The sequence below is a fragment of the Molothrus aeneus genome, chromosome 2 (assembly GCF_037042795.1).
Source record: "Molothrus aeneus isolate 106 chromosome 2, BPBGC_Maene_1.0, whole genome shotgun sequence".
In the NCBI taxonomy this organism is placed as follows: domain Eukaryota; kingdom Metazoa; phylum Chordata; class Aves; order Passeriformes; family Icteridae; genus Molothrus; species Molothrus aeneus.
Window position 1 is genome coordinate 86,170,615 of NC_089647.1, and position 576,716 is coordinate 86,747,330.

General features: G+C 41.6%; 7 protein-coding genes across 9 annotated transcripts in view; 2 read left to right on the forward strand and 5 right to left on the reverse strand.

Moving 5' to 3' along the window:
• Window positions 1-8,696, reverse strand: part of REV1 (REV1 DNA directed polymerase) — a 55,607-nt gene extending 46,911 nt beyond the window's left edge. For both annotated transcript variants that reach the window (XM_066545232.1, XM_066545231.1), the window contains exon 1: window positions 8,429-8,696. The gene's annotated coding sequence lies outside the window, so the exon portion shown is untranslated. The remainder of the gene's footprint in view (window positions 1-8,428) is intronic.
• A 29,460-nt stretch (window positions 8,697-38,156) lies between these two features.
• AFF3 (ALF transcription elongation factor 3) lies at window positions 38,157-356,391 on the reverse strand. The gene is made up of 22 exons (XM_066571787.1): window positions 356,252-356,391; window positions 355,527-356,195; window positions 305,305-305,425; window positions 299,208-300,059; window positions 206,438-206,482; window positions 164,999-165,085; window positions 159,591-159,627; window positions 153,835-153,886; window positions 123,886-123,937; window positions 109,122-109,162; window positions 80,653-80,818; window positions 72,083-73,117; window positions 70,699-70,823; window positions 66,931-67,132; window positions 64,261-64,385; window positions 51,352-51,415; window positions 48,612-48,748; window positions 46,470-46,541; window positions 44,030-44,123; window positions 40,012-40,061; window positions 39,667-39,881; window positions 38,157-38,278 (listed from the first exon to the last, which is right to left on the reverse strand). Exons 1-22 carry the CDS (start codon window positions 356,389-356,391, stop codon window positions 38,157-38,159), a joined length of 4,503 nt encoding a protein of 1,500 aa, XP_066427884.1.
• A 57,502-nt stretch (window positions 356,392-413,893) lies between these two features.
• Window positions 413,894-447,859, reverse strand: LONRF2 (LON peptidase N-terminal domain and ring finger 2). The gene is made up of 12 exons (XM_066545235.1): window positions 447,100-447,859; window positions 433,291-433,409; window positions 429,974-430,096; window positions 428,895-429,056; window positions 428,211-428,436; window positions 426,133-426,229; window positions 425,662-425,776; window positions 424,318-424,439; window positions 423,343-423,501; window positions 420,240-420,402; window positions 418,135-418,284; window positions 413,894-417,789 (listed from the first exon to the last, which is right to left on the reverse strand). Exons 1-12 carry the CDS (start codon window positions 447,857-447,859, stop codon window positions 417,631-417,633), a joined length of 2,355 nt encoding a protein of 784 aa, XP_066401332.1. The 3' UTR covers window positions 413,894-417,630.
• A 21,143-nt stretch (window positions 447,860-469,002) lies between these two features.
• CHST10 (carbohydrate sulfotransferase 10) lies at window positions 469,003-487,673 on the reverse strand. The gene is made up of 6 exons (XM_066545236.1): window positions 487,550-487,673; window positions 482,646-482,785; window positions 479,789-479,886; window positions 476,866-477,100; window positions 474,556-474,661; window positions 469,003-472,665 (listed from the first exon to the last, which is right to left on the reverse strand). The coding sequence occupies exons 2-6, from the start codon at window positions 482,767-482,769 to the stop codon at window positions 472,128-472,130; spliced, it is 1,101 nt and encodes a 366-aa protein (XP_066401333.1). The 5' UTR covers window positions 482,770-482,785; window positions 487,550-487,673; the 3' UTR covers window positions 469,003-472,127.
• A 15,661-nt stretch (window positions 487,674-503,334) lies between these two features.
• NMS (neuromedin S) lies at window positions 503,335-510,098 on the forward strand. Of its 2 annotated transcripts, XM_066571581.1 has the most exons (8): window positions 503,335-503,550; window positions 503,665-503,720; window positions 504,129-504,179; window positions 505,288-505,347; window positions 507,975-508,010; window positions 508,417-508,458; window positions 509,440-509,470; window positions 509,945-510,098. In XM_066571581.1, exons 1-8 carry the CDS (start codon window positions 503,478-503,480, stop codon window positions 509,959-509,961), a joined length of 366 nt encoding a protein of 121 aa, XP_066427678.1. In that variant the 5' UTR covers window positions 503,335-503,477; the 3' UTR covers window positions 509,962-510,098. The 2 variants fall into 2 exon arrangements, with proteins under 2 accessions (XP_066427678.1, XP_066427679.1); XM_066571582.1 differs by lacking the exon at window positions 507,975-508,010 and having other exon boundaries at window positions 503,338-503,550.
• A 7,233-nt stretch (window positions 510,099-517,331) lies between these two features.
• On the reverse strand, window positions 517,332-517,748 carry LOC136571412 (histone H2A-like). Its single transcript, XM_066571788.1, has one exon. It carries the CDS (start codon window positions 517,746-517,748, stop codon window positions 517,332-517,334), a length of 417 nt encoding a protein of 138 aa, XP_066427885.1.
• A 3,290-nt stretch (window positions 517,749-521,038) lies between these two features.
• Window positions 521,039-528,187, forward strand: PDCL3 (phosducin like 3). The gene is made up of 6 exons (XM_066571583.1): window positions 521,039-521,133; window positions 522,494-522,623; window positions 524,314-524,404; window positions 525,058-525,201; window positions 526,039-526,247; window positions 527,786-528,187. Exons 1-6 carry the CDS (start codon window positions 521,128-521,130, stop codon window positions 527,926-527,928), a joined length of 723 nt encoding a protein of 240 aa, XP_066427680.1. The 5' UTR covers window positions 521,039-521,127; the 3' UTR covers window positions 527,929-528,187.
• Window positions 528,188-576,716: the final 48,529 nt, after the last annotated feature.

The following is a 576,716-nucleotide window of genomic DNA, read 5'->3' on the forward strand; positions in this document are numbered from 1 at the left end:
AGTGACTAACAAAAGCATCAGATAAAGCCAAAGTAGACAGGCAAAAAGAGAAGAATGGATGGGATCTTAAAATTATCTTAGCAATTTCTAGAAACCAACTTTTGGGTCATGACTGTAACTAATGGCAGTGTAAATGCAGATACAGAGTTCTAATGAGCTGGCTACTGATCACTAATTAGTGCTGCTTATGCTTTTTCCCCTGCAATAAACCAGAGGGATAGGCTACCTTACCTTTTCCACAGGGTAAGGGCTTTAAAAAAAGTTACAATCAAGCAGCTCCATATCTTATGCTACCTGTCCCCACAGGAGAAGCACTAACTACAAGCACCTGATGTTATAGGGCCAACCAGCAAGTTCTGTTTTGCACTTCAATCTTTGATGATATTTTAAATCAAGAGAAATGAAATTAGCTGAAGGATGCTTGAACCAATAGCTATCCCCAAAAACACCCAACACCACCTCCATGTCCTGTGATTAAAGATAAAAATGTAAATGAGAAAGGACAAACTTCAAAATCTTGGGCAATTTAAATATTAGAAAACAGTATGAGAAATTTAGAAATACCATTTGTCTAAAATATGAGCATCCATGGCATTTGCTAGAAAGGCAAAATACCATACAACTCACATAAAACATAGAAAAACTTCCAAGCCCTGCAGAAGAAACTCCTCATGAGCAGATAACTATTCTAAAATGGTGTTCTGTGCATACTTTCATTTGAGGTTGACAGCAAAGAAATGATACTCTGAGAACTTCCAGTTCAATCAGTCCCCGAGAAAGAGAACTCTTTGCTAAACTAACCCACCTTCCAAACTGACTACTTTTGCAACTCAAAATGGTCTCTGTTTCAGATCAGTTTTTCATGATCAGTACAATCATGGACTAAATACTTTACATACAAGTAACAACTAAGAAATAGAAATTTCTTTTGCTGGCTAAACATCACAATAATACAAAAAACAGCTGTACAGCAGATAACTGTAACAACTTTATACCAGAGCTGTACAAGACAAAAGTCTTTATATGTTGTTACAACTAACTTGGGAGTCTGGGACAGACAATTGTTTTACTTGTCACAACTTGAGGAAGCCTGAGCATGAGGTCCAGAAACCAGAATCACTGTACAATCCACACCAGCTTTGAACAATCTCTTTTCAAGATATCATTTTTGCTTTCATACATGGCATTTGAGATGGCTAATTCTTTGAAAAATAGGAAGGCAGATTTAACTTGAAACCAACTGTCAATTTCCCTCTAGGAATAACACTCAATAACACCTACAGTTCATTTATAGCTTGTCACAAGTAGTGGTTTAACCTGGTTTTTTCTTCTGCTTACAGAAGACTGGCCTTCAGTTTCAACATTTCTGCATTTTTTGGTTAAGTCATGACCTCCCCAACCCCCTCAGAGTTCTCCAGTGATGAACAGGTTTTCTTCACAAATGTTCCTTGCTGTATGTAACCAGGTAGCTCAATTCACTTTTTAGTTCAAGTATCACTTCTTTCACACAAGGGTTCTTAGTGCCACAAAACAATGATAAGATTCAGCAAACTTCACCAACTGGCTTCATCAGTTCTTTTCTGTGCTTAAGTTCTTTTGGGGCTTCAACCCCAAGAGGACTTGGCACATTCATAATCTTTATGCCAGCTTCTAAGTGCCTAGAATCCAGAATAAAAACCATTAAGTAAAATCAGAATAAGAAACATAGCTGGTGAAATTAGGACTCTAAATACCAACACAGAGAAGGGACTGTAAATCACCAAAAGGAAATGCTCTCTTGGACTTGAGTATCCAAAACAATAAACAAGATGAGCTTATGAGCTGCATAGTCTTCCCCCAATTGCCTCTGTTTAGCTATCTATAATATTTGAGAAGGGAGAATGATGTCTCTTTTTTCTTTGAAAATGAAGACTGGGATGTTAGTTTTCTACCTAATAATCAACAGAACTTGTTTAGAAGGTTTTTGGTTTGTACACTCAGTATGGCAATCCAGTCCCACAACTCCTGTCTTCCCCAAGCAGTCTATGCTAAGGCACAGGCCAGGAAGTCAGTAGGTAGCATAAGTAAACCCATGATCACTACTCCCAAATAATTAGAAGAGTTGCTATTGCTGAATGATTAAGGACTTTCTAAGACTTTCCAGGCACAACTGAAACATCCTTGCAAAGCTGAAGAAAAACTTAACAAGGCAGAAAAAGTGGGTAAGTGGAGGTATAATTATTCAAAAATAACTGCAAAATTTTCATGAGGTGATCAAAGCAAGGAATCTGTGGATGCTCTGAATTTATTAACATCAAATTCAAAGGAACTGTGCTTGTGAAAACCTGATATACATAACTACTTTCAACTTCCACAGACTTCAGCCCAGGAGATGGGTATCCTTCAGAAGAGACTACATCTTTTTGACTGAATTTAGCTATTTGTCTACACATGTGTGTATGGGTACCTGCATGGATGTGCACACACAACAAACTGATCTTTGCTGCTGACCAGCGTGAGTGCTGGCTACCCAGACTGACCACTCTGGCAGTAGTGAATGGAGTACAGAAACAAAGCCCAGTGCTCTGGGCCAGGGCTGTAACCAGTATAATGAGAGGGTACACGTGGTTTAAAAAGGCCAAGCTCAAGGTGCTGCACCCGGGGAGGGGCAACCCCTGGAATCAATACAGGCTCTGGAATGAGCAGATTGAGACCAGCCCTGAAGGACTTGGGGGTGCTGGTGGCTGAGAGGCTGGACATGACCCAGAAAGCCAATCATACCCTGGGCTGCATCCAAAGCAGCGTGGGCAGCAGGATGAGAGAGACCCTCATCCCTACTCCGCTCTGATGAGACCCCACCAGGGGTGCTGTGTCCAGATCTGGGGTCCCAGCACAGGAAGGACATGGACCTGTTGGAACAAGTCCAGATAAGAGGCACCAAGATGATCAGAGGGATGAAGCACCTCTGCTGTGAGGCTGAGTGAATTGACATCTTTCAGTCTGGAGAGGCTTCAGGGTGATGTAATTGTGGCCTACCAGTATGTGAAGGGAGAATACAAGAAAAATGGAGAGAGACTATTACAAGAACTTGTAGGGACAGAAGAAGAGGGAATGGCTTCAAACTGAGAGTAGGTTTAAATCACATATTAGGAAGAAATTCTCTCCTGTAAGGGTGGTCAGGCACCGGGACAAGTTGCCCACAGAAGCTGTGGATGCCCCATCCCTGGAAGTCTTCAAGACCAGGCTGGACGGAGCTCTAAGCAACCTGGCCTAGTGAAAGGTGTCCCTGCACATGACAGGGAGCTGGAGCCAGATGACCTTTAAGGTTCTTTGCAGCCCTGACTATTCCATGATGATGTTGGGGTTTTTTAGGAGACATGCCCAAGGCACTTGTGCTTTATGGTCAATCCAATGTTATCACTGAGCAAGTGTTGATCCTGCCAGGCTTTTCAGGGAAAACGAGAGAGAAGGCATCTACTTTGCAAATGGCAGATGATGTCAGATGCTAAGGAGGACTCTTTACTCGTGTATGGGCAGCAAAACTCTAAGAACTCAACAACTTCACCAGCAAAAGCATTGATAACTACAGATTCAGTATGGAAATAGGTAGGTTTTCTGTTCATAGCAGTGTTTGAATGACATTACTTAATTTCAACTGACATTGCACAGTCAAGTTCCCAAATGCTTTTCTGACATCGCCTTTGAAACTCTCAAAGCTGCAAGATCTTTTTTGAAGTAAAATCTTCACAACATAAGGCTTCTATACTTAGCCTTGAAGCTTCAACTTTCTACTCAAGTTTTCTACATCTTTCTTCAGTCTACAGATATTACTTTTTTTCATCAACTCAGACCAACAAGACTAGGAAGAATGAGATGAAACAAGCAAGTGGAGAGATCAAAAGAAATTGAAGTATTTTTTAATCCATAGCCTAGTTTATTTTAAGATTATCTGACAGTGGATACCAAGGATGCTAAAAGTCCAGATCTGTTCAATACATACATGGAATAAAAACATATTCTATTTTTTTAAGGTAACAAACTATAGAAGCTCAGAACACAAAGGGAAAGTATTTTAGTGTGTTTGTTTATTGTTAACAAAACAAACTTCTGATCTGACCCAACATATTATCAAGTTTCCTCCTAGATTCAGAGAAAAATAAGAAGGGCACGTTTCTGTATTTTCCAGGAAAAATACAGGGAAAAAACCAAAAATGCTCTAATTCTTCAAGATCCTTTAATTTAAACTCAAATCTGAATTGTGTTCTTGGCTTGTACTGGTTCTAAGTTGGTATTTTAAGCACCTTTGACATAAAACCAGCAATGTTACACTGCTGCTTAGTGGAGACAGATAAATACAAAATGGCTACAGAGCAAAAATGGCCCATCCCAAACAAGTGCTACAATTTTAAAACTTGGGTTAAAAATCAATATAGAAGTTACAGGACGGGGCAATGCTTAAAACTTCAAATCAGCCAGAAATTACAGTAAAAAGTCATTACAACCTTACCTCTCCCCTACTACTGGTTTATTAAGGAGGATTCTTGGAACTGCTTACCAAATAATGCAATTAGAGAATGAAAGTCAAGGAATTATGACTGAAAAGGCAGTATTAGAGCTGAGTGCTCTAATGTTTCCTGAAAACAACAAGTAGATCCAGAAATCAGGAACAGTATCCTTTCAATATAAATTATTTTAGTTCTTTACTTCAACTGGGAGTTGCATTGAATTTCACAGAATGGTAAAATACACTACTTGGGAAGCTGCACTAATCATTTACCTTACATGCCATGGGGTCAGGGGCTTTCCTGTTTGTAAAAATTAATAGCAATTCCATTACTTCCTTTAAAAAGCAACAGCTCCTAGGTTTCCAAGATGACCTCAGTGGAGCACAACCATTTGTTCATGATGCTAACTCATCATGCCCTGAACAAATACCTGATGTGAGCCAACCCAAAGAGGTGAAGTCATGAACATGGTGGACAGAACTTTATTTCACTTTGGATATTCACTGACAACTAGAACCTGACAAAACATACTATCAACAGTCCCCAGGATTCTGCCAAAATACACCATATGTCACCTTACCAGAAGATTGCCAGTCTCTGTGTTAATTTGGGAAAATCTTATAGTTCTTGACCCTACTATGCATAGCTTCTGAACTGCCTTCTTGCTTTGGCATTCCAACCAATCCACCTGCATTTGCAAGAATGACTCTGCAAGGTACCTGAGCAGTGTCTTCTCCTAAGAGAAACCGCCTTTCTCCTTTCCAGGGTTATTTACTTTCATAAATCAAGACACTGAAGAGATGTGCATTACTTGAGGCAAACCAAATAAGGAGGTTACAACCAAGAATTCCATTACACTGGGACTTGGGTAAAGTATTTATATATAGCTGGGAATGGAAAAGCAAAACTAAGAGAAGAGTTAACCACAGCATGGCTAAGCTTTACTTCTGCAAGTTACTGAATTTCAAGTCACCAGTTTCAGCACTACCAAATAGGTAGGATACCAGCTGGGAAACCTGAAACTTTGAGATAGGAAAGGAGTTGCTTTAGCCAAGAGCTAACACTGAAATTCAGGGACCACTGTCTGCCTAGGCATTTAAAGCAAGGAATATGGAATATACAATCCTTGCTATGGGTATACCTAACTAAAAGTATCTCCTAGGGGAATTTCATGGTCACAGATTCCGTAGCTACAGTAGCAGCAGTCCTTAAGTCAATTTTGAAATAAAAGCCACAGGAATGGAAGTTATCATTCCAGCCCAGAATTGAGGGCTGTTCTGCACACTCACCTCTCTTCTCATGAACACTGAGAAAGAAGCCTTTCCTAATTCTGACTTCTGTCTTACAAGCACCAGATATTCCATGTGAAATACAGAGTGAGGGGATCACAGACACAGCAGGCCCTCTTCCCTAAAAACATCTGTGTGTCCAATTAAATGCTGTCTGGTTTCCAAAACAGAGTAAAAAGCTGCTCTCGGGGCAGAGCACTACAGATACCTACCTATCTGCTAGACAAAGACACTTCCACAAGTATACTGCATCACACACATCTAAGAATTCCTCATGATTTTTAAGGTTTGCTCTCTTACTTCCAACTCTTTTTACAATTCCATGGCTATTCTCATTTCTACTTGTTTCCAATTTTTTCCTCATTTTGCTATGCTTAGGTAAACATGTGGCACTATCACCAAATTAATCTACATTATATTCTTGATGAAGGGTTTCAACATTTGGATATTTAGCTCCCTTGTTATATATACACCAGGCAAACCTCCTAAGAGCTGACAGAGATCTCAGTGATAATAATATACCCCTTTAATTATAAGAGAAAAAGGTTGAATTAAAAAAACCCCATTCTCTATGAAATAAACAATCACTAACAAATTAAATGGGGAAAGCACATGGCTGGGTCAGGCAAGTTATTTTTTTCCTGCTTGTCTTGTGTTATTAAAAAAAAGTCTGTGTAATCACATGATTTTTTTTCTACCTACTCAAAGTCATATTTAATTCTTACTCTTTTTTAAAAATCTCTCCAGTAAATGAAAGGGATGGTAGAAAGATTGAAAATTTGTCATAAAAATTCTTTCAAGAAGTCATGTGGGTCAAGGGATCAGAAACAACTAATGAAAATTGGCACTCTGTTACCGCACACTATCACTGCACCAGAACAGGCTGTACCAGAGTGTGTGTACTATTCAGAAAGATGGACTGGTCCTAGGTTTGAAGGGCTCATTACTAAATAATGTACTGAAAAAAACACATATTGTTTTGTACAACCATTTTACAATTGAGGCTTGAAATATACTAATGAATTTTTCCTATTAGCACTTTGCTGTTAAAAAAAAAATCTTTCTTCAAGTAGTTAAACATGAGTGAGTCACAAGGCAGGTGTCTGCACTGTGCCTCTACAAACACTGTCCTACCAGTGACCTCCAGTGTGACAGCTTGGGATTATTTACTAACAGGGATTTGGTGCATTATCCAGCAGAAGAAATGGGCTGAATGAAAGACCAATATGGTGGGAATGGGTAATAACTACAGGCTTGAGGCAAGATGGCAAGGAATTTGTCAGAGATTTGGATTTCTGTCTGATATTGGATTTCATTTGTGTTAAATGTCATAAACCTTAGTAAAACAGGACTATTCCGGAAACAAATTTTAGGTGTAACTTCTTGCAACTAATAGTAATTAGGTAACTGCTCTGGCCAGTTCTATTTGAGCAACAATTGCATCTAAATTAATAAAGAATTCAGATTATAAAATTAAAGTCCCCTGGTTTTGCCTCTTTGGATTATGGTGTCAAATTTGAGGTAGGACCTGGATTTTAGATCAAGATGCACAACAAACATCAACTCATCTTTTCATTAAGACAGTTATTAACACAAGCTGAGTACTCACAGCCCTGTCTTTCTGAAGACTGTGATCTTAATTTTAAAGCATCAGAAATAATGGAATATTACAGCACAAAAAACACAGAGTTTCTACTCAGAAAACCCAAACGTGCTGGTGATAGATACTATGTTCCTCTTCCTTCTTAAGGTTAACATGCCATTACAGCCCAGTTCGCATCAGGGGCTTTTAGCTCAGTATCACAGGTTAAGTCAATGGTAACTGTAGAGCAAAAAGCATCAAAATCAGAGGGGAAGGGGTCAAGATGTGAACACATCAGTCCCTCAGTGTTGGTAAGCACGGGCTTACTCATCAAGCACAGGTCCTCCCTCTTCCCCTCGGCACACCAGTTATACCCAGCACTATTGCTCAGCAAAAGCAACTTGTGACAAACACTACAGGAAACCGCAGACAAGATACACGCTGCTACAGCGCGGGGAGCGTTCCAGAGAGCACGGCCGCGCCAGGGCTCGGGCTTCCCCTCTCCTCCCCCTGTAGCCCATTTCCCTGCAGTGACCCCTCCGCGCTGGCACAACGCTGTGGCACAGCCTCGCTCTCCCCGCCTCTGCCTGGGGGACCCGTGTTGTGTCTGCAGCGCAGGCCCCATGTGACAGACACACAGACAAGACAGACAGACAGACGCACAGGTGCGGGGAGGGGCGGGTGACCCGGACACGCGCACACCTGGCGCGCCCCCGCGGCGCCTCGCGGGCGCGCACGGGCTCTGTCCCCGTGTCCCCCTCCGCCCTCCCGCGCGGGCAGCCCAGGCCCCCGCGCGCCGGTTACATAACGCCGCGCGCCGTTCCCCTTTGCCTTCCCTTCCCCCCGTTCCCGCGCCGGGAACAGAACGGGGAAGGCCCAGGCCGCGGGCCCAGGGAGGGGCTGGGAGGCAGGGCAGCGGCTGCGGGCCCCGCGTCTGCCTCCCGCCCCCCTCCCTTCCTGCCTGCCTTCCTTCTCCCCGTCCCCGAGCCACCCCCTGCACGTCCCTCCCGCCATGGGTCCGCCGCGCCGCGCCGTGCCGTGGGGGTGAGGGCGCCCGCTCCGCCACCACTCACCTTCTGCCGCGTCCCAGACACACATTCCCGGGAGCGCCGCCGCTGCCTCCTGCCCTGCCGGGCCGTGCGTGTGCGTGTGTGTGTGCGTGTTGTGTGTCTGTGGGGCTTCACATCGCGGCTCCCCCTCCGGCACGGACGGACGGACGAACGGAGGGACGCACGCAACCACCGCCTCCTGCCCGCCTTCTTCCTCCTCCTCCTCCTCCCTAGCGCCGGCCGCTCTCTCTCTCTCCCCCTCCCTCCTTCTCTCTCCCCGCACCTCGCTCGGTGTCCCCGGCACGGCCCCTCCTCCACCCCCACCCCTTCCCTTCCCTTCCCGCGAGCGCGTCACGGGAGAGTCTCGCGCCACCAACCCGCCGCCGCCGCGCGGTCAACAAACGGCGCGCGCCGGCCCGGGCAGGGCCCCTGGGCCGCGGCGCCCCCTAGCGGCCCGCCCGCAGGGAGACAGGCGCCCGGCGGCGGCGCACGTGACGGCGGGGAGGGGCGGGGCGGGGCGCGGCGCGAGACGTCGCGCGCCTCCCCAGGCGCGCGGACGGGCCGCGGCGGGCGCGGGGCGGTGGCGCCCCCTGGCGGCCCGACGGGCGCGCCGCAAGCACGGCGGGCGGGGACTCGGTACCGGGACGGGAGAGGAGGCCGCGCCGGAGAGTGCCGTGCCCAGCACAGCCCGGAGCCCCGCGCCCGGGGACCGCCCTGCAGCCAGGACGCGGGTGCAGAAGGCCCCAGTGCGGTTGTGGCGGTGCTTGCCCCCGCTGCGTCCACCTTCTGGCCGAGGAGGCGGGAGCCGGGTCACCGCCCGGCCCTGACCCTGAGCGGGCTGGGGCCTCCTGGACGAACTGGAGCTGATTCAGGTTCAGGCCTCGCCACCCTCGCTGTAGAAGGACTCGCCTCCACCGGGGAAGGGCCTGCTTCTTCCACTCGCAAGCTGGATAAAGGAATAACGCCCACTGGCTGTTCCCATATGAGTCTGCATTTTTAATTGCAGAAGCACGGAATCTTTTATATTGGCAAAGACTTCCAAGATTGTCAAGTCCAACCTTTAGCCAGTTACCACCTTGTCAACTGGATGTGCCACATCCAGTTATTTCTTGAACACCTCCAGGGATGGCGACTCCACCACCTCCCTGTGCAGCCCATTCCAATATTTAAAAACTCTTTCCATTAATAAATTCCCTCTGATGTCCAACCCAGACCTAAGCTGGCACAGCTTGTCCTGTCAGTAGTTGCCTGGGAGAAGAGAGTGAAGCCTCATCTGGTTACAACCTCCTTTCAGTACACTGGGGATACTCTGAAGTGTACCCATGGGGAGGCTGAGAAGAATGGAAGGCCAATTCTGGGGGAAAACATAGGGTATGTGGAGATTCTTGTATAGGAAAGCAGGTGTAATAGTGTATGGGAATGTCGGGGAAATAAGAGAGAAATACTTAGAAACACCAATCTAATTAATTGTGCTACTTGATGCAATTTACATAAAAATTACTATTGACTTCTTCTGATTCTGGTATATGGAATTTGTTATATAAATAGCAAATAGCCCCAGTCCTACAATTGTATCCACACAAACAGATCTGCTAGGAGTCCCCACTGATGCTAGGCAAAACTCCAATTTGATTATAACCACGCCAGTCAGATGGACTCAGACCCATAGGGATTTAGTTCCAGGGATGAAGCTGTCACTGTAAGACAAGGGCTTATGGGGAACCTTCTTTTCTCCATCTCTATAGCCAGTTGTCCTGTTCTGTGAAAAATGTTACAATTTCAAATATTTTTTCTTCTACTTTGCGTAATAACATCAAAAACTTAATGAATGTCCAGCCTTTCACCCGTATCTAGTTACACACTGCTCAAGATATCCATGCAGGATAAGGAAAACTCGAGTTCAGGTCTGTGTCTCTCAGCTAAGCATCAGCTATTTTAGCCAGAGTGTTTCCTGCATTTCACTTTGAGAAAAATTTATGGCTCAGCTCTTAGCACCTTCATGAGAAAAACCCAAATAATTGACTTTTGCTCAGTATTTTAATGAAACTTGTCTTCACAATATGGGTGTTTCCTGCCAGAGGGAAGCACTAACTAGAGTTTTGACCAGCTTTAAGTCAAATTTTGGACACATTGTGGCTGGTTGCTTTCAGTCTAATTTTTATCAGCAATTAGATTACCTAAAAAAAAAGGTTCTGAAAAATACTGTTCAGAAAATATATGTTATCTAGAATATATCCATTTCACTGGGCCAACATTTTCCAGTTTTGCCAGAAAATTAATCTACCAATCCCAGTCCTTGCCAGTCTAGAGTAAACTAACTGTTAAAAGTTTTGCATGACTGGATTTGTGCATTATTTTTTTTTTTTTACAGAGCTATTTCTCTAGGGGGCAGTTGTGGAGCAGAAAGGCAGAAAGACAAGTGGAATAGGGATTAATTTAAGTTAGCAAGAACAGCTTTAAAATGGTTAGTCAATGATTGTATTTTATTTTTAAATAGAAAGTGACATATAAGCAAATTATAAGAGGAACCAACAATTATTTAGAGAGGCATATGGAGACAGCTATTTTGTTTTGTGAAATATAGCTGGAGTAAGTTACCAGTGAAAAAACCTGAAACAGCCATTCTATACTTTCAGCAAAGAATAGATAGTTAGTTAAAATAGGCCAATATTAGTTTAGGAAGAAACAGAAAACAGAATTAATGTTAAAAAGAGGATAAAAATAGGTAAGTCTAGGAAAAGGGCCAAAAAATAACAGTAGTGAGTTATCTTCTAACACCCTCACGCTGTAACTCATCTTCACTAGTGAGCTCCTGAACTGACAGAGAAACATCTTAGGTTATAGTAGCCAGATTGGGAACTGGGTTTATTGCTTAGTCGTTGGTATTTACAGGGTGAAGCCTGGTTCAAGCCTGCTGACTTCAGTAAAAGCATTCTTGCTGTCTTTGTTGAGTTTGGAATCCAATCTGAGGGTGGGGAGAGAGGCACTAGGTGTTCAGTGGGACTGAGGTTTTAGCTGGTCATCTCAATGAGGTGTTATTGTTGAGCACCCCTTATTTATAAATCTCATTTTCTGAGTAAAACTTACAGAAAGCATGTCTGATGTCTGATGTAATTTCAGTACCTTCAGCACAAAGGCATTTCCAGGTGAAACTCAGGGTCATGCTACTTGCAGCCTAATATAGGAGGTGTTGCCAAGCAGTGACTATGGCTGCTATGGCATCTGAAGGCTTCTGTCATGACATCTCATATTGTCAGAGGGCACATAAAGCCACCAAGGGAAGATCCTTCCCCAAGCTGATATTTCTGTGTATTCTTTCTAGTCTCACGTGTTTCCCAGGGCGATGCTGGCCTGCCAACTACACACCAATGCAAGGGCCAACAGAGTGCCAATCTTCTCCCGTTCCACAGAGGAAGAAGAAAACTTGGCCTGTGCCATTGCCTGCTGTTTTGCTGGTCTGCAGGTAGTTATGTTTAAAGGGCAGAGCACTTCCAATTGCTTGGCTCTACCAGAACCAAGCTGCCACCTTCATCCATTTCCAGAGAGGGTCCATGAGGTGCAACTGACAACCAGCTGCTGCTCACTGCTTTACCATGGCACTCACCGGCCTGCAGCTGCTGTAAGCAGCAGTCGTGACAGACAAATAAACAATTGAGAATTGCAGCAGTGGACTTTTCCCTTGTCATATGGGAGAAAGGTCCTTACTTCTCACTCTGTAGTTCTTCTGGCTCCGGAGCTCTTGGAAGGATCACCTACGTCAAATTCACACTGGGTGTGTTCAACTCAAACTCAGGTTTGGTTCTCAGCCGCAAATTCGGAGATGATTTTTATTCGGGCAGCAGAGGGATGAGAAGAGGGGACACTGAATCCATCTCTGTCTCTGGACCCTTTCATACCAACAGGTTCAGCCTCGTAATTCATTCAGGTGTTTGTCTCCGCCCAAGGCACCGAGGGCTGTTTCATAGCGATGTCTCCTATCCCCAGCACAGCCAGCCCGGCTGCCCGCGAGTGGCTCAGGCCGTGGCCGTCACTGTGGTGCTGTTCTCGGCGCAAACACGTGTTACACACGGAACCCCTGCGGCAGCCAGCCGGGATCGGGGACTGGCACAGCCCCGGGCTGGGGGCGGCCCCGGGCAGCCGCGTCCCGGTGGCAGCGTGGCGGCGGGACACGGCGAGGCGGTGCTGCATTGCGGGCACGGCCCGGCCCGCCGGGCTCTCTGCCCTCGGGCCGCCCTCCGGAGAGCCCCGCTCACAGCCCCGCCGTCCTCCCGGCCCTCGGGAGCCGCCCTCCGGAGAGCCCCGCTCACAGCCCCGCCGTCCTCCCGGCCCTCGGGAGCCGCTCTCCGGAGGGCACCGCCGGCAGCCCCGCCGCCCTCCCGGCCCTCGGGAGCCGCCCTCCGGAGAGCCCCGCTCGCAGCCCCGCCGCCCTCCGGAGAGCCCCGCTCGCAGCCCCGCCGCCCTCCCGGCCCTCAGGAGCCGGCCGCGGAGCCGGAGGGAGGGGACGCATGCCCGTCTGTAGTTTCGCACGTCTCTCGCAGGGCCGAGGTGATTATTAACGACAGAGACACATTTCACAACTCCTGCAATGCTGTAGTAGCACAGCCTGCTGTAGTAATGGCCTAAATATTGACATGTAAAAGCTGCAGGATTATTGCAGTAGTTTCCTGACCGAGCACTATTGTTTCATGTTAACCAGTGAAAGTGCTGTTGTAAAATCTCATCTGCAGCGTTTGGTTGTAGCGTTATTACATATCACTACCTACACCTACTTTTTAATCATGATGCCTATTTTTGTTAGCTCCTAAACCACAATGCAGTCAGATATTTTGAAGTGGAATAAATGTTTTATTACAATTCTGATTAATTAGTTCTACTAAGCAGAGCTGCTCTCGCTCTTTCAAGAGTGAAAGAACCTAAGGAAGATTTCTAGCCAGGGATAGAAATCCCTGTTTCTCTGGTATGATTTTTAAACATAACAGAAAAAAAAACTCCAAACAAACAACAAAAACCTGTTAAACCTCTAGGATAATCTACACTTGCAAACAATCTGTGCCACCCCCCCTACCCTTTAAAAATTTTTCTCAGTATGTAACTAAGAACAGTCCTGAAAGGATAAAATAACATAAAATCAAACCTTGCAGAGAGCAGCAGTCTCCATTGGGGCCTGGCATTAGGGGAAGTGGCTGTGAGGCTCTTTGCACAGAAGGCATTCTCAAGGCAAGAATAAAGACCTAGGTGAAAAATTATGGGAAGCAAAGCAATTATGAAAAACAAACAAACCTGAAAAGGCTGTTGGAAAGAATCAGAGCCAACCCTAGCTTCAGGCATTTTGCTAATGATGGAGCAATATGGTTGTTGTGTTACTACTGCCAATCACAGGGCCAGTGGTTGAAAGGAAAGGTGTCACCAATATATATTTGTCTCATGTACTTCCTAAAACATGCTGGCATGTGGCTTTATTTTATGAACCTACTTTACCCCCCAGTAGTCATTTTGGAGGGGTGCACTAGTGTCCAGAATGGAGCAATGCATCAGGCCTATTTTACACAAAATGTTGATTTACTGAAGAGTCTAAAGACCTCTTGGTTCTATCTTCCTCTTGCTCATTACCATTGGTGAGTGCAAGACTCTTTGCTGGTGCAGATCCTGTGGGCACAGCTGAATGGTGAAGAATCCTCCCCCAGTCATACGTCAGGGCTGCATCTGCCCTTGCAACTGGGAAGAATACATAAATATAAGTTTTATTTTAGCTAATTTTGTGCTGAAGCAGTTTAGGACACTGCAGTAGAATTTATTTTAGATGAAAATTGCACATCTGCAAATATTTCTACATCATCTCAATAGTGTTCTGGTATCTCCATTTCAGCAGTTCCTTACATGCAAAATTCCTTGTGTGAATGGCAGAAATACGTGATTGGATTGCCACCTGCATATTAAGTAAGAGTCTACTGTGCATATATATATATATATATATATATATATAATGTGTGCCTTTATTCCATTTACCTTTTATTTTTGTAGTCTTCCTAGGCTAATACTCACTGATTGCAAGTTTTGCCTCTCTATTTTAAAGAGAAATTTTAAAGAGAATTTGAAGTGGAGACCTTGATCTTGTTTGCTGTGATTCTTACAGTTTCTTGATTGTTCCCAGCTGAGCTTGGACACAGACATTGTTACAGGGTTCTGCCTAAAGCAGTTACTTGCTACAACACAGGACAGTCTATTCAAAACAACAAAATCACTGTTAGGCAACTCGAAGAAACCTGAAACCAACAACAAAACCCTGGGTAGGCATATTGGATCACAATGACATAAAGAAGCCTAAAGCTGTGTCTCTCACCTAACTGCCCTGTTTCTCCATATTCAGACATGGATCTCTCCTGACAGTGACCCAGCTGATGGATTTCTTGCTGACTGCAGGACTTTGCAAGGCCCCTCGCTGACCTGTTTACGAGTTGCATAGGAGGAGAGTTCTTACCCTCTGAAGTCTCTTACTCTGTGAACTCTAGGTACTCTGTGTAGAAGGGGAAGGATTTTTCTCTTATGAGGCCAGTTACCTCCAGTTCTTTTCCCTTTTTCTGCTTGGAGCCAGTGTTTTCCTTCTCCTCAGAATTGTTTGAGATCTCAGTTATATGGAAGTCCATATATTTTACTTCCCACCAAGATTTTTTTTGTGGGTATTGTGATCAGAGATTTAATGGATGCCATTGACAACATTCCAAGAGGCTTAGAAATTCTCTTCTCTCTGCACAGAGGGCAAGGAATTATTGCTGGGGTTCTTTCTCTCTAAAGCCATAGGAGAGCTCAGCTTCTCTGTGGTAGAAATTAGGCAGTGTATTTGTTCTGTCTCTCAGGGTTCCTGAATAACAGTGAATACCAAACAAGTTACAGATTCTAATGCTACTTGCAGATAACAGGCAGAAAGGATCCTGAGGTACTTTGGAAGACAGAACTGTACTCTGGCATACTTTTCTTCATGTTACAGCTTGTGTTATTTTTAAGAATATAAGGATTGAAAAATAGTATTGGCATCAGCAAAGTGGATGTAGTGGATTTAGTGAATGCTGATACAGAAGGTGCAGTTTGAACCAGAAGTGAAGGATTGAATTAATTTCTCCTAATTTAGATACCCACAGCTGAGGAAGCTGGAATGTACCTGACTATACAGACTCTAGGGTGACTAGCTCATATGTAAATGGGCTTTGGAATGTTTGATATTAGCTAAGATGAATGTTAGTCACAAAAGTCAGTCTTTCATATTCTTCTCACTTCTCTGCCATGCATCACAGTCTTCTTAACACTTTATCCTTTGGCTGTTCTGAGGTACAGGGAAACTGACAGCTCGTGAGAAAACAGCCCCTTGAATGGATCAGGCCTGTGCTGGCTCTCAGCCCAGTGTGGAGTCCCAGGGAGAGTCAGAATTGCCACAACACTAAAGGAAGGGATAAACAAGTAGAATGTGGATAGTAGAATGGGAAAAAAGAAGACAGCATGTCAGCAAGGATGAAATGGCATGAGTGTTACGACCATGCTAGCAGTAAAAAGTAGTAGAAAAGGAAAAACATCTGAGCTGAGGCTAGAGGTACAAAAATATCTGGAGGATGTTTGTGAGGCAGAGGAGGAGACTGCTCAATACAGGTTTGGGGTTTTTTTTTTGGTTGGGGTGCATGTAGACAGAGGCCTCTGCAGTGGTTTTGGAGAGAATTTCAATTCCTTCATATTATGACATAGAGCAAATCATACTGTCATTGAGGAACATTGGAGTCCTTCCCTTTTTGCAAGATTCCTGTCCCATTTTCATTGTATGCAAACTTGCCAGAAGGGAAACCAAGACTGAGGCTCCAGGTGGGGTCTAAATGTTATGATAGAGAAGGTTTTGAGAAGTTCCAGTGAATTGAATAATCCTAGAGATGCATGGTCCAATCACACTCCTGAATTCCAGGCAGTTCTGTGAGGCTGTGTGCTGCACAAATGATACAGCTGTGATGTACAGGGACAGGTCTAAACCAGCTTGCAGCAGTTTTACTGTTTAAAAATGCTGAATATTGGCTGTCACTGTTCTCTCAGAATGCTTACTCTTCAGACTCATATGCAAGTCTCAGACTACGTGAAATTCAGCTTGGAGATTCATTCTTTTATTAGCAACCTAAGACTAAAAGGAAGACTATGAAAAATCTTTCCACTCATGACTGTGATGAATTCCTCTGATTTACATATTAATAAAGAATGCCATGAATTAGCAAAACTCCCTTTTCCTAGTGCACTGTTGTAGCAGAAAAGAGGATGTGAGTGTAGTAAGGAGTAAATGCTAATTTTTCCATGCTCGATTAGAGTTAAAAATTGTTTTCAAAAATGCCGAGCATCAAGAAGTCCAGCTGATTTTAAACATGAAAAATTTGGGATAAAAAGTACTATCTCCAATCACAGGCAAGGACAAGTTAGTTTGGCTGGTTATGCTGATTGCCTGCCCGAGAAAGGCATGGCACAAATTATTTCCTGTGACGTTCATAGCTTATTAAAGATTTATCTACATTTTGCAGTCCTAACTCAAATCACCATGTAAAAACACTATAAATGGGAGCAGCAAATGTTTGAAATCAAGCTCAGTCTTTCTGAACTTGAGATTCAGAAAATCAATGAACTGTAAAAAAAAAATAGATCATTTTACACATGGACCCTAAAACAGCTGCAAAATGGTAACCTTCTGAATGAGCCATTCTGTGGTCATTTTCCAAAGAAATAAATTGCTAGAAAATCTGCAAGCAGTGCACAGATTGTCTAGTTCTCTTACCTGAATGTAGCTTGGATAGGCAACTGCTGATGCATCAAGCATGTGCAATGCTTTCAAGGGAAGACCAAAAAAATAATCCCAAAGATTGCTCACTCTGGGTGATCCAAGACATTTTTTTTTCTTAAATGACAAACAAAACAAGGCAAAGGCAACAGACCAGCAAGTCAGGCTTCCTATTGCTGGGACAGAAAAGAGTTTCCCAGAGAATGCCGTGTGGCACATGCTTCAGCACAGCATAAGCCTGCCCATAAACCCTGTTTTAAAAGCATCAGTGCTGCACTATTCTGATTCTCAGAGCCTGGAAAAAAGTGTGTGTCTCCAGCTGACCCCTGATTCTTACACATACATCTGACCTTCCACACACTGGACATTTCCTGAGGTATTTCAGAACAACTTCATAAATTCATCATAGAATGGCCTGGGTTGGAAGGGACCTTAAAGATCATCTAGTGCAAACCCCCTTGCCATAGGGGGGAACATCTTCCACTAGACCACGTTGTTCAGCCCCTCATCTAACTCATCTTGAGGGCTTCCAGGAGTGAGACATCAACAGCTTCTCTGGACAACCTGTCCCAATGCCTCACCACCCCCACAGTAAGGAATTTATTCCTAGTATCTGATCTAAACCTACTCTCTTTCACTTTGAAGTTATTCCCCCTTGTTCTGTCACTACATTCCCCTGCAAATAGTCTCTGTCTATCTTTTTGTATTCTCTCTTCAGGTACCATAAGGTCACAATTGGGTCACCCACAATTAGGCCTTTGTGCTGGATTTTCAGAAATTGCTCTGTTGGGCTGAGAGGAAATTGATACTTTTGCCTTTAGGGCTGTGATGGTGCTGGTTTCTGTTTGAGTGAAATCTCATTTTGTTTCCATGTTCATCTTCCCTTTTCCCATTTCCCCATGTGCAGATGTGCACACACAAACAGGACACGGTGTGAGGAGATGTGGAATGTGCCTCTTCTTCCAGGACACATTATGGGAGCTGTGAGGTGAGCAGTGGAGTACCTGCTGTATCTTGGTGTGGGGACACCAGATGAGGTCTCTGAAAGCTGCATCCTGTCTTGGGATCCCTGGTGTAAGAGACTGCCTTGCACTGTCCTCCAGCACAGGGCCTGGGCTTAAAGCCATCCTTTATCTCAAGCAGGCTGAAGCATATGTGAACCTAATTTTTTCCAAAGGGAACCCTTCTTTTCTATATGAATGCAGCAAGTGGCAAATGCAGGCAGGATGCTCTGCCCTAGGTGTGAGAAGATCATGTGGTTTCCCATTTCTCTGCTACTGTGCCTCAGCTGAGCACTGTGTACAAGGAATCTCCACTGGCTGGATGGTAAAACTGGAAGCACAGAGAAGCAATAAGGAACAATGCAAGCGGATTCAAAAGGTATTTGGATCATTTAGTTGATGAGCCAGCAGATGGCAAATGCTGCTTGGTGTAGAAAATGAAAAGTAATTAGTCTGGGAACAAAGAGCAAATGTAGGGAATGGGTGTTACATTCAATACACTGATCAGAGAGAGAAAGGGGTTACTGTGTAAAAAAAAGCACATAGGAAACGTCACTTCAGTGCACAGCTGCAATAAAAAAGGCAAACAAGACACTAGACCGATGGAACAGTGAGCTATAATGCACCACCAAAGAGGCAATACAGTCCCCTGGAAAATGGTTATTAGGCCCCAGACTACTGCATGGAGCATGGGTCACTGTCTCAGGAAGGTTATGTTTGGAGAAAGGTGCATTATAAAGCAACTAAACTCTTTATGCTTTCAGTGATTTCAGTTCTGAGGCAAAGTTAAGAGTCTCATTCTGAGGGATCAAGGAGACCTTAAAGAGATTTAAAAATTACAGTAATGATCAGTACAGATACCAGAAAATAGTTGTAGTAATACAAGATTGTAAAAATTAAGGAAGTGGTGCTGAGCAGAGAGCAGAAACGTCACAAACTGCTGCACAAGAAAAGGACAGTTACCTTCTGACTCCATTGAGTTGGCTATGGTGAAATACAGCTTCAGGAACACATAACTCAGTTAAGTGAATGATGCACAATTGCAGTACATGGAGGTGTCCTGTGGAACAAGCAGGAGGACAAATAAAGACACAGATAAAAGTAGAAAAATCATTTAAGGGAAGAATCCCTCCCCAGGGTCTCAGGGTTTGTTTTTATTCGGATTTTGTTTGTGCAGATTCCTAAGCTGTATCTATCTGCCTGCTAATAGAGTGGACAACCTTTGCACACAAGCCAAACTGAATGTGGGTTCCCTCAAACCCCATTCAAAGAGGACAAAAGGGTAGGGGGAAGGTAAATGTTGCCCTGTCTTCCTTCAGGTCTAGTTAAGATAGAGATTGTTTGGTTTGTGGAAAGCTGGGAGATTGTTGTACTACTTGTGAAAAGCTGGGACAGCAACAGGCTGAATTTGAGGTCAACAGATAGTTTACCAGGCTAGGGAAGGAGGGAAAAACAGGAAGCAGGAATACCTGCAAAAGGGTATGTAAGCACTAAAACTGCAATTAAATAGGTTTCAGGTGACTATGCCTGTCTAGGAAACTATCTATGCCTAGAAAAATAGTGCATGGCTGGGCAGGGATTAGAGAGGCACTTGAAGTACATTTACTGATGTGTGCTGTGTAATACAGAACTGCTGTATGTGTGGTGTAAACACAGAAATGCCGCCACTGCTGCAGGAGTTGGATGGAGCCTGTATATCCTGCTGAGCCCTGAGGTCCTGAAGCTGGTAGACATGGTTTAGAGCACACTGATGAACTGCATGGACATTGACAGGAGGCCTGGGCTCTTCCATTTAGCACCATGGCCAGAGAAGACAGTATTTGGGGTATATTGTCAGGAAATTAGAGGTTCATTTGCACAAGCCTCCCAAGAGGGAGCTTGCTACTGGATTAAGCTCAGGTTCTGATCAAGTTTTACCTCTTCTGTAAGAGAGAATGCAAGACAGTGAAAAGGAGCTGACAAGACTGAGCTTGTCTCTGGGGTGAGGTGAGGGAGGTAGCAAATGCTGTCGCTCCATGTCTGCCAGGCTGCAGCTCCACAGTTGTAGCCACACTATGAAAAAGGAAATTGAGATAAAAACACCTTGTGCTGATTAACTGCAGGGGGTGCCATGGCTGTGAAAAAAGGAGGGTTTGAATTTGCTGACTTTATTGCAGCTACACAAAGCTATTCAGTGCCTCTAAAGTATATAGAATATTAATCCCGGTGTTTCTGGGTGTGGGGTGCCTGGCTTCGTCTAGCCCTCGCTGCCAGACCAAAGGTGGCAGCTGTGGTGTTTCACCTCAGAGATACCTTTGGCTGGCTGGATGCTGCAGCTGGGCACTCAGAACAAATCCAGGCAAAGCAGGAACTCAGTTTACCTCTGGTGGAAAAGGTTCAAGCGATGGTGAAGAGAAAAGAGCGGATTCTATCGTAGAGTCTTAATCCAGAATTTTATTTTAGGGTGGTAGACCTCTGAATGTGGTAACAGCTCACAATAGAACCCTAGGCCACATGGTCTCATGTCCTTTTAAGCCCGGGGACAGGGGGAGGGGAAGGGACAGGTGAGCCCCCAACCAGGTGGGAGGAGGGGAGGGCTCAAGGGATAAAGACACTTGGACAGGCCAATGAGCCTGGACCTGAGGGGCATCTTTTGAACTTCTGCCAACCACACAACGACCCTGCTGGAATGTTAAGATTTATGGACAGCTCTTAGGCAGTAGGGCAAAAGGGGGAGGGGGAAGGTTGGCACACCTGAGAGGCTGGGATAGGTAAAACAGGAAATCACACTGCAACACTAAAGCTTATGTGGAAGTGGGAAAATAGAAATTGTGTAGTTCATGCAGACTGATGTTCTGGCCTAAAGAGAACAGCATCAACTTCTTGCAAGGACGGAAGGACCTCCAAGAAAGATGTGGGATAATCTGCCCGTATAGAAACATAATTTTAATTCTCCTGTAGTCAGGTACTGGCTTAAATTGTGAAAGCCTGTCTTTTTACTTTTTCCAAAGTTTAGCATAATTGTTCTGACTGGATATTCCTGTGATCCATATAGCCATCCAATCCTTCTTTGAATCCTGCACAGTTCTTGACCTCAGTGCTTCCTGTGGTGATATCTTCCACTGTCCAATTACACATTATGTGAAAGAGACTTTCATTTGATCAGCTTTGAATGCATGAGGTCTTCATTTCATTGAATGTTCCTTTATTCTTGTGTTATGCAGCAAGTTAGAGAAAAATGTCAGATATTTCTTCTCTAGAGTATTTGGTATTTTATCTTACTGTGTGCCTTCCTATCTGCCTCTTTTCTGAGATAAACAAATCTCATTCCTTTCAATCTCTTCTGGTGATAGTCTCTGCCTCTACCTTTACACCCTCTGATCCCCAACTCGCTCATGCTCACGCTCATTCTCATTCTCATTCTCTGACCTCCATTTGTCTCTGCAGGATCTTCTCTGCTTGGGGAGGGGCATGGACAGTATGCCAGAGGAGAATTCAGTGCTGACTGAGTAGCTGAATATCTTGTTAGCTGTGTGGGTTGCAGCTGTACCCTGGTCAGATGTCTTGGTTGAGCTGTCTGTACTGTTTTTTAGGCATTTGGTACTGAGGTCAGCACCTCAGACCTTAATTACTTAATTAATGTAACCAGCTCCCGTCTGGCATCTCTAACATTCATGCTGTCTCATTTCATTTGGCAGATATCTTGCCACCCAGGAAGACTGCATTATCTGCTAACCTGACCTTATCTCCCCTTCCTAGACCCTTTTTTCTACCACTTCAAGAAGAAAGGTCTTACCCTTTATTGAAAAAGCCTTTTCAATACCTCCTTTTGCTATCTCTCTGGTTTTATGCCATCCTTAAGCTATTTATGACTTCCTTTTCATAAATTAGTAGATTTGACATGCATTGCCCACACTGTCCATGCTGTTTTCACAGTATGAGCTTTTCCATGTCAATCTACAAGATATCCTATTATTTCCTCTTAGTAGTCATTCAGAACATTCTAAAAGTCTAGTTTTCTGGTAATATGTCCCAGATGCAGTGAAGAGTACTAAGGCAGGGTCATCTGGAATTCCATGCTATGCCTGGAAGATGTACCTGGATGTGAAAGCACGAGCAGCACAATGAAGGTGGGGCTCTCCTTGATATTTAGCAGGAGGTGTATCCTTTCCAACCCACTCAGCCCAGGTTCGTACGTGCAGTTGTAGATCTATCAAAGCCAATTTGTGTCTTCCATGTCAAAAGAACCACAAATACTTCACCTTACACACGTTTGACTGTATGTGCTAAATGCTCTGGTATTGAGGCACTCATTTTCTGGCTCTGCTTTCTTGCTTGTGGGCATTGCTCCTTGGAAAGTCACAGATGATTCATGCAGCATTAGACAGTGACCTCCAGGGCTGTCAGGGGTGCCAGGCACTAAATTGCATCTCAGTTAAATAGATGATCTTCCTGTCCTGTTATGACAGTGCAGAAAGCTTTCTTAGAGTTCTGGAGTTGAAAGTGTCTCTCCTGTGCAGCTCTTGTGGTCCATAGTTTTTGTATGGGGGCCCTGTTTGCACAGTCCTGTCTTCTACAACTAAAGCTCCAAGCAGTCTGGAAGCAAAAAAAAATAAATTTGCTTTCAAGTGTTTCTTATTTTTTGAGCCTACTTCATACTACAGTGCTATTTTGATGTGTTAGCTAGATAAACCAAAGTGTCTTTCATATGAATATGTAATTTTGGAAATGAATAATTTTCACAGGTAGGAAGTTGTGAGTGAATTGGAAATTGACTGAGTGATGTTCAGAAGCAATCTGAAGAATATTGTCTGGGAAAATACCGCTGAGGGGGTTCAGTGCTGAGGTTGGGATACTTTGTGCTGAAATCCACTAAGTTTTAGTTTCTGCTGTCTTGCTCAAAAAGGAGCTGTAGTGGAATTAGAATCTGTCCAGGTTATTTTAGTGAGGGCAACTAAAATGGTGAAAAATTTGCAGCACTACTTAAAATTAGGAAGACACCGGTTAGTGCAATCTTCTTCATAAATAATTATGAAAATATTTAATAATACTTTCATAAATGCAATGAAATCCAAATGTCATCTCTTCATTATGAGCCAGTTGTGCCTGACCCACATGTTTTAAATTGGCACTGGTAAGGCAAATGAAAGGTGAATAGAACAGCTGAACTGAAGAAGCAAACGCAGTTGGGTCACTTCTGTTTCTTTAGTGTAAAATTTTCAGATAGCATGCATTATAAATCTATGATCAGAAGAGAATTTTGGATTGCTTTCAGCGTTCCAGCTGCCTTCTATCATCTCAAAGCACCTATTCGTGCTTTTGCAGGAGCTTTATGAAAGCATGTGAAGTGAGTATCAATTTACCCTTGTCTTATGCTTGGAAACAGGACAGCTTTATCCTCTTCTTTTGGTTTTCTCTGGATGATAATGATGATTTTTGTGAGCCTGATGTAAAGCACCCAATACAGAATAAATTGTCGTGTATACCTAATTTACACATTTAAGCTTAAATCCTCCACTCTTGCAGTGTTTTAACTCAAATAACTTCATACACAGCAAAGAATACCTTGTTTTGATTAGAAACTATTAGCTCAAGCTAGTTAGAGGACCTAAGCTTAGATATTTAAATCCCTCCCTAGTCAAAATTTATGTTCTGATGAAACAAGAACAAATTATGTCTGCCTCATCTAAACCTGTTTTTAAGCTTTTAGTCCATTCAGCATCATGGAGAGAGCTATAAAAACAATTCACTGAATCCAGACTGACCAGGTTGTCTTCACTTGCAGAAGCAGACACCCTGTTTATATTTTGTATCCTTGAAGTTCAATGAACTTTTATTAGCTTCCTCTTTTTTTTTTTTTTTTTTTCTGGTTCATCAGTGAGTTTAGAATGCCACTAAGTAATACTCTATTAATCACATTAAAGGACCATTGAGCCTAGTTAATTTTTTCTACTAGCTGCTGCCAGTGTTCGACATGCAAGAATGACATAAAGACAGATCACACTTGGTGTGGTGTAACAGGTCCCAGGCCCTTGGCAGAGGGTGTACTGTGGCTGCTGTTGGGACTGTGGAGCTTGTCTTGGGAGTGAGAGTTTCTGCTGATTTAATTTTCTGTGCTCATTTCTCAAACACCAGTATTACAAATAAGCACTTGATCCCAATGGGCAGCTTGAAGTAGGGTCTCATCCTGAGAGAGGGCTTGTTTATGTTAAGGCTTGCTTTCAGGTTGTAGCAAAACCCCTGGTGTATTAGCCTGCAAAGAAAACCCCATAACAAAAAACCAAAACCCCCAATCTGGAATTATGGCCTGGTTCACCCTTTTCCTAAGAGGTTTGCTTGTTATCCTGAGGAACACCTGTAGGAATGTACTTTTCTGAACCCAGCTGGATGGAAGGTCTTGTCTGGGGCTCTGCATCAGGTACTGATAATTTAGTAGGGACTGGAGATTATTGCCCTGCTTAGGCACTGCTATCTGCCTGGATTCAGGAGCTCTTCCCTCAAGTGAAGGTTCATCCAAGTCATCCAGATCCCAGGCACCTGAAACGATGTGTCTACTAACAATGCCTAAACTATTAAGTAGACATGGCTGCAAAAGCTTGGTTTTAGTACTTTTTGAGAAGCATGACAGCAGTGAGAGGGCTGGGGAATATCTCTCAGGGAAATCTTTTAAAGATGGGTATGCTTTCCGTAGTGGCTTTCCAAAATGGATGTACTCCTTGTGCTTAGTGTTCATTCTGCTTACCTGCAAGGATTTGTAAATCATGAGCAGTCCATAGCACTGTGTGGCTAATAAATTGTTTTTCTAGGGAGCAGGAAAAAAAGAAAAGGAAAAGAAAGATCTGTATCTATAGGACTGTGTTCCCCATTATTTTAAACTGCAAGTAGGCATATGTGCTCTCAAGTCATAGTTCTTGACATATGTAACCTTACCTTCTTACAGCTGATTTGTAACACTGGTGTTTGAAAAATGACTACAGAATATCAAATCAGTTCAAATTCACACTTGACAGGAGTTGCATAAATGGTCCTGGGAGACACTGTAACAGTACATCTCTACTGATTTATAATTCCTTATAGGATGGGAGATTTCGAGCTAATAATCCCTATCCAGGCAGTTGAGTGGCCTGGCTTTCATTTTAAGGGACATTGAGATGTGCTGCTGGTTCCTATTTTTAAATTAAAGAAAATTTAAGAATCATGTTATTGTGAATGTGAGCTTGACGCACATGTGAACGTATGACAACAGGGCCTGCATTTCAGCTGGACTTGTTGCAATTTTTCCTTTTGTGTTTTGTCTTGTGGGCTTGCATGTTCAGTGAACAAGATCACAGACTAATTTATTTCAGAATAGCAAATATTACTATCTTTGCATACATTCCTCAAATTATGAACAGAAACTCCCCTAAAATGCTAAGTTTCCCCTTGTTTTTCTCCTTTCAGAACACATATTCCATCTTCATGTTTTGAGGGGTTTTTTTTTGTTTGTTTGTTGCAGCAGCCTTCTGGCAGTGATCAGGTTCTTTTAATCTGTATGACTTTGCAGTTAGCTTTGATACCATTCAAAGTGAAACACTGGGGCAGAATTTTAAGAGTTGAAGAGCTGCAGTAAATTCTTCATTGCTCTGTGTCTTTAAATTAAGACTGGATTCCTTAATAAAAGGTTAGGCTTCTCTTCATCAAGTTATTAGCATTTCATAAAGAAATCCCTTGATGAAATGTTATGGCCTGTGTTTTCCTGGGAAGTAAGACTACATCATTGTAATGGGCCCTCCAGGTCTTTAGCTCAGGGGTGCCTAATCTCTTTCCTGACCTTGAATTACACGGAGAAGAGGAAGTTTAAGAGGAACAAGTCAGGAGGCAAAATTCTGCATATTCTGAATATTTTACAGGATTACGAGCCAAGTGCTGAGGTATTCAGTGGAAGGAGCAGTGCTAAAAAAAGGAGCTCCATTAACTGGGAGAGGTTAACTGGGAGAACCTGTATCTGCTGTGTAGGACTGAACCAGCACTGATGGGGAGATAGCAGTGGGCTCACTTTGAGCCTTGGTGGGCTTGGAATCACAGCTATGGGGAACTGTCCCTCTGCATGTGGTTCATCAGCTCCTCAGCTGCTGCAGGCAGTGCCTGGGGAAGTGATCTCCCAGTGCCTGGGCAGACCATTCCTGGCCTGTTTTCCTGTCCCTGCAGCAGCCTCCTGGCAGTGACCAGGAGCAGCAATGCCATGTGCCAGCCCATCATGAGTCACAGTCACTTCCTGAAATCCATTCTCTACCATCAGCACCAAAGCTCTCCATTTATGTGCTTCAGCTTGTGGTGATTACAGTCCATTGAACGCACAGGTTTGTGTATGGTGGTGACTCATCGAAGTGCAGAACATTGTTTGGTCATTTTTTCTGTGCTGCACCTGAGATGTTCCACCAGTACCTGCCCTGGCTGGCAGATGCTGCCTGGAAAAATATGTGTTCCCCAGTAAGAATTAGGAAAATGTCTAGCCCCTGACTCCACAGGTATTGATGGCGCAGAAAAGAACCACAAGACTCCACCACTTGCAAAACAGCCATGTTAAAAAAGCAGCATTTAAGTTTTGGCCCAAGTATGGAGTAAGTATTCCTGAGAAGTGGCAATCCTGTATGGGAAGAAGCCATAGGAATTGGGAAATAGTTGGTAAACACTGTGTGCGTGTGTGAGAACAGGAGAAGGCAGGCTGGAGAGTGACTTGTATTTCTTGTGGTTTTATTATAATAGTGGCTGTAAATTGTGAAGCGCTGCTCTGCAACTGCTGAAATCATGGCTGGCTTTGGCACTACTTACAGATGTTACTGCTCTTAAGGACAGGGGCTTGTTTCTTACATCTGCATAAAGAAAAGTACGGATTGGTGATGTGCTCATCCAGTGCCTCACTAAAATGTAGCAGTGATTGCTCTCCTTTTCCCTGAGAGCTGCCTCTTTTCACATATTTTTTTTTTTTCTGCCAAACCCCCCAGTTAAAACTGGTGTCCTGCTACTGAGATATGCTGTAATGAAGGAGCCTTTCCTCCTTCCTTGAATGAAGCTTTCATGAGTTCACCCCGAAGGAACTGTGGGTGAGGGTGTGTGACTTAGGCAGGAACACAGGTGACTGTGATGGGATTCAAAAGCTGTGACACAAAACCCGGCAATTGCTTCCCTTGGAAAAAGGCTTAAGAAAGAGACAGATGAGGCATAATTGAGACAGAAGGATGTTGATTTCATGGTTTATTGTCACATTAAAAAAGTAATATTACTGATGAATTAATATTTGCTTTTTAATATAAAAGTGCTTATTCTTACAAATCCTTAAGGCTCATTCTGTTACATTACAGTAGGATTTTTCACCATCCCAGAAACTGTGCTACATGAGTTTTACATGAACGGTGGACATAGCAAAATCTCCAAACAGTAAAACAAGTAATCAATAATTTCATTGCCTTTGTATGCATTATCCTGTTTAATTGTGTAACATAATTTAACATGAAAATAAACAAAAGCAACATTTTCTTTTCTTTTCTAGTTTGGCTTGGAACTGATCCCCAAAATATTTCTATTTATTTTGAGCAAATGGAACAAATACAATTGGTTTTAAATCCCAGTTTTTTACTCGTAGAGCAGAAGGGAAGGAGTGAGACAGAGGAGCATTACAGATGTAGCATTTACCCTATGTTTCTCACTAAAGAGGAAAGGACTGACTACAAAGCACAAGTACTGTTTATATGCCATATATTTATTTTTGTAATGTCCCTGTGTTGTACTTAGGTAAATCTCCCACTGAAGCCAATGTGAGTTTTGCCTGAGGGAGGAATAAGACCAAGGCTCTCACGGGGGACATTTTACATTAAGTATTTTATTATATTTTTGTCTCACAATGGAAGAATGAAATAGGTGAAAGTTACTAAAGCTCTTGTTTGTATTGATCACAAGTGGAATATGATTTCTGGCGTATACTATGATACACAGATAAGAGTATACCATATTTATTTGTAATCATAATCAGAGCTATATTAGTTGGATGGGCAGTGAATTTGCTATTTCTACTTAAATTTTAGATATTTCTTTATTGTAAAAACCTTTTTTTCAATAATTGGGTCAAAATGCAGCAACTAAAAAAATACCTAATGCAAAGATAAAAATAATTTAAAGTATTCTGGAGCAAGGGGGGAAATGCTAGCCAATCTAGTAAATAAGGCAGTTTAAAGCATTTGTGACTGCTACTGTGATATATGTACATACTTTACAGCATAAATTACTGTACAGAATACTCCGTTTATTAACCTGTGTAAACAATATTGCCTGCTGTATGGGGACATACTGTGGGGTTATGGTCAGCAGAAAGATAAACTGCTGTAGCAGGGTGGGGGAGGCCTCGGGTAGCACATCCTCAGAGAGCAACATGAGTGTTATTTTATGAGTTGCAAACAAAGCCATCTCCACTTGAGTAATTTTACAAAAAAATCCACTGACGTTTGTTGCTATAAACGAAATATGGAAATGAACCTCTGTGGTTTGTTACAAAAATAACTCTAGTCATAAACTGGTCTCTGCATACCTCACCTGGCCAGGGAACCTCACTCAGGAGCTTACCGTGTGAAAAGGGAGAAGGGGAAGAGTTGCAATGCGCCAGTACCTTGTCGTGTGCTGTCTGCACTGCTAGCCAACAGCTGATCCCACACTGAGATTGCCACACTGCCTTTTCAGCCACTGGTGCCACGTGCAGTATGGGAAATGGGGAGGGAACCCTGTGATTTTTTGTTGCAACTGGCAGGAGAAGTAATGACACGTGTAAGCCTCCTGTTATTTCACCCACCCTGTACTGCCTCCCCCACCCATTTGTTTCCCTCACCCATCCACCCTGTGGTTTACTTTTGAATTCTGCAAGGTGGCAACTCCAAGGAGAGTCTCTGTAGGATGCCCACTGCAACATGGCACTGGCCAGCAGACACCACTGCAGTCCAGGTTTCCATAAATAATATGCCCAGGAAGGCAGGGAGTTGCCAGAAGCAGTAAGTGTGTGCAGCCATGATTTGTTACTCTGGCTATTGTCTCCATCTGCCATGGTCAGCACAGAACAATGCCCCTGCACAGGAGGACCAGGGATCACTGCCCAGAGAGCAATTCTCACAGTGCCTGGCTCCTCTGCTTTGGCTCCTGCTCCTCCTGTTGCCATCCATGGAAAGAGACAATGGCACTGCAAGCCCACCTTGACCTGGCTGCTCTGGAGCTCCCAACACACCAGGGCTCTTTCTGTCTCCACCAACAGCAAGGGAAGCCAGCCCTAGGAGCTGCTGTGGCATTCACTGTTCTGCTGGCAGGCCATGAGCTTTGGGTGTCTCTGTGTGACCTACAGGCTGTTCATCATGGATGAAATTCCCATTTTCATATAATGAATTGAAAAATGCTGTTGAATTTCCATAAAAAAGAGTAATATTGGCCTCACTTAAACTCATAGCTAATCTCATCTCTTTAGTCATCTACAGAAAAAAATTCTCCATTTTTAAAGGAGGCCAGCTCTACTTCCAGGCAACATAGGGAAAAAGCGCCTGTAATTGTTTAGTAAACTGTAAAATGTATTTTCTTGATATTTCAGTAATCTTAATAGAAAAAGGTGCACATTCAGTTCTCAAGGATCTACTTTGGAATTAGGCCTAGTAAATTATAGAGTGCTCCAAGTCTGAAACATATGCTTGAAACATCTGAGAAATAAATGTGTTTACCACATGCCTATTTTCCTGCATATGTGCTCCCTCCCAACATGATCTCAGCTCCATCCTGACTCAGTGCATCCTGAGATATTCACCAATTTCATCAGGCATTCCTGTAAGCAACAGGTATGACCATAAACCTGGGGTGGGATTTATAGCACCTCTGTATCTGAGCTCATTACCTAACTCCCTTTTAGCCAGTGGAGGCAAACAAGAATTTCTAGGGTGAGATTAACGGTGCTTATTTTAGACCTTCAGTACAAGATGAGGTGATTTCCAACTTCTGTGTTTAAATCAGAATCCTTTTTCTCTCTCATTCCACCTTCTTTTCCTATTCAATCCCAGTGAATTGTTACAAGGCTGACTGTGTTTCCTCCATGGCCTAAGGAATGGCATTGTACAGGTGAGACCACCAGCTCCTGCTGGTTCTACTGCAGGGCCATGAAGTGGCAAAGCTCACTCAAGTGGATTGGTAGCACAGTCAGGCCAAGGCATTGGGCCAGGAGATGCTGCTGGCACCCCTCCATCTGCACTGCTCTTTCACAGAAGGTATCTGAGTCACCAGCACTAAGGGCTTTTGGTCCCCATATTACTGGTCCCTCCCACTTGCCTTTCCCTGCTGAGGAGATGTCAAAAACTGTGCTGACACAGCAGCACTCACTGTCCTTCCTCAAGAGAGAACTGAATTTTCTTGCTGGAAATAATGAGAGAAGGTGGATGCCAGTCCCACAGATGGGGTGGGAATGAGAAGAAAGCAGGAAGGTCCTGAACTGCTTGGAGAGCTCTGCATTGCCTTTCACCTTTTTCCTGTGACCAGTTTCTACTCTCCCTCGTCCTGCATGTCACAAGCCAGGAGATGGAGTTGAAGAAGAAAACGTCTAGAACTGCAGGAAGGAACCTCGACATCCAGAGGGACCTTGTGAGAGAGAGGACCCTCATGTGAACCCCATGAGGCCCATCAAGGATAATTTCATGGTCCTGTCCCTGTGTTTGTCCAAGCCCCAGTATCAATACAGATGAGGGATGCACTGATTGAGAGCAGTCCTGCTGAGAAGGACCTGGGGGTGCTGGTGGATGAGAGGCTGGACATGAGCCAGAAACATGTCCTTGCAACCCAGAAAGCTAAAAAAGCATGACCAGCTGGTGGAGGGAGGTGATTCTCCCCTCTACTCTGATGTTGTGAGACAGCACCTGGAGTGCAGTGTCCAGCTCTGGGGTTTCTGGTACAGGAAGGGCATGGACCTGATGGAGCCGGTCCAGGGGAGGCCATGAAGATGGTCAGAGGGATGGAGCACATCTCCTATGAAAGACAGGCTGTGAGAGCTGGGGTTCACCCTGGAGAAGAGAAGGTTCTGGGGAGATCTTACAGTGACTGTTGTCCTTTTGGACAAAAAGGGGATTTATAAGAAAGATGGAGAAAGACTTTACTAGGGCCTGTAGTAACAGGACAAGGGGAAACAGTTTTCAACTGAAAGAGAGTAAATTTAGATTGGACCTAAGGAAGAAATTCTTTACTCTGAGTGTGGTGAGAGATAGGAACAGGTTGCCCTGAGAAGCTGTGGATGCCCCATCCCTGGAAATGTTCAAGGCCAGACTAGATGAGGCTTTGAGCAACCTGGTCTAGTGAAAGGTGTCCCTGCCCACTGCAGTGGAGTTGGAACTAGATGATCTTCAAGGTCCCTTCCAACCTGAACCTTTCTATGATTCTATGATAAATCTAAACTGCAAAGGAAAATATAATTTTTTTAAATAGAGGTGTATTCCAAAATAGGAGTGAGAAAAAGAATAAGAAGGGCCTGTCCTTTGGTAAATGTTATCTATGTCTAGCTGGTTCCTTCAGGAAATGTTTTCTTTCAAGTCTGTTGACAGGGTAAGAATTCCACATATAAGAATGCCACATGGAGGAGAAAAGGATAACTACTTCTAAGAAAGAACTTGTTAGTGTTGACTGAATAACATGAACCACATTAGAAACATTTTGTTGAATTGACCAGTGTTCAGTCCTTGGTGAAGTGCTTTATTGATAACTTCTAGGGGTAATGTGTCAGAACAGAGCTGGAAGTCTGCCCTGGGGATACTGTCTAACAATGGTGTGATTTGGGAAGGTCACTCCCACATAGAGTGGGAGAACACTGTGCTCCCAACCAGTCTCTGACTTCCCACTTTGGTTACTGGTAATGGGCATCAAAATCAGATATATATTTCAGACATAATCAGACTTTTTTAAAAAAAAAGCATTTTAACAAATGCTTTGTTAAGCAACTAGTTCTCTGCAATGCACCATGCTAAAAGAAAATTTCCATTGATCTGAAGTTATGTGAAGCTGGATTTGGATTAATGAATTATTTGAACACTTGAGGCTGTTTTGAGGAACATACTTTGTACAAATTTCTTTTGCAGATATACAAAGTAACTGAAAGACATAAAAAGATTTTAAACTCTTAGGATGGCCATGCAGCACTTTGTTAATCTATGCTGTTTGTCCCATTATGTACTGTTGTGATTCTTGCTCTCTGCCAGGATCAAAGTCATAGATACTCTGGGAATGGCAATTTCACCTAGACTGTGACACCCCTTGGCTCTAAGCACAAGTTTTATACACTCTGGTGCTTGTACCAAGAGCTTATATAGTATTTAAGGATTTTGTGGGTCTTGTAGCTCTGGACTCAGGGGTGAAATTCATCCAGTGTACTTAGCAGTTTTTTCCATAGCTCTTCAACAGCACTTTCCTTCTGAGGATACAAAGTGATTTGCAAACATTAATTAATTCTCATAAAGCCCTATGAGGCAGATAAATGTTAAGTATCCCTGTGTTAGTACATATGAGAAACATGAGACCTGACTGCCTTATCATTCATGCTGTTCACTGTATTTGCTCCCAGAAATGACTAAGTGCCATGGGACAGAGGAAATCCCTTTTTCCACCACCCCCAGTTCTGTTGTTTTCCTTGGACCTTCTGGAATCCTCTGAGAGCAGCAGGGACAAGGCTGGGCTTCAAGCTGCAGTGTGTGAAATTCAAGCTACACAAATTGCAAAAGTGAAGGAGCTTTGGTGTATTTGTTGCTGGTTTTGGGGGCAAAAGCCAGGCCCTTTATGCAACCTGTGAGTTACTTGCTCCGTGTTCCACCACCCCATTGGAAAGGTAGCTTGGGCTGCCAAAGTATGAAACACCTCTGAAAGTCAAGCATACTTATGGGCTACCAAGAGCAACAGGACTAGACAGCAAGTGGAGGCAGAGGAATTACTTGAAGAAATAGCCCGAGCTGGATCTCACCCATCTCACTGAAGATAACCATAGCCTTTCGAAAGACCAATGGATGCTCTAAATCTTAGTGTTTTCCTCCCTGTAGCTTTAGTCAGCTTAGCACAAACAGGACCTAAAGTGACTTTCCCAGTTTGTTAATTAACCTTAAGAGCAATTTACAGCTTGGGGCCAGTGATGCTGGAAATGGAAGCTTGGCCTTTTTGAGGGCAAATGGCAGGTTTGTGAGAGATGGTAAAATAGCTAACTTTTCATGCTAACAATATTGGCTCAGAGACATAGTTCCACATTTTTTGAGACATACCAGACATAAGATCATCCAAATGCTTTTCTGAGTGCATTCTGACAAATTTATCTATGGTTACATGCCTTCCCAGGCCTTGGTGCACAGCACATAACCTAATGTAACAGTTCTAATTATGATACTGATCAGACCAACCAGGCATTTTTAAGACATGAAAACTAGACTAATTCTTTAGTTTCAAACACAGTGAGGTCAAATATGTGATGTAAATGATAAAAAAAGATAACAAAATGAGAGGCATGTTAGGTCTGTGCCAGGCAGACTTCTGTTGTTACCTTAACAAGTCTGTATACTTCAGGCATTGTTTGTATTTCTATTGTGCCAGAAGATTTTATTCTTTAGTTTGAGGATTCTTGCTGTATGGGGGAGGGAAATGTTGCCATTGCTGTGGACAAGAAACATTTCTTTCTGACATATTAAGCATTAAGAGGATTATGTAAAGACAAGGCATATTGCAGAAGGAGATGTTCTTAATATAGCTTTTACCATGAACCCACGACCTGCCAAGAATTTAGGAGAGTTAAAAAACCTATTGCTTTGACAATCTTTTAATTTTAAAAAAATCGTCTTGTAAAAAGATCAAGGAATTCATCCACTGTTATTTACATAAAATTCAAACTTTCTTGCTTAAAATCATGAATCATTTAATGTCACATCTATGGGATATCTAGGCAGATGCCATTAATCCAAGTCATTTTGAAAATTCCAATTTCATTTGGATTAAAACCTACAACTAAGTCGGTGAATAGCATATACTGTACATGCATTAAGGCTGGTGACTACTAAAGTCTCTTGGGTAGATAAACTAAGTACAGATTAGCCAGGTCTAAGTGTATGTTCTCATCTGGGGCAGAAAAGATATCCTGACATTTCAGATTTGAAACAGTAGCCATGAAAAATGTTAGAACATTTGTATTACAAAAGAGATACTATGGCACAGTCCCAAAGGTGCATTTCATATAAATTAATTAGCTACACAAATTATTTTGACAACAGCTACTGCACTTCTTAGGTGATATGGCTGCTCGGTGATGAGTACTTGATGATCAATGGTAGGCACTAGTAATATCCTTCATGCTGAGTGACTTTTATTACTATTTAGATTTACAGTATATACATATGTGTTTGTATCTACACTTAGGGCTTGATCCTCTTAACCTCGTTTACCAAAGGTCTTCAGTTCACTATAATCTCTTCCTTTGGAGCTCTGTTATTTGAACAAAAGAAATAGGCAAACAAGGGGTTTGGGTATCCTGCCACATGACAGGAAGGATTATGCCTGTCTTTTGACCACACTTGAACCTCTGCATATGCTTTGTTCTTACCTGACAGTCATGCCACCATGCCATACTATAAAGGTTTAAGGCCAAGGGCTCTGTATGATCTTGCTGCCTGTGAGAATCCTATAGGCTGTTCTGGATTTGTCAAGCCCACCTGCAATACACAGTTCCTTTGCATCCATTCCCATTGCTGTATGAGCTCTTACTGATTCAGGAGCCTCTGTTTGTAAGCAGACTTCTTCCTCCAGGCATAATCCTTCTGGATTTGTACAGAATGACTTCTAACTTTTCCAAAATTGAACCTGAATGTTGCTATGACTAAAGAAGCCTGCATGTTCCTGGACTTTCACAGCAGATTAAAATAAGTCAGTGTGTTTCATGGAACTGCAAAAAAGGATAGCCTCCTATGGTCCCATCCAAAACACACAGAGCATCTTTGACCCACAGTGTGATATGCCTAAGACTATTCAGGTTCTTCAAGTGGTGCATATGCTTAACTGGACCAGACCTGAAGTCACATGCACTTTTGCAGACCAGTCCCTAAGAAGATGAAATTAAGTATTTGTTGTCACCGTGCCACATTCAGACATCCAATCAGCAGCAACCCGAGCAAACAGCCTGCACAGAAGAGTATTCTAAATAACCTTGCTAAAACAGTTTAGCTGCGAGAAACCCTATGGAAAGAAGGTCAAACCCTTTAATCCACTCATCCTGTTGCACCACCAGAAATTAAGGCTCAGTGTGCTCATCAGACAACACAGATGACACCAGCACAAAAACTAAAAATCAGTAAGATTTCCATGGAAGCAATAGGTATTTTAGCTGAGATAACTCAATATGAGAGCAATGTACAGGAAAGGACAATCATCTACAGAGATGCTTAGTACTTGGAAATGTTACAACAAAACACCATTAATTCTTGCATTTCTTTGAAGTTTCTTGACATATTATATCCGTACAAAGAGTTCATCATGATTAAGAAAAATATCCCAATCTTAGTAAAATAAACATGCTTCAAAGTTCCATATTTGAAACTCAAATGCCACATGTGCAATAAAACTAAACTCCATTTAAGGCAAGTAATATGTGTTACTTCTAAAATTTCTCAACATTAAATATCAGAAAGGGCTCCCAAACCCCCAAACTTATCTGAAGATAAACATCATAGGCACCGTCAAAGAAAACAGAAGCTAATCTAGCTGGAGTTTCACTTTCCTGATCTGAGGAGAAATCCTGCAGTACCTGTGGATGGCATTGAAGCAGCTGACAGAATCCGTTGCTACTAGTCTAGCAAATCCTGACAGACTTCCTTCCACGGCTGGAGATCAGGCAAGTGATAAACAGAAAGGCACCGATCGAGTTCTCCGCGATACTTGAGACGAAACAAATTGTGTTCCTTCTGGGGTGGGTGACAGCCAGGGCTAAGGGTGACAGCAGGACTCAGAGGTCACGTATTTTGTCATTTAAAGGCAAGTACATGTTCTCTCCTAAAGCCAGCCACTTTATAACACTCAAGTCTGTACTATGAGGTGGCCACAGCCACAGGCATTCTCCTGGGGGGAAGTATCTGAGCACCGATGGGCACAAAATTGTTGGCCCAGGATGGCTTGGGGCTGAGCAGTTCCTTAGTGGCTGCTTCAGAGAACACAGTGATTGCTGAATCTGAGCAATAGCTGGAGTTATGGTGAGAAAAATACAGCTATGTGGGGCTCAGTGTGCTCATAAGCCCACTCTTTACCATGGGGTACATGAAGTCTGTGCTACCAAAGACATTTGACTGAGAAATTGTGCCATATTGTTTGGTATCTTTTCTTCAAAATGCAGCTCTTCAAAAATGGGGGAGGGAAAAATAAAGGCAGCAAGTACCAATTGATCAACCATTTGTATCAGTGGCTACTTCTACTTGTATCTTCTATTGAAAGTGTGTTTTGTACTCACAATTTCTTAATATGTAAGCAAATTAGATTAGAAAATAACAGTAAAAGGGTTCAACTAATGCCTCAGACAAGAGCAGTCAATTGAAAGTTACTGGAGCTGCTGATTTGAGTAAAGGCAGCAAATCTGATTGCAAAAGAAAACATTTCCAATACAGAAAAAAAACCTAAATATGTGAAAACCACTGAAAATGAACAAAAATGCACTGAGTGCAAGCACAGTTGATATGAACTGGCCTTGACCTCATCTGACCCAAATTAAACTCTAATTATTGTGGGATTAATTCTCTGGCATGAAAAACACAGCCTGTCAACAAGAACTGAAAACATCCCATAAATCAAGAAACGCTAAAGCCTAGTTGAGGATTATGCATGAAGAGTGAGAGGATTATGATAGGAAACAGTTCTTAGCCTGATGAGCAGCAAACTCAGCTTCCCAGATAAAGGAAATTGCATGTAATGCTCCCATACAGCCTGGAAGAAAATGTTGCAAGCTTCTGCTAGATGAAAAAGATAACAGTATATGAAAGCGAAATCTGCAGGATGAAGCCTTCCCATGCAAAGCCAACAACTGTTATAAATATCTGTCTGTGTGTGTGTGTGCAGCCGAAATTAACACATTTTCCTTCCTAAGTGGATTACTGTTTGCCATATTTTTTCCTTATCTATTTACTGTCAGTAACAGAATGCAATTTTGCACCATCTCTTTTAAGTTCTTCCTACCAGCATATCTGTTTTTAGGCCTTCCTTTTGCTTGATACTGTAGGTCGCACTGTTGGTGAGGAGCTGAATGAGACATAAAGTTATTTAAAAAGACAGGAGATAAAGAAATGCATGCAATTTGTTGAAACTTATTGCACATGAAGGAATGCTGTCTTTCTCCAACTTAATGTGGACTACACACCTCCTCTCTGTGCTCCAGTGGAGAAGTAACAGGGAGATGGCACAATTAATATGGAAACTTCTGTGACGTGTCCGTGCTCACAGTAAAAATTCTCCACGTCTATGATTTGCCCTCATTCATTCCAGTTCAGGAAAGCCCTTGTGTATGTGCTTAAGCTCTGCTGAAGTCATCAGGCTTTCAGTACAAGCTTAAAGTTAAGAATCTATTGTGAGCTTTCCTGAATAGGGATCTGTGCTTATTGCACTTGGTTCAATCAACCCATAAGATTTTGGTTTCTGAGTTTTTCAATACAAGAATAGAAAGGGTATGTTTGTGCATTAAGATCAGTTCTTTATAGTATTTCTAGTGTATGAAAATGTTTGGAGAGTGATACAGAACAATTCATTCTGAAGAGACATCATTGTATATTGTACCTCTGTGCACATACATGTCTACACTCAGAAGAATTTTGCTCAGTATTGAAGAAATATTCACCTTTGTTTGGATCAATGCTGTAGCTGACTATTTCTGTAGCACAGTGTCCAGAATAACTGAATTATCCATGAAAGGGATACTGTCCATGTGAATGGCACACAGTCATTATGACAAGTGAGCACTATTCCGCACCCAGTGAAGTCCTTGTTGAGTGTACTGGACTAAATGCTCCATACTGCTGTGCAAGGTGATAGGTCCCATCAATGCATCCAAGTCATTAAAAAAATCTGCAGGGAAAAAAAAAGTGCAGGGATTCAGCATCAGAAGAGTGAATCTTTATTTGCTACTTGTCACTCTTTAACAGATTTTATTCTCTTGCAAATTGAGTCAGGCTGAACATTGCATGGGAATGAAAGTTTAGTGCTGGGGAGATTAATTTTAAAGCCCCGTGGTTCATGATGTTACAGGCTGATGCACAACAATTTTCTTTTTAACGAACAAAGCAGTGAGTTCTTCAGCTTTGCTTTTCATTAATTTCCATTGAGTCTTGATAAAGCAAACAGACTCTGGGCAAGATTTATTCTGAGACTGAGGACAAGTAGATCAAAAAGTCCACACACAAGTGTCCAATGACACATTTGTGATATGCTAGATATTTAAGCTACCATGACAGAGAAATAGAGGCCTGTACAACATGGCCAACCCAGCTTAAAGAGTAATTTGGCTAACTAGCCAGTCAGGACTTAGAATCACAGAATGCTTTGGGTCGGAAGGGACCTTTAAAGATCAGCCAGTTCCACCCCTGTGCCATGGATAGGGACAATTCTGTTGTCTACTCAGAGGCATGTAGTGCTCATTTGAGATGCTCTCAGGGAGTTGATACGTACAGCCTGGACTGGCAGATCTAACAGAGGATGTGCAGGAGAGTTCTGGAGTGGCAGTTTAGGTAAGGATACCTCAGTGAATTGTATCCCTGTCTCCCTTTCAGGGTGTACTAAACAGCACTCTGAACTGCTGTTTGCATTGAACTAAGCTCCATCAACTGCAATGGGAGATGAGCCCCCCAACTCATATCTACATACCTTCACTTAGGTGACCTTGTTTTCACTTGGATCTTGCCCATGTCCCTGCCTTAAATACACAAATTAGCCTGAAGACTAAGGAATACTTCACCATCAAGTCAGATGCTGAGGCATTTGCTCATGGAAACCAGTTCACCTGAGAGAAGTCTGCTGCAGTCACCTTGTTCCAATCTGTGTCTGCTACGGATGGGGGAGGGCTAGGGGCTGTTCATTCCTTCTGCAGAAAGGAGGTGTGCTCCTGCTTTTTGACTTGGTCTGGCTAAACACATCCCATGCAGCTCCATGACTTTGGGGGCAGGAAGATGTCTTAGCTCCCACAAACCTTCCTCTCTAGAATGCACAGATGGCAGGAAGTGCTACTTACAGCCAAGTCTGTGACCTGTCTGTCACAAGTGCTGACTCAGCTCTTCTGAGCAAGGCAGCTATCAAAATTGCCTTTTTGGGCTGTTTTGGAACAAACTAGGAGCAGACTGAAAAAAGAAATAATATCTGCAGTCCTACTTTGCAGACAGGTTTCATATCAAAGTAGTTATTTTCCTGATCCAAATCATGTGACAGTCTTCTAGAATAGTCCACTGCCTTGCCTTGCTCACCTCTGTTTTCCTTGGCCAGGTTGTCAGCCATCTCCCAGTAGTCATAGCTGTGCAGGATGCTGTTGGTGATGCTGACGTGGTTGGCGGCCATCTGATGAATGCGCTGCGGGATGCTGATGATAGGAGATGGGGAAGGGGCCCCCGTGCTCCCCTGGGATCCTACAGAACTGACTGGAGAAGGGCTAGGGGACATAGGTGATGGAGTTCCTGTGCTCCTAGAAACCAGTGTTAATGAAGTTATTTAAAAAGTGTTGGGATTAAACACAAAACAGTATCAGAACATACCACAGATAAAAATTCACAGTTTCCAACTGCCAATCTGATATAAGATTCTGTGCAACTTACTTTCCACTGGCACCCCAAGGAGATGGGTTCTGGGCAGCTTTTGATGAATTCTGGAAAGGAAAGAGTAATTCACAATGCATACAATTTATATAAGACTACAAAATGAAAAGAAAGAAATGTAAAGAAAGTGATGGAATTGCATCTCATGAAGTAATAAACCCAGTCAGCCTAGTCTGATGTTATGATGAAGCAGTGCTACAGAACAGACTTGAAACAGCCTTTTCAACACCCTGGCATAGGGACTGATTAGAAAAACATTAGGTGAAATGGAAACTTTTCACAGAAATCCTGGGAATTCAGAAAAAAAAAAGTGCTGCGGGACTCTTTGTAAAGTTTAGGCTGGAATTTCTTGTGATGAAGAAAATCAGAAAGATTTCCTCCCACTCTCCTCCCTCTAATGACAAATGTCATTCCCCTAGGACTTGCAAGATTGTGCAAATCTGCTCAGCCTGGCATCCACAGGGATGTGAATCTGAGGATCTGCAGCTCAGGTGGGTGTTTTAACCACTAGGCTCAAAAATCTTGCTCATGATTGCTCCTTGTGGAGCTGTTCCCCTTGGTCCAAACATGGCAGCATTCACAAGGTCAGAGAGACTGCCCATGTAGATTAGATTGGTGGTTTTCATAGCTGAAGGATTCCCCAGAGAACCCCAGAAGGGGCCATTTGATCATTTATTGGGGTCCCTTGTATGCCTGGAATCACTAAGACTCTCTCTGGTATACTGTGCTTACGCTAAAGAATTTCATTGCTTGAGGAGAGACCCCGCTACCTTGTGCAAGCACTGTATTTACAAAACAGGAGAAATTCAGGTGCCAGCAGTAATGGAGACTGGATAAATTATTTTATAATTTAAAAATTATTTTAGTAGTTAAAATTCCAGGAGCTGGAGGGAATTCAGTCACTGGTTCCTTACCATTTGACCTGGGGAAAAACTCCACCCCTCCCAAGTGACTGATTTAGTGCTTGGGCTGTGAGAAAGAAGTCTAAGAAACCAAGCTTTTCTAGTCCATTTCATCCATGGTCTCACATTCAGCAATGGCCAGCCTGATTTTTCAGAGGAAAGTAACCTCCTTGTGCTCTCTCCTGAAGCTGAACCTTCAGCTGAAGTAACTGTGTGCTGGAGAACAGCCCTCTCTTCTTGATATCCATGTGGGACCAGACAAAGTCCTGCAGCTTGAGATCTGTTTATGGATACTGTTTTAAATGCAAGGCTGTAGTGGTTGTAAACTGCAGGAGTTACAGGCAGTACCAGCAGTACAAAACCTCTTGGTCTCTCAGGGCTTAGGGAGGAAAATGATAAACAGGGGGCTTCAGATGTTTATGGATTTCAAGGCCAGGAGTAATCCTGCAGTGCACACAATCTGCAATGTCTATTTTCCACCAATCATGGCACTTCTGAAAGAATCCAAATTACTTTTAAAATGTATCTTATTTTATTCCTTCTAAAAAGGACAAATAGCCATATAGAAATTCTTCGACACTATTTATCTTCCTTATTGTTCTTCTTGTCCTGTTCTATGTCTATTGTCTATAATTAGAAAAAAAATGGTGTTTCACAGTTTCAAGATTGAATCTTCCTAACTTCAGTGCTATCTTTTGGATTCTGTTGGTCCAGAGCCAGCAAAACTGCATGTAATCTGCAAATTATCAGCTCTGTTTCCATGTACACAATGATCTCTTAACCCATTCAGCACCAAACTGGACAATCCCCTAAGCCTCTCTTTAAAAAACTTTGTTTTCTCAGTTTTAATGTGTCTTCTGAACTGCCTCTTGGGTTTCTACATCTTTTATGTGCACCCCAATACTGGCTGTATTTTAGCAGTGATGATGCCACTGTTGTGTGTACCCTGTCATTCTTCCTGCATTTTGACACTGGGTCTTCTATGTCCCAGGTACGTGACATGAAAAATAAGCTTTGGAGTGTCCCACAAGGGGCTCTTCCTTCTGAGGGTTTTTTTTTCTTTTTTTTTTTCCTTTTTTCCTTTTGACAGGCAAAGCTCAGGTGTGAAAAGATAAAAAGGGAAAATTTCTCATTTACCATCTTAAATAGAACTAACCTGGGAATCCTCAGCATTTGATCCTGCTCCAGAATAGATTATTTTTTTTCCCATTCTTTTCTGATGTCTCTCAGAACTACTTGTTTTCATCTTTATACTGTAATGGAATCTGAGTGCCTGTTGTTTACAGAGTTGGAAGCAGGAAAATTTGAAAATTGGAGTCAAGGATACTTCCACTGTATATGTAACCAACCTTTGCCTTACTGTACAACTTCCCACACACCTTTTTTCTCATGTTTTAGGTATATTGCTTCAGGTTCCTCTCAGTTCTGCACCAGAAGGGTGGGGGTAAGGATTCTAAAGAGTATAATGTTGTAAGGGATCTCTTATACCACTTTCCCTACTGCAACCCATTCTCCTGGTTTCTTTACTCTCATATGTGCCTGGCCCCTGAATATCTGGGCCTTCTTTCTAATTCTCTGCTGCATTTTTTTTCTATAGTGGAAATAAATCACCTAAAGGAGATTTAAATAGTATTTTTTTCTTTTCTAAAAGAAAAGTATGTCCAATTTTCCCTGCAAATGTGTGATTAAAAATCCTTCTCTGACTGATAATATATGAGGAAGTTCTTAATGCAGTCAGCATTTCATATCACTTGGTTTTGAAAGCTTTTAGATACCAAATATGAAAGGAGTGGAGCACTGGCTTGTTTTCCACTGAAAATTATAGCAAATGGATGATTTTTTCCACTTTTGCTTTTAAAGGTGAGAATACTTTCTAATGTGAAGCTATGCTGTCATTGTGTCAGCAGGAGCTCTGCAAAGAAACAAACTCTTCTTGGCTACAGTAGAGGGTAAGTCCATTTTATGTTTGCTGTGAAACAGTCTCTGTCTGGTAGCAGGAGATATTTTACATGGTTGAGAGCTGTTCTTAATACAGCTATTCTCTGAACTGGTCAAGAAAAATAAAGTACATCAATAGGCACATATTTCTTACCCCTGAAATCAATTAATTGTTAGAGAAACATAACATGTTGAATTATATACTGCTAAATTTTTGAAGCAATTACATTGACTTCAATTTCCATTTGACAATAACAGATCTGTCAATTCCCTTCACTTTTTTCGTGTGTTCAGAATTTGGTCATAAACATTCGTGCCTGTATTTGAATTTTTTTATTAGCAAAATGTCAAAGGATGGATGTTTTTCATTTCAAGATTCTTCTGTCCACAAAAAAACCCCAACTGATGAGCCCTGTGTTCAAAGACTAATGCCTCTTCAGGTTCCACAAAGCAGTTTGTCTTAAAACAATTGTATGTTCATTCTTCTTCTTTTTTTTAAATTTAGGAAGATAAAGGCTAATTTTTGTATTTGTACATCACATGCTGGATGGGTTGACTGCAAGAAGTTTCACTTTGTCAGAAATGAAAAATGGAAGCAGTAACAGGTGAAGCAAAGCAGGAAGGGGAAGCCAAGGGTGCCATGTCAAGTACGTGGCAGGTGGTCTGTCTGCCCTCTGATGCTTCTGTACAACTCCTGCTGAACTCAGTGTGGGCTCTCTGACAGTTCCCTGGGTAAGATGTCCCACTGCACTGTCCTACCTACTGATGCTGCTGAGTAGAAGGCCTGCATCTGAGGCTGATCTAGATCAAAGTCTTCAGCTCGTGGGAAGTGTAATCCTGAAGGGGATTACACAAAATCTTACAGCAAAATCTGCAAAACCTATGCACAACAGAGCTGGATAGCACTAAACAATGGACCAAGAATAACCTGAAAATACCTGTTTGTTAGTACAACAAATTTATCATGTGTTGTGAAAGGTCACAGTGTGTATTTTTCAAAGAGGGACCCTTGTGAAGATAACTGAACTACCTAGAGCTCAGATGTTGCCATGAGAGTCTATGGTAAAACATCACTGACTTCACCGGGGAAAAACTAATCCCAGCACAGCTACTGCTCTAGTAAGATGCTGTATCTCCTGTAAAAACATTGATCTACAGACATGCCATAAAAAATGCACCTTGAAATACTCAATAAGCGCTTTTGAATACTTGACTGCGTGGTCTCTCTTGAGCCGGAACATCCTCCAGTACAGAAGGGCCAGGCAGCGGTAACTGGAATATAAGGGAGAGCATAAAGTACAGGGTGAACAGAAATCCCACTGAATATCTTAAATCCTCAAACTAATACAGAGTGGAAGGCTGACAGCACCTTGCTTACAGTTTTTATCACCATTTGTTGGCAGTACTTCACACTTTGCCATGAGCAGAGCTAGGTACTACAGCCAGGGAAGGTCATGCTGACAAATGCTACCAGTGAGGTACTAAACAAACCATACTCAGAAGGGTCTGGGCTCCCAGGCCTTCATTCTGGCTTCAAGTCTGCACACTTCATCAAAAGCCTGTCTCATGAAAAGAGGCATCCTGGAACTCAACATACACATTTGTTTTTTGTATTTTTACTTGCATAAACAGCTTTTTGAGATATCTTATCTTGGGACTTTATTGCGATACCCTGGATATACTGAACTTGACTTATAGTGGATGTATTCTGTATACACCCAGTGGTCTCTTCCAGCAGCTGGAGATGGCTGGTATAAAGACAAACCTGGGATCTGGCACAGATTTCAGTGGACAAGCTTCTCTGTAGGAAACCAGAACAGAGATTGTATTAGAGCCTGGAGGCTATTCCCAGGCCACTTGCCTGATTTGGTCCCCAAAGGAAATCAGCAGTGGGTTGAAAAACTCAGTGTACTGTACTGGTACTGTCTGCCCCTGTGCTCCTCTTTAGTCTGCAGAGTGCCACACACCTTTAAAGCTACCTAATTAAATGAGAGTAATGGCTATTGACTACAGTTATGTACCACAATAGTCAGTATTCAGGACACATACACTTCTCTTTGCTAGTGGCTTTAGGTGTACCTGTCTATTTTCTGAATTGAGAATCACCACCACCTCTTCCCAGCAAGGTTTTTGGATTGAAAAAGTCTGAAAACTAGGGCACGTGTGAAAGTGCCCCACAGTAACGCTGCTTTTGAAGCAAAAACCCTGTGTGATTTGCTTTTCCTTTGGCAGCAGAGGCCTCGTTTTTAAAAGCAGTATTTAGTGTAGCAGCCAATCCGGAGCACCAGAAGGTGCCTTGAGTGTGAACGTGCAGAGTGTTCCCCATCTCCCCGCGGCCAAGGGCTGCCCACACCTCAGCGAACACCTCGAATTCGGACACTGTCTCTGAATAACCCCATCCCAGGCAGGGCTGCTGGAGCAGCCCGGCTCTGTCCGGAGCGCGGCGGCGCAGTCCCGGCCGCGGCCGCTGGAGGGCAGTGTCTCCCCGGGAGAGGCGGGCCGGGAGCGGCGGGCTGGCAGCCACCAGCATCGCTCTCCCTCTGTCACCTTCACAGGTACAGCACATATGCAAATGGTGTCAGCTCATCTGCTGGCTGGCAGACGGTGAGTTAAGATTGCCATTCATCGCCCGGAGAAGGCTCCGTCTGCTTTCCCTCGCGCTGACCTTTCTCCTGCTGGAACAGATGCAGCGGCTCCCTGAATTTGGATGTGCCTCCGCACGCACCGAAGCGCTCCGGCAGTTCTCAGCAAGCCTTTGTAATGTGGCTTTATATGTCCTTTTTTAACCGTTCTTTAGTCATTTTCCCACCTAAGCATTTTTAAAGCAATCGCCACTAATGCATTCTGTGGGCCTCCCAATGGAACAGAAAACCAGTGACAGAGAAAGGGCATTAAAAAAAAAAATCTCTGAATATTTTGTTCCTTTTTATACAAATGATTAATTAGGACTCTTTCTTTATGGAGCTAAAGATGCATTTAATTTGGATTTTTAACAGATGGTTAATAGATGTTAAAAACACACTTGCTGATTGTAAATGTCCACTTACTGAGACTCAGTAACCATGTAATAGGTATTTTATGTATAAACTACAATGATATTAAATTAAAAATTGATTTTAATAACACTACACTATTTTCCTAGCAATCAGAAACTGTCCTATAGAATCTAAGGTGCTTACGTATATGTTTAGAAATCTCAATTTAATAGATAATCCAAGAGGCTTAATTATCCCCATCACCATATTGCCCTTCATATAATATAAATAAAATTTATGATTATTGAGCCTAAAATGTCAGCTGCAAAAGAACTTACCGAGCTGTTGGTACAAAAGTACATCACTCATAAATAACAACAAACCATCAGGCATTTAAAAATTAATTACACTGATGTACCATAGCCAACCTGTCACAATCAATAAATAAGTATGAATTGCTTATTTACAGAGACAGAATGCAGACTTGGTACAGTGATAGAAGGGCTGGACCTTCCCAGAGAAGAAAGGATTCTCTTAATTTCAATAGAGAACATAATTCTATCTGGCTGCATCCAGCATCTGATTTTCAAGGACTGGCTCACTGCAGAAAAGAAGCCTTTTGAGGAAAGCTTGTTCTACTAACCATAATGCTGCCAGCTGTTTGTCTTCTGGCGTGGCGTTGGGGCCTGAGTGGGTTTTTAGTCTCACTGCATACCTTAAGCAAGAAGAAAAAAGCCAACATGAGTTAACTGAGACAGCTTTGTATTACTGATCAGAGAGCTATGCTGGCCAATGTCGTTTGCTCTGACCCTTTATACATATTTGTTCAAGTTACCAGCCATACATGTGTTTTTCCTGGTTGTGTTTCAGAGCTGTTTTGTCATTAGCAGTGCATCCCTGCACTCTTTAAACAGCCGTGAACCCCCTTGATCATCCATCAGTCCAGAGGGGAGCCTAGCTGGTGAGGTGACACTGTCCTACCAAAATAACCTCTGCTGCTGCAGAGACCCAGTTACACAGAGTTCATGCAGAAAGGGCTTTGGAGCTTTTGAAGGCAGACAGCCTGCCTGGAAGCTGGTGCTGACCTCACCCTGCCAGTTCTGAGTGTGTCTACCCAGATTTGCTCCTCCGAGCACAGCATGGCAGAGGGGGAACATGTGGCTCAGAGCTATTTTTGCTCACATGACATTACATTCAAACTCTATAAATATTAAAGATCCACAGAGGTAGCACTGGTGTTTCAAGAGTGTATGTGCTATGCAAACACAAATTGGTTTCTGGAAATCTCAGCTTCCAGCTGAATACCTGAACAACAGACAAGGTTAGAACAACACACAGTGCTTCTGGGCTCACTTCCAGAAAAATACCTGTTCCCCGTAATTAGCTGCTTGTGATTTTTTCTTACCTTTGCTTTCAAACTCTAATTCTGGTATCTGTGCAAAGATTCAGTATGAACATTTTGCTTCTACTGGCATACCTAGCAAACCACTTATTTTTCTGAGTTGCAGCAATATCAACTACAATTCACATTACAACACGGCCACAGCTATACACATTATTGAAAGCTATGCATCTGCAAGCAAAATTCATTTCCAGAGTTAGGACCATATATTTACTACCATGAGAAAAGACAGGGCAGACAAAGAAAGAGCTTTCTGCCTTTTGGGAAAAAAAAAAAAAAGAAGGGAGGAATTACAGAGATGGGAAAAAAAAGGAAGGAAAAAATTGCAGAGATGGAATGTACAATGCTCTTACAGAAAAAAAGTACTTGATTTTGTTCAATAGCCTTCCAGTTAGAAAGCTGGCCTCAATCCACTGAAATGCATAAGAAGACAGCCCTAAGTGGAATAAAATGCCAGTGGAATTATTAACATGCGAGAAAATTGTCACATTAACACTAAGTCCAAAAGAATGCTTTTGTTTTAGAAGCTCTGACTCATTATGGATATGATTAAAAATGAAAATGTATTATTTCCTATGCGCTTAATCCTGACTGGATGGAACTGCATGGTTGACTGTCCTGAGGAATGATACCATGGTCACTGCCAGTGCAGATTTCTCCACTAGTGTGTGTCTGGGGTTCTCTCTTGCAGAGTCCCTCAGCTGCTGCAATGGTTCTGACCTCTGTTTTCTCTATCAATGACACTGCCAAAAATGTTAATTTTAAGTACCAGCTATAATGGAGAAAAGGACTTAAGAGACACACTTCAGAGGGACTGTGGATGGCACTGAATTCTAGACTGCCCTGTTTGGAGATCCATGAAGGTGACTAAAGGTAGGGGTAGCTCTGAGGTGAGCTGTGCTCCTGACTTTACTGGCTACATTAGGGCACACACATCAAATGGACTTTGAGTGTCCATTTTCTATCACTGTTCACATCTTCTTTCAGGTAATCTTTAAACAGCAATCTTACATGTGTTGCAATATTTTTCAAGTTACCACTCCATGAGAATGTTTTGTTATAGATTACTGGTTTCTTCCACTGAGTAGCTCAGGACTTACATCATGAAACTCTTGGAACTAATTGGCAACTCAAGTAATAGGAAAATCTCTGGGGTTTTTTGTTCATGTTTTTGTTTGTTTCTTTTATTTTTTTCTTTTTTTCATTCTTCACAGCTTCTTGATTTAATTTCCAAAGAAACCACAGATAAAACATATACATTACATATGAATAACCAGGCCCTTGTAAGGACTTCACTTTTACTACATGTACAAAGATAGGTGATAATGCACATGATCATGTTTGGACAGAGTAACCCCAGGGGTCATTGCCTTCCTTTCCTACCTGATGAGTTCAACTGTCTCTGAATACATGGTGTAAGGGGATTTAGATTCCATTGGGCCTTGTTCCATTGCATTTCCACACTCAATAAACGATAGTGCTGCTTCTGCATAATTCAGTGCCTTTCCAAACTTCTCCACCTAGAGAGAAAAAAATAAGGACACAGAGATGTAGTGTAATCATCAAGATGTCATTACATTTGATAGGATTTTCTCAACAAATATTGTAAACTTGACACAAGTTGATGTATCTTCAGGTGCACAATTTTTCCTGTGAGAAAGCTAATACCCATCAAACCCTGTGCATCAGTGAAAATCAAAAGATACAGAACATATAGCTAGAAAAAGTTTCTGAGATATTATTTGTTCCACACTCTTGCGCCCAAAGAAGGGTCAGCTGTGCCTAGGACATTCCCAACAGTGTTTGTTAAAGCTCTTCCAGTGCTGGAAATTCCACAAACTCATGCTGCCTTTTGTTCCAGCTTTCATTTTTCATTAAAAAGGGTTTCACACATCTTGGCAACTGTAGTTTTTTATCACTCAACAAAGAAAGGTAACAGATATCATAACTAAGAGAAGAGAATTAAATACTTTTACTACAAAGGCTCATCTCTGTTCTCCTGTCTTCTTTATCCCTACCATTTTCAGCATTGTTCTCCTCTTGTCAGAAATTTGCTTTCTATATCCTCCTCCTCTTTCAGGGACTGCTCTGCTCCCTCAGCATCTTCTGCCATCCTCCTTCCTTGCCCCGTTTCTTCTCCTATTTTTGGTACTTCTCTGTGTGTGTATTTGTGCACTAACCTGCATATACGTGCACGTCCTCAGTAACACTGCATATGCAAACATGCATCTAATGTTCATATGTGTACACTTACATGCCACTTATTTGCCCTCAGAATTTCATTTTTGAAGTGAAGAGAGAGATGAATCATACTAATACCTCTCTGTCCTGACTTCTTTCTCCTTCAGTCAGAACTCCTGCGGTACATAAAGCCCATTAATGGACTGGATGCATTTGGTTGAAATCTGATGCACACAGTGAAAGGTTAATGGACCTTATTCTTTTCCAAGGGATAAAGATTTTAAATAGTAACTTTGGAATGGCACACTAGCTTCAATCTATTTTAGGTTCTTATATGACTCCCACTGCGATCATACCAGAGAACTTCACAAACTTTTTATTATATTTCTCCCCCTGATGCTCTGGTGCGGGTGGAAGTGCTATTATCCCGATTTCACAGATGGGGGACTGAGGAACAGAGAGACTTAGAGTAATTTTCAAGCTGCTCACTGTGAATGCCTGTGTCAGGTAGTGCAGTGCCAAAGTAGGAGGTGTCGAGCCCAGCAAGGTGATTCAAAGTGCCTGGAGGCACTTTGGCAATATGGCATTTTCCCCAGGATGCCTACACAGCCAGGGAGGGAGAGGAAACACCTGCAAAGGGCTGTTTACAAGGGGTAAGTAAGGTGCTGTCCACTGTGTAGGGAAGCTGAATGTGGAGGATATTTCAACCACCTGATACTGACAGAAAGCTATTCAAACTGTGCCTTGGTGACTTTCATGCAGCAAACTTGTGGCACAGAAGAGAACAATGCTGGCAACTCCACTTTCTGGGAGTCTACCATAAAAACGTTTCTCTCCAGGCTAAGAATTTCCTTTGCATATTAAGTGATCCTTTTCATTCTGTTTAAAGCAACATACTAAAATGCACCATTTGTACTTCTCCACAATATTTTCTGATTTTAAGACTCACTTTAGAGTAATATGGAACTGAATAAACCACAGAAATTTGTGCTAATAAACTCAGGTAGAGTGTAAAACTCTGTGTTAGTGTTCTAAATTAAGGACCTGCTTCTGCTTCCTTGGCTTTTCTACATTCTGCACAGCTGAGGAAAACCTTTCTTCCTTCCTGACGGTATGACAGCAAAGTGTCTGTCTGACAGAGCAAGACAGGAAAGCAGCTACCCCCACCTGCAACACAGCCACCCTAATGCAGGGTCCCACTCCATATACTGCCATCCCAAAGACATCATGTTGTGCTGGCTTATCTGTGGCACTGGACAAACACAGCCTTGGAGAGAACTGAGGGACAGCTAAGCAGAGCTGTGCTGCAGCACTGCATATTTTGTTGCATCCATTTGTTTGGAAAGACAAGCATCTCTTCAGTGCTCCATATAACCTCAGATTCCCCTTTTTCTTTCTGGCTACATTTTTAGACAGGTCAAAGCCAGGGTGAAGAATCTGTTGCAACAGTACTTTGTGTGCTAGGTGTTCCTCTAGGGTTACACAAATTCTTTGTGTGCTTCTGATTATGTTGGGAAACATCTGCCATGAAACCAGGATTCTTTTGGCACTGAAAAGCCAAAGCTCTTAAAAAAAAAAGTGCAAATACCTCAGCTACCAGACCAAATTTGGAGTGAGATGCAATTGTAGGACCTAGCCAGCTAGTTAAACTGAGAAGATAGGTATGTGGATCCTTTACGCAGCCTCCATTACTATAGTTACTAATTAAAGCAAAGGGATAAATGGAAAGTTTTTATCCAGGCCTTTATCTCAGTAAGTCATTATTTGTTAAGTCATAGTTTATTGGGCTATGAACATTTGATTATATAAACATTTCTTAATTTAACAAGCCTAGCCATCCTTATAATAGATTTTATAATTACCCCAGGAATACTGCACTGATGAAGAAACTGCATTACAAAAATTATTTGGAGCAATGTAACTGGAAAGAAAATGTTCTCACCATTGCATCTGCTTTATGCTTCTTCCGTTTAGCTTCCTGCATAAAGTAATCTGCATTGCGTGGTCTACCAGGGGAAAATAAGAAGACATTTTATTATTTTCTGAAGTGCAGAATATTTTAAGGTTGTTTTTCCCTTATTTTAAACCTGATTTGCAAACATTTTTTATGAAGAAAATACACTTATCGTGTAACCATGCATCTTCTATTTTCAAATTGCTGCCTGTGGAGACAATAGCATTTATGGCTGTTCTCATTCTTTAGAAGTCAGTGATTCAAGTAAAGAAAGGCTAATAAAATGCATTTTTATGGATTATATAAACTGCTTCCCAAATTAGTGCAGTTCTGATCTGCAAAATGGATACAGGCATTAAACAGAACAAGATATTCTGTCTTCTCCTCTCCCTGGTGCTTGCTTACCTCTTTTTCTAGTCCTCTATGTACATTGTTATTTGCCTTGGCTTCTCCCTCCTCTCAAAACAAGTGTGTGTTTAATCTCTCCACTCTGAAAACACACACTGAACCTGCTTGCCTCCACAGCTACATCTCACTCTTGTCCCTCTTATCTGTAAGCATGCTGAGTACTGTTTACTTTTGCTTCCTAGAGTTCATCTCTGACTCAGTGCTGGGCCACCTGCTGCAATTCCACTGGCATTCCTCATGCCAATTTCCCCATTGATTTCTCCTCAAACAAATATGGGAGATTCCATCCCTTCCTTAACCTACCTGACCCACTGACTGCAGGGCACAAATTCAACTTCTGTTTCTGTCCTGAAATTCACAAGTGCGCTTGTAACCAGATTTATCCACTCTCATTCAAAATGGAGACAAACTGATGTCTCTGTGTCACCACATCAGTGAGCTCCTCATGGCTGAAGCTAATTTCTTCATCTCCTCCCACAAGCTCTCCCTATGGCACCTTTATAAGTCACTGTGGAGAACAGCCGTGTGCTGTGTCATTTCAGACCATAACCTTGCATCTTCAGTCGTTGCCTCTCATAAAAGTCTTCACATTTCCTGACCCTGCAGATTCTTCCTGTCTCATGTATGTGGGAGCTGACCTTCTTTCTCTACTTAGCTAAAATATGCCCTGGTTCTTCTCAGCTTATATTATGGTTACTACATCCTTGTCTCTCTCAGAGAGGGAAGTTTTGACTTGCAAAATAGTTTTCTTAATATTGATTAGAGTATCATTCCTTTGTCCTCATCTCAAGAAAATGAGATTTTCCCGAGTATTTGGAGTTTGAATTCTGATGTTTTTACTGCTCATGCTTTTAAGAGCTTGGTGTTGTAAACAATATGTTATTATTGCCACTCAGGAATCTGTTGTATGTTAACTCCAATAGGCAGCTCAGCTCCACTCACTCACGCACTCACGCACTCACTCACTCACTCACTCACTCACTCACTCACTCACTCACTCACTCACGCACTCACTCACTCACTCATGCACTCACTCACTCACTCACTCACTCACTCACTCACTCACTCACTCACTCACTCACGCACTCACTCATGCACTCACTTCCCTCCCGCGGGATGGGGGAGAGAATCAGGAGAGTAAAAGCGTGGAAGAGTAAAGTAAGAAAGCTTGCACATTTAGATAAAGACAGACTAACAGGTAAAGCAAAGTAGAAAAAGGAAATCATCCACTTCTTCCCATGGGCAGGCAGGTGTTTAGCCACTGCATGGAAAGCAGGGTTTCAATGTGATTAACAGTGACTTGGGCAGATAAATGCCACCACTCCAAATATTCACCCCTTCTTCCTTCTTCTCTCAGCTTTATATGCCAAGCATGACACCATGGTGTGGTCAGCAGGGGTCAGCTGTCCCAGCTGTGTCCCCTCCCAACTCCTTGTGCAACCCCAGCCTCCCTCTTGGAGGTGTGGGGTGAGAGGCAGAAAAGGCTTTGAGACTATCCCAGCCCAAAAAATTCATATTCCTAACTTTTTTCCCTTGAAATTGGGATTTCTGAGCACATGTATTTAACAAAATGTTTTGTGTAAGTCAGAGAAGCTGCAGATCTAAAAAGTGAAGTGGGATGGATGAGTAAAACATTTGTGCTCATAGCAGTAAGAACATGCTCAGATCTGAGGTAAGTGGGAGCATGAGGGAACCTCTTGACAGAAGAGGGGGGCTAAATAACCTCCTCAAGAACATAAGGCTATTTGAACAGTAGATTTACTCAGTCTGTTTCTTTCTATTTATATTCACACAGTTTTAAGGACATTTAATTGCATCAGAGGAAGTTAGTCAACCTTATTTTGAAGAGAAGAAAGGCTAAATATAACTAGATAGAAATGAAATTCAAAGTCTGGCAAATTTAGAATGATTTCTGTCCTAAAAACCTTGTAGATCTGAAAAGCAGTTCCTTTGTTCCAACTTTCTGTTAAATACTATTCTCCTGCAGAATGAAATTTCACCCCAGCTTACTCTACCAGTTAGGTCAGAAAGGGGACTAGACAGGTTTGTGTCCTAGTATCTCATAATCTACTGCCAATGCAAATACTATGCCCCAGAAGACATTCTTAATAAGAAGAACCATCTGAAACTGGTCTTGGTCAATTACAAAATATTGCACATTGAAACAGTCTTAGCTTGATGCAGAAAAATAGCTATGCTTTCAGAAACACTGAAAGAATTCTTAAAAAAATGTTAAGCTCTGTCTATCTTGTGCAATGACCTAGGGAAGATGGTTTACTATGAAGAGCAAAAAGCAAAGCCAAGTAGAACAAATCAACAAACCAAGTCTCATCTCTCTGAAATGATGAAAGTGATGAACTTTTACATGAGCCTGTCAAACTCAGGTCATTAAAATACATCCTCTCAAACATTCCCTCCTGTATATCACCCAGCACTCCATGCTTAATTTTCTTGTCTGAAGCATGGTAAGAGGCTGTAAAAACAAAGTGAGATAACACAATGTAATTATGGTTGACTTATTTATACGTTAATTGTAAAATGGTTTTCAACTTGCAGCAGGATTTATTCTCCTGAGTTATGATTAGCAATGAAGGTATTAGCAGGAGATCCTGAACCAAGGAGGCTTGCATTGAGGGCCCTGCTACAGGATGGTTAAGCATAACACAGAAACTGAAGCCATTGGTTTGTACCAAGCTGCTTGCAAAATCTAATATAAAAAAAGAAGTCATTAAAATGCCATTTTAAAGCAAAGCATAAATATATTCTCCATGTGAACATTTAGGTATTTCCATAGGAAAAATACAAGATTGATTTAAAAATCAGGGCATGCCTAGCAGAAATTAAGATGCATTGGGAAAAATTGGATAGGGTATCATTTTTATTAGCTTCCTAAACAGAACTTGCTCAGTAGTGTTAATAAACATGCCAAGTCAAATTCTGATGTCTTTATGCCACCTATGAAATACTATTCTTCAATTTATTGCTACATGTTAATGATGTTTCTATTCAGATAACTAACATGCATGTTAGGTGCAAATGGGAAGTTGAAATGTCAAATAGATTCAATGTATGTTTTTGTATCATTTTAGTAACAAAAAGGGGGGCTTAATTTAATTATTTACTGGGGTTTTTTAAAATATGAGTTAAAGGGGTTCCAAGTTCAGTTTTGTTTAGCTTCTCACTGCTCATGAACATAATCTCTCTTTTTGCATTCAGGATACTAGTTTAAATTATTATGTCATGAAGTAAAAAAAAAAAGAAAAACACCCTCTTTTATGGGCTTCTTGAAGATAAGAGGCTGCCTGAGCTCACGGACATATGCAGACACATGAGAAAACTGATGCATAAATTAATTATTCTGGATAGCTCTTTTGCATACTACATATTTTTTATCTATGAAGTTAGTCATATTCTAATTTTACAGATTCTGAAGTTACAGTGACCAAGAACCCATGCCTGCTACAAACATGAAGGTGCATGCAAACCTCCTCTGCAGCTTGACCTATTTACTTATGTTGGTGATAATCTCAGACTGGAGATTCCACAGGTAATCTCACTGGATGCTAATTTCAGATACTATATGTTACTGATGAGCGGAGGAAAAGTAAGTGTGTTTTCCCACTGATGAGATTCAGAAAGATCTGTGGCTAAAACCCTTTTCAGATCTTTGGTCTCAGCTTTGCAATCCCCCTGCAGATCACAGTCTTGCCACAGCCAGAGAAGCAAGAGAATAAAAAAAAATTCTGGTAACGAGCTACTGGTTGAACTGGAGTGCCTGTGAGTAGCAGAAGCAGCACTGGAGACTCTTTATGTTTACTGGTCATGAATGTAAACTGAAGTTGCAAGGAAACTTATTCAGTGACTTCTGGTTTTCAGACAATTGGGTCAGATTCTCCTCTTTAGTTACAACTGTATGAATCTATTGGCATCAGCACTTTCACTCCAGATTTACAAACAGAATTCAGACCTCTTGTTAAAAAAAAAAATTAAAGAAGTCTGACTTCAAATTAAGAGATAGAAACAAATGTTTTATCTCTATTAAACTGCACAAGAAAGTCTTTTGTTTCTGAATATCTGATTGTTGGTACTTTTAGAAATATAGTCCTCTTCAACAAAGCCAAAAAGGAGTTCTAATACACTGCTGTAATGCTTCTCATATATCTCTCTGAATGGCAAGAGAAAGAGCGTAAAGCATTAGAGCCAACTAAGTCAGACTGCTGGTGAATTCTCCCTGGGATCAAGTGTCATTATGTGAAACTGGCTGCTCTCGAGGAGAATTTACCCTACGCTGTTGATTGGGGAAAGCAATCAAGTACCGCTGGAACAATTTCAACGCATTCTCAGTCAACACTAGGCAGTCACCTAGGCACTGCAACAGAATCCAGCCTTTTACAGAACAACCCCCCCACGGCTAGATCTGATAGTACAAACAAGGCCAGGCTTCCTTTTCAGCAGTGGCATTCAAACCATTTATGACTTTGACAAGGGCAGCCTCAGTAGCATGGCTGTGGCTGAATCCAGGATGAAATTTATCAAACAATCCACTACTGTCCAGTATTTCTCTCTCTCGCCTTGGCACCACTTTCCCTGGGAGCTTGTTGAAAACCAGCAGGAAGGACAGCGTATCCATTGCTTGTTATGTTGCGTGGGATCCCAGCGTGAGGCGAGATGGCTGCGGGCATTGGAATTACTCCTCTGCCAGAAGCAGCCTTTCAGAATTTCCAGGCTGTTGAGCTCCTAAGAGTGGTGTCACCACTACCCAGGTGAATGCCTGTCTGTGTATGTTTCTCTCATCCTATTTAACTCCATGCCATTACAGGGCATCTCTGCCACCTTTGTCTTCTGTGCTCTCCTCTGAATTTAATTTACTCCAGTTTAGTGGATAATTGCAAAAGTGTAAACTCATGCAATAAAAAAATGGGAAGAGAATCAAACAAAGTGAATCAATAAAAGCCTTACTTTGTACAGTAATTTATCAGCATCTACTGCAAAATCTCCTTGGAACTCAGAACAGCCACTGCTATTTACAGAGTATGGTGTAGCTTAGACTCCAATATACAATTTTAATTATACTGCATTCAAAACCACATTTTTCACCTAATTTTTATATTTTATATGAACTAAATACTAAACCATAGCATTTTCTGCTTCATTTACATAATCTACCACTTGTACATTATTTCTTGCTGTTGTATGGTGCTTTATGAGGATACATTAAAAAAACCTAATAAAAGTTCAATTAAACATCATAAATGTAGCCAAGTGCATATTTTAATACCCTTCAGAGATAATACTGCTGAAGTGTTGTAAAAAAACAAGCTAGTGCTTCCTCAGTGTACAACAATTTCATATAGTAAAAGCAGCTTAAATCATCATTCTAAATAGAGGAGCAGTTTCACAACTTTAGTAACTAAACTATAAAAAAATGAATGTGTTGGAAAGGAGTAGAACAGCAAAATGAGCAACTTCAAAATATGATCATAGCTAGGGGCAAATCAGAAGAAATTAGCTAGCCAGGGTGAACCCATGAACAGTTTTGAAGCTGTGCCAGTATGCCCTGAACTTTCAGTCCAGGAGGAGAGAAAAATCCTGTAAGAGCAGGAAAACCACATAACATGAAAGGCAGGTGTACAGAGCCGATTTGCTGTCTTGTAACAGGATGTGTCAGGAGCTTGTTTGACACTCTGGGTCATAGATAAGGGTGTTCATCTTTGGGTGAATGACAGAGCTCAGCAGGTGTTACTATACAAAATAGTGCTCTCCCCTGATGTATCACAGCCTCCTCCCCATTCCACCACTTGAAATAAATGCTGTTTTATGGGACGTGGCACTGCTGTGTCTGAGGCATGGCATACATAGTGGCACACAGACTGGGGGAGAGCCCATGGCACTGCCAAAGTGGGTACCCAGCTCTATGGAAGTCTCACGGTCACTCTGGCAGACCCAGCAAGCCTGGAAGTTCAGCAGAGGAGCATGCAAGTGGAGAGGGCCAGGAGATAAATATTGAGCCATTTAAATGATAGTACTATAGGCATTTCAGAAAGATAGGAACAAAGGATCTGATTGGAGTTGGGCCAAAATGTGAGAGAAATTTACCCAATCACACAACTACACAACTACTATCTTGTTAGGTTTAGTCTAACAAGGTCAATAGCTTAGATAAGATGAATAGATGAATAGTACAGATACCTAGAGAGGGAGTTACTGTTGCAAAAAATAGCAGACAAAATTAAAGCCTGGCATCTAATGGAAATGAAATCAGAAGGATAAAAGTAAGTGGGGACTCCTATTTTGGCAAAAATGCAAAATCCCCCTGACTAACTATGTCAGTGTAGTGAAATACAGGAGAATATGAGAAAGAGTCAAAATCTACTACAAATTCCTGTGTATGACCCAGATTCATGACTTAAAGATTTCCATGTGAAATCAATATCTAGACTGAAACACATAAGGGCAAAGTGTACAAGTGAACAGAGAGGCATGAAACAGGTATTCATAACAGGGACTTGAATAAACTTTCCTGTTTTAAAAGTAGAGGTAGAAAACACTGTGTGCTTGCAGATAAACTACAATTTTGTCTCTTTTGATGTTAAATAGATGTTCTGAATGAAGCTAGTTACAGTTAGCCTTTATAATCAGTCCTACAGAGACAGGGAAGTACCACAGCAGTCCAGATCTATTTTGTTTTAAAATGCCACAGAATGACACCTTGAATTCTCAAGAAGCATCTGTAAAGCAAACGCCGAAAGACGTTTCTGGGAGAGGGTCCACCTGATGTTTCCAGCTCTGATGAGGGAGAAGACAAGGTGTGTGTATGTGAAGCCTGAGTCAGTGAATGGGGTGTCTACACTGAAAGAAGCAGGTGATCCTGAAACAAAGACCCTATCCAGGGATCCTGTCCTGTGGAGCCTGTCTAAGACACTTCAGTAATCACAGGATTTGAAAGAAATCAGAACCAGGCACTAAAGACCAGGAAGACATCTGATAAGGATTTTGGGAATTGATGTTCCTCATGTGTGTTATCGCAGCCCCTCTGAAGCTCCATGACTTGTTGCTGGTTCTCAAAATGAACAGGGTATTCACAGGGTAAAAATCAGTGTGAATGGTCTACCTGTGATTCTCTAAAGAGATTGTGACTATTGCCAGTGTGGTTTGTCATCACTGAAAGATGAAAATTCCTTTATATGTTGAAGGAATGATCAGGAATGCTCTAATGCATCCTTGAGGAATCAGCCTTTGCACCCTAGGGCAATTTCAGTCTAAAAGGGAAACTTCTGGGTAACTATATTGTTAAAAATGGACTTGAAGCACATTCTTCAAATGTATGTAAAGTTATTTTCCACTGCCACAAGGACAGCAAAGCTGTCTTGGGAATTAAACCTCAGATAGAGGCATTAGATTATCTTTTCCACATCCCATCCATGAATCCTGGCATTGAGTGTGATGAAAACCAACACCATTCTGTGATCCAGCACAAGCAGACAAACCCCCAGCTACACTGCAATGGACTTGTAGATATTAGTAGAGAAACAAAACCTAAGGAAAACAAGCTCTGACAAGAACTTGAGATGTGGTAGAACAACAAAATCAATGGGAAATTAGATGAGTCTTCCTCATATTCAGTGTGAGAGTTTGACTACTCCAAGAGCTGCAGGGTTTGGACTGTCTTCGTTATGCACTGCAGACATCTGCTCATGGCTCACCATGCAGAGGTGAAGAAAGACTGGGAGACACTGCTGGAAGAGATTGTTCTCTCCCATCTGTGAAACTCAGTTCTGCTTCTGGAACTTGGAGGAGTGTTTGCTGAACCTGATTAGAAGACCCTTGTCTTGCTTACTGTTATGATTTACAGTGGATTGAAAATATTTTCTAGTCAATCTGTAGAGTAAGAAAAAGCTACATTAATTGATACAAACAGATTCTCTCTCATGAGTAGCAAAATATTCAGAGACTATTTCAGACCTTAGTCTGTCAATAGAAGCATTCATTCCTTGGCTGTGCCTGTGCAAGTGAAATAAGGAGGGCAAGGATACCAGCTTTATCATTTAATCATCCATGCAGTGTAATTGCTAATGTTCTCCCTGGCATAGTTTTGAGCTCAGACAATGCCTGGGCACAGCTTGGTGACAGCACAGGCTAGGGACTGTTGTGAGGTGACAGTGAATGTGTTTTGTTTTGGGGAGTGAAGACAGTTTAATCATATAAACATAAGCCTGCTGAACCACTTGCTTACAGGAGCAGAGGAGGGACATGTATGTAGCTAAGTTCAAAAGAGGTCCACAGCTCTGGCTTTGGCAACAGGGACTAGTGGCTAAAAATCCTATACTCTGAAAATCTCCTGCTAGAGCTGATGAAGCATCAGTTTCCCACCAAAACAAGCCCTCATAAATGTCCCTTTAAAGGTGACCCGTGGTCTTGCAGAGAGCAGGCAGCTAAATTATCTAATCATGGGAGGCAGTGTCTGGCATGTCTAATGTTATTTTCTCATGGTCAGCATACATGTGAGAAATTCAGTGCCATAAGTAAGAAGGGAAGAAGAGGAAGACTGGGAGGGTCAGACCAAGTCTTGAAATCCCCTAAAGCCAAGAAACTTAGAGCAGTCCACAGCAGGCATATGAATTTGTGAAGAACATAGTGTCATAGGGGTTGGTCTGACTAGTTATTTTCTAGATTGCTGATGAGAAGAAAGAGGAGCCACTCCCTATTCCTGAACTGTGCTCCTCAGGATGTGTTCAGCACTACAAAAGTACCTCTAAATACTTCAGGAATCCTTAAGGCATTTTGAACAATTCAAGTAAGATCACTTCCAGATGTATGAGTCACAACCTAAGAGCACTTTTTCCTTTCCACTTTAAGGAGGAATAACAAGGAACAGAAGACTGAAAATGAGACATTTGGAGTTCAAGTCAAAACAAAGAGATGTGCCAGGAAGTTATTTTCATAAGCTCTATAGGTAACACCTTTACAGGTGAATATTTTCTGGGTATATGGTTTACTGTTTGGCAAACAAACACGGGAATTCTATCCCACTGCAGAATATGTCCCTTGGACAATGATGGGTGTCTGTAGCACCTAAACCCATAAAGGTGGAAGAGGCATTCAAGAAAATATGAACTTATAGAAAAATGCTGTAGAAAATGTATTATCTTGTTCCTATAATGCAAGAAAAAAAGAGAAATAAATGTAAGTGAAGAAAAAGCACACCCCAAGTTTGAAATTATAACTCAAAATTCAGGTAAAAAAATAATCCCAAGGAGCATGTTCTGATTTAGTTATAAGGAAAGAAGGGAAGCTGGGTACACTCTGCTACTTTTTTATACCACACAAGCAGTATTTTGAGGGTGCCCTTGGGCACCCACAGGATGTCTATGCCTAGCACTTAAAGGACAACAGACTTTGTTCCTAAATGCAGTCATTGGGAATTCTGTTATTCAGTGAAATTATAGGACTCAATATGGCTCAAAGCATTATTATGTAGCCTTGAAAATGTTCTCTTCATGGAGTCAGAAGTCACCAAAAATCCAGGAAATCTTACTAGAAATTACTACTGGATGCAGCATTGATGTCATTGAAGCATGTGACATGCTGGGTACCTCTAAGTATATTCAGATTCACCAGCAAACAATGGCAAACCAGAGGAAGGAGACTTTTGCCTGTCTTTTGAAGACTGTTAGCTATATTTACTGTTATACTGCAGTGTATGTGTATACAGCACTCTGCCAAGCAAGATATACTTTTTACTGACCTACTTGTGTTCCAATTTATTGCTAGTGACAGCTGTTGTCAATGATCTGGAGAAAATAAATTGAGAATACAGTAAAGAGACACTGACTGGTCAAAAAAATTAGTTGTTATTTTAAATCAAATATAAGGGATTTAGTCTCTTTAAAACTTTAGAGTCTGATTAAAATTAAGACTTTAAAGCCATGGCTGGATTACAGTAATTCAGAATTCATGGATTATGAGATGAAATACTTCATAGGCATCATTTAGGACAAATGCTGCCATTAGGATTACTACATAATTTAGACCTACTGTATTGCATTCCTTCAAATCCTCTGCTGTGGTGCTATACAAATTTGAAAGGCACTGGCTGCCATATTTAATTTGATCCTTCTAACATGTGAGTCAAATTTGTTGACATTTAACATTTGCAGCCAGTCTAATCTGCTACATTTCAGTGACTTCTCTGCACAGGAATTTCAGAATGAAGATCCAGTGTAGCTGGTATTCTGGTGGTGTATCCCGGATGACAGCTGTAGTACTTGACAAGCTCCTTCCTCTAGCTAGCCCAACTGGCATTTAACTGTTTCTGGCTTTTAAGGCCAAATTAGGACATATTTGCTTCTGTGTTTTATCTTTTTTGCCTTTTTAGACTTTGTTTTAGTGGTGTACAAGTTGCTTGGGGATATTCTACATGGAAGGCACTACACATGAACAGTTTAATTGTATCTCTCTCTGAAAAGATGAAGCAGTTTTATTGGAGATGCTTGCCAGAGGAATCACTTGTAACACTAATGGAGAAAGCTGGTGATAAAAGCCTCAGATGATAGAGATGGTGACCAAAGCAGATCTCCTACGACTATATCCTAGGGGAAAAACAAAACAAACCAACAAACTAGTCCCCCCCTCCTTTTTTTTTTTTTTTTTTTTGTTGGCAGCTTGAGGGAAAATCAGATGAAGACACAATAGTTTTGTTGTAACTGTTTCTATGCTCTTTTCTAATCCAGAGATGAGCACATCCTACAATTTTGACTTTTATCAGACACTCTGACACCTTTCTGCCTTGTATGTACATGTTTAAACTGCAGAAAAAAATTGAGCAGCTGCAAGTAAATTATAGATGACAGAGTATTTTAAGAGATACGAAGAGTTAGGTAGTACTTATAAACAGCTTCATGTTTCCTCAACAGAGATTGTTGAGTAAGTGTACCAAGAGAGTTAAAAACATGGCAGGAGGTGGAGAAAGAGGTGAATAAGGATGTATACACAGGAGAGTTTTCTCCAAAAGAGGCAGAAAAACTGATTACATTTATTCAGCTCACATCTGCTTATGACTGCCGTGAATATACACAAAAATTAATCTCACCAGCCCTCTTTTCTTGACATACAAACCAGTTACATCCTTTTGAAGTCCACAGGAATTATTTATACCTTATAGTAGGAAATATGGTTTCATTTTATGAGAGGCTGCTGTTTCTCTAGTTAACATTGAGACCATATAGTGTGAACAAGCATAACAACAACAGTAGTAATAATAATAATAATAATAATAATAATAATAATAATAATAATAATAATAATAATAATAAATTAAAAATCACAATTTTGGTAGAAAGCAGTTCCTAAGGAAACCAGGTTGTTTGTTATCCCAGGGTTTCCTTTGGTATAAAGGAGTTTGAGATGTCATGAGTGAAAGTCTGGATGTATGAAAAATATGTCAAGGTCACACAGCTCAGAGCTTCAGGCAGTTTGAGGCATACCTTGAACAGAACCTCTTCTACACTACCCAAAACCAAGTATCAGTATTTGCAGTCAAAAATAATCTGGGTTTTCTAGATACTAGGATTTCAACCTTCAGTTTCACCATTATATTCACTAAATAATACTATGTCCTAAATGACCTTGGGGACAAACCAGTTTTTTAATTTACCAAAAATAAAGACAGTTAGAAGCTTAGATTATTTTAAGAGGAGGAGAGCAAGGGATATGTGAAGAATGAAGTGGAAGTGGGGAGGGCCAGATATCCCTACAGAGATTCATGCTAACCATTGCTGCTTCCTGTTCCCCCTGCTTTTGTGATACCTTTAGCTGAGCAGAAGTAGCCACGACAGCAGCAGCTGCCAAGGCTCAGGGAGGCAGGGATGACTCCAGCCTCAGGCTTGCCCTGCTCACTGGCTTTGGTGTTGTGGGATTGGACCCCTGCCAGCTGCATTCTGCATCCTGGCTCTTGGCTCCCTGTCCTTTAGGGAACAGACACTCCTCACTGCTCCCTGATGCTCAGGGACTTTTGACAAGGGCTTTTGACAGGACAAGTGGAGGTGACTCAAAACTGAAAGATGGTAGGTTTAGATTAGCTGCTAGGAAGAAATTTTTTACTGTGAGGTGAAGCATGGGAACAGATTGCCCAGAGAAGTTGTGGAGTTACCCACACCTCTAAGTGTTCCAGGACAGGTTGAGTGAGGCTTTGAGCAACCTGGATTAGTGGGTGGCAGCCCTTCCCACAGAGTGGAAATTGCACTCAGGGATACCTTTAAACTCAAACCATTCTATGACTCCGTGATTCTATGCATTCTACTATTCTGTGGTTAGAAACTTAATTTATGATGAAAAAATTAAGGTTTTATATAGTATTTCTCATTAATTTCTCAATGTAGAGTAAGTATTACTGTAATACTGCAGGCAATGTCTCACTTCCTGTTAGACAAATTGTATTTTTCTCTCTTTAAATGCCATTGTTTTCTTTATTTTAAAGTCATATATACTCACATATCATCAAAGATAAGCTTTGTTCTTCTGCAGTCCCTGGGTGTGGTGGACAGAGGTGACCAAGGCTCTGTTTGGAACTGTGGCTTATTGCAGAGAACATTTTCTGAATTGATGTGAATTGCTTTCTAGACAACAAACAGTAGATAAGATATTTAGGAATTGGCTAATAACTTAAAAAAACCCAAGTAACACAAACCAGAGAGTCTTTGCTTTCTGTTGTAAATAGGAAATTAATTTTCCTGCTATTTCAGCAGGAGTATGTATAAGTGTCCTGACATTGATGACCACAAATTCACAGATATTGCTCAGAGCACTTTGTAAAGGGTTTGAGTTTCAATATGATATACAGCAGAAACTGAGTAAAATTTTTAATAGTAACTATCAAAATACTCTGAAACACAGCAAGTGAAATTATTAAAGAATAGATCTGTTGTCATTTAGAAGATTAAGTTATACCTCTGGCCTTCAGCTTCCAACCAAGCATTGTACCTTGCTTAGGAGAGCACAGCCCATGTTTGACTTGTTTCACACTACACTGGTGATGTGCTTGTGCTGGATGAATTTGTAGTCCAGGTTTCTTTGTGCTCCAGAGCTCCCCTGATCAGCTTGAAAGATCACTTCTCTGTGCTACAGTGGAAGCACATGTCTTTTGGCAGGGTCTCATGCAGTCCCTCAGCTGCAGCCCTGTTCTTCATGTGGCCTCCTGAGCACCTTCATCCCACCAAGTGACCTGCTGTGGGGGCTACTGTGCACTGGTATGGAGCAAAACAGGGGGCCCCAGGTGGTTTTAGGTTGATAACCACTGCCAAAAAATGCTGTTCCAATGTCAGGTGACAGGCAGAAAGGCACCAGGGACATGGGGATAAAAGCTCAAATGGATAAATGCCCACTGTGGGCAAGCTTTGCTTGCAGCTTTTCACAGATATTTGAAGGACCACTTGGGCCTGCCAGTTGGATGAAGGATGGGAAGATGGGATAAAACAAAGCTAAGTTTAACATTTATAGTTCATGAGCTCTCATCTTCTATATGGCACATCCAGATCAGCTCATCAGGCTAAAGTTTTCAGATGAATAACCAGATACATACGAATTTTATTGCAAAGGTTGTTAAGTGTTGACCAAATGGTGCATTGCTAGGCTATGCAGAAAATCTTAGTGAAATGCATTTGCTAAGGGTGTGGATCATAAAGCAATCACCTTTTACTTTTGATTTCCAGCACATTTGCCTGTGAAGGAATTTAAATTATTTTCAAGATACCCAGTGAAGAATCATAATTATAATTCTGAATGGGTTATAAACTTCTAAATTTATGTTTTGCAAGTTAAAATGTTTAAAACTTTACATTTAATTAATGAAAAATAAATTAATAACTATAATATGTTAAAGGACTTTTTACTGGAATATTTTATGTAATTGGTCTTTTTCAATTTACCAAAAACATCTGTGAGATATTCTTGGAAAACACAATTTATGGCAACCTGTTTTTGAAAATGTGTCCAAAATTAAGATTATATTTACTATTTCCTACTCTGTTCTCACAAAACCCCCAAAAACCCCAACAAAATCAAAGTGTAAACATGTATGCTTAGCAGATACAAGGGGGCCACTTATCCCCACAGCAAAAATTGCTGGAAGAGGCCACTGCTACAATTCAGGTAGCTTGTTTTTCTAGTTGCTTAGACACTAATACTTAGGCTTTTGAAGCCTCTTTTACATCAAATAGCAAACACAGCAAATAGATACAGAATAAAAAACATTATTAGCTTTTGTAGCAAGGAGAGGAGCATGGGCAGCAGAGTGCCTCCACAGCTTCTCTAGATGCTACCACAGTGAGCATCAAGATGATGGCATCCAAATTGCTTCTTCTAGGTATTTCACACAAAGCACAACAGTGTCATGGGGAGGAGGTGACAGTAGTCTGCCCTTGATCATCTACTCTCAGTGTCTGTAGGTTGGAGGGTAGGGTATGATTTTGAAAGATCAGATGAGAGAGAGATGGAAATTCCTCAATTAAAAGAGGTAATGGACTCTTCACTCCAGCATTCTAATCACAGAACTCATGCAGAAATGGAGGAAGCATCTACTCCTCTCTCTCTGTCCTCTGAATGCAGAGGCCACAATGCAGTGTTGTAGTACAGACTTATCTGGAAGAGTGCTCTGGGCACACTTGGTGTGAGCAAGACTCTCTGATAAGGATATGAATACAACTCTGATGGAACTGAGCTGTGAGGCTGGTGCTAAGATGTCACTGGTACAAGCAGAATCTGAAGAAGTTTGTTCTAAGACAGAAGAATTTGTCTGCAGGCACTCCCATGGTTAGGCAGTGGCTGAGTGAGCCCTTATACAGTAGGGACCTTATGCACCAGGAATGCAGGGGACTTGCATCATGCCCAAGCAATGCTCTGGAGGCCTAAAGCCATTCATCTTGGGCCATTTCACCTTCTGCTTATGTAGCCTTTGCTATTTGCTTGTGTTACAGACTGCCCTCTTTCCTTTCTTCTATGCCTTGCTAAACTCCAAACCAGAAAATCTGAACTTAGAAAATAACATTCATTTTTACAACTCTTTTTTTTTTTTGCATAACATTCTGCAAAAACTATCACAGACTGCAATACAAAGTGGAAAATATACTGCTAAGCTTTATATTGTGAACAACAGCATACACTTACATTGAAGTCCCCAGGATGTGGCTGTGACTGGATTTCACCCTTATGTTTTTTGCTGGAGGAGATTGAAGGTAATAGACTGCTGCCATTAGGTCTGGTGGAGGAAGTTAAATCATCGTTGGAATATTTGTGTTTTGATGCATCAGAGAGGGGAGAGACGGGTGACCGAAGCATTTTCTCATTTTTATTTATTGGTATTGCCAAGCTGGAAATGGAAATTACAGTAATGGAGTGTCACAAAGCTGGCTTTGAGAAAGGTAAATGTTTTATATATTACCAAAACTTTGAATTTAAAACCTGCTGGTAGGATAAAGTCTATTGGTATCTGGAAACGAGCTTACAGTATTGGGACCAAGAGTTCATTTACAAATTTGTATCATGTTTCTTCTCTTTCCCTTCAAGGCAAATTGTCATTCTGGAGTTAATATAAAGTCTGTATCAGAGTACTTGAAAAAAAATACAGAGATAAATGGCTACTTGCTCACCATTTCTTAAGGGATAGCTGGAGATGAAGATTAGGCTCTGAAGTGTAAGTTCAGGTTATGGAGCCCTATTTCACCATTACAGGTGACAATTTATAAGCCATGGCAATAAAACCATATGTGAACTAAAACAGGAAATGTGTTTAAAGATGACTGGCTTGTCTTTGTGCTCAGTGCCTAGCCTTTGGTAGCAGTGTTTATACTAATTTAATACAGATTTTGAAGACAAAATAAAATAGGCTGATAATGCAGACAAAAGGAAACATATGCAAACAGTAGACACAGAGAAATGGGAGCTGGTCTATCTTCTAAAGCAGAAAGCTGTAACAGACAGTATTTTCAGCTTTCATTTATTTGGGAGAAGTTTTGGATGGGAAGTCAGGAACCTTATAAATATGCCCAGAAATAAACTTCAGATGCATTAATTTGAAGAAAATATTTAGCTGAAAATCTTAAAACAACACACAAAAAAAATGCAAGTTATTTTAAGAAGATAGTTGGCATTAAGACTAAAACTGTGATTAAGGTCAGGAAGACAATTTTAACACTATACCTTTCCTTGTCACATTCCCCTTTATTCAGCCTATTACTTTTTATGGACAATTCTCAGTTCTTTATAGTTACTGTATCAGACAATATACACTTAATGGAATCACAAAAAAGAATACAGTAAAAACCATACTTCATTTCTGCACATAATTTCAGGGAACAGAGCTAATTAAATGTGCTCTTATCATACATTTGTCCATTTATCTGGCAAGTCTTTACAAAGTAGCTGTAAGAGAAGCCATGAATTGTAATTCAGAGCCTTTACTGTTTCAAATGGCATAGTACCTTTAAAACACCATGTCAACTGTTTTGCTTTAATGACCAATTGGTGTTTATGAAAGCAAGACTCCGAGTGTGAAAGATAGACAACTGTGCCCTTCTCCTCCTCCTAAGAAAAAGAACATCTTTGGCATTATGTTGAATGTGCAGGCTGATCCTGTAATTTCTTTTCCTCTTTTCAAACATAAACTCATGCCTTGGCTACCCATGTTTATACATCGCTGTCAAAGTGTGGGCCAAAGCATCCAAGGCAAGCCATGGCTCTTTGGAAGTATACCCAACCCTCAAAAGCTCAGCCCTGAACTTGTGAGGAGTAGCTGAAATTTCTACTTGTGCTGCACAAATGGCCTGAGCAGGGCCCACCTAAACTTAGTGTGAGCAGCAAATCTTATACTGAGAGGCCATGCAGAACAACTTGCAGCAGAGGACTGTCAGAGCTGTGATCTGCTGGGAATAGGCAGACTGTGGATCTGATATAGGTGCAAGAGATTTGGGGTATCTCTGAGCCTGCAGCCTTTCTTGTCAAACAGGATCTTACTTAGTCTGACTCTCAGCCTGTAATTCCACAATAGAAAATGCTTATGGCTGAAGGTGGTCTTGCTCCTCTCATTGCTACCAGCCCTCAGCTGTGCTGCCAAAACTGTCTGGGTGGCTTTACTGGGAGATGAATAATACTACTCTGTCAAAAAAACCCAAAATAAAAGAAGGAAAACACCAGAGAAAAAGAAAGATAAAATAGAAAAAGGGTAAGTAAAAGAGACAGGAGGAGAAAAAGAGAAAAGAAAAGAGAAAGGAAAAGAAAAAGAAGAAAAGGAAAAGGAAAAGGAAAAGGAAAAGGAAAAGGAAAAGGAAAAGGAAAAGGAAAAGGAAAAGGAAAAGGAAAAGGAAAAGGAAAGAAGAAAGAGTTTTGGTTTCAAACAAGTTTTTTGAGTATATTTACAGGAGAACCTCAGAGGCATGGTGTAACTGGAGAGGAGATGTGCCAGCATGAGCAGATGCTGGTTGCAAGAGGAGCAGGAGGTCCTGGTATCTGCCCTGCTGGTTTAGTTACAGCCTCAGTAGCCCTTCCTCAGCTGTGGAATATCAGCATTTGAAATCATGTCCTACACTGTGGCAAAAACCACAGAAACGTCTCGGAAGCAGAGCTAACCAGGAGGCAACTGTGGGAACTAGGAGGCAACTGTACATTTCAGAAGCTCTTTGTTCCTCTTAATACACAGTTGCTACTGGAAGAACTAAATATAATGTCGAGAAAATCACAAATTATTGTCTTGCTTCCAGGAGGCACAGAATTAACCCTGTGACACAGCAAGCTATGACAGCCATGCTAGTCTCTGAAAATTAATGCAACATAAAACATATGACACTGGGGTAACAGGAACAGCATGTCTGCATGCAACCACCCACAAGAAAGGAACTGTTCTGGGCATTGTTTTCACTTCATGAAACGTATGTGACATGTCAAGACAAAGAAATTGAATGCATATTTTTGAATAAACACTATATATATCAGTTTTCTTTGGGATTTTTTCCAGTATTAATGACAAGAATTACTCAATCTCATCAAAGATGTGTACAATAGAAAAGCCTACGACAATAAATACAAATATTTTCTTTCTTATTTTGTAGCAGTTTCAACCCAAGAAGTAGCCTGATACTACCAGAAAAATAATAATAATAATAAAAAAATACTGATAACCAGAATGTACCAAGCAGAATGCAGCTGAACTCTGAAACTGTGCATGTCTAAGTTTGACTGCTGGAAGCCCCCAGAGAAACTCAAGTGTGATTGCTCTGACATTGATAGGGCTCTGTGTTCATAAACCATGCCGGTAAATGCTAAATATTCATTTTTTGTTTCATGCCCTATATCCTTTGAAAATCTCACTTTTTAAAAAGTCTTAAATTCCTTGTCCTGGAATACTTACTAATTACACAGAATGGAATGCTTGTAATCTCAAAAATACTGATTCTCAAATATATTCTGGAGCTGAGTATTGCAGGCATTGTTATGAATATTTTTTTCAATCTTTCCACACAGCTGATACATAATTCTTTTTATACAGCCAAACTGAAAGCTTGCAACTTGTAAGTAAAGAAAACAAAGAAAGTCTAAGAAAGGGCTATAAGATGGTTGAATATGTGAATTGCTGCCTACAGCACAGTGTTAGGGAATATGTCTTGGAGAATCACACTGCTCTAACTAGAATTACTTGTTCTATGAGCCTCACACTTGAGCTCACAACTTCTTTGTGCAACAGGACGAAAATGTAAGTACATGAATGTGTCAGGAGCTACTAATTTCATCATTAAACCAGAAGAACAGAGATGCAGTGGTTAATTTTTCAACAATAAAATGCAATAATTAAAAAATAAAGGAAGGAAAGGAAAAAAATAACACCTGACAATAAACTGCAACTAGTTGTATGATTCAGTGGTAACTAAGAAGGAAAAATCTTACCTATTTTCATTCATATTGCAGTGATTTGCTGTTGTGATGCTTTGGGCAGAGGCAGCTAATCGTGAAGAAGTCTCTCGCTCTAAGTGGGTCTTCTTGATGTCTCTGCACTCTTCCTCATTCTCACACTGAGTGAAGAAAAAAGTAATAATTTTTTATGGTTTGGATTTACTACAGATCCAAAAATATTTCAACAAGTCAGGGATGGTATTTTCTGTCATTTTGTTACAAATGATGATACTTTCTTTGAGTATACAGCTAACATGGATCAGAGATGATCGATCCATGTCTTAAAAAACAAAATTTAAGAGGCAGCATGTAAAGAAAGGGGTACAATATAAAACTTGGTTTCCACTACTTTCCCACTTGAACCAGGGTTGCCACCTTTCAGATGCTAATAAAAGAAGGACAAAAAAATGAAGAAAGATAAAACAATAGGGAAGACCGTTTAGATAAATGGTCCTCAAAAAAATATACAGATCCATCTTCACGCATACAGTAGCTCAGAGGGCAACAGACGATTGGTTGCACAGCAAAACTGTTCAGAAATTGAGCAGATGGTGATTCCAGTTCAGAATTACTTTTGGGGTCAGACAAACAAGCCAGAAAGCCTGGTCAGACCAGAAAGCTTTGGCCATGGAGAGGAGGGGGCTTTCCCCTTGGCCCCAGAAAGTGAGTGGGAGAAGCATGGCAGAAGGGTGGATGTGAGCAGAGGGCTGCGCCCACCCAAGCACGGTGACAGTGCTGCTGAGGAGGGGGCAGCTAATGGACTGTGGTCCTACTCCTACACCCATAGCCCCAAGGGAAAATGGGGCCACCAGGGTGTGAGGGAGCCAGGATCCAGGATCCAGAACCAGTCAGGTCCCAGGTCTCTGCCAATGCATCCCTCGCAAAGCCAGGGATCCCTGCTGCCACTGAAGGGCTTGCCTCTTGCTGACAGTCAGAAGGGACAAAAGATGCTGCCTCTTCTTTTACCATACACGCAGTGATACTGTGTCGACTACAACAAGGCAGCAGACAGTTGTCCCTTCGCTGACCTGAGCAACATTTCCAAATGCTCAGGTTTTGAGAGAGGCCTCAGGAGAGAAAATTATGCTACTATAAAGGCAGTGCCTTCGCTAAGGCACGCAAAGGCACACACACAGCAGTCAACGCTGTCTCCAAGGAGCTGTGATCCCTCGAGGCAAGGAATTTCATCACCTTAGGGCTGGCATTTCCTCCGGGGTCTGGCCAGTCCCTACGTGGAAAGCAGGGACAAATCCCAGCTCTTAAAGGCCAGCCTGGAGAAGACGTTGCCATCGAGCACTGGACGTGGGTGCAAGTGGTGTTAGCCTCCCACTTGCTGGAGGCTCCCCTACCCCCTGTGATCGGTTCCCCAGCAGCTCACCTTGCGTTTCCTTCTAGATTTCGGTAAACCCTTCTCTGCGGGGGGTTCAGCACTACTACCCTGCGGGAAGCTGGCCGCCTGGTTTGCTCCGGCGCTCATGGCCAGCGGTTCTTCGGGCAAACGCTCTGGAATCCTGGACAAAAGAGCCAAGTCAATGTTGACCCACAGCGACTTTACCTCATCACTGTCTTTCAGAGGAGACAGGAGCTCATTCCTACCGAAAGGAACCAGGGTGTAAAACTGTTCCTCCAGCTCCTTTGCTATTTCACTACTAGTCCTGGCATTAATAGAGCCAAAGGCACTGCAGCCGCCGTGGGGTTTGCTGGCGGTGCCGCTCCCCGCGTCTTTGGCACCCCGCGGCTCAGGCCCGGCTGCCGCTGGCACCTTGGGCAGCGGGCGCTCCTCCCGCTCCGACTCAGAGCCTGAGTCGGAGGAGGATGATGAGGACGAAGACTCGGTCTCGATGAACTCCTTGGATTTGGGCGCCGTTTTGCTCGGCCCTCGGGCCCGACGCTTCTCACCAGCTGCAGCTGAGCGGGGCTCCCGGCGGTGCCCCGCTCTGCAGCCGCCGCCGCCGGGCCGGGCCCTGGGCGCCTCGCCAGCAGCGCCTTCAGGGAAGCCGTGGCTCCGAGGGGGCTCCTCTGCGCTGGGGCAGGGGGCGCCGTCTCCGGCGGAGTTCCTCTCGGCTCGCCGCGGTGCCTTCTTCCCTGCTGCCCGCCTCGGCGGCCCGCCGTCAGCAGCGAGGGGTGACTTCTGCCGGCTGCCCTTGCTGCCTGGCGCTTTGTTGGCGGTCCTGGGCCGCGGCCCGTCCCCGGCGGCGGCGGCGGCGGCGGCGCGGCTCTCCTCACTGCGATGCTCGGCCGGGCCCTCAGCCGGGGTCTTCTGTCCTTCCTGCCGCTCTGCCTTCACGCGGCCGTAGTAGGGATGGGCTTCCAGCGCCGGGCCATCGGGGTGGGTGAGGATGGGTGCTTTGTGAGGGGTAACTTTGTTCAGCCACTTGTCCAGCTGCCACTTGTTGGACGAGGGCGGCTCGGGCTGAAAGGGAAACAGACGGCAAAGAGCTTAGTGCCGAGGCCCTGCTGCCCCAACCCGGGATCCCTCTGGGACAGCGAAACGCCGCATCCCTCCGGGCACCACCGAGATTTTCCTTCGGTACAAGAGCCGCCCCAACCTATGGCAACCCCTCGGCACTGGCCCTGCATTTCAGGACAGGGCTCATGCCTTGCAGTCGGGGATGGTTTTGGTTTCAGAATGGGGTTTGGAGATGAGGAGAAGGGCTTCTGTGATGGATCATTTCCAAGGGCGATTCACAGCAGCAGTACTGCCATTACCTCTACTGGGTAATACTCCCAAGTTTCCAAACAGAAAAAAGTGCAATGACAATAGGAAGGGAGGAAAACAAGGCAGGGTACAGCTGAGGCTAGGGGAGAATAGCTATCAGGAAAGCTAGGGATGTGCAGTTAGTGTCCTGTGCCATTGCAGTAAATACAGAAAGCATTTAAGAAGCATACAAAGTGGCATGTGGTAGGGAGTTGGAGGGCTAACCAGGCGCTTCATGTAACCTGTCTTGTATTGACATTATAATCCACAAACATTTGTTATGTGGTGGTGCTGTCAAGGGTTCATTTTGTGAGTATTGTGTGGCTGTTAGTTTTTCTTTTAATGTCTGTCACAACACTATCAAGTTATAAGAGCACATTTAAAACATAATGGTGTTAGGACAGGGAAAAAGTCGGATAATCATGATTTCAAATGTAACCACAGCTGAGACAATGTTATTTCAGAACAATGTGTGACTGTTTTCTAGAGCTTGCAATCAGTAATTTGAATGTAATAAAATGAAGAGGAAAGGCAAAAACCCCAGAAAAAAACAGATGAAGGAGTAGACGGCTTGCCATAACCTAACCCCACAAAAGCCAAAGTGAAAAATTCCCTAATTTCCTCAGATGGAACCAATATTTGGTTCACTAGGCCATTGCATGTGAATAATCAAAAACTGTGTCATAAGTCGAACATGAAAACCATCAGTGCTCTGGAAGAAAGTTTGCTCAAGAGAGAATATCCACAGTCTCTAACTTAAAAGAGTATCTTACTTCTTATTTAAAGTAGATGCCTGAGGGCAACACAAGTTTCTTGTACAGCCAAGGGCGCCTTCAGAATCACCCACTGAGGATTGTATGCACTCTACAAGGAGCAAAGGCTCCTAAAATAAGCAAAAAAATAGACATTGGAATTCATATGATAAAAATATTCCTTCTAGCTAAAGTGTCTAATTTACTCATTACTGAGCTAACCCAGACCTATGGGAAGTTTGCAGGACTGGCTTACATTTATGTTTTTTAAAGCATACTCCCTAATATCTTACATGAAGAATTTCTTTCCTGAGCTGTAAATCTTGAAAATGGATGGTCAATATTTCTCTTGGATGAAGCTGTATTTTTACAGCTCTTAACTCTTTATCTAAAAATGAACAGCATTTTTTAAATTGCTGTTGAAAATACAGATAGATATGTTTGATGCCATTCACTGTGCACATACTGAATTTACTAGATATATAATGAAAGTTTCACTATACATGGAAGACTTTCCACTGTTCAGAAGTATTTCAGAAAAGGAGATACATCAGAAGCACATGGGGAAAAATACACCTCTGCCTGTAAGCATAGGTCAGAGTGAGTGCTGCTTGGAAGTTCAAAAAAACTTCCAAATTAATCTGTTACATCCCATTCTGCCTCTTTATATATCTTGTTATTCTTGAAAATGGTGGCTCACAGATTTCAAGGGATCACAGTAACCAGCAGGAAAAAGTGATTACATGCTGCAGCATCACAACCTGGCAGTGCAGGACTTTGCTAGAGTAGTATGTCTGCTATTTAGGCATAATACCTATGGTCCTACCAACCTATCCACCAACTATGAAGTTTATTAAAAAGGATCAACAGTGTTACCAGCTTTACTGGTTTTGTCAGGAGTTTCAGGTGCACTTTTGAGGTTTAGTTAAATAAAAATTCACATCCTTGTGGTTTCTGAAAAAAACCCCCAAGATCTGTCTGCTAAAAAAATCCTTTAAGATTCATCTGATAAAAGTAAAATGTCTGTAGTCTATCAGGTAAATTAAAAGAATCCAAACTTAAAAAATCAGAATTTTAAAACTTTTCTCACTAATTTTGGGCCCTGATACCATTTCTGAATATTTGAGATTCTCAGTGTACACGAGTGATGCCAGTTCATTTTTGCAAGTAATTTATTCAATTGATTGTTCTAACTGAAAATTACTGCACTTTGAGATCACATTAAAAAAAAAAAAAGAAGGCATCTTGCAAGAGAACAAATCATGACAGCCAAGAATAGATAGCAGGACCGCTGAAAAAAATGACTGGGAAAATTCACTTGAAAATTTTTGCCCATCCATTATACATGCCTAATTATAATTATTTGTGGGAGAAAAAGAAAATCCCTAATTTCCACTCCACACACCATTCCATGGAAGAAAAGTTGGTTTGTTGGATTGAAAGTTTTTCAGCAGCATGTAAGGATAGAAATACATACGAATATATATGCAGGGTATTCTGATACCAAAATACTCTCTGCCCATTGGTTTTAATGCATGGAAATATGCTGCCCCTAGGGCCTTTTAGAGAACTGGGCAGTTTTCAACTGGGGTAAAGCCAGTGCTGTCCAGATGGGCACTGGTAATAGGAATAACAGTCTGTTATCAGCTGATTTGCAATTAAATATAGGTTGGTCAGCTGATTTGCAATTAAATATAGGTTTGGCATGAAAACTTAAGCCAGGAAACTTCACAGAACTAGGATACTTTCAGGGATCAACATACCACAGACATACACATGTGCCAGGCATCATGAAGAAACAGGATGTGATACATTTCCTTAAATATTGTGGGTGGATTCATCTGTACAACATAGACACCTATATCTTAGCTAGTCAACAAGTTCCTTCTCCAGTCAGTGAACTACTCTTCTAGGGTGTGAAAAATTCCCTCTTGAAATAGACATATAAAATAGGCCAGATGAGCTGGGCCCTAAAAACGTCTTTTCCTCTCCACAGACTGTAAAGGGGAGGCTGAGGTGGTGAGCAGATGTAGGTATCCACAGAAGAAGTGTGCAATTTTAGGTGGGATGACTCCCACGCAGCATTTCTATATATCTCAGATCTCTTCAAGGCTGCAAGTGCAACCAGACGCATGAATGGCATGCATCCAAAAAGAAACTTGTCCAAATGTTATCCAGAAACACTTTCTAGGATAAAGGGCTGTTAAACAATGCCAGTGTAATGGGGTGACTCTATGCTTGTTACTACAAAGAGGGACCTAAGGCATGGCTAATATGTGGTAAACTAGAAGTATGACACCACTTTCACTGAGAGATATGAGAGCCCATAACATGTGCATGGACTTAGCCCACCATCCCTGCAAGCAACTCTGCCTATTGTAAATCCATGTACTAATTTACCCTTGTGGTAACTTGCTTGTGCTGCCCTGTTATCAAATACTTCACCCAGGGCAATGCCCATACAAATGTGGTGCTTTCTCATTATGTTTAAGGCACAGGCAGCAATGATGATGAAGAAGATGATGGTGATGATGATTATTATTACTATTGGATTATATTGCTACTATAATCACTGCTGATAGTGCTTTAACAAATTAGAACTGGGCATTCCCATGTGTTAGGCACAGCACACATATACTCTAAGAGGTGGTTCTTGGCACAAAGAGTTTTCTGGAGGGAAGGGAGAGTGTAGTTTGCAGTCTTTGTCAATAATAGTCCCCAGGACAGCCAAAACCCATGAATCCTATTTGCAAAGGTAACTACAGCATCTACACATGGTCTAATGGTAAAATTCCAATACTAGATTCCAATATTTCTTCCTCCTTAAAAAGGAGGAAGAAACTATGGTTGTGAACAGTTACAACAGCAAAATCTGTAATAGCCATTGCATCTGGTATGTGGGGCTGGTGAGGCTCAGAAAGGGGCATCTTTCTCTTCTGGGCTGGTTACTGTTGGTGAGGCCAGTGATCCTTTGTCCCGTGGGATAGCTTCTCTGCTTCCTTCCTGCCCATTCCCCACTCTTATCCTCCCTCATAGCAGGACTTCGTGGTTGTCTAACCAAAGACAGCTCTAGTAAAGGCCTGCAGGATAATTCAATGGAACAAAGAACAAATAAACCAAATTTTTAGCTTGGAAATGTAGCTTTTTCTGTATACTTGGCACCCAAATTTTTTTCAACCACCTGAAAAAGGATAAGATGTCATTGTTTTCCAGATTCACCATTTATGACATTAATTAAGGTCATCCCAAGAATTCATGACTTCAGCAAAGAAACAGGAGATAGAAGTCTCAGTTCCTTGTTCATAATTTTAGGTTTGCAGTCCACAAAGCTTTAACTACTCCCATTAATGTCTGAGGCACCTTAATTTGTCCACATCACTGAAACCAGTCTGAATGTTGTCTCCTGTTCTAGCTCAGCCATTATTCTTAGTTTACTGCAGACATAAAGTGAAGACAGCTGAGCTAGTCACTACTGGCTCTAAATAGTCAATGGAAAGAAACAGACACTTTTAGGGTGCAATTCATCTAATCTACTTTATATGTATGCTTTACAATGAGCTGCTTTTTCACTCTAGGCAGCTGCATTTAGACACCTGAGGACAACTTGAAAATCTCAAAATGAGATGAGGAAAAAATTACAGAAGACATGAAATAGCACTTGAATTGTTATATAACCTCAAGTGCAGAAGATACACTGTCCCAGAAATAAAATTCTTTGAGTATGTACATATAATGTTTCAGATTATTGGGGGGGGGATAATGGAGGCATTATAATGGTTTGCAGATTTCTACATTAAGTTCCTCCCAAACTTTAAATACAGAGTTTCTGCCCAGCATTGTGCTGGACTGCTCCAGTTCATTGAACCTGAACTGAAAGCACCAGTTAATGCTAAATCAAAAACCAAGATGTATTTACTTTTTTTTTTTGTCTTAGCCAAATAATTTTAAGACTAAATCTAGAATTGAGTCGACTACTTAAACTTAGGTGGACATGGCCTCCCTTTAGGGAGCTTCCAAAGACCTGTCTCTTTCCATTTACTGGGAAAGAAACTGGCATATATGTGACAGTGTTCACAGGGGTTCTTGGACAAGGGAAGACACGAGAATGTTGACTCCATGTTCAGAAGGCTTGATTTATTATTTTATATATATATTACATTATAACAATACTAAAAAGAAATAGAAGGAAAGGTTTCCTCAGAAGACTAGTTAAGAATAGAATGATAACAAAAGGCAGCTCCCTCAGACTCTGTCCGAGATAGCTTGGCCTTGATTGGCCATTAATTATAAACATCTAAGATGGGCCAATCAAAAATCCACCTGATGCATTCCACAGCAGCAGATAACTATTGTCTACATTTTGTTTCTGAGGCCTCAGCTTCTCAGAAGGGAAAAAATCCTAAGAAAGGATTTTTAGTGAAGAGATGTCTGCGACACATGTACTTTAGAAAGATGGCTTCACTGGGTGCATAAATGTAAGTTAAAGCATTTATGCAAAGCTGAAAGGACTTGCAGTCAGAGACATCACTTGAGCATGTTTGAACTGGTTCCATCAGTCATATGATAGCCCTGGGAAAGCATTTGCCCTTGGGGAAAACACAGGTATTCTACTTCCCTGGGACACCCATATCTGTGTGTGCTGTCTCCTAGATCCCTTCAAGGGATGAAAATTGCCTATGAAAATCACCGAAGCCATCGCATTTGTGAGTCATTTACATTTTTGTGTAGGCATGTTTCATACAGCATGTCCTAGAAGGCAAACCACACAACTATAATGCAAAGAGACAAGCAATCTGTTGGAGTGGGGCGGCTGTTTCGTGACAATGATCACTGACAGCTCAGGCTCTGTACAAAAGTAGTTCCACAGATCTCGAGAGGATATGAATAAAATGCTTAAGAGGAGGCACTTCCTCCATGTTTCCATGACTTAGTTCTCTGTTGGACTTTATGAAATCCAAGACCTGCCTCAGTCAATTAGCTTTGTGCATTCTCTGAGGAATTTCTGCTCTTGGGCCCAAGCAGCATGGGTATCTGCCTAAAAGGTAACCACTCCTCCCTTCCTGTGCTTCTCCTCCTTTCATCTCGTATTTCCTTCCCCTTTCTTTCTTCTCTTTGCCCCTTTTCTTCCACCTTTTGAGATCCCACAGGGAGAGGAGAGACCAAGAATGAGATCTTTGCACTAATTCCAGCAGGGAATTAAGTAGACAGAGAACAAGGTCTTAACAGGTCAGATAAGAAAGCTCAGAATGGGAAATAAAACATGGGGTACTGCAGGGAGAGCAACAAGAGAGACTGGAAAGAAGAGAAAGATGTAGGAAGTGGGCAAAGTAAGAGGAGAATTAGCTGGAAATGGGTCTGAAAGTGCTGTGAAGGAAAGACAGAAGATAAGTGTTAAACAAGGAATAAAAGTGACAGAACCTGAGAAAAATATATTAAGGATGTTTCTGTGAGTACTGCATTTTGCTCAATTGGAAATATGTCTCAAAAAAACCAAGGAGAATACGAGGAAAGGTTTGCTGTTTTTGCAGCATAGTTTGTTTTTCAGGGTGAGAGAATAGGTGAGACATAGTTTTGGGGGGAGGATTCTTGTGATTGGATGGTTTATGTGGAGTAGGAAAATACACAGACTGTATTTCATGTGTATTTACAATCCTGCCGCTAGATTTTGGAATATTTTTACATACATTAATGTGTGTGATGTGGCTGTGGAGTTCATAGTTTAATTCTAAACTTGTGTATTGACCAAAACATGTAAAAATGTCAATCCTGGTAGAAAAGCAGAGCAAAGAAAGCAGCTTTGTTGTGTCTGTTGAGCTTTCTGCAGAGGTGAAAGCAGAAGGTGTCACAGCACTGGCAGCTTAATTGTAGTTTGGCTAGGGCTTGTCTACATGTGGAAGTTTTCAGTGCTAGCTTTCCAGATGACTAGTTTGGGCTCAGTGTTTTGCACCATGAGTAATTCAGTTTAGTCCATTTTAGAGGTGAATTGAAAGAAATCACATAAAGGCAGCAGTAGCAGAAAATAATTCACTTAGAGAGTGAGGCAAGGGAAGTGCATGAGTGAACAACTGGTTTCTTTTAAAAATCTACTCTCAAACTGATTTTATAATAGCTTCCCCGTGTAGAGAAGCCTTTAGTTCCCTTGCAGTGCTGGGAGCCCACATCAAGACTTACACACTAAGCAAGCCATTGCTATGGAGGCAGAGTTGCATAAAACTTCAAGCAAGCTGTGAGCCTTGCAAGGTGCTCCACTCATCTCCAATTTGAGGAAAATCTAACAGGGTTATTTTTTTCTTTATTTTTGTTTCAAATGCTTTAATCTGCCCCAACATCCACTGCCACTTACATTTCACAGCATGCCAGGAGGAAGATCCTTGAGCCTTTCTCTCCCATTGTTTTTCCATGCATCTCCTCACAGCCTCCTTGTGTTGGTCTGGCTGGGAGAAGGTGTGAGTGTGTGTAGTAATGGAGTGCCACCCCAAATGATAGCGAAGCCCTTACCTCTGGGCTGCAGTAGTGCGAGGCCTTGCTGCCGTCGCTCTCGCTGGAGCTGCTTTCGCTCTCTGAGTCAGACTCGGAGCTGCTCTCGGATTCACTGGAGCTGCTGCTGCTCGAGCCCTTGCTGGAGAGTCCCGAGGCTCGGGCATTGGTCTGCGGCACCACCAGGCTGCCAGCCCAACACACAGCCCATGGGGTGTGGGACAGGGAGGGAAGAGAAGAAAACAGGAATATAAACATGAAACCCCCACATATAAGAACTATGCTGTTTTAGGGAGCATACTCTGTGAATGCCTGTGAGCTTGTCTCTGCTGCTAATAAAGAGTGAAGTAATTTCAATGTTACATTGCTATAACTGGGGGGAAAAGATGGGGTTACTCTCATATCCATTTAAATCCATAGCCTTTGCCATCTTTTTCATCTGGGGAAGAGTCAGGTTTTCACTTCACCTTGTGTCTTTTCCCATTCCACAGATATTTTAGGATATATTAAAAATACTTAGTGTTAAAAAAGCAGTATAGAAAGCAGTTTTATGCTGTCTAATGAACACTCAGCCCAGAGGTGAAAGCAGGAGACCAAAAAGGTGAACAATTAAGAAACAGAGTTGAACTCCACACTACCAGTCATAAGCAGTAATAGCAATAACCATAAAAATAACAATAATGATACATCTTCACTGGAGCTTCCAACCCCCATCTTCCATTTTGCACGCTTCTTTACCTGCCCATAAATGATGTGGTTACCTATATATACCATCTTGATATTGACAATTCAAGATCTAAGACTCAGTCTGCAAAAACTTGAAGAGCTCAGGCTTGTGTTTTGGCAAGTCAGCAATGCAGTGCTGTCAGCAGAGCTACTTGCCTTCTTTAAAGTTATGTTTGCATGCAAGTGTTTGTATTATCAGGCCTGACAGCAGAAGAAATGTGTATTTTCCTGAAATAGTTGACCATGCATATTAAAAATATCACAGTCATAAAGACTTGAGTGTGAAATATCATATTAAGTCATCCAGCTTATTCCCTAGGCAATGCAATATTGCTCCCTATAGCAGGGTGCATTTTCTAGTGAGTTGTCCAATTTGATTTTAAATGACTTGAATGCAGCTTTTACTTTTACCCCTGGGAAACTTCTCTGCAAACTAACCCAAATTCCACTGTCAGAAATTTCTTCCTACGTTCAACCAGAAGTTGCCCTTTTAGAATTTATAGTTGTTACTTATTATTTCATCGTATTACTAATAGTTACTATGATAAATTATCCTCCTCCCTTTTTACTCTCACATTTTTGCAGATTGTTTTCCTGTCCTTCTTCAGTCATCTTTCAGGCAAGGCCTTACACATTTACTTCTTCTGATCTTTCTTCATAAGTCATTATCTCCAGGGATATGGAATCATTTTTATGGCTCTTTTCTGAACTCATTCCAATTTGTCTATATCTCTCTGATAACAGGGTGCCCAAAACAGAGTGCAGCATTATAGATGGCTTCTCACTACAGCCCTGCAGTGAAGGGCTATTACCTTCCTGCTCCTTGATGCGTTGCTTCTGTAAACATATATCCGAGCTGTGAGGGAATGTATAGTCCATTAACATCCCTACCTCACTTTCAACACTGCTTTCTTCAGAATTCCTCTACTTATAGCTACATGATTATTTGCTACAGAGAGATTAGCTTGCTTTTTTCCTTCACACCAGATCTCATTTTCCTCTTTTACCTTGCAAGCTTCTAGCTCCTTTTGATTTATTTTGCTGCCCTCAGAGGTGTCTGCAGCAACTTCTAATTTAGTATCAAATGCAAACTTAATTAAATGGTTATCCACTTACTTTTCCAGATCATTAATGAAACACATGAAACACACTGGTACCCTGATAACCATCTCTTCCCAATTCCATTCACCATTGTTTATCATTACCCTTGTTTATGCTCCATCAGTCCAATATTGTGGCTAATGCAATGTGATCTTGGAGAAGCATTTTGTGAGAAATAATATCTAATAATTAATTACAGTTCTGCTATGTTGCACCTAATGAATTGTCCTTACATGATAATGGTGTTTTTCATTATGGAAAACTGATACCTGACACCTTGCACAAGCTACATACGACAGGCAATTCCTGAAGCTTTGACAAGGGGCCAGGCCATCAGAGAGGTGGTTTCAACTTCACAATTCCCCATGGCTGCACAATTTCTGGCCCTCTACCTGCCTCCCCTAACATATGCCAGCCTTTCCCCTCTGGACCACCTGTCTTGCACAAGCCAGCACATTGCCTTTACTTGCAGCATCCCCGCTGCCTTTTGCTAGGAGGTGGTACAGCTGTCCATGGCTTTCTTAGGTTTTTTTGCTTGGGGAATCCTGACACTGTTGGAGAGTTTTCTGCACTCTTCAAAGCACAGTGGGACCAGGCAGTGGAAAAAAAATCTCACCTTACTAATTAAAAGCAAGTAAAATAAACAGGAGAGGGAGGAGCTGACATCCATTTATATTTTTGATCTTTATTTCCATCCTTGTAACTACTACTGGGCAGTAGAGAGAGAGGTGGCAGTAAAAGCTCATGCTCTGTCAGGATGGCTTGGTGCTACATGCGTGGTCACAGTCTGCCAACTCCTGGGTGGCAGGAGGTCTGTCTTCATGCACAGGCATTAAATGTACCAGTTACAAGGAGTGCCTTTAAAAACTTGGTTTTTTCTCTAGCCATGTAGGTGCAGTAAAGACAAGATTTTCAGGCAGCCATTTGTGTAACTTCATTAAGGCACAGAGGTGACAGAAACAGTTGGGAAGCTTGTAAAAAATTTTCTTTCTTGGAGAAGGAAAATGGATATTTTGTAAACAGTTTCAGGACAATGCAGCTTTCCTGACTTGTACAGGTTGCCCAGTGAACTCCAGATTTAGGTTGCTCACTTATTTTAATAACTTGCAGTTAATCCCTTGCTTATAAAATAGTGAGAGCTATATACAAGCCATTATGAATAGGTTTTGTGGTTTTGATTTTTTTTCCTTAAGAAAATGTGGAAAAATCATGAAAAGTTAACTGCCTTTTCAGACAGCATAGCTTAGGGAATGCCTTTGACAGGGTCTGACTCTGATGGATTTCCAGTCCTCTCCACAACAGCATTGTGACTGAAAAATTCTTGAGCATCCCAAAACATCTGCACATTTATGTCCTGCCCTTAGTGACTGAGGTTTTAATTTGTAAACCATCATTTTTATTTGTCATTGACTGAAATATTCAAAAATTGCTGTATAGGGGATGAGGGGGAAAAAACCCATGGTAATATTTCTTTCCTGTTGTGACATGAAATGTTTTTCCAGGCTGCTGAATAGAAATTGTTACTACAGCCCTAGATATAAAATATAACTGTTGGATTCTTCACAAACATCTGGAAATCTATGTTTGCCATTCTAATGGTAGCCAATATACTACAAAATTAAACATTACAATATTTTCGCATTTATGCTAACACTGCTGAAGTCTCCTGTCCCCCTTTTACTTTTTCAATTTTGAAATATAGCATATTCTTATAAGGATCCTCATTATGTTATAGTGACCAGGGTAATAACAGTTACATCTGTCTTCATGCATTCTTATTAAAAAGCAACCTTTTTTTTAAATTGGTAACTTTTATTTTGGACTGCTCTTTCTGAAGTATGTAAGCAAGATCATGCAGTTAGACTGATCTACATTTTAATGACTGTGGCATATAACATTTGAGCATATTTTGCTACTGGTTTATGCCCCAGAATTAATTACCACATCATAGAATTTCTATTTTTATTTTAAGGAATTAAACGACAATTAAGTGAGACCCACTTTTCTTTAGAGCTCTTAATCATAACTTGCACTCTCTGACTTAAGAGAGAGAGTAAATACCTTGTAAATTTGCCAGAAGTTCAGCAATAAGACCATTTAAAAACCAACACACCATCTGAAGTTTCTGATCAGATATCTCCCATTACCCTGGCTACAGGGGCACCTAATTTCCATGCAAGTCTCCAACAACCTGTTTTCCTGCACTGTCTAGTAGACAACTGCCCTTCTTAAAAGAACTGCTAGGTTCCTTGTAGCCCCAATTTTTCTCTTATGTGCCAGTTCAGAAATCCAGTGATTTGGGGAGATTAATACTTCTTCCCCACTCAAACTGACTTGCGATCCAAGTTGAGAGGTGGAGCCATCGCAATCCCTGGACAAGGCCTAGAGGTCATTTGTGTGGGACCAGTTGTTAGCCCCATCAGGCTGCATGGCCATGGCCAGCCTTTGAATGGCACCAAGGTGGTTTGAACAGTTATGCAGAAAGGTGCTAGACCTGGCTGTTCAGTCAGTGGAGACAGATTCCCAAATGAGATTGCTTTGGTGGCCCTCATGAGACCTCTTCAGGTTAATCATGCTGGATCTGAGTCCCACTCTATGCTTCATATTAAGCTGCTGCTTACAGCTGCACTGCTTCCCATGATAATAAATCATGGCATTCAGCATTGGCCACAAGAATTTCCCAGGCTAGGCATATGCTGCATTGCAGGAATCCAGGCTCAAACACATGCAGCATGGATAAAGATACAAGTAAAACTGATGGAGTTCTTTCCCAAACTGCAAGTATTCAGTGACAATATATAGAAAAAAATCCCTCTGATGCTGAAGAATTTGTCATCCCAGTTCTTCACTGCGTTACAATATGAAGGTACTTTACACATGCATGAATGATTATCAAGAATGCAATGCAAGGGAGAATCAGGCCTTGGAGAAATTACTCAGCCAAAGGAACATATCAGTGAGCCTCTCAAATACTTTTCCAGCCACAACAAAGGCTATGCAAATGCTCATAGAATCATTAAGGTTGGAAAAGACCTCCAAGATCATCAAGACTAACCGTTGACCAAATACCACCAGGCCCACTAAACCATTTTACAAAGTGCCATGTCTATTCATTTTTTGAACACTTTAGGTATGGTGACTCTACTATTTCCCTTTACCACTCTTCCAGTGAAGAATTTTTTCCTAATATCCAACCTGAACATCTCTTGGCCCAACTTGAGGCCATTTCCTCTTGTCCTTCCTTGGTTGCGTGGAAAACAAGGCTGACACCCACCTCACCATAACCTCCTTTAAGGTAGTTGTAGAGAACAATAAGGTCTACCCTGAGCCTTCTTTTTCTTCAGTGTAAACAAGCCCAGTTTCCTCAGCTGCTCCTTGTGGGACTTAATGTCCCAGAACTTTCACAATCATTGTTGCCCTGCGCTGGACACGCTTCAGCACCTCAATGTCCTTCTTGTAGTGAGATGCTCAAAACTGAATACAGTACTTGAGGTGTGGCCTCAGCAGTGCTGAGCAGGGGGAAAATAGATCACATTTTAGAGTCCAGTTGGTCTGTGTAATTTCACTTTGCTAGAATTGTATCCAAAGCTTTCTTACCAAAAACGTCACTAAGACTATCAGACATTGTCTGCTGTATTTTTTTTTCTGTGTCTGGAGATAGGGCTCTATTTATTCAGTGTCATCTGCACAGCTGTGATCATCTAAACTATTTTTTCTTCTAAATATCATTCTGGTGTGCAACTGCTAAATGGTTGTGAATTCCCAGAGGAGAGAGAAATGCAATAACTAGTGAGAAGAGCTTATTTGAATAAACAAGAGACATTGTTAGGGATCGCATTGTCAACATTGAGAGGTAAGTGTGGAAAGAAAGGCTGTATGAATACTTAGACTATTTGGGATACCCAGAAAAAAGTCTATCACTGTTTAGAAATCAAGGCCAATTGTGGGAAAACAATACTTTGAAACAGACACCAGCCCCCTAGCTGGTATAAGCTGTCATAGCTCCATTAACTTCAATTAGGCTACAGTGATTTAAATCCAACACTAAATCTGACCAAGACTCTGAAACAGTATTTCAAATTTAGTGATGAAAACATATTCCATGGTTTAAAGGACATCTGTTGGCAGAGCCTCTATTTTGGTTTCAGATTAAAGTATCTGAAACATCACTTCCTTCTTCCCTCAGAGCCAACCTACTACCCATCGAAGGTCTTTTATGGAAAACTCTTTATCCCTTTATTGCAATAAGCAAATTGCACATGGTGCTTCCTCAAAGCACAGACGGAGAGCATTGTGCCAAGATCTGTATAAATATCTCTGCTGCCTGGCACTGAAGTTGCCTGGCACTGAAGATATTGCATGTCTCCCATGCACACAGTAGGGAATTCCTGTCTCAATAATTGTGAATGGATCACAGAAGCCATGAAAATGCCCACTTCTTGCTGCTGCCCCTGTGTATTTTTCAAATTCTCTTCCAGCAAAGACCTCTGAAGCATGGGAATTATAAGGACTTGAAGATCAGGCCATCCCAATATTGTAACAGAACATATGGGGATATCTTCTGAGGCAAATGTAGAATGCCAAGAAATAGCACCTTAAGGACAGCCCACAGAATGGAGGTGGACCTCATCCATTTGTTTCAGGACAAAATCATGCTGAGAAAAGAGAAATGATACCATAAACTCTAGAACATGCACAGACAACAGCCAGATACCACCATGGCTTCAAATACCAGTACAAAAGTCTCTGTGTACTTAACATTCAAAGATGACTACAATCACAAAGTCATAGAAAAGCTTGGGTTGGAAGGCACCTTAAAGATCACCCAGTTCCAACTCCCCTGATCTTTAGAATCTGTTCTAACCCAAGCCTTTCCATGCCTGTATGCTTCTGTGACAGAAAGGCTCTGCTCTAGTTTTAGGTCTGTTCCATTGTGCTTAAATGGCCAAATCAAACGACCCTTCCAGGGCTCCAGCCACCATCCCATACATGGGTGTGACTGAACTGCCCACCGTCAGTGTGTTAGGAGATGTCTTCTATTATTCTTTAAAAAGCCCTTGGATATCCTTTTTCTGAAGTCAGTATGGAAGAGACACAAATTTATGGTTTTGTGCCTTTGCTAACTATAAGCATTAAACCAATTAAATTTCTGAACCAGTTACCAATTGCAAAAACTTATCATTCACTAACAGGAGAAGACAGTGAGCCCTGCCACAGCTCGCTGTTTCAGCCTGAACGCAAAAAAATGAGGCTCAACACTTTCCTTTCTCCCTTTCTCCAGGTAAACGATTTCCCAGGAGTCTGTTAATATCTTTAGGAAACAGAGAAATGTTTTCATACCTCATTCCTGTAATGGATGAGGTATGAAATGGGAGTCATGATGAGTGAGAGTCCTGGAGGTTGTTCGGCTTGTCACAATATATAATACTTCTGTGAAAGCACTGCATTACCTTAGCTGCACCACCTTTGCACAGCTCAGCTAATAAAGCACAGCTGCCAAGAAGAGAGTTCATAGGCCCCCACTATATTTTAGCACTTTCCCTGGGAGCTTCTTAAATAGTTTGTGCTGACAAGACTACAAGTATCATCTGATAACACAAACTGAAGGAAAACCAGATCTCTCTGGAGAAAGTCAGGTGTGCACTGTGCAATTGCAGCTTGTCAAAATAGTCATCAAAGAAAAATTTATAGGAAAGGCTGTTTAAAAGAACAAGCTATGAAGCTCAGGCACATAAATATACAAAAACCCTGAAAAAATCCATTATGGCAAGGGGCATCTAATTAAGGTCTAGTTGATACTGGAGGCAGTCAAATCATAGCTCCCATTGTGAAGGAATATGGTAGAAAAGAGAAAGCCTCTAGAAAAAAACCCACTTTGAGTTAAAAAATCTCCTAAAATAAAATGCTATGTAACAATTAATGGTGCACCTCTGTATCAACTGGTCTATCAAGAGGAGCATGTGCTGGGGTATCTTAGATGAAAGGGTCCAGCAGACAGCAGCATTAATGTGGGGGTGAAGTGATTAGTCAGCAGGCTGACAGCTGTGCTGGGAGCCTGGTGCCAGATTCCAGCGTCTGCTTTCCGCTGCTGCCAAGTGTATGCTTGTCGCTCCAGAGAAATGGAGCATCAGCAGTGTTTTATTTGACCTGCTCACAAGAAAAATAAAGCAACTCTGACTTCCTTGGTGTGTTTGTCATTGATCTTGCATCAGCTGAATATGAGTGGAGAGAATCCCTGGTCCAGGCAAGTTAACTCTTTAGTAGAAGAGGACTGATAGGGTCTTTTTACCTTGGTAGATTAATTAGCCTCTTAATGTCTCAAAGTACAGGGACTTGAAGAAATGACTTTCATAGTCTGTATCTCCTATATTGTCCTTGGAACATGGCCTTGGACCAATGGCCTGGAGAATGATGAACAGCTTTGAGAATAGTCCATGAACAGCACCCTTCTGCATCCCCTGTCAAATCAGGAAGCAATCTCTATAGAGACTTTTTTGAGGGGAGGGAGGGTGGGCCAGAAATAAATTGGAACTGGATAAACTTGTTGAGAAGATTCAGTCATAGAACACTGCTTCTGATTTCCCCCTGAGACCAAGGACAATGGCTTTTGTGTGTTTTCTTTCATATGTGCCCCAGAACTTTTAATTTTTCTTTTTTTCACTATTTTGGCAATGTTAGGATCTTTCTGTTTGAGATCTCTCTATTGTCTGGTCAAGGCCAGTTTGTGCTCTCTAGAGATTCCTACCTCTCTTGATGGACTTAGAAAGAATGTAAGATCCTAGATTCCTACCTCTCTTGATGGACTCAGAAAGAATTTAAGATCCTAAGGATTGCTTAAACTGTGTGCTTTACAATGCCCAGCACCTTGTGCATTGTAATCTGTATGGGAAACCAGGGAGGTTTGGTTCAGATTCCTCTCCACAATCTTCTTTTCAGGGTTCAGTCACCTCTCTCCACTTGTCCTAAGGTGGGGTTGGTATCCAATATGAAGACTTATATCCACTCCCAACTCAGTACTCCACTATTTCATTAGACCACTATCAAAAGCCCTGTTAGATTCAATTACATCAGTATCAGGAACAATTATACCTCTCTCAGGAACAGATCCTCCACTAACATTTTGAAGGTGATTCCAGCAGTCTGGTTGGCTTCAACCCACCAAGAGACATGTTAGAAAAAAAAAAGATAATTAAGCACTGGAACCCATCATCAATGAAGATACGGAACATCTCCACTGGTAATAGTAATGGCAATTTCAATGCAATGGTAATTGCAGAAACTAGGCAAAGGAGCAATGCAATATATTCTGTAGAGTGGCTTTAACCTACCATTTTCAATATGTCTCATCAGGAGATTTTGATACAGTTTCACTGGATATTAGACTGGGTGTTGGTCTTTTTGCCCATTTATTTACTAAAATGTGAAGTGTAAATGTACTTCTATCCAAGAGAACAGCCATGTTTGCTTGTGAGTGACAGCTTCATCAAGCCTCAGAAGAAAACCACAGTAGTGCAGACTAGAAAATCCTCATCTGCACTGGCCTGCCGTCACCTTATTTCAGAATTACTGTTAATGCTGTGGCTGGCCATCAATACAAACAACCTTTCATAGTCTTTAGGCATAGTCACACCTCGCCTCAGCACAGAAATCATTTGCCTCAGTCAGCAGAGCCCTGGGTATGGTTCTGCCTTGCAGGACCTCTCACTAAGCTCTGAGAGTCCAAATACAGATGAACTTGTGCAGATAAAATTACTAACTACCATAATGGCTGTCCAAATGGGTGCAATAAATTTCAGCATGAGACAAACTCTCTCAGGTTTCACTGACTGTTAATGTTGCTGCTGCCAGCTTTAGTGTTACTCTTTGACTCAAGCCATATTCTGTTGTCTCCCAAAGGTCTTTTTGGCCCGTCAGCTCTAATCAATATGCTGCCTTGAGAAGAAGCTTGTTTTAAGTAGGTTTGCTCACCATAAAAAAACATAAAAAGAACATTTGACTTCTAGTCCTTGTCAGCATATATCACTCCCTATGCAGAACAGCATTTAGATGGTCTGTTATTTGAATCCAAGTGTCTCTTTTATATGTTTCAAGAAATGACAAATGCCTGAAAAAAATGCATAGTTGTTCTACAGAAGACATTAGGCAGGCTCAGGAATGGCAAGCAGAACAGCTAATAAAGCCCAGAATTGTAGCAGAGAGGATGTTAAAACTTAATTAGTTTGAGATTATTTGAAGACTTATAAAAGGTTCTTCTGTTCTCCTTTCTGTTGTAGGCACAGCCTGTTTTCCATCGTCATCCAAATATGCTTTGATATGTTTTTGGAAAGAGTGGCCCAGGATATGCTGTTCACCTATTATTGACATGTTAGCTGGAAATAAAGAATGTTTAAAATGAACTTTTAGCTGTTGAGTAAATAATCAACAGGCTTGTGATGCAGCCTTAGGTTTTGCAGCCTTAGGTGATGCAGCCTTAGGTTTTCAGGGGTCTGAGCCCCTGGCAAAAAAAACTTCTCCCATTCTGACCAGGCTCAGATTCTTGATCTCTTATTCTGGTTTAGTAATATCATACTTTACAGCTTGGATAAGAGTACCCAGAAGTGCTCCTGAAGAGCAGGAATGGTCTGTCTAGTGGGGGTGTCAGGATCTGACCCACTGTAACCCAGCAAACACAGTGTGCAGATAATTGATGAAGGATTTTGAAGAAGAGAGCAGTGTCTACGAGTAACCTTTGCTGTGCCTTCCTCAGGTATAATGTGATCTGTGAAAAACTATGAAGAAGTATGATATGCACAAATATATAAATATTACGAAGAGTGATATAAATTGCCCATTACAATTCAAAGGAAAAATTGAATGTGAATTGCATCTTTTTGTTAGATGTTATCAATGGAAAGTAAACTTGAGGTTTACTCATGCACACACAGATGATGAGGGGAGGCAGAAATAAATTTCAAAGTAAATATAATTTTATTTGCCTTATTAATCTACAATGTGGTACCAATGTGTCTGGACTCAGTGGTTCCCCAGCTGCAACCTCCTGCAGGATGTTATCAATCCTTTATTTCTGTGAAATGTGCTACCAACTACTACGAAAAACACTAGATCTATATGACATTTTAATTAAAAAAAAAAAATTGGTCTTATACCATGCTGTGTCCTGATGTAGTTAAACATATATCTTCCAATATACCTTTCAATCCATATCTCACATGTTTTGCTGTTCATTAACCACCATGCATCTTTTTAGGTTTCCTGTGAATTTACAATATCACTAAAGCTGTGGAGATGCCCTTGCCTATTCTTCAATGCATGTTTTGCTCTCCCTGCCTTTCCCAGTGGGGCAGAAAGGAAATGCACACTTGGCAGTGGGGAGAGGGCACAGGGACAGGGAGGAATATTGCCAGTTGGTGCTTCTTTCCCCTCCCAGTGCCACAACAAGCTGTTGCTGCCCTTTTCCTCTCTCTGCCCCCAGGCCAATAGTCCCTTTCTGGCATTAGTCTTACTGCAGTGTCTCAAACATGCCTCTGCCTGCCTGAGCTCCTGCATAGCCTAGGATGTGCTGTGTCAAGTGGTGAGCCTCTTCAGAGCAGGAATGTGTGTTCAGCAGTATGACCCAGCATGGAGACTGTTCAAGGTGTAGGAGTCAACATGTGTTGCTGCTGGGAGTTCAGTGCCCAGCTGTGAGGATATACATTCAGTGCTTCTTTAAAAGGGTATCACATCACCTGCCTGCAGCTGGGAAACAGCTGGGGGAAAGTTGGAGAGTCTGCACAAGAGCTTTGCTAAGATGAGACACAGACTTCCAGGAGAGTATGATTTTCCATAGTCATTGCAGCATGAAAGTAACTCTTGGGAATTTTTTTTTCACCACCCCAACACGACCCTGAGTGCAGCTAGGCAAGCTTCAGCTTGGGGAGAAAGATCAAGCGCTGGGTCTTTGCCATTATCTTAGGCACTAGGGGAGAAAGCTAGATGACTTTGTTGATAACTACTAGCTTGAAGACCCCAGCAGGCCTTCAGACAGTTTTATTAATCATAAAAGTCATTAAAAATGGCCAATTCCTCAGGGGCAAAGTAAAAACAAAACCTTGGAAGAATGAATCAGAGCAGGCATCTCCCATTCCTAAGAGCACTCTGTTCAACATTCTCTGCAGGAAACTGAAACAGAATATTTAGGACTGATACTCCCAAGCAATATAATCTAATGCTTTCTCAGGGAAGGGGCAAGCTTCCTTATGGATTTAGATTGCAACAAAGAAAAATATTGATGGACTTTGTGTACAGCTGGAAGGCAATGAACTCTCAGTCAGTTGACTCAGAGGTTTGCATGTCACATCCAGAATCAGCAAGACAGTTTTCCCTTTTGCCTTTGAACTTAGCCTTTCCTCTTCTACTTTTTTGCTTTCCCCTGGCCTCTCCCAGGATCCAGATCTGGGCTCTGCAGCACAGAAGAGATATGGAGACCAGCAAAATGCCATGAAGATGATTAAGGGATTAGAACATCTTTCACATGAGGAGACTGAGATGACTGAGAAGGATAAATACCTGACAGGAGGAAGTAAAGAAGACAGACCTAGGCTCTTTTCAGTGATACCCAGTGACAGGACAAGAAGCAAAGAACAAAAATCAAAACACAGGAAGTTCCATTTAAATATAACAATTTTTTTTTTTTCTGTGAGGGTGATCAAACTCTTGAACAGGTTACACAGAGGTTGTGGGGTCTCCATCCTCGGAGAAATTCAAGACCCTACTTTGGCCCTGAGCAACTGTTTTAGCTGATGCTGCTCTGAGCGGGGGTGGGACTGGATGATCCCCAGAGATGCCTTCCAGCCTCAGTCACTCTGTGACCCTGTTGGGACTAACTCAAGTATCACAAACTATGGTGCTAACTAATGTGATAATGTGATAATGTGGGCACTGAATGGTGCCTGAGTTCCATCTGGCCTTGAGTGTCCCCCTGTTTTGTGTTTAAAGCTCACTCAGATGATGAGTAAGTCACTGCCCCAACTTGACTGAAATGCAGACTTGGCCTCAGGCACCAAACCTACAGCTGAAACATGTCAGCTGCCTATCACATGTATCACATGCAGCTTCACTCTCTACTCCATCCTTTTGCAGGCTACTCCATACTTGTAGCAAATGAGCAAAATGGACTCAGGAGGTGTTTGTGAGGTTCATTTGCTGAATTTGGTGTATTTTACAGTAAGTGAAACATGCAACAGCAGTAGCCACAGGCTGGAAAACTTCCTTCTTCAAACATTTCTGGATCTGTTGCTGAACATGACCAGCAGTGTCTGAGGCAGCCCATCAGATTAAGTTTTATTTATTAAGCTGTACTTTACAGCACCTCTCTTCTATAAAACTGGGCTGTTAGGAGACTGCTTAACATTTTTTTGGGAGTATCTCTCCAGTGCAGTTGTCTAGCATCATTGCCCAGAGCAGCTGCTGACAATGCCAATGCACTGACAGCTACAAAATCCCTTCTTTCTGAAGGCAGGAGTAGAAAAGATCATCATGAAATAATGGACTAATGTGGCCATTCTATCTATGCTGCTCATAAATTACATTTTGAACCTGGCAATTGCAGGGTAATTAGGAGGAGAGTAGCTTTCCTGCAGGAACATATATTTCCTATTCTGCTTGCCTGACACACTCCAGTTTAATTTTTCCTTTGTTCACTCAGCTCAGAGAATGGCAATTATGAGAGGTGATAGCCCAGTGGCAATTTTTGAATCATGAAGAGACTTAGGACAGAAATGAGGGAAAAAAAGAACAGGTATCACTAGTAATTAAAATAATTTTGAATTAAAGGGACTATTTCAAAAATTGCCTTTGTCTTATACTTGTTACCACATAACCTAGTGTTATGAATTACTAATACAGTGAAATAACACTGCAGTGGAGAATGAGCTTAACAGGTTTCCTTAACATGTTACTTCAGCAGTGAGAGGTAAGTAATATTTGGGTAGACATTTTGAAATGGTAGGTGATGCCACAGCTCTGATCACTAACAGCCTTGCAATTTTTAAGCCCTCCTTCCCCTTTTGGCCATGACAGAGAGGCACAGGAAACAGGGCAGGAATTCCCATCTCGAGTAGCCAGAAGAAGATTTCACATTATTAAAACAGATGATTTCCTTCATCTAAAAGCCTCTGAGGAGCATAAATTACAAACAACATCAAAGCAAGTGAAAATTTTTAGAGCAGACTGTCAAAGGCTGCTGGGGTTTCCTTGGTAGGTTTTCATTTTTAAGGAGTCTCAGCAATTTGTTTCTTTCTCAAAACAATTCCATATGTCTATGGATTACTTATGGTTGTTGTGATTTTTGTTGTCAAGGGTTTTAAAGAAACAATATCACAATTATTTAACAGGGGAACTAAAGTTAGACAGACAGTGCCTGCAATAAGAAATTACCGAGATGATCTCATGGACTAAAACTTTGCAGACTTCTCTCTACTCTCCAGGGTTGGTCTAGATACAAAGAAAAGCAGTATAGACAACTGGAAAATAACTGTAAGTCTGATGCTGTATAAATACAGCAACTCATTATTCATGTTGCCATCACTGATTTTACAGGACGGCAGGATTTTGCCAGTGTTGCACAGGAGTAAGGTCTGCAAGATATGTTGGGCCAGACCTAAAGCAGAACTGAGAAAACTTTGTTTAATGATTATTGAAATTCATCTGATGAAAAGCACAAAGGCCAGCTGTGGTCTTAGATTAAAAGTCATCAGGGCAAGCTGTGAACTGATTCATATTAACTTCCTAATTTAGGGTAAAGAAGTGATTATTATTAGAAAGACATGGAGACACTGTGTGCTGATGAGGGTATTAGCTTGTCCTGAGGAGGTGGCACCTGCTGAGTGTAGGTTTTAAGTGCTTTCCCTGCAGGAAAAGGTCGTCATTGCTCGCTGGAACACACACCATGCAGGAGGCTGGTGTGTCACACCTCAGCCTGTTGTTCTGCCTGCAGGGCCATGGGTATATTCAGCAGTGATCCACAGCCAGACACCAGGCTGTATTGACCACATCCAGGAAAGCAGGCTCCATCTGTGCAGTGAAGTAAGCAGGAAAAAGGATGGATCTGTGAGAAGCGTTGCCACCTCTTGGGACCACCAAGCACGAGATGTCAGTTTTAAAGTCTGTCATTATCCTGGCCGAAGCCTCTGCCATGTTGTGCTGGCAGCCAGCAACCATGTGAAATAAAGATCCTTAGGAAGAAAGGATGAGGCTGAACACTTTCTTTTCTTTTAAGGGAAGGATCCTACTTTATTTCACATAGATGCATAGTTGTTTGGCCAAAAAAGGAAAAAAAGTTAAAAGGCGCATAATAATTGCTTGCCAGCCTAGCAGCAAATGCCAGATTCTTAGATCCATAATTTTCTGCTGGTGAATTATTCCAGAAGTTATTAATAGTCCTTACCTAGTAATTATGCAAGAAGTATTTTCATAAATGTTACATTAATAATTTAAAAGCTGCAAGAGCGTGTGATTTTCAGAGTGACCTCTGACTTGAGTTTGATGGCCAGGGGAGAATAAGAGCAGAAGAATAACCATACAGGATACCAGTATCTGAGACTGATACAGTTATCTGTAATAACTGATAACTGAGAAGGAAATTCTAAACTCTGCATTGCTGATGAGTTGGACTTCTGATGGCTGGACTTCTCTGGACTCAACCATAACAGCACCAGTCCTCATGCACCACTGGCAAGGACTGAAGAATACTGTACTTGATTGCCTTACTCAGTGCTTTGTTGACTTAAATATTTGTGAAGAGCTTGGTTGAAACGTGAACTGTTTTCTCTTCAGCTTTTCTTGATGCAAAACTAACTTAATGTAGTTCCAAATCATGTCAAGCTTATAATGTAAAGCTATTACCTTCTTCATTGGATGTGTCTGAAAACTCAGAACTCTGATTCATTGGTTCAGATCTTGATTGTGACCTTGATTTGATGACTGTGCTGTCCACCATTAATCAGTGTGTGGTGGTTCTGCTAATATGGTGGTGTGTTTTACATTTGTTTGCTTATTTTTAGTATACAGGGCTGGCTTATTAATTTCAATTGTAACATGAGTCATGTCAACTGAAGATGTATGTAATTTAAATAACATAATTCCCATGCATGTGGGCCTGCAACCAAATAAATAACTCTAACCCTGACAAGACCATATCAACATTAAAGCAAAGATATTAAAATATGTCTAAGTAAGAAATTAAACACAGAAAATCTCAGGGTTGCACTATTGCCTTTAACAAGCTTTTCAGCAGCTGCAAAGACAAACCTAGTGCAATTACTTCCTAACTAAGCAAACCCTTGTCATGTCTCAGCTTTGGACACATGTTGGTAATTTCAGAATCATCATGACCATGTGAATTGAGTGTTACTTCTGAAAAAAAAGAAGCGCATCTTTTGGGGGTAATTATTCTTTTCAGTACAAGTGCAGAAAGTGTATTTGAACCCCCCAAATATTCTTAGAAGCTAAGCCTTGAGTCAATCAGCCTATGACAGCCTATGACAACCTGTAAACAGTATCAGAAAATCTGTTCTTTCAGGTATGGTACAGCCTTAGTAAAAATTAGTGAAGAGTCTCTTAACAGAGGCTCATCTTTTCTCATTCCAGATTTTACCTTCCTTCCATGATGTCCCTTTTTATACTGGCCAGACTACCCACGTTGAACCTCTTTTTCATCCTTGCAATTGTTGATTAACCAGAGGAGTGACTGGCAGGTCCATACAGTCACAGAGTTTGGAATTACCGGTTCTTCCAGCTAACCGTCCAGTTCAGCAGATGAACACTGGTGCATGGTATCCCTGTGCAGCTTGACTCCAAAGCAGACAAGGAGTGCATTGTGACACTGGAGTATGTCTTCTCCATTGGGACAGTGGGAATTAATTTTCCATGTTCCCTCATTTAATCAGAGAGTGTTTTCATAGTTTGTTGTAATATATTTAAAAGGCTGGAGTGGTAAATGACGGACATATGAACAATTCAAACCAGATCCACAATTTACTGCTGCTCCACAGTGATACCAGATTTTGGTCATAAAAACAACCCTAATAATTTGGGTATGTCAACTGTGTCATAATTCCCAGTCTAACCAATCTGTGTGACCTTACAAAGGCAGAGGACAGCAATAGACAGTAGACAATGACAGAAATTTGTCATGGCTCTTGTTAAATAGCTAATGCTGCATTTTGACCAAATGGAAGAAAGTAATACAATACATTTCTTAGAAAATAATGTGGCATTGGCTCAGATTAGTGAATGACATCAAATGCTGAGGCACTCATCTGCTTCAACAGTGCCCTTTGCACACATAAAGAAAATGCATGGGGATAATTCAAGGCTCCAGAAGGGGGCAGATGCACTTGCAACACAATGGAAAAACTCGTGGATAATCAGGTGTCAACCTGCTACTTTTCATCAACATTTAAATCCTTTACAATTATTTGGGAAATATATATATACACATTTATATAATACTCATAAAACATCAACAATCTGAAGTTAAAATTTGGTTGCACTTGACAAGCACATAATATGCTAATATAGAAAATGGTGTAAAAAGAGACGTTGAAACAGAGGTACATCTGAACCAGTACATCTCTATCAATTATAGAGTGATAATCTCAAAGGAGTGTTTAGATTTTGCTGTCTTCTCAGACTCTTCTCTGGGTTTGCACAAATGACATTGCAGTTGTTGATTTCCTCTTCATCTTTAACAGAGAGAGGTGCTGTGCTGTGAGCCCCTCTAGCAGAAGGAGAAGTACGAAAGCTGAGGATGATCTGACAGCTGGAGAAGCCCAAAATTAGGTTCTTCTCAGAGCTTCACTTTTCAACACCATTATTTCAAAAATGTAGGCTACAGCTTTCATGTCAGAATAGCAGCACTCTTATTTTACTATACACTGGCACTCTTCCCACAAGTCCTGTGGGAGATGTTTGCACTAGGGGTCTTTGCGCCAAAAAGTTTCAAATTGGAAAAATGAGTGTGCCTCTTAGTAGGTTCAGCAGACTGGGCATCTGCCAGGCTTTTATAAAATTGCTCATTTTCTGAGTCTTAGCTCTTTCACAACTATTTTTTTTTTAATTAAGCACAGGACAAGCTCTATCTTATTAAGTGAAAACAAAAGAGTGAGAAGTTGGAAATTGCCAGGAAGCCTGGGAAAGACCGATATTCAGCTGCGATTTCATTCCATGTTTTCCTGTTGACCTCACAGGCTCTCAACACAAGAGCTCTGAGTACATTAAAGAAAGGCCACAGTCTCATTTGGTCCTGTGAACATTGGCAATATGTTATGGGGACAATATACAAGCTTGAAAGGGAAAAACCGCAGCAATGTCCTCATGCCCTGGAGGTTTTGTCTGGTGCAATGCTGTTTAACCAGAGCACTGTGAGGTTTTAAATGGCCATATGAGATTTATAGTAGGTCATGACCAGATCTCTTTTCAGGGCAAAGTTTGAAAAGTCCATTTGTCTCAAAATTTAAAAAAAAGAGTCTGGTAATTCTCCAAGGTTTTTCCTCTTCCTTCAGGCAACTATTTTTGCCTGGCCAGAGTTCCTAAACCTTTCCCAAGAGCCTTTTTAATGTGGGAATTATTGTCCTAGTGTTTGCTATCAAAGAAATAATGCTGAAGATACAAATATTTACAAACCCACTCTAACTCCACATGGTCAGTATCAAGCTTATTAAGTTGTAGAAAAAGGGATGTCACGACCTGAAAAGGAGTGGCTTCAGGAAGCCAGTATTTGAGGGCATTATTAGCAGGGCAGAGTGATGGTTACTGCAGGCAGTTGAGTGTAAAGTCTCAAGGTGCAGACAGAGCCCCCCTGTCCAGCTGATGGCGTGGCTGCCCCACCGTGGGCTGGCAGCCAAGGGCAGCCCTGGCTGGGTGGGTGGCAGTGCCAGCCCCCACCCTGCCTTGGGTGTCCGTGGGGCTGCAAACAAGGCAAGACAGGGCTGGTCCTCTCTACATCTGTTTCTCCACTGTCCCCCTCCAATGATGGGGGCCACATCAAGCTTTCAGCAGTGGCTGATGCCTGGGTACCCTGCACTGGTACTGAGGGCACTGCAGACCAGAGGGGCTCGGCTCCTGGGGCGGCTGGCAGAGGCTGGTAGGAGATGGGGGCTGCAGGGGAGGTTCCAGGCACCTCAGTGGGGTCACAGTGGTTTTGAGGAATGGGGAAAGGGCAACCTGAGCAAGAAACACAGCAAGGGTCCATGATGGGCAGACAGAGAAGCTCTGGGACAAGGTCGCCTTGGGAAACAACCAAAATCATGGAGATCTGAGGCCACATAGGGGAAGGTGCATGTGACAGAGGCTGCAAGTCTGGCTTTCCTCTTCTCCCTCTAAAGGCAACGTAGGAAGGAAGAAAAGGAAGATGGGAATGATGGGAATGGCAAGCAAAGTCCCTTAGGGCTGCTGGGAACCAGGGTCGAGCTGTTCCCTAAGCAGCACCTTCCCTGCCAGCAGGCATCACCTTCCTGGGTGTGAAACAATACAAACCTCCCTGGGTATGCACGACACCAGGGCTGCAGAAGATCCTGAAAAAAGCATACTAAAGTGTCTTAAAGGATCATTGCAAAGCAATAAATTTACTTGGCAGGTCTCTATGACTTTTTGAGGGGGGATTTATATCTGTTAAATCAGAATCACTGGATTATTCAACAACACTTCCCTGTTTTTTGTGGTTTTTTGGGTGTTTTTTTGGGTGATTTTTTTTTTGTGGGTTTTTTTTTTGTTTGTTTGGTTGGTTGGGTTTTTTTTGTTTGTTTTAAATTTTATTTGACAAACCGTTCATTTAGAGCAGTTATGTTTGATTGTGCCAGTAAGTAATTGGTGAGAGGTACTTGTGAATTATTTGGCTTCTAAATTTTCACAGAGAAGGGCCTATTCTCTTCTGTGTGAATGTGTGGGTGAGAGGCAGTTTCTCAGCCTGAAAAAGAGTTCTGTGCCTGAGTCAAGAATGAAAAAACCTTTTAAAATCTTGATAACAATCTAACACATTAGATACACTGCTATGCAAAGTAAATTTTGTAGGATATAACATCCCTGCCTTTGAAATAAACAACTTTCTTTTTGGCTAAAACGGTAGAAGATTGCAGACCATGTTAAAGATAGCATGTGTCATGTTTAAGTCATACATTGTGGAAAAATACCTAATTTAATTTTAGTAATTTCTATTTATTTCTGCCTTTCAAAATGAAAAAATTTGCAGGTTAGAAAAATGTAATATCTGAACTTAGACTTTTTACATCCAGTTTCAATCCAGGCCTAATTTTACTTCTCAGTTAAAAACACATTAGAGCAAACAGTCATAATATGATCTGGCCCCTCTCTGACTGCAAAAAGGGCAGCCTACTATAAATACAGTCCTTGAGAAAATGAAGGTCTTCCATTTGGAGAAGGAATTTGAAATTTCATGCCATTCCAGTTTGGAACAAAGCCCTCCAATTTTGAATTTACCCATGAAACAGAACCTCAAAAGAAAGCAATAATAATGAAAAATAAAGCAGAAAGTGTTTGGTCTGGTAATTTGTAAAGAAAATGTCACCAGACAGACTCCCTGGAAATGTTGAGTGAGCAAAAAAAAACCCAACCTTGTAACTTTAGAAAATGAGCCATTTGAGATTTTTGGATCTCAGTTTACATTTAAAAAGCTTCAATGGTTCCAGAGTCTGAATATTTTCCCTGCTCATCAGGTTGCCAGTGAGGGTGTTGGGGGAGCCAGTTGCGCCTTGCTGGACTGCTGCTGTACCTTCCCACCAGCATATGTGACATAGCTGTGGTAAAAAACTCTTCCACCATAAGAGCTTTGTTTAATTTCACAAAAGCTTCGGTTTTTCTTTGGGAGAAAACCCAGGCTGTTCAAAGAACACACATTTCCTTTCACTGAAATGTAAGAAACCTAGAACAGTATGAACCATTCCTCAGTGGTAGATTAAATCCAATACTTTTCCAAGAGAGAGGAAAGGATAAAAATTTTCCTGCAACTTACATCAAAATTGAGGCAGTCATGAAAAAACGGAGGAGACACCTGGATGGGACTGCATGGGGGAGCAAAGTATCTCAGATCACAACAATGTGACTCCTTGCAGGAGCATTTCAGGCCTGATCAGCCACAACTAATCCCCATGGAGAAATCACAGGGTACCTCATTCTTTGTACTAACTCATGCTATTTTTTTTTTGCCTGCAAAGAAACTGGACAGAGTTCTGTATCTGTGTAGTATCCTCTTCACCCCTCAGAGAACAAAGGGCCAGCCAAAGCACAGACTTCTTGCACAGTGTTGTCCCCACTGGGGCCCCATGAAGGCACTGTTCTCAGGAATCCCTTGCCCATCCTGAGCACAAGCATGTCTTTTTCATGGGATTGGCCTCCTGCAGAACTTGACTGTTCTCCCCTAAGCAAGCCAGTCTCTCCTTTCCTTTCTGCCTCCATTGTTGCCAGGGTCAGAACAAAAGCAAGGGCAAGGAGAAAAAGCTCTTGAATATAAAATTAAAAACTACAGAGGACAGAAGGCAGATAGCCTTACCAGTGACAAAGACAAACCCAGAAATGTAGCTGAGATTTCTAAACCATCTTTGCAGGAAGGCAGGAAAAACTGACTGGAGCAAGCATGTCATCATCCATGGAGCTGGTGCCAGAAAGCCCTGTTGTGCCTGGCTGATTACTGAACGATTAAAGCTTGAAGGGGGGATCTCCTTCCATCTGCTGCATGGACTGCTGCCTCACTCACAGGGAACTGAGATTTCTCCTTTGCATTGCTGCACCTGCTCTGGAGACTCCCCAAGCTACAGCTAGGATGCGACTCACAGGCACACAGGAGTCAAAAACCCCAAACTTGTGTCATGTAACTGGACCAGGCTGAGGTGTTGCTGCTTACTATGAATTTTCACCTTTTCTCAAAATGAGGTGGTACTGAAAGTGGTGATTTGTGTGAACAGAGCGGCTGCTGGTTTCCTTCTTTTGGTGCTGTGTAAACCTGAGCTCTCTTTCATCAGACAGCCAGGAAATAGATACAAATGTATTTATAACATTTCACTTTTTTCAGCCTAGCCCTAAAAATAGCACAACATGTTACTCCTAGTATAGGGCTCTCTGTTCTCTTATCCCACTGCTGAAGTAAGAAAGGCATAATGTTATCAGCTGTCCTCCCACCTGTTTGAAGAAAGCAAGTTTTAGCTACCAGAATTACTCTCAGGGTTAAAATCCCTTTTGTTTTACAACATGTTCATTGCCTACAGGGACTTTTATTTCCAGATGTTCAAACCTCACTGAAATATCGTAAGTAGTATCAATAATAAGGTAAACAGAATTTATTAACAAACTTTCTACCTATAGCTGTGCACTCCTGATATATCTAAGTGGTATTCAGAGCATCAATTCCACAAAACATTAGGTCAGAGCTCCTTTGATCCACATTTATGAAGATGGACAGACAGGTTAGACAAGATTATGCCTCCAAGGGTCATAAAAATGTAGAAGTTTCCCAACTGTGAACTGATTTTTCAGAGAAAATTATGTGCACAATTTAACTGGATGGCCATATATGCCTTCCAGGTTTTATATTGTTAATGTTTGTTTCCTCTTGGATTGTTGCTGTTCTAATACTCACACTTTTTATTTTTTGCCTCAGATACACACATTAAAAAAAACACTCTCACGCTTCTTGTCCTATTTGATTTATTCCAAAGAAATTAAATTACATTTTTATAAGCCTGTGTTACCACAAATGATAGCTGAAGATTTGCTGAAAAAAATTAATTCCTGATCTGTTGCTGTGAAGCGTCCTCGCTAGCACTGCACTGACTCCGTCTTTCAAAACCAGATGGAAGCAGTCCAACAGTATGATTAACTTCTTAGTCCCTGCAATTTCCTATTGCTCTACTTGCCCTAGATTTCAGGATTGACCTCCTGCTTCACTGCAAAATGCACAGTTGCTCAGTTTGATAAATCACACGAATACTTTTTTGATCACAGTTATCTACTATTTACTACATACCCAGCGAGGTTAATCATATGCTGAGGCACTTCATATGCTGCACACATACACACTCTTCTTCCCAATAGCACTTTGCATATTCTTCATGCTGCCAGCCAGCAATGGGACCTGTTTTCTACTTACTAATATATGAAAGACTACAGACCTACACCCTGCCTTTTTACCTTCCACATTCATGCTCTAATTATCCTCACACTGTTTCTTAAAAGACCAAGGAAGTCAAAGAAAATATGTGAGAAATTACCAGGCAGACTTTTTTCTGGCAGATAGATATTTTTCAAAATGCAGATGTTTCTGGGAACTAGAACTGACTGACTTCCCCCAGATATCTTTGGGGAGCAAATGCATGAGGTTGCTCATAGGGAGGTGGGAAATGTTTGGTTGTCATGATAGCAAAACACTATCACTTCCTTGAAGAGAAAAATACATCTTAACTTTTCTTTTGCTGTCTTTAAACATCAAATGAATTCCAGTATTCAGTAGGGCTCAATGTTGTTACAGTTCCCTGGGACAACTCTGCTCCACTTTCTCACACAACAACACCTCCACATCACATCTTTAGTGCCATGGTAGAACAATTCTAAATAAACACCAGCAATACTCAAGGTATGAGAAAAGATCCAGCACAAAAAGCTAAGTGCTACAGGTCTTGCTCACAAATTAAATAGAGGGAGTTTTACAGAGACACGTATTCCTTTTCACTCCAAGCTGTCTACGCAAGCTCCTCTTCTAAAGCCCCTTTTCACTAATTCACAACATTCTCCACTACTGCAAAAACTATCCTATATACAATATGTATCATTACTCTTCCACCTTCACATTCTGTAACTAGCAGGGCTGAGAAACTCCAGACCATTCCAAGGAGCAGCTGCCCTTTGCTGCCCTATACTGGGGCAGGGGCCAGGGAGGGTGCGAGTGTGAGACACCAGCGTCTCCAAACAGCCAAGCTTTCATGCAAGACATGAATGATAAATCCATATATTCCCTCTCAGAGGTATTCTCTTTTTCCTCCCAAAGATAACCCAGAAAGTTTAAGCAGTGTGCTTATGCTGAGAGCTGCACGCCTGGCTGTGGCAGCGAGCACTGTGTGCGTACGCTTTTCTCTGCCAACTATTGACTCCTGTGGAGCCTGTGATCTCAGTTCCGTCACTCTCTGCCGGGTCCCAGGTCAGCTGTCCCAAGCCAAGGCTTCCCCTGGGCTGATTGCACAATGCTGCCCCATGAAGCTTTCTGGCCAGCCAGCTAGCTGAGTCACTCACTAATACACTGAGCATGTAGCTTCTCGTGTGGAGAGCTCTCACGGTGTGAAAGGCGATGTTATCAAAAATATCATTCCAACACAAACATTAAGTGTGTGAGTGACACGAAGCACATGAGTGTTTTTGCTAGCTGTCACTGGACTCTTTACTTTAGGGTATCACAAGTTTAACTGCTTTGCATAATCACAGCTGAAGAAGATACCTGAGAACAAGAAAACTTTGCCTCTTTTCACAAAAAGTTTTAAGGCTGCTTGGACAGCTGCCTTGCCTGCCTTAAGTGATCTATTAAAAGATCTAAATTACCTCTTATTGTTGCTTTAATATTTCATAGGCAGTGCCTCCCCAGGCCTCCTAACACAAATAGCATATCTCAATGTGGCTTTGTCTGAAGAAGAGCTGTGCTACATTAGTCCAGATGTGCTGGACTAATCATCAATTCTGTGTCTGCTTACAATAACAGGGCAAGAGACTGGGTTGCCCAAGGTCAATCTTTCTGATTTTTCTTGCACCTGAGTGCTAAATGCATGCTTGCAGCCATGAGAGGAAGTGCAGCAGCACCTCTGCTTCCAAATGTCTCTCCCCACAGAGGCTGCACTGCTTCTCAGCTGCCCAAACCCTTCACTTCTCCAGTGGGGAAGGGGGAAAATTCATTTGCCCTTCAGGATCCTGCATGCTACAGGCCAGCTCCATTAGGGTAAACCAGCTCATGTCTGGTACAGCCCTCATTTTGGTGTCCTAACTGTGATCAGACATGGGCAGACGAGACATGGTTACATGGAACTGCAATATCCCTCCTGCCCAGACTGAAGGTCAAGACTGGCTGTGTAGCTCACCAGCCATCATGAATGGGGCTTGTCTCCCCTGGCAAATGGATGCTAGTGCTGAAATGCCTGCTCTGTCAGCAGCAAGAGGTGGTAGATCTAAAAGGTTTATCACAGCCCACGCTTAACAGTGCAGGTTTAGACGACACATTTGTGTCACCGAGGTGCTGAGGGCAAGCTATTGAGCTGGACTCTTTACAGGCCTTACCAGCCCCTGGGAAGGAAGGGCAGGGCTGCCAGCACAGCCATATGGCTGCTGAGATGACTGGGCTCAGCTCTGCCTGTACCTTACATGCCTGCGCTGAAGTTTGTATGGCAGAGCTGGTGGGTTTTGCCTGCCTCCTGCAGTACAAGCACACAGAAAGGAGAGCAGATCAGATCATGGCTGTGAAGTCAGCACATCTCCCAAGTACCACCCAAGCCCTTGGCAAAGGACCTGGCTTTCCCTTGTTACAACCAGAGAGGAAATTCAGCAGTGGTACATCACTTTCCTCTAAGTGTTCAAAACTCTTCAGCAGACCCACCTGGCCTACACTCCAGCACAGAGAATTAAAAACAGCCAGGGGAATAAAAGTGCCCTAGGACCACTGTAAATCTTTTCTTCATGGAAAATCTTATCTTGCACGTGAATATGAGCTGTGAGTAAATTTAATGTGTGGATTAAGTACTGTATGGTCTCCCTCATGGTGGGCTTTTCAGCCTTAAAAGAACAAAAGAATAATGAGTGTTGTGTTTGTGTAGGATTGCAAACAGCTGTAATTTACAGCTGGACGTTCTCCATTGCACATGTATCCAGCAAGCAAGTGCTTCTGGGTTAGTGGAACAGACTGCAAAAAAAAATTAGCTTTTAACTTCAGCCTTAAGGTCAGAGTTCTGGAACCATGGGAGTCAATAATAAAATCTATTTAGCTCAGTGGGATTAAGCAAGTTTAAGACCTGGCTTAACCACACTGCTTACTGTTAAATAACAGCAGAACACTCTGGATATTTTAGTTACAGGCATTTTTCTTCACTTCAAAGCTATTCAGGCAGTGGATATAGGAGACAATTGAAAATATGCCAGCTCTATACCATTAAGGTATATGAGTTAAGTTCTTGCTCATCTCTGTCCCAGAAAGTGAGTAATCTGTATAGTTTGACCACTTTACTGAAGAACACAATAAAACTAAAACCAAGCTGTGCTGAATAAACACCGAGGGCTTTTCATGAGAGAATGAGAAGCTAATGGGGCCAGTGCATCTTTGCTGACAAAACAGTCAGTGCATGTGCAGAGCAACCTGTCTTCTGGAAGCAGAAAAGCTGTTTCAGTCAAGCTTCTGGGTCACTAATCTTTGTGTTTGCACATAAATCTGCTGGGGGTTACTGTGTCATTCTGAAAACAAGACGGAGTGTGATACACTACAGAAATCAATGGCTAGATTTAAAAACTCTCTCTTTTACATTTGTTTAGGTTTTTTTTCCTCATCTTTTAGTTTAGCTGTTACCTTTTTAACAGCATCTGAAAACAGGAACTGCAAGAGGAACTTCTGGAGAGTATTTTTTTAAAAAAAGGGCAAAATTACTGAAAGCTTTATAGTAAGCTGCCATCTCTCTTGTTGCTGGGAAGTGCTGTTGTGTGGCTGGGAGCTCTGAGTTGCTACTGGGACACAACTAATGAGCAGCAGTATCACAGGCATCCTTGCTCTAGCCAAGAAGAGACAGAAACTGCTGCCACAGTGGGGGATTTTGGCCCCCTGCCCTCCCATTTGCTCGCTGCAGTGAGGTAGGTCATGGGTGGCAGGGAGGCAAACCCCCAGGGTGCATCCCCAACCATCCCAGCACCCCCTCCAGAAGGGGGAGGAGGGTACCCTGGCAGCCAAATTTCTGTAGAGCTGGTTGGAAAAGCTGTAGTCCCTGAGCATGTTTTTAGGGCCAGACAGGGAAATATTTGATCATAAATCCTAAATCTGAGCCATGATGGCTATTAATACTGAGGCCCTTCGGCTCTGTGGATGAAGGCAGCCTGCACCCAGCTACCCCACCACCTTTGATGAGGTAGGGAACATCTATCCATCACCAGCACTGTTCTTTCCAGGGAGAGAGAAATCAAACTGCGGGATTTGGGGTTTGTTAATTACCTCCAGGGCCACTCCTGCAGGAATGTTCCACATGCAGCCCAGGGGGGGAATGCTGTGAAAAAAATCCCCATGTTTCCTTTGGTCACGGTATTGTCCCCACCAAGTGCAAAATCTGCTTTGCCTCGGCAGTGAGCTTGCACACCTCCAGGGAGAGGGGCACAATGCTGACTCCAACCCCACTTTCTTTTTGCATTCATTCCAGTTACAGCAAATACTTCTGAGCCCTATAGCTGTGCCAGCAATTTCACCCACATCCCATACATTTTACTCTGAATTGTTTTGTTTAGAATTTTTTCCAGGGCAAAAAATTCTAAACAAAACAGTGTTTGTAAACTTGGGGAGGGAAGGTCAATAATTTTGGCGGTCTTACCCTCCAAGCAGAGAGAAATGTTATTCATCCATGCACAACATATAATTCAGCCTAAGTGACAGGCTCTGCTCTGGAGAAATCCTGGCCTGAGCTGGCTTCCAGAGTCAATTACCACTTATTCCCAGGGAGGCGGGGGGCTGGGGGCCAGACGGAGCAGAGGGGGCTGCCAACAAGACATGGGGAAATTTACTCTGTGTCAGCCTGCATGACACAGTACCTCATTTGTGGAAAAATGTAAATCTGCTAGTTCTTTTTCACAGGCACTAAAATGTACAGTGTCTCCTCCCCCTTCCCTACCCCCTTTCCCAAAACTGGAAAAGAAATCAGGACCGTCTTAGAAAGCTACCTTATATTTCAATTAATCCTCTTTCATAAAAGTCATTTAAGGTAAATACCTGTGCAGACCTACAGCCCAACTATAACATTTACTATGGCCCAAATCCTGAATTCCTCACTCAGGCAAGTTTCCCATTGAAGTTAATGGATTTTTTTGCTTGAAAAAGAGCTGAGTAAAACCTGAACACTAAGGATTTGGTCCCCTGCTTATCTGCCTGGAGCACTGCTGCAGTTCCAGAAGAAGTGAAAAAATTAATTGAATTCCTCCAAAATACCAATCTCTTAAAACTTAAGGGGTAAAAAAGGGCATTGTTTTTGTGCATAAAACATACAGAGAATCTCATCAAAGGAAGAGTAATTCCCAGGGAAAGGATTTGGAAAAAGTCAAAAGAGAACATCTCGGAATAAATGAAGTACTTATTGCTGAGAAATGAGCTCAGATATATCTCAGCAAACTCTAAAGCTCAGAATTTACTGCATCATTCATGCCTTCTCCAGTAAGTTTCTTATCTCTCGTTTGGTATCGCAACAAGGGATTCTGCATACTCTGTATGAAATACAACAAGACTGTGATTTTTGCAGTAATAAACTCTACACATGCATGACAAATCCAAGCATGCAAAATGTTTAACATCCCAGTTCACAGATACTTTGGGGACAAAATCCGATTATGAGTTATATGCCACAATAAATAGGGCTCAACGTTTCATAAAGCAATTTATAGTTCATAAAAATGACAAAATGTACCTGTCAGATAGAACGCGGAGAGCAGATCTCTGTGCTGCCTGCTGGAAGAAAGGGCAGAGATGTTTATTTTATATTCTGACTTGAAAATTACGAGCACAATCAACACTTTGAAAAATGCGTTGCACACATTTTTGTCACATGTCCAAAATGTTAAAGTACGAGCAAAGTAGCAGAGTCTATAGTCAAATGGACATTCCAGCCTAGTAAATGTAAGAACACTTTGTTTAAAATGCCAAAACCCAGAAGACTGTCAAAGCACCGCACGGTATTTGAGGTCTGAACTGCTCTATTTAGACAATTTTTTTCTGTAGGTCCCTGAAAATTCGCCAGGGCTCGGTTTTCTGCTTTCCCCTCTCCCTGCTTCTGCACTCCCACTCCTTCTCCTTTACCATTAGTCTCCTCCCATTCTTCCACAGAAACAAACATCACATATTTGGTTCCTCTGCGATGAATTATAAATTTTGCCAAGCTTGCCAGAACTGCTGCAGACTTTTCATGAACATTGCCATGTTAATCTGCTGGCAGCATTTGCCTACACAGAACAGGATTGACTTTTTGCTGGTTTGCTCTTCAGTTCTTGCCTAGTACAACTCTTTGGATGGGGTGGGGAAACATGGTTCTTGTGTTAAGCACCAGATCTGGGAATGGAAACAGTAGCCTCTCAAGTTTAATAGGACTACAAAGCCTATCCCTGAGCTAGTTTGTCACTTTACTAATATTATTTTTCCCCCTCCTTCAATCACTTCAAGTAGTGATTCATGGCTTTGGCACAGTAACCAGGTCCTAAGCAAAGATGAAATCCATAATGTTTTGAAAATCTGCCTTAAAGACTCCATTCCACTTGGACATGCCCAGTGTGTCCTATCCCCAGCTGCACCTGTCCAGGCTGTGCCTCACATGGCACAGAGCTAAGCAGTACAAACAGTCAAGGGGTAGGGAAATAAAAGTTTATTTTCTCATTGCAGTTACCAGTAAATACGTTTTGAAACTGCTCTTCCTGTCTTATCAGCCTGCGGGGGCCCGCATCCCTATTTCCAAACAAGTTAGATGACTTACAGGCATCCTGCTCAGTACCAGAGAGTATGGATGTAACCCTTCTGGCTTGGCAAAAATGCTGCTGACAGAATTGCAAATAACATCTTGAGAAAACCTGACTTGTGGCTGCAGTTACATTGTATTTCACAGAAAGATGTGAAATGATCCCTTGAATGGATGCCCGAAGATCTGACAAGAGTGGGAAGAGTTTCCACTTGATTCTGGAAGCAGGATTTCTTCTCTTGGGACTTTCTGGAATAACTTGTGCCTGCTGGGTTTCTGGGGAGATGTAGCTTGATGTGTATCACCCACCAGACTGGCAGAAGACACAGTGGCATGGCTCACACGAGGGTTTTTCCTCAGTGTTAACTTTCTGCAGTGGGCAGAGAACCTGTTGGAAGGGTTGGAAGGTCTCAGCAGCTCAGTGGGAGTTTTCTCATGGCATGAACATATTGTTTTTAGTGTTAGGAAAATAATATGGCAAGTCTAGTATTTTTCACTGTTTCCAGGAGGTTGTACTATTTCCATGCTCTTGTATACAAAACTATTCATGCCACTGGCTACAGTCTTTAAAGAGTGCAGTCACTCTCCAGTCCCATGGGCTGGCATCATTTTTCCTCTCTCCTCTGCAAGGGGTTTGTTAGGACAATGTCACACATTCTTGTAAGTTCAAATTCAGAGGATACCCAAACCTTAGGTTTTAGAATGACTTATAGCTTAAACTCTTTTTAAACACCCAGGGCCCACAGGAGTTCCTCTGCTCCCATGCCTAATTACTCCCACTAGCAGGAGGCTATGACCATTTTGAATTTCAAAATGCCCAGCTTCGATGCTGAGGCCTGCATTACATTGCATCTTTGTCTGCAAAACTCAGGAGCTTCTCTCACTATCTGAGCCATTTTCCATGGCCAAGTTGTGTAGACAGCATTCAGGTCACCTTTTCTTTTCCTCCCCATGTCAGCCAGGGCCAGTCTTTCCATCTCACACAGCCACTACCTGGCAGTGCTGTTCGAGACATGTCTCATGTTTCCCACTCTTGGCTCAGGTCACCACAGGTGCTCATGTGGTTGTGCAATACAACAGGTTAGAAAACTGATCCAGTCAAAAAATAACAATTTTCCTTCATTTTTTTGTTTTTTTTCTCCTCTGTTATTTCTAAGCTAGATCCCTTTTCTGAGCTGCTTCCCCAGGGAGAGGGTGTCACATCACAGGGTGCAGTGTGGGAATATGGACGGCACTGGGGGAGGAGTGGAGATCTTTGCTGCTGACATAAGATCATGTCCACCAGCAAGGTCACTTCCACCTGACATTGCTTCCACTCCCTTCTGGAGCTGAAGAGCACTCCTGGAGAAAGGTGCATGGTGGTTGTGGTAGGCAGAAGGCATTGAAGGAGACAGGCTGCTCTGCAGCCACAGGCCTCATGGATATTGAAGAGACTGCAAGAAAGCAAACATGACCTTTGAGGATGCTAAAAGCCCCCAATATGGGAAGTGGGATTCATAGCACTGTTGTATTTCCCTAAAATCCCTAATTTTGAGAGGAAGAAGTGCTGGATAATTTCTCTTCCAGGCTTGAGGAAAGTTGCCCTCAGGAGGGAGGAGAAGAGGTGCCTTGTCTTGATCCATTTGGTGCGCTGACCCAGGAGACACTGTGAGGAACTGCAGCCTCAAGTGCCAGTCTTCAGATTCCATCTTGATGCATTCAGTTGCTGAAAGCTTTGAAAAGGTGATCACTTCTGGATAAGAAAGTGGGTTCAGATGACAGTCAGGGACACAGAAAGAAATGTACAAGTGTTTCAGTGAGATCATTCTACTTTTTCAATTACTCTCTCATTTAAAGTCCTTTAATAAACATCCTTCTTCACTGAGGTGCAATGCAGATTGCATGGGGCACCTCAGTCTTCGTCTGGTGGTCACACATTCTCTAAATGAGACTATTGATTTCTTTCTTACACAGGCTGGAAATACAACTGTGTTGGACTGCATATTTGTGTGACCCCCTGAGCTGGTAATGGCCCCATTTCTAAATGATGGGAGAATAAGATCCAGTCACAAGTTTATTCTTCCTCCCTGGAGAAACAGATCTATTGCCTGCAATGAAAGGCAGCTAGCAACTATCCAGCAATTTTAATTCGAGCCTATATTGCTCCCCTCTCCTGGAGAGAGTGAACTGTTGTAATTAAAGGTAGTTAGCAGTTCCCTAGCAAGTATAAATACTTGCAGCCACTAATTACAGTCTGCTCTCCTGTTCCCCTCCTTGCCACAGGACTGGGCTGCTCAATTTAGGGGGAAATATCTGCCCTCACTTCTTGCTAACCGTTTGTGATCCCATTCAAACTCATTCAGGAATCCCCATGGAGGGTTATGACCCATAGTTTGAGGAACGCAAAGCTATAGAAACATTTTTTTGTGATTTATTATGTTTCTAAAATGCTGATATTATGTATTTAACAATGTAAGCAAAGGGGTGGTACTTAGTATCATATAATGCCTGCATGACTATTTTTTTAATAGCTACATTTTGATTGTGCTATTTAATTTGCATTTTATTTTACATCGTTAACAACTTTACTGAGGCCAACTCATCATCCATCAAGAAATCTGAGAATATGTTCTACAGTCTTTATTATTCCTGGAAGTAAGTTACTATGCTGGTTATAGAAATTTGGGATAAGAAATAATTTTGATATTGCTGACAGAATTTAAATATCTCCAAGACTTAGTACTAAAAAGTGCCTTATGGAAAGCTTAATATTCTCTTGATAAGTGGTAGAATGTGTTCACTATCAAGGAACATAATCTTTAATTTTCAGTTCTTGGAATCAGTGGGGTTACTAAATGGAGTAAGACTCTCCTCAATGTGAACAAGGATATTGGAGGCCAACTCACCACATAGTAACTTAAATGCTGAGTAGGAAGCAGGGAAGGGAAGAAACCAATCACTCAGGTCTCTCAGGTACTTGAGCTAGAGAAACCAGCCACAGTAAATGAGTATGAATTATGCTGTTTCACTACATCAAGAATTGCAAATTACAGGACAGTGGCTGGTTAGACTTTGATCCCCAGCTGAGTTGGTTCAGATACATTTAGGGCAGAGTTTCATTGATCTGTCTATAGTCTATCAATCATTCATGGAAGATTCTAGCTGCACCCCAAGACTACTGGGACAAAACAAGGTTTCAGCCAGCAGTAATCATGATCAGGTTCTCAGCCTCCAGAGATTTCATCTCCTTTCTCCATCCTTTATTGCAATGAGCCAGAGTTTGGGAACATATTTAGGTTTCAGTGTGTGTTAAATGAGCTACCAAAATTAGCTTGAAGTGTGACAAGTTGCAATCTGTTGTTGAAGGGAAATCAGAGAGGAAATTAAATACTTTTATTGTAATTGGTACTGAGAAGTGAGCTAGCTTATTGTAATTGGGACTGAGCAGTGAGCAGAACGGGTTGAATACAGCTATTGAGATGGAGATACAGGAGTGTTAAGAGTGTTCCCCAGAAATCCCTCTTTTTTTTAATTTGTTGCAAAAGGATTGCTTCATAAACTGCTGGGCTCACAGGCATTTTTGGATAAGAAACAAATGAAAACTACTGAAGTATGTTCTGCTGGGCTTGGAAGACTGTCTTGGAGGCACTGCGGGCTGACTGTAGATGCATTTTCCTATACGTCACCCACAGCAACCTTTGGCAAATAAAAGCCAATAAATTGGCTGTTGGCAGATTCAGGCATTTTGCTTTCCATCTTGCCTGTCCTGTGGATTAAGTGTTGTTTTTGTGAGAGAGCTCAGTTACAGTGATTGCATGGAGTTACACGAGCTACAGCAGAGATGTCCCTGAGATGGCACAGGTGTACACGTGGTGAGAATTTGAACCATTTCTTTGGGGACAGTGAAGCAACACATGCTGCCTGTGCATGAGTAAATTGCACAGCTTCCAGACCATCTTGTTTGTCTTCCTTGGGTGGTAGGTGCTGCCCTGGAGCTGTGCAGTGAACCATTTATGCTCTAAGTCAGCAGCTCTCATATTAGCAACCACCCAGAGTGCTGGATGTCACCCTGTATTGGACTGCACTTAATGAGCTGTAGACACACTTTTTCCAAGCCAGGGTTAAGGAAAGATGTCATTACTATATACCGCCATTTGGGAACCAAACCAGGAAAAACACTTTTATATCTGTCTTCTTTCACATTTCACTCTTCACATGTCTTCCATGTTGATTCTGTTTTCATTTCCAAAGATTTTGTTTGTTTTTAGCTTAAATGCAGTTTATTCTAAAGCCAGTGAAGCCAGGAAGAAATTTTTGTGAAGGGCACAAGCTGATTGCATGGCACAGTTTGGGTGATGGGACTCCACAGAGTGGGATTGTTTTTCTGCTTCAAACCTGGGTGCTGTAGTGGACCCAGAGAAAAACTTCTGGATAATTCTCTTATTGTGAACCACAAGCAGAGTTTTCCATCTTCCACACTAAGATGAATTTATAAACACCTTCTTGTGCTGGAAGTTAGACCTGTGCCTGTGAGAAAGAGCTGCCCTGCAGCCTCCCAGCTCCCCTCCCTCCCTGCCCAGGTGTTTTTAGGCTGCGATCCAGCCAGCAGCCCTGCTCTAGACAGGCTCAGCTCATCCTGTGGGTATCTTTCACTCCAAGCCATGTTCTCCCAATGTGTTAAGCATCTTTCTCCCATGTCTTGAAACCCTCTCCAGTTTTCAGTGTTCTCCTTGAAGAGTGCAGAGCTGCTCATCAGGGCTGAAAACAGAGGTGATGGGAACCTCCTGCACCCACAGACCTGCTCTGGTTAAATGCCCAGGAGTATCTTGTGGCCACGGGAAGTTGCTTGAGCAGATCAGGTCAGGCAATTTATTGTAAGTGATTCCTGACATGCCTTCTCTCACTGTATCATTCTGTACTTCCCACTGCTCCTAGGGGCTTTGCTTGAGGATTGCTTTCCAGTGTGGATTTCTGAGGGATTTAAAATCACTTGTAAACTGCAGCTTGAGTGTTTCTCTGTAAATTTGCAATATAAATGTATGAATGTGATTTTCACTGTCTGGTTCATATTTATTTAAGATTTACAGACTGTAAGACTTAAAAGGGTCTTCCTTTCTTCCCATTTTGGAGTTGGTTATCATCATCAGAGCCACATCTTTTAAGAAACTGTAAAACTCCTTCTGGATTTCATGATTTCTCTGAGGCCTTTCAACACCTCAGTATTAATTTTTCACCGTGGAGTTTTATTATTATATTCTTGGCATACATTGTTCTTTCTACTCTACTTTGCCCATTAATCCTTATTAATCTTCAGGGGCAACAGTCTAGTGACTTGAACATGGCACCTGGGAGTGAAAGACTCAAGTGTTAATCCTGAGTTTGCAGCTGACTTGCTGTGTGGCTTCAAACAAGCCACATCTCAGTCACAGTCTCCCTGTCAGTTCTATAGAGATAATAATTGTTGCTTAGCTCTACCTAAATACCTCTCAGGGGCATTGTATTAAGTAGTTAATACTTGTAAAGTGATGTGGATCTCCAAATTGCTGTATAATCAGCATGGGTATTAACTGTACAGAGAACTTTATAAATCTGTAAATGCTGAGTCTTCTGTCCTGCATCTGCTCAGATTTTTCCTGCAGTTTGGCCCCAAAAACCATGCAAGGTTTCAACACAGATGAGCTAACTTTAATCTTTTTCAGTGGAGATGAGCAGAAGAAAAACCCTTGTTATTTTACATTAATAAAATGGTTAATTTCCAATGCCAGTGTTAGGAAGGTCTCAGTCATTGCAAACAAAGCAGCAGTCACTTTGGAAAACCCATTCTGTCTCAACAGAAGTAGTCTCCTTGTCCAGGAAAAAGTAACTTGGTTGAAGTGCTGCTTGCACTTAGGCTATTGTGGACAAGAATTGTCAGTGTTGTGCCATGGGCTTTAAAAGATTTATTGGGAAGTCTGAAAGCTCAGAAATTAAAGTAGATTTTTTTTTTTTTTTGAGAAGTCCAAATATATGAAAATAGGGGAAAGACAAGCCTAAATTCCCCAAGTAGTGGTAATACTTCCCAGGGATGTGCTATGTCAATCAACTGTGATGCATTTGCTACTACCCAAGTATCTGCTTGGATTGTGCAAGGGAATAAAAAAGAAGACAGGAGTAACATCCTAGGCTGATTGAAACCAGTGGTTAAACTCTCACTGACTTCAGAGGAGGCAGTTTTCATCCTAGGTGCAGGAGAAATTGTAGCAATGGTTCCTCAGTCTCTTTTTCTTAAATGGTATTTGATGGATTGGCTTCTGAATCTTTTTACTTATTTCTCATCATGTTCTAATATAGCTTCTACTCCCTTTATAACGTCTTTCTCCCCACAATTTATTTTCTGCATTATTTTTTTCCCCTTAATCCCTTTCCCCTTTTGTGTTCATTTTGTTTTCTGACATGCTCTCAGCTGCCTCTCTATTTCTGTTGTCTCCCACCCCTGTACACCACATCTCCTTCACATAGGTCCTCATGCTGATGGTGATGCTGGCATCACCCCTGCCCAGGCTCAATGGCCAAGGGGAGAGAAATGAGCTTGACCTTCTGCCTTGCAGGGAGCAAGAGGCAGCTCCTGGGGAGGCTGTGAGACTGTGAGTGTGTGCATGCCTGAGTGTGTGCACACGTGTGAGAGAGGCACAGCCTTTAACAGCTGGGATGTTACGAACAGCACTGATTATTTGTGACTGCTGGTTGTTTAACCCTTCTCTTGCAGGCATGCTGGAATGCACTTGCCTGAAGGCAAACAGAGCTTGGTGGCCAGGCTTGAGCAGGACCAAGGCTCAGGCACAGTGTCTGGCTGCAGCAAGGGCTCTCTAGAGCAGGAGGTAAAGTGCACAGCCTGGAAAGCTTATGAGACAGGGACAAGCAAAATCCAGCCTGGAAATGTTGGATCTAATCCTTCCTCATGCTTCAAGTTAGCCAACACTGCTGAATTGATTGCAGCAGGATATGTTCCCACGCCAGTCAAAACAGATGTTCATACAGTAATTCTACTTCACAAGGGGAAAAAGTTTTAAGAAAATATTTCAAGAAGATGGGGTTAAGAATGTTACGTCAGATACAGAAAGAAGTCTTGGAAAAAAGTGATATGAGTGGAAAAGGGCAGGCTTTGGAGATTTACCAAGCTAAAACTTAGCTTAGTCACAGCATCCACATGAAGAGACAAGGAAGATGTCCTACACTTTAAATTTAATTTCCTGTCTATTTTGGAGTTTTGCTACTAAGGAGCATGCAGATCAAAGTGCCATGTTCAAATATCCCCAAATTTTGTGCATGTCCAAGATCCAAGCAGGTCTCCAACTTTTTTCACTGTCATTTATAGTGGTGGCATTCAAATTTAGAGCTTGATCCTGCTTGCCAGCCATAGAATCTGATTTTGTAAGATAGGCAGTGATGTGAGCCAAGTTGGCAGGACAAGACTGAGCTCTTATTTTGTTTCATCTGACAGTTTCAGTGAGGCAATCTTGGTCTTCTTGTCATGCCTTGTGGAAGTGCAAATTTAGATGTCACGGAGATTTTAAAATCAGAGCTGGCAAACCACAAAAAACCTTGGCTCAGCTGGCTTAAATCTTACTCTGGATTCTAGTTAAGTTGGATACCAAAAGAATTGCTTCTCTAATACACAGGAAATAATGGACTTACCCAAGATAAGTAAGGCTGTTACAGTGCCTATTCCTCCAGTCTAAAAACACACTCACATTATAGTGACAGGGGGCTGAACAGAGCATTTGGATTAAGTAAAAAAAACACATGAGGTTCCAGCCATTCCTTTACCCAATACTTAATTTTTTCCACTTTTGCTTATCTCTGATTTGTGTGGTTTTGGTTGCAGTCAGACTCGTGTGTAGCCAGACTTCATGAAATAAGTTTTCTGTGCTCAGTGGAGTGATAAACTTCTCATCAGAAAGATATTTTCTTCCAAGTTTGTCAAGGCTTTTTTTTTTTTTTTGAGAGAAATTCATTTGCAGAAATGATGCAGGCTCTGTGCTTTTTCTCTAGACCTGAGCATTCTCATCTCCTTTTTCACTCATTTTCCTTTCTGATCAAGGATCAAATATTGCCTGATGAAAAGGTGAATAAAAGGGAATACAACACTAAAATGACATAATGTGGTTAAAATATTTGGACATGGCATATGTGAACACAATTAGCACTGTCTAAAAATGGTTCTAACAATGAACAGGGCTATGCAGTGTTGTGTTGCAATTTGCCCAATGAAACTTTTCTCTCCAGATATTCCTGCCTTGGGGCTCTGCTCAGTTAATCTTTCACTTTGGAAAGTGCTCTCCTAACAGGTCTACAGAAAGAAAGCTTTGCTCCTTTATCAATTTGTTTCACAATTCATTACAGATGGCTTCAAATTAGCTGAAATATTACATTTCATATGCAGAAGTACTGTTTATAATGACTCTACTAAGAATCATTCCTTTGGGGAGAAGGTAGATATGTGACTGTTCATTTCAGGATGATTTTCTTCTTTTTGTTGATTGTCACTCCATATCCAGAAGTGAAAGGGAGAAGTTCCCACACCAATTGCCATTGAGCTCATAGAAGGGCTCAAAAGCACAGGGCTTTTGTCCTGTTGCAGTGTTGTGACAGATTTGGCTTGTCCTAAATGCCTGTGCTGCAGACAGTCCTACCAGAAGGATGCATTTCCAGCAACGTGCCCTGGTAACCCTCAACATGTACATGATGGGATTTTAGATGTCCCATGACAGCTAAAAGTGTAACCAAATCAGCATCAGTTTTTATGGCTTGATCATGACCAGGGTGATGCTGAAGCATGGACAAGTCCCCCAGGGCCAGCAGCCCACCCCAACTGTCCCTGGGCTGCCATGGGTGGAAGGCAACCCCAAGATGCCCAGGAAGGCACCAGGCTGGGTGGGCTTCCAGCACCCTATGGGGCTCCAGTGGCCAGCCAGATCAGGCTGACAAGACTTTTATTTTACTGTGCTAAAGCTATGAACTTTCTGAGGCTGCTCTTCCCCTGAGGTCTCCTGTGAAATGACAAGGCTTTCTGTTTGTCTTGGCTTGCCTGCGGAGGGGCTGGTTTCACTTACACTGCTCACACCCTGGAGGACCAGTCTGTCCTTGTTCTCTCTTGAGGATGGTGGCCACTTGCACGCAAATGCTGCCTGATCTCTTCCTTCAGTGCAGGACACATGAGCAAAATGAAGGAACTTGAGAGGATTGATTGTTGCCTCCCTGTGCACTCTGCAAGGGGGGCACCTTAAACCCCTGCGGTTACCTGCCGCCACAGGAGAGTAGTCATACTATTTTTTCTTTGAAAAGAAAAATCTTGTGTCTTCCCTCTCGAGATCAGCCAGGGCTAGAGTGCCGAGCCATGTCCCTGGGAGTGTGTTCTGATTGCTTCTTCAACTTCTGTTTATACAATTTTACAAAATTTTGGCAGGAATCAAGAGCACATACCAGGGTGTTGGCTTTTATGAATCTCGTGGGATGTGAAAGTCAAGCTGACTCGATGAACTTTGGTTACATATTCCAGACAAGCACAATGACTCTATTTATTCAGACTTGGCAGCCAGAATGCAGATTGACTCTGTGGGTAATAAATTTTCACAGCCACAAAACTTCAGTGGCAACCAACCTGATCCTGTGCAAAAAAAATGCATACGAGGAAGCAGACTTGGGTTGCAAAAATATGTTAGATTATTATTCCATGTATGCGTACCAGTCAGTTAATTTACTTCGCTATTGATTGACACGAATTGCACAAATGATGCCAGGGATCTTTTTCCCTTTAAAGGAATTATTTTCTATTACAAAATGTTCCTGTTGTAAAAGGACAAGTGAGGGGGGGAAAAGGAGAATTGTTCACATTACAATTGACAATCTCCTTTTAATATTTCACCCAAGACTGATTTAAGTTATCCAGTGACCTCCACGGAGAAGAGCAGGTTATTATAATGGGGACTGTTTCATGTGCTGTGCCACACTTCAAAGAGCCAAAAGGCAATAACCACTACAATTCAGTAGTCTGAACAATCTTAAGTACAATTTTGACATCTTCATGCTACAAAGCTTCAGATGCTTTCTGGGAGAGATGATGATGAAATTATTACTCTATGTGTTATAAATCAGAATGAATTGGCTCTTTAACTTGCAGATTTATGTTAACTACCTTGGTATCTGCTAATTGCATGCTCTTCAGATATTGATTGAGGATTAAAAAGTATATTTTCTTCAATCTGTGTGGTGTAAAATATGCCAACAGGAAATTTTCTCTCTGCATATTAGATCCTATGATCACTGCCTGTAAAATTGAAACGATCAGTTTAAATGGATAAACTATGCTCATTAAAGAGGAAAAATACATTTATGTAATTAAAATTACGAGACTAATATGTGTGGATAATATAATTACTGTGGGTGCACATGTACTGAGCTCAAACCCAGCCTCTTTGGCTTCTCCTGGGTCTGTGAATCTCAATACCTTAATTGCTGGTGTTGAGGGAAGGGCTGGGAATGCTTTGCCCACTGCAGTCTCAAAGCTTTTAATCATGCCTCTGTCTTGCATTTGGCCTCCCTCATCCATGGCTCACATTCCTTGGTTTGGTCACAGCACTCCAAACACCAGCCCTGGGAGCACAGAAACACCTGTCCCCCTTTGCACCACTTCAGAAACTTCCCATTCGCTGCTTGGCAATTTCAGACTTCAATGCAAAATCTCCTCCAAAGTTTTCAAAGTTTTTCCCCTGAACTTCCCCATTTAGAAATCAGCAAAATTAAAAGCTTCCCAGCTTATGTACAGCTCATCTTCAGCTCTTTGAGAAACTGGACTTCTTGAATGAGTTTGACAGCTCAAAGGTTAATTTATTACATGAGGAATATCTGGGAATCTCTCATGTACTGTTCCTATCCATTAATCTCTGATTTTTTTTTCTTTCCTGTTTCTGAGCTCAGGATATATGAGATTAAAGAGCCTCTGAGTTAGGAAGCAAAAGGAAACGAGTTCTGCTGACATTTAAACACAGGTCCATCTGAGCAGTTATTGGAAGAGAGAGTCTGTGTTACTCTTTTTTGTGTTTATTTCCTGCAAGGTGCATGGAAAGGCAGTGTTTTGTTTTTTCAGCAGGTAAATTTATTTAGGATTGTTCATTAAGCAAACCTGCAGGTCTCAGCTAAGGTTCTACCAAGCATTTCATACAGCAGGAGCCAGCCTGTGCCTCTGGGAGATTTTTGTCTGTAGAGCCAAGTTAGGAAAAAAATTGGGACTAGGAAAGGGGACCAAATAAATAAGTAATTTCCAAAGGCTGGTCATGCCAGGGCCTGTGATGATTAGAAGTGAGTCATGGGATCTCAGGCCTGCTCTTTGCCATGTGGGTGGTGAGCTCTCTCCTGGCTCTGCAGAGCTTGCTGGAGCACCGAGGTGACAGACCCAGCCTGTATCAGCTGCATCTTGGAGCCCTGGTGACTGAGCAGAGCCCTGGCACAGCACATGAACACACTGAAGATGTTAGTAATTACAAGTCATAGTGCTGAACCAGAGGTCCATGTATGCCTGCCAGATCAGCAGGACTTTTCCACAATCCCTTCTCTGCCTAAACCTACTTATATTCTTTATGCACAAGAAACACTTTCACATGTCCTTTTCTGATTGCTATGAAGCGAACCAGAATTTTTTCTCTCTGGCTCTCCCAGCCTGTTTCACTCTGACATGCATTACTCAGGATCCTGTCTCCCTGCCTGAAGGACATCTCTGCTGGCCAGCAGCTCCTGCCTCCCCTATCACCCAGCCCCTGGCTGCAACATCACGGCCCCTTGGTCTGCTTTTGTTACTTTTCAGACCTCCCTTCTGTCCCTCACTTTACTTTGTCCTATGCTGTCTGTGAGCTGTATTTTAAACTATCTAGACAAGCAGGAAGAGTAATTAAATGTGAAGTGTTTCAGGATGAAATATGTTAAACAAAAAGAAATTGAATAAATATGTAAATAACAGAATCTATGTGCTGCATCTTAACACCAAGAAGCTCTGCTCAAAATAGATTAAAAGGTTTTGATTTACCTGTTGTGTGGGCTATATTGTAAAATAGAGACATCTAATAACAAGAGTTAAAGAAAATCATGCCTATCCTATGAACCTAGAATTATTTGTCTAAGTTTTTGAATTTTAGAAGTCTGGATATTCATCCAGCCTACCCATCTAGATACTCCAGTTACCCATGACTGAAATAATCATATTTGAAGCTCACATGGCTTTGCCCCAGCCAGCAACAGTACCATGCATCTTCTTGCTCACTCCCCCTGCCCCAATGGGATGGGGAGGAGAGGCAGGGACAAAAATAAGTTTGTGAGTTGATATAAGAACAGTTAAACAGTTGAAATAAAATAAATAAAATAATAATATTGTAAGAATAGTAATTGCAATGAAAAGGGAGACAACAAAAAGAGAGAAATAAATTCCAAAGAAGGACAAGTGATACAAACTATGATTGCTCAGCGTCCACTGATTGATGCCCAGCCCATTCCCAAGCAGTGATTGGTGCCTCCAAGCAAACTCCCCCCAGTTCATGTACTGGAAATGATGTTCTGTGGAAGGGAAATCCTTTTGGCCAGTTTGGGGCAGCTTTCCTGTCCATAGGCTCCCCCAGCTTTTGGTGCATCTGCTCACTGGTGGAGCAGGAGACACTGAAAAGTCCTTGACTTGAGGTAAGCTCAGCAACAACTGAGACATCAGGGACTTATCAATGCTGTTCTCACACTGAATCAAAGCACAGCACTGTACCAGCTACTAGGAAGAAAATTGACTCTATCCCGGCCAAAACCAGGACAGAAAACCACATTGTATCTGTGAGATGCAACCAGGAGCAGTACAGCCCTCATATACTCTGGTGAAGGCATGGGTTGTGCATTTTAGGGAAAGAAGGAAGGGAAGGGGGTCTCGGCCTCACTCCCAACCAAATCATCCACACCAGGATACTGAGAAGAACAGAGCATAGCACTGCCTGGCAACAAGGCACTCAGCTGATCATGGGAAAGTCAAGCTCCAGCCCTATTCTACTACATCCTTAATTATTTAGACAAAACACAACAATATTTTAAGGAAAAATTGGGAGACACCTCCTACAGCCAACAAAACCCAGCTCCCCTGACACATGGAGAACACTGGATGGTGTATCTGCTGCCAGTCAGGGTAGGGTGTTTAAAACACAGTTGCTGTAATCACTGTGTTACAGAGTAATCAAATGCACAGCCAAGGCTTTCTCTCAGTTTTCTTTAGCTTTCTTAGCAGGCATGGGCCACGCAGAGTCAGGACCAAAAATGCTCAGAGGAGAGGCCAGGGCTGGGGGATGCCGGAGGCAGGTAAGAGATAAGCAGCCCAGCAGCTAATCCCCAGGGCCAGCTCATGATTGCAAAGTTGGCCTGAACCCTTAATCCAGAATTCCTGTTTCTCCCTTCCTTGGCCACTCTTTAAAACAAAACAAATTCAAATCAGAAGGATGCTGATACAAAAACCTTCTGGGTCGCATCAAGGTAATAAATCAAGAGCACTGCAGCCTGTTCCCTACCAATCCAGCAGTTAGCACACGCAGGCTGGCTCTGAGCAGCAACATCTGTTACTCCACTTACAGTACTGCCATGTATTTTGATAACCTTTCTGTATGTTTAGAAAAAGCATTAGCAAAATATTTGCAGTAGCTCAGTCTCGACATGAAACATGCTTCAAGTGACACGTTACTTGTCTGGTTCTTACCTGGTCATTCTCCTCTTCATCACTGCTTAACTTGAGGTCATCTTCTAGCATTCTGGAAAGCAAGCAGAATAAATTATAACTTATCAAAATGCTTTAGATTGGATATTTTCTCAGAGCTACTGTAAATATTTAATAATGTAAATAGAAAGAAAATATATTTTATCCCAGGAATTTTGTAGCTGTGACATTATAACTTATCCAGTTGCTATCAGCTAACTTTTTAATTAATTTCCTACTATTGCTGCCTAAAAAAAAATGTTTGTTAGAGTAATAATGGATTTTGTAAAAATTCTTGTTATTACAATCACTGACAAACAATTTTATATTCTAAAAAGAATATTTTTGATGCTGACAGGTCAGTACTCTCCCTGAGAGGAAATTTCTGTCCATTTGGCTTTGAGCTTACAAAACAGAAGTAGATGTTTACACTTGCAATACTGCAGCACAAAATAAGGTTCAGTGATGTTTCCCAAAGGCCACTTTTACTTTATTGCATGCTTGTTGCAAAATTGACATTGACTGAACCAATTAAAACTAAAATATATTTTCTTAGTGCACAAGAGTATCCACAGGATTTCACTGTTATGTAAATATAGAAAATAATGCATCTTTTCTAATGAGGGTTTCATCCTGCCTTCCCATATCCTTTCCCCAACTTGATTAAACTGGTTCACAAAGAAGAGGAATCTGGTTTTATCTCCATACATTTTTTTTACAATCTAAGATTAAGTAACCAGGAGTTAAAGGAGTTGAAGACATGCAAAGATTTCCTTCAGTGCTTGAACAGTCTTAGAGAATAGGACCTATTTTTAAAAAGTACCTCAGTAATAATAGTAATAATTCAGAAAGTTACTAATTTTTCTTGCACTCTTGGAAAAAAGAATGTGTAATTTCATCTCAGCTCCAGAAGAAAGCTTGGTGAGCAATTCAAACACATCCTGTGCCGTGGGTGGTCCCTGGAGTGTAAGTATTTCAAGAAGACATATGTAGCAATTTCAAACCACCTCCTTGTACTTGTGCCTAGATCTTCCAAGAGCGTGCCTGCAGAGCATGACTCTTCCATGGGCTCCATGGTGTGCTGTGCCTGAAAAGAGCACAGAGCCCAGCACGCTCTCCTCAGCTCCTCGTGTGCGCACAGCCCCTGCCTGCTGCTGCTGCCACAGCTGCTTCCCCATCTCCCCACGGCACCTTTCAGGGAATGGAGGTGGGCGAGAACAGGGCTGGGGGTCGGAGCACAGATTCTTGCCAGTTCATCTCTTAAAGATTCTCCTCTTGCTTCTTTCCCCACATTTCCTTCTACTTGTGCCAACGTTTCTCCTTTGTAAAATCAGCGTATCAAACTCAGCAAAATCTCTTGGCAGTGCAGACACCTCGAATAAACAGGACACTCATTGAATTGGAGGGACTTGACAATCTCCCAGTGGGACTCGCCTGTGTTTTATTTCGAAGTATGTCCATTGTCAGGAAAAAGCTCTCTCTGCCATCTCCCAAATCAGTAAACCTTTGATGGCCATATCAATGCAAGCACTGACCCAGCTAACAAGCCCTGTTGAGAAGTGGGCAAACAGGACAGGTATGATGACAACACAGGATTCAGCTCCTAGGAAATAAACCACATGAGAGAGGCAAAACTTCCTGTAAACACCACAAGATCCATACTGGCCTTGCATCTCATCACTTACAGGGATTCAAACAATCTTATAATTGCTCATTCTTTTAATTGGATCTGTTTAGGCCATGCCTCAAAAAGCACTGCATGAATATAGAAAGCTCAGATCTGGAATTTGGCACTTATGTGATGAAATCTGCACTGATAGTGATTTAACCAGAAAGTGGTATGCTTGTGTGAAAAGAAGAACTCCCAGGGTGTCACTTCCTGCTCTTCCTCGAGTGCATGAATTTGTGCTAGTGATGTGGTAGTTAAGTACATTTACTTTAGGTTTAGCAGTTTAGTTCTTCTCCTAAATGGAAGCTAAAAAATCAAAAGCATATAATGAAACATTCTAGATACTTCTGTGTATTTATCAGTGTCCTGGATTTTTGTATTAACATATAAAAAATGCTTTGTGAGCTTGTCATTAGAAGCAACTAGGATATTTAGAAGCCTTCAGGCTGTGTGGTGGTGTGAGACAAGGACTACAATCCAGTACCATTCAGACAAAAGGAATAACAAAGAGCAGCACTGATCCTTCAAACTCTCCTTGCTTGTACATCTTAGACCATCTTTATTTTCCCTGTCTGTTTTTCATTTCAGAAGTGCTGCTTTCCAAGAAAAGCACTGCCTGCCTGGGGCTCACAGCCCCTTTTGGAACTACCATCAGAATACAAACATGCTCCTAACACTGGGGATAAGAAAAATAACCTGGTCATCATAAAATGCTTGGTTTTTTTCCTCCTAGAGAGGGATCTGGCTGATACAAGGATGTATCAGGTTGCCAGTACAGGTCTACCTTGTAAAGCAGGAGCTGTGCAGGTATAACCTCTGTGCCTGAAAGTCTTCACTGGCTCCCAGACAGCTTTCACTCTCACATGAGGCCCTCAGCCATCATCCACAAAGCCACAGCCAGAGCAGGACACTGTCACCTGGCCTGGACTGAGGAGGGGATGTTTATGTTACAGGGATTCTATTTTGCACTAAGTGTCTTAAGTAAGGTATATTGGTTTTAAGTATGAATGTTTTTGAGGAATATTTCTCCTTAACAGCTCATTTCCATCATGGAAACAATGGTGGTTGAAAGAAAAATGCCACAACTGGACCACTTGAAGACCCCACTTGAAAAGAGTGAGAACAGAAGAGAAATAAAATACTCTAAGCTCACAAGAGGTGTTACATTAAACTGTAATTTATCTCAAAAGCACTTTGACACAAATTCAGCACAGAATGAGCTTTGGTACACCATGTTAGCAGAGCACTTCAGACCATGTTTAAAACAACCCTTGTTCGAGATGGGATTTCTTTACATAGTCTGGCAAATTTAGTATAAGGATGGAGAGACAAGCACAGACAAGCTCATGTGCAAACACAGCCTTTACACTTTTTTCAGAACATGCAAAATTCAGGCCAGTAAGTGACATCATGCATGAGCTTTCAGATTTTTTAGAATGAGCCTAGCTTTTATGTATTTGGGCACCAGTAAAGAGGTAAGTAAATACAACCTTGTAAACAAAAGCCAGAGAAATGAAGTGGTACTCAAAGCAGCTCTGAAAAACACACAGCACCACTTAGGGCTTCTGCACTTGAAAAGGGCACATATGGTCAGGAAGTCACTTTGCAGAACCTAATTATGCATTTTAGTGAAATCTCTGTGAGGTTGTGGAGGCAGTGAGGGGTGGGTTTAGGCAGGAGTGCTCACTGCTCTCTAATTAATGCATTTGTTCCTTTCTCTACAAAGAATGTGACAGGTAGAGCCACAATGAAAGGAGAGGAGGATGGGTTTGGGATATTGGGAAATGCTTCAGCAAGCCAGCTGGTTTCATTCTTCAGGAACAAGGGGTTGCAACCTGGGATGATGGGCCATTCAGTTACAGGGGAAAAGGAGGGGCTCTGCAGGCTTACTTACATAAAGAAGAAAATACAGAGTGGTCTGGAGGGCACTGATGTACAACATCTGCCAACGTCAATGTGACTGTGTGTCCAAATCTCCTACAGCTCTTTAGAAACCCTGACCTGTTTTAATCTGAGGGTTACTCACTGCACTGGTTCAGAAGGGTACTGGGGCTGGGGTAGCCTTGTGCTGCACTGCAGAGAGACCTGTGGGACTCTTGCTCATCCCAACGTGCCACAGGGCCAGGAATTGCTCCTGATCAAAATTTCAGGGGATTTGGGATGGAAGGTCATCACAGGCTGCCAGGGAACCACCTTGCTCAAATGGAATAGTTGAGACTTGCAATTCTGCAGTTTTGCTTGTCTGCCTTTTTACCTGGTTTGTCACTGCAGGAAAGCTAAGTCCCAAGCATGTGTTTTCCTCAGCCCAGCCAGAGTGCAGGGAGCAGCAGGAAGACATCTGCTTTCCCCTCTGGGAATTAACATCCAAGTAACAACAAGTTTCAAGTGTGAGGGTAGAGTCAGGCCTTACGTCAAAGGTTTCTGACAGAGCTGGATGATTCTCCTTCTGAGAAGAAGGAGCTGCTGGGGAAGGAGATGTCAAAGCAGCAGTGTCTGGAGGAGGTCATCCTCAAGAGCCAGCCAAGAATCTGTGGTCACTTTTGATGTATGGGGCCACTCTGAGGTGCTTCCAGCATAGCCCTACTTAGAAGGATATCTATTCTCTTCTACAGTGAAGACATGCCTGAATCCTGGAATTATCCTTCACACCTGCTGGTGCACATGAAAGAAGCAGCAGGCCTCACACCTTGTATTTCACTTTAACCTCTGATAAATTTCACATTCCTTGGCATAATGGTTGCTTTCCTTTCCCCTGCAAATTACTTACTGAGGCATAAAACTCTAAAAAAATTCCTCTGTGGTTTGTTGTTTTTTTTTTTTTTTTTTTTTTTTTTTTTTTTGCTGATTAGAAAAAGGTTCCCTTTTGGCATCTCAAGAGAGGTTATACAAATGAGGGACAAAACTCTATGTCCCTCTGGTGGTCTAAGCTACTATACAAGATATGGTCTTTCTTCATGATAATGTTGGTCATTATAATGACCAGAAAAAAAAATCAAGAAGGGAAGGGAAAAATATTGATAGTAATTAAATCATTAACTCTAATGCTTTAGGAGAGAACATGCCAATGGTTTGTGAGCCCAGGATTTTGAAATTGTCATTTAAATAAACTCAGAAGTTGCTGTCTTTGCAATCTGTAAAATATCTCCTGAATGTGTTAATCTGATCAAGTGTATTGTTCCAGTTTAATTCTAGGCAGCATCTCAGTCAGAATATCATGTGCACTATGGCCTTCTATGATTTCTTCCCACTATGTAGGAAAGGAACTTCAGTAGTGGAAAAATACTTTGATTTTAGCTGAAGCACAGAGTTGCAATGAAATACCAAAATCAAATAACTAAGTGCTCTGAGTTTAGGCTACCACAATGTTTTATTCTGAATGCTTTTGGAAAATTATCTTATTTTCAATGTACCTTACTGGCATTTTATTTTCTTTCTCATAAATGCATACTGACCATTCAAGAACTGGGCATTAGTTTTGATATTACCAGAAACCCAGAAAGAAAATAGATATTATTCTAAGTAGCAGTATGCTAGAAGACTTTCAGACTGACCCCAGATGTTTAAAGTCACAACTGATGCAGTGATATAGGAGAAGAAAAGTATTCCTTCACATTATAAAACAAGCAAAACAAAACCTTCCCAGGGGCACAGCACAGTATAAGACCTTTAACTCTTGTCCCCAGAAAAATGAGAGAGAATGCCAGGTGGGAATCTGATGTTCCTACCCAGACTGTGCCCTTATGTTACTGGGATTGTTTCAGCTATGAGTGCTCACGTACATAATATGACTTAAGCTCCAATAAGACAAATGTACCTTCAGTTTCTGGCTGTCTTCCATTGCTTTCTAAAAGAGAAATGCTAGGAAAATTATGCCTGGTAAGAAGTACAGAGAATTCATAAGAAACAGATGAACATGTTTCCTTTCTTAAAAAAAAAAAAAAAAAGAAAAAAAAAAAGAGAGGAAAAAAGGAAAATGAATGTCGTTGCTATAACCTTGGTTACTTGCACGTAACAGATGGGCAGTTATATTCACTACTTACCTACAGCCAAAACAGGTATTTCAAATAGCTTTGTTTACTAATCCTAAATATAGGAGTGGCTGGTTTTATACAGCAGTAATTTTTAATTAATTAGATTCTGATTGCTGAAATTATTTTTCACTCTAGTGCTATAATTGATGCAAATGTTTCACTTTGGAAAAGCTCATGCATTTATATTATCTGAAAAGTGTAGTATTTATTTTTGTTTTATACAAAATAAAGTCAAAAGCCTATGGATTAAGGTAAGCAATGAGATCAAGAGGATATTTTATAAGTGCTGTAACAGAGCTTTCAGCAGGATTGTAAGACCTCTGCAAGCACTGCTTGCAGCATCTAAAATTCACTCTGTATATATGATGTTTAAGTTGTAAAAATCCCCTAACAAACAGTTTGTGCAAGTTCTGCTACACAGAAACATGCAGGAAAACATGATTATATAGAATACCATCAAATCTAATTAAAAACAGAGGGAGAAAGCCAGTAAAATCAGGCTGGTGAAATATTAATGTACTTAATGCCGGAATGAAGCCTATATATCAATGTGAGATTTAATTCCAGAGTGTAGAATTTAAATGCCTGAAAAACGGACTCAGTCTATAGAAATAGAATTAGCAATTCCAATAAAAAATAGACACTGTGAAGGAAAAGTTTTCTGTCCTTGGCTTGAATCCATCTAGGCTGGTCTGCACTGCTCTTCAAAACCATTTAGACCAGCTAAATATTCTGCTAAATTCCCATTACACTGATGGTCTCATTAGAAATGCAAGGCAGTCCTCTCCAAGGGATACAGCCATCACTCTCTCCTAGGAGCAGAAGCTGAAATAAGGTTTCTTCTGCAGCAGCTGCCCCTGTGAGCGACTGTGTTTGCCCTGGTGATGTTTTTCCCCTATAAAAAAAGGGACAACAAATGCAATTGAATCATTCCCTGAATTTTTAAGTCCTTGGCAGGGTGGTGAGAAAGTGCCCCGCAGACCACAGCACTTCTTGAGAATGTTTGGGCAGAAGGACCCAGAGTACCTCCTGAAAAATGAGAGAGATTGAGGAAAGCAAGGAAACAAACCCCTGTGAGGCTGCTCCCCGAGCAAGAAAGGCACCAAAAATGCACAAATACTCTGAAAAAGGGAAGAGTGATGAGCAACATATCAGCAGCTCACACCTAAGTAGTCCAATCAGTCTGAGGGCTTGCCAAAGTTTCATGGCTAATCATGCTCTGTGTGACAGGAGGAAGCACATTTGAGGAATAAGAGTTTTGAATGTGCTGCTTGCAATTTTCTGATCTGTTTCTTGCCTCCCTGCCCCTGCACTCCCCAAAGCTTCTCTAGGTGTGATTAGCAGTTATTTACTAATGCTCTCCCTCTGATTTCTGAGCCATTGCTGATGCTGCCACCTAAAAAATATTCATTTCAAATGTGAAATGAAGTAAGAGTGCATGAACTGCAGCACTGCCTATGTGTCAGCCATTGTGGCAGAAATCTTGGGGAATTTAATGTGTCTGAGACAGAGCTGCCACTGCCAAGTCTCCGAGCTGAATGTGCAGCATCTGATTTTGTACTCAGTGATTATTTCCTTACAAATGATCTCTTACTGCAAATCCCCAGCAGTACAAGCATCTGTCCTTATGCTGGAGTCCTCATGAGGGTGAGGTTTGCCCCACATTTCAAGGTACTTCATGAATGACCCTCAGATTTTGCTGGCCAGTGGTGTTCCAGCCAGTGTCTGTATGGTGACATGGAGGATCTGAGGCATACAGATACTTCTCTCTAGGGTAGATGATTGTAAATAACTTATTGTCTCTAGACACTGTTCAGCTTCCTGTCTGTCTAATAGGAAAACCTGCTTTTTCTCATAAAAAAAATATTTATTGATGCTAACATTATTATAGCTTTAATACTTCCAGCTAATGAGGGGCTATTGCTAGAATTTCTTTATTATTGTTGTTCTTCATGTACCTTAAGAAACATCATATTCTCATTGTCCTTGAGTTTTTGTCTAGTATCATCCATTCCTTTTATCCATATTCAGTATTTTACATTTTCTTTTTAGACTGTTATATTGCATGTATATGTAATCAATTACATATATTTAAAATTTCATGCCTATTGCACAAATTGCTTTTTCTTTCTAATTACTACTTTTACCTCACCACTGATGCTGAACTAGCTTTTTGTTGGTTTTTGCCTTGATTGTGGAAATGCAGCCTTTTGCTAACCTAACAAACTCTGCTTTAAAATTTTCAAGCTGCCTTGTTTCTAGGCTTTTCTATCCCATCTATTTATGGTCAACAATTTCTTATGCTTTGGGACACCCACCTTTCCTTATTGGGACTGCCCTTTATTTTTCTAGCTTGGACATAATAAAATCATGGTCTGGTTCACAGGCAACCGTATGCTTCCCATCCACTGACCAATTTATCTTTATTCAAAGGAGGGGTGAGAATATCTGGTGAAAAGTCATCAGTGCTAGAAAAGTGCCACAAAGACCATCTACAATCTTTACTCCACTTTCAAAGCTGTCGGTGTAGACCTCTGGTGATACCTTCCAAACTAAGACCTCTGCAATCCACCTGATTAACCTCCCTTTCCTTCACAGATTGATGCTGATGGAGTGCCTTCATCCCCTCTTGTAACTGGAGTTGATATTCAGTTGGTATTTTGTCTCTGGGATAAAGAAGAAGTTTGTTGGATATCCTGAGCTGGGGTTTTCCATGTCAAGAAAGGCTAGAGGAGGAAAGGAACAATTCCCAAAGGCTCATGGCTGACTGGCTGATACAGAGAGGCTATTGCAGAATATATGAATGGCACAGGAACATATGGGAACTATACCTCCTCCATTCTGTCTGCAGCTCCAGCCAGTAGAAGCACATCTGTGAAAGACACATCAGGACCCCTGAAGTTTTCAGCATTTCCTTTCAAATACTTTGCCTAGCCATTTCCTGGAAAGTCACTAAATGTATTTTACTCAGTCCCGTCTGCAATACTTATAGCTTCATTTAGTTTTAATATAGTTATAAATGGGCTGTAGCGGCCTGCTTTTTTTAATAACTAAGTAAATGAAACCCTGTCTGTAATAATAAATGAACCATCCATCTGGGAGGCCTCCAGTAAAAATTTCAACAGGTATTTATTGCTCCTTTATGTAAACAGTACTCTGGACAATACAAGTGATTATACTCTCTGTCAGCCCTGTCAGGAAGGAGACAGTAGAGTTTTGGATGAAGTTCCATAGCATACACACTGAATTTAGCAGTTTATTTGACTAGATGGAGAAAAAAATGATTAAAAGAAGAAAATAAACAGACAAGAATCCAGTTGGCTACTGTGAAAGGAAGCATACCGTTTTATTTAAAGATATGGGCTGTGAGGATAATCTATAGAAAATTGACAGGTCTGTAGTGCTACAGACTTTTCACAACTCCAGATGCTACACAGACAGCTCCCTAAACAACCCCACCTCCTCAAAAGTGGAAGGAGTTTCACTGTAAAATCAACACTTTACAGAGACTTTAAAATATATTGTGCCCTTATAGGTTCACATATTATGGAAGAGCAGTGCCTTGGGAGAATCTCCAACTGGAGTGCAAGAGACTGAAACTCATGCTATCCATCCCTGAGGGTCATCCCTTTCATTCATAGACACTGTTCACACTCTGGAAAGGGCAAAAGCATGACACTTTTCAAGTAATGAAATTTTAATTTAAAGAAATCTCACTGTGAAAATCATCTTCATACCACTGTTATATTCTGGCTCCTAATTACACACCACTACATTCACTATTGTTGGAATAATACAATGTCAGAGTAAATTGTCAAATAACTAATTCTAATAACTAATTTCACTGTGTGGCAAGAAGGGGGGAAAAAAGAAAGAAACAAAAGGCAGAAAGACCTGAAAGCTCACACATGGCCAAGGTGATGTGCTATCACTCGATGCTGAGGAGTGAGCCATAGGGAGTTCTGTGCATTAAACATTCAGGGACCATTGTGACTTTTGTCAAAATTTCCAGCCCTGAGATTTCTGTGGGAATGGGCTTAAACCTCTCCCATGAGCAGATTTCTCAGAGCCTTTCATTTTCAGCCAAGATAGGCACAGGGAAAAATGCATTATTTTTTTCCTTCCAAGGCAGACTGTAAAAGGAAAGCAAAGCCCTCTGCCCAACACCAGGCAGATTCTGCCCATGGAGCAAATGGATTGCTGCTCCTCAGGAGTCCTGCAGCCTGCTCCTGAAGCTGCATCCATGGCCAGGGTGTTTCCAACAGAGTTACTTAGCTTACCAAGCTTAATTTATTAGGAGATGGTGCATTAGTGATAGTGCTATGTGATAGTGATAGTGATATGTTGGAGAAAAGATAATCCCAACAGGGCAGACATCTCTGAACTGATAGCAGTCCCACCAAAATACAGGAATTCTCAGGTTTGCTTGAGGATGGGCTGAAGGAGGAAGGGAGAGAGGGAAGGAGCTGCTAAGGGAGCTCCAGGACTTGGGGCACAAGTCCTGCACAGACAGGGAAGGTGGAGGCTGGCACTGGCACCTTGAACATGGCCATGAACTTTGCTGCTGGGGGAACACAACACATGTGCAAGCTGCAGTGGTCAGAGAATTCCTTTGCTTCCCACGGAGCAGCAGTGAAGGGATGGGTGCTCATGTAGGGTCCCATCAATTCAAACTGTGCTGTGCAGCTCCACTGAGGAGGGGTTTTCCCCCAGCTGCCCTGGGGTCTGATGTCACCAAGTGCTTCTAGCCTGCTTGTTTCACTTTGAGATAACCCCTTCTAGGATGCATAATTGGCTATTCCTCTTTCTTAGAAATAATCTCCTTTGGTCATAGCAACAGCAAAAATAGTCAGCTGAGGGCTGCTCCGTGGATGAGAAGAGTTTTATTCCCAGCATTCAGATGCACATGCTGTGCAGAAATACACCACCTGCACTCCAATATGTATGTATTAAAAAAAAAAAAAAAAAAAAAAAAAAGTCCAAAAAGTCCTTTTTCTAAAAAATACCCTTTGGAAAAAATTATGAATTTAGCTCTCAAACAGTAAACCACACTATATCTCCTTTCTAATGTCTCTTTTTAAATATACACCAGGGAACAACTCTCATAACTCACTTGAAACACACTATCTTATGAGTTATAGGTCAGTCTTCTATGCTCAGAGTGTGTGTTACACTTCCACACAACCTTATGAATTTTCCATCCCTCATCATTCATATCATGTCAGAATATCTATTACAAACCCTTGTTTGCAAGAAGTGCTTCTATTTTATCCTTTCCTTTTATCACTGCTCTTAAATTTTCTTCTGGACACCAGCTTGGCATGCTGGCAGTATCATGTTGGCAGTTTCTGAGAAAAAATCAATCAAAAATCCTATGTCAGGATTGTAAAGAAATTGCAAAGAAATTGTAAAGAATTTAAAAGAAGTAGCCTATTTTAACTAATAGGAATACTGTATAAAAATGAATTAGGCACAATTGTATTCTAATTGCCAACTTCTACCACCCAGCAGCAAACCACCACAACCATCACATAAAAAATATTCATTTGGAAGTCTAAATGATGCCTGATAATGCTTTCTGCCATCCTAAAGCTTTGGAAATGTTGAATCATCTCAAGAAAAATGTCAACAATAATTTTTCACAACGGCTCAAGCATGGACAAGACTGACTAGAATCTTTTGTGAGGGATTTACATCTGAGGGCAATTTTCTAACACAGTTTAACCATGAGGAACAGTGTGAAGACCAGCCAAAATGCTTGGCAATTGCTAGATTTGAGCAATGCTTTTCCCTAAATAACTAAAGAAGTTTAAATTCTACATAAAATTATAAATTGCAACATTAATGCTGTGCTTTTTTTTCCTGCTTTCAAAAACATTACTTTGAAATATGCTTGTATCTAGTACTATAACAAAGCTGCCCAAGCACTGTCAGGAGTAAGGTAACCTAAGTGAAATTATCAGCTCTGGATGTAGTTCTTTTACATTTTGCTGAGAAAATTAACAAAACTATTTTTATTTTCAGTTACCCCAGATAATTTTTATTGTATTAAACAAAATATCAATTACTTCCACTGATTCAGAAGCTAATTTAATTCCGTTTGCAAAGTTCTAAACATAGATTTGTTTTGAGTTTCATATGGGTCCACAATACTTACTGGCTTCTTTCATTTTTTCCCCTCTCATTGGCAGTTAATTGAAACTTTCAGGGAAATATTTTTTTATGTCATCAGTTGTCAGACTGACATTAATAGATGCAAACATCCCCAGCAGGGTTGTGAGCAAGTGTTGCAATGAACCAAGCACACAGGATTTGGATTCTCAGATTGCTATGTGACTGAAATGGAAGGATTTGTGTTGCTGACTTTTAAGTTTTGTTTGTTTATTTTATAGAATCAGATAGGAATAAAGAATCCTTGCTTAAATCTACTCTGTTACATAGCTGGTTGTTTGGTTTATATGTTTCACATTTATGGTTATCTGACACTGAGTTCCCAGGAAAAGAATTCTATGTAGGCCCAACAGGATCTACCTATGGTCTCCACCTTAGAAAAAATGGCTTTAAGTATTACTTAACTTGCTATTACTTGATGTCAGCTTCAGTCCAATCAAAACAATCACTATTATTTCAGAAGTATTTTTGGATGTGGAAATAAAATATGCAGAACTTAATATTGTCAGAGCTGTAGATAATTATCTGTTTGATATTTAAATAAGAATAAACCCTACAGATAATCATACATGAATTTAGTACAACTGCAAATATGGTGTCTATATTGTGCAATATATATTCAAAAAGTCATATATACAAGGAATGACACTTGACTTTTGAAGAATTCAATTTAGTAGTAACATTGTGAATGGTCAAAAGTAGATCTCCTGAACTAAATGTATTGGGTTACTTTTATCATCAGTGTCACTCTAGTAAAACCAGTTTCATCAGCAATTAATTTAGCTCACTATATTACCTTCAAGGGAAATGATTTTTACTGATAAGAGAAAAAACTTCAGATGTATGTATTGTACCAGGCACTTAAATATTTTTAGTGCTGATGACAGCAGAGATGCCAGATAAAAATAAGAAATAAAATAGGCAAAATGTAGGAGACTGACAATAAAGAGCTTTGAAATATGTAAATGACTTTCCAGAAGTTCTACAAACCCTTAGATTATCTCCAGCAGAGTGTTTATTAGTCTAAAGAAATCATTGTGTATTTTTCAGTGTACTACAGAAAGGTTTTTCCTGTTCCAAAAATGCAGCAACCAGCCCTCATTACATCTTTTTATAAATGTCTCAAAAGCTTCAAGTTTATTTGCAATTGAAAGGAGTTCCAAAGAAGAATAGAGAGTAAAAAAAGGAATTCTGTCAGAATTTTCTTATTGATACTTTCTCTCACTCTTCCATCTAGCTGAACAAACTTGCTCTCCTCATTACCAGGACCATTAACTAGTATGAAACAGGATCCATCCTATCAAGACCAATTTGCTACTGGGCTTCATCCTATTGCACTGTTTTCTAGTGAGAGATGTCTGCATAGGTACATTTCCCAACACCCTAAGAAATCAAAAGTGCAAACCCATAATAATTCTCATGCAGTCAGAAAGAGGAAATAGAGGCAAAGAGATTCACTGCTTTTAAACAAAGTCACTGTTCAGCCAGAACAGAAACTCCAGGTCCTGCTGGGATGGGCACTGCCTCAGATGTGCCTGTGACCCAACATCTCACACTGTTCACTCTCTACTTCATCTTTGAGCCTGCACTAGGAGGAGATTTTAAGTGAAAGAAAGCCAAAGCCAAGGTGGGGAGGTGAAGAGGTGCTGAAACTGTATCTTCCTCCACATAACAATCTCTCTTCTATCAGAGCACAGCAGAGCTACTGGAACAGAATATGTCAACACTCCACAGTCCCTAATTCTCTGGCAAACAGACATTCCTACCTGAGACAGAGCAAGAGGGTTTTGTGTAAAGAATGCATTTATTCATCTGCAGAGTGTTGCAAATAAAAAATAAAATTGGACTGGACGATTTCAATTTCTTCCAGAAAAACCCATAACATTTGACCTATTTTGGTATTTTAAATCAAAATTTGATTATTTTAAGCTACATGTGAGAGATCATTCATTCCTTACAAGGATTTGTTATATTGCTTGTTTAGATTAGGATTAAATATTTTATCACACTGGGACTGTTAACTCTTGACGTTCTTTACTGCTACACTCATGCTATTATTAACTCCTAAAAGTCTTTGGTTTGGGCTGTAGTTGTTTCTTCCAGTAGTTTTTGTGAGATCTGAAATGCACTCAGAAGTGGCCTTTAAATACTTGTTTTTTGGTGGAGTTTTCCCCCCACCCTTGTAATAGCTATGACAATTGGCCTGCTAATTATTATCATGTGATATTAAAAATACATTTCAGCAGAAAGGAGCAGCAGATAGATGCCTCCTGCAGCCCTGCCTGGGACCACTGGGGCTGTGTGTGGGATGTCACTGCAGTTGGGGTGATGGTCTCTGACTGCCTGTCTGATGGGGACGGCTCTGCTGCTGGTGGTGCCTCAGGTTTTAGCTTTCATATTTTTCAGATTCTGTACTGCTTTAGTGTGTACTTCTGAACTTCATATTAGGGGATAGTAAACTCTCTTCATAGAGCAGGTAGACAAAAGAATTCCTTCTCTAGCTGGGGAACAAGAACAAATGATCCAAATCTCAGGCCCAAGAGCACAAACAACAGTGGACTGAAGAGAGGAAAACAAGAAGGATGGGACTTCATAAGTGAAAGCTATAACTGGACAATTAACTCCAATATGCAAATGGAACAGAACTTATAAAAGCGTGGGACCCCATGACAGTCGCCCATTTTGTGACCATTTTGGGTTCATCTTGGATGTAGCCCTGGCTGGGTTCTTGCGCTGCCCAAGGTGTATCCATTGATGCTTTCTAATAAATACCTACTTTAGTGTTTAACTCTGTCTAGCCTCTGGTCTGGGTCAACCTCCACAAGGCATCAGCATGGCTTTCTGTGGGGCCTGGCTCTGTCTCAGCGCTGCCATGGCAGTGACCCGGCAGGCAGGCAAGCACACCCAAAATCAGCCAAACACAGTGCCAAACTCAGGGTGTCCTTCGTCACAGTGAGAAGGACAGGCTGAAAATGAGCTTGGAAGGATGGCCATGCCCTCTGAGATGCTCTGGGAATGAGGGGGAGTGGTGCCCATAGCCTGCAGCACCTTCCCATGCACAGGTCTTGGGGCTTCTTCTGATGCAGCTGAAACACCAAGTATGGAGACTTTGTCCCACAGCCCCAGCTCTGAGCCTGCAAAGGGTGAAATGGAGACATGGGAGGGGCTCTTCCCCAGCTGCTTGTGGCTCAAGGTCAGTCCCTGAGGAGTTCTGGGATGGCACTCAGGGCTGGGGCGAGGGACACTGTCACACATACCCCAAGAAACCACACCAGGGGCTTAAAAATGTTGAAGACCTGGGCAAAAGCACACAGAACTGTGTCTAGCTATTTAACAACAAACAAGGATATTTGGGACTGAAACCCAGGTCACAGCCCCATTTTGGGACTTCAGGCACAACATGAACCTTTTGCATCTTTGCTCTGACGCCACTCCTGAGGTGTGAGTGCCCTTTTGATATCCACTGTAGGAGGAGGTCAGGGAGCAGGCACTGGCACACCCTGCAGGGCATCACTCCTGGGCAATATGGCCACACCAGCCCTGCTCTCCCTCCTCTGAGGACACTGAGCTTTGTGGTTTTGGCTGGAGCACCTTCAGTGCTCTTCAAAGATGGTGATGCTGCTGCATCACATTGCCCCCCTGGACAGGTAATGAATGGGAGCTGTATAATGTACGGTGAGCATTAGCTCACCAACCTCAAAGAGATTTAGGGAAAAAAAATAAAATAATGCACATTGAAAAATAAATAGATGCAAGCTAGGACATAGACATATTTTCCATAGAATGCTGATTAATGTTGCATCAAATCCCAATAAAATAGCCCCCAAGGCTCATTTTCCTATTTGTAAAAGAGTAATAATGATTAGCTTTACCAATGTTTGTAGCAGGCTTTGAGAAGGGTTGTGTGTTCAAAAGAAATATTAATGACCTGAAGAGGTCATTAGTTTGGGGATATTCTCTTGGACTGGCACCAAATCTCCTCTGACTCTACCTAACAAATCATACAGCAAAGAGTGAACTTTCATCTGCACTAGCTTCAGGCATATTTTAAATTACTTAAATGAGTGTAATTGCAAAATAATTTTATTCCACTGTTTTATAGCAGTTTTCCTGTTCTGCCAAAGGCAAGACTGGCAAGCCCTTGAAGGACAGGAGGCTGCTGAGAGGATCATATTTTGTCAGGACTTCTCAGTCCAGAGGACTCACCTCATCTCAGCTAACATCTCATCACACAGGAGCAGCACCCTGAGCCCCACCACCAGGCAGGGCAGCCCTGATTTACACCACTGGCACTTGGTGTGAGCACCTGATGAGGTGCTAACTATAGCAGGTCTGTGTGACTTGACTATAGTCCTAGAGGTAATTTCCTACACCTTATTACCACATAATAATGGCCTCTTAACAACCAGGCTAATCAAGAATTAATGAGGCACTAAAACACTTTTAGGAACAATGAAGGATTTAAAAATTTCTCTTATGTGTTTTATTTAAAAAGCAATTAATTTAATAGTTACTGCCCTTACTTTGGAGTCATATAAAAAGTCTTGGTGCTTATCAAATGTATCAGTTGAAAGGTTTTATTCATTTATCTGTTATTTACTTATGTGAGGCTGCACAAAACCTCAAGAGAGAAGAACCAGATTTGGGCCCTGTCTGCCTCTCTCATGGAATTCCATTTCTCTGCTCAGGCACTCCCCTACTTTCACATGGTGAAGTACAACACCAAAACCAGAACAAAGTCAGCACAAATTCACACTACTGCCAAAAAGGGATTTTTTTTCTTATCTCTGGAAACTAGAGTGTCAGGGATTTTTTGGTTTGTTTTCTTTTGTTGGTGGGGTTTTGGTTGGTTTTGGTTTTTTTTGTTGTTGTTGTTTTGTTGGAGGTTTTGTTGGTTTTTTTGTTTTTGTTTTTGTGAAGAGAGGGTGCACTTCAATGGGGAGCCATCCTTGACAGATGTTTTTGAGAAACAGAGTGAAATAAATAGTGGGAAAAAAGAGTAGGGATAATTTATGTTGCTAAAGGATTTAATATCAGTGACTCCATGCTGAATTAAAGCCCAAAAATATGTGCCTTTACCATTAGCCTGGAAGGGATAATCAAAACCAAAACATATTCAAATTTGACTTATTTTTTAAAACTTACTTCTGTGGTGTAAGGAGGGGGATATATCCTGGTTTGCTGAGAAAATCCCCAAATAGATCATTCTGTGACAGATAACAGTTATGGTTATTAATTCCACTGCTGACATTGAAATTACACTGATTCCCAACATAATGGATAAGTAAATAGCACATCAGAAATTCTCAGATGCTTCCACACTTCCTATGCAATCAAAAAAAGAGAACTCCCTCATTAAATAATACACTGTCAGAAAAGGCAATTTGATTAAATAAACCTATCTGTCAATCATGGCTAAAGTTATAAAAGGAAAACATTTTGTAGCTAAGTAAAACTTTTCTCCATATTAATCTCTCTCTCTCTCTCTCTTTTTATTTTCTTTTTCTTGTGTGATTCTTAGAAGTAATGAAAAACTGTGTGCCCTAAAGGAAGATTGGGGCAATACCAAGCACCTGACAAAAGAGTTAAAAGTTAGTCTTTACCATTAAACAGAGATGACATGATGGAAAAATCAAGGGAGAAAGGAGGCAAATGATGATATGCACTAATCCAGACATCTGAGCTACTGTGGGTGTATTTTTTGTATCCCTTGTTACATACATCTCTCTATTTCTTTTCTGTTTTTCAGGAGACATGGAGACATGCTTTGTAAAAAAGAAATAGAAAATGGGAGGGCTCACACAGGTGAAAAACAATAAGAAATGAGGCTGCAGGTGATGAATCCCGACAAAACCAGGAATGCAATGGTAGGAAAACAACAGAAAGGTTGCAGCAGGGAAGAAATTGAAGGGAAAAAAGCAGAAGGGGTGGATGGCAAAGGATGACAGGAAGTAACAAGGCAGGGAAAGAGAAATCAGAAATCATAGTCTGCATTGGGCCTAAGGTGCCCAAGGATACCTGGAGAGTAGGTAGGGTTTTGGCGCTGTTCCCTGCGTTTGTTCTACTGGGTTCCCCTCTGCCCATTCACAGTGCCACACTGCCAAAGCATCAAACACTACCAAAGCAGCAGCAAATGAGGCCACACATTACCCAGCTGCATTACAACAACAGTGGGGTTAATTTTTCATGCTACTTAATTTCATCAACACTCTGGCCTGGGAAGAGGGGAAGAGTTGTGTAACATGGTGTGATGGGTGGAAAGTCTCTGAACGTCACTGGGTCTGGTGGCCAAAGATGGAAACGGGGTCTGGCAGCTTCCTCTCCTTGGCTTTGGGAGGCAGCAGCTTCTTGGGACATCAAGTGCTTAATTAACTGAGCTGCAGAATTGTAGGATAAGATTCATACAGTTCCTTCTCTGATGGGAGAGTGTCAGCCTGGACCATGTTGTTCTTGGTCAGTCCTTAAAGCTAATGCAACTCATACAGAAGACATTCTTTGAAAAGAACCAGAGATTTATTTGAATAAAAATCTGAGCGGATGACAAGAGCATGCAAGGAAATAAGATGAGATTTTAATTTCTCTCAAGTAGAAAAACATAAGTGGCTTGAGCAGGAGGTATTTGCTTTGCAGCTAGGCACCCGAACTTTTATGTTCTTCAGTGCACGGAAAGAATTGTTCTTCTCATACTGAATTCATAGCTCTGCAATGTCATTGAGCCAAATGGCATCATGCTAAAGAGATACTTGGCCATTTCTGTTAGATAAAGATAAATCAAAATAATTTTAAAAGGAGCGATGTTGCTGTATATAATCTTTTCACAAGGCCTGGAGATGATGGTTATTAAGTAATCCGCCTACTTTTGTCTGAGGGAAATATATACAAATTTGGAATAATATCAGTATTATAGGTCCTTCTACAAATCCTACCTTTAGCATTCAGCTTTCAGCCCAGCTCTCACTGTTTATGTATTATGTGTGTCTTTATGCTTGTTTAGTCTTACGTGTTACATATAGTAATGGAAACCCCTAAAATCCTGGATGACAAGTCTTCTGTTACCATACCTCTGATCTTCCCCCTTCTTTCTTTATTCCATTGTCTCCCAGGCTTCAGAGCTGGCAATTTGGTCCCTGACTCCTTCCTGCTCAGCATCAGTCATTGGATGCTGCTATGGGTGCGGCAGGGCTCCTCACAAGAGCTTGCCTGCTGAAGAGTGGCATCAGCCAGCCACTCCTAGACAGTAATGAAATACATGCAGAAGGCTCAGGGAGAGGTTGCCTTATCCTGAATACAAAGCCTGCAAGAGTAAAACTCTTCAGGAGAGGACAGGGCATCTGTCCTAGGCTGGCTGTGCATTTCCTGGCTCCTGGACCACTTGTGCACCGGAGCGGTGCTGGGACAGCCGAGCTGCAGGACAACACTCAGGGTGCTGATGGCAGCTGGGAGGGATGGGCAGGAGAAGCAGAATTCCACTCTCACAAACACGGGAACCTCTTTTTTCCCCAACTGCTCATTCCATGTGTAGTCACTTTGAAGCAAGCCCTTTTTTTCTACACATGCCAGTCATCTTGCTTTACTGAGGCTGCTCTCAGTAAAGCCTGCTGCTCTCAGGGAAATGCTTTTTAACTGAACTGGAGATGGGCAGCACAGCACAAGCACAAATCTAGGTACTCACAGGAATTCTTGATCTTTCAAGCAATACTGAAAGAAGTCCTGCTAAAAGGCATCATGCCTGTCTATAATTATTTATGAGATCAAAATCTTCCCATGTGACAGAGGAAATCCCAAATTTTTTTAACAGTTTGTGGCAAAAGGCTTCATTGTTTTTCCATAGAAGTGTATAGAAATTGCTGTTGCTTACAGTTATTAAAAGTATTAAAGTTTGTGCCTCATATCACATTTTTGTATGTTATAAGGAAAGCATGGATTTTACATGAGCAGAGATCTGAATTGTTTCTTAAGACCAAAAGTTAAAACCAGTATAGACCAGAGTAATGACAAATTGGTTTTGAGGGTATATTCTGTGATGTTCTGGGGTTCCCAGCCCCAGACCCTTTCCTTGCTCTTTGCTGTATTTGGCCTTCATCAGAACTACATCAAGACAGGTCACACATCTGGGTGCCTGCCTCATCTCCCTGGGGGACTTCAGAACAGAAGGCCCCCTCTATGCCCACTTAAATGCCACAAAAATTGGTGATCAAGCCAGGGACAAAAGGGTGATTTGCTCATTCTTTGTCTGTATTGTGGTGTTAAATACTTTAAAGATATTATTTGTGCTGATTTGTCTGCTTTGCTTTGATAGTAGGAAAGCTGATGGTGAATATACAGGATTTTTACCCATAATTGCACTAAATTCGAATACAATTAAATATACAGCAAGTTCACATGATTATCAGGTAACAGATCAGTTCTGTTTTAATTCAGTATCCCTGATTTATCACACCTCCTGGAGTGTGTCTCTGAAGAAATATGTCGAGAGACTCCTTCTCTCTACTGACAATTGCTTACAGTTTATGCCATGAAAGGGGGAATCAGCACAAATGAATCCTGACAAAATATCTTACAAAACTAATAAAAATCAGCATGCAGAAATGCCAGCTGTAATTGCACTATTTTGCCATAAAAGGTCTGTGGGCCAATCAAACCATGTGGTTGTTTTTTTTTCCCTTTGGAAAAACTTAGCTTTTATCTTTGTAAGTCAGTGGTACAGTTGCCCTGATTTTGGAATGATCAGTAAGTATAATCCTTTTGAATCTCAGGAACAATATACCTCATCCAAACCTTTGTCCTGATTAATCTCCAGCTTTGATAGCTTCAGTGTGTCACCCTGCTTGCTTGTCAAATCTATCATCAGTTCTAAAACTGCCGATAAATATATTCCACATCTCTTCTGGGAGATGAGGCTTGTCTGCATGCTAAACAAAGAACAGAATGCACAAAGCCAAGATACATGCTGAGATATAATATTCTCCCTCTTAAAATACCACAGGTGAAATGATAATGTGGAAATATTCTTACCCTGAGGAAGGCAGACTCCAGTTGTAGCTTAGCAAATCAAAGACCAGAAAACTTGCTTGCAATAACATCCTAACAAATCCAAAGGGTTATTTTTTCCCAGTTAAAAAATATCCACACTCTGACTTTTAATCCAAATCCAAAGATTAAGGCAGAAGAACTTCAACAATTTGTTTAGTTAGGTATGAAAAGTAATTTGTCATGAAACTGCCAGCCTGCCACTATAAAGGTTTAAAAAAATCATAGCTATTCATGGCTGAACAGTCAGACTTTTCCACACAGGAAAATTCATCATTTCAGGTTTCAGTATCTTTTTGTATTTTGCATGGCAAATAAAAAGTTGTCCACCAAGCTTGAAATGTCTCTTTTTTTCGAGTTGGTCACTCTGTGGGAGAAACAGGCGCTTCTTTAGATTCCTTTAATTTGTTCTTCATAGTCATAAAATAAGTTAATTGCAAAATGTGGGAGCTTCTCATTCAGAATCCCACTTTCTTGTTATTAAAAAATTATATCTGTCTACCAATAAAGTATAAAACTAAGGCACTTCAGATACCAAAATCTTTCCATTCCTGGACAAGCTTTAGTGTTCAAATGTTAATAGGATGCCTGCATTTAGGGGGAAAAAAAAACCCCTAAAAAACTTGGCCTGTATTCAGGCTCAAGAGTCTGTGAAACAGACTTTTTCCATACTATGACCTCAGTCTTAGGATTTCTCTTTTGCAAAATGTTAGTTATTTTTCTTGGCAGGTGGCCAGAACCCTGTATCTCTCTTTCCTCCCCTCTCACCCTCCTCCTCTCCCCACCCTCCAGGCGCACACACACCTCTCCTCTTCCCATCACCCACAATTCAGCCCTGAGATGAGCTAACCCCCCCATCTTTGGCTGACATGGTGTGGAGGAAACAATCAGGTTATGACATCCTGGAAGTATGGAAGTACTGAACACTCCCAATCACTCTTCTCTTCCTTTGGACCCATTTTGTTTTGTTTCCCTGCCCCAAAGCCCTGGGCAAAGCCAGCAGCCCCCCACACACAGCAGTGCTGGTGCCCCCGCCAAGCATCAGCTACGGCGGGTTTCAAGTTGCAGCAGCTTTCGCCCAGGGTAGAGAATTTCCAAAATGTGTTACCCTGGCAACCAGGAATTTTAGCCCAGCAAAAACCAGCACCACGCACACCGCGACTCCAACGTGCGAGACGCAGAGCTTCCATTTATCATTTTCTTCAGAGAGAAAATACACCGTGGGGTTGGTGGTGTTGTGTCTGCCTTCTTGGAGGCATTGCCAGTAAAACAGGCTTCTTCCCAGCTACCTGCATCTCCTGATTGTCCTGGCAACTCCTCTTTAGCCACTGCATTCTGAGCTAATACATAACACATACAAAATTCCTAATCAGTCCCTTACAATTGACAAAGTCCAAGGAAAACAGTCCCTAAGAGAAAAATATGCTCTCAGTGTAATAAAGAAAAACCTTTCCTCAAGCATGATGATATTTTGTCCAGTTAAGTTGGTCAGCTTCACTCTAAATAGCATTTAATGAACACTGGTGATACAGAAGCATTTTTTGACTTGGTATAAAATTAGAAATGATGCCCTGCATAATACTGAGTTTTCCAATGGGACAAAGCTGCTGTTTTGGAGTGAAGATTTCTCTTGCATAAAAACACTTTCCCCTTCAGCTTTGAGCCAAGGGTGGCATCAAAATGAGGGCAGTTTCCTGCAACTAATTATTTTTCCCTACAGTGTGAGGAGTACAGGTAGATAGTAAAGGTGAAGGTGCTACATAAGAGGGTCTGTATCAAGGCTACTTTATAAATAAAACTCTTCATTGAGCCATAAGGGTGGCTAGTGCAAGCTATTTGTTATATCTGGTAAAAGAGAGGGATAGCATTTAAAAATAGGACAGTGAAAGCCCTATCTCACCCCATCTAAGTCAAACAAAACTTCCCCAGACCTCAGTAGTACTTTTATTTAGCATTCACCTATGCCCATTTTTGCTGACATCTCAGATAATGCTTTTTTTGATCTGACTCAAAATCAACAGAAGCTCAATTTTATCCCAGGAAAGCCACAGCTGCAATTAAGGTCAGATTGGGTTTCCATATGTTTTCTTTCTGAACCCAACAAATCAGCTCCTACTCATCTTCTTTCAGGAAGATCATATTTTTGAGATCTTTTTATGACTTTAGGTGCTATTTAAAGATTATTTTTACTTGTATCAACTTTGACTACTGTGTGTCTATATTTTTTACATGGCAAAAAGATGACCACTAATACAAATTTATTCTTTCTCCTTAACTTTGTAGACCTTAAAGACAGATTCAGTCAAGATGTGTGTGAGCAAATGTCTTCCAAAAAAATGTCTTTATAGCATTTGAAGAAAACAGACTTCTTGGTGTCAACTTACAATAGGGTTTTTTTGTGAACTATCAGCAGCATTGTGCTCTGTAAACTCAAAAAATCTGTGCTCAGAAAAGGTTAGGAATTGGCAGGAAAGGTTCACATCAGCATTGTGACAATACCACAGTGACTCTGATGCATCCCACAGGTGAAATCACTTCATTTTCGGGAGTGGAAAGTTCAGTTAGAATTGCATTTTTAACAGTCTATATATTTAACACACAGAGAAACACTCTGTACATGGACTAAGGGTAATATTTCAGGGAAGAGGGCAGAAAAGAGGAACTTTTTCATGGAAATTTGAGAGCTGAAGAGAGGGTTTTAAAATTTTAGCTGCCCTTGCTTGACTGGCTGAGCAGAGTGAGAATCTGGCTGTGTTAGGGGTTAGCTCTGCAAGCTGAGGCTCAAGTAAACAGGTGGAATAGTGCAATGAAACCAGCCTTCTTCTTCTGCCAGAGACTTAGTTCATGGATAAACACCAGACTTTCACTTCTGCAGTTTTAAAGACCTCCATCACTCTGAAAGACACTGCCTTCATTCATCATAGTGAGGGGTTGTTTTCTTTCTTTCTCTTTTTTTTCATGGACTGCATGACTTCTTTCAGAAACATCACAGATATACTTTAAAAGCCATTGACATATTAAAGTTTTTAGAAATAAAAAAACCCCAAAAATTATCATAAAGGGTGCTATTTCATATTGGCTACCAGCCTTTGAAAGTTGTGCTTCTCAGCAAAGCAGGGTCATCGGTGGCTCATCAGCAGATTGATGTGCCCCAGGACAGCCCTGGATAGAGCTCGTGGAGTTACTAAAAGAGTTTTCATCAAATCACTGGCTGATGTGTCTGCAGCAGATGTTCTTGCCATCTAAAATGCCCACAAACTGAGCTGTGAGAGATTAGAAAGTTGCCCCAGTATCTTAATCAGAAAGCTGAAAAGTGGATTATATCCCACAGAAGTGTGTGCAGCCCTTTTTTTTTGGAACCAGCTTCCTCACTAGCATGGATTTCACCCCTTCCATTGTCCTCCAGGCCCATCTGTTAGCTATTTTCTGGTTCAGTTGACTTGATCCATCATGGTTCTTTTGGCAAACAAAGAGAAGGATATTGAGGATGTACCGCTGGAGGGTTTTTTCCTCTGCAGTTTGCATGTTTGTCCCTTCTCTATTTGCCATCTCTCCCTCCACTTCAGCAAGACTAAAGCCAAATCCTTCTAATTTAAACTGTGACCCTTGTCCCAAGACTGAAACTCTGGGGAGAGGATGGGAGAATGGTGATGGGGCAGGAGCTGCCACTGTTCACCAGGTCTGCAGGCACCTGGGAAAGGCGACAGCTTCTGCTCTCCCTTTCTCCCTACATGTGGCACTCCTCAGGACATTTGCCATTTAGTACCAAAGTCTGTCTTTGAAAACTTAAACTACCACCCATTTCCTTTACTGTTCTGGGTGAGTAATCTTCAGCTTTTTTTACAGGACATTACATTTTTCAACACTTTGTACAAATATTAATGAGATAGTCTTCACGGTGGTCTAATTATTTTAGCTGGGGAAAAGCCCAAGGTTAACTTAAAATAACTTGCACTGGGGCTTTCAGCGAAGTGAGGTGGGATTAAGGCTACTCTTCCAGCTCCCAATGTCCCATTAGATTGCACTTGTTGCCTGAGAGACTTGAGGTCAAGACCCCACGTCAGCCAGATGTGAGAGGACAAGCTCCCTGAGGGCTAAGGGCTGGATGGTGAGCTGGCAGCACCTGTTCAAACTTAGTGCCTGTATTTGAGACTGGCTCTCTCTGTTCTCTGCAGGCACCTTGTAACCCCTCTGCCTCAGTCTTCCCATTGCAGAAGGGGGGAACCAGCAGGTGATTTCAGCTGTTGAATAACTGTAAGCCACTCTACAAAGATACAAAAGGCAAGACAAGAGAGGAACAAAGATGCATCGCAACATGCGATGCTCATGCCAATACAACAAACGTGTCACATCAAGCAAGAACAGCAGTGATGTTGCTCCAACATGATGTTTCCTTCCTGAAGGAGATTCAGGGTGGTGAGAATGATGAGCAGGTGTTGGATGGGCAAGAAACTGTAGCACTAATGTCTGCAAATGGGCAGCTTAGAAGCTGCTGACTTTAGTGCTGTTAATGAAGATCCCCCTGAGCAAACCATTCTGCACGTGATGCTGGGGACCAGTACAGGGAGGGAACAGAGTCAACATCTATTTCTGCCTGGCAAAAGCAAACAAGCAAACACACACACACACACACACTGTGATCGCTGTGATTCTCAGAGAGTATTAGCAAAGGACAAAACCTGCACAACTGCCATAAATTATAAAAGCCTCCCTCAATCTTAGTTAATTCTCTTGTAAAAAGGGAGGGAAAAATCTGGAGCAGCTCAGCATGAAAACAATTGTGGGAGGGTTAATAAAGAGACAGCACTGAGGTATCTGGTTGCTAGCCCTGATATCATTAAGTAAGTGCACTAGAAATGTCGAGGTAAATGCATAGCAGTGAATCACAGTCAGGCATGATTAACCTTGGGTAGTCTGAACTGGAAATCATTTACAAACACAAAGGTACTGAAGAACATTGCAACAGACAGTACATCGAAAGTCACTCCAAGAGCAGGAGTCACGCTGGGCACTTTGTATATTTGTGCTATTTTTTAATTATTGTCATATTTTGCATGTGGGAAGATGGAAGATCCCAGATCCCCAGCTCAGGGAGGCATTTCTGTGGCTCTGCAACATCCTCTGAAACACGTGCACTGGTTGGAATCACTTTGCCTTGCACAGCAGTTTTATAAATTTAAAAGTTTTAATTATAACAATCTGAGGCTTACAGAAAGGACACACAGATCTGTCAAAGAAAGACTAAAATCGTGTAACTGCAAATATCAAAGAACCAAAGACCACTCTTCCTTCATTCATGCCCATGTCTTAATGCAGGTCTCCAGACTCTGGTGGTAAAAACACGGGGAGGGGAAAGAATTTTAATAAAAATTAGATATTTTAAACAAAATTTGTGAAAGTTTTCTGACCCTTGAAAATTGACCCTCTGATCACAAAACCAAAAGAACAAAGCATCACTAGATATCTCTGATCAGTCCTAAAAGTTTGGAAATGCTCAGCAAAGCTATAACCATATGACCCATAGAGAGCTATACATATTGAGTACAATGACAACAAAACCCCTTCAAATACAGAATGCTCATGGCTTTAAAAGCATTCAATTACAAGGAACATGAATCAACTGGGGAAGACTCCAGACAGCTTAACACTTCTGTATTGTTTGCACCTTTTATTGCAATTCTTTAGTGCCAGCTCAGGTGATTATTGGGAATGCCAAGGCAGTGAAAGCCATAGGAATATTGTGCAAAACGATACAGTTCTGCTTAGATTTCCTTTCCACTTTTCCATCAGTCTTATTCTCCTAGACCCATCTCTGTTATCCTTAGCATTGCAATAACTGCCCTTATTCATCTGCCTCATTAGGATGCTGCATCAATTAATATGCATCATCTAATGCCTACTATTTTTTTAATGTTTAATATTATTATCGGTGGAGAGCTAGGCCATAATGAGTCTATCTATGGAGTTAGACACACAGGAAAAGCCCCTGTGCTTAATGCTGTTCCAAATGATTCCTGTACCCAAAGCCTCTGAACAGAGCACTATGCATTCTGCACTCTCAGTTTGTGTACTCTTGGAGATTACAGATAGCACCTCTGCTCCTGGGGCTCTGGGTCTCAGGGTTATGTTTGTTTTTGAGGACCTGGAGCCCAGTGGGCAAGGCATGAGGGTTATCTTGAGGGGAGATGTCATGTTAATGCTTGGTTCACAAACGCCTCACTGTCTGATTCAGGAGGGTAATCAACCTGTCCTTTGAAGCTGCATAAATAATGTTTGGATGGAGGTAGTATATCTGCACCAGGGATGAATTAACTGCCACTGAATCATATAAGCTTGGCTAGAGTGTGAGGCTTGTAACATGCCTGAGGAAAATAAAAAATACATTTTCAAGAAAAAAACATGAATTTAATTCTCCCTATCTTTTCTGTAGTTTTCCTCTAGGCAAACATGACTTTGGGGGAGGTTTTTTTGTTGCTGTTTGTTCCTGTTTCACAGGGAAATGCTGATTCATGGTGAGGTGCATCCACAGTTTCCCCATGTCAGGCCTGAACGTGCCATCTCTCTCCTACATCAGTGTTGCTCCTTTTTAGCACCCCTGCCAGGAGATGCCAGCTGGGCTCCTTTGACACTCTGAAAGGAGTGACACCTTGCAAGAGGGTACAGGCTTTTTACCCACAGGGACCCTGGCAGCATTCCTGCCCCTTGCACACCCCTGAGGCTTCCAGCTGGGCACTGCTGGAGCTCTTGCCCAGGCATGGTCTTCTCCATGTGCATCAGGGCAGAGAACACCCATCTGCAGAGAGACCAGGCACACAGGCTCACAGCCCCATGTGCAGGTGTGCATTGCAGGTTCTCCTGGCTGTGCATCGTGTGCACAGGTGCGAGTTGCTGCAGCCCCAAAAGAGCAGAAGAATTCTGTATTTGTGACTGCCTGAGATACCAGGGATAAAAAGCTGTCCTAAAAGATGGTGGAAAAGAGAAGAAACCTAGGAAAGGCCAACAGCAGGGTACCATAAAGAGAACTGGGGCATCAGTGTGTGCCTAAATATCAGTGTGAGTTACTTTCCTTCACTAACACTCACAGATCCAGCCCTCTGAGCAACATGTACATCTTTAGTTTGCTAATGGCTTTTACTTGTCTTCAGTTTCTGATCTCTGGCTTTCTCTTCTACTGTTCCCAGTTTTTTATCTCTTTCTGAAAACTTGATGTTAGCAATTCCTTTTCCAACTTAACCGTATCAGTCCCACTTTCTTCCTTCTCTTTTGACACAACACTTGTTGGCTCCCTTCTTCTCATCTCCTCTTTTTTCTCCTGCCTCCATTGCTATGGAATTTCCCTAAATAGACGGGCCTCTGGGTCCTGAATGCAGTAATTTATCAACAGTAACAAGTTGTTTCTGCCACTAAAAATTTTCTGTGAACCAATGTATACTGTGGGGTAGCCTTAGAACATAGTAATAATTTAAAGGTAAGCATTAGAAATATACTGTATCTAGTAGACAGCAGTTTCAGAAGTACCAAGATCTCTTATTAGGCAAGGAACCTTTCAGACCTAACCAGATTCTGACACACTGTATCACCCAGTATGTAGTCTCAAATCCAACCCATAACCACATTGGGATGTACCTCTGAACCCGTATTTTGGGTTCAGAGATACCACTGTTGTGCTTCAGAAATCTTACAGGATTTTAATCTAATGCAGAAGAAAAGAACATTCCTCATCAATAAAATACTAACTAGAAAAAACACTGTGGAGGATGGCTTGTGTTTTACATATTGCTAATATCAGGAAAAATAAATGCGTTCATTTCTCCAAAATACCTCCAGATGGCATTAAAACCCTTCTTCTTTTGGTCTTTATTGCAATATTATTTTTAAAAATGATAATTATTGAAATCATTCTATTAAATGTTCCCAGCAATCATGCTATCAGAAGGCATAAGGTTGCTAATGCTTAATTCATTTAATAAGTTTGCCTAAATGTGCTTGCATACTATAATTACATTCCACAACACAATCTGCAGGACAAGCCATTTCTTACACCGTGTCAAATCTTTTCCCAGATTAATTTCCAGAAGATTTTTAATGCGTATTTGCAGCAGAAATCAAAACGTCCCACAATAAATCACTGTTATTGTACCTCCTTCTGTGACTACTTTTGGCCATGTAACAAATGGTGACACCTTGTGAGATTTACATGATATAATGCTCTGAATTTAAATAACAGGAATCAGAAAACATAAATTATGGGTCAGATGCACTCTAAAACTCACATGACTGACTGTTACAAGAACTTCTCTCTCTAAAATGGGATTAAAAAGGTGAATGATTTTGCAGAAATTCATAATGCTCCTGCCTGGTAGTTATTAAAAGAATTCACTTATCTTGCTTAGTTTGGAAGACTGATGCTATTTTAAAATTTTTTTAGCTTGCAGCCCATCTGTTTCATAGACTGGTTGATGTTGGCAAAACAATTCAGCCTTTTGTATACTAGAGTAAAAAATGGTAAAAGCTTCTATTGTTGCACTAAAGTGAAGGTGAACACTGATATATTACAAGTGCCTGTTCCTATCTATTTCTTGACTTCTTTCGTTAATTCAAAAACAGCAACAAAATCGTGAGAGACCAGAGATAACTGTAATTGGATTTCAAGTTATTCAGAGGTGAAGCTGCAGACTGCAGTCTTTTAAAATTACATCAGTACATCAAAGGCATATGTGACATGATGTTTTTTAGCAAGTGTGACAAACTCCAGCAGCATTAAGGTAATGTTGAAGTAAGGTTCTAAAGGCCAGCCTTGCCCACCCACAAAAATAATCTCATATCTATTCAGTGTGATATGGAGCCATTTCACTTGCAAGGATTGCTGACTTACTAGCATGCAGAAGTTCTAGGAATAATTAATGTTTAGTCATTATCTAAAAAGCCGTTTTACGAAAAGCATCAGTGAAAGAGCTTTATCTTAATGAAAACAAACAAATTCTATTTTGCCCAACAGATCTGATAAAAACACAGCTGCCTTCTCCAATCTTAAACGCAAATGTGACTTACGATGTATGGGTTGCGCTTTTCTCTGGGGTCTTTGGCTCTACATCACTTTTCCCTTTAAAAGAGAAGAAGAAAATGACATCAGAAATGGGTCAGTATGAAAACTGGTCAGATGTGACACATCAACGCTTTATTCACTGCAAACACTGACCACTCCTGCCACACACACAGACAGCTGTGGAGGCAACCACAGGGGCACTGCTGGAGCATTTGCAGGCAGGGAGTCAATCCTGACTTGACTCTTCTCGTCACTGACAAGTGCTCTGTAAATGTAGGCAGAGAAACTCCACAAGAGGAGGTGCTTAGAGTACACAGACCTTACCAGGGAGAGCAGACCCTGGAGCAATGGAAAGGATTTCTCTAGGGCCCTACAGCTCTGCTGTTGGGACTGCACTCCATACAACATGCACTTGCTCCAGAACCCTGCTCCAGGAACAGTAATTATTTCATACAAAGCAAAACAGTATCAGCAGGGGACAGTAAGGCAGTGATCAGGGCACAGTTCTGCCAGTGTATATTTTGGTTCACATTCATTTCGACACATTAAGGATTTGATCTTTAGCTTCTGTAGGTGGGGGCTGGGGAAGCTCTCTTTGCTATGTTTGACTTCTCAATGCCAGGAGACGCCAAGTACCCAAATGCTTGGGAAGCACCAGAGGCCCAAGGGATGCCTCTCCACATTTCCCTGTGGATCATGTGGGTTCTGGTATGCTAGCTTGTGATGATCCCCATCCCGGGTCCAAAGTAATGTATCTGCTCAACACAACTTAGTAACATAGCACAGACAGTGGGAGGCAGGCTGCTGGCAGGTGGGGTGGCGCTGCTTCTGCTGAGCCAGGCACAGTCCTTCTCCCTCCTTTCTACTGCCTGCCAAAAACCAGCAAGGCTGATGTTTGCTGTAATTAATGTTCTCTGAGTAACATGAGGGAGCTGCACTCCAGTGTAAGATTTCTTTGTAGCTCTACCATGGATTTAGAGGGTAAGCTACTCCCCTTGAACCACCTTGAACTTGAATCCTGGGCCTAGTGAGTGTGCAGATGCTGCTGCTCTTGTGTGTTGCTGGATGCTAATAGCTGTCTACACATGAGTTTATGTTGCCTAGCAGACAAGGAGGCACAGAGGTTGAATGTGACTGGTTTACTGATGGATGTGTTTTTCTCCATTAGCATATAATGAGCTGTGTTAAGCCAAAATGCACCTATTCCTCCTGAAAAAACCGTGAGAAATTCTTATTTTGATCAGGCTGTTTTGGTGTTGCCTGATGTGCTGCTTGTTGAGTTGAGTGGGTGTTGGATACCTAGTCCATGCACATGAGCATTACACATCATCTATTTGCTGCTGACAAAGACCTCAGCCTCAGTTTCCACAGAGCAGCAGCTGTTAAGGGCACCTCTGGAAAACTTGCTCTTGCCTTCAGAAGAGGCAGGACTCTGCTACCAGTGTTCTTCCACTGCTGTACAGAAGGAAGCTGAAGGACACTCTATACGGTGACCTTCTGGAGGCAGCTGACTTGCAGTGGAAGTTCTGAGTATCTCAAATACCTTTGCACAGTGCTTTTAGATGTCATCCTCCCCTCTGGTAGGGTTTGTGTCTGTCCAGCTGAGGTGCCTAAACTTTACAGAACAGGATGGGGAAAACTCTGTATGACTTCAAAACCACCAATGCCTACATGAACCTCTAGGAAAGCTCAGCATTCACTATAAGAGGACAGCTAAAGCCACCTAAAATTTAGACATGAGCAGGGCATCCACACAGGATGGAACACATCCACTCCATAATCTCTAGGTCACCCTTCACTTTCAGCAGAGACCTCAGAAAGTCTATCCAGATGGTGAACTCGCTGGCTAGGAAGCTGTTGCTACAATCTACGTTTGTCAGCCTTCCGGAGCCTGGAGCCCTGGAGCTCATCTGCATCTTGGTAATTTGGAACAAGAAACCAACAGTAACAGTTGGCATATATTCAAAGATTTCCTATTTGTAACTTGGGTCTTTTCTAAGTGATGAATTATTACCATGAACACTGGTCTGTTTGAGTGTGAGAGGGAATATGGATTCCTGAGTGCTTTGCCAGCAGAGTTCACATCAGTTCTACTTTCAGCAATGTATGTTAATGCAGCAATGAGGGAAACAGCATACGTACTGTGAGGAAACAGAATGTCTGTGATTTAGCCAAACTGGATATTAATGGATTACCCTACTGTAAGCATTTATAGCTGCTTTTATGCTAATTGTCACTTAACATATTTCTGTGTGGAGAGGAAGGACAGAGCCTGTACAGATGGTAGAAATGCATCAGTACAGCCTACCAGAGTAGAAAATCTGGCCATTAATGCTTTATCAGTTCTTACCAACTTCATTCTCACTTGACTGAAATGTGGAAATTTTACAAATGTGTATAGCCTAAGCATAGGTGAATGTCACAGATACGGTACAGATAATATTTTTGGATAAGGGTATGTAAAAGGTAATTACCTGTTACAATAACTTGGCTTTTTTTACACTGACTCGTGGCCAAATTAAGATTTGCTTTTGATTTTTTCATGTAACCTGTCAAATGCATGCAGGTACCATTGAGGGAGGCTGGCATTTGCTGAACTGCTAAATCTTCTCTAGTATTGACTGCTTCTTATGGGCAAATTTGTGTGAACCATTGTTTTTCTTAGCCTTTTTGTAATTAACAAAGAACATGCTACCCACTTTGCTATGGGATTGCTGTTAGCACATTTTATTTCAGATGCTAAGCACTGAGTTATGTCTCCTGAAACAGGTGTGTGTCAGTGGGTGTATGCAGAAAACACAAGTGGAAACAGTCAGTCCACAGATCCTTAGCCACAGGACTGGGAGGTTTTTGCTAGTTTCTGCCTCATCTCACACAACTTCTTACCCAACCTTTTTAGATAGAAGCAGAAGATGTGTCCAGATTGCTCAAATTTCAAAATAAATTTCAAATGAACTTTTGTAGGATTCCCCTGTTGAATAGTGGGTGGCCAGAAAAGGAGTTTTCTCCTCTTAGTTGGAATTTTGGTGAATCACTCAACCAGATTAAATTTCCCTTTCTGGGTAACAGGGATAAATGATATTTATTGTGATGGAGTTGAATAATTTCAGCCATTATGAGTTTTTAAATGCTTTGATTTCCTTGTGAGGGAAGGATGACAGAAATGCAAATGCTATCCATGAGAAAGACAATGTTGGCAGCTGCAGTAAAACCACTGCAAATGACAGGCTCAAGAGCCACTCCAAAGAAGTTCAGGGTGCAATGGGGAAAAACAGCTAATTGGGACTCTGAAGATGTGCACTTGGATAACACAATACATTGACCATTAGAGTTCTTTCTTACAGAGTAATTTGCTAATATTTCCTGGCAGGACCTGTGGACCCATGGAGAGAGGAGCCCACACTGGAGTGGGTTTGCTGGCAGGACCTGTGACCCTGTGTGGGATTGTTCCTGAAGGACTGCTCCCTGAGGAGGAGAGACCCATGCTGGAGCAGTTTATGAGAGGCAAACCTGTGGGAAGGGCTCACAAGAAGTTCATGTGTGGGGGGGGCACACACCAGAGCAGGGAAGAGTGTGAGGAGTCCCCCTCCCTGAGGAGGAAGGAGTGTCAGAGACCAGGTGTGATTTGATTACCTGACTGCAGCCCCCATTCCTTGGTCCCCTGCACTGCTGGTGGGGAGGAGGTAGAGAATTTGGGAGTGAAGTTGAGCCCAGGATGAAGAGATGGATGAGGAGAAGGTGCTTTTAAAGTCTGATTTTGTTTCTCATTGTCCTATTTTGATTTGATTGGTAATAAGTTAAATTTATTTTCTCAAGTTGAGTCTGTTTTGCGCATGACAGTAACTGGTGAGTGCTGTCTCCCTGTTTTTATCTCCACCCACGATCCTTTTGTTGTATTTTCTCTCCTGTGTCCAGGAGAGTAATAGAGGAGCTTTGGTGGGCACGTGGTGTCCAGTCAGGATCAACCCACCGCACATCTGAATAAATTTTTCCCAAGTTTCTCTTGAGTTTGACATACATGACTGGTAAAGTCTATATCTCGTTCTAACTGTGTTTTATCTGATATCTTATTCCAGCACTTCAACAGGAATTCTCATGGATACAGCTCTCAGAGGTAGTCAAACTCTGATGTTAGAAAATGTGTCTGGGCACCCAACGGTGACCCTAGCTTTTGCCACCAATGAAGAAAATATTTCTGCATGAGTCCAGCTGTTCTTCTGTTTGGTTGCCATCAGCTAGGCAGTACCAAGTGTAGCTTCTGCCCAGCTGCAGATTTTGCTGGGCAGGATGAATGAAAAGAGGAGAAACTGGAGTATGGGGATGTAGGAGGGATGGGACAATAGGAAGTGAAGTGGGATCAGAGACCACAGGAGTAAGAAGCAGGGAAAAGTTGTAAGGTCATAGGATCAATTTTGTAATACACAGGAATGCAGGTTTCATTAAATCTGCAGAACAACCTATTTTATTCAAGTGCTGGAAGGAGAAAACACTCAGCTAGGACCAAAGCTGGCCAACTACTGTGGCCTCTGATGTCATTGCAAAGACCTCAGCTCAGCCAGTGTGTTTGTCATGCTTGTGCCTCTGCCTGTGTTTGCATAGCCCTCTCTATTATGGTTCTTTTGTGCTTCTTTCTCTCATTACTGTATTCATTATTTTCTGACAGAACCTTATACCCTTTGCCTTTTATTATTTCCTTAGTGCTGGTACTTGCAGCAGTATCAAACCAATGCCAGCAATTAAGTGACACCGCTGAATGTTTCTTCACAACATTGTCTTCCTCAGGCTGACCTTTCCCCAGTGAAGAGCCACACAATTTTAAAAGCCTGTATCTCCCAGTCTTGTCTCTCTGGATGTCTTTTCCCTCACACAGTGGGTGACCAGACCCATTCAAAGCCCTATCTACGAGCTCAGGGAATTTTTCACCTTCAGTCACAGCCCTGCAATTTGCAAACTGGGCTTTGTGTTGGCTGACAGGTCAGGAAGCTAGCAAAATAATTCTTCTGGTTGTGATAATTTTATGTGGAAAGCAGGCTAGAATCATGTATTTTTAATATGCAAGAAAACATCAACAACCATCAGAGGTGTCAAGGGAGAGGATTAATATTTTGTTTCGCAGAACAACTCAATCTTCCTGTTCAATACAGATGCTAAGTTTTTTACCACAGTTAAATGTTATAAAAGTACTACTGATCTGCACCATGACTTGTAAACTGGAGTCTACTGGAAAGCCCTGAGCAGGAGCCACACAAGCACCCATCACTCCCCTACCTGCACTGCTAGCCAAAAAGACTCATGGCCATAGGGTCTTTGAAATGTTATCTAGTGTTAGTTTGGCAAGATTTATGCGGCTTATTACTGTGCAATAGCCACAAAATATACCATTGTGTATGAAAGATAAATGATTACAAGTTTTCTTGCACAATTTTCTGGCAGTCTAGATCTGACTGTGCAAGTAGGTCAGCTCTTTTCTGGTTTTCCAAAAAAAACCACTCTTTTGCTCTTTCAGTCTTTGTCATTTACATAATGGAATAGCCATAGTGAAATGAAAACTTTTTGTTCTTCCCAGGCCACCAAAAGAGCTGACATTTTGATGGTCACTCTTCAGTTCAGCTCTCCATATTTGTCCATAGCTGAGTACTGCCTGCTGAGGCTTTGTGCTGTCCCAGTCTTCCACTGATCCCTTAGTTCATCAGCCACTTCTTTTTCTAAGTCATTGTCTACCCCTCCACTCAATGAAGCCAGAAAATGAGTTGGTACTTACTTGTATTGCTGTGTCCTGTAGATCCCTGTTGTGACTCCTACAGTAATAATAGAAAAAAGGGAAGGTGTATTATTTTTTCAGCAATTTTTTTTCTGCAATACTTATTGGACATAACCTTAACAGTACAAACAGCACTGATGATTGTTCATTTGGTTTCAAAGTAATTTTCATTTACGAGAACAAGTCCAATATTTATTGGAAAATCCATTAATTATTAGGCTTGTAAACTTATTTCACAACAACCCCTTAATGGTGCAATTCCTTGTACAGCTACTATGACTTTCCTGCTCACTATTCATGTATTGATCAGCCAAAACTCGTCTATTATCTTCTACAAGTTCAGATGAGAAGACAGAGGGAAGGCCAATATTGTTTCATGGACCATTGGATTCCTGAGGTAGTAGCACAGCTGGTCTTTTCTTTTTACATGTTGACATTGACAGCATCAGAGAATGAAAATACAGACTAGTTCTGGTTCCCTGAGATTACAAGGTCGACCTTGTATGACAACACCAATATCTGTGAATGTGGTGCAATAAATCAGACCACTTTTCCCTCCAGAGCAAATGTTACCTTACTGTGTTTTACTCACAGAATTTGTTTGCATTCACAAAAATATATATTTTAAAAGCCTATAAATACAAATATAAACCATAGCAAAAGTTAATTAAATCAAGGGAAAAAACAATACTTTGCCATGAATGGCAGCAGGAGAAGTATCCTGTATGTAACTCTGCTTCTGAATAACCCAGACACACACAGGAATGCCACCTCATATCCATGCTGCAGTTACAGCTGTAGTTAAGGCTGCCCAGAGAGGCCAGGCACCCACAGGAACACACGTGATCATTTTCAATGAGGAACTGGGTGCTGGACCAGATCCTGGTCCACAGACACAGAGGGATGAGCCAAACACAGAGCTCATGGGGAGAGGAACTGCAGGTCCCCAGAGAGCCAAGGATGCTCTGACTTGGTTGGGCTGAGATTGTGCTGCTAAGTCACTCAGGAGAATTCCTCAGGGGCTTGGGAGCCCAGGAGCTTTGTGGGCCCTCGAAACAGAGGCTGGCTGGACAGCAGGCCCAGTATCTTGAGGGCTCAGCTGATCAGAATCCCTCAATCTGCACATTTTGCCCTGTCCAGACTGCATGGATTTGATCTGTAATTTCAATACCATAGTACACATCTGCAACTTACTTCCATCCTACATACCTGTAATGTGAGACGTCAAATTTTTGGGCAAGCCCCAGGAGTTTCTACCCTCTACTGCAATATGAAAAGATCTGCACCATGTTTCACATGCCAAGAATAATTTCTCAGTAATCTGAAATTGTTTACTTTTGACAAATTGCATCAGATTTTTGTGAATGTTTCTGATGGAGAGAGATTAAAGCCTGTTTTTTTCTAGAGAATGAATGTAATCTTAAAAAGTCAAGATCAGCTTGCAGTGGTGACATAGTGGTATGTACACCTGAATTTAAATGCTATTCTTGTAGCCAACCACACTCCCAATAAAAGTAGGCTTTTAGAGCATGTTCAGTTTCCAAAACAGAGAATTTATGTACCTGGAGAAGTTCAAGGAAATACAGTAATTTTGAGGGGAATTTGTATTTGTAAAAGTGTTTGAAACTTCTAAACAAAGATCTTGCTGACTCTTTTACCTTTTCATTAACCTCAGGAAGAATGCACCTTCCCCTTTAACTGCTGAGTACAGTTCTTGTCTCTGCCAAAGGCTAGTAAAAATATCTCATAGAGAAATACAGAATATTCCCACCAATGGAGGAAAGAAAGAATATAACTTTAAAAAAAGGTGAAGCCTTCATTTCTGAAGATTATTGTCCAGTGTATTTCCTCTAGCTTGTGAAAATCAACAAGAAAGGAAAAAGCAAATGAATTGCACTTGTAAAGAACAGCATCACTATGATAACTTAGCATCTGCTGAGAATAATCACCCAATGCCTTTGTGACAAGAAACCAGTTCTCCTGGAGTGGCTAAATTAATTCTCAAATAACAAAATGATGGCTGATCCCATAATATCACATATACATAACCAGAAATCAAACACCTGATCAAACTATCAAGACAAGAAATCACAGTAAAAATGAAGAAAGAGAGCAAAGCAGGCAGCAGAATTAACAGCATTTTTTTCTGCACAAGAGAGTTAATGCTTGAACATGAAAGCTCATCCACACAAGCATCAAGTGAGCTCTTAGTTACAAATTTAATTATTCATTTAAAGTTTATTTATTAAGATGCTTTAAATAAAATTAAAATGAAGAAATGCCTGATCATTTGTACATAACAAAGTGTGGCAGAGATAGGAGAAAGGAAAGCACACACAGCCTGTCACATCACACATTCAATCAATTATCCTTAAGCTTTGAAAAACAAGAAATACAGAGACTGTCATTGCCCCTTCCAAGTAAATTCAAGAGTACAAATTAATTCCAGAGAGAAAGAAAATTCAAAGTTAAGGATGAAATGGAACTTTTTGCCCTCCATTACATAAAGGACGCGTCTCTAGTGGTGCTCCTGCAGCAGCATAGTACTTGGAAACCTACTGGGCAGTACCACATGTGTCAAACCTGACCCAGACTCTCCTCCCATTCTAGTGAATCAATCCAAACCTCCCATGCTAATGAGGCCTGATTTCATATAGAACTACAGCACATGCACATCCATCCCCTCCATCAAATGAGCATTTAGTTATATTGATTGATACACGTGCAGTTTCAAATGTGGAATTCCGTTATATTTGTGATATATAAATCTCAGATATTTAGCTTTTTTTTACTAGACTGATTTCAAAACCACTCTAGCCATAGTTGCTGTGGCCTTTGCAACTTTAATAGCCTAATTAATAAATTTCAAGTTTCAAGCTGTCAGATCGCTAATTACTTGAATTGCAGGTTAAAAGCAGTGTGGCGTGAATGCGAACTAATGATGCTGACACTCAGTTTTTACAGACAGAAAAGTAGTTATGATTTGCATCCTTGTAACAGGGCAGGAGCCTTCTCTTTTTCTCATTCCCAAAATGATGAGTATTTTTATGTTTGGAAACTGTCTTCTGTTAAAAGTGGGTGCAGCCTACTTGCTTCTCTTGCTGGAAGAGTCTTTGCAAATAGATAGAACTGATGTCTCAACACTGCCCTTAAGACTGAAAAGGAAATCACGTTACTGTGCATGACTTGTAACTAAGACATGAAGCTGTTGCCCTGATTTTAGCCTTTCAGTCTCTTTATTTGCCTTGGTCACTACTTAACTGACAGACCCATTTATCTGAATAACGTGCGATCCACAAAAGTTTGGTGTCATCCTCAGGTTTTAAAAAATAAGGACACCTACGTAGCTTATCTGTGGGAAAGCTTTCCAAGAGCTCTGGAGACATTCCCTATGATGTCCTGGTGCAGATTTTACACCATGCTTTGTGAAAAGCAATAGCTAGCTTATGAAATTTTGAAAAACATGTTTGAAAAATTAGGAAACCATTTTTTGCATTTTGGAGTCTGAAAAGCAAATCCTTTCCAAAGTCTGTAACTGTACAGATTACCAATTAAGCAACAGAATAGCTTTTAATTATTTTAAAATATTTTAAAATAGAAGTGGTGTCTAAAATTAACATAATCTATGGCAAGTAATGCAGGATTGTTCCAGGACTCCAGTGAGTTTTTTCAGGTACTTCTTTCCCATCACACACAAAGCACTCGAATTTGTGGCCATGAAGACCACCCAGGCCACAATACAGTTGTGATGTTATTATATGTACAAAAGTATGCTCATATATTACTAGATGAAATCTTGTTCATCCTAAGCTTAAAAAAAATTGAAATTCTATTTTGGCAAGAGAAAAGGAAACCACGGTGGAAAAGATCTTTAAAAATGAATGGTAGGTCTCTGAAATGGCTCTGCATTTCAAAATAAGAGAAAATTTCCCAGAGAGATGGATGAACAGGCAGAGAGAAGATGAGAAAGTCAATATCAACCATTATTCACGTATCTTTGCTCTCTGCTCTGTGGTTCTCCTATTCCTATATTTATCACAATACATTTAGTTGGGAGGAAGTGGATTCACAATGGCCACACAGACCCACTGACAGGCACCCGTGCACATCTGCACATGTGCCACACAAATGCATCGTGTGGGGATCATTGTGGCAGGAAATGCAGCACTGCAAGCACCACCTCACTTTGTCATCCCTATCAGGCACTTCACCTGCCTGTAAGCTGCTGATCCACCTCTCTCCTACAGGACTTACTCTAACTTAACAAGCCTCTACCTCACCTACCATCTTCAGTCATTTGTCTGCCTTCAACAAGCAAATAGTGAGTTATTTCCTTCTTTTTCTTTCATAACATGCCAGAGACGTCTTGGTTTACACCCCTGATACTTCAAAATTGTGACACTCTCATCCATAGAAAAGCTGTTTTACTGTAGGCAAATGAAGTTTTCTTGGCTTTGTAGTTATAATTATTCCCTGAACTAAGTTTTGCAGAATGGACTTAAAAGTTGCCAAACGAGCTTGCTTTAACAGGAGAAAGACTATAAACAGCATCAATACCATCTTTCAAGCTTGAATGCTGCATGAAATATGCTTGTGACATCTACACAGTATATGGTGATACAATGTGAAATTTATTGGCTCTTGCACAAGACAGTTGATTTCATTCCCTCCTGACTTACCATGTATAAATAATGTGATTTCGCCAAGCTTGTGCTGATGAGCTTTACCATGCTGCACTGCATCCTTCCGTGGATACATATCCAAGAGTGGGGCTGGTTTTAAGGGAGCATCAGCAGGACTAGTGGCTTTGATCTCTTGGGGGATCAAATGTTTCTGTGGCAAATGCTTCTGTGGCCCCTCTGGACATCACAGCACTGTGCTGACTGCCTCTCTAGCAAAGCTGCCCATCTGAAGCCAGGCTGGTGGCAGAAGGTGTATGGCCAATCCTCAGGCCCCAACTAGAGGCCAGTGTACTAGTGAAGGCCTCCTCCAAGGTTTCAACCAAAATCTCAGCTGGTGAAGCCAAATGACACAGCAGCAATGGATGCAAGGAGGAGCTCCCTTTGCATTGGACTTTCCACTGCTGTCTGTGCCCTACGGTATCAGTCAGGAGCCTCAGCAGAAGCCAGCCCATCTGGATATCCCACCACAGACACCTGTGGTTTTGCCTTTTCATGAGGCACCTGTGACTCCCACACCATCTTCAATTCTGCTGCCAAGAGATGCAGACTGTGTAGCCCTGCTGAGGCTGTAAGAAGGGAAAAAACAGGGAATACTGGCACACACACAAGAAGAAGATCATCACCAGGGCATCAACCTCAGCCCAGAGACCTCAGTCACTATGTCCTTGTGTAGGCCACATTGTGACATGCCGGAGGAATGTTTCTCCATGATGCTGAATGCCTTACCTTGTTTGGGAAGGGAAACTTGCTTTGTTCTGCCTTTCCTGGTGTGTGAATAGCTGACAGTGGTGGAGGCCATGAATGGGTCATCTCCTGAAAAACAATATTGTTCAGCAAATTGCATTTAGAAAGTCAGTAGAAAAGGAGACAATGATAGCAATCAGTAGCAAGAGTACCTGGGCAGTGGAATATTTAAGTTACTGCAGCTTCTAGGAAATGCCCAGTTTTCTTATAATCTAGACAAAACATGAGCTACAATGATTTTTACAGACTCTTGAGATCAGTTCCTAAGCACTGTCTCAATTTCCTGAATAGATAATTCAACTTAAATGCAAAAAGTTTGATTTTTCTGACAATCTGCAAATACATTTTAATCACAGAATGTATCCAGGCTGGTGAGATTAACACAAGTGCATTTTTTTTGTAGATGGGAATAGAAATTTCAGTTCAATGGGGTACACACTGTGGACTAACCACAAAACAGATTTCACAGGCAAGGTCAGAATGGTAAATGCTTACCACTTGCTAGCAGTTAATTCCTAAAATTGCCTTTATCATTGTGAAGGAGTTAAGTTCCTAACTCCAATGTGTTTGTGCCTTGCAGGACACAGACATGTGGCAAGCCCCAGATGAGGGGTGCTGCACTCCACCTTTTTCTCCTCCCTGTTTTGTCTTGGGACATTTTTTCATACCTAAGAGACAGATGTAGCTTGACCTGACTTTTATGTAGTCATCCTTTACACAGCTTCAGGTAGAAGGGACGCACCTGCTCAATACTGTTATGGTTCAAGTCTGAATGAGTTGGTCTCCAAAGCAAGGCAGCTTTTGGGAAGGGATTAATGAAACACTTCAGACAAGAAGTTTGCTCCTCTCTAGTGCAGGAGTTTAAGGGATGGACATGTTTCTTTGACATTTTCAGCACCAACAGCCACAGTATTTGGTACACAGTAACTTAAGAGAATTAATATGAGAAATAGTGCCAAGCATGACAATCCTGAAGGTTGGTTTGTATGTTAGAAGAACTGAAGAGCCAATAACATCCTGCCTTAGGCAGGGGGATTGCTGACACTATCAAGAGCCTGCCTGGCAGATGCTTTGCTGGGTTTTGCTACCATTAACTGACTGTGGAATTGTTTCTCAGTGATATTCCAAGGAGCCATGCAGAGATCCACAGCCTCCCAAAATAATACTGGAGTTATATTTCCATGACTCATTTCTTTTTAAAGAGAAAAGAAATGTTCTTGTTTGAAAAAAGCATGTGTGAGTCTCTTGCCCATTCCTCATTAGTGCTGACAGAACTGCTTCCTGACCTGGCATGGACTGAGCTGCTGCATTTTTTACATAGTGGAAAGTCTCTGGCTGTTCTGCCAATGAAAGGACCAGCCCTTTCAACACAGTTTATTAGCAATAAATGTCACCTTTAAAGCATTCTTGATAAACAGTTTATTTCCTAATAAAAATTGCATTCTTTTATTTTATTTGAGGCTAAAAAGTTGCATGATTTATTATACTTCTGTAATCTATGTGCATGCCTCTAATCAGAGCATCATCTGGTTTGCAGTTTCAGTATCAGAATTGCTTTGCTTTTCACTTCTTTGAGGCAGATCATTCATCTTATGACTTCCTTATCTGATAAGTGCCAGCAATAACAGTATATAGCAATTTTTAATATACAGTAACTTCTTGAAACTCAGGCAGCAAAAAACATAGGCAATCAGATTGCTGTTTACCTCAAGTATCTGGCATATGTGCTACTGTTTGCAAAAGATTAAGGAATTATGTATTAAGGAATATTCCAACAGTAAAGGTGTATGACTATAAATTGACAAATAGGAGATTTGCAATGTGGATATTTAACCCTAAGTCTGTTATCTAAAAAAGTACCACTTTCACACCTGCTTTTCTTACTTCTCCCTCAGAGGACCATTTATTTTGTGAGAAATGTGATGTTGCATACATAGACTAGAGCTGTTTCCACTGCTAAAACCCTGTTCCCAACCAAAGTGTTTTTCCCTACAAAAAGTTGAGGTGCTGAACCCAAAAGAACACATGGGAATGACTAAGTGTCCCTTTCTTCCAAAGGGCAATTCTTTATGTTATCTTTGTCAATTGAAGAATGGGGGCAGCCAGACTGGGAACATCTGGTGGCTTTGACCTAAAGTTATCCTACTTGTGAAATATTCCATTCAGTGCTTGTGATTGCCATTTGCTCAAGAGGCAGTTCTTCCAGGTTACACAATTGGTGACCCTACTGTCACCTTCAGGAAGACGTGTCCTGAAGAGTCTGCTCTGTGCCAGCACAAACCAATCTGTTACAGCAGCAGAGCTCTTTCCTCCCACCTTGCCTGCCCAAGTCTGACAATGATGCCTTCATCCACGGAAAGGACCAGAGGGTTGATTAAAAATAAGGGTGACCTTTTTTTTTGACATGTCAAAATCTTTCATTTCTTCTTTTCTCCAACATCATTTCTCATCCACACTTCAATAAAAAGCAGCCTTAATGGTATTTTTTTCCCCCAACTAGTTTCTCTTCTCCTTCTTTACTTTCAGTTGTGGTATATAATAAAGTTTCTACATAATTTAAATTTGATGTAACCCTTTCTGACACAAAGATTTAGTAAGACTACTGATATCTGCCAGGGTTGATAATTGACATTATCATGAATATCTGAATGTGAATTTACTAGAATAATACACTGAGTTGTGTATTATTGTGAATAATACACTGTGTTGATATATTGTTTATTTATCTCTACCCTTTGAAATTCAGAAAACTATAAAATTAAATAAAATTAGGAAAAAAAGAATCAGAAAGCCACCATGAAAAATGTCCCAAACAACAGGCTGTCAGCACTGAGGAGTGGTAAGATTTAAATGTAGTATAATGTTTTCTTGAAAATAGAAACATTAAACTATGTGCAGAGTCTCCCTCTGGCTGCCAAGAACAGAGCCTCAAAAATCAGGAGAAAGGATAAAGGTGTCCAGAAAATGTCAACACTTTGCAAGATCAAGCAGAAACAAATCCAGAATATGTTCAAGTGTGCCAAGTCTCAGGATTTTAGACTCTATCTGAAGATACTTAAGAGAGATTCAAAACACTAGTAGGGACATATGATTATACTGAGATTTTTTTGGGTACATAGTGTGAAATGTCTGAAAATGCAAGCCTAAATGGCAACTATTTAACTAACTAAACAGAAAGAACTCAACTTTTATTGTAAAGTGAACTTTCATGCACATCTTTTCTCAGGAAAATTCCCTGCCTTTGAAGTTTGGCATTGGCAGTACTGCCATAAAGCACCCGATGGACTGAAAACGATTTGAAAAGGACTGATGAAAATTTAAATGTATTTAAGAGACTTAGCACCTTCAAATTGGTGTTAGAACATTGATTGACACAAAGGTTTTTGAAATTAGAAAGAGAAAAAAAGCAGGGTCGTTTTTAGCAGAAATCAGACAAAAAATAAGTCAGAAACACCTGGCACCAGAAAATGTTCCGGCCACTACAAGATAATGGTCCAATTTAAAACCAATTTATAGTCTTCTTCAAACCTGATTAACTTAATCCTAAAGCCTGAACACTGCCAACTAAAGAAAGTACTCAGAAGACATTTGGGGTCCAGAAGTGGGGAAAACAAAGACTTCTAGATCAAAGAAGGAAGCCCTGACCAGGCTGCTTAAAAATATATGTGGATAATGATATATGTGGATAATGATATATGTGGATATGTCCTGCCCAACTGGAGGACAGCTTGTTTGAGATGACAATGACTGCCCTCCTTCTCCTGCAGCCAGATGCACCAGTCCAAGGAGCAGATCAGGGACCCTCTCTTTGTTCTGTAACACACATTTCTCCTTGTGAGAGTTGCAGCAATGTTGTTTTGCGCTGGTGCTGGTGGTGATGGCAGGTCTCATTCACATGCATACTGTAACTCTACAACCCTGCAACTCTGCTCGTCTCTGCCTGTAGTAAATCAGTTTTCAGCAGTCATACATAAATGTCCAGTTTTACAAGCTATAAAGGTCCAAGCCTAGTTAATCTTACTCAACATGCCAACTTGGCTTTTCTTCTCACTGAAGGGAAAACCTACAAATAAAGAAATCTATAGTATTGCATATCCTTGCTCCAAGTTCAGTTTCTGCAGCAACAATTAAGTAACCAGACATTTCTTGGGGATTAATGACTGCTTGGCAGTGTTTTGTTTGGAGCTTTTAACCCTAGCTTGTTGATAATTTTTCAGGAAAAGTACCATGCAGAGGTAAATAATAGTAGTCACTCTAGATTTAAGGCAATGCTATTTATCTAGTGTCATCAGTCTTGCTGTGTGGCACATGATACCAGGAATGGTTGAACCAATTCAGAAAAATCATAATTAATAACAAGCAGGGAGATGGGTATCATCTAGATTTTAAGTCTTACCACATGCATAATCTTGCTGTTCACTCAGTGCCAAAACCAGAACTTATCACTGGATCAGTAAGAAAACCAACTGTTTAATCCTCCTCTCTACTTATGCTCACCTAGCTGATTTTTGATTAATAATATTTTGTCTCTCTAGACATGATGATTTAAGAAATATTTGTGGCACCTCTTAAAGGCCCCTGTCAAACACCTTTAGAAAATTATTTTAGCTGACTCAACTTCATCCACTGCTCTACTGACATGTCACAGGAATTATAGGAGATTTGTGAGACACAATTTTCCTTTGCAAATACTCTTGCTGGTTAGCTCAGGGGGACTGGAGAGGATCTGTCTTTGTAGTTGCCTACACTGAAATGCAGATTTTAGGGAAGCATTAGATATATTTATTCAGCTGGAAGTCAAGGCCATGCAAAACTAATGCAGAGCTTTCCAAGACCCTTTAGCAAGTGATCACAAGACACAGTCTGAGAACCTCTGATCTAGTTACTCTTCTGTCTTCACAATATTATCTTTTTTTTTTTTAACACGAGTCTCCCTTTTTAACTGCTGTCAGTTGGCAAATATCCCTTTCAATTCAATGAAGCTTCCTTGCCACTAGCTGACAACATGGCTATGATTTTAGTGTCAAATATCCAAAGCAAAGACTCAGACACTGAAACTTTTGGGGACTGTGTTGAAGCTGGCAGTATTTCACCTTGGTAAGGTTCCTATCATGTGAAAAGCTAATTTTCATTTTTCAAAATTGGTTCCTGTGGTATCTGTCATTGCTGCAACTTTTCTAACTCAAACCTCCAATATGCACCTATAAAATGGAAAGATAAAGCTGTTTCATCTTGTTTCTTTATGATATCACTTATCCATACTTAGAACTCTTTTTCTACTTCCTCATCAGCCCCACAGTTTCCTTGGAGCAACTGATAATTTTCTGCTTTCCATTTGAGCATCTCTTATTGGTCATTATCCTTTTGATAACATGTTATTCAGAACCATCACCACCTGAAAAAATACCTCGTAATTTTCCAGCTTCAATTGTTTCCTTTTTCACTTATGTTTTCTCTACTCATTTGGGTGGGTTTTAATTTATAATTAATATTTGCCATGTATGATGCAAAATGCTTTCCAAAACTTGAGATAAGCAGCACACATGGCTTCACCCACTAACTGAAGGATGAAATAATGGAACTCCGGTGAGCTCCCTATCATGGTGCCGAAATTGCAGGAAGGACACTGAGCTGGGTGCCAGTTCAGCACTGAACCTCAGTCAGCAGTTCTTCTGTCTCTCCTACTCCTGTTAAAATGATTTCAGGGAGTCACTTTTTTCATTGCAATCTGCTGCAAACACATTCTACCACATTTCCCCTCTGGCACCAGTCCCAAGGCTCTCCAAATGCTTCACTGCTTTCTGTAATATGAATTCCTTTCATTAGACTTCATTGGTATAATGTCCAAAGGTACATGGCAATCCAGGGGCAAGTGCTTGTCAAGGAATATTTTTTTTATTTTTGTTCTAAACAAAGAAATAAAGGTAACTGTGTAGCTTGTGACTGTGCCATTTTTGCTGTGCTTGGTTCTTCAGATGTGCACAGATGGTCATCAGCAGAAACTGCTTGATAGTAACAGGACTTGGGAGTCTCTGTGTGTGTGTGTGTACATGCTCATGCCCATGAGCGGGAAGAAAAAAAGAGAAATTTGGCCCATGAAAAGGAAGAAGGTAAGAGATTTTGCCGACTGCAGCACTAAAGAATGTGTTCAGCATTAAATCTCCAGATATTTGGTATCTACAGAACTAAACCATTCCAAATCATGAGCAGTTGCAACGTGATCTGCGGATCAATTCACCCTACAGCAAATCAGAAATGCCAGTGCAATAAGTTTCTGTTTGGAATATGTTATCTCTGCTTTAGTGGAACCATCCTGAAAATAACCTCAACACTTAGTCAAGGTTCAGCAATCTAGGACAGATAAATGTAAAAGAAGGCTACAGCTGCTTACTTATCAAACTGACTTATTTAGGTCCTTCATTTGTATGATTATAATTCTTTAACATAGAGGCTTGCAAATTTTTATTCATTTTGGGGGGGAATAAATGAGCCTGTAAGTCTGGAAGAAGTTATGGATACGTAAAAGAAATGTGGTTTCATTCTAAAAACAAGGTAACTAGCTTATAAACCATGTCATGCTCTCTCATATCAGAGTTTAGGGCAAACCTCCCTCCCCTCCCTTATTAGGAAAGGAAGGTGTTCTTTTACAGGTAAATCCCAGAACAGCACTAGACAACTTCCTTATTTTTTTTTTAAATATTCTTCACTGGAATGAAAAAAAAAAAAGGTAAAATTTCTCCTTTAGTCACAAAGACGAATATCTCTTCCTAGCTAAGAAGCTATGTTTCCAGATGAATGCATTGAGCCATATGATACAACAAACTGTCTGAACACCAACCTTGCTTGGGCAAGCTGAGATGATGTGGTTAATCAAGGTACAATCTTTATTAGTGCATTAACCTCCTGCACCCAAGGACTATGGATTCTAATTCCTGAATTGCCATGCAAGACTGATGCAGCTAGTTTTCTAGTCTCAGTTGGCAGCAAGCTAACAGAAGTGGCTAATGAAGATGAATAGCTGCCTCTTGGGAGTGGGGGGAGGAAAAAGAGGAGAGGAAAAGACCTAGGATACTTCAAGGTCCAGATCTCTGCATGATTTCAGATAATAATGAAAAAGCGCATATAGCTGACATTTTCAGAGACTGTAATAACAAGCATGTTAATTCTTAGGCAATGGTAGTGGCTTCAGAATTGCTCTGGAAACATTTCAAGAAGTTAAAACAAAGGCTATTGAAAAAAAATAGGACACTGGTCTTACTCTTGTTTTGATGGATTATTGTATTAATACAGACAAAAAAGCAGAGAAAAAAATGCTCAAATCTCAAAAACCAGGCACATTTAGTAAGGAAAACATCTGTGGTTTGGAGAAGACAGAAATACCATCACGGTAAATATTTATCAATACTGAAATATCTTTTCCACAAATGCATGCAATGTTCCAATACAAACACTCCTTCAATTCAGATAAAAATACACTGATAAATGCAAGGAGGTCACTGAAGCAAATTTTGTGGGGGAAAAAATCTATTTTTTTTTAAACAAAATTTTCCATTCTCTTATGTTGTGGGAGGCTGGAAGTTTTGTGATAGGTGCACTAGTGGTCCTGGATCACTCCCTGATCAGAAGACGAAATAACAGGTCATTGGTTTAGTCTAATTTGTTCTTAATTCCAATTTCATACCCCTGAAGCCATTTTAAGAGGACTGGGGGTACCATAAAGACTTACTTGGTTCCTGGAAGCCTGGGGCCTCACTCAAAGGGCTCTTTTGTGCATCCACAGTGGAGATTCACCAGTGGGTATGAATTGGTATTTTTAGCTCAGCTTGTTCAGCCAACTGATTGAGCATGTCAGCCTCCATGAACTTAGGGGGAACACAGTGATGCCTGTGTGCTCTGTGCACAAGTTGTGGGCAGACACCACATGAAGTAAATGTACCTTGTACTCTGGGTTGAAGTGCTACCAGAATGCCTTTTGGCTAACATACCTGTGAAGGCTGCCAACCATAACAAGACGCAAGGAAGCTTCTGTTCTTTGCTACTACAAAAACTTGGTCAGTGTGAAAAGATGATAGAGAGGGTAAGAAAAATCCATAAAAAGAAAAAAGTCAGAAATAAAGTATTAGAAGTTAAAATGCTGTCAAATGTAGCTCTATAAAGTATAGTTCCAAGAGGTTTTGCACTTGTGGTTTCTTAATGCAATTAAATTAAATCTGTAAATTTACAGGTGAAAATTACAGCAGGCTGGAGCCTTGGGCTGAAGAGCTGAGCACCAAGACAGAGCCCCTCCTTCCCTTTTCCCTGCCATAAAACAAAGAGGCTCTGCAAGGCAAAGCAGCCTGTAAATCCTTCCTGGACAACCTTGAATGGATGTGGCTGACTGCAATTAGCAGACAATTTTGTTTATGATGCTCTGACAACTTGGGGAATCTGTTCATATACAAGTCATTTATTCTGAATGAGATTAAGAAATCAGTGTAGCACTGTGTGCTTCAGTGTATGTGAATTCAGCCATCTGTTCTCAAGGTTACATCATGTGCCTCCTATATCTGAATTGACAGAAAGATGTTAAATCTTGCTGGTTTGTATTCTAGAAGTAGCACAGTGGCACAATGTGATGTCTGAAGGCAACAGATACTAGTTCAGCTAAGGGTACAGAGGTGTACAGAGTTGAACATAGACAGGTTCATGTCCAGAAATTAGGAACACCATAGACTGGGACACTGGACCCGGAAAGGTGTTAGGGATCATCAGAGGACAGGAAACTAACAACAAATATCCCACATCTCATACTCTTGCCCAAAGAGCTCAGTTCATTGGGGTGCATTTGAATATGGTAGCACAACAGAACTGGTTATGGCAATGCCGTAATAGTGTATTTCCTTGAACACATTTCTTCAGAAATGCTGGGAATTCTGAAGAAGTGAAAAAAAAGGAACAAAGAAGATCACAGATGAAATCATCTCTGTTACACTAAGAGCCACTAGGTTTGATTTGTGTCAGCATCTTCATGGGGGAAAACCCCCTGTAACATGACTTCTAGCAAACCTATTTGGAGCTAACTGTGAAGTGTCCCCAGGAAAGGCAGAACTTCTACTCAACACCTTTAACAGGACTCTCAAGAGATGACTTTAAAAGTCAGGGGAAACTCTTGCCAGTCCACAATAATAGAAAAAGACAAAAATCACTAACATCATTAGGGTTACAATAAACATCTTGTGTGTGTATTATAAGGCAATGGATAGAAGAACCAAATGGCAAGGTGAAGGTAGGAAAAAAAGAACAACTTCTCATGAGCTGGTGGTTCACTGCAGGGATGCAGTGCTATGGAAATGCCTATCTTCATCTCTTCAAGTCATAAGATAAAGGATGTTTTTCCAAATTATATGCTTCAGCCAAATACAAGATAATAGGTTCAAGACAGAGGAGAGTGGCTGGAGTGATCTGGCTTGTCACACAGGTCAGAGCACTAGTCATCCTGGGTGATAAGATACACCATTCAGACTCACACCTAAAATGTAGCTAAGTGTGATTTTCTTGTTTATTTTTCAGTCCATCAAAATCCTGAGCATTTACGGTTGTCAATACATTGTAAGTCAAGAAAACATGTGAACTATTTGCATTCACCTGTGAATGTTAGGTACTGACCACAAAAGGAGTGACTGTGAGAAAGGCAAGTCCCATTGTGCTTTAGAAAACATAGAAACAGAAGTATGAATAACCTATGGTCCATACTTGTCCTCTGCTGCTTTTGATTTCATAAGCTCCTGATGCACCACAATAAACCTTGGGATAAACACAATGGAGGCATTTGCCCAACACTCTTGCTATGGCCTGCAGAAGGATAGCAAGGGGGACATCAGTGGACCTAAGATCTGGACCATCCTCTAGAAGAGTGGGGAGAGGGCTGGAGGCCAGTCTCTTGCTGCTGTGCAGAGAGGTGTTAGGCTTGCCAGCAGCACGGTGTGTTAGGCTTGCCAGCAGCACGGTGTGTCAGGAGTCTTTGTGTGGGCACTGTGCACAAGCAGGGAGCCCGCCTGGCTGGGAGCTCTGCTCACCATCCTGTGCTCAGGAGCCAGTGCTGATGCCTTAAGGTTTAGTTTCCATATTTTCCAGATTCCATGGGCATGAAACAGCACTTACAATTTCTCCCTGCAACACATGGGGTGGCCTTTGCAATGCTGTCAGAGGCGGGCAGAGCCCCTTTGTTTGCCTCATATGTCCCTAGGCAATCTGGCATTTCTTGTTAAAGCTCATTTTGTGTGTGTGCTTCTCTCTAGCTGCAAACACAGCCATGGAGCAGTGAAGGGGATCATTCTGTAGCTGTGCAATTTACATTTGTCTAGTGCTTATATTAAGTGTGTTCCTCACAACTCTTATGTCTCAAGCTCTGTCTGTTTTAAGCCCTGAAACAGTATTTTGTGCTTATTATATGCACTGGCTTGCATTTGCAAGGTAGTCTGCAAAGCTGAATTAGGCATCCCAGCATCCCCATAATCTCTGTAAGTACCATAATATTATTATGAGTTACAACTCATAAAATTGGAACTAAGGTTGAAAGAATCTTGAGTCAGAAAGTCCCTTAAGAAAACCCCTGTCTTGACATAAATGGCACTGAGGATGACAATGCCAATCTGTGGTTCCAGATGGAAAAAATAGTACAAGGTATGAAAATATACATTGAAGACTTCAGTCAACTCTGAAAACATGTTCTGGCTTCATCCATTACACCATTTATTTCATTAAGAAATAGATTAACATCAGTATCTTATGCATTATTGTAGACATTGTCTGCATAAGAAATTTGCATATATTAGAAAAAAGCAATGATTTTTAAGCCATTTTAACGAAAATGAAATACATTTAGATTTATCTGGTTTTTCTAAAATCACATTAAATTATTAGAAAGCAAAATAAGCAGATGTTTGAAACAGTTTTTAACTGTTTAACTTGAACTACTGAAGGCCCTGTATGGGGCACAGCAAACCTTTGTGGGACAGCATGTCAGGCTGCCTCACCATTTCTAGGCATTCTCTGCTGGTGCTGTACCAGACTCTCACCACAGACAGCTTGGTTTTACAGCTAGAATGATATGAAAAATGATGCTAGCAAAAGTTTTTATGACTCTCTAAAAAATTCCTCAATATGTTTGCCAGCAAACAGTAGGTGATTATGAAATTATAGGCTACATTATGGTAGAGGTATGCAAGGAAATAAGATGGTTACAAATGTTTGTTTATTTTTGAACTCTTAACTACATGATTTACTTATCCACTTTACAATATAATTACCATTCCTTTGCTGACATTTAAAAAATGAGGATGTATATGTTTTCTTTTTTTTAACCTCTTAGAAATCATGTGGAAAAATTAACGTAATACATAAAGAAAAAGGAAACAGGACATGTCTTTACCACTATTTAATTATGTTACCTATTTTTCAGAGTACAGAGAAATAGAAATAACTGCCTTAGCATTGGGAATCTAAAATACTGAGAGTCACAAAAGGTTGTTTCATGGTAGCAAACATTAATTTCTTTTAATTCCTCTTTATAAGAAGCATCAAACTGCAATTCATTGAAATGGGAAGGTTCAGATAATGTCTATGTAGCAATTAATATCCATTTAAGCCTTCAGGGACTTCTCTGCCCAAGCAAGGTTTTCACCCCTGTTGATTAAACTTAGTCCTTTAGGTCAGTTCTTTTTCACTTTGAAAGAGTTTCTTAGTAAAACAAGCAGTGGGTATATCCTTCTAAGCTTTAGGATACAGAGAAGCCCATCAGAAGAAAGACCACAACATAAAGCTTTTTTCCCTACTAGCAATAAAACCATAAATTTGAAATACCCTCAAAAAGCAATGGAGTCAGTTGAAGATCTCTGCACTGGTAAAAAAGTACTATAATAATGAACATTTGGGGTTCCTGCAAGAAGGTGGCTTAATATAATCTGCATGGGCAAGGCAACTACATCCAAAGGATGTAGTTTGTAGTGTGGAGAGAAGAAACAGTGATCTAGAGGTGACTCAACTAGTGCAACTCTGTGTTCAGAATACCAGACAGAAAAAATACCAGTGGTACAAACCCAGTGCATTTCCAGTGCTGGATTACATCAACCAAAGGGAGCTTGTGTTACAGCAAGGCAAAGCACCATGACCTGCCAAGGGTTTTGCAGACTGTTCAGCAAATAGAAGCACTCATAATACTTGTGCACCAGAAAAAGAGGAGTTTTAAGACAGAGGGTGTGATAAAGTGAGATGAGAAAAGATAAAAACTGTACTTTCAAATTAATCCTTTAATGCCAACTAGCAGTAAAGCTTTTAGTAGAGTCTGTTCAGTTTTATTGATAGGTTCAATGTGTTGAATCCCTATCCATATTTTAGCCTCAGTGCCTCAATTCACATTGCCACTGGTTTCTGATGCTTAATCTCATTAGTGCAGCTATTTGTATTGATATACCCAATAAGGTTGCTAACACTACCTTAGCTAAGTGTTATTTATTGTATCTGTATATACAACAATATTAACACAGTCAAGCATCAGCATCGGCACTTGAGGGCACCATTAAATTCTCCCAGTGTTCAGTGAGAGATTTAATGATGGATTTAATAGTATTAAACAGGAAAAAATGCCCTTGGCCTTTACATTCTCATTTAAAAACATATAAAAGAGTAGTAATTCAGGCAGTTATACTTCTTTCAAAGATTTTCCTTTAAATCATGCTCAGCCATAAGAGATCAGCTGTACTTTGGTAGTTATTGTATCTTGACCAAAGACAGCAGCCCCTGGCCTACCAGAATCCCCAAATTGTTGGCAAATTCTAACTCAAGTTCCTACAATAAATATGGGTGAGTTTGCTGCTAAAAAAATAAGGACTAGTGAAAAATTAGCACGATGACGTTGCCTGCAATCTACAGTGATGAGACTTCTGTTAGCCATAGAGCTGTGAAATAACTGGACATTTATGTCCAGGCTTTTATGCTGACTTTTTCCATGGAATATAAATATGCTAGAGTTCTGGGAGTTTTTGTGCAGTAGTATGCCTGCTGAATTTTTTCATACCCTTTAGCTACCTTTACCTTGCTTTCTTCCCATCTCCAGATCTCTGTTACTAAATCACAGAATTGATTAGCTTGGAAAAGACCTCTGAGTAAATAATACTCTGAGATCATCAAGTCCAGCTATTAATCCAGCACTACCAAGTCCACCAATAAACCAGGTCCCCAAGTGCCACATCTACACATCTCTTAAATATCTCCAGGGATGGTGTCTCAACCACTTCCCTGGGCAGTCTTTTCTGATGGACCTACTGATGTTGTGTAGCCCATCAACAAGAGAATTGCACTTTAGAAAGGCACAGGAAAGGCTTCTTTCCCTTGTCTTTGAAATAACTGCATCCTTTAGGTCAAAGAACTAGGACTCAGTATGAACTGGAGACTTTCTGTATACACTGCCTAGCCAAGTCTGTCCTCTTACATTCAGTTTGAAAACACACAGTGGGAGGGAAAAAAATACATTGGGAGACAAAAATTGTCTCCCTATGTGACCCTTACCAGTGACCAGAGGGTCACCTAAGCACCGGTGACTCCTTCTTAAGCTTGGAAACTGTGAGCCGTATATGCAGGCTCACAGTGACTCTGCATGTAGAACCAAATTTGTATCACCAGGAATGAACAATTGTTCATTTGTAGGCTTTTTTAAAATGTATTTTCAGTGTCTATCATGAAAAGGATTAAACACTTATATTAGCAATATGAATACTGACAATTAAATACTGACAGTAAACCCATCATATTTGAATTGAAACCAAATTTAAAAGGCTTTTCTCAGCAATTTTGGCATTAAAAAGAATATGTATCAAATCAAAATTATACTTGCACACACATGGGTAGTAACACTTAAAACTAGAACCTTAGCAGCAAATCATGCAAAAAACGACAACAACAACAAAAGCTGAAGTGACTGCTTGTCAGGGAACATTTACATTTTCCTCTGAAATTTCCCTACTTGTAAATAGTTCCACTGACACAGATACTGGGGTATTTTGAATAAACTCACTTTATAACATCTCTCAATACAACACACCTAGTTTAAAGCAGGAGTTATGCAACAGAGACAAAGAAAGGGACAGGCCATTCTCATTTCTTCACACATCCAGGCATGCTGGATTACTTAGAGAGTATTATAGAAATGTACACGTTTAATTCCACAGTGCTTCCCAAAACAAGGGTAAAATATTGCTGATATTCAGCCACATCACAGGTGGGAAAAAGCTATATAGAGTGCACAGTTCACTGCACAACAGAAAGGGGATGGGGAGTAGGCTAAAGAAAGTATTATCCAGGGATGAGAAGAAATCCTATTTTTTATCAGACAAGCCCTCAAGTCTCTGATGTCATTTCAGAACATGGGTCTTTGGCTATTGCAGATACAGCTAACATCCTCATACAATGAAACACATGCTTGTCAGTTTGTCTGTTTCAGAAAAATGAGTGAAGAAAACCAGGTTCTTCCTCATACCATTAGAACCAGGACTCCTGCATCCCCATTCACACCATCATTTTGCTGCATCAGACCTTAGGTGGATACACAGCTAAGGTTTAGTTTATATATTTGCAAGTGTGGTACATATGTAATAGGCACATTTTGCACATTTATTTTGGATAATGAGAAAGCAATTTGCAGTTAATTAAAAAAAATTATCTTAAGTGGTAAGGTTTATTGAGAAAGTACCAGTACAGGTACCATAGAGCTGTCTTCTCTTGCAATCTACAATAAGATTTATTTTATTTTTTTTATCATCTCTAGCAGCAGGCAATCCAGTATTAGGCATTCCTGAAATGACTTCATAGCGCTTTGCCATCTTTGGATGAGATAATTGTGGTGAGCCTTTTGGAGGATCTAAGCTTTACTTCTGTCTGTGGGTGCTCAGAGACAACTCCCATTGAAGTCAATGGGAGCTAAATGCCCATAAATAGTAAGTAAAAGGAATTTTACTAGTGGCAGTAAGGATTTATAAATGCTTGAGTAGGCAAAATCCCTTCCTCAAGCTGGTTGCTAAAATGATATACTTTTAAGAGACTGAAAAGGTTCATCTAAAATTTACTCTCTTGGTTAAATAATACTTACACAGGTTTTTGCATGCCGATTATGTATCAATTATTGTATAATTGCATCATTACTTTAATTAGATTAAACCGCATAATTGGGATGTCTAATTAGAGACTGAGGGGGAAAAAAGGTAAATTACCTGACATTAACTGTGGTTTTGAAGAGGGGCTTCCACACAGATTTTGCCCTAGGGGCAAGTTTCCAGCGCAGGAGTCCCTGGCTTCCTCTACAGGGACAAGACTGAGGTGGCACCAGGTACAGCACCACCATCCAGAACCTTTCCAGAGCAAGGTTCTGATAGGGAGGGCATTTGCCACTTGGTACCTTATCAGTGAGGTGTGTCAGAGCACTGGGCTCCAAGTCAGCAGTGACAGCAGCGAGGGGACATGGGTCATTGAGTTTGTGTGGAAAACCTTTTGCAGAAAACCAGTGTCAAGGAAGCTGCTCCTCTCTTCCAAATGCTGGGCCACAGAGACCACAAATTCTTGGTAATGAACAACTGCATTTTAAATAGAGATGGAGGGGGAGAAATCTTACCCAAAGAGCAACAGAGAGACAAGTTGATCAGCATTCTGATTTTCCAACTGGAAGTGGGAAGTTGAAGATGTACCTCCTCAAATGGAGTCAAAAGGGGTTCCAAAGCCTAGAGTATCTTCTGGAGGATACTCATGGGAAATAGCAATATAGTACAAAATCTACTTGGACAACTTTCCATAGAAATAAATTGGTTTCTAACCCTTTCAGACTGGACATCTGAGCAATTTTGGAGGATCACTTAGAAGTGTCAATCCTATACACGTTAAATGACATATCACCACCTTATTTTTTTTAAGAGTGCATTGAGATTTCGGGAAGAAAACAGGTAGAAGGCTGAACTGATAGAGCTGGAGATGGATGTGAAATCTGCAGAAGTCTCCAAAACTATCTGCAGGTCATGACATAAGCTAAACACATTTCCAGTGATGAACTTACATTGTGTCAGGACTTTATTGAAAGCTGTCAGAAGAACAAATGCTCTAGGGTAGTGAAGGGATTATAATTTTTTTCCTCCAGATATACAAGTTCAACAGATTCACTTCTGCATCTTCATAAGACATAGCAAGAGCCTGAAGTTGGAATGGCCTAGTTAAGGTGAAGGTGCCTTTGGGGGCAAAGCCTCATGACAAGTAAAGCTACAGATACATAATTATTGGCAAAGGAGCCTAGGATTTGGGACCTCTCAGAATCTTTTGAACTTAGGAGACAATTTCAGACAAAGCTGAATTTCAAAGGATGAAGCAGCAGAGGGGTGAACCAACACATTCTGGATCTCTCCCCCATTCTCCAGGAAAGGGTCCTATCAGGTGTTGCAAACCCTGTTGAAATGCTAAGAGGAAGGGTCCCTTCCAGTTAGGAGCACAAGGCCCCTGCAAATAATCTGCCTTTGGATCATGAATCTGCATGATAATTGTGAATGGGAGGTGTAAACATGTAGTTCTTTTCTTGAGTCCTGGTCTGGATCCACTCAACAAAGTGCTCCACAGAGACACTGAAATAGCAGCTCCTGCCCCAAAACACTGGCAGTCCAAATATGAGATGAAATTCAAGATGGATGCAGACAAAGGAAACAAGACATGAAAACAATGATCTAATTTTGGCTACCAAATTGACTTTAGCACACTAAGATTGTGTAACAGTGTTTTTAAAGTCCAAGTGCTACTAGGCATATTTGCTCTTTTCTTTTTTTCCCCAGAAGAACCACAGCACATTTAACAAGTGGGCTTATCAAAGGCATCATTCACCTCTGTATCCTAACCAAGACACAGTAACTAAGCTGGGGGAAGACCAGCAAGGGCCAAGGCATGTATGTTTGAAAATATAGGAAAGGAGATGTCAGAAAAATTGTCCCATGGTTGAAGATGCTGACTGGCTCAGCCTTCCTTCTGTTTTGGTTTATTATTTTTTACCTGATAACTCAGACTGAAATAAAAATGGAAAGACCACTTATGGTGACATGAAATGGTGAGATGCTGCTGTTGGGCTCCAACAAGAAAGATGTATCATGACTGAGCTGATCAGAGAGTTACTGTGAAGCAAACCAGTCCATATAATTCTTATGATCAGCTTTGTAGAGGGTTCTGGCACTAATATGTTTGGAAGAGTGTTGGCCAAAAGAACTTGGACTATCAGGTGTTGGCTCGCACCAGGTGTCAAATTTGGCTCTGGTCCTGGGAGACTAAGATTCACAGAAAGACAACAGGCAGGGCTGGAAGATTCATCACATTGGACAAACAAAATTGTCTTGATCCTGTTTATTTGAGTGTTCTAAGAATTACAGGCATCTAGAGAGTCAGTGGGGAAGTAAAGAATTTATTGAAGTAAAACATCAAGGGTTTTTTAATGAAGTGCATAACAAATAGAAGTTGGTAACATCCTTCTTCCCGGTCACAGCTATTTTTTAATCCATAAATCCCTATAGAGCCCTGAAAAGCCGAGTTGCTTGGGGTAGGGTATTTTACAGACCATGCCAGAAATAAGCATTGTCTACTTGACAATAATTTAGAAACCCTCCCTTGTCCCCCAGGCCCCAGATGAAGTGTTTCATGAGTGCAATGGCAGAGGGCAAGGTTGCCTGTCACACCTGCACAGTCCTGGTGAGGGGCAGTGTGCAGTTTCATGTCTGCCACTGATCCAAGAAGGAGGCTGCCACTTCACCTCCTGAGCTGCCAACCTGCACATGAACATGATGGCAGGTACTGTTGTAGGTGGAAGAAGAGGCAATCCTGCTGCACATTTGGCCTGATGATCAGCAAGGACAGCCTTTCTGAAGCAGTGGGAACACATGGAACTACAGTGCCATTGGAAACCAGAGATGAATTTTTTATAAACCAGTGAAACATAGGCATGGGGAATGATGTGGTGTGTGAGTTGGAGTCTCACCACTTGTTTTGTTCTGGAGTGCGTTGTTGAGTGAGAAGCAACAGCTTTTTCAGTGCTCACAAGTGTACTCTTGTTTTCCTGTGGCACTGTCTTGGTTAATTTTTGAATCTGAATATGGGTTAAAAGAGAATTCTCCTCTGTATTTTGCACAGAGAAAAGACAAGTGATTAAGCCAAGTCAGCTACCTATTAGAAATTTCTCGTGAATGAAACAATCATCCACCATAAGGTGATTCTGACTGATAACTGAGTTCATTGGGCATGAGGGGATGCAATTGCATTTGCAGGGATTTCTATATGGACCAAAGGAGTTTCAAGAGATCAACTGGTAAAATTGCTCAAAAAAAATTATGACTTTATGGATAAACAGATACCAAAAGTGATGCTGATTCCCCAAACTCCTTTCTTTGAAATGGAAGGAAGATTCCTCTGGACACTGACAACACTTCTTGGACTACAGTGAGTTGCATGCATTTTAACAATGTCTCCTCAAACTGATGGGAGATAGGGGAGGAAAGCTGGTCAGGTTGGATATTCATTACTCACTTCTAGCAGGATCAGAGAGGGGTGCAGAGCAGAGGAATTGTTAGTGGGAAAGCAGTGCTAATGTTTTCACAAATTATGTTGGAGGAACAGAGTTAAAGCTGTTGGACCACCCAGGGGCCCAAACATTAAAGGTAAATTGTGTGGTTAGAAGCAATGGAAGAGTAGTGTGAGTCCACCCTATCCCTTTCCTTGCAAGTCACGGGGAAGTAGGTAGGGTACAAATGGAGCCATTTGGTTATTCAGAAATAATCCAGTGTGTTTCTGGGGTGAAATCTGCAGGAATAAATTTATTTCAGACTACCAGCTTTAACTAATCATCTTTAAATCACTGTCAAAATTATTTGCAGGTATTTTTTAGTAAGGTACATTGATTCATCATGAAGTGAAACATTTTGGCCTTTGCAATTTCTTTTCTTTCATTTGCAATTTTATATATTAAAATTTCACAGAATTGTGAAATTAGTCCAATTATAAATTAATTATTTGCACATTTATCCTTTAAAAAGTAGACTTTAAGGCATAAGTCTTATACCTATTTTTAAATCTTCTCCAGTTTAAAAAGAATAAGAGAATGAACTTCTTTAATGTTTCTTTCACTTCTCCCTGCCTCTGGTGCACATGCCTGTAGAAATAACTGCCCTGATACCACACCTCAAATTATATCTTCCAAGGGAGATGTTAGACAAAATCCCATTGACTTACTGGTTGTTGTTGTGTGGGTGTGTACCAAGGAACAGCATTTAAAAAAGCTTTTAGCATGCCAGCTTTTATCCAGAACAGCTTAATTAAAACCAGATATTGTAATAGTACCATTTGCCCCAAAATGAACAGTAGGTATACTAACTGCCAGTGCATTAAGTTTGGTTAATGAAAGGAGTTATAATACACTACCAACAAAGGTATGAGGGATGAGGATAATAAAGAGCCATTTGCTGCATGCTGAGGTCTGTGGAAGCCCCCAGTTCCCCCTTGCCTAGTGCTGGCAGCCCCTTCATGTGCTGTGGATCCACGTGAGCCTGCAAAAGCATCTGGGGGGTACACGTGCCAGAGCCACCTCTGTGCCTGGGGAGCACATACAGCCCTAGCAGACAGCTCTCCAAGTCAAAGAAGATTGGGAGAAGTGGTAATGAAGGGAATAAATGCTGGCACTCAGAAAAAAAAATGTTATTTTGTTGTGTGGAAGATATTTGTGAGTGATACCGCCTGTTATTACCAACTGCATTTTTCTGAAATAGTTGTGCCTTCTCCAGGTGAGAATGAAGTGAGGTGATGCAGTCAGCTCAGTCCTGTAAAGCCCCACATCTTGCACAACCTGACCCAAGCTGAGGCAAAACTGTCCCTGGATTTGAAAATGCTAATACACTAGAGTTTGCAACAACACTATGCTGAAGCAGGAGCTGCAGATTGTGTTGAAGAGCAGAAGAAATGAGTTTGAAAGGGAATTTTATAAGTTTCCCAGAACACCCTAGGTAGTCCCTGTATTTTGTTGTTGCTGCTTTTTTAACCCTATCTTAAATATACCACCACTCAAATTACTTGTCTGATTTTGAATCCCAAGTGGATGGAAGTGCGTGGCTCCCTACGTGAAAACAAATTGTGATGAAGGTGGAAACTAAAGATTAGCACTAATGCACATGCTTTAGGCTTCAACCCCAAATTCAGCTAATAAAAGACCTGTTATATTTCTCCAAAACTTAACAGATGAAACCTCAATCAAAAGATATCTGAGGAAGCAGGGTAGGATCAAGAACAGGGCTAATTTTGCAGAATTAAGGAGCAACATGAAGATTTTTAACGAGGAAGCAGACACCTTTGCAATAACTGCACTATGATATGTTGCCTAGCAACAAGATATAAAAATGATGTATAACGCCAGTAACTTCTTTCACATATGAAAACAGCACCCTACCAAGACAGCTCCATAATGTACTCTTACAAACTAAAAATCCATAGAGACCATTAAAGCCTCCATCTTCTGTAATACACTCTGTTAAACAATCATGTGTTTTTGTTAATGCAGTAAAACACTGAATTTATTTAATGATTACCCAATGATACATCAGCAGCAGCAAGCAGGAACATTTCTATTTTAAGCCTGCAGGATCCATCCCAAGACATCACACTTCAACAGAGAACAAATGCAATGAGCCAGACCCGTGCAGAGAGAGAGATGCATTTATGGGGGGCGAATTAAAATCACCTTCTGTCTGATAAAAAAATAGCATTATTGGAATGCACAGAAATGCATTTATTGCTTTTTCTTTTCTTCTGTGGCTTGTAGCTTAACATGATATTGCTCCCAGAGTACCTCCTGCTTCCTGGCTCTGGAATGGGAGAGGCGAGGAGGGTGTCAGGGCATGCCAAAGAGTGGGTCGTGACTGCATAATGCCTGCTAAAAGTAGTACTGTGAAGATGGTTGCACAGGACAGGGTGACAGAGGGGACTGTCAGAGGGTGAGGTGCCAGGTGTTGCTGGGCAATCTGCAGCCTGGGTGGCGGGGGAGCAGCTGGCACTGGCAGCCCCAGCCCCAAGCAGAAGCAGAGGCAGCCCTCTCCAGCCCAGTTACAAAAGATGGTCCACAGCCAAAATGAAAGCCCTGCAGCCAGAGGGCCGTGCCAAGACACCAGGCCCTCATCTCTAGGAGGGCTTGTGGAGGAACAGAGAGAGTGGGGAAGTGCCCCAGGCCTTGGGGGGCTCACTTTCCTTCTGCAGCATCACACCCAGCAAAGTGATGAGAAGAACAGCCTTAGCAAAACAGGGCAAGTAAAGCCAGAGCACAATGACCTGAAGTTTAGGACTGGTAATGTATTACAAGGCTCATCGAGGACTCATCTCAGACAGGTCTGGTAGCAGCCAGTGTCAGGCTTATGGGGTAGTTTGGCTCAGTTCAGCATTACACAGAGAGGAAAATCTCTTTCTTATCTGCTGGGAGTGGGGACTTGGCTCAGGTTATCACCTTGCATTGTTCCTGCACACTCATGGGGACAGGCTACCTGTGAAACTGCCCTGCAAGCCAGTGGCAGCACAGCCCCTGTGGGAGAAGGCTCACTGGTCCACCCCATCCTGTAGTCCCTTGTTGTCCCTTCCCTGTCTCTGTCATGTCTCCCTGCCTCTTTTCTTGAAAGTTATGGGTTGAATATTTCCAAACGCTGGAATATTTCCAAATCTGCAGATTAATTGAGATACATGTTATATATGTCTGGAAATGAAGCAGATGAACATGACACTTAATCCTTTGCTGATCTAATGCCTTGAATTTTAATCTTTGCTCTGCCACTTGCTTTTTTACCTTGAGCAAACCACAACAGCTCTCTGTACCTCAGCCCACCCATCTGTTCAAACATATCTGGTGATGTGACCCTCTCCAGCTGACCCATATTTTATGGGATTGCTGCAAGTCTGCATTAGCATGTGACTAGATACCAGGACACTTTGAGATGAAAACATTAACCATGTTATTGCTCAAGGTAAGCACAATGCATTCTTGCATTGAACTTCTGAAAGTATTAAATATTCATAGTGGATTGTATATTCTATGAACTCAGCAATGCCAACAAGCAAAATCCAGATCACTGGGATTTCAATGCTGGGAGTGTGGTGAATTATAGGATTCCAGGATTTGTTAGGTGCAGACTAGAGGGACCAAGTAATTGAGTGCCTGGGTCCTGGGTAAGCAGGGAGAGGGTAGCATAGGCAGAGGGGATCACAAGCAGGCACAATCCTGTTCTACTGCCAGGATAATTTCTGCTGCAAGCTTTTGAAGGTGAAGCGTGGAGAAAAATTAAAAAGTCCCATTCTTCATGTAGTACTGAGGACCTGCAAAAGTCCAGTGTCAGGGGACAAATAAGATCAAAGATAAGCTTGTGTGGTTTCCTTTAATCTAAGTGAAGGCCAACTTTTGAGCTCCAACAGAGAATTTCAGTGTAAAAGGTCTTATTCTAGGCAGTTTTGTGGATTAAAGGTAACTGAAAAAACGGAGACATTGGCAAGATATAGAAAAATATATAAATATGTAAATGCATAAAGGGAAGTCAAGTGTGACTCCCTTTCCTAATTGCCTAACATGATTCCCACTAGATGCATAAATTACAGCTCCTATTAACAGCACTATGAATAATAATCAGTTTACTTTCTGGCTTGTATCTAAATATACTTTCTATATGATTTCATCTTTTATTCAGCTGTTTAAAAGCAGAACATCTAATTACAGTTCATATTAGTCTACATTAATTTTTTTTTCCACAGAGCATGTGTGATGACTGATTTTCTAAAAACAGACAGAATTTTTTAGCATATGGAAAAATCATGTTATTATTAATACATTCCCACATGACTCTACATTTCAATTCCCTTAATTATTTAGTCATTGCTGATTATGTCTTTTCACAATTCATTATCCCATTTCCTGCAACGTGGGCATTTTATTCATTAAGTGTCAAAACTAAGGGCCTGACCTCCAGGAAGATAATCAGGAAATAAGTGGCAGACATAAAAGGTCTGGGTTTCCCTTAAGTGCTCACTTATTTCGGTAACCGTGCCATGTTTTTAGTAAGCGGTGACAGAAGTGAAGCTTGGTGGTAATTGCAGAAGGGTGCGGGGCTGGCAGGCTGCGGGAGCTGTGTGTCCCAGGCTGCGGGAGCTGTGTGTCCCAGGCTGTGGGATCTGTGTGTCCCAGGCTGCGGGAGCTGTGTGTCTCAGGCTGCGGGAGCTGTGTGTCCCAGGCTGCGGGAGCTGTGTGTTCCCGGCTGCGGGAGCTGTGTGTCCCAGGCTGCGGGAGCTGTGTGCTCCCGGCTGCGGGAGCTGTGTGCTCCCGGCTGCGGGAGCTGTGTGTTCCCGGCTGCGGGAGCTGTGTGTCCCAGGCTGCGGGAGCTGTGTGCTCCCGGCTGCGGGAGCTGTGTGCTCCCGGCTGCGGGAGCTGTGTGTTCCCGGCTGCGGGAGCTGTGTGTCCCAGGCTGCGGGAGCTGTGTGCTCCCGGCTGCGGGAGCTGTGTGCTCCCGGCTGCGGGAGCTGTGTGCTCCCGGCTGCGGGAGCTGTGTGTCCCAGGCTGCGGGAGCTGTGTGTCCCAGGCTGCGGGAGCTGTGTGCTCCCAGCTGCGGGAGCTGTGTGTCCCAGGCTGCGAGAGCTGTGTGTTCCCGGCTGCGGGAGCTGTGTTTTCCAGGCTGCGGGAGCTGTGTGTCCCAGGCTGCGGGAGCTGTGCTTCCCAGGCTGCGGGAGCTGTGCTTCCCAGGCTGCGGGAGCTGTGTTTTCCAGGCTGCGGGAGCTGTGTTTTCTAGGCTGCGGGAGCTGTGTTTTCCAGGCTGATGGGCTCTGCTGCAGGGGGACAAGCGCGGGGCTCTGGCACCAATGCGGGGTCGCTCATTGTGCAGCACACAGAGCACACTGTGCCCTTCCAGAGCCTGGTGGCGGAGGGAGCGGTGGCAGAGGGGCTGGCTGTGCTCCACCACCCGCATCAGCAGCAACGCTGGGAACTTGGCAAGCTCTCGCCAGCCTCAAAGGGCTCCTGCTTCTCAGGAGACAGAATCACAGAATCACAAGATTGGAAGAGACCTTCAAGACCATCGAGTCCAACCCGTTCCCTGACACCTCAACTAAAACATGGCACCAAGTTCCACATCCAGTCTTTTTTTAAACACATCCAGGGATGGTGAATCCACCACCTCCCTGGGCAGACCATTCAGTACTTTATCACTCTTTGCATGAAAAACTTTTTCCTAATATCTGACCTATATTTCCCTTGGTGCAGCTTAAGGCTGTGTCCTCTTGTTGTGTCAGTTGCTGCCTGAAGAAAGAGACCAACCCCCAGCTGACTACAGCCACCCTTCAGGGAGTTGTAGAGAGTGACAAGGTCACCCCTGAGTCTCCTTTTCTCCAGGCTGAACACCCCCAGCTCCCTCAGTCATTCCTCACTGTGGGGTTTGTGTTCCCAGCCGCTCACCAGCCTCGTTGCCTCCTCTGGATGCACTCAAGTGTCTCAATGTCCTTCCCAAACTGAAAGGCCCAGAACTGGACACAGCACTCAAGGTGTGGCCTCACCAGTGCCGAGTACAGGGGAAGGGTGACCTCCCTGCTCCTGCTGGCCACACTATTCCTGATCCAGGCCAGGAGCCATTGGCCTTCTTGGCCACCAGGGCACACACTGGTTCACGTTCAGACATACGGACCAGCACCCCCAGGTCCCTTTCTGCCTGAGCACTGTCCAGCCACACTGTCCCCAGCCTGTAATATTGCAGGGGGTTATTGTGGCCAGAATGCAGGACTTGGCACTTGGACTTATTAAACTTCATCTTCCTAGACTCTGCCCATCCATCCAACCATTCCAAGTCTCTCTGCAGAGCCCTCCTACCTTCCAACAGATTGACACATACTCCCAGCTTAATGTCATCTGCAAATTTACTAATGAAAGACTCAAGACCTTCAGACTCTGCTGAGTTTTGTGAGGAGATACTGCCCACTCTCTCCTGATGAATCTGGACCTCTGGCAAAGGTAGAAAAAGCCCAAGCCAGCCCAACAGGCATGACAAAGGTTCATGTTTCCAGTCTATGGGTTAGACCATGGGTATTTCAGGCCAGGCCTGGTGCTTCAGCCTTTCACTGGATTGAAAACATGTCCACACTGCACCCAGCTGCAGAAGCACATCTCTGGCCTCCTGCATGAGCCTAACCTCAGCTACTTATGGGTGTATCAGTGTCTTAAAAACAGAATGCTGGTGGAAACACACCTGTCTGTGCAAGTAGTGCACCTCAGCTTCCTGACCCCTTGCTGAGCCAACACATTCAAAGATGAAGGAGCTCAGCAGACAGGTGTGCCCCTTCTAGATTTTTGAAACCAACAATTTTACATGTGAGGAACGGGGATGTGACATCAACACTCATTTTTTCCCTCTGCTATAGATTTTCAACAAAGTCTGTCGTATCAAAAATAGCATCACAACACAGACAAATAACAATTATTCAGTACACACACACACACACACACACACACACAGAGTATCAATTACAATAAGAATGTGAGGATGATTTAATTAGCTGCTGATAACTCCTGGTAATTTTGCAAAGTTGTGACTAAATATTTGCCGTATTTATAATATATAATGCATACATATGGGTATCCCATATGTGTGCATGCATATATATAAAAGGCATATACCATGCTTTATTGATGGGGTTTCTATGAGCAAAAATTAATTTGAAAAGCTTAATTTGAAAAGCTTTAATCAACATCACATTAATAGACAGCAGTTTCTTAAATAGCCTCATAGCTAGACAAATACTTTGCCTAATGCCATTTCATTTTCTGCCAGCTGCATGTGATTTGCTTTTGATCTGGCACACGCTTCGTTATACATTATTAACGAGCCAAACAGCATGCCCCTGGAGTTAGCATCCTGCCCCTGCTTATTTTTTAACAAATTTCCTCTTTTATTTCGCCCCACAGTGATTAATGGTTTCAGCTAACGGCGGCACTGTTTATGATCTGAGTCAGTGACTTCAGACCATCTTAATCTCCTGTTAGGCAGGTTTTAATTTGCTTACAAGTTTTTATTTATAGCACAGTATGCTCTCCATTTCATACAACAACAAAACCAAAACCTGCAAATAGCACTTCATTTCTTCTTCTAATGTTTTTGATGAGCTTTTATGGGTGAGAAAAGCCCAAGCAAGACATGAAATAAAAAATAAAAAGGCAACATGAAAAATACTTATTTTTCAAAATGGTCTTGTTTTTTATCCTGTTATCTGCAGAGAACCTGTTGCTTCCAATGTCTCTCTGCAGCCAGATCATTTCTGGTCTGGGTTATTTTGTACCCCATGGCTGTCTGCAAGAGTGCTTTTAGATGACTTGCTTATTAAAGCAGAGTCCTGTGGGGCTTCCAAAGTCCTTACTTGCAGAATTCTTATTTGTGGCATGGTTGGCACAGAAGCAGCTTTGATTCTTCCGTTAATATTATAAATATTTCCAGCTAACTTTAAGATCTATGCTGAAATGGATGACCTCTTTTCTATGTTGTTATAGCAGTTCAAAAGACTCTTTTATTAAGCCAAGTGCCAGATCATTATTGGTTTTTATTGTGCTGTAGTTTTGTCTAATATCAGAAGGAAATGATTTGAGGTGGGAGATAAAACACCAAATGGATTTAGTTATCAAAAACTTTATGGTGTCTTAGCTACCTGCAGGAGTAGTCTGAATAGATCTTTTTGGGAGGATTTGTATTTTTTTTCTAAGAAAAATTTGTATGCCCATCACAATGCTCTCCTCACACAGGAGATGCCAATGACTGCAGTCTGCTTGAACAAATACTGAGTGAGGTGGAGACAAGGTCCCTACAGAGCCCAGGCAGAATGACACAGAACTGAGGTCACAGGATTAAGATCTACCATGCCACTTTCCCAGAGCACTCCCATGCCACAGAGTCCCCCTACAGAATTCCTCATTTCTAATGCCTACAGATTTTATCTTTTGATTCCCTTTTGCATCATAATGAGTTAAACACCAGACTTTTCTACATGGGAGAAATAATGGGCAATATCTAAACTTTTGTAGAGGGGAGAGCAAAGCAGTGAAGGTCACAGGAACAATTTAGATTTGTGGTCAGTTACACAGGGAGGGGGACAATTCTGCACTGCTCTGGGGAGGGAGGAGATTGAGTTCCTAGCCCTCTGGATGCAGAAGAAATAGGTGCCAGGATCCACTTGCTTCCTCCCACTTTTCAATTCTCCAGTATTGTGTTTGCTGTTGTCTTTCTTGTCAGTAATTTTTCACCCTCACTCATCGGTTCCTATTCCTAAAGTCACAACTGAGCATCTCATTATGCCTCCTGAGCTTGTCTCTCTCACTTTGACAATAGTTTTTCATGTTCTTGATTTGTTCCCAAAGGCAGAGCATCACTGTGGACTGACTCTAGGTTTATGTCCTCCAACTACCTTTTAAACATTGTCATCCAAATGGTTGGTGGGTCAATCATAACCTCATCGTACTATTACTTATTTTTGACTCTTTTCCTTGTTGAAAATTTTCCTATTCACCACTTCTCAACAATAAACTTGAATCCATTTTAGCTTTAATTAAAAAAAAATAGCAAAGAGACTGAGATCCCTGTATAGTCAGTGAGGAGAAAGGCATCTTCAGAGGATAATTTGTCCCATCCTCTCTCCTGTGACTATGTAGGGAGATTAAAATCTTAACTTAGATTAGACACCTATCTTCAGATAACAACAAGGTGAGATAAATTCCATCTCAACTCATCATGTAATATTCACACAGTAAAAGAAAATCTTATTTTATGTGCTTTCATTTACTTCAGACTTCAGTAAACCTGTGTAATTTTACATGTTATGCTTAGAACAATGAACTTGTTACTAACCCCACTTTTACAAATTTAATAGTAAACTATCAACTTGTGCAGAACTAGAGAGATGCATAATAAATGTTACAAGAACAGCTTTAGGCATTGCATATTAATAGCTGTGGTAGGATTGACTTGCAGAGCCTTAGTTTTATGATCAGCAACAAGATAATTAGTAAAATTATCCTGCAAATTCATTATCCTCATTCCTTCCACTTGTGCATTTTATTCATTACATATCAAAATGAGGAGTCTTGCCTCCAGACAGATAATCAGAATGTGTCAGACACAAAAGGTCTGAACTTTCTTTAAATATTCTTTGGTAAATGTGACCTTAAGTAGTCTCCATGATACCAAGGAATTTACAGTCATTATTCCAAAAAGAAGAAACCATGTAATTTTACAGAGAAATGCAGTTGTGCATTTTGTAGGCTTTTTCACACCTTAATTCTATTTTGAGATAAATGACATAAACATTGGAAAGTACAGGAGCAGAATAATTTCCTTCTGGCTTAGTCTGAATTCACCTGCAAAGCTGTACTTTGCCATCCATGCTCCTTGTCTTCCTGCTTCTTAGATCCATAACCCAGCTGAGCTACACAGGGACTCCCTTCAACCTGTACATCCAGGGGATTTGGGGCTGAAACTAGGGTGCAGGAAAGTTGTGTGGACTGATTTATGCAGGTCTGTTGTCCTGCTGTGTGGGCAGGACCCAGCTAGACATGTGAGATCAGAAGGACCTCCTGGCCACCAACAGCTTACATGGAGTCAGATGAATCAACAGTGCTCCACTACACCAAGCATCTAATTTTGCAGATTTTTATAACATCTCACATCTTAGATTTGAGGTTCTTTCTCAAATCCCTCCTGCTCAGAACTAACACAAAGCATTCAGCTGTCAGGGCTGAGTCTGTTTTGCATGGGGTGCTCACACTGGCTGTGTCTGACCCTGAACTCAGGGCTGGGTGCCTGCTCCCTCTCAGTTCTATTGGACCTAGAGAAGAGGAGGAGGCAGCAGCATGAGTGTGATTTACAACAGGAGCCTGACTTGTTCCACACAGAAAAATTGCAGTGCTTGGCTGGACTGACCCTATACCCAATCCCTTCTGGATACAGGAACAGCACCAAAGCAGTGGAGAGATAAGTGGAGGTGAGCTGGAGAGGAATGGCTGTGGTGGATGGGTGTATGATCAGCTGTATTTCCCCTTTTACCTCTGTTGGTTTCAACACTTGATTCTCCTTATCTTCATCTCCAAGAATGCTCCATTTCCATTTACTTTAACACACTTTAAGTTGCAGGATTCTTAAAGTGCTTTTATTTTGGGATATGAGCTTCATAAAAATGCATCTGCCAAGCCAACAATGCTTTAAAATCCTTGGTTTGTATTTTAAAGACACCAATGTTGGTACTTGTAAGATTTGATTTGAAACATGGCCTTAAAAACTTAGTAAGAGTGGCATCTTTTGTGGAAAAACTGAGGACACATTGCAATAGATCATATAATAATGGTTTCATCACAACTAAGTAGTTCTTGCTGGCCCTACATCCTGCATACTTCCTCTGATGTACTTTGCATAATAATTCAATGGCTCTTGTTCAAAATTCAGGCACTTCAACAGCAGAATAAGATGAAATCATGGATCAACCCATTTCTGCATGTGTTGAGTTTATTAGTACTCACACTATTTAGCTGGCATGGCTTTTGAATTATCTTTTGCCAAGAGAAGCATGTGAGAAAGGACACCAAAACCAAACACCCTAGGTTTGTGTCTATCTAAGCTGAGAAATCCCTTCACTTGTTCACCCAGCTGCATGGTTTCTGCTGGCAGAAATGGACAGAGACAGGAGTAAAAAAACAGACTCCTGTTGGTTTGTTTTAAATGTGAACTCACTGAAATTACCAAAACAAAAAACAAAACAAAAAAACCCCCAAACAAAACAACAAAAACAACAAAAAACAACAAAAAACCAACCAAAACCAAAACCAAACAAAAACCCCCAACCAACCAAAAAAAAAACCAAAACCACAAACAAACAAGAAAAACAAGAAAGAAGAAAAAATCCATGAAAGCTTAGATGACAAGATATGGAAAGGTCCATACACCACAGAAAAAATAACTGATAGGGAACATCTTTAACAGAAGGGAATGTTTGATGATTTGGGGAATCTGCCTATGTATAATTTATGAATTCCTTATGGCTGTTTTTTACTATGTAATGCTTTATACTCCATATGCTAAGACGACAAGGAAAAAAAGTTAATGTCTGTGCATGAGAAGGTTGATAGCTAAAGATTATCAGCACCTGAAAAGATTTTACCCAAGGAAAAGAAAAGGTTAAGGGCCGTGGTTTTTTCCCCTGCCTCTCCAGAGGGGTCTAGATGTGGGTAGTGGAAAATCCCAGACAAGTGAAAAAAGATATCAGATACTAATCCTGGGTCTTAAAAAAAATCAGAGAGCCTAAGTGACTCCTGTGAGACTCCAAGGGCCCAGAGACAAAGGCAGCTTGTTTAGGAGAAGAGAGCCTGAAAGCAGCTCTCTGAGCAGAAAGACACCAGGGAGGATGAAAGATGCTGCTGCCTGGGAGGGAAGAGAGAGGGAAAGCCAGGCTGAGCCTGGAAGACAGGGTGGAAATGTCATCTTTGGATTCAAGAGAGCTGAAGTGACAGCAAAAAATGATGGGAAAATTTAGATAGGAAAAGTGTGCAGATCTTTTATTGCTTTGTCTAGAAATACACACTGCTTCTCAATCTAATGGGGAAAAGCTCCAATCACCTATTTTTTTTTTTTTTTGGAAAGCCTACAGAACCTGCAGTGGTCACAGAGCCTGGACAAAGTGATGCAGACAGCAAATCTGGGTAGCCTCCTTAGGCTGAGGCAGGCTGGTTGTCCCTGTGGGGCAGGCCCACAGATAGCAGGATGGACATTGTCCATGTTCTTGGAAAAAGGCTGAAGTGGCTGAAGTGAAAAACCGAGCTCATGTCTCTGGTCCCATGAAAAATTTTCTTCAAGCATCATCCTTCCTATGCTATGAGGCTGCTGCAGCTTTGAGCTTTCTCATCTGATGAACATGATAGAGAACCAGCTGCTGCTGCAACAACTATATTTAGCAGTCTGTTCTGCTATTGATGCAGATATACCTGGTACCTATCACCTATAAGGAGAATTATTCTGACAAACCACAAGGAGAACAGGCCTTTCAGGATTTAGTTCATATTAACACAATGTCTGAGGAAAATTACCCTCTTTTTGTCCATGCTAAATTATTCCAGCTTTTCATTAATACTCATTAAGTTTTTAAGGGTTGGCATTTTTAGCAAAAAATAGTTTTCTCTGACAGAAAAAAGCCACCCAGATAAATGAAGAAAATGTTTACTCAATTTAATAGCCATGATTTTCTCTTCTGGTGCTCAATTCAAAATCAGGGTCTGAAGTCAACAAAGGTTGGATCAGGGTCTACAATTTTTTTAATTGGGCTCTTTTCATTTACATTGGAATACTCTGGAAATGCAGAGTTATAAAGAACCATTACATATGCGTACGTGCAATATGAGAAAAATTAACAACGTCTTGGATTTGCTCAGTATTTATTCACCATTCATGAGTAAATAACAAATAACTTGATAATATTAATGAAAAAAAATCCTGTGGAAAACCCACACAGCTGGAGAGAAACGTTTTTACTGCGTGAAGTCCTCTTTCTCTCCCACCAAGCTATTGTCATTACTCTGAATAACTTTTTTCCCCTCCAAGGGTAAAGTGACAGGCTTGCAATTTCTACATAAAATTGCATGGTTTCTAAGAGAAGCTTGTATTTAAGCCCTTTTATGTCTGGGTGACTTTAAGTTTAGTCAATATTATTGCAAAAATGTCTTTTTTTAAATTAAATTAATTCTGTTGGCAAAAATTAGATTTTCAGAAACTGTCAGAAATGTGATGTTTTATCATGTTTTATCACCATCTTCATTACAATCTGTACACAGCTCAGAGTGACAACTCACTCAGAGGCCCATCATTTCAGAAAACATTAAAAATTTGTACATTAAATAACTGCATTATTTCCAAGTATCTCACTTTTGAAGCCTACATGACAGCATGTTACTTCCTAAGTTACTAAATCCTAAATAACTTTAAGAATGACACAATGCACCATACACAGTAAATGGCATTTAGCACTAATCACAAAGGACAGATACTGTGGCATCTTGGTTGGTCAAAACTTGATTGGTATTCAGTCAGTCTCTCTTAAAGTATGCTATCACTGCAGACAAGTAGCATATGCTCTTGTATTGCCTTCAAAACCAAATTTTACATTTTCAAAGAAAAACCCAACCCAGTATGTCCCAAGGGCAGAGAACTACAATGGCAAAAACATGCCAAAATACATAGAATTTGAAACATTACAGATCTTCAACCACATTTTTTTTGCCGTGTGGCTAGTATTGTATTGTCCAAGGTCTTTGAGTTTTTGCACAAGGCAGGAAGAAACCACAGAAAATTCGACTGCATCCCTCCTGACACAGCGAGGGAATCACACCTGAGCGCTGGCCCACAGCCATTCATATAATAAATGGTATTTTCTGACAGCAGCACGGTTCTGACTGGGGCCAGCTCTTGCAAAGAAAAACCCTGCATGCCTGGGGTCTCTCCCAACAGGCAGCATGGGTGAATCCACTCTGCTGCATGGCTGGGAGAGAGCTTAGCTTTTTGGGCATGAGCCATGCAATGCTGATTAGCCTCAGGCAAAGAGAACACTTATTAGACCATTTCACTTATTACTACAGACATTGCAATAGAATATTCTTTAAAGTGATTTAATTTCCTTTTATTAGACTCCTCTTTTCTCTCACAATTTCCTTCAAGTCTTTTTGCCAAGTGAAGCTAACTGCTAACTCATGTGTTGCTCCTAAATATGATTAAGTGAGATTAACAAAAGAGTATTTGTCCCAAATGAGGAGAGCTGCTTCCCTCAGACATAAGCAGAGAGCTCACGCATCCTGGGTCAGACCAAAATGTGACAGTGGTGGGACAGTTCCTGGTGATCATCTCCAGTTGTGGAAAATCAGGCACCACAGAGGAATTTCCTAGATATAAGAGAATGTCTACCGAAAATACCAGTGTGGGAGACAGGAGAAGGTGCATGGCCAAAGTACTTGTGCACTGAAACCCACAGCTCAAAGCAATGCAGGTTTTCAGAAACACAGCTTAAGGTGGGGATGGCACCAGGTCTGTCACCCTGCAGGCTCACAGGACAAACCAGGGCTGTGTCCCTAGGTGTCAGGGACTGTGGGGCAATGACTGCCTGGCTCTGCAGCCCAGAACACATGGAGTATGGGCTCTGCCTCTCCCTCCATTGCCCTATAGCCATCCCTGGAAATCAGACAATTTACCAGCATCTAGTAACATTCTCTGGTCAGTTCCTTAATGCCTGTTTAATCAAGGAGGAAACCACTGTCACCATAGGGTTTGCTGAAGGGCTCTGCCATCTCAAGTCACACCACTTCCCTGTGGTTTCAATTGTTTTGTGTCAGTCTTACCAAGAGGGTAGAAAGTCAGTTCTTCTCTAAGGACAGCAGCTGAAGGCTCAAGTCCCAGGCTCCCAGCAGTGCAGATACCTGCTATTGCCCAAATTTTATTCTTCTTGTGTTAGGACTGATAATACAGATCCTTTCTGGTATTATTTTGGTATTAATTTTGTTGGCCTCGGAGGAGCTGTGGCAGGGCTATACAAAATGAGGATCTATCTAGCCCTTTGCCCCTAATAACATGGAATCATTTCTCTGTATTGGAACAAGCTGGTGATTGTGCTTTTTTCCCCAGCTTTGTGAAAACACTCTAAACAGAGGGAAAAATTAGTAAGTATTTTACTGTATTGTTTTTGCATAGCAGAGAGGCTGGATAATTAATTCTGGATTCTCTCTTGCTTTGTCAAATAAGAGGGTATATACACTTGCTACAAAACAGCAATTTTAAAAATTAATTCCACCAAATTAGCACTGTAGTGTTTCATTTCTACACTGACCTGACTCTCCCTACCACAAAGCCTTTGCACATCAGCTACTTGAGTTCTAATAGGAGTATGGCTCTCTTTTGTCTGTAGCACCCTATTCAGTTCAAAAAACCACCAAGTTTTGCTGTATTTGAAAATGTCAGTGCCCCAGCACATGGGTGGCTAACAGCACAGAGTGTGCCTCCACATCCTGCACTGGCACCTGAAGACTGAAAGACAGACTACCTTTGAGTGGTATTAGTTCTAAGTTATAGTCCCACATATGAGTTTCTATCTTGATCTCCTATTTCCACTAAAACATTTATAATTTTTGTCTTTTTAAGGTGGTATTTATTAACTGACATCAAGATTTACTATATTCGAGTTTTAAATATACAGCATACTTCCAACCTCAGATTCCTTTGAGACAGCATTTTCAACAAAAACAGTGGAGGCAGAAAAAATCAAAGAGTGAAAATTCAAGGGAACAGCTGATGTACAACTAATTTATGGTTGGTTGACATTAAAACCGTTAGTGTAGCATTTAATGCATTTTACATGGTGTTCTGTACCTCAGACTCTATCTGTTAAGGGTCAGGGAAGCAATATTTACATGTCTAGGTTTAAAATGTTGACTGTGAAGGTTTATTGACAGCTGAAAACCACAATGTGGGCAATAAAAAGGATGTGCCATGCATGGTGGCCAAACCAGGAGCAGGTTCTATTCAGATGAACTAACAATAAGTAAGAGATCACCTGGAGAGGGACTCTGATGATCTGAGAAGGCATCAAAAGGGACAAAATGTTTGAAAAGTAAGCAATCTCCCTCCAGCCTTTTGGAGGGAGGAAGACCTTGGGTTAAGCAGATACACAGAGACAGTCCAGGGCAGTGCATACAGAGGGTGTGTCCTGAAATTTTCATGGTGTGAGGAGTCAAGGGGATGGTGGTGTACACAGGTATGGCTCTCTAATCACTGCAGCTTATGTGGACAAAGACAAAATATCTTTATCTTTGGTACTGCTGCTAATTTTGCTCTAACAGCCCAAGGTACCGTATGGACTGCTAATTCTCACTGAGAAGCTGGAGAAGCTCCAGGCAGAGCTTGCTGAAGCTCTACAGTGCTGCTGTCCACACGACAGGCATACCCAGGCTGGCTGAAGAAAGCTGACAAAGGCACAGTGACTGCTCAGAAAAGGTTCTGTACAGATGAGCTGGGTCTAGGTGTGGTAAGAAGGGCAATGTTTATAGGTGAGTCCTTCAGGTTGAATTAAATGGCTTGAAATGTATCTTAATGTTTCTGGGATTTAGTCCTTGAGTGAAATGCTAGATTTTCCAAACACTCTTGGGTATGTATGATTTCTCATTTATTTGAGTAAGAAAGACAAAAAGAATAATACTGAAGAAATGCAATGAACAGTATACATCAGCCAAAATGCTTTAATTGCTCTGAAATTTAGGATACCAAAAGCAAAGCCATGCTGTGGAAGTTCTTCTGAAAGACTGCAATGAAAAAAAGCGCTATTTTATGCATCTGATACATTATTTTATACGATTCTGACACTTTGGAGGACTTCTGTATTCAATGAGACTAAACAAGTCTCTGCAAACTGGGGATGCTAATAGGTCTCCACATTTTCTCTCTCCTCGACCATCTCTCTTTTGCCAAAGTTGGTGTGTTCCTCCAGAAACTTTTCCAGGAATTTCCCACCAGGTTCAGTTACAACCCAAATGCTAACCCAAATGACTCCACAAAGGTGCTAGTCTGAGGCTGGCCTTCTCAACCCCCTCCTGATGCTGCCCAGCAGTTTCTTCCCAGCAGTGAGACTGCAGAGAAATGCTCTGCTGGTGCAGAGGCAGCTACTGCATGAGCCTGTGCAGCAAAGTGGGTCTCACTCCACCTGTAGGGTTTTGCCTCTGCTTTGGAAAGCAACAGGAGTGTTTAGAAATATACTACTGATTACCATATTTGTGTTCTGTAATTCTTCACATGTCCGACTCCACCAGGAGCTTAACTGCAGCCAGTGGGATCTTACAGTCATTAACATTTACAAGGCAGCAGTTCACAGCTGTTGAACTAACAACCTACCTCTAAGAAACTGATTTTTCTCCCCTCTAAGTATTGACACGTGCTCCACTGACTGTGATGCTTATTCACAGTGACAGTGTGTTTGGTAGAAATTCATGTTTTCACAGGATTTGTCTTGTGCAGACAGTTTCTAATTTACCTCTGCTCTTGTTTTAATTCAATCAGCTGATGGAGTGCAGCTGATCTTATGGCATATATGGCTGCTGAGGTTTGAAAAAAGGCCCTGAATATTTGATGGGTCGATCCTTAATGCTTCCTGCTAAAGAATTAGCAAGACTGCTAATGAGCCAGGAATCCCAACTGGGGAAGAGAAAAATACAGAATTAGATTCTGTTTACATTATTTTTTTAATGTTGCTCAAATAAGAAATGCAGTGCTTTACACACTCTGATTAGATTCACAGGGTAGAGAGAGTCAAGTAAATCACTTATCACAGCCATCAGACTTAAAATGTCATTTTCATAAGTGGATGTCCTGTGGCCATGAGGAGTCACAACCTATTTCAAGGCCATCTGTGGGTGCTTATCCCTCCCTGTACAGGAGGTTCATGGCACCAAGGAGAGCTGTCCTTCACTGGGGCGGATGTTCTCAGCTGGAGTCCATGTCCTTTCACTGCCTCCCAATGGCTTTTTCTATCTCCTCTGAGAGAAATTATCTGTCCTCCACTGCAGAGCCCAGCCTGTCTCCCCACTGCTCCATGCCATTTCAAAGGACGTGGCTTTTTCTGTGTTAACTGGCTGTGCTCGGGTTTTCTCCAGCCCTTTCTCTGCATTCCTGTTTCTCCTCCAGCTTCCTGCTGTCTTCTCATTCTGCAGCCAAACACTGTTTGCAGGCCAAACACTCAAACTATGCCTCTGTCTACCCAGTTCAATGACACTGCTCATGTCAACAAAAAAATCCAGGGAATTCACAAGGAACCTCTTCAATAATCAAAAGCTCAGCTTGCCTGTGGGTTTCCTTCCAACAAAGCTACCACAGCTCTAGGAAATCACAGCTAAGACTGTAAGGATAGCCAGATCAATCGCTGCTTACTTTACAAATCAAGAACTGCCTGCACTCAACACGCTCCCTTACTTAACTCCATAGCAAATATTCTCTGAGTGCCTCCTGTATTGACTGCAACAGTTAACTTAGTGGAGAGGCAGGACTCTTATTGCTCCCATTTTTTGAAGGTACTACAGAAAAATAAATGTTTACTTTAAACCTCACCAGTCATAGCAAAATACACAGTTCCACACACTAATAAAGTCAAATAGAAATCAGCCAGAATTACTATCATAGAATCACAGATGAGGCCTTTCAGATCTTTTAGTTCCAACCCTCCAGAGAAGGGACAGGCAGGGACACCTTCCACAAGACCAGGTTGCTCAGGGCCCCATTCAGTCTGGCCTTAAGCACCTCCAGGGATGGGGCATCCACAGCTTCTTTGGGCAACCTGTTCAAGGGCCTCCCCACTCTCAGAGTAAAGAATTTCTTCCTAGTATCTGACCTAAACCTAATCTCTTTTAGTTTGAATCCATTCCCCCTTGTCCTGTCACTACATGCTCTCATGGAAAGTCTTCCTCTTTCTTGTAGGCTTCCTTTAGGTACTGGAAGGCTGTAATTAGGTCACCCCTAAGCCATCTCTTTTCCAGGCTGAACAAGTCCAGTTGTCTCAGCCTTTACTCACAGGAGGGGTGCTCCTTCCCTCTAATCAACTTGGTGGCCTCCTTTGGACTTGCTCCAACAGGTTGATGTCCTTCCTGCGCTGGGGACCCCAGAACTGAAGTAATCTTGCTTAGCCAGGCTGTGTTTTAGCAAGGAAGTGAGTAGGTTGGCTTTGGCAATGTCTCAGGAACTCGCATAGCAACTGCTCCATGCACGGTGGAACAAAGGGTATTTGTGTAGTCTTAACTGTTATTTTCCACTTCAAAGTTTTCTATCATGTCCTCCATGAACAATGCAAAGCTTACAAGGAATTGCCTTTTAAATCTACTAGCAAGAAATGAGGCTTTTCTCTCATGTTTCAACATTACATCTTTAACTTGATCTTACTGGAGTTATTTACATTGAAAGCTCTCTTAGAAGTTTCTCTATCCTCAAAGTGTGTGCCTGCAGCTGGACAGAGAAGTCAGCACACTTTGAAGAAGCTGCTATAAATTAGTGCATGGGGTTAGATGAGGTTCAGGATTCCTGCAGTGATTATAAACTCTACAGGAGGCCTTACAACAGCTCCAATCTCGACAGGGTTACTGTCTTGTTAATCAACCTCCTTCAGGACTGGAAGAGGTTCTGTGCTTCAGCACTTGGGGGCATTCTCTGGAAGCTGCAGTTTTGTGCAGAAGGATCTGTCAGTTTACAAAGTCCATAGATCTTCAATACATTTGGTAAAACAACATCAAAAAAGGCTAGACTTAAGCTGTGGCAACCTGTGTTGCAGCAGACAGCAAAAAAACTATAAAATCTTGTCACAGTGAGTGCAACATCAGATTTGGTGATTTTAAAGCCACACCTAGACTGATTTGCAGCCCAGGCCCAGATGTTAGTTCTGGCCATGGCCACATGCTGGAACCAGAGGGTGACAAGATCCATGCACAAACCTGCCTCTTCTCACCTGCTGGGGGAACACAGGGAAGCAGATGGAGCAGACCTGGGGCACACTTACTACTGCCCTCACTCTTGACTGCAGCAGCATGGACATGCCATGGAAGTATCTGTTTCATGGAAAAGCCACAGCCTGATTTGTGCAGGGAACACATCATCTAGAAAGAGGGGATATTTTCTGCTTTGTGTTGTGCAAGACACAGCCTAAGTAGGGTGAAACATTCCTTAAAATGATGAATTTTAAACATCTTCTTCCTTTTGCTGATGCTCCATGTATTAGGAGTGGTCCTTCCCATAATAAACACATTCCAGCAGGCCAGCCATCTTTTCTGAGGGGAACACAAGTATTTCAGCTGCTGTGGCTTTTCATTGTCTGCCTTTGGGCACCTGTATAGCAACTTCATATTTTCTGTTTGAAAAGAAGCTAAACTTTGGCTTTATGATGTGAATAGCACCTCCAACAAAACCATGGAAATGGCATTCCTTATTAACAGGCTGTGTCAGAAAAGTAGAAATCTGTGTTACAACTTCATGGATCTGCTCAGGACAAAAAGGGGGAATGGAGAGGGATGGAAATGTCTAGATGCCAGTAAATTACAAAGTGAGCAGCAAAGGCACATTATTACTGTTGCTGTTTTCAGTAATTACCAATAACAACCACAACTGCAGATCTGGATTTGTATTATGAGAGTACCTAAGCACTACTTTTGTAATACACAGCAGTTCCTTGACATAGAAAGTCCACTTTTCAGTATAAAAGAGAGCAGATGGATATATCTGACCTGACAGAGTACTACAAGAAACAATTGGGACAAAAATGTTCAAGCATGAGAAACAGTGGTAGAGCCCTGACCTCACCACTGGTTTTCCACCATCCTTGGGGAAAAAAGAGCCCCTTAAGATTGGGAGGTAGCTATGGAGCTGATTGGGAAAGTTTTCAAGGCTCTTCCCAGATCTGATGGGAAGCATTGGAGAAATTAATTGATGTAAAACTTAGCAATATTTTGACATCACCAGCTAAGCTAAAAGTGGGATTTCATATGTTAGCATGGACTGGAGACCTTAAAGTCAGAGACACATTGCTGTACTTGATGTGATAGAGAAGGAGATGACAGTGGTGAGATGTGAAGACAGATGTCTCTGGGCAAGATGTCAAGCTAGGAAAATGATCTGTGCAGCAGCATGAATGGAGGTGGGTAACATTGCATTTGTCAAAAACTAGGAAAGGATGCAGCAGCAATCAAAGTGTGTAATGAGAATTTTGGACCAAAGACTTACACCCTTGAGAATAAAGAGCTTCAGTCAGAAATTCTATAGAGTAACAGCCTGGAAGATTTACGTGTAGTCCTAGACACAGAGACACAAGGGAAGGTCAGAGTAGAAAGTCATGCCCAGGTTTGCAGACATGGAAGATGGGCAGATTGGTGAGGTTACTCATCATGAAGCTTAACAAAAATATTTCTCGAGGAACATTCCAAAGGAAAAAAAAGAGAGAGCAGCAGCTATGTTCATTATGTTGGAGATGCACCTTACTATCTTTAGTCATACAGCCCATTTTCCTTCTCAGGTGGGGTCTCTTACATACTCATCTTCCCCTGAGTGGAAGGAATTGTGCCTCTTCTGCATTTTTTCTTAATGGCATGAGCCAAACTACAGAAACTAAAGGAGGAAGACCAGTTTCTCTGACTGTTAATTTTAAAAGCTTTGCTTTAAAATGAAAATGGGAGCCTAAGTGTCACATCACATCATGAATTCAGGATATCTGCCACTAATTTGTAACAAACCAGCAGGGACTGTGGCTTGGGCTTGTTGAATATGCACCTAAGTCCTAACAAAGCCTACTTTGTAAATGTTAGCTAAGCAAAAGCTCTGCCAGTGAAGTCATAAGCAATACATCATCATCACCCTTCCATAAACTCTTTGTCCAGTTTAAGAATTAAAAGCTGCATTTAACATATTGAGGGAGAATGGAGAAATGCCTTTAGAAACAACAGGCTTGATGCAGTGCTAACCTCCAAACCAAATATTTATAACCCTGTAGTTTATAAATCATTAGAAATATTTGGGTGGTGTAATACCCAAGAGGTAAAAGCACATACAGTAACAGGGAGGTTTTATCATTCCATCTACCTTGCTTTGTGTTTCAATCACATCAAATTTTTAAGAATTGTGAATTATCGAATTATTGTTTTTGAAAAAGAACCAAGATAACCACGAGTTAAAATATTACAGAAAATTTTCACTGTTTATAAATATTTCTGCCACAGAAAATAATCAATATCCAAGTTAATTCAAGCCAAGATCTGTCTGGATGTGTATTAATTTGCTCCATGAAAATAAACTAGAAATTACAAAGATAAAAGAAATAATAATGAAATATGGAAATAACTACAGATTTTGCACATTGTCATTATGTAATGGACATAATGAAAATAATGACATTACATAATTAAATCCAGGTGGAAAATGACCTTCCTAGACCTCCCTTCAAAATTAAGATTTTTGACAGTCATGATTAATGGAAACATGCACTTTGCATGGTTTGTAAACCTGAAACATCATTGTACATTTCAGTTTATAATTTGTCCCATTATCTGCTTCTCCATGCATGAAGGTCAGCTGTACAGGCATAAAGTAGCAGTGAAATCCACAGGCTTTGAAAGGTTGTTCTCACAGATTTTTTAATTATTTTTCATGAGGAAATAATTCTGCCTACTTTTTCCTTAGAAAGATGACAATCTAAAGGAGGAAAATTTTAACAGCAGTAATTGCAATATTCTTGTTATTCTCTTGTCTTTTCAGAGCAAACAAAATTGGACTGGAAAAAATGGGTTTTTTTTAAGATTCCTACCCGCAATATTTCTTCAATGCAGCTGTTATCTCCTGTTCCACTGTCCTGTAAACAAAATGAGAAGACAGTTTGTTTATGTTTTAAAAAGAAATAACAAATAGGTCTGAAGACATGGTTGTCACATGAAATATATTCCAACCTCTATTACAGATTCAAAATGAGACCAAGTCTTTCCAGCATCTGAAAAGTTGCACTGCTTAAAATTCCCAAATTATTCCCTAGCAGCACCACAGGAAGATGCAATATTTACAGTGTTTACATATGATTGCAACATATTTCTATAAATTCAACAGACTTTTTTTCACACCACTTTTGGGGTCTGTTCCTGCAGTTTGGGCTCTACCATGTATGAGTAAGCAGAAGCAAAGAAGTTATTGCATGTACATGGATCCAATGCACATTTATTTCTATTAAGTAAATAACATCTCTCCACATCCTTTGGGCAGCACAGCTCTGCAGTGACACTGTCTGTGCAAAGGCTGAGGATGTGTAGGGCAGATGTGATGCCGAGGGGAGAGCTGCAGAGACTGCAACACAGGCAGCAACACTGAGCATGGGCACAGCAGTCCTGAGAAGCTGTCATTTCCTAAAATGCCGACTCTAAGGCCACCCCTGCATTGTGGGACTGAGGGCGCAGAAGAATTCGACTCTCCCAAGCAGTATGACTCACTCCAGAGCTACTCTGCAGAGGGGAAATCAGAGATTTGGCCGGGCAGCTGGAGACCATCCAGATGGTGCCTCACCTGCGTGCTCAGCCTGGGTGTTCACTGGGACCCAAACTTCTGCCAGCAAGGACGAGGCAGTGTGAGACACACACCCCCTTCCCTCCTGCCTGCCCCCTGCCCAGTACCAGCCTGCTCACACTGCCTAGCACACCTGGGAAGAGAGGGCACACTTGGATGGAGGTACTGATGCCAAGGGGTTGCCCATCTCTTACAGCTCTCCACAAGATACAGGTGGCTGCTGCATGCAGCAAGCTGTCTGGGGATTTCCTTCACCACACTACACTCCCTGACAATCCCCCCAAAAAAGGCTTTCTTCTTTCTGCAGAACAGAACTAATTCATGAAGCAGGGGTTTGAGATCTTCCCATGTGGGGAAAGGGGGATAGAAAAAAATCCATCTGGTAATTACTGTACCCAAAGAGCTAGCAGAGAGGTGAGCTTGGTCTTCTCTTGTTTTCAAAAAGCCCTGGATGCTCTGAATTTTCAGGTGTGCACCTGGAGATATATCAAAGCAATTCATTTTTCCAAATGAAGCTCTTCTCTTCTGGAAATCAGACTTCTTTACCACATCTGTATTTGTGCACCCAAAAAATCATGAGGCTTTTTCAAAAATTGATAACTCTGCCTACGAAAGCCAAATGATTGCACTGACCAATTTGTGCAAGTCCTGGACACTTTTACCACCACTCCCCAGTTTGAGCTGAGGGAGTGAGGACATCTGGATCTTCAACTGCTTAAAGCCCACCAGCTGTAACCAAGGTCAGGAGAACAGCAGCCATGCATATGCAAAAGAACAACTTATGTTTTCTAATTTTTTGTGGCTGTTGTTTCATGCCAATTCGTAGAAAGTCTTAAGTGTTTTATTGCCTGCACTCCTGCTAAATCTTTGGTGAATATGGCCCTCGACAAACAAATTAATCACATCAACTCTTGGTGAAGCACAGTCCATCAGCTTTACAGCTGATTTCAAAGGTAAAGGTACATGTGGTGAAGTCAGACTTTGAAAAATTACTCATATCTGATCTATGGATGCTGAAGAGAAGCTGCTGCCCTGAGCAGATAGCCCTGTTCTGACCTCAGACCTCCCCTGAGGAGCTGCACACCACCATTTGTGATATTCCTGTCACAGGAGCAGGAGTGCAAGTGTTTGTGTTGCCAGTGAACCTAGCAAGATGGAGAGACACAACAATCTCTGTATATTTAATAATTTAAAAATTAATAGTTGCTATTTTTCTCTTCTCTGTGGGTTTCCATCTATTTTTTCCCTTTCCTTCCCCAAGCCCCAGTTTGTTCACTTGCTATCCCACTAACAGTGGAGAATGCAAAGCCCTCATCATGAGTGCCTTGTTTAGAGAGAAACCAATTCACTGCCATCTTTAAGTTGTCTGTTCTAGTCTATTGCCATCTTACAGAAGGGACAAGATGACCATATGATCTTATGCTGTATAGAGCACATTGAACATATGATAAAATGATGATCTTTCTCTGTGAGGATAAAAATACTGAATGTGAATTTGGCAGCAGGCTATTTCAGACTAGGATTAGGAACAAGTGTCTGTTACGAAATTAAATAACTCCCCCAGAAGTGTAGTGAAAAAAGTCTGCAAGTACTCATCAGCAAGAAATTTTGCTTTCTATTACCCCAGAACTAAAACTTTCGCTTTTCTTTCTAGCCCATCATCTGTCTGGGCAGGAAGTAAAAGCTTTTCACATCTGCCTCTCAATATCATCATGCACCATTTCAAAGGGTGAAAAATAGGCTGGAAACACAAAACGAAAGACAAGACATGTAAAACTGATATAATATTTGTGGGAAACTCCCTTAATGTCTACGTTTTCCTCTCTGTTTTTCATCTCTTGAGTGCCAAATGTAAAATTGATTTTTTTTTTTTGAGTATTTACGAACATCTTAACATTACTGTTGATATCAAACTTTCTAGACCATCCACTACACCTCTACTGATGCTACAGAGGAACGTGCGCTGCCATGGATTCTGGCAAACTGAATTTAACTTTGTGGCCACAGTTTAGGTTGAAAAAAAAAAAGCAAAAAAAAAGCTGGCAAATGTTTCTTGAAATGTAAATTAAAAGAAGGGATTGCATTAGCTGCAGAGAGCCCTTGACACGCTATTTGCTTGGGTGGACTTCCCCATCCAAGCACTATTGCATTGGTGGCGGCTGCGTGACGCGGCCCCTGCGTATGGCTGATGTTGGTACAGCTTGGCAGGCTCTGCAAAGCAGTCCCTCCACAGGACATTCCTGCAATAAACGTTTTCATTATTATTTTTAAAAATTAAAATTAAAACCGAATCAAGGTTTTGAGGCTGCTGTTGCAAACTAAGCTGAGGAGCTGCTCCCCTGTGTTTGCTCTGACACTGATGAACCCGTCTGGTTTGTCTTCCTCTCTGTTTTGCGATCTGTCATAACAAACTTGCCTCACTGAACCTCCAGTGGACCATCAGCGAAATACTGCCAAGTCTTGGGGACCTGTCAAGGAAAGTGGGCTCAGCCTCTTTCCCCCTCGGATTCTGTGCCCATTGCCCTCGTCCCTCGGTGAGCAGAGCCTGCAGAGCGCTGAGCTCTGCGCCCAGGGGCGGCCGCCGTGCGGGCTGGAGGGGGATGCGCGGAGCTGCCGCCCAGGATAACGGCAGCGCTGCTCGAGAAATACCCGGGAGCGTCGTGCTGCTGATAACACGAGCAGCTAATTACCATGCAAAGCACAGAGAACTGTAAGAAACAAGACTGACTAAAGGCTACATAGAATTCTTGGGAAACGGGATGCCATTTCAAAAAAAAGCTACCTTGGTAAAAATTTTGTTTTAGAGCATTATTTTTTCTTCCCTTACCAAGAGCATTCACACAGAGATATATAAAGAAACCTCTCTGAAAGGAATTGCCTATCTTGTGACACTTCTCCCTCCTTTAAATCTTTATGTTGAGGAAAGAAAGAAAAATCTTCTGCAAGTATCTATTTCCATTTTAGCCCAAGAGATTTTTATGATGCAAGCTTTTGGTGCTGTCATTATTTGGACTGTGCTAGGTGTTTTTATGAAGTGTCCAGAAGCTATTGGATTTTTGTCTCCAGTATCAATTAGGCATGAGGACGATCTCCAGAAGCCTGAGGTACATACTCATTCTCTTCCCCTCAATGGGTGCCAGGCTGGTTGTGTCAACTCCAGCCAGCAGCATGACAGTTGCCACCCCACGTCCGCCCCATGCTGCTCAGGCACAGCACAGCACTGCCCACCGTGGGGCTGCAGGATTTCCCCTCAGGAAAGGAGAAAGGGGAAAGGGGAAAGGGGAAAGGGAAGCTTCAGGCCCTGAATGTTGGCAGGCAATAACCAAAATCCATGATGAAACAAAATAGGAAAAAAGGGGTGAGAAAATCGCACCTTGGTGAACCTAAATCTGAAAGCATATTAGAAATGCTTCTTTGCCAGGCACACACACACACACAGACACATGCACATACAACATTTTCTATGCAATCCATTTGCTAGAAAGGGATATCCACTATGAAGAAGTAAACTCCTCATCTTTTTACTTATCTGTAAGTATGTGTTCTGCCTGTTGGGTTCAGGAGAACCATTACTCTCAAAGTTTCCCTTCAATCATTTCTTTAACGAGATCTTAACACATTCAAGTTGTTGAATTTGCTGGAGCTTAACAGGGTTTTGTGCCTGAGATCGGAGATGTGATTTCTGGGGGTTCTGCAGAAATATAGCCAGGCTGTGGAAAGGAATTTTGAGGAAGTGTCATTTGCAGATGTCCAGGAAGGGTTTTTAGACATGCAGGGCTTAAGTTGTTACTGCTTTCCTTACATATGCTACATTCTCCAAAATGCTCTTTATGGAGTGGTTGTGCTGAACCCACACGGCTCTTGAAGAGAACAGGAAGGACTTTGAACCTCATGAAAGATGGCCTGGTAAAAAGATTTAAGATCTAAAAAGATCAACCTAGTTAAAAATTTACCTTTTTGCCCCCATTTTTTGTAATGTTTTCATTCTGAATGGGGACCTGGGCACAGGCTACTTGTTGATTTTATCCCTTTGGCTATGCTTCCATACAAAATGCAATTGTGTCACATCATTACCTTAAAAATGAACTTTTATGAACTATTCTTCAATTCAGTTGAGAAATCAAAATTTGATCAAATCACAATACTCGAATGACAAATTTTAAGAAATATAATCTGTAATCATAGAATAAGATATAGCCTAAATCAAGAAGGCATTAAACCAAAATATCAAATGTTTCTCTCCAAATTTTGGAATTTTTTTTTTACTTTAAGAAAGCATTTTCTTCAAAAAAGAATGAAAATAGGTTTGGTCAAAATCAACATGGATGCAGGCATTTTCAGTTCTGATAATCTGGAATATCCCATAGAAAAAGGACTGAGCAGGAAAAATCAGGACAAAATTAAAAATGGCATTTCTCTTTTTTCTTTCTCCCTCTCTAACAATGACGGCATTTTGATCTTGATGGGTGACACGAGACCTACCAGCAATATTTCCATCTACCTTTAGAGGGATAGACTTCAGGGAGCCATGGCACACTGCAGTCACCCTCATTTCACTGGGTGCCATTAATAATGCTTGTGCCTTCTGTGAAGAAGACTCCTAATCTCTCCCTGAGGAGGCAGGCAAGCAGGGCTGAGCTGTGTAAGGTTACACCAAGGAAATAGATATAAAGAGACAGCTCAGAAAACTTGATTTTCTGTTCCTGATATTTGAAAGCTTTACTTTGCACTCCTGCTATGCCTTACCACTAATTGGAGTGCCAGTGGCCACAGTCTGTTGGTACAGGAGTTTTCTCCTGTGCTTGGCATTGCTGTGAGTAGGAGCTGTTTCACTTTTACTATGAGGAATTGCTGACACTTCTTTAGACAAAGAGAAGTGCAGGAGGGAGATGGGAAAGAGGAGCTAAATTCTCTTCAAGGTCTGTGTCAGAAAGCGTTGCACTAATTAAAGTCATTCAATCCATCTATTTCACAGTCACTGTTAATAAACTGCTACCTTTAATAAACCCATTTCTTTTGAAATGGACCCACCATATTTTTATGGGGATTATTTTTCCTACCAAGGGATCTTGCAACACTGTTCTTGGTTCAAAAGGGAAGAGGAGTAGCTTTTAAAAAGATTTTATTTCAAGGAAAAAAAAAAGATCAAGTGATGAAAGTAATCTAGCTTTGCTTTAATGAAAGTATCTGTACTAATTGGGGCCTCACTGCAACTAGAATATCATGATGCCCTAGTCTTTTACCAGGACCAGGAATATGTTCTGGCTAATTAAAGGAGATGAATCAAAAATATCTGTAGAGAGAGAGAGAGAAATGCCAAATGACCCAACAGACTTGCCATGCACACTAGGAAAGAGAAGCAAGAGCCCATTGTGCTCTTGATGAATGGCACTCAGAGCAGTGTGCTTAGCAGCTCCCCTAGAACTGAGGCAGAACAGCAGCTTTTGGAGAGCAAGACCCTCCAAAAAAAGACTGGAGAGAAGTTCACAGAGCCATAACCCAGAGTATCACAAGGCTGTGCTGGTCTTATAGCAGACGAGTCTAGGTGAAGATAGATGTACTGTGGGTGTGTAAGTAAAGCCATTCATTGTATTGTTTTTAAAAGAGCAAGGAATTGATGTTAGAACATAACTCCTCCCCTATGTGCCCATGGCCTGTCCCAGAGCTTGAGACATCATCTCCTGTCCATGCAGTGCCTGGCCTGCAGTAAATGTTGAGAAGCCAGGACAAGGAAGTGAAATGATGCTGAAGGGCTGCCATCTGGATGGCTGCTGGGAGCTTCAGCAGAGCTCAGACTCCTACAGCCCAGCTGGGAGGGTATTTGGAAGGGCTGGGTCTGGCCATGTGTTGAGAGGTCTTCAAACTGATGACATGGTCTGAGTCCAAGTCTCAGTGTCCACACCACAAATAAAATCAAGACAATCAAAGGCCAAGAATTCTTCTTAACCCTCCCCACTCTCTCCACCCCTAAGGGTCATTGAACAATCAATGACTGGAGCTGCATCGGTAACATTTCATCTAGTAAAGGATGCTTGGGAGCCTCAAATGAAACCTACTGACAGATCAGCAGAGTGATTTTACAGGCTTTTACATTATATTAATAAAAATAAAATTCCAAACATGCCAGAATTACACTGTGACCCAGAACAATAAAGTGGAGTTGTAATCGAGATGAACTGCATTGTTCTATTAATAAAATATAAAGGTTTTATTGTTATTGGGAAAGATTGATTGCATCAAATCAATATCATGTCACAGTATATTAATGTTTTTCTTCACTAATGAAAAAACAGGGCCTGTTGTGATTACACTCTCTTACTACCCATTTGAAAAATATAATGGGCTGGTGATAATGAAGATTGCACCTTGCAATTTTACTCCTTGATAGATGCTTGATCCTGGGGAGGTGCTAGTAAGTCACCTGTGCTTTCAGAAAAGTCAGCAGGAGAGGAAGGTATCTAACATATTTGAAAATGCTGCCAAAACCCCCCTGAATGGACTCCACAGTCCCTGCTTCCCACGGAAAAAACTGGAAAAAGCCATTGGGGACCTCTGGAAGAGTCTTCAGCATGCTACATTTTCTGCAGTACTCTATGCATGCCCCAAACATGTCAAGCGACTGCTGCTTCACACAGTGGTGTATTTGTCAGAAAGTTCCCATTATGGACACCAGAGTCTTGGCTTTGCAGCATGAAATCTTCTTCCCTCAGCCCGTGCAGTCCTTCAACAGCCCACCCAAGGACTCTGCCCTGAGACCAACAGAGAGCAGCTCTTCTCCCCCACAGATACCTGTCCTCCTTGCTGCACAGATGGCCAGTTGGTGTCAACTGGAATGTGCTGTTTTTAGTGATGTGGACATTTGTTGGCTGGGACCTGGACTGAGCCTGACTGATTGCATTTAATATATTGTCTGTGTTTGTTTGGGGAGGATATGTAACATCTGCATAATGGCAACAGTTGGAAAAACAGGTATTATGGAACTGTTTATATTTTTGTGAATTTTAACATGAATTTAGCATCAGCTAGTATAACACTGAATAAATTAAATTGATTACTTTGCCAAGAGATCCTTTAAAAGTGTTAATTAACGATAAATCAATAAAAACTATTCAACATGAAAATCAATTACATCCCTGTTTACATTATTTAACTCCAAACATTTCTGGTTTGTGTGCTTGTAATTAGCAAGCTATAAAAGATGCCATAAATAGGCGCATAATGAGAGGAACTGTTTATAAATGATAATTGGTATTCATTCCCACTGAGCTAAAGGTTATGTGATTACAAACTGTTGCACAGAAAGGGTTAAATCTCTTACAGATTGAAGGTTTTACAGTACACAACTCTGGAGAAATCTTTCCCACAAAAGGCCCCAAAGGAAGAATGCCCCTGTACATGAGTGATGATGGAAAGAGTAACATCTACCAGGTGTTCCTTAAAGCCTATTTACATCCATTTAGGAAACACTGGGGGAAAAATCTACCCTTTGGGCAGTGGTGGAGGCAATAATTGAAAAACAGAACCTCATACGAGAAATTCAATATTAATAAAATTCATGATCCAAACAACATCTCTACAAAGTCCAAAGAAAAGATACTAACACTGAAATACTACCAAAAATCTGAATGACCATCCTGTTAAAAAAGCTGAGGACAGGACAAAGGACACAAGGGTATTTTCTGTCATGATGGGTAACAAGAATGTCACTCTACCCAATACCAAGACCAAAGGCTTTCACAGAGGCACAAAAGAGGATTACAGGATCTTCAAGAGGCAGCCAAAAGCCCAAAACACTGAGCAGCAGCCTGTAGCTCCAGAAGGTAACACTGGATTATTTCGTACAACACACAGAGATGAAAAAGCTTTCCTGGGGAGAAACAACATCTCACTAATCCCTAATGCTGAAAGCAGCCACCTCAGTTTTAGAGACTGAGACTGATCTAAACTCAACAGGTAAAAACCCCCCATGATTTGGAGACCAGAGGCTTTCTGCTAATGGCTTTTGTTAGTCTAAGGATGTCACAAACATCTGACAGTTTTGGCTTTGACAGTGTCTCCTCCCCAGGAAAACAAACCTCAACCTTTCACTGTAACTGCTACTATGAGGGCAGCAAGCATCAAGAACCTTTGACTGAGCCAGTCTGACCAGTGAGCATCTGGTGATAAAGACAGCAGAGTCAAATAACCTATCTGCAAATCCAGAGCTAGACCATATTTCTACCTTGCCTGAGCATAGGTGATATTACCTTTCCAGTGATTTAGAACACTTACATTGCACTGCTTTCCCTGACTTGCACAGAATACAACTGCTTCACAGAATAGATGGATCAGAAATGAGCTTGAAAAAAAGAATCTTTTGTGTGTAAGGAAGAGAGCCTTACATGGTTTTGACAATGATTAGCCTCATTGCAAAGAACACAAAAACCATATTCCGGTCATGGCAATTATGACCTGGACACCTATTTGCCCAAGAGGGTTGTAATTTGCTATTGAAAACCAAAAGTATTATCAATGAAGAAAAACAGTTGTATGCATCTGCATCTTTAAATCAATCCATTGATGCTTCTGGTCAGCTCAGGTGGATTCTCTTAAAACTCACATGAAGGCTGATAAATAGCACAATTCTTCAAGCTACAGTGAAAACCTTGGCAGAGTTTTATTGTGCTTTCAGCATTCCTGAAAGTCAAAAGAAAAATCAAGGCATACCATGGTCACTGACAGACTGATGGGAACACATTCACGGCAAACCTACTGAAACCAGTACTTTCTAAAAGTATTGCAGTTAACAGGATATGTAAAATTTCAACTAAAATGTCAGGGCTGGATGTCTTAGAGCTCACAGATGTAAGTTCCTTCCAGCTAGGAATGTACATGGCACCATGTATACATCAAGGTATAAATATATATACCAAGGTAGACATACATGTACATGTATGTATGTACATGCCACACAAAAAAACTCTAAAAGTTTCCTGGAAATGTCCAAAGTAACCAAACAAGTGCCAAATCTTATCAACAATAGCCTTAATATGGGAACCAATAAATTCAGCACATCTATAATGTTGCAGAATAGAGAAATACCTTCCTTATTTTTTCCTGCCCCCTCTTCCCTATATCCCAGTGGAAAAAAAAAATTACCACTGATTCACTGCAAGCCCATATCAGTCCTCTTTTTTGGGAGCTAGGAAGGAGCCAGGCACTGTCCCATGCTCCCTTACCTCCAGAATGAAGATATCTCCACACCTGTAAAATCATCCATCCCAGGGAATGGCAGCTTCCCGGCACTAGTCCCTGCTTTCCTGTGGGCTCCATGAGAGCACCCTACCTTTTGGGCAATCACAAAGACCAGGAGCAGGAGAATAAATGATGTCCCAGGTTTGGGGGAGAGCTACAGGTAGTTCCCAAGTAGCTGTATTGTACTTGTTAACATTTTTTGATGGAAGCCACACTGGTCCTTCAGTCTTGGAGGACAAAAGGTTTGCTTTAAATGATCCTAGTTCTTTTTCTTTTGGCTTTCCCTTTTCATATTCTCTCAAGGTATCCACTTTTAAAGGGGATATTGCATCTGAATGTCACAATGCTTTCTGATTTTCCTTTTGCCGTCACTGTTACAAGTAACAGCGAAATACAGAAAGAAAGTAGAAAGAAAAACTGGTCTCAGCTTTCCCAGATTTTCTGTCTGGAAAAGCACATTTGTCCTTCCAGTAAGCACACATTTCCCACCTGCTGGCATTGAGCCCTCCCACACAGCTAATGGACCACCATGTCTTTAAGGTGTTCGTGAGTTTCACAGAAAGGTTATGTTGCCCTTAGGTTTGGTTTGGGTTGATTTCCAAAACTTTCACTGGAAAGCTTCAAAATAAGCCTTTAGGAATTTTTTTAACAATCCTTCACTTAAAAACAGGTTATTTGGTCTCTGGAGAAAGAAATGTTCAGTGTAGCCCCATTTCATTTTAAATGGAAGCTAAATGGAGAGAAAATCCCTAATACTGCTTACAGATATTTCCATCTAGGTCAAGTACAACAAATCTGCATTTTTGAGCAGCAGAGCCAGCTCTCTGTCCCTGTTGAGAATGGCAGGTCTTGTGGCACCCTGAATTATAACAACACATACAGAAAACAGGAGTGCAGTTGGAAAGCCTTTCAGCTGAGAAGCCACATGCTTCCCTTTTGTTATCTGATCTTGATGAATTTTTCTGTGGCTTTTATTCATGTTTCAGGGCGTTGAATCCTTTAAACTTGTTAGTATTTTCCCTTTTTTATTGTTCTCTGCCACCCTTTGCTCTTTTATTTTATTCTTTTGTTCCCTGGTGTAACTGAAGGTAATGCAGTCCTGGGCCTATTACCCTCAGTCACTTTGATCTGGCAGTGGATATCAACAAAGAAGTTATTTGTTCTCAACACATTAAACCCTTCTGTGTAGTTTTTTACAAATTCTGTTATGCAACTTTGATAGGGGGTGGAACGAGTTTTCAGGTACGGAAAGGCAGGGGAGCACAAAGATCTCTCCAAAAGCCAGGCTATGAATGGTGTCATCTTGCTGCTTCACTTTCAAAGGTGGCTCATTGGGGTTTGTTGAATAGGAGTCGTTTGACAGCAGACATCTGAATTTGTATTGCAGTCTCTAAGACACCTTTAGAAGAACTTTGAATATCTTAGTCGACTCCTGAGGATCAAAGCTTCCTATGTAATAAACCTATCATGGGTTACTCAGGGAGATTTTCAGCTTTGGTAACAATGGCAGCTGATTTGCCTCACGTAAAAAGCTACCAATAGAATGTAAGGTTTGTGATCAATACTTTAACTAGCAAGATAAAAATTTATCTGAAACCCAGGAATTATATTATGGTCTCATCATTTACTTTATAAACCATGTCCTATAATTTGAAGACACACATGCATTAACTGTGCTTGAAATACATTAAATTTTGATTTTTCAAATCAGAATACTAGAATAGTAAGTAGAATTGGCAGCATAAATGAATATAATGAATAAAACACAAAAAGCTCTTGGCTGGCTTTTGAATATAGCATTAGAAACAGAGAAACATGCATTGTTTTACAGTGAACTACATTAAATATATTTGTTATGGGTTTGAAATACTCCAAATTATTTGTTATGGATGAGAGAGGATGCTCTGCATTTATGATAGATGATACCACATTGTCATCAATTGTCATGCTTTGTTTATAGGACTGAATAATTTGTAATCATCAGATTACTATGTTTAGTCTGCACTCTGTTTTTTTTTAGAGAGTGTATTAAACAGATCAGATCCTTGTATCTTTTATTTATTTGTTTGTTTATGAAGGGAATGATGAGGGGCTCATTCTCCTGAGAATTAACTATTTGATGAAGGGTTTGGAGTTTCAGGTCCTGGTTCTTGTTGGAGAGGAGGGAAAGGCAAAACTACACTTGGGACCCGATTTTTATTTGTGTGCCCATATTGTCACATAAGGGCATCAGGCAATAACACCAGAGAAAAATTAAAATGCAAAAGGCTACATATATTCTAAAGGCTTCTTTAAGCTCTCTGTTTCCCTCTCCCCAGCCATACTTCCAGTAGCACTTCCAGAATGTTTTATGTGCAGATGCCACTCCAAGTCCCTTGCAGCCCAGTTAGATATTAGGGCAGGTAGAAGATGGGAAAGCCACTCCAAAACACAGATTGTCCTGCACCATTTGCAGCAACAGGTATTTTGTGAGGAACAGAATAAAATGTTCTTGGCAAAACCCTCTCTTTTTCATGATTCTTTTTCTGCTGGAAAAATACAACTATGAAACAAGATACTCTAACAAGGGTTGCAGGCAGAGACTTTTAACTGTTTCTGTGCAGGTGAAGGCATAGACCTGACAGTCAGGAACCAGCTGGTCACTGTTGCCTCTGCCTTAGGGGGTTACTGGGAAAATCCCTACTTAAGAGCAGCTCCTGCCTAGTATAAATTTTATATACATTTATGCTTGAAACACAAGGGGATTTTAAACACCTGCAGTTGGAAAAACAGCCAACAGTTATGGGCTGAATACCTGCATCACTTTATCCATGGGGACTGTTTAGACACAGCAGCCTGTCTGCACAGATCACCCACAAGGGTCTCAGGGTCTGCTACCCCTCACTCACTGCCCCAGATGCCTTGTTGACAGCATCTAAATATAAATTCAAGATACAATGGGATTGCTCATTCCTAGAAAATAATTGCAAAACCAAACCACTGCCTCTGAAAAGGTGTGATATTGGTTCATTTGCTACCCAGAATAACTGTACCTCTAAGCTAAAGAAGAAAATAACAGCAAAAATGAGACAGAAGCCAAGCTTACATTTTCATTCTTATCTCTCTGTACCGACACTGTCTCAGAGGTTCCTGCTTGCATAGCAGCTGCTGAATTGCTACAGTTGACTGTCTAGCATATTAAAATAAACTAGCACTGATTTTGGCAATTTGCATAAATGGTTGATGGATCTCTACAGCAGAGACAGAAACTCTTCATCTGTGTCCACCTGTGCATCAGACCTCTCAGCCTCTATATGGACTAACCATGGCAGAGACTGCCATGTGAACCTACCCAAAGTCAACCATTGTGTCTCACTAGGGTTCAGAGCTCAGTCAAAGCTACCAACACAAGAGATGCTTTTGAACGTGGTATATCCTGCTATTTGTTCAGAAGGAAAAGATTAAATCACAGAATCACAGCCAGCCCTCTGACCCTCTGGACTTGCTCCAACAGGCCTGTGTGCTTCCTGTGCTGGGACCCCAGAGCTGGATGCAGGGTTCCAGGTGAGGTCTCACCAGGGTGGAGCAGAGGAGCAGAATCCCTTCCCTTGCCCTGCTGGCCACACTGCTTTGGATGCAGCCCAGGATACAGTTGGCTTTTTCGGCTGCAAGCTCACATTGCTGGGTCACATTGAACTTGCCAGCCAGCATCCCCAAGTCCTTCTCCTCAGGGCTGCTGTCCATCCATTCATCCCTCCACCTGTAGTTGTGCTTGGGATTGCCCTGAGCCAAGTTTGCACAGGCCCACCTCTCAAGCCTGTCAAGGTCTTTTTAGGTCCCTTCCCTCCAGCACACTGCTGCCAGCACCCAGCTTGGTGTTGTCAGCAAACTTGCTCAGGGTACACTCAATTCCACTGCCCATGTCACCAACAAAAATGTTAGCAGACGTCTCGACTGAAAATAGTCTGAAATAATCTGCATTTGGTATGCAAGCACATTACCATGAAAGCTTGTATAGCACTTCACCATCTAGATATGTATTGGTATATATAATTTCAAATACAAGATATAGCTACAGTTCTATATGGGCAACACAGTATATTTTTAGGAAGGATAACAAAGAATACATTGTGCAGCTTAAGGGGTTGGAAGCATTTTAGGTAGGCAGGATGGAACTCCCTCTGAAAATTACAGTAACAAGTGAAACAAGAGAAGTCCTAACAAACTCTAATACACACCCATGCACGCACGCTCTCAAAAATCTACAGTGGGTATTCTGAAATCAAACATAAGGTCTGTCCACAAGATCTCAGCTTTTCAAAATTAAGCCTGTAGACATTAAACCTTCTCAGGCTCAGTCCTTCGTAAAAGGGGAGCCAAGGCACAGTGTGTACTGGAGCAGTATTCCCAGAGCTTCCACTCATAGCAGCTGGATCCAGCCAAGGCGAAGAGGTTTGCAAGAACTCCATGGGAGCTCTCCAAACAACAGGCTGCCACTGATGCCCAGAAATACCTCTACCACATTTGGGGATGAAAAGTAGCCAAATGTTTCTGTCTGCTCACCCATTACCTGCACAGAGTCATGTAACACTTGCACACGATGTTACATAATGTTCCCATAATTTATTTGCCCACAAAATATGCAACAGGGAAAATTTATGGAATATATTGGAGGCTGATGAGCAATTTCTTCAGAAATAAAAATGATAACTAAATTTGGGATCTAATGTTTCAGATGATTAGCACCACCTCAAAAATCAATATGATATGCTGTAGAATTAGATATAAGAAAATACTTTTTCTTGCACACTCATACTTGCTTTAGTGTCAGCTAGACTTCTTGAAAGGCATAGAGGATGGCTTTGGAAAGGGGAAGGAAAACAAGATCAAACATTCCCACATCCTATCATAATGACCAAACAAATCTGTATATCACCTTGTTCTACATGCTCTCACAAAAAGTTAAAAAGTTAACTGAGTAACAAGTGCACTCCCCCAGCAAGGCAAAGCAAATCTTTGACTTGTTTCACTCTTAAGGCTGGATATCACTGCTGCTGAGCAGATCTACTACAGGGAGAGTGGAAGAGGGAATGTAGGTGAAAGGATGGTTTACACTCATTAAGGGTCTAAAATGTAATATTTGATACAAAAGCAGTGCGTCTTCTGAGACAAACCATAAAAATAAAATTATTATAATAGTGTATAATTTACCAAAATATTTTGACATTTTTCCAGAGATAGTCTGTTTTCTGGTATTTGCATACCTTTGACTCTAGAGTATAGGCATATGTAAGTACTAAGGAAAAGACAGCAAGTAATTATTTACTGATTAAGGAGTGGATGGGATTGAAACTTCAAACATTAGCATTCCTATTTCACCCTCATCCTTCCAGATGGGGAAGGAGAAGACATGAAATAGAGTGTTCTCAACTCACAGAGATTCCTAATTCATGGCATTAATGACATAAACTTCTCCTCTTTGTTCTTTTGACTCACTGCCATATCCTGGTAAGCCCAGGTCAGCCATGTTCAACTCACATTTACTTTGCTGAGGTGGTAAAGGTTACACAACTCCAATTTTTTTTTTCCATTTCTAGGAGAAATGAATCCAAACTTAGCTAATTTGTATACAGCTCCAGGCAATATAAACATGGCTGGTTAGAATCATTTATATAGTATAAGCCTTTGTACTCCATACTTCATGGAAGTTAATAAGTAGGTGTCAAACTCTGAATTAAAATTCCCAGAAGAGGACACAGCACAAAGGACAATAAAAATGATTTTTAAATAATCATAGGGATAAATAGCATCCACTTCTGACAAATGTAAGTGCTGGCATAAAATGTTATTAGGCTACAGAGATTTTCTTTTGTTCAGGAAGTATGTTTTATTCTCCAGCAGTGTCATTCATCATCCTAATGAGCCCTCAAAATGTAAATTAAATAGCAAAGACTGATTCATTCAAAAACATCTTTGTGCTGTGTGTAAAACCTTTTCTCTACTTTTATCCTTATATACTGGTCCATTCTTTCATTACAAAATAACCCCTCAGCCCTTGTAAGCTTTAATGACCAAGTTCAAGCAAAGCATATTTTCAGTAAATACTGTTTATTCATTGCTACTTTTGGCACAGTAATTAAAACAAAAAACCCCAACCAAACAAAAATAAAACAAACAAACAAAAAAAAAAAAACTCCAAAAAACCCAAACAAAAAAACCAACCCCCCCAAAAAACCCCCACAACCCAAAAACCCAATAAACCAACCTACTGACCAAAAAAAAAAACAACAAACCCCAAAACCACAACACCTTGTTTTAAAATGTTGTCCTCCTTAAATTATATTTGATTCAGAAAATCTCAGAAACCTGTGTGTGCATGTGGTTTTTGTTTTATTCAGTGTCACTTAGTACAGGGAACCCTCAATGGAAAAGGATTAGTAGAAATTTCAAGCAGCTCTAATTTACTGAACCAAATACATTAACAACTAAGCAAACACTACATTTTTGCTAATGGCAGAAAAAAAGAAAAGAATCCAGGGTCGTGAGCTAAATTAGTTCAGATTTCTTGTTATCTGTTGATAAGGACATTACACATTCTTACCAGGAATGCAGAAAAGAGGTTTCATACTTGACCTGAATTTATGCATGAGCACACACACAACAACAAGAGCGACATGGAACAGGGCTTCTCTGGAGCCAGTCCAAACAAAAATATAACAGGAATGGAAAAAAACACAGCAAAAGGATGCCTGGTTTTGGTATGATTAATCTTCAGTTATCTTGTTCTCTGTCTCTTCCCTTCTCTTTCTCTTCCTCTAATACTTCTCAAAAACATCTTCAGCTTATTTTGGGTCTATACGTTTCTGTGTGTAAAAAATGCAGATGAAAATATTGAGAGAGGAAAGTTTGCCTGATGACAAGAATGCTGTTATTAAACTGCATGTGGAAGACTTAAAACCCACAATCTTCAGAATAAATTACATCAAACCTCAGCATTCAGTGACATTATGCTTTTATGAGGTCGAAATGCTGGAGTGAGACACAAGGGGTTACAATGAAACCATCCAGCTGTGAATGAGGTAAGTACATGTATGGTGTCTTGCTGCCAGGGATCCAAAAAATGGCCCTAGACCAATACTCCTTTTATTGCAAACCCAAAGAGAGCTGAGTGATGCATTGGCATAATTGAGTTAAGAGAGCTTAGAGACGGGGTTAAGAGTTACGACTTTTAGCTAGAATATCTTTGATGACAGGTGACCTTTTGTAGGGTTTCTTCTGAAAAAGTTAAAATGGTGATTTATGAAAGTTCAGCGAAGGTTCCATACTGCAACTGTTAGAGAGACCATATGTAATTAGGTTAAACTCCACTAAGCAGAAAGAAGAATAAAAAAAGATCAGTATTATGGCATGAAATATTATCACTTAAGAAAATTAAGCATCATGAACCCTAGCTGAGAGAGCTTAACAAACCATCTATCATTTATCTTTGAGTGCTGATTCAGAAATCAGACCGGCATTCACAACTGCAGTGATTGATTAAAATAAATGCATACAGTATAGTAATTTATAAATGAAGACAGTAATTTACAAATTAAGTAAAGACTTTATGCCTACAGAATAAGCTGCTGAAGCTGAAAATATATTTGAAGATACTTCAAACATACTCAACACGTCACAAAGAGTCACATGATGCAGCATCATCTGAATTTACACTTTGCTCAACTAATCTTCAAACTCAAGAGTATCTACTAGATGCAAAGCCTGCCTTTCACATCCTTGTGCATGTATGATCCACCTAGGTACACTACCTGTATTTTTCCTAACTACCCTTTTCACTGATGTATTTAAGTACCTCTTATTATCTAATTTTTTTACGCTACAGTCAAAACACCGATCCTTGGATCCTATATACTGCATCAAATTAGGGTTTTTCCAGCCAGCTGTCCAAAACTGAAGCACAAAGCTACAGAGAGTTCAGAAAAATCTTTCTGTTAGACTTTAGTACACCCAAAAAGCCAGAAAAGAGAAAATAAAATAAAACATCTTTATTCTGACTCTCTATCAGCCAGAAAACAGTGCATTTCATTATGGTATTATAAGAATATTGTAGATTCACAATTTTAAATCTCATCCACAATACCACAATTTTAATGGCATAGTTAGAAAAGAACAGGATGTAACAGCTTTTCTGTTTGCTTTTCTCTTTTCCCTTTCCTTTCCTTTCCTTTCCTTTCCTTTCCTTTCCTTTCCTTTCCTTTCCTTTCCTTTCCTTTCCTTTCCTTTCCTTTCCTTTCCTTTCCTTTCCTTTCTTTTTCTTTTATCACTGTTAATTTGATTTATAAAATCTAACAGAAACAGCAACAAAGGAAAAATTAATAGAACTGATCTGTCCTTGAGGCTTGCTCCCAAAGATCCTGGCTTTCTTCAGTATCATGGAGGCCTCAATGCTTCCTGCGGCAGATGGAAAGGCTACAAGAAAATTAGCTGTTGGTGCTACACAAAACTAACAACCTCTGCTCTTCCTTGGCACTTGCAGCCTTTTAAAACACACCCTAAAATAAGTGTTGTTATTTGGGGCCCAGGTGTGGTCCTGACAAAGAGTGGACTGTTATGCAGAGTTCATCTTGTTGGCCATGATTTACAATGTTGACAACAATGATGGAAGCAAAATAGATCAAAACACAAAGGAAGTAGCAGAATTAAACTTCTCTGTAGAAAATGCTCCCATCTCCCCTGAGCTCATGCATTCTGTTCCTCGGCTGGTTTCATGTGCTGCTGCCTGTTACATGGGAGCCCTTTGTAAGTCTGACTCTGGCAGCAGTAGCTATGGCTCCTTCATTTCAGTGGAGGGTTTTCTAGATTGCACAGACTACAAAAATCACTATTACAAAAGGAATTGGGCAGAAAAGAGAAGGAGTGAGAAGAAAAAAAAATACAGTGCGTTTAACAGCTTTTGCTGTCCTGAAAGTCACAAACCTCCTCCAAATATCCTTTTTACAGCACAAAGGAGTTAGGAGTTACCCATCAAGAATGGGTAAAATGTGAATGATGAAGAATAAAGAGATTTGGAGAGTGCTGAACGATGCAAATGAACATTGAATATGTCAGACGACCCTTTTGCCCTTACTACAGTTGACATTGTACTCGGCTCACTTTTCCATCCTATTCTTGCATGTTTTGAAATGAGTGCTCGCAGAATGAAAAACATGGATTCTACTTCAAGTAACATGCATGTAGTTAATTCAGTAATAAATTACACCTGATAATATATTCCTTGAAATAATTTTAATATGCTTTCTGTCTATACATGCCATTTTCACTGTATCTACACTTTATTGAAGATTTTCCATATGTTGAGTAATTGTATGAAGGCATATATGCATGGTAACGCTTGGGGGATAATGCAAATATGGGTCTAATGATTCTTTGTTCAGTCAAAAAAAATATGCTGTATTATTTGAGAAATAGTTCAGGACCATATAATGAAACATCAAATCACAGTGCATGGGAAGAAAATTAAGATTGTCATTAAGATTGCCATTTCCAAAATTGAGCTGCTCCTCAGTTCTGAAGAGCAGCTCAATTTTGAGGACTTCATTTTCAAGTAATTTCATTCAAAAACAGATAAGTAAGCAGAAGGCAAGAAGCAGGTTCTGTCCCCAAAACATTTTGCCATTGAAATGGACTCAAGGAACACCATGCACAGAGAGGAACAAAACATACCAGAGGACTGAGGGCTGGAGACTGGCTTGAACTTGTCAGCCTTTCTAGAGTTTACTTTTAGTAAATAAACATCTCAGTGGATGCTGCAGGATAGATGAATTCCCTGGAGATCCTGAATAAGGAAAGAAGTGTGACCTTGAGGGTCATTTCATCAGAGTCCATTGTCCACAGTGTCAGGTAGAGGGGCAGGAGATACAGCGTCCCCACTGGAGCAGGGAATTCAGCTCACCAGGGACAAGTGAAGAAGAGAACAGGAGCAAGCTTCTCAGTGGCTTTGAGGGGGAAAAGAAGAAATGTAACTTTGATCTGGTAGATAAGAAATGAGCTGAGGTTGCTGGTGGTCTTTGTGAGGGGTGTTTGCAAGAGCAGAATGAAAATACCTTGCCATGAACCAGGAGACGAGACACACCAAGCCAGGGAACTGGCAGGGCTAGATGTGCTCTGTGAAGGCAGGACCCTCATAAAGCATGAATCAAAGAGAAGCAGCACCCTGGCTTGCTCTCAGGTGTGCAGGATGAGGGGAAGAGTCAGATTGGTGCTGCAATACCTCCAGCTGAAGCACATCAGAAACCTCATTTTTTTTTTTCCTGGCTGATTTCCACTTACTGCCTGATTGCCCAGGTTTTTGCAAAGCAGTTACATGATTTAATAAAAAACATGGTTTTGCCACAGAGCCATTAGCAAACTGAGTCTCTAATATCTCCACCCCTGTTGAGCCACAGGTCATTCATGGGCAAAATCCATTTTCTCCCAGACATGACGGTACACGTGGCAGAATCTGGCCCTTTGTAACATAACACTGATAAAAGCAGAGGCATTTCTAACTTTGGCTGCAACCCAGTCCTACAGTCATGCTCATATGTTCGTGCATTTCATTAAAGGTGATGCATGAAATCACTTAGTGTACTTGACTCCTTTAAATACCTTGACAGAGAGTTAAGTAAATTATGAGTTATTTTTCTGTATAAGCAAGAGCCATATCTGAATATACACACTGATATGGCATTAAATTCATATGTATGCAATGAAGAATGATTGTTTTTACAAATTTAATTACGTGACTCTTGTACTAAATATTTTTCATGAAAAACAGGCAAGAGAATAAACAAAATGGTATCAAATAGCCCACTGCCTGAAGGCTGTAAGAAACAATCTAAGGCTGTAAGAAACAATCTATACAGAGACTTTTAAAAATACAGGCAGTATTTTTGATAAAATTATGTGCCAGTTCAAGGGCCACTTTTCTTCTTCAGCACACACAGTCAAGTCTTCTGGAATTCATGACCACTCAAAGCCTTTAAAGAAACTTGAGCACATTAGTCAGAATAACCTAATTGCTCTGTCTTTGAAGATAAACTCCACTTTTCTTGCTCATTCCCACATACAAGGAAATGGAGAGACACTAGAAGTGTCATCATCATGTAAGACACTTGCTATTAAATCTATTCTCAATACAAGGCTGACCCAAGGTACGTTTCAGAAATCTTTCTCTTTGTCTGCTCTAATCCATCAGAATCCTTTCAGGTAAAACCACCGCATTTATACATCAAAACTGTATTTTTTAAGTAAGGCTGTCACTTTTAAGGCATGCATCTTTTCAGGAAAATGTCAGGGATGTTATACTTGGGTGTCCTTCTGCCCAAGAGGCCAACAGAGCCTGAACAATGAAGCAAACAAGACAGCTAATCAATAGCAGTCACAGCACTATTTTTTATCCTCCAACATCTTCATTTTCGAGTTGGTACACATCATTACAATAGGAAAACGGGACAGTCAATCTCCATTAAGTTCAAGCACTGCATGAAAGAATTAATTTGGCTGCCTTAAAATGATGATACAACTGCATGCCCTTAAACCTTTTAAATTTATACTAAATTTAAAGAAAATACTTGGATAGGCAGATTGGCTAGATATGAAGGCAGGGGAATATTGACTTGTTTTTTTCCCGTTGGCACCATGTATTTCTTACAGTGATGACTTCTCTGAGCACTGGAATATATCCTGTAAATTTTTTTTAAGGCTTTGGTATAAAGCAATTTCACAAGTACCTGTGTAACTAATCAGATTGAAGGTTCATGATGCCAATTTCTCAGAAGTATGTCAGTGGCACCGAGTCTTGTTGCTAGCTCTAAAAAATATCCTTTAGATTTGGGATTTTCAAGGAGCCCAGGGAATTTAGTTGTCCATAAGCCATTCACATACGAGTGATGAGGTCAAAACTCCCTTTGGCTATTTTGACAAATCCATTTCAAGTAACTACTCATTTTCACATTTAATTTGAGTTCAAAGCAGTCAAAGTTATGATTCTCCCCCTCCTCCACACCGACTGCTTTCCTCTGGCACTGAACACTGACCTTATGTCATTTGCACCTGTATGCATATATGCATATGAATACACATGCAAACACATACAGGCAGAACCACTGAAATGGGCTGGCATATGGCAGGAACCCTTGCTGGTGCTCCAAACACATATGCTGGCACTTACCACAGAGGGAGTGGGGGAGAAATTAAAAGCATGCAGAGACTTCTAAGTCTCCCTCCCCATACATCTGTTAACATCCTTTTATTTCCTATATTTAATGGAGAACTGCATACATAACAACTTGGTCTAGTACAACCTTACAGCACCTGACACACCAAACTGCAAGGGGAATATTTTTCACTCAGCCAGCTTCAAAACCATTTTGTGTCCAGGGCTATTTCGAAGTAAAACCAAGTATTCTTCCAGTTACTAATTATGATGCGGTTCTGCTTGATCAGACAGCGTGATTTTAACTGAAAGTGAGATATCCATTCATTTACAAAGAGCACCATGCTTCAAAATTTCAGCCAATTTTGAATCTAGTGGTAAGTAGATTTTTCTTTTGTTTTGGGGAATTAAGCAATCAATACTCAGTCCATAGGCATGAACTTTGTGAAACAAGACTGAAGAGAAACTCTGAGAAATGTTCCTGTCAGAAAATTTACTCTAGATCTGCCAATGCATGCAGGAATTTCTGGTGGTACTTTATTTAAAAATTTCAAAATATATTTGATTCTCAGCAGATTTATAACTATGACATTAGAGATAGAAGACAACCAAATAAGACAGAACTTATCAGTTCTTTGAAGGAGCAGCACAGCAGGAAAGGCCTCTGGGAAAGAGCATTGCAACATTTGGAGAGAAAATCTCCATCATGTAACAGCCATTCTGAATGTTTTTCAGTCTATTTTCTCTCTTCTGTCCTCTGGCAAGTTTTTTCTCAATATTAGATTCAGCATAAAAATACTTGTAGACTGGCCTCATGTACTCTCTTGTTTCTAGCTCCAGGACATTACAATCACTGTCCTGATGTTTTTGAAACTTCCAGAAAGTTATCTGCTCCCAGATGTTTCTTCAGTCAGTCAGTTCTCTTTTAGCTTTACAGTTTGAAATAGGCTGGTGGTTTTGTTGGGGTATTTTTGTTTGTTTCAATATTATATATCCCTGACTACGCAAAAAAGTGAAGGTCATGATTAACCTGTCATCTACATGAAGTTTCTGTAATTACTAAGTTTAAAACCACACACATATTTTAGTTTTCATCTGGATCAGAACTTTTACTTAAAACTTTTCTGATTTTCATACAAATTCTGAAAATGTATTTTAATTGCAACGTCTTTTGAAGGGAAGTGATTTTCTGGTTTACACAAATGGAATTAAGCTATGGAATTCTCTTTCTGTGGAGAAAATTAATCTTTTGGCAGGTCTAAAGGAGGAGGAAATGTTCAGTGAGATAGTTCTCTCTGGATGATTTCATGATTATCAGGGGATGTAGCTAGAAAAGAATGAAAAAACCATAGAAAATGTTGGGAGCTTTTTAATATTAGATAGTCTTGTTGAATACTTCAGTACCAGGAAACAGTGAAAAGGCCTTGGAGAGAATTTTATTCACAAAAGACCTTTGCTTTACTGAATCTCACCACGGTACCTACCAACCTATGGCCAGAGCTTGTGCTGAGTTTACATATCTTTTGGCCTACATCCCAAATATGTACAGGACCACTGAGCCTTTTCATTTTTGCTCTTAATAGGAGTGTTGGAGAGAACTACACTTCCATCAAGGAACCATAAACAGACACCATTAGTTCTCACTGGTGGCAGATTATGTTTCTGAGTGATGCCAATGGAAAGCAGGACAGACTTGTTTGAGGCAAGGATTGAACAGAGTGACAGCTGAAGGACTGACAAACCAAGTTAAAGCACTCACTACCAGTTATTTTTTTGGTGAACTTTGGTGAAGAATGTTCAAGATTTAAATCTAGATGTGCTTCAAGAACATCAAGGCAGCTCAGAAATGAGCACATTTATCCCAGCAAGAATAGGAACTGGCAGGAAATAATAACTTTTCAAACTTCAAACTATAGCTTGCTTTTCTGTCAGTTTCTACAAATTTTTTTCAGGTCTCAAATACTCTGCTACTGGAAAAGTCATTCTTCTTGCAAGACAATTTCCCTAAGGAGGTCTGATCTTATATGTAAAACATGCAGATGCAGGCACCCCTCTACACGCATTTCAAATTTACATTCAATTTTTTCTGCCCAGGCGAGTAACATGGGCAATATTCAGTGATTGGCCAGGATACAAAACAATGGGAAAGCTGATTTATACCTTGATTTTTCCACTTATCCCCTTCATTCCACTTATCCTCCTTATGCTCCAAAGAGACAGCAGAGTCACATGGAATTTTCCAAGCAATGTGGTCCAACTGTTAGTCCATCTTTGGCAAATCTTGGGATGACTCTGTCACAACTCAAGGCACATAAGCATGGTAAGGCAAGGCTGCTATAGACCCCTGATGGCCTCCTCCTGTCCCCTTGTGTCCACCTGGGATGAACCTGCACTTCTTAGTGACTGCTAAATTTAAGCTTTCCCAACCATGTCTGCCCCAAGCTGGTTTAGTCAAACCTCTCTTCCAAATTCTGACACAGTGGGTTCCTCTCAGTTTAGCACAACTGAAAAAGTGAGTTTTTCTCTGCTATACAGTCCAAACACTGTTTCAGTGAGATTCCCCAGACTGCAAACACCACATTGCCCTTAGGAACTCCCTCAAATCTTATCTTTTTCATCCAGTTTTTGTATTTTAAAAGCTTCCAGGGTAAGAGAGAGAAAATTTTCTTCCATACGTGTGCATAAATCCTCTTGATGCTTACAGGAATTAGATCTGTTCATTAGATGAAGTATGTAACCTGTTGTGTACTATTTTATTTTCTTTCAGGTCACTCATCTCTTTTACCCTTGTATCAAAATAATTGGTAGCAATGCATGACTCAGAAACATCTTTGCTGTCACACAAAGTGTAAGTCAACAGTATCAGTATAAAAAAAATTACACGTTATGCACTTTCAAATGCAGAGATGGCATGAAAAAGAACACACAGTGATGTGCTATGCATCATTTAAAACCAGATACACTCTTCTGTAAAAATTGTTGTCACTGACTGTATTAGATGTGTGGTTTTTTCCCCTTTTGCTTTTTAAATTAAAGCATTTACACTTAAGGCTTTTTGGTTTTGCTTTGCAGGTTTTGGGTTTTTTTTGAAACAAAGGTCACTTACTTAGCAACAGATAAATAAAAATTCAAGCATCCCCAGAAAAATCAATAAAGGTACTAAAAATCTAAGTTGATAATAAATTTTTGTTCCCCCTTCACATAGCTCAGGAATGTCAGTATTTACTGGAACCACTGTAATATCAGATATTTCAGAAGAGTATTGATTTTGCCACTGAAGTGTGACTAAAGGGATAAATAAACTGCTTTTGGGGTCAATCGATTCATTTATCTTTGCTGTTATTTTATAAGAAGTCAAAGAAGCATAAACTTTGATAAATAAATGTTATCATGAAGAAATACTATCCATATGAAGATTTTGAGAACAATGGGAACATATTTAGACTGCTGGCACTGAGCTGAAAAATCAGGATTATATTTATGCTGCTTTGAGTATTAAAGAGGAGGACAAAATATGACTTTCCACCATTGATGCACAGCGCCTCGTTTGCAATTCTGAATGTGGCTTGGTGAATTAGGATGAGCATTACCGTATATAAAGTAGAATATAACCACAAGATAGGAAATACATGATAGGGAAAAGAGAGAAGAGCCTTTATTTTTACATTTGCAATGAATCTGAATCACAGTTGTACTGATGCATTCTGCTTTAAAAAAATAAAAGACATGTGATAACAGCCAATATATTCACGTTGATAAGTAATGAGAATGCTCTGAAGTGACTTTATGCAGCTTTAATTGCAAGCAGAATAACAGCTACTTCAAGAAGTCACGGGGATATTATAAAAATTACAGTGCAAAAGTCACGCAGAGCCCGCTACATTGTGATTATGATGTGAATTTAAGGTGGTAAGAGACTATTTGGACAAATACAAGGTTTGTCTAAGACACAAGGAACTGCTGTCTTTGTGAGAAACTATGAATCTACTTTTGCAAAGCTATATAGGAAAGAAAAAGAAAAGAAATGCAATGGCATTGAGTTAAAATGACAGAGAAGTTGTGTAGCACATTTTTATATGATACCTAGGTAACAGATGTATGCTATCCATCTAAATTAAAGTTTTTAGAAACTAGACATCTCTGGTCATGGCTAGTCACTCTCTGCTCTGCTTACAGTCCATGGAAGGAATCAGACACTTTTTGCAAGCGGTTCCTCTTCCAAGGTCTTTGACTAAGAAAGACCAGATGAACCACCTTTTGGAGGCACCTGTTTTGGTCTTATGACCATAAAAAGAGTCCAAAATAGTCTTGGACATGCAAATTTTAAACATTGCAAGTGAAGGGAAATGATTCCTATGCAGAGTATCAGTGATAAGAACGACATCCTGAATTCACTGAAGTGAAAGAGTAATAGGTAGTTGTTCAGCAAATGAAGCTGCCTTTCCTGTAGTCATCAAATTGAAAAAAAAAAATCCCCAAAACCAAATCAAACAAGAAAAAGCTCCAAAGCAAAACAAAAACAAAACCCCCCAACCAAACAAAAAAAAAAATACCAACACCAACCCAAATAAACAAAAACCAAAAAAAACAAACAAAAAAAGACAAAACCAAAAGCCAAAAGAACTCACCAAAATCCCAACCAAATGTCCCCCAAAAAACCCAAACCCAACAAAACAGGGACACACTGATGGTTTTAAACCTTTAGCAGTTTTAAATGGTTGCATAAGGTTAATTGAAGTGACAACACAGGAAAAAATCTCTCCATGTCTTTTTTTCCCTAGAATCCAGGTTTATGACTCCTCAGGGGGCTTGTAAGAAACCCATGGAAGAGCAGCTGAAGAGGCTACCACCTTTTAGGCAGTCAGAAAGAACGGGGCTGCTCAGAAAAGTAAAGGGCTTGATTTCACCTCAGGCAGCATAATAATTCTATAAAATTGGCAAGGCCGTGCCCCGCTCTCCCCTGAAGAGCAAGAATTCCAAGGACTCCTTACCTAAGGTACTGCAGCTACAGGGGAGACACTGGCAGACAGGGAGACACAGAAACAAGGAAAGGGAACCTTATGAAACTTCAGCATGAATGGCTGCAGCAGTCTGTAAGTGGCAGAGGTACTTGCTTATGAAAGAAAGAGGTTAGACATAGAGGCTTTTCAAAGTCTGAAGGACTACAAAAGCACTGCTAGCTAAATAAAAGAAAAAAGAATTGTGTTAGGTGGTTAATGCAAGGAAATGCAAGGAAACTGAAGGGCATGAAGAAAAGAGAGTTAACAAAAGCTGACAGAACTTAATAAACAAGCAAGTTTCCTTTTGGTTTAAGTATGTAAACTTCTATTGAAAGAAATTAACTGATGCAGTCCAGGGTCACGTTTTTTAATCTGTAAGAAAAAAAAAATTTTGATTTGACACATCAATTGATATTTGAGAAGTATCACTGTACCTCAGTCTTGCAAGATAGCCCCTATGGCCTTCTTGAGCCCTTGCAGCTCAGCTGCCTAAGATCAAAGTGAGGCAGCCCTTACATATCCTACAGTCTTGCACAGGCATGCCGTGGACAGGTCAGGCCAAGGAGAACTGACATCCAAATTCCTTCTGATGACATCAGGGCTTCACACCCCCACACAGCTCCTTAGATGGCCACCTAGAGCCATGGGACACACACTGTTCATCTCAGAGACCAAAGAGAAAATCCTGGGAGCTGTTCACCAGATAACTCTATTTTTTACTTGTATCTTGGTAAAAGAGGCTACAAGTCCTAACTTGCTGTGTAGGCTTTTACACAGACAGAGCCTTAATGAAAGCAGCTACCGCTTTTGGCTACCATGTAGCAAACTTCACTGGCATACAGGTGACCCTCCCTTGCCAAGCTGAGATGACAAGGATCTGCCAGCTTTAGGGTCCGTCCCAGGCACTCATCCAGACCCTTCTTGGTGAAACATGCTTCAAGAAAACTGTTCACTTGTCTGAATCTGCACAGGTGCATGTGACTTCAACTTCTTGAATGAACCAGAGCTGGGCACTACAGAAAACCAACTACAGCCAATCTTTATGTATTCATCCTGTTTAACAGGATTACCAAAGAACAGCTTAATGCTGGTTGGAAACACCTACCAGTACTTTATTTCATTCACATTCATAAGAAAGAAAAGGAGACAAATATTGTGCTCAGCATATGTGTGTTTTACGCTCTGTCCTGCCAGTAACAGCTGCCAAGTGGTGATTTATTTGCTCCAGAAAACCATTAATTTTCCAACAGTAACCAGAAACAAACAGAGATACAATATTTCCCATGTTCCAGCAACAATATTCATGTATGATATACAAATATTTTTCTGATATCAGAGTATATATTCAGTATAAATATATTTTAGTACTAATTTCTTTCTTCCCTTTTTTTTTTTACTTCACACTGGTTTGTATATGACACAGGGTATGCTTCCTCTAGCCTGGTGTGCTGTTTTGGCTCAGGAACTGGACAGCAATAAAATTCTCCCCCTTCTGTAATGCTGCTCTGTGAAGATCTTCCATATGTCTGGGGAAGATGGCAAATCAACCACATCTCTGAAAGGAAAAATCAGTCCCACAGCCACTATATGTGGTATTACTTCACTTCTGTGCTTTGATATAAACCTGGCTTAACACCAACAGATTGTCAAAGTGTTGTTGTTGCAAAGCTTTGAAGAAGCAGAATGTTTCTGAGCCATAACACGCAGGACAGGGAAGGCAACTGACTCAAAAGAGAACAGAAATCCTGCTAGCAAGGGGATAAAAGGGCACTGCTGGGCAGAGCTCCACAGATGTGCCCTGGGACAGTGGCTGAGGGATGGTGGGGTGAGGCCAGGGTGCAGGCAGGCTCCAGGGAGACTGCCCTCTCCCAGCAACGGGAGGTAAAGCTTCTTCCTCAGCAAGGCTGATAGCAAGTCTCTGCTGACTCCCACAGAAGAAGGAGCACGGGCAGTGAAGCTGCCTTGCCTGGCTTGTTTTGACATATACTATACCCATCAGTTATTTTTAAATCATGTTGTTTGACAAATCTGCTGAATTCATTCACAATTTCTGATTTGTGAGCTGAGTTTCCCTGTAACTTCTAGGAATGTATGCAAATGGCAACATAATGCTTTCTGTTTTGCTCTGTATTTAAAAATCTCTACGGGTTGTGACTCTTCTTACCTATCTGTTCTACTTGCTGGCAACTGTTTTCGACAGGAAAAACAAGCTAAATAATTAACTCATCCACTTTCTTACACTTTAAGTGATGTATTATTTAAGAAGTCCAGGCATTAAATTCTCAATCCTGAAAACATGCCCTTGGGACCAGTTGCCTTGAAGTCATCTGCAAAGTTAGGCAGGTATACAAATGCTTGAAGGATCAGATCCTAAAGAAGGTTACCTTTATTGTAATGGTGAGCAATAATCATAATGAATCTGTTTGGTATTTTATCATACATTACAATATAGCACCTGTTCAACAGCCATCAGAAAAGTAATTGTATTTCAGTGTTTGTATTCTTTTCATTTGATAAATGAGTTTGTTTTATACATTTGCTTTATGCAGTGAAAGAATATTAAAGCAGATCTGTTTAACATCATGTTTGGAAGCATAAGGGAATTGTTCTTTGGGAGGCTTCACTCCTGCCAGTATTAAAGTATTATGAAGAGCTAAATGAACATATGGTTAAGCCAATTTAAATGCACTTCTAATGAACAAATGAACACACTTCACTGCATCAGTTAAAAGCCAAAAATCCCTGAATCTTCCCTTCTAGCATTATCTGCCTGTGTTACCATCATGAACACCATCTATGTTATCAGCTTGAATTCTTACATCCCAAACAGCAGAAAATCAATTAATTGGGAAGCCTGCTGAATAATAAATATTGTTTTACCAAATAATAAAAAGTAGGTCATTAAGGATCTGGGCCTTGCTTACCAGCAGGACAGCAAAAGGCAGAATTTTGCTCTTGTATACACAGACTGCAAAACCCATGGCAAGTGTCTGAGCTATTTAGCAAGGATGAAATCTGTTCTTGGATCCACTCAACTGGCCACCCAGAGGTAGGGCTTATTTTGACTCTCTTTGATATGGTTGGTGCTGGTTTTCTTTTAGTTAGCAGCAATATAAGGGCTGCTTAACTTTTTCATAATACCTCCAGAAACTGAAGAGCTCTTCACTGCTTCTGGCTATTCAGATAAACTCCCCTTCTCATCCAAAGAATCACACTATCAGCACAAATTCAAGATAAAACTTAACTGTTACTGATCCAAATTCCTGGAAAAACAGCACATTACAGACACAGCAGATGTTACTCCACTGAATGACATCTTGTGTTAAAATGTAAATATTCACAGCACTGTTTCTTCCTGGTCCCAAGCTGATTTCTAGGAATCTCCTAAAGGGTCTTTAAAAAGCAATGAAAGTCAGTGCCGTGACTTCAAGGATTACTGTGCTTTGCACATGAACATTTGTGCAACAGACACAAGAAACTCTGGCTGAACTGATGGCAGTTAAGCATTTCAAGGGAAGAACAAGAACAAAAGCAAAACACCTCCCTCCTCAAAACCCAAACCAGTCCAAAAGAAGCCCAGCATGTAAGAATCTTTCTGAAATGCATGCTTCTTTTGGAGACAAATTGTTTCTAAGATACATAGTGGGAAATTAATCATCAGTAAGGTCCCTTCTACCTGCAATCCTTGCTAAAGGGGAATCATCTCCCCCCTGCAGATATCACTCACAGGTGGTAAAGACTCACATTGAAACAGCCACACTCACATCATCTTGACTCACATGAATCACCAGCAAGAAACATGCACTGAGAATGTGTCACTCATCTGGTCTGTCTTAAATGTCTGCCTTAAGTGAACTGAGACCCATGAGGCCCCTTTCTTTCCTGTGACAGCAAGGACAGTCTAGACAATTAGCTCAGATGTCAGCAGTGAAATCTGACCAGTTGAATCCCATCTTTACAAACCACGGTGGAAAAGGGGGAATGAGTTGGTTCTTTGTATGGAAAGATTTGGGCAATAACTTCAAAAAGTCAAGAAAATCAATCCCTAGCACCACGGAGGACAAGCTGGCTTACCAATTTAATGGTCACAGTTAATGCAAACCCCAGGAAATCCATATGATGTTGCAAGGTACTCACATATTATTAAATAAATACTGTGAATAACCATAGTTAAAAAAATTGGCTGCAGGTATACAAGATAATATTGAAATATAAGTTATAAGGATTTGATGGAAAAGGAAACTTACTGGCATCCTTAGTGCTTTAGCTTTTCATTCAGAGGGATGAGGCTATAAGCAGAAGTTTGCTTTGGCCAACAAATGTAAAAAAGGCTCAAAAGATTCCCCAAATATCACAGTCTATCTTTTCTGGAGCATGTGTGCCCAAAGTTTTTGTAAGTTGCAAGCTGTCCTCCTCACCAGCCATGCAGGTTCCTGACCTGACATTGGGTCTTTATGTCCCACTTGTAAATCTGCTGCCTTCCAGAGGCATCTATCTGCAGCTGCCCACATACGGACTGACAGCCTGTACTGCTGTGGAGCTGAGGAATTCTGTCTCTCCTCTATGTTATTCTGGTCTGTTTAGAAGGTAGGCAGAGAAGACAGGAAATTAACTTTATTGATTAATCTAAGTAATCCAAATAATTTACAGAAGTTGAGTAGAAGCCACTGAAATTAATGTATTTTGCTCAGGCATTTCAGCTGTACAAAGCATATCTAGTTCTCCTCTCCACGAGGAAAAAAACTTTCAGTGCATGAAGTATTCATTAACCAGTTTAGCTGAACACCCCTTCCATGTGTGTTCAAATCAATTTGAGTTAACTGTATACCATGTTTGCTGGCCTCAGATTTCACTGAGTCTGGTATTCATAGAATAACAGAATCATTAAGGCTGAAAAACACCCTTAATATCATTGACTCAAACTACTAACCTGGAACTGCCAAGTCTGTCACTTAGCCATGTCCCCAAGCTCCACATCTACATGTCTTTACCTTCAGGAATGGTGACTCAGCCACTTTCCTGAGCAGTCTGTTCCACTGCTGGACAATCCTTCTGGTGAAGAAGTTTTTCCTAGTATCACATCTAAACCTTGCCTGGTGCAATTTGAGGCCATTTCCTTTTATTCTGTCACTTGTTACCTCAGAGACGAGGCCAATCCCCACCCAGCATTTCAGGCAGTTGTAGAGAGTGATAAGGCCCATCCCGAGCCTCCATTTCTCCAGGCTAAACAACCCCAGCTCCCTCAACTGCTCCTTGTAAAAGTTGCATTCCAGACCCTTCCTCAGCTCTGTTACCTTTCTCTGGACATGTTGCAGCACCTCAATGTCCTTTTTGTACTGAGGGGCCTAAAATGGACACAAGACTCAAGGTGAGGCCTCACCAGTCCCAAGTACAGGGGGACAATTCCTGCCCTGGTCCTGCTGGCCACACTATTCCTGATACAGGCCGGGTCACCATTGGCCTTCTTGGCCACCTGGGCACTGCTGGCTCATGTTCAGCTGCTGTGGACCAGCACCCCCAGGTCCTTTTCCACTGGGCAGCTTTCCAGCCTCTAGCACTGTCTGGGGTTGCTGTGACCCAACTGCAAGACCCAGCACTTCACCTTGTTGAACCTCAGACTTTTGGCCTCAGCCCATTGATCCAGCCTATCCAGATGCCTCTGCAGAGCCTTCCTGCCCTTCAGCAGATCAATACTCCCTCCCAACTTGGTGTCATCTGCAAACAGACTGAGAACGCCCTCAATCCCCTTCTCCACATCATGGATAAAAATATTAAACAGGTTTGGCCCCCATACTGAGCCATGGGGAACTCCACTAGTGACTGGCTGCCAACCGGATGAAGCATCCAGTAGGGGCTCTTTCACCTCTCTAATGTCTCTGGTCTCTTTCTTTGCCTTCTGCTCTTCTCTTTCATGCTCTTTTCACTTCCTTTTTTTTTTTTTTTCCCTTTTCATATTTCAAACAGGCTTTCAGGTAGATACAACCTCTACTTGTTGTAAAAACTGCTGAATCAGAAGTTGTCAGGAAATTTTAATTTAGCTTTTCCTCATTCTATGGAACAAGCAGAACTATGTACTGACACCATAGCAGAAATGCCAAAACGATGGTATTTATGCTTCTAGAAGCCATGATTCCATAACTCAGATAATACTATAGTGTGTTTTTATAATATAGTTTGTCTTCAGCAATGACAGTTATAGAGTTTTGAATAATAATAGACATTTTTAAAGACTATACTAATCTCTTATCTTCCCATTTGTTATTTCCTTGTCCTACCTGTTACTGTAATATAATGGTCATGCATTATGGACATAAAAGACTCTATTCCATCATGAGATGTGCACTTCAGATGGATTATCTACACAAACTTTTGCCAAACAAATTAAATAGCACAAATATGTCCAGGCCCATAAAACTCCTACTATCCCCTTTCAAAAATATAACTTTCCTTCTGAACCATGTGGAACCAGTGGTCCTGGGAGCTGTATTGCCTACTGGTGCATACCCCACCCAGACTACAAAAGGCTGAGAGGCAGGAGGCAATGCCCTGGAACCTCAGCACGGGTCATAGCTGACACAGATACCGCATGCCATCTTTTCTTCTTATATCAACTATGCTAGAGTAGATAGAGTCTGGCACATTTTGGCATCCTGAGGCACATTTTATTTCTTAAGGGCCTTGAAAGGGACATCTGTATGGGAGACAGGCTCAGATGCTCAACAGTTTACAAATTGGGACATGTGGGTCTTCTTGGAGTCCATCATATAGTGTACAATGAGATCCAGAATCAGTGGCTGGTGAGATGGACAGCAAACCCTTTAACAAGAGGAGTGGGTTCTGCCAGCTGCACAACCCATCCTGCCATCAGCTCCTGGCATGGTCACAACATCTGCTGTGCAAGTGCCTTCTCCCCCAGCTACCCTGCACTCTGTAACCTTTGCCATGCCTACATCTCCCTGAATGTCCTCCCTCCTACCTGACTGAAATGCCTGAATAATTCCATCACTGGCTACATGGCATGTTCCAAAGTCTTTGCAGCTGTTTCCAGTCCATCTTGTTTCTCCCCTGTATCATGGCTAATTAATTTTATATTACAAACCAACCACTTCTGAAGGATCTGTGGAGGTTCAAATTAAATGCAAAATTTCAGCCTCCTTCACATGCCCTTGATAACGATGATTTTATAGTCTTTATGTCAGATGTTTTGGGCACTAGTCATGCCTTCATTTCAAACAGGTAAGTAAGTTTGCAACAATTTAGGCTGGGGGTTTTTTTCCCCCCTTCTGTAAAAGTAACAAGTACTTGGATTTTATTTTCTTTCTAACCTTTATTTGACTATATTAGATACAAATTCATTACCATGAAGTATACAAACAACAAAAAAATTAAGTTTAAGTCCAATTATATAATGATTTTTTGAGCATACCATTAAGCCTGCTAGCAGTGGGACAAAAAACCATAAAAATGCCTAACTTAACAAAGTGTAATAGACCAAAACAAAGCACAATGACTGGACAAATTAGAATATACAAATGGAACAGACACAACTAAATGATCCAAGAAGGTCCCCATATTAAAAACAGAGAATCTAAACCATCAACAGTCCACAAAGAGCAGTTTGTCACTGAGACCCAACCCAGAGTGCCACAGGCACCTCAGTCTCCCTATCACATGGGAGCCTAGGATCTTTAGAGAGACCTTTCCACACCTTGAAGTTCCCTGTCCCTGCACACACAGCATCCTTTTCTACTACTGGATGTGCCAAGATGAACAAAATTGGGCTGCTGTTCTCCGCACTTCCTCCCACCACGGTCACAAGTATTTCCATGTTCCTTGCCTTGGGGAAAAGGGATGTTCCCCAATTGGGAAAATACTGACCTGGTCTGTAATGGGACATAGTTATCACCCAGTGTGGGCACCAGGATTGCACTGAAGAAGCTCAAACACCTCTTTATTCAGGCTCTGGAGACCTGCACACCCAATGCCCCAAGGTGAAGTCTTGCAATGAGCTTCCCAGCCCACTGCTCTCACCATGAGGAGCCTTTTAGTACCAAACTGTAGGGCTAGTACCACACAACACATGACCTTCAGGAGAATGGTGCTTCCTTTTAGCCAGGGCCTCCATGGCAAGGATGCTTTGCTAAGGTTAAGGAACACAGTGCCAGCAGTCTGAAGAGCCACTATTACAGAAAAAAACAAAACAAAAAACCAAAACAAACAAAAAACAAAACAAAAAAAAAAAAAAAACAAAACAAAAAAACCAAAAAAAACCAAAACAGCAAGGACAGATGTAGAGCCATCTGCCCTTAGGGAAGGAGTGGTAGCTGACAGAAGCTGAGAACATCTAGTAGATAGACAACATGGACTGAAAACCTGTCAGACAAAGGAGAGATTGAAAATTGGCTTTCTCTTTTCCAGGTGAGTGCTCTCACTGCTGACCTATTACTGAAGAAGGAGTGAAGGGGAAAGACAGTAACAGGCAGCACCTCAGACAGCTTTGCTTTGGAGGAGTTTGCCAGGGTACCTAGGGGCTTGAGCAAGTGAATTTGGAGTAGCTAAGTGTTACAGGGACAATGATCTTGACTACCTGGAGTTCCACCTCTGATCAACCTTCCAGGGTCTAATTCTTGTGGCCACTGATGCCAGCTTCCTGGTGAAGTACTTCACCCGCTCCACTGAAGAAGGATTTTCCTCCCTGATCAGTTTAATCTTCATTTTATGATGCTTTCAAGAAGATGATCAAGATGGCAGATCATTATCCCACCAACTCCCAGTTCAAGGTGGACTATATAATGAATTACTCTTGTGCCTGTAAACCACTAGATCCAGGTAAGGGAATGTTCATTTCCTCTCCAGTTTGTAGGTAGGAAGAGGCCCTTGCTCTCCTTTTCCCTTGTGCTAGAGCCCAGAAAACAGGTAGATTATTCCTTCTTTATTGGTTGCCTTTAGATGTTCTACCTTAGTCTCAGGTGTTGCAGCAGACCTTTCATTAGGGGTAGAAATGAGCCAAGACACAGACTCTCATTTCACAACCAGAAAAGGGTCCCAGTTTATTCTTATTTACAGCTTAGCCATCCAGTCTCTAACTACAGCAAGCTCCTACTGCTGGCTTCTCTGACAGACTCTGACTGCTGGCATATGACTGCAAGTAGTTTCTTGCTGCCTCTGACTACAGGCTTTTACCCAGCTCAACTGTGACTGCAGGCTCCAACAGCAGGCTCTAACTCAGACCCAGACTGGCCTCACAGCAGATCTTTCGCAGCAGCAGCAGCAACTCCTTTCCTTGTTTTGTTCTTCCTTGTGTCTCTCTGGATCATTCCTTCTTCCTCAGGACTAGTCTCCCTCCTCCAGGCCCTCTCTGGCTGGCCAACCCACCCCTTTTATCACACTTTATTAGTCACAGCTGCAACCCATTAAGGGCAAGGCTGTTCTTCTCCTTTAGTAATTAGAACAACTGTGACTTATCAGGGGTGAGGTCACTTGTAATCCCTTCTTCTTCACCTACAGCTAAGTGCACCAATCTGCAGTCCAGAGTTAGAGACACAAGCCTTGGGGAGGAGAGCAGCCCAAAAGTGCAGCCCTGTTTGCAGGATTTCCACATGGATAGCTTTGGTAGGACTTCTGGACACTGCTCCCTGACCTATAGCACCCTCCATGCATTGTGCTATACAGATATAATATATTGCTACTACCTTGACAAAACATGCTGTAAGTTATGAGAAATGGAAAGTGCTATGTATACAAAAATGCTGTGTTCTCATTATTATAGAGAAGTGAACTTTGATAAGTGGAAGTTATTAGTCTATAAAATTTAACTTCCCATTTATTAACTTAACCCAACAATGTTGGGCATTATTATATTCTTAGGGTGGGAGCCACTATGACCAATAAAAAAGTATTTGCCAGCCAAAGTGCAAATCAGTAGTTCTGCCTTTCGCTAAAATTTTATGTATTATGCCAAATACAGCTCATAAACATCACTTCATCATTTGGATTACTAGAAATTATTAGCAAAGAGTCACAACCCTGTCTTACCACAGCAAAAAAAAAAACATTAGTAGTTTTTTAAGAAGATTTTCAAATTTTTATTTAACCTAATGATCCTGTTAAAATATGATAAATATTTTTTTTTGTTCTAATAGTATAGAGTTTATGTTCTTCAGGCACTATCTAATGAGGCAAAATTTTATAACAGACCAGAGTTTTAAACTCTTAGAAATTAATATGTATATATAGAATTATAGAACAATCCAGATCCATCAAGAAATCAGGTTTTTAGATATATAAGGTAGCAGAATGAATCTAAAATGTGGTAGATTGAAAATATAAATTTGACTGATCTCTAAAAAATTAAAGGTCATTTTTTATAAATGCTTTTTAAAATTTATTGTTTGAAATAGTACTTTCTGAAAAAAAGGGCTCACAGTGATATATTGCTATGCATTCCAGTGTCCTATTTTAACTACTTTCCTTAATTATACTGAGGTTACAGACATTTTCAGTCTCTTAAACATATGTAGTATTCAGGGCAGTAGCATTTGCAAATTATATATTGGAAATAGAACTGAACTTAGGTTCCAAGGAGCACAGTGAACACACCTTAACAATTTTAATTGGCCATGATATCACCAAGAGGTCAGCAGTAAAATCTGTATTCCAAAGTTTATGGCTGTCATTTTATAGATTTTGATTTAGGGTTAGCGCCGGCACCGCAATTACTGATCAAAGCGTGTTATTTAAACTCCTGGTCTCAAATGCAGGAGCTCCTCCTGAGCAGTCGGAGACCATGACAAAACCAAGCAGAAGGTCACAACTTGCTCCTCCGTGCAGTTGCTGTCCCCTCCCTGTAGCTGGGGGCTGTAATCCTGGCGGTGTTTGCACTGGATGTGTGCAAACACACATCTCCCGTGTCCTCCATCTGCCTGCAGTGCTAAGGACCAGATGCACTGTGACCCAGGCCAGGTGCTAGAAAGGGGGGGGAGAGAGGTGCTAACTAGGGAAACCTTCTAAAGGTTATGTTCATGATGACAAATGCTGTGCAAAGGGTCATAAATGCACTTTCACGGAAACCTGCAGATAGAAAGGATGTTAGTGAGAGCTTCTTAGGATGGTGCATTCCCCATCATTTAACACCCGTAATGGAACAGCGTCCTCGTATTTCTCATGACACTGTTATTCTTCTTAATGGGGATTAACAGCCTTTCATGTTATTTCCTGTCTAGATTTCTCATGAACTAACATCCCCACATCAGATACTATATTAGCCAATAATAAGAATAAATGACAGCCTGTGTAGTTTCTTTCCTGACAAGGGTGCTGCATTATCCCACCACACAAAGAGTACAAAGAAATTTCTGGGCTTTATTTATTGTTTTGGCTATTACATAAAAATATTACAGAAATAAAAACCCTGAAGAACTAGTATGGTGTGGTATTGCTCCAGTCATAATGTGCTAGTACACAATCAATTCTTATAAAAGCTTTTCTCTTTCAGAGTAGTTTAGTTGTCCAAAGGGAATAAATAATTTACTGCTTGTTCAATCTGGTACTTCTCTCCTATTATTTTAAAAAATTTATTCTAGTTCACATTTACCATATAAAGCACTCTTTGTTTACAATCTGACCATTTAAAATCCTTTGCCTCTTTTAGAACATAGAGGAGACCCTTGGTCAAGTGAGCTCACCAAAAGGATGCTGATAGCTTGAGAAGAGTTCAGGTGTACATTTTATTTTTCTTTATTTCTGAAACCAGTGTGGACTGCATTGATTTATTTTGATGTAAATTTTCACAATTTCCACATTTTCAAATGAAAACCCTGTGCAGCTTATCAGACACAGGCACATATATAGTCTTAATTCATAACAAGGTGAAGTTGGATGGGACCTTGAGCAACCTGGCCTGGTGGAAAGTGTCCCAGCCCATGGCAGGAAGGCTGGCACTAGATGGTATTTAAAAGCCCTTCCAACCCAAACCATTCCATGATTCTGTGATGCTATGATTCTTAATATAACTGAATACAAGTCAGTGATGTCAAACTGGTTCACAGCTGTCTTGGAAACCACCCCACAAAGTTGTCAGGAAACTCAGCAGAGTTGGAGCACCTTGCTGACACTAGAGGTGATCGTGTCTAAAAGAGGATCACAGGGTGGGAGCCAGCATAGCATCAACCCTGCTGACACTCTACCTGCCGACACATGTAGAAAGAAGATTCTGCTTGCCCTGGACAGAGCAGCCCCAGAATGTCCCCCAACCTAAGACTTCTTGGAGAGGAACAACCACAAATACTCAAGTATCTATATTTTTAGCAAATGAGATTATGTTCTAGGCATTTAGTTATTGCTTCCATTTTCACAGATGAAGTCTCAGTATTTCTAAGAAAAAATACAATGTTTCTACTGGAGACAGGCCTCAATTTATCATTATGAAAGAAAAAAACTCTCCCTTCCCAAATGTTTGCATCTTTAAATTATTTGAGGAATAATTTTGAAAAGATGAAAACAAAAATGAATGCATGAAATAGCACAGCACTTGTCTCTATCAGTGGTGTCTTCACCTAAGAAATGCACAGTTTAATTTTTACTTTTCAGTTGTCTTTTTCATACCAGTTACTGGTGGGGGAGAAGTCAGTATTTACTAGCAGAATGAACAGTACTTAGAGGATCAGATTTCCAGTTCAACTTTTCACTTTTACCTCTTCCCAAGTAGATATGTAGCAGTGAACCTAAAACCTCATGAGAACAACTGCATGACCCATATAGCCTATCCCTAAAATCTTTTAATGACAGTGTCTAAGTGACTCATTTACTGCCTTCAGTATCACACAGGGATTCTGAACTGCATTTAAATCTCAGATGTCACGATGTTTTAAAATATCATGGTTATTTGATTAGAAGAGGGATCTATACTAGTGCATCACTTTCAAATGGGAAAAGATGCATCAAACTCTCTTCTAAATATGTTCTCTATGTTGGCCTTGCTACTGGTGTGATTTCTTTCTAATTTCTGCTCCAGTGATCACTGGTGACTCTCATGGTCATGGTAAATGGTCTCCAGGTACATTTGCAGCATGTTCATTGATGTATTTTTCAGCTAAAAGTGCTATGAATACACAGTGACCTGTGAGTGATTTTGAGGGCAGACACTCAACTGTTGACCCTTAAAACTTTGAAATAACTACATAAAATATTTAAAGACAGGAATGAAAGATAGGTCTTTCTAAAATAGAATTTATTGACTATTGGGAATTAAAAAATAATATGTGTGACCACCCTAAAACACAGTGTCATCACTCCAATTCCAGACTGAATACAGGAAGACCCTACTGCTAGTACTGGAGTGAATACAATACAAGATTTAGATAATGATTTCCCCGTTATATTGCAAAATCCTGAGTAGTGGTTAAAATTCCTGATCAGTTTTGTGGCTTGCCTATAAGACCACAGGTCAAGGTAACTGTGGTGGATAGAACCTTTGAATTACTGCTTTTTTTAGATCTGGGGTTGGTGAAGAGCAATAGAAATGGAGGGATAAGAAATTTCATCACCTAAAAAACCCACAATTTTTCTCTCTAAGAATAAAAACCTGGAATTGCTTTCTGCAGGTTATTGGCAGGAACATCACACTTGGACCATACTGCACAAGGGCTTATGGCTATTCATGCTGTTTCTGCAAGAAAATTCAGCTATTTATCTGTGAAGTCCTACGAGGCCCGGATCACATTCTCAAGACAAGAGATTCAAACTTTTAGTGTAGAAATATTTTACTGAACTTCAAATTTCAATGCTGGCCTTCACATGACTCTTTATGAACTTATTCAATTGTTTAAGTTGAAAAGAAAATCAGGTATACATTTCTATTGAGAGCAATCTGTTTACCATTAGCCCCACTTTCAGCACACAGTACGGATGAGAACCAGCAAATATACTCAGCAACTTGATTGACTGCAAGCAGGGATTTGAGCCTGGGTCATCACACTTTCTCTCTCTGGTTCACTGCATGTTTAAGTAGGGTACAAAAATGGAATATCTCCCACAGAAGTGACTGAGTGAGCCTGGCCCTGCTGTGCATGTCACGTGCTCACTAGATGCTCCTTGGGAAGACCAGAGTGCTACATTTAGATCCATCCTGGTCCCAATAACAGCATGGCTGAACTCCCACTCAGCAATGTGAAGATGGGACATATGCAATTTCTTCCTGTTGAAGCTGTTCCACTATTTTTACACTGGATAAGAAAGGGAGCTAGTAAATAACTCCCTTGCTTTAGGGGGAATTAATTCGGGACACAGAAAGCCTGGGCTCTACTCTCCATGCCAGGCACCAGCTTGCAAGGAGAAAGTAGAACAGTATCAAAGCAAAAGGTGGAAAATCCTTCTCAGTCCTCTCTGAAGTATTCTGCAGGCTTGCAGTCATACTGTCCTTCCAATGCTTCTAGGTAGAGGTACCTGTGACATCTCTTCCTCATCCCATTTTATCAGTCTAATCTGACAGTGGCTTTGCTTCCAGCACAGGTGTGTTCTATAGCAGCATTTTACCTTTGGGTTTGAGTAGGATGCTTTGTTCCATTAGAAACAGTTTTTGATTTTTATTAAAAAAACACCCCTTCTATTTTCACTTTCAGCTAATTCTTATACATTTTAATGTGCTTTTCTTTGGTTAGAGAACTGAAAGAAAGCACGTGTAACATACTCAAGGTCCTGTTTGCCCTTTTCTTTTTTTCCTACTGCTGCTGACTGATGATAGTGGAACTGAACCTTCTGAGTTTTAAGCAAAACAAATCTGTTAATGGTTATTTCCTGAATTGATTTCCTCCAATTCACTCCAGCAACTGGCTAAAAGTAGCCTGGGACTATGATAAATTGTATAGGAGTGGGAGGAGGGAAGGGATTGAGACACTCCAGAGAGGTCTGCTTATCACCAGCAGGAGTTAACACTGGTTCTTCTGACAATCAAAAAAAACCATTTTAAGTTCTTATGCATATTTAAAAATGCTTGAGATCATACTCACAGGCTCCCACATGCACAGGATTCTCTTGTATAGAGGAAAAGCGTGCCTTCCTGGAGGTTGATGCCATCTCAACATAGGCCTCTATGGATTTGATATTTATGTGCTCAGCTCTGAGTAGATCCCAGCACAGTCAGTGATGCTTGACCTCCCCCAGAGAAAGTGTCTTGCAGTGAGACACTTATAATGCAGCTCTCTGAATGCTGGACTTTGTTTTCTTCTGCTTTTTTTCCCCCTTTATTTTAGAAATTTTAGAAAAATCACCTACCTGACTATTGCCAGACCTGAAATTCCGCTTTGTGAACTGATGTTATGGATATGGTAGAAGGGGAGCACTTGTTACTGGGACTGAACAGAACATCAAAACATAGACTGTAAAGACTGACACAGAAATACTAATATTAACTATATCCTCAAAAATATTCAGTGTTTTCTTAGGTGATGGAAATTTCTTGTTATCACACAATGTCTGGTGTAAAAGTAGGTGCAAAGTTCTCATTACAAGACATGAAGTACAACAAAGCCTGTATCTAATGACAAGAAAATAACTGTGTGGCTTGGTGGTCATGGCACTCATCCAGTGAAGAATTCCAGTTTCTGATTTTCCTTCCAACAATTAATTAATGGATTATAGGAAAACATCAAAAGAAGAGACTGTAACACATTTTCTTGCTTTCCCTGAGATGTCCTATGAATACACAAACACATATGGATTGAGAATGGATTGAGAGCAGCCCTAAGGAGAAAGACTTGGGGATAGTGAAGACAAAAATCAGATATGAGCTGGCAATGTGCACTTGCAGCACAGAAAGCCAACTGTGTATCCTGGCCTTCATCAAAAGCAGTGTGTCCAGCAGGGCCACTGCACTCTGGTGAAACCCCAGCTGGAGCACTGCATCCTGCTCTGGGCTCCCCAGCATAGGAAGGAGATGGACCTGTTGGAGTCCAGAGGGCCATGAAGATGCTCAGAGGACTGGAGCACCTCTCATATGAAGACAGGCTGAAAAAGTTGAGGCTGCTGACCCAGGAAAAGAGGCTCAGGAAGGCCTTACCATCTTACCAAGGAGACTTTATGAACGATGGAGAAAGACTTTTTATCAGGTCCTGTAGTGACAGGACAAGGAGTAATGGTTCTCAGCTGAAAGATGGTCGGTTTTGATTAGATATAAGGAAGAAATTTTTTTCCTGTGAGGATGGTGAGATACAGGAACAGGTTGCTCAGACAGGCTGCAGATACTCCATCACTGGAAGTGTTCAAGGCCAGGCTGGATAGGGGTTTAAAGAACCCAGTCTAGTGAAAGGTGTCTCTGTCCACTACAAGGGAAGGCTGGACTAGATGATCTTTAATGGTCCCTTCTAATCCAAACCGTTTTATGATTTCATATATCTATCCATGCACATATGAGAGACATATATTTACATTCATATACATACACAAATATTTATGTATCCACTTACATGAGTTTTTGAACTGATTTAGAATGCATCTTTTATAAATTTGATGTGGATATAGAATCCTCTGACAAAATTTGTTACTTGGTAGTGGAAATCAAATAATTTTAATCAACCCTGCTCTTTCTGAAGCACCTAAGGAATATTCCAGCATTTCTCCCACAGACGCTGTCCTACTGGTGGTCACTGATGTAGTTCCCAAGGATCACATATCACACATGATGATCTCAGAGTTAGTACTTGATTTCTTTTTGACAGCACCCATATGGAAAGATTTACCTGAACTATCCCGGGAGACTGATAGCTCACTAGGGCTTCCCATGTAACACCACAATGATGCCACTTTATGACCATAATGCTGTAGAGAGGTCCTAACCATCTTTTTTTGTCCTCAAATACTGGCTGCAGCCTTACTGGATGTCCCTTCTGATACTCTGTAAGCATTTCTGTGCCTCCACTATTGCCTTGCTGTTGCAGCTCTTTAATTCATCCTGTCACTTGCTCCCCTATTACAGCTTTGAGAGTTCATTTGCTGCAGGCAATGGAGAGCTTGCACAACAGTGTGACATGAAATGCAGTGCTAGGCTGCTCGTGCCTGCTGTGGGTGTGCTGCTCCAGCCCAGCAGCACAGTCTGCATGTGTTTATCTCTTCAGCTTGCCTTTTCAATGTATTTTCCTGGCAATCTTGACAGCTGCTTCTGCTTCGCTGCTAAACTGGGAGAGATGCTGAGAAGGCACAACATGACTGAAGCCTGATGATGCTGTACACTTCTGCCATGTAAACTAAGGGCCACTATTCAGAACAACTCTTTCTGTGGTCCTCCTTCTCCCAGTCAAACTCAGCCTTATGGCCATCCATGATAGAAACTGCTGCTTTTCAATATAAGGGATCCATTTAGCAGCCGTCAAAAAAAAGCCCTCTGCATTCATTAAGGCAGGAGGGGAAAAACGAAGACGAGACAAGCTGTGGGGTTTTGTTTAACCTGGCTCCTCAGGGACACGAGCCTGCTTACAGCCACCAACTCGTAGACCAAGTGCTAAGTAGCTCAAAGCAAGATGGCTCCCTCAGGGAACCAATGGAGTATTTACACAATGAGGTTGCTGACAGCCTGTCTGTATTAATACTGCTTAGAACAAAACTTGAGATGCTATAAAGCACAGGTTGGCAATTTAGAGGATAGAGCTGACAGTATTGAAAAATAAAGAGAAAACAGAAAAGAAGAGACACACTCTCAAAACAGTTTTTGCTAAACACTGCTTAATATCACTAGATTTCATGGCACATGGCAGAGTGAAAAAAAACCTGAAAAATTGTACTTGTTCAAAAATCAGCACACGACTATTTCCGGTGCAAAAAGACATAAATCCCTAATGGAGATCTAATGATCCAGCAGCCATTGTGACTGCTGAAGGAAGAGTCTTTTGCACCTGTCAAGTGACATTAGCCATAATGCTCATAAATATCTTCACCAACAACAACTCTGTTGCAGGTGTGGGTGTGAAGGCCCTTCTCTAGCACCCTACCTGGCACTCAAGAATACTCTCCTTTTCAGTGCTGTGGTCAGAATTTCCTTCAGAGGAGGAGGACTACGTGCTAGAGACAGCAGGGGACACTCTTAGAGAAGATGCATAAGGGAGTCATAATTTTAAACAGCTCTGCTGCAAATATAGCAAAAACACTGTTATGCAACCATCCTGTCCTCTGCAAAAGAGGAAGGTCTTTAGACCAAGACACACCAATAGATGTCATTAGCTTAGGCAAAGACATTTTTTCTGGGCCCCAGTTTAGTTACTGAGACTAGAAGAGCAATCTGCTTCAACTGTCTATTTTTATCTGTTGAGCTCCAAAATTGTTAAACTTATATTAAACATAGAAAAACCAGACAGAGCTTTAAGAAGCTCTTGTTTCAAATAAATGAACAATGCTACCAGAAATATGAAGTGCAGCATTTTGAAGGATGCATTTTGAATATTGCATTTCAGTTCCCCTGCCAGTCAGGGATCCTTCATCACGAAAATTGTTTATAAATTTAAGGCAATACTAAAGCATTCTTTTTTCTTCTTTTATCAAAAAGAAGGAAATATTTACATTTATTCTCTTTTGCACGCCTACAAATAAAAACAATATGCATAAATACCATATGGACTGAGGGGCTATAATTCTGCCACACACTTATCTTTTATTTTGCATAGAGATTTGTGTTTTTTTCCACCAATTGATGCAAGCTGTTTTATGGTTTTTATGTTGCCTAGGCAATTTACAGATTTTTAAATTTCCATCTTCTGTTCTACTTTAAAACTGATCTCATCATAATGGCAATATTTTTTGTTTCACATCTGGGTCATATGTGTCATATGGAATGTGCTGTGTGATTAACTAACTCACTCTAATCTCTGCACTGTAGGGTATTCTGCAATCTGATAAATACACCCTGCACAAAGTCACCGTGCTGTAAAGACAACAAGATGACAGCGCAAATCTACAATCAGTTTTACTCCATTTCAGGTAGGAGGACACATCTCATAAGGTACATGTAAAAGGTCACATCTAGTGAGATCCTTTATCTCTCACACCTTCCATCCCCCCAGTCGGAAGAGATGAGGTTGGTTTGCTTCAAACTAATGAAGTGCCTTGAAATGTGATGTTTAGTTCTGGGGTGGGTGAGAACTTCTCAGCTCTGAGGTCCCAACAACTGTGTCTTAACTGGGGAAGAATGCCCAGTTGTGTAACACCCTTTACTTAGATTTTTAGGCACTGCCCAGTGCTTTGAGTTCTAGTAGAAAAGTAGGTATGTAGGCAGAAAGGAGGCATCAATATGCTCCAGAAATCTCTCTGATCACTGGGGTATCAGGACTGGGAAGTCCTACAGTTAGGACAGAGACCAAATGAGGACACAGGGAAAAGAGGATTTGACATAACTGGTAAAAATGATAGAAGGCATGGGTGGACTCCTAGATGAACACAGATGGAAAAGACTTGAATGGCTTAGCTGACAGAAGAATGGGTCACAGATTATTCCTGCAGAAGTCAATTAGATGCTGCCATTTGACTTTTCTTGCAATACCAACATAAGAGAACAGTTGATGACACTGAAGACAGATTTAATTTTTTTTAGGTGAAACATAATTAAACTGTGGCATTCACTGTCACAAGGTAATGAGAAAAGCCTGGAGCATAGCAGGATTAAAAAGGGACAGGATCTTTATACAGGTAATGAGAACACATTCTGTTCCCTTAGTTGGCAAACACAGTGTTCTTAATGAGAAGTATAAAGCCTAACATTCCAGCGTATAAAGCAACTAGAAACCTCAAGACTGTGGAAGCAGTGCTGCCCATCAGCAGGTAATTTTGAACCTCAGTGCCTTGCCTCAGTGCTGAGCCCAGAAGCAGGATGCTGGACTGGTGGCATAGCTGGTCTTGCCCAGAATGGCAATTCCTACATGTCAGTGTTTATATGTAAAAAGTAACAGCTCAGTTATAACCAAAACAAATTTAAGGGAGATAAGTTGATAAAGCAAATCCAATCATAAAGAAGAGAGAAAGTATTATGTGTATGCACTAAATTCTTGTATGGAAAGGAAATAAATAAAGCCAGTTAAAGTAAATATAGGCCAGTAAAACTGAATAATGTCTAAAGTGCTCAGATATAATTCTCACAAATGAAGGTGTCTTTCTGTTCCAGCAGCCTGTGCTGATGCACACTGAGTACAATATTTTCTCCAACAGCAACAAGCAATTGTCACAAGACCATGAGGCATTCTTCTGTTTTTTCTAAAATCCTTAAAGCAGCAGGTCTGGCCTGGGTAAAAGCACTCTTAGCCACAGAAGACTGCTTCCCCAGCCAGTGCAGATTGCTGCAGAGCCTTTGACGTCAATGGAGCCATACTGATTTATACCAGCTGAGAATATTTCTGCTCAGTGAAAATCTTCAGTACAATGGTGTGTCCTCTAACTAATTTTATTAATTCTTATAATTATGTTTATTCTCAAGCCTGATGCTACTGCTTGAATGTGAGAAGGAATCATTGATATTTAATTTTACAGCTCTCAAAACCCATTTGTTCACATTTTCTGAGTTGTGAAATAGGTTTCACTCTGTTCCCTAAGCAGTTCAAACAAATCTGGAAAAGAGAAGTACCATGTACTGTTATCTATATTTGCTGGCTTACCTTGCTTCTTCTTCTTAACTTACAACTAAAAAATAGCTTTGTGTCCTCTCCCCACCCCCTGTTTTAAAGGCAAATTTGTAAGTCACTCATCCAGGATATAAGCTGAGTCCTTTGGGGATTCTAGTTATATTTCATCATTATGAATATTTATCATTTGCTCTTTTAAAACTAATTAATAGATTTAAATTAACTTAAATGTGTGCATCATTTTCACTGTGCAGTTCTTCATCTTGAGACTGCAGACATCATAGCCACATGAATCTTCAACAAGCTGCTGCTGTAATGTCTGAATAAAATGGCATAATCTAAACAACTAAATCTTTGAAAAGAACCTAGAAAAAGGTGGTGAAATGATTTAACTCTGTTTGTAACTAGTGAAAGGCAACCTTTTCAAGTTGAATTTATACTGTATTCCCTCATAGTTTCCTTCTGAAATCACTCTCCCATATTAACACTGACTGTGTAAAATAAAATGACTTTGTAAAAAGAATATTTAAAATAGTGGTCCATGTCTTCCTACAGCAATCTGCAACTTCAGTTTCTCAGCTCTCAAACTGAGTAAGTGTAGCCTTAGCTGTAAACAAATTACACTGCAGATTTGTACATCCTGAGATAAATAGAAAGCAAGAAGTACCAAAATTAAAAGGAAGGTATTGCTGTAGTTTGAGTGCACAGTGCAACACCACCAACAATTTAGTCCTGTAAACCACAATAAATAGAGCAATCAGCAACAGGACCAAAACCAGGCAGGGAAAGATCTAAGCCAAGCCCAACAGCTTCCACACTCAGAACAAGAGGCCTGAGGTTTTCAAGGACCCCATGCCTGCTGTCTGCCCAAACAGATCACAGTGGGAGAGCAACTCTTCTCAACTGTGCTTGCTTGTCTTCAAAATTGATGAAGGTCAGATTGACTGATACCCTTCCTGGAGTTTGAAAAATGCACAGAACACTCTATTTTATCTCCTTACTCATATAAGAGATTGGGAAAAACAAATCCTTGAGCAACTACTGTCCCAAGAAGCAGACTGTGCCCTTCAGTCTGCTGCCAGCCACTCCAAGGTGACTCACTTCACGTCACTAGAGCTGTTTCTTTTCACAGTGACACAGCTCAAATTTTCCATGTTTCTGCAGTGTTAATTCACAGGAACTAGATGCAGCCACTCATGACACACAAGGGAGCAAGCATGGCCCTGTGAGGAAGCTCTGGAAATGAGGGGCTGCCTCATCCCATACCCTCCTGCTTGTTAGGATTTCAATGTGATTATGCCATGTAAAAAGTACAGAAACAGGGATAAAATGTTGGAACATACTTGTACCAAATTCTGTGTGTTGGTCCTCTGAATGCTGCATAATACAGGTGCCAGCTAACTGCAAGGCTAAAACGTTTAGTCCTTCAAGCCCAAATCTGAGCCAGGAGTATTGATGGATGCTCTTGGCACCACTGAGCCAGTCAAGAGTGGTATGGATGCACTGGCACTGTGTGCTTCATGTGGACCATCAGAATGGAAGGAAAAGACACTCCTCTAGTGTGTCTGTCTGTCTCAGGAAAAAAAGAAAGGTCAGGAGCGGATTTTGTCTTCTCTCCTTGCATGGAGCTGCTGCTCAGGACAGCCAATACTCTGGTAAAACCCCCAGAGCCCTGTGCTCTGTTAGCAGGGGAGGGACAAGGACAGGAAGGAAGAGAAGGATGTTCTTATGATCTCTATAGCTGCAAATACTCTTCTCTAATCTCAGTGAGAGATCTTCTTCCCTGTCTCAAGGGACCTTGGATGAAGACTACATTGGAAGGGCAGGAGAAGGTAAGGGAAGGACAGAGAGAAGAAAGTCAGAAAGGTCCAGTACCAAGGGTCTTTGCTCACTGCAAAGGTGGGGAAGGAGATGTGAGAGCAGGGGGGAGAGGGACTTCTGTGGGGCTTCCTGAAGTCACCTCAAAGGAGCAGATGAGCATGGACATCTATGCAAAATCAGGTCCCCAGCATCTAATGCCTAACATTGCTGCGTGACCTGTTGAACATGTTCTTTTATTTGGGCAATTAAGTGGAGAATAAAGCTATTTTATAAAAGATACCAAGCATTTTCAGGCAGGAGCAATTAGCCAAACTGTGTCCAAAGTTGGTCTAGATTCAGTTACAGATAATCAAGGACAATGTGCTACTTCACAAGTTCAAAGGCTTTAATATTCACTGCTACTATGCAGCTACAATGCAATACAAGTGTAGCCTTAGGGCTTTTGTGTTTCTTTAAAGCATTAGCCATTAATAGGCTAAGTTTACCACTGGGATACAGAGTACTGGCCCAGCAAAGCAACTTGAATGTATTTATTTTCCAGTCTATGATTTTCAAGTGCAGCATATCCCTTCTACAAGGATTTAATGAGAGCCAAGAGGTGTACTTTATAAGCAACAAATTTCTATTTGTAATGGAGCTCAGTTCAAATCAGAGAGTGATTTATTAGCCTTATCAGCTTTTACTTGTATTTTTCAACAGAGATCAGAAATTTAGGTTTAGGGCTAAAATTCACAGAATATCATCAAGAGCCTTGTTTTCAAAGTCATGATTTTTTTAATGTTAAATTTATGAACATTCCATCCTACTTAAGGTCAATCATACTGAAGAACAGTGAGTATCTGCCAGCTGCTTTGGACTGCTTCATTAAAGCATTAAAATGAAAGCATTTAACTTCTTAAAAAAACCCAGCATCTAAGTACATATTCAGTGAAAAAGGAGAAGGAAACACATTTGTCTAAATAAGTAACTCTTGATGGGACATTTATTACCGTAATTATTGTCAATAATAACAGCAATAACAAGAACAGTTCTATTTGTCACCAGCCAGTGGAACAGGTTCTGCTCTTTGCAGCAGAAGACACAGACAAGTGTCCACCTGTTTGTAACCCAGGAGCTGGATGCAAAGTTCAACTGTTTGTAAGATCCTTGAAACTTCATGAGTAAGTCCAACATGCTGGGCCCCAGTACAGTCAGCTGGCAGCATCAGAAAAGACTGTCTGTTCAGATTAAGAAAAATGGCCTAACATGATCACTGGATCATTCTGAGATTAGCTGTCTTGTGTTGAGCTTGGCAAAGGACTGAAAGGCTGGAGGAAAACCAGAGTAAAGACAACAGAACCTAGAAAAAAGCTGTTTACTATTTGGAAAATTTGCAAAGCAGATGTTTCCTGCAGGTGGAATTGTAGAAAGTTTGCCACAGATAATAATATTTGACAAATTGAAGCACTATAAAACAAGTTCCCACTGGAATAAACTTTTTAATAAAATGACTAAAATAACATCAAAATATGATTATTAGAAATATAATGCCACAATGCGCTCTGAATATTAATTAAAGCTGTGTTAAAAACCCCACACATCCTCCTTTCTTACAATCTAACTGAACTAAGAAAGAAAATAACAAAGAGCATATATTGGTTGTGATAGTAATATTAATGTACTGTTTACTAGTGTCACTTATCCTTACCCAATCTATTTATTTGTGGTTGTTACATAAGGCTACACTTAACTATGGGGAAAATACCCTAAAAATGAGTGGGGCATTTTGAGCTTATGTCTCTTTCTAAAACATCTCCTTGAGTTCATTTCTGCATATCCGTGCCTCTCTTCTGTCACACATAGACCTGTTCATTCTCACTGAATGACTTGAGTTTACATGATCAGATTAATTTTTTCTTTGTCTAATAGAAAAGACAGACATTAACTCATCCCTCTCTTTACATAGATTTATTATGTTCAATAATTGTCTGTTATTATTGCTGTACATTTTAATCTATTTCTAATGAATCCCTCTTGGTTATAGTGAAGAAGTCTTGCATAATAAATTCTAATCTGCTAGTCATTATCTTTGTTAATATTTTACAGTCTACATTTATTACTAAGATTAAGAAATAGTTTGCACAGTGCTTGGTATTTTCACTGTTTTTAAGTGCTATCTCTTTGAATTAATTATCTCTTTGAATTTGCCTTTGCATACTTAGGTTAGTATCAACCACACCAGAAACAACAAAGTTTTCAGTCTTTTTTTTTGAGTCTTCTGCTGGGAAACACCCGACAAAAAACTCCCACGATCTTTTTGGAATGGGTGTTTCTTCTTGCGCTGTTTCAGCTCATCTGATTGATGCTGCTTGGGTCCAAGCCTGCAAGCAGATGCCTGGGACTGGAGCTGACAGGAGCAAAAGTGGCTGCACACAATCACATCTGGGCATTCTCCAGCAATTTGTCTTTCTCAGCTCTGGAAGACAGGGATTTCTTTGGGGGAAGTATTAAATTTGCTCAACTTGCAAAGTTGTTTCCCATCTACTAGTCAGAGGCTTAGGAGTGCACCCTCCAGTCTCCTATTCATAATACCTTTTACAGCTACAAATGTCTTGGCACAGAGATAATAACTGGAGAGCTATTATCAGATCTTGTAATCTCATTACAAACCAGCCATCTCTGGCTCGGTGTGAGCCAGCCACAAGAACCCACACCACGTTAAGCACCCAGGGACACGGTGCTCAGGCCCCATTTAATTAGATGTGTGTAAGAGTTTGTTTAATGTCATGCCTGTGAGCATCACTGCAGTGAAGTGAGGAACAGGGCCCTTTCAGTCAGCTGAGTAATTCCTGCACAGTGTTGTGTGACTGGAGAGCTCCCTCGAGGACCTCACTGCACATCCTTATGAGGTGGTGGGTATCTCTGAGCAGGCTGCCATCGGGGTTGTTTTTGGTAGAAAGGACAAGCAGCACCTCTGACAAAGCTGTTTGTGCCTTCTGCAGTCTCTGTTCAGGCAAAGGGCAAAGGATGAATGAGCAATGCTTGCTTTTAGTCCCCCTACAAATGCTTATTGGCATTTGGCACTTGGATTTGACAATTAGAGCCAGCTGGTAAACTTCTCATGATAAGCAATGGAAAATGCTGGTTTGCTCAAGCTTTTAATAGGAACACATTGGGTTCAATTAAGTGGCTTTGGATGGGTTCCTTAGGGCAGAGTGGTAAAAAACTGTAATTCTTTAGTGTAGGTGAATAGTTAGGTACTCACTCAAGGCCCCACTCTGATTTATTTGGGAAGAATCTGAATTTTTATATATTGAGAAGATATGTGGTCTGATCTGATAATGAGTATTAGCAAAAGCATTCTGTCTGGAGGGAGGCAAGGACCACTCCAACTCAAAAATCTTTAAGAAGTCTCAAAGTAAAGCTGTACCATAATTCTGCCACAGTATCTGTAGGACAGCAGGACCTCTCTCTGTCCACCTCTAGGAGCATTCAGTGAGTCATGTAGCCCATACATTCTCTCTCCTGGATGTCTTTCTGAGGTGTGATCTCTTTTTGAGAACCTTGCCTTTTTGTGGCTTTTGTCAATGTTTTTTATACTGTGGGAAATATTTTTTATTTATCTTTTCCTTGTCTCTCAGAAGAGATAATTTTCCTCAGTTTCCATTGCTCTATCTAATAAACTGCGTAAAGAAGCTTTTCTTTCAGCAGTTCTAAAATGTTCTTTAAGATGTGGCCAGTACACAACCATTCTTATTATTCCCAGTGTGTTTTTCATAACTCATACCCAGTGAGCATTATTAAACCAATGTGAGAAAGATTGTATTGAATACCAAACTGCATTGCAAGTACTCACAGCAAAGTGGAAGGAAGCAGGAATGAGCAGCAGGCAAAGACAGCTTTAAACACTGGCTCTCCTTCAATATGCAAAATATTTGTCCCCAAAACATGACATGTCAACACGAGTTTACCACAATAAAAAGGAATTAATGAGTGAGACAACTCAGGCCCCTTCCCACACTTCATTGGTGACTCTGATCCCTGATTTATGGGCAAAATTCACTATGCTGAACTCAATCATCACTGAAGGGAACAGAAAACACCTGTCAGTGGAATGACAGCCTCAAGAAGTCATGAGCAGCTGCCTTTTACTGCACTGTGTTCTAGGCAAATATGCCAGAAAGGTTAGCTTTGAAAACTGCACACAGCAAAACTCTCATTGCAGCCATTTAAGCAGTAGATCCTCCAATTAAGCTGAATGAATCTTCCTTTCTAGGAATGTAAGACACTCAGGTTATGAAGCTCCAGGATTGATTAAGGCCTTTGAGTACTCCCATAACATAAATAGTACTCAGAACAAAAGTAGTCACAGCTGCTGCACTGATGGAGAAAGGTCAAACATGGAACCTAGAAAAGCCAAACAAGAGAGACAGCAGATAGCAATGTGTGTGTAGCCAGCAGGTTTTCTATGGATTCTTAAGGTCACAAGCTCTTAAACTTGTTGGGAAAAAATGCTTGGTCACTGCAATTCAAATGGTGGTATATTCTTTCCAGAAGAAAAAGTTCCAGTAAACTATTATCAGTATTTTCATGCTATTGTCATTTCACAGGAAAACTGACAAGCATATGAAGTGCACAAAGATTCAATGAAAAGCCAAAATTAAAAAGTATGCCACGAAAAGCCAAAATTAAAAAGTTTCTTTTTGAAAGAACAAAGTAAATACAATTTGCTTATTGAGGAAGGAGGGGAGAGATGACAGCGTGACAAAATTGAGAAGAAAGAGAGAGAGAAGGAAAGAATCACCAACCCAAACAGAAAAAATGAAACAAAATATAAAATTGTAGAGCTGTTTAACTTCTGAGATAAGCAACACACCTGGTGTAACATGAGATTTGGGAAAAAAGATTTCAGAGGGAGACAGAAGTTTTTTACTCCCTTTAAAGTGGGGAAGAAAGACAGTAAAGGAAAGGGAAAAACATTACAGAAAAAAAGAGGCACAAAGAGGATTCAGAAATAGTAACAAAAGTCATTCCTAGGGAAAAGAGAAATAAAAGAGGAAAAAGGCAGAAAGCCAACAAAGAAGAAAAAGTGAAAATAAGTGAAGAGGAAAAAAGTCACTCATACATGTGCACAGTGAAAGCCATTGAAAATACAGTTCTAAACTCATGAGAAACATCTATCAGGAGACATCAGAAATCTATCTGTGTAGGAGAAAATTGGGAGATTGTCTTGCAGTTGTGAGATGAGCATGAGGGATATCATTGATAGCCATGGGAAAGAGGACAGCACATGTGTTTCTTCAGTCTTCTGAGATGAGTCTCATATTTGCCCCTCTGTGAGAATAATGCACTCAGAGGTTGCATTTATCAACATAAGAAGAGTATGCAGATGTGTGCACACATGCACACACAAAGTATAGCATTTAGAAATGCTTGGATTGGTTCCAAGATAGTTGAACAAAATGAGACTAATAAAATATAATTAAACATTAATTACTGTAGCTATCAAAAATAATTGACTTGTACAAAGCACAGCACTCCTATTAAAAAGGGACCTGAGGGTAATAAAAAACATATACTATTCTGTATAATAATTGCTATGAAGCAATTAAATTTATAGGCAACTGTTAAAATTCTTTTGTGACTATTCAAACATGTGAGCACTGGACAGATTTGGTCCAAAACTGTCTACTATGAGACAGTCTTGTTATTAATAAGGAATAAACATTACCATTTAAAAACCAATCCAAAGGTGCAATGTTGCTTGAAGTAGATTTGAAGTAAAACTGGATGGATCTGTCACAAAAATGCTGCTGTGTATGTCCCAACAGGTCCTACTTCTTCCATCAGCTTTTCTTTCTATTCATCTTTTGAGCATGAGAGAGACAGAGCTGGCAGATGAAAGCAGGAGAGTTGAGATCTTCAGCTGGTATGAAGCTATGTCACTTCACTCACTTCCTTATGCTTTGCTGATTTTTAACAGTGAAGGGAAGATCTCAGTGCAGGCAGTACTGGGGGAGAGACAGACTGGTTACAGAGCCAAGGTTACAGTCAGTGAATGAGAACCTGGATAAAGAAGAGTATTTCACTGACTAGTGGGGACAAAGTGGAGCAGTAGACTGAAACAGCTTGTGCTGAGGCCCCCCACTTGAATTTCTGTGTGTCTTACTGCAGACTAGCACTCAGTCTGCTCCTCAGAGTGCCCATTAGTGGGTTAGGTGTGCTTCTGGAAAACATTTTAGGGCTACTTCCCCCTGAAAAGAACCTAGTTTGCACACTCTGACTGTTCAGCAGGCTGAACCAAAATTTGCTAAGTGAGGATGACCAAGACGGGCTTCAGGTGCAACTCCAGATCCAAACTAGGGCACTGATGTAGCTGCACTGGAAAAAAACAGTTTTATGCTTTTTAGATTAACTTTTAAGGGGAAGGATTGGTATTTTACTTCCTTGTAGACAGCTTGTTCTCTTAGTTGGCCTTCAAGAAAATAAAAGTTGAGTGTTTACGTGGAATGCAGTCTTCTAGAGTAAGGAGCAGAGCTAATTGCAGGGCTTAATCAGAAGGGGCAATAATAACTATGAAGATTGCATGAGCTTGTTTTGAAAAGAGAAGGGACAACAGCACACTGCAGACAGCACTTCTACATGTTCTCACTCTGGGAGTCCTTATTCCCTCCTTCTGTGCTGCCTTCTCTCCTCCTTTGCTTTGGCTGCTGCCAAGATTTACTTGTTATTTGGCTGTTAATTTCTCACTTCTTATTTAATCTCGCACATTCTATTAACTCAGAAAAGTTTTGTTGTAGTATGCATAGAATAAAAGAGTTGTAATAGAAACAGACAAAATGCAGAGCAAAAAAGTTCATTTTCATGAACCTATTCTTAAAGAAGGAAATTAGAAGGGTTGAAAATTTTAGAAAGAGGAAAAAGAATACATTTCCATATTTCTTAGGCTCTACTCCTTCTCTACTCCTAATGCATCAGGAACAGATTGGTAAGTCAGTGTCTTCAGTTGCTTTGAGAAACCCTTGGCAGTCTTACATAAAATGACAAAAATGGAGTCAAATCCTTAAGACAGATGTAATGTATCATTGAGAGTTGGTGGAGATGCCATGACATGAAACATATTTGGCATATGGCACCTTCACTTGTTCTGCAAGAAAAATACTAAACATAGCAAGGTAAAGTCACTTGAAATTGTGAAGAGAGAAACTGTCATTACTATGAGACATTAACATTGCTGTGTTCCATTTACTACAATCCACCAATCAAACTTAAACCTACTGACCAGTTCTGCTTGTAGGAAATTCATTCATTCATTCATAGAAAATCTGCCACCCCAAGCACCAACTAAAGGGGCTAAATCAATCCTCATTTTGTTTGTCTCTTGGCCCCAGTGCTAAATCATATCAAATCATCAAATCAAATTATATATCATATATCATAACATACTATTAGAACAAAAGGAAAGACAAGCCTTTTTTTTCAGCTATTCTTCCCAAATTTTGCATGTCATGCTATGCTTTCTGGGCATGCAGCAGGTTGAGCTGCTCCTATGCTATAAATATTCCTCTTACATAACAAATTAATCAGATAAAAAGCCAAAGAAAGCAACTATTTTTAGTATAATATTGCTAGTCATGCTTCTGCAGTGTTATTTTTTGCTTTGAAATAAATGGACTTCTTCATTCTGCAGTTCTTTTCCATCAATGTGTGGGACTGTGCCAATTCAAGCAATATTTCTGTATAAAGAACCCTGATTAATGATCTAAAAATCCAAGCAAGCTTTATTGTCTCAGTGTTGCTGCTCAAGCTGCTTGAAAAGTTTCTGCTAAAACATTCAAGCAATTCCTATATAATACCTAAAGTGTTCTTCAGGCTCTGGCATTTTCAGCCTAAAAAGAATGAATGAATCGAAGAATTCAGAAGAAAAAATACAGTGTTATGTAAAACCTGATGATTGTTCATGGGAAAATGTTTTAAAACAATTTTTTTCTTAGCTTTCTTTCCTACTGGATATGGACTTGGCTTTTTAAATGTCTTCTGCCAGCTAACTGAACTCAAGAACAAACTGGCCTATGGAGCCAATTCTCAATTACTTCAATCTGGACTGACACAGTTTAATTCAAATTGAGGCTTTAGTTCTTAATTTCAAAATATTTTTTTACATCTCTATCTCCAAATCCTGTATTAGAAGCAAATCAAGGCTGTGAATTATGAAGCTGTAGTAACTGAACTGCTGTCATTGTTGATAGAGAGAAGACAGAGTGGTAAAGTCTTAAAATTCTGAAACCTAGAATGAAAGATTTGATTTTAAATGACTTGAGTTCACGTAGTTCACCTAGATTTAAAGCAGAAGACTCCTCCTGAATGTATTACACTTTCACCTTAAAGATTATCTGGTGGCAGCTGCAATTGCTGGGCCACTGGATGACCACTAGTGGGGTCTTGTGAGGCGCTTCTGACTCTCATTCCAGACTAGCCTGGGTACCACAGATCATACCTGTGTCATATCTGACCACCCCTTGGGGGGGCCTTGCTGTCTGACACTTCACTTGACTTCAGGGGTACCTACATGGGAGGACATTTTGCCCTTACTGGATGTGAACTGGTGGATGCTTATAGCATGGATCTGTGGATGGAGAGAAGAAATAAACTCTGGGTGACACAACAGGCCCACTCCAGTCCCCAGAGTATGGGGCTCTGACTCCAGGATCTTTTTATTTCAGACCAAAAATATAAGGGTGTTTCATGCCTCTGAGGGATGGACACTAACAGGAGAAATAAGAACACTCTCTCTAACCTAAAAAAATGCACCAGGGTTAGAGCACAGAACCCAATAAAACCAGCCCTACTCATGGGCATCATCTTGTTATTAATAATATCCACAAGTACAAAGACACCACAAAATAAAGCAATATTTTTTTCCAAATTGGTTTGTTTCTTCTCTGGGATACAGATAATTTTTAAGTAAATGTCTGCTTTTACAGAATGATGTGGTCAGGGAGGCATGGTAGCCTTTTTACCTTCAATAAATGATTCTTGAATTAAATGTGCACTGTGCACCTGTATCATTCCTAAATATTTATCTACCACACAACTTTTGTTTTTATTAAACATTATCATACACAACCAAGTGAAGAGAATTTTTCTGCTTTTATTTACATGCAAGACTGGATTTAGATACAGGAGATTAAGTACAATTGGGGGAAAAAGAACAATGGATGATGACGGTGATGACAAGGGCGAAACAACTGTTTGAAGCTGCAGCAGAGTATTTGAAAAGCAGGACCTGACCAAAGCCAGCCTGCAGTTTGAAAAGGATCAAATGGCTCCCGTTAGGTTAAGGGTAACTTTCACACAAAGCAGGATGTGAATGGCAGCGGATTGTGCTGTCTGGCTGCCAAGATTTATTGATGATAAAGGCAGCAAGCAAAATCATTTTCAGGGGAAATCCACCTCAGGATCTAGGAAATTCTTGCCGTGTCTGATGTGTGTTCTACATCAGAAGCACAAGAGATGAGCCAGGGTTTGAAGAACAGAGCAGCCCGTACAATACTGAGCAAGGCGAGCAGCGGGACACTATGGTAGCCCTGTCAAAACCAGAATTTTCCTGATAAAACAAATCCCATCTGGCAGGCCAGGCATGCACACCCTCTCATCCTGCCATAACCAACTGAGGCCACAGCTCAAAGACTGTCATGCCAGGCAATATGCAATTTTGTAATTAGTTCTGTGAAAAAACCCAACAATCAGAAATCCTCTGTCTTCTTGGCAGCAGTTGTTGTTCTTTTCCCAGAGAAACTGGAGACAAATATCACTTTCAGCTATGTTAAATTCTTAAAAGAAGAAGTGAGGCAACTCCACAGAGTGCAATGAAAATGTTTTAAAAATGCAAATAAAGACTGACATACAACAGAGAAAAAGGGAAAAGCTTTTTCCCAGGGAACATCAACTCCATTATTGAGTGTAATCCCAACACATTTACAATAAACCTATTTCCTCAAACAATTCCTCTTCTTTTGGAAAGACCTTTTTTAAAAAAAGCTATAGATCACAGTAGTGCTATATTAGCAGTTGACTTCTCTATGTGATAAACCTACCTGTATTATTGAAATAATTTAAAAATGTATATACTTCCCAGAAAAACAGGGCAATAATAAAACCCCTGTGATATGAGAAAAGCTTTGCATATCTATCTTAATCTTGCCAAATTTAAACCTACTCAACCTAGGTCTTTCCCTTCAAAACACATACAATGAACAAGGGAGGTTTTAAAATCCATGATTAACAAGAAAATTATTTCTTCAAAACTAATTTATATGACATTACTGCTTATACTGAGCCAAGATGACTGCATGTTAAATTTTGCCAGCATGCTAAAAGTGATGTCAAGAAATAAGAAAAAATACCATCATCATGTTCATTTAATGGATAAAACATGAAGTGAGCAGCAGCAGAGATAAGCACCCTGGAGGCTGTTTGGTTTGTCAGGACATGCACATGCAGTAATCCCTGACAGTCCTTCTTGGTAAAGAGAGTGGGGTTTTTTTCTCTAACGTGGAGCAAAGCTGTGGTGATTGCTGCTTACTAATGCATTAGACTTTTAACAGTGTAAACATGAAGGCAGTAATTCAGAGAACACTAAACTTGAAAGACGTAGCAGACGTGTAAAGTTAATTTGATTTACAGCATAATCAGGAGCAGAATTCTCTTGCTTTCCCTTCTGATCTACATCTGAGCCCAGAAAAATCAGATTTTCTTCCCACAAATCCAAGCAGATTCCACTCTCTTGTCTTGCATGGATGTAAGAAGAGCCAAATTTGACCCAGACTTCTTTTGGGGGAATAGAATTTTGCTTCACAAGTTGTCTACATTACACTGCCATCACTATTGTCTTCATTTGTTTACTTCAAGAGCATTTCCAATACATCAGGAAGTTTCCAAACAAAAAGCAGATGCTGCCTGGATTTGAGACTCCTAAAGACTGAAGGCAGGAAGACAAACGAGGGGTGAGGTGACAGGTAATAAAAAATCAAGAATGGTTAAAGCTGGAAGGGACCACTAGATGCAATTTAGTCCAACATTCCTGTGGTATAAGCAAGCATTTGAAGAAAATAAAACAAAACATGTAATTTCAGTCATGTTTCAGCCATAAGCAGTCTGATAATGCCATTTCAACAACTCTGATTGTGCTTCTCTCATTACTGTTGGCACCTTCCAAGCTCAGCAGCTCAGGACTCCTCCTCCTTTGCTACACGAGACGGTCTCCATTCCCTATCCCAAGTATTTCCTGCTGGGTTCAGAAGGTCACAGTCACTGCAGGTGATTTCTACATTTGCAGTTGGCCCCCACAGATGTGCAGGATCAGGTAAGGTGTGATGTGGAGGCTGAATAGGGAGAAATGCTTGGTGTGGGTAACAGAGACAACCTCAGGTAGTGAAAGAGGAGGGGGCTGCAGCTAGCCAGCTTGAATCTACTGGCTGCTCTGAGGCCAAGCACACAGAGATGCAAGCTAGGCCCAAGACTGAAGCAAAATCAAGGAGAAAAATATGAAAACCACTCATCCCTTTACCATGAGCCCCAACTCCCCCCAGCAGTGTGGAGAGAAAGGCATAGGGGGGATATATGATGGTGTGTGCATCCAGCAAGCAGTGCCTCGAGGCTGCTGCCTAGGAGGGGCCTCATCCTGTCAGATATGGATTGATCAGAAGAGCTTGTTCCACTGAGCATGGACAACATGAAGCCAATGTTGAGGGACACCTGAAGCTGCCTTTCTGATCACGCACTGCCTTTCTGATCTGTGGTAGAGGACATGCACTGTAGGAAGAAATTGCCTGCTGTTTCTGCTTTTCCCCTTCACTGACCCAACACACCTTTGCCAGTAGTAAATAGTTTAACTGCATGAATGTAAGCTTTTATGAGGCAGATAGCATGTGCACATCCTTTCAAATATTGCTGAGATGGTTTACAGGGTCAGCTTTCAACACTTCTGTAGGCAATACCTTGTGATCATTCCCAGTTAAAAAGCTCACCCACCTCCTATTGCACCTGAGGTAAGAGGCACACATAAAGAGAAATAAAGAAAAGGAAAACATACATCTGCACGTGTACTCTGTGATTACACAGGTATTAAGAGAAAACAGGGTTAAGGCTGGAGGATTTTACCACAGACATGCATACAAAATGGCAAAGACTCTTCAAGAGAAAAACACCAGACAGTGAAGGCACTAAAACAGAAGATTGCAAAACAGAAAATGCAGATAGTTTTGTCTGATTCAGAAGCATCGCCATGGAGGGCAATGACACTGCTCCAGGTCACTGTGAGGAGGACAGTGCTGACACCACTGCCCCAGAGGAACACAAAGGTTACACGGGAGACAAAAGAGTCTCCCGAGATGCAAAAACCAAACTGCTTCATACACATGCTCTTCGTGTGAAACACAGATGTGGACCTTGGAGAAAGCTGCCAGGCAAGGACTCTCATCCTCTGAAACAAGCTGCTTACAGGTACTTGAGGAGATGGCATGAGAAATAAGATCATCATGGGAGAGGATTTGTGAGGAGGAGAGTCCCTGGCACAGCAATCAGAAGGAAGCATGAACTGCTGGGCATGCTGGCCAGATGAAGGAGAAGCAAAAAGGATCACATCCTTTGGCCAGAAAAGTTTAGTTTGTTATGTGGTGAGAAGACATGACAGAATATTCAGGCAGCGCTTTTAAGACACCATGTACCAAAGTGGGAGCCAGAGCCTTGCTAAATGGAAGGCAGAAGCCCAGTACTATGCTCATTAAGCTGTGATAGTGCTATCAACCTCCCTGCCTCTCTGGGCCACCTACAAAATATCTCTCTGGCCCAGCAGATATGTACCACCCACACCAAAAAGGTGTTGAGAGAGCCAGGTCTCTACCTGGCTGGGGTGGGCAACCCCCTTGGGGTGGTAACCCTCTTGGGCTACCCCCCTGGCCCCCCTGCCTGCCCTGGAATGCCATGGGATGCATTCCCACCAGGGAGCCATGTGCAGCATAGGGGTCAGAATCAACCAGCAGTGGGGATGGAATTCAAACCCCAAAGTGGGTATATCCTTTCACCTGTACCACATCAGCTACAGAGAAACTGTACCTTTGCACAATCCAGAGCAGGTGGTGCCTGGCACAGGGACTGCTCTGGCAGGGAATGGTGCTGCTGGGGGTGGGCAGTGGCAAAGTGGGGAGGCCAGGCCAGGGAAGGGCATCCCCAGTGCCTCATTTCAGGAGGTGCCTGCAGGCAGCCCTGGCAAAGGCCTGAGCTGCACTCTGAGCACAGCTGCCAGGTGGGCACAGCAGAGGCTTGTTTGCACACACACACACAGGCACACAGACACACACACAGACACAGACACAGACACACACACAGGCACACACCGACACACACACACACACAGGCACACAGACACACAGACATACACATACACACACACGCACACATAGACACACAGACACAGACACACACAGACACATAGACACACAGACACACACAGACACACAGAGTTCTGTGATTTCAGAGCAGTTTGTGTTTCCCAGCCTGAAGAGAAATGAGATCTCCTGCACTGCTGTACATGTGGCATTTCATTCATCAGTTTTTCCACATGGAAGGCTTGTCATATAAACAAAATGAGTGTGTGTGTGTCATTCTACTGCTTCTGGATGCCCTGCAAGAGAAACACAGCAGAGCACACGCTATTTATCAAAGTCCTGATGGGGAGGAAGGTATATTTGTAGCATCTGCTAAATATACTCCATTCCTGCTACTTTCTCTGCTCTCAGTGACAGCAAACACCATTTGACAGAGACCAGAATATGCTCATTGTTTTCCCATCTCCAAACTAGCTTTTTTCTAAGGAAAAAAAAAAAAATCAAAACCACTACAGTTGATTTTCAAGAACATTCTTACTGTGTTCAACCTCTCTCTGCTCACATTTGAGTCAGTAGGAATTGAGGCTAGTCATGAACCTTTTAAAATTCTTACCATGTATTTACATTACTCTTTTCCAGGTTTACTTTAAATAATAACCATGTATAACATACACTGTACATACACAAAGCACAATTTTCCTTTTCCTTGCACTGAATTTTACAGATAATGATCCTCCAAAACACTTGCCTTTGTAAGTCAAGCAAATGTCTGATACATGGGAATTGTCTGCATTTCATGAAGAAAGGAAGGGAAAAAAGGAACTGGACAGAAACCTCACTGTACTGTGGAAAAGGTGATCAGGAAATGGAACAGATGCTTCTGAAGGGTATTGATGAATCTTTAGTGTGTCTATAAAATGCAACATTTTTGGAAAACACTTCTTGAAATAACATGCATTAGGACTTTCAGTGAAATTATCTATTTCAACCACAGGTATCTGACACAGGCATAAGTATATTTCAGATTACATTAGTTCACTTAAGAGGAAGCTGTTAGAAGTACATCCATATTTGATAATAACTATGGAGCCAGTATTATACATTCCAACTGGAACAAGGGAACTTGAATTAATAATGTACATTTTGAGCTTCAGCTACTGCTGCAGGACTATCTGAAAAGAGACCCTTTTTTCAGAGTGCTGCAGTCTGTCTCGCATTTGTACACTATTTTTGAAAAAAACTGGGAACCTTAGACATTCATCTCCCAAGTGGGGCTTCCCAGCCCACTCCAAGCTGGACTGGTTTCTTACTATCCCATGTAATTCCCTGAAAGGTCTGCCAATGGGGAATGATGATGCTGGAAAGATGAGCAGGGGGTAATCACTACTGGGCCTCCAGATGAGCCAGAGATTTTTGGGAGCTGCCTTTACCTCAGCTGGCTGGAGGAGCCAGGATATACCAATACAATATGTACACTGATTAGGACTCTGAAGGAATGCACAACAATTTCTGAAACTTTCTGCAAGCTTGAAATTCTTCAACCAGATACACATTTGGTACTTTAACCAGGTAAAAAGAGTCTGTCTTCAGATGGGGATTTTTGTTGTGCTCTTGAAGAATGACTTGAGATTTTGAGATTTTCTTCTTGAGATATCATTCCTTAAAAGGCCAAGCTGATCACATCAATTGCAATTAACAGAATATTTACTGCCACATAAGAAGTCAAAAGCCACCTGCAATTGCTTTGTCACAACATATCAGTACATCTGCATCATAATTCAGAAATTATAATGACTGTCATATCTGGCCATGCTACCATTACCAAATACACCCTTAAATATCCTGTGAAAAAATCACATCAGCTACCTGTCTGCCCAGAAAATGACCAAAAGAAAGATGTACAGTTTGCAACCCCCTCAAGTTTCTTGACATACCTCATATATTTTTGAACACTCTCAAGTTCCTTTGACCTTCAGATGCCACATATTGATTGCCTGGTGAAGTTAAACCTGCTCCTCTCAGCATCCTGCGCCTGCACTCATCCCTGGCAGAACTTCTATCATCTCTTGTCATCAACTACATGAGCAACTCTCAAAAGTAAGCCCTCTCCACTATTTTGCAGCTTATCTCCACATTAGTATTAACCAAATGCTAACATAGATAAAGGAGGGATTTTTATAGATGGCCTAATAAGAGAAGCTACTTATTCCCTGAGTTCAAGCTTTCTTAAAACAAGCTCTGAAAGGATCATTTCCCCCCTCTCTCTGCTGAAGTGCTGCTAATGCTGCTAATTCAGACTAGATGATTTTCCCCTTGCCTGAATCCAGAACAAGTCTCATGTACTTTTGCAGGGGGATTAAAACAGGTTTAAAATGATGTTTAAAAAAACCTTCTCACAACTCTGCTCAGGGAAGGGTGAATTCTTTCAACTTGTTTTTTTTAGTCCTTTTTTTCTGTATATTCACAGGTTTCAATCTTGTCAAGGTTGCTAGATAGCCTTTGACACTTTTGTATCATTCATTATTTTTTGAGAACACTACATGAGGTAATATATATTGCAAAAAGAGACACTCTTTCAACCTTTTTCTCCAAAGGCAGTTTTGATGAGGCTGGACTTAAATGTTCTTAATTACAAATAAGCACTAACTCCTTTGGAATTTTTCTTTTTTGCTTTTCTTTGAAATTAGATGCTTCTTTTGTTTTCTATTTATGAAACCTTTTACAGAAAATGATTACTTCATGTATGGGTCTTTGGTGGCACATAGTGTTTCAACAGATATTATTTTAATTAGGCTGCTTGTTTCAATTTCCTTTTTAAATGGCTGTGGCAAGGACCTTGTGTTGTGATCTGCTGAATGGGAGGAAATGTCTGCTGAGGATTCTTCCCTTCTGGAAGTAGTGTATTAATGAGACACTTTCTTAATAGCAGCTTCATGTCAAGTCCTGTAATCAGAACATGAGAGACACCCAAACCAGCAGAAACATTCATTAATTCCAGAAGTCACTGTTTCTTCATTATGTTTGAGTATTATTCCAAAAGGAATAGAATCTTAGCAGTGATGTGGGATAAGAGGGTGTTTTTGTATTACAGTGAGAGAGAGACACAGTTTGTCAAATTTACTGTTTTATACCGGTTGGGTTCCTGTCTATAAGGCTAGTCTTTCTTTAGGAAAAAAATCCAATCCTGTTTGGTATCAGAATGCAGTGCCTTGGAGTAAAGAAGCAATTTACTACAGGACTTCTAAATTGTTCCCTGATTATTCTCCAGTTTGCCCTGACCAATCCTGAGAAACTAATTGGTGCCTGACTTTATGAAATAATTCTAGTTTAACATCTGTGAACTCATGATTAAGTCCTCCCAAGCAGAGAAGTGTGTTATTCAAACTTCTGACACAGTGGTGCAATATGACCACACCATCTCCAGCCACACTCTCTGAAATGAGAAGCCTAAAACCTTAATTAAAACAAAACCCAGTCATACACCTCATCATTCTACTGTAGCTAGAAGATAAAATCCTCCTGGGAGATCAAGAAACTGATCTAAGAACTATTAGCACAAGTTCCCCTTTCTATGTTCACCAACCAATTGTATTAACACTCCTTATGGAATTGAAAGGAAGTGAAGATTAGACAACTCAGAAAGGCATGCCTGTCTTTCTGGACCTACATGCCATTATTTCCAAAGCAAGAAGAGCATGATAACAGAAATATGTCATATTGGTGCTATAATCAGCATTGGATTAGGTTACTGTATAAAAAGATTATATATTTTAATAGGTGCTAGCATACTTACAATACGTAAAGTAAAAATTCCATTAATTTACCTCAGTATGTAATGAATGGGAGAAGAAAACTAAATTTTTATCACCTGATTTCATAAGGGTGATCTACTTGCATCTAATCAAAACTGTCTCTATAATAACTTCTCCCTCTTGTCAGCTAACAGCTTTTCAAAATATTTAACATTTTGGCTAGTATGGCTCACATTTGGCCTTGTCTGAGAAGTTGTTTCAGTTAAATCCCTTAAGCCATCTTTAAGCCATGAACAAAAGTGAGTAAATATAGTTTACTACAGTTTTCTGAACAGGGAGAAGGCCCTTGAAACACTGGTAAACATGGTGAGCAGTGTTATTGGTGAGTGCTCCTAACTTGAGGAAACTACAGTGACAGTGATTTAGAGAGCACAGGGAGGAGCAGAATACAGTATTCCCCAAAGTGTATGGATATCCACATACACACAAATATTGAATGCCTCATACAGTAAAAGAAAACCTTACTTATGTGTAGGGAATGGTGTCCACAAACCCACCTGTAAAACACATTTCTCATCTCTATAGAAGGGGTGAGCAAGTCAATCAGTTGCAGAACAAAAATTTATTTTCTTCAAACCAAGTAGTGCCTGTCAGTCTCTCTTATATTTTCCTGCAGCCATCAAGGTTCATTTGAAAAATCTGATTTGTGCATGAGGCATTATAGATCAAATTTGCCAGTGGTACAGAGTCTCCTTTATTTATTCTCTACTGAATAAAATAACTACTGAAATGACCTAGAAGTTCCCCTTCTCTCACTCAAGCAAACTGGATTTCTTGGGAATAATGGGCCTGATTCTCTTTATCACCAAACCATGCCTCTCCTCCTTCATCCTGACAGTGAATTGCTTTACAGTGAGGGTAATGGGTTTTAAATTGCAATTTCTACACTAATTTTAGGGCTTCTTTACAATGGAGATAAAAAGCAAGATAAAGGGGCCTTATCATAAATAAAAATAAGGCCATATATAGTTTATATTGATCCTACTTCTCACCTTTTGGGGTTTTTTTTCTGTGCATCGTCCTTAGGAAAATGTTTTCATGAATCATTATTTTTAAAATCTGAGTCAGGAAATTTAAAAATTAGACCATCAAAGTATGTGAGGTCTGGTAGGCTTTGGTTTCAAGGCTTCAACAGAAGAACGTCAGGTCAATGCCTAGAGATGAGTATTTATTTTTCCAATTTTGGAACAAATTGGCCTGACTTTCAAATGTTAATACTGTGCTGCCAGTATGGATGTGGATGGACCCCTCTGCCCAGCCTTTTCTCCAGCCTCATGGACAATGGTGTACAGACCCCAGCTGGCTCTCTCCAGCTTCCCCAGGCAGTGCTACAGGAGCTGGCACTGAGCTTAAACAGCAGAACACTGACACAGCACCAGGCATGCCCTGGGCCTGCAGCCACCAGTGAGGACAGAAAGGACCACCTGAGTCAGACTGGGGCCAGCCAGCAATGCAGGAGTTGGCTTTTTGTTGGTTTTAACCTTCCCTGCTAGCCTGTCCTTGTTCTTTATCCCAAACACCTGTACTGTGGGTTTACTTCAACACCTTCTCAGCAAATTATCAATAAATTAGTCACTTTCTAACTTCTCTGTAAATTTCATTCTTTCCACTGTCTTTTTTTTTTAGGAAAAAATTGATGCATTAAATAAGAGAATGTGTCATCAAATACACACAATGCAAAATTCATCATAGAGACTTTTGACTATGAGAACACATTGATGGGAAATAGTCAATTAAGGGTTTAACAATGATACAGAGTCTAATTCTACAGGATATCATAGATTTCTGGTGGGAATACTTCACAAATGAAAAAACTTTTCAATTTAAATTAAATTAAATTTCCAATTAAGTCACAGAGAGCTGTACTCCAGCAGGAAAAGCTACTAAAAATCATATATTCTTGGTCATGAATTAAACATTTAGTGTAGTTCAGACAACAGTGACCCAAGACAGAAGGACAGAAAGTATTTTCTGTGTTCCCCCACTTCTATTTTAAACCATGTGTTTTATAATTAGGTGTTTCTTGCATCAGTTTAAACAAGACTTTCTTCATTATACAGAGTTATATCTGTAAAGTTTACTTCAGAAAACAAATCTGATAGTCAAGCTACTTGTGTCATAGAGTTTGATACACTCATAAATATTTCAGGTATTTTATACAATACACCCATCAAGTGACAGGCCAAAATAGCTCCTAAGACTTTACCATGAATTAAAAATGTGAAAATAATGGATTTTCTGGGTTGATAGCTGAAGTGAAAATTGTAAGAAAAACTGTTCTTATTTGAGCTGAATATTTTTGGTTTGTTTTTTCCTTCAAAAAGGAAAGAAGGAATACTAAATTAATTACACTACATCCATCAAAACAATTTATTTTACTTGAATCCAGATGGTTTGATATTATGATAATTTCATCACTTGAAAGAGTAAGAAACTAAGGAAAATTTTTAAATGAGGGACTTCTTTCACATTAAAAATCTGAAACATTTGACTTTGAAATTTTGGAACTAAGTATTTCAACACTTCTATTTTTTCCCTCCAGCTAAAGCAGTTAGTTGTCTCTACACCAACTGCTTTGAAGAATCAGAAACAGAAAATTAACCTTACTCTATCAATAATAGGCCAAACTTGAAAAAAAATATGGAAGCTCAAGAGAAATTTACCTTTCCCTTCAATGGAATCAGGACTTCTCTCTTTGTCTTTATCTGCAGAATAAAGATATTGTGCTTTTCCTAGAAAGGGCTGGGAACAAACCTGGTACTCTGAATTTTTAAGCTACATAGATATAGATTATGCATTATTGCCCATGAGCCAGCATTATGCACTTGCCTATGAGCTATTACTTTTTGAACTGTAGTTCCAGAAGTCAGTTGTGTGAATCATCTGGGAGGAAAAAAAATCATGTTATCCAAGGAAAAATAATTCCCTACAAACATGTTGCAGAGGAAATGATGCTTACAAGATAACTAATATCAGAAGAACAAGCACACCCCACACAGAGAGGGATGCTGAAGCTGCTTGGGTATTTCTGTGTACATCTCCATCAGGAAGCAGGGCTGTCTACTTCATCCTCAAATGTGTTGCAATTGCAGGAATGTGGGGTGGTAGGGTGGAGAAGTAGAAGTGCATCAAATGTCCCACTTTTTCCTCCCTAGCCCTGGGGAACTGCTGCAAAGCTACTACTCAGATCAGCAAGGACTGGGCATGGTTTCCTCTCCAAATTCCTGACAGAACACATTTCTTAACCATTCAAGTTTTGAGGTGTTGAGTACAGGGCATTTTTTTCCCTTATCTTGGCTGACAGACCGTAAGTTACCCAGCAGCAGGAGGTGACATCTAAAATGCATCTTTAAATCTTTTCTCTGCCTCAGTGGGAAGGCCATATCTCCTCTATTTTCACATCAAGTCTTCCAGAAGGAGCAAAGATTTTGCTTTCCCAAGTGCTTTGAAATGCCCTGCATGGATCCAAATGCAGTATCAGACCTTTGTTTTTACAGGGAATATATTTAAAACTATTTGCCAACACAAAAGTAAATTTTGTTATGTAATAAGGAACAGGCATAAAAAGTTGGAAGAGGCAGCATTCCTGACAAGATGTCTTTCAAGAAAATTTTGTCACTTTGAAGTGTGATTACTTGAAGCATTATTATAGTGTGATTTCACTGGGTAATTAGTATCATACGCCTCTCTTCTATTAAAGTACCCTCTGTAACATATGCTGAAGTCATAAGCCATAAGTCACTGTATCCCATTTAGGATTTACTGTGTCAGCAAATTTCAGTGACATAATGCTACAGAGCAACATTTCTGTATATTTATTGCTGTAATCACGACACTAAAGTGCGAAGACACCTTGCTAAAACCTATAACCTCTTGTAAATGAGGCTTTTTTGAGAAGAAAAAATCCACTAAGTGAATAATATGCAATTCACAGCTACAGACTCAGTGACTACTGTTCAAAACTACAGTAATTATTTAGGTATGCAACATGCTTGGCACAGCAGCAATAGAAAACAGACACAGAAAGTGAGGGATTTATTTGACTAACTGTAGACATCTAAATGTAAGCTAACTGCTCCACATTCCCTTGCTGGTTGATGGAGAGGGTTGCATGCTTTTAAGGATTGATCTTATTCTAAATGGATATTTGGGAACGTCAGATTAATTGCAGCTAAAAATAGCCTATTTATTTCAACTGAGTGCAGCTAGAGCCTTGAGTCACTAGTTCACTTCTGCATTAGAAATATCTAATGGTAGATTAGACAGAAGACAAGAAATGGTCAAAATAAATAGTCAGAGAAGAAAAATTTTAAGTGTAACTTCAGTGAAAAATCCAGACCTTCCTCACTTCGCCAGTAACTTCATTATGACTCTTGCGGTCCCCACAACTATACTTCTCAAGAAAACAAGCACATGACATGGAAACACGCATGTGATATAGACAAGAAGTCGAAAATATGCTTTTTATATTCCAGCAGCAATAGCACCTGGACTTCTTTACAGGAGACAAAGTAACTTCCTGAAGAAAGTCAAGCTTGAAGGAAAATATGGGCAACTGCAGAGTTCCAAGGCTGCATTCTGATACATGGGCTAACGGGAACAGCGTATGCAGCTCAAAAGGGTAAAATTGGCCATGCCCAGACATCTCAGAAAGCTCAGAAAAATAAGGCAAACTAGGAGTTTGTAGATGGTAAGAGATGCCAATTATTGCAGTGATGAGGCCCTGCTGTCATTCACCACAAATGTAGCTGCTGTGGCAGCAGACAGGCAGCGGTACCCAAGGCAAGCTCTGCACATGGGCAGTATGTATGCTTTGCCCATCATGGATAAAGTGCTGTCTCCTCCTGCCTACCTACTGTGTGTTTATACCATTCCAGTTCCTCACTGGAATCCACTGTATAACCCTCTTTCTCCTTTTATGTTTCTATTAAAGTAAACAACTACTTGTGGACAGGAATTCCTGATGACTCTCCCACCCTACCCATGCCCATATTCTTATTCTGAACATCAATTCTTATTATGACCATGTCCATGATATATAAACATATTCTTCCACTGAGAAACATTCCATACTTACAGATTTACTTCAGATAGCTTAACTTTGAGATATCCTTTGTTTTTAAGGAAGCTATAGTTTACCTGCAATCTCTCATTTGCTCATGATTTTATGTTTCTTTCAGTTAAATGCAACACTTAAAGGTCAAAAGTGAAAGAGGAAAAGTTGAATGGCAGAAAATAAAGTGAGAAGCCTTATCTTAAGTGAAGAGTTACACAATCTGTTGAACCCTTTTCTGTTTGTGGAAGCAAAAGCAGATTGCTTCTCTCAATAAAGAACAGCAAATTTTGCATATTCTTTCAAGAACTATACAGGCTCTCACTATGTTCTGGGGCCAAGTTTTCACTGATGCAGGATAAGGCATCAAAAACTTAACTGAAAAAGAAACAGGGCTGAAATCTGTTTAAATTTAGTGTTGCCTAGATCAAAAGAAAAACAAGGCATAAAATATTGGTGTGGAAACAATCCAGTGTGAAACAGATGATTAGTCTATGATTGTAGGGAGACGATAAATGTTTCATTCAGTAGGCTTTTAGCACAGAAGTTTAAGTATCAATAACTTATGTCTTCTCTTTATTCTGTTTTCATTTGCACTGCAATTTTTGGCCAATTTTTCATTATGCTATGAAGCATTCTTGGTCGTTTTCTGTCTTGATTTGCAACAGCATTGCCTCGTTAACGAATTACTGTAAGAGATCGTGCATTCAGAAAGGAGGTTTTATCATCCTTTTATAATCTTCCCACTCTTTCTCACTATTATCAAAATATTGAGGAAATAGAGTACTAAACTGTCTGGCATTTACAAACTTCATGCTCATATATGGAAATGAAATAATTGAGGAAGGAAAAATAAGCTTCCAAAGTGTTTATCAATTCATTATATTAATGCCATCTGTCCCACAGCTATGATGTCAGACTTCTTTCTTCCTTCTTCATTAAGGCATAGTTCGTTTACACGAACTGCTGCTTAAGATACTTGCTGGAACACTTAACAGCTCCCTCATTTGTTTGGTAGTTTTATAGGCCTCTTGTGCTGGAGCAGAGGTACAACAGCTTGCAATGCAGGAAAAGAAAAGATAAAACTACCCCGCTGCGCAGATTTAGTCAATTTTCACTGGCTCTCGCACAGAAAACAAATTGCAACCCCTCACAAAGAGTTCTCTCTCTGCACTGGCAGCCCTGACAAATGCAGACAAAAATGAGTAAATCAGGCAACTTCACATCAGGAGGAAAAAAATGGCTACTGCTCCAACAGCTGCTATCATAATTAAGAACAGATTTCATCATTAAACTCTTGCTGGTTGTATCTGCAGCAAAACAAATACACAGATGTGGCACATTTGCATACTGAAAAATGTGTGTCGTGTAACCGAAACAAATTTGCTTTTTCAGCTCTTAAATATTCACTTTTTAATATGAAACAATGGGGGTGGTTTGCATAATAATCCTCTGTCTTTGCTCATCAAATTCATTCAATCAGTATATGAAATATAATGCAACACTAATACCTAATAACTCCACATTTCAGTCATGCAATCCAATACCAAAATTGTTTATTATGTCCAATACGATACAATTTTGAATTGCTTTCTGAACTGTCCTTGGGCACTTCTATTTGTAAATGACATGCTTTAAAGCAAGATAAAAAAGAGGAAAATATGGTAATTACTTCCTTAAATCATGACAAGCACAAAATTTATTGCCCCTTCATTTATCCACACATTTTAAAACGTCACCTAGGATCATTTAGTGGAGAAGAAATGCAACCCTCTCAAAGTAAAAATGGTATAGCATCATGCCCTGTGAAAGCAGGGTGGGATTATTAATGCAACAGGGACTGGACCCCCACAACTGCAGCATGTCCATCAGAAGCTGCAGGATCATGAGAGACTCTCTTTTAAAACAATGACTCTCTAGATTGTCTTCTCCTCACTCCAAAATCACATCTTTCCTAGCTATGGCTATTTCATAGCTCAATAACCTCACTGGTTTTAGGCAAACTGTCATAGCAGTTTTTTGGAATTGTTTCCTGTCTGTAAATCTGTGATAATTACAAAAAGAATGTGATTATCAAGGTCTATAGATCATTTAAGGAGCCAATCTGCAGATCTGATCATTTGAAGAACAGTTTCGCCTCAGCTGTATTTTAAGCCATTCAGTCATGCCATTGTGCTTTCCCTAGTGAATACATTTGTTCAATTTAAATCCCTCTGTAGGATTCATTTGTTTATTTTAAGTATTGTGCAGAACTGGATGATTAAGTTGGAGCACAGTTTTTCAGATGGAGGCATGCCTGATAAAAGAAGCCTGAATACAGCTCTTACTGTAGGTGCTCAAACTGATGCGTCCTGAGTCTTCCTCTTCTGGTACTCATTCCAGAAACTGATTCCCTGTGTACTGCAGGAGCTTGGATTTAAAATCTGCATATATTAGTGACACTCACCTGTAAGTAGAGGATACGGGACTTGTAAAGTGTTCCTGCAGATATCTGCATGCACATTTTTGCCTGCTTACAAAAAAAGGGTCATTGCTTGAGAACCAGTTCCTAGACAGTGGACTTACTGTTATAAGGCAAATAATTAAACCAAAGCATCATGAATGCTGTTTCACAGAAGTACATAACTATCTGCAAATGGCAAGATTTTAACAGCAAACCACTGCATAAAGAATTCAAATGAAATCTCCATTAAAAATGAGGGGGGCTATACAGCCAGGAAAGCAAAATGGTGCTAATATGTATATGCTTTTTACCCATGTACAGATTTGCAATTAATCCGTGGTTCTCTGGGCTAATATAAATCCAGATCCAGCTTGCTCAGGACTAAAGCCCACACGGAATTGCACAGACAGAAGGTAAAAGACGAGAAGCGCTCTTTGCCACGTGGAGACGAGTATCCAGTTCATTAGCTTGAGACAGGACACTTCTGGGGGGAGCGAACACCCAGGCAGCAAAGAGACAGAACCACACCTGCCGTAGGGTTTTATGCCCCAGGTGATGGGGGCGGGGAAAGAGGACCATGGCCAATGGGATAACATTGGGGAGGGGCAAAGGGAGGGACCACCCATGGGACAGACCACTAAGGGAGGGGGGATATGGGGACAAACCATGTGATGAGAAAGGGGGAATAAATGATCCATGTGACCTGACATACCCAGTAAAATTTTCCCATCACCAGGGTAAAAACACCAACTAAATAAGCTATTTAGAGCACTACAACACAGATGGTCTGTGTTTTGCAGGAAGGGCCTCCAGATAATACAAGAAACACCATTTAACCTTCCAGCTGCCTCTACCACTCTCAGCCAGTGTGGCAGCGCTGATGAGATGATTTGTGAAGCCCCAATGACATAAGATGAGCACTTTCTATTGCTGTTCTTGGAAATACAGTGAGCTGGCCATGCTTTCCACAGGCAATGGGAGATAACCACCAGAAGGTAACAGGACCAGAAGCCAAGGTCTCTAGAATGCAACAGGCACTGCATGCAATTGTGTCCTCTGGCACAGGACTACATGATCCTGCACCAGCCAATCCTGGTTTTTTTTCCTTGTCTTCCTTGTCCCTTCAGCAAGGGAGGTGAGAGGTGCCACATTGTACAGATAGTGTTCTGTTTGAAGACATCTATAATGCCAATACTAGACCTCACACATTGATAAGCTGTCAAAGTAAGATGCACTAGTAGAAGATTCTGTATCTGCAACTTTGCATGAATAGAAAAAAGTGGCCAAATTAGGACTGCTGCAATCAAGGCTGCATCTGTTCCACAAGAAAATTCTTAGCCATATTAGAGTAAGCCCTGAGTTTGAACCATGAAATGCTTTTGCAATGAAATTTGTTGGCCTGATGTCTTGAAAAACACAGTTTTCCAGATCTGTGAATAACCTTATTATTTGTTCTTTCATAACAATATTTTAATCTTGAAGAATAGCTCTTAAAAGCAGGTTCTTAAAAGGAAAAGGGTAAAGAAAAATTTAGATAAGGTTAAGGATATTTCCCATTGTAATGGCAAACAACATATAGTAATATGCATGAAAAGATAAAATAATATTTTGGGGAGAAAACAATATCAGAAGGACCTGCTATATGAATCACCTATGTTTTTGGGTATCTCAACTCTAGATGTGCAGTGCAAGTGACATAGGAGTATCATCAAGAAGCCTATTTTTGTGCACATCTGGATTCTGTTTTGGTTATCAAGTCCTCATTCCTGTTTGTCCGGCAGATGTTGTATGTACATTTTTAATATGAGTTCGCAGAGGTTTCCAAGGGAAATTGGGGCCATGGTTTCTTTTTTTTTAATCTTGTCTGTGGTTCACTTTATCATAAAGGTAATATCAGTCAGCTCTTCAAGAATTTTTCAGTTTGTTTTCTTTATTGTTTTCCTTTTTTAGGCAGTTATAAAAAAAGATAAAAGAAGTAGCAAGCTATCAGCAAGTGTAGCAAAGGCTATATAATTAGTGAATTTGTTTTTCTTTGAATTTAAAATTATTCATTTCTTAGGAACCAATAGACTAATCTCTGCAAAGCTATTTCCCCCTTGCACTTAAGTACAGTATTTTTGTTGCATTAGAGCAAACAGGACTCAGCCAAAAAAATGGTGGGTTGGTTTTAATATCAGACAACTGAGATTAGCTCCAGGACACTTGTATAATTATTCCCTTATGCATGCTGCATCAACAGCAGTCAGGGAATTGCTTTGTTTTTGAAGGACACAAGCTTTGGGATTTGGGATATGTACAGTATAGATATATAATTTCATGCTGTTTGCATGAAAGTCAGTGAAAGCTTAGTTCAAATGTAGTTTTACTAAACTTACTTACAAACTAAAATCCTCATGTTCTTAAAAATATAAGAGTCTCTACACTGTTCATCAGTGCAAAGCTTGCTTTGTCTGCACGCAAAAAATTAAAGACCAGGGTGGAGGTATGAGCTTGTCTAATCTGAACATTTTCGTCAAGCCTCATAATTAATATGCATTTTGAAATCTGAAACAAATATTTGATTGCAAGTTATTGGGTTGGAGGTAGCCTTCAGTCGCCAGGTACTGTTGTAATAATGGAAAAATGGCAGCATTAGTTTAATGTATTATAATAGCACAGGGTAATGATCCTTAGCTCAGTACTACTGAAATACCTTGACAACAGCAGTTGAAGTCAATGGGAGCATTGCAAGTGCATATAAAAGTGCAGTCTGCAGACCATTAGGCATAATTTCATCACATCTTTATTGGAATAAAAATTGCACTTAAGCTTCTGCTGTTGTGTTGGCAATTTAGAAACACTCTATTTGCGTACATGAATTTTACAAAGACCCTCTGTTAAAGCAGCGATTAAACTACTGTTAGGGTGCATGGTCACTGGGAACTTACTTGCACCTAGTAAGAGATCAGCAAGTAAAGAGGTAAATGTTCAGTGTTGGTGGCATGAGACCAGTTTATACCTGTAGAGGCCTTGGTTCCTGTTACATGCAAATGAAACATGCCTATCTTGTGTGTTGACCTAGATACTGCATTTTCAGTATCAGCTCTGACACCCTGACAAAGAAGAGACTTTTGCAGAGATCTGCTTCCCCTTGAACAATTCCACAGGTTATTTTAAGTCTTCCCTACTTATTAGCAAAGAAATGAGATCTACACACAAACAGCCCCCTCACAAACCACATCTCTAAGGGTACACTGAGTGCGAACTTAGCTACTCATGTTTTTGCGCAAGGTTTAAAAACAGATACGGTTCTGCTAAGTCACCAAGTCTCCAAGCTAGTCACATACTAGTTTATCACTGCCTCAACTGCATAGGGAACATGCCACCTGCTTGCTAATAGCAGAGGTTGCAGACATGCTGGGGAATTCCCAGCGGGGCATTGAGATGCATCCTGTCTCATCTCTGAAGGCAGGCTGTGGCTGGCCCCAGACAGCCCTGTGCTGCCTTCCTCTCCACAGAGACCAGTGTATGTGTTTGTGGGCTGATGCAGCCCTTGAACCAGCTCTTGGCCTCCAAAACCAACATGAGCTCTGAAGCTTGCCATCCCTTTCCTGATGTTTCATTGAAAATACTTGTTTTACCAGAAATAAAACAAGTCAGAGAAAAGCTTTAAGTAATTTACCATTTTTCTAAAGCCTAGGGGGAAATAATGGCTGCTATTTACTAGCTGACTTCTGTGAGAAGCAGCAAATAGAACACCATCCTAAAAGGTCTTAACAAAAAATATGGCTTCAAAGAAAAACATATTAACAAAATGCTTTGCATTACCAAATGCCAAGAAGGCAAAGGAAATTCCTCCAGAAAGCATCCTCATGCCAATGTCAAAAGTCATGACAAGTCAAAATAAAAGAAAATTATGTGAAAGTAAAAGAAAAAGGCTTAGCTTTGTGTGGTCTCTGGAGGAAGGAGAAGATAATTGTCAACATCTTTATCATCTAGACACCAGCTATTTCAGCTATGCAAAAAGACAGGGCCCAGTGACCCCAGACCAAAGTACAGCACAAGGCCATTTGCTTGTCCCCACTACTCAGTGGAGCTATTTTCCATTTTTATCTTTCAGTAACTCAGTTGGGATGTTTAACACCTTCTGCCTTGAGTCTCAGACAAATGATGCCAGTGGCTGGGAGTCACTGGGGCCTGGGCAACAATGCCACCTGTAAAACTGCCAGCCTTGCTGACTTGCTGTGAGAAGTAACCTACCTCCTGTGAGAAATTACCATTTGCAAGTCTGACATCAGCTCAGGAACAGTTACATGCTGTGTGCAACGGGTCAGTTTTATTTAGGGGAAAAAACACCCAACAAACTCACGCCTCAACTCTTCCTGGCTGATCTTGTAAGAGTCAAATCCATCAGGAGAGGGTTGTCCAAGCTCCTGAGCTTAGTGCTGCTTAGTGCTACTGCAATTCTCTCATCCATATACAAGAACAAAATCAACAAAACACTACCAGAGGGCTGCCAGCTCCATGCACAGAAAGTCAGAAGTAGACTTGGTTACATAGGGAGGCATCAGTTTCTTTTCACATTCACAATATGTCATACCAGTGAAGAAAACATTGTAATTAGCATGAGCTTCACATCATTTGGTTTAGCACAGCCTACTCAATGCAAATGTCTTCATTTACTTCCTCCCCATGTAAGGCCTCAGGCTCACACTGGTGGTTCCCGTCCTGTCTTATTCTGCACAGCTGCTCTACTCCTTTCCACTGATCTCGCACGTGTGCCCGAGCCATCCAGCTCAATTCCTTCAATGTCCTGCACTTTTCTGCGACAGAAGTGTCCTTTCAGCTCCAAGAGTGTCCTTCATTATCATTAAAGGAAATGCAGCAAGTCCTAACTATCTCCTGCCCCTTTGGAGCCCTTTTGTCAGTCTGCATTCTCCAGCAACTAGAGTACCAGACAAATGCCTCCTGTAAGAGCTGGGCTATTCTTTCAGCTTCACCTTCTCCATCCCCTCCTCCTCACCTCACTCTTCCTCCCAAGTGTGGTCTTTGCTCACCCTATTAAGACTTCCTCCTCCCAAACACCATCCATGTTTTTCTATTTGGGTATTTCTGTCAGCCTTGTTGCTATCTCCTTTCTTCAGGTGCGATAGGTTAATTTACTTTCCAGGCTTCTGTTAACCTTTCCTCTGCCTTTCCAGGGCTGATAGGCTCTATCACAGGATACTTCTCGCTGTGTGCTTGTACAGCACCTTGCATAATGAATCCCAACCTCAGGCTTTTCAAAAACATTATCAAGAATTCAAGCTTCTTGTCAAACCCAACAGAAAACCACCCTGCTGTACATTTGCTGAAGAATAAGCAGGAAAGAAGAATATACAGAGCTGACCTGTTCTCACAGCTCTTTGCACCATCCTGCAGTTTCCCTCTATTCTGTGCATTTAACCCTCAGTTGTAATCATGCACCTCAAAAGCCTACCTGAATCAGGACAGTCTAATTTTTAATCTGAGCATATCACGGTTTAATCAGAAAAATTTTGTGTGTGCCTATTACTTGTTATTTAATCTGTGAAATCCAGCCTATAAAACCTGTTGGTGTAAAGATAAGCACTTTATTTAATATCCAATTAAATGTGGTCACCAGAGAAATCACAGCTTATGCAACTTTATCAGAAAAAGATTAATCTATTTCAGGCTTAGCCCAAAATGTCATAAAAGAACTCATGAATTTAGATAGGAATCCACTTATTAGCCAAAGACATTTTCCTATTGAGTAAGAACAGTCTAAATTGCTGCCTATATTTATACTTGGTTCAATCAAATTTCTGTACTCAGTAGCTGTCATTGATTTTCAGGACAATTATCAAACAAAAATGATGAACAAACTGCAGGAACATTATAGAGTCTTTTTCAACTCCACAGTAATCATTAGAAAATGCACAGCCTGCTCATTGATAATGCTTTAATGGCTCACAGGGTGACATCATCAAATTAAAAAGACAGTCACACCCGGAAGGCAGAAGATTTTCTTTTTAGCATTACAATTTACCATTTTAAAGTTAATTGTATTTCACTTGGTGTTTCAAAACACACAAGGCTGCACTGAAGTTACTTTTTTCACATTGTGTGATCACGCCCAAACCCATGATTTTAGAATAAGGAGGCAAATACTTGAACTTATTTCTTTAAATTAAGCAGACTTTCTTTCCCTGTCTAGAAACTGATATCCCTCACTTCATTAGCTGAGTTTCCCACAGGGCCTACAAAGGCACATTCCATTTCTATACTGTTTGATTTGTCTAACTGATTTATTTTAAAAGAAGTAGTCTATATTAAGATTATTAAATAATAGCTATGTGGTATAATATTTCCATATTATTTATTATGTTCAATAAGGTATGTATTTCACAGTACAGAAAACTTGTTAAAAAAATAGGTATATAGGTGTATCAGTAGAAGTAGCAGAGCTGCAGTTAGTTGCTGGGGCACAGCAATTTTGGTTTCTGTCTACTGGGTCAACCTGAGGTAAAAGGTTCAAGTGCAATGGCTAAAAATCAGTATTAAACAATGATGCTTAATGGCCTACTTAAAATTAATTTGGTGATCCAGTCCCACTCTGCTGAGTGCAAAAATACCTATCTGTAGTCAATGCATAAAATGTATCATATAGAAAAGCTACAGGAGAGTAGCTCACACCTGGCTACAGCAGATTTGCTGAACTGTATCCTCCCCTCCATGCTGTAAGTTCTTTTGTGGTACTCTACAGATAAGGAGTTAATTTGCAAAGTTTGGCATGGCTATCAATTTCATATAAATTTCAAAAAAATATAGGAAAATTATTTACATGGGCAACATCTTCCTGTCACTGAATGGCAAAACTAAGCTTGTCAGAAGAGGCAGTGGATGTCCATTAGTTAGTTTAGCCTTTGCTCTGAATACACAAAAATTCAATCTGAAGAAAACAGCAGCTTTATTCTGAGAGCCATCTCACAGATGAGAAGATGGGAGTGGGACATGTGATCCAGTTCATTTCAAGAGAAATTAATTAGGCCTGCATTTGGGTGTAATTTAGAACAGACAAGAACATTGCCTGGGCACCACACCCAAGAGCCCAAGAAGGTGGGGAGTGCTTCTTATAACTGGTACTGTGCCAACCCCACAGGTCCCCAGATGCTGGCAGCAGCTCCAGAGGGGCAGATCCCTGTCCCAGCTCCTGCCTGGCCACTGCACTGGGCTGCAGGGAGCCACCAGCCCTCCCTGCCCAAGCTCACTCAGCTACAAAGCCTTTGCTCAGCAGAGCTCTGCCAAAAAGTGGCAGCAGAAGGATTTGCTTCTCTGTGGACCTTCAAAGATTTGTGGCGGGTACTTTTTAGCTGAACTTCCTCTGTGGCAGCTCTTCATCCCGTGCTCTTTATATAGCAGCAATTAGCATATCTGAGAAATCCCCATTCGGCATGTTTTATGGTCTCTGCTCTGTACTGAGATAGTTCTGTAAGTTATGAGCAGAGATATGCCATAATTCCTAATGTACAACTGTCAGGAAATCACTCACGTAGATTTATTCACTGAACAGTTGGTGAGGAAACCAATTCTGAAAAGGGAGCTAGAAACTTTAATTACACAAGAGAAAAAAATTACTCAAGCACCTCAGACTGGTCAAGAAGCTCCTTTGATGTGCTAAAGACATGACCTGAAATTAATAGATTAATGCACCGTAGTGTTTTGAGTTCAAATGCTGGCTTCTGCCCCAATTTTTATTCTGTATTACTATTGCTGACTTTCTTCAAAGTAATAATAATGTCAAAAAACAACCACAAGTGTTACATCTGCACTCTGGAACAAAACAAAGGAAGATTGAAGACAAAAGACCATCTTCCCTCAAGCAATATCTTCTTGACCAAAGGAAGTTTATGCAATGTAGAATAGAAATATTCCTCCTTGTCAAACCCTGGTGTTGCTACCACTTAATGCAATGGCAAAACCTCTATTAATTTCTAGTGGAGGATGTGCAGTGAATAACTCAGATGGAAGTGGTAAACCATCAGTGACATAATCACTCAGGAACTGTCTCTCATTTAGTGACCTAAATGACAGGAAGAAATACAGTGAGAAACAATAATTTGAGTTTAGTAAGAAGCCTTTAGTTATGTTTCTGCGTTTACTTCCATCTCCAGCATGAAGTTATGGAAGAGCTTCATGTGTCACTCTGTATGAGGTCAACTGTGGCACAGAACTGGGGGTTTGGTCTCTACACTTCTGCACTCAGCTTTGACACCAAAACACCCTGTGTCTGCTTTCTCTGGGCCTGTGGCCAGCCCCAACTCTGGCCAGCCTTGCTCTTGGAATGGAGTAAGGTGCATGATCCAGGTGTGCCATCCTGTCCTCTAGCAGCCTCTCACATAGTTTTCCATCTGATCCCTCCACTGGGACCACCAGCAAGTAGGGCCAAGGGAAGCAGGCCTGTTCTGGCAGCAGCAGCATCACAGAAGGTGTCCCCATCTGCCTTCACCTCAGCTAATCCCTTTTGCAACCAGATCCAAAATATTGTTTTCAGAGTTGTCATTAAAGAGCTTATGAAGAGCTTTGAAACTCCTGAATGCAGTAGATTGCAGTAGTAAAAAACAGAGATTTTTTTTTTGTTTATTGATAAGAATGCAGCTGGGTATGATCAGAAGCTATATTCCCTATGCTTAGGGGTGGTGGGAAAAAAAGGACCTGCTGTGTTTCAGATGACAGCTCTTTGTAGAGGTTGTTCACAGATATTTAGACACCCTGTTTGAGCATGAGGTTTTGCCTCTTCCACCTCCCACAGAAGTTATGTGTACCCACAAGCCCAGATTTGTGCCTTTTGCAGTACTGCTTATGGGGGCAAAACAGGTAATGCATTTTCCTCCCAAGACAGTGACTGCACATCTGTGAAGTGAGTGATGCCCCACTGTCTAAATTTTTCTTCTCATGGGAGAGGACAAGCTTCTTTAGAAATAACCACAACTATGAAGTTTGATTATTTTTCAGGGGTGTAGTCTGGACATAGGTCCATTCCCACCTGAGAGCAGAAACTTCACGGGAAGGAATGCTGTCCTAAGGCTTCCTCATGGGAACAAACACACTACAGAAAAAAATAACGATTTGGGCCCTGCACAGCCATCTCTAAGCTACTGAAAGGTCTTGCAAGCAGACCTTATCATAAATTATGATTGCTGCTTATGGTATTTTTCAAACTGTCTCACATTGCACTTGATCCTCCCATGAGGACAAAAATTTAGACCATGACTAACTCCTTTTCGGTGAGTTTCCCAAAGCATAATTTCATTCTTTTCAGTTTCCCACACAATTCTTTTCTCAGATTACTTCACTGTTATAGAACCCAGTTCATTTTTATGTCCTCTCTATCTATGTATTTTTAACTCTTCCTGCATGCTAAACACTAATGATTTAGTGCAAGGAAGACAATTCATCATCTGCTAATGGCATTTTCCCAACTGTCCTTCTCACACTCCACTTGGTCCTTCATCCCATGCCTTTTTTCTAGACAGCATACTTCTGCTCTGGACTGCTACTTCCATGAAATCAGAAATTAACCAGCTAATAGGTTTTATGTATCAACTGTCTTTGGGAATATGCTTTCTTATATCAGATGTCCCTGAGATAGTAATTAAAATCAGAGAAGGCCTCTTGGAAAATATTTCAGAACTACCAAATCATGGTCATTTTATACACTTTGTATGAATACTTTGTTTGATTGTATTTGTGATCAATAATCTCACAGCTGTCTTTCCCTTTTCTACTTTAGATCTCAAAGTTTCAGCGGTCACATGAAGTTGTACCTACCTCTGTATTTGACTGTGATTGTACAACTACCTTTAAATAAATGCAAGATTTGATTAGCAATAGATTATGCTGCTGGTATTTGAATACTAATAATCTTTAGCATGTGCAAGAAAAAAAAATCACCTTCAATATCTCATTTCAAAGAAGCTATGAAGCAGAGAGTCTTCCATCCCATCTCCCCTTAAACATCTGTTAGTGATAAGAGCTAACAAGAAATGCTCTTGGTTTTCCTTTCTTTCTAGTTACATAAGCTTCCCTTACAGCCATTTGCAGTAAATGCAGAGGAGTATGAATAGCAATTTTTGGTTCTGAGAGAAGATGCTGGTTCTCAATATTCCTGACCTGTTGGCTCACTGGCTTGAAGTATTTTTGTATATTTATCTTCTGAATAAATCGTGGTGAAAAGCAACTTCACATCATGCCTTCATTTCTCAGAGAAACTTCATGGTGGGAAGGGAAGAAAGTGGGAAATGTATGAGGGAATTTTGGAAAGGAAATATTTGCCCTAGACCATGTAAGGGGCAGCCTCAGCCTTTCTGGCATGCTGGTTTTGACCCATGAAATAAAAAAGGTACCATATTTCAGAACATGCAACTGTTATATATGAAATACAACTAAGAGATTTGGAACGACATGAATATATAATGTACACGTTTCTTTACAGATGCATTTTTCTCCAGACAGTCCGGTGCCTGCTTTAATTTGGAAGCTATCCATTTTCATACAAAGTTAACCAAGAGTGACAGGAAATCAGATGCTTACATTATATATCTTTTCTGAACTTGAAAAAAAAAAAACCACCCTCCTGTTAATTACTTTTCTAGGAAGCTATTTTGTGATACCACAGGGATAGATCTTCCATATTCAGAAGTGGTACAGAAAAGAAAACTTTACACCACGCAGTGTGAATAAAGTATGCAACATGCAGATATTTAAAAGTATATTTGTCTTCATTTATTGGTATGTGAATATGTGACCAAAAATAAAGAATTTAACTTCTTCTGGCCTGGTTGGATGAATTGACAGTTGCTGGAGATCTGACCTCTTTAACCTTACTCATCAAGCGGCACATACCCATTATTTATTTAGCTGGAATTAACAGTGATCTGTGAAGCACACTGTATTTTCCTTGAGTTCTCTTGCTCATCAGTCATATCTGACCCCTGTGAGTAAGTTCAGTGGTAGCAGTTTCATGTCATTCTGATTCATGAAAGACTGGGAAACTACAGAACAAAGAAGTTAAATAATTTTCATGGATTTTTTTTTTTAAATATAAAAATATCCTAAACTACCTTTACATCCTACATGATCCCTTACAGATTGTGAAGGTGAAGAGTAGACAGAAATGCCCTGCCTTGCTATAATTACTGGAAAGGAGGATGTGAGCTGGTATTAACATAAGTACTCTGCAGAAGCAGCAAGGGCTTGGACTCCTCACCTGACAGAACACTCCAGTGTTGTGCAAGGGGCTGTCTGGGAAATAGAGTCCATCTAAATATTTCACTTGTAATCTGAACTCCACAGCAAGCCCACCCTTGCTCTCCTTCTGTACCTCGACCCTCTCTTTTGTTTAAGAAGCCCTGAACCAGATGGGGAGAAGATGCCCAGCCAAAACTCCAGGCGGAGGGCAGTTTCTTGTGTTGGTGGGAGCGCTGTGCTCCAGCACACAGCTCCTGAAACCACATCCAGAAGAGTTGCTTTCTCCAGCTGCTGAATACCTTCCAGGCCTGGGAGCAAGCCATGCTAATGGGGCCAAAGGTGGAAAAGTGATAGCAATACCGTGTATCTTTTCAGGCACATTTTACAAAGAACATCTATTAGACTACTTTGTTTCTGGTCAGGATGACTTTTATTACATGCAGTTATCATCGTAAGCACTACAATGGATTAAAAAAAATCAGACAAAATGTGCAATTAAAATCTGGGGTTGGTAATTCCAGAAATCTTATTTCCTTCATCAATAACTTTAGTGCTTACCACAGGGAACTAAAGAAGCAATTAAACATGGTTGTGGACATTTTTATGCATGCACTCTTGTATCAGCTCCAGAGCTGATTCATAAACCAAGCTATCCACTAGAGGAGGGCAGGGAGGGGTGGTTATAAACTAAAAGGCAAGACAAGTTTCTCACAATTAATCATATTCTTACATCCACTGAGCTTTCCTTACTCCAAAAGTGGCTACTTTTCCAACTTCAGAAAAGATGGAAAGACCAGTTTTATCACAGGGAGGATCTGCCCTATGAGAGACCCAAATTAACTGCTCAAGTATGTTTTCAATAATTAGAAAACAGCAATCTCAGGGAAAACTTGCAAAAAAAAAAAAAACAGGTGCAAACATTAAGGAATATCCTTGAAAATGATAAATTTACATGTAATTTCAAGATATTTTTCTCTGATCACAGTCATCTTACCAATAAAAAACAAAGAGGAACAAGTGATTCACCATAGCAACAGACAGCATATACCATATGGTAATCAATCCATACAGAAAACTTTAGAGGTTATTATTCTATTTTATTCTATTAAATTCTTTATTTTCAAAAACCTATAGATAAGTTTAGCTAGTGCTGTCCCAGTAAAAAATATATTGACAATTAATTCAAAAGAGAAAGGAACTTGTTTCACTGAGGGTAGGAACAGTAAATTTAGGGATCTCTAAAAGTAAAGTAAATGTGTCTAAACAGCATTTTCATTCTACAAGAGCTGTCATGGAAGAATAACCAGAGAGATTAGGCCCACTGTTTTCACTGAAGCTGCCCTCACACACAATTGTTGTGTGCCTTGGAGACTGCAGAAGGTGAGAAAGGCAAAGCCTTGTGTCATGATTTGAAAACTACACAAAAAAAAAACCTTTCACATTGTGGTCTCCACTGTGTTTGTTAAGAGCATTTCCAATACCACTCTATTTAATATACTCATTCTTCACAGTCCTACTCTGTTGAACTCTGCTACATAAATACAGGCAGTAACACACAGCCCTCTCACAGACACACTTGAAGGTCCTGAGTAACTCACCACTAGCAGGCATCTCTGCACCACACTGCTCTTGTTGTGCAGTTCTTCCTGTTTAATGTGGGAAAACATTCTTTATTTGTGTGGAAGGTCAGTGCTACCATTACAGGGATGAATTGATCTGTGTCTCCTTGTAAATGCAGCACGAACATCTGGGAAAGAAAACATCTACAACTGCCTCATACTTACAAGTACTCAAGTGCTGTGATTGCTAACTGGCTTCTCAAGCACTGCAATTCTTCAATGAAGTCAATAAATGGTAGAGGAGTATCAACACACTTAATTCTGTGTTGATGTCTCCAGCCTCTTCGGGCGCATCCTGAAACGGTGCCGGAAGAGGTCTGGACCCTTTCGCTAATGCATTCAATCTCTCCCTCCCTTTTCATCTAAAAGCATCTTTGACTGTGCTTTTATTTTCATTTCTGCCTTTCTGGGCCAGAATTAAACACCCTGGGATGTAGAGAAGAAAAGCCTGAATTCTACTCTTACTCCTGCAACGCTTTAACAGGCTCCACTGCAGCCAAGGGGATGTGGTGCTGTGCCTCTGAGGAAAAGCACTTACCCAGATCTCCTCTAAAACCTCTTCCTTCCTCATGAGATACTGTTTCCCCTCTACTGTCCTAGAGATCCAGATATGTGGGATTTCCAGATGAAGTCATGATAATGACTATATTCCCTATTTAGTTTTCACGGACCTTCTGTTCTCAAATGAAATGTAGCAGCACATGAACTTGTATCTCCAGTTTTAAACTGGGATGGAACTGCTTATTATACATGTATCTTCTTCAAAGAGACTGATTTTGACCAAATTATCAACACTGAGGCCAAATTGTAGTTTTTTCAGACAGAGAAAAGAGTTATGGGGTGTTTTTGCTTTCCATTAATATGTGGGGATAGAGCTGATAGGCAAAAAAAGAGATTGCAGATTCACAGGACACTTGCTAGAGTGTGTGCCAGATGCTGATAGCTATATATAGCCACTCAAAGGAGAGTGACTGCAGAGAGTATCTTACCCAGGCAAATAGGAATTTGCCTGAGTAAGAACAGAGCAAAAATAAAAAAAATATTTAAAAAAAGGAAAAAAAAAACCAACCCCAAACTCAACCTTTAATTTATGGTGCATTATTTCTGCTGCAGAAGTTGTGTAAGTACTCTGTGAAGTGAATAAGAAAGAATATGTCCTCATGATGACCTTACCTACATTTCACATAAATGTGTTTCCAAATTTAACAAAACGAAATCTTCCTTTTTACCATTAGACTCATAGTCATTCTTGAATACAGCCTCTATTTCTTTGTTCCATAACCCTTAAGAGAAGTAAGCAAAGGACAATAGATAAGGCTTCCTCAATGTAATAAAAAAGCAGCATGCAGCCTATGAGATGAAATTCAAAAACAGAACTTGGATATAAAGAACATGATTTGTCACCCTGTGTTTTTTTATTGTTTCACTCAAGAACATTTTAGAAAAGAGAGGCTCTTGATTTCCCTGCCTCTTTTCCTCTGATACCAAATTTTGCTTCCCCTTTATCCAATACAGTGGGATTTTACCTACAGCAATATAATTTCTAAGTAGTTCAAAATGTGAAATACCAGCACTTGAGATGACGAGCTATCATTTCTACAGAGCAGTATGGTAATTTTGGAATGACCAGGAGGTGGGGTATGGATTCTAGTTAACCCTGATGAACCTGGCTACTAAAGATTAAATTCCCTAACGAGTAAATGCTACCTTTCTACACACAGGTCTATCCAAATTATTCTCATTAAAACAATTTTAAAAATTTATAAGCTTCACTCTGTGTCAAGTCTATTGAAGATTTTCCAAAACTGATTAAAAATATAAAATGAGTTATTGAACTGCATTAAAAATCAACCTTTTTCATGTATTGAAAAGTAATGGTCTATAATTCGTATTCAAGAGATCTTATTTCAAGTGAATAATAATTGTACTGCAGCCAACTCTGTGCCCTGTTTCTCTGAAAACCTCATGGAATGTATGGAAGAGGGTTTTGTACCCTGCTGCTCACACACACACACACGCACGCACATACACACACACACACTATGTGTGACACTGCTGCTTATTCTCCAGTCCTTACAGGGAAGCTTAACTTTGTTTCATTATGTGTTTATTTTTCCACTGACGGTTCTTTCAAACTGGTGAACACAAATGGAAGTGCACAGGTATCACAGAACGGTTTGGGTTTGAATGGATGTTAAAGATAATCTAACTTCAACCACGGTACCGTAGGCTGGGACACTTTCCACTAGACCACATTGCTCAAAGCCCCATCCAACTTGGCCTTGAACACTTCCAGAGATGGGGCATCCACAGCTTCTCTGGGCAATCCTTTCTAGTGTTTCACCACCCTCACAGTAAAGAATTTCTCCCAAATATCTAATCTGAACCTACCCTCTTTCAGCTCCAAGTCATTACCTCTTGTCCTGTAACTACATGCCCTTGTAAAAAGTCCCTCCCCAGCAGCTTTCTTGCAGCTCCCTTTAGGTCCTGGTGCCATAAGGTCTCGCTGGAGTCTTCCCTTCTCCAGGTCGAACAGCCCCAACTCTTCCAGCCTGCCTGCACAGGAGAGGTGCTCCCGCCCTCTCGTCAGCTCTGGACTTGCTCCAGCAGGCCCACGTCCTTCTTGGGCTGGGGGCCCAGAACTCATGTTAGATAAACTGATAAGACTCTGGCAAGGGGAAATACTGTAAGGGGAGGGATAATCTCAGCAACAATACAGGCTGGGTGCTAACAGGCTGGACATGAGCTCTTCAGTGAAGGACCTGGAAGTTCTGGTGGACAGCAAGCTGAGCAGGAGTGAAGGACCTGGGGGTTCTGGTGGACAGAAAGCTGCCCAGAGCCAGGAAGGCCTCCCAGCACTGCCTACACAAACCCTAGAGCACAGTGAGTGCCCTGCCTAGCCCTTCTCAGCCACACACCTTTTATTTTAGCAGACACAGAGCTTCATTTCACTACCAGCATTTCAGATATCCTACCCCAAGCCCTCTGTCCCTCTCCTTCTTTCCATGCTGATCTTAAACAGCTTTCTGCCACTCTCATTTCTGTTTCCATGTAGCTTCCAGGCACTGCTGCAGCCTCCTTGTCAGCCTGCTTTCCCTCACAGTCATCCTATATGACATCTCAGCTCTTCCCACAGCCATTGGGAACACCAGGTCTGTCCTGGCCAACACCTTTAGACTCACTGAACAACAGAGGCCTCATTTTGCCTGCAAACATTCACAGGACCATGGCAGCTTTTGTGCTGCAAGCAGCTTAAAACTTCCAGCCCTAAAGGGGATGGCAAACATTTGATGTAAAGGAGAAAATTTATGAGTTTAATAGAAGAAATTTTTTAAAAGGATGGGAATTCTTATACAACTCTACTAGAAGATTTATGATACAAATAATAGAAATGGAAAAACATTTTGAAATTAAAAGAAGTCCAACTGAAAATCAAAGAGTGTGTGGATTAGGCAACACTAAATAAATAACTTTCAGTCTTGGTCAATATTTCTCCCTGTAGCAATACCAGTGGGTTACCAGTTTCAGCTTGTGCCACTTGGGATGGAAAAAGTTAGAACAAAGAAAATATCAGGATAAGTGAAAAATAGCTGGTCCATTGTCTTTCATTGATTTTTCAGATCTAAACATCGACTTTCGTTAGGTCCAGTTTCAAAGTCCCACACCCATAGTACCTACTATTTTTCTTCTTAGAAATTTGTCTACAAATTTTCATAAAATCTTTTTTAAACCACCAGGCACTGCTTTTGGTCCACCTCCTCCTTCAACCTTCAACTTCAGTTGAATGTTTATATTCTGTTATAAAATACTGGTTTTTTAACACTGCATCACATAAAATCTGTGAGAAATTGGTGAATATTTTAGTAGGTAACCTGCAGTCCACTCTCTCCTACTATAGTCTACATTGCCATCAGAATCTAAACAAGCTAGTTTAAAGTGATCTCAGCCATGTGTTCTCATCTAGAAACTGCAGTGTAAACTTATGCTTATGCAGCAGCAGGGATTGCATACAACAAATTAAATCTTTCTTTCCGGAGGTAGACGAATTTGGAATGCAAATGGTAAATCCTGAGTTTCAGACAAACAAATGATTGCCTATCAGAACTCCTTTCCATACTAGTCCTTAGAGTATTGCCTACAAGTAGAGGGGGGAAATTTGAAAGAGTCAGATAATTGCCACAGGCATCTTTAATTCTAACAACGCTTCCCACTTGCAGATAGAAGCACAAGTCTGAAAGGGGTAATAACAGCTAAATGGATATTACTATCTGCCGTTACTGATCTATCTGCACAATTACAGCACTTTGTGAATGTAAATTTGCTTATAAGATCTAGCTTAAGAACCTAAAACAACCCCTTTTCAGGAACAACATATCACCTACATGTTGTTTGGAACTGATGGAACTTTCACTTAGAGAAAAATCACAGAAATAATTGCTTCCAGAGAGATTTCTTTCCCAAACCAAACCCAAGGGGAATACAAGAGTCAACTCCATTTCTGAAAAGCAGGCATTAAGAGGCCAGAGAACTCACCAAAAATTAGATTTTTCCTCTCCTTTAACAATGCCAGAAACAAAATTTTAAGACTTAAAACATCTCAAGACACACCACAGCTGTCAAAAAAGAGTAAACAATCATTGCTTCTTCTCTGAGAAAGTCACAGTGATTCAGTCAAATAGAGTCCTATAGTCCTATAAATACTATAAATTATGGAATTCATGGGAGATCTATCAATTTATACAAGAGGATGATGTGACCATCTTTGTATTGGCATAGAGGCCTTTGAATACACTTGAATAAAAAAAAACACCCTTTATTCTGCCAAAACAAATCACTTCCTTCCCATCAAAACAGACCAAATAGTCAAAAAACAGACAATCACAGTCAAAGTGGTAAAGCAAAGTGTCCTCCTGGCATAAGAGGAATGTGAACTAAATGAACATACAGTAAGTCCAAGCAGACATATTCTATATCTATTGTTGATAAATAAAAGTTGTCTAAAAGCTTTTTCAGATACGTTCTTATACTTGTAGCATGGCCAGGTGTATTGGGTCAACCCACTACACCAGGTTTCTATAGATGGAAATTCTTTAAGCAGGAAACCTCAGTCTTCTCATAAATTGGCTTGAAACACAAACAGATAATACTAACTAAAAGGAGAGTCTCATTGCTCTATTCTTATCTATTCCACAGATTTCATATTGCGTAAGTAATTTATTTAGATTGTGAAACTACTTTGACATTGAGGATGGCAGAACTATTTCTGCTCACATTCACTTCATTTAATCTTTGCCAAAGAGAAAGAAATCAATGAAATATGAACAGCAAGAAGCAATACACCTGCCAAAAAAAAAATCCAGGTTTTATAAATGAGCACTCTGGAAAGAGTCAGTGAAATAATATACACTACTAGAAAATGTGCCGTTGTAGGAAGTGTTTTGGTCCTGAAGACAAAGAGCATTTTGCTGTTGAGATACCTTTAAATACTGTGATGCTGCTATTTGCAATATGCTATATCAATGTCACCAAAAGTATCAACATGCAAACCAGTATGTTAAAAATATGTAAAGAGACAGGTGCAATAAGACATCATCCATCCATCCATCCATCCATCCATCCATCCATCCATCCATCCATCCATCCACGCATGGAGGTATGTCATAAGAAATATAAAAACACTTACTTCTTCTTGCTTAGGAATGCTGAACTTGGTGATCTTTGACTTGGTCCTGGCTGAATCAGGCTTGCTGGAAGGCACTCCCCGATATGACTTGGTTGTCTCTGCTGGTAACTTCAGCTTTGGAGACTCATCCGGAGCCTGGTCCTGACCATCCATTGGCCTTACATAGGCTGTTGGCTTCTGCTGACCCAGACTGGGCTTTGAAGCAAGAGAGGGTGGGAAGTTTTGGACGCAGTGCGCCCCACCATGCTTTGCTGGCCTCTCTTGGACTTTGGTTCCTCCTTCTGAGCTACAACTGAGCTTCGCTGGCTGCTGGACTCTGTTGGTGTTGTCTCCTAATGTGGCCCTCAGCGAGCTTTGCTGGGCAGTATTGGAGGAGGAGGAGGAAGAAGAGGAGGTGGAGGAGGAAGAGGAGGAAGAGGAGGAGGAAGAGGAGGAGGTGGGACTTGATGCATAGTGTTTTAGTTTCTCCAAATTGGATTTTTGGCTGGCCAGTTTGAAGTCACCCTTGTGTGACTCCAGCGACCGGTGTCCGTGTTTGCTTGCTCTCTGCTGGCCATCTGAAGTGGCATTATGCCCAGCCTTCTGCCAGCCCATTGTGGTACTCTTGCTCTGTTGGGCAGCTAGGGATGCTGGTGTGGAAGAAGTAGTGCTGGAAATAGGAGGAGGAGGTGGTGGTCTCGAGTCTGTGATAAGATGTTCATCGGTCTTGGGGAGAGATGTCTGAGGAACCCCAGGTTTTGGAACCCCAACAAGATGGCTCTGGTTTGACCGGTCAGTTAACAAGTCTTTCATTTCATCATAGTTGCCCAAAGTATTCTGGATGCGATTGGAAAGCTCATCCCCCTTGTTAGTCTGCAAAACAAAAATCAAGTGTTCTGCTACAGTCAACATAAGAAAAACAAAATTCCCTGCATGCTTCTGCTCAAATCCTTAGTGAAGTAAGACTGCCTTATTCAGCAGCAGCATTGAGGGATGAAATCGAAAATCCTTATTGTCTCTGAAGACACTTGTCAACATCTTAAATCTACCCTGAACTGGAAAAGCTATAAAGGGCCTTAGAGTATATAAAAAAAGAAATCTATCACAGATATCATGCTGTAGTTAAAGTATATTACCTGGAAACTGGAAAATTTATTATTGCAACTGCACAGAATGGTTTGGATTAAATCTGACCATGACAAAACTTTTCCTGTAGCCCAATGCAAACTCTTCTTCAGTCATGAATGAAAACACTGCATTCCCAATTTCTTCCTCTGCCTGCCTAAGTTTTCATAACCATCTGGGAGGCCACGCAACATCCCATGCAAGCGCTGAATGAATTTGTCAGTCTAAGCCAGCCAAATGCTCTGAGGTGACTTGAAAACAGCTTGTGGGAAATGAGAAAAGTACAGATTATGTCCCTTCTTTAAAAATGCTCTGACAGGGTGCTCATTCCAGGGCACTCTCCTCTTGTAAAAAAAAAAAAAGGTGAACAGAACCCTTGCCAAATTCTTCACATTTCTCAGTGCTTGCTGTGCATAGCAGGGGAATACAGCCACCCTTCCTCCCCTTCAAGATTAATTATTGTCTTAAAAATGATCCATTTACTTCCTGACTGAAAAGGCAGAAGCTTCACAAAGAAATAAAACAAGCAAACAAAACATACTGGAAAAGATTGAAAATTCTTGCTTAAAAAAGCCTCTGTAAGCAAAAGGGTATATCATTAGCATTTTTACAGCAGAGATTTTTTAAGCCCTGCCAAGATTCAGGCATGTGATGTCCTTTGTTTTACGTTTTCAGAGGAAGACGGTAATGAGACAGTGGAGTTCTCCTTCCTCTCTTCCAGACATGGAGTCTGAATGGGAAAACCCCTATTGGTTTCAGAAGGCCAAGATTTCATCTCAAGACTCTCTGTTTTAGGGGAAAACAGAAAGAAGGAGAAAGAAGGGAGTAAAGGAAGTGGAGAAGATCCTCTTAAAGTTACATTTAAAAACACGAAAGATGTAGCAACCACATCAGTTACTCTGGAAAACTGGGGGTATGGAAGGGAAGGTATTCAAGAGAAACTCCCCAGTTTTGAATCTTTTATTTTTAGGGTTTCCTAGTAGAAAACCTGAATCCAGGCAAAAATGCACAGTAAAGCACAATGCTGTGCTTGCCACATGCAAACTTTTAGAGGTCTACAGTGGAAGCATTCTTATGTCTAACAGTAGAAGCAGTCTGGTTTTGCTTCAAACTTTTCTCCTCAAATTTCAACAACACTACCTTGTACCTGTAATGTGCATTACACCTACCTTTCTGATATGTTTTTGTTACTATGCTAACAGAGCTAAATATATATATCAGTAGTATATACTGAAGGGGTGTAGGAAGGGAAGAACATGAAAGTCTCACATCTGAAATGTTGCATTGGAAACTTGGAGTAAGATGGCTCAAGGTTCAACCACTATAATCTGGTCTTCCCTCTGCACATGAGGCTGTTGCTGTTACAAAGATAATAACCTGCTATGGAAAAAAATTTGAATGACCGACTCATAGATAGCAAGTTACTTTAAAAAAGGGTGTTCTTTCACTTAACAGGAATAACATCAATGTCCTATAGAACAGGAAACTATTAATGAGGCTAAAGATCTGGGAAGCATCACATACATCTGAAAAAAAAGAAGGTTAGAGATACCCTCACGTCTCCTGAAGTCAATTAAATAACTTCTACACTTGGGCATCTCCTTGACCAGCAGAATTTTGCTCCAGGATGCATAGAAAACTTTCCTTTTACCCAGTGCATCTCTTTATGCTTCACTGGATTTTCCACCCTGTGTAGATACCTTGTAGAGAAGTATTTTTTCAGCTTCTCTCTATGGTGGGAAATCTGCTGTTGGGCCTATAGTCATTATTATTCTGCCAGAGTGTATGTGAGGTTTCTTTCCCTGCCAGGAGCATGGCAACAATGACCACCAAATGGAATGGGGGTCCTGGCACCCACAAGTGTCCCACAGCGCAGACATCTTGTGAGGACAGCTCTCCACCCATCTGCCTCTAGCTCCATGAATGTAAACAAATTTGTGTGCAGGTTTTGCCCCTAAGAAGTCCAAATTCCCTAGGTCTGTTTTTTATGATGGCTTCTCTGTGGATGGAAAGGAAACAAAATCCTAATTGCAGATTATCTGTAGACTATCAACAACTCAGAGGAGTCATTGGTTGTCTTCTACATGGATGTGATGTGAAGGTCACACACAGACATCTTGTACTGAGAGATCCCAGATAACCACAAGAATAACTGCAGCAAACTGGTATCATGGCATGTGCTGACAACTGGTCTGTGCTGTTTATTCCTTCAAGATGCACTGGGACAGCTTCAGGTGAGATTTTGTGTTGAGCTAATCTCATACAAGAGAGTTCACCTACATCCTCTTGGGAACATGGTGGGATCTGAGGTAACTTGTTTTGAGCTTTAGTTCGTCCTATTATCTTCTCTGAAATATTGCTGGCCTTATTTAAGCATTCCCACAGGGAAAACATGGTCACAAAATGGGCAAGTAGGAAAAGCATTCTGTGCAAACATGTCTAATTTGGAGTGCTCTGATATTTTTCTGCAATGCAAGACAAATCCAAGAATTTGAAGATGGCAACATATAACACTTCTAAAAATAAACCTGATGGTTGCATGGAAGGCCAGCAGAATTTTTTTTTCTTCACTAAAAATACTTACATAGTTAATGGGGCAAGGTGTTCTGTCCAGAAAATATCCAGAACTAATTTCCTACTTTTTCATTCCCCTGTAAAAGAGATTTTATGTAAAAGATACTGGATTTCCTGTAATCCTTCATAGAGGGTTGCTATGGATACTTTGAACAGGATAAGGGGCAACCTGAAGAGTTAGGATTTTTGAGAAAATTTGATGTTACAGTAGTAGTGATACATGTCAAGGTGAGAGAGGACATAAGATTTAGGAGATTTCCAGCCTGCCTTTGATTTTCAGATATGGTCTTCTGAATAGCATATCCTTTGACTTTAGCTCATGTTTCTCAAGCTGTGCAGAGGAATACTGAATTTAATCAGAGCTTGCAGTGAATGTCTGCTATAACTTCATTCCCCTCTGGAAACCCCTAAAAGGGGAACATGATCTTTAAAGGGAGTACAAGTGGGTTTCAGTTTTGCTTTTGCAGAAGGGTTTCCTCTTTTGTAGTTAGGCTCTCTCCGCAGTAAGATCAAAAAGCCACAGCTCTTTCTCCCTGCACTGAAGGTTCACAAATGCTTGGCTTAGTTCAGAGAGTCCAATGGTCCATTGCCAGTGTATACATGACATTCAGAGTATGCCACTGATAGAAGTTTTGATGTCCAATACTATCAGAAGGACTGATCACCCCAAGCAACTCTGCCACACCAACACAGCTGTGAGTTATACTGCTGTCCTGGGCTTTGCCTTTCCCCAAGTCTCCTTGACAAAGTTAGCTGTAGGATGTATTTCTGCAGCACCCTCTTTACACATTTGTTCAAAATAGGGACACAGTGTTTAAAGGTAAGAAGCCGGAATGGAGCCATTTTTCTGCTTGCCTCATAGGATTATCCACTCATTATCCTCTCTGCTTCTAGAGGCAGCAGTGATTTTTCATCCACTCCTACTAAAGCTGATGGAATTTTACTGTGGCTGCACAGAGGTGCCTTCTGGCATCCCAACTTAGAAACTGCTGGTGTGTCCATGGCACATCACATCTGTGCCATGACAGTCAGTACATCAGCACAGAAGTAATAATCGAAGTGATAGCTTTTTATAAGTGATTTGAGCTTCAGCATTGCCAATTTGAGGTACCACAGACAAAACAGTACTGGGGACACAGCAAAAGGCCAGGTCCTTTTTGTGTGTGGTCTGTTTGACTGGACCAAATGGAAAATCATTAAGTCATCGCTGCAGCACAGCCCTCAAGAAATGCCAAGACACAGCTGACTTACGCTTTCCAGGCCTTCTTCCATGGATTAGCCCTTGACTGGTCTCACAGTAGACATTTTCACGTAGGTCATTGAGGAGTTCAAGACATCTGACATGGTTTCTAAATGCCTTTGTAACGAATCTGAAATCTGGGCAGCTGGAGGTCAGCTTCAAGGCAGACAGAGCTGTGTTCCTTCAAGGGACATGGTTTGAAAGTGGTAGATCTGTCTTTTTTATTAGGGACTAAATATAAACAACAATCTGGAAGAAGAGCAAGCTAAAAGCTGACCCTGGAGCACAAGAATTAAAACTCAAGCATGGAAGTCAAAGCAGAAGCCAGGTGCCAGGTTCCAAATAGGTCTCCTGGAAAGAGGCACTAAAGCAGCCTAAGCATCAAGGGCAAGTGATGCTGCATGGAGGGAAAGGCTTCACAATGTGGCAGCTGTTACAGTAACTTGGACATTTCTGGAAAGGCACAGCAGAAAATACATGATGATGGTTTGATACATACAAGCAGTAGTTGGGTAAATTGAGGGAGAGGAGCAGCCCCCATAGGACATTGCTCTCCGGTCCTGTTCACCATTTTCGAGCTCCTGCAGTGTGTAAAAGGCCCTGCTTGACCTTCTAACGTGGAGTGATGAAAGACAGTTGTGCCTCATCAAACTGCTGTTACCATGAGGAACAACACAGGGAGTTGAGACTCCTATGATATTTCTGCCTTTGGTGGAGGAAAAACATGTATAGCAGACAAATTTTCTTATTATCCTGGTAATTCTTATAGGAAAAAAAAGATATTTCAGTACAATAACCTTGGCCAGGGCACAATGTTTACAGCAGTGCTCGACCTTCACACACTAGTCTTACACAATTGTTTTCTTCTAAGTATTGCAAAAACAGGATACTTTCACTTTCACCTCCTAATTTTAATTCCATCTCAAATATTGCTGGGATATTTCTAGTTTATTTCACTCTTGTGTCCTGCTAAACACTAGAAGAAGCTTTATACACAGACATAAACATAAATATATATAAAATCCAACTCTCAGGGAATCACGCATGTTCTCTGTGAATTTTGGGAAGCTAGCACTCGTGGGAGGGTGATGAAACCTGGACAGTGCCTTCTGCAGGCTACATTTTTGTACTGAGGAATAAATAAATAAACAAAGATTCGCCCAGCTGGGAAGCATCTACCTTGTAGGGTTCACTGAAGAGGGAATAGCTCGTGTTAAACGCGCCATTGTCCTGCTGGGCCTCCTGGTTTCTCCTTTCCCACTCCTTCCTTCGCAGCGCGTTTCTATCTGGCTCATAGACACTGGAGTTAGAGAAAAAAAAAAGATAAATAGTTTTTAAGAGTTAAAAATTAGAGGGCAACATAGAAACCAGCGTGCATTTAAAAGTTAAGAACTCTGTTTTGCAGACAGATGGCAAAAATAAGCACAAACATGAATCAAATGAACGCCAGTTCAAGTAGGCTGGGGAGGTTCAGGTCTCTGGGAATGCTAGTGCTTTCTTCACACAGAGAATAGATAATTAAATTCTTACAGAAAAATAAAAAAGAAATCACATGGCAGGATCTAGTCTGTACAGAACTTCTCTGCTTGAAACGTGACAAAGGAAATATCTAAGCAACTTTGACAAAGACTAGAAGTTCTCTTAAGGCAGATGGTAATTACAGCTGTGAGTAAATAGAAATTATGAACATGTTCCCACTTATGACATATCCTCTGAGTGTTGTATGAAAATGCTCCTTTTTTCATATGGCTGTGTTTCTGTAGTGATTCTTTCATTAACTAGGTCCCTAAAGAGCTGTTAAAACTATATGCTGTAGTGGTTTCCACAGTTAGGTTGCTTCTTCTGATCTCTGCTAATCAGCCAAGTCGTGAAACTACTACTGAAACAATTCCTCTTTCTGATGGATTTGACACTATCACAACCACAGAACATGAATAAATGAATAGTGGCACAACAGTGTATGTATGGCTAGTAGAGTGTAGCTGGAGAGAGAATAAAATCACTGCATTACACAACAGCATTAATTTTTAGAAATTAACAACTTTAGCTCAAATATAGACATTCAGAATAAAAACTGACTTTTTTATTTTCAGAATTCTAGTTAAATACATGATAACATAAACCAGAGAATTCTTATTCTGAATTTCTACAGAACAACACCTTTCAGGTTTACACATTTCAGTTTATTATGTTTTATTCTCCTCAGAAAGGAAGCCAACATGTCTAACAAAGTTAACATGCTGTTTCAGGACAATGTGACAAGTATGCTGATTCCTATTTTGCTTAGCTCAGCTAATGTTTTTCCTCTGACAGAGTAAATCTGTGGAGTAGGAATATATATTAATGTCATGTAAGTGCACCATGTGTTAATAAGATAAACGTTGTCTTGCTAACCAGCTTCCCAGTTAGCAAGGCATATGTTGCATTGGCTACCCACGTGATGCTACCTAGTATGCCTCAGGCAAGGCAGCCAAAAGGCCAACAGCTATCTGATTCTAATTCAGGACTGGAGAGAGCTGAAAATACACAGGATATGTTAGATGCTATTAACACTTAAGAACAATGCCTCAACAGTCACCAAATGAACAGAAAATCTTTTGTTTTCTTGTTGATGCTGCTAACTCGAGCAGGACTGCAGAGTAGCCCTCTGATGGTCTGAGGGCAGATGCCAGGGGCCCAGCATAGATCTCAAACACAGGGATTTGTTGTGAAACCCAGGGTTTCAGCACAGCAGGTTGGAGACAGTATCCAAACATCACGTTGTTTACAACCACTTACAGGTGGTTGAGAGTTTTGGGGTTTTAATCCCATACTATTCATGAGCAATGCATGTTATTCACTCCAACACCCTCTCCTTGAAAAGCAGCATAATGAGGAGGCCATCATAGGGATGGAGTTTTGGGCATGGAAAATGCCTTCTTCCAGTAAGAAGGGGATGGTGAAGGCCTCCCTGTGGCCTCCTGGGAGGGAGAACACCTCCTGCACATGCTGCACATGCTGCTGAGACCAGAGGCAGAGTAGTTATCATTGACTGCTGTGAGAGCAGAGGTCTCCACTTCATTGTGCCATCGAGCCTACTCCCATCAGCTGGGTCAGTTAACAGCCACCTGTGTCTAAATCAGACTTTCTGCCATGCTTAACAACTATTTTTAGGCTGGCTTCCTGGAGTTTTAAGAGATCAGGTTATAACTTCATTGTCAGCTACAGGTCCCCATCCAGAATATCCTGACTCTTAAATGCTTTGCATTTGTACTCTAGCCTGCAGCCAAATAGAGATGGACAGCTTCCCTGAGATTAATTACAATACTGGTGTCTACCCAATTTCTAAGAAGTAAATAAGTGCAACTTTCTTCACTAGTCCTCATACAAATTTAAAAATTCACTGGTGTGGTAGTCCTAAAGTGGAAGAACATTTTTATCCCTTTATTGGACAGAGATATATTTGATGAAGCCATACAAGTCATCAGATCTCTGAACCCCCTTCTCAAATGAATTCACTGCTGGCAATGCAATGCACTACCTGCAGTAATTCAGAATGATTATGCAAATGTCAGAACCGTGACAATGCCTAATACACCATCTACAAGCAGTAAGTTAGGAAGAGCTACAAGTTGAGAGTTGTGTTCCTTTGGTAATACCAGATGGCAAAATGTCTAGCATTTGTGAAGCTACTCCTTATTTGCATGAACATTGCAGCAATCACATTTCCTTGAACGTATGTCACCAAATGTATTTATTTGTTTTGGTTCAAGGAGAATACTGCCAACTGCTATAATTGTCTTTATTGCAAACACTTCAGTTAATAGAAAATGATTCTTTTTAATAGATTTCTTCTTTATTCTTCTTTATGTTTTTTTAAATTTGCAATTTAAAACAATCCCAGAGGTACCTTTTAATGCTTTAATCTGGGTCTTGTTTCAATAGCTAAGCCATGAAGAACAAGCTCATGAAAACCTCATGGCTTTTTCCTCATCGGGCATGTCTACATATGTGAGTGATATATGCATATATATGTGCAGTATTCATGCTCAGTTTTGTAAGACTTGGAGCCAAAGAACATGCAAACACTCACCACTCAAAAGTCAGTGTCATTTATAATTGTTTCCTACAGGTCAAATTCCAAAAGGTGAAATCAAACAGTTTTTAAATGGTATACTGTTATTTTTAAAATGTTGCATCTGTTTCTAATTCATGCTTAAAGGACATGAACCAGAACGTAAGCAACAAGTCAAACTCTTGCAAAAGTTATGTATGAATAAAGGTTGTTTTATAGAAATTAAATTATCTCAAATTTGGCACATTGCTTTTTTGATTTATCTCAGCCCTAAGATCTGCCAAGACACATGCTGGATATACCAATGAATTGTGCCTAAATGCCAGTGTCTCAGGCTCAAAGAGCTTTCAGCACACCCACACCACCACCACCACCCCGGCCACAGCACCCCTACCTCCTCTGCTTCTTCCAAGATACGTGGAATAATTTCACTCCCAGATATTTGCCAGATGAGATTTCCCATGGATTGCTAAACATGTCAGAGTAGGCATGTTTCATGAATTTTGATCTGCTGTGATACCTTTTGGCAGATTACCTGGATGGTCCCCAGTCTTTGGCCATGCCCCTGGTGAGTGTGGCTCCCTGTGAGACCAGCCCACAGAGAGAGCCCAGGCGTGCTGGCTCCTGGTGGGAGGGTGGTAGTGGCACCAGCCTCCCCACAGGAACACTCACAGCTTTCTTCATGCTACCTCTGCCATCAGAAGGAACCGTTTCCTTTAGTCCTTAATTAGAAATAGACAGAGATGGCTCAGGGGACAGCCTAGGAGCAGAGCAATCATTTTACCTGTAAAACCTGGGGCTGGATTTAATCTCCTACAAAGTCCAAAGAGTTATGTTGTCTCAGGCTAGGCTAAAAGAAATCATATAAAAAGCTTAACGTGTTGAAAAATCTCCTTTTCTTTTATTTTCTTTTCTTTCCTTTCCTTTTTTTTTTTTAAGCACTCTATTCCTGACTTGCTCAGATATCACTTTTTGGAGCAACTCAAATATAAAGGTCTCATCTCCATGATGAACGAGGTGGCGACAGTGCACCAACATATCCTCCTGTCCTTCAGCTTGGGAACACCCAAATTTGCATTCAGAGGAAGATGTCCTTTCCCACAAACGAAGCACTGCACCTTCACAGAGGAATTACATGGTGTGCATTAATGATGCTGCTTGACCTTTTCAGAAACCACAAAATTGCTGCATCACGAAGGGGGATTCTGGAAGGGTACTGTTATTCTGTTACAAGATCACCATCATCCTAACAGCTGGTGTCTTTGAGGCTGTTAAAGACACAGGTAGGTAAAATGAGGGTGAGATTGCTGGTACTACCCTTTCTTGGCACCAGTTTATTTTCTGGAAAAGAAAGGGGACTGTGACCCAGCCAGCTGTACCAGCACAACAGAGGAAAGAGTTACCATGTGTGTACAGAGACCTGGCCACAGTTTCTGAATTTATCATTGGCAGCACCCTGCAATCTTGCCTTTGCCTTTCCAGACCTTCCAATATAATTTTCCAGTCCAAAGACTTAGTTCATTATTCTCCGAATTGTGAGGGCTTTGCCACACCCATATATACTCACATCTTCCTTCTACCTCCCCATGCACATAAATACTGCTATATAAATTTAGCAGGAGTAGCTTGTTTGTTTGCAGTTAATGTTTACTCAGGAGGCTGATCTCCTTCACCTTGGCAGCTACCTGTGGCACTTAGCACAAAACATTCAGAACCTGAAGTCTAGACATATTAATTACAAAAGCAGAGCTGATGCTTCATGATAACAGGCAGCAATTTCTGAACTGGCAAACCCACAGTTCCTGGCAGTCCTTTGCTAAGGAAGACTTAGTTCCCAGGGCTGAGCTTCTTTCCCAAATTTTGTCAACCTCCCCACTTGTTCTTCAACTGACCCTTCTTCTTCCATCAGGAAATGAAGAAGCTCCATCACAATGTCATCAGACTACAACAGCCACTCCTGTCACTCCTGTGACACCATCCCCAAGCTGCTGGGTGCAGTCCACATCAGCACAGAGCTGACCATATTCCAAATAAGCAAAAAAACCCCACCTCAAAAACATAACCCATACAGTAAGTGACTAAAAGATATGTGCATTTCAAGAATAAACCTAGACCCATGAACAAGTTTTCTGCAAGGACTTATATATCTTTGAAATTAAATTTTAGCACACGGTCATTTTTGAATTATGAACAAAGCTAGAACTGCTTCAAAGCTGTGGAAAACAGGCAATATTTCAAGAAAATAAATTTTAAAATGGTTTACTGATTATTCTCAATATTTCCCCACAAATTTTAATCTGGCACACAAATCAATATACTAAATTTCAGGCTGAAGTGAGGACATTTTCTTAAATATTTAATAGTCTAATTCTCCCCTGAATTACTACATTTATGCCAAAGTAGCTAAATAGAGTAAGTCAAAGGAAAAACTTACACAACACCATAAAAAAGCAGCCCAGCCCTGATGCAGGACAGTGATTATGAAACTCAATTCAAAAAAGAAACTGGATTCTGAATTTTAATGTACCCTCATTCCTGTATTTCTGCCATATTTTAAAACTCAAAAGGATGAGTCAGACTGAGACCCTGTAAAGGCAAAAGCCTCAAACATTTTTAGAAAAAACAATCTTAACTCTAATGATTTAATTACAACAATTGAGGTTGTCTTGTTTGCTGAATTGCCATGCTTAACATAGTAGTGTTTTCTATTTCACTGTTCATGTCCATGGTTTTTGCTGGCTAATGTCTAGGTGCCAGTTTCATTTCCAGATAAGCATAAATGGTATCTGCTTGGAAACTCATTGCTGATAGGGTATAGGGAACTCCAAGATATGGCAACCTTTCATTTTTGAGCATTAAATATTTTCCCTAATGATATTTGAACTATCAGTTAAATTATAACAAAGGAGCTGCCTTTGATGAACAAGTGTCATAATCAATTACATACCTTCCTAGGCTACAACTGGCTTTTTTTAGACTTTTTATCTATCCTAAACAGCAGAAGTTAATTTGAGGATTTTTACAGTATTTTTTCCCATTTACAAACAGGAATGCCGTGGGGTAAAGCAATTACTCTGATTTACTGTTTTCACTTTGATTGAACATAAAGATGTAGCAGGGTCTCAAAAAAGCAGTAACTTAACAAACTGTGCTCCTATCCACAGACAGATAAAGTACCTATTTTGCTATTTCAAAGAGTTTACCTCCAGGCAGCAGCACAGAGCAAACATCAATCAATGACATGTGTCTAAGATGAGATTGATGTTTACTCTCACAGCTTTTCATCTTACATCCAATAAATTATTTTTCCTTCACCAAAGTGCCTGGTTAAATTTCATTTTTCACTTTGCAGTATCAGTTTTAAAACTTTAGCTTCCAGCAATTTTAAAGCTAGGCTTCATTGACGCTTCAGCTTTTACAGCCTGTTTATGATTTGTATTAGCCATGAAACACTACAGACCAAACATGAATATGATCAGGGGAAGCTGAGCCAGGGCAGCCTCTCACACAGTGGCAGGTGCAGGCTGGAAGGTGTGAGATTACTTTAATTATCTGCCTGGAAATTCCAAGTCCAAAACAGGGAGCTGTATTTTCAGGGGCAGATATATTGCATCCACCAGACAAATGAATATATACATATCATATCTGCAAAATCAGCATCGCAGCGTTCGGGTGAGGTCTTCTGAGGGTTAACAATGGGCAAGTGGAAAGAACCAAGGAAAGGCTAATTGTGGGTGCAGTTATTACCTTACAGGCACTCATACCTGACATTCACAAAATAGAAGTGCTTTTCTATGCAACCTGATTGAATTTTAAATATGTATCAAAATGCTGGGAAGACCTAGGGCTGCAGTTAAGACTGAGACCTAAGCTGTTAAGTCAGAGCATCACAATAGAGGAACACTAAAAAATCGTATTTAGTTCAACACCTGCTTTTATAAGAGCACCTCTTCCAGTCTCACTACAGACAAAAAAAGCACATTTGCTTCCCTCTGTGAAGTTTTCCTCAATGAGAGAAATTGAGACATAATTCTAATTTATTTTTAGTTTCAGGAAAAATAATTTCATCAAACGATAAAAATTTACCAGTCCATACTTACATTACACATAGATATTCAAAAATTCACCACTCTGTATTAATAGGTAATCCTGTTTTCAATAGCTTATTTTCTTTTTTAACCGTGATTCTGCTAGCAAAAGTGCCTAAGATGGTTGAAGATCTTAAAACAACACTGAGCCAAGCTAGAAACAAAACATTACAACAGCTTTGATTTTTCACTGCTCTAACAATACATTCTTTGAAAGTATATTCACAAGTGTAAAATTCACCACTGCTAATAATCTTACACCTGGAAAGAGCTTCTTTTTCTTCACAATTCAAAATTAAATTTAAAACCTCTAGAAACCGAGTGAAAATCTTGGCTGCCAAGAAACAGATACTGTAGATGTGACAAAGTATTCCTTTTGTGTCCTCATCCATATCTCCCAGGTATAGATTAAAAAAAAAAAATAAGACTGAAGAGAATAAACCTGACAGATCACCATAACGTCCTCTAATTTAATTTTGAAAATATTACTTTTATGTTGTATTTTAAAAATACAACAGCCCACAGAACCACAGAATCACAGAATGGTGTGGGTTGGCACCCACAAGGGCCCTTTAAGATCATCTAGTTCCAAGCTTGTGTCTTGGGCAGGGACATCTTCCACTAGAGCAGGCTGCTCAAAACCCTATCCAACCTGGCTTTGAACATTTCCAGGGATGCAGCATCCACAACTCAGTTCCACTGTCTTGCCATCCTCATAGTGAAGAATTTTTACCTTATTTCTAACCTAAACCCACCTTCTTTCAGTCTGAGCCATTCCTCCTTGTTCTATCACTACATGCCCTTGTCAGAAGATCCTCCCCAGCCCTGTTGCTGGCTCCCTTTAGGTCCTGGATGGTGGCATGAGGTGTCCCAGGAGCCTTCTCTTCTCCAGGCTGAACAACCCCAACTCTGCCAGCCTGTCTTCCCAGCAGAGGTGCTCCAGCCTCTGATCATCCCCATGGCCTGCTCTGGACTCCATCCTGCAAGCCCACATCCCACCCATGCTGAGGACCCGCGCTGGGTGCAGCGCCCTTGGTGGGGTCTCACCAGGGAGGAAGAGGAGCAGAGTCCCCTCCCTTTCCTGCTGGCCACGCTGTGTTGGTGCAGCCCAGGGTACAGCTGGCTCTGGGGACTGCCAGTGCCCACTGCCAGGCCATGCTGAGTTCTTGTCAATCAGCGCCCCCAAGTCCTTCTCCTCAGGGCTGCTCTCAACTGAGAGAACATTTTTTTCTGCCTAACCTAACAGTGTTGAATTCCCTGGGCTGCTGCTACACAAGGCCTTACCTAACTTGGCCATTCCTCTATCTGATCACTCTCCTCTCACATTGCTTCCCTGACAAAGATGTCAACACCCCTGTGCCTGTTTTCCTCCACAAGGATTTCTGCTTCCCACTGTATCCTTATTCATGGGAAACTGTTCCACTTACCAACTGCCAAGCCTGTGCCCTTTCTTCTTCTTCTTTGCATTTCTTCTTTAGGCTTCTTACAGTCATAATTCATCAAAAATTATAGCTTAAAAAAAAAAATCATTTCTGTAGAGAATGTACACACATACTGAAATTATACATACAATCTTGGTCAGACTGGATGGTCCCATAAACGGAATTTACTCTTATCATTGTCTGATTTCTAGGGATGCTCTGAACTTTTAAATGTAATGAAAAATTCTGGCCTTTTAAAAATCTATTTGACATTTTGCAGTAAGTGTTTAATACTTTATTTAAAATGTTTGTTGAACTTCCTTTTGATATGTTTGCTGAAAACTGGATTTTAGTCAATAAAGATTTTCAGTGTTAGTTTCAGTAATAAAAAAAATTAAAACTCATAAAAATTAACCTAATAAAAGTTTAAAAGTTTCCTGAAACTTTATAAAATCTAAATAAATTAAAAAGTGCCCTGAAAAATGTGAAAAATTATGTTTTGCCTCTAGGTCTTTTAGAGTAAAAAAATCTCTCCTTGCTCCCATTTTTTTTTAAGCTACTTAAGTAGCCTGTTTCTTCCAGGGGGCTCTGTATAGTGATCCATCTACCCACAGCTATTTGCAGGACTGCTAAATACTCCAAGGTATACTTCACATGGCACACACAAATTGAAAGCTCTGCAACTGGTAGAAAAATTTTACCATACAATTCACCCTGGTATGACCTGGCTTAAAGCAGCAAAAGCAAAGATCAGAATCATAGAATTGGAGAATCACAGAATCACTGAGGTTGGAAAAGACCTTCAAGACCAAGTCCAAGCCTTGACCAAATATCACCATGCCAACCAAATCACAGCTCTAAGTGTCACATACACTCATTTCTGGAACATTTGACTGCAGCACCTCCTTGGACAACCCTTTCCAACCACTCTTAACCACCCTTTCAATGAAAAAATTCTTCCTGATGATCCAACCTGAACCTCCCCTGACACAGCTTGAGGGAGCTTGAGGTTTGGTTCTGTTCCTGGTTCTCTGGAAGAAGAGCCCAATCCCCACCTGGACACAGCCTCTTCTGGTGCTTGTAGAGAGTGATAAGGTCACTTCTGACCCTCCTATTCTGCAGGCTAAACAACCTCAGCTCCCTTCTTCACAGGGCTTCTGCTCCATTGCCCTTCTCTGGACCTGCATCAGCACCTCAATGTTCTTCTTATAGTAAGTGACCCAGAACTGGACACAGCATTCAAGGGATGGCCAGTGCTGAGCACAGGGGGACAATCCCTGCCCTGCTCCTGCTGGACACACTATTGCTGATACAGGCCAGGATGCCATTGGCCTTCTTGGCCACCTGGGCACTGCTGGCTCATGTTCAGCAGCTGTCACCAGCACTCTCAGGTCCTTTTCCACTGGGCAGTGTTCCAGGCACTCTGCCCCCAGCCTGTAGCACTGCCTGGGGTTGCTGTGACACAAGAGTAGGACCTGGCACTTTGCTTTACTGAACCTCATACAATTGGCCTCAGCCTATTAATCCATCATGTCCAGATCTCTCTGCAGAGACTTCTTGCTCTCCCTCAACACTCCTTCCCAACTTGGTGTCATTTGCAACTGCAATTGAATGACTGAGGGTGCATTCAATTCTCTTGTCCAGATCATCAACTAAGATATTAAACTGGGCTGGCCCTAAGATTGAGCCCTGGGGAACAGTACCTTAGGCTTTTCCTTGTCCTTGTTACAAGGTTCCTCTCCACATCCAGAAAGGATGGAGATTTTTCTCAGCCTTCTTTTTTTTTTTTAATGTGTTTATAAAAACATGTTTTATTATCTTTCACAGTGGTGGTCAGATTGAATTCTAGCTGAGCTTTTGCCTTTCTAATTTTCTCTCTACATGACCTAAAGACATCCTTGCACTCTTTCTGAGTTCCCTGCCCCTTCTTCCAAAGGTCATACTCTCATTCTTTTCCTGAGCTCCAGCAGAAGTTCCCTATTCAGCCAGGCCATTCTTCTTCCCTGCCAGTTTGCCTTTCAGCACATTGGGATGGTCTGCTTCTGTGCCTTTAAGATTTTTGTCTTAATGTATGCCCAGCCTTTCCTTTGTTTTCAAGGCCTGCTTCCCAAGGGACTCTCTGAACAGTGTCCTGAGCAGGCTGAAGTCTGTTCTCAGAAAGTCCAGGGAGGAGGTTTTGTTGACCACCTTCCTTACTTCACCGAGAAATGAAAGCAATATAATCCTGTGATGACTCTGCCAAAGATGGCCTCTGATCAGCACATCTCCCCCCAGCCCTTCTCTGCTCATGAACAGCACATTAGCAGTGCACAGAGGGGCACTGCCCCTGGTAGGCTTGCTTACCAGCTGGGTCAGGAAGATAACTTCCACACACTCCAGGAACCTCCTCTCTGCTGTGCTGTTTCCAGCTGACATCCTGCAAGTTAAAGTCTCCCACAAGAACAGGGAGCAGAGATCATGACATGTCAGCCAGTCACTCACCGAACCTTTCATCTGCCTCTTCATCCTGGTTGGGTGGTCTGTAAGAGACTCCCAGCCAGGATGTCTGCCTTGGTAGCCTTCCCCCTTTTCTCACCCACAGGCACTCAACCTCATCATCACTATTCCTGAGTTCCCTACAGGCAAAACATTCCCTAATGTACAGAGCCACCCCACCACCTCTCCTTCCTTGCCTGTCCCTTCTGAGGTGCTTACAGCCATCCATTGCAGCACTCCAGTGGTCACCACACCTCTGTGACAGTGACCTTGTTGTTGCAGTTTTCCTGATGCACGATGGCTTCCAGCTCCTTGGGTTTGCTCCCCATGCAGCTGCACTGGTGCAGCTGCACTTCTCCTGGGCCACTGATTTCACACCAACACTGGCATGTGACCCCTAGGCTCATCTCTATTGAGCCCGATTTTATCCCCTTCCCACTTCAAACCTAGCTTAAAACATTAAGCCAGATCTAAGAGCACTTTACCTGTACAGAGGTAACAGAGTGTTTATTAAAAAATATTCTTGACATAGAAGGAAAAGGAGCAAAACTTCACAGGATGACAAAGACGAGTAGCTTTAAGTAGTTAAACAATTTTGGTGCTGCTAAGAATCCCTATGAAGCAGGAGTGAAAAATACACAAATTCAGCATCTCAATGTACAGATTCTGAAAACTCTTCCCTGTATTTATGTTCTGGTTTTAGATCAACATTCAAAATTATCTGATGTCCAAAGCATACCAAAATACAGACCTGAATTACAGGACACAGGATTGCAGCCTTGCACAGTATTATACTTTCACAGAAAGCCAAAGCACAGTATTTCATTATGAATGTGTCAGCTGTTAATAACCATCAAATCTATGACTCATGAAAACGTCTATACATGTTTTATTAACAAAGCAACATTTCCAATTTACTTTTACCACAATGGATAATGACTGAAGGTTCATCAGGGTTAATCAAGAAAATGATGTAAATTTTATACTGCATTATGTTTCACTTGGCTTAAAATGGATCTTGAGCGACAATCTTTTTTATGTGTTTAATCATGATTTACAGCATTATGGAAACCACACAACAACCCCATTGTGGAAAAAAAAAAGTTATTAGCAAGTCAGTGCATAAGTCATCAGATTTTATGTATTCACAGAAAATCACTTCTAGGATCTTCAGCAGACAAGCACTGAGTCTGCTTTCTGTAAAAATAGAATTAATATGTTTTGAGATGCCTTGTTTTAATTTATCTTTCCTTCAGATCTTATAGATAGATGGAGATCTTATTATTTTATTTTTATTTTTTATTCTTTTATTTTACATATTACAGAGAAACCATCACTCCATACAGGTAAGGTGGAACTAAATTTTAAACAGATCTGTGCTAGCATATCTACATGATAAAAATAAATTTGGAGGGTGTTTTTGGATCATTTTAATAACTGCACATGCAGATAAAACAAACAAAGAAGTTAAACCCTATGCTAATAATAGAGATTAAAAAAAAAATCAACCTCTGTAAATTGCCAAATAATAAATCCACAAAAATCCCTACTTTTGCTTACCTGAACACACAACTGTAGCTCACTATAAGAAGAAACTGTGATTGTTTTTAGCAATCATTTGCTTGTATCAGTGTCTGTAAGCATAAAATCTAATTACGGGTAATTATGAAATTCCATCTTCCTTCTGCTCAACTGAAAGTATTTCAACAGAAAATAGAATGAGACACCTATATTTATTTATAAAGATGGCTATATATAAAAATTTATACCTAAATCTACTCTCTAGAGCCTATGAAGGCAGCTTGCTTTCACAGAACTAAAAGGACCACTGTAATAAATCTGAGTTCAAGAACCTAAGAAAGTTGTGGCTTATATATAACTTCAAGATACAAACAGTGAAAAAAAAGGGCATTTCACTCTCCTTTCACAAGACACTAGTAGTAGCCAAACAGTAGTATGCACTGTGCCATAAAGCTAACCAACCTCTATAAAAGACATTGCATACATTTAAACTAAGAAGAATGCAAATTCCTTCCCAGTTCTTTCTTGTGAAAATGGACAATGTAAACTGGACCTGAGGCTTATGCTTTACCAAATAATAGTATCGCCACATATCCTCAGAACCTGCCTAAGAAAACTGCCTGCCACACAAAACATATGACTTTTTTAGTATTTTATTCATTATATCCTGCTTGTTCTATCATATTTTGACATATTAGCCCCAAGGGTTATACAATCAAAATTAGAAAGAGAACTTAGTCAAAACCAGCATACCCATGAATAAAAGAATAATTTATATCCACACATAAATAAAGATGCATACATGTTAAAATGATGAAAAAGTTAAAACTTTTATGCCCTGTGACTGGTGTAATTCATGTAAGCTTCTTACACATGCAGGTCCCAATTAATTCTGACTACAAAGATGACTGTATCACATAACTCATGCTCACCTTCAGAGCTGCAGAGAAGCATCCATGTCTTTCCCCCCTCAAGTCACATGCAATGGGAATTGAGGTACTTTATCTCTCATTATAGCAAAAAAAAAAAAAAAAAAAAACCAAACAAAAAAAAAAAAACCAGCAAAAAAAACCAACCCAGATTTGAATCACAATTTCAGTTTGTGCCTCCCTTAACACTCTGCTTCTGTTTAAGAAGAATGGCCATGCCACAAATCCAACCCAAAACTTAAATATGTCAGAAATGCAAAAGGCTAAATGAAATTTCAGTGCAAAAAAATCTCCAATATTTTAACTTGCAGAAACAGCGTGACTGTTCAAGTTCCTCACTTTCAAGTAGGTTGAAATGCATTTAGATATTTCAAAATTTGAAGGAAATTACATAAAAAATGACCAAAAAAACCAACCCAGAATTTTCAGTGGTTGCGATAGATGCAGAAGGCAGAGATGGCCATGCAGGGAGGGTGCCAGAGGCAGATGCTGTCAGATGGGGGAACCAGCCTGGTTCCAGGCCAAAGCAGGGAAGCCAGTGACTTGATGAAGTTGGATACATTGCTCCCTCACTCTCTAACAGCTGCCTTGCCCTGACTACTTTTTCTCAGCAAATTTTAGCTTTAGCAAGAACAACAAAAGCTTACAAGAGAGAAATGTTTTATTTTTACTGCATACTCTACTTGAAGACTGAGTTCATAAATGTATATTTGTGTCACAGTAAATTTAAAGATATTATTTACCTGTATAGTATAAGGTGTAAAATTATTCAGTGTTTCATTTTGAAAGTGTTAAGAGGTATCTAAATTCTATGCATAGTTGCAAAAACATGAGGAAGGATCTAAATTGTATGTATTATTCTAAAAACATGTATTTGGGAGATGCCTATAACATTTTTATTTGAATCTTCCATAGCAAAGATCCCTTTTTGTTGAGTTAGGAAGCTTAGAAATCTTTGGGTAATTTTTTCTACAAATTCTTTAAATGTGTCAAAACATTTGACTTCAGTTTGACCTTCTCTCACTACAGTGCTCAAGAATATCAAATTTGTGTGACCTGTCAGTAAGCCCACTGAAGCTGATTTCATGGGAACAACTGAGAAGGACTGAAATAATTCTCTGACAGGTGGTGCATTAAAAAAGGGCCAGAATTTAATTATTGTTCTGTTTCACTAGGATAATAGAATATAACCAAAAGGAGTTAAAGAAAACCAGGAAACAAGACTGAAGGCAATTCTCCTGATTTTTCAGAAAAGCCAACAAAATGCTGATGCCTAAGACAGGAGATCTGCAATATTAAAAAAAAGATCCATACAGGAGGAACCCATCCTCCTTCTTTGTATTGGCAGATTATCAACCCACGATCCCACAGTTCTCTGGGGATAGGACAGGACTGAAATAGAAAGGGCTCTGAAAACAAGAGAAGCTCTGCCCTGATCCCTAGCCAGTTTCACTCAAACTCACATTCACCATGCTGAAAATCCAGCACTTAGAAGAAGGCTGATCATACAGCTTGGATTTAGCTGCCCACATGCTCTCAGGCTCTCTGGTCTTATAAGTGATGACATTCAAAACCCCCACAGTAGATACCCAAATTCTTGCCAATAGATAACATTTGAACCTCATGGAAGGTGTTTAACATTTTAAAGACACTGGTAGAGTGAGTCAGGTAGATCTAGTAGAACAATTTTTTCCCCACTAAAAGCTGATTCCTGGGCTGGGCTGTAAGACAAAGGAGCAGTGGAGGAATTCCACAGTGCTGCTTGCTTGCAGAAACCCGGAGCAGCACTGAACAGAAAGATGAGGGACCTGCTTGCTGTTCCTCCCTAACCCTGCTGGATGGGCCCACAGGGAGGAAAAAATGACAGGTGAGGGTGAGAGAGAGCACAAAACTACACCAATCACCAGTGAACTTGATTTTTATTTCAAACCAAACAAACCAAGGTAAAATTCACACTTGGTAACTGGAATATCCCAGTGCAAAAAATAAACAGAAGCTGTTATTAACAAGAGAATATTTTGTTGCTAACATGCCATGTTAAGCAGGAAACTGCTACTACATTTAGCCTTCCTTAAAATTTCCTAAGCAGCAATGCTGACAGAGTTTCTCAGTGACAAAGGGAATGGCAGAGAATTACTTCCTTCTAGGTTATGGAAAACAAAAAACTTATGATAATCCATTTGGGTGGTTTTTGAATACAAGCAAAAGAAAATAAGCTCAGTGAATTTGTTCAAGTTTCCATTTGGGGTTGCTTCTTGAAAAAACTGTGAAACAATTGTAATATGCATGGATCTATTTTGCTGTGAACCAAGACAGTATCTTAGTAACTCAATAAAGATTTCAGAGTTTTGGACATGGTTCTAGAGAACATTTTGCTGTTCGTGATGTGTTCCACTAAATTAAAAAGAATTTTATAGTTGGGAAGACCTAAGTATCAAGCTGAAGATGATACCATTTAATGTTAAGATAACAAACTTCAAGTGCAATGTGCCCTGGGGTGACCCTGCTTGAGCAGGGAGGCCAGTGTGGTCCCTGACAACCTCACCCATTCTGTGATCCTGTGATTCACCCAAAACTGACCCACAGCTGGGCACTGAGAAAATCCCACACTGGCCTGGGACCTCTGCTGTAGGAAAGATGTGATGTAGCCCAGAAAAGAGACAGATGGATAAAGGAGTGAGGTGTGAAAAAGGACAAATGGAGCTTGTCTGGTTTAGAAAAGAGAAGACTGGGAAACACATGATAATGATCTACCCACCTATAAAAACTTGTTGCAGAGCAGACAATGATGAATTGTGTTCTCTGTCTCTTAAGTCATACAACTTATTTTGCAGAAGAGGAGATTTAGATGTGATTTCAGAAATGCTATCTAACTTTAAAAGGAAGGGCTGGAAGAGTCTGGCTATCAACTCCACAGCCTCCTTGGCTTCTTTATCTCAGTCCTCCTCACAACCCTGTCCTCACCAGCAGACAGTTATTGTTAAGATTGTTCCTTCTTAGACAGGTTTAATACATAAAATAAACAAGAATGGGAAATCTTTATCCACTGAACAAGACAACATCCTATCTTCCTTCCAGAGGAACAAAACTGCCCCCTGACATTATTACAGGGATGCTCCTCCTTCAGAAACACCTGACTGTTATCATTTACCAAAGACTTGTTCTCCTCATCAATGAAGACACTTCCAGGAGGGACATACATCAAAAAGATATATTAAAAGATTATTTCTGGAGTAGGGACCTATAGAAGTCCCTATGTGGCTACTCCACAATCCTGAGGGACTCATAGGCACTATAAAGGTTAGATTCTCCTCTGTCAGGCTGGCCTAGGTGCACTGCTCCTGACTTAGAGCTAGGAGGTGGAATCAAGGTTCTATGCAGCCCAGCATTTGCAATAATTTTTATTTTTAATAGTTTGGGCTTTTCTTTTAATGTATGGGTTAAAGGACAGTGAAATTTTCCTTTTTTCTGTAAGTGAATTCAGAAACTGATCTGTAAGATGTGAGAATAGGAACATCTTTTCCACAACCTCCAAATCAACCATCTTTAGCTGCTGCAGAGACATGCAAGGCATGCAAGAGGTGACATGCAAAAACAAGTAAGAGTTTTTCTAAAATATATTGGTTATGAAAAACTTAAAATTATCTCTGACACTAAAAATTCCAGAAGGGATTCTACTCAGGGCAGTTCTACTTATATTTGCTATTAGAAATTTACTTTTCATTCCTAAAACTATCTGGTGAACAAAAGATCTGAATCCCATTTTACAACAACAGGGAAGGTAAGGGACAAGCAAGATGATTTTGTGACCAAACTCAAACCCCTGACATCTTAAATATGCCCAACAGTGCACATGTCAAGCCAAACACTAAGCACCAGCCATTCAGAGCCAACTCAGGAAGATTCTCATCAGTGTGGGCTTTGGGAACTCCCAGGAAATGTGGTAGAAAATCACGGCTAGCAAGAAGCTGTCTGCCTCAAAAGCTGAGTCCCAGAGCTTAAGTTAACTGTACAGGGTACATTACAAGGACTACTTTTTCACTCTCTCTCAGGATTTACAACTGTGAGGTAAATACAGTCTAACAAATTCACTTTGGAATAAGAAGTCTTGATACGTGAATTCACCTACTTTGTGTAATTTATGACAAACCAAGAAGACATTGTAAAAAAAAAGTAAATTAAACAATGATGATTTTCTATTGATAGGCAAGCTGAAAAAAAATTACAACTGCCCCTAATCCCACCAGAAAACTATTTTTCTACTCTTACAATTTTAGCAAAAAAAATCAAGAAAGAAGAGAAGAACTTGTCTGTATGGTACAGATATATTATACTCTATTTTGGGATCTGATTAGACATTTTCTATAATGTAAAAATATGGCATGTTTTGTCACAAATTGAAGTAAAGCCTTCTTTTTTTAACTAGTTTGGATATTTTTGCTTACCTATTCATGGCATGGCATTCTATTACTTCCATCATAAAAAGAAAATACTGTTGGTGATATTTTCTTGCAGAGACAGACATCAATGCTAAGCACTTAGCAGTATGTTATGTTTTTTGAAGATGCACTTGGGGGAATCAAAGTATTTTATTGCACAGTAGATACTATTCTGTTTGTACTTGCATTTCTCCAAACTTGAACCATTTGCAGCATTTTATTTCAGAGCATACATAACCAAGAACACTGACTGGGTCATATTGTTAAGTATTCAAACAATTCCTGCACATCACTTACCAAAAAATGCCTTTGGGTAAATATCTTTGCTTTTTCTTTTTCTTTGCCTTTCCTTTGACAGTGCCCTTATATGACATGTTCTAGGAAAAAAATGAACCACATTTGCTCCATTTACTGCTTAACAAAAATAAAATGAAAAAATGTTATAAGCTATAAATAAAATCATCTAGTATTTGTATTGCACTAATTTGTCAGGAGTTGAACAAATGTTAATTATACAGCTTTTTAAAAATCGGGCTTGTTAATGTCATTTTTAATTTAGAATGTTACACTGTAAATGTTTTCCATTGTGTTAATTTACACCTGTTATTACAGCCTTCATTATTAGGTTTGTACTGGAACAGCTACTTTGTGCCACTGAAATTTGCTTAAAACAGCAGAAACAATTACTAATTAGAAGGGCATGTTTACTTTAATTATATTTATTTCCTAGTCTACTTTTCTATGTAGCACACTATGAAAGTGTATGATTCAATTAGCCAAACCCATTTATCTGAGGCAATTCCTCAAATGACTACTGCTTAGAAAGACAGCAAATTCTTTCAGCACTACTTTACCTCATAAATTTCATATGTGACACTAATAAATACATATGGTGACTGGGTATCACTTTCTATGTGACCTCACTGCTTTCTCTGATTTTTGTTAATGTGTATTCAGTAATTGCAGATTACCAGAATGATATTCTGCTTTGAACAACAAGCACAACAGTTTTAATCAAAGATCTTAAACCACTGACATGGTGAAACATCTTTAGCATTCATAAACTCAGGATCAGTGGCAGATAAGCCCCCAGCTCATTCAGATATGCTCACACTGGGAAACTCCTACTGATACTCATCCACTGGTATCTAGAGTTAGTCTTACATATTACAAAGTGCTTTATAAATTTGCAAATTGAGTGCTATTTAAACTTCTAGGGAACCAAAAGGTAATGTCTTTATCCTTTACAAATATGACTCTTTGAGCTTTTCCAGTGGAAGCTGTATTATCTATCTACTCACACAGATAAAAAAGGAAGACAGTCATAAAAATTCTTTACAAATTGCTTCCCTGAAGCTCATTTCTAGTCTTATGTTTTAAACCTTAAGTGAGGATTAAAAAAAGAGTTACGTCTCTAATTGACAGTTGCTGGTCCTATTCTATGCAAATGATATTGGCAGGTAGTACAACATACTGCTGCTTTCAAATAACATTATTTTAGTACTTACAACAAAATTCAGCACTCTGAAAATTAAAACTGCAGATAAATTGTACAAGCCAGGGGGGAAGCCTCAGTGAGTCCTGTGTCACAAGGTTCTGTTTCATTCAGCCATCAAGGTTTAACATTTTCACTATTCCGCTGTCACTCCATGGGCACAACACCTGCATGGCACCAAAGGGTGCAGCTGATGAGCTGATGCTGCCAATGTGGCTTCCACAGGGCTACAGCTCCCCAAACAGGGACAATGGTTGCCTGTGGAACAACGTGCAACAACTGTGCCTATTAGCAGTGCTGCCCATAATGATCAAATACAGGAATCTAGATCATCACACTTTGGACTGCTTGGGCTTCATTTGATACCTCCCTCACAAAGGGAATTTGTTCCTAGTTAAATTTGTCTTTAACATACAATGCATAAAAAATGATGAAAATCTAAACTTCTAGTAAGAATTAATCTATTATCTTATGTGGCCAAAGATCACAAACCTCCCTTCTCCTAACCCACTGCAACACAGAAAAGAAAACAGTGTATAAATAGAAAGCCTGATGTAATTCAGAAAAAGCTGCTATTAAAAAGTCAGCATTTTAAAAAAGCTAACAGAGACATATCTCAGCTGAGGCAATTATTTTGTAGGTTAAGAGGAGAGAGATACTGCTGCAATTGAAGATTCATCTTCACAGGGGTTCTCAGGAAAGTCAACGCAAATCAACAGAGGGAATGAAGTCAGTTCCCAGTCAGATGAACATATATTATGGCAGCTTATCCTTCCGCCAGGAGGAAAAGGGATCAACTGCACTGATGTAAGATCCCTTTGAGGACAGACCAAGCCTGCTCATGCAGGGCTTTAACACACTTTAATGTACACAAGCTTACTTCAAGTATTTAGTGCCTCCTCTGCTCTGGTGTCACCTTCATCCTCCCTGTGTGGTCACTGGTAGCAAAAGCTGACTTAAAGGACACCATCTCTGACCTTACACTAATAGCATCTTCTCTTTTATTTACATAGGGGGCACGGGGACAGGAGGTTATACAAAGTGCACTGGAAATTTCTAATAGCTAACTATCTTTAATAATGAAGTGTAGGATAACAAATCTAGTCTGAGTCACAACTACTCAAAATAAATGGGAATTGAAAATGAATGTAGTTAGTAAAAATTTCTGATTGGTGTTTTTATTTTAATTTTTTTAATTAAAATGGAGAAATCCACGTTTTGTAACAAAATCAAGCCAGTACACAAGCAACTTCTGGCATAAGCAATTAAAACTGAAATGAAGGTGGTAGTGCTATTTTGTTGAAGTAAGAAATAGATGTACTTGTGTGGTACAAGCAGTTGTAATGAATTTGAGTTCTAAAGGTTTAGGATATATACATGCAAAGGCACATGCCTTTTAAAAAGAGGCCTGTAGTTGTTATATTAAGCAGACTTCAGAAGAACATGAGTTTATAGGAGAAATATATTGATTTACTCTGACATTGTCCCACTGATGTATATCTTCTTATACACATGGCTGGTGCTTTCTAGGCTTTTTCAATATGCATCCTCCAACCCCCAAAAGGTTTTTTTTAATCTGCAACAATTGACTTAAAGCAATGATATGTGCTTTTCCTACCAACTATTCAACTTGATTTTATTCTTTTCACTCCACCACAGCCTATTTTGACACAAAAAAACCCATAGAGAAGCCTGGTATTTTCTTCAATGCTTGCAATGCTGACCCACCTGAGAGCTTTTTGATTACTTTTAGCCCACATCCACCAGGTAATAAGCTCACTGAGTGTCAGGAGCACAGCAGCCTCAGCTCTGCCTGGCCAGCCAGGGGGGCACTCTGCCTCGCCGCTGCAGCTGGGAACCAGCTGGGTACAGAACATGGCATTTGCACTCCTCCTGTCTGTCAAACAAAGATTGAGGCATGACAGCCTTTTCCAAAAGAATAGGATCCTGATCCAAAGATCCAAAAGATAACTGTGTCCAGTGGAAACCTACTAGTGTGAACAGACAGATAACACATGCACAAGTCATATGTTCTTTATTACTCCTAGGAGAAAGTAATACTACTTTAGCCCAATGTCCCAGACACAGAGAGCACAGGGAAAATGCATCCATCCTCAATTCAGGGCTGATGGATAAGCAACAACTCCTTTAAGCCATGCCTGTGATGTGACACTATCTAAAAGGCAAAGCTGCTTCCCGGGGAGCCTGTCTGGTGCCCGCTCCTGCGGCTGTTGTGCGAAAGGCTTCAAATAGTCCTGACCTCAGCATGGAATATTTCTTCCTGGGAGACAAAGAAGTACCACAGACTCAGTGCCCTTCTCTCTGAGACTGGAGTGAAACTGTGCCATGGAGGATTCAGCTCCCCCAGACCCAGCTGGAGTATCATGGAGCAGCACTGTCATACCAACTAAAACAAAGAAACCAATTTCTTGGCTGTGTGCCCTGCAGGGAAGTGCAGGGCAGCGTGTGTGCCCAGGCAGGCTCCCCTGTGCAGGCTTGCCAGCTACCTTGGGGCAATGCTGCTTCCTACTCATGTTCACACACCAACACCTACTCACACATAGGCAGCTGCACGTTATGTACAACATGGGGAAAAAATACAGCAAACTAGAAGTTACAAGAGACTGAAAGATATATTCAGGTTTCACGTGGACCCTAGAAACCAAAGGAAATTGCAAGGAAAAAAAGGGGGGAGGCAGGGGGAGAATATCTGAAAAGTGGCTGTATTCAAGTATTCCCTATACAAACTCTTTTCTTTACTAAAGCTGTTAAATTACCTTCTAAAGAGCTTCAGAAACATGGACCTGAGTGCTACCATAGCAATAAAGAAGCTGCTGAAACACAGCATTCAGGCTACCCAGTCCAGTGTAGTTAAAATTACCTTTATTCCTGATTCACTCAACCCCACCAAAAAACCAAAACCAGATTCTTGCACACAGTTGGAGATCACTTTAAAACAGATATATATATACCCATCTTAAAACATTTAAAAATCTCTTTTCACCATGAGATTCTGTCTAGATGGAAAACTGGGCAAGCGAGGTAGAATCAAATGATTAATAAAGCAAGAATTCATCCGAATCAAAGGTAAAGCAAGCAAAAATGACAAGCAGAAGGAGAAAGCATCTTAAAAAATTTACAAGAGATCTAGTTTTGGATTTAAAGGCAACACCAAGCCTGCCAACTTCTCAAGGAGACTGCCAAGAAGCCAGATGCCATAACTGGAAGGATATTATCCAGAGTTTTACATCTGAGTCTCATGAGTGCCTTTGAAAAAGGACAAAAAAGGGATGCTGGCAAGAGTTCAACTGTTTAATTTCTATCCCCACCCTAAATATTTATTTAAAAGTCAAATTGAAACCATTGCAAAAATTAAAGACAGCATGAGTAAATACAATGTTAAGTATTTACAATGACCCACAAGGGCAAACTAGCCTTACTCAAGTACTGGAAAAACCTCAGGGAACACAAATTTAAAAGGTCATCCCAAACTCCCTGTTTGAGCTGGGCTTCAGAGAACACTTGGAGTCCCTGAGGAAAGGCTGGCCATGACTGAGTTTATAGAAGTGGTGCCTGCCCTGCAGCCAGGGTGGGAACAGGAGGACTCTCCCTGGCTTCTCTCCCCCAGGCAGAGCGGGCACAGGGCTGACCCCATCACCCCATGATCTGCACCTAAAAGCTGAGCTGCTCAGGATCTGGCACAGGGTGCCCATCAAGAACAATGCCTTTGTTTTGGCCCTGCTGGAGGCATGTTTGATCTGATTGTATCGGGGAGGAGATGCTGACCACCCCTGAGACAGACCACCAGAGCAGTGTGGATGGTCTACAGCTTCCTCAGCTCTCATAGCCAAGGAAGCCAATGCAATGAGGCAGGCAAGCAGCCTGACAGTAACGAGGTGCAAAAAAACCCCCAAAAGCAATTGAAGAGTATCTAATCAGTGAACAGATAAAAGACTGGCTACATCTGCTCTGCAGCAATGTCCCCAAAAGTGACAGGTAGCACTGACAAATTGGATCGAGTCCCTCTAATAAGAAATAAAGTGATCCTATTTGGAATTTTAGGATGAGTGAAAGAACATTTACACAGGGCTCTACGGAACCTGAAAGCTCAAACTCTGATTTTACTTCATGTAGCCCCCATTTTGTGAGCGCATAAGCACACACATTTAAAATACTTGAATAATTCCATTTAAATCACTGCAACTCCTCCTGTGCATCAAGTTAAACATTTGCACAGGGTCCATTTAGGTCACAGCCTTGTGCTGTTTATGCAGAAAAAAAAATCTGGTACCAGGTTGATTTGTATATCCTGCCATCGCTTGGCACTGAGCATTTGTATCCCTTGACGTTAACTGGCATCTGTCAAGTGCTCTCCTATAAAAAAGTTATTCAGTTGCACACATTTGTAATATGCAACTGCATATATTCCTCGGGTAAAGAAAAGGCAGTTATTTTGAATTCTGCCATAAAACACAGCATAAGTGTAAACTATGAACTGCAGAACACAAAAAAATGTAATGACTTTTTCAAATACTGGCCAAGTAAGCAGTATTTTATGAGACAAGAAACAAATGTTCAAGTCAAAACTGCAAATGGAAGTGACCATGCCTGCGCCGGACTTGAAGGAGCACAAGATCCACCCCCAATACTCTGACAGGTTAACATCTCATCTTTTTAAACATGCTGTGTGTGTCTCTCCTTCTGGACTTTTTACAAGCTCGTTAGGACTCAATATGGCTTTTGAGGTTTATTTTTTTAAGAAAACACCAGGTAGTGTGCAAAAAAAAAATTAAATACTGAATTAACCTAAATCCTCCTTTTAGCTAGTTCTAGCCTTGTTTATAGTGTGCACACACCACTTTGCATTTACCATGAGGCTCCTCAATTAGTTCATAGCCAAGTTAACCTTCTATCTCCCAGCAAATATAACTCATGCTCATTTTATACAACGCAGCATTCTGCTGGCTATTATCCATCATTTACAAGTGTTATTTGTCTATAAAAATGACACTAAAAAGTTGAAAAATGATTCCGCTCTGCCTGCTTCTGGATATGTTTTAACAAATGATACCAATGCAAAAGGCTCTAAGTCATGTAAGAAGCAATTAGTCAAGGAAGCCATAAATATTTTTTAAAAAGGATATAAATGATTGCTTGCCAGATAGTAAAAGCTCTAAAGGTTGCTACATAATAAAAGACTGAACCTACACATACATATCTGAGTAACTTTACCCTTGTGTGCAATCCCATTAGGATGAAGAAAGTTACTCAAGCAAGTAACATTATCCAGGTGACTGTTTGTCCTAAAATAGTTAAAATAGTGTTCTTCATTATTTATCGTTAATGAAGTTAATCAAATTCAGTGGTACTTACTCATGCATGCATTGAATAGAAACCTGAACATGACATGCATATTTATGGAACAGAGATTGAAAGATCATTATCTGTAGGGAAGAAAATCCAGCAAAGAAAAGGATGCGTAAAATATGTCTGTTATCTTATTAGAACATAAACTGTTTTGCTTTAAACATAAATATTTATTTTAATTAATTCAATTAACCTAAATAATAGCTTCCACACATGGCAGCTATAGCTAATATATGAATTTCATGATTTCTGATGGCCACATCCACAGCTACCATCAGCCAACTGGTCTAATTCCATGGAAGTCAATGTAGCTCTACCAATTTACTCCATTTTGTGTCTGGCCTATAATTCCCCACTAAGTGAACTGAAATACAATATACTGCACATCATCAGAAACACAAAAGGGAAAAACAAAAAAAAAAACCCATTCTATTTATTTTGCAGTTCACAAATAAGGTAAGTATTTCCCACTTTCATCGCAAAATTCTGAAACTGCAACTAAGGGGTTTTTATTTTTAAATTTAGATACCTGTAAACAGGTTTAGAGGCCAGACAGATGGGTTTGGCAATCCCAGAGAGAGAAAGGATGAAAAAACTTTAAAAGTGCAATTATTAAATATTCATGCCACTGGCATTCTGTATCTTCAGTGAAGTTCTTGCTCTATATATGGAATGAAATCTATGGTTAAGCACATGAATCTACCAGCTATCAGTTTTGAAAGAGTTCATTTTAATGTGGAGGGGAAAAAACCCTAGCTTACTAAATATGCATTAAAATATTTGGAGAAAATAGGGAAAGAAGACATTTCTGCATGTTCCTTGGCCTTTAAAAAATGACACATCAATTTTCTTTTAAAAACATTCTTATTGTTCAAACACCTGAAAAAAAAAAACCAGCACATTACCTTCCATCATATTTTCAACTTCTAAGGTGATTTTATTAACTCCTTTTTATTGCAGAGTTTAAATATTCTAATTGGCACACAGCACACTTTCTGTCACTAGATATCCATTAGTCTTTAATGGGTTTGAAATGGTCTCCAGTACTACAGAGCTACTGCAGTCCCATTTACAACGATGCAAGGCAAGTGGGGCATAAAACCACAATGGTTAATGCCACTGCAAGCAGAAAAACACCCAACTTCTTCCAGTTCCTCCAGTGTGTATCCTCAGGAGGGTTTTGGCAGTGTCCACAAGTGCTGATGGCCAAAACAAGGTGAGAGGAGAGGAGAGGAGAGGAGAGGAGAGGAGAGGAGAGGAGAGGAGAGGAGAGGAGAGGAGAGGAGAGGAGAGGAGAGGAGAGGAGAGGAGAGGAGAGGAGAGGAGAGGAGAGGAGAGGAGAGGAGAGGAGAGGAGAGGAGAGGAGAGGAGAGGAGAGGAGAGGAGAGGAGAGGAGAGGAGAGGAGAGGAGAGGAGAGGAGAGGAGAGGAGATACATGTTTGCTGCTGCCCAGTGTGTGTGCTGGGGCTTCCTTCCACTCCATGAGCAGCATGCCCACCGTAGCTGCTGCCCACATGGGATGCTCACCCAACACATATGGGCACTGATAGCCTGATACACCTATTCAAGCAAAAATGAGAACTGGGCATCTTTGTTACTGTGAATGAGAAAGCCCTTCCCACTGTCTCACTGTAGCTGTGTAAATGAAAAGAAAAAGGAAATCCGAGTTCCATATGATAATTTTAAATTTAATTCATTACCATGCAAGAGGTTTTAAACATCCCATGTTTTATCATGCTCAGGAAATATCAATACAAGCCTACAGAAATCTGGAAATCTGTCTGCCACTAGATAAATAATTCCTCTGCCTCCACTCCTAAGTAAGTGCAAAGGCTACATGAAGATTCATTCCCTCTTCCCCTCTCCCCCTACCCAGCTTTTCAGGACAATTCAACGTGAAGGAATTATCATGTTCCTCAGCAGCCTTCTTTACTGAGTCAAAATAACTGATGCCATACATTTAATCACAGAATCCATTTTTATCATTTAATTATGAAGTGATGCCTGTCCAAATCAAAGCAGCATTGCTTGCAAATATTTTCAGGCACAAAGGAAGAAGCAAAGCCAGAAGCTAAGCAATTTGGTAAGAAGGAAGGTGAAAATATCGTGAACCTAAGGAACATCCTGTATTTCTGAGTTACAAGTGATGAGACAGTTTTTATTTGGGTGGTTTTACACAATAAATTTTAAAGAGTAGTTGCTTAAGTACATCTAAAGGTTAAACCTTCAAGCAGCTAATCTGTATGTGAGAACAAGTAACTGTCAAATACTTAACCTTTTACAGATTAAAACTGTCTGCATAACAGATGTGAAATCATCATTGTTGTAATTGTCATAAGTAGATATCTGAGCATTTTCTGGAGATAAGATCTCTTTTTTCTGAGCAGTAATTTTATGCCTTGGGTCACTTGCGTGTTCACGGCTGTGATAAAACCACTGCTTTCCATAAGAAGTCATATGCCAGGACTTTATAACAGTGCACTTGTTCCCAGCACCACAGTTATTGGTTGTAACGAGCAGTTTTAAATTACTATAAAATGAACTCGCAGGGTGACTGGAAATGTTTTATTGTTCAGTTGCTGGAAGTGGTTGTATGAGTGAACTTTCACAATAGTATGGCCAGGGCATAGGAGAAAAAAATGCTTCAATTTCTGATATGCTTCAAATGTTAATAAGCAATATTGCTCCTTGACAGCACTGGGTAGAAACACACGCAGTCACTAGAATATGTCTAGAATACCATTACATTATGTTGATCAGTTATAAGTATTATGGCTGTAAGAGAAAAATGTTTCTAGTATAAGTGAGCATGAAAATGGAATTTTTCCCGTATGTTGCTTATATATAGCAGGGAAAACTAGCTTGACACCCTTCAGCTACTCTGTGTGAACATATGTTCTTACATGGGTCTGTGTTCAGGCCCACATCCTGTAACTAGACCAGGCATTTTCATTTTCAGTCAGAGCAAAAGGTAATCATTAGACTGCCCAGCAACCCAGTCACTTACAAGCCCAGGATGTGACACTCAGCCATGCAGGGTTTGAGGGCACAGACTCAGCTTGGCTCTCACTGTGCTGCTCAATATGCTTTGGGAAAGGTGGCCTGCATCAGACTGAGGTCCAGGTTTCACCCTTCTCTTCTCTTCAGCTTTCTGTAGCTTTTTTATCATTTTAGCTGTAAATACCAGAGATCAGGATGCTTCTGGTTCAAGATGCTGCACTAGGTCCAGCATAGGGACAGTGACTGCCCTTCACAGACTCCAGCTGCCTCCCACACCATCTTTCCTGAAAGACCTAAATTACCCCATAAGGAAATTTCCTGCAAGTTCATTTTTTGGGCTCTGTGCCAGATATTCAACCTGCACTTTTTTCCCTCCATCTAAGAATAAATATGGTTTTGAAACAAGAACAATTTTTTTTTCAAACCCATGTTTGTTTCACAAATTGACATGTACTGCATGGTCAACAAGGTTTCCTTGGAAAGCAAAGCAAATCTAGACTGTGGTGTCTCCCTGCCATCTAGTCCCTCTTCCACAGCTGTTACTTTGAACCTGCTAATTGATTTCAGCCAAATCTGACAGAAGTTTCCAAGAAGTCCTACTGAAATCAGCAGCAGTTTAGTTACTAGCAGTGCTAATAACTTGGTCCTTATCCGTACCAGCTCATGGTAGCTGGTTGTCCATCAGCCCACAAGCCCTGCTGAGTCCAAGCACAGCTCTGAAACTGCCACAGACCTGTTCCCTCCCTGCATCACCAGAGAGGAGCACGAGGAAAGATGCCATCACTGGCAAAGAGTTTATGTAGTGGGGCTCCTGCATTACAGCACACAAATCTATGGTGTCATTTTGGTAATTCCACTGCTCAGGAAAGATTTTTCTTTTCCTAATAATAATAATAATAATAATAATAATAATAATAATAATAATAATAATAATAATAATAATAACTGACTTCTATCAACTATCAGTTTGAATACCCTTTTGGTATTCAAAGCCCAATCACTAAAAACAAAAATAAGGTTCTGAAGAGCAACAAAAACGCCAACAAAAGCAGACAACCTCTTGCAAAGCACAGTGCAAATGACCCCTTGCACCCCAATTTGTCTGAAAGAGAGAAGCAAAACTTGGTGAGTCACCACCATGCCTATGAGAGGTCATTTCCAGGACAGAGTGAGGCAATAGGCACTGCCCTGCACTCTGCATCAATGCAGCTCCCCTACAAGTTTATTTGTGAGCTGAACTCGAGCAGGGAATGCCAGCTGTGCCATACTGTAAAGTGGATTTGTCATGTGGATTTATCTATACTTTGTCCATTAAGTCACCCTTGGGAACGAGCACTAGTCAGAACTCTCTGATAGATGCAAAGGGTTTTATACAGATGAGAGGAAAAAAAAAAAGGAATGCAGTGATTTCAAGAGACTGAAGGAAAAAAGAGAGGTATTATTAGCACATCGATAGGCATCTGAAATATAAATTATTTGAAAGCACATCACTTTATATATCCTGTTAATTACATGGTTAATATTATGGAATCTGACAACTCCCCACAGACACCAGGACTATTGATGAGTTCCATTTTATGTTAGAAATTTCTCTCTTCTTTCCAGAATTACCTCTTTAACCTCTTTCAGTCTAATAAATTCACATTAAAATGTGACCAGGAGTGACAACCTTGGGAGAGGACTAACCTCTCCCTCTATCATGTCATTTTAGCCTCAGTCTCAAATTGGTACAGCACTCCCATAGCTATTAGCTCAGCTCTTCTCCTGCCTCCTGAGTAGATGAAGCAGTATGTCTAATTAATTTACAATCCTTAAGTACAAAGGTAGCTATCAGCAAAACTATATTAAAATCAAACTACCAATAAGGTAATTGTAAAATCCTAATTTTCTGGGATGTTTTCCACTAAATACCATCTTAGCTTTGAGGCTGAATGGTTTTGGAAGTTCAGCCTTACAGCTACATGAAAGTCAAACACTTCATACATTATAGTATATCTCACTCCCTACAAAAAAAAAAAAAAAGGAAAAAAAAAAGACAGATGCTCTTTAATACAATGAAATGCAATTTAAAGCCAAGTCAATAAGATAGTAACCTCTTATCCTCAAATGAGGGCTATGCTATACATCATGGGTTAGAAGTTAAAAATGAAGAGAATGGTTCTTGCCACTCATAATTCAAAGGTTGTTGTCAAAAGCTCTCTGTTCATAGAAATGCTATTGGTTTTATTCAGCTGGAAGAAGCTGTGCAGTATTCTAAGCAGCTCAGACAGATAGCTTTTTTAGCTATTCAGTTCAGAGCCAAATTTTCCTGAACAGCATAAGGACTTGATTTTGCTAATGTATACATGTTGCAATGTACCCAGTTCCAGAAATAACCCATATCCCTGAGTGCAGGCTGGGGTCTAGGGAGGATACATGCTAACAGCCAGATTCCCTGTTTTTCTTTGCACTCAGAGAGGCCAGACACAACCAGCAAAAAAAGATTGCTCCAACTAAGAAGCCCTCTGACACTAAGCCCTACTGCTGCCCAGCTCCCTACCTGCTTCTCACTGATGAGAAAATACCAAATACTGGGGGTGAGAGGCAAGGTCCCACTGCAGCTCAGCAGCAATGGGCAAGCTCCCATATTCCTCATAAAACTCATTTTTGCTGGAACCAAAGAGCTGAGGGACATGAGAAGCACCCAACCTTCTGCAGGCAGCCATCCTCTCTTCCCCCTCTTGAGCCTGCAGAGAACAGAGGTGAGGTGCAAAATCTGAAGTGCCCTTAACTCCCCTGTTTTCTCTGGTTGTCAGATGAGGGATGCTTGCCAGCAACCTGAAGGGTGTGGAGATCCTTTTCTCTTTCTCATTCCCCTGAATAAACCCCTTTCTGCTGCCATGGCATTCCTGCATGGTCAGGGAGAGCAGGAGAGGAGCTGAGTTCATTTGCTCTGAGAAGCTGTCAGCATCTCCCTTAAGGAGGGCAGGCTGCCAGCCTCTCAGAGCCAGCCTTGCCCCAAGCAACCCTCATTTCCCACTGTCACATTCCTATACGCCGCCTCATCCCTTCTCTTGACCAGCACAAGCCAGTCCAAGACTTGGTCCTTTGTGGTCAAAACAGCTCAGGTAGAAGACAAAGACAGGAAGCAGAATGCTGGACCAGCCAGTGACTTCTCTAAGACAGCCCAGAAGTGTTGCAAAGGCACAGCTGAAGCCTTAGGTGTGAAATCTGGTACTGTTTGCCTGGTGTTGTTTGGTGTCAGTGGCCCTAAGCAGTGAGCAACTGTAGCAGGAACAGATAGAAATGTTCCTGCTGACAGGAACAGAACAGGATGCTTATTTGTCCCATTTTCTTTCTGGAGGGAAATTATCTGCTACTGCTAATGCTGAAATCTGTGCATCATGCTTGTGTCTGCACCAGGTTGAGCATGAGAGAAGTTGCCAATTACAGGTAGAGGCTATCTTCAAAATTTGGATAGAAGCTGCTCATTTTGGCTGCTCTACCTTATAGTAGTACTTCTTACTCTTAAACTGACAGAATTTGGTACAGGTAGTACATTAGCTATATTTTAAATTTATACAAGCAAATTCAGTTAAATAACTGCTTGTATGTGTGCAATTTTCCACATATCAATGCCAGCATCCGGCAGACTGTAGAGCAGGCTACTCAGTTTAAATCCTCATGCATTTTGCTTGCTCACATATAGGTATGGCCATAGTTAATGATATTCTTTTAGAAATCTGACCTGCTGTTGCCTGGGAATTATTATACATTTCACGAGAAAATGCTGGATAGAGGACAAATCCTGCATGAGAGCATGAGGACACACATGCCTTTACCCTTATGTACTGCACATGCCTTTTCCCCAGGCACATACCTGGCAGGTGCAATCCAGACCTTCATTTGTCACTCAGACATCAGTAATGGGCTCTCCAGAAATACTCTAAATAGATTAGATTAGATTAGAATTATCTTCTGTCTTTTTAGATCATCTTGGAATTAACCAAAAAAAAAAAAAAACTGGATATATTTTCCAGGCAAACATGCTTTCTCTGAGAAAATGAAAGATAGGAAAAATGTTCCCATCTCCTCTGAAATAACATTTACCACCTCTTGCTAGAGAGAAGCAGCTGGCTTCAGTTAATTTGGTGGGATAACAATAAATTTAATAAATGTAATGACATTAAAATCTTAACCTTCTTCTAAAATACTTGGGTACAGGGATGAGCTGCACAGCTGCGTGCAGAGTTTGGTACCCAGCTCTCAAAATGGATCTCAGTGTGCTGCACTGGGTGCCAAAGATCCCCACAGGAAAAATGGGGAGAACGCAGCATCAAAGAGCCAGTTCTTAACATCCAGAGGCTACACTGGGAAGCAAACCTTATGCTGGCCAAAGGAAAATGTCAAAGAGAACTTTCAGGTTTGCTGTGATTAGACTTCCCAGTGGAAGCAGAGCTCACAGCTTGAGTGTCACCTATGTGCCCTCTTGGGTATTTAGGTCAGACAAGGGGGCATACCTCCCTTTGAAAAGAAAACCAAAGGACACAGCCAAACACTCTGTTTTGCTAACACTCCAGTGGTTAAAGCAGCAGCATAAGGAGATGGGAAGCTCAGATCCAAGCATCTCTCCAGCGTGAGTTTCACATCCAGAGATTCAGTCTCAAGGAACATGTGCTGCTTACTAGGTCAAAGGCTACTTCTGGATTACCTTCAAAGCCCTTCACCACACTCCCTGGAGCCTGATCTGGGATGGAGGGATCATGGGGCCAGAAGTAAAGTGGATGAAACATTCAGCTGGAACAGGGGAGTCCTGAATTCCCTGGGTGGTATCATCCCAAAGATGCAATAATGTGTGACACGCAAGCAGCACAGACAGCCTGTGGCCATAGCACATCTTGGACCTCTCCAGGCCCTCATGCACTGGGCTAATGAGCCTGCTAATCCCCAAATTGCCTCTAGGTATCTGTAGTAGCAAAGCTGGAGCTAAGTCTAAATGTTCTTCTGCCAGAAAACATCATCTTGGGTGCCCAGTTCAGCTGTGTGGGGTTTCTGGGTCATGGGGTTTGCTATGTTAATTCTGATAAAAATGAGCACATAAACCCCTATGCAGCACCCTCCCTAAAAGTGGTAAAACTCAAGTAAGGATCTGCTTCAGCAACACATCATCAGCTAAATTAATCTCCTGGCATAAACTTGTACTGCCTGGTTCACTGAACAAAATCAAAATCCAGTCTCCAAATAAGCCAGAGGAATTTCTGGCTGGTGTTGCAATTGCTAGGCACATTAAATGACAGATAAAATCAAAGTGATTTTCAGTGGTTTGGATACATAGGGCACTAGAATGTTAGTCCTGCATTCAGCTTGCAACATAGGTATGTCTGCAGCCCGCTAACAAGCACCCTTTGTGGATTACTCCTGTACTTTGACCTTCCAGAACAGCCTAGTTTTGATTTCCACTGAAGACCTAAGGTCCTTCTGTGCTCCCTTAGCCTGTACTCCTCATAAGCAATGTCTCTTGCCTGAACTGACTGAATGTCTCAGTATTCACACACCTTAGATTACAGACTGCAGGCTTAGATGCATCACTGTCTGAAATACTGTACAACAAGCAATCAGCTGACATTCTATCATACTCAGGAAACACAGTCTCACAAATAAGCCTGGCTCACCTCTCTCTTTTTAAGCCTGTAAGGTGCCCATGCCCACAAAGACAGAATTCATCTGGCTCACATCCTCTGGGAAGGTTTGGGCACACATACACAGCACAGCAGGGCAGAGATCCTCAAGCTAACAGAGACCAGAATAGGGCTTTCACATATAGCACCATGCAGCCCTATAGCTTTGCTCTAGAAGCAGCATAGATGTACTGGCATGATGCTGAGCCCAAAATAGTTACTCTTTTCTCCTGAAGGAAAGCAACCATGGACAAAGCTGACCAACTCAGATGTTTTTGTCTATGAACACAGCAGAACTTTTACAGATCTGCAGATGTGATGTTCAATGCAACTGGTGCCAAGCATCACACAGCATTACCTCAGGTAAATACTAGCCCACTGTTAATAATAATAATAGTGCAATTTGGTTTTATCATCACCCAGTATACTTTTGCACTATCTTTCAATTTATATGGTCCATATCAACTGTACGATAATTGAGTGTTAATTTTTACACCCTTTCCCTGAAGTATCTGTTCTGCTCTTCTGTGTCCTTGCAATGATTTTTTTTTTATACCTGAGATTCTCTTCAGATTTTCTTCTTCAAGCTCCTGCCACTACCTCTCTATCTACAGTATTGCTGAATGTGTCATATCCAGGCTCTACCTCATCCTCTCCTTAACTATCCACAGTTATATTTAAAGATCTTCTTCTATGTGTTGTCAGTATTATAAGAAGGTCAATTTCTGTTCACTTGAGTAAAAAATGTAACTGATGCTATTTTTCTGGTGTTAAAAATGTGTATCACAGACTAAGAAAAGCATGAAGTGTGCTATTTTCCTATCTGTAAAAAACTGATATTAAAGGTACCAAAAACTTGACCTGAACATGTCCCTTATTTGGCTGCGTTACTTTTGCCTGATTGCTGAGCAAACCTTTTCAAACCTAAATCTTCTCAATTACATCATATTCATGAATGTGTCACACCTCACTGTGTCATTGTGCCAGAGACTCATTAAAGATCTGCTCAGAGCTTCCTTCCTAATTTATATTTCTTCTATGAGTTGCTTTGATTTGAGAAATCTCTTTTGCAAAAGGAAAGACGTCCATTGTTTGGAGTCTAAAAGGAAATGTAGGTGTTTAATTGGTGGATGTGGTTTTCATTATACTTTCTCTCTCCACCACAAACCCACTTCATTGCTGTGACAGGTCTGTTGGCAGCCTGCTGTATCAGACTGGGGGTAGCTGACTTGATAAGCATGTCACCCAGATGAAGAAAAACACAAATTCCCTCCAACTTTGCTCAGAATTTCTAATCAGCTTAAAGGCAGTGTCCTAAATTGGCACAGAAAACCACCATGAGAAAGTCCAAAGGAGACACAACACGGTAACTCAGTAGGGTCTAGCAGTATTTTACATGCTTTCTAGTTTATTGAAATCAAGTCAGCATCTTTGCCCTGGATATAGTCCTTATTTAAACACAAGTGTAGTGACATACAGTCCAGAAAAGTCCCCGGCTTCATTTCTAAGCAGATAGATTTCATCTATCATGATGGTAAAGAAGGCTCATTTCCTACAGAACATAAAGAAGAAGATGCTTTCATTTTTACAAAATCAGTCACCTACTCTCATAGCACTGAGGTCCTTTCCCTCATTTCCCAAATAATGGCAGAAGTGGGGATGAAGGAACTACCAATCTGGTCACTGTTACAATTCTCTGCTGCCATTTCTCAATGGGGCTCATTACCTCTACCACTCAGACCAAAATAAAATCAAACCCTAGTGTACACACTTGGGGTTTCCAATAACCAAGTGGTAAGGAAGCATTTTCAATAAATAAGTTGCATGTGGCTACCTTTTTTTACCTTACTAATGTAAAACCCAGTTGCTTCTATTACTACAGACAAATCATGCCTGTCCAGTCTGATGGCCTTCTGTGAGGGAGTTATGGCAATGGTTGACATGGGAAGATGACAGATTTCATCTATCTAGATTTCTGTAAAATCTTTGATATGGTCCCACATAACAGCCTTATCTTCATATTGGAGAGCCATGGACTGTTCAGTGGATAAGCACTTAGCTGGATGGATGCAGACAGAGAGCTGTGGTCCATGTCTCTGTGTCCAGGACGAGGTGGGTGATGAGTGGTGTCCCCCAGGGCCCTGCCTTGGGGCTGGTGTTCTTCAGTGTCTTTGTCAAAGACACCGTGAGTGGAATCGAGTGCACCCCTGCAGGTTTGCAGATGGAGTGAAGCTGAGCAGTGCAGGTGACACAACAGAAGGACAGGATGCCATGCAGAGGGATCTGGAAAAGCCTGAGAAGTGGATGCACCAGAACCTCATGATTTTCAACAAATCCAAGAGCAAGGTGCTGCACCTGGGTTAGGGCATTCCCAGATATGGGTGGATGGGGAGAAGTCATTGAGAGCAGCCCTGCAGAGGTCTTGGGGGTTATGGGGGATGAAAAGCTGAACATGAGACAGGGGTGTGTCAGCCCCAGAAGACCAATGGCATCCTCAGCTGCATCAAAAGATGAGTGGCCAGCAGGTCAGGGGAGGTAATCCTCCACCTCTATCTGCTGTCATGAGACCCCACTCAGAATACTGCATACAGCTCTGGAGTCCTCCACACGAGACATGAACCTCTTAGAGAAGGCCTGAAGGAGAGAGGATCAGAGAACCTCTCCTAAGAAGACAAGTTGAGAGAGCTGGGGTTGTTTGCCATGGAGAAGAGAAGGCTCCAGGGAGACCTCACCAAGGCCTTCCAGTACCTAAAGGGGGCTTATGAAAAGGAGGGAGAGGCTCTTTTCAGATGGCAGATAGTGACAGGACAAGGGATAGTGGTTTTAAACTGAAAGAAGGAGGGTTTACATTAGATGCTAGGAAGAAATTCTTTAGCCAGGGGGTAGTGAAACACTAGAAAGGGTTGCCCAGAGGAGCTGTGGATGCTCCATCTGTGCAAGCATTCAAGGTTAGGCTGGATGGGGCCCTGAGCAACCTGGTCTTGTGAATGGCATCCCTGCTCTGGCAGGGAGGTTGAAACTAGATGATCCTTGAAGGCACTTCTGACCCAAACCACTCTATGATTCTATAATTCTATGATTTTCCGGCATGTAAATGTATTTTGTGCCAAGTTAGTTGGCCTACAGGGCAGGGAGCAATCCATGACCCATTGTGACTTGAAGTTGACCTCTTTTGAACATCCTCTGAGCTGGCAGAACAACACACAATCATAGTGTACAACTACAGGCTCCAACCTCTCCCTGTTTGGGATGCTCTGACCTCCATGCCCTCAGGAAGGTCCTCACACACTGACAGCTCTTAAACTAAAGTTCTCTTACAAAAATAAATATTTTGATGGATACTGAGAGGGTACTCAGGATGCTGATGCCTTGAAGCTGTATGAATGTTCACCTGATACACAAAATTTTAATGTAAAGAAAATGGAGAACAGATTTGAACTTGTATGAATTTGGGTATTATTTTCAAAAATTCCTAAGTTGACAGAAAGAATACCTTTACAGGTAAGGGGTAGTTTATCTTTTCAGGCTTGTATCATGGCTTGAATGAGTACAGGCACACTGAAAAATGATGCTCAAGCTTTAGTACCCCCATATGTCCCCCTCCCCCTGGACGTGCCCTGGAAACGCTGAAATAAAAAGAGAATGTCAGCAGTTTTTGCCAGAACTCCCAGGCAAGCCAGTCACAGAGGAAACCTGACATCCAGAAGACCTGGAAAACAGCCAGTGTGTGCACAGCATGTCCATCCTGTATGCCGGCATTCAGGTGCATTGGATTTATTATGCATGTGCAGATCACCTGATTTATTGCCAGGGTTTATTACCAGGTGCAGCAAGGCCAGCAGCATGTTCAGAAAATGTTGGATTTACTGCACGTACCCAGGACATCCGTGAGCACACACAATCACCTATCCTCCTGAGACTTCCTGGGAGGAAATACAGGAACCATTCCCAAACTTCTGCATTCCCTTTGGTTCCATGCTTGTCTGCAGACAGAGACAGACTTCTGGGCTAAAGTAAATGCAGCTACCTCAGCATACTCTGTGCATTGCTAGAAAACTTGTTTATACTTCCCAATCCTCCAGAGACAACTGTGAGCGGATGAGGGCAAACTCACAGCGTTTCAACAGAGCTGGCCTGCCTCTCCACCACACAGCAGATACATTAGCACCTAATGAGTTGTGATGACTTCAGTTTTAATAGATGACTTTTCTTCCGCCAACCAAATTACAGAATAAGCAAGTCTGAAATTTTATTAGTTGTTTTGGCACGTGAATTGAGTTGAGCAAAGGAAAACACTTGAGCTACGTATTTGTTCAAAAAATCAGAATTCCATTTTCTTTAAGGTTTTCAATAAGAGGTACATTTCCAAGTAATTACAGAAAGTGGGAATCAGGTATATCTGACTGGCTTCCAGGTCAATGTTCCAAGACTCAGTCTGATCCAAAGCAGCAGTACTGTAGGAGTACTCCATAGTAGTACTGTAATAGCTATATTTAGTTATTTCCCATTGGTGCCACATGTGGTCTGATGAGGTGCTGAACTGCCTTACAGAACACCCGATAGTTATCAGCATTTCAGTATCAGAACTTTAACACACTGGGATTATGGGGGCTCTAAACTATAATGTGCTACTGAGACCCATCTACTGACTTTGGGCAAGGGCATTTTTCTGTTGCTATGAATGCCTTAGTTTGCACAACTGGATTTCACAGATGAGAGCCAGCTCCAGCTGAGATGCCACAGCCAACAGCATTTCCCAGGCAGGGTGCTTTGACTATGAACCTCTTTTCTTCACAGCTCTTCAGTGGTTCCCACTTTCCTCACCATGAAGGCCCTTTGTGGCCTGTTGCCATCATTATGAAAAGTCATTACCAGAAGTTATTGAAATAAGGCTTTCTAGTCTTCTCTTGACCCATTAAGGCTCTCCAAGTTTCCAACTAATCCCCCTCAGGTCATTCCTGTGCTGTCACTCATACTTGGGAGGAGTCCTCATAAACATGCCCCAAATCATTTCATTGTTCCTTTTGAGGTTCTTAAAAAAAAAGTTCTCAGTTTTCCCATCCTGCTCACACTCATGGATTTGGCAGCATTGTCAGGCTGGTGGTTTGCTGCAACTGCTGTTTATTCAGATTATTAATAAGACTCCAGTCTGACCAGTTTTAACTTTTATCCATAATTTACCTCAGTTTTTCACTTTGCCTATGAAGTTTTTGGCACTGTCACTGGATTTTTGTCCCCAGTCCCAACAGCTCTTCTTACAGCAAATCTGGGTCCCTAGGCAGATGCAAAGTGCAATGGTAATGCTGAATAACAACAGCAACAGGCAGAAGGGTAAAATAGCACAGTAGTCACCCTACTCTGGAGCGTTCCAGCCCCTCAGTGAAGTATGGCTATAATGGGAACATGAGGAATTTCACTATTATTTCTATTGGGGTAAATAGTTAGGGTGTTGACTCTTCTCAAAAACTTTCATTGTAGTTTAATTTCAAATCATCAGCGTTTCAGATTTAACTGCAACTTTCATTATTCAACTATTTTTCTTCCTCTTTTTAACCCTTATGATAATTTATTCCTCTTCTTTTTTTAGCTGTACATTACTCTGCTCCGTGTGTGTCATAGAACTAATTTTTCTGTTACTTTGACAAACCTGACATCTTGCAGCTGTTACACATCTTGTGTCAATTACATCTCTAGATAAAAAGAATTCTTAAACCCTGAAGGCTGCAGATGGCTTCCTGGAGAGGGGTTAATGGGTTAACTCCAGCTTCGTGATAAAGCCTTTTGGGGGTCCCTTTTCTTGGGCTGTTCTCTTCAGTCTGCTTCTCTTATGCCCTTCTAATTTTGCAATTTCACTTACTATAACTCACATTCCTCCCTGGTCACAAGAGAGGAGCTGAAACACCAGTGTCCATCCACCCCTGCCCCCGTCCCACCCAAAGGTGCCTGGGGGGCAAGACGAAATATCTGTCACCTGAACCTTATCTCCACATATCATGCAGGCTGCTTATGGCAGGGCACAGCTGAATGACCACAAATCAGTGGAGTGACAACTCGAACCACCACTAATCCCTAATAAATTCTGGACTGTCCCACAGATTTGGGGATCTCCTGACAACTGGTGATGCTCTCAGCATCTGGCAAACCACTTGTGTCTAATTGGGTACCCTGAGATATTTACAATGTGCTTAATGGTTACTGAAGAGATTGATCACCCTATTCTTGATATCTATCCAAAAAGGGTATATAAAATCCTTTGATCTTGCTAAGGCAGCAAAACATGTCGACCCATCAGTTATGTAAAGGTGGTTGTTATTAATTTGAATACTGCACAGAGAGGAAAGAACAGAAGTACCATATAATGAGATATATTAAGACTACAAAAGAATTAAGTGAAGCCGTTACGTTATGAATCATGATTTTATTGTTTAGCAGTCAGCTCTTGATGTAATTCAGATAATAATGAATGGGCTAATTTCTTCCACCTTATTCAGGCAAAACTTCCATTGACTTCAAAGAGAAAGTTGTCCAAGTGAGGACTAGTGATTGCTGCATCTATCCCATTATTTGCAAATGCTTTTCTGAATACGAAGTTTTCCTTTATAATGGGCTATTGCCAATAACACTAACATTTACATAATGTAAACCTCTTACATAAGGGTCTTTCATGTTCAAAAAAGATTTTTTATTCCAATTGCAAACTGCCACATTAAAAGTTCGTCCATTAACCCAAGCATATATTAAAGTATAAAAACATACTGACTTTTTCAGCGCACTTCAACTATTTTTCCTCTTGCTCAATTTTTTAAATTTCATTTTACCATGAATTTTTTATCAGGAGAATGTGTTACTTATTGATTATTAGCAAAGAGATGATTTATCATTGCAAATATTTCTCTTTATCACAGAAGAGTGCCAAAAAGGGGGACATGTGCTAATCCTTGTTACTTGTTACATTTTAACAGATGCCAGGAGTATTTGAGGAAACAAATTAATATATTGCCATACATCACTATTCCTCTTATTCTATAGTTCTGTTTATAAGTTATTACCTATAAAACTTTTCAAATTGGGACTTTCAAGTAATTCCTAAAGCAATTGGAATTACTTGAAAGCAAATGGAAAATGTGCTTAATACTCTCTGTTTAGATCAGGGCAGGACTCTTCAGGTTTTTGACAAAACCAGATATTTTTTCTCAGATTATAAAGTATGCACTTCCATCTGGAACTTATTTTGACATTGTGAATCTTAATGCCTCAGAAAAGCACACAGAACAATGGATGGGCACCACTTGATTATTTTAAATTGAAATTAATTAATTATGAAACAGCTGCAATTATCTAAATTACTTATTTCCCCTTTCAGTGAAAAATGAATTTATAGGCATTTGCAAAGCATACAAAAATAAAAAAAGAGTCAAGAAAGTCTGTACGAAAGGAAGTCATGTAAAATTGTCTATGATCTGTATTTCAAGAAAGTAAATAATTAATAACTCCTAGGAAGCATATAAGGAATTGCTCATTCTACTATACAGACACATTGAGCAGCAAAATGCTTTAAATCTCAACAACAAAAAGAGTACAGAACTCCATAGAATTTACCTTACCAGGTAATAATTTTTTCAGCAGAAAACAGCAAATTTTTCACTGTCACTTGAAAGAAGCTTCTCAGTCATTGAATAAAGACAGATGAGCAATGAGTGTTAAAAAAGCTACCAAGGCATCAAAAGATCTACAGTCAAGGCCATTAAAGAATAGCTAATCTGCTCTAGTTTTAATTCTTTGCTAATGGGTTTCCTTAAATGTGCTTTACATCAGCTGTAATTAGTTCAAGATACTGCTACTTATATACTTCTAAGAACAACAACAACAACAAAAAAAGGTTTGCATTTATACCACTTGCTATGTAATCATGTTCACACAGCCATGCACCCCGGTTGGCAAGGTCTTGTGAAGTGTGAAGCCTTGAAGACTGCCATAAAGAGATCGTTTTCTTGGATCTACAAAAGCTGGTTCAGCTCCAGCAGCAAAAGCATTTATCTGTGCTTTCCTTTGTTGGGGTTATCTCAACACCATTTCACCTCAGATGTTGCAGAATCATCTGTACTAAATGGCCAGGGATACATTAACAGGTACATATTACCACAGATGTTGGTAATAAGTACATTTCTGTTACCAATGCTATGGGTTTGGAACAGATTTTCATAGACTCTGGCAGTTACCAAAAACCAGACCCAAACCCACATATAATCCTTGCCCCTTTTACATTAGAGAGTGACTGGGTTCTGAATGGGATACGCTCCTTAGAAAAAGGAGACAAGAAGTCTTGGGGAAGACTTTTTAGCACCTTCCAGGACCTAAAGCAGGCTGACAGAAAAGTTGGGGAGAGTCTGATTACCAGGGCATGTAGTGATAGGACAAGGAGGAGCAGCTTCAAACTGAAAGAGGGTGGGTTTAGATTAGGTATTAGGAAGATATTCTTTACTGTGAAGGTAAAGACACTGCTGAGACACTGAAACAGGCTCCCCAGAGAAGCTATGGATGCCCTGTCCTGGAAATGTTCAAGGCCAGGTTGAATGGGACTCTGAGCAACCTGGTCCAGTGGAAAGTGTCCCTGTCCAAGGCAGGGGGTTGGCACTAAGTGATCTCTAAGGTCCCTCCCAACACAAGCCATTTCTGTGATTCTGTGACACACTTTGAAAGGCTGAGCTCCACAAGCTGCAAACACTCTGGTGTACAGAAACATGCAAGGCAATGTGGTGACACAAATTCAGATCAGTCAGGATCATGGTGGTTTTCTTGTGGGGAGCCTTAGTAAATGGACTAGCACACAAACACCTTTTGTATTAAGAAATTCCTGACAGTCTTCAAGCCTAACCACAAATAAAGCACATTGTGACATTAATTTACTCTTTAAACTGGTGACATTTAGTTAATTCAAGGTCATCATCCTGGAGAAAATGTTACACTCTCTCTGCCAAACACAAATGAAGAAATGCATGCTTAGCTTTTATTGTTACTTTGTCCTTTAAAAACAGTTGATGACATGACAAGTTCCCTCCCTATGTCAAAAACAAAAAATATAAAAAAGTGTCCTCTGTTGGATGCATATCAATGTAATTATCTTCTCCAGAGTCTCTGTCAACTCAGTCTGTTCATTTTTTCTAGGCTAAGGTACAATCATCTACTTGCTGTTCTAAAACCAAGGAGCACAAAAACATTAAAGTTAAATCATTCTCTCTGGAAATAGACAGACCTGAGAGATGAACCCTTCTGGTCAATCACAAGTGGTCAATGACAGAAGGGATCAATTTTCTCTTGGTGCATCACTAGGATGTAGACACCATTTAGCACCAGCAGAACAAAAGCTAGCATCCCCCCAGAGGAGGTTTAGGACACCTGCCAACATCAATGCATGAGAACAGGCTCCCCAAAACCTTCACAGTGACCAAAACAAAGAATGCAAGGATAGAAACAGAGAGATGCATGGTTGGAGAGACCACTGCTGGGATGGCTTTTGAATCTGAACTCTGCAAATGCATACTTCACCAAACCTTTTTCCCTCTGATCAGTCTGTCTATCATATTTACATTTTTCTTACCACCACAGGTCATCATAATACCTGGCATCTAGACTGCACCATCATGGCAATGCATGAGCCAGGGAAGCCATGAGTTTCTCCCTAACATCAAATCAAAAGTGATTTGTGCAGAAAGAAGTGATCACAGCTCAAAGCAATCAAAACATACTCAGTGTAAGCAGACACCACCTTCATCCTCTGTTTGTACACTCCTGCCATGTAGTCAAACCAGGCTGAGCCACAAAGGACTCTTTCTCTGCTCCAAAACATGTGCAAACAACCACACATAAAGACTGGGTTACATTAAGAAGTTGTGCAGCTTTGTCAGATACAACCCTCTTGTTTTTAGTTTTAAGTGATTACAGTTGTGGATCATCTTTATTGAGAAAAAAAACATAGCAACAAAAAGCTTCTTAGCAAAGATTTCTGGTCCCTTCTGCATAATTTTAAGTGTTTCCTGCCTGCAGAGACCACCACTGCTGCATTGGAACTAATTTATTTTTTAAGAAATACATAAAGGGTCTCTGAGGCTAAGTTTAAATTGCATTCCTACTGTCATATTTCCCAAGACACATTTGTATCCAGGTCCTTGGTACATGCATTCAGGTTTAAATCTTCCTAAGAGGATAAAATGCAGTCCTCCTAAGTCACTAACACTACTTCTTGTTTGCTTAAGGTATGAGGAAAGTTGAACTATCAACTTGTAAGAGAGGAACACAAGTTATGCGTTTTTACCTTTGAAAAAATACAGAAAATGTTTAGCACAGAATATTAATAATTGTCATTATGTTCATTTAACTGTCACTACAGTTCATTCACTCTTTCTCCTAAGTATAAATTTGTAGTTACCCACAATTATTCAGAAATTATGTAGAGTATTACCTGAATATTCAGCTATAAGTATCCATTATTTCAACCACCAGCAAGTATAACCAGTGTCTTAATACTGATTTTTAAGAGACAGAAGAGTAGCCCTACTGGTAATTATGTGAATCCAATGGATTTGGCCAGAGCAGAGACCAGTGGCCTCCCTGGCAGCAGTCAGAATCCAGACCCCAGCAGCAGCACCAAAATGGGAATTCCCACTCCTCAGCAAGGCAGGGTTTATGAAGAGTTAGTTCTGTTCAAAACCAAGGAAGTTTGATTACAGCTTTCTCTTTTCCTACTTCCACTTTTTCCCTAAGAACTTGGTTTTTTTCCCTGGAATTAGCCTTACAGCTAACCAACCATACAAAAAGAAAGTTTCCATGGGTTCCCTAGAAAATTCCATCCTTTTGAAATCTCATTTTTTGACGGGGCCACTTCACAGTTACAACCTGATCAGTCTGTCAGATGAGACAACATGTCACACAGAACTTAACCTCCCTGATTTCTACCTGTATGTGACACCAGTTTCTCTTCATTTCTACAGCTTTTACTCTATTACTCCTATTATAAAAAAGTAATAACCTGACTGTAAGGTATCTCTCTTTTTATTTGTGCTTTGTCATCTCCTCGTAATAAATATAAAGCAAATGGATTAATTTGTTTTATGAAGTTAGAAACCCCTGTAATTAAACAGTTGCTTCCTTTAATGACAGTGTCATGGAGTTGAGTATGAAATTATTGCTAATATATGGATGATAAGATGTTCCCACAGCCAGTATTTTTGAATGCTGCTTGTTAATGGCCCATATTTCCTGTCCATTAGTTTTAAGAAACCTGGTATTTTCTTCAAAATATTCACAAAGAATGGGAAATGCTGCATGCATCTCATGCATGCCCTCTTCTGAACCCTTCCCCAATAACCTAGAGCAAGGGTTTCGCCTCAACTTCTGATGAATACATCCCCAGAGGAGGACAAATCGACACGTCTGAGTGTCAGAATGAGAGCCTAAAGGGCTGTTCATCTCTTGCATCACACAATTGGACATGGGTACTCAAACAGTCCTCAGGGACACAGATGAAAGCACATCCATTGTCCTACTGGTCTAACAGAATTTTACTTATTAGACAAAAAAAATCACAAGCTTAAAAAACTAATTATTCTAAAAAAAAGAAACAACTAAGTACAGTGAATTAGAGATAATAGTCCAGATCCTCATCTGATGTAAACTGGCAAAGCCTCTGGACTCAGTGGAGACTCAAATGAGGAGGATGTGGTATATTACATCCAGCAAATGAGCAGTCACGTGGCACAGCAGACATGTTTTTAAAATATTATTATTCAGCTGATGTTTATAAAGTATTTTGAAAAGCTTGCTCTTCTTATTACTTATAATGTTTTAGTACATACAATTTGTTCAGTGCTGTAAGAAAAAAAACCTCAAACAATAAAAGCAGTTCCTGACCCAAAGGGCTTCCAGCCTAAAAAACAGGCATCAAGAAGAGAGAACATGCTGTGAAAGCAGGAGAAGGGAACAATCTATAGTTATTACTTGCCTATTGTTTGCTCACAACTTATAATCATCACAGAAAGAGCAAATTTTTAGATGGGATCTCAATGAGGGACAGGTGGTAACTGTGAGTTGACACTGGGAGGAAAGGAGAATAGGAAACACCACAGAGAGAGAGAAATAAAGAGACAAAGATGATTTCAAGCATTATTGGTTGAAAAGGGGAAAGAAGTAAAAAGAAAAAAATAGGGAGAAAAGTCCAAGACACAGGCTGGAGTGGAGTTGCAAAGGAGATGTGAGATAAAAGAGGACACTTTTTTTTTTTTTTTTTTTTTTTTTTTTTGAGAGGGAGGTATTATTGCTGAGTATTTTCTGCAAAAAGGTCAAGCTGGTCCAGCCTGTTACCATACTGAGAGAGTGACCCCTCTCACCCCAAAGTAGCTGCTTACTGTTATCTGAAAATAAACATTGTGATCTTCTACTTTGACTGAAGAAGTATGTGTAGAATTAGCTTTCTAAAACTGTCTCCAGTAAACACCATGCAACATAAGAAAAAAATCTTGCCTTACACAAATATAAAATGTAGAGACTAAAAGCCAGGCAACCTGGAATCAAGAAGTTACAAAAGGTTCATTTATAAGACTGCTGGATGTCTGACCACTTTTTGTTAATAGCAACTTCCAAACAAAACTCTCATTGACTTCAAATGGAGCAGGAACAGACCCAAAGATAGCAAATGAACTAATAATTCAGTACAAGGTCTGTAACACACACTGGGCCATCTTATACTGTGGCATTTGATATTGATCTTAGCTTGGAAGCTATACAGCTATACATTTTTTACAGGACTATCCAACCCCTACAAAACTGGTGTTAACTCAAAAGGCACAGAAGTATCAGGTAACTACCAAATAAACCAATTACATACTTGGCTTCTTTTACCTAAACAGACACTGTTTTGTTTGTGGCTAACAAACATCTTACATTCAAAATTATTTTCTTGTTTGGTACAGCACAGAAAGTGCTTTAATAGATCTGCTAATTGCTTTTAATGAATGGGGAACAACTCTGCCTACGCCTGTATCTGACATCAGCATTTGAGGAGAGCCTTCACTGACAGCTCTTCACTATTGCTGTGCCCAAACCTGGAATAAGCATGGAATTAAAGACCTGGCTGAATTTTGATCTTGATTTGTTAAATAAAGCAAATAACAAAACAAATGCCTGTAATGCAGAACTAGTCTGGGCACTGTGATGAGGTCCTTTGGTCTGTTCATTTGCTGCTTTCCATCATGTATAGGATGTTTACTGATGTACAGCAGGCATATAAAACACCTCCATCTGAGATTTTCCATCCCTTTTTGTCCTGTGTAAACAAATGCAAACCTGTAACACTGGAGAATCCACATCCTCGAGTCTGGACAAGTAAAACTACACATGTAGCACACAAATAAATGCATGGAGGAGGAAAAACAGGAGGCAGGGCTGTGGTTTGAAGTCGTCAGTGCCCTGTGTTCAGGATAACTCTGTTGGTCAGCAGTAACAACACCTTCAGTTAAGTTGGGCTGATCACCCTAAAATGTTCCAAAAAAAGCTTCCCAAATGGGCACAAGTTTTGTTTATGCCACAGATTGGTATGTTTTCTTAAAGTTCCTATTTGAGTTTGTGCTCAGCTTTCACTACTTGAATTATAGTAGTTTTCTGGAAAGCAGAAGTGTTATTGGCATCCATACAATCTGGAAAAACTACTGTTTAGTAGAAAATAGCTTACAATATTCTACCATTACAGTTTAGTAGCTAAATACTGTCTTATAGCCACTACATGATAAAACATTACATTTTCTCTGTTACAGCAAAGAAAAAGATATAGCATGTATTAATTGGAAAGAAAATTCATTAATAGTATAATAGCAACAATCAATGAAAATTGATTAGCATGCCCCTGTTCATTTGGAAACACCTTTTGATTTTCCAAGAACATCTCAAATAAATGAAGAAAACCCAAAAAACAAAAAGAAAAAGAAAAAAAAAAAACGAAACCCACTTTAGAACAGCACATTAATATTTAATTACTGCACTTCTAAGCAAAATGTTCACCAAATACTTCAAAAAGTGGATTTTCAGTCATAAATTAAGTGCACAAATTGCCATTATGGCCACATTCAAAAGAATAAAGGACAACATTTATTCTTGCTGCAGAGACAATTAAGTCTCTTTAAGTGTTGCTCTTTGCCATGAAGTACTTCCTATCAATGTGGTGTATTTTATTTCCCTTTTTGGCAACAACTGCACAACTTTGAAGGCATTCTCATAAGTCTTCATAGCGGAACATCACCATGTTCAAAAGCTTTGTTTTGGCCAGTTTAGTGCAGAATTCACACCAGTTTCTTGAGAATGCCCCTGACTTGCCCCATGGAGAGCAGGCAGGACAGCAGGAGGGCAGCAGGCAACAGCCACCCTGCCTGCAAATGGGAGAATGACCCAGGGCCCCAGGGCACTGCTGACCTTCACAACAGACTTTGGAAGCTTTCACTAAGCCAAGGTAAGCTTTATTTATTACTGTTTGTATGAGTTTTCAAAACTGACTATTCCAAACCACTTGTCAAACAGCTGCTTCGTGATAAACTTACAGCCCATGATCTTTTACTCCAAGCTAAAGCTGGTGGCAAAACCCAGTGCCCCAAAAAGGACTCAGAAACACAACAGCAACCCCCTTGCTCCCCTCACTGCTCTGGGTATTTGTGGGGTTCAACCCCTACAAAGGGGTGAAAGTTTAGCAGTGAAGGCAGGCCTGCCACAATGCAACAACTTCTAATGTGCTTTTTGGAGACCTTTTGATGAACTCACCTTCTAAACTGCAACAGTTATAGAGGAAAACAAGTAACAAGAGCTATGAAACCACAAGATTGCAAGTAATGCAAATACAGATATTTTTAAGAAGGTAATTTAGCTGGAAAACAGTTGATGTCTTTTTGGACCCATACAGGAGTCTTATGGCAACCACAGTCATTTGAAAGTGGCTCCAAAACAGCCAAGAGTGCTAAGAAGGTTATGAGAAGAAGCAATGGCCAGATGCAGCCTAGACCCCTAACGTCCCAGAGTTACATTGTTAGTTTTTCAAATCATTATTAACTCAAATAGCTGGCTCAGAGACCAGAGTAATGGACAGTCCACTTTTGCTGAAAAAGAAAATTTGCCCAAAGTTTGTCTTCTTTCAAGGAGAAAGGGAAAAGCATTCAAATGTGTAAAAGTATTATTTCTCCCACTCTTGTTTAATACAAAACCCATGTAATTTAATTGTAAAACTATGCATACGGACTGTAAACTTAAAATCAGGCCAGAGATAAATGTTATGGTTCGGACGTAAACTGAATATTGGTATTTATAATTGAAACGAGGACATAACCTTAACTTGTGTCGCGGCAGAAACACTATAATTAAAAACTTTTATGGGGTAATAACTAATTTTGTATTATACGTGCTCTTTAAAGTTCCCACAGCAATGTAAAAGTTTTATTGGGCTCAATGTTATCAATGTATGCATTTATAAGCACCCACATTATGCAGCGCAAGCTGTTCTCATCATCCCGAGGTCTTTTGTGAGAAGCGGCTCAACTAACGGGACTCGCTGGTCCAGCTCCTTCTGCTACACCTGCCACCGAGGAGAAGAGCCGGCGCTGTCGAACGCGCTCCCTACTGACAGAAGCCATAGATCACCTAGCACGGCTTAAAACAAAACGCACACCGGTGTATGATTGCCGGCAAAAGAAACCTCAGCTCGCCGCGCTCCAGGGCCGGCAGTGCCGCCGCTGCTCCGCGGAGCGCCCCGCGCAGGAGCGCGCCCCGCCGGGGAAGGCGGCACGGCCCGCACGGCCCGGCCGCACGGGGCTGCGAGCGGCGGGGCTCCGGCCAACGGGGCTCCGGCCAACGGGGCTCCGAGCATCGGGGCTCCGGGCAGAGGGGCTCAGAGCGTCGGGGCTGCGGGCAGCGGGTCTCAGAGCATCGGGGCTCCGGGCATCGGGGCTCCGGGCATCGGGGCTCCGAGCGGCGGGGCTCAGGGCAGCGGGGCTCCCGCCACACGCGGCTCCGCACCCGCGTCCCACCGCTGGCTCCCACCGCGGCATCGCCCCGCGGGTCCCGGGGCGCTTCCCCGCACCCCGCGGGGGTCTAGGGGGAGCGGAGCGCGTCCTCCCCCCCCGCGAACCCCAGCTGGACCCGGGGCCGGCGGCGGGGAGCGGCGGCCGCCCGGGGGCAGCGTGACTCCCGCAGCAAACTCCGGGACTTGGCAGAGGCAGCAGCTTGGGGAGGGTGGTGCGGGGGGGAGGGCAGCGCTTCCCACCTCCAGCCGCTAATGACATTTCTAGAAATTGTTTCCCCTCCTCCCTGGCAGCCCCGCACCCGCCGCCGGGGCGGGCATGGACGGGGGTGCGCAGGGGGAGGTCAAGGGCATGCAACGGGGGGGGCGCAATAAAGACGGCCCGGGAGGGACTTGCGGAGCGAAGGTGGGGGTGGAGGGGTGAAAGGGGCGTGCAGGAAGGATGGGGGATGAGTCCAACTCGAGGTACCAGAAGTGGGTGGGCACAAGGTATTATTAGAGGGGAAGGGGGTGAGCGCGGGGGGGGGGGGGGGGCGAAGGGACGAGTGCAGGTGACCCCTCCAGCCAAACACCACACTCACCTCCCGGATCCACCCTGGCAGTCAGGGGAGGAGGGTACCCCTCCTTCTGCCCCTGCCGAGCCAGCAATGCTGGGAGAGCAAGTGGCAGAGGAGACACCTCTCTGGGCTGCACCCTCTGCCAATGCACCCGCTGCCCCAGTTATTGTACCCTCGGGTCAGTGCACCCCCCTATTGCTGTACCCCAAATTTACTGCACCTCTCCCGGTAAGTGCACACCCACTCCAAATTATTGCACATGGCCCAGTTATCGCACCCCCTCCAGTTACCGCACATCCCCCGCAGCCCCCGTGTCCCCGCGCCGGGGGTGAAGCAGAGGCACCACTCACCAGAGAGAGTCCAGGTCCCACTCCTGAAGGAGAGCTAAGTCGAAGCTGTCCATGGTGAGCGATGTCAGCGCCGCCGCGCTGCAGCCACACGGCGTCCGGGGCGCATCGTAACTGCACCGCGGGCAGGGCGAGGGCGCGGAGCACCCCCGGCGCCGCCGCCGGCCGCTCTCCGCACACGCGCGGGCGGGGACGGACCCCTCGGCCGCCTTCCTCCCGCTTCCCCCTAGGAAAGAAGCAAGCACCCTGCCCCCAAAAGAAAGCACACGGTGCCGCCGCTCGTGTGCGAGCGGCGCGGCTCGGCTGGGCTCGGCTCGGCCGCCGCCGCCGCGCTCCGCTCCCGCCCCGCTCCCCCGCGCCTCCTCCTCCCTCCCTCCCTCCCTCCCGCCGCCGGGAGCGCGGCCGAGGCGGCGCCCGCCCCGCGCACGCAGCGCCCGCGTCCGCGCAGCGCCCGCTCGGCGCGGGGGGCGGCACAGCCCGGCGGGCAGGGGAGCTGGAGGCAGCTTGCACCCCCGTGGGGGGGTTTGGCGCGCAGAAGTTGCGTCTGGGGTGGGCTTTTTCCTCCCCTCTTCCTCTTCCTCCTCCTGACCAGGTACCCCGGGGTGGGACACAGCACCCCGGCTCACCCGCACCTCATGCGGGGTAAGCACCACGATGTTCGGCTCAGAAACACTGGGGAGAAATTGTGACACTTATTGTGGGATGGGGCCGGGATCGGGGCCGTGGACCCGGTTCTCTGTGCTGGAACCAGCAGCCCGGGATGCTCCCAGGGGCTCTCTCCGCAGTCCAGGGTTTGGGCTGGGTTCAGGCCTTTTCGCACCAATTCCTCATTAGATGTGTAATAAACTGCACCTGTGCAAGTCTTCATGCCCATACAGGTCCACCTAGACCTGCACAGGCAATTAAAGGTCCCTGGATTGCACGAAGCCTTTAAAAATGAGTGATCTGTGGTTAAAAATAAAAGTACCAATCATCAGCATTTGCCACCCAAAGCGAGTAAGATGCCTTGCACTGCCATCCAGCCTGTGTGAGGCACCGGCTGTGATATCTGGCTGGCCAGGGGAGGCAGGCGCTTCTGATTTGTAGTTGCTGAATCACATTAAGAGAGGTTAACACACATTAAATACTTTCCAGAATACTGGGCTTTTCAGCTAAGCTGTGAGTAGCTGCCAGAGAAGTGCCATGTCATCGCAGACAGGGAGAAGAAATGTGCAAAATCCGTGACGAAAAGAGGGGGCTATTCATGCAACAGCACCAACGCGAATATCTGCAGAGCGATCCCACACTGGGAGATCCCTGCTCTTGGAGACCGAGCCAAGGCAGCTGGCAGCTGGCTAGGGCACCCTGACGTGCATGGCACCCTGGCAGTCCACAGCAGTGCTCAAGTATTTATGCAGGCTTCTCGCCTGCTTTTGTGACTGTATGTTATTCGTTCCTGAGTTAGCTTGATTTAATTTAGGGCTGGTAACCTTGCACAAGCTGCGGCGCAGCTTTGGCTGCAGCGTAGGCACACTCCAAGGGAAAGGTTTGAAAACCCGTTTGCACGGCTTTGAAAACAGTTTGCACGCCAGTTTCGGCGAGTCATCTCAAAGTCCCAAGCCATTCCACAGCTGCTTCTGTTCCCTTGCACAGCCAAGGTGGTGCTGCCTCCTACTGCCAGAAGTCCCCCGACCCTCGGGATGTGGCACATTTCAGCCTGGAGTGACACACGGGAGCCAGCTCCTGTAATGCCCGTCTCCTCACTTTCCCCAGGGGGATGGAGAAGGGTGTGTCCCGGTTGGGCAGGCTTGTGGCACCCCCTGCCTACCCAGAGCAAATGAAGATGAAAATGAAAAAAAAAAAATCATGCCAGTTCAGATGCCAGGCTTGGTACAGTATTAATGGATACATAAAACCACCTGAAAACAGGTTTAGCTGGGGTAAAGCTTACCATGACAGAAGATTGAGCCTGGAAAGCAGGTAACACTCTTAACAAATACATTACTTATGTGTGAAGGAGTGAAGGGCAGCATATTTACACTGACCTTTTCAAGCCACAGCCTGTGCTGCCTCACTCTTCTTATTTTAAGGGAGGTTGTGCAACCCCCATTGCAGCATGACCCTGATTCTTTCCCTGAGACCCAGCTTAAGCAGTGATTTGCAGAAGTGCTTAAATCACCTCTGAAATGGTACATACAGCAGGGCAAGCCTAGGCTGCCTTTATGGACTAAATCACTAGAAGTGGGACCCCCTTTACACCAGTGCTGGAATTTACCCCAGGTCATTCTGTGAAGAGCAAGGTGGACTGCAATGCTCACAAGTGGTAACGCGTGTGGAAACTTGGAAGCAAAATTCCATAGGCTAAATTCATCACCCAAACTGAGATCAATAGAAAATGTAAACAAACAGCATGAACAGCGCTGAGTGAATTAAATTTCAAAGCGTAATACATAATGATAGGCAGTATGTTTTATGTTTTTAATATGTTTTAACACAAAAAATTATTATTTTTCTTATACATTTCTTGAATGTGTATCATTATCGTGGTGTTCTTTTCTTTCCCATCATGGCTGTGATTCTCCTCTCATGCAGAGCAGAGAACATCAAGACTAATTGCATTGAAATTAATGTCAATTCAAAATCCCAACTGCTTTGGCTATCTGCCAGGTGCTCAATGCTTCCTCTGACCCTGGCAGCATTTTTGAAGCTCCTTGTATGTGAGACCTCACCTATAGGTTAACCTTCCACCCCATTTGCTTCCCCTGTGATGTGCTTGGCTGGGCTCCTGTGCTGGCTCCTCAGTATAACACTGTGGTTGGTCCCTGTGGCTGGAGCATCCTCTGTGCTCCATGTCTTATTCATTCAAATCCTTCCTTCTTTCCAGCCACTGAATAGTAAACTCACCTGCTGCTTTCTTACTTAGAAGTGGCACCTCTGTCTCCAGTTGGTTCCATGATCAAAACCATAACAGTAAATTGACATGCAGTAAATTGACACAGAGTGTTTATAAAAACTTCAGGATGGTGGCTGAAGAAAGTCCTTCCCCACTGCCTGTTGCAACCCACAGCTTTCCTGCAGCCACCAGCAATCCCCTGTCATCCCTTGCTGTGTGACTTGTCAATGCATTTTCAACTCCTGTAGGGAATGAAACCTGCCTTTTTATGAAAGCTTGGCATTATATAAATAAAAATATGCCATGTGCTACCTAATCCTGCTCATTATACATATATTTTTCATGATTCATATAGACATTATTTGCCCCTTCATTGTACGCTTTCCTCTGTTAACAACTCTTCATTAAGAATAAGCAAGCAACTGTGTCCAGTCAAGCAGACTTTGTAAGAAGAACCTAGGAACAATATGTAATTCAAATCCCTTACATAAAGATAGCATGTAGCAGGAAAGCTGAACATCATCTTAAAAGTTGACATTTCCCTCTTCTCAGACTCTCTGTCTTAAGCGTGGCATAGCAACTGCCGGAGGAAGAGTAAAGATAATTTTAATGTAACATAAAATAAGGGGGAGGTGAGAAATACTACATTCCTAGTCAACATTCTGTACGCAAAATACCTCCATAGTATCTCTTTGGTAGCACCTACCTTTAAAACATGTACACAGCAAGAAATTAATTCCCAGCGAATTCATAAGACCTTAGCTGAACGCTTTCAAACAGAAGAGAGGAATTCTGGGGGCGGCCAGTGCAGGAAATGCTTTAGCATTAGTACAGTGTGTCTCAAGAATAAGAAATTCTACATCTTGCCCCACTTGTGACACACCAATGCAGAGTGGTGGGACACAGGCAGAACCTCTGTCTTGCCTGTGAATTTCAGGAGTTGCCGGGGACAGCCTCACAGCCACGTACATGCAGCGTGGTCCAGGATGAGACAATCACATCCTGCATGTCACATCCTGCAGTTTCAGGGACAAAGTGAGGGCTGTTACACCTCACCACATCTCCTCAGTAAATCCATGCCTGCTCTTGTCCCAACAGCCTAATCCATCAGCAATTCCTTCAGAGGGCAGACTGCTGCACTGTTTGGCAGGGAGGGTTACCAAGCACAGTCGCACATTCCTTGGTGTGTGATGCACTTCCACCTCTCACAGCAAGGCAGTGCTCCCAGGGCAGCTCTGGTAACTGAGCCCTTGTGTAGGCTGTGGCAGGACACACGTGGTTCCTCAGTGAGTGTTTGCATAACGCCTAGACACAAATCTCCTCCATGAGATGAAAAACCAAGAAGCATTATTTGCATTATTTAGTCTTGCTTTAGCATCTCATCACCATTCTGAGCAGTACCTATTTCTGCTGGGCACCAGCTCTACAGGGGCAAGGGATCCTAAATTAGAGCCAGTTTTGCAGAATCAGTCCCTCAGTGCTTTTGGATGTGTTTTGTTTTTCCAGGGGTCTCTAAAGTAGTCTAATGAGTATACTTTATAATAGGTTTGCTATTTAAATTCAAATACAGTGTTCCACTGTGAATACTTACACACTAAAGTGTAAAGAGTTTTCAATGTACTAGTGGGTTTTCATAACCTCATAGTTTATGGCAAAGGCAAACCCACTGGATTATCTAGTCTAGCCACCTGTATATCACAGCCTATCCAGTGTCACTGTTCTTCCCATACTGAGCTCAGTAACTTGCAGTTTGAGCAGTTGCACAGTCCATAGTTTAGTACTCTTAACATAATAAAATGTACATTTGGAAACAATTTTTCTTCCTAAGTAACTTTACTTTCTCCCTGTATCTTTATGTCTTCAAGTAGATAATGTTTCATTAAATTGGTGCTAAGTTCCAACACAATGGCTGGCGTTGCTTCAGCAGAGAGAGAAATGAGCTCTGAATTGTGTTTCCCTATTTATTTAAACTTGCAATCTGCTTTGAAATTCCTTAGGATGAAACTTGTGTTTATGCCTGATCACTAACATTCGCCTAACCTTAACTGACTCAGCAAGTGTAAGTGCTCCTTGATTCTGTGCTCTTACACGCTCCTTTATTGCATTATTGTATATTGTATTTGTTAGGTGGCTCTTCTCTAGTCACTACAAAAGATGCCAAAAATATTGTGAATGATTTCTCTCCTGTAAATATCATATCATCACAGTCTATTTATACACTGTAGCTTCTGAGATTTGATAAGACCAGAGTGTAATATGGCATGGATACAGATGCTGTCAAAGTTAAGTTAACACAACATATTTCACCACTCTCCCACTTAACATGCATATTACACAAATGGTTGCAAGCTATCACTCTTTTAAAGAAGCAAAATATATGGATTTAATTTTTAATGATTTAACTTGGTAATTAATCCAAATTATTAGTTAACAATAGCTAAAACAGAGAACTATAATGGATTCTCTGGATAATGAAAATATTTATTATTTTAATAAGGTGCATGGCTGGAAGTCTAAGTCAAGTCTTAGTCTACTGGCCACATATTGCTCTTGATTCACACATAATACCCCCACAGAGGTAGGTGGATGGCTGTGTCCCCAAACAAAGAAATATAAATTGCTGTTTCCAAGTATTGATGACAACATCTATCATGTCAGCTGCAGAATTGATCCATCTTAAATTATAAACCAGGGCTGATGGAATTATGCCAATTAGAGAGACACAGATTTTTTTTTTCATCTTGTTTTTCTCTTTCCTATAGTTTTTTACCCACACAAAAGGTTTGGAGACCTATTTATATTATCAAAGTCTTTTTGTCACCTGAGCCCCAAGGAAAGATTTAAAAAGAAAATGTAATTGCTGAACAGAAGTGCTGTGAGGGCTGTTTCAGGCTCAGGGGAGGGGAAGGTCAAGTTTTTAACCTGGAAACAAAAGGACTGAACCCAATGCTATGAGTGGGCTTTCCCTGGGGTCCAGGTTGAACAAAGCCCTTTTGCTGGATGGTGGCTTTGTGGTGATGGGGAGGGCACGACCTGCTGGCAATGAGCACGGCAGGTACACGCCACCCTCCGAACCAGAGCCCATCGAGGGCTCTGCAGGCTGGGGTCAGGCACAGGGGGCAGGGGGGCAGCAAAGAGGGTGTCCCCAGTGACAGCTCCCAATTACACTTGCCAGCCACTCACCCCCCAGCAGATGTCAGGGGCCATCTCACAAAGTGGCCAAGGGATCAGCAGGTGGACGCTCAAGCTGGTCACCACTGCTGGCAGCACACAATGCCCCTTGGAAGGAAAAGAGAAAGGTTATTAACCTATCCCTCATCTTTCCTCCAAAGATTTCTGAATTTGTGAGTGGCGTCAGCTTCTGTTGAGCGAGTACTACCTATTTCCTTTTGTCTTTCATTCATGCCTTGAAAACGGCTTTAATAAATGCCATAATTACAATTCTCAGTGACTGCACCAGTTTAAGGGTGCATCTTTTCTGAGTATCTCTTGGAGCAGTGGCTCCCTGAAGAAAACCTCCATGTGACCAAGGTTGCTGCCTGGCAGCCTTCACTAAACAGAGAAAAGCTGGAGACAAAGGCAGTGGTGCACAGCACAGTCCCTGCCTGCCTCCACACTGTGCCAGAGGCTGTGTTTGTTCCACTGCCTCCACCTCGCAGGCAAGCCCTGAGCAGTGCCAGTACTGAGAAATCTGAGGAAGATCACAGTGACATAAAATATATATGTGTGTGTGTGTGTGTGTGTGTGTGTGTGTGTGTGTGTGCATATATATGTATATATATATATACACACAAATAAGATATATTTGGGATAATTGCATTTGCAAACCAAAACAAGGAAGAGACAGGTGATCCTCACTGAACAATCCCAGAGACTTGTGTGCTCTTTCTGGGGATCTCAGGTGCTGCTGTGAGCTGGGGTTTTGTACCAGCAGCCAGACCCTGCTGTGGAGCATGAGTTGGGAATGGGGTTACAGCCAACATGACATTCCCATGCTGGCTAGTTGTAGTCCCTTGGTCATCTTCTCTGGCTTCTGAAACAGGGTGTCCCTTCTTGCTCTCCTACACAGGTCACCCAAACTGGGCTTAGAGGTTGCTACTTGCTCTTCTCCAAAACTAAGCAAAGATGCTCAGCTTGGGGAGCAGGTCATTTGCTTCCTGCTCCTTGCCTTTCACAGCAAAGGTTTATTAGAGTCGAGGAAATCATCCAGCATCATGCCCTGGCAGGTGTGGATGTGGACTTCCCAGGGAAGTTACTCTTAGAAAGGGACATCTAATGGTGAGGAACAAGAGATGACAGTGGTAATGATCTGCCTGGGTGACAAGGTGACTATTCAGGAATAGCAGGCACTTAAAACCCCACAGTTTAAGGTGGGATTCTTTCATCGCTGGTAACAGCTCGGGAGGTGACAAAGGGCTTGCCATGGGTGCAAGTTAACCTATCACAGCCATGTGGAAATGTGTTCTCTGCCTTGCTCTAGCACCCAGAGGTGCTGGTCAGCTCCTGGGCTTGTAAGATTCCTGTTTGGGTCCAGGGTGGCCCATCCAATCTTCCCTCATTAATTAGATACTTGATGAACTCTGTGATCAGCAAAGCCCCAGCAAATGCCTCTCAGCTAAAGCCCTTGTTTCTGGGCTACCAGGAGCACCATTAAGGGGAATGTTTTGTTTCATGAGGGAAAAAGAGGAAAAAACCTTTGGAAAGGTAGTAAGGTGTTTAAAGCATTATTTCTGGATGTTTTTGTGGGGTTTTAATGTACAAAATGTTGTGTATCGAAGTTAAAGGTCATGGACCTTTAGAGAAATTAAAAGGATTCTTTGAAAAGAGGTTAAATATATTTAAAATTTATGAATGTGCACCCATGCAAATTGGAAAAGGAAATGAAACTATATCTGCAGAAAAGGAAAAATAAATCTACTTACATATGATGTAATTTAGAAAATCAGCTGTAGCTCTGAATGATGTCTGGATGAAGGGATAAAGTAATGCTGAAGAAGGCTTTATATTTGGTCTTAAAAAGCCACATGGGGCCACAGGGAATAAGGGTTTGCAATATAAATGTATACTCGTTATGAAGAGTTTCCATGGAATGAAAACTATACCTAGCTGACTTTCAGCTAAGAGAGAAAAAAAAAAACAGAGAGAGCAAGTACAGTTTTTTCAACCTCATCAGTGTTTTCTGCACCAGTAGATCTCTGCTTCACACAACTGATTTGAAAACCTACACACTGATATTTTTTCCTATGTCTGGTTAGTATTTGTGGATCTCTATTTCCTATGCTGCACAAAATAAACTTCTAGTCAAAATAACCGGTCTGAGAACAAAGGAGGAAATGATGAGAGACGTAAAGTAGAAGGAAATAATTTGTGCGGGTATTTCAGGGAGACACAGAAAACAACAAGAGTAATTCACAATATTTTCCTTAAGCTAAAGGCAGAAGCTGTCTGTGTTTCAAGCCTGGCATGGCACAGTGTGCTGCAATCTGTCTGCCACATTAAAAGAGCCGGTGATCTCAGCTCAATTTCTCGTGAGGAGGCACTCGCCGAGCAGTGCCGAACAATTGGGTCCCTGGGTAATAATTTTATTGGCAAGGCCAAGAAGGGAACGGCCGTGGAATTAATATTGCTGCACTGTGCTGTTCCAATTCTGAGGGCGAGAGAGGACTTTGCTTTATAATGCTGACACCGCAAATCCCTTAATGAGCACTAAATTCACTTAACAAAATTCTAACCCCCTCAGATTTCTGATGTAGCTTAGCACGTCGGCTTTACCTTAGAGTTTTCTGCATTTCGCTGGGCTACGCCATCAACCTGAGCATCCATAAAGCCTACATTCCTTTTTTATTCACTCTACCTGTTTATTCTTTAGTATATTTACCTTTTATTAAGAGCTTCCACTTGGTTAAGACTTGTTCAAGTATAAGCTCAACAGGAAGCATTTTCCTTTATACTGTAATAACTCTATATTGTTGCCTAGAGGGTGACAGAAAGTAACGTAAGATTCATAAAAATATAACTGTCTGAGCCAAGTAGATAGAATTATGGTAAGCATTAACCAAAGTGTATTTCTCTGTCCTATAGGGTGAAATCAGAACATCTTAATGTTTTCTTTCTTGGGTCACATAATTCTGCAAAAGAACGCCAAGAGAAATGCCAGACTGCTTCTGCTTGATTGTTACATTCTGTACCAGCCTTTCAAACAGGTTTGCAAATAAAATTACTTTATTTCATTATGTGTCATTTTACATTTTGCCCATGCATCACCCCACAGAGACCATTTGGTTTAAGACACTTTTTTCGTAAACTACAAGCAATTGGAGTTTTAAACTCATTTAAACTGTATTCAGGATGCTTCTAGTATCCCCCTTGCACGTTTAACCATTAAACAAGTACAGCTTTAGAAAAAGAAAAATGCATGTCTTATCTTTATTGGTTTTTTTATCCAAGTAATAGCAAAAAATTCCAAATGCCTTGAAAAGGCACACTGCTGGAGAAATTTTAACCCCATTGGTACCAGCATGATGGTTTCTGAACACGACATTTCTGGTTTGTTTCCTTTAAATTGTACGAGGGAAGTGTAGGCAATGTAACTTTCCCTTCCAAACCAAGAGGGGTGAAATAGCCCATACATCTCTCAGTCTCCTACAGTGAGGAGGTGGCTGAGCCACGTCCTCCAGATCACCATGCTCCTTCCTCCTGAAAGAGGGGATCAGCATTTTGAAACTGAAATCCAGTAAAGCCATATGCTCTGTGTCAGCAGCTAGACCAGCTCCATTAGCATCAGCAATAAGCTTTTCCATAATGCCTTACCGTGCTGCAGAAGAGCTACCCGTGTAGAGCAGCTGTCTCCTGCAAAGAGGAAGCAAAATTATAGCAGCAGCAGGATAAACACTGCAGGCAAAGTCATGAAGGTGATATTTGTTAGCAGTTGCAGGTTGAGAAATACACCTGGCACCTAAGTGACTGAAAGAATAAAGGATGAGATGGTCTATTATAGTATTTTCATTATTTCATTTCAATATTTAGTCAAATTAGCAAGCCTTAAATAAGATGGAACCAGGTAGAGTTGTGTGGAGGAGACAGGTCAGAATTGGAAAGTCTAGGTCATTTTTCACATTTCTAGGTTTGACAGTTCTGATGTTTTCCTTGTTCTGGTTGCCTGGTAATAATTTAATACTTTTATTTCTATATTTACCTTATTTCTTAAAAAGCCAAGAGGTGGAGGTATGTTGACAGACTGGAAAAGGAAGCTATTACTAATTAAAATTATTTTAAGTCTAAGATTAAAATAGTGCTCCTGCATATAAATTTGCTTCAATGAGCTGGACCCACTCTAATGTTAAATCACTGCAGAAATTAGGAAATGTATCAAACACAGTAACTGGGGACTAGATGGTGCCACTGTTCCATGGTGCAGAGTCTGTTTTCCCCATATCCTTCCTATGTCTACATGCAGCTTAGATGCCACTAGGTAAGTGTGCGTTTCTGGTATAAATTAAATTCTTTCTCTTAAAAGGGACAAGACCAAAGTCCATGAAAATCAATGAAAGTTTCTGAACTTAGCTTGAGGACAAGTTGGACCATGCCCAGAAAGAAACAGAGCATGGAAATCTGGGAGGCAGCGGTTATCTCTATTGTTTGCTGGTAGAGCTGGAAAGGAAATCTTGCAAAGTGTCATGCAGCCTGCTCTTCATTACATCTAACTAAAACATGCATTCACTATCAGAGAGCCTCTGAACAAATCTAGTTTCATCTGAAAAATCAAGCAAGGAGTAAAAAAGCTATGATGGAAGACAGAAGATATTAATGAAGTTTTGCTAATTTATATCATTACTCCATAATCACAGCGAGGGGTGGCAGTCTTCTATTGCCAAATATTCAAATTAAATTTTAATACTGACCACTACCAACCCAACTTATGAAAAGCCATGCTCTCCATCTGCTTGGTGACCTGGAGTAGGAAGAACCATGGCAGTCTCTGCTACAACAAGCAGAGCCCCTTGCACAGAGTGCAACAGCCAAGGAGGGAGGTTTCCACTGGGGCTATATTATATATTTATATATATATATTCCACTGCAGCAGCAGTCCAAAACACACATTCCTCTCCAGAGCTGGAGTGGGGAGCTATGCCTGGCCCATGCTGTGCTGAGATAGAAGTCAGCAGAGGGACCATTATGGGGGCCAGGATCTGCTGATTTACAACAAAGTCTACCATGACTTATGACAGCTGCTCATGATCACCCAGCTCTTTGGAGGAAATGGTCTATGACTTCTCCATCCTGTCCTCTTGCTTGTAATAAAACACTGTCTGTTCTGAAGTGAGGTGACTTTTCCTCTTTCCTCTGCTGGAAATGACATGGAGCTTCTCTGTGGGAGGGAAAATTGGACGGCGGGAGGGAATCTGAACAGTAGGGTCCTGGATCTTACTCCTGCACACCCAGCAGTTCAGATACAAAACCTGGAGGCAACGTGCAGTCTGCCAGACTTGGTAGAGTAGGGCTGCAGAGAGCTGAGGCTCACAGGGCTTCTGCAGTGTCAGCTTCTCAAAGAGCAAATGGAGAAGAGAAACCTATCCTTGCTCCTGGTGTGACATCCCTCATGGCTATATTTTTCAGCAGAAGTGATCTGCATTCCCAAATGGTCTGCAGGGCAAGCTATAAAATAAGCCAGAAAAAATCTGAACGAGATGGCAGAGCAGCAGAAAACACTGACAAATGTACCATGGCAGAGCTGTCAGCAAGAGGTGCACCTGCTCTTGCAGGACTGCCTTTTTCTCCAACACCACACACAGATGCCCAGGCGAGATGAAATAACCAGGAAAAACTTTACAGCCTGGGAATGCTGATAAAATGAAGGAGTTAATATTGAGTAGCACAGGGACTGACTCTTAGTTCATGTAGGAGCACACATGAAGTAGTTCAATTAAGTTTGCACCAGAATATTCCTGCCTTTCTTGTGCAGACAAAAGCTGGTGAAGACCTCACTGATACGCATATAGACATTACAGATATGGAGGTCTATTTTATAACCATCATATTGGTGGGCTGACTGGAGGGGCAGCCTGTTCTACCCTGGGTCTTTCTGTCTCAGCTACCTGTAGAGCAGGCACAGCTGTCCACGATGGACAGGTGTGAGATAGCAGTGTAATCTTTACATTTGTGACCACAAAGTCATGATGCAAGGCAAGGACCAAAGACTTTGCTGCTCCCCTCCTTCCCTTCTGTGGAGGACATCTGGGACTAGGGACTTGATGAGATCTCTAAAAGCCTCGGGGACTGGCTATCATTTTGTAAGCAGAGAAGTATATCCTCCAAGCTGTTTATGTGTATGACTGCAGAGGAAGAAAAGGATTTGCCCCAAATGCCTTCTTATTTATGTTCTCATCGAACTGTTTTATTATACCTAATTTGTCATCCTTAGAGGATGCCTCTTATCATGTGCAAATTCTTTTTAAATCATTATACTGACATAGAAATAATAGATGCCTGATTTACATTGTAATCTTCAGTAAGAGGGATGTTTTTATTTTTTTAAGTGTTATGATTTTAGTTGCTTCTCAGTGGGGTTTTTTGGCTCATGTTATTATATTGCAACATACAGAAATGAAGGGGAGTTCACCATTCATTAGAGATATCTCACGATGAGATCCCAAAATCACAGTCCCCAAATCCTAGTCCCTGCCTAGGACACCACAGTCATCAGTGCAGACAGCAAACCATTAAAAAGCTCTTAAGTAAATAATGACTGCAGTGATGATATAGTGGGGAAAGGAGTAAAATTTCAATTCACTAGGGTTAATAGCGAGAGGCTCTATTGTCTAAACAAAAGATTACTACCCATTCTCCGGAGCACACATACACTTAATACTCAACTGCAACATTAAAGCTGAGATAAGGAGGTAGATAATACTCACAGCAGGAAGCTCTGTACAATGCAGCATTTACAGACAAGCTCCCACCACGCTGTTTAAACCCTGGGCTTTGGCACTACAGTGTTTAAGCCAAGAAAGCAAATCAGGCCACCTCCACGCCTAAGCAAACCTCAGCCCACTTCGCACAGCACAGCTCTGGCTCTGAGGAAGTTCTCACCTCTCCTGGAACAAATCCAGCTAATGGCTGCTCAGAAAAGCACTTTTTTTTTGCTGGGTTTTTTTTTAGCTCTCACAGACCTTGATGTGTAGCAGCTTTTATCTCACAGCAACATTTAAAAGATGTCTTTTGCAGGTGAGGTTGCCTATGCAAATTTGCAAAGGAGGGGTATCAATGCCCTACCCAATTCCACGGTGCTGCCAGGATCAGTATTGGGAGGGAGGACCTGTATTCTTCTTTATGGTATTCAATGTCATTCTGTGTGCTGAGTCCTTTTTTCACCTTGGTGAAGGAGAAATTTACTTGGGGAAATTAGACTCATTTAGAAACACATTTTTTACAGAGGGATCTACACTTTTGCTGGCAGAAAATGCATTCTCTTCCTACAAATGAAAACAACAATACTGGAGAGCAAGGGCCAGAATTCAGCCAAAGAGTAATTGAAGATCAAATTAAAGGGCAAATAGTAGAGTTTCATTAATACTCCTCCCACTAACCACTGACCCTGCTGTGCCTCTCCTTCTGCATGAGAGAACAGTAAGGGATGCCAAGGACAGGAATCCCATCTCTTTTTCTCCAACAGGAGATGTATTAAATTAAAAAAACCAGCAGCAGTTAGATTTTCACTACCAAAAAAACCATCTTTTTATCTTTCATATAGTTACTTAATGTCCCTCCTTTATAGGCCAGCCTTCAGAATAATGGCACAAATGATTTTACTGGCTATCTGACTGTCATTCTCTTTAACACAGTCTGTGGTTTGCTAGTTGATGATAGCTTAAGCGGAATTTAATTGGTAACATATTGTCAGCTGAATTAGAGGCCATATGATACAGATTTAAACCTTGGTAATTTTTGCATAAAGAACAATCTGTCAACAAATCACAGCAAGAAAAACAGCCATAAATCAGTTTGTCAGGTTTATTAGTAAATGCAGAAGTTTTGTTGTCTGGTTCGACTAGAGCTTCTCTTTCCTTGCAGACAGAAAATGTTTCTCTAAATGCACTTTGCTTTGCAGGTGTGCAGATTTTATGCTTCCCATGCACAGGGATGTACATAAACATACAGAGGGGCGTATGCAATTGCAGAGCACTGCAGATAATGACCTAGACAGCTCCTCCAGCCCTGTCTTCCTAAATAGATCAAACGCAGCACCACACATGGATGTGCTGTACAGTCACATCCACCTTTATTTAACCATATAAGCTAAGGCTACGTTCAGAGGAGGATGTTGCACTTTCTCTGTGCCTCTGTGTTTCTGCTGACTGATTTTGCATTATTATGCTTCTCCTGATAGATTCACTATTTCCCTCCAAAGATTCATGATAAAACTCTGCTAGCTCAAAGCTGGGGCACTGACACTGTCCTTTTTTTCTGGAATCATACAATTCTGAAGTCATCTTTCCAAATACAATATTTTTCCCTAGCATGGGTTGGATCAGGAGTAATGGAGCTGGCTCCATGGCTCAATGCAGAGTTAGCTTTATCTTGCAAACCAGATGAAGTGCAGAGAAGGATGGATTTGTCCATAAGGCCTTGGGGAGAGAGAATGTCCCCCCCCACCATCCTCTGGATGGTGTTTCTAGAGGTTGCAGAAACAAAATGAGGGTCCAGATCTCCCAGGAAGCCCTTCTTGGGGGTGTCAGAAAGGGGCCCTGTGAATCACGTGGCAGATTCCCCTTATTTTTGGGTTGATACCCCTTATCAGGTACACCCCATCCCTTTCCCCTCTGTACAGCTACTGACACTAACCTACATCTGCTAAGCAGGAACTGCCCTCTACCATAGAAGTGGTCAGGGTTCTCCCTCTTGGTTTGTGTCTAAAAGGATTAATTTTTCTTAATTGTCAGGAATTTGTGAAATTGGAGAAGGCAAGGCACCAATTGAACAGATATCCATTGGGCACCATTATGAAAAAAGATGGGAATACACAAAAAAGTGCCCCATTAATATTTCATCTAAAAAGTTGCCTTATGTATTGCGATTACCTTGGGTGACAGAGACTGACAGAGCATGTCTATCACTCACAATAAAGATTGCAGGATGGTCTGCAGCAGCCTTCATGAGCGTGATATAAGGTGCTGTAGTTGTTACAGCAGCATAATGTTCCTGTGCAGTAACAAATATACTGTGCACAGACATGCACATAATTAAAACGACACTCCCTGGCTTGCTAGCACCGTTTGCCAAAGAATAAGTTGCATGCAAGTGGATTTGCATACAAATGAGATACTGTCAGAACAATAATGGGACTTTGATAAGACCACATACTCATGTCATTAAGTCACTTCAGTAGCTAAGGAATATTTAGTTGGCATTAAACGAGGATAAAAGTTGATCACTTCCCCTTCCCCCCAAATTAAAACAAAAGCCAACAAGGTACATCCAGTTAAAAATATCAGGACATTTTTAAATTTAAAAGATTCTGCTGTTAGTGTCATCTTTTAAAAGTTTTACGATGTACTGTGGAGTGAAAATTGTAATTTTAACACAGAAATGAAACCTTTTTATTGTTAAAAGCTATTGTCACTGAGACTCCATGTCACCTGCCTGCTTGGTAAGCTGTAGTATTGGGTGGGATCTTTAAAATAAATAGAACTTTTTTAAAAAGAAATTTAAGTTCATGCTTATTTTATTTTTAGTTTTATGCTAAATTAAAATTTTAGTTTTATGCTTAAGCATAATAAAAGCAGCGCAGATTAAATACCTACTCAAATCTTCCGAAGAATCAAGAGCCTGTGAATCCTCCTATTTTTTGCAGTACACAGAGACCTCTCATAAATGTCTGAACTTTGGACTTCATCCAGCTATGCTGAAATCAATGGGAATTTTTCCATTGACTTCAGTGAACACAGGTCCTCTGGGAACACTATGAACTCGGATGTAATGCTCTACTTAGCTGCAAAAAAAAACCCCAAAACCTTTTGGAAGACCATCTTATGGCAATCTCAAGGTCTGTACATCCTATGTGCTTTATAAGTTAACAGCCTTACAGTGATAAATGTAAATATGTAAATAATCAGAGGAAAAGTTAAACAGTGAAGTAAGAAGTTTTCAAAGGAGAAGCCAAGACATTAAAATTGTCTTTTGATGATGGTGGGAGACCTGCTACCCCTGTATTCCTGGAAATGGTCTTGCAAATTTTCTAACTTCTTTCCCAACTTGAAAAATGGTGCAGGAGTCACTCAGAGGAGGAAAAAATTAATATTAATGATTTCATTTTGACAGGAATGAACTCATTACCATGCACATTTCCAACGTTTTTCAACAGTTAATTTTAGCTGCTGAAAAAGACCTCTCTTGCTAAGAGAGAATATGGTAATTTCACATTAAAAACTGTGTATTAAGAAGTCTTTCTTTGCCAAAGTTACAAGCTTGACAGGGTTTTATAAACCACACTGAGCACCTCACAAACTTTCAATCACACATTATGATAGGACTAAAAAAATCCAAAATTAAAATCAGCTGCCTGATTCATTTTCTGTAATGTGTAATTTTATTTTTTTTAGATATTGCTATTGTGACAAAACAACTGAGACATATGGAAGAAATATATTGGCCCAGAAGATTCTCTATATTTTTTTAAGAAAGAGAATACAAAATTATGGTATAATAACTGTCACTCCCAGTGATAGAAGGTATACTCTTTTATTTACAGGTAGATGAATTAAAAGCTATAAAAACTAAAAAGTACCTGTTATAAAATGAATTTATATTAGGATAAATGTGTCCATTTAATCTCTGGCATATTGATTCTTGGACACTCACTTTTATAGTTTGCTAGCAAAACCTGCATTTAGATGCTGGTGGGCTTAAGGAGTCCTGAGAAGTGTGGGTGATGCATGAGATGTAGTTCTCCCCTTTTTGCTCAAGAGAAACAAACTCACCTGATGATTCTGAAGATTTTGAAACAGGGCCACAAATAAATTGGCTAATTTAACCTGGAAAATCTTCCAAAGGAGTTTTCAACACTTTTGGAAGGCACAGCATGAAACCTTCCCTTGTTTGCTCTGCTTTCACCAGGGCAGTTGTAAGGGGTGGGGAAGCACACCAAACAATGGGGCTCTCTCCTCCAGCCCAAGGTGCATCCCCTCCCCAGCCCTGGTGCCCATCCTCCTGCACCTTTGCTTTGCCAAAATCTCTCCTGTGTAACTCTTCCCTTGCAGACCCTGGGGCAAGCATTGCAGGAGCCTTCTTGGTGCTGCATTGAGCTCTGTGCTGATAAACAAGGCAAATAACTCCCTCCCGGGGCTGTCAAAACCACGACACACACAGCCCACAAAACAAAGGAGATTGCCTTTATTTCCTTCCAGTCTAATCTTCTTCAGGGCTATTTGTAACAATAGTAGGCATAACACTGCCAAATGCAAATGTGATTTCCAAGTTGGAGTTCCTTTCAGAAAATGGATTAGTTCAATTTTCCAGATGTCAGACAGGTGTGCAGTTAAGTATACACTGGAATTCACTTTTGGTGATTAACACTCATAATGACTATTTGGCTATGACAATCAAAACCTACCATTTATTTTTCTAGTACATTTGCTTCACTTATAGCCACCAGCCAAATCCAAGATCAGCTAGAAGGAAATTAAAACCGATTTATTATGCTTGCACTATTTGTACAACATTCATCATCACTAGAAGAAAGTGACTGCAAAAAGCAAGGATAAAGAGGTTTAACACCAATACAGAAAGAAATTAAGATGTGTCATTCAATTACATGTGGTAATGTTGGGAAAAAGTTAAAAGAAAATGCAATCAAAATTTCCCCATACTGTTTGCATCCCTTGATACTTTGCTCTGCAGAAGTCACTTCCAGAGAAATCCTACCTCCAACCCTACAAAAAGTCCTCACACACGAAAAAAATGCCAATGCCTTGAACTTGGAATTTTAGAGGTCAGTATCTCTGAAAGATTGTTCTTGCAATGAAAAGCAAAAATAGTAGAAGTTTCTGTACTAGCTTCTCTGACAAAGCAACCCTTGCTCATGCTGGCTTCTCACACTACACTTTGAATGGGCTGAAAGTGGGCAGAGGAATGACAGGTCAGGACTGTCGTTCTCTCTCAGGAAGAGCTGATCACAACATTTGCCTCCACATCCAGATTCAACCCAAAGTGTTCTCTTCTAAGCATCTCTGCATACCTTCATAATTCTGGATTGACATGGTTATATCTCTTCTATAAATTGATTTGCCTTTATGAGCTAAAAGCAGATCATATGGAAAAGCAGTTCTATGTGGCCTGGATGTAGCAATAGACTTGGTTTCAAAGGTGCTGCTGGTGTGCTTGAAGTCATATGTGGGAGAGTCTAGTGCTGTGGTTTATCTGTTGTCACGCTGGTATTGATCCCTAAAGTATTGTTCACTCACTGCTGCTTAATTAGGTGCTGTTAATAAATCAATATACTGCTTTGATCCTTATTTGATTTTTCTTCAGCAGACATAATCTGTCTTTGACCATTGTGGATGGGCAGCAAGGCTGTGACCACACTGTGCAGCCAGAGAAAAGAAGTGTGCTATAGTGGCTGCTGAGAATTTTCAGTGTCATAAAGCATGTCTCCACCCTAACAGTGAAGTGAGGGTGAAAAACTCAGATCTTATAAGTGTACATAAGGGGAAACCAAGAGTTAATGGGGGTCAATTTGGCTTGATAAGTATGGCAAGTATTTTTCCAGGCTTATTAAAGTTACTGAGATCCTGCTGAGTCTGTCAGCCCGACACAGTTTTAAATCTGCTTCCAGTTCCAGGCAAGTGTCTTCCTTGGGGACTTTCTTGCATGCTTCTCTCTTTCACAAACACACCTACACAACATCTTGCTGGTTGTTAAGCTTCAACGGCCTTTTTTGAGCTTTTAGAGTACTGTTCTATTTTGTGGATGCCAAAATACCTTAACTTGACCCAGTCCCTCAACTGGTTCTTTTAATATCACCCTACTGACATTTTAACAAGGACCTTTGTATCAAGACCAAGTAAAGACTGCTGCATGTGGTTGTTCCACTCTGCAAATTTTGTGCCCAGGTACTGCAGTATTCTTTTTTAAAAATGTACCCTTTCTTTCAATGAACAGGTTGAGAGTTACACCTGACAAAATACGATATGTAGTTAAAAGAAAAAAACAATGGAATTTCCTTTTCCTACTGAAAGTAGACATCAGAAAATAAACTCTTCAGCTATTTTTCACTCATTTTTGTTAATTTTTAGGATATTGTCAGATGAAACAAGCACTACTTCTTTTCTGAGTCAAGCTCTGTTAGAGTGAATTAGTGTGGGTGGAACCAATAATAACTCCAGGGAACGCTATGAAAGCAATATCATATAAAGGTGCCTCAACACATTTGGAGGTACATTATGTGTCAAATCTCCTTCCTTATTGTTGCCTCTTTGAGTACCACAAGGAAAACTAGGCCTAGAGGAGCCTCTCCTGTCACAGCACTGGCTCATCTTAACCTCAGCTCAAAGTATTGTGTGGCATTTGAGACCCTTGCTGGCCGGGATCTCGGCCCAACTTGGCAGAGTTCAGAGGTAGCAGGACAACCTCCAATCTAACTGATGCAAGGCTCACAGAGAAAATGGATTCCCTCTGTTGAACAGGGACCTATCACTAGAAAAGGTGGGCCGAGGTCTCAGGGATCTTGAGAAAGACTGGAAGCTTGGTCACTTTTCCCAGCCATGTTTGAGATGCGCATTAAAAGGCAGCAACTCTCCCTACGACACTCCCTTGCATGGGACACCATAAGTCCTACACCTGCAGTGTCTCCACTAAGATTACCACATGAATTCAGCTGCTTTTCAAACAAAAATGCACTATTGGGTTGAGATTGCCTCTGGTAAAGCACAGGAAGCTCTAGCAAACCAAGCTGTGGCTCCAAAATATCTTCTACGAATGTGCTGGATTTTGTGTTGGCTAATAGACTGTTTGCAGTCTGTGAACAGACATAGTACTATGAACAGTGAGTGATCTTGGGTGTCTTTCCAAACTAAATGATTCTATCATTCTATGTGTGAGGGGAAGGAGAAGGTGGGTAGGAAAGATGGAAAGGGAAAGTAAAATTATGAAATAAATTTTTTAGCATTTAAATATCACAGCGATGAATATAACCTCGACAGGAGAAACCCATGGGACTCTACAAGTATTTTAGGGTGTGAACCCACTTAAATGGTCCATTGGGACACATTCGTAAATTCATTTATCTCTTTAGCAAAGAAAAACAATGCTACAAACAGAGGGTTTTTATGAAGTCAAATAATTTTAAAAAGAGTTAATTGTACAAGTTGAGCCAATTATAATCTTAAAACAGAATGGTGAAGCCAGTGGTAATTAGCCAGAGAAGGGGTCATCAGGCCAAATTTACATCTCAAAGAGCTACATTATAATTCCATGAACATTAAAGAAAAATAACTTTATACATTTTTACAAGCTTCTGAAATACTCAGGATTTGGCAGTTTGGATTTGTCATTTGATTTGGATTTTGGGGCTTTTTTTGAAATTGCACTGACTTTCTCCCATTAAAATCAACTTTTTCACTGACTTTCCTGGAAGTTCATCTTGACAGTTACAATTCTTGTGAAAGTGTTGGAAAATAATTAATCTATGAGGTAGCAGGGCATAGGAAGAGACTATGAAAATGTAACTCTTCTTTGCTACTCTTTACTCTTATTTGTTAAATAACTTCCAAAGACGCAGGAAACGGTTCAGTGTTTCCAGCTGAAATTTTAAAATTAATCCATTAACTAAGGAAGGTAATACATATTCTCATTTTAAAATGGTGTGTGTGTGTATATATATATATATATATATATATATATATATACACACATATATATATACATATATACATATATATACATATATGTATGTAAGATTAATTTTTACATAGTTGACAGATTGAAATATCTATATATATCTATATAAATATGTTTCCCCTCCTAAAGTAAGTAAATAGTAAGATTCTATTTGATAGGATGATTATTCAAATTCAGGCATGTTTTTTCCAATACTGCATACATTTTGGAATACTCTTATTTAGGTACAGATCTGATTTGCAAAATATTTATTATATTCTTTTGCATCAATTATTTTTAGAAAAGGAAAAGCCCCTGCAGTGAACTATGATCAAATGAAAACGCCAATACTGGTGTTACCATTCAAAGTTGTTTTGCATTAGAAAGTGCAACAGCTTTTCCCTGTTTTCCTGTGAGAGAAGATGTTTTTGTAAGATCTCACATTCATTCAAAAGCATAGTTCAGACACACTAGCTGGCTGACCCAACACCCCATGTACTTAAAAATAAAAAAAAGTGTTTTCATGCTTGTTTCTGTACCTTGAATCTAAGTCTTTATCACTTACTCCTTTTATCCTAGTGGTTTATTCAACCTGACAAACCTTTGGGGTTTTTTTCCCTTTTATTCAGTACAGTTGAGAAAACCTTCTGACAGTGTGTCAATTTTAATATTTGACTTCTTCACCAATACACAAATAAGTATATCAAGGTCTGCCAGGTCTGCCTTTGGGGAAGCAGCAAATGCAGTTGTTGATGCTGTGGCACACAGTGCTTCTAGCAGCCTCTGGGTAGCTCAGCTCAGGCTAATAAACTTACCTGCTGCCTCAGACTACTCATTCCTCTCTCTCCTTCACCCTCATCCTCCTCCTCCTTGTCCTTCTGACAAGAGTTGACACTGCTGCCTCAGTGAGCTGGGACTCGTTCTGGTCTCACAGAAAAGTTTATGGACCAATAAATGTCTGGAATACTTTCTGAAATCCTTCTCCAACCGTTTCCAAAGGGAACTAATGATGAACTGAATAGAAGTTCTCAAAAATTAATTTTAAAAAGGGGGGTTCAGTGTATTTCTTTTCACTACTTGTTGTTTCTATTAATTGACTAGAGATGGGATTTTCTTTAGTTTTATCTTCATTCATGAAAACTGAATTTTAGAAGTGCTTACCTTGTCATTTCCCATGGTTGGAAGGGGGTGCTATCCTTTTGATGCCTCGGAACACAGGGCCTGGTCCAGCTTAAGCTGGGTGCCCAAAAAACAAAGGAGTTTAATCTTTCCAAAGATCTCTCAAAAATTTCCTCAAACATAAATAGAGACAACAAGACTTAGCACCCAAGGGGAGGATACATTAAGCAGTGTTTTTTAATTTCCCCCTTGAATCTGTGATGTGAAGAGCACTGTAGAAATGCAAAGTGCTGCAGTCAGGGCTCTTCTCGGAAGCAGCAGGGTCACCTGCCTTTCTGCTTTGAGGGGAAACACACAGCTATGATTTGTTTCTTCTTTTGGCTCCTGAAAAGGCTGTTGTCATATTTTACACACAGAGCAGACATGAGCATGTTGTTATTAAACATTTTCTTTATAAATTTGCCATGTAATCAGATGAAAATTTAGTACCTAGTCATGACTGTAGCTGGCCCTTGTCACTGAGTATTGCCATAAAGATGAAAATTCAGAAAATCACTAAATATTTTGTTTTTGAGGAATGTTTTTGATAATACAGTAATAATTTTTCCATGCCATTAAATGTGCAGTTTTCCTTACTCACTTTCCTTATCTAGAAGTTTGTCTAAAACTTGTGAAAGTATTTCTATAACAGAAAACTAGATGAGCTATAGTTTTAAGACATTTTTTCTTAGAGAGTATTTAATGTTTTTAATAGTTTGTTTGCCCATTTATCTCATCATATCAAAATTACGGAGTTAATCCACATTACCTCAGGCAGCAGAATCCAATGATTTTAAGAACACTGATGCTTAGCAAAAACTGCTTCTGTTATACCAAGAAAAATACAGAAATAAAGGTACATGCAAATCAGGTATGAGGTCTTGCAAGTGACTGGTAGCTAGAATAATGCCATCAGTATCTGCAGAGAAGACTCACAATTCCTAGAAAATATTTGAACTGGTGTTGTGGGGCAAATGTGTTACGAGGGACACTGCAGCCAATGGGAAAGCAATCACACATAGTTATGTGTTGTGCATGAGCATCTTTCTGCACTTATGTACTTGGGAGGTCTGAAATTGCATTCATATAAATACTTGTATAATATGCTTGCTTGTAAGCCTGTCATTTTAAAGAGTTCAGCATGAAACTGCTATAAGATAATGGTTTCCTTTTGTCATCAGAAATTCTATGACAAGCATAAAATAATCATTCACAAAATTTTAGCTCAGCTGTAAAATTTTCTGTTGTTGAAACCTTGCTTATGTAGAAATAATTAATTTTGCTCAATTGGATTTTATAAAAATGCTCCTTTTGATTGCAACAGTATGAGATGTTTGATGTAATTTAACTGTGGATTTCTGGGGGGGGTTTACTGTCTGAGATAGAGTTGCCTATTCTCAAGCAAGCAAACTATTATACAACATTATGTTTTGTGCTACTGTGTAATGAAATGCTATAATTGATATAGGTCTTTACCACACTGACTATCATACAGTACAATATAAAATAAATTACCAGAAAAGAACAGCATTTTTCTAATCCTAGATGCTTATATAAAGCATTTTGAATTGTTGCATTTTAAGAAGGTGACAATTACTCTCCCCATGTTCACTTGATTCATGAATAGTGCAATTTCCAAGCATTTATATTTGGTTAACAGTGCTCAGAGAGAAAGCCCCATAACAAACAGTCAAGTGGCTATAAACCAGACCCTTCCATGCTGACAGACTAATTAATCTGATCAGTCTTGAATGCCAGTGTTTGCCAGCTTCAGCGGTCACCTATAAATGCTCCCCAGCTGCCCCAGTGCTTCACACTGCTCTCACCAAAGCCAAAGGCAAAATCTTTACTGATCCCAGCTTTTAGAAAACCAAGTAGCATCAGTTCAGTACCTGCCAGGATTGAATTGCTCATGCTGCAGTGCTCTGAGGTCATGTATTTTGTTAACTGCACCAATTTTTAAGAAAATCTCCAAAAAAATCACATCCAATACAGTTAAAACTGAACCAACCAACCACCAAATAACCAACCAACCTGCAGCCAAAAATGCTCTTGAAACAAAAAATGCTGTAAATGCAGGGGATCTAGGGTTTTCAGGAATTTTCAACTTTCTCTAGTTGATGAACGATCGTTCTCAAACTCCTGGTGCAGGTCACAGCAACAGGCTGGTAATGTTTTCCCATTTGAACAAAGCATCATATATTAAGGCAAAAGAAGATTGTATTAAATTCCTATCACACTGAGAACACAGAAAATTTCTAGCAATATGATACTGAGAATACTACAAACCCCATAAAATCAAGCCATAAGTTTTGTATTTATTTATTTATACTCACAAAATTATCATTAAATTTCTTATCAAATTGTGAGCAGCAATTCCTGCTATAGAAGTAACAACTTAGAGCATCAGATATTCTCTGGTGAATCTTTCCAACCCCAACCTGCTTAGCTTTTAAGGTTAGACAAGATGAAGACTACTTTGACAAGGAAGGCCATCTGTTTTCAAGGATCCAGCTGCTATCCCTTCAAACACAACTCACTGTGGACTCCTGCAATTTATTAATCCCAGGATAAACCTCTAAGTCTGCTATATCATTATTTGACTTCTTTACACCATTAGCCTGAACATTTTATCAACCGCTGTGCAGGTAACAGTCGAAAAGCTAAGGAGATTTGTCAACCCCCATAATTAATATCTCCTTTCTTTTAAGTTATCAGGACCCCAGTTTAGGACAGACTTAAGCACTTTCTGTGTGTGGGCAGTTTAGAGGATAAGATTAAAGACTGGCACATGTTTTAGACCCTTTCAATACATGGGACCCATGTTGAAGGTTTTGCCTGTGGTAGTTGGGTTTTGAAACTGGTCCATACATTCACTCAAATATGCACAGACACAGATATGTGAGCATGGACTCACACACAACACCATTCTGTTATTTTTAAGTTTGTTTCTTCTTCAGAGAAGGGACAGATGAAGACTCTACTCCAGCCAGGTGAAATTGGTTTGAGTTTGCTGAGTTTGGTGGGTTTTTTAAAACAAGGAAGTCTGGAGTTATCTCAGCCCTCAGAATTTATGTGCTGGATTTAAAAGTGAAAAAGGCTTTTTCTCAGTCAGACAACTCCAAATTGGCTAAGTGGCTGGATGGATGTTAATAAAACTTCCCTTTCGTCAACAAAATGATTGTGTCTGGTCCCAGGTGGAGTATGATAAATCAATGTGAAAGCTACTTTTCTCAGAAAGTTGTAAGTGACTGAAAATAAGGGTTTAGGATGTAAGTGCCATGTTAGTTGTGGTTTCAGAGTGTTACTGTTATGACTGTGCAATCCACCTACTAAAAGCATATTTAACAAGATAAATAAATAAACCTTTTTATATATGCATGAAAATATACTTGACAAATCCATTCCTATTAGTTCTTAGAGTGTACTTTTCTGGGTGGCTCTGGAGTACTCACAGAGGTCATTCAGGTTTCTCACATAATTTTGGGAGTTATCAGACCTTTTTGTCTGAGCAGAGCTGGTGTTTGTGCTCTGCCATGCTCTCTGCCTAGAAGACAGCAGGAGACAAGGGTGGGTTGTCAATTTTCAGGCTTTTCAGTTCTGTGTCTTGCCAGATGTCTTTTTGAAGAAATAGAAATGCCTGGAAGAAGAGACCAACACCCACCTGGCCACAAGCTCCTTTCAGGTGGTTGTAGAGAACAGCAAGGTCCCACCTGAGCATCCTTTTCTCCAGGCTAACAGCCCCAGCTCCCTCAGCCACTCCTCACAGGACTTGTCCTCCAGACCCTTCACCAGCTCCATGACTGAAATTATATGAACATTGCTGTTGCCTGAGTGCCTGGACAGTGGGAATGTCTGACCCAGAGATGTCTGAACCACCTCTGAGCACTACCCAGATAATCACATATGACTGTCCATTGATTAAGTCACCTGACAGCATGGAGAAACACAACCTCAGAGCATCCATGGTGGCCTGGCAGCTCTTGAAAGGGTGTGGTAATACCCAGACAGGACTAAAGAATATGTCCACCTTAGAGAGAAAATAGGTGGAAGGATGCTTGAAGCAGATAACTGCACAATTAACTGGCTTGGTGCCCAAAACATGCTTTTTGCAGAATGACATGTATGAGGAGGAATACCAACAGCATTCATTTAATACCACAACTTCCATTTAAAACTGTCTGGAAAGTGGGGAGGCGAGCTGCTCTTTGTAAGAGACACGTTACAAAGATGATCACCAGAGCTTCAGCACACAGGATAGGTTTTGAGGGCTACAGGAGAGCCTTACGGCTGTATGGTGATTAACCACACTTTTCCAGGTCCTTTTCAAAAAAAAAAAAACACTGGGTGATGTCACTGTGAGAAGATAGATTGCAATCTATCAATGACTGCATGCAAACTTTCTCTCCAAAGTTGCTCCAATGAGTTTGGTATTACACAAGTGATCTTCAGTGGGTGCAAACCGAATAATTTTTCCAGTGTTCAGAATACCTTCATAGGACCTTTAAATTTACCAACTTAGTAAATTATAAAAAATTATATATAAAATATATATAAAATATATATATAAAATATATAAATATATATAATTTATATATAATAAATATATATAATTTATATATAATATATATTAAATATATATATATAAAATATATATAAGAATATACCCTGGAAGGTGCTGGTCAGCATAGCTTCACTGGCATGCCAAAGCAGAGTTGATTTACTCCACATAACCATCTGGCCTGGCAGTCCAAAGAGCAGATGCATAATCAAGCAATCTTGCTCCCAGGTAGGTGTTTTTTGCTACCACTTTAAAAAAGCACTAGGAAAAGCTTGTTTGTTTTATCATTTGTTGATTATTCTGTCTGGTAATTACAAATATCCTGTGTTAAGTCTGACAAGAATTAACTTATGCTTTGCAAATATTGGTGCTTTCCTTCATGCTCCCCCCTGATAAAGGTAGTGTGACTTTGATATTGCTTAAAGTGGTCATAGTCTTTGTTCTTCAGAAATGATAAAGCATTTCTAATTCTGAGTTTTATAATACTACAATATGGAGAGACAGATTTTATCTTAATAACATCTATATTATGATAAAGAACCAACTACATGACAGGAAAGTGAACATTTCAGTTCATCTACAATTCTCCATCACATCAAAAGACATTCCACGTGAGAATGATATGCAAAACCTTGCCATTATGCAGTTTGGAAACACATATATTTATTCCAAAAGAACCAGTATTGTTAAGAGTAACCTCAAAGGTTGATCTAGATAGTGTTTCACAGCCTGAACTGATACTTTAATTACAGTATAATAAGATACTGATCTAATTTCTGTGAACATCTTCAAAGAAATTTCTGTGAGCAAGACGCTGGATGTAAAGATACAAATAATAACACAAACACTGTCCCTTCTGGCTATGTTGGGACATCCAAACTGTTGTTAGGATTTAATGGAACCAGTGACAAAATAGGATAAACTCAATGAGAAATCCACCTGCAGAAATATGTAATAATTTCTGTGAAGAAATGGAGAATCAGGTTGAACCATCCCTCACCCCAAGGAGATAATTATTTATTGTGTAGCATTTATTCTGCATAGAACAACATAATAACCCAAGTCTGCCACACCTTCTCGTAATAGAAGATGTGAAAATACAGAGAACAGACCTGTGAGCTTTTGCTTAATGTGCATATTGGTAACTGCATGCTCATATTTTATAAATCCCACTGTCTCACGTTCATTCATATAGGTGAAATATATACTCATATGTATTTATGATGGGCCCAATTCTGCCCACCTTGCTCAGAATGAGAAGCATCTTACCCTGCAGAAGTCCTACTGAAGTCAAGCAGAGATAACACTCCTTAACAAGAGTATGGGTGGCAGATTCCACCTATATATAGCACATCTATATTTATCTCCATTTGAAGTGGTTAATTTAGCTCTGTATTGCTGAATTAAATATAAATTATCTGCTAGCACAAAAGCAGCTTGGGAGCAATTACAGCCCCCTATCTTCCCCCCCACCCCCCCAAATACACTAAATATCAATGTGTAATATGCAAATCCTAGGGGGTTTTTTTTAGCACTAACCAAGTCAAATTCTTAATACCAGACAAGAAGAAAATCATAGCTCAACATACTCCAGTAGATGTAATAAATAATGAACAGCACTAACAGCTTAACATCATAAGGAAACAGATGGAAAACTTCCCTCCAGAGATCATTGCATCTAGTATTAGAGAATGAGTTTCTGGACGTGCACAGGGTGAACAGTTCAAGTCTGAATTACAATGAGGTTGGTAACACTTTTTTATTATAAATGTAGAAATTTCATGTCTTCCTTTTAGAAAGTACTGCTATTATAGCATTCATCTGTTTCACTGAAGACATGAAAAGCAAAAGGCAAAATCTTAAGCTGCTAAAGCGTGCATAGCACAATCAAATCAAGCTCTCTCTCTGGGAGTACCTTGGCTGGGTTTGCAGAATACAGCAGGGCTGCAATGCCATCATCTGTCCAGGAAACGAAACAGAACCCAGCCTGGAAGCCAAGTCTTCACTTGCAGTGTTTATCTACACTACTGAAAAACCTTATTGAGGCTATAGCTGTTGTACTTGTAGGTCAATGACTACTACATATTTAGAGAATTGTAACAAAACACTGTCCAATCTGTTTCACTGATAACATTTCTACATCAAGTGGCTTGGCTGTATGTTCAAAGTACCTTTAAACTGAGAGAATGAAGAACAATGATTTCTCTGGAAAGTGAGGCACATCTGGTTTTTTTTAACAGATCACACTAGAGAAATGAACCTTTTATCTTATTTTTCATGCATTAGTTTACTTTTTTTTAAAATAGGTGGCAACCAAGTGACATATGCACACTAAATCACTGGAAACAGCTCAGCTAAAGCAAGATGTGCTGCTTGAATCCTTCAGCTACATGGTTCTAGTGGGCATTTGAGCACATGGTGTTACTTCTCTTAACTTTCATTAGGAATTTGTGCATGTCCATACACCATGGACTACAACAGATTCTGGCCTCTCTCATCTGCCCTCAGAAAGGTCTCCAAGAGTGGTGCAAAGCTCTACCTCCAGACAGACCCTCTTTCAAGTGTCTATTAGGGACACTACTTGCTGTGTGTGCAACTACACCCCATATAGAGTTTTGTGCAGAATAATGAAATTTTGCAAGAAGATGAAATTTTTCTCCCTGCTTCCTTTATCCATCCTCTTCACATACAGCCCCCTCCACACACCCACCCACACACCCACACTTTAGAGACCACAAAAGAAGCACAAAAACTAAATGCTTTATTCAAGGTCTCAAAATCCATTTCAGCAGAGCAGAGCATGCCCAAGACAGCCCAGCTGCTGTCTGCTCTTTCAGTTATTAGATAACATTACTTCCAGGGTCAGATGGATGCAGAGCCCACTGATTTCTACTATGGCTGAAAATATATGAACATCATTGCAACTTGTATTGATTTTCAAGCCAAAACTTCTAGATGACTAAAACTCTGGGGCAACTGTAGGGTCAGCCAGAACACCTTTGGTAATAGGGTAAGGAGTGGAAACTGATATTCTCTTGACAAACTTGCTAAGCTTATAAATGTCTAGCACTCATTACATTATACACAAGCCTAGCCAATAATTTCAGGCTGCTGGTCCAAGATCCAAATTACTTCCAAATGCAGGACTATACAGAAATAAATGGAAGAAGTCCAGTATTGGAATATAAGAGACACCAAAGGGTTACTTCAAGAACAAGACTGCTCAATAATTTTGTATTGTGCGGTTTGATACTCAATCAAATAACTCCACAGCACCCACAGTCCATTGCAAACGGAGAGCTAGTGATGTACTTGCAGAGACTGGCTATAAAACAATGAAATAAGAAGTGGAAAATAATAAAAAAAGACTCACAACCCAAACATCTTCTGGCATGTTGAGACAGCTAAAAATCTCACCCCTGTGTGCATGCCTGAGCAGCATCTGAAGAGATGCAAAGTTGCAGGTCTGTGGAACAAGTAAGCTGCTCGCAGGCAGAGTTTAGCAATTCCCCCTGCCCACAGGAGGCAGTGCTGGCAGCAATGAGCTGCAGGCAAGAGGCTGCCAAGGACAGCAAATCCACTGTGATGTCCCTCAGTCCATGACCTCTCCTGATCCAAGCACCAGACAAGTGGACATGTTGTAGATAGGAGGGAAAAGGGGCCAAAACTGGAATTTTGCCACCAGAGTTGAAAACAGAAGTGCCACAAAAGAAGTTGGCCAATTTTTCCATCCCCTCCTCATTCAGGTTTCTATCCTTGATTTCCATCTTGCATTACCCCATCTCCTGCTAAGGATGTGTCCAAGCACAGCTCCACCTGGGGACAACAGTCCACCTCAGTGGCTGAGAAGCTTGAAGCCACATCTCCCAAGAGAAGGAGAGACTTATAGCACATCTTTCACCTAAACTAAATGCAGTCAGAGAGTTCTGTATTCAGTATTAAATCCTGTCAACAACATCAAGATCATGTCCAAAACCTTGCAGAATTGATTAGGTTCTGCTTAAGTCCCATTTTTCTTTTGACCATCACCAGGTTAAAGTAGCACCTTTTCTGTGCTTTTCAGTGAAGGCCCTAGAGTGATTCCAGGTCACCATGTTCATCACATGCTTTTTGGTGCACCAGCTAACTTTGGAACTCACAAAATTTCTTTACAGTTTTCTCTGGTAGAGACAGCTTTGTCTACTTGTGTGGGATTGCTGCTGAAAACTAGGATGATAGCCAAATAAGCTAATATGAGGGGAAAAAAATTGGAATATGGTGAGAAGTAGCAAACCAGTTTGATGCTGGCAGCCCAGATTTGTTTCTTCCTCATGCTTCCCCTGCATTTGCCTCCATTTGGCACTCTCTCTGTCCTCATTGCATTTTTGCAAGGACTTCCTCACACTATTGGTAGCTTTCAACCAGAATTAAAAAAAAAAATAAACAACAAAACACAACCAAACTCAGAGGTCTTTTCTTTACCCTTCTCCTTACAGCTACTTTAATTTTGTTTCTTCTGCAATCTTAGAGGCCAGCAAAATTTTTTAAGTGCATGGTTGGGGACTTTGCAAGAGATCCATAAGAAAGTGATGCTTGGGAACTTATCCAGAAACCTTGCTTGGCACAAGAAGAAAAATTTCTCCTGGTGCATTTGAGGTTTTTCAGGGAAACCACATATTTTGCATCTGAGGTTTGCTCATGACCTTTCTCTTTTCCTTAAGCTATGACACATTACCTGACAGTGGCTGTATTTGTCATTTATTAACTTAAAGCCCTTTAAAAGTGAAACACTTCCTATGCAACTTTGGGAAACCAGAAATGGCCAGCGGGAATGCTAGGCTGAAGGCTGAAACAAAGGATTGCATCTGTTATGGGAGGGATCTTGATCCCAAGCAGAGCCTTGTATCACCTGACTTACTAAGAAAGTGAGGTTTGAACCACTAACCAGGTGGATTTGCACCCTCCAGCATACATTACATCAGTCAAGCAGGTGCATGCTGTTGGGCTGTGGCCACAGACACTGAGAAAGGCAGGTCAAGGGCCAAAGGCAGGGGTCATGCTCATGTGAGCAGTTTCTCCATGCAGGAGCGCCAGGATTGGTTCCTTCATTATTTTGCAAAAAAATGTCAAGAGGCAAGAAAGGCTGAAAAAAATCAAAGGAGAAGCCAGCAACACTAGCACATATTTTTCTTGAACCAAGACCTAATTCAAAGAAATTAAGTGAGCCACTAAGCTGCTAGCCTCCATCATGTGCTCAGGTTGGCTTCATAGACTCAAATCAACTGAAAGTATTTGGCAGCCATTAAGCCACAAATAGCCCATACTATTAATAAAAATAACTGCCTACAGGGTTCTCCATTTTCAAAGCTCTTTACTATTATTATCGTTAATATTAAATATTTATGCCACCATAGGGCCCAGAGGGAATAGTCAGATCAACTCTCTGGGACACCAGGCTCCCCGCAAGAGCACCAGACACAATTCATATATGTATTTACCAGTTGTGTTACTTCCCAGCTTCCTGACCCCCCCTTGCTGCTTCTACCCAGCCGATGAGCCCTGTAAGAAATGCCCAGCTGGAGAGTGTAGCAGACTCCGGGGCACTGGCTGGGGCTCCATAGAGGGCTAAGGCTTCACGGTAGGAATTGCTGAGTCATGATGAGATAGCAAAATAAGCTCGTGTCTTCCGCCTCTCGGACCCTAGCTTATCCCTGTAACCCCAAAGGTCACTTTCCCTTAACCCCTGCTATTGGACAGGTTTGGATCCCTTTATACCCTATTAAAAGGGGCTGGTTTAGCCCATTGGGCAGAAGAAGAGCCGTCACTGGACCCCTTCACAGACCCCTCAATAAAACCATCGCTGTGGAACTCCTGGATGATTTTTCTTCTCCTCTCTCACGCCTGCTTCCCCAATAGCCTGCCAGGCGCCTTAGCAAGCAAAGAGGTGGAATTCTAAGATAGCTGATAATCACTAAAGAGCGGATATCCTTTGGGCTTGCTAAGGTGGCCACTGCTGCGAGCGGCTTGAGTATTCAGACACTCTGTCCCCAGGAGGGACTGAGCTATCCGGTCCGCGCTGCCTTGCTCGGGGGCAAAGCCTGCCCTGCGGGCTGAGGGGCGATAGGAGAGGGTGAAGCTCCCCCACCCTGCACCCCCGCTGTCCATCAGCTGCTGTCCATCTCCTTCCATCGCCTCCCGCAGCCCTTCTGCATGCCCGGGGTCACCGCTCCCCAGTCACGCCTCTGCCATTAGCCTGCCACGCTGGGCCAGCCCCCGCCCTCCTCCCCCGGCTGGGGGCTCTGCTGCCGTGTGCCGCCATTGATTTATTCATTGCAGTGTCCCGAGGGAGCCCGGCGCATCCTCTGATGCCCCTGAGTCACAGGTAGCGCAGCGAGGTGCGAAAAGCCCGTCCCGGGTGGATCCTGCCGGCTCCCCGCCTGCACCGCTTACCCCACTCCGCCTGTGGAATAAATTGTGCTCCAGAAATTTGCTGTCAATGGCCTCTCTCAGATAGTGGCAATGAGTAAGATAAAACCTGCCACTTTATGTCAAGTCACACTCGTCGAATACAGATTTAGTAATAGTAATACTTATCTTTTATGTAGCACTTTACATTTTCAGTTGCTGCACAGAGATTAATTAATCACTTAGACATATATAAGCCAGGCCTGAAGCACATATTGGAGGATTGACAGATGCCTGCTCTGCTGTGAAAGCAGAAAGGTGACTGTCTGACCTGCACAGGCACAGGTATATTTAGTTGGAGTGAGACACTGTGATCTGCCTATGATTCTGAGTTTTGTAATACTACAATATGGAGAGACAGATTTTATCTTAATAAAATCTATATTGCTCTTAATTAGATATAACATCTATATCTGCTCTGTGAATTAACTAGGGGGACTCTGAAACTTTTCATTGTCCCCTTTCACCCGCTAAAAAAAATAAATGTAAGCAAACACCAACCATTCTGCCATACGTCCTGCAAACCCTTTCTTGCCTCTGGAGCAGTTACTGTCACCAAAGCTGGGAAATGTGACACAAAGATGGATGGGTTTGTATCTCCCTTTTCATTAATTCTCACTGCCAACGGTGCCCCACTGAGAGCTCTCTGTGCCATGGCTTAGATACCCCCACCCCGTGCTGTCCCAGCCCTTGCTGGGCATCTTCTGAGATCCCTCTGTGTGCTGGAGAGGGAGGTGATGCTCCTGCCAGGGACATGGGAAGGCCCCCAGCACACAGCCATGGGCTGACAGCACTCCTCCAGCAGGGCTGCCCAGCTGCTGTCCCTGCTGCTGCTGCTGCTGAAGCCCTTCAGACACACTTTCTGAGCTAAGCCAAGCCTGGATAATTGGGAGCTGGAACCAACCCAAACATGAGCCAGCAGACGAGGGATGATGTTTGTCTCTGAATTGCCCATTGACAGTGAAGAAAAGCATTTGTGGTGGAGCACTGCTGACATCCAGACAGGAGCACTGGCCAATGGAGCCGCTCACAGTTTTGAGAGAGCATCAGTTTTTGTCTCAAACTGGTTTTATGAGGCTCTTCTGGCCCCAGACTGCCCCTGAGGCTGCACAAAGGCAGACTGGGGACTCACGGTGAGGACGTGCCCAGCACTACATCTTAGCTTGTCATAAACTGAAGAAAAAAAACAGAACAACCAACCCCTATAAGAAACCACTGACATCTTTATACTTGGGGACTTGTTTTTTTTGACATCCACACTCCTGATATCTTCAGAGAATGTAGGGAGGCATTAATATGTGCATATGGGATTACTTCTACCCTTATGCCTGTCATATACTTGCTATGTGGAGAAATACCGTACACTGAGCATGTGTAAGATGCTCAGATGAGCTAAAATTGAAGCCTTCACAAAATGCAATGTGGGCCAATTAAGAGTCAGAAGTGTTTTAAAATTAATAAATGTGGAGCTCTTTTTATTTGTCTTTTAGTTTCTGAATCCCTAAGCCATAATTTCAGAATATTTATACTCAGCCAAAAGGGCTAGCAGTCCAACTGGTATTTGAAGTGGAAGATGAGATCCTTCCACAATCAAAAGACTCCAGCAACTGAGATTTTTTTTTAAAGCTCAATTAGCCAGAAGCTTGTAAAAAGACCTAGCAGCACTGCTATGAGACATTAGGTTTTCAATTTTTTGACACTGTGCCTGTTTACATTTGTATTTATGGAAGTTTTCTTGCATTTCATTTAAGTGGCACTTCTGTCATCCACAGGTACTTTCCCTCTTGCATTTTACTGTCACCAAAACCACTCCTGTGACCGAGAACACAGAGTTGCCCCAGGCTCTTAATGGTTCCCAGTGATACTGCTGGTGGAAATGTGATTTTGCACTGAAACCAAGGTTGAAGCACCTTGAACTGTGCTCCAAACACTCTGAGGTACCTTGTCATCTCTGTCTCGTTGGGCAGCAGCTGCAGGGATGTATCTCCTCTGTGCTGAGGCTCAGACTGCCCTGCTGTGCAAGCCAGAGATGTGAGTCACTAAGTTGGCACAACACTTTTGTCTCAGTGTTTCTGAATTCTCCCACATTTTTGGAGTAAGGAGGTGGTTGTATGCTGCTGCAACATTACAAATGAAAAGTTAAGTGCCTAAAAGCCACCAGAAGAAAAATGTTAGATTGGAAATATAATGCAAAGTCAGTCTTGCCGTGCCTTGAGTCTCCCCTTGTGTTTGCTTAGCTCTGATGAGGTGTGATTTAACACTGAGACATGGAGCCTGACTGTGACTGACTCATGGACATCTGCTGGCACTTCCCAGGGAGGGAAACACTGGGGGCTGCATCCAAGTTCAGGCCCTGTGATTCCCAGGAAGGCACCTGAGGCATTGCTTTGCTCTGTGGAGGTGAGCAGCTCCTGAAGCCCCAGGAGGTTATCAGCAGTGCAAGTCCACCCTGCTTATCCTGTGTATACTGACTCATGCTTAGCTCCTGATGTCTTGGAGGAAGCACAAAGGACCTGATTCACGATGTGCTGCATTCACAGGAACTGCTCTATAATATTTTCAAAACTACCAGGTAGCCAATTTTGGTTTTTCACCATGTAACTGATCTGTTGTTAAGGAAAAAGGAGAAAAAGCAATTATTTTTTCTGAACTTGCTTTAGTCACAACTGTTATTGTGGATGGAAAAATAAAAGCATGCATGCAGGCCTGTGATGTGACATTTTTCCAGAGTCAGAGCTCCAAATAGAAACCTCTTAGGCTGTCCTCAGAAGTGACCCTGTAGTGACCCTTGTTTCATGTACAAAAAATAGCCAGCCCCCCCAAATAAAACCAAAAACCAAGAAGCACAAAATAGAAGGGGGTGACTTTTAAGAATATCTCTGTGTTTCAACTATGCTTAGCAAAAAGAAATGTTTCTTCCATCTTTTTCCCCCCATGATGAATCTCCCCCCAAAACTGACAGTCAGATTTTGTAAAGTCCTTATTATCACACTTCACTACATATCAGGATGAATGAAGAGAGCTGTGCAAACACTGCAGATATCTTTTCTTTATTACAGCTGCAGCCACTCCCCAGAGACATTATTAATGTCCACAGTTCTTGTAGAGAGGCGGTGTATGCTGGCATCTGATTGCTATTCAGATCAGCATCCTCCTCTGTCTGTCTGTGAACCAGCACATTAGTAGGTACATAAAGGGCTCTCACTGTGGGCTGGACAAGTTCCTAGGGCCTCTGTCATGAAAAGATAATGGCAGCATGATTGCAAAAATTTTGTGGAAATTGTGCTAAGCCAAAGCAAAATAAAACCTAAAGTACAAGATGCATTTTTCCCGGGCAATTTATTATTTATCACTGCTTAGCAAACCCTTTGTTCTTGGGGATGGCAGTTAGTCTCTGTTTATAGCTCACTTGGGTGTTTAACTCAAAAAAAATAAATGCAATGTTTTTTAAGAATGTGAGGGTAAGTCTGGTTCCCTGGACCAGATCCAGGCTTGACAAGGGGCAGTTATTTGAGAAATGAAGGTTCAAAAAACCCAGCCCACAAAGTACACATCCACTCCTGCCTTGAGCTTTCTGCAGGGAGAAACCTGATGCGTGGAGTCAACAGCCAGAAGTATTTCATGGATCAGAGGAAGCTCCTGTCCTGCCAAAACCAGAGCTGCCTACCAGTGCTTTTGAATCACACACTGGCAGGGGCAATTAAGCAGCCAATAAGGGCAGCACCCAAGAACAGGACCTGGGTGAGGGTTGTGGGTCTGCTTTTCCTACAGCCACAGAGCCCTGTGCACTGGAGAGCAAGCACCAGCCACTCCAGCCTCCTGCCAGCTGCTTGAATCCATGATGAACGAATCTGTAATAAATCAGGCCCCATAAAATCCCACTCACAAGCCTACACTGTTCTGGAATGAGGCAGGCAGCATGCCCACCAAGCGCCCATTCCAACTGAAAAATACTAAATACCTGTCCTCTTATCATAGACTTACATCCTTGGCACAGTTACATGCCAGAGAAAGCAAGAAGAAAGATATTTAGCAGTGAACAACTGAGCTGGGAGATTTGAGTTCACACAAGAGAATCTGGAAGAGACAGCTGCTTAAGCAAAGAGAAGAATGTAAATGCCCTGCTGTCTTGTTCCCAACCACATCCCAGGCAGCAGCAGATCCCTCACAAGAGCAAACCTCCACAATAACCTACTTCATGTAGGTGTTGTAAGATAAAAGTAGTGCATGGCTATGTGAATGCATCCCACAGGCACTAGGAGATGCTCTTGGAAATGCAAAAAGTGAGCAAAATTGTCTAGCTAGAGACAAGCCACAGGGATCAACCTGGGAAATTGACTTTTTTAGGGAAATATGTCTATATATGTGAGACATGCAGGACTGTGATGCTTGTGAGTGTGCAGCTGTGGTCCTCAGAGGATGCAGGAGAGTCCCATATCCATACCCCTGCAAGAATGCATTCAAAATTAAACCAGGCACTGCAGCTGGAGCAGACAGGAGGAAGTATTTGATCCCTTCTATTGACTGATGCCATGTGCTCATCCTTGAATAGCTTTTACAATAGGCCTTCAGTGTGCACAGAGCTCAAGAATGAGAAAAACCATGGTGCATTCTCTTGTTTACACCCTGTGGTAAAGTGCTGGCCATGATTATCAGCCTGGACCTGCTTGGTCTCATTGATGTACCCAGGAGGAAGCCAGCCTCAGGAACTTGTTGGAAGCAGTATCTTTGTCCAGCTTTGGGCATCCTGACACCAGGGGGCTCTCATGGTGTAAAAAGCTCCCTGGCTTAACACAAGCGCTGCCTTTCCCCTTGCTGCCTGCTTCCATGGCCTGGAAAGCTCTGCCAGCAGCAGGGGAGGTCACCTAATACACTGCCAAGGCACCTGCTTGGAGAACCTGTCACTGCCTGGGGCTGTCACTCCTGAGCCCTGTGCAGACATGACTTGTCCTCTCACTTGCTTTCCTTCCAAAGGAGGATGGGCAGGCATGTTGCTGTGCAGATTTCCTTCCAGCTGCTCTAGACACTTTGCAGCAAGAGGCACCATCTCCTTCCAACAAAATGAACCTGAAGGCTGCAATGAGCTCTGGCAATGACCTGATTCTCTGTAATGTGGGCTGTCAGGGCAGAGATGTAGAGCACCTGCCTCAGAGAAGGGACTCTTGACTCACAGAACATCTGAGATAGATATCTCCTTTTCAGAGAAAGCAGGTTCGTTTTTTTCCCATTAACCAAAGCCCTGCCCCATTTTACACCTGTATGAAACTGCCTCTTCTGCCCCTCAGTATATGAAAATATGCTCCTGAGGGAATCTTATGAAGTCAGTCAAGAAATCTGAAAAACCTGTTTTGTCTGCTTCATGACAAAGATACACTGCCTCTAGGTGCCACCAAGAAGTGCACAGAAATACCAAACAGAGAATATTTTCAATTGCATGTCTGTGTCATGAAATCACATTACATTAGGAAGAACTTCTTTACTGTGTGGGTGACCAAGCACTGCCACAGATTGCCCAGAGAGGCTGTGGAGTTTCCTGTCACTGAATATATTCAAGAACCATTTGAGGCAATCCTGTGTCATGTGCTCTGGGATGACCCTGCCTGAGCAGGGAGGTTGGACCAGATGTCCCACTGTGGTCCCTTCCTTCATTTCCCATTTTGTGATTCTGTGATTCTGATTAAAGGCCTTGTGAATCTTCTTCCCTCCTGATAGGAAGCACAAATGTGACCTTATACTTGAGGATGATAGATTGTGACAGATTTCCTCTTATCGTTAGTAATGACCTATCCAGGTTTCCTAAGAGCAACAGGCAACACACAGACCAAGGTGTTATTTGCTCCTAATATAAATACCAAAAAAACCCTGCTAAGCCCTCTTAGAAAATGATTTTGTTCAGAGAGCGATGTATTTTCATGGAAAAGTTTTATTTGTTAGGCACTTCAGCACAATTACTTGACCATCTACAGTGTGGCTGAGTTGCACTGAAAATTGATACTTTCCATAATGGTGTCTCATTACCAGTGATTCATTGGAGAGGTGCTGCTGTGATAATTAGTGTTTTATGGGTGAATGGGCCACACATTCTTTAAGTAGACCACTTCCCTAACAATGATGTATTTAAGTGGCTGGTCTCTGATAGTCATGTAAATGAATACATGGTAATGGAACATAGTGACAGTGCTTCTGTTGACAGGTTTCTCTGTCTTACTGTAAAGCAGCTGAAAAACTAAATCTACATATACAAATCCATAATGGTTAGGGGCTTTTATGTGTTTTTGCAGGAGCAGTTTTGACTGAATGCACAAAAAGATGCAAATTTCTCATCTCCTTCAATTTTTACCTCCCAGGCTGGCTTCAAAGCTTACTTTTTAACTCAGATATTTGGAGAGGCTGATGTTGGATGAATGAGCACTATGTTGTGTGTGTTGACAGCCTACTGCTGTTTCAGAGGCTGGCTTCCCCCTCCCATTCCATTAACACGCTTTGTCAGGGAAGATGCTGTGCTAGATGCTTTGAACAATGCCCTACCAAAACAAATCTGTGTGGTCAATAAAAGCAGGGATTTTAACACTGGCTGTAGTGGGCAGTGGGGCACAGGATGTGGCACATCCTGTCCCAGCTGGTTCTGCTCCAGTGGCTGAGGTCACCTCCCCCAGTTACTTGCCACTACAGCTTTGCTGGAAGTTACTACCCCCTGAATTCAGCAGCTGAGCTGCCCATGTGAAAATGAGGGAGAAATGGTGGGTCTGTGCTAAGTCAGCTTTTGGAACTAACAGAGGTTAGGTGGTGTGCACCAGAGCAGAGAGCTGGCAGCTCTAAGGGCAGCCAAAGCTGGGAATCTTCTTTGTGAGGAACTGAAGCTGTGGCTGTTTTTAAGGGGGGCCCGGCTGAAGGGATTTAGAGAGTCCAGCCACCTTCAGTTACACCGGCACTCCCCTGGCACGAAGCCAGTGGCATGTGCCGACCGTGGGTGGGGCGAGAGGAAACAGTCACCGATATTGAAGCAACCACGCCGCAGGAGTGAAGAAAAGAGACGGCCCTCCTCTGCTGGGTGAATTAACTTGGTTTAATCCAGGGTAGGGGAAGTGCAGGGTGACCACCCAAAGGTGGCGAGCGGAGGAGGAGCCCCGAGCCCCTCCGGGGACCGGGTTTTACAGGGAAGGGGTGGGTACACAAGAAACCAATCACAGAACGAAAATTTGCATACATTGAAGACTGATGGGTGGTGTGGATCAATGGGGATAGGTCAGGGGAGGAGCCCAGGCCTACCAGCCAATCACTCGACACCCTAGCTGGAAGATTCTGGAACTTGGGGCGGGGTGCCGGTGATTGGCAGAAGGCCTGGGGAGGGGATACAAGGACAAATAAGGGATAATGAGGGAAAATGAGGAGGGGAAAACCGTGATTGACATAACTGGGGCTTGGCTTTCTCCAACTTGCCAAGCTAGGAGAGGGGAGAACGGAACAAACCAAACACAAACCACAACAAGGAACTACTGCAGGCAGGAAAAAATATAAATAAAAATAAAAATTAAATAAAGAATCATCTGAACCAGTAGTTTGGCAGGTTTTCTTCCCTGGCCTGTGCACCCCTCTTGGGAGCCCCTCTTGGATCCCTGCAAAACCTCCCTGAGGGCTCCTGGGACAGAGCAAAGCTGGCACAGCTCTTCCACTCTGTCATTCTCTGATCACCGTGAGACAGCCAAAATAAGGACTCGTAAGCAGTCCTCATTCAATCAGCTCCAGAAGAAAAAATGCAAATAAGCTCAACAACAACAAAACCCCCAGAATTTTTCTGGTGCAATTATGGTTCCTATAAACACAACTTCAGCTTCAGACTCACAGTTTATACTGTTATTTTATACCGCTTCTGGAAACTCCCGACACATGAATAATCTCATTGAGCAAAATCCTAGCCTCACATAAGCAATTAGCAAAATTCCTTGCCATTTCAGCATGCAGAATTTTGTGCACCATGAGCAGTTTTTTCTTAAATCCAGAATTCAAGCATGAATATATAAAATTAAGATAGATTATTATGGCTGTAATAAAAATATATACATCTGCTTTCATATACTTAGAAAAAGGAAATAAAGGAAGGATATTTGCTAATGGAATACATAACAGTTTACATCTGCTAGTATAGTTGCAGGGAACTAGACCAGATGTTGAAAGTCTGTCATCTTTTATTTTGAAAGATATTCTTTCACTGTATATTATCTGGTGTGTCAATTAAAATATGTTCAAGAGTAAATTTCTTCCTCAGCATTATAAACTTACTGTGACAGGGTGGCTGAGTCATGCTTGTCTGAATCACTTCAGATTTTCTACATTCCTTCAGCCAGCCTTAATTCCCCGTGGACATGAGGAGAGCCAGTTCCTTGGTTGTGCCAGCTGAGAGGGCATGATACATACGGCTTTCAAAAGCTGGCAGGCAGAGCAGGATGTCCTTCCCCTTAGTTTGTCACAAACCTGTGTTCTCCCCAGGGACAAAAAGCTGTTTCTTCTTGAGGTAAGAATGGTTGCAGGCTCCTTTCATTGATTTTCATTTTCATTTCCATTTCATTTCATTTTCTTTCAAAGCCTAAGATGTCTGGTGACTGCCATGCCCTTGTACTAGATGGAGGACAGGAAGCAAAGCAAGAGACTACCTATTTCAAGAAAGGTTAGATGTTAGTGCCCTGCACTTCAGCTCACCACCAGATACCTACATGTCTTTCAGAATTTCAAACCACGGTACTCTATACAGTCCACGACTCACTGGTTTCTCCAGAAGTTTCAATACTTTAAATAGCATTTGTAAAATAACACCTTGTTGAAACTGTGCCATTTGAGTAACATACAGATGAATCTTGCAGAAATTTGAAGAGAGGTGCTGACCCAAACACAGGTTATTGTCTCACTGACCTCAAGGTAAAGGCATGCATACACAGGCCCATGCCAGGCAGGCAGCACATCAAGGTCACTTGCATATATTTCCTAGGTTCCAAGAACAACTTTATGCCTTTCAGCAATGTTTTCCATTCTTTTTCTCATCACTTAGCAGAGGGAGCAGGCAGAGTTTAAAGGCTGGAAGAAGGGAGACCACCTTGGCCAGCTGTTTCAGCAAAATCATGGATGTCTGAGCCCCTGTGCGGGTGCTGGAGGCAGCTGTGCCACTCCGGCAGAGCTGGCTGCCCTCCTTGCAGGGTCACCCACCACCACCCTCAGGCACTTGGTGTCTGCTGCATGGGGGCTGCTCAACAGCAATGCCTGTCTCAGCCCTCCTTCAGCCACTGGTAATGAGGCCTGACAATGTCTCTTGGCTCAGCAAGGGAGGCTTATATAATGTCTAACCTTACCATCTTTGCTGTGACACTGGTTCAGTTGTCTCCTCCAGGAGAGGCATGAAGGGCAGATTAGCTGCCTCTCCTCAGGCTAAACCAAACCCATGACTTTCAGACCTGGGAAATTGATCCTGCTTTCCTGGCTCTGCCTTTTCCAGGGGTCTCTTCTGCATTGTTTCCTCTTGGGTCTCACCTTCTGTCAAGTGCAGTACCACAAACCTGACATAGCCTTCCAGCTAAGACCTTACCTGAGCTGAACAGAGTTAAAGCATTACTTTACATATTCTTATGTACATGTAGGAACAGGAGATTTATCTTTTTTACTGCAGCATGACACAGTAGACTCACTTTAAACAACCAGTCCACTAGAGTTTTTAAATTTTTTTATAGACTTGCTTATTTGCAGAGCTGATCCCTCTCTGGCATTTGGACTTTGGACACTTTCCTTTCAAATTGCATTAAATTGCTTTGGTTTTTTCTTTTTATTACAGGGACCTATCTTAAATACTTCAAGCCTTTTGGAGCCTGCCCCAGCACCCCTGAGGTGCTCACTCCTTGCTGCTGTCTGTAAATGCACCATTCTCATTCTCCAGTCCATCATTGGCACTGCTGGCTGCACTGCCCAGGACTCTGAGCAATCACAGGGCCACAGCAGCCTCCCACTGAGCCCTTCTTGATCAAAACTTCCATTTTGATAATGAGTTAATCGCTGTTCCTCTCTGAGCAATGTTTTCCAGGCTGTTTTGTGCCCACCACGCAGTAGCTCTGTCTAGACCACACACTCGCTGCGCTTGCCTGGGAGCGCTCTGTGGGAGCCGCCGTGACCAGACATGCATTTGCTTCTGTCAGCCAGATCTGTCACCCTGTCACACAAAGAAATAAGACTGGCTTGACAAGCCTACATTGGCAGCTACTCCTTCCCTGCTCCATTCCAGGTGTCAGATTATTTGTTTCAGTATTTTTTGCAGGAAGCAGTGTTGCTCTGATGGGGGTACACTTCCCCAGAGGGTCTTGCCCTTGCCCTCAATGCCAGGCACCCTCCTCTCCTGTTACAGTCTTCAGAAGATGTGGCAAGAGCTCAGCACTCGTGAATTCTTACAGAAAACCCCCCAATGGCTCTGAAATTTTAGCACAGTCCCCCCCTCCCTCCCCCTCAGTTCTTTTGAGCATCTTAAGATTTAGATCATGAGGTCTAGACGAACTTGAAAGCACCATATTTATTTAGAAAGTACACGTTAACCTGGTGCTTTGAACTTGGTTGGAGGGCTTGTTTGTTTTCAGTGTTATATTAGTTACATAAATCTCTTTTTTATGTTTCTGCATGAAAACTTTGCTGTCGACCAAGACTGTATACAACGACTGAATCACTTCCTTTGAGGCATACTATGTTAAAACATGGGATGAGTGTCTGAGATCTCCATTTTGTGGTGAAAAGCTAAAATAAAGAAATCTTCCAAGAGCAGCTGGCAGAAAATATTTGTAATGAGAGCTGCCAACTACTAGAGGAAAGTGGCTTATTTATACAGGGGCACCACTGAGACAGACTGAAGAGACAGACTGTGTTGGATTTAGAAAATCAAAATCACCCAAGTGGACAAGGCTGTAAAAACTATATGATATAAAATATGAATCTTATAATGCAGCAGCACCTGCATCTGGCAATCTCATTCACGCCTTCTGCAGGAGATAAACCTTCTTGCTTTATCAAATAAACCCCATAATTACACTGCTTAAGTAGGATATTAAGTGGCATCATATTAAACCATTACATGACCCTTGTCATCATCAGCCCTGCCAGGCAGTGAGGGGAGCTGTTGCTCCCTGCTGATTACTCTGGGTATCTATTTAAACATACTGTGGTAATTAGAAACATCTAAATAAAGCCCTGCCCAAGGATTACAAGGGCTGAATGAAGAAACCTTTCTTTCTAGTGGCTACAATACTCTTACCTGCTGTTGTTGTGTGTGCACACATCCTTGCCAATGTCCCTCATTTTGATATGAGCCAAAGCTCTAAGAGGTAAGAAAGCAAAGAGGTTCAAAGGCAGCATCCTTTTCCTCCTCTGATTGATAGAGCTTCTGCCACTGGCAAAGAGAATTTTTCCACAGGGCTTGAAAGCCAAATGTGCTAATTCCTCTTGCTTTACTCTTTTATGCCTTTCTCTGAAGGGAAACCTGCAGGTTTCAGATGCCAGCTTCATTCTAGGCATCCTTCCTAATTACCTGAACTGCCATTGTTACATGCAGCACATATATTGATCACTATCATGAATGTTGCCTTTCTAATATTCAGCAAGTGTGAATCAAACTGTGTCACAGATGTGGACTTCAATCACAAGGTATATCTGAGTGCACCCCACAGATTACCCTTCCTCATAGTAACTATAGCTGAATCAGAAAAAAAAATCACTCCAGTTCCTGTTCTTTAGTTATCATCTAAGGTAGCAATATGATTAGCTTGGGAACACGACAGGGCACCTACCCCTGGAAAGAAATATCAGCTTTGGGTGGGAGAAACCCCTTGCTGTACATGAAAGGTGTTTGGGAACATGCTTCCAGACTGGATTGCCTCCCATATTTAGGAAACAGATGGCCTAGAAAAGTCTATGTTCATTTTTCAAAGCACCAGTTTTAGCATTTGCCTTTCACTTAATTGTGTTTCAAGAGAACTTTTTTTCACTTCCCACAGGAAAACCACCACAAAAGGATTTCCAGCTCTATGCTGTGCTGCCATCCCTGCTTCTCTCTCACTCACAGGATTTACCTCTTCAATGCCTGGGCTCAGATGCTGCTGTGCTTTCCATCAACTGCAAAAATGGTTCACGAGCAAGCTCACAAACAAGCCTTACTTCATGCCACTGTCAAGTAATTGTAGTGGTAGACACCATTTGTAATAGTGCTGAATGGAAAGGAAAAAGCCAGATATACCAATGATCTTTGTCAAAAGGGAGGTTTAAAATTTTTAAGATACTTGAGGACAAATTGAAGTTGTCCACCTCAATCACAAAGACAGCCTTATATTTTATGGCCAAGGGCCAAATCATCACTGGATATTTAGAAAAATTTCTTCATCAAAAGGGTTGCCAGGCATTGGAATGGCTGCCTAGGGAAGTGGTGGAATCCCCATCTCTGGAAGCATTCAAAAAACATGTGGATAGAGGACTCGGGGACATGGCTTAGTAGTGAACATGGTGGTGCAAGAGCAATGTTTGGCTTGATGAACTTAAAGCTCTTTTCCAATCTTGCCAATTCTATGAATCTGTGATATGAAAAACTACAACAATATTTCCCCTTGCATAGAGAACACATTTTTGTGATCAAGAAGGGCCACAGGCCACTAAGGCTTCTCAGTGCCTGGCCATGTAACATGTCCCCATTATTGTATGGACAGGTGCACAACTGCACACTCCCAGCCAGATGCAGGGTGTGGGTGTGTGTGAACACCAGGTTATCTGGTAATCCTCTGGCCTTTTTAGACCAGCATAGCTGTTCCAAAACAAAGACAATGCAATAGCTGCTCTAGAATGGCTCAACTGGTGGCTTTGCTTTCCTGAAAAAGATTATTTTCCATGAATAATCACTGCCCTCTGGAAATACACTGGCTTTGCTTCAACTAGCACAACCTAGTGAGAACCACTCCCAAGCAACTACTGGGAGATGATGTATTCTGTAACAGTTATTATAGCAAATTTGCTTAGGTAGAGAAGGTCAGGAGAGGCGTTGACTAGAAATCCTCTTGGACCAACTTGCCCAGAGGTTAAGGAACAATAATGAGCAGAATGGAAGATTTTACTCAGCAGGCTCAAAACTGATGCTGAAAAAAAAGCAAAGCCTATTTTTGTCTCTTGTCATCTGCACCTCAATCACAGTATAGAATTACTCTGGTCCAGCGACTGCCTGCCCAGAGAAAGGCCCATATTCATTCCAGCTCCAGGGTTTCCATTAACACAGCAGTTACACTGTCATTTGGGCACAAGGCCCGAGTCGAGCACCGCTTCATTGGATCTGCATCTGTCCTAAAGTAATATCCCTCTGCCCTTTCCATCCTGTTTGTTTCCCTCTGAGGAAGCAGACTGCTGCTTTTGTGAGGAATGGCTGCCTCCATTGGACAGCAGAATACTTTGGAGCAATCACGCTAAGTAGGCAACGCTGCTGCTATGAATTACTGTCTACAGCACATTATGGTGACCTCCCTACTTTCTTTTTCCATTTCATATGAGGACCTAGAAAGGAAAGGCACCTTTGTCTGCATTGTAATCATTCAAATATGATGCTTTTCAGTGATTCTTTCAAGGTAAGAGAAAGCAATTTCGTTGAAAAAGGAGAATGCTCAAATAACATGGATCCTACTCTCCCCTTGTGTTTGGCATGGTGGAAATTACAGGCAGTCACTGTATTTCTGTGGGATTGAAAATTTAGCATTCTGGAGGTCCCAGTTCAAAATTGCCCCTTTTTTTTACCACCAAATTTAACTGTCAGGGTATCAGGTTACTATTTCATTTAACCTAAAGAAATGTATGGATCTTGCATTGTAAGATTAAAAGAAGGATGCTTTTATTTCTGCTGGCATTTTCCTCAGTCTGCATGTCTTTTAAGATAAGAAAAGGCTCCAGCCTTTCTCCCCTTTCTCCCCCAAGGGAGTTTGCCATCCTCCACCAACCTAAGAAAGACAAAATTTTGAGGCTTATTTATTTATATTTTCTGCTTTAGTACCCTGGGAAACCATAAAGCAGACCATGTGCACATCTCTGTAAATTCTTCCAATTAAAATATCTTGATTTGCAAAGGTCATTCTTCGACAAGGAAATTGTTGAATAATTTTAGTTTCTTTAAAATCTAGGATTCTTAGGACTAATTTAGTAATAACAAACTGTTACCTCAATCATTTTGTTTTGTAAGATAGATGAGAGAGATTTTATTGGGGGAACATTCATTCTGAACAACCTTATGTTTCCTCTAAGGGAGAAAGGATGCTCAGCTCTCAAGTGTGAAGTTCTGTTTAGTTATTGCTAATGATAACAGTGACCTCTTGTGGATATTTCTAAAATCTTTTCTAATTCAAGTTATTTTAAGCCGGTGGTAGTTTTGGATCTGTTTGTTGGCATTTCTAATACATTTGTAACTCAATAAAAGAAGAAACAATTTCTCCCTTGATCAAGTTTTCTTACGAGATCCCTGATTTCAGTGTACCAGATCTTTACATTAGAAAGGAAAATAGTACATATATTGAACAGGAAGAGAGTTGGTTTAAAAACTAAATGGATGGGCTTGAGGTTTACTAATTAAGTGAGCTACTGTAACCAGAAGTCAAGGACAGACTTTGGTATTTCCAATTAAAGATGTTACATCTGTCTGAGAAAAGCAGTCAGTAGTAACTTCACCTGGGCTAACAAATTTGTCTTTTGACTTCAGACACAAAATGTAGTTTTGGAGTTGTGTCACAGGATGCTCTGCACCATACCTCTCTTTTTTGTTTCCAGCTGCATGTTGTGCCACCTTATACTTGGGCTTAGCCCTTACTGTGCCCTTCTCAAAGTCATAAACAGGCCCGTGGTCAGCATTCAGCAGTGTTTGAACCCAGGAGCCTGAGCTTTATGCCAAAGCGACTGAGTCTCATCTATGCTCTGGTCAAGGGCTGGTAGGTTTTTGCAGAAAGGCTGGATGAATAAACACAGGACATGAATATCTCTTTCATTGAAACACAGAATGGTTTGGGTTGGGAGGGACATTAAAGATCATTTATTTCCAACTCCCTGCTTTGGGCAGGGACACTTCACTAGACCAGGTTGCTCAGAGCCCCATCCAACCTGCCTTGAACACTTCAGAGAACACTTCTCTGGGCAACCTGTTTCAGTGTCTCACCACTCTCACAGGAAAGAATTTCTTCCTAACATCTAATCCAAATGCACTGTCTGTCAGTTTGAAGCCATTCCCCCTTATCCTATCACTACATGCCCTTGTAAATGGTCCCTTTCCAGCTCTCTTGTAGGCTCCTTCAGGTACTGCAAAGATGCAGTTTGGTCACCCCAAAGCCTTTTTTTTTCCAGGTTGAACAAACCCAACTGTTTCAGCCTTTCCTCATAGGAGAGGTGATCCATGCTTCAAGTTGAAAAGGAATTATGTGCTGGAGATGGGGAAGAAATACCTAGTGTTTTTTTCCCAAGGACTAGTCTTGGGAGAAATCCTTCCTGTTCGGTAACTCCTGAGGTTAACATACCCATGGAAGTGTTTTACAAAGCTGAAAGACATTGGCACAGAGGAGGAAAAGGATAATGTGTCTGAACTCCCATAGGACTGAACTGAATGGAAATGAAATTCAATAATGCAAAACTCATTTTTGGAAGCAGCAACAAAAATTATCTGGAAGACGAAGAGAAACCTGGAAATGCTGAAAAGAGAGAGAGAAAGGAGTGAGCTTATGATGACCCATCAATGGCACTGGGATCCATTGAGGGGAAGATTCAGTCTTGAGAGGGGTGTGTCCCATCCAAGGGGAAATATTGGAATATAATACAGTGTGAATTTCTAGGCATGTGTATTAAGGACATAGGAACTTGAAAGTTGATCTAATGAAGAGATGGGCTGCTTTGACTATCAGAGAAGAGGACAAAGCTATCCTGCTCCTGCCAGCAAAAGGAGAAGAAAGTTATGATTATTCTGCACAGTTCCAGTTGGGCTGGAGGACATGAAAGGGGAAATCTGCAGAGCACACACCAACAAGTGAGCCTAGCAGCTTTTGCAGTCTTTGCTTTGACCAGTCAGTGTCTGCAGCAGGTGAAGGACCAAAGTCCCACCACCATGTGAGGAGCCTGAAGGGACCACAAAGAGAAGGATGGGGAGCAAAAGGAAGCTTAAACACCCCTTCCATGTACATCATGGAAGAGACAAAAACATCAACTTACCTTTAAAGAAAACAAGCCTTTCCATGAAGAGCAAATAAAAAGAAGCACACACTTGGCTGAAATGACCAGTCATTAGAAATGTGAACCAGGGTTTGATGGACTTTTGGAACATGCTGTCAGTTGCAGGTATTGGCACAGAATGATGGTTGAATGATGCCAACTTTACACAATAATTTCATATTCAGAGGACTTACAGCAGAGGATAGGAGACACAGAAAATTTTGCAAAGTGACAGTGTAGTTGCTTTCTTTATCCAGGAACCATTTATTAAAACAAATATCATCATCCCCCTCCTCCACACCAAAACAAAAAAAGCCCCAAACTATGTCATACTTTAAAAAGGGGAGGGAAAAAAACCCCAGGAGGTTACCTTCCTGACATTGACTGCTCCCTGCAGCTTCTTTTCAGGATCCTGTGAGATTTAATTTTCTGGTAACAGATTTTTCATTTTCTTTACTTATATAGTTAATTCATAGTGAAAACACCACCTTTATAGAAATATCAACTTAGCAAAGTAGATAGCTGATAAACAGCCTAACCACAACACACTCATATTATTTTTTGTACACATTGTACTGAACACTGTGAAACTGGGACACACTGTACTTAAAGCACCACACCAGGAAACCATATTCCATTACCATTTCACATGGGGGAGGAAGGGAAAAAAAACCCCACTACTCATTTTGCTTGTTTTTCTTTCTCTGTAATTACTTTCTAAGATTCATCACTTAATATGATTTCCAAATTTCCATAGGTCTCAAATCTCTTTCTCAAGTTTCAGAAACAACAGACTGGCAGCAGCACAGCCAGGGATCATCATTTCACCTGGGCAGTGACACTGCCCCCGCAGCTCTTGATTGATATCTCTTGCCATTAATGCAGGTCTCTGGCCTTCAGATGTTTAATTACCTCCCTTTGAAGTGTTGCATGGTCATTCACAGCAATGTAATTGCCCTCCTGGCCAGTGTCTGAGACATGGGGTTCTCCTTGAAGCTGAGGCACAGCATCCCTGTGATTCCTGGGCTAAAGTGCTCCACCAGCACGGGGCCAGCCGCAGGGTGCTGCAGCCCAGGCAAGACACGTTTGAGAGAGAAGCACCACCATGTCCCACAGCACAGCAAAAGGATGAGGGGAAACCCACAGCAGTCTGGGTAAGGGGGCAGGAGGGGTACAAGGGCAAGATCACCAGGTCCTGCCTGGAAGCCGACAAAAATAAAAGCAATCCTGAATTAGTCACAAGTCCAGAGGCCAAGCACTGCTCTGGTCACACTTGGGCAGAGCAAGAGCCAGACCCCTGCAGTGTACTGCAGGATTAGTCATGCTCTGAGGGAACAAGACAACACAGCAGATTAGTACTAAAACAAGTCATTCCCAGGGCTCTCAGAACCATCCATCTTATTTTCTCAATATTTGTTTCTTCTGCTTGATCAATAATCTTTTAAAATGCAGATTTTTCCTTAGCAGGAACAGGAATTAAAATTAGTGTCTCTGTCCTCTGTGTGGCCACCACTACAAAAACTGAGGCTTCTCTTTCACTGGAAAATCTTGCTGAAATCACCAAGCAGCTTAACATTTTGTGGAGGGAGGGACTGCTGCTCCAGCCAGGAGACCTTACAGAGTCCCACTGGTGTTGTCCCAGCTGGCAGCAGCACTTGGAGCCCTCTAGAAAGATGGGAAGGATTACTTCATGTTTTATGTGCTCTGGGTATATTTTAACCACAATAATAAGTAGTGGTTGCAACATAACACTGTCTCTGTCAATGGTTGTCATGGCTCAGTCCCAGCAGTCTGCAGGGGCAGGATAATGTAATTACCTCCCAGTAGCTCTTGGGAGAGGTAGCAGGTTTCAGTCATCTTGCACTGATGTGGCTGACAACAGAGGCACAACCTTGTACCCAGGAAGGGTTTTCTGTCTAAAATTTAGCAAGAGAAATGAGGCATTAAGGAGGAGTTTCAGTGCCTCTTTCCAGAAGCAATCGGGAGCCAAGTTTCTCTGAGCAGGATGTGTGGATGCAAACAGGTTCACAGGGCTCTTCCTAAGCTTCTTCTGGGAATGTGCTGGGAACTCCTGGCTCCCAGGAGTAAAGATGCTCATTTTCCCAAAGTACAAATATTATACTAAAAACTCCCAGAGGGGTGCAGGACATACAAATGTGCTTAGGAAAAATACTTGCATCTGTACAGCCCTGAAGGCATAAAGTTATGGTCAAGAACAGAGTTGGTGGGGCATGGCACAGAGGATTGCTGTAGGGCCACTCTCTGTGGTGCCTGGAAGTGGCTCCAGGTTAGGCTGAGGGTGCAGCCCTTGGGCTGGCTCAGAGCAGCACAGGCTGCTGCCTTTTTGCCTGAGCAGGAGCCAAGAGGTGAGTGGAGGTGAGAGGAGATAGGGTGACAAGTCACCTGGTGCTCCTGTCGGACGTTATGCAATGAGGGGAGCTGGGTAACCAGTGGTAACCAAAATAAAGGATTTGTGTGCATGTTGTGTAACGTGGCTCAACCCCAGACAGCAGTGAAGCACCACACAGCCACTCACTGCCTTCTCCCTGGTGGGATAGGGGTGAGAATTGGGAGGGTAGGAGTGGAAAAAATGCTGGGTTCAGATAAAGACAGTTCAACAGGTAAAGCAAAAGCCACACACATCAGCAAAGTGAAGGAAGGAATTCTTTCGCCCCTTCCCACAGACAAGGTGTTCAGTCAGCTCTAGAAAAGCAGGGCCCCATCACACATAATGGTGAATTGGGAAGACAAATGCCAGCACTCTGAGCTTCCCCCCCTTCTCCTTCTCTCCCCATTGTTATAGCCTGAGTCCATAGGGTGTAGGGCATCCCTTTGGTCTGTTGGGGACAGCTGTCCTGGCTGTGTCCCCTTCCAGCCCCTTGTGCACCCCCAGCCTGTTCATTGGTGGGGTGAGGAGCAGAAAAGGCCTTGACTCTGTGTAAGCACAGCTCAGCAACAGCTGAAACATCTGTGTTGTTAACTCTGTTTCCAGCCCAAATCCAAAACTCAGCCCCAAAAGAGCTACTGCAGAGAAAACCAACTCTATCCCAGCCAAAACCAGCACACCATTACAACAGCTACACACAACTCCATGACCTCCTGCATCATCCAGGAGGGGCTGGAGTGAGTGATGGAGTGCAGTGAGTCAGGCTGGGAAGTCAATGAGGCGTTTTAGCAAAAATACCCAAGTTCTGGCTTCTTTTCAGGCTCCCTCTGCTCCCCATGGTACCCTCAAGCTCCTTTGTATTCCAGTACAGGAAAGAGAAAGGTAGACAGAAAAGGTCTAGGCAAAGAAGAACAGGAAAACTCAGCAAAGGACTGCCAACTTAGAAGATTTTAGAAGGAAAGCATTTGGATGAGCCATAGAATAATAGAATATTTTAAGTTGGAGATTACGCTAAAGGTCAACATGTCTAACTCCTGCCCCAGCACTGCCAAGTTCACCACTAAACCATGTCCCCAGGTACCACATCTGCTGGTCTTTCAAATACCTCCAGAGATGGCAGCTCTACCATTTCCCTGAGCAGCCTGCTTCAATGCTTGACAAAACTTTTGGTGAAGAACTTTTTCCTAATATAAACCTCCCTTGATGTAAAAGTGAGGCTGTATTTTCTTGTGCTCTTGCTTATTACTTGTGAGAAGATGCCAAGCCCCAGCTCACCACAAGTTCTTTTTGAGTAGCTGCAGAGAGAGAGTAGAGGGAGAGTAGAGCTGAAGAGGCTCCTCTGAGCCTCCTTTTCTCCAGGCTAAACAACACCAGCCCCCTCAGCCACCCCTCACAGGACTATTCCCTTGATATTGCTGTGTCATTCAGGTTTATACCAGTGACGGCTGACCTTGGGAAATTACAGAAGGGATCTAAGTGGGAGACTAAGCCTGGACTCCCTGGTTGGATAAAGTTCTAGCAGTGCAGCAGAAGTGGAGAAAAAAAGAGGTCACTGGCTTGGAAGAGCAATCCCTTTCCTTGTTCAGCTCCTGGTGCCCCCTGATTTCCTCTATTGGAAGAAATTATGAGATGTTAAGGCCACCTGCCCATGGCTTTTTCCAAAAATCTGCCTTCACTGGCCCATCCTCACTCAGTGAGCCCCCTAAAGACCAAGTTCCTTATTGTTTACTCCAATCTGCCAATGCAAGAGCTAGGGAGTGCAAAGGGAAGCTAGTAATAGCCTAGTCCAAAATGAAAAGCAGTCCTTTACACACCCTCCAGTCAGCCTGTGGACATCCTTGCCAAAAAAGTCTATGGGTTCAAAACAGTGCCATAAAAAATAAAGGTGTGAGATGTACTGGGGGCTCTGGAACACACAGACGTCACATCTGGCTTAGGAACTAGAATTTCTCTGGGCTCCAGATAATGTTACACCCTCTCTCCCCACCAGTTCCTCAAATTTGTCCAATTCAGGAGCCATTCCCAGCAGGTAGTTTGTGTGAAGCTGCACATTTTGGGTGGCAAAGAGGATTTCACACTGTGGCCACACACATCTCTTCTGTGCCAAGCAGTGCCTGAGCCAGAGAACAATCTCACAGCTTCTGAACAGAGCAGAGCCCAAACCTGCTTTCCCTATATTCCCTCTTCCACCTGGAATGCACGGAGCAAAGTGACAGTGCCATTGGCTGGGACCTGCAGCGCCGCTGCCTCGGCTCTGCCGGGCGGTGCATGGGGGACGTGAGCCCTGCTCCTGCTCCAGGAGCAGCTCCAGAGCAGGACATGCTTGCAGCAAACCCCCTCCCCACCCGGGGACAGATGACTCAAGCAAGAGCTCAGAAATATTTAACTCCTCTGTGCCAGGAGATTTTCCAGCACCAGACGCAGAAGGAGCAGAGTGCTGAGCAAAAGGCAAACTGCAACCAGCAGCTGTCTGTCTAAAGGGGAACAGATATTGCTGCTAAAAAAAGGATGTAAACCCAGGCTGTCTTACAACTGGAAGAACATCAACCCTTACCAATGCTTTAGTACACATTCTCAAAGAGGAATTACTTCTTACTGCTCTCAACAATAAAACGAAGAAGCCTCTGCACTGCAGAATTAGCACGTACTGAAAATATTTGAAAATAACTGGCCAAAGCCAGCACTTAGGCAGAGTCAATTGCTGCAAAGTAAACAGGAAAATTACTTTCTTGAAAGCACCATCTGGTAAGGAGGCACCTCTGTGAAATGAGAAGCTCGTGATTCAGATAAAGAGTTCTGAACACAACCTTGTAACTGTCTACACAGCAAACAAAACACTTCAGTGTGTGAAGAGTGGGAGGAACATTTTTTTTGTACAGTTCCTTTACTTAGGAAAGTGTGATCAATTTGGGCCTCTCTAAGCAAAACAAAACGTACCAGAAATAACAGAAGCTCTGAGCCTAGACAAAACAATCCAAAATGAGGGAAAATGGAAGATCTTCATGCACAATTAATCTGAGGAATTGATACACTTTGTTACCAAGGTCACAATATTGCAGAATTATAGAAGGAATCGATTGTTTTTTATGAATGTCATGATTATGCCACATTACTTGTTCAAACTCAGAGCACCTCTCAAATTCTATATATAAATTTGGAAAATAAAAAGTTTTCCAGGATGTGTAGAAGAATCAAATTGAGGGACTTGGGAGAAACATCTTGCCAGATTCTTTTATTTTTTCCCATTCAAGAATTTCTTGTACTTTCCAAGTGTCTGCTAGTATTCAATATTGAGAAAGAACATTAGACTACTTGGAAACTGATCCAATTCTTATGGAGGATTTAGTCTGCCTGGGTGCAAATGAGCTTAATCTTGAGCTTTGTAGGTAAACCTGGGGTGGGGGCAGAGTCAACCTGGAGTGGGGGGCAGAGTCAAATCTGGGGTGGGGGCTCTCATAAGAGCAGCGAGCAAGGGAGAATAAAAACTTACTCCAAAGTAACTTCCTATCTTCCAAACAGATTTTCCACAAGTACACATAAGGTTTGGGAACACTGCACCTTAAGCAAACCAGGCTGGGTATTTCAGTGTTCACTCTTCCTCTGGAATTTACTGTGGTCTCACCACAGGCCCAGTGCCTGAGGTTTGGATGTTCCCTCACGTGGCCTCCTGCCCTTCACTTCCAGTAGAGAGCAGGGAAAGAAAGAACCAGGTGATTTCTGGTTCTGGGTAAGTAACTTCTGTTTTCTTTGAATATCTCTATTTGAATCTTGGTTTCCATTGGCAAATGAACTTTGGGTCTACAACATAAGGCTTTGCAGATTTACTTAAAAAGTTGATCTGAGAGTGCTCCACATGAAGAAGCACCTCTTGATGTGCCTGTAGACAACAGTGTCCTTTCCACAGTGTTTCTCTAAGTATGGGCAGAGCCCCCAGCAGATGCATGAAGGTATCAGGAATGTAGTCACCCTTCAGCAATGCCCCTGATGCAGCTTAGGCTCTGGTGACATGTACCTGAGTGGCAGAAAGCAAATTTACCTTGACAGTTTTGGTACCCCTCTCGATATAAGAGCTGCTCTCTGTAACACACACCATCACTGATGGTTTAACTGGAACTGATGAAAGACATTGGTGGCAGTTTCAGATCTCCATGCAGCCTCATGGTGATAGATCTTCCCTGAACAGACAGGGAAATCACATTGGTGCTGGGCCCTTGCTAGGTGAACTTCCATTCATGCATCTGATGATCTTCCTCCTTCTGCCCAAGCCAAATAATTCCAGATAAAAGAAAATAAAGCTGGCACAGAGCAGTTAGGTGTTTTCTGATACCATGACAACTTAGCCACAGCAAGTCTGCATTCTCTTAGCCAACAAGGGCAACCAGCCAGCACTGTGAGGTACCCCAGCCACTAGCAGAAAACATGAGGTACTCGCTCCAGGGCAGGGCTGAGACTGAGGTTGGATATCTCTCCACTTATGATGATGGACACTTTATTTCCTCCCTCCTCCTTAGATCTACTCTGATTTAAGAAGTCATGCAGCCTGAACCTGCTCTCTTACTATAGCGTTGGCCAAAGAACTTGCAACTGAAGCCACCAGTCAGCAAACCCTTCCCAGGCTTTTGGTTTATTTACCTTTTTTCTCTCTTGAAAAGAAAGCCAGTGGGTCAGCAAGGGAAGAGGATGTTGTGATGAGAAGAGGCAGGGAATCACAGGCAAGATTCAGGATGATGGGTAGTGGGGATCCTGAGGGCTTTGTGAGCTGAACTGAGAGTAGGAGGATTTTAAGATGTTGTGAACAGGTTGATGGGCTGAGGGGGCTACAGAGAGGTGCCTCCCTTTGGCTTTTGCTATGGTAAAGACAGATTATGCTCTTGGTCACTTGCTGTATACCATTCTCCACATGCCATCCTCAGGTTTGCAAGGACACAGGCCTATAACTTTAAAACTTCCAGCTCTGCCTCTGGCACAGAGAAAAGGGGACCAGAGCTGTTTCTGTAAATTTGTGGTAAGGTTAACTAGCCTGACCCCAGCAAAAGCTTCTGTGTTCAAAATCCAGGTCCTCCCAGGAGCAAGGCTCCAATATGGCTGTTGCACAAAAAGAGCAGCAGATGTTTATGAGAAAAAACGTAAGCAACATTTACAAGTGAAGACATTTCTTCCATGGATGCATGAAGTCCCAAATTTAGCAGACAAGGCAGAACCCCACATATGGCAGAACAGAGCTATAAAAGTTGTCAGCAAGTGATATTCATCTCAATTTAGAAACAACTTGTTCCTACCATGCAACGTAAATGCAATGGAAAACATGTTTGTCTTTTAGCTGCAAGTGTAGTAGGCACAGTCGTTAGAGGAACTGAGCAAAGTGCTGGCACGGATTCACTTTCTTTTTATTCTTTTTTGCACCTGAAAGTATCAGATTTTCTCCTGATCTTTCTTATTCTATTATTCAATAGGTAACAGCTTCAAGCAAGTGCTGTTGGACAGAATTAAGCAGCATTATTTTTGGTTCCTGGTTTGATTAGTGATGCAAGACAACAGACAACACTCTAAGAACGGCATTGCTCAGGGAAGTAGGCATAGTCTGAGATGCTGCCTTTCCAAGGCTTGGTATCTATCTACTAGCAAAGGACATGCAGAATAAGGGGGAAAAAAGCTATTTACAACTTCATGCAGTTACTTTACCTCTATTCTTCTCAAGTCTCAAGGAGCACAAGGATCTGGCTAATAAAAAGGAAACCTTGAAAACCTCCTTTCTTCATTGAAAGGGATGTTGTTTCAAAAAGCTGTTGTCCAGGCTATTGAAGAAACTCAAGCAGCATTTACAGACACTCCCACATACACCTGCAACCTAAAAGAGCAGTCCCGTAACTGATGTTTGTATGCTCGGACATTCATACAAGGGTCAGTCAATCCAACACCAAAAGGAAAAAAAAAAAAAAAACACGCTATAGTATTTACAAAAATGCCTTCACAGCAGTTTAGCTCCACAGCTTAGCTGGCAGGAAGATGTGACTGAGGAACATGATGTGCTTTCCACAATCTGGCTTGGCTTTTGTCTCCACATAACTCTGTTTCAGAAGAGACTATCCTGAGTTGGAAGGAACCCATGAGGGTCATCAAAGTTTTGCTGCTGACAGTGTCCCACCCCCTGATACACTGATGCTAGCCATGTGCAGTTGCCTTGTTCTGGAACACTGCCTCCCTCACAGCACCCTGAAGGTACTTTATTTCACTGGGCTTAAGACAATAAAGCATTTGTTGTTCTTCACTGTAACCATGTATTTTTTTAGAGCTTAGTTTACCGGGCCAGTCAGGTCATGCTTAGGGCTACAAAATAATCCAATAAACTACAAAAGGAAGAGCCCACTTCACAATCATACCCCATCTTTGTCACAACCCACTTCTGAGGAAGCTGAAGGTTTACCTCCTCCATCCCAGCCCTTGCTGAGGGCTCAAGTCCTTTAAACTTTCCCTTATTTTGAGACCCTCCAACCCTCCTTCAAATCCACCCCTCATATTCCCACCCAGTGCCACAGTCTGCCCTGTGTGCCCAGCAAACCCCACTGTGCCACAGCCTCTGCAGCCTCCCCACTTCCTTGCACAGGGGCTAAAACAATTGCCATGCAACTCATGAACCCCAACATCTAACCACTGCTTCTGGGATGCCATCTGCTTCCTAAAGCCTCATCAGACCAACTGTCAGCCCTTGGGCTCCTGTCAGGAAAACCAAACTACCACCCCTCTTCTGACAGCAGCACATCAGTGGCTTGTTTCGTTCAGACCGTGTTCACCTCTGCTCTAGCTCTCGGTCCTCATAGTGATAAAGCTTTCCCCATGAACTTACACTCGCATAAATTCAACCTGGTTTATTCCAAATATCACATAAATTAAACACATTTCCCATGAATATTGCAAATACACATGAAATGAACACTGCAATTTTTAAAAAAAGTTTTGGCTTTGTTTATGCAACAAGAAGTGCCAAATGTGGTTAGAACATGAACTTCTCCTGTATTTACTAGATACAAAAAGGTGCAGATTAATAATTTATATTTATACATATGTACACACTCCATTTCATTTCTAGCTTTAAAACAGTAAAAAATGGTTTCAAGTTTATCTACATTAAACATACTCATTTACATCTGGTCAGAAGCCCCAGATAAGAGTTGATACAATCATTTCACAACTGCAAAATTAAGGCGCTACCAAAATACCAGTTCCACTAGTGTAAAATGTAACAGGAATAGAGTGTACAGCTTTCTATTTATCAATTTAAAAGTGGACTGGAGAAGAAGGAAAAAGGAGCAGTAAGAAACATGACAAGTTCTACAGGTTAGAAGTACAAAGAGATCTCGATGACTATCAAATGAACATATTAAAATACAGTAGATAAAAGGCCTCAGTGGCAAACAATTAGTATGCTTCTGAAAGACAAAAAAGGTTAAAATATATATATATATATATAATTTTGTAGCTTGAAATTTTACAGGTGAACAACAGGTGTAGAGGTAGAGGGATTTTTTTTTTTTTCTTTTTGGCCTCTTTACGATGTATAAAGAAGGGCCACATTCACCACAGTGAAAAGACTCATCATATATCCCAGCATCCTTGCTTGGACAGCAAGCAAGAAAAGTGTAATGAGCTAGAAAGGCAACAAATCCTGTCTATCTCTTCCAGGAGCTCAGCTCCAATGCTTCCACATGTACCTTGGCAACAAGTTACACCTAAGCACAGACTGGCTGTAACGTGGACATTTTCCTCTAGAGAGCAACGAGACAGCTTTTCCCATGAGGTACTACTGGATGCTGCAGATATTATATGGCAGAGGTGATTTGGTAAAAATGAAACTGGTACTTCCCTTTAAAAAGCAAGTACCACAGGGCAGTGGTGATTTTATCTATTTATTAAAGCTTTGCTATTTGATCAGCATTCAATGTTTTGGAAGAAATGTCAGCTTTGGGCTGCTAATATTATTATTTGCATCCATACACAGACAATTCCTTTGTTGTTATCCTTTATCCAAAACATCAGCCACTGAAATATTCACAAACTGCTTTAAACCTTGACTAAAAAAAAATCCCTCTACAGTTCAGCTTTCTTTTCAATAACAATCACTCTATTAACTATGCAGGCCTTCATGAACACAGTAATGTCATTTCCCATGTAGAATGTCTTTACACATTAAAGAACAGCAGTAAACAACCTCTCATTTCATAGGGTTTTCTGTCAGAAGTACCTCAAAAGTAGATATCTTGAAAAAATCACTTTTGCAGAGAAGAATATTAACATTAACATTTACTTAGGCAAAGCCAAGAAGACACTAACTAGCACCTTGATTTTTTTTTTTCTTAAATGCACTCCTATCTGTAAAATTAAGCACATATAAGATCAGGGACCAGCAATATACAAATACCATCAGCATCCTCTTCCAGCTAAACTAGTAACACTCAAAACTAGGCCAGACACACAAACAAGCAAGATTAATGAGTCTTGAAGAAATACACAGCATGGAAAGGAATGGGAAGAACAGGAAGCTAAACAGAAAGGATTGCGAGATCAAATACAGTCCATCTTCTGGTCCAAGAATTAGTTTGTGAAATCACCCTTCAGTAGCTCAGCTGACAGTCGGCTGAAGACCTACTGACTTCTGACATTTCCTCCCCACAAATACAACAATTCCTTATACTTCAGTGAATTCCTCTTCATCATCTTCAAATCCTGGAGGAAATGCATTCAACTTGAATTTTGAGTATTTTGGTGGTGGCAGCAGAACTTGCAGAAGGCTACTGTAGAGGTTATGACATCATTGGTTGTACATTATGCACTTCACAATTCAGAGAATACACTTACAAACCACTTAAATAGAAAAGGCGTGTTCAAGGTAGAGGCAGTTACAGTACATTCAGGGTATGTTACAGAAACCATTTGTGGTAGCCATTTGCTGAAAGGAAAAAAAACGGAATTTTTGTTTCCCAGACCACAGAGGTTATAACTACAATACCCAAAGAGAGCAGGTAATATATCCCAATCACTGCATTTTAATGCAGTTTTCTTCCAGAATTCATGTACAAAGTGGAAAAAAAAAAGTTTAAATACCTCTTCATTGACAAATAAGGAGAAAAGAACTAAAAAAGAAACCAGGCACTTTGACCATTTAGGTAAGCAGCCATTTCTTCTTACCAGACTTCTGCACATGAACAAGTCTTTACATTGGTCTTGCTATGCTTGCAGCACATGGAGATTCAAGTCAACTTTTTTTCCCCATTGGTAGTATCAGTTCTACTTATACGAAACTATGCCAATTGAATTGGTAACACTGAGTTATTTCATTGGCAGTTGAGCATATGTTGATCATTTGACTGACAAGCGATCAATTTAACAGCTATCAAAGTTAGATATTAACAAAACAATACATAAAAAAATAATCAAAGAGACAAATGAAGTTTAACACCTGACTGAAGCTTGCATTGAGACGTGCCTTTATAGGTTCGGTTTGTGACTCCTTTCATGGTGTCACTGTGGGCTGATTTCCATCACATACAGCAACTGGTACTAAACTACAATACTTTCGGTTTGAAACACGTTCAGTAGAGACCACCCCAATGTAACAGGAGGTCAGCATGACACTGCAGGAAGGAGAGAGATGGAAAGCTCCCCACTTTTCATCATCGCTGGTTCCACTGGCAGAGCAGGTGTTCAGAGTAAACTGCAGCATGCCTCCCTCGTACTTGGGGTGAAATCATTATTTCACAGCAGTGTTTATTATACTTTAGTGAGTGACTAGGTTTGAATTTAGCAGTAAGACTGGCTAGGATTACTTTGGGTTTTCTCTTCAAAGAAACCTAAGTATGTATTTCCAAACATTTTGTATATACTTATTCTGCTACAACATGTAAATCACAAAGGAGGGATTACCTAAGGCTACCAAATAGTGTGCTTATTCAGTAGCTATTATTCTTTCAGATAAACATCCTCAGATGCCTTGACTACAAACGGCTTAACCTGTTTTTTCCCTCAAACTGTTATTTGCTGAAGAGAGAGAGAGAGTCGGAGATGTGGGTGTATGACAGACTGCCTTTCAATTCACTAACAGAGAGTACTGTTGGTTATAGTCCTTGTGCATACTTCTGCTGGGCAGCATAACTCCTCTTCTGTTCACTACCTTCAAGAAAGTCTAGGAAACACCTCTTCAATCCACTGTCCAGTTTCCTCTTCCTACTGAGTGAAAATTCAGATCACATGCAGGCCAATGGCACTACTCTAGTACTTAACTCTCTTGGCTAGAAACATCAATTCTATCAAAGTACTTTGAAGCAATTATCCACATCCATCAGCTACATTCTAAATGTAGCACGGTTCTGCAGAGGCTCCATTTTCACCAGGACAACAGGAGAGTGTGCAAGGTTTGGTGAATACCCAGGTAACAAACCGATGCAATCGATGGATGCAGGACGCAGTCAGAAAGGGCTGTTCCTTCTTGAAGGAATCTTTAAAAAATACAAAAAACAACCCCTCCCCTTTTGCCCTCCCCCAGAACAACCTGTCATGAGGTGTTTTTGGTGCCCACTCACAACACAAGTCCATGTTATCTGGGTCTTTTGCGAGTCACAAATATCAATACGCGCCGGATGGCGATGAGACGATCCTTCAGGGAGGTCATAGCCAGTATAGCCAGCTGAGCTCTGTTTTCCAGAGGCAACACTGCCAAGAGCCACCAGTACCAGGCAGGACCACTGGGGTTGCTCTGCAAAAGGATGGAAAAACATGCAGTTATGTATTCACCAGCCCAGCTCCACAAAGAACATCACCCTCCTTCTCACCTTCTATTTGCTAAGAAAGTCACCACAAAACAAGCAACAAGAGAACACTTAATTGCAGGTGTTCTCTTTATCTGTATACACCATTAAGATTTATCTCTTCAGCTACCAAATTACACAGGTATATTGTTTACCATGCTTCATGCCAACAGACCAAAATTGAGTAAATAAGAGTCTAGAATGCATAAACCACAGCAACAATCTGTCAGAAAAGAGTCTAGTATTAAAATTCTGTCTACAGTAAGGCTGCATAAGTAGGCAGGTTTTATTACCTGTGGCTCTGGTTCTTTTCCTGGCATAGATCCAAAATGATTGAGAATTTGCACTTTCATATTGTCTTTAAGTGAAGTGAACCAGGCAACAGCTTGATCATAGACTGAATCATGAAGGCGGACAAGTTCTTCATATTCTGGTCCTTCAACCTTATTGTTAAAAGAAGGGAGATGGAACAAAACAGGTTTGATACCGTGGAGTCCACGTGCTTCCCCAGAAGCAAACGAAGCAAAATAATGCAGTGACTACAGCTGTTCAAATGTCCTTATGTAAACCAACTGTGCCTAAGTCTCAGATTTCAAACCTGTGATGCTGGAGTCTTTTTACCCTCCCCTAGGTGTCCTGAAGTGATATTTCTTGGAGCAGTAACTGCCTCACTAGTATCCATTCCTAAATGCTGGCATAATAGAAGAATATGCTCTCTAATCCTGGGACATATTTATAATCTCAAACCCACAACCTCAAGTCCCTGTCACAGAATGACCTCTGGACAGTGGTACATCATCTGGCAAAACAAAACAAACACTACTGCCACTGAGCACAGAGACGGGGGGGCTACAGCACTTAAGAGACCAGCACTATATTATAGAAGTGGTAAGGCCATGGTAGGACAGCCAAGGAGAAGGAGGAGGGTAGACACCTGAGCAGGCAGGAAGCAGGGAAAGTGATGCTTTCCCAATATCAGAAACAATCATGAAGAAACACCCTTATTGAAGCAGAGTGTTTTAGTTGCACAGGCCTACTATTAGCTATTAGGGAAAAAAAAAAAAAGGCATAAGCAAAAACCACTACAAATTGCTGATTTGTGGGGGTTTTTGGGGGTTTTGATTCTGGATTTTTTGGGTTTTTTTTTTTTTCCCTTTAACATGTGCACATCACATGTGATTTCACCTATGCTACCCACTCAGGTACACATCTGATCCACCTGCTCTAGATGCCCTTCACAATCAAGGAGAAGCAGTTCTAGAGAACAATTAATCTCATCTTAAGATAAGTATCTAAGAGCATATAAAACAGGTAGCTTTGGACTGAGATTTTTGACCATCAGACATGTGGATGTAGGGCATTGAACAGACACCAGTCTCCACTGTGAGACAAGGTGAATCTCACTCTAATTATGAAGAGGTGGATCTCTGGCACCATCTATAAACAATGCCTGTATACCTGAGTTCCACTACTCTTCACTAGGGATTTAAACAGAGCACAACCCTCACTCTGAACAGATTGCCTATTCCAGCCTTTCACAGGCAGAGGCATCTCCATGAGCTCAACCTTTCCTGTCCTGGCAAACAACTGCATCACCCTACTCAGGTTAGAAAAGCACTGCTAAGGCTTTACAGACTTTCACTTCAACTGTGAGAGTACTCTAGAGCTGTATGACAGAACTGACTTCATGCATCAGCAGGAGATTACTGCTAAGCTCCATGTTAACAGCTACCAAGGTTTTATAGACACAGCCTAAAGATGATCCAGAAAGCATGGCCAAAAATTCAACTTTTGGTCAACACCCATCACAAACACCTGTCTTGATGCAGCTTTGCTAAGAGGACTTGTTTTTAAAATCTACTTTCCTCTCTGCATTTCTGTTCTCAGTCAGCTCTAATGGATGCTTGTACAGGGCATGGTTAACTACGTGTCCCTAAGAACTCATTTTAAGAGCAGATTCCCACATTTATCTGAGGACCTGTTCTGTAAATGAGAACTTGGAGGACATATGAAGTGTGCCAACTGTCTGTTCAGTGCAAGAGAACACTCAGTTCTCTACCAACGGGAGCATGTGCTTTTAGAAGGCTTTAAATTCTGTACCAGTTTTAAAATGTTACTCTGACCTCACCTACACACCATGACCTCAGCATCCTAGAAGCTACTTTGAGATCCATGAAAAGAGTGTAACACTTTAAGCAGAGATAATTATAAGGGAAGAAAGGAAGAAAGGGAAAGAAGATACAAAGTTTGTTCCACGGTTTTTAAAACAGAGCTTTAGTGAATTTGTAATGATATTGGCTTAAAAATAATGCACAGCTAGCTTGAAATGCAACAAGGAAAGGCTATTTAAGTGAATCCAGCAATACATGGGTATGAATAACTTTGCACCATAGATCACCTTTTTATCTTCAAGATACTCGATGTTTGCTGTGTTATATCCATCTCGCTGGCCATGGCTTAAGACCCTAAAACGACGGACACCAACTGTATCAACAACTGAGCGTCCATCAGGAAAAAACTTTACGTCCCTGATCTCTAATATACAGCCATGATCTGCAAATCTGAAATGACAGAAGGGCATAAAAGTGGAAGTCATCAACAAGTGTTTATAGACATCAGGACAAATACTGGGCCTAATTCACCATTTCTTAGTTGAAAGAGGATTCTGCTTTGGTGACAATACATTTCTGCTTATTCACATAAGCCACACAACCCCCACCCTTTCTGCCTTCCCTCAGAGGACCTGGGCAGCAGCATTTTCAGGGCAGGTTTATGGGGTGAGAGGGCTGGAAAGGGACAGGAAACTAAATGAAGCATGTTTCATGCTGGGAATTTCCAGCTGCTGGTGGCAAATTCATCTGGTTTGCAAAGAAAACAAGATGGGTAAAGATACCGTGAGGAAAGTACAGAAAGTGAGGAACAAATGCATGGCTGTGAGGGCTATCCCCCTACTCCAAGGTGTAAGCAGAAGACTACAGGCTTTAGAAGAAAAAAGTTTTCCATATAACAAGTCTTTTCTTGCATTTGTTTCCTTTAAAAAAAAAGGCAAATCAAACTCAAAATACCCTCTTCAAAAAACACTTTTCCATCCACTATATTTAAAGTAGTAGTGTGTTTTAATCACACCCTGGAAACAGGCACGAAATTAACTTTTACTTTATCAAGCTTACCTAACTCTACCTTTGTGGTGCAGTGATTTCACTAGAGAGGCTGATTGCACAATGACTCTTCACCACAATACATTTGCACATCTACAACTCAGCCTACTGTTAAGCAGGAGAAAGCAGTGTATGTAGTCTCAATCTCAAGATACCAAACCACAGGGTCTGATAAATTCTTCATCATGGAAATGCTTGTTTTACTAGGGCTTGGTCATTTCTTACAATGGAGTGATGAAGAAATGACTCCTGTTTCTGGTCTATCAGAAATCATGGGTTTGGGAGGGGTGGGGAACAACTGTTCTCTCCCAGCCAGTGTACAGGAAAAAATCAGGAAGAGCAGGAGGAGCAGAGCTGCACACAGCTAAGTCCTGGTGCTCTACCAACAGAACTGATTAATAAAAGCAAGTCTGTTAGTTTGTTACAGCAATATTACACTATACACTATTTAAACAGCTACATAACTATTGTTTTTAATTAAGGATTTTAGTGACATTCATACTGGATTTTGAAATTAATACAGAAGTGATGATTTTGTCTTTTTTGTCCTTAGAGGAGTTACTTTTGGGTAGACGGGGACCTGAATCAGAGAGACAAGAAAGCACCTGGAGACAGGCATAAAATGTGCTGACAACATTAAGAGCTTATATTCTTTTACCAATTATAAGTTAAAATGGAGACGTAAACCAGAGGAAGGTAATGAACTAAACATGCTCTGTCACTGTGTTTTTAAAGGGAGGTATGTATTCATGTCTCAGCAGATGAGGCAAAACAAGTTTCCCCGCTTCTTGTATTCCCAAGTTGATTTCGCAATTTTGAATAAACAGAAGAACTTCTTTACTTGTGTAAGAAGCTGGAACAGCCTGGCAGGTGTCTGCAGATTAAGGTTTCCTGCACTTCAGTGGTTTATTTAAGTCATCATGCTCAAAAAGTTTAATTATTTCAGTAACTCAAAACAGACATGACTTAGAAATCTAACCATACTGTTCATTTTAAAATACCCTTCATGATGCTATTTAACAAACCAATTATTGTGTTTTGGGGATTGTAATGCCATGGCTCTCTGTATTATTATACCTGATTCCAAATAAATTTGGCTCTTCCACAAGCCTGCGGGGATGTAAGGAGAGTTATCACCAAAGTCCTAGGGTAATTCTGTCCTCACTCTCCCAAGTATTCGCTTCCAGGAAATTGGTAATAGACCTGAAAGGGCCTGTGGAACATCAGCTGCTGCTGGAGTCTGAACTCCACTGAGTGCAGTACTGAGAGCATGCCAAATGGCATTGCAGCACAGCCATGGCTAACTGGAAGCTGCAGCATCTCCTGTACTCTTACAGCTACCTTACTGTCCAGTCTGGGAGAAAAATAAAATTTCCCTCCCCCCAAGAAGCATGGAGTGGACAAGGAAAGGCTGCCACGCCTCAGTAATGACTGACCCCTTCTCAGCTCCAGTGATGATCACATACAAAAATGCTGTTCCTGAGGATGCCTGTCTAATGTGTTCTTAAAAATTCCCATGTTCATGATCCATTCTACAGCCTGCCAATGTAGCTTCTGAAGTCAGCAACTATTGCATCTCATAAGGCAAACCTCTCAAGATCACCTCATGCTTCTCCCATGAGCACGGTCTCAAAACCCCATTATCTGTAAACATTTAAACTTGAAGGCTTTAGTAAAATCAGAGGATAGTTTTGTTTTGTAAGGGACCTTCAATCTAGTCAGTCTCTTCATAGGGAGCTAGAACACATCAGTGTCAGAATTCACAAAAATGAATGAAAGGTATGATCATATAGAAAGACAATGTAACCCACTCACTGCAGATAGTTTAGACATTGCAACACAGCAGTAAAGACAAACATTCAAATTCAACATCCAGCAGCAAAACAAACTTCTCAGCCAAGTGTATACTTTGTCTCATTAAAATGATACCACTCTTTCAAGAAAGCTATGGGAGGTCTGAATGTTTTGTCTTATTTTTGTTTTGCCTTTTTTTAAACTGAGTAGACAGAGGGGGAACCTTACCCAGACAGTCAGTTTTCACTGGAACAAACAGGCCAGCAAGCTTTCCAAACACGCAGCCAATTAAATGCTATTTTTGGAGCCTGTAGTAACAGGATGAGTTGCATTCTTGCTATTAACCAACAGGAGAGTAATAAAATTACTTCTTTGTGTAAAAAGGAATGTTTAAAGTTCAAAACTAAGAAGCAAGCAACTTTAATATTGGTTCATACAGGACTGGAAGGAACCACAGTGGTTTGGGGAGACAAGTATACTGTGCTGCAGTATTCCATTAGCTCACAGCAGCCTCTGCAACAACAGGACATTCTCAGCTCATCTCCTTACCCTTTTAATTCATCAGCTAAGCACATGCCAAACTGCTTGGTACCAGTTTCCATGCATCTTCTTATCATTAGGCGATAGCGAGGTTCAAAGACATGGAGTGGACAAGGGATGGTAGGAAAGGCCATGGTACATACGAAGATGGGAACATCTTTATTCAAACTGTAAGAAAATTGTTAAAAAAAAAATCACTTTTCTGGATGCTGCTATATTCAGCATATATCCTTAAGAGAAGACAAATGGCTTCCTTAGACTCAATTTTTGTAAATGCCTATCTCTTTGAGGTTTGCCATTTTCACAAGACAAACAATATTTCAGGACTCTTTTCCTTAATACATTAAGTAAACAATCCCTCTAACCTACTTCCATAAAGGAAAAAAGTCAAGAAATAGCCAATTTCCCAAAAACATGCACAGTGATACATCTTATACACATGGCAAGATTTTGGTGACAACTTTTCACAGTAATAAAGTACTTAGGACCCAGTCATGTTCAAAGCAAGATGGCAGAGAATCCCCAAACTCAGTAAACCCCTTTGATTTCAAAGCCATTAATCCACTTAATTTTTTTCAGGATTAACTGCATGTTTTGTTTTACTTTTTAGCTGAGTTATAGCACAACATCCGCAAGTCACTGACAAAACTGGATCCTTGAACTTTTCCTGACCTGAAGTATAACCCATTGATAATTTGAATTCTACTCCCAGAAAACCCCCACTGTGACTTCTAAAGTTATATGTTGTTTCATAGGAAAGAGCAATTATCTTTATTTTAAGAATATTGTTTTGCCTCTCCACCATCCAAGCACATTGTAACTTGTTTATCTGCATTATACACATCAAAAATACAAAACATCTGGCGGGTTCATTTACAAATTCATTCCTTTGGTGCATTTTCATAAGCAAATTAATCTTCTTCAGTAATTTAGACTGAAGAATACATTTTTGTAACAGCTGTCAGTAGTATAAAGAGAGCCTACTTTGACAATTCCTTCATTTCTTCATCATAAACCTTCTTCCTTTCAGATAATTCCTCTGGCAAGTAACGGACGATCAGCTCTTCTGTAAGGACGGTCTTCTTGTAAGTTCTGCTTGCCAGAAACTACGAGGAACAGTCAACTCTTAAGTCTGGTAACAAGAAAACAAGTAACATCTCTTCCTCCCAAGCCCATTCTTCCCTGAGGCCCAAGTGCACATTAGCTAGGACTGTACAGATTCCTTACCCTTTTAAGCTTCCAGGCACCAAAGCTTCCACTTCAGCCTATGTGGTTCACGCCACTGTCCTTTTAACCCCATCCCCTTTTTTTGGAAAAGTTGTACTAGCAGGAAGAAAAGGCAGTCCATCCTCACTTTTGCAAAGATACAAGCATCTTTTTCATCTACAGCTGTCAGCTTACTGGCAAGAAGCACTATGTATGGGATACCTTATGTCTGCTGCTAGTAAGTGTTGACCAAGGGGCAACCATTCCTCATGTACCAGTTTCCACACAAACTGGAAATTTGGTATGAACATGGCTATGGAAGGGTTCCCCAGGCATGAGCCTGATGTGATACCAGAAGCCTCCATTTTTTTAAGAACCAGCTAAACCACCTGTATTCCAATGAATGCCAAATACACCCTTGAGTAAATGAGGTCTGTGCACAGCTTGATGTTGTCGGTACTGTCTTGTTCTGTTTTCAAGGAATCATAGAAGTTTGGGTTGGAAAGGTTCTTTAAATGTCATCTAATCCAACTCCTTCAGTGAGCAGGGACACTTTCAAACGGATCAGATTGCTCAGAGCCCCCCATCCAACGTGACCTGTAATGTTTCCAGCAATGGACAATCTGCCAACTCCCTGGGCAACCTCTTCCAGTGTTTCATCATCCTCCTGGTAAAAAATTTCTTACTTACATCTAATCTCTTTAAATCAACTCTCTTTCACTTTAAAAGCATTGGCCCTCTACTAAAATGCCTGTTCCTATCTTTTTATAAACCCTCTTGAGGTACTGTAAGGCCAAGAGCAGGTCTTCCCAGAGCCTTCTCCTTACCAGGCTGAACAACCACAACTCTCAGCCTTTCTTCACAGGAGAGGTGCTCCAGCCCCAGACCATATTCATGGCCCTTCTCTGGACTTGCTGCACCCCTGTGCTGGGGACCCAGAGCTGGGTGCAACATTCCAGGTGGGTCTCACCAGAGAGGAGTAGAAGGACAGATCCCGTCCCCCACCCTGCTGGCCACACTGCTTTGGATGCAACTCACAAGTAGAGCATAGAAAATCTCCACATAGATGTTTTCAGAAGAACAGAAGTTTGTGCAGTTCAATTGGGGCAAGGACATACTTACTTCTGACAGCTTTTCCTTGCAGAGTGGGCAGAGTGGATTATGGTCAAGGCAACGCTCAAGGCATTTGAGGCAAAAGGTGTGTCCACAGGGTGTGGTAACAGGTTCGAAGAACAACCTTAACATGAAAACATCGAACAGAAAGCTAAGCTGGCAACAAAAACAATTCCCAATGTGTGGAGAGGAAAGAGTCCTAACTCTTTCTTTCCTGCTTTTGTATAAAGCACAGGTGACAGGCATTACCCAACGATACAAAAAAGGTTTTCCTTTTTACAAGTGGTAAACAATGGAGAACTGCATACATAATGGAAAAAAAACACATCTGTAAAGATCCACCAGATGTAAGGTTCAGCAAAAAGGAACAGAATAATGACTTTGACATTCTCTGGCAGGTTTCTCTTCTTACACCATGGTAACTTTTTTCAGAAGCTAGAGAGGCTTTGTTATGTTAACGCCAGGTCAACACAGTCATACCTCATGCAGAGGGAACACTCAAAGTCCGACGCATCCACCAGAGTTGTCGGTATTTCATTTGAAGTGTCAGTGGTGTTTTCAGGTAAAACATCTCCATCTAAGTAGTCAAGAAGATTATCTTAGTAAAGTCAAAAGCATGACTGCATTTTCCAATGCTCTTTGCACTGTTAACTCTTCCATAAAAAACCTGATTTGTGTCTTTTCTTTTCTGAAGTTTTGTTTCTAACAAACATACCTCCCATCTAAGTTTTAAATTTTTTGGCAGGAGATCTTTTGGAGAGCAGAGGATGACGTCTGTGGCCAGAGAATACACTTTAGAGCTGAATACCCATTATTTGCTTCTCCAAAAATGATTGTTTTGTGGGTTTTTCTAGGCTAGTTTTTAAAATATTCTGCTATTGCTTTCCACCACCACCCTCACATCAGCCAGGCCAGATGTTTTTAAGTACATTAGGTCCAGAATTTAATTTGTTTACACACAGTCAAAATATTTCATCACTGCTTATTATAGATTTCTCAGCAGGGGTATTTTTTCTTACAAATATAAAAAGGCTTACATTTTTCTAGACTAGGCTGTTCTAGAAATCCCAAATTTCAGACAGCTTAAAAGTTAAAAGGACTACTGGAGCTACATTAGCTAACACAGCTTTTACTAGCTCAACAATATGCAAACAGAGAGGCAAAACACTTCACTTAAAATTCTACCCAGATTGATTTTTGGGGGTGGTTTATATCTCTGGGTTAAACTCACTTTAAGGGTATGCACTTCAGACTTCACAGCAGCATTATTTAGGCTCAAAAGCTATCAGCTCCAGCTTCTGTTGACATTTACACAAGCAAATCCTGGAACTTCTTTTACAATTTTCATCTTTGTGATGAGTTGCAAAAGAGCTGTGACTGCTGCCTCCACATGGTTTTTATTAACCAAATTCTTCATCATTTAAAAGCCCTGTTTTTTCTGTTAAGTTAAAATACTAGGATGCTTTGTTAAAGAGTAACTTATGCTCAGCATCTGGTTTATCTCCAGCACAGACAGGATAGGTGGTGTGTGGCCTACAAAGAAAAACAGTGCTATCTTTAACCTACATCTCACATGTTAGCATTTAGTAATTGCAAGAACCTGGCTGAGTTAATTCTGCAAATAGTAACATGGCACTGGGACCTAGAACACACCAGAAATTAGTGCTTATGGGTAAAACACAATCTCTGGCCTTCCCTGTGAAGATACAGGTGGGTCAGATTTCACAATCTATTTACTGAGTCTGCAGTTCACAGGCAAGTACAGGGGTTTTTTTCCTCCATAGCAACATGATCAGAAACTGGCCATATATATGTATCTTTTGTAGAGGTCAAAGACAGACAGCTGTACTAGAAGACTTGCAAGGAACAAGTCAAACTCCTGGAGGTGTGGGTTGTTTTTTTTTTTTTTTCTTTAGGGGAAAAATTTCACACCAGCACAGCAACATTTTCAAAGTCTATGTTAACCAATTATTACACTGCTCAGTAAAGTATTGCCTTCAGCATTTAAAGCCACTCTGGAGGTCTTTGTTAGAAGCTTGAGAAGCATAACAAGCAAGAAGCAAATTGTAAGCAAGCTATCAAGTAACAGAAAACTGGGGGGTGGGGGCTTAGTACCCTTGAAAAGGCTTCTTTGTTTGCTTGGAATATTTCATGTAAAGTTGCATGTGACCACTTCTAATGCCAGTTAAAGATTAGTTTCTGGGCTTACTTCATCATTCAATCATATAGAAAGACAATGAAGTTCAGCTATAGCTGAGACCTAGAAAATGGAAATGGCACCACCAACATGAAGACTAAGTGAAAGTGGATTACACACATATTACACTGGAAATGGCCCATTTGAGAAAGCAAAATACAGTTTTCAGACAGTGAACTTAAACTGCTCCGGAATAAGTTAAATAGGTTGTTAGAGCAGAAACAGATACACCAGAGAACAAAATATTACCCCAATTCCTGTAGGGAATGTTTTATTGACCCCTATAAAAAGGGAGGAGTAAAAAGTTTACAGTTTTTCAGTATGTGCAAGAGAAATCACTTTTCTAAGCCATAACACAAACCTTTTTTAAGAATCTTATTGGGGACATCCAAACTCTGCAAATCCCTCATATCACTGGACAGCTTTCTTTTTAAGCCAACCCCAGGTAAACTGGAGAGAATAGCTCCCAAAGACTTCTTGTTGTCATCAAAGTAGAGATCCAGAACATGATGGGTAACAGAAGAATCAGTGCTTCTGAATACATCAGACTCTTGGGACGGGGTTTTTGTTAACCTGAACATAGTATCCTAGAAAAAGAAGAAGTTATATACAGCATGAGACAATTTTGGTTTGCTTTTATCTATTAATTTTATCAGCAATAGATCAATGTTCCCACAAGGAGCCTAGCAATGGAGAAAGGTCTGTATCAAAGGTCACTTCCCAATTGCATGAAGTAAGGCCATATCTCTCCCTACAGCTCCTGTCTCAGGAAATTATGTTCCTGTCATACTAAAATCTTCAGTAGAAAAAACCACTAACACAACTGACCCCCACATGAAGGCATCACATTGTTTTCTGAAGAAAAAGGTTCACTCTTATTTTTTTGAGGAAGTACATCCCAATAAGAGATCCAACAGCAATGGAGAGAACAGGCTTATCATTAAAGTAAGTGCCTACTCAGGTGCAGACAAAGACAATGGCACATAAATCAGAAAGATCCATAGACTATTTTTGGTATTTTTATGTTGAACACTTTTTGCGTTACCTTTGAGGACCCAGCAACAGAGTTATCTTCCACAGCTGACTGTGTGTTTATGCTACTCAGAAATGCAGGTTTCAATCTTGTATGGGATGTTCGACTAGAGAAAGGTGCTGTTAGACTATCATGCACATTTTCAAAGGCTGGGAAAAACATCTCACACATTATCTAGTCAATTAGAGAAAAAAAAAAAAAGAAAAGGTAATAATTACAACATAGATGTTTATGTTTATGTGAACACAGAGCCACAAACTTCACTGTTTCTAGATGCCAAGAAGCTTGCAACATCCAAGACATTCCCCAATGCCCATGGGAAACCTGGATGGCAGTGCCCACCACAACCACAGTCACATTCCAAGGTGCTCTTCTGGTGCCCATCTCCCTTACCAAAGGATCCTGCTCCCCAACAGCAACAAGGGCAACAGTTTGTTGCATGCTCCTCCTGATCCTACCCATCTCCATTTTGACCCTGCCTCCAGAACTCTTCAGATCATGCTTTCCCATCAAAGCCAGTTAACAAAGATGTGTTTAAACATTCCTTGTGTTCTTCATCCATCTCCTCCATCCTCAAGCAGATTTAACCCCCAGCTTAAAGCCTGCTCCTCTTCTCACCAGTCCACACCAAGCATCTTGCCAAATCCTCATCTCATTTTTATAAAAAGCTGCCTGTGTGGATGGTTCCAGAGAACCTGATGATGGGCTGTTAGCACTTAATGTGTCTGACTTCCCATAAGGAACAAAATGCTACAAAGACTGCAGGATTTTTCCAACACAGGGCAGCACGCAGCTTCCTCTCCTCAATCCTCTGCCACTTCCCACATAAAAGTCATTTTTTGGTGGGTCCTAAAATTAGCAGCCTCAAGCCTACGCAGTGGAATTCACAAATATATAATCCCTCCAGCTGAGGCATCAACCAAAACCAAGAGGTGCCTCACAAAGCATGATGCTAAAAAGGTTTATTGGATAACCTCCTGAATCAAACTATCCTTTGGGTGTTTACTATCACCTGAAATACCATGAATTTTACTTGGTTGTGGGATTAAAAGCAGCACAATGGCCAAATAGTTGGTAAATACATTTTATACCTTTTGGGCTTCTTTCTTCATTGAGCTCCATTCAGGATTTAAGGCAACACAATAAAGAAATTCCTTCAATGCTTCCTCAGTCCTTTCCAATCCAGAAAGAGCTTTTGCTTTCACATAATGGCCCTGTTCACACAAAGGAAACGTACAAATCTAGAGATCATTTCTGAAGTAGCAGCAATACACCTGAAAACAAACCTGAAAGTCCAAGTCATTCTGCAGGTGAAGAACAAGATGCTTTTCAGGTAACAACCTCTTTGACATGTGTGACTGAAAGAAATTCAGTACCTTCTGGTGAAAAAAGATTCCCCAGGAACCCTCTGCTGCATCATCCCTTGCCAAAGGCGTTGCTCATTTCCCGAGAGAAGAGCTGAGAATAAGGAGGGGTGTTTTTCCCCCCAGGGGCAAAGTCTACTACACATCCTACTGTGCTTGGATACACCAGAGAACACTTTCACATACCAGGACAAACTTAAAAAGTAAGACATCTGCAAAGAAAAGGCAGTGGCACAGGGCAGACTGGCAGTGTCAACTGAGAGACTTCATGAGAGTCAGTTCTCCTGAATGTTTTACTAGGACAGAGAGAATTTTTCACCTGTCTAATTTGGCCCAAAACCATCATGAATTTAGGGCAATGTATCAATGCTTAACCTGAAGCATTTTAGCCCACCCTACCTCTCCCATGTGTTCTGGAGTAACACATCCATGGCCAACAGCTACGGTAGCCAGCTTGGGAACAAATCCTACTTTACTTGTTACTAGTACCAAGAGTGGAATGCTTCACCTCTGAACTTACCTGCAAGTATCAAACTACAGTTCTAATTTGACTTCAGAAATTACTTCCTTTTCAATGAAAAGAAACGAAGTGTGCATTTAAACATTTCCCCCTTGCTTATTAGACAGAAGTGTGCTCTACAAGTCCACCCCTGACCCATGTGAACATCTCTGGGCTGTACTGAAAGCACAGCTTCATGCATCTAAGAGACTGCCTAGATGAGCAGATCCACTTTTCTTGCTTCATAATAATGTTGAAAGATCCAGTATCACACAATCTTCCTCAGCAGGTAACTCCCTCATTCTTTCAATACTGCTGTCCAAGCTGAGACCTGTTAAGATCTTTACCATCCCACTGGAATTGGAAGAAGGAAGCTTATGACAAAAGCAAGCAGCAAGCACTGCATAGGCCAGGTTAATTAACACAATTATCATTTGGTGACCTGTACAAGAATTTACCAATTATCATTTGGTGACCTGTAAACATCAATTCTCTCCAGGAGAGATACATTTTTCTTTTCCTCAATGCAGTAAGAAAAGATACTGTGAGGCCTGACCCTGACCTTCTTGCCTGGATGCCTGCACAGCCTCCATATAACCTTTTACACGCCTGCCATCACTGCCAGCATTACTGCACTGCACTGGGGAGCCTACAAGCTTGTTTGGACTTGTCCTTCAAGGCTGTAAGAGCAATGGCCTTATTTGACCTGCAAGGGAGGACTGAGGTGGGCTGTCCACAAAGTACCTAAAGATCCAACCCCAGAAGTTAGGCCCAGGAACCAGAGGCCCCTATACTTCAGAGACTACCACTGCCACCTTTCCCTTTCCTATTTTCATATATCCCTGACAAGCATCAGACTGAAAGGGAGATGCAAGCAGGACCATGAGTAGCAGACAGGAGGGCAGTTCTGTCTGCCTCTAAATAAAAACACAACTGGAAAACTCTCCCTGCCCTACAGAGTCTTGGTTTTCATAGCAACTGAGAAAGAACCAACTTATCTATAGCTCGAATGACTACTGCACACCAAGGAGTTTCACCAGTAACTCAGCAAGCCACTACATCTGTTACCAATAAGCCAAAAGATACTGGTAGGTGAACACTTGCATCCTAGGAGCTACTGCCAGAATTAAGTTTAATTTTATGTTAGGTTTGGTTTTTTTAACTACACAGCTCATGTTTGAGCTAATCTCTGCTACTGGATGAGATGCTGCAATACACAAAACAAAGCAGATGCCCAGAACTCCTGGAGAACATGGATTCTGGGTCAGCACAGCTTCTGTTGATGTCCTCACAAACATGAAAGCACAAGTGAAGTATGTCTGAGACACTGCTGGTTACGCCATGATGACAAATTTCATTTTCAATTACTTCTTCAGAGATGTGATTAATGAAACCTTTATCCGCCTACGACTGACACACATCACATTTCCATGGATTCAGGCAAACAGAAGACACTTCAAAAAAATATCTGAATGTACATTATTAATTTTTCTCCCTCTGCACAGAAACCCAGCCAGCATCAACCAAGATGGGATTCCTGACTTGATGAGAAATTATCCAAGACAGAGAAGCAAACTGGATGCAAGGGAAGATTATGAACTGCCTTGCAACATGAAAGGTTTTAATGGGTGACAGCACAGATAGCCTTCAGAGAAAATCACCTAACTTGCCAGAGACTTGGTGTTTCAGACAGCACCTCTCTGCCTGCTCTGTATTAGCCCTGACTGGGAATGGAGCACTAGATGCATAGTCCTGCCTGCTCAGGCAGGAGGCTCCTTAGTCTCCACAGGAAGACAATTTCTGCCTAAAATCCTTCCCCAATTCCCCACGCTATGCTCTCCCCACTGCTCAAACCTGTGCTGCAGTTTTGCTGCTGACAGGAGAGAGACTGACTGCAGATGTAATCCTAGGTGGGGTGAACTGTTGGACACTCAGTCCAGCCTCAAGCAACCAGTAGTAGTGAGGGGCACCACGTGCTTCTTCCATTTCTCCCTCCTAACATCATTTCTGATACTTGCTTCAAACTGCCCACTGCTCCTTGTAGCACATGCTTTGGTTATGAAAAAAATCCCAACCCCTCTATGAAACACCATGACACAGATAGACAGCACAGACATGAAATCTTAGGATTGAAGAGGGAAAGAAAATAATCCCTGAAATACAGCGCAGGTGGCTTCTCAGCAAAACACACTGGCCAGCAGGCTGTCATAGTCACCCATTTCCTGGACACACATCCATCCCAGAGGGACCTGCAGGGCCATCCTGGGCTGATGGAGCCTTATAGACTGATTCTCCTGCCAAGCTGCAGCACAAGCTGTTACAGATAATAGGCACCATGACCAAAACCACACCACCAGCTGCCCACCACCAAAATCCCACCAGCCGGGGAGATTCTGAGGAGCTTCCAGACTTATTCTTTGAAGAACTTAAGACGTTTTTGGCCCTGTTGATGCCACGATGCTCTTTCAACACCATGCCCAACACAGAGAGAACTCCGAGAAGAAGCAGTTTTCATTTTGGTCTTTACAAAGGGCAAGCACCGTACCGCAGGCCAGTGGGGTTTGCTCCGGCACAGGATGTCCGCGTCGTGAAGAGCTTGCTGGTAGTTCTTCATCAGCGTACAGAGCTCTGCCCGCTGTGCTATCAATGAACACTTGCAAGGAGCTGGAAAACAAAAACAGTCGCAAGGAACTTCATTAAAAGAAGTACCAGGACATGTTAAATACTATAACCTCATATCCAGCCACAGTAACAAAAAAAGTCACTGCTTTCCACCCACTGCATTTATACTCTCCTGTAATGGAAAAAAGGCAATTCCTTCATTCTTTCCTGCCTAAAATATATTCTTCTCACTCTGAAGCAATCGCTGTGTTTTATCTAACAGGACATATTTCATATCCACAAACAGGATGCCACTGCTTATTTACCCATCTTGCTTACAGGGCACTTCAGAAAGCAAAAAGAAAAAAGCTGCAAATGTTTCTACTCTCAGTATGGAGAAAGAAATCACCAGAGCAGACCTTCAGCTAAAACGTTACCAGAAGCCATTAAATAACAAAAATGCATGCAGTCTTTACACTTCATATCCACTTGCCTTCCCCAGGGCAAGCAAACCTCTCATGATCACACACCTTGCCTCCACAAATTCATGAATCATTCAGTTCACATGGATTATAAAGTTCCCAAGCATTATTAATCTGTCCTTTCTTAAGGTCTCTAGAACACATGTTAATTTCACAGAAACACTGGCTGATCCATGTTCAGCCTGTCCACCAGGACCTTCAGCTCTTTTCTGCAGATCTGCTGTCTAGTCCAGCCCATCCTGTTGCACAGAGTTATTGTGTCCCAGGTGTACTTCCTTTGCAGAAGTAGGCACTGCTGGTCAGCTCATACTCCAGGTTGTTGGTTTGATGACAGCCCTGCCCTTCAACACATGAATCGCTTCTTCCTCTCCCAGTTTGGTGTCACTGACAATGTGCTCTTGCCTGTGATGGAAGCTGTTAGTAAGGTGCTGAACTGTGTCAACCCCATTACCAACAACACCTGGACAATGCCACTGGCAGCCATCTGCCCAGCAGCTCCCAAGCCACTAGGGATCACCTCATGCCCATGGTCCAGTCAATTCTCCACCTCCCTGCCACGTCCCCAGCTTGGCAAGGACACTGCAGCAGGCTGTGGCAGCATCCTTGCAAAATACACACTAAATCCCAAATAATGTTCTGCTTTTGTTCACTAGAACAGATATGTCATCATAGGTGATGAGATTTATGAGAGATTTACTCTTGGTCACTGGTGACCTTCATGTACTGGGAGAGGCCTCTGGAAGGCTGGAAGGGGGCTGCTGGCAGCTAAGTGCAGTAATCCTTTCCCAAACGTGAGCTGGTTAAAACTGTCAGAACTGGTAACAATCTTTAAAAAGGCTTCAAGGTGTGCTGAAAGACAGTACCATGTTTCTGTAACTTTTAAACTTCACATCCAAACTAGCTCACATCTAAACTTTTCCAACAAATATCCCCTTATGCGTGTTCACACACAGGGCTCCTGTCTCCATACTCTCTTCGGCCTGCTTTGGCTTCACTGTTTGGATCTCACTTCAGCACCAGCATCCTAAACACACCCTCAGTAAGAACACATCACCCATACACAGCCCAGGTACAAGCACATATGCATGGACACACAGAGCAAGCACAACTGCTGCAGGTGCCACCACTCTTTAAGTTCAAGGACCTACAAGGAGGGATGGCCCAAGATCACATCCCCCTCCCACCTCCTCCCCTCTCTTGGGCTGATGCTACTGCTTGTGCAGCAAACCAGGCTCGCACCCTGCACTGAAAACCAGAGCAAAGAATCAATTGACTGGAAGTTAATTCAACAGCAACAAATAAAGAGAAAGGTTGAAGAGGATCAGTTTCCCCTCAACTAGTTCACTGTCCAGCCACACAAACTTGAGTGCCAGGACACCGGATGAGAAGGAAAGAAGCAGCAAGGAGCGCTGCCTTTTTTGGCTGTTGCGTGGACTGACGCCAGATACACTAACTGCAGCATGGCATACCCTGGCTGATGCTTCTCCAACTGCTCTCAGACAGTGACAGCTAGAGACTACACTTAAAGAGCTCTGCAAAAGCTCACAAGGTGGGGTTCAGTGCTGGTTTCTGCTTGTGTGGTTTTATGGTGGTTTGTTGTGGTTTTTTTTAACTATTACACAGGCAGACTGCTGCATGCAGGGATCCACATTTCTACCTGATAGTTTTTAAAAAGACTTCAAGTTAAATGAAACTGAAAAGCAATTAACCTAAGATCTTCAAGTAAGCTTTTTGTTCCTTTTAGTAAATGCTCAAATACAAAATTATTTAGCTGCATTTGAACAGTAAGGAATTAATACTATATTTCCATCTTTGTAACTGCTCTAGGGTACCCAGCTGCAGGGTATGCTGAGGTGGGTAGAAGCAGCAAGCAGAGTTAGGCACCTCCATAGGAAAGCAGTGTGCAGGGTAGGGTATTTCTGACATCATAGGGAAAGGAAGCAGTGTGAGATTAGGGGACAAAGCAAGTCAGCTTGCTGCTTCTATTCACTACTGCACATTTTAACCACACTGATGCTTTCCAGCACTCTTCAGTGCCAACAGACCCAGAGAGAGAACAGGTTCATCAGCTCTTTTTCAGGAACTTATCTTCACTGCAAGAGTTTTAAGCAAAAAAAAAAAAAGCCATTGCAGAGCACAACAGTGTGGGAAGAATAGCAGATCCTCCTGAAGCACAGTCCAAAGGGTCTCACAATACAAAGGGAAAATAAGCCAACCTGGAGGCAAGCCAGAAAAGCTACATGTATTCAGGGCTAGTACCTCTTGTTCCCTGAGACTCAGTCAGCAAGCAAAAGGTGTGGCCCATCTTAATGAGTAACTGGCAGGGAATGTTTAGTTAACTGAGAGAAAGGATAAAAAAACCCAACAAATCAAACAACTTTGCTAAAGACAACAGTATTTATGAGACTTATAGTGTAACAAGTATTCTACAGGGAGAGGAAGCCTCTAGACTAGATGCCATAGCATCTAGTCTAGAGTGGTGCCTAGCCACCTCCATCATTCAGGCTCACCTCACTCACAGAGCAAGCAGTGCAGCCTGAAATCTTGCTGGCTCTACACCCAACCCATGCATCCCTAGTTCCCAGCCTCCTGCTATCAGCAGGACTGTCCCAAGAGGGTCTGCATACCATCAGGGCAAAGCCAGATGGACTGAAACCTCATTCTTTGTCCAACTCAAGGCTCACATGGAAGTGGGATGAAAAAGTGTATACCCACCCACAGTCTAAATAACTACAGGGTTTCTACAGAGCACCATGATATTGAGTTGTTCCATGCCACAGCAAATGCTGTGGTGAAAATAATAAGTCACAGAAGGTGGAAGGAGAGGGCTTGAGGATGTACAGAGTTTGTGAAAGCTGCTGGATGCCAGTATACAAGTATGCCAGTGTTCAAGACCATGCTCAGCAACGCCTTGAGCAACTCAATCCAATTGCCTAGTGAAAAGTGTCCCAGCCCATGGGACTAGACGATCTTTAAGGTCCCTTCCAACTCCTAACATTTTGATTCTACACTATAAGAACTGTCAAGTTTATTTTTTTTAATTAAAAAACAAACAAGCAAAGAATCAAACAAAAGACAAAACAAAAACAAGCAAAACCCACAAACAAACAAAACAAACCTGAAGAAACAACCCTAAAAGAAAAAGCTGCACAATAGTTAAAAGTTTGTTTTAAAATAATGCACCCTTTCTCTCTTTTGGAGATAAAGAGCAGAGAAAAAGATTTATTTTATGAAATGGCTCATTATTTCAGGCCATATTAAAAAAGAAAAGCATAGAAAATTTTACTGTTTCCACAATACCAGCAGATGGCATTTTGTGAATCCATCTCCTCCTGGGAATCTACAGCTGCACAGCAAAATTTATGTCCTTGTCAGCATCAGGGATGCAGTACTGAGGCTCCCATGATCTGCGGCTCTGGGCAGCTGGAACACAGGGACTTCCTCCAAGACACAAGTCTTGGAAGTCTTCCCAAGCATCTCCCTTCCCCCAGCCATAATTTCACTGTAACAGACAAAACCCTAGCCCATACAGGGCCCAGAGCAGAGGAATGTTTGGGTCTTTGCCTCCTGGACTCTCCTATGGACCACCAAATATTGCCTACCCTGAGTGTGGTTGTCAGCTTGGATTTCTTCAAAATCATTAATTCTCCTCTCACACCATGTTTGTGTGTTTGCTCATCTGCACATTTTTTATACTATGTTACAGAAGCTATCACCCAGAATTACTTTTCTAGATATGCCCAAGAATTCAAGTTTTTTAAAAAACTATTCTGCTGAGTTCGGGAAGCTGGTAGGAGAACAGGGCTCCCCAAAATCTCCTTGTGCCTGGAAGGCAGCTAGAGGAATTATGAGAATTTGCCCAACTGACCATAGATTATGATAGAAGTTTTACTGTAATAAACTACACAGTGACTTCTTCCAGGAACTCAGAACAGAAAGAACAAATTTAAAGAACTCTCTAACTCTCCTTATCTGATAATTCTTCCTAGAAAATTGCATCTTCTTCAAACCTATTTCAATACTAAGCGTATTTCCTGAAGGCATGAACAGAACTGAAAGAGTCATCACAGAAACCTTTCAGTATTGCTTGTAAGAGTCAGCCTGCACAGTATTTCAGTAGAAACTTCTCTCACATTTTAAAGAAATTTCTGCCCTGGAGAGAGAAAGAAACTTGGTTTGTTTTGCTACATTATGCATTTAATTCTGAACAATTCAGTATTGAAAGCCTTTTAATAAGCTTGAAAAATAATATAAAATATTTTTTTTTCAGTGAGAAATAAGCAAGTTCTAGTAATTAGCTGAATAGCAAATTAGCTTTTCACCTCCAACTTCATGTAAGCATGACAAGTCCACACACAAAAAATGGATGCACAGGATTGTTTGGTAGGGAAAGAGGGGGTGGCAAAGAGAAAGGTGCAGTTTAGATAAAATAATTAGCAGAAGTAGTAAAGACATTCAGGACTTTAAAATAAAACTTCATTTCACAACAAAGATGAAAACCAGCTTCCCAAACCCAATTAAGAGGGACAATGACTATGACCACCTACTTGCAATCAGCAAACCCATGTTTTCTAAATCATCAGTCCACCTTAATTGGATTAACAACTGGACTTTGAAAGGTATACATATTTTCTGAATAACGTGGCTTTTCCTTCTTGCATTTAAATCACTGGCATTTTCCTGAAGTGGAGTAACCAAAGACCCCAGAGGAAATGTGCAAGAGCTTTTAGTGCACAGAGAATGCAATAAAAGATGGCTCTTCCTCCAGAAATCTACTTGTGCAACCCAGCACCCTTCCACAGCACTTAGGCACTTGTGAACAGGACTCTGCAGGCATTTTCCCTGGGGGACCAAGGGACCAACACTGGCAGGCAGTAGTGTATGGCCTTAGGCACCCTTGAAATAGGTTCTGGTGAGGATGAGGAGCACAGGGCACCACCATCCTCCACTTGGAGCCTATGCCACCAATTTTTAAGGAAGATTTAATTTCAAGAATGATACTAATTTCTCTCAGGTCCCAGTATTTTGCTGCTCAAAAGTCTAGGCTTAAAAACCCAGCTCTTGTAGTGTGCTGAACAAAATGCTTTAGATTCTCAGCACTCTTATTTCAGGCTCAGTAAGTCCTCAGTTAGGAAGCTCCATATGTTATTTAAAGCTGGACTGTCATCACTGCTAAGCACAGCTAATCACTGTTCCCATTATTACTCAGGAGATACACTGTAAGGGAAGTTGTATGCTACCCAGAAGAGCTGCTACAGATGATGCAGCTCATTTTGCATCCTTGCTTTTGTGCTGTAGCTCTGGCCTCATGAGGAAGCATGCCCATTAACATTACATTATTACAAATTAATGTATTACGAATTACATTAACCTACAGTTTAGGTTCCATGTCCACAACTCCAAAGCCAATGATAACCTTCCTCTCAAATTCATGTCATGAATTGTAGCAGCAGAAGTCCGAAACTCAAGAAAGTCCCAACATGGAGCTAAGCACAATATATGAGATCATTGCTCCCTCCTATGCAAATCCTCATCTTTCAACACTCTGCTAGATGCCTGCTACTGTTTCCAGATAATACAACATGAAACAACACACTCTCCCTGTATTTTCAGTTCCCACTCTACCCTTTGGACATTTGGGCTGCTTCACATGATGTACCCCAAGGTCATCTATGGCCTCTTGCCATCATATAATTAAAAACAGTAAGTACACAAATATGACTCATTTTTCAATGCTTACTAATTGACCCAGCATTTAGTTCAAGGCTGGGAAAGGTTTCCTACCAAAGCCTCAGTCACAATGGAATTATCCTCTCAAACAGCAGGTACAGAGACTGCCCCAAATCAAGACATCTACTGACTGAAGTATGACATAACAAGCAAAGATTCAAAACCAAAACAAAAAACATCAAGGGGTCAACCCCCCACCAGATGTTCAAAGCACCCAAGGAAAAGTTCTGATCTTCCCAAAGAAACAGGGACCTATGCTAGGTGCAAAAGAACCTGTGATTGCAAGGAGACTCCAAAGACATCATTGTACTTTGCGGACAAGGCGGGACCAGCCAAGTAGATCTCCCACAGTCACAGTTTATTTAACAAGATCAGTTTACAGCCAGATATTCTATCATAAAACTACCTTACCAGTGACAACATAGTTGCCTGCTTTGACACAACCACTACGTAAGCTACATTTCTTGAAGTTACCCTTCAGGTCTCTGTAACCTCTTTTTCCAGTTAAAGCTTGTTTCAGAATTTCTGACTTTTGCAAAAAAGGACCCTCTTGTTTCTCTGTTACTACCTCACTTCTTCTGTCCTCAAAACAAGCAGGTCCCTCAATACATTTGCAAAAAAGAAAAGAGTACTGCAAAACCCTACTAATTTTAAGATAAGGAAGCACAAGTCTTCTATAAATGTCTTTCAAAAGCAAGAGACATTCTGTTATACTTAATCAAAGAAAAAAAAAAGAGTATGCTGTTTGAAGAGACTTCAAAAAATCTTCAGACTTTAAGTAGGTATAGTTCATTCTCAACGATTGCTGAAGCAGTTCAATTATTTATAGGAAATTACATCTGGGTTACATACATGAAGGGGGAGGGGAAAATACAGTTCTATACCATTTAAGATGGGGTAAGTTACATGAGCAACATTAATTACTTTTTTAAAAAACACAGAAAAAAACCCCAAAAACCCAAAGGAAGACTGTCTACTGTACAACATGATGCCTTCTCCCCTTTGCCAGTGATGAATAAGCCTCCTGACCACTTTGGCTCTGGTCTTGCAGCCCAGCAATGCCTCTGCCTTCAGCAGACCCTCTGCAAGCAGGCAAAACCTTCCAGAGATCCAAGTACAGGACCTGAGCACTCAACCACAAGCTCTGTACAAACCAAGAGTAACATGAGCTTCTCCTCCAAATGACTTGACATGTTTCCAGTAGTGACATACATGAAGTATTTACTACTATTTTCCAAGCCCTAATTCACAGTAAAATGGGGGGGGGGGGGGGGAAGAAGTGGGGGAGGCACTGTGGGGCAGAACTCTGAAAAATATTTCAAGTTTAAAAATAACTCTGGGATTACTGCAACAGTCTCTAAGTAACCTTGATTCCTACTTTTACATGTTTTTCTGTCCATGTAGAACAGGGCAAAGAGGTTTTGGACACACACTTTAAGTGGATTCCAAGACTTTACAGAGGGATTCCACGATTTTACAGAGGGATGGGAAAGTTCCTTTTTTAGCACAACTCCTCTAAGCAGCAAGCAACTACTATTTTTTGTAGCAGGTAATTTCAGAAACACTACCTCTCATTATTCAGTTAAAGTCACCTTACATCAGGAGGTAAAAAATTAAATATTCTTCTGATAAATTATTAAAATGACTGAACCAGTTGCTGTTGTAGGAGGTATGACAGCTGTCTACCATGACTTTTTTGTTGGTTTTGCTAAATGGCTGGTACAATATCAAAGACTTACTTCTTTACTACTGCAAACAGGAAAGTATACCCAAGACCCTGTGAGGAAGGAAGATTTGGCAAACATCTTTTTTATCATATCAGGAAAAGACAAATGACCTTATCTTTAATAGCAGCCTTCTATAGATGGTATACAAAAGAAGAGACCATTAAAGTATTCTAATATATATAATGCACATACAGGTGCATATGGATGCTCTCTAGCAGTTTTCTTTGAATAAGACTTTGGTGCACCATTAACAAGGGTACAACCTTAGAAAATGGCAGAATTAATAAAATGCATACAATGGCATCAACAATCTCTACAAAAACTTAAGCACAGCTCTCTCTAAAGACAATTCAGTCCCTTTACAGACTGGGGATCTTTGCTTCTTCTGACCTTGACCCAGGATTAACAGAGAAATCCATCACTAGTCAGGGCTGCAGTAGGAAAGCACCTGAAGAGTGTACCACCAGTCCACCAAGAAATTCTGATCACCCTTTCCCACCCTTATCTGAAACAACTTAGACACAGACATAGAAGGAAAATGCCCAAGCAAATTATTCCTGGGGCATGGCAGAACACTTGCCAACACCCATCTTATGGCTGTAAGCACTCACAGTCTAACTCAAAGAATGCTTGGCTTGAAGTTTACCTATGCCATGCTCTCCAGGAAGGAGTGCAACCCCACGATCTAGCATTTACCTGGCAGGAAAATCTACAGCAATTGCTCTTGAATCAACTCACACTGAAGGTCTGTAGCTCCTTTTGTCTTTTTTCTACTGCCTCCTGGCTTGCCCCACCCCCTTAATTCAACTCTTACAAAGAGAGAATTTGGTAGGCATCAGATAAATTTCCATTAATTGCTTGACCACAAAAGTAATTAGTGTTGAGTGGCCACAATAAGCTTTCTTTTGGATCAGACCAATTTATGATGATCATCCACTGGGATGAGAGGGGAGGGCTCTCCAAGGTCTGGCCAAGAGAGGCAGATTCTCCTCTTTCCACCAAAGCTCACAAAAGCATCTGCATTTTGTTCCTAGCAACACCACAACCACCACGCTGTGGGCCAGAGGTCAGTGAGCAGCTCTGCACTCCCAGAGACCAGAGCATCCCCAGCAGGCACACAGCAGCATCTCCCTTGCCTGCCCTGTAGCACTGCTACCTCTAACACTACTTTGGGCTTGGTACAAACTCACCTCCTCTCCTTGGCCTTTCCTACACCATCCTTTATCCACTTGAAACAAAGACCCACACAGATGTATGTGCAAAGGAGCCCTTTCTTCCTAAGGCCTCAATCTGTCACTGTGTTATGAAAACTCTATGATACAGCTGAGCTTTATCTCCTATATGCTCATTCTGGAAACCTTGGCAGGGGCGGAACTAAAATCCTGAGCAATGTGAGTGGCTGCATGCATTAGCTATCCCCCCCCTGCCCCAGGACAAACATAGTTCTGCTCAGAAAGAGTCCATCACACTAGAAGTAAACACAATCACTTTGAGTGTTTGCTGAGCTCTTACAGCCTTCCAGAAACAATGATCTTCTCCAGCCTGATAAAACTCTGCAGCAGTGGGTAACTACACACTGAAGCAACATGTCTCATGTAGAAACAAGCTGTCCCAGAATACCAGCATTCAGATAGGATGTGTGCCACCCTCAGGGCTGGGACCCAACCGTACAGCACACAGCAAGCAAAAAAAAATCCACACATCACATCACAGGAGCCAGGGCAGGGTCACCCCTCCACACCCCAAGAAGCTAATTTGAGATTAGAGTCAGGTGGGCACAAGGTCACAGCCCTTCCCAGCAGAGCCACAGCCCTGTGGGCAGGCTTGAGAGACCACCCAGGACCTGTAACATGAATGCTGTCTAACGAATGCACCCTCATCCCAACGAGAGCTTCATCTCTTTTAGAGCTGTACCTGGGAAAAGCTCTATTCACAATCTTCCCAATGAAGCAACAGCTACCTGTTGCCTCTGTAACTGAGAACTGCTTTGGAGAAATAAATTAAAAAAAAAAAAAAAACAAAAAACAAAAACAAAACCAGAACACACTCCCAAAAGCACATCCTCAAAATAAATTTATTTGTCACTGAAATCTAGCTTACTTTAATTTCAGGCACACAGCTTAAAGAGTCTGTATGCCTGAATATAAGGAAATAACTACTCCTCCCAAGCACAGTCCCTCCAGAGAGTACCTCCATCAGCAAGAGCAGCAGGTTAAAGAAAAAAGGGTGCAGAAAGCACATACTGCACAAAGAGGCTCCAAACCCAAATAAACAAAAGAAAACAACCCCACAAACAAAGCAATCCCACACACATATATCATATATTTCAGTTTAACTAACCTAGGAGTCCAATCAAAAGGCTAGTTAGAAGAGAAGGGATGTCAGAGAGGAAGCCCACCCCACACAAATGAAATTCAGAAAGCTGGGGTAACAGCCATGAGAGCAACATTTGGACAATACTTGATATTATGATGGCTGAACAGCATAAAGCTTGGCACAAAAAATGATCCATCTGGAAACAAATGCTTTCTTTCAAGCAGCTTGACATGTGCTTGCTCTGAAGCTGTGGTAATTAGATACCTTACAATAATGGAGGATCTATTACAATGTCTATAGCAGAGGAAAAAAGAAAGGCAGTGACTTTGTATAATACAGCAGAGATCACCTCTCAAGAGGACTGGAAGGATCAAATAGCAAAGCTGATTTTCTTAAGAACAAAAAACCCCACTCAACCACACCTGAATCCATATCAGACTACAGTAGTGAACATGGGAGCAGCACTGCTGTTGTAAATGTGATAGTTAAGGATAAAAGATGAACATACTCACTGACAGTATGAGTTTGTAAGACTAACTAGTTCAACTGGAAAAAGCTGACAATTTGAAGGCATGTAGATCTCTTCCCAGGCCTGAAATATGTATCAGACATTCCAGATTGCACCAGAAATGTAATTCAAGAATTGAAGCACCTCAAGAACTAAAGTGTCAATCAGGAGAAGGTCACAATCAAAACGAGCAAAATGACAGGAAAACTTGCTTTAATATTGCATCACACAAAGCTAGCTGCAACAAATAGAGTAGGAAAGTATTTCACAAAAAACACCAGTAAAAAAATCCCACTGAAGTATGTGTACTGCCAAGAAACCTGGAATTTTACCTAACTTTATATCACAATTGTATTATCAATGTGTTCATGAGCCTGCAGTCACTTAAAAAAAAAAAAAAATTCAAATAGCCAGGCCCTTAACACGCTTGTGCAATACACGAGCATTTGGAGGTTGTAAAAAGCACTTATCTTCTCACACATCAGAAGTGGGTTCAGCCAGGAGTACAGGAAACTGAGAGGACACCTCATCACAATTTACAGCTTCCTTACAAGGGGAAGTGGAGGCCCATGCACTGATTTCTTTTCATTGGTGACCAGGGACAGGACCTGAGGAAACAGCATGAAGCTGAGTCTGGGGAGGTTTAGGTTGGATTTTAGGAGAAGATTTTTCACCCAAAGGGTGGCTGGGCACTGGAAGAGGCTCCCCAAGGAAATGGTCATAGCCACAAGCTTGATAGTTGGACAATGCTCTCAGGCACCTGGTGTGACTCCTAGGGCTGTCCTGTGCTTTTTAGTCACTCACATGCTAACATTTCAACACTGAACAGTTGGAAGAGTTGTGGGGTTTTTCCTTATTTACCATGATACTTGGCTGGAAAACAAGAAGGCAACTTCAGCATGCAGAAGAGCAGTGAACGTGTGGCAAGAATTTAAGAACACAAGGCTCATACACAGCAGTTCAATTTGTGAGGAACAGCACCAGCACGCACAAAACATCAAAAAAGATGATGGGCTGGGGGCATGGGCTGCCCTTCATCAGTAGGAATTTGGATCCACTACAGGGAAGTTTCAACATGTAAGCCTCTGGAATTTGGATTTCAAAAGCTAGCAAGATACCTGTTATTATTTCCAATTACAATTTTATTAAAAAGAAAAGATTCAAGTTCACTGACAGAGTGAGGACCTTCTGAATGGATTCCCAGGCTGCTTGGGAAATCACTGAAGACAGAAATAAGGACACTGCAAAGGACTTATCTTAAGGCCCTGATGCACAACAGCCATGGCTGGAGATTGTACCCCAGGGAGAGGAAGGAGAAAGACACATGCTGTGTGAGAACACCAGCAGCACACCACAGTCTTCCCTCTCCTTTCACCCCCCATGCAGACACAGCAAGAAGCAGAGACAACAGTGAGAAACAGTTCTCTAAAAAACTCTTCAAACATTAATTTCATTGATGAGATGCTATTTTTCCCAGCAGTAGGACCCTGAACCCAAAATATTAGGATGCTTCCCTACTGAAAACTCGCCGTATCCACCAGTGACCTACATTAAGCCTCTCCTCTCCCTCTGCTTCACCTTCCTTCTTGGGCTCCATCCTGCCCTACTTTAACAGGGATTACTTCAGCTAAACCACATAATAGTTTTATAGGATAGTTTTCAGATAGGACTGAAAACTTGTCACATCTAGCTGGGAAAGTGGAAGAAACAGCAGAAGTAATGCTTTCCACAGCCAGTACCAGCTGTGAGTAGATAGTATGTTATGCTATCCCATCCCAAACTCTTCTATCTCCAATGCCTATCATTAAGCCGTGGCAAAAAACTGAAAGTGAGTCAAGGACTGGAATAACGGTGAAATTGTTTCTCTCCACAACAAAAGAAATTAAAAGAAATAATAATCAGAGCCATTTATCCCTGCATGTAACAGCTAGGATCAAGGAACGTGATTTTTAGTCAATGCGGGGAAGGAGCTCATTGACAGAGGAGCGGCACAATTTTCCCTACGCTTGTCTTTCAAAGACATTTACCCGCAGGATTTCGTCAGTGTTAAAACGACGGAGGCATTCTCCCCCCTTCCTCCTCGATTAAACCGGACATCCATCTCGCTGAGAGCGGAGGAGCGGCAGATCGCGGGGGCTGTGCCGAGCTCACGGCTCTCCCCGCCGCACGCCTCTCAGCCATGCCCGGTGCCGTACCACCCCCACCGCTCGCAGGGCAAACAGCCGGGCGCACGCACACATCCACTACTACAGGGCTACAACCGAGCGAGCAGCATCCACCTACTACTCGGCGCAGAACCTGAAAACAAGCTAGTTTTGATAAACTAAGGCTGCCACCGGTTTGGCAGAGGAGGAAGGCAGGCATTATTATTTAAAGCCAAGCTTTTCAGAGAACACCATGCACACAGAAATCCTGCGTTGTCAACAAAGAGGCTACGCTCAAAACACGAGTGGACTGTCTCTCCAACCTTGAGTATTTTGCACAGTGCAAGACAAAGGAAATCTTCTGAGCCTTTACACCTACTGATATACCATCAGATGTTTTCAAAGCTTTTATCTTGCTAAAGGTGCAGCTGCACGTAGCTGAATGAATCTGATCCACACACTCATTTCTTCCAGGAAGCCGCGGCGCGGCTCAACACGACCACTACTGCGTATCCTACGCTGAATGATGGCTTCCCCATAAATAGGAAAGCGGGTTTTCTAGAAATACTGCATAATGAGTCATCGGCAGCGAACAGCTAAACGCCAAGCACCTTCAGAGCAAGGACAAAAATACCAGTGGAACAAAAATAGCCATTCACTGGAGCAGGGGGCGGGCGTGAGGAGACCCGCTGGCAGGATTCCTGCTCGTAGCCTCCCGCAGGCTCCCTCTCCCACCACTCACCGCATGCCCCCTCCCCGCCCGGCTCCGGGACCAGCCCGGTGGCGGCGGCCAGCGCTGTCCCCGCCGCGCCCCCTCCTCCTCCTCCTCCCGCCGGCGCCACTCACCCATCTCCAGGGCCTGGTTGTACTTCTCCAGGGCGGCCGGTAGCTCCTGGCGCTCCCGCAGCGCGTCGCCCTCGGCGCGGAGCCGCCGCGCCCGGCTCTCGGCGCCGAACCACTTGTGCAGCAGGTTGCCCAGCACCACGTTGACCCGCGGGCGGCCGGCGGCCGGCGGCAGCGCGGCGGCGGCAGGGGTCGGCTCGGCGGGGCGGCGCGGGCGGTGGCAGCGGCCGCAGTCGCCGGGCTCGGCGCAGCGGCGGCAGTGGGTGTGCCCGCAGTGCAGGGTCACCGGCTCGCACAGCAGCCGCCGGCACAGCGGGCAGGCGAACAGCTCGGGCGGGCGGCAGCACGCCGGGTCGCCGAGACTCTCGCCCTCCGCCCCGCCGCCGCCGGCCGCGCCGCTCCCCCAGGGCGGGAGACGCAGCTCCTTGTCGCGGATGCTGAGAGCGACACTCTCCGCCAGCTCCCGCAGCTCCTCGGGCCGCAGCCGCGCCAGCCGCGCCGCCGCGCCGTAGGCGTCCAGCGCCTCGGCCATGCGGCCGGCCCTGGCCAGCGCGTCGGCGCGGCGGAGGCACAGGCCCCGCTCGGGCTGCGGCAGCCCCGCCAGCTCGGAACCGTAGATCTCGGCCGCCAGCTCGAAGTTGCCGCCGCGGAAGGCCTCCTCCGCCACCTGCAGCATCTCGGCGCAGGGTCCCCCCGCCGCCGCCGCCCTCGCCCCGGCCCCGGCGGCGGGCGGCAGCGCGCAGGGCCCCGGGCCCAGCTCCATGCCCGCGCGGCGCCGCCGGCCCCGGGCCGCCCTACTCCATGCTGGGCCCGCGGCGCTGCCGACTCCGGCTTCTTCCTGGGAGGGGACGGCGACGGAAGGGAGGGAGGGAGAGGGGGCGTGTCACATCTCTGCAGCAGGGGGGCGGCTCCCGGGAGGGGGAAGGGGGAACGGGGAGCGGCGGCGGGGATGGGGAGGGGGGGACGGGGGGGACGGACCGGCTCCTGGCTTATGTAAAGGGCGAGTGGTTGGGTAAAAGCACCGGAGGCCGGCAGACCGCCCGCCCTCCCCGGGGGCAGCGGCGGCACGGCGGGAGCTCCCCTTCCCTCCCTCGGTGTGCGCCCGGCCGCCGCTGCCAGGTGCCGGTGCCGCACGTGCCCGCCCCGCACGTGCCCCTGCGCCGCCGCGCCCGCACGTGCGCCCGGTCCGGCGGCGGCGGCTCCAGCAGCGGGAGCGGGGCCGGGGGGGCTTCCGCCGTGCGGCTCCTGCCGAGCTCAGCCTCTTCCTTCCCGTTTCCTGGTGCCCGGCGTTAACCGCTTCCTCGCCGGGGCCGCCGGACCCTCCTGTCCCGTCGCCTCCAGTCCCGCCGCGCCCCGGGACCCCTCGGTGTCCCCCCGCCGCCGGACACGGCCTCTCCGTCAGCAGCACCGCACCGTGTGGGTCAGGGAGCGTTATCGGTTGTTTATTTTAATTTCTCTGGTCCCCGAGAAAGCAGGTACTTGCTGTCTCTTAAATAAATAAATACACAAATAAAAAAATAATAACATTTCCCAAACACCACAACTGTTAGAAAAAAAATCTTTTTCTCTAAGTGGCAGCCTCGCCAGCACAGCTTGGGATCCACGAGTCGTGCTGAGCGCTGGCTTGTGTATCGGCAGCAACAATAAAGATAATGCAGCTGGAACTTAGTTAATCATGCGTGAGTCAGAGAGGAATCCAACTTGCTCCGCAGGAATAACAGGAGCGGGGGAAAAAAGAATAAGTTCGGCAACGTTTATTTTAGACACAGCTGTAAACAAACTACTCTGAGAAGCGGAAAGCCTGTCAATCCAATGGGGAGAGACCCACATCCAGCTGCTTTTTGGGCTGCAGATGGACAGCAGAGGGGATTTTTGGCTTTGCCTCTCTTGTTAGGCCTCTGGCCCCCAGCTAATCAGGAAAATTTCATTCATTAAATATTGTACCAAACAGTCTTGATACTATGAAAGTGTACAGATTTTCTAAAATAGTAAGATGCTAACTTTCTTTAGGTGTATGTCATACTGCACAGTCAGGCTTAAGTAAGCATCAATATTCACAGTGGAGTAAGCATGACCACAGGATCCCAGCTAACAGCAAGGAACAAGACCTTTGTTCCTCAGATCCTCAGAGCCATTCATGACAGATAAAGGATACCCGGGGACTGCCAAGAGAGCACCAGCCATCCTAGCCCCTCCAGCACCTCTGTAAAACCCTCCCCTTACTTTCATCATAGATGAGAAACTGTAGCAAGACTGACTCTGGGATGTCTGGGTCAATAAAGAAGCAGGTGGATGATGGCTATAGAAGTATTGCTGGTTTTCAGAACAGTAATACGTTTGCACTAAGTTGCTCCATGACTTATCCATTTTGCAGTGTTCATGTTCCTAACAGTTGATTCTTTGGGCAATGCTCACTTCTCCAACAATTGTACCAACTTCCTTGGCTCAAGGCTTCTACCCAGAAGGTGACCTTGGCATCCTGTTGGTATTTCATCATTCCCTTTCTTGACACGTTCTTAACTTGCAGTTAAGATGGGATGGAATCCCATTGCCATTTTATCTAAGTCACTTAGGGACATTATTCACAGCATAGAGAGGACAGAAACACGGTGGCTTGTTCTAGTCTGTGGTATCAAGGACAAGCCATGGAATCATGGACAGATGATGAAAATGTGGACTCAGTGCTAGAGCTACCTCATGGCATTATTTTCTCATTCCTATGACTCCAATATGGAAGAGCAGCATTTTGGCTGACTGCCCCCATCCCACTCATCTGGTGATTAGGCTCTTTGGCTGGGAACTCCCCAGCAGCCCTCCTTGCTTTCCTGAAGAAGGAGACAGCAGGCAAGTCCATCCTGTCACGCCACTTTTCTCCACGTGTCTTTGGACTGCTGTGTGTGATAAATGGATATGATTTGTGCTAATTAAATTGTAACTATATCAATATTTTAGAAAATAATTGTTATAAAATAATTAAGGAAAAGTATATGTGATTAGTGCTACAAAGCAGATGGACCACTTTGCAGACGTTACATGTGAAAAACAGGATACAGGATGTAGTATTGAGATAAGCAAGATCCCAAAGCAGAATCAGCCTTGGGATGAACAAAGTTGGGACGATTCCAAGTATGGAATCTAAGTTGTGGTTTAATCTATGAAATAATAAGGCTTATTTAGAACATAATGCTTACTTACATAACACAAAGCTTAGTGCACATGTGCAACCTGTAAGATTATTCAGAGGACAGAGAGGAAGACAGTGAGCCTTCCTCTGAAAAGACCACCAGAAAGCCAGGAGACCCCCTAACAACAAGTGGAGCATGCAGTAAGCAGTATAGTGACGTAGATTTCAAGAATCAAAAATAGGAGGGGATTTACAGAAAAATATTGATCAATATGTATTAGCATACGGAATATAAGTTTAGTTTGGATTCCTTTGTTTCGTACATGAGGCAGGGTGAGAAGCCCTCCCTGTGCCCCGGTCGGTTTTGCTTATGCTTTATATGAACCTTAATCATAGTTAATTAATCACTGCAAATTTTTTTTTTATTTGCTTCATTATATTTAATACACTTGATTGTATTAATTTATATAAAATTGCTGTTCAGTTCAAATTCCTGCTAAATTCAATTTTGTTGTTTATTAAATTAGACATATAGAACTTCATTCATAACAATAGTAAGGTATTAACCTTCTTTAGATGTATGGTGTTGATGTCATACTGCACAGTCAGGCTTAAGTAAGCATCAATATTCACATTGGAGTAAGCATGACCACAGGATCCCAGCTAACAGCAAGGAACAGGACCTTTGTTCCTCAGATCCTCAGAGCCATTCATGACAGATAAAGGATACCCGGGGACTGCCAAGAGAGCACCAGCCATCCTAGCCCCTCCAGCACCTCTGTAAAACCCTCCCCTTACTTTCATCATAGATGAGAAACTGTAGCAAGACTGACTCTGGGATGTCTGGGTCAATAAAGAAGCAGGTGGATGATGGCTATAGAAGTATTGCTGGTTTTCAGAACAGTAATATGTTTGCACTAAGTTGCTCCATGACTTATCCATTTTGCAGTGTTCATGTTCCTAACAGTTGATTCTTTGGGCAATGCTCACTTCTCCAACAATTGTACCAACTTCCTTGGCTCAAGGCTTCTACCCAGAAGGTGACCTTGGCATCCTGTTGGTATTTCATCATTCCCTTTCTTGACACGTTCTTAACTTGCAGTTAAGATGGGATGGAATCCCATTGCCATTTTATCTAAGTCACTTAGGGACATTATTCACAGCATAGAGAGGACAGAAACACGGTGGCTCGTTCTAGTCTGTGGTATCAAGGACAAGCCATGGAATCATGGACAGATGATGAAAATGTGGACTTACTGCTAGAGTTACCTCACGGCATCATTCTCTCATTCCTATGACTCCAATATGGAAGAGCAGCATTTTGGCTGACTGCCCCCATCCCACTCATCTGGTGATTAGGCTCTTTGGCTGGGAACTCCCCAGCAGCCCTCCTTGCTTTCCTGAAGAAGGAGACAGCAGGCAAGTCCATCCTGTCATGCCACTTTTCCCCACGTGTCATTGGCCTGCTGTGTGATGCTCCTTCAGCTCCATCTGTCCCTTCTGATGGGCGGTGATTTGGGAGGCTCAGGGGCTCAGGGGCTGGTGCTGGACATGGCCCCCATTTGCTGTTGTGCAGGTGTCGTGGTGCCAGGCTGGCATGCTGGGACGGCTCCAGCCCTTTCCTCATCAATGCTTAGCGGGTGCTTCTAGAGGAACCTCCCATGAAGTGAGGCTACTACTTTATTTAGCAGTGTGATCAATAGCCTCTTGGCACGCAGCCTCTGCTTTCTTCCAAGACATTTATTTGTAAGAGAACAAAATTACCTCACTGCTGTTCCAACTGGCACAGCTTTTCTCTGCTTCCCAGGAGCAGAACTGCTTGCCACCTTGTGTCTGAGCACACCTGCGTCACTCTTCACCCCGATGCCTATTTTGGGGCTGTGTTCTTTCACAGGCCTTCTTGCTCCAGAACATGGTTCATTTGTACATCTGGCTGCACTTGTATTTGCTTTTTTCTTATCTGAGCAAAAAAGCCACTTTAATGCAGCTGCCTTTTGCAAAATTGATAAGAATTCACTGAGCTGCAGATCTTGGAGGGACGATGAAAATGTGGACTCACCACTTGAGCCACCTCTAAGTATTAATAATTATCAGGAAAGAATGATAGACAAAGAAACAGCAAGAACCAGGGGGAAAGAAACAAAAGTAAAATTATTAAAAATGTATACTTAAGAAGCTCATGCTTCTTACTGAAATTATCAGTAGTATGCCTACCACAGCAAACGTGACATGGGGACTCCAGCCAAGAAAGACCAGTGGAACAGGTGCCCCATGACACGGTCATGTGGTCTATGGCTTCTTGCTGGACAAACTACAAGCAACTGAAACTGATTGCAACAGCCACAAAACAGAATGGATTTTCCATAAAGGAGCTGAAAGGTGACAAGACACCAAGTTGATTTATAATTTTTGTTTGAAGAAAACCTGTAGCTACTGCATAGGATTGAAATGTTGCCCACCACAGGAAATAAAGGACCACCTCTTGTACTCACTAACTCACTAGCAGGCAAAACTGCTTCTGGCTTCATCATTTTTTAAAAAGCCCCATCACACAAACTTGGCTTCTCCATGAAAGGCTGTTAGAGGCTCTCTCCTTTAGCAATATTATTTTCCTGTTAGTAATGTGCTTCCCCTTAGGACTGGCCTCATCATGCACTCTCAAGCAACATGTAGAAGTCCATCCACTTCCCAAGGGGGGAATTATAGGTACTTACTCCAATGAGTCACAGTTACACATTTCAAAGTTGTCATGAGGTTTCCTTTAAGTTCATAGCCTAATTTTCAACTTCTTCCTGAGGCCCAGCTTCCTCAGGGTTTTCCCCGGGGTAGAATTTACTTGGAGCTTGAAGGGGAAATGAGAAGATGAAGTAACTTTGAAGTGACAGAATTTACATATTTGGAGGGCATTTTTAATTCCTCTAACACTTTTCTGTTGCAAGGTAGTTTGAAGTATTAAACTCCAGTTTGTTTTGATGATTTTTTTGGAGGAAATCTGTCTTTTATTGTTTCAGAATAAGTTAATTAGGGTATTATCAATGCACAGGCACACATACAGTTGCCATGCTAAAGCATTACAGAAGTTGTAAAGTCAAAGACATGAAAATTAGGGTACAGTATAATTAAATCTGTGTAGGCTTATTTAATATCTCCTTCATGCATCAACCTGATATGATTTTAATTAATTACATACTATTTTCTCTACAGGATGCATGCCTGTCTTGGTTTAGTCACAGGAAAGAAGATAATTAATGGGCATCCAAAGTGTAATGCTCTCCCTGGTCACTGTGCAGTCCCCTTGCACCTTTTAATTTGTATTAGTCCTACTTTGCTGCAGTAGCAGAATTATAAATTTCCTTGTGTGTTTTTCTGTAAAATTCAGGGTACAGCACTGGAATATTCACAAATATGCACACGTTTATATTTTCAACAGGAGTATGAGTCAAAAGGAATAACAGTTCACCCTCTGAGAACTGGGAAATTGAGGTAGGTCTAGAGTGGCCACTAACCTGAGGCATTGGACTTAGTGGATGAAATTTCAAATATGAATTTTCACATATGCAGATTATTTCAGAAGTACATCTTCCTTGGGTTGGGCTGCAACTTGGACAGAGGTGCTGAGACTTCAGTCTGTGTTTGGGCCTCAGCTAGAACAGTCTGCAAACAAGAGCTACACAGTTAGCACCACCACCACCTCCCAAGGCATGATGCAAATGCCTTACACTTTGGCACAGAGAACACCTACAGCAGAGTGCTGAATGCAGTCCTTCCAGCCAGCACCTAACTGCTTTCTCCTTCCCTAATCACTGACTCATTTATTACAAGCTTTCAAAAGAAAAGGTCACTGTGTAATTATTACTACTAAAGTCTTTGCCAGTTTAATGAATTTGCCCCAACTGAAATAGCAATAGTGTAATTTTTTGTTGGTTTTTTTTTTTCAAAAAAGCCTTCTTTCAGAAGTATTTTTGTAAGAAAGTTGCAGGGAAGTGCCAGTGATGAAAAAGGTACTAGCTAAAATCTACTGATGTTAAACATAGCAAAGGTCTTTTTTTTCCCCCCAGAAGACACGTAATACATTAATGCAGCTGCTGCGAATTGCAGGAGCTAGGGCTGTTTCTGGAGATTCTCATTTTTCTTTGCAAGATCCTAAAGAGGGAGATGGATCTCATCTTTCCAGAGTCACACGTGTGTTCTGTACAAGAGATGTTATTCGTAACTACATCCTGCATGGGCTGATGGGAAGATTAAACAGCTTAATAATTGTCCAACAAATCATTAACACATCTTATGATGCAAAAGCAGCCAATTAAAGTGTACTACCGGATTCCCTTCCAATAGCTTCTGAGATAAGCACTTCTAAGAAAACCCCCTTCCCTAGCTATGATAGGAATCAGTCTTTATAGAATGAAAATGGATTAATTTTTCAATTTATGTATTAGTTCACATTATACACTGTATTCTAATGAGGTGATATTGTTCATGCTTAAGTAAAAAACCTGAAGGACAGCCCAGTCCCAGCTGCTTTGCTTTCTCCCAGCACAGAATCAGGGATTTTTTTGGTCTTGCTCAGTAGACATCAGTTTGGATTTTCAGGATAATACACAGATATTTTCCACTGTGCTGGTTCACATACCTGAAGAAACATCAAGACCTGGGTTTCCCTCTGTGGCTGGCACCATCAGGGCCTTTGTCAGGCACAGGGTTGAAGCAGGATATCCCCTTAATGACTGATCTCCGTCCAGCTTTTGATACCTGGGGTCAGTTTGCCTGCTGAGGGGAGAGGGTTCTGCAAACAAATCCATGATGAAATTGGCTGAAGTTACACTTGTTTGCAATCCCTGTTTGAGCTGTGGCTTAGGAAAGCACATCTCACACTCCTCTGAGCTGCTGCAGATGCTGAAGTGCAGTAGCACCTGGCCAAGGCTGAAAGGCAACAGCCAGCTGCATTTACCCTGTATGGGTGGAAAGCACTGTCACCCTGCCTCATGTTGCACCAGGGCATCCCAGAGTTCAGTGAGATGACACATACCCTGGCAAGGGACTCTTCTGGCATCTGGCACTGAGCTCATTTTGAAAAGCAGGATAGCATGTTGCAGTTCATGGCATCCCAAATCCCCTCTGGTGCCACCCATCCATAAGGGGGGTCATACAGTGATGGTAGGCACCACAGGTGTCATCTCCATGGGGACAAGAGACGTCTATTGGCATCTGGGGGCCTCTTCCATTCCTGCAGCCCTGCCCTAACATTTTTCAGGGAGATGGCATCCCCTGGAAATGTGGCTGGGGAGAAGCTTTTTTCAAGGGAGACAAATGTGGTTGGGGAGAAACTTTCACAAGCTTCTCTCTCCAGTGCTGCTAGGACACCATCATGTTCTCAGATGTTTTCTCTCATCCATGTCACACTTGACTTTTGAGTACATATAATCTTACATCTCTCTTTTCAAATGGCATGTTTTTCATCGTGTTCTTTCGCTACTACTGTTAGTTGGAAAAGTATCCATTGAAATGAAGCACTTTTAATCCATTTAATAAGCAATTCCCTATAGTTCTACAGTGTTGGCATGACACCACATGCCAGCAAGTCTTCTCTGAGACTGTACTCTGGAATGAGTTTTCTAGGAGACTGGAGGACATTCTGCTGTTGTGCTTGAGCATCCTGTCTGTGGTCACAGTTTCCCATGCTCTGTGTGCTGAGGCCCAGGTACTACCCTTATTAACACAGGTGTGACGGCTTTCATTTAGGGAGTGCTGCCTGGGATTCACTGAAGGGAAAGCTGAGCCTCAAGCACACATTTCTTTCCCAACTTTGAAATTCTTGTTCAGTGGCAATCTAGTGTGAAAAAAGCAAAGAACATCAGTTAGATGCATACATGAGATACTATTTTGCCTGAAAGAGATTTTCTTGTCCTGTTTTGATTGCTTCTTTACTGTGAGTCAGCCTATGACACATTTTCATGAAAACTCCCAGACATTATGCTAGCAAAATTAAATCTGGGTCAGATGGGAAAAACATTGTGAAGAGCTGACAGTGTTAAGGCAGAGGAGAGATCATGTTCTTACAGGTGGGGAGCAGCACCATGCCTTGATTCCCCTGGAAACTAGGGGACAGCTAATCGCTGTCTTCACTCAAGGAATGCTCTGGAAGTCCCTGCTGCAGCTACCAGTGATTCCTGGTAAAGAGTTCAGTGTGGATCCCTCACAGAGGACCCATCACCTTGAGCCACATTACTCTCATCAATTCAAGCACTAGAAACCTCTCAATGGCATTGGTTTTCTGGGGTGAGAGGCAAGGATTGGAGGAGTACAGTGGTTTCTCATATTTTAATTAAAAGCTGATTTTGGGTCAGCATAGCAGAGCAGACTGCTTCAGAAGCCCAAAAGCCAGGCAAGTGGGGCTGAACAAAGCTATGGAGAAGTCTGAGGGGCTTCCTTCTCTAGAACAGGTGAGGCAGTAAGATAACCTGAAGGAGAAATAAGAGAAAAACAAACAGGAAGGGAAGGAGATTTGAACAGTTGACTAATAAATAGGCATCATCTGAAAAGAAGCCAGAGACAGAGAGCAGGCTATGCAGTCATATGGGAACAGTGTGGCTGAGACCAAGAAAACATTACAGGAGTGTGAAGAGACATGAGATCTTGTTTGGAAAACACAGGGCAGACCAGAATAAAAATATTGAGACAAAACCAGAACATTAGGATCTAACCATAGGAAACCAAGATTCCAGGTCTGATGTTGAAGAAGTACAATGATACTGATGATTGTGACCAAGTGGGCTAGCCAAGTGCTAGGTACCCACCAAGAAGCATGAATCCTGTTTGTGGGAGTTAGCTGTGGGCAGAACAAAGCTAACAGCTGAAGCTGTGTTTGGGGCTCCCATCTCTCAGAGGGGTGCTGGAGAGGAAAGCTCTTAGGGACAGCACTGTTCTGCCTTAAGATCTGAAAGAAAGGGAATCAGAAGGCAACGGTCCCAAGGTCTCCACACAGGACAGGATGTTGCTGAAAAACACATTGGGTAGGACACAAAAAAATACTGGAGTGACCTAAAGCAGAATTAGAGTGGCATATTGATGGCATCTGGAGGTGAGAGATGGCAGGCAGTAAGGGCAGCACTATGTTGTGTGACAGCTGCAAGAAATGATGTTTTCCACAGAGGCTGGTAAGAAACTGGAGGCAGGAGATTAGAGGCTCCAGTCTCCAGGGAAGGAGAGGCTGAGGAAGGCAAGAGGTTTTAAGCTTCTACAGCAGCAGTGCTGTAGGGGGGGATGAAAGAGAACAGGCTCTTTCAAAAAGCTGTATTCTCAAATGTTTTTTAGCCTTGAAGAAATAAGCAAGATTCCAAGTGGAGAGCATTTTGAGCAAAAAAGACTGGATTCAGCCACAGGACCAGGAGGATGGAAAAAGTAGAGGAGGAAAAGATAAAATGCTTGCTTAGATTTTTTTTAACCTATGTCAATGGAATTAACCATTAACTGATGATCATTAATACTGAAGAAAACAAAATCACTTAAGGAGCTGGCAGCCAAAAATAAGCTTATGTGCATGTAGGTTGTCTCAGTTGCGAAAATGATACCCTTTATGCTGCTTTATTCACCATCCAGATTCATTGGGTGTTACCCAGCTAAGAACTGATTCGTTTTAAGACTGATACAGATCTAAGGAAGCCAATAGTAAAACTTAAAGGATCAGCCCTTTTAATGAAATAGCTGAACACATCCCTGTCTATCAAAAGAACTGCAGAAGCAACATGTAGGTATTGGCTCCATCACAAACAAATGTATATTTTGTGAATCACTGTCCAGGACCTAAAGAACACTGGAAAGTGAGTGCTTGTGTAATAATCACCGTCTTTCAAGTTAAAACTAATTATTTGGAAAGAAATAAGACAAGAAGGGAAAAATACTTCTGTGATTAATTGCAATTGCAGTGTGTTAGCTAGCATGCAAGAAAATATTTTGTTCAAGAGTACAAAAATAGGTGTAGGGAGTTTGTAGCCATTTTCATTCAAAATATTTTTAAATAAAAGCAGCCATGATTAGAATGAGTAAGAACATATTAAGAATATCTTCCATCAAGATATTTAGAATGAGGTCTCTGAAAATTGTTAAGGTTTCCAGTGAAATGTACTTGGAACAGCTAGCAGAATCATGCAGAACCAGATATAGCTTTCAAGTGCTTGTGAAGCTTATACATAAAGCACATTTTTCTATCCATATGACATAAACAAAAACATGTAGTTTCCAATCACAGAAATACACGGTACTTACTTTTAAGACCTATAGGGAGGTTTATTTTAAATGGTCATCCCTATAAAGTACTGTTGTGGGATAGCCACAGCTGACCTCTAAAGCCAACCATTAATTCACTGATTATTACATGAATGGATCTTTTTCCAGCTTACTCTCAAACAAGCTGTGCACATTACATAGTCTACACAGTCTACCTTAATTCTCCCTGCATACATACACACACCTATTCTCTGGTTTTATTAAACTAGTAATCAGCAGACTACACACCAGTGATCTCTTCCAGCAGTCTCTTCTTTCCAGTCTGCTTGGCTTAGATCCTCTGTAAACCTTATTTAGATGGTGTCTTTCAGTGTCTTTAGTTTCCTAAGTGGGGCAGCCTGCCCAATCCTTCAACAAAGCCAGCAGATTTCACATACCGCAGAGTCAATGCCAGCTAACCACGGAAAGTAGTACAGGCAGGTGTCACTGACGAATTACAACTAAAGTCAAGGCTCATTAGTTCCAAGGTGTGCCATATCTCACCAGGCAGTCGATTGGCTCACTTGAGCCTGAAATTCAAATTGGTCCCTAACACTCACAGTGTCTGGAAACCTAATTCTCTCATCTCTGGTGTGTCAGGTCAAAGAGAACAAACAACAGTGCTGTTAAGTGTGAAGAGATGATTTGCAAAAGGACACAGACTACTGCTATTCACCTACAAAATTAAATGTCTTCTGGATACCATGCCAGGGGTTTAGATTTACACCACGAGGAAATAAATGAGCTCCTAATGCCTCTCTTGTTAATTCCTGGCTCCATCAGCTTGATTTGATTCTTAAAGCAAATTTCTCTTGATCCCACGTATCATGGGGCTGACATACAAGGTCAAAGAAGTTGAAAAGCTGACCATGCTTCTGCAGTGCATGCCAGGAACAGAGCCTTGTTCCATGAGGGTTACTGGAGTGGTGACATACATGAGAATACTAGGCTATAAACCCCACTGCTACAAGTGAAGTCCCAGTTCTTCCCACCTCTACTGATTCTTCCAGTAAGGTGCTGGATCCTCCACTGGCATCTGTGCCAGAACAGACATCACATCCAATCTCCTGGCTGTAGTGAACTACAGCATCCCAAGTCTGAACATATGGAGCCTGAAGAAAGTTTAGAGTAGAAATGAATAATAAGCATTTAACTGTGGTGATGATAATGGAAGGTAATTACCTGTGAAGGTTATAAAGACTAAGACCTTTTACCAAGAGCTGTGATGACTTCTCTGTCAATGAACTTTTGTAAATTCAGGTCAAATTCCTTCCTCCTCCCATTTCATAAACACACACCTGTGGTCAAAACAGAGTAAATCCAGGAGTGCAGTTTAATGGCTGTGTAATACAGAAAGTCAGAAAAGATGACTACAAAGTCTCTGTACAACCTATGAATCAGTCTAGGCCACAGATCCTTAATACATCTTTTTCCAAGTTTCTCTGCACTCATTCTGGTTCAGAAGTCTCTCTTGGAGTTGTTTGCCCATGTTTGGATGAAGTTTCACCCAGGGCTTGCACAGCAGCATTAATATTGTCCTGTCTTCACCAGAAATCCCCACACACATGCCTAAATAACAAATAGTAGGCACAGGAGTGGTGACAATGTTTAACTTGGTGCCAGAAGATCTGCATAGAAGCATTCGCAGCAGGGCAGCTTAAGAGTATTCTGATTTAATTTAGAACTCAAGCATATTTTTCTTAATTAACAGAAAATACTCTCTTTGTTTCTAAAGTCTGACCCTGGCCTCCCCCCAAACCATAAAATTACCAAAACCCCTCATGAATGGCCAAATAAGCAATAATGATGTAAACTAATCATTACTCATTTATAAGGATTTTCTCCATGCACATTTCATTACCTTCACACAAATACCTTATGGCTTCTACAGCTGTAGAAGGATTACTAACAGTAGCTTCCCTTCCCAGCATACACTGAACATCCCAGTTGCTACGTGGGTGTCAGGCTTCAATCAAGGCAATGCGTAGCAGCCATCAGACACTTACTGTGTATCTTGGAAAGGCACAGTACATGCACAGAGCCACTCAGGTGTGCCAGAGGAACTGCCCTCCAGTAAAACTGGGTCCCACAGCTGTAGTGCTCCAGGTTAAAAGCCTCCTGGTGAGTCAACAGCACGAGCTGTCAAGCCAGAGGAATTCCCTGACAAGTGAAATTGCTGTTTGTGTTCTGCCCTGCATGTCACACCCAGTCTATGCTACTTGGAAAACAGCGTGTGAGCAGGAGATCACATTGCCTGGGTATGAAGGTGCTGGTGGAAAACAAGGTAAGGAGGTCAAGAGTACAACCAAGCTAACTTTGTGTATCAAAGAGGGGATTTGGAATGCAAGGAATTCTGCAAGGTGTCTTGCTTGCATGCCAAGGGGTTGAAGAAAGTAATGTTAATCAGATGGACAAAAAAGTCTAGCAGAAGACAGGATCACTAAATGGGGATGCTGCATCCACACTTGAGGGGTTTCTATTCAGCAGGACTCATTAGGTGTTCACACTCCTGTGAGGACCCCAGTTTTCATGCTGCATGAACAAGACATTTAAACAACAGCATCAAAGGAATGGCCAGTAAGAGTTTTATTTCACAGAAATGTTCCTGACCTCCCCTCATAACTTCTATGAAGGCATGCTCTGGACAGTCTGTGATTTCATAGCCAACATTAATACCAGAAACCCTGGTCTCTAGGGAAATGTGCTTGCTAATCCTGGCTCCCTAACTTGTCCCCTCATATCTGTTTTGTGCCTGGATCTCGTCCTTCATGGCTGAGCAGCTTTTCTCTGCTTAGTTTTGTCCTTCAGAGCATGTTTATATGACACTACCCAGAGAAAGACTGAGAAAGTCCCCATGTTTTCTTTTTCTAGCCAGTAATTACTTTCTCAAAAAATAAGCCTGTGAGATGGAGCAATCTGGGTTTATAAGTGGAGAGCTACTGTACAGCAGCCTAAAGAAAAAATACAAATCCATTTTGGACTGTCAGCTGAGGTACCTAAACCCAAGCACCCAACTGAGGCTCCAGCCTTTTCAGACTTCAGTTGCAGCTGTGAGCAAACAGGACTTCCACAAGTCATAGCTGAAGGTCTGCAGTTAAAGAATGAGGAACCTGTAACCAGTGACAGGATTTGTGAGACTCGTGGTTTGGTCACATAATTGACATTATGCAAAACTTTTGTGGCAACTGCTTGCAGATTACAAGATTATTCTTTTTCTTTATGCAGTTCTCCCTTCTCTCAGTACCCACCTCCTGTCTTCTGCAAGAGGTAAGAAAGCAGAACCATTTTTCTCATCTTCAAGACCTGCTCAAGCCAGGAGCCTCATTTCTCCAGTACAATGAATTAGACATGAATTCTGTGGAAAAAATAGCATGTGACAATGTCATGAGATTAACTTCTATGCTAAGAAGTGTGGGTGAGAAGAGAATGGGGGAACTCCCTAATATTGGTATTTCCCAGCCTTTTGTACCAACTGTTGCAAACTCAACAATTACTGAATGTAAATTTCTAGACACTGGCCAAAAAAAAAAAAAAAGGGAAAAAACAAAGAAAGTCCCATCACCCTCAGGATCCTTTCCAAGTTCTTATATTGCAAGACTTCCTGCACAGTTAGTCCTTTGCTTCTACTCCACCTCCCACCTTGTTGGAATTCGCTACTAATATTCTTCCCTCCCAAAAGCTTCCTTAAGTGTTCATTCTCCTTATTCAAGCTTATGTGCTGAACTCCCCTGAATTATCCTTACCTCTCCAGTGGCTCAGTGGGTGTAGCATCTGAGGCTGCAGTAGGCTGCTGAAGTGAGGAGCAGGGATTGATGGAAGAGCCCTCTTCACCATGGGCAGGCCAGGACAGGACATACCCTCTATAAAGGATTTAGCCACCCAGCTCTAGGACTTTACTGGGTTGCATGGCCTGTACTCTTCAAAAGTTTGCCATTTTCCCAGGGGTTCTATCCCACAGACAGCAAGGGGACATTTCAAACACCAGAGTGACTTCACCTTCTCACTGAATTTTAAATCCTTCATCCCTTGCAAGAGACCAGGGTAGCACAAGATTTTTTTCCATCAAGGGCACAACACAACCCAAGTAACTTTACTTAAGGGTTTTCTCAGAAATCACATAATCACTTTAGCTCTTAGATACCGTCAGCAAAATTAGAAGTAATCAAAGCCAGAGGTTTATTAAAAAAGCATTTCAGAAACCTAATTGCACCTTGCAGTATCAGCTCTACAGCCTGTAAAACTAACTACTTCAGCCAAATGGCCTAAAATGCTTGAAAGCTCCTCCAAGTAGAAGATGGGGTGATCTGCCCTTGCAGAACTTACCTCAAGTAACAGATGTTAAACGAAGCAAAACTCAGGTAACTGTATGGAAGTCCAAGTCCCTAACACTCTGCCCTCTCAGGTGGAGCAGAGACTACACTAGATCTTTCTGTGCCTTTAGCTCAAGTGAAATGCCTAGCAGACTTAGTATGTTTCAGAATAATATATTACAAAGAAAGCCCTCAAATACATGTTAAAGTTTCAGATGGCAAATCAAAATACTGCCCGCAGTCTGGAGCATTAGGTTGCTCCAGATTGCAAGTACATCCCTGATGATTTGTGTGTCAGGGAAAAATTAAAATCATGCATCAAAATAAGCTCTTGACAGTATTCTGTGTACCCTGTTTTAGCTGTAAGCACTGGCAGCCTACATGCTAAGTTCACTCTGCATGATTGAACTCAGAGGTTACAATTTTCTTTACAGGTGTTTGCTGATAATAAAGCCATAAATATTTTTGTTCTGCTCTGTCTCCTACAGGAACTTTTCACATTTTCTAAACGTGTTACTAATACCTTCAGGACTTTGCCTCATACCAAAAGCTTTGTTTATAGGGCTCAGTCATCAATAAAGCTTATTTGGTGTGCTGCCCCTCCAGCAACAGCTTCATGTATAACGATGGCAGATCCCCACTGCAGAAAAGTGCTCTTTAATCTCCTCTTCAGGGACAGGAAAGAGGAGGTGGATTGAAGATTCATGGTTCATTTTCTAGAGGAGATACCTGTTGGAGTGGGATCAGCAGAGCCTGCAGCAGTGATGCCTTGCAGAGGTCCTTCTGAGCAATGACATCTATGTGCACTCTGCCACGCCTACAGTCAAGTTGGTCTGGCCAGTTAGAGATGGAATATCTGGATTTGGAGTCTGGTTGCAGCATGCTGTCCAACCTCTCCCTTGGATTAGGAAGGGAGAGAGGCCAAGGATCCCAAAAGCTTTAAATGAAGAATTTACTCCATGAGACTTTTTACCTCCCATCTTGTTTTCTACCAAGTTGCTTCTGTTTGTATCAAACATCAATTCAAACACGGATGGGGTAAGCAGCATGAGCTTTCCACAGGAACTATAAATCTTCCATTAAAGAAAATGTCAAAGAATTGACACTGCTCTTGGCTTCTTTCAAAATTTGACATTTCTCTTACCATCTCCAAATGTGATTAAGAAGTGCTAAAGAAGAAAAGGGGGCAGGAGATGGCAACATCTCCCCAGATATATATAACCCATGCCATGGCATACAAAACTGAGCTGAATCTATGTGGTTGTGCAAAATTGGCCTCACTTGCCTCTGTGGATCCTTCTTCTCCCACTCAGACCACCCAGCACTCAGGCACCAGCCCCTGCCCTGCTGTTTTCACAGCCACAGCTCGCTGGGCTGAGAGAAGAGATAGGACCTGGAGGGTTGCTGGGAGCTGGGATTGTCAGGGAGACCATCTTGCTCTCTACACCTGCCTGAAAGGAGGTTGTAGCCGGCTGGGAGTTGGCCTCTTCTCCCATGCAACGAGTGACAGAACAAGAGAAAATGGTCTCAAGTCGTGACAGAGCAGGTTTAGAATGAATTTTAGGAAAAAAAATCTTCACTGAAATGGTTGTCAAGCACTGGAACAGACTGCCCAAGAAAACATTAGTCACCATCCCTGGAAGTATTTAAAAGCTGTGTAGCTGTGGCACTCATAAACATGGTTTAGTGGTGACCTGGCAGTGTTAGGTTAATGGTTGGACTCCATGACTTTAGAGGTCTTTTCCAACCTAAACAAGTCTCAAAGTCAAGGCCTCTGCTGCTTGAACAGGCAGTGGCACAGCAGCCTGTTATTATTTTGCTCCTTTTGTATATACCAAAACGACAACACGCAGCCTCAGGGTAGGAAACCTCCTCCTATTTTCCAGTCTCAGCTGGCTCCTGGCCAACTCATACTGGTTTGTCTTTGTGACTGCATTGTCTTCTGGCTCCCCTCCTTCTCTGGATGTGACATTCTCTTGCTACTTCATTTGTCCCAGTAGGGGTTTGGACACCTATTACACCCCCTTCTCCTTTCCTAGGCTGAACAAGTTCTGGACATTCAAACACCAGCAGCTCTGCAATTCTGCCAGCTCCCCAGAGTCACAGCTGACAAGAACTGGAAATGGGGTCAAGGCAAGGCCTCTCCACAGCCTTAGTCACAATGTTCAAATTAATTGGCCACTCAGTAGTGTGGCCAATAATACTTACCAGAAGTACTTCCCTGGATGCATGCAGAATCAGGTGGTAGCTTTCTCAGAGCCATGTTACACTGCTGCCTGGTAGTTCTTCATGAAAGCCTTCACACTGTCCTTCTGGGGTACCCACAGTCCAATTACACACTTTCCAATTCAAAGTGCTTAAACCTGAAACAGTTTCAACTAGAAGCTGCAGAAAAGAGTTCCCAAAATAACAGAGGTATGAAATTGCTGCCAATACTACTTTAGAACAGGAGGGGAGTGCACAAGACAAATCTACCATGCTGTATTTTAAGATCCAAATCCACAAGTAAGAGGATTACAATAAAAAAGCATTGCTATCTAATGAAGTTATTTTCCTCTGACTAGTAAGCAATCATATGACAGATCCTTACATGGAGACAGAAGCAATGCACCTAAGTTGTTTTCCATCAGAATGGCATTTCCAATGATCTATTAAGTCAACTCTAAACCCAAAAAAAACAATTACAATTTACTGCAGTACCTTGCTGTCACACAGAGATGCATTTAAACAGCATTCTAAGATTAAAAACACTGCTGTTATCACTGGTCATCTTCCAGAAAGGTGAAAACATGTTTATACTCTCTGGTAGTCAAGAGAATTATGGAACACACTGTTACTGCTCAGAAAGGGGAAATAACACCTTTGCTCCATCTTTGCTATGCAGTACTGTAACACTTGATGGAACAAAGGTCTCACCTATGAGAATGTTCCCTGATTCCATCAGGGAAGAGCAAGCGTGTGCAAGCATGCAACCAAGACACTGAGAAATGCAGCTACACCACCTTCCTGTAAGGCCAAGAACCTTTGTCCTAAAAGCTGTCAAACAACAGTATACGAGATGGACCCAAAGCTTTGGAACTGTGAAAGGGGGTGTAGAAGCCCTTTCCCCATGCTGTTTCTTCCTTTCCTGCTGCAACACTCTTCCTAATCCCTTTCAGCTTACACATTTTGAAATCTGTAGCTTTAACCACAAATATGTACCCCAATGGGTTTTACAGCAAAGAACTAGACTGAAAAGATAATGAAAGCAGATGCTGTTAATGGAAGCAGCATATAAATAAAGGTCTGCTTTGGAGTCCTGTTCTCTCCAGAGTATTTGCTCTTCTTGATCATTCCCTTTTCACAGGTACAAGTGCTACAGCATTGCAAAGAACAGTCAGAAATCAAAGAAACTGAGGAAAGGCAGAGTCTGTACTCTTAACAAAATCGTTACAGGGGAATGAGAGCAAAATAAGTAGATCCAAATTGAAGCTTTATGATATGGCAAATTTCAAATTTTACTTGCTGTAAAACCTTACTGGGAGTTATTCAAAACATAAGAACAAAGATGCCAAAAACAGAAGAGTGACAATTTTTCCCTAAGTGGATTTCTGCCCAACACATGAAATATCTAAGAAGCAACTCCTGCAATCTTAATGTTTCAGTCACCACTGAAGTTCATTCATGATTGATAAAAACTGCCTGTATTTTTCTTGTGTTTCTCAAAATTATGGAGAACATTTTGTATTTCCTACAGCCTCTTCCACCCTTCTGACAAGAGAAGAATGATGTGTCCTACTGTGGTGTATCATCCAAAGACCTCTCAGGACACAGGAAAGAAAACTGAAGAAAACAGACAGGCTGCAGAGAACAGGAAAAAAAGATGTTCAGGGGAAATATTCCTATTTCTTAAATCACAGCAAGTGCCTAACACTTGGTTGTTGAGAGAGCTAATTATCCCCCAAGAGCTTTTTCTACTTGTATGCTTTCACTATAGCTATGCATTTTTCCTAGATGAGATCCACTTAGGCACAATTGAGAGCCTTGGCTAACTTCTCAGTATTAAATCACTTTCTAGAGCACCTATAGATGCCCTATGATTGTGGTTTACCTTCACAATTGCAGATTGGCTTTGGTCCTGCAAACTGCTCAGAAATTATTTGTGCACATCCAAGGCAGTTTGTAGGGGGATAGAATACAAGAAAATAAAGATAGTGTAGAAAGTAATCTTACCCCTAAGTAGTTGCAGCTGGGCCAATTAGCAAAGATTAGGAACAGGCCTGACTTGAACAGGCCACAGCTGTAAGCAATGAGAAGAGTGCTATAAAAGAGTGGGTGGGTTGGCTGGGTGAGAGGGGAATTGGAGTCAGTTTGCTACTTTGTGGAGAAGGAAGAGTCAGTGCTCTGAGGAGCTGCTCATGAGAAAACACCAAGAGGCTATGAAACTTTTGCAATAAAGAGACAGCAGTATGGAACCCCTGCAATAAGATGATTAACAGCAGTTGGCATGTTCCTGGCAGTAAGACTGAGTACTTTATTTCCAGGGGTGCTGCCTCCAGGATTATTTTTTCACTATCTCCTTCCCACCTTTTCTTTTTCTTTCCTCCTTTCTGTGGTTTTAAACACAGATACCCACAGTAGAGGCTTCACACTTTCAGGCTGCCATGTGCATGCTGTACCATCAGCATCTGCTCCTCTGACACCTCCCAGGAAGCTTCAGCAACTCTCCTTTGACATGTTCAGCATCTCTGGAGGCATTTGAAAAACTGACCATGGCTTTTTTCAGCATTGCCTTCCCACTTTTCCCTCCTTGGGTTTACCAGTGTGGAATTTCTAACAGCATGGCTTCTTTCCATGACTCTAAGCAAACACACATCTTTGTTCCCTTTCACTCCTGCCCAGGTTAAAAGGGAAAATGATGATTTTTTGTCAGGAAGCACCAAACAGCACCATTTTTGTGCTTTCACCAGCCAGTTGCCACCAGCTGCATGGCTGCAGGCTTAATGCTGCTCTCTTCATAAGGGAAATGTCTCCTACTGCATAGCAAAACAGGCTGCAGGCCTCTCAAAGCTGCTCTGGTGGCAAAGAGATGAGTCACCTCAGGCTGCTGCCACACGCAGGAAACCAAGCTGACAGCTCAGCTGCACACAACTGCATTAAACGCACAAAAATAGAGATTTATACAAGGCAGCACCAAAGCTGGCTGCACACATCAGTGAGAGCAAAGTCACTCCTCCTCCAGGAGGGAGGCACTCCGTCCACCAGCCCAAGCACTGCAGGCTTTGGTTCTAATAGGATCATTTCCTTCTAAAACCTCCCCACGGCAGCAGCCCAGGAACACGCACAGCTAACTCAGGCTGAAAGGGAATTTTCCACCAGCCACAGGCCTCCTTCTACCTTGCATAAATCTTCTCAAGCACAGGCCACAAAGAATCCACACCAGATCTGCAGATGACATGTAACAAGTAATTGGACACAATAAATCTCCAGCAACCAACTCCCATGTCAAGTTTCCTCTGCACCCTCACATTTCAAATAAGCACATGTTGACTTCACACCTCCTTCCAGGTCCCTTCATGTTGCTATAACAAAAACTAGGATGGGGGCTTAGCATAAATCACTACAAGGCCATTAAGCTGAAAGATCATTCCCACTTTGTCAATTAAGAGATATCAGATACAGGCAGATACACTGACAAGACATCCTTTTTCATCTGAGAAAATAAGCCTAAGCAATCCCTATATAATCACTCTTTTTCTCAGCAAACTTTCTGGAGCACAGATAAGATCAAAGGCTGCTTTCCCAGCCAACAAAGTTATTAACACCTCAAGGAAAAAGTGATGTTGCACAAAAGCCAGAGCTGTCTGATGGCTTCCCTAATCTGAGGATGGAGACACAACAGAGCAGCAGGGAGCCTTACCCCCAGTACAAACAGGGCAGCGTTTGCGCATGAATCAGAAAACAACATGTTTTTTTGGGAAGAATACATATTTTCGAGACATTTTCTTTGACAGAACAGTTCCCAAAATAAAAAAAAAAAGCACAAGCACATGTATTTTTAACTACAGAAAAACATCTTCATGGCACGCAATCAGAAAGCACAGCAGTGACAATGCACTGCGTGCTGAAGTTAAAAGGAAAGGGGATAGGCATTACCCTATAAAAGTTGTTTCACAAGCAAGTGATTTCTGAATCCATTTTAACAAGACAAACCCTCTTACTCCCAAGATCTCAAAAAACCCAGTCAGCTCAATTTTATTAGGAACATGAAGATAACAGACCCATGCAACACAATCAATTTAATTTTTGTCTTAGCTGAGATAAGAGGCCAGACTGTAGGGAAGGGAGTCCATCAGAAATCAGGAGCTCCATATGAGCAGATACAGTAAAACTGTTTCCTGTCTGCACTTTTGCTAAAGTCAACATACAGTATGGATTCTCTGATGTACAAGGAGTGTTTGTCCTCCTATTTTCAAGAAAATTACTTCAACTCACTACCCCTTGAGTTTTCTTTGCAAAATGTGGTTAAAATGGGCCAAAGGATTCAAAAGCTGCTGAGGAGAGACAACAAAGAGACACAGATGCACAAAGTAAGGATGTGAATTTGTTTTCTGAAGCTGTAAAAATAAAAAGAAAGGAGAAAGAATAATCTGGGCCAGCAGTTCCAAAAATATGACATAAATATCATCTGCAGTTTGAAAGTGGTATGCAAATAACATCTGAACAGCCAAATGATGTTTGTGCGTGCCACTGAGACTACATTTGTAAAAGCCTTGTGCAGAGTACAATCAAGCTGAAACAAACCACAAGCATTTAATTTATCATAACTGGCGTGGTAAGAGCCTCCTCCCTAACACAGCACACTCTGACTGTCCTGCCTGCACTGCACCAATTTTAGGAGAGTCCTACTACATCTGCCAAGGACCATCATGGTATACAAGTATCCTCAAAAGATGTGCCAAAATTGCACTGTTGTTACTTCAGCCATGTAAGGAAAAAAAACAAACCCACGCTTCTAGAAAGAAAATATAGTTCAGGAGTATATAACTGAATGGAGAAACTTCACATTTGAATTGAAGAAATGATAACATGCATTCCAGTTCCAGCCTGAAAAGATGGGAATGCAGAGATGGAAGAGGATTATACACCTCTGCCTAGGTCAGTCCATAACTCTGTTCAGAGCTCAGAACTCAATGCAGAGAAAGCTATCAGAAAAAAAAATATTATTACTTAATATTTATGTAGCACTTTTCATCTGGCAATTTTTAAGCAAGCAATACATTTAAGTAATTTACCAAGAAAAAGAAAAACATACATTGGCCTTCTGTGGGATCAGCAGCTTATACTTTCAGAGGAAAACAATTCTACTTTATTAAACTTTAAGGCCTGAATTTACTATACATTATTCACTGTTACATTTCAAATTGGCAGCAAGGTAATCAATCAGGTTATTAGCTCCAAAATGCATTTATCAGTGCATTTTGCTATGTTTCCATATTAAGAAAACTACAGAAAAACTTGGAGCTGTTAACATCTTTTTATCATTGGTTAAGAACTACCAAGTTAGGGCACTGTAATTGTTAAAAAAACCAAAACAAACCAACCTGAAAAAATATCCTACCTTCCAACTTTGCCACCCTGGATTATTCTCTTGCTAACAATGCCCAGTTAATGATTCTTCCACTTTATTTCAGGTCATCTGTTGAGATCTTTCTGAAATAATTTTCACCTACAACAGGGCTTCTTGTTTGTGGGTAGCAGCACATGTCAGCTTGGCACAGCTTTCCTTTTACACAAGTGCAAGATGCTTCCTTGTGTTAATACAGAAAGCTATCAAAAACATACAGTGGCTGGATTTAAAAACAGATTCCATAGCACTGGCCATCATTAGCATTTCTAGCCAGCAACATTATGCTGATCTGAAAATAAATCTTTTGGGACAATGATTTCAAAAACACAGTTCACATGCTCACTGTGACAGAGCAATTCCTGTATTTCAGATATTTGGTCTATCTCTCTTCTGGCAGCACACTGATTTTTATTGCTGGTGAACTCAGACAAGGGACTGCTCTTTATAAGAGAAAATACAAGCACAAGCAAATACGATGGCTGCATCCACTCAATTCATTCCTTCTTTTTTAATGCATTAAATGGGTACACAAATTTAGCCAACATTTAAACTTTTGGCAAATAGCTAATTTACCACATCAATAACGTAAATGTCAGTAATTTTTGACTTGGGACACTGTGCCAGTGAATCACCGGAAAAATCAGGGATTCGTCTTATCTCCTTCTGTCCTTTAGTAGTAGGGAGATCAATATTCAGAGGGGGATAAACTTTCTGTTCTCTGAGGTACTGAACTGAGCAAGGCTGGATATAAGAAAAAGGTGGATCTTTAATCCAAGTAAGCAGCTCTTTATTATGACATCTTGCTTTTGTAACTTCTTTATTAATCTTAACTGTTAGAAGAAAAGACAAGTTAAGTTGCGTGAGAGCATCTTATGATTATTATATGCGCTCCCACAAATACAACTGATACTTTAAATTAATTTTCCTTAACAGTTTCCTTAGCAGTTTCATATTTCTTCTATGCTCCACTTGCAGCTGGTGTTCTCACATAATTTACACAGCCAGGAGTTAAATAATCTCTTGAAAATCAAAAGTAGAATTATGAGGCTCAATACACCAGTAGTAAATACAGTAAACACTTGACAAAAATACAGAGACAATTGAGATGTGGAACCAGTTCATTTTTGTACATCCCTAAAAGCATCTGTCTAATTAGGTTCATTTTTTGACAGACAAGAATGGGATTAGATCAGCATTATTGTAGCAGCCACATGACAGAACCTAGATGGTTATATTTGTCAAGCATTTAATTAATTTCTAGTCTTGTACTGGCCTCTCATTTACAAAGCTCATGGGAGACTACATGACTATCTCATGAGCAGGAATCATGTTTACTCACATGTCAGGGTTAACCTACAGTGAAATTGTCACTTTTATAAATACTCAACATTTCAAAAATGGCATTCTGTCTGGGAGGAGAGGAAGATCCAAGCCCATTTGTTCTTCCTCCTTTTTCCTGAAGGGAGGAGGGGAGAAGTCAAATTCTGTATTTTAGATAACAGAGACATAATTCCTAACAGATTGCAATAATGTACTGAAAACATGGTCAGGAAACAACAACTGTAAGCCCCTAGTTGTTCATATGACAAATATTTCACTGAAAAGTGGAGCAACATCAAAAAGCTAGAAAACAAATGGTCATTCTCAGCTCTGCCAGTGTTGCAGCTGGTATTCACACAGGATTAGATTAATCCATGAGACACTTTTTCAGATCTTATCCCAGGTGTCAGTTAAGCAAGAAATCAGGCTCACGATAACCGAAGAGTTTAAAATCGCCTTCAAATCGTGCATAGAGGCGTCTTATGTCTCTCTTGCTAATTCCTGAAAAATACCGCTCTACTTTTGTTCTGTTGTACACTGTTATGCCTGGGGGGATTGTGGGGTATGATACCAAGTGGTCTATGCCAGCTGCTTTCAAGATATACGGAGCATCATCCTCCAGGGTCTCGTGGTGTCCAATCACACTGTATGTGATTTCACAGGGAGCACAAAGTTCCACATATGTTACCCAGTGAATGATGTGGTCACCAAACTGAAGATCCAGCCATCGGTGATTAGGGTCCCCCAGGTAGCGCACAAAATCCTCAAACTGCAGCCCTTTGGTCTCTGTGCGGTTCTTCCTGTACTTACGGATGATGCCAGGAGCAATTTCATGCCGGTACCAAGGTTCAAATCGAGGATTGTGCACAAACTTGTCCTTAAACGCAGAAATAAGTCTTTCAAATGGATCTCTAACAATAAAAAACTTGAAGTATAAATTCAGTCTAAACAGAGGAAGAAAAGAATTAAATAATTAAGGAAAGTGTTTAGCATATACTTACAAAATGTACATGAACTCTGACCACAGACACAGCAACCTGAATCTTAGAGCACTTGTATCAATATTATAATCAATGGGACTAAATACAATTTCTGTCTTCTTACTAGTAGTTTTTACACACAGGACAAAGAAGAAATAGTTAATACTAGTTTTCACATTTTATTCAAACTGGAGGAGTTTAGCTTATCTCAATCCATAATAAACAGGAGACAAAAGACACTGAAATTAAAGATATTTGTAATGTCATGTGATCAAGCTCAAAAAACCAAAATACATAACATGGAGAAGTTCTCCATACATGGACATGGAGAAAAGTGCATTGGTGCAGCTAAATGTATATAGAAGGCTGCATTTTTCACTGGCAGGCAGTTAGATAAATTGCTGCTTAAGTACAAAGAGGTTAAGAATAGTATTTTATTTTGATGTTTTGTCATGCTTTCAAATAATGGCTGAGAGTACCACTGAAACATGAGACCACAGTTTTCAACAGAATTTAATGTACTACTGTGATACAGTAATATGTAATATTCTGTAGTCAGATTATCTGTAGGAGGAATAAATTGAAAACAAAATCTATTTCAATAAATAGCTAAAAAAAGATATTGAGAGCCCAGTCTTCACTGAAATAAGGATGGATGGACTGGACATGGATAGACTCTTCAGCCTGTACACCACTTGCATCATACTTCAGATATTCCAGACTTACTCCTAGTCAGGCAGGGCTAGGTAGAGGTCAGCAAACTGAGTCAACAGATCCACACCATCCTGCTTTCCACACCTAAAACTCTGGTAATTTCAGATCCAAACCAAACCCATGTTACACACCTCCAGCATTGCTTCCATGATGAGCAGAACACAGCAACCCAAACAATAATGGATTCAACTTCATATATCCTAACTAGGGCTTACCCCCAGGTGAACAGTTCCTTTCTGCAGGGCGACTCAGAGGGCGGGAAACAGATCCATGTTCTCAAGAATGCAGTGACCATATTTTCCTTTGCACAATATCAACACAATCAAGTGACCCCAATTCTCCAGGCACAGCTGTGATAAATATCCTTGTGCCACTGCATGCAACAAAAACCCTTGGGCTGAGCTCTACCAACACGTGACACATGTATAAAGGACTGACTCATCAGAATGGTGCAATGCACACAAATCCATGCAAGAACAGGCTTACAAGTGTCCACTGTCATCCTATGTCCTGTTCTCTCCATGCTGCCACCCCTTACAGGGATTATATATGGCATAGGCTCTCATAGAGATGAGAGCAGGCACAGTTAAAAATCTAGCCAAAGTAATGTAGAAGTTCTATTGCAGAATATTTTTTGGCTCTGAAAATAACCAGAAGCACTTAAACAGGAAAACAAAGTGGTTCAGCTGAATGGAAAATATTCTGGGGCTAAGAAGCACTAACAATTTAAATCTAACCAGCTCAGTCCCAGTAAGTCAGTCTGCTGCAACGACAATCTTACCTGTAGGCAGTAAGGTTTACCATATGAGACATCAGGATGGGCTGTCCAACTAAACCTTCTGTTCTGAAGGTCAGCTATCTAACAACTAGGTAGGCATTGAATTACAGAAACCTTATGTGCCAAGGAGTTGGTTGGCTCACCTAACTATATCACAAATGACACTGGTGCTCTCCTTCAAAGCCAGTAGGAAGGCAGATACAGCAACATCTGTGAGGATAACAGAATAGTGCCATAATACAAATGGTGGAGCAGAAACCCTGCTGCCCTCAGTTTCAGACACAGACTTCAGCTGTACCCTTGATTGCTCATAACACTACTGACCTCAAACCCCTCCCACACTCACTGGCAGGGCCACTTACCGTTTTTTAATTTCAGAGTCACTGAAAGAGGACAAGCGTGGAAGGCCATTCTTCTCATGATCATGTACAATGTTTTCTGGGATCTCTTCTATGGAAGAAAATGCTCCTGGACAAATCAAAATGAGAGAGCAAGTGATTCATTCAAGGGGAAAAAAAACAGTGAGTATGAGCAAGCATGTATGGCTGACAGTTTTATGTCTTTGTCTTTTCTTTATTTTTACCATTTAAAGTTACTATGTTCAAAACTGTTAAATTATGAGAGATTCTGACTGCAAAGCTGAAAACTGTTAAAATTCTTCAGGGTACGTGACATCAAGGTCCAAGACCAAACGGCCACAAAATTCTCAGAAAAGCATATTATGCAAATTTAATCAGCAATTATGTCTAAGCCTGTAACTCCTCACGTGTCAGTGTCCCCATTCTCTTTCCCTCTGCCTGCACACACAAATGGAGGAAGACTTTCAGGATTAACTCAGAAGAAGGAACCAGTTTTTTTTGGCTGAGCTTCAACCACCAACAAAAATAAATGCTATGAGCTGCTTTTGGAACTGGTTCAATGCAAAAGTACTTTGCTTTCAGGATCCATAAAGTTTTTTTAACAAGTATGCTGTGCTGAAACAAAAATTCCAATCAGAGAATACTCCACAGATTAAAAGGCACTAAAATTAACAACAAAAGTCTCCAGACACTCATTTCTGAAAGCACGTGAGCTGACAAGAAAAATAACGTCACTTAACTCTGCTGCATTCATTTTAGTATCCTGATCCTGGAAGGTTTTATGACCTTGAGAAACATCTCATGTGGCCCCCTGGGCTTTAGGCATAAGCCTTCACACAACAGCATCGTTTCAGAACATCAACCTGCAACAAGCACAGGGTGCTACAAAACAAGCCTGTTAAGTGAAAGCCTCTACAGCCTTCTCGTTTCCAGAACTCAAGTGAATAATACACACCACTCAGCTGCTCAGTTTTCCAATTTTTTTTTTTCCTGGAGGGGGCAGGGGTGAGGGGTGGGGACTGGGGTTGTATTTTATCAGTTTCAGGTTTTCAATTGTATTTTTTGGTACCATAGGTGAATCACATGTGGACAACAGATGTCAGATGAGACACCTCACAGGACATAGTCAGTACAAGCAGTAGCAGAGTTAGCTCCCCCACAGTGCCATAGCTGCATTTCCCCCTCCTGAACCACTTGGGTATTTGGGCATAAATTATTCCCCCTCTTGTACAGCCCTGCCTTCTGAAACTACCCAAAGAGGAGAAAGTTAGGTCAACCACAGCAGTAGCCCTCATCAGCAGACACCAGTGCACTGGCAGCTCAAGGAAAAAAAGACCATATTTATGTGGAAGCAATTTTCTATCATTATCCAAGATGACAGAACCAGGAAAGTCAAGGTGAAAAGTTCTCTGCTGCTAAGACGTGAGTTATCCTCCACTCAGCATAGCCAATACATGCCTGCCCATTCTGAGGCATTCTTTGCATATTATCTCTCAAATGCTGCTAAGAGCAGGTACTTCCAATGCCCTCATACAGTTCCATATTTAGTACTTTGAGTGTTGCTTTCATAGGTATTGAGAAACATGCATACACATAGGTATGTGTGTATCTCTGCTGGATTTTTAGCTCACATCCATAGATGAAGGATGAAATTAACATTAAAGTTTTTAATGTTAGTACTGCTTGCTAGAAAAGCTTTGCTGAGGGACACAGCTCATTTGCTAATTTTTCAAACACACTTATCTCTTTGTTCCTTCTTTCACCATCTTTTATAACATACCTTTGGTGACCAAACTATAGTGTTAAGCACCTCAGAATCTTTGTAACTCTTAAGATGGTTCACTGACAGAACACACACAAGATTTCAGCAAGGCCAAGAGTAGCTGCCAAGTTTTAACTGGCTTTCTTAATGGCTAAAATCTCTAGTTAAAAGTCACTGGCCTTGAACCAGAAATTTAATATTATTATTACTTAGCAATTATAATACCTTTTCATACACTTTCAAATTCTATAATTTAGTTCACCCTTTCAAAGATAAGAAACCTACCTACTACACGCATATGGGTACTCTGTCATGACTCATCTTTAGAGCCAAGTAATAACAATACTTATTTTTACAGAAAGAACAGATCTCATTTTAAGGGGATGTTTTGAAAGGACAAGAAACAACTGTGATAAGTGAAAAGCTGAAATTAAGTATCAGTGTACAGAAATGCAGAAAGAATCCATTTCAGTTACCCCAGTTAGAACAATTCCATTTCCTTCTCCTCCTCCTCCTCAAAGAAACCCACACACCCACAGAAAAGCAGATACCATTTAAAACGATCAAGACTTTTTTCCACTGAGTGTTGCCCACTTTTGGCGTCTGACAAAACAGGATCTTGTGCTTGTCACACACAAATATTCGGTCCAAGACGAATTTGGAAACTGCAGTATGAGAGAGATCTCTCAATGCAGTGTCTTTGCAGACATTCCTGAGAAGCTCAAGTCTTTCCATATGAACCAGGGGTTGGTGGATCAGATTTCCTGAAAATGCTTTTCCAGTTGGCTTTATGAAATGCAGAGGAGAAAGAAAAAACAAAAGTTAAAGACTTTAGTTCTCAGATCAAATTATGAAGTAGAAAAATCCCCAAACTATGCACCCTAATGAGTCCCAGATTAAAACATTGCTATGTATTAACTAAAGGAGTAGCCAACAGTTTGCTTCCTGTGCTGCTGCTGTACTTTGGTTCAGCTCTTAAGACATTACGTGGTAGTACATACAGTAGTAAGAGCTTTTCCATACAACAATTTAAGTCTGTTGCACAGCAGCAGAGCCTTATCTGTGTGGATAAAGCATGCCTTGATCAAATACTGGAACTCCCACAGAATTTCAACAACCTGTAATCAAGGCTTCTGAGAGGTTAGGACAGGAATTCCAACATAAATTATGCTTTAAGCTCTGAGAAGATGGGGCTGACCCATGGTGTGATTCTTGGGAACGTCCTGTGCAGGCTAAGAGTTGGACTTTATTATCCTTGTGGATCCTTTCCAACTCAGAATATTTTGTGACCCATCTGGCTGGGAAAAAATTTAGGATCAAAGTTCTGTGTAGTTGTGTTATTCTCTAGCACCTGTAGGCATCCAGTGTTTCCATTTATCCAAGTTGAAATAAAATCAGGTAAATAAAAATGTGAACATTGAGCATCAGTGTGACAAACAAAAGAAGTATCAGGATACCTCTCCCCAAAAATGAATGAGCTGTTTCACATGTCTCATTTTTCTGAGACTAAGAAAGGAACCACAACCACCTTTTGCCTCACAACTAGTGGAGTGAGAGGAAAAAGGAGATTCTCTAGTTAAGGGGTGATAGGAAGGTTTAAATTTCTACTGACAAATTTTCACCTTTCCAATAACTGAATGGCAATCCCCAATATCAATACAGACTAGGCGATGAACTGATTGAGACCAGCCCTGCCAAGGGGATACTGGGGATACTGATGAGTGAATTGGATTTGTGCTGGCAGTGTGTACTTGCAGCCCAGAAAGCCAACTGCACCCTGGACTGCATAAAAAAAGCACAGTGGCCAGCAGGTCAAAGGAGGGGATTCTCCCTCTGTACTCTGCTCTACTGCCACCTGGAGTGCTGCACACATCCCTGGGGCCCAGCACAGGAAAGACATAGACCTGTTAAGGGAAGGTCCAGAGGAGGCCATGAAGATGGTCCAAGATGGAGCACCTCTCCTATGAAGACAGGCTGAGACAGCTGTGGCTGTTCAGCCTGGAGAAGAAAAGGCTCCAGGAAAACTCACTGCAGCCTTTCAATACTCACAAGGGGTTTGTAAGAAGGACAGACTTTTTACCAGGTGACAAGACAGGGGTAATGGTTTTCAACTGAAAAAAAATAGGTTTAGACATTAGGAAGGAATTTTTTCCTATGAGGGTGGTCAGACACTGGAACATGTTACCCAGAAAAGCTGTGGATGGCCCACCCCAGAAATGTTCAATGCCAGGTTGGATGGGGCTCTGAGCAACTTGGGCTAATCAAAGGTGTCCCTGTCCATGGCAGAGGGCTTGGAACTAGACCATCTTAAACAGTCCCTTCCAACTCAAACCATTCTGTGATTCTATGATTTTAGGTACAGTGTCCAAGCTACAGATGGAAAAGGAATTATTTTACTTTTTGTCCCAACCTTTCTAAGGAAAAAAAAAAATCTGCTTTTTCTGTTTGTTATTCTTCTCCAATACCCCCTGCTCAGAATGTAATCTGAACAGTCTGTCAGATTATTTTATTTGTCCAAACAATTCTTTCTGCATGTAACCAAAATTAATGTTGTTACTCTACATTTCATGCTGTCAGGAAGTCAAGAGGGAATTGTTTTAGATCCAGAAACCTTATTATCCTCTTCCATACTAGTAAAGAAAGCTAATAAAATTATCTCTATATAGATCTACTTTCCATTTAACAAAGTGTTTTTCCCAAGTATTTTGAAGGTAACTTAAATTTTATGCTTTTGAAAAATGACACCAAAAAGAATCATGCTTATACAGCTAACCTACCTTCCATGCTGCATCACAAAAATACTTTAAAGACGAGATGAGTTATGTACTAATGCAAAAAAAAGAATTTGATTTATCGCACTCTGCAACTGCTCTCAAATTTACATTTGTATAAAGGATTTTCAGAGTTCCGTAGTCGATTTGTTGAAAGCACAGAGCTATGCATCTAAAAGATCAACTGGTATTGACTACTATTGTGTTCATATTCTACTTTGGAAAAATGCTGAAATGTGAAACACAAAGAGCACAAAATACGAAGAAGAAATTGACAGTGATAAAAAGAAACAGAGAGATTGGGCAGAAATCTAAGAGAATAGCACAGACACAGGCTTGCCCTCAGCAAGCACAAACCTGATCGCTATGGCAAGACAGAACACAAGTAATCCAAAACTGGGCCATTACATTAAAAAGGCTAACAAAAACGACTGTCCTGACTTGATAAAGGAGTACTGTAACAATTTTCTCCTAGAAATGGAAACACATTAAGTTGAATCACTCAGATGAAACAAGACAGCAGATTACCGTAACAAACCAGCTTTGTGAAGTTAAAATGAATTCTGTCGCCTCTATCTAAATAGAACAGTCTGAATAAATAATTCCTGTCTAGCAATTCATCTGAACAACAGGAAGCCCTTCCTTAATCTCTTCTTTTCTTCTACTTTTTAATACACATAACCTTTATCTCAAGAGTATGCACCTGGAATTCTTGAGGCCAATGTTTTTCCTGTGGCACATGTACCTCCTCCACTTTTGTCACAGCTGTCAGAATCAATGGCTCTTGCTTGGAACCATAGCCTGAAGAAGGGAGAGAGATAACAGCATTACAGAAGGTGAGGGGAAAGAAACTATTTCTGCTTTACAACTAAAACACATGAACTTTACTTTCTGTATTAACCTTACAAAACACTAGGATTTGTTTCCACATGGAAAGGTACTAGACAAGACAGACACAGACAATGAATATTTTAAAGGATGTACTCTGGGAATTTTGGATGCAACTTCATTTGAGTTTTATCGAAGAAACATACCCATTATATTTTACTTGGCTTTTTTGTTTGTTTTCTTTGCTTTTTTCTAAAAAGTGTGCAGAGATATCAAAGTCTTGAATCCAAATACCTCAATTGATAGATAATTTGGTATAACTATATGGACTTGTGCATAGGAGATTTTTATTTTTCAATGAACTTGCCAAAGCATGTCCAAATAAAAAACTTAAATCTATCAGGTTCCTCTCTCCCTTTATACTAGTAAAAATGTCTCTTCTTTTGTAGACTATTAAACTTACAAGAAGAAGTGTCATTATGGACATCCTTTTGTTTCTGTGGTACTCTAAGTAAGCACCTATAATCAACAATAAATAAAGATCCCCTTCTTCCTTTATTACTGGACTGATGGCCTTCTTTAGAGATTCTCACAACAACAAACTCAGCTTTTTCTTTTTTAGTGATTTTAGGACAGCTAGTAGTTTGAGACCAAATTAAAGCATGTAAGGAAGCACCCTTTTCATCTTTTGCATTTAGTATGGTACAAAAAACCCAAAAAATAGCACATGGTTTTAGCTTTAGTCTACACAGTGCAGAAAAATCAAAAATAATTTGAAGCAGCTTTCCCTAACTACAAAGCAAAAAGAACATGTTTTCTCCCTGAAAATTTATTTCCATCCATATTGGATTACTTTTCCCTTCATATAGATTCTTCTATGAATAATGTTTCCTCATCTGCATCCACAGGGGCTTACTGTTTCATGGTTGAGAAAATGTGAGCACTGCCTATGCCCTTTTCTTCAGGGAGTACTCAACTCTGCCTACACTGGATTTTAACAAAGGGCACGCATGGAAAAGCAAGTTAAAACTGAAAGCAATGGAAGCATTCAAGCATTCAGAAACTGTAACTGTTGCTGTGCACAGACTTGCTTCATGGTGTTCTGTAAAATACAAGCAATCTGATTCAATGAAAGAGCAGCTAAACTATTTTTTCACTATCATTGTGTAAGAGCATGCCTGTAGATGCTACTAGGAATGATGGACAGAAACTTGCTCCTTAAGAAGTTCCTATTGCTCATGCACCCAAGACATCAGTAAAAGGCTTAAACAAAAGAATATTGATTCATTGAGCATCGGCTGGTTTTATTCCATCTGCTAGGAAGACACATCCAAAGAAGAAAAATTTCTGACAAGTTATATTTTATTAAGTCTAGAGGAGCTTCTCCAGGATTTGCCATCCTGTTTGGACTTCCTCCAAAATTCTGTTGGTATAGTCAAAGTATTTCCCTCAACCAGTTTTATTACAAACACTCCAACACATATATACACTTAACTATAGTCATGCCTTTGCAGGAAAAGCTTAAGAATTTATGTATCATCTGCTCAGAGAACTATTCAAAAGGACTGGAAGATTCAGCATTGAAAAAAAAAAGAAAAAACTTGGCAAGCCAAGATAATAAAAAGCAAATAAATGCAGAGGCTATGCTCTAGCAATTATTATTTTTAACTACATTTTAATTTTCCTGAGAAATTCTGATGAAAAGAAACACCCAAACAATACCTGAGCTGGGAAACAAGAGTTGGCATAGAGTGAAATACTGGAAGATATAACTACTAACATAAGACTAGCTGATTTGCAGATGCACCAGGACAGAACAGCTGGGTCCAAGGAAAGCTAAGTTAGTCTACATTTCTCCTCTGTAAGACTTGCTGAATAAATCTTCACATAGATGTGTATTATTTATAAAGGTACACCTAATGTATTTATCCATTATCCAATTATTGAAAAACACAGCACAAGTGTCAATGCTTCAAAAGTAACGTATTTTTTGCATGTCTTAGGAAGATGTAGAAACAGATCTCATGAGACTCAAAGTCATATCATCACCTTCACCCAAAGCTCTCCGTAGGGTGGCTTTGTAAGAGCAGCTTCCCAGCAGACACAAAAGTAACATGCTGTGTGGTGTCATCAAATGGCTTAAATTCCTCATCATCTTAATAACATCTCTGCTACTTAAGCTGAGCAAAAGCCTATAAGCTGTTTACAAGTCAAATAGCAGGGGATAAAACTGAATGCAAGAAGCAGGTCAGAGGTGGCTAGGCAAAGTGCATTGCAAATGAAATAAAACTTTCCACAAGTTTTACATAATGCCTCAGCCACAAGACAAGCAGTGACAAAAAGACAGAAACTAGTATCATGTGAAATGAACTCTTCAGTACCCTCTGAGTCTCTTCTGACTTTAAACTGGTAATAGTGCTCTGTTGTTTTTGCACATAATGATACTGAAACTAAACGTAATTGAAAAAGCAGACCTGCCAAGACAGTACTGCCAAACATGATCCCTTCTGTTCTTAACCACCAAAAAAATCTCCTGTGATGTTAGATTTGCAGACTTCTAGCAAGAAATGGAACTGAGTATCAGCACTGTCACTTCCAGACATTTAGTTGTTCTGTTCTCAGTCCTACTGAAGAAGAGATAACATGCCAAGAGCTACTTTCATAGAAAAGAATATTTTTGTGAAGCACTATTCAATTTTCTGTTTCACATCAAACATTAAAGCTGAACTTACCATCTGGGTCTTTAAAAGTCAATGTGATAAACTTGCTAGCAACCATGAACATGAATATCACCCAAAAGCATGCAGCTAGCAGCAGCCACTGGTGGTGCATGTTGTCAGCATGTATGTGAGCCATATAAAGTTGGCACTTCCTGTTTGAAAGAGAAAACATTGACACATTAATTATTTTTGTTACAGTTTAGAAAAAATACTTTCCATTACCAAAAAGAAAAAACTTTAATATGTACACGTGTCATAAAACATAGCAGTAGATTCCACGTTTAACTTTTTGTCCATTCAGCTGTATTTTTAAGCAACATTAAGGCTGAGACAATGTAACTACTGGCTGCTATCAAAGGGAGGCTTCACTCCTTCACCCGTGTTCACATTCCCCCCTTCTGCTTGTGCTGGGAATAGCACTGTCTGTCTGACTGCTTGAGGAGATAGATCAAAACCCCCATTTTTAAAAAAAAGGGTTTATTTTTTGATTCAGCTTAGCAAGACAACCCATTGTAGGAGAGGAAGAGAGACTGAAGAAAGCTGTGCTCTCAGTGGTAGATGTACCATTAACACTATACTTGGTTATCCCAAGCCAGCTTATGACATATAACATGGACTCTTCCCCTGCCCAGCCCACAGAAATTACAGGCTGGAAGCTACCAAGCTGGAACACTACGCTTAAACTGACCAAATATTTTTCAGTTTCCTTGCAGCATTGCCTACTACATGTAGCTCTATCCCTGCAGGTAAGCCTCAAAGAGAACTTCCTCAGGAGTGCAAGAAGGGTTACCCAAACAATTGAGATTGCAGTTTTAATGTGCAGAGAAACCACCCACAGGAACTGACTCAATACACACAGTTCTGTCCTGATTTTTGAAACTGCTATCCTAAAAATTTTTTTTCTAAGACTGTAAGATTAAATATAAGGAAACCAATGATAAAAGAGATTGAAGTTCCCAGCCACTAAGAGAAATGTAAAATTTTAGGCTGTATCTTTAGCTGAATTTCCAACTTCTGATGGGCAATACACATGGAGGTAGACACCAGGTATCTGTGAAAGCTCCATTGCAAATAAAAAAATAACCCACTTCCAAAACCAAAACTACAAAAGTACAGCACTATTATCTCTACTGTTGCTGGACAGATAAGACACCTGAGGGGCTGAACACAGGTGCTGAAAAGAGTGAATACTTCCTTTTGAGAACACATGCAGCACAACATCCAAGCATTTAACCAAAGAGGATCTAATACAAAAATCTCATACAATGACATCCTCCCAACAATCCTATAATTAGCAATAGGATCAAACTCAGTCCTAAAGTAGCCACATGCAACTTCAATGAGAGTCACATCTGCATGGTTTGTGATCACAATTTCTATGCTGGCATTTAAGTGAACTGCCAAGGAATACAAGAAATGCCCTCATTCCCAGTTATGATGCAAAAAAATGTTAGTTAACACTTCTAAGGGAGCATTTATTAAGTTTCTCAGTCATATACCAGTATTCCACTTTCTTCATTCTCATAAAATTTCAATAACAGAAGTAAGCCTGGTTTTGATGTTGTTTCAGCATGTCCACCTGCAACATCACTACTACTGCTACAGGTGCCAATGCTTTTCCAACTAGCTTTTGCCTTCCAGCAATGCAAATGTTTCCAGGAAGAATTCTCTCTAAAGCTGACAGCAGTGAACCATCTTCAGGATATGCTGAAAACCTGTGCAGGCAGTCAAACAGTTCAAAACAGACTTGGGACCCAAATGATGTATGCAAAAATGGGTAAGAGGACAAAAAGAACTGAATATCTCCAGTTAAAGGGAAAAAAAATTATCTAGGATGGCAGTGTTCAGGCCTATTTCTATCTATTTCCTCATTTTTCAGTTTGGTTTCTGAAAGTTTCTTTCTTTCCCCCCCCTTCTTTCATGAGTCCATTTTTAAGTACTTCTAAAAACACCACACCTAGGTATCAACTGTCTTTTGAACAACTATGGGTGCTGTGACCTCCATCAAGACAATGTTTCTCATCTGGTTTTTGCTGCAATTCCCTGGCTGACAACTGATCATGGAACATCCCAAACATGTTTATTCTTCATGTTCTGGAAAGCTGTTGACCAGAAAATACAAATATCATAGGAATTCCATCAGACTGGCCTCTTTTCAGCTAAGTACTTCAAAAGTTATTCCCACTCTAGTGTATCACTACACTAGTGCAAGCCTGCCCTAAGATACATGCTGAAAAGCATCAGGTCTCAAAGGTCCTCATTTTTCAGTCTGCCATGAAATGCACCATATTCCACTTAAGCACTGAGATTTGTTACCTTTACTCTCAGACACTGCATTTATTTCCAGCTCCCACAGAAGACTAAAATCAGATCTGATATCAAGACATAGAACTGTAGCAATGACATTTTTTACTTTTTAGGTAGCTCTGCTAAAACCATGAGACCTGTTCAACATCCAAAACGCTGAATGCAGCAGACTGACAGAAGCTTGCAGAGAACACTCTGCAGGAGGAAAATCTCTAACAATCAGCTATGGGCTTTTCAGAGGTATAATGAAAAGTCTGGGCCAAACCTCTCTGCCCAACTCAGTATATTTGTCCTACATAAAGCAGGGTAGAAAGGCCTCCAACATTCATAGCATCCCTGCTAGTCTGCTCACTTCCATAACAGTGATAGATGCACACCATTCAGTAAGGACTATTGATCTATATCCCCTTATGTAATTCATGTATTGGATTTCTAAGAAATTGTGTTAAATCCCATGGGAAATGCAGTTGCTTTGTGCTCTGACCTGAATGCAGTTAGTGGAGAGAGGACCCTGCTGCCAGGTCCTGTGCTGTAGGGACAGGAGAACATTTCAGCCAGTCACCTACAAGCAATTCTCACCTTAAGGAAAGGCTTAGAGAGCAGGAAGGGGTCAGAACTGCAGCCCCATCCATAAGAAGCACCTCTTTTACCCTTAAAGACGTGGAAGCTGAGAGGAAAACATTAGCAGTTTTGTACACTCTTCTTTTTTTAATGTGCACATGAAATCTGCAACCATACTCATGAATGTAAGAGTCTTGTCAGAGGATCTGTCATAATGTAATTATGATATTACTACACTGTTACTTCCAGCATCCTAAAGTACATCTGCATCAGCAGCTCATCACTGATCTCAAGAAGCAAAGCTGTTCAAAGTTACAGACAGGAATACCTCAACCATTATGCTCAAATGTAACGATCAGTACTTTTAAAAAAAGTAATGTGATTATGTTCTTTCTCTGACTCTACCTTAATATTTTTTGTTGTTTTCACATAGGGCAATTGCATTTCCTGTTTCATCTCTAACCTTGCTGCATTTCTGTTGCCTCTCCTGCACTTATTTTCTAGTAAATACATGTAATAGCTTCTGGTTTTTCTCTTTAAAAGGCTCCTTCAGCTCCCAAAAGAGTCTTCTATTTCTGGTTGTCTAAAACACAATTTTTCTTTACAAGTAGACAAAAGCAAGAAGTATGTTGAAGGTTTAGTCAATTTTCTCACAATGAAATAGCTCTCTGGTTAGTTTCTCCCTCTTATTGCAATTCTACACTTTTTAGAAGCAAGAGATCTCAAAACTCCTGTCCCCACCTATTCCTCTGTCCTTCCCTCTCAGTGCTACCACAAAGGCAAACTGTCACATAACCCTCAGATTAGCCAGATGTAGGGTTTTGCATGAGAAAAAAGGGGATCACCAACACACACACCCCAACACACAATACAAATATGAACCAAAGATCAAGACACAGCATTGCAGGCTTGACCCGAAGCCCACAAGTAACCTGCTACCTCGAATAAACACTCACTCTTTGCAGAAGACTGCTGTCTTCAAGTGAATGATGGGACAAAGGGCAAACAATGTAAGCAGCATTAAAACTCAGTGCACAGTCTCTGGCTCTGCAGCTTATGCTGCCTGCACAGGGGCTCTTTGGCAGGACAGTCCCTGCACGCATCCTCAATGGCAGTGACACGCCAGGAGGCTCCAACTCCCAAGTGCTTGCCCATCAGCACATGATGACTCACATCACTGGAAATGGAACTGGTAAGGAAGGCAAAGCAACAGCTAACTGCGACTACCTACTTCATTTTCACCGATGCTTCCTTTGTGTTATTTTACAGGTACGAAAATCTGGACAATTTGTTCTGCTTCAAAAAAAATTCAGACTAACATATATCACAGACGCTCCTTTGGCAAGTTGCGTGGCGCTACTTAATGCTCTAGCACACATCGTAACAGGCTGGTTCTTTCCTACGGCTCGCCTCCTCCCGAGGGCACTAGCAGGCCTGCGTGTCTGCTCCTCCAGCTCCCGCTGGGGCCCGGGGCGCTCCCTGCGCACGCAGTTCACCTGTCAGCGGGATGTGCACCCCGAACCAGGGCAGCAGCAGCGCCGGCACCGCTGCGTGACCCGCCTGGGCCCGGGGCAGGCCCGGCGTGCGCCCGTCCCGCGGCGCCGGGCTGGGCCGGGACCCTGCGTGCCCTCCGTGCCCGGTCTGACAGACAGCAGCTCCGCTCCAGCGGGCACCCCACGCTCCTCACCGCTGGGAACGGCAGCGTCCAGGCTTCATGGGTGCTCCATTCATTCCGAAAGCCCAGAGCGGTCCCGGCCAAGAACAGGGGACAGGGCCGTGCTCTGACCGGCAGGGGACGAGCCGAGGCAATGCCCAGCCCCAGTCCCAGCCCGGCTCCGGGCGCAGGGACCTGGGATGAACGGACGTAAACTTTTCCCATTCTGGAGGGAAGCTGGGCGGGCTTCCCCTCACCCGGCAGAGACGTACAACCCATGCCCGCAGCGCCCGCTGGCATCCCCGCCCGACCCGGGGTGCCGGAGGAGCCTCTGCCCTGGGCTGGCGGCCGCCAGGCCTCCCCCCGCGGCCCGGCCCGGCCCCTCCCCGCTTACCGGCCCTCCAGCGCCGCTGCCCGCAGCCCCGGCCCGCGGCGGCGGGCTCCCGCCTCACTCAGCGGCACGGCCGGCCCGCTCGGGCGGCCCCGGCTGCCGGCGCATCCCCCCCCGCCCGGCTGCGGGCGGCGGCGGCGCCTCCCCGGCCCCGCTCAACCCCTGCCGCCGCCGCCCGGCCCTGCCGCCGCCGCCTCCATCTCCTCCCGGGGCCGCGGGCAGGCCCCAGCCCCGCCGCCGGGAAGGGGAGGAAGGTGAAGGCCGCCGCGGGGACGGCCCGCTTCGGCTGCGGGAAGACGCAGCGCCGCACCCGGCCGCCCGAAGGCGGGAGGGAGGGAGGAACCGAAGGCGGGCTGGGCAGCTCTGCCCTCCCCGCCCCGCCCCGCCTCTTCCCTCCTTCCCCTCGAGCGCAGCTTTCCAGCCGGACTCGCGAGTATGCACTTGTGTACGTGTGTTTGGGTTGTTACGTTTGGGGTTTTTTAACTGTTAAAATATCTTCGTAGGTCACTAACGCTCGTGTTTAAGAAAAATATATGCATCTGGAAATTACAAAATCATTTATGTTGGAAAAGACCTCTAGGATCTTTGAGTCCAACCGCTCCCCCAGCGCTGCCAAGGGCACCCACTAAACCGTGTCCCCAGGAGTCACATCCATGTGGTTTTTGAACCCTTCAGGAAGGTGATTCCACCATTGTCCTTGGCAGCCTGTGCCAATGCTTGACAAACTTTCCATGAAGAAATTTTCCCAAAAACCTGACCTAGATCTCCTTTGGTGCAACTTGAGGCTCTTTCCTCTGGTCCCATCACTTGCTACTTGGGACATGAAATTGGTCCTTGCCTGGCTACAACCTCCTGTTAGGGACTTGAAGAGATCAATAGGATCCCTTTCCATGTGATTCTTCCTCCCTCATGTTTCTCCAAACACCTCTTACTGTTCCATTTTCTGAAGCCCACCATCAGGCAGGAAAGTTGTCCTTGGTCAGGCAGGAATGAAACAATTGAAACAATCTTTTTAGAGCCAGGCATTCCCCAAGCCCTCACCCTGCCATGGCAGACACAGGCTGGGTGCAGGCTCCAGGAGAAGAAAGCTGCTCTAAAGCCCTGTGAAGAGCAGCTGTAGTGTGATGGCAGGTGTTCTCTGAATGCTGCTGCAGCCCAGCCCAGGCTCCTTTTCCCCCATAGGCACTGTGTAGTGCACATAGCTGTGCACACAGCCGTGCACTCAGTGCTCTGCCCACTAGACAAGCAAAATGCTCACCTACAGGATTCTGATACCCACAAACCCCATCATAACCAGGTGCTGGTGATGTGTCTCTTTTTAATATCTATTTTAAATAGGTCCTCTTGAGGACATATTGCAGTCTTACAGTGCACTTGTCCCTGTTTAGACCATTATTTAGACCATGACCTGATCCGTGCATTTTCAGACTTGACTACTGTGGTGCACTTTGCTGATTGGTACAGATACCATGGCCAACCTATGGAGTAGAACACAGTAATGCAAATGTGTTAGCAGTGTCCTAGGGTGTTTAGTGCTATGCTGATGGCTGCTGGTCTCAGTAGAGCAGCAGAAACAGATATCACTGGGAACTAGTGGTCAAAAGCCAGTAATCAGAAACCCAATTCTCTGCCTGACTGTGTTTGTTTGTATCAGCACCTTGGGACACCACATCCTTGTGCATCCATTCCTCTCTACCTGTGAAGTAGAAATGATGATTGTGACTGTTACTTTTTAAGCAAAGCACATTGGCAATCTGTGGCTGTCACCAGTCTGAGTCTTGCATAGGCTAGAAAGCTGCTCCTTTCCCCAGGTTTCAGTCATGACTACAGTTGCAGCTAGGCATGGATTTATTAATAAGCAGTCTCCAGCTGTGGAACCAATTCCTGCCAGATTATCAGACTCAACTTAGGAATTTTAACCTTTCAAGTATGTTGTTACTGACATGTATAATAATTAATCCAGCACAAAAGAGACCAATTTTCCAAATTAAGCCCAGTTAATAAGCTTTGTTGTCAGTAATCGGACCTGAAAGTGTCTGATGAAGTTGAAGAACGTGTTGCATAGGCAACTGTACTGTTGGATTATACAGTTGCTAGTTCAGGCCAACAGGATTCTTGCTACTAATAATGCTAAGCCTTAGTAGGGTTTAGTGCTTTAAATAGGCAGCAAAATCAATGTGTGAGTCTGGGTTCTTTTTAATACTAGAGAATTTTTACATTGCCAGAGCAATGTGAAGGATAAAGCTGGTGAAAAGTCACCCTGCTCTCTCTGGAATATTCTGGAGTGTCTTTCTCAGATAGATGATGCCAAAGCCAATGGAAGTGATGTACCCATTTTTTCTGTAACGCCATGGGCCTAAACCTAAAAAATTCGTCTTAATAACCTGTTCAATGTTTATTCCACTAAAAAAGGGGAATAATGACTCCTGTGTATCTTTATTCCAGGTTTCACATTTCTCCTGGAAGGGTCTTACAGAAGATCCACATTTGCAGCTTGGCCAGTCAGGGAAGACCAGGTGTAGCTCATTCAAGCATTTTAAGAAGTTGTTATCTGTCAGTGGCAGGCTGTCTTGACTGCCCTTAGTATAAGTTAATTCTAAATGGCATTTAAGCATACCAAAATTTTTTAATGAGCCCCTGTCTTGGACAAGATAAGTAATCATCCATACTGCAGTTTACATTTGAACACATCCAACCTAATCACACTGACAGAACTTTCATTTTCCTTGACCTTCCAAGTTCATCCTATTTAGCAGAAGCCTAGGCTTGGCCATATTGTTAAACTTATGCTATGTTTATTTTGTGCTTTTTGCTGTTATTTCAGGATTTAATCCAATGCCAGTCACTAGGATTATTCTTGGTAGCCCTTTTTAGTCGTGCTTTGTTTCCGTAAGAACTGACCTTAAGACAAGTCACCTGCTCAGCATCAAATACTCCTGAGGATTTAAATAAATCTTATTTAAATCAGCAGGAAGGCATGCTTCTCCTAGTGCATTACTAGTGAAATCATCTATCTGCTTCATGACTGCATTTCTGAGGCATGGCTGATCACCAGAGGAGATCTCTTGGGTACAAGTACCTTGATTTACAGGTCAGACATGGCATCTTTTGTATGTAATACATTTATTAGGGTGTGATCTTCATCAGATCAGACAGATTCTATCTCTTTCTGGAACTTAAGGGACCTTATTTAAATGTGGTTTGGGTTGACACAAGACAGAACATATAGAATACTTTCTGGCCTCTACATTATTAAGAGACACTGTGGAAACAAACAAAAAAAAAAAACAAAACAAAACGGCAGGCCAATGAATCAATGAATTCAGGGAGGTACAGCCTCATACAAATGCAGGATTTACTAATACAGCATAAATATAATGTATCTAAAGTAGTATGTGTTTCCTTGCATAGGAAAGATTGAGGTGTGTTGAGGGACTGGGGGGACTTAGGGCTAATATCAGTAGCAAAATCATACTGGCTGTAGTAAGGGTAAAATTAGATCTGTAAGCAACAAATGAGATGTGTTCATTCGAAGATTAAGTTAACTTTTTATTTTGGGTTAAAAGCAAGTTTTACCTCATGTTGTGTGCCTTGGAATTCTTAAATTGCATATCATTAAACCATTTGGTTGCCCTTTAAGAAGGAGACAAAAAGTTTAGATTGAAGTAAGTAGGTCATTAGCTGAACCATAAATTTATCTTATGTTCTTCAGACATTTAGTCTGAGTTGGTAGTCTGAAAAATGAAAACAGATTTGTGAAGTTTATTAATAGCAAAGAACCAAACGTTCTGCTAGGACTGGACTAGAGTAGCAAAGAACTACATTTAATTATCAAATCAATGTCAATTAAAATTGAACCTAATTATTCAAAATTAATTATATAGGTCATAAAATGAGTGCAGCCAACCATCAAATTATCATGTCAATGTAGCAAGATAAGTCAATTCTTTAAATAAAAATCAGAAACAACAATTGAATTCGAAGTCCAAGTTATGGGTGTTTTCCAAAGTAGTAAAATTAAGACAATTGACTGAATCACTTAGTGTTCAAAACAAGTTACTGTATTGCAAAGTGACTGCTCCCTTCTTTTAAGCCTCCCCTTTCCCCACGGCTCAAATCAGACAGCTGGATTCAGCTGGCAGAGTCAAACTGGCAAGCAGCTGAGCCTTAAATTTACCTGCTGCATTCTCCAAGGGACAAATTATTTCCAGGCTATCTCCAGGTGACAAAGTTGCTGTGACCCTGCAGGTACAATGCTCATGGTTGCATTGTGACTTAGGCTCCAGCGTGTGTAAGCTGCAGATACCCATGCACCTGCCAGTGCTGTCCTTGACTCGAGAGGAGCTGCAAGAGTGGCACTGAACAGATAGAGAGCACCAGAGCTGCTCTAGGCTCACATAAAGAAGTAAGGCAGATTTTTAGGTGGGTTTTTTTTTTCTGGTCATTGTTTCTTAAAAAAGATTATTGAGTAGAGGCAGCTGTGCTACTCTGAACTAATACTTCTCTCAATCAGTGTTTGAGATTACACTCTGAAATATTGAAAAAACAACTAAGAACAGCATGCTAAGCAGAAAACACAGTTCCTGAAGTATCTGATACCAGTAGTGCTGCTGTATCAAGGGAGAGCTGTTATCTTCTGCTTGACTATCCCCAGGTTAGAAAACTGACCCGTTTTGGGGCAAGCAGAAACACCTGAGGGAGGCTGAGGGTCACTTAGGTCATGGGGGTGTGAGATTAAAAAAAAAAAGAGAGGTGGAGGCAGGTACAGAACCTGGGTCCCATTTCCTAATGAATGTATGTAGGATTAGAATGTTTTGCATTAGGTGGAACAGCTTTCACAGGGACATTGAGTGCTTCAAATAATTTATAACTTGCTGTTTAGGGCTGGCTCTTGGGAGGTGGCAGATGTGGTATCTATCAGGAGGAATCGGAACATTTGTTTCCCATATCGTTATAGCTTAATAATTAACTAGGAACTGCACCACTCTTGTGAAGGCAAGAAAAAAGTGTTTGTGCCAGAAATTCAAGGAGATATAAGTCTAAAAGGGTTATCCTAAAGTGACAGGCACTGTGCTACAATCCAGACTCAGGAGGGCAAGTCTGGGAGTGGTGGGATTTCACAGCTCTTGGCACATCCTCCTGCCCAAGGCACTGCAGAGGCAGGCTGTGCTCTGGCACAGGGAGTGACTCCCCAGGGAGGGCCCATGTCCTCCTGCATGGTGTGGCCTCTGTGCCATACCTCAGAGTGTGCTCCTCTGGGGGCATGGTCTTCATCCAAGGATAGTTTTTGAGCTATTTATGTGTGACTGTTTCCAGTGGAAGCTAAGAGCCCATCATTTTGCAGAGTCTGGAGCCTATTCCATAGCTTCCTTGACTCTTTAAAAACAAACAAATGAAAAGCCAAAAAAAAAAAAAGAAAATCCCCTCACCCCCAGAAAGGAAGAGAAACACAGGTTGAAAATTCTTTGTGTTTTTAGGGGATATTTTTTTGCTGCCTTTCTGAATATGAGCTGTTAACTGTTTTACCATATGTCCTTGAACTTACCATGCATGTTCACATGCTACAATGGCAAAAAGATAAAAAGAGGGACAAGGAACTTCCCCAGTCACCATATAGACAGAAATAGGGATGGGAGAAAGAATAAGAGGGAGAAGTTGGATTGTTTTGAAGAACATGACCTTTGGATTTGCAACCCTGAGGTGAGATGAATTCTTCAGTCACTGAAACTTATGTTAAAGGTTCTTGCCCTTGAAATACAAAAACATCAGGCTCACAAGACCTAGACTTACCTTGATTCTCTGGCTGTGGCAATTTTATTTCTTTCAACATAATGTTTCCCAAGATATTAGGGCACAGTCAGTCTTGCACTGCAACGATAAAAACTTATTCTTACCTAGGTGAGAACATATGGGAGATTGTTATTTGAAAATGCCCATTTCTAAAATAAGTGTAGTTTAACCACTCATGGCAGCCATGACCAAAAAGAACCCTGAAAATATGAGGGGTAGGATAAATATGGAAAGTTTTAGTGACATTACTTTCAGCTTCACTACAAGGAAAAGGATTGAGAGTATAAGATGATTTCAACATTTAATATTAAGTTTTGACATCTCCCAAAGTATAACTGATGGCTACCAACTAGCCTCTCCATTTATTCAGCTCACCCAAAGAGCATTTGATGTTTTGGAATTGTGTGACCACCAGTCATTCATCAAACCTTGTGTCAGAACCAGCCATGATAGATCAACCATGAAAAGCATTGTTTTATCTCTGGAATTTCTTCATCTAAAAAGAGGGAGAATGATTTTACATCTTCTTGCTATGTATTCAACTTAAATGAAAGAAGGTTAACAGATGAAATTGACCTTCACAGTCTCTGACAAGTATTTTAAGATACTCAGTTACAAATCACAGTTAAATTAATGTCACCTGTTTCTATTGCAATTGGTATTTGATAAAGGCAATATTGAAGTTGACAGCTTTATACTTCAACCAAAGAAAAACATCATTGTTTAATGCTTTTATCCATCACTGTAGTGTTTAAGAAAGTATCATGATGTGTTTTTTCAAGTCATGTTGCTCTAAATTGCAAAATCTAGTCTGAGCTCAAAATTATGGCATTAAATTAAAAAAAGAGTAAGCCAAGCCAAGATGTGGTTTTCAAGTGTGAACTAAGTATTATCATAAAAAGTACATTGGTTCAGTGGTACAAGACACCATTTTGTAGCACAGATCCTACGGATTCTTTTCTTAGCTCCTTTAAAAATATTGTGAGTAGCCCATATCAGCTGTATTAAGCATTCCTCTCTTACCACATAACATCATAAATTCTTATTAAATACAATATTTTTTGGCCATTCAGAGCCAAACCTTTCCCTTAGGCTGTCAGCTCCTGCTGAAGGGCACTAGATCCTCTGTTCACCTTCAGGCTCTGCTCACAATAATCTTTGAGAATTACAACTATTTCTTTTTTTAGTATAAGGAACACCCCAGCCCTGCATTTGGAAGCATCACACCACTTAGGCAGACATATTTCCACAGCAACACTATCTTTGTTTTAAGTTGTATCCCCAGAAAAGAAGGAGGCTGCCATCCATCCACCCACTTACCAATTCCCTCTAGACATTCTGTCTTTTTATATTTCACATCATTTTACTAGTGGGCTTTCCTGGTTTGGAAAAAACCCTACCAGATCAGTTAGCATGTACTTTGCTGTGACATCCTTATTTCTTAATTTACACATCTTCGTTGAGCACTCACTTCATTAAGGAAACCGTGTCACTGAGCAGTGACCCATTGATCCAGCCACTGCAAAGAGGGCAGATTATTTTGTCCTTCGGGAATGATAAACAACAGCAACACACTGAGCCTCATTCTCTTGGATAACTCATGGTGCCACATTGTGCCTTGCAGTGTTGTTGTCTAAATGTGCTCCTGTTACAGAAGTTATTGGGTCATATCAGCTTCTGCTGTTCTCTTGATATTGCTGGAGTTAGGATTCATTTTGGCTATGTTTTCTCCAAACAGAAGGCAGGGAATTCTGATTGATTTTTCTTTTTTTCTTTTTTTCTTTTTTCTTTCTTTTTTTCTTTTTTCTTCTTTTTTCTTTTTTTCTTTTCTTTTCTTTATTTTTTTATTTATTTTATTGTCACACTGTAGTCATTACGAGATTATCCTTAAGCCATTGCACACAGATTTCATCTTATCCAACTCCTTCACGCAGGAAAAATCTCTTTTCTTCAACAGGATTTTACAACTGGATAAGTGAAGTGAAGAACATTATTGATTCCATGGCAAAAACAAAGCTGCTTTCAAAAAGTGTTTGATAATGGTAGTTTGATACAGAAGTTACTCCAAGACTGCCTTTCAGAGTTGCAAGGAAGACCAGGAACTGCAGCAGCCTCTCTGCTTTATGCCAGTAACTCAGCAAATTGCTAGAACCTGCCAGACTACACTGTAAAGTGAATCTGGGGTTTTTTATGTAAAACCAGCAGAAACTGGATACACAAATATGTTTCTCATGTAGAACAAAGGACATTTAAAATATTTTTCAAATGACAGCCTGGATTTTGGAAATATATTTAATATATTCTCTAGAAATTGGGTTTTGTAAATAACTTTATTATGCCTCCTGAAGCTTTATCATGGTCTTTATTGGCTTCTTTAATGTTGTACTCATTTATCTTACTGTAGATCATCACAGATGAATTGATTTTAACTTTACATCATTGCTTGCTATTCCATTAAACACCATCTTCTTTAGACAGTCTATTACCAACTAGGAATGTGATAACACTTTCAACAGAAAGAAAAAGAAAATTGGAACTGGATGCAATTAATTCTCTTGTCTCAGGACTATTCCTCCAGCAAAATAAACATAATCTCCAGTTTCATGTGACTTCATGATAGTCATATACCTCTGGCCATCATAAATCTCTGAGGTTTACAGTGATAAACCAAACAGGATTTGCCAGTTATTGCACTGCATCTTATTATATTAACAAATTATGAGATGTGGTCCCAATGTGTCATCTCTGCTAAACCTCTCCCCAGTGACATGTACTTAGGAGAAAGGTACCATCAGGTATAACCATTGATGCAGCTGCCTGTTTTGGCTTTTCCTCCTTCTTTAACAATTAAGTCAGGTAAAAACCCTACGTTCTCTGCTCACTTCTGAGTGGGATGCCTCACAGCAAATTATACTGCAGAAAAATGTCTGTGTTCTTCACTTACATGCTAGAGAGGCTCCAGCCTCCACATTTTTGTGTAGTACGGCTGGGAGAGTCAGGGGCTGCATTCTGCCAAGTCAGAAAGTAGTTTTCTGTGTGGATAAGCTCTCCACTCTGCTTTTTGCCATTATTTCTCTCAAATTCTCTCTCAGTTTTTTCCCCTTCTTTTTTCGCTTTGGAGTAATTCCTTCTTTATCTTGGAGCCTTCAGAGTGAGAAGATAGTGCAGCAGTTGCCATTGAAGACAGACAAGATGCATTCTCAGGATGCATTGCTATAAAGGGGAAAAGGAAGCTGGCCTTATTGCATTTCATGCACAATGTTGCTAGTATTGAGGGATGTTCAGGTGCATAATTATCACAGGGAAAAACTGCTCATTGTTTAAACCAACTCAAGACTGAAGTAGTTTATTGAATTATTAACAGCACGTAATTGACCAGGAATTTGTGAAAAATATATTCAAGAGCTATGCCAACAGATAAATCTCAACATTAGACACTCACCAACTGTTACTGAACCAGAAATTTTTGAACACCCTTGTATAACTAATCCCCAAATGCTCAAATTCTGCACAGGGAGGGACAAGTGCCTGCCTCTTTCTCTAGGGTAAGGGGCTCCCCTCCTCCCCACTTCCCCTTTGAGGGAAGTGTGTGCTCTGGCTATGTGTGATCCCCCACTGCTCCCAACACTCCCTGAACCCTCATGCCACCAAGTTAGCTCTGTTGGAGCACAGGTGCAGAATCTGCACTACATCCACTGGGTCACCCCTCCTGAGTGCCTTCTGTGTCCCCCAATGCACATGGGCACTGCAGTGCTGGTGCTGAGCAGGGCCCCTGTCACTGTCAAACCCTGCTCTCTTACCATCACCAGGGACCTACCCTCTATTGCAAATTTTGGTGCATGTTTTGCAGTTCTTTTCAAGTTCAGTTTGTTTCTAAAGACTTCAATTTCCTGGTTACTGTTAAATCCTGTTGATGGTCTTCTTCCTCTATAAGCAGCACCAGTTTGGGCAAACACCTTCTCAACCAGTTTCTGGTGTTCCGCTCATGTGCTTTGTTGACACTCAACATCCTGTCTGACCAGGCTATTTTGTTGAGGGTGGTCCACAAAAGCAGTCCCCCACCCAATATTTTGCTGTCAAGAAATAATTATTAAGGAGATAAAGTTAATACAGATGGAGGATAAGAATTCCAAATATCTGTATTCCTGCCACCACACTATCATTTTCCCTCATTTGTCTTGTCTAGATGGTGCATGATATTATGGGAGGTCTTTTTCTAAACATTTATGCCTAACAGTGTGTCTAGATCTTGAACTGGAACTTTGGCCCCTGTTGGGCTGGAAAGGGCTGAGCAACACACAGATCCCAGAGCAGAGATCAAGTGAGCAGAATGGCTCATTCATGGGGTCCTCCCCCAAGCAGGGAGAACTTTCTTAATTCAAGGTTTGGCCCACATGGAGCAGCTAAACTCAAGAAGATAATATGTAAATAGGGTGTTAATGGATACAAATTAATTCTGCATCTATAACAAATGCCACAGTGCTTCTGCAAACAGACCTTTGGGAAAGGATAACAATTTAAAAAAAAACCCTCACTCAAATTTATTTGAGAAGGAGATTAAAGGCTTTTAAAAGACATTCAACTGTAAAATGGTTCCTTCAAAGGAAAACCTGCCTTTTGTTTGCCTGTAGTTCTTCTGGACAGCTGCTTACAAGCAGACAAGGCAGATCTTTTGCCATAGAGAAAAGATGTATGTGTTCTGTGCACAAAGAGCTCTAGGACTCAGGTGTGGAGAGAAATAGTTTCTGAGCAATTCTCAGTAGAAGTTATGGACAAGGCATCACTACTGACAGACAGGTTTGGACCCTAATCCAAGTAGTAGAATTAATATTAATGGCTCTTAGTTTATTGTTGGTTTACAGTCTGGTCTGATTGCTAGACCCAGGAGTGGCCATTTCCATGAAACTTACAATTCCAATATTTTCAGCCAAAAAAAATGCTCTAACAGCTGAAAAGTTTTGTATTTTGCTACTGTAAAGCTTTTGTTGAGTGATATAATCTAATGACATAAAAAAAAAAGGCCAGTGAGCATCAAGGCATAACTGCTTTGGCCAAAGGGCAGCATAAAAGTTAGCTTAAGTCTAACAGCTGAAGTCAGGAGCCAGAAGGCATGCAATAGTTCATACAAATGACATTTAATATGTCAAAGAAGCAATCATTTCATTTTGAATACCAGCAATACTCTGTAAAGATATAGTTTACTTGAAACAGAATGCTGTCATATTAAGTAAGTAAAATTAATTAAGAAGAAAAATACAGATACTTTCAGCAATAACTGTATGTGACAGTGTTTGAGTACTTACTCATTTTGAATAGCACTCAACTCAGATGTCTGACAAGATTAAGTGCTGGTAAGTATGGCTAAGGGAAGCAGAGTTTGGATTAAACTCTTTGCTCCTCACTCAATGATATGTGACACATAAGTTGGAGTGTCCAAGGCCTGAACTCCAGTTATTGAAGCACTCAGCTTCCCAGATGAGCTGGTTTTTGTGTATCATGTTAAAGTCAGGCAGATGATGGGTCATATCACCAGCACAGGGTTGATGGGTCATATGATACTGAAATGGATTAAAATAGTCTGGTGATTTCTTCTCTCTGGCTGGCGAGTTTAGAGTGAATGATCTTTGAGGAAGCATGGTCAGGTAGTAAAAATTATCTGGGATTGACTCTCCCTGTAGTCAGTTCCTGGTGAGAAAAACATTTATTTTCAGCTACTTTGTTCTTATATAGCAATGAAGATGTAGGATTTCAGTATTTGCCAGAAATCTGAGATGTATGGTATGCATGTTAATCTAAATCCTTTATTAATCAGTGTAAGGTATCAATAGACTGTGGTGATCCCTCTATAAACACAAAATTATGATTTATATACAGCTATACCCAAAGAGAATTAGAGCTACAGATTAAATAATTCAGATTTAGGAGGCATGGATGAATTAGTGTCAGCATTATAATTCAGCTATTAAAATCAAATTTGTTCAGCTGGTGGTGTGAAGCATGTGTCAGCCATTCCAGCATTTGACTCAGAGACCACCTGGAAATTTATGGCAGGCCCAAGATGCCAGGAATGAATCATTCTGGACAAATCCTTGGTGAAAGCTAAACTGCAGATATTGATTGAGTTATCCCACCAGTTGCCTAAGCAGAAGAACATACTGCTTCCCTGTCCAGCTGGGACAACACCAAATAAAATTAAGCCAAGTCAGAGCTCCAGGTTAAAGATCTTTTCAAATGTCTCAAAATCTAGAAATTACACTGATCCTTTATCCCACTGTTGCCAAATACAGCCCATTGTTACAGCACTGTTTCCATACAGCACAACATGGTAGGTGCAAATTGCTCTATTTCAGAGGAATTTACAATTCTCTGGCAGAGTGTAGCAGACATAAAATCACATTTCTCCAAAAAATTAGCCAATAAACTATACAAAAGAATGCAAATATTCACATTCCTGGTCTATTTTCCTAACTTCACCATTAGGATCTGTCCTCCATTTTGATGTTCTTGGTTAACTCTTTGAACTCCTGTCTAGTGGGACATGCTTTTAACTGATCCCCTTGAAATATTTACTTGCTGGCCTACTCAACTTTTTGAATGTGGCTTCATAGCTGTAAAGTATAGCAACCAACCACAAACAAAAGCTTAAGATTGTACTACTTGATCATATTAGTTGACATTCTGACAACCAAATCAGCACCTGTAGCAGATGTCAGTTTTATAAAAGTGTGATATGTGCTGGTAAAGCAAAGTTTGGGCACACAGGTCTGAGTGCCAAGTAGAGCCTTGCCCATGTGAAAACAAGAATGAGACAAGCTCCCACAGTTTGGACCACTTGTCTGTGCTGGAAAGGTAAATGAGTATTAACCAAAACCACATCAAACATAGCCTTGTATTCAACATAAGTAAGCACTGTCATATGTAATAGAAGATGAGTAATGGCAGCTGTCTGCTGGTTCTGTGGCAGCTTTGCCTAATAAATACCCTCCCTTTTCTGCAGCTTTCCTCGTCTTTCCAAACAGGTCGTGGGTGAGGTATTGAAAGCCCTGAGAGCAGGAAAAGGCTTTGTACAAAGCTGAGCTGCAGAGGGGAGGAGGCATGAGCCAGCAGAAGCAGCTTGGGTGAGCTGGGATGCACTCAAGAGCTGCTCAATCATGACATTGTGCACTCTGTCCTTGCTGCCTGCAATAACTACTGATTTCATCGCAGAAATCATTTACAAAAAGGAAACCAGCCCTTCACCCTTTTTTGCCCATTGATGCCAATTTTTTTTCATTCATTTATTCATTTATCAATCACAGCATGTTTTATTCTAAAATTATGTCATCATATTGCTGTTGCTAAATATAGGCCAAGACTCCTTACTCACAATAAAAAATCCTCTTGTTTCTCATCAACCCCCTGCTAAAGCTTCATTTCAACTCCCTTGTGAATCATTGAGGACACTGAAAGCCACCCTATTTTTCTCTCTTTGTGCAAAGAGCCCAAGACATTAAAAGAGGAATTTTGTTTATGCAGTGAAAGTATGGCTCATTAATATGGCTTGGTGTTGATATATCATTTGGCTTACACTTTTGAAATGAAACATCCAGCAGCAAAGAGAGTTCTGATTTAAGGAAGCTGAATGTGTTCACAATATAACACCCTCATATATTTGAAATTTTAGTTTTCAACACTTTCCTCATTCTTCTCTCATACTGCATAGCTGTGATAAAATACAATTTTCAGTTAGGAGATAAGTTGTGATTTTTTTTTTAGTGGAGCTTGAATGAGTTAATTTTTTCTCATCTTCAAGTATTAAGCCTCACTTGATGCAAATGAATAGCTCCATGGGCTTCACTGTAGGCAAAATTTGCTGAAAGAAGGCACAGAGTACACTTAGGCTACTCCCTGGTAAATGGTGAAATAAAGCAGCAGATGGTTTATTGTGCATGAGAAGGAGGAAGGAAAGGTCCAGGTAGCATCCAGTATTTTATGTAAGAAGATCTAGAAGTAGATTTTATCCACCCACCATGATCACATGCTACTACAAAAAAAAAAATCCCACTCCTAAACCCAAATGTGTTTAAAAAAGTGGAAAGAGGCTACCATATAACTGGCAGAAAGCAGAGGATTGTGCTTTTATCACCAAATAGGGAAAGTCAGAGAAGCACATCCCATTACAATGAACTATCACTAGCAATCTGGTCATAATTCAATATTATTCTCTTGTAAAAAGATAGCAAATTATTAGGATTTAAAAGGATTGGTATCTCATATGTAAATATTAAAAAAATAATAGCAAATAGTGAATCTATAATGGCTCTCTAAGATCCTGTGTTTCTGCAGCATGGGAGTGATTTGGATGCAAGATCTGTGATAAGCAGGGCAAGAGAAACACTGCTGGTTCACAATAATTTTCAGTTTGGTTAAAGTGTTGAAAGACAGGAAGAAGATAGTGAATATGAAAATGTGCAATCTTTCAGAGTATCTTTACCTTCTCTCATTTTACTGTCTACCTCTGATGAACCCAGCTCACACTTAGTGGGGCTCTGCTCTCACATTTCTGTGACTACATCGGCTTAAATAAATTACACCAAACACAAACCTGCTTCTTGCTGCCACCAAAAATAAAACACCATCCTCCTTTTATGAACAAATTTAACAAATTCAGAGAATGCTTTCACTCCAGGATTTCACGGGCTTGCGTAGAAAGCAGGGTCTCTGCAAAAAGGGGCTATGGGTTTCCTGGAATGCTGCATCTTCTTGTTAATGAAATCCTGGGCAGATTTGCTGTGAGAAATCATCATCACAAAACCTGCTGCAATCTGCTTTAGCTCGCACAGAGGATAAAAATTATACAGTCAGAGGGACTAATCTCTTTGAATTCTACCCTGTCTTGAATCTCCCATTCCACTTAAGACAGTGAGAATCTGACAACTGAGTATCTGCTCCAGCAATGTCTGACCTCTCCTGACACCTCCCCACTCAGATTATTACCCCCAAAAGGCTGTGATGAGGCAAAGGCAGCCATCTTTCCCAGGGGAAGGAAAAAAAGGTGAACTAATGGGGTCACTCAGCTGCTCCTGTGCCTCTTTAGGCGTTCAGGACACACAGCTGTGTAGCTGACAAAAGTCGATCCAGTCTGGCTCCCCTTTCCTTTGTGAGAAAGCAGGTGTGTCTCCTCCCTGACTGTTCTGAGATGTTCTCACCAGGACCAGTCCTGCCATCATCCTTTTAGTGTGCAGCACAGCCATTGAGGGACATTATGAGATGAGGAGGGATGCTGTGACAATAATACCTTCTGCAGCTTTTTGTATCTCATATCCCACACCAAGCAGGTCTAATACATAGAATCATAGAATAGCTAGGGATAGGGATAGGAAGGGATCATGTAGTTCCAACCCTGCTGTGTTAGAAGTTGGACAACTGAATATATATTTGCTTCAGCAGGCCCAAAGTCTATTAAATAAAAGAGTTTGGGAGGACTCTGCCTTTCTAAGTCTGTGATCTGATTAGAAAGGATTGCTCTTAGAACGTGCACAGAGAAAACCAGGAAGAGTTTTCCATAATCAAACCCAGTGATTAAATCAGGAAGAAAGGAGAATAACCTTCTGTTGATAGCAGATCTGTATCTTTTTTACAGCCATACCCATTATGAAATGAATTAAAAGGTGGATGGCTTTCTTTATTTCATGTGAAGGTAAATGTAGTAAAATGGAACCTGTTCAAATGAAAATTCACAACCCTTCTAATTAGAAGACAAACTTTATTTCCTAAGCTGCCTTGAAGAGAAATAATTTCCAAACACTCAGCAAGCCCTACTACAAAACTGAATTTTCTGTTGCTCTGTCACTTGACCAGGCACAGCATCTTCTTATCCCTCACTCTTTCCTCTCGGTCACTTCTTCTAGAGAAGCACTTTTGACGGAGGGTTTTAGGAGGTGGAGAGTGGGGTCCCTAATGCTGGGGCGGGGGTTTCTCGTCGCGGCGGGGGCGGCAGCGCTGGTCCGGCAGCGACAGCGACAGTGGGAGCGGTGCTTGGGACCGCCCCGGCGCCCATTGGCTCGGCGGCTCCATAGGGGCACGGCGAGGCCCCATAAAGGCGCCGGTCCGCCCGCCCGCCCGTCCGTCCGTCCATCCATCCATCCATCCCCGCCCGGCCATGCCCCCGCCGCCGCCTGCCCTGCCCTGGCTCCTGGCCGCCTGCTGCCTCTGCGCCCTCCCGCGGGGCTCAGGTACGTCCGGCACCGGGGGAACGCGGGAGAACCTGGAAAGGATCGGCTCCTCTACAGGAGCCACGTCCTGGCTGGGCTCCGCGGCATCCCAACGCAGCCGTGTCCCTCCCGCAGGGTTCCCGCAGCCTTTCTCGCGCTACCGGGACGGTCTGGAGCTGCCCCCGAACCAGGTACGTCTGGCACTGGCGTCCGGCTGCGATGCGACGGGCAGAGGTAGGGAAGACACGGGGAAGGTGGGAAACGAGGCTCTGTGGCAGGGAAATGAGGTAGGAAATCGGCGAGGGACTGGCAATACCTTATTGAATACCTTATTGAATACCTTATTGAATACCTTATTGAATACCTTATTGAATACCTTATTGAATACCCTGGGCGTTGGTAAAGAGAGGAGGGAGGCTGGCGCCCTGGTGGAATAGGTATGGGCAGGGGTGTGGAGTGCAGCAGGGTGCAGAATGGGACACCTGGGTCAGCCAAAGACGGACAGGCTAATAACAAACCAGCCCCGACTTCCCGAGCAGAAACACAGGTCCGAAGGTATAATGGACACACTGTTAATGTCTATTCTTTACTTTTTAAAGCAACTGGCACTGTGTTTCAGTCAGTGGATGGAAATGTCCGATCAACCCCAGGTAACTTGACTCCTGTGTAATGTGTTTGATCTGCTGAGAGACTCTCTCTTCCAGACACACTAATTGTCCTGTATAACCTGGAGCATTGATGTCTGCAGGTGGCAGAGCCTCCGCCAGAGAGCCAGCAGCTCTGGAGAGCAGGGCAAGTTTGTTGGTGTGTGTGCTCTCCTCCTTGCGAAGCTAATGCAGACCTAAAGAAAAGCACTTTTTTCCCCCATTCTTGCCATGCCAATATTATGCCAATAGCAGCTAACACTGTAGTAATAAGTGCCAGACAGTTCTGCAGGATTTAAAGGTCCTGTTTTGTCCTGGCTCGGTCCTTCATGGGTGGATGGGTTTTTTCTGGGGTGCTCAGAGGAGAGGGGGAGCAAGGGGAAGTTTTCACAGATAATTTCTGCTGGCCCAAGGCTCACAAACACTGTAAAGTGGAAGATCAGCTGCACTGCATTTAATATCGAGCCCAAGGTTCATTTTCAAAGCAGGGTGAAAAATATTTGCAGGATCGGGAAGTATTTGGAAATTTTGAACATTTTGTTCTGATATTTTTTCTTTCTGAAATGTTACAGTTTTGTGAACCAAAACATGTAGAAAACAGTTTCCAGAGCCTGTTTTTCAGGTGTCTTACACCTCACTTCCTTTGAACCTGTAGCTCTCATCTAATGTGATTGCATGCACAAGCAAATCCCTGTCCAGTGACAATGAGTATGGGACAGTCTATTTCAGTATATGATTAAAGACTATAGTACTGATTGACCAAAAGGCTTGTAGTTAAAAATGAGCATAGATTAAACATGCCAAAAACCAAAGCTACCCCTAGAACTAGCATTTTAAATACAAGAAATGCATTTTAAATACAAGAGGCTGATTTTGATCTCTTTATAGCACCAGACTGTATTGACAACAATTGTATTGTGTGTATTCTCCTCAAATAAAAGAGTAATTTTTCATCTCATAATAGCATCAGTAAGTTTTCCCATGCTCTGAGTGTTTTTGGTGAAGTGTGCTCAATCTAAATTGATCTGGGATCAGAATCAAGCCTGTTTTTAATCAAACCATGTACACCATGTTCTCTCAGTAAATGTATTAAAGTATGGTTGTTTTTTTTCAGATCTCCAGCACTGTTTTGGATCTCTGTTATTCCATATTTAACAGCATGCATAAAAATGAGGTAAGATGTAATTGCTTGCTTTGTTCCAAAACACCCGCTTCTTAAACTTAAAAAGCAACCACTCCACAACCAACTTTCTGACATTTCTCTCTAAACAATAATGTATAATCTAATATTGTAATGATTTAAGAGATGTAGGAGGGTATATAAAAGGATAAAAGATTTTCTTCTTGTCAGTAGTTTGCATGTAATTCTTAGTTACTTTAAATTATTTATATGAAACTGATGTTTTTTCACCAATTCAGAGCTGAAGAACCAAAACATTCACTTGCAGTCAGTATTTTAACCTGACCCTCAGTTTTGATTAACACAGGGTTAAATACACTAAAAATATACATAACATTGGCTCAATAGCAAACCTTAGATTATGCTGAACATGGAGGTGTATGAGTTGATTTACTGATTTTAATACTCTATTTGTGTTTGGGGTTTTTTGTGTTTCTGATTCAGAGTAAGGAGATTAGGTTGAGGAGTTATTGAGTATAGCTCTTTTTTGTTGGTGCAGTCATATAAGGACCCACCTCAGTATCAGTTCTGATTTATATCACTTTTTTATTAGCACCATTTCATTAAGAACCTTTTCCATAAAATTCACTCAGCCCCGGCTATATGCTAAAAAGGCCAATTTACTTGAGAGGCTGAGTCCTCTGCTGTTTCAAAACAGGAGTAGATCCTTCAAAACAACAATATTTTGAAATGCGTTTCAGTATCTCTTCTTGCCAGTGTCTTTAGCTTATTATAATTCCAAGCATGCTTTCCTGAAGCAGTCACTAAAGTCTACAATACTGAAGCTGATTGTATAAAAAATTATAGCATTTTAGTCATAAAGTCTAATAAATGTTTCTGAGTTCACTATTTACTCTTATGCTTCCACAGCTTAGCCAATGAGGGAATGTCCAGAATCATCTGGTAACTTTGAACAGAGTCTTATTCCTAGTTACTATTTTAATTACTAACTTTGCAAAAAATTATGTTTTCTCAAGATTGGAAGCTGAATCTCATACAATAGCCTTTCAAAAAATATGAGCTACACATCTGCAATATGATTTCTAGGTGTGGTCTGAGTAAAGCAGCAGATAAAATAACTATGTGAAATATGGAAAAAGAACCATGTGAAGTTTTACCCAGCTGATCAAATCTCATATTACATTAAGTCCTACTTTCTTAGCCCACAAGGAATCTTCAGAAGACTCTACAAACATGAGTCTGTATGTAGTGAACCCAATGAAAGAGTAATGAAATCTTACTAATGTCAGCTGAATGTAACTTTCTACATTATTCTATATTTCTGTGAATAAAAAAAAAAATCAGTCAGTTACAGATCTTACAGAGAAGGTAGATGGGGTTTTAAGAGAAGGCATGAAGCCTCAGCACTGTGAAAGGCAAAGTCCATGGCAATTTGGGTATGAATGGGACTTGAACCCCACCTGGGGAATTGAAAATGTTTTGTGAGAACTAAGAATATTTAACATCAATGTCCAGTCACTTCCCTGTGTATTTGAGATTTCCAGCCCAAAGATATTTAAAAGCTCAGTTTTTACCATATTTCTTCCACATAGTAATCTCTCACCTGTTATAAATTAGGGTAGTTGAAACTGCAGGCTGAGTCATGAGCCAGTCTCTATCTTTGCTTGGTGTGTAATAATCAAATCAGAACAAAGGTAGCACTCATATTGTCTCTCTGTGGTAGTCTCCTTCTTTGCATCTTTTACAGCACCTTGGTTGAGCAAGCATTTTTTGTTTCCCTAATATTTCATAGCCCTGTAAGTTGATGTCAGTCGCTCTATAAATTGTTGTCTTGCAGCTTGAACCAAAGAAATCCTCTTCTCATACCCTGAACCATGATTCCCTGTTTCTTGCTTGTGTATTTTGTCTTTTAAAACTCCTTCTCTGCAGTTTCCCACCCACCTGCTTTCCTGCATTCTCACCCATCTTCACATTCTTGCCCATGACACGTGTTTGTTTCTCAAGCCCACTCCAGGTAACTCAACCCAGTCATTGATGGGTGACTGATGGCACACAGCCATCCCATTCCTGGCTGGCTGGGAGCATACAGCCTGGCTGCTGTGTCATGGGCAGGAGGGCTCCCAACCAGGCTGCAGGTGCAGGGCTGCATCATGTGTTGAACTCAGTCTGCTCACATAAAGTCATGGGGAAAGTTTCTATTCCTTAAAGTAAGTGTGAGTAGAAAAATGAGCAATTTTCTGAAGAATAAAGAGTGCAGGGGAAGGCTTAAACCCAGCAATCTTTCCTGGGTTAAAACCATGGGCAGTCTGAAAGGTGAAGAGCAGCCCCATTTTAACAAGATAAGAGCTATCAGTACAATTCAAGCCTAAGGAGTGGAGCTCCAGGCTGAGCTCTGCCTCACCCCCCAGAGCACAGCTGCACTTTGCTGTACAGCAGGGGAAGCCTGTTGAATGATGGAAATGAACTGAGTAACTTCCAGGCAAGGCTTCACATCAGTCTTTTAAAAGATCCATTTGCTGCTGTTCTTACATCTGTCTGTGATAAGTGTAAGGTTATCTCTCTTCTCACATGGAGTATTCCAAGCTCATCAGTAACAGAGGGTCACTGTAACAAACCAAAACGTGCCAGCACCTTGATTAACCTACAGTGTCCACTTGCAGGAATCACAGATTGCTTCTGCAAAGTTTGCAAAGAAGGTATGTAAATATGAAGACAAGCAGTGGCAGTAGCAGTGGATAGGGAAGTATGTCCCTTTCCTTGTTTCTTTTCAAGTCAGCCTGGGTTTTTCCAGTGGTTGGGAAGTGATCTGTGCTGACCCTGCTCATACCCTACGTGTAAAGCTTCCTTTTATATTTCTTCTAAACCCTGTGAATCTTTAATTATGTTAATCTAGTTTATTTACATTAGACACCGTGTCCTTCAGGCATTAGTTTTTAATCAGCATTCAAGATGAACGGGCATTGGGGACTATCAACATCTTGTTTGCATGCTGCTGGAAAAGGCCCCAAATTACCAATATTCTGATAGAATAGTAAAATTTGGCAACAGATATATGGAATTGAGTTTAAAGTATTTTGTTATTGTTTGTGTTTGATTTTATAGGACAGTCATGGAACTCTGGGGCGGCCTTTCTTCCTTTTCAGGGTATCTGAATCTCTTTGTTTTAAAGATTGTAAATCTCAGACATTGTTATATGTTCACAGATGAGCAGCTGTTTCACAAGTTCTACTTGCAGTTGTTTTGAGTAGAGGCCAAATATCCCTATGCTTGAAAGCTTAGGGAGCCATTTGCTCAAAAAGCTCTGGTTTGACTAAAAGATGACAAGATAATGAGATCTGGGGTACTGGTAGATTAAACACTTCTTTTTGTTTGAAGATCTGCCTCTGCTAATGTTTTATCTTGAGCCAAATCATCCATGTGGCTTGTATCTGTGAGACTGTCAAGGTGCACTGATGCTAAATAAATTAGATCAAACATGTGCCTGAGCTGAGTGCCCACCTGGTCTGAAAGGTCTGCCCAGGAAGCAAAGTCACACTGCATAATGGTAAAAAGCCAAAGCAAAATTATCATAATTTCTCTCACATTTTTCACCCATTGGCTTGCTGAGCTACGACATGGTCTGATGCCCAGTGTGCTGGTTTGGATACACTCTGATTAACACCAAACTAATTTTTAGGAATATCTTCAACACATTTTAAAAAAATTAAAATACTGTAAAAGTAGGTCACATCAGGTAACCAGAGTACCAATTCAGCTGTCATTTGTTTAATTTCAAGTTATTTGTTGTTTCAAGTGTGTTCATCTAGGTTCTTTCAGTGCTGGTATTTACATGCTCTTCCTTAGGCACGTGCCTTTACTACCCCTATGAATTTAAACCCAAATCCTGAATGAGAATAATTAAGGTCAGAATGTTCAGCTTTTTGGGCAGAGGCTGAATGAAAATTTCTCATATTCAAAAGCATAACTCACCCTGCATGGATCTCCCTTGTATTTGATATGTTGTTTTAAAGAAAATCTCACTGCAGTTTTATATAGTACCCTGTCTGCATGATGGGGAGGTATTTTGGTGTGCTTATAAGTCTGTAGTCCATTGCTTCTTTACAATCATTTAATTATGTTTTACAGCCTCGAAATGGAAGAACTATTGAAGGCAGTGGTAAGTAGGCAACCAAAAGTGTCAAGAATTTCTTCTGATGTTTCACCAATGATGACCCTCATGAGAAAAGAAGGTACTGAGAAGCAATACAAACCTAGATACACACATTTCATATGGCCACTAAGAGCTGTCTTGACAGAAATGTAGGGCTTTTTCATGCTCAGCGACTTAGAGTGCACACCCTTGACAGAGGGATGGTTTTCTTTGTCATGCTTCCATACTCTACAATAAGGTCAGCCTGGTTAAAACATGGTACAAAGGGAACTGTGTGAGAAGAAAGGGATTCATGTTTGAGTACAAATAACGGATTTGGTTGCTTTTCTAGACCTTCAAATATCAAAATCTTCTGGTTTTAGAATCTGAAGCTATTGAATTTCTAACTTTGAAAAGAACCAGATGTACAAAATTGAGTACTAAGTCATATCCAGATCAACATCTCAACATAAAATCTGATACTGTGTTAATTTGTTTCAGAATATCGTGGAATATGAAGTTCATGGATTCATTTACCAGCTTGATGACTTGGTTTACATAAAGGAAAGAGACTTCCCATTGCACTGGTTGTCTATTATGTGACTCAGTTGTCTGGAATTTGCTGTTCCATGTAATAAATTTGCAATCAATAATTCTTTTTGTTGTCCTTTTTTTTATTGAAACACATACTAGGCTTCCTTGGGCTATAGTCTATCACTGCCTGCTGCCAGCTGTAATCAAATAAAATCCATCATCTCAATATTGACAATTTTCAAATGCAACAGTGAAATTTATAACATCATTTTTAATAGGGTCATAAATGATAAGCTTGTCCTTTTGACTAGATAATATATTTCCCTGTTATTTCAGAATAGGCATCCTGAACACACTATACTAAAATCATCATGGACATTTTAATGATTTATTTTGAGGAACTAAGTGCTCAAGTGTGATAATTGATGAATCCAAGGCACTTTGAAAGAAGAGGAACAAGTACTGCAGCTACATACAGATATTATTTGATCAGATGATGTATTTTTTTTCAGCCTTGCCTTACTGGCTATCAAAAAGCACAAATGAGGCACTTTTGAGAAATATTCTGAACATCTGCCCTTTTTTTCTAAAATCATGCATTTGAAAATATAGTGCAGCTGATGTGCTTGCACTGTATGGAGTGTTTTGGTATGTGGAGACATTTATGGGCACAAAACTTTAGGTACTAAGCAGTTACTTCCTTAGAAAGAAAAGAGCATAGTAAAATTGGGGGGCTGGGGATACAAATGAGGCTGCAACTCCTGACAGAGCACTGATTTCCTCAAGCCCTTTGTTATCACTCCTTCTCTTTGGCTACTGTGGTATAGTACTGTTCCAGTAATGGTGGCACAACTGCATGTGAACCAGAGTTGGAGACACCTTTGTCTTTGAAAACAAACCCTGAGATACCTGTGTTTTGTCATTTTGTGGGGTTTTTTTTTGGTGGGGTTTTATCTGGGTAAGTTCCCAGTTTGGGTTGTGTTAACAGAAGTTTGGCTGGCAATTAGAGGGAAGGGATGAGTTGTTGGGGAATTGTTGACTGCATCTAAGGCAGGGTATTCAGTTTGGAAGCTCAGAATACAGGAAGGCCATGGTAAAATTGGAGTGAGGGCCTTCAAGGGGGTGAGAATTCTATCACTTGCCTCTGAGGAGATGCAAGGGCAACTGGTCTGGTTCAGCCTAGAGGAGGGATGCCCTCAGGGGAATCCAATAGACCCTCCAGTGAATAGGAGGGTCATCAAGGAGACAGCTGTTGTGCAGTGCATTGTCAAATCCTGTAGGAAAATTATTAGCCCTTGGAAAAACTACCAAAGGGATGCTGGCTCCTCTGGCTTCTCAGATATGCGTAAGTAGTTAGGATGTTCTTCTGGAAGGAATAACTAAGCCAAATACAAGTGGTGGGGATGCACTCTGGCAATGCAAATAAATAAGAGATAATGATTTCAAAAGCACTGCAATGGCACTTCTGGCTTGTTTCATCTGAGACCAAAGCTGAAAAGTATCAAATGTTGCTCAGTTCTACATAAGTATTTGTACTGGTCTTGGCTGGGATAGAGTTAATTGTCTTCATAGCAGCTTTTATGGTGCTGTTTTAGATTTTTGACCAAAACAATGTTGATAACACAGGGATATTTCAGCTATTGCTGAGCAGGGCTTGCACAATCTCATTCCTGTTTCCCACCCCACCAGTGAGGCAGCTGGGGGTGCACAAGGAGTTGGGAGGTGACACAGCTGGGATAGCTGACACAACTGCCAAAGGGATATCTCCCACTGTATGCTGTTATGCTCTGCCATAAAAGCTGGGGAGGAGAAAGGGACACACCTGCAGAATGATGGTGTTAGTCTTCCCATGTCACAGGTATGTGATGGAGCCTGGCTTTCCTGGAGATAGCTGGACACCTGCCTGCTGATGTAAAGCAGTGAATGAATTCCTTTTTCTGCTTCGCTTTACCTATTAAACTGTCTTTATCTCAGCCCATGGCTTTGCTCACTTTTACCCCTTCGATTCTCTCCCCATCCTGCTGGGGAAAGTAAACAAGATGGCTGAGGTGAAACTGAAGCAGTACTGTACCACAGGCAACCCATTCTGTCCTCTTGCAGTCAGCAAAGGCTTCCATCACCCACAACAGGTTTCAAGAAGAACATCTGTTTGAGCCTTGAAACTTAAAAGGGTTGATAAATTGGTATTAATTTGCAGGTGAGAACCTATCTTAGGTTCCTCGGTCATATATCTGTAGTAACTATGGCTCCTCTGTAAGAAGCACAGAAGAGCTCTTGTTCACTGCTCAGTGGAAATCTTTGCTCCCTGGAGCAATTCAAATGTCATCTGCAAAACAGGAGAAATTAATAATATAGAAATGCAAAGGTCATCTCTGGCCTGAAACTCTTTCTGCATATCCTACTGCAAAACTCACAGCAGAAATTCAGGAGTGCAGACACAGGTGACAACAATCAGAAGCACAGAAGCATTTCTGCAAGAAAAAGAGGTGAAAACTCAGTTCTCACTGTCAGGCAGAGAAGAGACAAATCTAGATATTCAAAGTACTAAGTGTGTTTAGAAGAGTTGGGAAATTGGGAAATCCATCCATCCTCTTGTCATAAAAAGCAGAAAGGAGGGACACACAATTACACTGAGAAGCAACATGTTTCAGCTGCAAAGAGGAAATTTTTTGGTAGCACTTGACTCCTGAAACCAGTTGCCACAGCTTAGAGCATGTGGTTAAGAACAGCTCGGTGGACTCTTGGAAAGGCAGGAATATTCAGGAGTGCACATCTTCCTGCCGCCTAACTTGACTCAAAAATCCCTTTGGGCTGGCCTAGGACCTTAAAAGCCTGGCCTGCAGGAGCTGGGCTCAGCCAGGCACTGCTCAGCAGAGCACACAGCGAGGGACCTGGAAATGCACTCATGTGTGGGGGAGCAAGTGCTGCCCAGCCTCACGACATGTTGCTCACCAGAGACAGAGCATGAAGCACAAGAGGAAAACCTTCTCAGTGGTTTAGTTCCCTCTCTCTGCTCCCTTCGTGATCCTGTGCCTTGGACAGCCTCGCTCCCTGCTCAGCTCCCACAGGGAAGAGCTCACTTAGTAAATCTTGAGGTGACTGCAAGCTGCGAGGGATGGCAGTGCTGCAGGACAGAGTCAGCATTCAGAATGACCCTGGCAAAGATATATATGGGAAAAAATATGTACAGCTCACTGAGGATGAAAGGAAGTGATTGCACATAGTGAAGAATAATCAGTTGCAGCTTTGCAGCAAAGGGGATGGGTAACTGTAGACAGTCAAATATAATGTTGAAGACAACGCAAATACAATGTGAAATTAATAAGAAACTGTAGAGATTGTTACATGGGAGGGGTTGCATTGCTGAATATAGGTGAGGCTTCATGTACAGAGTAATACAGGAGAAGAAAGAGGGGAACAACCAGCAAAGAGGAAAGGCAGAGGTCAAGGAAAGTTCAAACCCTGAATGAAGTGGGGTTGATTTGCAAGAAGGAAAGTGTGAGGTGAGGAATGATAAAATGCTTAATTTTAAACTCACCAGTCCTGCCAGCATTCATCAATGCCTGTGTTTACTTATTTGCTGGGATTTTAGAGTTGAGCAGTGATCCCAGGATATCTAGCACTTGCTTATAGGACAATCACTCTTAAAACTTACTTACCTGCTCCAGACAACTCCCACATTGCAATTGCCATTCCTCTACCTTATTAAACAGGGTAGAAACATATCTTTGACTGAGCTGGACTGCATAAACTGTCTTTATTGCTCTGATAGATTTCTGCACTGAACAACTAGAAGGAGCTACTAAGTCTCCTTCAGTCATTTCTGGATCAACTTTTCCAGTGTACAAAACCAAAACTGTGACTGATCTTATAGCAGGTTATGATTCACCACCTAAAGTTTTGACATTTCTCTGGTGCAAGAGCCTTGTACACCAAACACCATCTCCCTATTAGCCTTCAACCTGCTGAAAGATCAATAGAGGAAGTCTGAATGAGAACATAAGGCAACCTTGAAAGGAAAGAATTCTGGATATATTTACTACAAAGCTTCTTCACCCAGGGATTACTAAACAGCCATTCAGATAGTACCTGCTGGATTGTGGCACTGAAAGATGCCTACACATAAATACAGGCTTCTGGAGTACAGCTGTCTAAACAGCCACCAGAAAAATACCTAAACATGGACTAGAACTTCCAGCAGATAATGCCAAAATATAGAAGGTGCGTGAACTGACCTCAGAGCACCCAGAGGCAATCATGAGTGATCCATCCAAAAAGAAGCAGATTTCAGGAGCCTCAGTCAGCATAGCACCAGGTGCCACAGCCACCTACCCTGCTGGGCAGCATGGCCTCTCCAGGAACACCACCAGAGAACATGAAAACCACCAAAAATTGCCTTTAATTATCAGTAGTCTTATATGACATCATTTCCTTCATTTTCACAGCTCTGTGTAGTCTGCAGAGTTCCACAGACTATGGATAATCTCAGATTATAACACAAATTCACTACTCTTTCAAAAGAGCAGCACTTGACTTCCAAGAGGACAACGGTGTTTAGGAATTGCAATATTGGAATCGGTCAGCAGAGGGCAAGGCCAGCATCAAATTTGGGATGTTCAAAGTAGAGGCACTTTGGGCCCTACCCCTCTCCACGGTGTGCTGGGCTTGACCAGCTCTGGTAGTAAATGGGTTCAGACCTTGTGCATCCCTTGTGCTCACCAAGACGAGCCTCTCTGAGGCCATAACTTGGGCTGTTTCCTCTCCTTACAGAGAAAGTGAAGGTGACAGAAGATATCAAGCTTATAAACACACAAATCCCAGTGCAGAGCGAACTACAAGCACCCTGCACAACCAAAACATCTGTCAACAGCATTCAGTCTTCTAGACAGGTAAAAGCGGAAGAGCTTTTCCAGGCATCATTTCACCCCTATGCTTCCATCTGCTCACCCCTTCATTGAATTGTGGAGCACCACGTACACACATTCTCTAATGGGTGTTATTGAAGACATCTATTTTCCTTGACACCCTGGAGCCATGGCATAACTGAGTTAGGAAGTAACACCACATCAAGATAAATGTGTTTTGCAGCATCAGTAACAAGAGAGATGCCAGAGGAGCTGTGTTTTGAATGAGTATTTTTGCTTTGATTTGTAACCAAGTCACAGACCAGCCTCAGCTACAGGTCACTGAGCTAAGTTGAAACCTATAGCATGAGACATGAGAACTAGTCATGTGCAAAAGTACCATGCAATTAATGCCTTGTTTCATCAAAGTAAATGCAAACTTTGGTGATCAAGAGAACAAGCAAAATTATTGCTGTTGTATTTGAAGTTTGAAGAGACTCTCCTATACTGTATCACATGAAAGAAAGTCTTTATCACAATTTCATTAGAAAGACCTAGGAGTATGATTTCCATACTTACCAAGCACTTTATTGAACAGAGCCCTACTTGTGGGTATGAAGCTAAGCATCTTCACTACTAAGATAACAGCTTTCTATCTTCCCCTTTTGTGAAAAAAAGGGTATGGTTAGCCTCAACATTTTGCTATGATACTCTGTGCGTTTCTGTTCAAAATCATCCAGAGTGCCTATTAATCAATCTGGAGACAACCCCAACTTTCCAAGGAAGCCAAGTGTTCATTATTTGGGTATTTGTCTGAACTTGTTCCCAATGCCTATGTTTAGAACAAATAAAGACATAGATGACCATAATAAACCAGTAATATTTGTTGAGAGTTTACCTTATAATCAAATGAGATACTTTATCATTGAAGAAAACTTGTTTTCTGATTACATGCATGCATCATTATTTATCAGTGTAATTAGTGCTACTCCAGTAAATATCTAAGTACTCCTCAGCATATGTTTTGCAAAATCAGGTGCTAAAACTGAGTTCTGCATTTTTCCCCTCTCAAAGGGGCAACATCTGCAAGAAAAAAAAACAAACAAACCCACAACAAACCAACTTTTCTCATTGTTCTAGCCCCAGGTTTCTGAGGATCTATAATTTCACTGCAGCCTTACAACCCATCAAGAGTGAAGAGCTATAACTGTGTTTATTTCTTCTTCAGCAGCAGAACATTTGATCTGTTGGTGGCCCCTGCCAGGGCTGGTTCAAAGCTTAATGAGCTGCATTAACTTTTAACAAGTGTTTTGGAAGAAAGAATAGGTCTAAAAAATATCAGGAGTGCTGTTGTGTAAGTAACAGGACAGCAGGTGTAAACACAGAGCCAGAACAGCCAGAAAGTATCCTAACATTCTTCTTGCTTGACAAGCTTTATAGTGTAAACAAAAGAGGATCACCCAGTTCTTCCTGCTAAAAAGGGAATTACTCTTTGCTTTATTCTATTGTGAAATGCTACCTCAAACAAAATTTACATTCACTTCCTGCTGACACTTAGGCTGCTCTTTCCTTCGTGTATCTTAGTCTATATTTACAGCATTTTCATCTCCATTCTCACATCTCAGTTTCTCACCACTTCAGAACTATTTCTCTCAACAACAACTTCTGCTAGACCCTTTTCTCTGTCTGCTGCACCAGCACAGAGCATCCTGATACAGAGGAAAAAGGCAGTGACTATGTTGTGAGGAAGAATATGCTATAAAGCAGACACCAGAGCAAGTTTCCTTTGAGAGGAACTGTTGCTTGTTAATGACAGCCAAAGTAAATTAAATGCCCCTGAATGTAGAAGGGTCATTTTATTTTTTAAAGATGCAAAATTACTATTAAAAAAAAATCAATCCATAGAGGAAAACCAACAGAGTTTGGAGGGAAGAAGAGGGAGTAGACCCCTTCTCAAGTTCTTGATAACTTTGTACAATAGAAAAAACACTGAATTTGTCATCTGTGTTAAGAGAGAAGACATAGCTCCACCACTTTCTGCATGCTTTGCCCTGATAGAGACTTACTGTAATGATGGAACAGATGCTTACTACAGTTTTATGAGCAATAAGACACAGGGTACTAACCTCTAAAGTAGACTTATCCTCTGAGACACTGAACTAATTGCACGATGAATCTGTGCTAGATGGAAGAAAAGTTGACAGGAACAGCAGCATGTGTCTTGACTCCTCTCCCTGCTTCACAACACTCCCCTGCAACATATTTTCAAAAGTAAGCATGTACTGGACTTTCCAAAAAGTTACTCAGGTGCTATGCTAGGCTATTTTTTAATTCTCATTTTCTGTTCTTCCATCTATGAGAAAAGGAGACCAGTGATGCATTCTAGAAACTTTATTACACACTTTAAAAATGCCTTAAAATGAGCAGCAAAATACTTGACAAAGAAGTAAATTAGTGGTATTGAGCCCCAGCATCCATAAGTGCACAAACCAGACCAGGAAAAGCAAGTTTCACTGGCTACCACCATATTTTTGAGAAGCAACATTTCCACTAGTTTTCTTCGGAAGGAGCTGAGAAGGGATATTCGGCATAACCCCGCCTTGAGGAATGGTCACACAGGCAAAGAGCTTGTTCAGCTCATCATCATTCCTCACAGCCAGCTGAATGTGCCTGGGCAGGATCCTTGTCTTCTTGTTTTCATGAGCAGCATTCCCGGCCAGCTCCAGGACCTCTGCTGTCACGTACTCCATCACTGCAGCCAGGTAGATGGCAGCGCCAGAGCCAATCCTGCCAGCGTAGTTCCCTCTCCGCAGGAGCCTATAGACACGGCCCACAGGGAACTGCAGACCTGCCCTGGCTGATTTGCTCTTATTGGATGCACTTCTAGGGCTGCCAGCCACTGCTTGTTTCTTTCCACGTCCAGACATTCTGACAGGCAAGGACACACAGAGGGCTGGAGGTCTTCAAAGCACTTGGGTGCTACAGCTAATGGACAGCAAGAGGAGGCAACAGCAAGGTCAGTTCTGCTCTTCCACATCTAAGGGAAAGCTCATTCTTTTCTTGAGGAAAGAGCTCACCACACACCACAGTTCATCAACAGCAGAGCTAAAATTTTAACAGTTACTGCCCTTTTCCAGCCTGACTTTTAGAAGAAGGATCTCATTGCAAAACCCGTCAAGGGTTATTGAAGTTAGATATGAAAGGCTCAAAAGGAGAGAGGCTTTCCCCTGCTACTTGGAATGTATTGAGGATTGAGATACGGTGGGTCTTCTTCAGCAAGACTTTTTTTAAACACCACAACTGTTACCTCAAAGCTAACTTGAGGCCTGTCTCTTCTTTCAAGAGCAGTCTGCAATATAACTTCTATTATCAAGTTACAACTTCCCTCCATTTCAAATCTAAAAATGGAAAAATTTTTGCAGCCTACAGCTTGTTATACCCAAAATACTCCAGGACATTTTCATACACAGCTTTAAATAATTCCCTAAGCTGTATTCTCTGGCTTCTATGAGAATACTACTGGAAGTCTTCTGTACCAGGAAAAGGATAAATTGATTTGGACAACACAATGCAGACTGAAGAATAGAAATTATGATCTCATGATGAAGGAAATCCAGCCCAGCTAGAATACTCTTATAACTGGAGTAGCAAAACTACTCATTTAAATAACATTTCTAGTCTATCAGTAAACAGGACAGTTAACTTCCAGCACAGCTGTTGACAACATACAAAAACACCCATCACTACATTAATATTTAGGGTTTTTACTGAAAGATTTAACTATTTTAAAAAAATCAGAATAAGCTTTGAAAAGAAGGTGGAAAAACAGTAAAACTTAAAACAACCCCCAGCTCCTAATAAAATCCAAGCAAACTAAGCCCTTATAACTCCTTATCCCTATTACCAGACAATACTTTTCCCAAATTATTCACAGTACACTCATGCTGTGTAATAGAGGCAGCTAACTTACAAAATAACACAGGCACATAACCCCAAATCTTCTACAATACATTATAAATGAAAAGTACATCACATTACCTTCAAAAATGCTTTTTTTTTTTCCCTAGTCTGTGCCTTACTGCAACCTACACCCAAGCACAAACAAGTCACATAACAACTCTACTATGGGCCCAAAACCTTTTTATTAGTAACTTTTTCTCCTCACCAGTGGGTCACCTGGGTAATTAATGAGTCATTTACACATGTGCTTCATCTTCCCTCACCTAATCCCTGATTTGGGGCAAAATGAAGAAATGCATTACAGCTGCTCAGAAGCAAGTTGGCTGTGGAGAGGGGGAAGAAGGCAGGCTGTCTGCAGGGGCTGAGCCATAGCTCCATTTCAGCCTCACTATGGCACTGCCAGTTCTCACCTACTCTGCCTGGAGTATTTCTGACTGCATGCTGTGTGTAAAAGCAATCCTCTTCTTCCTGCTGAAACTTGATAGAAATACATAGGGAAAACGGGCTTTGTAAATATATTTTTATTTGGGTGGGAGAGGGAAACTGCGTTTTGCTTTTGATGTGTTCTGGGTAGAGTCATGCTTGGTTCACAATGTGTCTGAGCCCCACCAAGTGATGTGATGGGGCTGCTCCTAAGATTTAGGCTTCTGCCCCCTCTTCTGGTAACTCTGTCCCAGATGGGCCTCAGGGTTTACTGTGGCTCTGGTGCTGAAGGTTCTTGGTTAGTTCCTCTTTGTTCACCTGGGCAAAAATCTCACCTCAGGCAAAGGAATATTTTTGAGCAGCCTTTAAAGAATGAGTGCTCACTTCTTGCTCATGCTCTTTCTGTGTTTGTTCTCTGGCACTCAAAGCAGTTTCCAACCAGCAGCATACAAGAGCTGTGGGTGTGAATGATATTGCAGCCACAGAAAATGATTACCAGAGGGTACTCCCAGAAGCCCAGGCTCTGGCAAAATACTCAGACAACAAAACTGTCATGAACAGTTCAGCCTTTGGTTCTGCCTGCCAGACACCTGCTGTGGGTAAGAGCCTCACAGCACCTGCATTTGTGGCGTTCACCCACTTTTCCTACAAGGATGAGCATTTAGTCTGAGCTGAGTGAGGCTAAGTTTCCTGCCACCTGAGGGCATTGAACAACCAGTATGGGGCACCCTCTGCATGTCCAAATGCCATGAGGACTGATGTCCTCTCAAAGCACAGCTATCATTTCTCCTAATTCAGAGGCAGAAAAGGTGGCTGTGCTTTCCCTTCAGTAACCTGGATTTAGCACAGGGAAAATGGCCAGCCCACTTCACACTAACTGGCTGCTAATGGGATGCCCAAAACCTTCTAACACGTGGAAGTGGGGCTTCTAAATTTTCATTTCAGGCCCTTGCTAGAGTTGAGACAGTCCTTCCTCCACATGCCAAACACACTCTTAAGGCCGGCTGGCAGGCTCTTTAGGGTTCTTTTATGGGGACTGAGATCTGGGTAAGCATGCTGTCCATTGGGCTAGAACATAAAAGGAGGGGAAGGGAAGCAGGAATAGGTCTCTTCCCTCTGCTATGTGTCTTTGAAAAGCAAGCTGAAAAGATCTGCTCAGTTCTTTGAAAGGGCAGGCCTAGGTGCCAGTTTGGAATGGGGTGTGATCCCAAGCAGATTAGGGTCACCACATCTCACACACTTTTCAGTGTTTTCTGAGTGATACTTTAACACGGACTCAAAACTGAAATAAAAGTAACTATCAAGAGACAAATTTCTGGTAATTTCAGTTGGCTATCATCCAATCATAAGAATACTACAAGTACACCTGATTATGCCTAATAAGAATAGATAATATAGGTTTGATTGCTTATTTTATTTTATTATTTTATTTTTTAACAGATCAGAGAAAGGGAATAAGTAGATAAACCAGTAGGGAAACAAAGCAGGGTATGAAATCCAAACAGATAAAAAAGGCTCAGTGAAGTGGAAACAGAAGTTACGGGGAATCACAGAAAAAGACTGGGAGGGACCACAGTGAGTCAGTCACCTGTCCAACCTCCCTGCTCAAGCACGGCTATTCCATGTCAGCCTGGATGGGGCTTGGAGCAACTTGGTTTACTGGCAGGTGTCCCTGCCCACGGCAGGAGGATTTTCGATCTTCAGGGTGCCTTCAAAGCGCTCCGTGACGCCTCCTCACGGCCCAGACCGGCCCGAGGCCTCCCTCGGCCGGGACTATCCTTATTAGGCGCTGCGGGAAGCGGCGGCGCCGGGCCCGCCCGCCGGGAGCGCCGCCTCCTCCGGCCGCGCCGCGCACGCCGGGACCGGCCTCGCCCGGCCTTGCCCAGCACCGCTGCCCGGGCCCGGCCCGGCCCCGCCGGCACCATGCAGGTGAGCAGCCGCGGTGCCCCCGTGTCCCCGCTCCGGCCTGTGCGGGCGGTGCTGCGGGGCCAGCGCGGCAGGGCCAGGGGCCGCACCCCGGCTGGGCCCCGCCGACAGCCACGGGCCGCCCTCCCCGGCCGAGGGCCCGGGGCAGCCGGGGTGGGGGCGGCCCGGGTTCCTGCCGCTCGCCCGGGGCAGAGGTGGCTGTCACGGGGCGGTGTTGTTCGGCAGCTCCATGGCTGGGTTTGTGGCAGTTTGTTGCTTTTTTTGCAGCTGCGGTACTTACTTCACTACCGTAGTGAGTGGGTCGGTGTATCAGGCGCTGCGTCAGTGTGATAGTAAATGCGGGGTCGAGGGAAAGGTGACCGCGGTCAGAGACGGGAGGAAAAAAAAGCCTGGTGTTGTGTTTGCTGAGCTACATTGTTCTTTTTCTTTATTTTCTTCTGTTTCTTCTCCCCTTCTGCCCCCTCCCCCTCCCTTCCTGTGCCCCATAGCCCATAAGTAGGGGCTTAGTCGGGGAGGAGAGATGGTTGTATGGCTGTGAACAGACCTGGTGGTGTAAGGTGTGCTGATATGAGCTATAGCAAAGCAGTAGGTGTGTTCAGTTTCTAAACTGGACCTAGGCCAAGACAACAAGGGAGCACAAGCAAGCTATGGGTGCTTATCACTGAGATTTCTTGTATTTAAAAAAATAAAATTGCCTGCTAAGTAGGAAAATCTCATAGTCAGCCACTGTCCTTTTCAATAATACGTAGAGATGTATTGGCCTTGTTTTGCAGGATTATTGCAATTATTTTACAGTAAAATCTCAGGAATAGTCTAGCTATAGATTTGGATCTGAATCCTTAGCAGTGGCTGACAGAAATGGCTTGCTTTTCTCTAGGCACTTACAGAGTCACTCTGACTTGAATCTAAATAAGGAGACTTCCCATGTACTGAGTGCTAGGTCTGTAAGGTTTGTGCCTGTGTGTGTCTTGTCACTACTGCTTTCTGATGCAGTGACCATTGATTTGGTGGCCTGTCCTGCTGAGGGTCTGTAAGGAAGCCCTCTGGCTAGCATGCTTCTCTGTCACTCAGCTAATACCCTCTCCTTTTGTTGCTCTTTGTGAGAGATGCAGAAGTGGTTATAATGCTTCAGACTTTGGTACCCAGCCAAAACCTCCTGTATGTGCTGTGAGTGGGATGGAATAAAACACAGTCTTCAGGGTACTGCAGGTCTGCGGCTGGAGAGAAGCCTCGGCATCAGGAGGATTTGCACTGTGGCTGTCTGGCACCATCCATCCAGTTACCAGTTTAGTAAATGTGTTAAATTCTACAAGTGGTAAAATTCACCTTGAAGAAATACCATCCATTTGTTGTTCTGTTCTAGGATCCAAATAAAGACACGGAGTGGAATGACATTCTGCGTAAGAAAGGAATCCTTCCTCCAAAGGAAAATGTGGAGGAACAGGAACGGGCAAAGGAAGAGGAGCAGTTTGCCATCCTTCAGAAATCTCTGGGTGAGTGACCAGCCAACTCAGGCAGCAGCAGAAGAAGCCTTGGAATGGCTCCTGGAGGAAGTTTTCTCAAAGAAATTACCGGCAGCAATGTTTATATGCCGTACAACCAAAGTGATTTCAACTTCTGTGGGGGGGAAAAAACAAGTCCTGAGTCCTAAGTTATTCTTGAAGAAAATACCTTATAATCAAGTGATTTTAGTTATATTCCTACTATTGTTAGGAATAAGCATACTTCAGCCAGGGTGTAATTAGTAGGATGGCATGATAGTAAATACTGAATGGGACCATTTTGACCACCACAGTTGTAAACAGGTCTGACCTTACAGAAGATTTCCATGTGGAAACATGAGGACATGGGGCACTATTCAGGAATACTCTGCATTATTTGACTTTAGTCCTTAAATTATTTATTTTAGTCTTTAAACAGGCACAGATATTTGTGCTTAATAATGTTTGTGACACTTATTGACTGTTTTATGTGATGCTGTTGGGGGACTCTGAGTAGGAGTTAGTGATATCTAGATTTGAAAATTGATCTTGAAAGTTAGGTGGTGGGAGTTTGGGAGGGTCCTCCTTTTGAGGGTCCTCATTTTCCTTTTTAAACACAGGCCTCTAAACCAAAACATTTCCAAGGACTTCCATTACCTCAGATAAATTTAATTCTTTTTTTTAAAGCTTTGTGCCCCACAGGGCTGTAATGTGTCATTTTCCAGGTTTATAAGTATAGCAAAACTTCATCTGTGCAGGGTGATCAGCTGTTAATGGTATCAAACAAATACATTCCTAAGCACATGGATTCTTCCAGCACAGGAAAGCTTTGTTCTTCGTGTCAGCTCTGTATTTTTTATGGAAGTAAACGATTGAAAACTGAAACAGGAGTGCAAAGGGAATCAGCCAGGTGAACGTGCATGTCTGTGCTGCGGCTGCGAAGCTTGAAAGCTTGTGCAGGTAGTTGGGTGCTAGTCTAGGCAGCCTTCAGCTCAGAGGCCTTTTCCATCATATTCTTTCCATCTGTATGTCTAAGGCACATAACACTTCCTAACAATCCAGTAAGAATAATAATAACAGGTTGAGAAAGCTGGGGCTGCTTATCCTGGAGAGGAGAAGCCTTGGGGGAGAACTTTAGCCCCCACTTCCAGTGCCAAGGATACTGAAAAAAGAGCTGGGGAGGGACTTTTTAGAATCATAGAATAGAACCATAGAATATCTTGAGTTGGAAGGGACCCACAAGGATCACTGAAGTCCCAACTCCTAAGGGCAGTTCCAACTTTGAGACCATGTAGTGGTAGATAGGACAAGGGGAAATGACTTTAAGGTGAAGGACAGTAGGCTTAGATTAGATATTAAGAAGAAATTCTTTGAGGGTTGTGAAGCACTGGAACAGGTTGCCCAGAGAAATTCTGGATGTCCCATAGCTGGAAGTGTTCAAGGCCAGGTTTCATGGGCCTTTGAGCAGCCTGGTTTAGTGGAAGGTGTCCCTCTTGGCAGAAAGGGTTGGAACTGGATGATTTTTAAGGTCCCTTTCAACCAAGCCATTCTGTTATTCTAAGATAATATTTTTTAAAAAATCCACTGCATACTTCCTATTAATCTGTCTTTAGAGTAAATAAATTCTGTCGGACTGATGAAAGTTAATGAGTGTTAATCCTGGAATGAGGTTTTTGCTGATTTAATGTTTCTTCTATTCTAGTGAAAACTTATGAGGACATGACTCTGGAAGAGCTAGAAGAGAATGAAGATGAATTTAATGAGGAAGATGAGAGAGCTATTGAAATGTACAGGTCAGAGCAGCTTGCAGAATTTGGCTTTAATGATAATTGGAGGGTCTTTCTTTTATATGCTTTTAGATATTGTGGAAGAGAAAGGATGTTTTTAGGATGATGGAAGAAGGGGGTTGTGTTTCTGGTCTCTTGTGGAGCTTCTAAGTGTCTTTAAAAGGATAACAGCTTTTGAATTCAGTATCCTTTATCTACGGCCTAGCTTTGCAGAGATAATATGCACCTGCTGAGTGTATGGCTGGGGGTCCTGAGAGCTTTGAAAATCACCTCCAGGAGTTCCTAATTTTTGTCTCAATGAGATTAAGGTGCTGCAGATTTGCATAATTAGTGTTGGTTTCTGTCGATCTCATAATGTCTCTCATGGCTTTTGCCATTTAGTTTGATCGTGTATTATCTGGAGAAGTAAGGTCTAGTGAGGCCAGAAATGAGGGAAAAAAGCATTTCATGAAACACAGATTTACTTCTTGCATGTGGCTTTAGCCTATGATGCAAATACAAGAGCATGTATGGTGTAATTTTGCTTTTATTGCTCTGGGGTTAGAAGAAGTTTGTAATTTTATCTTTGAAGTCTAGGCTTCAACCAGCTCCTTCAAGTTATGTTCTGTCAAAAAAATGCATCTATTCACAAGATGTCTTTTTCATTCCTGGCTATTTAGGCAGCAAAGGTTAGCAGAAATGAAGGCAGCTCAAATGAAGAATAAATTCGGGGAAGTCTTGGAGATTTCGGGAAAAGATTATGTTCAAGAGGTTACAAAAGCTGGAAAAGGTATATGGGTAGTCTTACACCTCTACAAACAAGGGTAAGATTTTTTTTTTTTAAACCATTAAACCTTGCACTGTCAATAGCTGAAAGTGCAAGGTAAATGTATAGTTATTGTGGAACTAAGGACTGGTTTTGGAGTTCTAAGAAATAAAAACAAATGAGTAATTTTAAACTGTTGAGTCCAGATTGCTGAACTTCATTCTAGAATGATGTTACCATGAGGTGGCTTTTTTATACATATCTACAACACAGCAAGATGTGTACCATACAGCTTCCATAGAGGTACCTGCTGCCACTGAAATATCCAAGCTTTGGAAATTATTCTGGCTCAAATGCAAGGGGCTTTGAATAGGAAGGATCAATGTGTATTTAGCTTGGTTTCTAGTGATATACAAATGGAGTGAGCCAGGTTTGCAGTCCTGTCACCATGATAGAAAACCTTGTCAAAAACGTCTGTTAGCATTGCTAGATTTTTTTTTTGGAAAGGTTATGAATACTTGCTGTTGTTCTTTGTCTCTAATTGCATATAGGTGTTGATCATCGTTTGCATACCTTCTTCCAGGAGCAGCTTTGCTTTTATGCTTGCTCATGCAGCTTCTAAGTATCCTAAATTCATTAACCAGTTTCCCTGAATAAAAAGGGGGTAGAGGGGAAGGATGCATTATTAATATATTAAGACAAAAAAGCCACCACACACCAAAATCTCCAGTGGAGCTGATCTCCTTTGAATGCTGGAATACAGAAGTTGCTTCTGGTACTTTTGTCTTTGCAGAAAGTCATCAATGTGATATTTCTGACCTTTCTTCTGGAGCTGTTTACTTTTTAAATTGTCTCTTATTTTCTCCTTTTGTGTGTCTGTTGCTGTTCTTCTCAGAATTCCACTCTGTGCCTTAATAAATCAACATATGAGTGGGCTTGCAAAGAAGTTCAGAGATGTGAAATTCATCAAAGCTATCTCTACCACCTGCATTCCCAACTACCCTGATAAGAACCTGCCCACGATATTTGTGTACCTGGAGGGAGACATCAAAGCTCAGTTCATTGGGCCTTTGGTGTTCGGTGGCATGAACCTGACAAGGGATGGTGAGTGTCTGCATCTCTGCTCTTCCCAAGGAAAAGCAAAACTGCATTGCTGGGAAGGAGAGAAATGAGGCTTAGGAAGGGAAGGGAGGTACTGAAAATGATACTAGATTTTTTTTCCCCCCCCTATGGCTCAACCACATGCTGTTATGTAAAAGTAGTGATAGGCCAACTTGTAGGTATTTGTCTTGTGTGTGCAAGTATTTATGCCCTGTATTGGGTAAAACAAATTTTGCTGGATATATTAAAGGGTAAACAGTACCCATGTATGTTCTTAGGGTGTCTTGGACATGAACAACTGCCCTTGCCAGCAGTGATATGATAATATCTGCACTTATCTACTGGATTGTAGGGCTCCTTGTTTCATTTTCAAGATGATGGCATATATTTGTCTGCTGTCCCTGACTAAGTTAGCTTAATTCAGTAATCACAGAAAGCTGTGTACTGACATTTCTGCACTTTTCTTTTATGTCTTCCTTCTCCCCTAAGCACATCTGCCTTCCACTAAAGATTAAAGAAAGTGTGAGGTTGTGTTCATTATTCTGTAATATCTGAAAGAAATTAGATTTGATGATAGAATTATCAGCAGCAGTAGGAGAATGGTTTCAATTGAATGTGTTGTATTGACTTTCTACCGCTTCTGGGAAGCAATCCAGTCCAATTTGGTCCTACTGCTGGTGGTGAAGTGTCTCTTTACTGTCTAAAGGAGCTAATATTTAGTGTGTGATGTAGAGACAAAGGGGTGAATTCTATTTACAAGGTACATCTGTGGAAAATACCTATAATTCAGATTATATATTATAGATATTATTTCATTGTAAATGAATATATTATAGATATTATTTCATTGTAAATGAAATTTCCACAATTTACTATAAAATAATATCTATAATATATAATCTGAATTATAGGTACTTTATATCATTCAGATAGAAATAAATGAAATACCTATAATCTGAATTATAGGTATTTTATATCATTCAGATTATACATTATATATATTATTTCATTGTAAATGAAATTTCCACAATTTTTTGCCCTTTCTTAAATTTTTTCCCTGCCTCTTCTGATTGTGATGAGCTCAGTATATGATGGGAACAACTGTAATGTATGAGCAGTATTCCTTCCCTGGCAATAGATGTGCAAACTTGTCTTCTGCCCTTACGTGGCTAGAAGGAGGTAGAATTCACTTTCACTGGGAGAGTTGCCTCTAAAGCTGGTGCTCTGCATCCATCACCTCTTTTGCACTCCTGGTTGCAAGGTGAGAAGGGTGGCACTGGGGATGTCACTGGTGGGTACAGAGTACCCTGACCTTTGTGCCCTGGGCTGAGACCTGTCCCAGCACTAGGGACTGGGAAAGGAGGGGATTGGCTGGAGCTGGTGTGGTAAACGGGGCAGGAGCTTGGATCTGGGTATGGAGGAAGAAGAGGAGAAGGACCCTGGTGTGGTGGGGTGGTGGTAGGATGATGAGGGAACTCACCTGGGTGTCTTTTCTTCAGTTTGCTCCCCTGCATTAATGACTCTTGTTTTGCACTGCACAGAATTGGAGTGGAAGATTTCTGAGTCGGGTGCCATCAAGACAGACCTCGAAGAGAACCCCAGGAAGCAGATCCAGGACCAGCTCATGTCCTCAATCAGGGCATGTGTCCCAGCCAGAGGGGAGAGTGACTCAGAGGATGACTAATTCCTGCATCTGCAGCTAGATTGATGCAGTGCACTGGCAGCCAGTGCTCCCACCTCAAGCACTGGAGACACTCCTCAAGGCCTTGCTGAGCCCCAGAAGGGTAGCCTTTCAAGGCATTCATTCTAGAAACCTCTAGAAACTAAAAACATTTCTGTTTTTTAAAAATTGCAGCTTCACTTAAGATGCTGAAAGACATTTTGTATAGTGAAACCTGAGTAAATCTTACTCAAAAGTTTTAAAATACAGATGTGAGTAGAAACAGGTCTCTTGTTATTATTTTCATAGTAAACTGCTACTTCTTAAAAGATTTGAAATATGAAGTGGTCATAAGTGCACTGTTTTTAACAAGCTAAAGTTGTACAAATCAAATCTAAATAGCTGTCTTAAATAATTGCTTATGGCACTTAAATGGACCATCTCTCAGCCCACTGTGCTCTGACAGCCTGGACTTCACAGAGAGCTGGGGGGGTGGTACCCATGATGCAGGTGCTTCTGAAGGTGGTATGTGGTCCTCTGCAGAGATGTGCTGGCACCAGAGGGACAACATGGGGCTGCAAGCTGGGATTCCAGGCATCTTGAGGATGGCCAGCCTCTCCTGGGACCTGCTGACTCCCAAACTCCACTTCTGAGTTAGCAGCACTATTTTGCCTTTCACAAGGGCTGAAATTCCTGCACCATCTTGCCTGTTAATTGCAGAATAAAATTCAAGATGGTGGTGCTCAAGTGTGAAACTGCTGATTTCTTCAACCATATCAGAAGTCAGGTGTTCTACAGTAGTGCCATTGCCAAATGGGAGGGAGGATGATGTTTGAGGAACTGACATCTTGCTATAATAAAGACTTCAATTTCCCCAATACAGTAATAATAACTGAAGCCTTAGAAGAGCATAAACTTAAATACCACCTTGATTATAGATCTGCTGCCATTTGGAGCTGTTTGATTACTTTGGGTTGGATTTAATGTTCACCTGCACTTTCAGTTGGTCTACACTCAGGCTAACAGTCTCCTAGAGCTTTGGCTAGTGAGGCTGCCCCAATGACATTTTTTTATATTGCTGATGGATTCTGTGGATGGATGGCACAGAATGCTGTACTCAATAAGCAGTGATACTTAAAAAAAATTTTATTAGTTTGTAGTGACTTTCAAGCATGATTCTGGCACTCTGAGACAAATCAATGTGAAATCCAAACAGCAATTAACTGTTCTTTCAGGTGAGGTTGTAAGATCCTGATGGAGAGCTTCCTCTTTGAGATGTGAATGGTGATTTGAGTTTCGCTTGTCTCCTTTTCTTTTAGGTGTTTTTTGGCAGAGTAGCTAAAATACTGATCTTGTGCAAGTGAGCCAAATGCAGCACAATAGAAGCTGGTAGATCCTGAATATTGTTACATAGCAGCACTCTTCTCATGATACAGGGCTATCTTAAATGCAGACTTGATGCTTCACTGTGCTCACCTACAACTTTGTACAGTCTAGGAAAAGGATGACTCTTCTTCTCTGTGGAACCCTTCACTGCATATTTTGCTTATCTTTTGCTTGTTCACTCTGAATTGTGCTTTTGAGTGACCTCTGATCACAGGGATTGCATTTCTTTGGGAGGAAACTAGAGAAGCTAGGGGTGAATAAAAAGGAGAGGTGGGACTTCAGACTGTTTCCCTCACAGTCTCCCAGCAGGGTCTTAAAGTCATAGCTGCCTTCCCCTTCTGTGTGTGGTCTAATGGGGTTTGTGAGCTCTTGGACTGCCAAGCGGACTGAGGTTTGAAGAGGACTAGGGATCTGTGTGGATTGTCCCAGACTGCTTCACTGTGGGGAGCCAGATATCCTGTGCCTGGGAATGATAACTGTGGCACCCCCAGGTAGCAGTTTTGTCTTTCCTAAAAAAGAAGTGGACCTGGTGTGCCTGGGAGGTTTATGCAGGAGATTGCCTTGGGGAGGGGGAGAGTGCCTGCTCCCTGCTGCCAGGGCTACAGCAGGGGCTGCCTTGCAGTTTCATTGGCAGCTGCATTTTTGAACAGCAATTCAGGAGAAATGGAGACATTTTGACCTCCATCTTTTATCCTCAACTGCTTAATCTGCTGATATGTTGGGGGATGCCACTGGAGGATGCCATTCTGAAAGGGGCAGATGTGAGAATCATCACAAACGAGAAGGGGCTGAATATCCTGCCCAGCTGATGAGACTCACATGGAGCATCATTTCAAATGGTATCTATGCTTCTCACTCTTTGGCTAGGTGTGAAAACAGCTTTTTGTAACATTATTATTTTTCCTGCCAATCATATTGCCATGCTCAAGGCCTTTTGTAGAAATTAGGTCTCTGCAGGAAGCAGATAATGAGGTCTGTTTAACCTTTTGGCAGAGCAGGAGCTGTGGAAACACATTTAGGGAATGAGCTTTAGCTTTAAAGGAAGCTGGCTGCTTAATAGCAAACCAAAACAGCCAATTAATACACACTGCAGAAAGGGGCAATATAATGGGAAAAAAAATAACTGGAGAGGGTGAGCTCTCATTTGCCAAGGCTTGGGGCACTGTTGCTAAATGCACTATCAATATTTTTGCAACCTGCCAACAGTTAGTGTCAGATCAATGCTCACTTTTCATCGGTGAGAGAAGGGTCTTTCTGTCAGCTATCATGGGAGAAATCAGAGGCAGTGATCCTGTAAACAGTGCTGGGGCTTGTGTGACTGTCCTGCACACTGCTGTGAGAGCATCCCTGCCTTGGGTGGGTGACTGTCCTGCACACTGCTGTGAGAGCATCCCTGCCTTGGGTGGGTGACTGTCCTGTACACTGCTGTGAGAGCATCCCTGCCTTGTGTGGGTGACTGTCCTGCACACTGCTGTGAGAGCATCCCTGACTCATCCCACACTGCAGCAGTGCCAGAGGGTGGTGGGAGGGGGAGAAGTAACCTTGGGCTGTAGTTGGAGGCAGATGATTTGCCATTAATGGACAGTCATTCTGGAGTTTTTTGTGTGAAATGTAAGTGCACCACTAGTAATAAAACAGTTCTCTTCATGGTGCAAGTCTGAAGTCTGCTGCTTAGCCAGGCCATGTGATCAGTTGCATTAGGTTCGTGGCAGGCTGCCCTGATCTGGGTAAGTTGCCGTCCTGATTTTTTCCTCCCCATATCTTTTATTCACAATATGGACTCACCAAACCTGCAGGACAGTGTTTCACTTCAATTTCATTTGCAGAGGGAGAGCCAGGTGTTGTGCAAACCAGGCAAAGCCATGGTTAAGCTGCTAGTTCTCCAGGTACTGAATCCAGTCAGATCCCACAGTCAGGGACCTGTACATCGGTAGAGGCACCTGCAGGACTGTGGCTGCAGAAGGTGAAATTAAGGAGAGTCCTTTGAATGGCTGTGTTGTCCTGTACCTGTTTTGGCCAGGTCCTACTTCCCCAGGGCTCAGCTCAGCCTCTCCTGCCTCCTCCTTGTGGCTGTCCTATCACCTGCTTCCCCAAATATGCTCAGGTGTATAGTAGAGGAAATGTATTGTATTTGAATTTCTGTATAGAGGCTTTGCCCCGAAGGTCCCAGTTGCCCTTGATGGGCTGCAGCTGTGATGTCCTTAATTGGGCTGCAGCTGTGACCAGTGAAGATGACTGGGATAAAAGGGGGCAGGTTAGCCAGTCAGGGAGAGCCTTGGAGGAGCCCTGACCTGAGAGAGAGCAGCATGCAGCAGAAGGAGTCAGTGAAGAGCTGCAGCCATGAGAATACGCCAAAGAGGTATGGACTTTAGAAATCTAATAACAACAATATGGGACTCTAGAAATAATAGAAGAACAACACAGGTGGATATTTGGTTGGTCTTGTTGCTGGGAGCAATTTAACTTAGGTGAGATGGCTCACTATGAGAAAGCTGAGTGTGTGCATCCAGCTCTGTTGGATCAGTGCACAGGATGGGCACACAATGCTAAGCCACAACTTAGCCTGACAAGTGAACACTAGTATTTGTCTTTGTAGAGCTCATGAAGAAAGTTATTCTGATCTACACTGATTCTCATGAAAGTTAAGATACACTTTTTATTCCTGTTTTTAAAACTCAAGTTCAGAATAATTTGTCTTTATGCTCTGGAAATCTGAGGAAGTTAATCTACTTCACCGGCAGTGAGAAATGAAACTTTTAACAGAAATGTCAGTAACTTGGAGTAGCTCTTCTTTTGCGAGGGGGTAAAATCCCTCACCTTTATATGAACATTTTGCTGCATATTTATTGGGATTGGATCATGTCTAAAGAAACTTTACTCTTACTGAGATCAAAGGAGAATGCTTCCCTCTCATTGCTAAAACTAACATATTCCCTGTCAATTGTTTGGAAGGCAGTTGAACTCATTTCTTATTACAGCCCATTATAAATCATTCCTCATTTCAATCTCAGTTAATTCAGTCATCAAAGGGTTGTAGGAGGCATAAAGTATTTTATTGATGTATTTAGCTCTTCACAGAATTAAAAAGAAGTATTGAACTTCTTAGGTCTCTTTACTTGCAGATGGCTCTTGTGATGCAGGAAAAAGCTTCATTCCCTCCTGTAGAAGGCAGAACCATTAAAAATGAAGAAGCAGCAAGAGACTCTCAGCAAGAGATTCTCTCCAGGCTTCTGTGGGAGACTGATGAACAATATAACTTGTTTTCATATACCATGTTAAAAAATTCATCTCTTGACAACATGCCAAATTTTTCAGGACTTCATCATATTAATTTGAAGAAGCTGAGGTCTGATAAAAATGTCAGGATAATATCAGGTAATTCTGAAGTTGTTCTATTTAACACTTCAAATGTTAAGGAAGGAACTGTGATCTAAGGAAGAACAGTCCATATAAAAGTTATTAATGGGCAATGAGATGTATGTAATTATGCATACTTGTAAGCCTCTGCTGCAATATGTCTCCCACAAAAAGTCATTCCAGTATTCCATCAAACACAAAGCTGATTCTTGTAAAGGCAAAAGTTACAGCATTTGCTAGTGAGGGCAAGTATTGGATTTTCAGACAGCCATTGCCTACCCCCTCAGAAACGGACTCATGCTATAGCATGTGTCATCCTGATCCCCCTCCCCTCAATATCTGTGGGAATACTTTCATTTACAAGGAGGGCAACAAAGACAGGCACTGAACTCCTTCTTGCATGACTGCAGCTTGTCCTTCTGTGAATTAGTACAGACCATTTGGGGGTGTTGGGAAACTTCATTAATTATCCGTCCATATGCAGAGGATTTCTGTTAAGCTAAAAGTAGGGATACCCTGGATCCTCCAAGTTGGCTCTCACTCCCTGTAGTTTAGATGTTGGCCTGAGGTGATTGGAAGAGAAATTGTGAGGGCTGCCTCCATGGCAGAGAAGTCCAGTAACAGACACTTGCAAAGATCTGCTGCAACATTAAGGCATCAACTACAGCCTTTAACAAGAAGGTGCTGGTGGTAAAAGGGTGCAAAGTTTTGTGGATGTAGCAAAAGCAGGAGAACATGCAGGATGTGGAGTTGGGTCTCCTGTCTAGTAAACATCCCCAAACTTCTCCAGCTGGGGTGCATTCACTCTGATTATGCCTATCTAGAAAATTTAATAGTCCTGAGGAATGAGATGGGAACTAGATCTTGTGGGTTGAACCAGGTCCAGAACAAAGGTCTCATCCTGGAAGAGCTTGAAGAAGTTTGGTTTTTTTCTTGTCTTCCTTCTCCCTCTGAGACTAAAGGCAAGAGCCCTTGAGAAAGTGGGAGAGAGAAAGGGCAAGAGGCACAGGCAGGATGAAAGGAGCTCAGATGGGTAGCTTAGAAGAGCAGTCTGACCATTACTAGAGAAGAAGGGTAAAGGTGAAGATAATAAAGAAAAATTTTAGAGCTTGTATTATGTTGAGGATTCAGGAATATTTAGTGTTGAGGTAGACTGGAGAAGCACTGTTCTCAAAAGATGGACTTTGTGTATGTAGCTGGAGACTGTGCAGAATAGCAGAGTGGATGGCAGCATTAAATCACAGAGGAAATTTCATGCAGACCTATGAAAACTTCTTCCCTTACTTCAGTGCATAGGAATAAAAAAGGGTAAAGATGCATGCTGTGATCCACAGAGAAATGTTGGGGGGTGAGCAAGTGAGCACCATTAAGAGCAGAAATCAGGCAGGTTTTCAATAAGTAGAATCAATTGGTAAAAAAATAATCCTGTACAATTCAGGCTAGGAAAAGATATTGCTGTATTATTTGCCTGCTAATAAGCTGTCTTTAGCATAAGCTCAGGAAAAGCTCTGAATCTTTCAGGTGAGAGGCACTGTTTATATACAGTTTTACAAGACACAGTAAGCACTCGCTGCATCATAGCATCTGGCACATGTTACAGATCCAGCCCAGTGGGTAATACAGGCTTTCTCTCTACTTTATGATGTCAAATGGCATTTTCAGTTTAAAAACTACTACCACAGTGTCATTTTCAAAGTTAGCTGCTGCCCTATGCATTTGTGTTGTATTATAAAACAGATATCAATTTCGTTTTAAATGCAGTTGAGGAACAATCTCATCAGTAGCAGTCCCATGTTGAATGCAGTTAGAAAAGGGAGAAGGAGAAAAAAAAACATCTCTTTGTCCTTTTACTGATGAGTAGCTGACACTTCAGGCTTTAGAACCTCAGGCATCTCCTGGTGACAAAATGGTGACCAAGGGTTTTGGTGGCCCCTCTGTAAAACACACGCACCTCGTCTTTCTCCTCTCCTGGTGCTAGGATAACCAGTGAGCACCTGGACATCCTCCCAGCTAAAATACCAGCATGCTTCCGTCACTCTGGGCTTCAATCAGGGCAAAATCTTTATCATCAAAGCCACACCAGCTGCAACTGTCACTCAAATCTGTGTAAAGCATGTGGGGTTTCCTTACAGAGTTATCCTAGAAACCGGACCCTGGGTTGTGCATCATGCACCTTGTTTCTGAAATGCAGATAGTGCCCTGGAGATCCAGGCTCAGCTGGATACAGGCAAGAGGAAAATGAGAGTTTTTTGCAGTCTCAACTTTCCTCCATAGAGGTCCCCTCAAAAGGCCCAAGCAGTTTTCCCTGGTACAAAGGAGCCCTTGGAATGGGGCACCTCTGTGCAGTGACAGAGTGGCACTGTCCCCATCCAGTGTTGGTGCATTTCACTCCATGATCCCATCAAAGGGGAGCATGTGCAGACCAGAGTGAGGGAGGATGGGACCCTGGCTGGGAGCAGGCAGCTGGTGGGGTGCTCAGGTCCACCAGGACCCAGGGAGTGCTTGGAGTCACTGGCTCACCCTCCAGCTTTGCTGGCAGAGAGACAAAAACTTACCTGGAGCAGACCTTCCTGCATGAAGGAGATGATTAAGAGTGTGGATGGCAACATAGTGTGGAAATCCTGAGAATGATGGATGCCTGATCTGTCACATACCTCTGGACTCCCAGGCTGCTGTGATATACATTGCTCTGTTTTAGGGAGGACATACTAATGGATGAGGCATGCTAATGGGATTGGCTTCTCCTGTTATAGCTGTGGCAGCTCTTCCTTACATAAAAAACCTAGCTTCTCTGGATCTCATATTCCTCACCAGGAGAATTCATGTTCCGTTTACTGACCATATATTGGTATTTCAGGTTTTTCTGTAATTTGTATCTGCAGTGAGCTATGAAGCACTGTGCGAGGGCAATTGCTAAACTAGAGTAGTTGTTGGTTTGTCTATTTGTCCATCTGTGCCAGGTTTTCCTGCACAGGAGATCTCTGCTATTGCTGTACTTAGAATGAGTCTGCATGGCTTCCAGCACGTGTAGATAGTCTGTGAATAAATTCTGCTATTCCACTTGTTAAAGAGTAAAAACTTCTACAGAACTTTGTCAGTCCTGCTTTTCCATTTTATTGATTTCATTGTGATACAGCTGGCTTTCTCCATTAGATACACTTATTGAAGGTCCTGGGCAGACAAAAATGAAAAATGTGCTAGCCCAGAAAGCAGTTCAGATCTTGTCATTGCTTGAGGACTGGAACAGCTGATACTGTTTCGGGATACTTCACCATTCAAGGGCTTGAACTCTGCTGGAGTTTTCATGAGAGGCTGGAAGAGCGAGCAAGTCCTGCGGTATGGTCTCTCTCAATCATGCCGGGCACTAAGTAAATGCAATTGTGCACAAGATGGCAGTGTTCTCCACGAAAAGGACCTTCCCATCCTTCCTTCCTTCCTTACTCAAGTGCCTGAGTGCTTTGAGACATGATCTGGCTTCAGTAAAATACCAGTGGCAGCATTCGACGTGTTGAGTTCTACTCTGTGACTACGGAGAGTGAGATATGCATGCCATTTGTATGTTCAAATGTGTCTCACTGCAGGCACGTGTAAACCTGCCCCACAGATTTCTAATAGCTCCAGTGAATGTGCCTGCTTCAGCTTGTTTTTTCTGCATTCTGGCCTTAAAGTGAACTTAAACCTAGTGTCCAGATAATTAACTTTGTAAGACTCTTCTTTGGGAAGATTAAATCTGCACCATGTTCACAATAGCTGACTGTGAACACTTCTGATCACTCATCACCATAGATCCAGATGTCCACAAATGCATCACATCTAATCAGTCTCCAGAAAGAACCTGGATCCAAATCCAGAAGACTGAGGTGGGAGCTTAGTCTGTCTAGAGCAAGGCAGGCACATCCCAATGTATGAGACACGTGAAGGTCTTCAGAGGACTGCAAGTTCCTTGTTGCTGTTCCTGTCTGAGGTAAGATCATCCATGCCTTTCTCTGGTATCATCTACCCTCCTCTGATGAAACACCTGCAAAAATAGATTACTTTCACTGCATGAGCTACATGGATTATGCATTAGGACCCACATGATTTACAGAGTAGAGAGCACCATGGACCAGGAGTGGACACCGCTAGACTAAGAAAACCATCTTGAGTTAAGAAACTGAGGGCTAGTGGTGTTAAGAAAAACCCAGAAACTTAAAACAAAACTAAAAGTTGTATTGAAAAATGGTTTATTGTAAACAATATTCATAAATAGCAATCCAAATTGATCAGGCATCTATGTGAGAGTCCCTTCAGGGACCTTTGATTTTCTGATCAGACTCAGAAGAGTCCCTGGTTTGGCATGGCAGGTACCAGCTGGGGTGGGTGGCTGCCACCCCGGTGGAGAGACACCGTGACAGGAGGAGGCATGGGAATGGAGCACCTTCCCAGTCCCTGTGGACATTGCCCCCCCCAGCAGGCACTGCTGAGGAGCAGCAGCACTCCTGAGCCACCTGTGAGGATCACTCTCAGTCCCCAATAGCTGGGTCACCTGCGAGGATCACTCTCAGTCCCCAATAGCTGGGTCACCTGTGAGGATCACTCTCAGTCCCCATAGCTGGGTCACCTGTGAGGATCACTCTCAGTCCCCATAGCTGGGTCACCTGTGAGGATCACTCTCAGTCCCCAATAGCTGGGTCACCTGTGAGGATCACTCTCAGTCCCCATAGCTGGGTCACCTGTGAGGATCACTCTCAGTCCCCAATAGCTGGGTCACCTGTGAGGATCACTCTCAGTCCCCAATAGCTGGGTCACCTGTGGGGATCACTCTCAGTCCCCATAGCTGAGCCACCTGTGGGGATCACTCTCAGTCCCCAATAGCTGGGTCACCTGTGAGGATGCTGCAGCACAGCAGCCAGCGCTGCCTATCCCACTGCAGCTCTGCTCCTGGGAGCTCTATGGAGGCACTGAAGAGGAGCAGAGTACCAGAATCTCCTCCAGCAAAAACTGATTTCTAGACTTGGTGAGGGCACATCAAAGTGCAGCCCTGTGTGTTGCTCAGTAATTGAGGGTTAGGCACCCTCCATCTGCACGAACAGTGGTGAGTAATCGTTTGAGGAGCTTTTCAGTGTCTGACCCACGAGCAGACCAGGAGTGATTTTAGACCTAATGTGATACCTCTTATAATGTTTTTGTCCCAGCTCTCTGCTATAGGTGGTGATTCAGCATCTCTTCATGGGTTGAGTTTGCTCTGATCTTTCTGAAGACACATTTTTTCATAACAGTATTGCTTTGAAACTTTGTTTACAGATGAAGTCAAACCCCATTTATTATGGCTAAAGACCATCAAGTATGTTGATGAGGGAAGAAATAAAACCTGGATGGTTTAGAAATGAGAGCTGGACTCTGGCTGGGCACACTAAGAAATGGCCAAAGAGAACCCAACTAGAACTGCTGGAGCACACAGCATCCCATTAATAATGAGAGTGACAGGGTAGACATCATATCTTACAGTCCAGGGAGGATGTATGGTCTCTCAAGACTTAGGATCTAATGCTGTGCTTTGCAGAGCTCTACTGTTGTTTTGTGAGATTTCAGGATTCTGTGTTTTGGTTGTTTGTTTATTGCTTGGATTGTCACTCAGAACAGAGTAAAAAAAAAAACAAAAAACATTTTACCAAGGTGTAACTGAAGTTCCTTGAAATGGACTGTCCACTTCCCCTCCAGAACCCTGCCCAAGTGGGATTCTGCAGTTTATGTTTCTAACCTGCAGTAGGCACAATCCACAATTTATGCTATTCAGGTGGAGCTGAAGGGCTCTCCAAGGGCACATGCATGACCTGGGTGTCCACAGTGGGTCAGGAAATTTCTGGGCTTGGGTGTGTGCAGTGCCCATACAAGCCTATGGCCTGTGCCCATGGGCAGAGCACCCCATACATCTCTATTCCTGTATGTGATTGACATCCAGTTATTAGAACCTCCATAGAGCTTTTCAAATCTTAAATAACCCAGCCTCATAATCACTCTGGGAGGTAATTAAGCTGCCTGGTTATCAACAGTAGAACTGAAATGTGGAGTTGGGATCTAAATTTTGGATGAGATATCCTTTTTTTTTTTTTGCAGGTCAGGTCACAAAACATTAATACAAGTAGTGTGGAGCAGTATTTCTGCTTCTATCATGTCTCAACATCAATACTTGAGTTAGATGTTTAGTAAGCTCCAATATCCCAGCCCTGTTCTCAGAACATCTTCCCATAAGGCAGAATCCCAATGTATCTTGTTAGAAAAATGAACAGAACAGGATGTTTTATAAGATCTAAACTGTACCAAGATCACGGTAATTTGGAGAACATCACAGGCATGTTTCCATGTCTCAATGCACTGTTAATGTGCCTCTTTGTATCAGGTTTTAGCATAATCTGTGATGGACTGAATTTTTTTCCTTTTTTTTTTCTTTTTTTTTTTTTTGCCATGGCAACCTCACTATGGTGATTTCAGGTTAGGGAGCTTTATATTTATCTTGACCAGCATGAAGAAGCCTGAGCCTCATTAACTGAGGCAGGTGGATGGGTAGCATATGGAACACACCTCACACGAGACGGCGCTTCCCTTCCCGGGGCAACTGGGTCATTTGTATTATCTACATGAGCTGCGGTTTTCCTTTTGGAAATACTGAGTTGCTAACTGCTCTCTGTCCCAAGGGAAGAAAATCCAGACAGATGGCTTCAGAGAAACCTTGCATCTTTAAGGGAAGATATCCTCCTGGAACAATAATTAATGCTGGTGGGACTTTTTTTTGGGTTTTTTTTTTTTGAGAAACTTGGAAAGAATTCAGTATCACCAGAGGGCATTAACACAGAGCCTTGCAGAGGACAGGAAAAGATAAAGAGGGGAAAAAATAGCTAGCACAAAGCAGTGATCCTATTAAAATGACATTGAAGAATTCTATTAGTGCTCTTTGCCCCCTCGCCTGCTGCCTTCGAAGATTGGAGGTGAAACACAAGTGCTTGTCAGTCAGACAAAGCCTACTAATAATCTCTGCTAAAAAGTGACATTCACAAACTCCAGAGGGACACACAGGGCTCCAGGCTCTGGGCTGACCACGTCAGGAGGCTGCTGTGGGTGCCAGCAGCCCCGGCTGGAGGCAGGGGATGGTGGGGCAGGCGTGGGTTTGGGCTGCTCACTGCCCTGAGGCTCAGCAGCTCTGTCTGTATCATCAGTAGGGCTGAACAGCATCACTGACACTGTGCCAGAGCCAGTGCCATTGTCCCCACAGCAAAGGAGACTGGCCTTATGCAGGCTTTATGTGAGGGCCCTGGAGCTCTGGGCAAGTGGGGTGAACTTCGTCTTCCTTTTACCGTAGCTGAGACACCTTCCTATGCTGCTGTGTGAGGGTCTCTGGTAAAAACTCATCCCTACTGAAATGGCACTGCTCTTCATGGTTGATGAGGGTCATTAGAAGCACTCAAGTATAAGGGAAGAAAAGCTAGATCCTAAGCTAGTCTTTTGAAACAGAAGGAACAACTGCCTTGGACGTGCTGCTTAGTTTGCTACCGTGTGCTATATCCCAGTGGTGACTTTGGGAACCATGAAAAGAGAGAGCCCTGAGACTAAGGGCTGCTCTCTACCAAAGATCACTGGGAAAACACAAGACCTCATTCCTCACTAGCAGCTAAACCTCCTTATTTTAACTTCCTGAACCTGTTCTGCCAGTACATTTCAGCAAATATTTGTTTATGTAAGAGTATCTAGTGCACCATGCACAGGATTAAGAATGTTTCCTTTTCCTAGACACATTCAAAGTTTTGATTTTCATTAATTTCTCTTTCCCAGTTTTTTAGTAAGAAAGTCTGCTTGGATCAGGATCAAAGGCATAGTTTATTATTCTTTTGGAAAAGTAGATTCTCTGGAAATTACTAAATGTAGCACAGAAAACTCATACACCATCTTGTCTGTTTTACTCAGCAGAGATAATGTCTCAGCTGGAGTACTTTGTGTAGCACTGGGCACTGCATCCCAGAGAGATATGGCCTAGCTGGAGAGAATCCAGAAGGGAGCTGCAGGAAGGATCAGAGGGCTTGAAATCATGACCTACCAGAAAGAATTACTCCATTTGGGTTGCTTTTCTTCAAGGAAAGGAGATTAAAAATGGGGGAAGGGAGAATGATAATATTCCTCAAATATGCAAAAGACTGCTGCTGAGAGAAGAGGAAAAAATTCTTCTCCCTTGTGAAAAGCAAAAGAAATAATGGGTTCATATTGCAGCAAGAATAACTTAAGTTAGGCATTATGTAAAAGCTTTCTAACAGGATGGAAAATGAAGCACTGGACAGGATCATCTGAGGAGACATGCCACAGACCCCACTGGGAGTCTTTAAAACCAAAGTAAGTAACTGTTCCTCTTGGACAAAGGAAAGGAACAGATGACTTTGGGAGTTATAGGCATTATTATTAGTATGATATTTTATAGGAAAGTGATTCACCTGGAAATTCAACTACTGGTAAAGTGGCAAGTTTAAAAAGAAAAGAATAAAGTTTTTATGAATGCTTTTCTATATCTTAGGAACTTTAAAAATCATCATTTCAAGATTTACTAGGCATATCATACTAAAACATTAAAAGGTAACACAAAAACAACAGCACATAAAGGGGAGAGTTTGTATATTTCAGTACTGGACTGCACTTGGCATCTTTGAGCCACTGACGTGCCCAGGGGCACTTGGAGCAGTATTGCTCTGCAGAAAGCTCACCTCCTTCCAGATCATCCAAGTGAGGAAGGCAGATTTCCTGCCTTCCTCAGGGAGCCTGGCACTGCCAAAGGTGGCTCGGGGAGTATTATCGGGGCAATCCAGAAAGGAGAGGTACACCTGCTCTGAATGGTGGCTAAGCACTGAGCTGGGATGTCAGAGGATGGAAATGGAAAGAGATGATAAGAAAATTGCCAAGTTGGCCCTTGCAGCTGAAAACACCCTGGCAAAAGTCCTCTCCTGCTTCTCTGCTGCGGCCTCTCAATCACTCTTGGTACAGCCCTTGTAATGTTCTGCCAAATAGGATTACACTCCAGCAGAGGGAGAATTTACACATTCCATAGGACTTGATGACATAGCAATTGATAAGGGCACGCCACTGTATTAACTGGGAAAAAAATCCATATCTATTAGGGGCTGGCTGGGTGAGAAAAGGAGAGTTACATCCTCCTGCTTGGTTTCAAGCCCAAGCAACCTTTGTCTGTGTGCAGGGAGAGTCTTCTTGCAAGCCTTGTGCTTGTTAGAATTTAATTGCTTGCTGGTCGTGCTGCTGGTGAACTGGTGCAAATAGAGATGATCCCTCATTAATGCAGGAGCTTACATGAGGCCAGCTCCAAGGAATAATTGCAGTCGTGTCTAAACACTCTCTGGTCCAAGTTTCCTTAAACCAGAATGGCATTTTATTAACATATCTGAACAGAAGGAGAACTCCGCAATAAATCTGTCTGGTAACTGTTTCCTTACCCTCTAGATATTTTTCAAAGTAGGTCTTCTGAATTTGTCTTAGAGGGTATTAGAGTCCTGGAACTGTGTACAAATGCATTTGGAAGCACATCACCAGACAAGAGGTCAAGGGGCCAACAGCCACTATTAATTGCAGCCAGGCAGGAGAAGAAACGCTGCCCTTCAGCCTCTCTCGGATGGAGAGAGTGTAGCACAGCTGTAAACAGCTGTAAAGAGCCCTCAGGAAAGGAGAAAGCTACCTTTTGCATTTCTAGCCTTGTGTGGAGAAAAAAATGTAAAAAGCAAAAGAAGAACTCCACTTGCAGGAAGATACACGTGGATTTCTTCTCTTCCTCTTCTGAAGCCGAACACGTCAGTCTTCTCTCGCACGCGACGCGAGCTGCATGTTGAGACACCTTGTGATTATAAACTCTCCTCAGCAAAATTACTGAGGGTCAGAGAATCTGGGCACTTGTGGGCTGATGTGATTGGCAGGACAATTAGGTCTGGACTGAGTTCTTTCATTTCTGCTGGAAACTTGGTGTAATTACAGCTTCTGCCTCTGGCCTGTGTGATGCTGGAGGTTGGATGAGGTGATCAGAATACTCCCTCTGGCCGTAAAATCTATTAACCTTGCTTTGCACTGCACATGGCTCAGGCACACAGAAATCCAATACCTGTCCACCAGCTGAAAGCTCTCTTGTCAACGAGGGAGAAACAGAAGGAATGAGGTGAGCAGGGTTTCTCTCCAGTTTTTTTCCATTGAAATTGCTGGAAAGAAGCTCTCAGGTGAGGGAAGCAGGGCTGTGTTTTGGAGGCTCTATGACAAGGCTTGGGAGGAGTGGGCCCCTCAGCTGGGGTGCACTGCAGACCTGCTTGGCAAGTGATGGACAACTGAGGGGGACATGGGCCTTAGGGATCCCCATGCTCACTGAAGGTGCTGCTTCCTTATTTAAGGGGGATGGAAAAGGAAAATCTGGTGGGGGCTCGCTACTTTTTCTTATAAAAGGAAAGCTCTTGAGTACAGGTAAATAGGCTGTCCCAGAAACAGGCCAGAAAATCAACATACTCCAGAGACTGTGTTCTTTATTTTTGCACATATAGGACAGAAGGATTTTTTGAGTGAGGATCCTACTGATTTACCAGCTTTCTGAGCGGGCAATTTTTTGAGAAAGGGGCTAGTGAGACTTTCTAGTTAATTGGGTAATCTGCCTTAATGAGTGGGAGATTCATCTGCCTGAATTTGGTATCTAAAAGCTAAAGAGTGCAAGCCTCACCCAGCCAGACTTTCACCCCCTTTGTAGGAAAAACAGAAGAAGAGATGGCAAAGACAGATAGGACTACTGACCCCTGGAGATGCCCATTTCCCTGCATGAGCTGTACAAGGAGCCTTGGGTGGTGGCTTCAGGCTTCAACGCCTGATTTGCAGGAATCCCAGGTTAGGTAAGATACACAGCAGCCATCAGAGTAAAACTGTCATGCTTTTCACAGATGATATTAATGTCATTAGAGAAAAAAATGCCACCAAGTAATCAATCCTTAGTTTAACTAGCTCCAAGCTATGAAGTCAGACAGCTCCAGCTGGAGGCCAAATCCAGTCTGTGGGCTGACTCCATCTGTCTTATTTGTGCCTCTGCCGTGACTGTGTGGTGGGATGGGAGGTGATGGGGAGCAGCTGTTTGCACCCTGGGGGAAGTCCAGCAGTTCCTCATGTTCCTACTGTGCTTAAGTGCAGCCAAACCCTCAGCTCAGGGAGGTGCTGTGTCCACATGGCTCGCGAGGGGAGTCTCCAAATGGGCATCTGGGCTCCAGGAACACAAAACAAAGCTTGGACCACCCTGTGAATGAAGTCATTCTTCTTGGCCAGAAAGAGACTTAGGAAAGTAAACATCTTGAAGCTTGTATTGCACAGCCCTTCTTTCAAAAGTCCAAATTAAGTGTTTGGATGTGCAGCCTGTGCTGAGAGGTAGCATTTGTGTGGTTCTTGCAGTTTCCTTTGGAGGAATTTTCACAAAGAAAACAGGAGTTTGTGTTTTCTGACATTTGCTTTAACTAAAAGGCATTGTGAGGACTTTCACAGAATACCAATTAGACTCACAGGTTAGTGAGGGAGAGCTATGCACTTCGTGTTGGCTGAGGTCACTGCACAGCAGGAAAAAGAATCAGAGCTATTCACAAACAGCCTATCCCAGAGCTGCAAATCTGATTTCTCCACTTTAGCTAGATGAGGGTTGTTAGCAGAAGTAGCATCTCTCCTTACATTCACTGATTTAGTTAGAAAAGAGTAGACTAGTTGTTGGGCTGTGATCAAGGTCTGAAACAGAACCTGGCAACCAGAAGAAGGGCTTCTGCTCCCTGGGGTTCATCTGGGCTATTTTCTTCCCCCCAGCTACATCAGCCAATCTAGGAAAAAATATTACCTCACTATTAATGATGACTTACATTTATCTCTGACAATCACAGCTATTGCAACCTTTCCCTTAATTCCTATCATTATTCAACAATTGCAAGGCTTGGAAGCCTCTAAAAATACTCTTTGTGCCTTTGTGTTTGTCAACAGCTTTATGTGCTTATGTTTGACAGGTGATGCCTGTTTGTGCCAGGCCACTGGTGCCATGAGACAGGATGTGCCCTTGGGCCACCAGAGAAACCCTATTTGCCCCCTGCAGGGCTCAGGGAGAGCTGGGCGCTCCAACAGGTCCAGGTATGGCTCATAGGTGAAGTTTTATCAAAGCAAAGCTATCCTATATCTCAGAGAATCCTTTCCTTCCTAATATTTCTCTGTCTTGAGAAAGCTGTAGGGCAAAACAAACCCTTCCTCCCAAGGTACCACACAACAAGCACTGCCTGGCAGTGAGTGGACACTCACAGCACAAAGCAAGAGGACAAGAGGGATTTCCTGAGGCAAATCCAGGACTTGCTGAGAGACAGACACCTCCATTCTGAGCTCTGGGAGGGACAGACCATCTCCTATGACTGTTTTCTGAGTGGACCACTGAAAGCATGAATGAGCAAGAGCTCCTTGTAATGTTGTAGCAGATCTTTTCAGTGGTGTAGAGCACGAAAAGCCTATTTTCAAATGGCAGTAATATGCAGTGCTTAACAAAAATATATAAAGTAAAGAAATTCGAGGTAAATTGGAGCAATTTACTCTCGATTTTTACTCATGTTACCTCTAAGTCAGCAGAGAGGTTTTCTTGCCCTCTCTCTGGTATGAAACAAAGGGTTTATCTCTAATAGTGATAGAGCTGTACAGAACAGAATTTAGCCACCTACACAGCTTTAATCAAACATCTTTCACTACTTGAAAGGGGAATTTATCCAAGTAACAGCTTTTAAATTGACCACACTAGTGTTTCTGGGATAAGCCCTCCATCATTTCTTGGTATTTTTCTCCATCTGTCACATTAACCTTGCTCTGATTTCTCCCCTAAATGTCAGTTCAGCAGGGTCAGAGGCAGCCACAATGTGGCCAGGAGGGCCTGAGGTGGTGCAGCTCTCTCCTCATTACCTGATTTGGCACACGTTTGTGGGGCAGCTGAGACTGAAACTCCCCAGTTAGTTTGTCCCCCGAACAGAAGAACAGTGAAAAATGTCACTCTTCTTGATGGGTATAGTGCTCTCACAGATGATCTGAGTCCCAATTCTGTAACTCCTCACTAGTGTGTACCATCACTCTCCTTAACATTTCTATTGCTCTACACCATAAACATGTAGACAATGTCTGTGCTGCACACAAAAGAGGTTAAGGTATCAATGCCTGGTCCTAAAGACAAGCGGCTTATTTGGTACAGCTCCTGTAAAAATATATAGTTCCCATGCTGAAAGACTACTTACTTTAGCTTACAGAAGCTGGAGGAGAGAGTAGCTGCTGTCTTTTCTAAATTTCAGTCCATGTAGTCCTTAGCTCTAGTAAATTTTTTGAAGATGTAGTTGCTCTACTGAGGTTGATATAAAGCATAGTGTACTGATGGAGCATATAGAATGAAACTTCTTACCAAACTCATTATTAAAAGAGCAGATTTTAATGCTTAGAGGAGTTCATCCTCAATTAATGGTAGTGTTGTCTCAAAACAATATTTGCAAAGTACATACAGGCACATGCATGTGCATGCACACTCCACCTTGTTTATGACCTGCTCCTCTTCCTTAAGTTCTCTGGTCACTACATGTAAAGTGGAATCCTTATTTCTTTAAATAACTCATTTTTTCCTCTTTCAATGAACTTACTCATGCTCTTTGAACTTCAAGGTAGAAAAATCAAAAGCAGTCACTGTGTCTCTTAGGAGTTCTTGACCTACTTTGTACTGATCAGTTCTCATCTTCTACAAAAATGTGGAAACTGTGTCAGAAGGATTTACACAATAAGATGTTGAGGCCATTTCTTCTTTTAACTTTATGAATTTCAAGGAAGGGAACCTGAATGCAATATGCACAATCTTTAGATACAATTGTAGGAAAAATGTGCGTGCCGACAATGTAAAAGATCCTCTGTGGGCTCAAGAGGAAACTTGAATGAGTTGTCTTGTGTAATTCAGAAAGAGTCTCTGAACTCTTTCATGTTGGCGGTAAAATCAGGACTATTGTAGAGTGATTTTGTTATCAGAAAAAGGGGAAATTTGAAAACTTGGGGGAAGGAGGTAAAGCAAAATGTTTTTGCACTTGAAGATTAGGTTTCACGAATCAGTCACTGATCAATGGCATAAGGTAAAGGCTCATAATTAGAAGTAATGATCCACTATGAACAGAGGACTTCATATGTTGCTTAAATGTTGTTAAATAATCAAAGATCTAGTTAGGTACTGGTTAGACCACCCACTCCTCAACCTGTCAAATGCCTATTAATTAAATCAGCAGTCCAGGACATTGCTATGCAAAGATCAGGACAAATTAGATTTCACTGTGAGATAGCCCTTGAATTCTCCCCAAAACAAAGAAGGAAAACTAGTTATGTTCACAGCCTTGTTCTGTCCCCTCTCCTCATCCTCTGCCTGGGACTTCCTTAGCAATAGGGATTCTCCCCCTGGCAGGCTCTGAGGACCACATCTAGGAATGCAACGCAATAGGAAATGACAGTCATACAAAACTTTGGCATGGTGAATATACAACCTGCTGAAGAAGTGGCATCCTGCAAGAATCAGAAAGAGTTTTGGTTAATGTCTGCAGGGGCTTTTCTTAGTGTCATTAGGGGTCAACCACATGGTTGTCACTGTGCTCTCGGACACAACTTGGTCACATCTGTCAATGCTGGTCATTCCTGTAAGGCCCATTGGGTTCTGTGCTAAAACATAAAACAAAACACAGTCCACTTGTTGCTTGGAAATGCCCTTGTTTCTGGCAGCAAACACTTCTCTACATGGATAACTGTGGAGAGTGTATTGAACACTGCCATTAAAACACCACAGCTTTTCTGAATACAAAGGATTTAGTTTCTGACATGTCCATTAAGAGGTTCAGCATCTTTTTGTGCCAATATCTCTGTGACCACGTGTGTGTAGTATTTATGAAAGCATGTGCACGTGTGCTTTTTCACAAGCCTTTACTGGGGAAACTGAATACCCTTATCTCTGTGTTCAGTACTTTGTGGGGACAAAAGCAAGGCAAGCCTCCATCATTACTGTAATGCCTCCAGTTCAAGGGCAGAGCCTTGCTCGAATTGTATTAGAGAAAGTTTGCCTGCAAGAGAAAAACTGATTTAAAGGATGTTGGATCCTTCAGTGACAATTGACTTGAAGCTCCAGTGGCATCAGCATTGTCAGACAAGTGAGTGGCACCAAATGCTCTCCTCAGCCCCATACCTTCTGTTCCCAGAGCTGCTACTGAGGCTTGATTTGGATCTTGCTCCTTTCTGCAATGTTTTTCTCCAATTTGGATGTGAAATGCAGGGATGAGAGGGTTTATGCCGTGCTTACAGAGTTGTTTGCCATGAGCTCCTTCAGACTGGTGGAGATGGACCCCATGGTAGGAATGGAGGTGTGTGACCCAGGCTGATCTTCCTCCCAGCTGGCATGATGCCCTCTCCTGCCCTTCAGGCAGTCTGCTCAGCTGCCTCCTGGAAAGACCATGAGCTGCGTCTCTGAAAGAAAAAAAGATATGATCGGCAACTTCCATTTAAACCTGGCTTGTGGGAATGATTCTTGTCATCATGGTGTTCTAAATACAGACGGACATATTCCCATCACACCTCTGTGTTGTTCTGAGCACAGCTATTAAAATAAGGGGAGTCTGATAGACACTCAACACCCTATATTAAAGTTACAGCCTGCTAGAGCCATTTCCTCTCCATTTTGTGCATGTACCAGCAGTAACCAGGTAACAGTAAACTGATTTACATTCCAGGGAGATTGTCCACAGTGATGTGCTCCGTTACATGGGCGGACGGTGGCTTACATTTCATAATCCATAGTGACATAGTGGAAATGAAAGTGACAAAAATTATAGATAGCTCTTTGGCTGAAGATGTGAAAGAAAAGGCATGGAGAAGAGAGGCCCAGGGGCTTGCTTTTGCAAAATGCCAAGACAGGCTGTGACATGCCAGCTGATGGATCAGGTGCAAAGGGTTGGAGTAAATGTGGCTACATCAGGATGCTGACCAGCCAAGTGGGGTTCCATCTTAGGCCCAGCTGTCTTCAACATCTTCATAAATTACTTGGATGCAGAACTCAAAGTGTTACTGAATAAATATGCCTATGATACTATACTGGGAGGAGCTGTTGATTCCCTCCAGGGCAGAGAGAATCTGCAGAGGGACCTCGACAAATTAGAGGGCTGGGCAATCACCAACAACATGAAATTTAGCAATGACAAGTGCTGTATCCTGCTCCCAGAGTGGGGCAGCCAGACTGAGGGACAAGAGGCTGGAGAGCAGCCCCATGGAAAGGCCCCTGAGGGCCCTGGTCAGTGGGAAGTTGAACATGAGCCAGCAGTGCCCTGGCAGCCAGGAGGGCCAACCTGTCCTGGGGGGCATCAGGCACAGCATGGCCAGCCGGGCAAGGGAGGGGATTGTCCTGCTCTGCTCTGAGCTGGGGCAGCCTCACCTCGAGTGCTGGGGGCAGCTCTGGGTGCCACAGTGTAAGAAGGATATAAGGCTATTAGAGAGTGTCAGAGGAGGGCTGAGGAGATGGTGAAGGGCCTTGAGGGGAAGCCACATGAGGAGTCACTGAGGTCAATTTGTTTGTTCAGCCTGGAGGAGACTGAGGGGAGACTTCCTTACAGTCCTAGGTGGTGAGAGGGGGAAGAGGAAGTACAGGCACTGATCTCTTCTCTGTGGTCCCCAGTGACAGGACCCAAGGGAATGGCCTGAAGTTGTGCCAGAGGAGGTTCAGGTTGGGTATTAGAAAAAGGTTTCTCACCCAGAGGGTGGTTGGGCACAGGAACAGGCTCCCCAGGGAAGTGGTCACAGCACCAGCCTGACAGAGTTCAAAAAACATTTGGCCAATGCTCTCAGGCACATGGTGTGACTCTTGGGGATGGTTCTGTGCAGGGCCAGGAGTTGGACTTGATGATCCTTGTGGGTTCCTTCCAACTCAGGATGTTCTATGATTCTATGAGTGCTCCCATTTCCACTCAAGGGCTGTGAAAGGAGGGCACTGAGTTGGAGTGCAAGATGGAGCTCCCATTTGGAAAGGAAATATTTATTTATTTACAAATATCATCTTCTGTGATTCAAAGAACATTAAATCAAAAGTGCAAACTTTGAATTTGCTACTTTTCTATTTTTTATGAAGGAACATCTATGAACACGTGTATGTAGGTGTTTATTTGAGAATTTAGCTCAGCTAATGGCTTAGTTTGGAAAACAAGCCATTACTGACCTCAAAGATCATGAAGGCAAGCAATGAAGACTGAAATGGATGGAACAAATAAAAATTGTGAAAAGAAGCTCAGATGCCTGAAATTTTTATTAGACTGCATTTTTTTAAAGCCCCAGGACGCTTGAATACAGATAAATACTCATGCTGGGTCAGCTCACAAGCATTCAACAACTCCATATCTTTCCTTGATGACTGCTCCTTGGGTCACAGATTCTAATGCTCCACAGTGAAATAAAAAAATAAATAAATAGGGCCATCATTTGTGTCTCCATGTTTCTAATGTCACTAGTGGGCAGTCTGGGGCCTTAGGGGTTTCTGGAAGAGCCATGGTTGAATCCAGGGACACCTGTAAAATTGTCTTATTCAACATTAGCATCCTAAAAAGAGACTTAAATCAGCCACATGTCAAGACAGCCTTTAAAATCAGAAACATAAAAATAAGCCCCTACAGACTTGCCTTAAAAGATAGCTCTGAACTCAACAGCTCTGAAGTCTAATAAATGCAATATAAACATCTTTTGAGCAAAACATACTGCTGAAAAGAATGTTTATTGTGTTTCAAAAATCAATGCAATCTGCAGGGACTGAATCAAATAGCTGTACAGTCTACCCTCTGATTCATTTTGCTTTCATGAGTAAGGGATGCTAGGATGAAATGGAATATGCATGTAGCTGGAATGGTTGGGATATACATGGTGAGAAATATAATCCCTTTTTTCTCACTTGGAATGTGACAGGACATGTGCTTTACATTGCTTTCATTAATATATCAAGATGTTTTTGTCACCTGGTGAAAACCCCTAATTCATTAAATTGCAGATTAGATGCCACAACCCCTAAACTAGCTGAGAACCTTTAACTTGGGTATAATTATGAAATACTACCATCACCCAGACTTCTGCTGGCATGCAGGATTTGCTCTCATCATTCACACATATATTTTTGTGTGAGTTAGACTTGCAGCTCATATTTTCAAAGCATTTGTGTCAGTCTCTGAGCTCTTTTTCTTTTAAGTAAATATATAACTGCATGAAAAAGATTGGCAATGTCACCAGAAGCATCTCTTTATTCTAAAGTGGAGATGAGTCAAGCAAAAATTAAATTATAATGAAGTAGTGCCCATCTTACATGCAACTATCAGCCTCTTACTTGCTAGGGCTGAGATAGAGATCTACTTTTTACAGTGTTTTGAATATTAATTTTTTGAGTTTGTCATACGGGAAATGAGTTAACTGAGTATTGTAGGATGAGTCTTTGCCCCATGAGGGATATCCCTACTAAGGATATGTCTGTAGGAGAAAGCAAGCAGGTCCTGAGAGGGCTCTGATCATTCTTGGAGCTGCATGAGTTTGGTGCTTAGTTCAGTGCACCCTGGGACGCAGCAAGCTGGAGGGTTCATACTTGGTGCCAGGCTGAGTATGGCCACTTCTGTGTTCATTCACAACACCACACACCTGGCTGCTCTAGAGCACAGGCAAAGCAAGGCTGCTTCTGCCTACAAAGTGCTGTGGACATAGTCTAGTCACTGTTTCTCAGCTCTCAAACAAATGAAGTGCACATGCATGGAGAAGAGGAGATGGGAGGGTTGTGGTCATGGCACTGGACTGAATCTGCATTTTTCTGTGAGGCCTCGGTATTTCCTAGTATTTCCTTTAACTCCCCTTCTGACAAGCTGAAATAAAGATTCTGGCTTTTATATTGTACAAGGATGGCTTTCTATATGGCCATGACAGGTTTGGTGTTGAGGGATGATACAAGTACCAAGCCAGAGGGAGAGGGAGCAAACCCCAAAGGTTGCAATGTTAAACAATGCATTGCAATAACAGAGGTGTTTGGTTGGTTGGGGTTTTTTTGGTTTGTTGGGTTTATTTTCTAGCCTGGAGAATTTATAAAAGCACAGCAAAGCAATGGCAATCTGCTTGTCACATCAGAGCCCATCTCAGCCCTCCCTCTCTCCTGCGCTGTCACTGTGCACCCACTGAATGAATAGGCAAACCCAACTTCATTTCGGCTTCGGACAAAGACTGTCAGTCACTTCTGACAACAAGCATTCGGTGCCCGTTTTTAGCAAGATTTTAACAGATCAATCTTTATCTGCTGGTTCAAAGAAGCAGTTCCATCTGCGTGCTGCTTCGTACTTGCAAATGCTGTGCTTGATCTTTAAACGTATCATTGTTCTGAGTCACCGGCTGCTTCTGTTTTAATGTAGGTGATCTGATTCACCAAAGTAAGTTAATAATATAAATGGGGAAAATTAAGTTCCTATTTCTATGAAAGCATAAATGTTATCTGAGATGGTGACATTTACGATTCACTGAAAAATATGATTTGTTTTATATGCAGTTGTTGCGCTGCCAAGGAGTTTTTTTTTTATTTCTAGCAATTTAAGATTCTCTGTAAAGTAGATGATTTAAGACAGGCAGAAGATGCCTTTTCCTCACTAATCCATTACGCCTGCCTTTTCACTTACTCTTACTCTAGAGCAGGCGAAGAAGCAGCACTGGTTAGAAATCACTGGATAAATGTACACAGCTCATTTTTCTTTGTAATATGAGGGAGGGAGAAGAAAACCTTATAAAACAGACCATTAAAAAAAAAAGGAGCAGACAATTTATCATGATGGATAACACTTACACAATTAAATAAAAATACACTTGCGATAGCAAAGAGCAGAGCACATTTCATTTTTATCTGCAGTGTCACTCTCCTAATGGTTTCTGTCACAAAACCTAACCAAAACAAATCTTTGAAGCAGACAAAATCTCAGATTTCAGGGATGCAGAGTTCTGCCAGGTGGATCAGAAAAGTAGGTCAGTGGGTCATTAATGCAAACCTGACAGGAAATAAACCCTGACCTGCTGAAAAGGAAGAGGTTTGTCACAGTCATCCATTCGATACACTCCGTGTGTATCGTTTTCTCTAAATAGGCATTGGAGTTCAAGCATTGCAAGCCAAAATGCAGATCTGAGGACATCTCAGAGACTGAAATACCTTCATCCTCTCATATTGTGTGGACATCACAAATCACATTACATAGATGTGGAATTTTCACACTCAAAGAGTGACATATATTACAATTTCTGTGTGCCTGAGTCTACTGCAAATAATTTTTAGAAGCTCTTATGGTCTTATTCTATTGCTGACCAAGTCAATAACTGCTTAAAATATTTTTCATTTTTCTATGTCCTCCTAAAAGCCTGGAGTATTTCTGACATTTCATTTTCCAAGAAGACATGATAGATGCAATGTTGGGAATTTCCACTTGTGGCCTTGCACGGTTAGCTGCTTTGTGGTTTTCCCCTTATACATGGTGAGGAACATGATGGGGAGGGAAAACGAGTCCTGTTCCTGTGGGCATGTGGGGAGGATGCCATCCTGAGCTCCTGCAGGCAAACCTTCTGCATCCCTGCATCCCTGTCTGCTGCTTGTCCAGTCCCTTTTGCCTCCTCTAGCCACTCCAAAGGAGACCCACCAATGGCAGCCTTTGCCTTCAGGCTGAATCTGTTTCTTTTTACTTAGTTTACCTTTCTTTGTATAGACCCAAAGGTTTTTTCCTCAAACAAATCTGGGTGTTGTACTCATTTTTCTCTTCTGCTCAAGGAATCAAGCACTTGGGTATTTTTGGTTTGTTTTTTGTTTGGGTTTTTTTCACATTGTTAACTTAATCAGAATTTCTTGCTTTGTGCTATTTTACTTTGGCACCAAGTTTTTCCATCTCTCTTACTTTTTTCCTGGCATCAATTTTGTATTTCACCCCACCTTTAAAAGCCCATTTCAGGAAATTGACACTCAGTGGTTAAGAAATCTGCTGCAACTTGGAAATCCTTCATGATACATTAGTTCTCAGAAATATCTTACAAACAAAAATCCTTTGGGGGTTGGAGGTATCAAAAATACATATAGGCGAGCACAGAAATTTCAAGTTAAGATTTCTTATTTATCTTTCATAGAATAATTTCCTTGCACTTGTTCAACTCTCCTTTTGTATGGCATTGTATTTTTTCTGGGCATCTTGAAAACCTAAATGCAGATATGGCATAATAAAAAAACTCACACTAAGACAGACACATCCTGCCTGGTTTGGTTTAGCTTAAACTTTTCTGCCCGGTTTAGCTTAAACTTTCCAGGAATGGCAACGAGATAATAAACCAAATGGTGCATGCAGCAGCAGCAGGTCACTGTACATATTAAAGCAGTGCAGAACATCTCTACTCAGTGTCAGGGTGGTTCTGGGTGCCTACTGAGATCACAGACCTGAAAGTCTTGTACTAGCCAGGACAGCTTGTGATCCTCTGAAGGATTAAATAATCCACCTGTCACTGAGAGCACATCCACAGCAGGAGGAGGAATAGAGGTCAAGCCTCCTGAACCCATGCACGGTCCTCAGCACTGGATTTAATAGCAGGTAATTGATTTTGTATGTCTTGAAAGAGGTGTACAACAAACTAGTGGGTACCTACATGTCATAGATACTGGTTTGAATTCAAATAAAGTAAACAATTGTTTCTAATTATGATTTCAATCATTAAGAGAAAATGGCAAATCATTTTTAGCTGCTTGTTTTAACTTAATACCTTCAGAATATTTCCCTACACAAAATTTGTAATCAAGAATTGATGTGCTTTTTTTTTCTGTACAACGCTAGAAAGTGAGCAAATCCACATCAAATTATCTGTGCAGTTATGGTTTGCAAACATTTATTCAGATCTTTTATTTGTGAGTTACTTAATTTTGAAACGCCAGACAAAGCATCTCTTATTTATTAGATGATTATTCCTTCTTACAATTTAAATGAAAATGGAATTAATTAAAAGATGTGAAATCAACATTTTGTTATTGTTTGAATCATCTCAGCAAAGCTAAATTAGATGCACTGTCTGTGTTCCCCAAAGTAAATGTGCTATACCATTTTAAGCAACTAAACACCTTTAATAAACAGAGGAGGCAACATTCCTGTGTGTCTAATTAAATTTATTGTTTATGGCCACCTGCCTTTTGATTATCTTTCAACTAGTAATTTTTATCCTTTCACATTAGTTTTTACTCACTAGTAGTATTTTTGGTTTTTTAAGTGAGTACTTGGCTTTCAATTTAAATGACCCAGTCCTTCACCAGAGGACTTGTCCTTGACCAGAGCTACTTGAAAAAAAAGTAAAGCAGAAAATGTTCCATTTGTACGTACCGTAGAAGTTATCTCTGATTAAAAACTTATCTGTGACTGTAGTAAACCCTATTTCCAAGTGTTTACTAAATAACTTTCCCAAGGTAAAGGATGTCTTTTTTAAAACCACATATGCAATCATACAGTTTGTTACTTTTATTGTAACTTATGTTATTCAAACATATGATAATAAATATAGATTTCCCTTATGTTTTCATATTTTACATTTTTGTTTTAAGCAATTATTGTTTTAAAGAGAAAAATAACATTTGATTTCAACTGTACAGATTTTTAATGAAAATATCAATAGATTCAAATCAGTAGAGCAAGCTGATTGCACCAACAAAACATATTTAGCAACATTTCTGTTGCCATGTATGTCAACTTATTTTATGCAGTAAGAACTTGAAAGTATAATTATATTAATTACCTCTCTAGCAGTTGAAAGGACTTCAGGCATATTCTGTTGATGAAGGGACATACTATGAATGCAGTCTAATTCCTACTTAAACCCAGAGTTTAAGTCCTACTAGAAATTTGATAAAGCAAAGAGTTTGCTGAGTGTTTTTTTTAAATTGAGAGCCAGAAGAGAGACATCCAACAATTTAGAGATTAAGGATCATTCTAGAAAGTCTGATTTTGTATTTGACACCTTTATTTGACATCTCAAAGTAACTATGAAAATAGTCACATAAAAGTATAAAGTAAGTATAAAGTAATTATAGTATAAAGTAATTATGAAAAATAAAAGTTGGAGGAACAATCAAACAAGAATTAAGTTTTTGTTTTACGTAATGGATCAGAGTGCAAAGCAACAATGATGGCAGAATGATGTGCACTTGGGTGCTGCAACTGAAGTTGTCATCTTGGCTTTAGAGGCCATCCCAGACCGCAGCTGCCACCTCACTCTTTCAGTGCCATGCACAGATAGGCAGGGCTAGGAGGGATTTTTCCAGTGCCCAAGCTCCAGGCTGCCATCCTACCCCCAAGCACCCACCCAGATCACCTCCTCTACTGCTCCCTCTCTGGGGACTCTCAAGGACAGATCCTCATTGAGACGGTCCCATCTTGCTGGGGCTGACAAGGATTTATACCAGCTGAGTACCTGTCCTCAGCACATACCCTACTGGTATGTGTAAATCAGTGTGGGTTATACAGCGGGAATTATCTTTGAAATGAATTTCTAAAACAATGCATTTAACATATGAAAGCCTGGGAATCTAAAATGGAAGTTTTTACATACTTGGCATTCAATTGTAAGCTGGCAGTGACAGCTTTCATCCTACAGAAAACATTTTTTATCTCATGAAAGTTGAAAATAGCTTTGTGCTATACTGGTGCCTCTCGCTAAGATGGGGCTTTTCATCCGTGACCTACTTTGCTTTCCGCACAATGTACCTAATGAGTAATAATGACTTCGGAAAGGGCAGCGCCACAGAAGAAGTCGAAGTAACGCCGTAAGATGCTGTTTGTGAAAACATCAAACAGAATTTTTTCATCAGGCTGAATAAAAGAATCTGCTTAAAGCAGGCACGAGTTTAAGAATTGAGCAACACTCGGCTGCTGGTTGCAGGCTCTCGGCACCGGGCAGCCGTGGTGGCCGTGCTGTGACACCCTGGCGGTGGCGCATCCCTCCCTGCGGCACCGGGACACTCGCTGGCACCGCCCTCGGGACCCTGCCCGCAGGGCACCTGCGGCACTCTGCAGCACTTCGGGGGAGACAGACCTGCAGGGAGTGGGGGCTGCACTCAGCAGCTGGGAGAGGCATTAGGGAGCCACAGAAGTTTGGGATACCGAGCTCCACCCTCACTTGCTGAGCTGCCTTTTGCTGGCCAGTCACTCATCGGCATGGCCCAGCCCCCAGATAGACTTGTCCATCAGCTCTTCTGCAGATGGACAGAATTTATCAGCATCTCCTCCTTTACCCTTCAGCACCCTCCAGCTGAGAGCCAGAGCTGTACGAGAGCCACCTCCCTCCTTCCTCTGCGGTGGGGCCAATGCACAGGTTCTGCTTCTCCAGCCCCTCCTTGGCACTCTGAGTTTCCTTCCCTTTGCAAACTCCCAACCCACAAACCACCCCTCCGCTCTCAGAGGGTAAAAAGCTATCTCTTCTCACTCTCCCTGCCCCGTTTGTACTCCAGCTGCCTAGATGATGTTTATTTTCATTGCAGAAATCTTGGTTAGACAAAGAAAGTAGAATATTACTTTTATTATTTTTACTATTTTAATTCTCCTTGCTTTTTGGACTGAAGTACTTTGGTTTTGCAGGAGTAGAAAAGATATGCTTTTTTCTTCTTGGGTGACTGAAAATGTTAGATTGCAAAGGTCATGTATTTTGTTCTTCTCAGGTAAGCTGAGAATATTCTTGACAGTAAGAACATTCATTGTGAAACTGTGTAGAAGGAAAAGGATTTTATATATCAGAAATGTATGCAAGTCTCGATTTCAAAAATCCATGCAAGCCACAACACTGTATCATTTTTCTTTCTTTCTGTCAGCAGATGCCTTTGAGTTTTCTCACCAGGCTGACTTTGAATTGTATTTTGCTTCTTTGCCCATGGAGCATAATCAGAAACCTGGGAAGATCACATGAAAAGCACAAAATCCCTCCCTGAACAATGCAGAGTAAATAAAGCAGGCCAAATGCCAGGCAGCAGAGAGGAGAGATGACGTGCAGAAGGAAGATGAGTTGTGAGTTTGCTGCTGCAGGCAAGGAGAGGACACAGAGGCTCCTCAGCCTCTGACCCTGCCTCAAGAAAGAGTTTCCTGCTTCAGGCACAGCTCAAGATGAAGGTTGATCTGAGGGATTCAACTTAGAGGTGATCAGCAGGTCCAGGCTTGAGAATGAATTCAATTTCATACCAATTAGCATAAACTGGTCCTGAGGAACAACACTGAGAGCCACGAAAACCATGAGAAGCAGAGAAGGACAGCTGACTTCCCTCACAGTATGTCCAGTAGTGTAAAGGAGTATTAAGATGCTGATATTCTCGAAGTTCACAGTAGCTGCAAGGCCCCTTTATAATACTGACATGATCTGAAGGGGCGTTTGTTTAAGTGAAAACCATATCCAGTGCCTTAAGTAGGTCAAGTTCAAAGCCTAGTCAATATTTGAAAAATCTGTGCAAGTTAAAGAGGCAATGAGAAAAATTAGCATGTGAGCCCACTAGAGCTTTTCTTCCCAACTGTGCTTTACATGGGGAAAATGAGGACAGTACACAATGAATTGGTATTTGTGTCCCAAATACCCAACTCCTTCTCCAATTTTCCGTAGGAAAAAAAAAAGAAGTAATTCAGACACTCTTTTTCTGAGCTCTTACTTGATCATCCTTTTTTCTAAATTGGGAAATGGAAACTTTGATTTCTCATTGTAACTTTGCCAGAAAAAAATCAAGAGCTTAAAGTGAGTTTTGTGTAACTTAATTCCCAAACTTTTACCGTACAACCTAATTACAATATGTCACTGAAACTTGGAAAAGCTGGATACCAGATACATGTACCACAAAATATAGGCTGTGGATGACAGGAGAAGCCTTTCAAAACAATAACTAAAACTGTTTCTTCATTTACAAAAAAGCTCGAATGGAAGAGTGATCTAAGTGATGTGGGGGATGCCAGGGCAGGGAAGGAAAGAAAAAGAGGAAGGGCAGCTCATGGCAGCTTGGGCCAGTGACATTTAGGCATAGTTTCTCCTATGTTCCACTTTAGCCAGTGTGCTTCCAGAGAGCAGCTCAGAGCAGATGTTGTGAGTCATTTTTTGGCAGAGATTCTGGATGAGCTAGGTTGGTATTTCAGTTCAGATCAGGAGTGCACTTCAGGAGGGACTATCCCAATTGTCCCCACTTAAAACACTGGTTTTCATGGCAGAGCAACTCTCAGCTTCCAGATGAAACCAATCTGGGAGAGGCACTCTCACTTCAACAAAATCAACATGAAATCCAAACAATATTACAATAATTATTTATTTCAGGTTTATTTTATTCTTATGGGAACTTAATAGGGCTTAGCCATGCATTTCTATGTTCAGTTGTAATTCTAGCTGTAACACCAGTTTCATACCTGAGTTTAGCCAAGAAAATGAACCAACCACAAATTGTAACAGCGGTTTTAAGTCAATGGTCTTGCTTATGTTTCTAAAAATAGTTTGGATATGAGACATGGCAAATAGTATTTTGCTAAGGTAAAGAGAAGAGAGAGAGAAATAGAGGTACATACATAATTTTTCTTAAATTTTTACATTAACTTAAAAAATATAATGATTTTGTTAGCGCAGCAGCATGAACATGAGTTATAGTAAAAGGGATATGAGTGACAATCTTTATATAAGTTTGAAACATACTTCCTTCTTTCCAGAGAAAAACATGGTGTCAGTACAGTTAAATTATGGTCCAGCTTTTTAAAGTTCACTGTACTTTTCCATACACAAATACATACAAGTGCTGTAAGAGAAAAAGTGCGTACTAAAAAATTGTCCTAGCTGCCTCATACTGATTCCTAGGCAACACTGATGTGCTTCAGTTTTACACTTCACTAAGGATAAACAATATGGCAAAAACATTAAAAGCTATGCAAACATGGTTTCAGGATCTCATCTATGATATCCTTCTGAAAACAGTTTTTTAACTTATCTAATGCCCTCACAAGAGTACATTTCTCATTACATTTCTGCCAGCTGGAGAATTCCAGTGAAGTGAGAAGAAATAATGAGCAGCATTACAGCGACCAGAGAAAAGAATACATGAGAAATTTAAAGTATTCTCCACTACACTCGTTGCATAAATATGCACCTTCCAGGGAGAAGAGAGAAAAGATAGCAAGGATATTACTTTGCCCACACTGACCCTGGCCCTATAGCCAAGATGTAAAGGCTTGTTTATGTTTTCAGCTGCCTGTTGCTTGTCAGCCACTCTGGGGTGGTGATCATGTCTCTTCACTGCTTGTTAAATGGAAAAGAGCAACTGAAAATAACAAGAATACTTGGCCCTCCTTCTTTGGAGGTGGTGGTGTCATGTGAGCAATTCTTACCTTTGGAGGACCTGTAAACCAGCCCCAAACACCTGAGAGCCATGGGGTGCAAGCATGGAATCACCTGTTACACTACTTTCCCTAGCAAGGCTTACTTCTGTATTTATTTTTGCACATACCAAATAATAATAATAAAATAATTAATGCTAAAAATAATAATAGTAAAAGTAAAATTTTTTAAGAACTCTGCCAATCACTTGGTTTTTCCCATGTCATAGTATCCTATCTGCCTTCAGAGATGGTCTCCCAGTCCCCCAGGCTGAGATGCCTCTATGCTTCATCCATTTAGGCTCCAATACTTTGGGTAAAGGCTGAATCAGACACAAATTTGAAGCTGATGAAGCTGTTTGAGTTATTAATACAGTATAAGCAGTGTGTACCTTTCACTGCAAAATTCTGTGATTCTTACTGTCATTACTAAATAGGAATATTCCGTCTAGGTTTACTAAAAGAGCCCTTGGGTCTTGAGAAACTTCCACATTCATCTGAGTTTGTATCCTCAGGATGAAATAATAAAATTATTTCAGTTGGAAAAGACCCCTAACATTATCCTATCCAATCAAAATGTATTTTCTCAGGGAGTTTTGACTAAAGAATGACCCAAGAAACCAGTCAGATCATGACTTTGCTTGAATTTTGAGTAGTTCAGAGAAGGGCTGATAGACAGGGAGCCCAAAAAGTACATTAAGCAGTTATCAGTGGGACTCAGATTGGCAGTCAGGTCAAATACAAGTGCTGCAGCAAGATTTTGGTTTCCAGCTCAGATATGGGAAAATAGGATATTTAAATGGAGCTAAATAGTAGCATAAAACCCAAATCAGGCTGTTAGTTTCACTTAGCAGATGGTTTGTTTTTTCACAATGCTTCTTGCAGCCGGTTTGACAGTGTACCAGTGCAAAACTAATGCTGTCAGAGCCAACTACGTGTGCTGCAGCACACAACAAAGGAAGGCACTACTGTGAGAAAGTTTGCCTCGAGGCTGTATTTCTAATAGACACTAAGACCATAAGATGGAAACAAAAATCTATGAAACAAGCGCTGAAGAGACACATTCATGCAACGAAAAAAGTAGCATGAGGGCAGCACTTTTGGTGCAAGCAAGTCACAGCCCCAAATATACTGCACTGAATCAAATTTGTGGTGATCATGAGCTTCAGCAAGTAGTTTGAGTTAGCTCTGAAATCTTTCAGCGAATTTGTTTTTCTAAATCCACCCATCTCTTCTCTCCCCATTGCAGGGCAGAGCTAAGAGCTTCTTTATTTGCTCTTCCCTCCCTTCCCTTTCCATCCTCCACCTCATGTCCATAGGAGACCAGGCTTCGTTGCTTTGACTCTCTGCAGAATGGCTAGTTTATGGTGGTGACATTGTGTTTTTGGTTTATAGGACAATGCCCCTGTCCCAGGGAGCTGTGTCCCAAGGAGTTGTGGGAATACAATACAAGTAATCACAGGAGAGATAAGGAAAGCAGTGTGACTGTGTGCAAAAGGGAAAGGAGAGAAGGAAAGCTCCCCAGGGCCCAGCAAATAAGGTTGTATATTGGTAGGACAGATGTTTATTTCTTCCCTCCCCTCTTCTTTCTCTCATATGCACACAAACACACACATTTAATGATTGCAAGCAAACAAGCATAGGCTTTCTTGTAGCACCAAATAGAAAGAAGAGGCTGATTATGAGGGTGATATTGCTATACCTTCAGCTATAGCAAAGGGAATACTGAGAGCTGCTGGAAAAATAAATTGCTTTTTTACATCAAAGTTTCGTTATATTGAAAATATCCCACTGTGAGAATTCCTCTGTGAAAAGAAAGCAAGAAGCACTGAGGTTGGTATTAGCTCTGGTAAACTGTGAAGAACTGAGGCCTTCCAAAATTCAAGTGCTCAGACAGATTGCAGAGTGAGAAGGATTATATTTTTTAAAAAAAGGCAATGAAACCCACTGTCAATCTAACACATTTCAATTACTGAAATTATTTAGTATTGGACCTCAATTTCTTTAAGCTTCTTACTTTGACAAGAAGTTATTGCACACCAAAAGATTTAGAGCATGTAGCATTCCTCCAGCAATGACTTTATGTTCACCGGTATGTAATACAGAGAGGGAACTTTCCATGCCACCTTATCACTGGGAAACCCACTGGAAAAGAATCATTTTTCAGACCTAACTCTCCACAGCAGGAGTGAGATCAGCCTCTCTGTATGTATTTTGAGTCTGTAGTTAATGAGCAGAATTAATTGCATTAGTCTTGTAAAGGCCTCATCTTCCCCAACCTTGAATTAACACTTTAATGATATTTTATGATGTGAAGTGTTCTGATCTTGAATAACACCATACTTTAAAAAAAATTCCTTCTATTATCACTCTCACTGTCAGAGAATAACTAGATGCTCAAGACAGTTTTGCCAGGGAGAAAAAATTAGGGAAGCGATGATAAAATTAAATGATCAGTATGGGTGCCCCACTTTGCCTCCTCGATTATGTCCCTGTTATGAACAAGATGTTGGGATTCTGTTGCGAGCTCATAGGATCCTGTGCTCATGCAAACTCAGGCAACTTAATGCTTCCTTAGGAAGCAGAGCTGAGTATCAAGGGTCAAGATAAACTGTATGGATTCAAGACATGAGCTAGATAAGACTGCTCATCCATGGCTGGGCCACCAGCTGTGAGGATTTTCCCTGTGGCAGTGGGCTGGGGCTGAACAGGCTGATATTGAAATGGTGGGATCCCCACTTCACAGGAGCCTTTTCTCTGCCTTTCCCCTCATCCTGCTTACAAGGAGACAGCAACACCACTGTGCTCTGTGGAAACAACTGGCATGGCAGATCCATCCTGACTGCTCCCAAATTTCTGCTTAAGAGGAAGATGTTTGGTATTATCACACAGTAATTCAGGCTTTTGAAATTCCATCTCTTTGAGGCTAAAGTGCTTTCAGCTCAAACTCTTGCTCTGAGCCTCTTTTGGAAGTTCCCCATCTAAGGAACCCTGTCAGGCTGGATGATTATAAGACCAGAGTTCAGTGCAGTATTCTGAAAATCCAGAATGTGCTTTATTAAATCAGAGTATTTTTGCTCAGCTCTCATGTTCAATGCAAGCTGAACCCCAGAGCTCCAGGTGAAGACCCAGGAGAAAAACAAATTCGTGACCAGTCCAGGTTGGATGGGGTTTTAAGCAACTTGGTCTAGTAGAAGGTGTCCCCGCCCATAGGAGAGAGGCTGGAACTTGGTGGTCTTTAAAGTACCTTCCAACCCAAACCATTCTCTGATTCTATGGTTCTATGACAAAGCAGAGCTCCTTGCTTTCCCTGGTGACCTTGCAGGACTACTGAACACCTTCTTTGTTCCAAGGATAAGGTGTGCAGTCTTTTCAGCCAGCTGGCTTTTCATTAGAGGATGGCTCTGTGTGGCAGCCCCTCTGTCTCACACCAGGAGATGTGCAGGGCAGTCATCCTGCTCACACCCAGCCAAGGGACAGGAGAGCCAAGGGGCATGTCTGCTGTGGAGAGCAGACTGCTGCTGCCCCAGGGGGACACCAAGTCATCTGCAAGCCACCTATGCAGGAGGTGCATGCAGATGGGTGTCCCACCACCCATCCATGTCCCTCATGGCTGCCTAGTGGTCTGCACTGCTTGGTAGGTCTCATCTGCCATCTTTAGGTAGAAGATGGGATGATCCCCACATCCTTTTTTTTTATTTGTTGCTAATTTATTCAGTAAAAGGATATTTTAGGCTTGGGCTGAAGTCAAGACAAAACACAATTTGCTGGACATTATGATTTAAGCTCAGGAATACCCTGAGCATAGGAGAACAGGGATGCAGTGAAAGAGAAATGCTGGCAGGGAGCAAGGAGGAGAGTCAAACTGCAGCTTGGGCAAAAGCAAAAAAAAGTATGGCAGGCTGCTGTCATCCAGGCCTGCAGAGCTCCCACTTCTGACAGAGCCAGCAAGGAGAAGAGCATGTTTCAGAGCTGGGAAAAGCCGTGTCCCTTCTGTCTGGAGATATTAGTGCAATATCTGGAAATATCAGTGAAATATCCTTGCTGCAGCACAGAGATTGGTTTCAGAGAGACATTCCAGCGTGCCACAGTATCAAATATTTTGTTGAGATATTTTTGTATTTTATGGATTACTGGAGCAGTTAAAATCTTCACCTGAGCTCCAAACCATCTGGAAACAGAGGGGAAAAAAACAAGCAAAGTTCCAGCTGCATTTTATCCTGTATCAGCAAGCAAAATGTTCAGAGGAAATTGAAGATGTGAGAAAAGCTCATCTCACTATTGACAGTGGAAGCCTCTGAGGCATTTCAGGTGCTTTATAGCTTTCAATTAACTCAAGCAAGAAAAGTTAACAATAAAGCTGTAGCATGGAAATGCTAAAAGTGCCAAATTCCAAATAAAAACAAGCAGGAGAAAAATCAACACAGCCAGGCATATGGGGAAGTCACATAAGCTCACTGGTCCTGCTGCAATACTTGTTCTAACCAGATGAAGATGAGACACAAACATAACTGAAAACTGCAGAGCTGAAATTTATTCATAGTTTAATCACCTAAATCTCTAAACTTCATAGAGATGTCCAGCAAACCCAGCATGCTGTCAAAAGCAGTTCAGGATACCAAAGGCATCAATGACAGCATTGGGTGCTCTGAGGTATGAGTGAGAAGCAAGATAAACTCCTCAGGGACAGGTTGTGGCTGCACTCCTGGTGCAGGCTGGAACACAGCTTTGCAGTGGTGAAGGCAGGGGTTTGGTGAGTATGCAGCTCACAAGCCACTGGGGTGCCAAGAAAGGGGAGATTTCTGGTCTCCACAAACATCTGCCGTTCTCTTTTGGCTTGATAGGGTCCTTGCATAGTTCAGGTGTGCTTCATTATGCATGAGAAATAACGTGGTGAATGAAGTGCCTCTGACAAGTGGATAGAACTCTTCCCCAAAAGCAATACATTCAATTTAGTCGGGAGAAACAGGCACAAAACACTTCCTGCCTGTATTTATGGGATGAATTAGCTGAAAATGAGTATAGGTCATTACTGGTTACCATGCAAAACCAAGTCCAGAATGTAGAGGACATTTTTTTTCCAACACAAGGGCAGGATTTGGAGATTAGATACAAACTTGGAAGAAAGAGGGTAGCAGGGTAGCTGCAAATACACTCTCTAGAAAAGTGTTCTTCATACTTTCAGATGTGCTTCATACAAATTTGTACATTGCCTTTCCTACCCACCTAGAAACAACCCTGGAGAACCTTGAAGGAACACCAGGCCCCAGGGTGCTGGTTGGCAGTGGCTGAACATGAGCCAGCAGTGCCCAGGTGGCCAAGAAGGCCAGTGGCATCCTGGCCTGTATCAGCAATGGTGTGTCCAGCAAGACCAGGGCAGGGATTGTCCCCCTGTGCTCAGCACTAGTGACACCTCCTGTTTCCAGTTTTGGGTACCTAACTTCAAGACAGACATTGAGACACTGGAGCATGTGCAGAGAAGGGCAACAGAGGCAGTGAAGGGTCTAGAAAACGTCTTATAGGGAGCGGCTGAGGGAACTGGGGTTGTTTAGTTTGGAGGAGAGGAGGCTCAACGGGGACCTCATTGCTCTCTAAAACTACCTGAGCTGGCAGTGAGGTGGCAGTCAGTCTCTTCTGCCACATTTCAGGTGGAAGGACACAAGGAAATGGCCTTAAGTTGAGGCAAAGCAGGTTCAGATTAGAAATTAGAAAAAGATTTCCACTGAAAGAGTGATTAGGCATCAGAAGAAATTGCTCAGAGAAGTGGTGGAACCACCACTTCTGGAAATGTTCAAGAGGTGTCTGGATGTGTTACTTGGGGAAATGGTTTAAGGGTGATGCTGGGTTGACAGCTGAACAATTGTTTGCAACCTTAATGTTTCTGTGGCTTGTGACCCTGTTGGAGCAGTCTGTTCCTGAAGGACTGCACCCTGCAGAAAGGAGCCTCACTGGAGCAGTTTGTAAAGAACTGCAGCCTGTGGGAAGGAATGAGGTAGGAAAAATTCATGGAGGACTGTCTCCTGTGGGAGTGACCTCATGCTGGAGAAGGGGAAAAGTGTGAGAAGTCCTCCCCCTGAGGAAAAAGGAATATCAGAAACAATGTGTGATGCACTGACTGCAGCCTCTTCTCCCCATTGCACTGCACAACTGATGGGAAGGAGGCAGAGAATTCTGGATTAAGTCCAGGAAGAAGAGAGGGGTAGGGGGGGAAGCTGTTTTTAAAATTTGGTTCTATTTCTCATTATCCTATTCTTATTTAATCGGTAATAAATTAATTTTTCCCCAAGTTGAGTCTATTTTGCCTGTGAAAGTAATTAGTGGGTGATCCCTCTCTGTCCTTATTGATCACAAGCCTTTTATTATATTTTCTCTCCCATGTCCTGCTGAGGACAGAAAGATATTTAATGGCCTTGGTGGGTACCTGGCATCCACCACAACTCTTACTTGGCAAAGGAGCAGATGGGCTGAGCAAAATCTGGTCAGGAGCCCAAGGGTCTGGTCCCTCTTCTCTCTGGGACTGGTGTTGCCAGCACTGGTGTTCCAGGCATATTGCACAAGTCAGAAGCCTGTTTGTGCTTTCAGACACTTAAAATCTTTACAGCAGTATTCATTTCCTTGAGTTTTCCAATAAGATAAAATACCAAGGACAAGTCAAACAGCAAAGCATGAACTATTTTATTTCTCCCCACTTTCTATTACTAAAAGAGCATGAGAAACACTTGAGGGCAGTTTGCAGAGTGCATCTACCATCCAATATGACAAGTAGGTTAATTGGAATGAAGGAAAATGTGACCCTTGACTACAACTGCCCCTTCAGGGTATTGAGTTTAATGTTGTTGTTATTGTGCTCTGTAGCATTGTGAGGCAAAACACAGCGACGGGCTCTTCTCAAGCACAGGAGCTGTTCTTAACAAATGGAGCTGCACCGAGTGACTTGGATTAAATTTGACTAAATCTTGCCTCAAGAAATCTTTCCCTAGAAAATCCTGTAGCACTCACAAATATTTTAGGAGTGACAGTGCTGGGTGTCCAGCTCAGCAGAAAAGCTCCTGGGCTGTGAGGGTGCAATAAGATAGGCATCTTGCAAGTAGGAGAATGTGAGGATCACCTGCCACTTCTGTTGCTGCCTGTGCATGTAAAGGAATCAGCTCAGTGACTTTGTGTGAATGTTGAGGCAGGGAAATAGTTGTCTTTGTGTTTGGGTTTGGTTTTTTGTTTTGGTTTTTTTCAAAGAGGGAGAAGGCAGCAAGAAAATATGTGCAAATTAATTTTAAAGAATGGTGGTTTTTAGTCTAATTCACTTGGATGTTCTGCTCTTTTGAACACCAGAACAGTATCCATGGAAATTCAGACAGGAATAGTTGGGGTTGCACACATCAGACTTGCCCTCATACAGCTCAGTGTTAAAAGCTATTGCTGAGATGGATAGAGCTTATTCTCCTAAACTGGCCCAACAGTTTCTATGGGAGTCTTCCATGGAATCAGGTTTTGAAGAAGGAATTGAGTCGTACTCACAGCACTGGGATTGCCTGCATGCTGATGTGGGAAGCAGGTGGAAATGCCAGCAGGCATGGGGCAGATTTTTCTCGCTGAAGCCTGTTCTTGGCTGTGCCCTGAGGACCACCAGGAACCAGGACCCAGCTTTGCAAGGAGCACCTGCCTGGAAACGTCATCCTGAGGCAAAGGGTCTGGGCAAAGGCACAGCTGGGGACAGAAGGGCCACACGCAAGGTCAAAACACTCCCAAGGAAAGTTCAGAGTGTGGGAAATGTAAGAAAGGCAGTGTTAGCAAGAGGAATAGAGAAAAATGTGGTCTGAGGAGATCCTGAAGTCAGCTGGTATGTATGTACTATCTAGATCTGGAACTGCTAGCAGGACTTTTTTTCTAGGTAAAGGCTATTTTTAGCTGAGGGATGTGAAAGGTAGTAGGGTATGAAATAAAGAAATAAGGTCTCAAGAATAAGCCGTAGGCAAAGCTGAAAAATATGTTGCAAATAGAAATCAATCTACCTTATAGCTTTTTATTTTTTTTTCCGTATTGTACTTGCTATAGTAATCCTTAGCTAAAACTGGAAAAACCAATTGCTCATCCCTGCAGAGGAGATACCAGGAAAAAAAGGCAGAAAAGAATTCTCTCTGAAATAAGCATACTCATAAAGACCTGAGATCTGAACTTTAAGAGGGGAACGTTGTCCTTGCTCCTCTCTCCTTGTCCCAAAACAGGATTAACCCAAACCACAAGTTTTTATACATCCATACTTGTATTAGATGTATTATTTCACCTTTTTATTGAATTTGTTCCATCAGTTTTACTTATGTCACTGACTTCACTGGGAGCAGAATTGGTACATTGCTTTGTACTATCTGAACAAAAAGCAATAAAAACATAAATGTTCCTTAGAGCCAAATCTGTTCTCTGGCAGAAAAGAAAGGTTTCAAAACTCTTCAAAAGATGAGTTATTAAATGAGATGAAAGTATATTTCAAATGGTGGGAGAGGTTGACCTGTGGCCTAGTGAACAGTGATTTGAATATTTTGAATTTTCTGAACATTTTTTACACTTTTTTGCATTTCTTTGGGATTTATAAGACACCCCGCTGAAGGGTGCAATTGCAGGGGAATATTAGCAAAAGCACCAAGGACTCCTAGACACTTACTGCTTCTTGGAATCCTCTCAGACATGCCCGTCTTACATCAATGTAGGTTTTAGGAACACAGGTGTTTGGGTTTGACATCTCCACAGAGGACAGTGAGTTTAAAAGCACAGTCTGATAAGCTGTTCCTATTTCCGGTGTGGGTTACCTGTTCTGCCCTACTGTTGCTGCTGGTCACCCCTGGGGCCACCTTCTGCTGGTGTGGCTTTGCCAGGTCACCCTCTGCACGAATGATCTGTTGAGTGATCCCCTTTGCCTTTATGAAGAACAAACCAAAAAGAAAACCCCAGCCCTTTATGGTGGGATCAGGCTTTTAAATTTTAATGACATCAGAAGAATGATTAAACCAGAAGAACAAGGTTGGCAGCAATGTTGGAAGGTGACTAGAACAAAATACTGAATTTGGATCACCAGTACTCCACTCAGGTTGTCTGTCTGGGATCCTACATATTGTGGATACTACTTGTGAACTAGGTCTTGAACCAGTTTCTGCATGTGCCTCAGCACTGGTTTGCAAATACATCTCTGGGAGATTTCCTACCTCGCTGTTCCAAGAAGCACGGGGCTTTTTTGGATTGATATTTGCAGCATGCAGAGTGAAAAAATAGATCAAAATAAGCTGACTTTTTGCTAGTACATGAAGAAAGCAGAAAGGAAAAAAATGTTATTGTTCTTAGATAGACCTGAAAGCCATAGCATTATACAGATAAATACTTGGAAACACATTAGGACTATGATATTCCAGCTGAGACATGGAAATAACTTGTCTTGTTGGTGCTCATTTTCAGACAACAGAAATGAAATCATGTCTCCAGTATGGAAAGGTCAGCCAACAAGATTTTGTTAAATTCATCAAACTGTGCTCCCCACTGAGTAGCTGTCACTGGTGTGCACTACAGTAACATAGGGGCTGAGGGTGTTTTCACCCAAACAGCACAACATGGCCAGAATAGAAGCTGAAAAAAAATGCATTGATCTTTTTATTTCCTGTGTACTGAGAAGTAGAATTCCCTAGATGAAACTTAGCACATATCTTTCTTTCCTTCCCCATCTTTTATCTGGCAAAATAACACTTAATGGCTTTAGAAAGAAACCAGTGTTCCAGCCAGCATCACCTGGCAGTAACAAGATGCAAGAAAGTTCTCCAAGTTTTGAGTTCAATATTTTTACTGAGCAATAAAATTAAGTCAATTTAACTGTTCTCCTGAAACCAAGAAGAAAAAAATATTCTGTAGAAAATTGTGTAAGGAGATCCTTATACATTTTGAAACTGGTTCAAAGCTACAACCATAATTTTCGCAGCATCCACAGATTAGATGACATTTACAACAGTTTTTAATTAAATTTACTTAATTTAGATATTTATCAGCCAGAATCCATTGGCACACTTTCTTCCATCTTTTTTAAAGGTTAAATGAGCAATATGTGTAATGAGGTCTTTAAGGGAATACAAATTGTGTCAGCCTCGAATTATCCCAAAAGCCAGCCGTGTGCTGGAGGATTTGTCGAGCGCTGGCACAGGGGAAGGTGCCTCCTGCTCACTCTGCTGACACCAGAGTGCAGTGTACGACCTTCACACTGGCTGCTCTGCCCAGGTTGGAGCTGTGGTGTGAGCACAGCACAGTTATCTGGCTGCAGGATCTGGTACAGTCCCAGCCTCTCCCAAACACCACTCTTAGGGCTGTTTCCAGGGGACTTTAAGGATATGATGAGGTAATGGCTGAGGACAGTTTTCTTAAAGACTTTTCAGGAGACACTGAGCTGGGACAAGAGCTTCTGAAGTGTGGCAAAGTGCAGGGAATGAAAGAGTAATGCAAGCCCAGCTGGCTGAGGAGACCCTTTGCATCTCTGGAACAGCTGAAATGTTTTGCTGAGGATTAAGGGGAAGGAGAGTGAGGACCATTCTTCATAATAATGAAGATAATGTCTTTCTTCATCCCCAAGATGAGCACCCATACCCTTCCTCCTTTACATTAGAGCTGCACTCTGCACCTGCATCGACCCTGCCATTCAGCACGGCGCTACTGCACCTTTCAAAAAGTGTGTGGTGAAGCATGTCTTGGAAAGAACATAATCACAAGCCAGCACGAAGCAGAATGAAACGCACTATGAAAAGGGCAATTACAGTGAAACTACATATGAGAGTTGCAGATGGACGCAATATGTAGTTGAATGACTAACAAGGAAACACAGTAGATGGCCTCCTAACAGCACATGGACCATATGGCACAGCAAAACTTGGGGAATCGTTCTCATCAACGTGGCAGTTTTATAAACGCCAAGGTAAAAAAACACATAAGCTCTTTTGAAAATCTCAGTGAGTATCTCATCTCAAACTGACAGATTTTTTCAAAGCTAGCCTTATGGGTTCAGATAATTCAGTGCTGAATGTGCTGACAATAAGATAGGACAGAACAGAAGACTCCAGTGAAAGTCCACCGAAGATGGTAGAACTCTCTTAAATTCAGCATCACTGAATTTGCTAAATCTGGCATCAACGCTGCTTTGATGTTGGTCAAGCTATCTTCACATTAGTTTTTACTTCTTCAAGAGATTTGGTGGTAACAAATTGCATCGAATAACATGGAATATTTAATTACCCCACATGCTAGAAATAATCAGCCCTGATTGTTCCTGTCCAACTATGTATTGCAATTGTGTAGGAATAGCCTTAACCATAGGTAATTCATATACTAGTTGTTGTAAACAAATACTCAGGTAATCTGGACTGTCAGATACTGGGAAAAATTCACCTGAACACAGGGGAATTAGAGGCAAAGAATGACTGGGGGAAAAAGAGCTCAGTGGTGAACTTCCTTTGGCATTATCCCATTAGCATCATCAGTGTTATTACTAGTAGTAGGAGTAGTAGTAGTATTATTAAATATCAGCTGGTGGTTGATCAGCTTGTGCTTAATCTGGGTCCCCCAGCCCAAAACATCTTCAGGGATGTTTGGCTGCCCGTCTGATTCAGATGCCTCTATGTGGGCATGCCAAATAATTGCTATTGGTCCTGACTGTATGCCTGCCAGAGTCTTTGAGAGTTACTGTCTGACAGTGGAGGTCTGAGGTTGTATTGGTAGCTTCTTGTCAAAAAATAGGATTAAAAGATAAAAACTCTATCCTTGTGATAGGTTAAGCAACAGTACCAAGCATTTAGTATTTGCTTGGTTTGTCACTTGTCTTTGGAGTGTCGACACCACTGCTCTGAAGTCTGAGGTCCGAAGCTCATTGTGTTTGTCTTATTTGATCTTGATTATCTTAAACAATCTGACAAGACACTGGGAAATGGAAACATGACATTTATTATTCTGCAGAATGAAGGATTTTATGTTCTAGTGTATTTTTGGCAAAATAGAGCAAGGATTTAGCAGACAGCTCTTAAGCAATATGCTAACTTATTTCTTTCTGTCCAAACCGTAAGCTATATGACAGCTGCCTTTCTAATGAGAAAAATGCAGTAATCATCACTTGCATGTAGTGGTTGGCAACAGTTGTTTGAATTTCTGGTGAGCATAACTCTCTGATCTGTTTTTCTTGTGGTAGTTTACATACAGTTTCTAAAGTTTGCATTGTTAGTCATACCTATATTTAGAATTTTCATTAGCGATGACTCAAGAGAAGCAGAAAAAAATTGAAGAGAAAAGATATGACTGTAAAGCTCAGTAGTGAGGAGAAAAAAATGATGTCCTGAATTTCATTCTGTGGCAATATGTGTCTTGAATTCAAATTGGAATTAATTTAAGCAGTCAAAAATGTTTTAGAAATAATTGACAGTGAAGAGAAACTAATTTAAAAGCTGATTTTTACACATTAACTTTTGCTTTAATTGCTGTAAGTGCTTTCTTTCCCTGATTAAAAAGGTGCTAAGGGTAGCTTAAGGCAAATGTATTCAGTTATTTACTTTAAGTAAAGAGCTCTGATTGCATTTGCCAGGTAGACCAGGGGAATATTGGTTTAACTTTTCATCAAAGAAGGGACAGCAAGTCAAAGAATCATAGAATAAAATCACAGAATCATGTTGGCATAGGAAGACCAGGAAGCTTCATACTGACTGGGACCTTTGCCATTGCAGTCCCAAATAGCACAACAAGGTTTCAGTTTGAATGATCCCATGAATATGGATTTGCATGGTGGTGGCAAAGAAACTGTAGGCAGCATGGCATGGCCAGGTTTGCTTGGCCTGAGCCCCAGTTCATTGGGTGAAATCGAGTGCCCCTTATAGAAAACTTTCTGTGCTCATTCTTGCCTTCCCTTGCTTGGGTAGAGCAGCACCCTGGTCCTCCAGCACAATGTCTCCCTGCAGTAATGCTGGCTGTCCTGTCAACAGCTGTGACCCTGCACAAATAAGCAAAACATGGGTGGCTGAAGAAAATGCAAAGATCTCTCTTACAGATTCACAGTCTTCATGCAGCCATCTGTATCTTTCATCTTCTGTGGTATTTAATGTTAATACACTGTACAGAGTAGGCTTTTGCGCAGAAACAAGAATAAAAAATACCATGAAAAGACAGGAACAAGCAAGGAAAAGAAGGAAAAATTCTGTGAAAAATACTGTGTTCTCATCATCTGTATCATAGATAAATGTAGTTAGTATGTGGATTGTGTAAGAGATGGGCCTAATTCTGCTGTCATCTTTCTTACAGTGCTGCCCTTTGACCTATCTCTCCACAGGTGAAACCCCAAAGTTTTGGGTAATTTCTTAAAAAGGGCTTTTACATTATTTTAAGAGTGAGATGCTGCCCAGAATTAGTTCAGTCAGTTGAATACTGCAAGGTCACTCCTAGACATATTTCACAAGAAAAGATTAATTTTTAGTTGGTGTAAATTAGTGCAGTTTGAGTAGAGTCAATTGAATTACTCTTGCTCAGTTCAGGCCTCATAGTCAGATTGCCTGTGGAATATGAAGTATATCTTGTCTACCATCAGCTGAGAAGCTAATTTAATCTTTCTAAGTGATTAAAAAGAGGGGCCATGCTTTCCTTTTATAAGGTAAGAGAAACGAATATGCATTTTAAAGGAGCATTTAAATGAAAAAAAACAATCCTGCAGAAAATGTTATGTCACCGACATAAGGGCTAAAAGGCATCTGCCCAGAGAGCTGACACCCAGGGGCAGGTAAGGAGGTAGTGGCCAGCTGAAGGACAGCAACACTTGCCACTGGGCTTCAGGCACAGAGAGGAGATGCAACAGAGGCCATTGACTCCTCTCTCGACAGAGAACTTCCAAAAGTGGGAAGAGGGAGCTCAGCAGATCCCTGACATACTTCCAATGTGCTGGTGCACAGCAGGGCCAGAGCCAGCTGCCTTGTTTTGAACCAGGAAAGTGTTTCTAGAAGGACATGCTCCCAGCCTCACAGTGATTTGTCCATGCAGCTAGTTCAGTTTTCAACCACTTTTCTCACAGCTGAGGATGTTGAGTAGACTTGCAAAAATTCACAGTTTGTGTGAGGTGTTTGAAAATTAGCCTCCCCTAATTTACTGAAATATCTCTGTAGCACATGTATCAAAGCACCTGGAGATAGGAGTAGTCATTGTCCATCTGTTAGGAAATTCAGCATTAAAGGGGAACCAAAAGCCTACATACATGTATGCCCACAAATCCAGGCACATGTGAATGATGTGTAGCTGGAAAATCCCAGCTTTGGATGCATTTTGCTATTCTAGTAGAAAAATTAATATTCTGAGGTACATGACTATACTTTCCAGAGTATTTTCCTGATCATCTCAGATTTCCTGAAATCTAAGCTAAAAGTTAGGCTTTACTGTAATATCAGAGTTACACACCACGTGCTCTTTGGGAGAGCTGTATGGCAGTAGCATAGATGGAAAATATTTTCCCCCATATTAAGTATAACGTTGTCTGGAGATTATGAATTACTTCTGATTACGTAATGTTTATTTCTCTGAGACAAATGAGTGGAAAATGAAATAGCTCCTTGTTATAATTTAGTATGCAACTTCAGGAAAAAAAGGAGCATTTGCCTGTATTTTGAAAAGGCTTAAAGACTACCCCATGTGGTGCCTTTGCCAGAAGATGGTACACAAAATAAAAACGCAAAGAGAAGAAGATGCTAGAAATTATTTCCTAACAACTAACCCATCAGCAGGAACAACAGCATGGGCCAAAGTGGTTCTCTGTTTTCTTCATGAAGAAAAATCTTGCTATTGTTAATTAGATCCAAATGCCTGTGTTTTGATATGTTACATTGCCATTTAACAAAGGAAGGAGTTTTGTGAAATCTCCTCCCAAATAAATAATTCTGAACAGCAACTTAATGCTAATATCAAAGTTGCTTCAAAATGCCTATGGTCAGAAGTATTCATTTCTTGGGAAGACGCTGTAGGGTGTTGCCAATGTTGATGAATTTCAGATTCTGATTCTGAGATCCAAGCACTGACTAATAAAATAGGTAACAGCTGTCTGTGTAAGTATGCAGACTACTACCATTCATTTGCTTCTTCAAGGTGGAAGTATTTTTCCAGTAATTTTCAAAAATCTCTTTAAAATACAGTTCCACAGAGAAAGAAATTACTTTTATGCTGACATTCTGGGGTTTCTGCCATCGCAATGACAAGTAGCTCAAATGTGCTCTGTGTACTGGCAGAAGAACAAGGTTTCTGACTGCCAGCCTGGACAGGGAGGGAGCTGGTGGCACTGGGAGGTTGCCTGGGCCACCCCTGGGGTTAGTGGCACATGTGACAGATGTAAAATGTACTTTTGCCCCAGAATAAAGAAACAAGAGACATTTCTCCATTCATTTTTAAGCAACTTGTCTGATTTCTGCGCTTGTGTTTCTGTTTCATGCTGTTTCCATGCAACATGGGATTCAACAACCTAGCAAGATTTTGCTATCAAAAAGCCAGCCCCTTTCTCTGCAAAACCACTGGGTCAAAGTCTTTTGCTCAACTATCAGTGACTGGCTATGTTTTTTTTTTTCACAGACATTAAGAAAGAGACCCTTCTTTTGAAGGGCCTCCTTCTCATCTAGTGATTTTCTAAAAAAATTTCTCATGTTTACCTCTGTTTCCAAGTCATATAATCTGATTTAACCACACATTGTACCAAAATGCCACCTCCACTGCCCTGCTGGAATAAAGAGGGTGAAAACCCAATCCCTGCTTAGGTTTTCTGAGTGTGTTCTTCTCAGTAACATGGAGAAGACCCTCACCAAAGTAAATCATGTGAAACACCAGCAGTGCTACTCCTGCTAGACTTGCAGAGTCTATTTTGTCTCTGTTGACAAGATCCCCTCAGAGTACATACCAATATGTGACAGAATACCAAAAATGGACTTAAAAGCCAGAAGAGTAAAGTGTCCCTCAGGAAAAAAAGGCACAAATTAATAGTCTCCCAGTGGACAGAAAAACATATCACACCTCAAGAGAAATTAAATATTTAAAGAGGCTTTGTCAACCTGCAGGGGCTCCTGAGCGCCTACTCCTCCTGAAGATGCCCCTAGGACTAGAGATTCTTTTCTCTTTTCTTAGAAAAAGAAGAAATTAAACCCTGACTTGGCTAAGAAGTTGAAGCCTTGGCAAGGCTCCTGCCTCTCCTGCATTCCCTGTGGTGTAGCCCCTTGCAGGACTGTGCTGGGTGCCAGGAGGGGCAGTGGGATGGGCTGGACACCCAAGAGGGGTGGCAGTGGCCAGGGCCACCAGCAGAGGTGCACAACAGGCATGCTGTGCAGCAGACACCTCAGCAGGCAGGTGCTCTGCAGTGGTGCCTCCTTCTCCTGCCATGGAGAGTGTCACTTAGCAGGGCAGTGCAGGAGGGAAGCCTGAGGGTTTGGCACCATGGCCACCAACATGTGCACAAATCTCATCCTCTGCTTCCTAGCTCTGGGGTGCCCAGCATAAGAAGGAGGTGTATCTCTTGGAGAGAGTCCAGAGGATGGCCACAAAGATGATCAGAAGGCTGGAGCACCTCTCCTACAATGAAAAGGCTGAGAGATTTGGAGCAGTTTAGCCTGGTGAAGAGAAGGG

What these genes read in the sequence shown, in the direction of transcription:
- AFF3 (XM_066571787.1), bottom strand. Translation starts at nt 356,391, where the DNA reads ATGAAGACTTGCACAGGTGCAGTTTATTACACATCTAATGAGGAATTG. An exon ending in AGTTTCCCTTCCCAAACAAG is followed by an intron (nt 159,628 to 164,998) that starts GTAAGGCATTCA and finishes TTATTACTGTAG; the next exon opens with GAGTCACAACAGGGATCTAC. An exon ending in TGCAATATGAATGAAAATAG is followed by an intron (nt 67,133 to 70,698) that starts GTAAGATTTTTC and finishes TTCCATTTCCAG; the next exon opens with CTTGGCAATACCAATAAATA.
- LONRF2 (XM_066545235.1), bottom strand. Translation starts at nt 447,859, where the DNA reads ATGGAGCTGGGCCCGGGGCCCTGCGCGCTGCCGCCCGCCGCCGGGGCC. An exon ending in TGAAGAAAGAAGCCCAAAAG is followed by an intron (nt 429,057 to 429,973) that starts GTATAAAATGTA and finishes CTAATTGACTAG; the next exon opens with ATAATGTGTGAGATGTTTTT. An exon ending in CTGTTGCTGGGTCCTCAAAG is followed by an intron (nt 428,437 to 428,894) that starts GTAACGCAAAAA and finishes TTCTTTTTCTAG; the next exon opens with GATACTATGTTCAGGTTAAC.
- CHST10 (XM_066545236.1), bottom strand. Translation starts at nt 482,769, where the DNA reads ATGGCTCACATACATGCTGACAACATGCACCACCAGTGGCTGCTGCTA. An exon ending in ATTGGCCTCAAGAATTCCAG is followed by an intron (nt 477,101 to 479,788) that starts GTGCATACTCTT and finishes CATTTCATAAAG; the next exon opens with CCAACTGGAAAAGCATTTTC. An exon ending in AGTCTTGATCGTTTTAAATG is followed by an intron (nt 474,662 to 476,865) that starts GTATCTGCTTTT and finishes TGATTTGTCCAG; the next exon opens with GAGCATTTTCTTCCATAGAA.
- NMS (XM_066571581.1), top strand. Translation starts at nt 503,478, where the DNA reads ATGCCCCCGCCGCCGCCTGCCCTGCCCTGGCTCCTGGCCGCCTGCTGC. An exon ending in AAATGTCCGATCAACCCCAG is followed by an intron (nt 504,180 to 505,287) that starts GTAACTTGACTC and finishes GTTTTTTTTCAG; the next exon opens with ATCTCCAGCACTGTTTTGGA. An exon ending in GGCCTTTCTTCCTTTTCAGG is followed by an intron (nt 508,459 to 509,439) that starts GTATCTGAATCT and finishes TATGTTTTACAG; the next exon opens with CCTCGAAATGGAAGAACTAT.
- LOC136571412 (XM_066571788.1), bottom strand. Translation starts at nt 517,748, where the DNA reads ATGTCTGGACGTGGAAAGAAACAAGCAGTGGCTGGCAGCCCTAGAAGT.
- PDCL3 (XM_066571583.1), top strand. An exon ending in TTACACCTCTACAAACAAGG is followed by an intron (nt 525,202 to 526,038) that starts GTAAGATTTTTT and finishes TGTTCTTCTCAG; the next exon opens with AATTCCACTCTGTGCCTTAA. An exon ending in CATGAACCTGACAAGGGATG is followed by an intron (nt 526,248 to 527,785) that starts GTGAGTGTCTGC and finishes TGCACTGCACAG; the next exon opens with AATTGGAGTGGAAGATTTCT.